This window comes from Aquarana catesbeiana, linkage group LG02 (assembly GCF_042186555.1).
Source record: "Aquarana catesbeiana isolate 2022-GZ linkage group LG02, ASM4218655v1, whole genome shotgun sequence".
Classification (NCBI taxonomy): domain Eukaryota; kingdom Metazoa; phylum Chordata; class Amphibia; order Anura; family Ranidae; genus Aquarana; species Aquarana catesbeiana.
In genome coordinates, this window is record NC_133325.1 from 269,766,368 (window position 1) to 270,279,428 (window position 513,061).

Below are 513,061 nucleotides of genomic sequence, written 5' to 3' on the forward strand. Positions count from 1 at the left end.
GGCGTTATCAAGGCAGAAGGGAGGGGCCTGTGCCTTGTACTGTACTTCAAGATAAGAAATTTACAGGTAAGTCAAATTCCTTTAATCTTAATCATACAGTACAGGACACAGAACATTTACTCATAGACTATGCAATATTCAAGCAACGAAGGGCCTGGTATGGATTGGGGGGGACCCCACACTTTTTTTTCTGCATATTTTATTGGCGACAATATTTTGTTTACATTTAGCTGCAGTTCGCATTGCATGACTCCAGATCAACTTTCTTTGCAAACATTCTGCAAGTCTGCTGCTGTTCTGGTTCAGTAATGTTGTGCAAAAGTAATCCCACCACTGTGGCTGAATTTTCATGCTGTAGAGTTGCAGAGCTCTTGTACACTTACAGCTGCAACTTTGCTCTTACTAGAGACTTGCCACGCAAATTTGCTTCAAATTGGAAAAGTGTCAACTAGAACTTGTGCTTCAAGTTCTCTGAGAGTGTACAAATTGCCAGTGAAAATGTGCAGCAAGTTACCAGACTTCAGCACTTCCACAAATTTATGGCAAGTTATCCTTGCTATCTGGGAACAGAGTAGGAGCCTTGCTTTCTGTGGGAAAGCAGTAATATCCTTTTTCGAAGAAGCCAGACACACCCTGTACAGAGCAATAAGCTCTGGAGTCTTTGGAGTGGAGCATGAAACTGTTGATTGTAGAGCTACAGTTCTGACTTAATAAGGTGCACAAGGGATCATTGCTTCCCTACAGAAAGGAAGGGCCCACTCTACATCTGCTGGCAGGGGACAAGCTTTTCTACTCAAGTCTGTGGGGAGTAGAAACTATGTAAGACGTTGAACATATTTAATTTGTATGCACAACAAGCAATAATGTATTTATCTGATTTAAGAGTCCAGTTGGGATTTTAATCACTTTGCCAATTGCTCTTTGAAGTGGTAAAATTAAATCTGAATTTGGTCTGAAAGGGGGTAAATCCTTTCTCTGTGCCCTTCCTATTTAGAAGCCTTTTCAATAGGTGATTAATTTGGAAACTCTTTAAACCCTTTGCCTTCTAGAAAGAAGCATCCTCATAGAACATGTTTTACAGAGTAGATGGTACACTTCCCAAACAATGCATTGGGTACCGTTTGTTATCTGACCTCCATCAGGGGTACAACTTATTCCCTGATTTCATAAATCAGTTGCACTTTTCAGAGTAAAGAGTGTTGTTGTTTCCATGCTAAGATCTTAGCTGCAGAGGCATTTGCATGTCAATACACTGGGAGCTACATGAAGGTCTGTATATAGGGTCATGTAGTTTCAAGATCTGCTGAAGTAGGCAGATGTTACATATACCCAAAAACACCACTGGACTCAGTGTATGCAATCAATTCTGCTCCTGCACAGTTGCTCAGCATATGGAACTGTGGAGAGATTAGATTTGTAGGTCCAGAAAGCTGGTACCAATCTCCCTTGGTCTTTATTTGACACGTTCTTTTTGTGATGGGGAAATTAAAGCAGAAGTCTGGGATTTAAAAAAAAAAAAAAAAAAATCCCTTATTAGTACACCCCCCACACAAAACAGTTATTACATTTGTTAAATTTCTTATCATTTAAGAGCGATGGCTAATTTAATATTCAGGAAGTCAGCCCTGTGATTCAAAAAATGCAGCCTGTATTCTGGCAAGGAGGTGGTGGTAGAACAGGGATTGCATCATATCCTCTTCTCTCTAACTGTTTTCAGCCTACATTTCCCATGAATCCTTGGGATTAGAGTGAATGTGGGAGGGTACACTAGGCTTGTACATGTAAACTCGCCCACATCAACACAAATCACACCCTTCATTCTGCAGCCAGCAAGCCATCCTACTCGGTAACACACGGTATGATAGGTTACAGCCTTATAAATACAAACCAGTGCAACGTACCAGGGACCACCAGTGCCAAACGTCAGGCCACCATGTCAGCAGGGACCACCAGTGTAGAGTCGGGATTATCATCAGAAATTACTTGTATGACACAGAGGGAATCTCTGGCTGTGTCAGGTATTGTGTTTGTGTGTATATATATATATATATATATATATAAATACTGATCGCCTGCATGTATTATGATTGATAGCGCACTGTTCCTATATTGACGGGAGATCAGCGATCGGTGTTCTCATATACAATACCTGACACAGTGGGAGATCCCCGCTGTGTCATACAAGTCATTTCTGATAATATCCCCTGCTCTGCACAGAGATAACAGGCGGGTGGGCGGTGCAGTGGGGACAGAGTGGAGGTGGAGTGGTGGATTGCTAGCAGGAGCATAGGAGGACACCTCCTCCATGGGCGGCACAGACCAGAGCTGTGAGAACCCCTCCGCCTACTACATGTCTGCTTTCTCCCTGCTCGCTTTCAGAGGACTACAACTGGGCATGTAAGACCACTGGCTGAGGTTACGGGAGGACTAGCAGTCAGCGGTCTTACAAGCAGAAGTCACCAGTCAATAACGTTTTCACAGCAAGTTCAACAGCCTATTGCAGAGGAACTACTGAGCTCAGAAGAACATGGGTGACATACTTGATGAAGGTAGGAGATCAGCAACACTGACATGAGAAAAAATTTGCCCGGAGTTCTGCTTTAAGAAATGGGACAGGATGGGGGCTCACCAATATCTTTAAATGGAAACAGAAAACCAATTTGGCATACCATTGATTGTTTCACATCTCTAAGGCTTTATGTACACTACAGCTCCTAAACTTGAGTTGAGGAGCTTTTGGCGTTTTTTTTTGCTCCATAAAAGCCTGCGTGTCCATGTACACAAAGGCTTTCAGCAGAGTTTAGGAGCTGTTGCAGTTAGAGGAGGTTTAACCTCCCTCTGCTGAACGCGGAAGTATCGTGTTTAGGAAGAAAAAGCTTTGACCGCTGGTAGTGGTAAACCGCAAAACAAGGCAAAACCGCTGATCGATTTTTCCTCGCTTTGCGGTTTCCCGCAGCACATTACGGTCAAGTGTGCATGAAGCCTAAGATATAAAGTGGTACTTTGAGTTACTTCATATCATAGATCTAACCACCGCAAGCAGTCAAGAGCCCCTGGTGAGGAGGGTGCATTATGAAGTAATTTGAATAAACCCTAAAATGTTATTTAGATTTATAAATAAGCAATCTGTTCATATAATCTATGATGCATTAATTTGTATGTAAGGTCTCTCGTGCTGGAGAATTTTTGTATTGTTCAATGCATTGCTCTGTCCAATTGTACCTCCTTTTTGCTATTTATGAATGAATCCAAGTTGCTGCCGTTTATTTTGCGGTTTGAATTTGGTGCACACACAGAAGCTCCTTCGCTACCTAAAGGGAATCTTAATTTGTGCCTCTGCCATGCCTCTGTGGAGTTCCTTTTAAAGGCCTTGTTCATACAACAGTGCAGGCTGAAGTGCGGGATCACACACACATATATATATATATATATATATATATATATATATATATATATATATATATTTTTATATGATCTGGTGCACAGCTGCTGCCCTGTAGCTGTAAAACTGCTATAGGGTGGACAGCAAGTGGTTAAACAAAACTTCTAGCAGGCTTCAGCAGTACCTGAAGCTTGGTAAAAGCCTGCTAGCAGCTTAATCAAAGTGACAGTCAGTACTTCAATTAAGATCTGTGTTTAACAGCCCCAGACTCTAATGGAAGAGTCATTTAAAGGCTGTAAACAAAACTTCTTAAAGCGTGCTATAAAAGCTTTGCTGCACACAGTGTTCTTACACAAGCAGAAGCCCATGTAAACCAGGCCTGAAAGACAATAGGACTAACCCAGATAAGCCTGTTCTCATTTTAACTCTCTTATAGAGATATAGATATATATCTATATACACACATACACATTAGGGGTCGACCGATATAATTTTTTCATTGCAGATACGATACCGATACCTGTATCGCCCCCACCGAAAATTGGTCGATCCCTAATATACACATACACTGAATATACCAATCCAAAACGGCTATACAGGCACTCACAGGTACTGTAAATCAAAACAACAGTGATAGTTTTTGCCAACATGTCTATAAAGCTCAGTCCATTCTCAAGACACTACAACATGAAAGTGAACAGACTAATAAACCCAAAGTCCCACCCAATAACAAAAAGGATAAAAGGACACATACAGGGTAGAGGTCAAGGAAAGATCACAAAACGGAACAAATCACAATAGTCCATCAAAAAAGCTAAAAATCCATCCTAGCCTAAATAAGGCTGTATGGAAATGGCACCTGCATACAAAAACAGCCAAATCAGAAAATGTGGGAACAAAGCATATTATAAGCACTCACAAGATGGCCGCCGTTGCACCAGGCAGAAATGGAACACCCATAAATGTGGGTAAACAAGCAATGTGCTAGGACAACAAAGCAACAAATGAAAAATTACAAAACAGTCACACAAAAAACACTACGCAAGGCGTAACACCCCAGGTGTCAAAGGTGTACAGGTGTAACAGTGTGAATAACAACCTACACAGGACAAGGAAAGAGGTCCTTTAGAAAACACCAACAGTACACAATGACAGGAATACACACAGATAAGTAATGTAAGACAAGAAACCTGAGGACTCAGTTATATGAATAGTTTCAGAGGAGAAATGGTGGTGAACACGGAAACTACCACCACTGGAAAAAGAACATGCCATCCCTAACACAGGGAGCGGAAAAACCAGTAAAGCTTCCAATAAAGAAAAAGGGTCTGGACCCCCAGAACACCACACAGAAGAATCAATCACATATAGCACATACTGTAAATGGCAAAATATGACAAAACATAGCAATTAGCACATATAGGTCACTAAGGAGATCAGGGTCAGAACGCACAAGTATAAAGAGAGCCATCAACTAGATACCCATCCAGTCAGGGAGCATATATACCACTAACTGTTCTGCCCATCATTTCTCTATGAAACCGGGTACCAAAGACACCTTGGGTTTCTTCTGTCTGGTTGTGGAGAACTGTTACGTACGCGCATATCTGTGTGTGTTACTATCTTTGTGCACAGTCAGTGTTATCTGTGGATCCATTGTCTTTGTCCTGTGTAGGGTGCTATTCATGTGCAACGGTGGCCATCTTGTGAGTGCTTATAATATGCTTTGTTTCCACCTTTTCTGCGTTGACCTTTTTTATTTATGCAGGAGCCATTTCCGTATAGATTTATTTTGGCTTTTTACTCTTACACTGTGTGCTGTCATCACAAGAGGGTAGTGTTGTTGGGACTTTGGGTTTATATGGCCTATTTACTTCCAAATTGCAGTATCTTGAGAAAGATGGACTAAACATCACTGAAACATAGTCAAAAACACTGTTTTGATTTAGGGCTGCTGCAAGATCTGTGAATTCCTCTTTACTTCAGAGTGCAGTGGCTACACTTGGGACTACAATACTGCATGTACAGTGGGTATAGAAAAGAATCACATTTTGTTGATTTGCAGCCTGAAATGAAGAGAGGCAGTTTTTGTTTTATCCAGCTGTATTTACTCAGTGCCACTTATAACATCCATGTAAAAGATAACACCAACACGTCAGGAAAAAAAAAAAAAGCCAAAAACAGAATCACCCTTTTGTGTCAGTATTTTGTTGAACCATTTTTTTGCTTTAATTACAGCCTTTAGGCTGATTTCACACAGGCTTTCCGATCAGCTCCGTCTGTCAGTTTTTTAGGAGGACCTGATCGGACCCTCCAGTCTCTTCTATGGAGCGGTGGATGTCAGCAGACACATGGTGGCCCTATTTCCCCCCCCATCCACCTGGCAGATCAGATAGCATTTGATGGAAATGGATAGGCAGTCCAATTGCCCCATAGAGGTGAGCGGGTTTGTGTCCGTGTCCTCTCTGCCCAGCGGAGCAGACATGGACCCGTCATCTGCCTGATTAGCGGGGATCAGCGGAGCGCCCATGTGAAAGGAGCCTTAGTCTGTTGGGATAGGTCTCTACTAACTTTACACATCTAGACTTTGCAACATTTGCCCACTGTTCTTTGCAGAACTGCTCAAGTTCAGTTAAATTTGATAGTGACCGTTTGTGGACTGCAGTCTTCAAGTGATTCTACAGATTTTCAATGGGGTTTAAGTCTGGGCTCTGACTAAGCCATGCAAGGACATTCACCTTTTTCTCCTTCAACCACTGTGTGGTCATTTTTGCTGTGTGCTTTGGGTCATTGTCATGTTGAAAGGTAAACATTCTTCCCACTGACAACTTTCTGTAAGAGGGCAGCAAGCTTTCCTCAAGAATTTGATGGTATTTTGCCCCATCCATTTTTCCTTCTATCCTGACAAGTGCTCCAGTCACTACTGCAGAGAAACACCTCCATAAGGGAATATTACCACCTCCATGCTTTACTGTAGGAATGGTGTTATTTGGACGGCAAGCTATTGGATTTCCACCAGACATATCATTTGGTGTTGAGGCCAAATAAGTAAATTTTAGTCTCATCTGACCATAACTCCTTTTTCCATGTGGACTCAGGATCTTCAAGGTGCATTTTGGCAAAGTTCAGTGGTGACCGTATGTGTACTTTCTTTAGGAGTGGCTTTTTTTCTTGCAACCCTCCCATACAAGCCACCTTTGTGGATAATTTTTGATATTCTTGTCACATGCACACACTGACCATTCTTTGACATAAATTCCTGCAACTGCTTCAGAATTGCTGTAGGCCTCTTGGTAACTTCTCTGACCAATTTCCTCCTGGCTCTTTCATCCAGTTTGGAGCGACGTCCTGATCCGGGTTGGATCTGAGTTGTACCAAATACCTTCCACTTCTTAACAAACTTTGTTGTGCAGCTAAGCATTGATAAAGCCTTTGACATTTTTTTTTTTGTATCCATCTCCTGACTTGTGCCTGTCCACAACTTTATCCCAGAGATCTTTTGACAGTGCCCTGCCACGCATAGTTGATTGTTTGCTTCACTTGCACTACCAGGGACAGAAATGCTCCAGGAAAGATCTTTTCATGCTGAGCTAGTCAAAATAACCACAGCTGATAACAGTTGAAAGTCAAGGTGATTAGCTGATTGAGTTTCAATTTTAGGAGGGCGGTAATCCTTTTTCCAACTCTGCTTTTGAGTTTTTTTTTCTGACATGTTGGTGTTATATCTTTCACTTTAATGTTATAAGTTGCACACAAGAAATGTGTGTAAATACAGGTGGGTAAAACAAAAACTCTGTCTTGTCTTCATTTCAGCCTGCAAAGCAACAAATGTGATTTTAAAGGGGGTCATGCTTTACTATACCCATTTTATATATAGTGGTAATAAGGGGGTAGTGGCTGCGCTGTAATAGGGGGGAAGGGGGAGGAGTGGGGATCGACAGGGGGGTAGGACTATGCTAAAAAATAATAAAAGTCATGTGACCGTGGTGAAATAAGGTAAACTCAACTATGGGTGTATAATCAAATACAATTAAAATATAAAAGTATAAGCACAAACACAATATCTGTATATATATAAATAAAATAAATATATATATACCAGCAAAAATCATATGCAAGGATAGGTGAATCTACTAGGAAAAAGGCATAAATCAAAAGTCTATCGTGATAACATAAGAAATACCTCCAATAACATTACTAGAACCTTGTCTGTAGCACAAATATAAAATGATCAACAAATAAATCCACACATGAAATAATAAATAATGTGAATACAAAGTGAAAAAAGGTGTCCATAAACAGTAGTCCCAGTGATTGGTGTTGGTGTCCCGCAACACCAATCACTGGGACTACTGTTTATGGACACCTTTTTTCACTTTGTATTCACATTATTTATTATTTCATGTGTGGATTTATTTGTTGATCATTTTATATTTGTGCTACAGACAAGGTTCTAGTAATGTTATTGGAGGTATTTCTTATGTTATCACGATAGACTTTTGATTTATGCCTTTTTCCTAGTAGATTCACCTATCCTTGCATATGATTTTTGCTGGTATATATATATTTATTTTATTTATATATATACAGATATTGTGTTTGTGCTTATACTTTTATATTTTAATTGTATTTGATTATACACCCATAGTTGAGTTTACCTTATTTCACCACGGTCACATGACTTTTATTATTTTTTAGCATAGTCCTACCCCCCTGTCGATCCCCACTCCTCCCCCTTCCCCCCTATTACAGCGCAGCCACTACCCCCTTATTACCAATATTTTTTTGATCTGTTCTGGAGCAGTTTATTGTGTGTTGCAGCAGTACTCCCTTAGTATAGGATTCCTCTGACAGCGCAGGAGTCTTCTACATAGCCATTTTATATATAGACTCCAAAGTTTCTTGCTTACGACACAAATCTCATTATCAGTGCATGCATTTAGACTGCATAAGTCTTTTGAGCCTCCTGGCTCAGGAAAAAAAAAAAAAAAAAAAAAAAAAGGGCATTGCTGTTTGTTGCTGACCCATATTCACAGCCAAAAGCACCTACAATAGGCATCTGAGCATCAGAATGGGACCACGGAACAATGGAAGAAGGTGGCCTGGACTCAATGACATTTCCTTTCAGATCCTGTAGATGGCAGGGTGCGTGTGCCATGCTTACCTGGGGAAGAGATGGCACCAGGGTGCAGTATGGGAAGAAGGCAAGCCAGTGGAAGCAGTGCAATACCTGCCATTCATGGGGATGTTACTATGACACATACCACCTACCTAAACATTGTTGGTGACAAAGTACACCTCCTCATGGAAATGGTATTCTCTGATGGCAGTGGCCTCTTTCAGCAGGATAATGCGCCCTGGCACACTGCAAAAAGGGTTCAGAAATGGTTTGAGGAACACGAGTTTGAGGTGTTGAGTTGGCCTCCAAATTCTCCAGATCTCAATCCATCAAGCATCTTACAGGACTAGAGGATCTGCTACCGACTGTATAGTGCTAGATACCACACTATGCCTTCAGAGACCTAGTGGCATTCATGCCACAATGGGTTAGGGCGGTTTTGGCAGCATAAGGGGAACCTACTTAATATTAGGTGGGTAATCATATTGTTATGGGTGCTTTTGATGTGTGTGTATATTTTTTTTTCTGCAACATATTTGATCGGGCAAACATTAAATCTTAATTTAAACCGATAAAGGTAAAATAATTGAAAAAACACAAAATTGACATGGTGCCTAGTCAAAGCCCTGATTTGAATCCCATTGCAATGCTGTGTTGGGATTGGAAATGGGCAGTTCATGTAAGAAAACCAACAGACATCTTACAACTGAAGGAATTTTTAAAGGTGGAGTGGTCAAAAATGTTACAGAGTCAATAACAGAGGCTGTCTAGTAGTTCTAAAAAATGTGCACACAAGGTTATTTTTGTCAAAGAGTACTGACTTTTTCCATAGCACATCATTACATTCATTGATAATTTCATTGACTAAATGGTTAAAAATGCACATTGTATTAGTGTTTTATTGAAGTATATCTGTAGGCATTGTCTGAATAAAGATAAATCATTTGCCCATTCAACTATTTTGAAAAAGTCAACATTTTATATGGGTTGTACTTTTTTTTAGCGTTAAACTGACCTGATTTCCCCATCCATACATTCAACGTGTATGCAGGAATGCTCCCAATTATGTCATTGAATTCTGACAGCAGGACTCCCCCGCCATCAGAATACACTGTTCAGCGCTACAGCCAAATGGCTGCAAGGGTTGCTTGAATGGAAATTTTCCAGCAGGGCCATTCATGAGAAGTCAATCAATAGATTGACTCATTAACAGGAGCGGCCATGGAGGGATAAAACTTGGTCCAGAGCCTGCTGAACTGGCCGAATATTGATCCATGTATGGCCAGGTTTGGAACTCCGCATTACAAATGTGCCTTGACATGGCAGGGTGGCATTAGATGTATTATAAAACCTATGCAACTGAAACCTCTGTTTTCAACCCAAATGTTAGAACAGTTTAATTTGGTCTTTTTGCACATGATACAGCAATCTTGATGAAAGCAAAATAAAACAGGGAAATTAGCAGTTTCCTTTAATACATATGTAATACACAATGTTAATTACAGCAGGACTGTGTTTCCAGTTAAATAAAATTAAAAACTTTGTATTCACCCCTCCCCAAATATAAAATTACTAAATTATTATTTTGAAAGAACAATATGATCAAAGCTTTAAATAACACCACCATTTACCACAGTATTCATAACCACCATTACATTACATACATGACCTTTGCTTTGGCAAAAAGAAAAGTTTTCTTTTGAACAGTGTATAAACCTAACATAGCAAAGACTGTATACATCTTTGTATTGCACTCGTTTATGTACAAGAATAAACTGTAAAGACAAAAATATAGCAGGTAAAATGAATAAGCACATTTGTCACAATAAAAGTTTTCAGCAATGAACATTAAAAAAATGCATAGAAATGTAACACGTTTATGTACAGAAAAAAAACAATGTGTGTCAATTAACAATATATACATTCTCAATACTCAGTAACATATTTCAGGACGGACTAGTAAAAGCAGTGTGAATGTGTGATGAGGTGAAATATTAAGGTTTTTCGTGTATATTTTGTATCAGTTAAATTTGGAAGATCACAGACAATCCATAATACAAACAAGGAAATACAATCCTTAGCAAGCATTCAGTGTTCCTAAGCTAAATTTCATGTACATATGAACCTTATTTCCAGTTGAGCATTAAAATAAAATTAAGATCTTCTGTATTTAAAACACAAACAGCAGAGGAATGGGGAAAAAAACTAGTTAACTGACTGAAGACTAAATGTGCTTGGATTTAAAACTTATATGTAAACTTTAGTGTCATGTTTTATAGAATATACTATACATTCTTTGATATCTGCTCCTTTAAGACCTGCTGTGCTATTCCTTGTGACTGCCCTAAAGTAGGGTTCTAGCCAGCATAAAAATATTTATTACATTACTTTTAGACTCTTCCCCTTTCGTAATTTTTAAAAAAAAGCAGGTATTGCCAAATGTAACACACAAACACACGTGGCTTTATGGCTCCTGCAATAACAAAGCCATATTTCAACAACCATATAAATTAGCTAAACATCTGTAATAGTAGTAGTGGTCATCCATTTATAGTAGACCATGGGCTCTGCAAAGCATCCTGAGATAGCCATATGTGAGGCATCGGTGTGAAATGAACAAGGACAATCATGCAATGGAGGAGGAATTGGTCATTCCATGGACTGTTGTGCTTGTTGGAGTTCCACTTATGGCATTGAAGATGTGAAGTGAGTTCTGCATAACACTGATCTTCTCTTCTCCACACCAAATCTTCAGGACACAAACAGAAGAAAGAAAAGGAATCAAAACTTTGGTCAAATTAGTTCCAAGTGAGTGCAATGAAGGGGGGGGGGCAATGAAAAAAAAAAAACCCAATCAACCACATTTTTCTTCCTGGACTTTCACACAGTTTCTTGAAATGGAAAATTAATCAAAGTCAAGCCACAGTTTTAAATCTATATACTGCTCCCCTAACCCATTGAATGTATTTATTAGCACAGTAAGCACTGAAGGTTTGGTCTATTTTTGGTGGTTACAGCGACTGTGCTAAGCATTTCATAAAAATGCAATAAGCCCAAAGCCATAAACCAACTCCTGCATTAAAAACCATCTTAAGCAAACAGACCAGCAAACATGCATAGATCAAAACAAAACAAACTTCATTACCATCCCATCTGCTCATGTGTGCACAAGGAAAGAAAGAGAGAAACATCCAGTTATGGTTACTCTGACACAACATCCTATTCTGTATCACAGGAAATGACCTAGGAGACACAAGGTCCTCCGATACACAAACAGTTGTATAGATCAGTGTTTCTCAACTCCAGTCCTCAAGGCGCCCCAACAGGTCACGTTTTCAGGACTTCCCTCACATGAAATGGCTGTGGTAATTACTAAGGCAGTGAAACTGATCAAATCACCTGTGCAAAACAATGGAAAGCCTGAAAACATGACCTGTTGGGGCGCCTTGAGGACTGGAGTTTAGAAACACTGGTATAGATGTTAAAGGATAAACACAAACCCCCTATATTCCAATGTAGAATATATATATGACAGAGGGTTTCCTTCCAGAATCTGATGGTTTATTGGCCCTGGTATGTACAAGTTTGGTAGGGAGATTTTTAGTGCCAACAAGCACAGAGCTGACTGACATGTAAGATCTGTGAAGCTCATTGTTTACACGACCGGGTTGAAATACGCGAATTAAACTGCTATTCATGTATATAAAGCAGGAAGGTAAAACAAAAAGCTTTAATAAAATGGTACTAAATCCATAAGCAAACTTTTTTTGTATATTGCAGTTTACCAATTCTTCGTTGTGATGACTGAATTGGTTTTCTTATTTTTAGGCTTTCTTTATTTTCACCTGGTGATTCAGCCAGTTAGTCTGTTTTTCAACAGAACAAACTCTCCAGCAAATGTAGCAGTTAGCCCCATATGCTCCTTCATCAAGAGTGGGGGCACTCTAATATAGGAGGTATGTTTCTGGCCAGATCACCAGGTGTAAACAAAACCAAAAAGAAAATGAATGCAGCCACCAGATCTAATGGTTGCTAAGCTATAATATTTTACATTTTTGGTTTTTTGTTTAATACAGCTTTAAAGAACAGTTACTAAACATCATCTGAACTGCCCCACAGCAACCAGTAAGACTTAAATTCCAATCCCTTAACAGTTTTCAGTGCAGGGTTTAAAAAAAGGATGGCACTGTGAGACTTAAAATGGAACTAAACCCTTCTATCCTTTATAGCCAATGAAGCTGCCATCTTAGCTGGTTTCATCTGCAGTTGCCATGGTGCTGCACATCGGATTAGTTATGATATCAGCCATTTGGTGGCTTGACAAATTGGTTGAGAGCACAAGCAACTGTGAATGTTATTATTCACAGAATGTCTTGAACTGTTTTGGGAAACAAGTAAATTGATGGGGTTACTTCCGCTTTAAGACATAATCTTATTAAAAGAGTTAGTTGACTAAGGACTGCTTTGCATATTAATCAGCACATCAGAGCTGTTTTTTAGTCCACAGTGATGCTATTTAAAGTTGAACTCCGGGTAGGTATAAAAGTCACAAATTGATGCAACTCTTCTTTCACCAATATATTATTAAAGGCATTTTTGCAAAGTGTAAACCCCTGAAGTACTTCGCATTAGCTTCTTGCAATCCACTTAGCAGCAGAGCTCAGGATGGAAGAGAAAGAAATAGCACAAGCAGCCAGTCAGTTGTGCTGTAGTGCTCAAAGAAAATGTTGATAGAAGGAAGGAGCAGAGATACAAGCTCATCAGTCTGTGCCTTCTCCCTTCACTACACAGCCACAGGCTAAGAGAGGGACAAGACCTGTGGGCAAAACTTAGCAGCAGTAAAATATCACGTCTGTGCTGTGTGGAAGAGCTGTGTAAACCTTAGGACTAAATGAACAAATACAATCATTTGGCAAGTTAACTACTTAAAGACTGCCCACCGCATATATACTGTGGCAGGGCGGCTCTATTGTGCAAAATGACATACCTGTACATCATTTCATGCAATAGATACTGTGGGAGTGCACGCTGATTGGCCCAGAGGGGGGGCCAATCAGCGGGTTCGGCGGAAGCGATGTCCAGCGGCCACCCGCGATCGCTCCCCAGAGAGATAGAAACAAGGCAGAGCGCTGTTCTGTCAGAGATGAACACAGTGATCTTGTGTTCCTGCTAAACAGGAACACAGATCACTGTGTTTATCTACTGAGTTCATCCCCCACAGTTAGAAAGCATCCAGTCTAGGGACACACTTAACCCTTTGATTGCCCGTGGTGTTAACCCCTTCTCTGCCACTGTCATTAGTACAGCAACAGTGCATATTTTTAGCACCGATTTTGGTAGTAATGTCATGGTTCCCGCAAAAGTGTTAGGTGTCCTATCTGTCTGCCGCAATCCTGCTAAAAATTGCTAAACGCCATCATTACTAGTAAAAAAAAAAAAAAAAAAAAAAAAAAAAAAAAAAAAAAATGCCATAAATCTATCCCCTAGTTTGTAGCACAAAAAAGAAAAACCGCAGGGGTGATCAAATACCACCAAAAGAAAGCTCTATTTGTGGGAAAGAATTACATAAATTTTATTTGGGTACAGCGTTGCATTACCGCTCAGTTGTTAAAGTAGCGCAGTGCCGTATGGCAAAAAATGGCCTGTCATTAAGGGGGTAAATCCTTCCGAGGCTGAATCTGTGAATCCAGACGTTTGCCTGGATTTCAAGTTTAACTTTCATTTTTCAGGTTTATTTATTTATGATTATTTGTTGTGGATACAGTAGAAAAAAGCCTAATATAGTCTTATAAGTGTATCTAAACGTAGAACGGTTGGTGCTGGCCTAGATACTTCTCTATGGTTGACTTGCTAGACCATAAACTGAAGCCGACTGGTTACTGTTGGGTTATGAGACAATTCCTAATAAGGATCTTTCGATAAATGAGAATGGTTTAAAACATGTGACTACTTTGCATAACATAATATCCGCACTTACTCCTCACACAGAATATTCCAGGTGCTTCACTACATACCTGCTCATGCATGATTTCAGACAGCTCTTTCACCATTTCTCTGTAATTAGCTTTCATCTCTTCTTGATATTCAAACTGGTTCTCCTTTATGAGCCTTTCATTTACACACAAGGCCTGGCCGCATGCCTCAACAAATTGCCTAAATTGATTAAAAGGTCATTACAATTATGCCAAAACAAGTGAGATGTGAATATCTCTGCTGGAGAAAGCACACTATTATCGCACCTAATAATGTAAATCAACAACCCAAAACAGTAAATTCAAGTGCTTTGTGGTGAATTGGTATCTAGGTAACCTTTCCCATAAATTATGTTAAATTCCTTGTAAATGTGCGTTTGAGATTTTGCATAGCTTACAAATGATCAACCACTTGCCGACCAGCCGCCGTTATACTGCCGTAGCTGTATGTCGGTTTCTGTAATAGATACAGTGGGCAATGCACGTGATGGGCAGCCGTGATGTTCGCCAGCCACCCGCGATTGCTCCACAGAGCCAGAACAGGGATCTGTCAATGTAAACAAACAGATCCCCGTTCTGACAGGGGAGTAGAGCGTGATCGTCTGTTCCTAGTGATCAGGAACAGCGATCTCTCTCTCCTCCTCCTGTCAGTACACTCCCCCCCACAGTTAGAAACAACTCCCAGGGAACTCATTAAACCCCTTGATCACCACTAGTGTTAACCCCTTCCCTGCCAGTGACATTTATACAGCACTGATCGCTGTATAAATGTCACTGGTCTCAAAAAAGTGTCCGATCCCTGCCATTACTAGTAAAAAAAATAAATACATAAAAATGCCATAAATCTAGCCCCTATTTTGTAGACTCTAACTTTTGCTCAAACAAATCAATATACGCTTATTGTGATTTTTTTTTTACCGAAAATATGTAGAAGAATACATATTGGCCTAAACTGAAGAAGAAATTTGTTATTTTATATTTTTTTTATAATTTTATAATATTTATTCTAGCAAAAGTAAAAAATATAGCTTTTTCTCAAAATTGGCATTTTTTTTGTTTATAGTGCAAAAAATAAAAACCGCAGGAGGTGATCAAATACCACCAAATTTTGTTTGGGTGCAAGGTCGCATGACTGCGCAATTGTCAGTTAAAGTGACGCAGTGCTGTATCACAAAAAATGTCCTGGTTATTAGGGGGTAAATCCTTCCGATCATTCAGTGGTTAAACACACACTGACATTTAACTTCACTACAAAAGATGTGCACTAAGCAAAATACATATGTCAGATAAAAACAGGTTAAACATCTGTAAGCACCATTCAACATTACCTGAACACCTCTTTTAGTTGCTTTATTTTGTTGTCTGCATATCTTTTAGTGTTGGTATCATCCAAGAAGGCTCTTGCATATGCTAAAGGTCCAGCATTTACCTGGAAAGAAAAAGCCACACCATTAAAAATCATTAACATATTCAAATATACAACAGTATAGAGTTTAACAAACATCTTAATTTTTGATATAATTGAAGCGATTTAGAATTTTATGCCATCCAATACGAGTGTTGGTATTTAAAGCGTTAGTTCATCTTTTCAAACAAGCTGAAACAGTGAACACACACCCTACACCCTCCCCCGGTTCGCACTGTGGGTGATGCGTTGTCAGTGCACACACAGCCAGTTTAGCACTGGTGATGACCAATCAGTATGCTCTGAACCGTCCTGGAAGCCCTGAAGAATGAATATGGAGAAGAGTGGGGATTTTAAATCCCAGGACTGCTGCACTGGATGCATGGGCACTGACAGCACATTACATATGGAAGGTAAGTACAGCAGGGACGATGTAATGAATTTCAGGATAATTGTAAAATTTTTGTGCATCTGTATAACTGGGGCAAAACATTAGACTTTAAAAAGTGACCTACAAAAAAGGCTGTAATTGTGAACCTCTCTGAAAATGCTAGCTTTCAGTTGGGCAGCTAACGTTTTCAAAATAAAGTTGTCCTACATATTTATCTCAACATAAGTGCAGGGGACTAAGAAAAAGGATTCTATTAATTTTGTAATGCACTACAGAATTTTTGGGAACTATACGAATAGATAAAACGATCTGATGGACAGCTCAAGTAGTCAGATAAAATAAAGCCTGTTAAAGTGACCAATGTATGACTGCAGACAAAGGGCAAAATTACAACTGTGGCCAAAGCATGACTGCAGGATTCTTGGGCATCATGACTTTTTTTTTTTTTAAATCAGATTTTTTTTTTTTTATTTATAAAGCATAGGAAGAGAAAAAACTCTTCCTTAAAACACAAACAAAAACATACATCAAATTACATTGCCAAGGACATATTATTATCTAAATGTACAACCAATAGGATTGCTTCTTCTGCATTGTTATGGTATATGTGAGCTTACAATCAATTTAAGAAGACAAATCTCTACATGTCCATACCAGTTTCTGCTATTTTGTGTATTTTCTACGTTTAGTAAGTGTGTCCTTTTAGTGCTTTGTAGCTCTACCCCGCTCACGGCCCTTGAAAGAACAATCGGTCGGTGCAGAGGTACCCCTCCCCCCTAAACAGTGGGGGGGGGGGTTTCCAGTGTTCTCTCTTTAACTAATATATAAGTAAACCATATAACTCATCACTGCAGAGTAAGACAACTTCTCATCAAGAATATTATGTCAGATTGATCCACATTCTGAGTCTCTATGTCACCATATCACCCTTTACCCACCTAGTGTAGATAGCCTCCTTCCTCAGATAAGGGGAGTAGGCGTCTATGTCTGGCCACCAAGTATTTTATTTTGGACCAGTTGGAAGGGGGCTAAACCAGGTACCTCCAACCATGGATCCCATATACGTTCAAACTTTGCTGGGCTGCCTCTGTGCTGGTATGTCAACTTTTCCCTCAATAAAGTGTCATTTATGGTATTAACCCATTCTGCGTGTATTGGTGGTGACATTTTTTAGCTATAAGTTTTCTGGCAATAAACAATATTCTGGTAATGGCTATGTAAGTGTGCGGTGTATATAGTTCCTCGTCTAACCATCCCAACAGACACAGCTTGGGGTCAACCACAAATGTAAGATTCCATATTTTATTTATAGAGCTGATTATTTCAGACCAGAACCTTTGCACTGGTCTGGGCACTTCCAGAGCATGTGTACAAGAGTACCATTATCTATCTTGCAACGACGGCAAAAAGGGTCATCTCTTCTGTCCCATTTATGTAATTTATATGGGGTACGGTAAGTTCGGTGTATAATGAATAATTGTGTAAGTTTTTGGGAGGAGGAAAGAGACACCTTGGGTACATTCTCCATTATAGCAGACCATTCCTCGTCTGTGATGTGGCCTATATCTTCCCCCCAGCTTGTCCTGCATTTTAATGACATAGTCTTGGATACCTGCATTATTAGGGATTCATATATAGATGATATCTGTCCTTTCCTAGACATTGAAGTCACTAGTTGTGTGAGCACCGTGGGTCTAGTTAATTCCCATTTGGACAGTGTAGCTTGTGCTGAGATGGCATGCCTAAGTTGTAAATATTGAAAAAACACAACATTTGGTATGCCATATTCTTCCCTTAGGGATTGAAAGTCCCGTAGAAGTCCGCCCTGGTATAGCTGCTGGATATACACCACCCCGCTCCTAGACCACGCAGAGAAGCACTTTAATAAACACAGTTCGGGAAAGTTGCTATTGTTCCATATACGAGACCATTCAGAGTACCCTTCATTGTGAAAGTGTTGCTTGGCCTTGTTCCATATTTTATCTATAAGCACCATAGTTCGGTATTCAGGTATTTTGCGGAACTCTCCCGCTTCCAAGCACTCCACAAGGCCCCCACTCGAGAGTATAGTGCGTATGATATTGCTCGTAGGGTCAGATGACTCGGAGCTCTGCCATCCCGTTAGGTGCTGTAATTGGGCCGCTATGAAGTAATAGTATGGGTTCGGGACTGCCAGCCCGCCCGCCCGAGTCCTTTGCCTCCTGTAATGTTTCCAATTTAATACGCGGCACCTGTTTCCTTCAGATCAAGGAGCGAAATATGGTGTTACATTTTTTGAAAATGTGGATAGGAATCCAGATAGGGGCGTTGTGGAGCGCATACAAAAGTTGTGGACCCCAGACCATTTTTATCAAATTACATGGGCCTACTACCGAGAGGGGAAGTTTAATCCAACTAGCTGCTTTTTCCTGGAATTTTTTAATCAGAGGATTTATATCAAGTTTAACATATAGTTCTAGGTTGGGATGGATAACTATGCCTAAATATCAGAAAGTATCTACCACCCTGATCTGGTCTGCTGCTGAAGGAAGAGGCGATACAAGGGGATCTAGTGGTAACAGTGTGGATTTGTCCCAGTTTATCTTGAACCCCGAATAGGATCCAAATTTACAGATTAACTCCATGAGATTTGTTAAAGAGGCAGACGTGTCGCCCAAAAAGATGAGCGCTTAGTCAGCATACAAGGCTATTATATCTTCCAAATTTTTCCTTTTAAAACCGCATATAGCCGGGTTCCCTCTGATAGCAGCAGCCAGAGGCTCTATGGCCAGAGCAAAGAGCAACAGGGATAGTGGGCAGCCCTGTCTTGTTCCCCTGTGTAGGTCAAAGAAGGGAGATAGCGTATTGTTAATTCTAATGCAAGCTTTCGGTGCCCTGTACAGTAGTTTAATCCAGGAAATAAATGTCTCCCCTAAATTGAATTTCTCTAGCACCCTGGGCATCATGACATTTTTATGGGTGCAGTGTTTATTATTTTAAGTTCAACAACACAAGAAGATCTAAAAGAAAGCCAAGCTAATATATTCATCCAGGGATAAAGCTTAAATAAAATGTAATAATAAACTATCACAGGAAAACTTACCTGTACACTGACACTGCCTTGCAGTTTTAATTGTAATTTGATCATATCCACTTCTGAAGAAGAGCAAAGCTGACGAAGCTCCGCTACTTTTTTACTCATTTCATCAATTGCTACTTCTATGGGGTTCAGGTCAGTGTGGTGCTGATACATGACAGGAATCCGCTTTTTCACATAAGGGAAACTGTGTAAAGCTGTAAGAGAGAAAGTCATTTTGTGTTAAAGGGGACCTTTGAAGAAAGCTACATGAGAACGGTCACTGTTGAATTGTTTGGGGCCATCTTCCTGATTTAAGCATTACTAATTTGTAAGTCACAAACTAGGGCAAGTATGTAATTAGTGAAGTTTTAATAGTCTACATATTACCTTAAATACACGTTCAAGGCACACACTAAGTATATATTATAAGATATTGTACATGGTTCTTATTTATCGCCCTGATGAAGGGGACTCTGCAGTTGTCCGGAAACACATTTGCTTTGCACCACATACTGTTCTACAAACAATATCATCCATAATCAAAATTGACCTGCCTTGCCTTTTGTCCTTAAAGTGGTTGTAAACCCTCACATACCACTTTTTACTACAGTAAGTCTATAATAAGGCTTACCTGTAGCTACCCCGGATAGCTCCTAAACCTGCACGGTTTAGGAGATATCCCCTCCCTGTATCAGCATGTGCCGCCATCGGCTCATGCGCACTGAAACAATGGCACAGCCCGCCGATGCCAGGAAGTAACTCCAGGAACGATGTAGCTGGCCGGAGCTTTGTACGAGGACCGCTGCGAGGGCTTAGATCTAAGGTAAGTATCTCATAATGAGCTAGTATGCTATGCATACTATCTCATAATGAGCTAGTATGCTATGCATACTAGCTCATTATGCCTTTGTCTTGCGGGGTTTTTTTTTACGTTTTGTTTTTTATTTGTGGGTTTACAACCACTTTAACCATTTGACCATTACTTCATGATGCAACAGTACCCAAGTTAACGTTAGCTTTTTTTTGCCACATAGACCTTCCTTTTGGTGGTATTTAATAACTACTGAGATTTTTTTGTTATACAAAAGGAAAACAAATTTTCTATTATTTTGTTAGAAATCATACCAAATAAAAATGCCAGGACAGAACAAAACCCCCAAAATTAACTCTTTTTGGAAAACAGACACTCCAAGGTGATCTGATTTTCTGCCACAATGTTTTGGAATTGAAAACAAGCTGGTATTGAGATTAAAAGATGGAGCTTGTTACGGTGCACTAGATACGTTAAATGTACAGGTCATACACAGAGCAGCACTGATCAGTGGTATTCTGATGGCCCAGAAGTCTCCTCGCCATCAGAATACAAAGGCTAAGGAGGGAGGATGCCTCCTTTTGTTTTTTTGTTCAACCCGCTGGTTTAACGAAAAAAGAGAAGAGAAAAAAAATTGTCTATGGGCTTCCTTAGGGCCTCAAAGAGATCTTAGACAGGCAGAAGCTATAGGCTGTTCCTCCATTTTTACGTTGGCAATCATCAGATCAATAAGAGTCTGTAGTTCTTTAGGGATATCATCATCCAGCAACGATTTCTGAGATTCTTTAACAGTTAGAGCCTCTGCAGCAGATGGCTCAGAGGCCCCTAATGCTACAAGCAGTTCAGATAATGATTCTGCAGGGGAAGTCATGGGTAACACTTATGGCCTCTGCAGCCAAATCAGCCATCAGAATTGCAATTTGGCCAATGAAATCTCGCATGACGGCTGTGAAATCCTCACAGGTTAAAACGGAGGAGCAGGCTGTACCAGCAAAACTAAAGAAGCTCACGAGGAATGTAACTCAAGCAGGGGACAGATTTCCTGGCTGTTAATGAAGGGCCTGCAGTAAACCCTGGATTGTAAACCAGAGGCAAACAGCAGGACCACTCCCTGTTTGTTTGCGAACCAACATGTTGCACAGCAGCAAGGAGGGACATGTTAGCTCAGAAGACAAGGTAAATCCTTTGGTACTCATGAAGCAGGAGAGGCTCAAATGGCTGGCGGCGATGAGGTACCTGTAGTCGGCAGCAAGGATCAACTGAGATGAAACGGTATCTCTTGCACCAGAGACTGTTCCACAGATCTGGACCTGAAAAGCACTCTGTCACTAGCTAACACAGTTCACAAAGGAAAGCACTATAATGCAGATCCTAAGATGCCCTAAGGTCACATTTAAAGTGGGTGTAAACCCAATGTCATCCTTTCTAAACTACTGCCATAGGGGTTATCTATAAGGATATACATGCCTCCTGCATGTATCTTTACCTGTCAAATGTCTCCCCTCTCTCTGTTATTAGACTCGAAAAACTGTGGGTCTGTTGTCTGGAGCTCGGTGGGTGGAGTCGTGATGTCAGTAGACTCCCCGCCCACCTCTACACTCCCCTTGTCAATATGCATTTTCTCCTGTGTATTTCTTACACTGAACTTCTGCTATGATCTCTAACATCCAGTGAAAAGACAGGAAAATAACCACATGACTTCAGCATGCCAAATCATACTGAGGTGTGGAACAGCCAATCCTTGCAGAGCTGCTGAAGAAAGGAGTGGGGGTGGGAATTAAAAAATAATGTGTCCGGGGGCGTGGCTTGGATGGCTTCCGGAGCGGACGTGTCTCCTTAGAGCTCCTGACCAGATCCGCCTGCAAACAGCTAAAAGCAGCTAAAAAGCACCGATAACATGGGCAAACCTCGAAAGGCTAAAGACCCAGAACCCAAGGGACATGCCACAAGATCTTCCTCGGCTCCCCCACCTCTCATAACGGAGTACTTTGGCCCCGGCGCCGACTCCACCATCATACGCAGCGGCCCTCTCCTCCTCTCCTCAGCGGCTCTCCCCGGGAAAGCGAACGGACAGGTATGCCTCTGAAGGGGATTTGTTACCTGATCGCCCGCCGCTCCCACCTATTAATACCCAGGCCGGCCCTATGCTATTCAACGCAGGAGACATACTAGGCAGCCTGTCTCAGCCGTTTCCTCCCTGCCTAATAGGGCCTGCATCGTCACCGAGTGCAGGCCAAGCCTCTCCTCTGTGGGAATAATCAGCCCAGGAATGGGACCCATGTTCCCTGCCACAAAGATCCCAGGCTACAAGGGACAAGTTATCATCCTTATCCCTGCAGCACAAGGAGTCTAACCAAGCGGCAAGGCCTTCCTCACCGCAGCGACCTGAAGAGCTGCAGGGGGCTTATTCACATGTAGCTCATGTAGCACAAGTACATGCCAGTGATCCGGCAAGGCAGTCTAATTCCAAGACCCCTCCACATGCATTACAGAGGGGACTTCCCCCACCGGGCACTTCCTCCATCGCCATGAGGGATCCACATGCCCACATCATAATGGACCCTGAACCTGAAGCATGTACTTCATGGAGAGATTATGTCCGTTGCATGCCCACAAAACAGGACTTTCTTATGCTCATCCAATTGGTACGTGACACATGTAGATCTGAAATTAACATGCTACGCACTGATCTACATCATCTGTCTGCTAAGGTCCATTCTATAGAAGAAGCAGCATATGATACAAGGATGGAAGTCTCCCACATACATGATCGATTGTCCACGCAAGCTTCGGCCCTTAGAGAGTTTCAACGCCATCTCGAGGACCTTGACAATAGAGGCAGACGTAACAATATTAGAGTCCGGGGCCTCCCAGAAGCGACCCAGGATGAGGACTTACAAGTCACACTGCAAGCTATTTTCAACAACGTTTTGGGTCGCCCGGAAAACCAAAGAGTTAAGCTGGACAGAGCCCATCGCGCTCTTCGACCCCGAGGGCCAGGCCCAAGACCAAGAGATGTAATCTGCAGGGTTCATAACTACGCTCTGAAGGAAGACATAATGAGAAAAGCCCGCAACATGCGCACCATCGATTTTGATGGTGCCCCTATACAGCTGTACCCGGACTTGTCCTGGATCACCCTTCAGCAAAGGCGCTCCCTACAGCCACTCCTTACAACACTGAAAGAACATGACTTCCGATACCATTGGGGTTTCCCCTTTAGCCTCACAGCAAAGAAAGATGGGAGATTCACCACACTGCGATACACGGAGGACCTCCACTCATTCTGCAAGGACTTAGACATTCCGGTTCCCCCCACACCAGGGTGGGACCCCTTACCCACTCCACCACCTCGCCCAGAGCCTTGGGTTCAGGTGAACGGGAGAAAGCGACAGAGGCCGCATTCCAACAGCCCCTCGGCAAACACCCACCAGAGATGACTTTTTGCTGTCTGAGAGGCTCCAGATCAGGATAAGACACTAGCAGAGAAGTCACGAATATTGCTTATTATGCTGAGAACTCAGGAAATAATCTGTTTTTCTTGTTCCCATTATAGAGGGTTAGATCATAATTTTCAAATTTTTCATTTCCACTAGGTGGGAATACGGGTTAAAGGTTTAGCAATTATACAACTTTAAGGTACAATATTAATGTTGATATACTACGGTTACATTTTAACTCTCAAACTATCAATGGGGTTCTCCTCTCCATTATTCCCCCTCCCCTTCTATCCCGCCATCCTTGTCCTACCCATTCCCCCACCACCCCATACTTACCATTCCTCACCCTCCCCTATCCCTCCCTGTCCTCCCATCCTATACCCCACTAGAGTGTACTAACATATGTACCTAACGGCCCTCGCCCTTCCCGGGTTCCTAAAGGGCTATTGGGAAGGGTCGTTGGATCTCTACCTTGCAGTACCCCCTATATTAATTTGGTCGGTCCATCACTGAGTATAAACAGCAATAGCTGAACTTATCTGTTGCCTTGGTCTAGACCACATGGTTATCTGGTTAATAGCTGTTAAATGAAAGTTCTTCCTTATTTTGCTGCTTCACCATGGTGTGCTGCATAATTATTTAACTGCAGGCGGATCTGGGAGGGGATAGCGGCCGGTCTGGAATCCTCCCTATCCTCCCCCGGGAGACCTTCGAATGGCTTCCCCTATAACCCTTGTGGAGAGTAGTGTTTTCATTCCCCACGTGGGGGGGCCCTCCGAGGGTTTCCAACCCACCACTCGGTTTGAGTGGGTTAAACTTGATTTGGTTACTACTTGATTTTGTACTAATCTGTTTTTTTTGTCGTCCACTACTTCTTCTATCCTCTCGCTCCTGGCTTCTCTCCTCTCTCTTTCCCCCTAATCTGCCGTATTGTGGGTGCCCCCCGCCTCTGGAGCCCAGGTCTAGCCCGTAGGAGCATGTTCTTGGTTGGGTATGTACCTTATTTGAAAGTTCAGTCGATTATCATCCTCTGCATCCAAGTGTGTTCCATTCATCTTGGTAAGCTAACGCTCCTTATATTTTTATCACCCAATGATTGACATATTATCAATAAATGTGAAAGGTCTTAATTCCAACACCAAACGAAGCTGAGCCCTAAGGGAATTTAAAAGATCTAAAGCTGACATCATTCTCACTCAGGAAACGCACCTCACTAAGACCGATAATATGGCATTTGCCACTAAGTACTACTCCCAGATATATCTAGCTTCTAATCCTCGTAAACGAGCAGCAGTGGCTATTCTGTTCAAAAAAAGACTCCCCTTTCAAGTTACAATCACTAATTTCGGATCCCCTAGGACATTATATCATCCTGAGAGGCATGTGGAAGGATGCTAACCTTACACTCTGTAATATATATGCCCCTAACACTAATCAAACTTCCTTTTTATCTAAAGTGTATAAACGATTATTTGCATCTCCCCACCAGTACCTGGTCATTGGCGGAGATTTTAACCTGACATTCTCCTCCTGCCTAGATAGACACTCTCTCGGGCAGAGTCAGGCTCCTAAAGCCCTTGAGAGAAGGTCCTCTCTCTTCCGCCAACTGACCAGGAAATACGCCCTGTTTGACTGTTGGAGAACTGCAAACCCTTCAGCTAAACAATTCACTTTTTACTCCCACCCGCATAAGTCCCACTCGTGCATAGACTATTTTTTTGTGAATGCTCCAACCCTGAGAGCACACGAGAGCTCAGATATTCAGGCTATCTCATGGTCGGACCATGCCCCAATTACCCTGTCCCTGGCACTGTCCCCAGGAACCCTTCGTACATGTCATTGGCGTTTGAATGATTTTCTGCTTAAGCATGACCCCTCCAGAGCGGACCTGGAAAAAACAATGAAACTATATTTTGCAGAAAACAGCTCACCAGAGGTTTCCATTGCTACTCTCTGGGAGGGTCATAAAGCTGTCCTCAGAGGCCAATGTATCTCGCTATCCACGGCATTCAAGAGGAAAGCTAATACGGCTCGCGTAGCCCTATTGGCTAAGCTCAAACAATTGGAAGCACGGTTACTCTCCTCTCCGTCCTTAAAAACTCTTAGAGAGATTGTACAGGTATGGGCCGGTCTCAGCGATATAGACGTAGGTAAAATTGAGAAGGCGCTAATACGACTACGGCAAACCTACTATGACAAGGCAAACAAACCGCATACACTACTAGCCAGACAATTACGGGATAAAATCGCGACTGCCTCTATTGCCTCTTAACGATGGAAGGGGCACTCCCCAAACTCATCCCACTAAGATCGCTCAGATCTTTCATGACTATTATTCGACCTTGTATAATAATCCGGATGTTCCACACAACCCCCCCCCACAAGACCTCTCCCAAAGAATTCATTCCTATCTAGAGGAATGTGACACACCGAGACTCACCCCCTCCGCCTTGACCACCCTAAACTCCCCCATTACAGAGGAGGAGATCATGGATACAATTAAATCGCTTCCAAACAATAAAGCCCCAGGCCCTGATGGGCTTCCATATCAGTACTACAAAACTTTCCTACCGCACCTACTCCCCTATATGACAACATTGTTTAATTCATTTTTGTCTGAGACACCTATACCACGAGATATGCAAAATTCCTACCTTACGCTGATTCCCAAGCCTGGCAAAGACCATAGCTTACCTTCAAATTATAGACCTATTGCGCTACTTAACGCTGATCTTAACATTTTTACGAAACTACTAGCTAACAGATTAAACAATTTTATGCCATCACTGATCCATAAAGACCAGGTAGGCTTTATACCCATGAGGCAAGCAGGGGACAATACCCGTAAGGTTATTGACTTAGTAGAGGTAGCAAACAGGACTAAAGTAGAGGCACTCCTGCTCAGTCTTGATGCAGAAAAAGCTTTTGATAGGCTAAGTTGGCCTTTCCTGTTTGCGACCCTACGGCGAGCCGGAATCACGGGCCCCTTTTTGCGAGCCATCCATCACCTATACTCATCCCCATCAGCCATGGTGCGCACCCAGTACGCAACTTCTAATACCTTTTCGATCTCAAACAGAACGCGACAGGGATGCCTGCTCTCACCGCTCCTCTACGCCCTTTGCATAGAACCTTTGGCAGCCCACATTAGGGAAAACTTAAATATACATGGTATCCCAGTCCGAACCAGAGACTTTAAGATCTCCCTATATGCCGATGACGTTCTCCTTACACTCACGCAACCTCACATCTCCTTGCCGAATCTACATGTAGAACTGGATAGATACAGCGCCCTATCGGGATATAAGATAAACAACTCTAAAACAGAGGCCCTCCCTATCAATATACCTCCTCAAACACAAGTGGCCCTTTCGCAAGTATTTAATTACTCGTGGAAAACTTCCTCCTTAAAATACCTTGGAGTCCATCTCACTACTACATATGATTCCCTATATAAAGCTAACTTTCCCCACATATATACCACTATTAGAGCCTCATTGACTAAATGGAAACCCCTAAATTGTCCCTTTTTGGGCGACTAGCTACCCTTAAAATGATGATTCTACCCCAACTCCTATACTTATTTGAGACGCTTCCGATACCTATACCAGCCACACACCTAAAGAGACTGCAGGGCGACCTGATTAATTTTTTCTGGAACTACAAGAGACACCGGATTGCTAAATCGGTTCTCTATGCTCCCCGCAATCAGGGAGGCCTAGCGTTTCCTAACATAGCCAAATATTACTGGGCAGCTCAACTACGCCCTATAGCCTCTTGGTGCACCCAGCACGCCTTCAACCGCTGGACGCAAATCGAAAAGCTATGGTTAGCCCCTGTACATCCGAATTCACTGTTGTGGAGTTCTGATGTAACTTCCGAAAACTTGCAGTTACTGGGGCCAATGTCCCTCCTACGTCAGCTATGGAGGCGTGCAAGATCGATATACCCACTTACCACCTCTTCATCACCGGTCACGTCCTTCTTATTTACCACCAACATCCCGGACAGTCTAACCTCTCAAATGTCCCATTTCTGGATGAAAAAGAACCTATTCCGCTATGGCCAATTGATAGACCCCAGAACCCGCATTTTAAGGTCATTTCAAGATCTGCAAAGAGAATTTGATATCCCCAAACAGGCCTTCTTTAGCTACTTACAAATACGACATTATGCACAATCCTTAGTCCCTGACCTTCATTTCTCCCCGCTAACCGAGTTCGAAAAGTTGTGTTTAGAGAGCTCATCCCCTAAAGGCATGATCTCACAAACCTACCAGCTCCTAACGCATGATTTCTCACCAGAAGGTCCCCAGCATGTATACATGGGCAAGTGGGAGCGAGCTCTGGGTGTGGATCTACCTCTCCACATATGGCAGCTTATCTGGTCCCAAGCCACTAAAAGCTCTATGTGTACGCTATATAAAGAGAACCAGTACAAGATTTTGTTCCATTGGTATCAGACCCCTGACTTGCTCCACTCCATGTATCCACTGTCTGACTCTTGCTGCTGGCGGTGCCATAGGGACAAGGGGACGCTATACCATATTTATTGGACATGCCCTCTGATTGTGCCGTATTGGGAAATGGTTCACTCCCTCCTGGGGGCCATCCTTGGTGCGGAGGTGCCCTTCGATCTGAAGGTTTTTGTGCTGGGTCTCCCACCAATCTCCCTCCCTAAAAGATCCAAGAAACTTCTATCACATATACTAACTGCCGCACGCTGTTTGGTGGCATTGAAATGGAAACAGAGGGAACCACCTTCGGTGTCGGAACTGCACTCCAGGATCAGGGAGGTCAGGAGGATGGAGTACCTCACGGCCTCCTTAACTGACAATCTTGAGAAACATAGTCAAGTATGGGAACTATGGGTCCTTTTTGAAAATCCCATAACCTAAACCGTCACAAGACGGTCTCGGGAGGGTTGGTATTTGCCTCTGGTGGAGGGGACCGGGCTCCTGGGGCGGGGCGTGATTTCGGTGCCTTCATTCTTCTTCTTCCCTACCCAATTCTACTCACCCTATCCTGGACTATCTGCTAACCCCCCTTCTTCTCAATTCCTCTCTATATTTCCTAATCTTATATTTTCTCCTATCAACCTCCCTTTTTTTTTTTTTTGTTACGTTGTACAAGGTATACAACCAGTGGTATTAAACTAACGTATGTCCACCTAGTATAACTATTTCTTATTTTTCACACATTCAGGCAGACATGTACAGAGACACTAGCTTCATGTTATGATGGTTATTAGAGCTGGGCTCTTTTCTGGAAATAATTACTGCACTTTATTATGTATCACCTTGTACTTCAACCTACTATTTGTATTCATTTATGGAAAATTTAATAAAAATTGTCAATTTTTCAAAAAAAAAAAAAATAATGTGTCTTAGGCTAGTGCACGAGATATGTAATCGCCTGTCACTCACAGCAAGGGGGAGGATTTGACAAAGTTTTTCTCAGTTTGTCAAGATTTATCTCACTGAACAATAAAAGAGGAATGCTTAGAGATGGATTAACTCTTTGTGGCAAGACTGGGCTCAAATGATAGGAAATCTTATACTCTACAGTATGATATAAAAAAAAAAAATTTGGGTTTACATCAACTTTAAGGCAGGTCCTGCAATTGGCAAGACCAGCATGGTCAGGGTACAGCCTCCAAAACTACTGCTGAGAAAGCACCAATGTGGATAACTGTATAGACATCACCTCAATCCACATGTAGATAAGTCTTGATTGGAAAAAAAAGGGCAAGTAAAAAACAGGTAAACTTTTGCCAGTAGAGAAAAGGCATCCATTCTCATAAGACATGCTGGTAGTGAGATGTTTTTTTTTTTTTTTTTGCCAATGTCCAAATTCTCTTGTAGGTAGTAGTATAATCCAATTGTTTCTGAATCCTGTGTTTACCCATGAACAAGATAGAAATACATTTTTTATATATGGCTAGCATACGTACAATAAATCTAATATTAGCTTCCAGTAATTGCATGTGCAGAAGCACTTACACTGGGAAAGGGCAGAGTCAGCACTCTGTGCCTATCAGGCTTTACTATCCGTGAGCATGACTGCAAGAGAGGAAAGAACAAATGGGCCTATTACTGTGCTGCAACAAGGTAGGTATAAGTTCTTAACCACGTGTTAATGCTCACATGCAGCTGCTACTTGTCTTGTCTAGCTCACAAAACTGCACAGAACTAAAAATGCTCTGGCAGGTAAGATAGTTAACAAATATGCATTGCATCTGTGTATTTGGCTGTTTGCCTGGAGTTCAACGTCAAACATATGCCTTCATGAATTTAAGTCACAAGCTTGATTATGCACTCCACCAGTAGTACATGGTTGTGTATACAAAAAGGAGAGTAAAAACTTTATTTTATTCCAACTAAATTGCATGTTTGATTCTGCATCTGTTACCGACAGCAAGAATCAGCCAAGTGGCTTGGGTGTTTTAGACTTAAGCTGGCCATACACCTATAGATTATCTGCAGATTTTCTATGGTTAGATGGAAAAAGTGCAACAGATTTCTCCATGTTCGCTAAACTGTGTGGATGGAGGAATCTCCCACTTTTTCCATCTAACCATAGAAAATCTGCAGATAATCTATAGGTGTATGGCCAGCTTTAGAGGTTGTCCCCTGAAAGAAGATTCACACATGCCCAGGAAGGCAATGTCTAAAAGAATAAAGCTACTGTTTTTAATCCTAAATGGCACCTCTACACATCTTGCTAACACAAGTGTGTTCATGCACGTCAGAACGCATGATACAGCAGAAATGCGTACGCGCTTGGATGCACCCTGTAGTCTTACCAGAGCCTTCAACTAGCAGACATACATGGACTTTACTAAAGAATTGAAGCTGAATACCAGATAACACTTTACAGCAAAAAGTTTTTTCTCTTTGGGATAAAGGTTTTATAGAAACAAATACAAGCTGGCCACTGTAAGCACCCCTGTCAGTGCTAAATGGTTTATCTCAACCCTTTAACTGCCTCTTTGTCTGGACAGCTTGGTCCATTAAAGCAAGTTGAAAAATAACAGACTTACTCTATGGATCGCCAGTTGAAAATTAAGGGAAAAAAGCCTAAAATAGGAAACCTTGTTTTTAGATGTAAAATTGCTCTAATGTGTGAAAAACGTTCTCATATCTGCAGTGCATCCGGAAAGTATTCACAGCGCTTCATGTTTTCCACATTTTATGTTACAGCCTTATATCAAAATGGATTAAATTCCTTATTTTCCTCAAAATTCTACAAATACCCCATAATGACAACATGAAAGAAGTTTGAAATCTTTGCAAATTTATTAAAAATAAACGAAAAAAAAATCACATGTACATAAGTATTCACAGCCTTTGCCATGACACTCAAACTTGAGCTCAGGTGCATCTTGTTTCCACTGATCATCCTTGAGATGTTTCTACAACTTGATTGGATTCCACCTGTGGTAAATTCAGTTGATTGGACATGATTTGGAAAGGCACACACCTGTCTATATATGTCCCACAGTTAACAGTGCATGTCAGAGCAAACCAAGCCATGAAGTTCAAGGAATTGTCTGTAGACCTCTGAGACAGGATTGTATCAATGCACAGATCTGGGGAAGCCCACAGAAACATTTCTGCAGCACTGAAGGTCTCAATGAGCACAGTGGCCTCCATTATCTGTAAATGGAAGAAGTTTGGAACCACCAGGACCATTCCTAGAGTGGGCCGCCCGGCCAAACTGAGCGATCAGGGGAGAAGGGCTTTAGTCAGGGAAGTGACCAAAAACCCGATGGTCACTCTTGGCAGAGCTCCAGCTTTTTCCTGTGGAGAGAGGAGAACCTTCCAGAAGAACAACCATCTCTGAACCTCTCAGGCCTGTATGCCACTCCTCAGTAAAAGGCACATGACAGCCTGCCTGGAATTTGCCAGAAGGCATCTGAAAGACTCTCAGACCATCCATGAGAAACAAAATTCTCTGGTCCGATGAAACAAAGATTGCATTCTTTGGCGTGAATGGCGAGCATTATGTCTGGGAGAAAATCAGGCACTGCTCATCACCTAGCCAATACCATCCCTACAGTGAAGCATGGTGGTGGCAGCATCATGCTGCGGGTATGTTTTTCAGCGTCAGGAACTGGGAGACTAGTCAGGATTGAGGGAAGGATGAATGCAGCAATTTACAGAGATAACCTTGATGAAAACCTGCTCCAGAGCACTCTGGACCTCAGACTGGGGTGAAGGTTCTTCTTCCAACAGAAGGACCCTAAGCACACAGCCAACAAAGGAGTTGCTACTGGACAACTCCGTGAATGTCCTTGGCCCAGCCAGAGCCCAGACTTGAACCTGATTGAACATCTCTGGAGAGTTCTGAAAATGGCTAGGCATCGATGCTCCCCATCCAAACTGAAAGATTGAGAGGTCCTGCAAAGAAGAATGGTAGAAACTGCCCAAAAATAGGTGTGTTTTTTATAAATTTGCAAAGATTTCAAACTTATTTCATGTCGTCATTCATTTTGAAGAAAATAACAAATTGAATCCATTTTAGAATAAGGCTGTAACATAAAATGTGGAAAAAGTGAAGCGCGGTGAATACTTTCCAGATGCACTGTATACACTTTCTTATGATGTTTTTAAGAGAAACAGTATAGTCCAATTTCTGTGATTTTGATTCACTAGCTATACATAGAATAATGTATGCTTACCAGTGAGTATAGTTCGGCGTTTACACTGCTCTTCCACTCCACCCTGCCTTTTTCCAGAAAGGGTAAATGGCAACTCAAACACAAAGCGGCGAATATTGTGACTTTTTTCAAACTCTGTTTTTCTTTCCTGCAGTTCCTTGTCTTCAAAGTAAGGCGTAACATGCGTGACTTGGATGTAGGCATATTTGGAGTCCAAGTCTTTCGGGTTTACCTTTATAAACAGAAGCAAACAAGAGGGCAATGGGAAAAATTTAAAAGCAAATAAACTGCGCTAATGCACATTAATAATAATAATAATAAAATGCACATTAATAATAATAATAAAAAAAGCTATCCATCACTCACCACAGATATTTATAAAAAAATCTTATAGTACAGCTCCTATAAGTGCAGCAGTGTGAAATCTATATAACCAATCACTATAAGTAATATATCCAAATATAAACAAAATGTGTTTCAAGTTGCAATTTCAGAACAGCTGTCAACAAATACAGATATTTGCATAAATCAAATACCATTCATGTATAACACTATACCTTAAAGTGCAGAAATAATTTTTAGTGTTTTATATAATTGCACAATTCAATATCAAAATCGCAACACTTCCAACAACAATCTCCATCATAAAGTGTGAAAAACTAAGTTTTTCACACTTTATGATGGAGATTGTTGTTTAAATAAGATTTATATATTGAATTGCAATTATATACACAATAAAAAAAAAAAAAAATATTTCTGCACTTTAAGGAATAGCGCTATACATGTTTGGTATATGATAATGGGAAAAATACTTAGCCAGTTTTTGTGAAAGGTACCACAATTTTTTCAAAACAATGTAAAATCATCCACTGCACGCAAGACATCAGCATTGTTTGGGACTGCTCATGTTTTTAACCACTTGAGCTGCGGAAGGTTTTACCCCTCTCATGACCAGGCCATTTTTGCCATTTAGCACTGTGCTACTTTAACTGGTAATTGCGCAGTCATGCAATGCTGTACTCAAATAAAATGTATATCATTTTCTTTCACATAAACAGAGCTTTCTTTTTGTTGTATGTGAACATTTTGAAAAAAAAACCCAATATTTTTTTACTGCTATAAAAAAATATCTAATGAAAAAAAAAAAAATCAAATTTCTTCATACATTTAAGCCAAAATGTATTCTGCTACAAGTCTTGGTAAAAAAAAAAAATCCCAATAAGTGTATATTGATTGGTTTGTGTGAAAGTTATAGCAACTACAAGCTATGGTATATATGCTGGAGTTTTTATTTATTTTGCTTACACTAGTAATGGCGGTGATCAGTGCCTTATAGTGGAGCTGTGATAGTGCAACGAGCAATCTAACATTAACTGACACTGGGTGGGAACTGACTGCCATCACCAGTGACACTAACACAGTGATCAGTGATAATACTATGCACTGTCCCTATACTAATGACACTGGCTGGGAAGGGGTTAACATCCCAGGGTTTGCTGCTTTTTACTAAAAATCTTTGTTCCTTCTCCCTGCTTTGTGTGTTCGTGCCGTGAACCTGGGAGCAGGGTATGTGCCACCTGTCCGTAGTACAATGCGGGTGGATGGACCTGAAATGGTTAAGCTACTCATACAGCCTTTCAGCTTGATAAAAGCACCAGGCTATAAAGTGTTGCTGTGACTGCCTCTCTTCACGGATGCCCATTTGCATCTAATTACAGTGCTGCTTCTTCTTTTGCATAAGGCTGATCAGTAAAAAACCGCAAGGAGGAAAACCCACGTCTCCATTATTGCCCAGAAGGCCCTCTAGCAACAGGGGATTTTCAGTACAGTAAAACCTTGGATTGAGAGTAACTTGGCTTGTGAGCTTTTGCAAAACAAGCAACATTTTTAAATAAATTTTAACTTGATATACAAGCGATGTCTTGATATACAAGTAACGTCATGTCACAACTGAGTATAAAAGAGAAGAGAGGCACCGCTAAGTGTAGCAATATGGTTACATTTAATGAAGGTAAAACATTTAGCAACTCACGTGGTTGATGATTAAAACAGGTACATCGAAGTATGCAGTCATCTAAATCTGTCCACATAGACCATCCTCCGCACCGCCATCGACGTCGTCCCTTCCACACTGTGCTCCACAACCGCTTCAAGCCTCGCTTTCAGATCGCTCTACTGCAGGGTAGTCTTCCCGGTCATGATTGCAGACTGACAGCGGAGAGAGCCATCTGGTCTATGTGGACAGCTTTACCCCGGATGCCTGCATACTTAGATGTGCCTCTTTTAACCACTTCAGCCCCGGAAGAATTTACCCCCTTCCTGACCAGTGCGTTTTTGAGATTCGGCACTGCGTCGCTTTAACTTAACATTGCGCAGACGTGTGACGTGGCTCCCAAACAAAATTGACGTCCTTTTTTTCCCACAAATAGAGCTTTCTTTTGGTGGTATTTGAGCACCTCTGCGGTTTTTATTTTTTGCGCTATAAACAAAAAAATAGTGACAATTTTGAAAAAAAAACGCATTATTTTTAACTTTTTGCTATAATAAATATCCCCAAAAAACATTTTAAAAAACTTTTTTCCCTCAGTTTAGGCCTATACGTATTCTTCTACATATTTTTGGTTAAAAAAAAAATCGCAATAAGCAATTATTGATTGGTTTTTGCAAAAGTTATAGCGTCTACAAAATAGGGGATAGTTTTATGGCATTTTTATTGATAATTTTTTTTTCACTATAACGGCGGCGATCATCGATTTTTATCGTGACTGCGACATTATGGCAAACACATCGGACATTTTTGGGACCATTGTCATTTATACAGCAATCAGTGCTATACAAATGCACTGATTCCTGTGTAAATGACACTGGCAGTGAAGGGGTTAACCATTAGGGGGCAGTGTAAGGGTTAAGTATGTCCTGAGGAGTGCTTCTAACTGTGGGGGGGGGGGGCATGGCTACGTGTGACACGTCACTGATCTCTGCTCCCGATCACAGGAAGCAGAGATCAGTGACACTTGTCACTAGGCAGAACGGGGAGATGCTTGTTTACATCAGCATCTCCTCGTTCTTCCTCTCTGTGAGGCGATCGCGGGTATCCCGCATCGACAGAGTGGCCGGCGCGCGCAATGGCACAGCGGCAAATTTAAAGGGACGTACTGGTACGCCCATTTGCCCAGCCATGCCATTCCGCCGACGTACGTTGGCGTGCGCCGGTCGGGAACCAGTTAATCATCAACCATGTGAGTTGCTAAATGTTGCACTTCCTTAATTAAATGTAACCATATTGCTACACTTAGCGGCGCCTCTCTTTTTTATACTCTGTAGCTCTTGCTGGATTTTGCTTCTAATCCCCTTGTGGAGGCTGACATTTTTGGGTGGATATTTTATGGTTACACGACCAATCACATTGCTATAATCTTTTTATATGGACTATAAACTGAAGGACTTATGAATAAATGGTTGTGGAACAAATCATTTGAGTTTGCATTATCTCTTATGGGGAAATTCGCTTTGATATACAAGTGCTTTGGATTACAAGCATGTTTCTGGAATGAATTACTGTATTTATTGGCGTATAACACTCACTTTTTCACCATGAAAATCGGGTGCAAATAGCATGTGCGTGTTATACGCCAATACTTCAATTTTAGCTGCCTCGGAGGGGACAGGGAGGGGGGCGGGACAAGCGCCATCAGATTACATACAGTGAGAATTTCCTGTTTACTTGGCGGCCTCTGTAATAGGAAGCCCCCTCTCCTGGGCCACCATTGCTGCAGATGGGCATCGATCAGGCTGCAGTGATGGCAATGGTAAGACTGCTGCATTGATGGCAATGGTGATGCTGCTGCATTGAAGGCAATCGTGAGGCTGCTATATTGATGGCAATGGTGAAGTTGCTGCATTGATGGCAATGGCGAGGCTGCTGCATTGATGTGGACTGATGAGGCTGCATTGATGGCACTTGTGAGGCTGCAGATGGGCATTGATCAGGCTGCATTGATGGCAATGGTGAGGCTGCAGATGGGCACTGACCCAAAGTTCATTATTTAAAATTAAACTTTTTTTCCTGAAACTTCCTTCTTAAAATGAATGTGCGTGTTATAGGCCTGTGCGTGTTATACGCCGATAAATACGGTATGCTCGCAAGCCAAGGTTTTACTGTATTAGTAATACTCTAGTGAGGATTTATAAAACTTCTTATTCAGCTGCACAATGACAGTAGAGTCAGTGGTCATACCTTTCCAGAATCCTGCATCATTTTCACATTTTCAGCACCAAATTTGTCTGAGTACAGCTTGAGAAGGCGTTGGGAGATCTCAGACAGTGGAGTCAGCTTGGGCTCCTTGTAAATATATTCCTTCCCATCCTCTTCTTCAAAGAAACCCTGCAAAACTTATCTTGATTAGATTTTGTTCTGCTACCAATGGGAGAAAACAAGGATGACAAAACTGTAAACTCTTTGCACACAATGAAAAACATGTCACGTGATCGTTCACATGACAACTGAGAATTAAAAAAAATAAAATAAATAAAGAAAAAATGAACAACTTGTCACTGATAAAAAGATGTAACATGGTATGATATAGTTATTGGTCAGTGACAGTGATACTGTAGTTAATCCCATGCATCAATATTTTTCTTGTATATAATATAAGATAATAATTTGTTGGCCTTCAATTTTCTGAGGTCCTCGTTTGAGCAGGTCATATTGGCAGAGCAGGCCTTACACCTTGCTGTTTGTGTATAACCTCTACCAGTTCCAGAATCAATTTTCTGTTATAATTATACTTACTTATGAGGGTTAGATTTCTTCTTTTTTTTTTGGCCAAAATTGTATTTGCCATACTTCAATAGCACACATCTACATAAATGCCCTCATTTCCTTACAAATAGATTTTCATTCAGCTGAACTAAATGAATATTCTCAAAGAAGGATATTTTTCTGCTATCTTTTTACTTTCTTATTAAAGTCAGCCATTGATCTAATGGATGGACCTTACTGTAAAAAAATATACAAATGCCAAACATTGTACATGCAAATTTCTAATGCAATGATGTTGCTTTAATTTTTATATAAATTTAAAAAGGGCAGTTAGAAACTGGTGGAAAGGATTAACTAAATGCAAAAATAGTGGATTTTTTTTTCTTTAAGTGAAATGGAGAATAATGAACACAAGAGAATGCCACAAAGAAAATTTAAATTAAGAACAGAATTCACATCAAGCCAAACCCTTTAAAGATACTGTAACTGTAGTGCCTTATGAGTAAGCCACGCTACAGGAATTACCTCCACATCTGTTTCACTGTCTGTAAACTGGTATTGCTATAAAATGCATAAGAGAGAGGCGTAAGCAGTATAAAACAACAGTCATATTGCTTTTCGTGGAAGAACTGCACAAGGTCTCTTGAAAACAGCATCCGAATGAGAAGCTTCCATAAACTTTAAGCAGTGTGTGCAGTCTAAAGAATGGCTGTGGTGCTAAGGGTTCCACATAATACAAATGGCACACCAAATTACAGCCATTCAAATTTGCAATTCATGCATTACACACAGAGAAAATGTGCAGATGGAAAGACTTTACTAGTCAGGTGAGAAGTGAAAAGGAATCAACCTGTTTGTGCATGGTATGCAAAATGCTGCAAACATTATAACAGCAAAGCACACAAAAGCATGAAAGAGATCAAATGTAAACGTCTCCACCAAATCCGACAAGACTTACCGCTGCCTTAAGTTAGTAGAGGAAAGAGAGGAGAAACGCAAATGGTCAAAACACTTCACTAAGGAATATTTAGAAATAAGCTTTCCATGCCTGACAGAAATGTGATCTATAATCCAATGATGAACTAGACTTTTCCTTTCGCCATAGTGGTGTGAAACATAATCCGATCACGATGATTGCTGGGGCTTCATTTAGCACAGAAGCAGCATCCTATGCCCAGTACACATGATCAGAATATTGTACAAAAAACACCGCTTTCTAAGCAATCTATCATAATCTGATTGTTAGTAGCTTTTGTCTGAAATTATCCAAAAGGGACAAACACGTTTTTTGGACGATACCAGATCGTACGATTTTTGTTTAATCAGTGCAGTTTTTGCCCAAAAATACAATACAAATACATTACATAATTTCGGAATTTTTTTTCTGTCGATCGAGAATTTTCGTACTTTAGTAACCTATTAATTTTCGATATGGAGACTAGCATGCATTAAAAAAAAAAAAAAAACAGACGATCATTCATCCTATTATCTCATTGTGTTTACTATAAACAAACAGAAAAGGGCGCATCAATAGTGCAATAATAAATAGATATTTATCGTGTGTTATTGGTATTATATGATTTAATTTATTGTATATGCACTGTTGCACCTTAATATATGATTGAGTCCACACGATAAATACCTATTTATTATTGCACTATTGATGCGCCCTTTTCTGTTTGTTTATTGTTTATTAGTAATTCACTAATTTTAGGAGCAGCATCAGTCTGTAAGAGTAAGATCATCTGGCGCCGTGCCCTTATTTTTCACTTCATTGTGTGTAGTAGGCTTAAGACACAGTTGGCATTTTAAAAGTCGATCTTTACTAAAAATATGTTAAAACAGGGCAAACGACAATGAGGCATTCAAGATGACCAAAAGCTCTTAAACGGCACAGGAGTGATGTGAAAAAAGTTCTCTGCAATCACTAAACATAAATGAGTAGAATTTAATAAAACTGGAGCAGACAGAATCTGAAGCAGCTGTGCACAGTAACCAATCAGCTTGTTCAGTTAACCTTTGAAAATAAAATATAGAATCTGATTGGTTGCCATGAGCATCTGCTCAAGATTCTGGCTGCTCTAGTCTTTGTAAATTGCCCGCAAGGTCTTCTGCTTAATAAAACCCATGCTTTTAGTAAAGATAGATATTGAGAAAACATTTCATCGGCAGTGGGGGACATTTCTGACCTCTTGTGAAAATTTGAACTTCTTAGCGGTTATACTGACCCATTGACTACAATACTTTCTGCGTCACTAAACTAGAACAAGTATACAGTTTAGAAAAGATGTATGCAGAGGAGCAAGATGTCAATTTCTAAAATATCTGCTTGGGTTAACGACTCAACGTTTTGAAATAATAAAAGGCTCGGCATTAAAGCCAGGTAGCTTGCATTTTTTGATTAGGAGGTAAGCAGAAGTAACCCTACAAGTTTCCTACATATCGTCTGCTACAGGGTTCCAAAGCTTAGTCCAAATGATATGACCTGGCCTGGCTTGGCCAAAAGCAGTACTGAAGGCCTGAACAGCTGCTATATGCAGATATGTGAAAGTCTTCACTCCTTAAGAAACATAACTTAATTTATCCAACTTGTATGGAACTCACATTTTTAATAGCACCAGCAATAATAACTTGGGGAGCAACCAGAGCACAGTTATACTTTATGAATATAAATCATCATGGATGTTAGAATCATAAATTAGATAAAGGTGGTGGATAATCCTTACTTGTCCAAAGAAGGCCACTCTAAAATAGGTCCCCAGAAGTCTCTTGCCTGTATGCATCACCTCTGTAACCTTGCTGTAAGCCCGGTGCAGAGTGTCATATAAATGAGCGAGTCTCTGTTCAAAATAATAAAAAAAAATTAGACTGTAGGATAAGCAATCTGATCGGAAAGCAAGAATGGTTAAGCCTGATCAAACATTTGCCTATATTTTTTTGTCAGCGTTAAATAATCTGCAGTGTGTTTTCTACAACACAAAGCATAACAATGGTCACCAAATAAAATTCCAAATATAATATAATTAGATATCAAGCAAAACATATCAGCATGAGGTCCCACAGAAATGTGGGTTGACTTCCGAAGTTGACTTCTGAAGCAGCTGTGTCAACCCATAAGCTAAATGGTTGATTAAATTTTGCCTTTAAAGTATAACTAAAAGGAAAATATTTTTTTTTCGTTTTGGGTAGAGTAGAGAGGGATTAGTACCCCTGTCATTTTGCATTGCTGTCTGTGCCCCTATTTGTCCTGTTTCCCATTATCATTGAAAGTGAAAGTAAAGAAATTCCCAAATTTTGAGTTGTCCCCAAAAACATAATAATAATTTATTTTTATCAGACAAGAGTTACTTGGAACATCAAACATATTCATTTATCAACTTTTAGTGTCATTTTTTTCCCCTCTTGCTCTCTAAAAGAGCCAGAAGAAGTTTTTTTAGAAAACAGAAGATAGATAAGTATTAGGTTATAACATCACTTTAGTTGAAGTACAAAATTTCCGAAGGATTGACGAGAGATTGTAGCGCACAGGAAGTAATCCCACAAATTCTCTTTGTAGAGAAATCATGAGTCTAAATAAGTCCCTGTCGCCTTATCTGTGTCCAGACAATGCAGACTTGGGACTGATTGTACAGTGGAAATCAGAGATCAGGAGTTCGCTTATTGCTCACGGCCCAAGATCCTAAGGTAATTTACAGCTGTTCTGGGATCAGTGTATCCAGGTAAGTAATATGACCCAGATGTAGTGAACAGTGAGGGAGGGGTTCACATTTAAAGCACTATTAAACCCAAAAATGTAATATATTGCAACTTATCAATCAGATGTGGTGGCTGCAATAGTTTTCTTCTCTTAGGCTTTCCCCTGGTAATCTGACCAGTAACACTCCTACTATATTAGAGGGCCCCCACTCTGGATGAATGAGCACAGGGGGCACATTTGGACAGTAGCATTGTCAGTTTAGGGGGAGGGAAGTGGTAGATGTAAAAGCAGATTTAAAGACACTAACAAATGGAAGCTGAACTCCAGCTAAAACTTTAAATCTATGCAAACACATACTAATGATCCAACCACAATGCTACCTTGAAACATTGAATGGACCAAGAATAGAACTTTTAGCCAAAATTACAAATGTAAATTCGTATACATATAATGGGATACTTTAATGAAAACCTATCAAGCTTTCAGAGTATAATGGTCACCACACACGTTACAATCTGGCCATACTGTACAATCAACTTTATACATATATGTGATGGATCAGAACACAATAGTCTAAGTTGGTGAAGTAAAATTAGAAAAATATATATACATAAAACTATTTTTCAGAAATAAAAAACTGATAATTGGCACGTGCGTATGTATTCACCCCCTTTGTTATGAAGCCCATAAAAAGCTCTGGTACAACCAATTACCTTCAGAAGTCACATAATTAGTGAAATGATGTCCTCCTGTGTGAAATGTAAATGTCACATGATCTGTCATTACATATACACACCGTTTTGAAAGGTCTAGGAAGCTGCAACACCTAAACAAGAGGCACCACTAACCAAACACTGCCATGAAGACCAAGGAACTCTCCAAACAAGTAAGGGACAATGTTGTTGAGAAGTACAAGTCAGGGTTAGGTTATAAAAAAAATATCCAAATCTGATGATCCCTAGAAGCACCATCAAATCTATCATAACCAAATGGAAAGAACATGGCACAACAGCAAACCTGCCAAGAGACGGCCGCACACCAAAGCTCACAGACTGGGCAAGGAGGGCATTAATCAGAGATTCAGCACAGAGACCTAAGGTAACCCTGGAGGAGCTGCAGAGTTCCACAGCAGAGACTGGAGTATCTGTACATAGGACGACAATAAGCTGTACGCTCCATAGAGTTGGGCTTTATGGCAGAGTGGCTAGAAGAAAGCCATTACTTTCAGCAAAAAACGACACATTTCGAGTTTGCGAAAAGGCACGTGGGAGACTCACAAAATGTCTAGAAGAAGGTGCTCTGGTCTGATGAGACTAAAATTTAACTTTTTGGTCATCAAAGAAAACGCTATGTCTGGCGCAAACCCAACACATCACATCACCCAAAGAACACTATCCCCACAGTGAAACGTGGTGGCAGCATTATGCTGTGGGGATGTTTTTCAGCAGTCGGAACTGGGAAACTGGTCGGAGTTGAGGGAAAGATGGATGGTGCTAAATACAGGGATAGTCTTAAGCAAAACCTGTACCACTCTGTATGTGATTTGAGGCTAGGACAGAGATTCACGTTCCAGCAGGACAATGACCCCAAACATACTGCTAAAGCAACACTTGAGTGGTTTAAGGGGAAACATGTAAATGTGTTGAAAAGCCCAGACCTCAATCCAATAGAAAATCTGTGGTCAGACTTAAAGATTGCTGTTCACAAGCACAAACCATCCAACTTGAAGGAGCTGGAGCAGTTTTGCAAGGAGGAATGGGTAAAAATCTGAGTGTTAAGATGTGGCAAGCTCATAGAGACGTATCCAAAGCGACTTGGAGCTGTGATAGCCCCAAAAGGTGGCTCTACAAAGTATTGACTTTAGGGGGGGTGAATAGTTATGCACATTGACTTTTTATGTTATTTTGTCCTATTTGTTGTTTGCTTCACAATAAAAAAAAAAAAAAATCTTCAAATTCGTGGGCATGTTCTGTAAATTAAATGATGCAAATCCTCAAATAATCCATGTTAATTCAAGGTTGTAAGGTAACAAAACTTGAAAAATGCCAAGGGGGGTGAATACTTTTGCAAGGCACTGTGTGCATATATATATATATATATATATATATATATATATATATATATATATATATATATATATATATACACATACACACTTAAAGATATTTGTATTCATTTTCATATAAAGCAACATACAAAAGAAAGACTTTGGTTATTCACGGTAGTGCATAAACACGTAATACACTTGAACATTCAACAAACAGATATCAATTTACACGTCTCATGTGATTATTAAGCGTAGGTTATAAGAAACGACCAACATACAATTTACCAGTGTGAAAAGGCAACCTCATATATAAACAACCACATTAATAAGAGAAATAGGTCAATATGAAATCACATTTAAGAGAATCCTTACATGGCTTTAATAACAGGATAATCAAAGCTTCCCGCATAGTGTGGGGGGGGGGGGGGACGAGGGGGGAGAATTCCAATGTCCAGGGCCTTGTTAAAAGGTATGTAAAAGAAATGGGCATATTAGGTGCTGAAACTGGGTATACCATTCAGCCGGGAATCCGTCTATGCCCAGTGTCTTATGTGCTGGTAGTTGTGAAATGGCCACTGCAATTTCTTCAACAGAGAGAGGTTCCTCCAATTCTTCACATCCCACAGCCGACAGGGAGGGAAGAGATATCTGAGCTAGGCAATCAGTAAGTTGGGAGTCCGTGTAGTCCACTCTGGAGGAGTGTCACTAATCTGGCCCTAAGTAGTCAGGATGCGTGGAATAGAGCTAGGGGAGTGTTCAGGCCTAGTCAAGTAAGCTAAGAGGCGCCCAGCCTTACAATGCTCAAATGATTTTTGGGTAATATGCAGCATTCGTTTTTGTGTAAGGTCTAATAAATGGAGTTCATATTCCCTGCGACACTGTAGCGAAGTATCCAGTGTATCAGGACTAGGATTAATGGCATAGGCAGATTCCACCGCTAACATAACTGTCTCTAACTCCTCAGTTCTTTGTTGAGTGTTTTTACGTAAAATACCAGTAATGGACATAAATTCTGTTAGTGGGTCGGCTGTGCCCACGTTTATGTTCCAATAATCAACAATACCCTTCCTGCATTCCTCTTGTACCAGTTCATCCCCTAGCCAATGGGAATTCAAGCGCCACACAGTTGGGCCCGAACCTGGGAGAAGGAGGAGATCTACAGACAGGGGGGCGTGTTCTGATACACCCCTAGGTAAGTATGACACAGCAAAGACAACTGGGAGGATGTCCTGCGTAACAAACGCCAGATCTATTAGAGACATGATGTGAAAAGAATCCGAATGGCAGGAATATTGGCACACATCCGGATGTTTCCAACAACATGTCTCAGTGAGCCCGTAGACCTGAGCCCAGTCATTAAAGGATGTAAATGATCTACCACCACCCCCCAAGCGGTCCATGGTTGGGTTCAGTATGGCGTTAAAGTCACCCACATAAAGCAGGAGGCCTGGATAAAAGCATGAGTGACAATTTGGTTAGCACATCTGCAAAGGAAGGGATATAAACATTCACCAAGGTGAGCATTACAGAGGCAATTTGTATTATAAGCACAATAAACCTTCCATCAGGATCTAATTTGATTTGTAAGATCCCTGAAGGGTGAGAGATTTGGCCAGCAAAATAGAGACCCCCCTAGAGTAATTTGTATGAGTAGCATGATAAGACTGCGCAAACCATGGCCGCTTAACGGCCCTCAACTTTGAACCAGTGAGATGCATTTCTTGGAGGCAGATATATAATGGGGGCTGTATTTTTTCAAAACCAAGAACACCAGGGACCGCTTCTGGGGCGAATCCAACCCTCTAGTATTCCATGAAATTAACTTTAACGGTCATGCCATAGCAAGTCAAGCAGTACATAACTAGCAGTTTAGGAACAAATAACAAAGGGAACATGGTAGGTCATGCCACCCAACACACACAAGAGCATAGACATATGAGATCAAGTGTAAGGCAAAATACCAGTCAAAGGAAGCACACACATATACATGAAAAACCAAAGTGTAAAAAAAGGTCAGCGGTAATAAAAAAAAAAAAGTCCATGAGAAACCCTAATCCACCCTCCCCGCTCTACCATCCCAAACAAAGCGAGCCTTGGATCCCTAAACTAAAAAACAACCCCACTCAAATGTGGTTAGACTATGCCACCAACTGGTATGGTGGTGGTGTGGAATCCAGCTTGGCTCTCAAAAAACAAAAAAAAAAATTACAGTAAAGGGTCCAGTAACAGGATAAGGGTCTGTTGCAAGTATGAGGATATGAAAAGTCCCCCAGGCCTTCTACAGGTCAGTAGGCACAATTAGGATTATGAAAAAATCCATTTCGGAGAAGGCCGAGTACAGTAGGATAGAATTCCTGTAGACTGCAGAGGAAAAGGCAGAAATCATCCATCCAGAGTGACTTAGGCAGCATAGGAAGGGATCGTAAGCAAAAAACATGGTGCCCATTTGCCTACGTAAAGGCACAGTGAGGTAACAGAAGGGGGTTCCAAGGTGAACCAACAGCAATCATTCACCTCCTCGCCTGGGCAGAACTCCACAACGATTGTTTAGCCACACCATGGCTTCTTTAGGGTTGGTGTAGAAGTGGGCTTTGCCATCATGGATAACACACAGCTTAGCAGGGAACAGCATAGCCTATGGTAGGCCTTCAGTACGCAGTCGGGCATTCTTAGCCGGAAAGGAGATGCGCTGGCGGTCAGCCGAGAAGTCAGGATAGACTGAAATGGTATTGCCATTATATTTAAGAGGCCCCTTCTTCCTTGCAAAGCGTAGAATGGCAACTTTATCTTGGAAGTTAAGGATCCGCGTGGGGGGGCTCCTGCAGGAGGGAGACGTGGCGGGGTACGGTGTGCACGTTCAATAACATAGGAGAAAGAACGTGCATCTGTACCAAAAATGCCCCGTGGTTTCTAAAACGCCGCCCAGGCGTTTTAGAAACCACACGAAAGGGAGATTATTCCTGCGCGAGCGGTTCCCCATGTCATCAAGGTTGGCGTGGACAGATGCCATTTCACTTGAATTATCTCGCACAGTGGCAGACAATTGGTGCACAACATCTTCCAATAAAGGTATTCAATAAACGTATTCACTTTTTAGTGGCCCTGATTCTATCACGCAGATTATGGACATATTGTTTCAACAGTGAAAAATACATGCGGATATATGCCGAGTAGAGAGAGAGGCTTTGCAATCCTGTATGGCCAGCATAATATTAGCCAGAGTAGGCTCGTCAGGGGGAGAATCTGTGGCCTGGTAGCCTGCACCCTCCTGGGGCAGCAGGGAGCCTGGCTGAGTGGCAAATAGAGCAGGGATTGAGTCACTCACCAAACCAGCAGAGTCTCTGAGGGAGGAGGAGGATGGCTGCAGTGTGCCAGATGGCCCTGCCTGTGTCGCAGTGCCATCTTGCCACTTGAAATGAACGAGTTGCTTTGCTGCGGATTGCGGGGCGGGTAGCCCATATTTTACCATGGAAGCCAGCCTGAGACGTGCCCACAGCCGCTGGGAAGGTAATGACGCTGTACTGGAGAAGATAAGACCCAGGATCACTGCAGGATTGTATGTGAGAGCCGCAGCGGTATTTCCATGTGGCCGCTCGCTCTGCATCAAGCCACGCCCCCATTAACTTTATATTTACCAATTGTACATAATATGAGGATCTACCTAATTTATCCAATCAAACTGTATCCAATCAGGCAGGCCCTTGTACTACATAGTTGTTTGTAGATCTTAGGATTTGTATGGATACCAAAAAAGAGATTGCACAATCACATTAATCACATTGTATAGTGTATGGTGACCCTAAGGCTCACATATCAGGCAGATTCAAGGATGCGTGCAAACCATCTTTTATTATTCTTTTTAATATTTAGCAATTTGTGGAACTGATTGCGATCATCAGAAATGGTTTTATATTAGTACAGCTGCATCTGATACCTTCTGATATGAAAAGGGCCAAGCACATCCAGCAGCATTTATAAGACAACATGGCAAGTGTGCCGGTGGACTAAAACTCAACATTAGATCGAGACAATTAAAGAAGCTTTTCTTTTTAAGCAAAACATATTAAAAATGAAGAAAAATGAAAAGTGATAAGCATTTTCTGGGCTTTAGAGCTAGTGGGGGTGGGGTTTGTATAGGTTACTTTAACAGAAAACCTTTTTAATAACTCATACATAGATTCTTACAATTTCAAGTACAATGTACTTTCTTCTAAACTGATATCCAACTAAGCTGTGTCGGTCAACATAGCTTAGTTCAAAGTGAAAACACCTGTAATGTGTTTGTCAGCATAAGTTTAGTACATGGGCCAAATCTGGGCGGCACAGTGGTGTAGTGGATAGCACTTTCACCTAGCAGTAATAAGGGTTGCTGGTTCGAATCCCAACCACTACACTACCTGGCTCCAGTTTGCATGTTCTCCCTGTGCTGCGTGGGTTTCCTCCGGGTACTCCAAAGACATTTTGGTAGGTTAATTGGATCCTGCCTAAATTGTCCCTAGTATGTATGAATGTGAGTTAGGGACCTTAGAGTGTAAGCTCCTTGAGGGTAGGGACTGATGTGAATGTACAATGTATATGTAATGCGCTGCGTAAATTGACGGCGCTATATAAGTACCTGAAATAAATAAATAAATCTTAGAAAATCTCTTCTGAACAACAAATTAAATTGAATCTATTTTTTAGTTAAGGAAACAAACAACGCAAGCTTTTAAAGTGGACCTGAACTCAAAGGGTGAAGATTGTCAATGTTATGGGGAACATCTGGAAATGTTAATTGTACCCTTAAAAATGTACCTCAGGAGATATTGAATGAGATTTGGTGATATCTGCTGGGTGTTGCTTAAGATTTTCCATGCTGAAGGCTCTGAAATAAGGAAGAAAAACCCTGCCTCCAAGATAACTTCTTCTGCACAGCGTATGACAAGGCATGATATGTCAGTAAAAGGGAAATATTGGCTGCACGGAAAACTCAAGCAATATTGGTGACTAGCCGAAGATTTTATTAAAATATCTGCTTACATAGAGGTCACTTCCGGTCCGTAGCGGGGATCGCAAACACACTGTTTGTATTGCTGTTTCAACGCTACCTCTATGTAAGCAGATATTTTAATAAAATCTTCGGCTTTAAACGATATCACCCTATTGGAGTATCCTCCTTTCTCATTACCCCCCATATGTGGAGTCCATTCACCGGAAAAGAACGCCATCTCCCCAAAGACGCACCAGAACGACTACACCGTTGGGATTGGAACCAGCACAGTCCTTAATGGATACATAAAGGCATTATTTTAATGTCAGTAAGGTGAGAGTTCTGGGAGCCCCTAGTGGGTATCCAACACCACGAAAGTCACGAGATCTACTATCAACGCACTTTACACTTTTGATGTATCACTGTATATCTTATCCACTTGATTGATTTGCATTACAGTCACGGTTTTTCACTTAATGGACTATTTGACTTATTTATGATTTAACACTTTATGCTCATTCATTTGAATATTTATTATTTATTGTAGTTTGCGCAAAATCACAGGCACAATTATTGATTGTGGTATTTTTAGATTTCAGTTAGTGAGTGGTGTTCACTTTTTTGATTTTGCAGCATTTCACACAAATATTCACTTTAGTAGCGCAGAAGTTCATCTTAGGATATTTTTACGATTTCCCTATCATGTTACTGTACAACTAAGAATTACCTCTACTAACCATAAATTAATTTAGGATTTTTTTTAATCAAATGACAGTGACTCAAGTTAGTTGTAAACATCCATGGCATTGCTGAACATAGCAGTTTTCATATCACCTGTATTATCAGGGAGCTACTCCAATTCTAATGTAATGGCCAGAAAGAATACAATGCCTGGTCTCTCATTACAAGTTTAGTGCATGAAAACAAATTAAACTAATTCAACCACAGTAAGGGGAATTCAATGATGATTTCCAAGCGGAGTGAAGTATTGTAAAAAAGATTAGGAAAGCTGATAAATGAATGTGAATATACAAACTTCATTAAACATACCTCAAAATCCCTACGCTTTTCATAAATGGGAATGATGAGTTTATAGATGTCTGCAATTAGCTCATAACGCTCAGCTTTCCAAAGGCCGTCTGCACACTGTTCCAGAAGCTCCATCAGCACATCCTAAACACAAATTAGAACATCATGCATCAGTAACAGATAGTTGTACAAAATCACAACAGCACCTCATATAAACAAACATTCTGTCAATTCAGTCTGTTACTTACAGAAGCAATACATCAACCAGCTCTAAAACGTTTATGAATACTGAAGGCTGTTTGTCATTGTTGGATGTTAAGCTGATACCAACTTAAAGTCACTGTAGCTTGGGAAGTTGTAACAAGGTTAGAAAAAGCTAAATTTAGTTCTCGATTGGTACAACTCCAATTCCCAAAAAGTTGGGATGCTGTGTAAAATCCACATAAAAAAAAAAAAATGCGAGGATTTGCAAATCTCATAAACCAATATTTTATTCACAATAGAAAATAGAATACATATCAAAATGTTTAAACTGAGAAAATGTACCATTTAAAAAAAAAAAAGAATTACATTTTTAAATTAACGGCAGCAACATATATCAAAAAAGTTGTGACAGGGCAACAAGCTGGCAAAGTAAGTGGTACTAACAAGGAAGAGCTGGAAGAATATTTTGCAACAGATCAATAACATGACTGGGAATAAGAAGAGCATTTTAGAGAGTTAGTGTCTCAGAAATAAAGATGGGAAGAGATTCACCAATCTGTTAAACAATTTCAGAATAATATTCCTCAATGTAAAAATGCAAACTCTTCATCATCTACAGTACATGTTATCATTAAAATATTTAGAGAATCTGAAGAAATCTCTGTGCGCAATGACAAGGCAGAAACACAATATTAGATGCCAGTGATCTTTGGGCCCTCAGACAGCAGGGCATTAAAAACAGACAGGATTCTGTGATGGACTGCATGGGCTCAGGAATACTTCCAAAAATCCCTGTCTCTGAACACAGTTTGCAGTGCCATCCAAACAAGCAAGTTAAAGCTCTATCATACAAAGATGAAGCCATATCTGAACATGATCCAGAAACGCCACCATCTTCTGGGCCAAAGCTCATTTAAAATGGTCTGTTGCAAAGTGGAAAACTGTACTGTGGTCAGACTAATTTAAATTTGACATTCTTTATGGCAAAAAGGGTGCCATGTCCTCTAAACCAAAGAGGAGAGGGACCTTCCAGCTTGTTATACACACTCTCTGATGGTATGGGGTGCATTAGTGTGTATGGAATGGGCAGCTTGCCCATCTGGAAAGGCACCATTAATGCTGAAAGATATATCCAAAGTTTTAGAGTCTTTTTCAGGGAAGGCCTTGCATATTTAAGCAGGACAATGCTAAACCACATACTACATCTATAATAACAGTCTTAAATGGTCTGCCTGCAGTCCAGACCTTTCACCTTTCAAAATATTTGGCACATCTTGAAATTAAAAATACAACAAAGATGACCCAAGACTGTTGAGCTGTTAGAATCCTATATTAGGCAGGAATGGGATAACATTCCTCTCCCAAAACTCCAACTGGTCTAAGTTCCAAGAGGTTTACAGAATGTTAAAAGAAGAGGGGATGCTACAACGTGGTAAAAACATGTCTCTATTCCAGCTCTTTCGAGCCATGTTGCTGCCATCAATTTCAAAATTACCTTAATATTTTTCTTAAAATTGTATATTTTTTCAGTTTAAACTTTTGATATGTTTTATATTTTTTTATTGCAAATAAAATATGGGTTTGTGAGATTTGCAAATCATTGCATTGTTTTTATGTAGATTTTACACAGCCTCCCAACTTTTATGGAATGAAGGTTGTAAAAATAGTCTATTGTTAAAAGACATGTTGACAAGAATCATGTCCCAAATATGAATTACCAGTATATATGTACTGTGGAACGTATATGCATTAGGACCCTCTCTCGAACTGTAGATTGATTTTTTTTTTCTTTACACAATGATTTTACATACATTGGGAAGGGCTGCAAAATCAGACTTTGCTATACTTCCTAACGATATTGGATTGAATCCAATGTTTTCATTTATCAGTGAATTTGTCATGATTCTTTAATGCCAGCACTTACCAGTGAAAGACTTAATTGCACTATGACATATGAAATCTGTTAAAGATTGACTACTTAATGCGTCCGATTAAAGGTTATGTGCAAACCATGCAAAAACTATTAAGATACTGATAAAATACCCACATTGTGCAAGATTTAATCACTAGGAAGCGGATTTAAAAAAAAACAAATAAAAAAAAAAAAATGTTCCTTTGGAAAGAATGAAGAATCAGAATCATGCGTTTTAAAAATACCTTCTTGCAAAATGTGTCAGTGTGAGTCAGTAATATAAAATTTACAAAATGGTCAAAGAAAATCTTGCTATTATAGGAACTACAGAGTCTCCACATTCGGAAGCCATGTTTTTAAAAGGTCAGTTACAACTCATGCCAAGATAGTATTACTAAACACAAACTTATTTTTTAGGAGTAAATAGTTACAGAAAAGATTTTCTCAAATATTTGACATCACAAATGTGCGACAAACTATGTGTATAACAAAAGTTGGCTGAAAATCTTATGGTTTTACATGGAAGTCATCCAACAATACCTCATTAAAATGAACATCCTGCATCCCAACATCTTCCATCATGGATGCCTCTTCATCAATATTTGGAGTGATCACTCTGAAGGTTGAGCACCCCTGCCTAAACATTCCTGCGATATCACAACATAAAAAAGCAAAACGCATCAATGGGTTTGAAATATTGACATGATTAATAAAATACCGTGCACCTATTTTATCAATCCATTAAATATATTTAATTACAAATATCATTTAGTAAAGCACTTTTTAGGTAAATTCTTGTTGTGCAATTTATTTTTAATAATTTGAAGCCAAAAATATATTCATGCTTAAATCTTGCCTGTTTCTAGGGGCTAAACACAGGAAAGAATCCAAACTAGTCAATTTCTTAAAAGGCAAAAATTCTGCTGACCAGCCAAATCCCCTGCCATCTAGATGTATAGAAACAAAGCCACAGCATATCCACACACACCCAAGTAAATGGTTTGATAACTATCAATTTAGTAGACACAATATTTTTATTTTTTTATTTATTTAAAGTAGAACTATAGGCAAAACTTTTTATTTTTTAATTCTGGATAGAATAGGGAAGTTTTATAACCCCTGTAAGGTTTATTTTTGCCATCTTTGTCCTACTGGTGAGATTTACCTTCATTTCCTGTCCCATAGCCAAAACAAGAAGTGAGAAAATCCCCGAAAATTAAGCAAATTTCTTGGGGACCCCCAGGTCACCAGAACTAGTGCCCCACAGAAAGCTTTCCCCTCTGTTACTTTTCTGGGGACAACCCAAAAATTGGGATTTCTCTTTTACTTTTAATGATAATGGTAAACAGGACAAATAGAGAGGGTGAATCTCCCTAGTGGGGACACAGAGAGCAATAAAAACTGATGAAGTGTAATTCCTCTCCACTCCATCTAAAAAAAAAAAAAAGGTTTTGTCTTTAGTTATACCTTAAATCCACAAGGCAGCCACAACATAATGCCATGAAATGAGACAGCAAATAGACAATAAGCAACAAATTACAACATATCAGATGCAGTCAGGGCTAGAACAAAAGGACAAAATGGACAATCGGATAATCATTTGAAGGATTTTCTATGCTAAGAAAGGAAAGACCAAAACATTCCCTATTTGCTATACCTGCACCATTTAAGTTGTCAAAGATAGGTGGAAAAAATTAACACCATATAAATTCTTGATTATTTTCAATGTAGTTTAAAGGGATGAAAATATAATGATGAAAAAAAAATCACAAGATAATTATATATGATAGGAACAAATCAGTAAAGAGAGAAGGTGCGTTGAAAATGAGAGTGGAGAGAGTAGGATTGAACTAAGACAACAGAGGAGAAGAAATAAATATGGGGACTGGGAAATAAACTAGGGGGGGGGGGGGGGGATAGCTCAGTGGACTACTGTGCCACCCCACACAATGAGGGGGGATGGGTGATAAACCCCTGGACCAAAAAACGGACGTTTTATTTACAATGTTAGAGGACACCAACTGTGGGTGGAATTGTGCTGGAAGCACCAGTCAGAAAGGCTACAGTGTATTCAGTACAGAACTTAACTGGGTCCAGTGAAAGCATGTTTGCTTAGCTGATACTAACTTAAAGGATTATTTCACCTTACGTAACATGTTGGCACCCATATTCAGAGTGTAACATGTAACGTGTTACGAACAAACAGGCCCTCGCCCCCCCCCCCCAAAATCCCCTGTCGTGGCAGCTAGTGGGGGATCTTTTCCGCCCAGCCACATCACTCACTCAGAGTCCACTGTGAATGGAAAACTACAAGGCCCCCAGATCTCACCCCCCCATGTGAATTAGATCCTCCCATTCACCAAAAAGTGTCAAAAAGAAACAAAAATAGGTTTTTGACAATTCCTTTATTAAACAAAAGAAAAAAAAAAAAAAAAACTATGTTCCCCAACGTAGATCCATTGCCAATCATGACGCCCATCGCCGGACCCGAAAAAAAAAAAAAAAAAAAAAGGAAAAGCTCTGTCCGCGATGAAGGCTACCGCTGTCTGCCTGCTTCGCCATGTGACCTGGTGGCACCGCCCCTTGGGAAGTCACTGACTCAACATGCGCACAAGATGACGTTGCCAGGTGGCACCACCTTTTACCTATTTAAGAACTGTCACATGGCCAAGCTGGCTGATGGCAGTAACCTTTGTCGCGGGCAGAGCTTTTTGTTCCTGGGCTCGGTGGATTTACGTTGGGGGACATTGTTTTTTTATTTTTAATGAAGGAATTGTCAAAAATGGTGTTTGTTTTTATTTTTGACACTTTTTTGGGTGAATGAGTAGGGGTACAATGTACTCCATATTTATTGACATGGGGGGGACAATGGGGCGGAATCTGGGGGCCCCCCTTGTTAAAGAGAGCTTCCAGATTCCAATAAGCTCCCTGCCCGCAGACCCCCACAACCACCGCCTAGGGTTGTGGGGGAGAGGCCCTTGTCATCATCAACATGGGGGCAATGTGTTTGGGGGTGGCAGCCTGCATGCTTGGATAAGGGTCAGGTATGTATTTTGATGGGTTACCCCACGTCATTTTTTAAAATCCATACCAGACCAAAAGGGCCTGGTGTCACGCTGTTTTTGGATGGAATTTATGTTAAAAACTGACTCGATGTGCGATTCAGTGCAGTGCTCAAAAACGCACAGGACTCTAAATTCACACTTCCGCTGCACCGGACATATGTGAACAGGCTCCATAGAAAGCCGGTTTAACCATTTCAGCTCCGGAAGGTTTACCCCCTTTATGACCAGGCCATTTTTTGTGATACGGCACTGTTACTTTAACTGAAAATTGCATGGTTGTGCGACGCTGAACCTAAATAAAATTGATTAATTTTTTCCCCACGAATGGAGCTCTCCTTTGGTTTTGTGCTATAAACATAAAAAAATATTTTTTTTTACTTTCTGCTATAAAACACACCTAATAAAAAAAAAATGTAAAAAAATTGAATTTCTTCATCAATTTAGTCTAATATGTATTCTGCTAAACAAAATCCCAATAAGCGTATATTGATTGGTTTGCGCAAAAGTTATAGAGTCTATAAACTATGCTAGTTTGTAGACGTCCCCCCCCCCTTTTTTTGGTATATATGTGTGTATATATATATATATATATATATATATATATATGTGTGTGTATATATATATATATGTGTGTATATATATATGTGTGTATATATATATATATATATATATATATATATATATATATATATATATATATATATATATATATATATATATATATTTTTTTTTTTTAATTTCAGTTAATGCACCTTTTAGTGCTTCCCTTGTTCGCCGTGGGGGGATTACCTGTTCAGGGTGCCTCAAACTGTGCTGTCTGGTACCCCTTTTTTGGGTTCCCACTGGTAAGCCATGCCTGATTACAACACTCCAAAATTATCTGACTACCTGTATTTATGCAAACTGTATTTTTTTAATTTTTTTGTTTTTCCATTACTTGTGATTATATAACTATAAGATTGTATTTCTCTATAGATGTTTATGGTCAACTCCTTCTGAAGAAGTGACCCCTGTCGCGAAACATGTAGAGGATCATGTTTGGACTCACATCTTTTCTCCCCATACACTTGTGGGGTTTATCTGCTTTTTGTTTGTATCACTTGTAACATTATGCAATAGCTATTTTATATATTGTATCCAACGTCCTTTATGTTTTTCCTTTTTCAATAAATTAATAGTTTTATATTTACTCTGTCTAAATCCCTGGGTACCGAGATAGTTCACAACAATCTTTGTTGTCGTGGGGCAATTTTTGCAGTAGCCCAACACACCCATTTTTCATTATTGGGAAGCAATGGTTTCCAGAGTTGAATCAAAAAAATGGTTCTCTTCTCCAGCAAATTGAGCCCTCTTGTATTAAGGGAAATTACTTTGAAAGTAGAAATAAAAGAGGAGGGCTGTGCCACAGGAGCGCTATTCTTTAAGGGTCATGTGCGTCTGTCCTTTTCTAGTAAGAACAGAAAAAAAGGAAAGGAGAATTGGGAGAAGGACTAGGAGGTAAGGTCAGAGTGAGGAAAAAAAAAAGAGGGATGCTGGTGGACAAGGGGAAAACCAAAAAATAAAGTTGGGGAGAGGTGAACAGAAAAGGGGAAAGGATCTGGTGAGGAGTAAGAGCTTAATAGATTAATTACAAAGAGAATAGTTATAAATCAAAGTAAAGTAATGGGAGGAGAACCCATGTGCAAGGGAAAACCCCTAATATGGGACAGCCAAATAAGAAGACAAGGGCATGCTTTCCAAGGTATGGATGCTAAACTCCCTGTACATGGTCTAGGGGTCACTGACTCACTGTAGTGGTGTCATGGGCGAGGCAGATGACTGGATGGTAAAAGCATTTGGTACAGCCAATCGCACCTCCACCCATGGCACTGAAATAATGATTTAGAACTAAGCTACCTTTTAGGATAGGATCACAATATTTTCAAACTGAGTGTGTAATCAAAACCTGAATAAGTACACCACATAGGGATGCTATTTGCCCCATCACACAACACTACTCCATGCTTAAGTACACTGTATTAAATTGGCAGCTAGGGGGGCAATGGACTGCTAGAACATGCTAATGGATAACCCACCCTATCAGGTTAGTACCCATCCTATGGCCCTAGATATGTGAAAAACAGTGTTTTACACAGTTATATTGTTAGGTTGAAAATGGACACAATTCCATCTAGTTCAGCCAACAGAAAAAAATAAATAGAAAACAATATACACAATCATATATCTACAGCTTATTTATAGGAAGGCAAAAAAAAACCCCAACAAAGTTTGATCCAATTTGCTCTAGTGGTTGGGAAATTTTTTTTGTTGGTCCCCAAGTTCACTATGTGGACCACGTATGTATTTATACATGATCATACCCCCCCCCCCCCCTTTTATGTTCTCTTCTCAAGGGAGGAAATCAGTTCAGCTAATGCAGCTTTGTGGAATTAAAAAGTATACAATAGCCAAAGTAGTCTAGTAGGCAGCAAGACCAATGAAGCTTCTCCCCACCTAGATTAAACTATTCCCATATAGACCCCGGAAGAGAACTAAATTTACAATAGCAGTGTTTCAACCATCACAGCCACAACAAGACCCCAAGGGCAATTACAAAAGATCAGGGTGATGAACGGATACCGATAGTGGAACAAGGGGGAAGGGAGGGTCCATGAGGACAAAAACCTCCGCAACTGCCTCCCTCCACTGTACCCCGACTCAATATCATAGTATTTTTAAACTTGCATATAAAGGGAAAACGTTCTGGTACAGAATGAGTGTGAGAATGAGTGTGTAGTCTTCTGTAAATTATAATAGTTTCCTTTATTGTTGTTATTCACTTGAAAAAAAAAGTTTAGAAAGCTTATGTAAATCCTCAAAGTAATAAACGCATTATGATATGACTTGACAGCACCTGTTATCTATATATGCTCACCTTTCCTTGTGAGGTATTCTGCTACCAGAGCGGCCACGTGTACATAGCACATTGCTGCCTACACAGAAAACACAAGATACTCTGATTACATATAGCACACAGTTCATGTGAAAGTGTTTGTTATAAATAAATCTTAGATTAGAGTCCAAATGTGATTAACCACTTAAGGACTGAGCCTCTTTCTGAGATCTTTTGTTTACAAGTTTTTTTTTTTCTAGAAAATTACTTTTTGTCACACCGTATTTTCGCAGCGGTCTTACAAGCGTACTTTTTTTTTTTAATCCAATTTTTTTTTATATCGTGAAAGTTAATGTTATGCCGAGTAAATTGATACCCAACATGTCACGCTTCAAAATTTCGTCCGCTCGTGGAATGGTGACAAACTTTTACCATTAAAAATCTCCATAGGCGGAGTTTCAAAAATTCTACAGGTTGCAAACCTGTAAACATCCCTTGCCATAAAAAAAAAAAAAAAAAAAAAAAAAAAGCATGACAGGACCTCTTAAATAGGAGATTTGGGGTCAAAAAGACCTCAGATCTCATATTTACACTAAAATGCAATAAAAAAAAAAAAAAATCTGTCATTTGAAAAAACAAACAACAACAAAAAACAAAACAAAACGGCCCTTTAAGAGCTATGGGCAGAAGTGACCTTTTGATGTTGCTTCCGCCCTGTAATGGTATGGAGACGGGTGGGGGCCATCTTCCCCCTCACTCGTCTCCATACCCATAAAAGACAAGGTTCCGCTTGCCTCCGCTGCTACCGACGGCTTCGGTAAGCGTCGGAGGGCACCGGAGAGTGGCGGGAGGGGGGAAGCCCCCTCTCCCGCCGCTGCTAAAAGTGATCTTGCGGTGAATGCGCCGCATAGACCACTATTATCGGAAACTGGATCGCCCGCCGAAGAGGAGGATACCAGGGTTATGGCAGCTGGCTGCTGCCATAACAAAGGTATCCCTCTTCAAAGTTAAGACTTGTATCAGCGGGCGGCGGTCCGGAAGTGGTTAAAGCTTCTGTAAGGGGTTGGTTCACACCACAAAATAAATCTTTTACAATTACAAAACTGCAGAAAAGCTTGCTCACATCAACTAATCAGATTTTATCTATGTAGAAAAAAGTCCCAGTGCTGGAAAAAACTCACCCCTTTCTTTTATCTGGCAAAAAAAAATAAGAACCCCAAGTGCTTTCAAAACACTGAAAATATATATACCAGAGATAAATTATCTACATTATACCTCTGCGATCCAATAATACACAAACAAAATCTACATAGATTAATCATAAGAATAAGGCCTCATGCACACAGGGGGTTACAAATATGAGCTGCAAAGCCACTACCAACGCCAGGAAAAAGCGGCTGTAAAAACGTGCTTTTAGTAGCTTTTTGCATTTTTTGCATTGGCGTTAATGCACGTTTAGCCACATAAGCTTTTAGCAGCGTTTCTCTGCCTCTATTTAAAATCAATGGTTACCTATGAGAGCTGTCTTAACTGATCCAACTTTCAGCCTATTGGTTTGAATGTAAGTCACATCATCATGAGCCAACTTGTGCTCTGAGGATCTTGGAGGGGAACCCCAGTGCTCCCCTCCCCCCGGACCACACCAGGCCACACGCCCTCAACATAGGGTGAGTGGGACAAGGACCTCTTCCCGGCAACCCTGGATAGTGGTGGGGGTCTGCAGGCAGGGGGCATATCAGAATCTGGAGGCCCCCTAACCCCAGCCCCCCCCCCCCCTTTCCTGACCTGTCGGGCTGCATGCTCAGAGAAGGGTCTGGTATGGATTTTGGTGGGGACCCTTACAATGTTTTTTTTTTTTTTTTTCATTTTGACGTTGGGTTCCCCTTCAAAATCCTCAGAGCACAAGTCGCACCACAAGTAAGATCATCCGACTTTGATGCGACTTCCATTCAAATCAATGGGCTGAAAGTCGGATCAGTTGGCTCTCATAGGGAACCAGTGATTTTGAGATGTCAAAAAAAAAGAATGCTTCACGCGGCTTAACGCTGTATCCAGCGTTAAGCCGCGTTTAGCAGCGTCAGACAATTTTACAGCTGTAACGCTGGTCTTCAGAACGGGTTTTGTTTTCAGCTTGAAAACGCCTATGCCACCTACAGCTCCTAAGAGCCTGTGTGTGCATGAGGCCATAGACTAACATTGAGAGGCTTTTACCACCTCAATACAGGGCACTTTCACCCTTTTCCTGCCCAGGCATTTTTTAGCTTTCAGCGATGTACGGTCATGCAACACTGTACCCAAATTAATTTTTTTAGGTTTTTCTTCACACAAATAGAGCTTTCTTTTGGTGGTATTTAATCACTGCTGGGATTTTTATTTTTTACAAAAAAAAAGAAAAGAAAAAAAGACTGAAAATTTTGAAAAAAAAAAGTTTTTATTTTCTGTCAGTAAATTTTGTAAATAAGTAATTTTTCTCCATCACTGATGAGGAGGCACTAATATGTCACACTGGTGGGCACGATAGGTGGCACTGGTGGCCACTGATAGGCAGCACTGACTGGCATCACTTATGGGCACTGATTGGTGACACTGATGGGGCTTTCCTGTAATCAGGGCACTGATGATCAGTGCCCTGATTACCTGCCCAGGTCTCCTCTGCGAGGAGATGCTGCTGATTGGCACTCCTCACCAATCACACTGCCGAGGAGTGGCAATCAGCCTGTCAGTGTGAGGCAAAGAGAGCCGATTCACAGCACCTCCATAACTACATGTGGCCGGGTATGATTGGACACAGCCGATCACATGGTTAAAGAGCCACGGCTCTTTACAGAGATCGGGGTCGCGCTGTGTCCTCTAGCAACACAGCGCTGTCACGATTGCCGCGGGCGCGCGGCCGTTCTGGGGTGCCGTCATAGGACATCCCCCCAGAACGAGAGCCGCACCATCCCTCTGTTATTTGACGGTGAGTGAGCGGCAAGCGGTTAAGTTGAAAAAAATAAAACGTCTGACACTGGTAAAAGCAGCTGTAAAAAACGCCCTGTGTGCATGAGGCCTTACAGTGACTATAGTGCAATACTTCCAATCATGAAAAAAAAATGTGACTGCAATAATACATTTTTTTTTTTTTCAGAAGTGAAAACTTTGTTGAAAAGTAAAAGTTCCAGAGCAGTTACTCCGTATTACAAAGTTTGTGATGAAAAGGTATAACGCTCACCAGGCAATGAGAAACTATAGGCATATTCATATTCACCAAGAGTTATAGCTATATCATATAAATGCAAGGTTTAATACATAGTTAAATCCTAGAGCATTGAATTATACATGACCAGTACTGTCACCGCAATCATTCTATCTAGATCATTCAATCTACTGGACACAGACCTTGGTGATCAAGCCTTGGTGCCCAAAGTTTAGGACATTATCTATGCCGATAAACATAATGCTCCTTTGTGAGCATGTCCCCCATACTACGTATCCACTCTGCAACTGTGGGGGGGTCGGTTAGATTTCCAGCAATGTAGAAAAAGTTTGTGGGCTTGAACGAATGCTCTAGAAATAGCTTTTTTTAATGGACCCTGCACTGGGGTGTCTAGGATACCTAATAGACATTGTTTTGGATCTACTGGGATACTAGAATAAAACACCTTGTTTAAAAAGGTGTCTACCACCCCTGCCCAGTAATAATGTAGTTTGGGGCAATGCAAGAGTAAGTGCATTAGATCCTCATGAAATCTGCGGCATCTGCCACACAGCGGGTCATCACCCCTATTTTAAATAGTCTGGAAGGAGTATAGTGGGACCGTAAAATATAATTGAGAAAGTCATGTAACAAAAGGAAACATTGGTGGACGGCCTGCAGGGCCACTTCCCAGTGGTCATCTTCGAAGGGACCTACATCCTTTTCACAATATTTTACTGCAGAAGGATAATCTTTGAAACAAACTACCAAGAGCGTGCGTAGCAACAGGATATAAAACCTTTAGAAATGTTGGACCAGTCGCATGCTGAGCCCTGGGCCTATACCACATGCCGAAGCTGTAGTTCTAGAAAATACATATGTTGTGAGAGAGAGAATTTTGAGCATAGTTCTGGGAAGCAGAGGGGTGAACCTCCAGTACAAACATGGTGCAGGTGTGCGATTCCACAGGTTATACATTTAGTGCCATAATGCAGTTTGGCTAATTCTGGGTATGCGTTATTGTGCCATATGAGACTGTGAGAGGTGACGCCCGACACCTGTTGTAGATGCTAAGCTTTATTCCATGTCTTTTGTAAAAGTAAGTATGTTGGAAAAAGCTTATTAGAGAAGCTAAACAGGGACTCCAACCCTGAGGAAATGTCCTGGCCTTTCCTGAATTATAGTAAAATTCTAGTTGTGGAATCAAATTTTGATGCGCCACAGGTTTTGGGCAGACCTCTAGTCACATGTTGTAGCCGAGCAGCTAAGTAGTACAACCAGGGATTAAGTAAAGCCATCTCTAGATCATCCTTAGGGCATTGCAGTTGCTATAACCTAAGTCTGGGAGGTCGTGTATGCCACAATAAGGTTTAGGAAATGTAATTGACAATACAGAAAATCTTTAGAGGTGTTACCGGTGTGTTATATAGAAAATATAAGAGTTGGGGCATAACTTAAATTTGTTTTACTTATAAGAGACAACCAAAGTTTGTTCCAAATCTTAATTTTGCTCTGGAAGCAGGCGAGAAGGGGAGTTATGCTTAAGTAGCAGAAGTCAGTGAGAGACTGAGTACTTTGGATTCCTACATATTTAAAGGTGCTTGTAAGAGGAATGGGAGAAGATTGGGCCACTGGCTGCCTTGAGTCATCTAACAACATTAGGACTGATTTGGATCAGTTCATAATCAGTTTTAGCAGTTAGAGCAGTTTGCCATTTGAAAGTGTGCTTAACCCAGCACAAAAAAATCATAATTTAGCTGGATAGGGCACAATTTACCTGCAGGTGTTGCAGGCGGTTTTTAACTTCTGTAAACTTTGCTTGTTTATACTGTACTTCTGAGGAGAAATCAGGGTTAAAAGCATGCTTGGCTACATTATATTGTATATTAGTTCATTCACGGGCAAGGTGTAGGACAAGCTCTCGATCTTTTAAGTTAAGGCATTACCAGGATAATGCTGGACGAGTGCCCTGGAGGTAAAGGGCGAGTTGGTGTTCTGTGTGCCTTTTGAGAGAATAATGGTGTAAAATCATCTTTACCAAAAAGCTCTAAAAGTCAGGTTTTCTTTAAACTCAGTAGGAATTCCGCCTTCTACTTTCTCAAGCATACCAACAATTTAGACAATTTTTACGCCTGAGCCGGTTTTCAACATCATCAGCTTCGACGCCGATGGCTGTGGCTAGCTGAGTAGTGGAATGAGACTCTCTGATGACAGGAGGCAGATAGCCTTCAATGTCACAAATGCAGTCCTCAGCAGCAGTAGTGCGTTCCCCGATTTTTTTTTAATACCTTGCCTCAGCAGGGAGACCTCCTCTTTCAGTCCCCCAAATCTATCTTTAAGAGCCCTTTCACACTGGGGCATCGGCGGTAAAGCGCGGCTATTTTTAGCGGCGCTTTACCGTAATTTTAGCTGCGCTTTTCAGCCACTAGCGGGGCGCTTCAATGGGTAGGGGCGCTTTAAGAGCGGTGTATACACCAGTCTCCGCTCCAATTCATCCCAAAGGTGTTCCATGGGGTTGAGGTCAGGACTCTGTGAAGGCCAGTCAAGTTCCTCCACCCTAAACTTGCTCTTGCATGTCTTTATGGACCTTGCTTTGTGCACTGGTGCGCAGTCATGTTGGAACAGGAAGGGGCCATCCCCAAACTGTTCCCACAAAGTTGGGAGCAAGAAATTGTCCAAAATGTCTTGGTATGCTGACATTCTAAGAGTTCTCTTCACTTGGACTAAGGGGCCAAGTCTAACCCCTGAAAAACAACCCCAGACCATAATCCCCCCCCCCCCCACCAAATGATTTGGACCAGTGCACAAAGAAAGGTCCAAAAAAGACATAAATGGGCAAGTTTGGGGTGGTCTACACAGAGTCCTTACCTCAACCCGATAGAATACCTTTGGGATGAATTAGAGTGGAGACTGCGAACCAGGCCTTCTCGCCCACATCAGTGCCTGGTCTCACTAATACACTTCTGGAAGAATGGTCAAACATTCCCATAGACACCTAAACCTTGTGGACAGCCTTCCCAGAAGAGTCGATGTGGCTGTAAAGGGTGGGCCAACACAATATTGAACCCTATGGACTAAGACTGGGATGCCATTAAAGTTCATGTGTGTGCAAAGGCAGGCGCCCCGATACTTTTGGTAATATAGTGTAAATTGTTTGACTTTCATGCTGCAATTGCACACATCTTCGAAGATTAAGGGCTCATTCACACCATATGTGCATAAAAACTGATGGAAAAAACACGCAGATTTGACTTCCATAGTTGTGTTCAAATCATGTGCAGAGACGTGCGTATTGATTACGTACATTTCTGCAAGGACACAAAGAAAAGAATGTTTTTTTACGTGTCCTGTAAACGCTATCACGTGCACAGAGATATGTAACAAATTCTCCGCAAGAGCACAAAAAAGAACTGTTCTCGATGTGCCCTGTTAACACCACAATGTTGATATTGCATCAGTTTTCCCCCCCGCGTAACTGCATACATGTGGTAGATTCCTGTGCAAAAATCTGCACATAATACCAGTGTTGTGGTGTGAACAGGGCACAAAGAGAACAATTGTTTTCTTTGTGCCCTTGCAGAAACAGGTGCATACAAACTCATGTCTCTGCACAAGGTGTGTACGAAGCCTTTGTATTAAAATTACAAAATATCTATTTCTTTTGATCAGGAACATATAAGATATTTCAAATTAACATATTTGCTTTTTGCAGCCATCAGAGGAAGCTGTATACAAAAAATGGAGCTCAATGAAGTCTCATTGGCAATTCAACATACACATTTTTGTGCTTTGAGGTGCATGTTATGCAGACCATTCATTTCAAATGCATCTCACATAAGTGCTGCTCAATTGTTCAAAAGGGCACTGCAAAGCGCAGACATATGCATTTGCACGTTGTAGTGCACTGCAATGCACTGCATGTGTGTGTTGTGGTGCAATTAATAAGGAATGGCAATGCACATATATAATACCATGAGTTATTGTAAAACAATATATAAGGTGTGTTGTGCTGTGAACAAGCACTAAGGAAAATACACACAAGAAAAAAAAAAAAAAAAAAAGATTTAGAATTAGTTGTCTGTTAGGCAAGTACACACAAAATTATACTATACTTTAAAGTGGAAGTCCAGTCAAAGATGACAATTTTTCTATTAATTATATGTAAAATGTCTTTATCTTTGACATTATTCATTTTCTGTATAGCTGATTGTCTGGCTTTGCTTAGACTTTCTAAGCTTGGCAATCAGCTTCTTCCTGTTCTTCAGGGACAACCTTACTTCCTTATTTCTGAATTCTGCATGGGGGCCCCTCACTTCCTGAAAACGTTGTCCTTCTCTCCTACACAGGCATGCCTACTGTTCATTCTAACCATCCCTGTCTTGCCCAGCCCCACCCCCATCCTTCTTATCCTTTTTAGACAGACATGCCTAGACCTGCCCAGCCCCGCCCCCATCCCTCCTTCTCAGAACTCCTCCTGTCTGCATAGCCTTGTTTTGGATAGCAGTTTCTCCTGAGAAAGGGGGGAGGGAACGCTTTGGAAGTCTGTTTTGTTTATTAGAAACTGTAAGATAGATTACAATGCAACATGCTGCAAATTTTCTACAGTGTACAACCACGTGGTTGTTTTTGCAAGGCACTGTGATGGGCACTGTGTACGGTGTGGCACATGCCCAGATGAGGGAGCTACATGTGGGTAATGAGTTTAAGGCTCCTTTTCCACTAGTGCGACTTGTCATGCAAATTTGGACACAAAGTCACATGACAAGTCACAACCCATTGGTTTCAAAGACAAACGTTCCCATCTTTGCGCTTTTGAAAATCAGCAACTTTGAAAAGGTGCCTGCACTACTTTGATGCAACTTTTAATGCGACTTTGAGCCAGCGTGTAAAGTTGGCTCAAAGTTGCACTCAAAGTCACACTCTAAATCGCACAGCTTTGGAGTCGCACTAATGGAAACTTAACCTAAGCCTAGAGTGCAACTTTGGAGTGACCTTTGATGCAACTTTGGTCCAGAGAGTGTAAAGTTGGATCAAAGCTGCACTCTGCATATCACGCAGATATACTGTAGCAGGGCAGCTCTCCTGAACAAACTGACGTATCTGTAAAATCAGGATAGCGAGTGCCGTGGGAGCATGCCCGCGGGTCCCATGGACTTAATGTCCACTGGCGGCCCATGAATGCAGCAAGGAAAGACGGAATGGGGAACTGCCTGTGTAAACAAGGCATTTCCCTGTTTTGCCTAGTGACATGACAGGGATCTACTGCTCCCAGTGATCGAGAACAGTGATCTCTGTCATGTTTCAGTAAGCCCACTGATCAGTGCATTTTTATAGCACTGATGTAATAATGTCACTGTATAAATAATAAAATCAATATACGCCTATTGTGATTTTTTTTTTACCAAAAATATGTAGAAGAATATATATCGGCCTAAACTGATGAATAAATTCGTTCTTTTATATATTTTTTGGATATGTATTATAGCAGAAAGCAAAAAAAAATTTTTTTTCAAAATTTTCGGTCTTTTTTTGTTTATAGCGCATAAAATATAACCCACAGAGGTGATCAAATACCACCAAAAGAAAGCTCTATTTGTGCGAAAAAAAGGACGTCAATTTTGTTTGGGTACAGCGTCGCATGACCTCGCAATTGTCAGCTAAAGCGACGCAGTGCTGTATCGCAAAAAGTGCTTTGGTCATTAAGGGGGCAAATCCTTCCGGGGCTGAAGTGGTTAAAAAATTGCTTTTACAAACAAATCCAGTTTACAATATTAACTTAAAGCGGAATTCCGCCTAATTTTTTTTTTTTAAATGTCCCTTGGCTCTCGGGTAGAGGCACCGCCATCTTCGGTAAGGGAATCAGGAAGTGAAGCCTTGTGGCTTCACAGCCTGGTTCCATACTGTGCATGTGCGAGTTGCGCTGCGCATCCTCACTGGTTCCCGCTGTATTCTGGGACCTGTGTGTCTCCCAAAAGACAGCGGGGGGGGGGGGTTGGGGGACGACGAAGGAGGGGCCGGACATGGAGTAGATCGCCGCGGAGCCTGCGGTGATCTATGCCCAGAAGTGGAAGCAAATAACTGTATTATACAGGTCTATGCTCCCCCCTCCCCCCTGAAAGGTGCCAAATGTGACACCGGAGGAGGGGAGGAATCAGAAAAGCGGAAGTTCCATTTTTGGGTGGAATGCCGCTTTAAAGAGAGCACTTTAACAGAAAGTACAAAACCCCCCCTGCCCCCCTCCTCTCCTCTGTCATACTGAACCCCCGAAGTGGTGCATTGCACTTTCCACTAGTCATGTTGATCTGAACGTAAATCTTCTCCCTGATGATGAGATATTGTAATTTGACACTGAATAGTATAATTATTTTTAGCCAATTTATGTTGACTGGTTCCGGCAATGAAGAACGGATATATAACAGCACTGTTGATTTACTCCTTTATGTCAAACCAATGTAGCATTTCCATGTGTAATGTTTTACTACTTCAATAAACTTTTCTTCTAAAAAAAAAAAAATACTCAAAAAGGTGGAGTTTTGGAGGTCACATGTTTCCTGTGACAGTGGAACTCTAGCTGCAGAGATTTACAAAAAGTTTTAGTAAAAAAAAAAAAAAAAATAAGTGGAGTGGAGGCCACATGCTTCCAGTCATCAGTGGAGCTCCACTCTGCAGCCAGACCCCCTTGCACCCACTGGCTGATTTTAGTCTCAGAAGGAAGTAGAATTGAAGTCATGTGACGGCACTGGATGCAAAATAAAAGGTAGAAAAACTGGGATTTTTTTCATTTTGAGACATAAGGCTGAATTTAGCGCACATTAATGATTGCAGGGGAGAATTTAAGTGTTAGGGTGGACTTCCACTTTAAGGTAAACATATTATCTTAATTGTACCTCTGATAAATCCCCATGTTTGACATGAATCCTGGCCATGCTGTCTAACCAGGTTTTCCTGAGCTCAGGTGTGCTGGCATATGACTTAGCCAGGCTATATTGAAGGTCTACCAGCATTTCTGGATCATTCTCATGCTCCTTCATCTGTGCTGTGGCCATTAGTACAGTGCGGATTCTTTTCGTAAGATCTTTTACATCAGAAGGGAAAGTTGTATGCTGTAGAACAAAAAAATAAAAGAAAAAACACAATCAGCTTCACTTGACAGGTTTTATTTTTCTTCTTTGGTAACATGCAGTAATTTAGTGGGTAAATCATGTAAAACTGATATAACCATTATAAAATGTTATTAAAGTGAATTACTGGCATATTTTCAAAATTCGATCTGAAGGCACAGACCAGTACAAGGTGGAGTACAAATGGCTGCTATAGGTTATTGCACTTAAAACAAAGCACCTTAAAAAGGAACCAATCATGGGAAAAAGTTGTAGGCTGCCAGTAAACGCTCCTACTAAGAATGCTAGTTTACTGGCTGTTATGTGGATAGTCATGCTTCAGCGATTTTTTCATGCTTGTTCTGAATCTGCGACTCTGTGACTACTTAGCGGTACTAAAAGTGGTGGAAAAGGCTAAAGTTTTTTCACCTTCATATATAACAGAATCAGTGCAGTGCAACAATGATCCTCCTTGTGCACAGTGCTTGATATCAAACCAGAGCATGATAAGGGTGAATGTAGCCCATCCACTACAGATAGTCCTAGCCGCTCAATTCAAAGATTTGACCTGAACAGATCACATAGCATGTATCCCACACCATGGGGCATCGACATCCAGCGCTCAAGCAACGATGTATAAAATGATACCGCCACCGGGTCGGTATGTAAACATAAGAAAGAGATCTAATGCTCTCCGATTGATACATTTATTTCAGCAAAAAAAGTATAAAAATCCACTGACAAACATAGCCTTTCAAACCAAGTGCAGGCGTGATGGCAAGGGTATTGTTTCAAAACAAGGAGATGGCCGCGGGTGACGACATACGTAACTCCATCCCCCCATACGCGTTACATCCTATGGGCGGGACTATCTCAGCAGGTTCAGAGTAACGGAGACAACCTGCTCTGTTATATAGTGAATGCCATAGCAATCTGATGCCAATTAAACCAATCTCCCTGGACGCAGCCGCACAATGTATCCTGCCCAACATATAGGCTGTAAGAGAACCAATACAACTGTAACATAAAATGCTACAAACAAATGATTTAAAATTAAAAAAGGATTTAATCCATTATGTTCAACCACGGCCATCACCTTGGTTTGAAACAATACCATTGCCATCACGCCTGCACTTGGTTTGAAGTGATATATTTATTAGTGGATTGTTAGACTTTTTTTTGCTGAAATAAAGGTCTCAATCGGAGAGCATTAGATCTCTTTCTTAGGTTCACATACCGGAAGGTGTGCTACTTGTAAGAGTTCTAGAACCAATATTAAGAAACGTAAAGAGTTCACTTCATCAGTTACACACAAACAATATCAAATTAGGGCTCTCATCACCTATGCTACAGTAGGTGTCGTTTACATGTTGGAATGTGAGTTTGGTCTACAGTACATTAGAAGAACAAGTAGGGCATTACACGCAAGAGTATGTGAACACATCAATAATATTAAAAACAAGCTTAAAACACACAGCGTATCCAGGCATTTTAGAATGTGTCATCATCACAAACCTCAATGGTTTGAAATTTTGTGGAATAGAAAAAGTCTCCAAACATTGGAGAGGTGGTATTTTCCTTCGCCAGTTGAGTCGCAGAGAGTCATTCTGGATATATGAAACTAAGGTTATGTCTCCTGCAGGCTTGAAAGTGGATGTGGATCTTAATTGTTTTATTTCAGATAGATAGCTGTTTTTTTATTATTTTTATTCAATTTTTATTACATGTTAATATGTGTGATTATTATGTTAAATATGTTAAGGGGATGGCTGTGGTGTGACGTTATTGTTTTATATTTTAATTATTGATTCCCAAGTTTGTCTTGATTGGGGGAGTGCCCCTTTAATGGAGAACGGGGGTTATTATATATCATGGTAAGTGGGATTTGTATGTCCCCAATGTATATATAATTTTAGCTCACTGTCAAGTTGAACATAATAGATTGAATCCTTTTAAAATTTTAAATCATTTGTTCGTAACATTTCAGGTTACGATTGTATTGGTTCTCTTACAGCCTATATACTACTATATAACGGAGTGGGTTGTCTACGTTACTCTTAACCTGCTGAGGAAGTCCCGCCCATAGGACGTAACGCCTATGGGGGGAGGAGTTACATATGACGCCACCCACGGCCATCTCCTTGGTTTGAAACAATACCCTTGCCATCATGCCTGCACTTGGTTTTAAGTGCTATATTTGTAAGTGGATTTGTATACTTTTTTTGCTGAAATAAATGCATCAATCGGAGAGTATTAGATCTCTTTCCTATGTTTACATACCGACCCGGTGGCGGGATCGTTTTATACATCATTGCTTGAGCGCTGGATGTCAATGCCCCATGGTGTGGGATACATGCTATGTGACCTGTTCAGGTTGAATCTGTGAGGTGAGCGGCTAGGACTATCTGTGGTGGACGGGCTGCACTCACACTCATCGTAGTCTGGTTTGATATCAAGCACTGTGCACAAGGAGGAGGATCATCTCTCATTTTGGGACTGTGTTTGAATCATTATTTATTGTTGCGCTGCACTGATTCTGTTATATATTCTTCTCGAGGCTTGTTTGGATTATCCTTATAGTGTTCCGCTAGCAATTTTCATATTTGTTACCATATTTAATCTGCGCTGAATATTTGTCATCATTTTACCTTCATACACAAAATGCAAACCTTCTCAGTGCAACAACCCCCTTCAGGATTCACAAACATTAATTAAAAAAACTATGTATATTACAGTTATTTCACAAGAAATTGATAATCTGTTATATTTTCTTATAAATCTTTATGCAGAATTTATGATTTCTTGGCCATTTTTCAGAGAATATGAATAACACAAAAACTTTTCTTTCACTCTTGGTTAGTGTTTGGCTGAAGCCATTTATTATCAATCGAGTGTGTTTACTCTTTTTAAATCATAATCATAACAGAAACTACCCAAAATGACCCTGATCAAAAGTTTACATACCCTGGTGATTTTTGCCTGATAACATGCACACAAGATGACACAAAGGGGTTTGAATGGCTATTAAAAGGTAACCATCAACACCTGTGATCTGTCTGCTTGTAATTAGTGTGTGTGTGTATAAAAGGTCAGTGAGTTTCTGGACTCCTGACAGACCCTTGCATCTTTCATCCAGTGCCACACTGACGATTCTGAGTCATGGGGAAAGCAAAAGAATCGTCAAAGGATCTGCGGGAAAAGGTAGATGAACTGTATAAAACAGGAAAAGGATATAAAAAAATATCCAAGGAATTGAGAATGCCAATCAGCAGTGTTCAAACTCTAATCAAGAAGTGGAAATTAAACCACGGTCAGGTAGACCAACTAAACTGTCAGCCACAACTGCCAGGAAAATTGTTCGGGATGCAAACACAAACCCACAAAAAACTTCAGGTGAAATACAGGACTTTCTGAAAACTTGGGGTGTGGCTTTTTCAAGATGCACAATATGGAGGCACGTGAAGAAAGATGGGCTGCATGGTCGAGTCGCCAGAAGAAAGCCATTACTACGCAAATGCCACAAAGTATCCAGCTTACAATACGCCAAACAGCACAGAGACAAGCCTCAAACCTTCTGGCACATAGTCATTTGGAGTGAGGTCAAAATTGAGCTTTTTGTCCACAACCATAAACACTAAATTTGGAGGGGAGTCAACAAGGCCTATGATGAAAGGTACACCATTCCTACTGTAAAACACAGAGGTGGATCGCTGATGTTTTGGGGATGTGTGAGCTACAAAAGGCACAGGAAATTTAGTCAAAATTGATGGCAACATGAATGCTGTATGTTATCAAAAAATACTGGAGGAACATTTGCATTCATCAGCCAGGAATCAGTGCAAGGGACGTACTTGGACATTCCAACATGACAATGATCCAAATCACAAGGCCAAGTCAACCTGTCGTTGGCTACAGCAGAATAAACTGAAGGTTCTGGAGTGGCCATCTCAGTCTGCTGACCTCAATACCATTAAGCCACTCTGGGGAGATCTCAAACATACAGTTCATGCAAGACAGCCCAAGAATTTACAGGAACTGGAGGCTTATTGCCAAGAGGAATGGACAGCTTTACCATCTAAGAAGATAAAGAGCCTCATCCACAAATACCACAAAAGACTTCAAGCTGTCATTGATGTTAAAGGGGGCAATACACAGTATTAAGAACTGTGACATGTACACTTTTGATCAGGGTCATTTGGGTAGTTTCTGTTGCGATTATGATTAAAAGAGTAAACACAGTTGATTGATAATAAATGGCTTCAGCCAAACACTAACCATGAGTGAAAGAAAAGTAGAAAAGTTTTTGTTTTATCATTCATATTCCCTGAAAAACGGCCAAGAAATCATAAATTCTGCCAGGGTATGTAAACTTATGAGCACAACTGTGTATAATATATTTTATGTATTACTGCGCAAAAGTTTTAGGCACGTGTGAAGAGAAGTTGTAAAGTAAGAATGTTCATTTTAAAAAGTATATATTTTAATTGCACACAGTTTTTGAAGGAACTCATCTTGGATAACTAACCACAAATATTCTGTGGATGTAGGCTGCCTCAAATCCTCGTCTCTCTTCATGTAATTCCAGACAGATCTGATGATGTAGAAATCAGGGCTCTATGGGGGCCAAAACATCACTTCCAGGACTCCTTGTTCTTCTTTACATTGAAGATAGATCTTAAAGATATCGGTGGTATGTTTGTAGTCATTGTCCTGCTGCAGAATAAATTTGGGGCCAATCACACGCTTTCACTGATGTAATGAGATAATGGATAAGTGTCTGCCTGTATTTCTCAGCATTGAGGACACCATTGAGTGGGCAGCTTTATGGACCGTTCACGCAGTGGTCAGCTAAGGAAACTTAATGCAGCAGATGAAAGACACATCATGTTTACTTCCCTTCGACATTGGAAGATATTCCCAGTCCTATCAGCACAGAATTGGCAGAAACCAGTGGGACCCAGGTATACCCATATACTGTCCGCAAGTAGTCTTCATGGAAGAATTCTCGCCAAAAAGCCATACCTTACCTAAAAAATTGGGCAAGTGACTCAACTATGCATGAAAACATAGGAACTGTGGGGATAACAAAATGGCACCAGGTGCTCTGGACTGCTAGAGCAGTACAATAATCAGTGTCGGCAGGCAATAGTGAAGTGTAATGGAGGTTACTTGCAAGTTCGGGGCTGCATTTCTGCAAATAGAGTTGGTCAGAATCAATGGTGTCTGAGAAATACAGGCAGATACTTATCCATCATGTCATACCATCTGGGAGATGTGCGATTGGCCCCAAATGTATTCTGCAGCAGGACAATGACCCCAAACATACAGCCAATGTCATTAGGAACTATTTTCAGCATAAGGAAGAACAAGGAGTCCTGGAAGCGATGGTTTGGCCCCCACATAGCCCTGATCTCAACATCATTGAGTGTGTCAGGGATTACATGAAGAGATAGAAGGATTTGAGGCAGCCTACATCCACAGAATATCTGTGGTTAGTTCTCCAAGATGTTTGGAACCATCTACCTGCCGAGTTCCTTCAAAAACAGTGTGCAAGTTTACCTAGAATAATTGATGCTGTTTTGGGAAAGCAAAGGGTGGTCACACCAAATATTGATTTGACTTGGATTTCTCTTCTGTTCTTTAACACACCCGTCTAAAACACATACACACATATACAGGACTGATACGCCATAAGTTTATGACCACTGACAGATTAAGTGAATAAGATCAATTATCTCATTATAGTGGCATCTGAAAGTCAGTGGATATTAGGCAGCAAGTAAACATGTTGTCCCTGAAGGTGATGGGTTGAAAGCAGAAAGGATTGGCATCTCAGTTTGTTGTGTATGGAGCTGCGTAGCCACAGATTGGTCAGGGTGGCTTATTGGTGTATATAATATACAGGGGTAGGCAACGTTACAGAGGTGGAGATCTACCTGAACATGGGAGACGTCAAAGATCACTGGACAGTGCAGCCTCCTCACACTCGATTTAAAACTCTTATTGCTGTACTACAGTGTCCCAATTGCGTGCATTGCACTGCAATCATGGGTTTAAATTGGGTGGTGAGGAGGCAACATACGTTCTTTTTAGAGGAGCAGTAGTGCCTGCTGCACTTGTGAATGAGCCTTTAGTTGCATTTGGCAGCGGTACTCTTAGGGCTCGTTTATACAGTACCTAAAGTTGGGGGATGGTAAAACCCTGCAGATGAGTAATGGTTTTACCACCCCTGATCCCTACCTCCTTCAGATGCTGAGGAAGCAGCCAAAAGGTATACACAATGCTGCATGGAGTTAAACCGGGTGGTGAAAAAGCAACACAACACTGCTAGCTCTAACTTCTTGTTTGCTGTACTGCACAATGTTGCAGGGCACTTGCAGAGTGGCCTCATTCACTTGAATGGGTTATGCTTGGCAGGTGCTACACCCACCAAACATGACAAGGTGATAAAAGCATGTCTTAACTATGGGGTTTTACCACCCCCCCAAACTGCAAATGTAAATTAATCCTTTCTGTTCTGAGCCCCCAATAAGGCAGCTTTCACATTGATATACTGCAGTGTACCTGCACCACGGGTGCAGCACAGTGCATCTGCAACTTTCTTTGGTTAGCTGCCATAGACTTCCATTTTATCCTGCACTTTCTGAAAACACACCAAACCTCCTGTTTTTAGGAGTTTTGGTGCGCTTTCAGAAAGTGCACCTAACCCGCAGAATATAATAGAAGTCTATGGCTAAGCAAAGCAAACCCGCTGAAAAGCTGCAGGTATACTGCACTGCACCCATGGTTTGGGTAAACTGCAGCGCATCAGTGTGAAAGCAATCTTATACTATTATGTCCAGTGTATTGCTTCACACTGACCTGCTGATCTCTCCTGCTGCTGATTCCACTCTGGAGATCGCTAGCCAGGATAAGAGGTGGAGTGCAGTTGGTATCACTTCCACATAGGACAGGAGCCAGCACTACAGAGGAGGCATCTGCTTATGTGGCTCTTGCTCCCTACTACAGCTCCAACGTTACAAGTAGTCCCTCTGCGATGCACTCTGTTTGATGCTCTGGAATAGTGGGTCAGCAGCAAGCCCAGATTGCGACATACCAGTCACCTGTCCCATAATATAGTATACACCGATCAGCCATAACTTTATATAACCACCACCTAATATTGAGTAATTCCACCTTTTTCCACCAAAACATTCTGCGAGAAGAGTTAAACAAAACAAATTGTGTTGTCTGAATAGCACTATTTACTGGGAAATTACCTTTATATGATATACACTTTGCATTTTTGTCAGCATATTAGAAAATACCAACCTTTATGAGCCGGTCACTGTTTGCACAGTTGTTGATGATGGACAGAGACTGCTGGAATCTTGTGCCTCCAATTCCAACCACATCTGCTATAAGCTGGCTTACTGATATGATCACCTAGAAGATATGGTCCATAGAGAGCTGAAATGTATTATTATTATTATACAGTATTTATATAGCGCCAACAGTTTACGCAGCGCTTTACAACATTAGGGAGGACAGTACAAGTACAATACAATTCAATACAGGAAGAATCAGAGGGCCCTGCTCGTTAGAGCTTACAATCTTTATAACAAAACACACATCTACTACAAACCTGAAAGTTCCTTGTTTGGCACACACCTTCCTGCACAGCTCCCTGGGTTTGCCCAACCACAGAGGCAGAATACCCTATTCCATTAGATCCCCGCTGGGAAAGGTTTGAAATTGAAATATTAAAGCAACTGCACTATCACATGGGGAGAGTCCAGAGTATGCAAATAGAAACTCGTAGCTTACCAAATGTGGCTTTTGCTGCTCCTGGCAGCTGACTGGAGCAGCAGTAGAGTGAAGGAAAGTGAGTATTTGTTGCTGGAAAGGGGGAATTAAAGTGACTCCGTTACTACCTTTGTGGGCCAAGCACAGGATCACTATGGAAGTACACTTATTTTACAAGGGCATTATAGTATTTTATAACTTGGTTTACCAACTGGGACAGATTTTTACTTCTGTCTTAATTAGACCAACATTCTACTACTGAAAGATGACACTCATGAACCTTAAAGTGTTACTAAATCCAAGATCCTGCATTCACTAGATCTGGTCCCCCAGAGTACATGGAAATGAATTTATTTTAGTAAATATAAACTGCTAAATACCCTTTCTTATCAGCAATATATAGCAGTCTTATGACTTTTACCAGTGTCTGTTAAAGTCTTTTCTGACTGTCCTAAGAGGCTGCATGACCCCTGACCGTGTGTCTGGACAGTGCCGATTGGCCCTGCGCTGATAACATGAACCCTCCCGGAAAAAAAAACTAGCAATAAACACCAAACTGAGCATGTGCAGAGTGCCACCAAGGCTCTGTACTATTAGCAGATAGATTGGGGACAGTAAAAGAATGGGAGGATCAGAGAAGACAGGATAAAACAGCCCTTTTACACAATGTGCAGGATTAACCCCTTAGGTTTCAAACAGTACAACAAGCATGCTTTACTGCAGATGGCCAGTGCAGCCCAATGGGAAGTACATTTAGAAGAGCTAACAAAAGTCCTGGATGACTTAACTCCACTGTAAAAATGCATATAAAAGCAAAGAAGGCCAAAAAATAAAAGGCTGAGGGGTCATCATCAGCATTCAAACTTGCAACAAGAAATGTAAGGGTGCAATCAACGGTGGCTAAGGAAAAGGAAAAGGAAGTCAGAACATATTGGCCCAATAAAGGATGATGAAGGAAATCTGGTTACAAAAGATGGAGAGATGGCGAAGGTTCTGAATTTATTCTTCTACTCAGTCCTCACAAGGGAAACAGGGGATTCCGTAACCAAGCCTGCAATGTTTATCTTCAGAACACATCACAGGAAGCACCCTCATGGCTAACAGGGGATAAAACTAGAAGTAGATTTGAAAAACTTAACATTAATAAGTCACCGGGACCAGATGGCTTTCACACAAGGGTCCTTAAGGAACTCAGTCACGTGAGCCAGACCATTGTTACAAATTTTTATGGAAAGTTTGACTGGAATAGTACCAGCTGATTGGAGAAAAGCTAATGTAGCACCAATATTTAAAAAAGGGCCAAGATAGATCCATGGGAACTACAGGCCAGTTAGCCTATCATCATAGGTTTGTAAGTTCTTGGAGGGGATGTTAAGGGACTATATACACACAAGATTTTAGTAATAAAAACCATATTAGCAGTAATCAACATGGATTCATGAAGAATCGTTCTTGCCAGATCAATCTATTAACCTTCTATGAGGAGGTGAGCTGCCATCTAGATAAAGGAAGGCCTATAGATGTGGTGTATCTGGATTTTGCAAAGGCATTCGATACAATTCCCCATAGACGGTTAATGCACAAATTAAGGTCTGTCGGCATCGACCAAAGGGTGAGTACATGGACTGAAAACTGGCTACAGAGGCGAGTCCAGAGGGTGGTGATAAATGGGAAGTACTCAGAATGGTCTGGTGTATAAAGTGGGGTCCCCCAGGGTTCTGTCCTGGGACCAATCCTATTTAATTTATTAGTAAATGATCTGGAGGATGGGATAAACAGCTCAATCTCAGTATTTGCGGATGATACTAAGCTAAGCAGGGCAATAACTTCTACGCAGGATGTAGAAACCTTGCAAGAAGATCTAAACAAATGAATGGGGTGGGCAACTACATGGCAAATGAGGTTTAATGGTGAAAATTTTAAAATAATGCATTTGGGTGCCAAAAATATGAATGCAATTTACTCGCTAAGGGGTGAACCTCTGGGGGAATCTAGTATGGAAAAGGACCTGGGGGTCCTAGTAGATGACAGGCTCAGCAATTACATGCAATGCAAGGCTGCTGCAAACAAGGTCAACAGAATATTGGCATGAATTAAAAAGGGGATTAACTCCAGAGATAAAATGATAATTCTCCCACTCTACAAGACTCTGGTCCGGCCGCACCTAGAGTATTCCGTCCAGTTCTGGGCACCAGTCCTCAGGAGGGATGTACTGGAACTGCAGAGAGTCCAGAGAAGGGCAACAAAGCTAATAAAAGGATTGGAGGATCTCAGCTATGGGGAAAGACTGCAAGCATTGAACTTATTCTCTCTGGAGAAGAGACACTTCAGAGGGGATATGATGTCAATGTACAAATACCGTACTGGTGACCCCACAATAGGGAGAAAACTTTTCCACGCAAGGAAATTTACTAAAATTAGAAGAGAAGCAGTTTAAGCTTAAACTGCGTAGAGGATTCTTTACTGTAAGAGCGGTAAGGATGCGGAATTCTCTTCCACAAACAGTGGTTTCAGCGGGGAGCATCGATAATTAAAAAAACTATTAGATGGGCACCTTAAACGACCAAAACATATAGGGGTATACAATGTACTATTAACATAAAATCACACACACACACAGGTTGGACTTGATGGACTTGTGTCTTTTTTCAACCTCACCAACTATGTAACAGATACAGACTGATTTTACTGTTGTGAGTTTAGCCATACATTAAGCTGCCCTCACCCTATTTAAGCAGCAGTGTGAGCATCCTACAATCATCAGGATGCTAGAGAGAAGGCCCCATACACACCATTAGATTTTCTGAAGATTTTTGTCTTCAGATTTACCAAAACCATGTAGTGCAAGGGCCTGCCTGACTGCATACAAATTGAAACTCTTAAGGTTTGACCTCATATTATATGGTTTTGGTAAATCTGAAGACAAAAATATGCCGAAAATCTAATAGTGTGTATGGGGTCTAAGAACTGCCCTATTTGATAGATACTGAAGGCCCACTACATAGGTTCTTCAAGAGAAATTAGGACTAGAAGGATTACCTTTACATTTTATAAAGACAGCAATTTCTGCCTCACAAACTAATATATCAGCAAACCAGAAGACACTACCACTTGTTTTTCTTGCTGACATGAAACAAGTAAGCAGATTCAGAGTTGACTTCATTGCCTGCATGTCTGTTCTGATACAATGACCCAAGAAGCAACCTGAAGATAACATTTCCAAAGCATATTCTTGAATACTACCGTAGTAAGCATATTTTCTTCTAAACAGGCTCCTGGAATTCCACACAACCTCCCATAAATTGTTATGTTACCTATTTCGATCCTAGCTCCATCTGCCTCACGGAGTCATGGAAAGACAGGCAGGCCCCAGCCTAATTACCTGTAAATGTGTTCTGACAAATGACTTCTTTCCAGTGTAGTCAAAGTTATTCCTCATTAAGAAGTAGAGCAGCTGAGAGGAGTCTGTCCGGATGGAGCTGAGCTTGGAATTACAACACTTGAGGATTTCATAACACAAGGCAGCGCACATATCTGCTCTTCCTTCATAAAATGTTGATGGAAACTAATAGGCAAAGCAGATAAAGAATAGTGTTAATTGGTATCTTCTGACAATTTACCCATCTAGCCACTATATGTTTCCAAAATCTTTTGTGGGTTAGATTGATAACACTTATAGCCAACTTTCAAGCACAGATTACTTCATGTAGACAAGGTAATAAAAGCTTCTTATTGATGCAAGAATATTTACACTAGGTTTTTCTTTTTTTTTTTACAATTAAATAATTAAAGCAGAAACAGAGTGCTCTGGGTGTTGCAATGAATGGTCTTTATTAGGACATATTATCAAGGCAAATCATCCAGAGGAACACCGGGTAACACCAGAAGGTGCTGGAGCATTCTCACAAGGTTGTCAGCAGTAGGGGAGGAAGCAAACAGAGAAGGAAGGTAAAGACGAAGGTAAAGCTGGTGCAGAAGGGGTACTGAAACTACATTCTTGGTGATTAAGTACCTCCACTACTCTGACATGTTTCAGGTCTTGCCCCTTCCTCAGAGTTTCTAAGAAGGGGCATGGCCCTGAAACATGTCAGTGTACTGGAGGTACTTATTACCAAGGATACAATTTAGGCCCTCCTTATGCACCAGCTTGGGATGTTTTTGTATATTCTTTCCTATTGATTCTGCCATTAGCCACCTCTGAAAATCCATCCTGGCTTACTTCCTACTCTACTACCGACAACCTAGTAAGAGTGCTGCTTTACCTGCTTATGCGACCTTGCGTTTCTCTGATTCTATCTACACTATGTATTGTCATGTGTTTCCTGGTTTAATTTTTTTCTATGTACAAGTACATATGGGCCTTTGGATACACACAAAGCTTCCAACGATAATCAGAGCTGCATTGTACCAGCAAAGTATGGCACATTTTAAGATTTCATATATTCATGATAAACTGACCAATGCATGCTGGTTAGTGGTGTGTTTACTAGTGTAGAACATCTAACAATGGCGTGCTGAGCAGGGCAGTAATTTGGAGTTGCTTATATTACACTTATAAATCATAAGTGCAATACATACACAATTCTTTCATGGGTCAACTGTTTGCAGTGTTATATAAAACCAAAAGATTACCAATGCAAAAGGATTGCACAATTCAAACAAGAATACTAGAATATGGCTGACTGGATGCTAACCTTATAAATTAAAGATCTTAAAGCGGTGAAGACATTTTTTAACGTGGTCTCCGACTGGTTCTTCTGAAGAAAGCAGAGATACACATCAAAGACTTTCTTCATTAAGGGGTTATGCCCATGATCTGCAAATAGTTGGTTCTGGTGAAAACAAAAAAAAAAAAAAAAAAAAGAAAATACATTTTTCTAAGTTTCATAGCAATTTAGTTTAATTATCACAATAATACATGTTAGAGCTGCATGATTCTGGCCAAAATGAGAATCACAATTTTTTTGCTTAGAATAAAGATCACGATTCTTTCACGATTGTGACGTAATATCTTTCAAAATTGGGCTAATTTTACGGTTTACTTTTTTAAAAAATTCATTAAAGTGTATTTTTTTCCCCAAAAAATGCATTTGAAAGACCACTAAGCAAATACAGTGTGACAAAGTATTGCAACAACCATTTTATTCTCTAGGCTCTCTGCTAAAAAAATATATATATGTTTGGGGGTTCTAAGTAATTTTCTAGCAAAAAATAATGATTTTAACATGAAACCAACAAGTGTCAGAAAAAGGTTTAGTCTAAGTGGTTAAAGTTCCCTCATTTACAGACCGAAGTTCATTTCTTTGATCTAAAGAACAAAACATTACAATGTTTATAGTTAGCTCAGGGCTGAGAAATGTTGTGATACTTGGCAGACTGCCTGTTTTTTTAGAAATCAGGAAAATGCTTTGTTAAGAATCGAGATTGCAATTTTTTTCCCTCTCACGATTTTAACGCTTAATTGTGCAGCTCTAATACATGTGCTAACATGAATGTTTAAAAACAGCTCAAAAAGAACTGTTAAAAAAGGAACACAAACCTTAAACGCCATGGTAAACAGGGACAATGTGTCCAGGATAGTAAGGCATACTTCAGTAGCTATGTTGGCTTCAAGTAATGACTGGTGTAGAATGTCGGCATCTGAGTGACCATAACCTACAGAAATGAAGAAGCAGTTATTAAAATTATGAAGAGCAAATTAAAAAAAAAAAAAAAAAAAACAGCACATCTTCCAAAATATCAACAACAGTGCAGATGTTTTCTAGGTTATATTTTTGTGGAATGCACTTGCAAAAAAAAAAAAATGTTAGGTTTAAAAATTTGAAGAGTACATTCAAATCACTACCATAGATAGGAAACGAAAGCGTAGCTGGTCAAGAAAAGTGATTTTTTTGTCTGCTACATCAAGATGTAAATAGATGACAAACTCAAATTTACACATCAAGTGAAACAAACGTGCAGTTACTTATGCTTCCTACATTTACGTTTGAAAACCATCTGGAAGAGATTGTGCCAAAATATCAAGATAAAGAAAGGAATGAATTTCTCATACAGTGAAACAAATAAGATAGCCATCTGCTCACAGTTAAAAAGTATGCTTCTAATGTGAATCCCATAAAGCCATACTAAGTGCACAAATGAGGCCTTATCTTACGAGGAAAAAAATATATACTGTAGGTGAAAATACAAAAACGTACTTAAAGCTTTCCCAATTAAATTACTCTGTTACTAAAACCCATCAGCTTTTTATGCTTCAGATTAAAAAAAAAATAAATGTGTGGAGATTTTCCCCTGAAATTCAATAGCAGTGCAATAATATAAAAAGTAGGGTATTTCAGTGTCTGTGATAGGTCATCATAGCAGTATCATTGCTGGATGCCTTATTGCTTGCTTATAGTTTTGCGGGTATTTTAACTGGTAATTTGTATGTGATTTTACCTAAAATTTGAGTTTATTTGAAGTGTTTTCTCCCCTGGTTGTGATCTGTTGGTAGATGGCATCTTGGAAAATTAATTTGCTACATAGTACATTCAGACCATCTTATAATAGAGAGGTGGCACTCTGCATCAGAGTGACACAGGTCTATTGAATGGAGGACAGCACAAGCCTGAATGTTATTGCAACTGGTTTGAGCTTTACCCTGCTCCTCTTTGTAACCGTTTGACATTCTTTTTCCTAAAAGGGGTTTTCCTTTTGTTTAGTAATGCTCTCCATTCACAGATATGCATTCACATACAGTGCTTTGAAAAAGTAATCACACCCCTTGAACATTTCCACATTTCGTCATGTTACAACCAAAAACCTAAAAGTATTTTATTAGGATTTCATGTGATAGACCAACACAACGTGGCACATAATAGTGAAGTGGAAGAAAAATGATTTTCAAAATATTTTACAAATAAAAGATCTGAAAAGTGTGGCATGCATTTGTATTCAGTCCCCGAGTCAATACTTTGAAGAACCACCTTTTGCTTCAATTACAGATGAAAGTCTTTTTGGGTAGGTCTACCAGCTTTGCACATCTAGAGAATAACGTTTACCCATTCTTCTTTTCAAATTAGCTCAAGCTCTGTCAGATTGGATGGAGAGCGTCCGTGAACAGCAATTTTCAAGTCTTATCACAGATTCTCAATTGGATTTAGGTCTGGACTTTAACTGGGCCATTATAACACATTGATATGCATTCATCTAAACCAGGGGTCTCAAACTGGCGGCCCTCCAGCTGCTGCAAAACTACAAGTCCCATCATGCCTCTGCCTGTGGGAGTCATGCTTGTAACTGTCAGCCTTGCAATGCCTCATGGGAATTGTAGTTTCGCAACAGCTGGAGGGCCGCCAGTTTGAGACCCCTGATCTAAACCATTCCATTGTAGCTCTGGCTGTTTGTGTCCTGCTGAAAGGTGAACCTCCGCCCCAGTCTCAAGTCATTTGTAGACTCGAACAGGCTTTCTTCTAGGATTGCCCTGTATTTGGCTCTATCCATCTTCCCATCAACTCTGACAATCTTCCCTGTCTCTGCTGAAGAAAAGCATCCCCAAAACATGCTGCCACCACCATGTTTCACGGTGGGGATGGTGTGTTCCGCCACACATAGCGCTTTGCTTTTAGGCCAAAAAGATCAATTTTGGTCTCATCTGACCGGAGCACCTTCTTCCACACATTTGCTGTGTTGTCCACATGGCTTCTCACAAACGGGACTTCTTATGGCTTTCTTTCAACAATGGCTTTCTTCTTGCCACTCTTTCATAAAGCCCAGATTTGTAGAGTGCACGATTATAAGTTGTCCTGTAGACAGATTCTCCTACCTGAGCTGTGGATCCCTACAGCTCCTCCAGAGTTACCATGGGCCTCTTGGCTGCTTCTCTGATTAATGCTCTCCTTGCTCCGCCCATCAGGGGGATGGCCATGTCTTGGTAGGTTTTCAGTTGTGCCATACTCTTTCCATTTTCGGATGATGGATTGAACAGTGCTCTATGAGATGTTCAAAGCTTGGGGTACTATTTTATAATCTAACCCTGCTTTAAACTTCTCCACAACTTTATCCCTGACCTTTCTGGTGTGTTCCTTGGCCTTCATGATGCTGTTTACTCACTAAGGTTCTCTAACAAACCTCTAAGGGCTTCACAGAACAGCTGTATGTATGCAAAGATTAAATTACACACAGGTGGACTCTTTACTAAATAGGTGACTTCTGAAGGGAATCGGTTCCACTAGATTTTAGTTAGGTGTATCAGAGTAAAGGGGGTTGAATACAAATTCACGCTACACTTTTCAGATATTTGTAAAAAAAAAAAAAAAATGAACACATTTATCATTTTCCTTCCACTTCACAATTATGTGCCACTTTGTGTTGGACTATCACAGCCGTCACTAAACGAAGGCCCGCGCAGATGCTCCTGCCCAGGCCGCCAGTGTCATTGGTTTGCTGGGACCACGGGTTTTCCAGCAACCAGTGACATAGCGTGTTTGCGCCCCACCTCCTGCTCCTGAACGCGGCTCTCACTCCCAGCTGGGCATGACGTCACGTGCCCCCCTACTGCCCTTGGCTCCCGGCTCTCACTTGCGAGGTATATCTCACAGATTCTGCCCCCCTGCAGCTCGCTGAATGTGCTGACTTCTGCCCTAAAGGTGCACACTGATGGGTATTCTTTTGTAAGGTGTACGCTGATGGGCACGTTTTGTTGTGCTCATCAGAGTGCCCCTTAACATAAAATGTGCTCATCAGCGTGCCCCTTATTTTATGTTAAGGTTCACCCTGATGGGCACATTTTATGTTAAAGGTGCATTCTGATGGGCACATTTTATTCAAGCCAATGTGCGCATATTAGGTTAAGGGGGCACTCTCAATGTTGCACTGTAATGGTGACACCTGATGTAAAGGGGCACTGATTGGGACACCTGATGTAAGATGGCACTGATGAGGACACCTGATTAAAGTGGCACTCTGATGGGGACACCTGACGTAAAGTGGGACTGTGATGGGGACACCTGATGTAAGGGGGAACAATGAAGGGAATACCTGATATAAGGGCATACTCTGGTGGTGGCAACTGATTTATGGGGGTAGTCTGATGGGGGCACCCAATGTAATGAATTACGCTCTTAGGGGCACCTGATGTAAGGGGGAACACAATTGGGGACATTTACATTTACAGAGTATTACCAGCGTGTGTGGGGGAAACAGTAAGAAAAGCACCAGAATGCGCCTTGCGCCACAAAAGGAGAGACGACGTGTACAATCTTTCATGGCACAGACTTCGGAACTCGGTCGGAAAAATTTAGTTACTGGACCGCTTTGAATTTAAATTCACTACCCCTGGTCTATCACATAAAATCCCCATAAAATACATTTACACTTTTGGTTCTAACATGACAAAATGTGGAAAATTTCAAGGGGTGTGAATACTTTTTCAAGGCACTGTATGGCTTTTGGACTTTTGAAATACTTTTTAATGCACAAGCCGAGATTCAACACTGGAAACAAGTGTGCAGTTTTGAACAGCTATCTGTTTCTGAATCTGGATTTTCTCTCAATTTTTCCCTGGAATTTTTCCCCCAAATGCGCAGATTTGTTTACTGACGCAGTACTTATACTTGGAACGTTTGATAAAGGGCAATATATTTGTACAACTGTCAAAGCCAATATATTTGACTTATTAAAAATCTCTCTCTATTAACAACTGTTCTTAACACCCTCACTACACTTAAATCATTTAAGGCTGTCTTAATTCCCAGAGCAATTTTACCACTTGCATTAAATTCATGACAACATATGCAAGCCGGAAATGCCTCCTTTATTTTAGTATCTTTCTTTTCAGTAGACTAGATTTATATCCCTACTTTTTTATCTCTGCATTTTGGGATGAGGCATAGGATTCCAGTACATGACTTACAGATTGTCTTTTTTCATTAATATTCTCCATTTAACTGGTAGAAGATACTTGCAACCAGTCCCCTCTCTAGTCCATCAGCTAGTCTTCAAGCAAAGTCAGGGCCTTGCAGCATGGCTGACTATCAGGGACAGGCATGGGATGATTTTGTGACCAATTTCCAAAATGAGTATGGCCAAAAAGAGTCTTTGTTCTTTGGCCTAACCAAATGGCTGGAGAAGAAATCACTTGTGTATTGGCACAAAAAAAAACAAAAAAAACTGAGGAATTCATCAAAGGGGACCTTAATCCTCAGGGACTTTGTATACAGATTTTTACTTTGTTTGAAAATATATACCCAGCATTTAAAACTGTTTGGGATAATAAACTCAAACTGTGCGCTAATAAGATGATGAGTCTTGTAATACAGGAATATCAGAAGCATTTAATCAAGATTAATAAAAATATAGATCAATTATACTTACAAATAACGCCACTAAAATATCATTTGTCCTTCTTGGAACTAAATGAAAAACTGAAGGCCCATGTTGAGGCCTTCAATAAAAATTTGTTTTCCTTTTTGGAAAGAATTGTTTTAAGAGAAAGGCAGGCTTTTCAAGAGGGAAGAGCTTACAAGTGGCAACAGAGATCCAATGGAAGAGGGGCCCAATGGGGATCCAAACAGTCATCGGTACAATCAGATATATCGGACATCTTGTCTGTCTCTTCTAATCCGTCTCACTTCCCTTGCAAACAATCTAGACGTACTAGACGACCCAAGAGACGTCGGTACGGCAAGAATCCTTTGAAGAATGTCCCAACTAGCCAATCGTCTGAGCACATCATGGGCACTCCTCTGGGTAATTCTGAAGGAAGGCCACCTTTAGTACGAGATGATCCGCCAAGCCTGCACTCTGTGGTTCCCACAGGTGCTGGGCTCGGAGTCTCGTCTTTTTTTCCCCACACCCAAAATTCCAAACATATTTTTTTCCAAAAAAAACAGGGAAATTCCCCAGCGGCAACAGTTCCAATACTAACATAGATGTGGACTATTAGTCTCCACCACAACTTAATGTAGTCAATTTATCATCTCACCCCCTTACATTGGATGAAACTAATGTTCTATCGAAGGGTCTTACCTTTTGCTTTGACCAGAAGTTAGACAAATTTTAGGTCATCAAATATTTGCATCTCTATACACGCAAGCTTCTGCTTAGAAGCATGTATGATAAAAATAAATCCGGGCCTGAGGTATGACATACTGCTAGTGAGCGACAAGCTTTAGCTAATTTACTAGCTCTATTGGAAGATAGTGATCTAACAGATTTGATCAATACCACCAAAGAAAAAGTCCAACATATACCCAGCCTCTAGTTTCAACCATGGTATTGCTACCTTTCTAAAATTAACTTGTCAAGAAATTAGAGTTTTAGAAATTTCGTCTAAATACTCTAATAACCTCACTATGAGCAAAAATGTGGCCTAAAAGCTTTGTCCAGTAATCATAAAATAACTATAAAACCTTACGACAAAGGAAGAAACATTGTACTTATGGACAATGAGAGATAAACTAATGTGTACTAAAATTTTGAGCAATGCCAATTGGTATCGTTCAATAAAGGCAGCGACCATTGACACTTTCAACAAGGAATTTTTATTTGCTTGTTGGCAGTGCATATTATAACCATATCATCTCAAAACAGTTATGGAATTTTGTTAGAACTACTTTTTCCAAAACAGCGACCTTTTACTCTCTCCCTAAAATCCACAAGAATGACAGGGATTCATTGGCGCCATTACCAAAAATCTGTCCAGAGTTGTGGACGAATATCTGAGACCCTTTGTTACCGCTCTACCCTCTCATGTTCGTGACACCATTCATCTCCTGCAAATGGAGGGCACACATGTGTCTGGGGACTCTATACTGGTACCATACATGTGGAAGCCTTGTATAGTTCTATACCACACATGTGTCTTCTCCCCCTAAAGGCATTGATGCTACAGATTTGACACTTTTTGCAGGGATAGAAACCCTTTAGATCACCAAAGAAGGAGGGTCTTACTGGTGGGTCTGGAACATTAGGTGCTATGAAGTGCCTAAGGTTTGAGGCACCCCTAAAAAGCACACAAAGTTTTTCTGCCAATAGCGGCTCCAGGATCCTGTCGTTCTTAATGACAGGCCAGTGTCTTTTTATTATGCGTTTTATGGCCCAATGCTGGCTAGAGTAGGTGGTTAAAACCGCTAAACCAAAATCCTCCCTTTCTATCCCTGCAAAAAGTGTCAAATCTGTAGCATCAATGCCTTTAGGGGGAGAAGATTAACCGAATTCACATCTACAGGAACAGGTACTACATATCCAATTAAATCTTTTATTACCTGTACTACAAAGTGCGTAGTGTACCTTTTAAGATGCCCTTGCGGGTTGGAATATGTGGGACGCACTACTAGAAAGTTACAGGTGAGGCTTGGGGAGCATGTTGCCAACATCCGAAGGGGTTTTGATAAACATAATGTCTCAAAACACTATGACCTTAAACATAAAAGGGATCCCACTGGTACCACGTTTTTTGCCCTCGAAAAATACATACCACACTGGCGAGGCAGTAACGGTAAACGTAGTATATCTAGAAGTGAGACCAACTGGATATACAAATTGGGCTGTCATGTTCCTATGGGTCTGAATGTGGAGTGGGACATCAACTGTTTTATTAATAATAGTTGATGGTTTTTGACTCCGCCTTTTTGGTGTCCCCTCCACATTCTTTGGCTAACAAAACTTCTCGTTTTGAATTTCTTTATACAGAGTATGATCCCAATTTTTACTATTTGGATCATTAGTTTTTTCAATCACCCGTTTAATTGAAATAAGTCTTGTCTAAGGGCGATCACTTTATATTTAGAAGATTTTTCCATTCTGCTATAATGTCATAATTTCTAGCAAATTATTTTGTATTATATATATATTCTTGTTTTGTTATATTACTTGAATTTTTAATTTTTTGGAGAGGAATTTTTCCCTCTCCCCTTTTTTATTAGAGGATTGTGTAATTAGAAATGTTTTTTATCTTGAAGGGTGATGCGAATCGTCCTTCAGCCATTTTTTATATATTTCTTTATCTCATTAGGTTTAAAATACTGAATTTAACTTATTCCTGAAGCAATATCCTAGTTGTCCACAAGATGGCACTGGGTAAAGTTTATGCTAAAGAGCATTCAAATGAGCAACAATACCTTTGTTGATGCTTCAGCTGTTTTAAAACTCCGGTAATTATGTGACTAATGGCTGAACCCCTTCGCTTCGCCGCTCGGGTACTTAAAGCGCATGCGCGGACGTGTAGGCGTGCCCCTGATGATGTAATTTCTGACTAAACAGCCGTAGGGTAGACACGCACGCACGGACTGCGCATGCGCGAACTTTCGTTTTCACCGGAGCTGATTTTAAACACTCTTTGCAAGGATTTTTGTGTATTGAATGCCTGCATGGCAATTTTAATAAAGGAACCTTAAACTCTACTACACTATCGGAGCATTTCTTTTTCCTTTTTTGGATATCAAACATCGCTGGGAATGGCTCTCCTCCATGGATGACAATCTGAGATTATCCACCTAGCACTTTCGAACAGGACCCATCCACAGAAGGGATAACATCTAAAGTGGAGGTCGTTTCATGCCTTTCTTTAAGGGCTGTCTGGTAAGCCTTTAATCTCTCTGTGGTGACGGGTTTAACAGCGGTGGAAGTCATATATCCAATAGCGATTTTCCCACATGTCTCTATGGACACTATATAAATGAACAAGCACGTCTTATTTATACTTCAGCTTTCACTATATTGGGAACACCCACGGACAATATTTAAGTGAATTATTGTGCACAGTTTTTTATTTTGCTTTTTTCATTTGTATTTATTTCCATTTTTAGTGTTTATTTGCACCTAGCACAGTATTCTTTTCAATGTTTATTTATATCCAACGCTGCTCTTCTTGTATACGCCAACCTGTACCTGGGGGCATGGGAGTGGACTATTTGGGGATAAGGGCTTCTCTATGTACCTGTGCCACATTCTTATGTGGCGCAGGTACATGGATAACGTATTCATCCTTTGAGACAGTCCAGCGGACTTACTTGATGAATGTTTAGCGACCTTGAACCATAACAAGTTTAATCTTAAATTTATTAAGACATCAAGTAGTTCTAGGATTACAATTCTAGACATTGAAATTTACAAAAATTCTGTTATCCTGCAAGCGTTACCGTAAATCTACTGCGGGTACAAATTCTTAGTAAATAATGGCACCTGCTAACCTTAGATCCCAGTATAGGTCCCTATGTCCCAGCATCTCCCCTAGTTACAGACAAGCTACATCTATGGGAGATATTTTGATCTAAAGCAAATTTAGAGGTCACACACGGGGTGACCCATGCAAACTTTTTGGCACTTTTCCATGTGGTTCCAGTGCATACTGTCGTTATATGGACACATGCAAGATTATACAATTACCCAATGGTTGGAGATTCAATCCCAAACATTTTGCAAACTGCCAAACAATGGGAGTGGTATATCTCTTGCAATGTGGTTGCGGCTGTTACTACATAGGTAAAACGATTCAAAAGCTATAGCAAAGAATTTACCGCCACATCATGGCTATGTAGACCAGCAACCCCAATTTACCACTGGGGAGACATGCACAGGTCCACAGTGGCCTTTTTCCCCAAAGTATCTGTTTTAGTGTTGTGTACTGTCTAGTACATTCGAATCCACGGGGAGGAGATTTTAACAAGCTCCTCCTAACAACGGGAGCTACGATGGGTATCCAATTTAAATGCCATCTTGCCACCGGGTTTGAATGAAGCCTTTAACTTCAAATCTTTTTTTATATGGCTTCTCATCCAGTGGTTTTGAGAGACTCGTGTGATTTACAATGCTCTCTGTGTATTTTGTTGAATATTTTGTTACATATCTAACCCACCATGTGGCTATTCTTTAGCTTTAGCCTATGATATACAGGTCCACGTTGGGGCCCCCCTGCCCTTTTGGCTCTTTTTCCCCTTTCTCCTGCCCCGCTAACTGCTGATATTTTTATATATTTTCAGTTAGATCCTGTCCTCCATTTTGATGCATTTTTCAAACTGGCAGCCCTCCAGCTGTTGCGAAACTACAAGTCCCATCATGCCTCTGCCTGTGGGAGTCATGCTTGTAACGGTCAGCCTTAACTTCAGCTGTTTCGCAACAGCTGGAGGGCTGCCAGTTTGAGACCCATGATTTAATGTATGTGCACTAATTGCTGCTTTCTCTCCATTTCAGGCATCCCCTCATCTTTGTCATTATTAAATGTATTACAATCATGATTGCCGCATCTGCAGGTTCTCCCCGGCACGCATAGGCCCCTTGGTGCATTTGCATCCTGGGGCATACTTTGGGCTTGTCCCACTGCAGGTGCTCGGATCTGCGTTCCGCCTGTTCAGGGAACGCGCAGTATGGGTTCTCTTTCCATCTTACCAGGACATATTGCCCACTTTAGCGTGTCAGTGACCTCGCGACATCCGATGTCATCACACCGTAGGTGCGAGGTGACACAGAATACCGTTTGTGTCAGGGGATCATCTGGTTGATGTTTTTCCTATGCACATTTTGAGCACAGGTGCTGAAATGACTTACCCCTTGATGGGGCCTCCAGTCATCTGGTGTCCACTCACTGTAGGCATTGGATGTTATTCACGCCATTGGGTGTGTACCTCCAGTGCCTTGCTCCCATATAAAGTGTATTTTAAAACACAGGCTGCACATTCTGGGATAGCACAGCATCATGGAATGAAGAGAGAAGCTCTGCTTTTGCTTTACAAGATTTATCCACTTACACTTTCACTCCTCCTTGTTTAATACCTGTATGATTTTCTGCTCATTTGTTTCATGTGTGTTTTTACTTGGCATGATGCATTTATTTGAATCTCACCTTACCTCTGAAACTTTGGCAGTTCATGCACTACATTTTATACATTCATTTTGCTGTTGCACTGCTCATCTGTGCCTCCCATGCCATCTATACATCTCTTATGAAGTTTATTTTCATTTTGTGCCTGTGCAATGCGACATTTTTTGTGTATATATAGTTTTGTACTCAATAAAATTGTTATATATATATATTTTACTCTGTATCTGGTATTTTTCCTTGCCCACAAAATCCCTAGGGCACCCCCTTTTTTCTCTCTCTCTCTGCATTTTGGGATGAGGCATAGGATTCCAGTACATGACTTACAGATGGTCTTTTTTCATGAATATTCTAAATTTTGCTATTCAGCACTGCGCTACTTTAACTGGCAATTGCACAGTCACGCAGCACTGTAAGCAAATTAAATTTATGTCATTTTTTCACAGAAATTGAGCTTTCTTTTGGTATAATTTGATCAACAATGGGCTTTTTTGGAAAAGAAAAAAAAAAAAAAAAAAAAAAAAAAAAAAAAAAAAAGTTTTTCTACTTTCTATTATAAAATGTATTCTGCTACATGTCTTTGGTAAAAACCAAACTGTGTTTTTGGGGACACTACTATTGTGGACACTATTATTATACAGGATTTATCTAGTGTCAACAGTTGCGCATTGCTTTACAGCGTATAGTTATGATCGTGACCAAGATACTGATCCATACAGACTCTACTTGTAATGGAGGTGATCAGCAAGTTCTAGTGTGACTAATAGTGTGGCGAGCAATCTAGCGCTAACTGACAATGGCTGGGAGGGACACTAGTGTCGCTAGTGACACTAATACAGTGATAATACTGTACACTAACACTGTACTAATGGCACTGGCTGGGTGACAGGAGTGATCAAGAGGGAAATCAAGGGCTTAACTGTGTGCCTAACCTGCTGCACAGGTCAGCAGGGGGTGTGCGCCCCTAAATCAGAAAGTACACCGCGGTGCCTGGGGCCGGCACCCAACAGCAATAAATGTGCTGCAGCAAGAGTTTAATGATTGCATACACAGAACTTCCCAAAATGGTTTCTTCCCCAAGTGACCTTATAGGATTTACAGTCAGATCCATAAATATTGGGACATCGACACAATTCTAATCTTTTTGTCTGTATACACCACCACAATGGATTTGAAATGAAACTAACAAGATGTGCTTTAACTGCAGACTTTCAGCTTTAATTTGAGGGTATTTACATCCAAATCAGGTGAACGGTGTAGGAATTACAACAGTTTGTATATGTGCCTCCCACTTTTTAAGGGACCAAAAGTAATGGGACAATTGGCTGCTCAGCTGTTCCATGGCCAGGTGTGTGTTATTGCCTCATTATCCTATTTAGAAGGAGCAGATTTCCAGAGTTCATTTCAAGTGTGTCATTTGCATTTGGAATCTGTTGCTGTCAACTCTCAATATGAGATCCAAAGAGCTGTCACTATCAGTGAAGCAAGCCATCATTAGGCTGAAAAAACAAAACAAACCCATCAGAGAGATAGCAAAAACATTAGGTGTGGCCAAATCAACTGTTTGGAACATCCTTAAAAAGAAAGAACGCACCGGTGAGCTCAGCAACACCAAAAGACCCGGAGGACCACGGAATACAACTGTGGTGGATGACCGAAGAATTCTTTCCCTGGTGAAGAAAACACCCTTCACAACAGTTGGCCAGATCAAGAACACTCTCCAGGAGGTAGGTGTATTTGTGTCAAAGTCAACAGGCAAGAGAAGACTTCACCAGAGGGAATACAGAGGGTTCACCACAAGATGTAAACCATTGGTGAGCCTCAAAAACAGGAAGGCCAGATTAGAGTTTGCCAAACAACATCTAAAAAAGCCTTCACAGTTCTGTAACAACATCCTATGGACAGATGAGACCAAGATCAACTTGTACCAGAGTGATGGGAAGAGAAGAGTATGGAGAAGGAAAGGAACTGCTCATGATCCAAAGCATACCACCTCATCAGTGAAGCATGGTGGTGGTAGTGTCATGGCGTGGGCATGTATGGCTGCCAATGGAACTGGTTCTCTTGTATTTATTGATGATGTGACTGCTGACAAAAGCAGCAGGATGAATTCTGAAGTGTTTCGGGCAATATTATCTGCTCATATTCAGCAAAATGCTTCAGAACTCACTGGACAGCGCTTCACAGTGCAGATGGACAATGACCCGAAGCATACTGCGAAAGCAACCAATGAGTTTTTTAAGGGAAAGAAGTGGAATGTTATGCAATGGCCAAGTCAATCACCTGACCTGAATCTGAGCATGCATTTCACTTGCTGAAGAAAAAACTGAAGGGAAAATGCCCCAAGAACAAGCAGGAAATGAAGACAATTGCAGTAGAGGCCCGGTAGAGCATCACCAGGGATTAAACCCAGCGTTTGGTGATGTCTATGCATTCCAGACTTCAGGCTGTAATTGACTGCAAAGGATTTGCAACCAAGTATTAAAAAGTGAAAGTTTGATGGATGATTGTTAATCTGTCCCATTACTTTTGGTCCCTTAAAAAGTGGGAGGCACATATACAAACTGTTGTAATTCCTACACCGTTCACCTGATTTGGATGTAAATACCCTCAAATTAAAGCTGAAAGTCTGCAGTTAAAGTACATCATTTCATTTCAAATCCTATGGACCTGACTGTATGCATACTTTCCTGTAACGAAGCATATGATTTTTTTCATTCTACCCTAATGTGCTAAAATGTTATATGTTCAGATCATAGGCATAAGTTATTATATCACATAGTACTAAACAAGCTTTACCTGTGAACTGTCCCTTTTAGTTTTTACATTTGATAATAACTGCAATTGACCAACGAGACCTAGTTTGGTGTGCTATTCTGAATGAGATGCACAAATGTGTTTATCAAAAATGTTTTATTAACCCTATTTCATACCGTCACAAACAGTAAAGCCTATCAACTATACTTCTTAAATGAACACAGTATAAAAATAATATAATGTACACAAAGGGGGGATTATTGTCAGAGACAAATTTTATTGCAACTGGCTGTTGCCCATAGCAAACAACCAGCTTTGACTTTTATTTTTTTTCAAACCACTTGGAAAACTAAACTAAAATGTAAAAGTTAATTGACTGCACTCCAATTGAGACAAAGTTTGTCTCAGACACTTCAAAACACACACCAAACCGGTGGGTCAGCGTCAAAATCTGACAAGTAGATTAATTGTTTAAGATGATCCCAAAAGTAACCTTACAGAAGCTAAATGGCAAGTCATTTTCTCCCACAATACTGAAATATAAATACTAGCGCAATATAGGTTTTTAAAGTGCTAAAAATGAGAAACTGCAGCAGTACATCACTATTAGTTCATTTTCTTTTTTTTTCATTTTTTGAGCCTGGTGAATTCACTCTGATCATCCCTAAGATCATTCATTTAGAGAGTTGTCCGAGAAGTACCAAGCTTATCGCATCTATACTAGATCACTATATAACAGTGTGCCTGACCCACAGACTGCAAAGCTGAGGGTCCATTATTTTTGGTGAGTGGAGTCACAAGAGGGGAGTGTGGCACACAACACCTGCAAAATATTTGGAGCACTTTATTCATTTGGAGCACCCAGCACATTGCAAGAGACTGTGTTTTTTCTTCAATTATGGATTTCATCATTTCATTATCACAAGTGTATGTATGTATATATATATTTATATTTATTCATTTTCTCCCACAACCCTCTACCCAAAATGAATGGTGTTAGTGTTAGACGGAATATTTTTTTCAAAACAACATATAATAAGGTTTGCACACAATATTTGAAAAAAAAGGTTGTCAGGAAAAGTAGTTTAGTCAGGCAGGTATACAATATATTAATATCTTGATTAGAGGTCGACCGATATGGGTTTTTCTCTGGCCGATGCCCATATTTAGAAATCTCGGTGGCCGATGGCCGATATGTGATGCCGATTTTTTTGGGCCGATATATTAGACCGATTTTTTTTTTCCTTCATCTCATCAAATTTAACAGTTAGACCCCTTTCACACTGGGGCGTTTTTCAGGCGCTTTTGGGCTAAAAATAGCGCCTGTAAAGTGCCTGTAAAACGGCTCCCCTGCAGTCTCAGTGTGAAAGGAGTACTTTCACACTGAGGCGATGCGCTGGCAGGATGTTAAAAAAAGTCCTGCAAGCAGCATCTTTGGAGCGGTGTATACCACCACTCCTGCCCATTGAAATGAATGCGCACCGCTGCAAAGCGCCTGCAAAGCGTTTCAGCAGCGGCGCTTCAGGGGCGCATTTAACACCTTCCTCGGCTGCTAGCTGGGTTATAAGCTCCCCGCTAGCAGCCGAATAGCGCCGCTAAAATGACGGTAAAGCGCCGCTAAAACTAGCAGCGTTTTACCGTCAACGCATGCCCGCTGCAGTGTGAAAGCAACCTAAAGTGATACAGAAAATTTTTTACATTTAAACATTTATTAAACAAACCTCCAATCAGTTCACAAAATATATTAAAAAAAACTATATCTTAAAAATAAATACACAAAAACAGGTAATCAAAACTTTTGGACAAAAAAAATGGGCTAACTTTACTGCTTAGTTTTTTTTTAAAATTTATTAGTGTATTTTTTTAAAAAAAATTGGGTTTGAAAGACCGCTGCGCAAATACCGTGTGACATAAAATATTGCAACAACCGCTATTTTATTCCCTAGGGTCTCTGCTAAAAAAAAAATATATAATGTTTGGGGGTTCTAAGTGATTTTCTAGCAGAAAATACAGGATTTTTACTTGTAAGCAACAAATGTCAGAAAAGATTTAGTCTTTAAATGGTTAAACTGAGAACTTCTACACACAGAGTTCAGCTTATTCAGAAGTGTAAACATTGTATCAATTCAGGTTCTTTTTATCAGATTTGGCAGGCTGCCCAGAGAGGGGAGAGAAGTGCTTCACAGAAGATTACAGGCAACTTGTATTGACTTCAGAAGTCATTTGCAAGTCGCGCTGAGTTATATCGGCCTTTTTTATCAGCACAATCGGCCGATGCCGATTAAGAAAAAAACACCAAATATCGGCCGATATATCGGTCGACCTCTAATCTTGATTAGAGTGGAACCTCCGATTGTGGGTAACGCGGTTAACAAGCGTTTCGCAATATGAGCACTGTATTTTTGAAAATCGTAACTCGGTTTGCGAGTGTTGTCTTGTAAAATGAGCACGATTCAGGCCAAAGCGGTGTGCAGTAGCGCTTTTGGCCGGAGGTGGCGGGGCACCGTAGCCGAGCCGAGCGTCGCTGATCGCAGCTGATTGGAAATGCACGGAAAGGCCCGAGGACAGCACGGCTGACCTTGGCAAATCTTGGGTAGGAAGTCTTTTCGAGGTTTGCCCGAGGTCAGCCGAAGCGCCCTTCGGGCCTTTTCGACCATTTCCGAGGCTCTCCGGCGCCCTCCGCCTCAGGCCGCATGCGGTATTGCATCCCATTGAAGTCAATGCGGAACAAATTATTTTAGTTTCCATTGACTTCAATGGGAAAACCCGCTTTGCTATGTGAGTAGTTTGGATTACGAGCATACTCCTGGAACAGATTATGCTCGTAATCCAAGGTTCCACTGTACTGCTTTTGAGCCAGCAGGTGGAGCATTTTAAAGGTTCTTAGTTTTGCTTTTTTGATGAAAGTAGCCTATGATTTACGATGCAATGACTCATCCAACATCTAAAATTTCAATGGGAAAAATTGTGCCTCAAAACAAGCAGAACAGCTATAATGTCTTTTTACAAATCCCATGCTGCTTTAAAAATTGCTTGCCAAAAACGAATTGTTTAGAAAACAAATATTGCACACACACACACACACACTGTATCTCACAAAAGTGTACACCCCTCACATTTTTGTAAATATTTTATTCTATCTTTTCATGTGACAACACTGAAGAAATGACACTTTGCTACAATGAAAAGTAGTGAGTGTACAGCTTGTATAACAGTGTAAATTTGCTGATAATAAAGTGATTTCGCGCTTCAAATCTATCACATCAAAGTATAATTATAAATACCATATATAAGTAAAAAGTGTTCTACAAGTGTAAATCCAGTGCAACATAATATACAGTGCTCAATATTAATGTAAATGAGTGATCATCAAAAGTGCTGAAGTAGTACATCAATATATCAAAAAATCAAAAGTTTATTTTGTGCTTCTTCCACTGGGACCATATAATGGAGGAGGGAGGTAATAATGATGTTTTTAAATTGTAGTGATCCGGTGAAACCGGGCTCTCTGGACTCTCACCTTAGATAGGATAAATATGGGCATCAAAACAGGTTCTTTATTAGATGTAGTGTGGTGCCATTCAGGTGGGACTTCTCTGGTGGTGTAGCGGTTCTCCTGATGTAAAGCACCTATCAGATATGGGAAAGAAGGGGGTTGCCCACCTGGGCTCCACCAGTCCGGTGGAATAAACAGGGAAGGGAGAGAGAGAGGCCTCCAATGGTGTAGTATGTTAAATAAAATTGCTATTTATTAAAAGTATAGGTGGTCTCTTACATTGCAAATGATTAAAAACAGCATAAGGATAAAAACAAGCTGAGGAGCGGCGTCTGAGGCGTCTCCTTACTGACTTCCGGTTTCGTCTGCTCTCGGCCACGACTTCAAATGGCACCACACTACATCTAATAAAGAACCTGTTTTGATGCCCATATTTATCCTATCTAAGGTGAGAGTCCAGAGAGCCCGGTTTCACCGGATCACTACAATTTAAAAACATCATTATTACCTCCCTCCTCCATTATATGGTCCCAGTGGAAGAAGCACAATATAAACTTTTGATTTTTTGATATATTGATGCACATCAGCACTTTTGATGATAACTCATTTACATTAATATTGAGCACTGTATATTATGTTGCACTGAATTTACACTTGTAGAACACTTTTTACTTATATATGGTATTTATAATTATACTTTGATGTGATAGATTTGAAGCGCGAAATCACTTTATTATCATCATTTTGCTGAGTGTAAGTGAACACTTTCGATTTTGCTGCAGTCCGTAGAGACATCATCACTATTTACACACATTTATTATTTTTTCATCATCCGTTAGTCACGTTGATATTGATTTAGTCCGTTTACTCAACTTAGCGCGAGGGACTACACCAGTGTAAATTTGCTGTCCCCTCAAAATAACTCAACACACAGCCACTAATGTCTAAACCGCTGGCAACAAAAGTGAGTACACCCCTAAGTGAAAATGTACAAATTGGGCCCAAAGTGTCAATATTTTGTGTGGCCACCATTATTTTCCAGCACTGCCTTAACCATCTCGGGCATGGAGTTCACCAGAGCTTCATAGGTTTCCACTGAAGTCCTCTTTCACTCCTCCATGACGACATCACAAAGCTGGTGGATGTTAGAGACCTTGCGCTCCTTCACCTTCCGCTTGAGGATGCCCCACAGACGCTCAATAGGGTTTAGATCTGGAGACATGGTCAGTCCACCATCTTTACCCTCAGCTTCTATAGCAAGGTAGTGGTTGTCTTAGAGGTGTGTCTGGGATTGTTATGTTGGAATAATGCCCTGCGGTCCAGTCTCCGAAGGGAGGGGATCATGCTCTGCTTCAGTATGTCACAGTACATGTTGGCATTCATGGTTCCCTCAATGGTTCCTTCAATGAACTGTAGCTCCTTAGCGCTGGCAGCACTCATGCAGCCCCAGACCATGACACTCCAACCACCATGCTTGACTGTGGGCTAGACACACTTGTCTTTGTACTCACCTGGTTGTCGCCACATACGCTTGACACCATCTGAACCAAATAAGTTCATCTTGGTCTCATCAGGCCACAGGACATTGTTCCACTAATCCATGTCCTTAGTTTGCTTATCTTCAGTAAACTTTGTGCAAGCTTTCTTGTGCATCATCTTTAGAAGAGGACTCCTTTTGGGACGACAGCCATGCAGACCAATTTGATTCAGTGTGCAGCGTATGGTCTGAGCACTGACAGGCTGACCCCCCACCACTTCAACCTCTGCAGCAATGCTGGCAGCGCTCATACGTCTATTTCCCAAAGACAACCTCTAGATATGATGCTAAGCATGTGCACTCAACGTCTTTGGTCGACCAAGGTGAGGCCTGTTCTGAGTAGAACCTGTCCTGTTAAACCGCTGTATGGTCTTGGCCACCTTGCTGCAGCTCAGTTTCAGTGTCTTGGTAATATTCTTATAGCCTAGGCCATCTTTATGTAGAGCAACAATTCATTTTTTAACATCCTCAGAGAGTTCTTTGGCATGAGCTCCCATGTTGAACTTCCCATGACCAGTATGAGAGAGTGAGAGTGATAACACCAAAATTTACCACACCTGCTCCCCAGTCACATGACACCGGAGAGGGAAAATGGCTAATTGGGCCCAATTTGGACATTTTTACTTAGGGGTGTACTCACTTTTGTTGATCGCGGTTTAGACATTAATGGCTTTGTGTTGAGTTATTTTGAGGGACAGCAAATTTACACTGTTATACAAGCTGTACACTCACTACTTTACATTGTAGCAAAGGGTCATTTCTTTAGTGTTGTTACATGAAAAGCTATAATAAAGTATTTACAAAAATGTGAGGGGTGTACTCACTTTTGTATATATATATACACACAATAAACAAATTGACTATCAAACAGTTTTAAAGATGTACACACTTAATAAGCATCCAAAATAAACCATTATAAATTATAATAGTTTTTCTTTATTACAAAAAATATATACTTGGTTTTTTAAAAAAAAGAGAAGTATGGGATTTTTTTGTTTTGTTTTCTTATTAAAATCATACTTTTCATAGGTGGATGCAGCATCAGTCCAATGCTGCATCTGTCCCCCACCGGCTCGAAGACTGAGAACTGAGTGATCAAACACTGCCATTCGATCCGTTCTCAGAGCTCCGTGAGCAGAGAGCTGGTGACTGTCAGTCACCGCTGTCCGCTCTGCCCCCCTCACACTGAATGAAGCACTGGGCTGTGGAGGGGATGGGAGTGGCTGGCTCAGGCTCTCAGCGGCTTGCTGAGAGGTTGAGCCAGGTGCTAGCCCAGGGTTGTGGGCCAATCCTGACCATATTCTTTCCCAAACCTGGACCGGCTCTGTGAAGTCAGCCCGCTGTCTGTAGAAAACAGGTCACAGGAGTGGAGAACGAACTGCACTCTTGTGATCCACAGAAGTACAGCCACATGAGCTTTGCCTGCACTCCTTTAATGTCAACTCTTCTCAAAACGGATATTTCATTTATATGTAGACGTGTTTTAACAGTAACCAATTTTTTATACATCTTGGAGGCTTCTGTCGCAAGATTGCCCAAAATTATCACGTGTTCTGCCTTTTACACAAAAGTACATCAAGATATGTTATTTTTAACAATGCGATTTACCCCAATCATTTATTTTGTACTGTAAAGGAGCGATTAGGGTAGCAAGACAAAAGAATTAAATTTTTGTAATGACTACAGCAATTGAACAGAAACAGAACTTCTGGTGGGGATAAATAAACACTGAAAACCCCCAAGAGATAAAGAACTTCAGGGAAAAAAGTAAATACTTAAAAAAAAAAATGAAGCCATTGCACCCATGCAAAACAAATATAAATGTAAGGTCAAGTTGTTCTTTAAAATCCTGCAAACTTTGCTTGCATAAAAATAGAAGGTCAGATGACCATTATCTTAAAATATGTTCTTGTGTTCAAATTATGATTTCAGTTTAAATTTTTGAAACATATAGGACAGGAATATGCAATTAGCGGACCTCCAGCTGTTGCAGAACTACAAATCCCATGAGGCATAGCAAGACTCTGACAGCCACAAGCATGACATCACAAAAAATAGATGACGGAATCATTACTGTGAAATATTGCAAGCATAATGAAAAGATGTACAAAGAAAGTATGTACTTTCAAAATGACCCGTGTGTGAACACTGTGCCATATAAAAGTTGTTAAACTGTAACTTTGCTTTGTACTTGTATTACTTCAACTTTGGTTTTGATGAGTAAGGTTTAATAAGGATGCAAAATATACAACTAAGCGGCTATTGTAAGACTAATCATTTACTTTATAATTAGTGAATACACAGAAAAGCGTCACACACGTCATACTATGCTTTTGATTTAAATTTATTGCTTCAATGTACTGGTTAAGAGCTGTATAGTCTAGGCTCTGCAATTCCACAGTCTGATGTGGACATTCCTTCAGCACATACTAATATTTAGAAATGTGTTAATTTGGATGCAATGCAAAAAAGCAATTACAGAACTGTTTAAAATCATACATCTACTTTTAATGTTGGTTCATACTGGTTTTGAGATCTTTAAAAAAAAAAATATTGATGGTTATTTTTAAAGCTGAACTCCAGACAAACAGCTAAATGCATAGATCAAGAACCTATAGGAGAGCTGTTTTGCATGCCAAAAGTTTTTTATTTTTGTCCATATCTGAGATTTACACAGGCCTGTCATACAGCACAGCCAGGTGACACAAATCTTGCTATTTAGGTTTGCTATAGTTCAAGAATATAGTGGTGGCATTTGAGGTACGTACAGTCAGTGGTGTGTTTAGGTTTTCTGCTGCCCTAGGCCTGACTAAACGTTTGCAACCCCCAATTTAAATATGATCCACCTCTTCCTCTCAAGGCCCCACCCCTTGCTGTTTAAGACCCGCCCTGAAATTTTCAAGTGGGGACACTAGTTCTGAGGGCCTGGGGGAGCAATGGATTCCCTTAATTTGCATAGAATTATTCTCACTTCCTGTTTGGCTATGGGGCAGGAAGTGAAGGGAAATCTCTGCAATGGGACAGGGATGGTAAAAAATAAACCAACTGAAGCTATAATCCTCCCTTACCCTTTTCAAAATGAAAGGACTAAGAAGATATAACCATGCCAATGGTGCAGTAGAAAACATATAGCACAGTGAGGAAGGTTTGTGGTCCAGGAAGATAGGACAGTCAAAATTAGAAGTGGCGTCTCCCCCACAGTTGCGGAATGCCGGCCACTCGCATACAGGAAGCAGTGCGGCCACTTTATGGGGGCGCTATACTTATTTGCCTTTCAGCCCAGTCCATCCCATAAGACTGGCGCTACACTATCAGTGCAAGCAGGCTGGGACTCTTTCTGTGCTGCCCCCCTGCAAAGTGCTGCCCTAGGCCTGGGCCTTGTCGGCCTAGGCCAGGATACAGCGTTGCGAAGGGTGCTTGCAATTAAAAAAAAAAAAAAAAAGACATTAAATGGTAAGTTCACCTTTTTAAGAAAAATCAAAAGTTGACCAACTCAAAATATTCTGAACCCCGCCCATTACAGACCCTGCTCTACATAGCGGCTGTGATGCCCCTGGTGTAGCAGAATGTAATACACAATCCCAGCGTGAGTATCCATAATTCTTGCAATGGCAAGTGCTCATTGGTCTGTGCAGCCACGTGACTGTGCTAACCAGTAAGAAGTGCATTTGAGGCGGCTTCTTCTGGAAAGGCAGCCCAGAAGAAAAAAGGCTTCTCGTTAGTCAACATGGTCATATCCACCAATGATGCCTTGCCATTGTGATCATTATTGATGGATACTAACTCTGGGGCTGTTTGTATTGCAGTATATATGTTGTATTGACAGCTACACCAGCAGCAGGGGTGGCCAGGATGTTTGAAGGTAGTTCACCTTTTTATTCCTTGTAAAAAGTGAACCTACCATTAAAGGATTTATTAATGAAGACTTATCTACATTACTTTGTGTCATTTATATCTGCTTGGAGTTAAAAATTAGGAGTGTGCCTTTGCTGTGGGGTACAATGAGACAGGCTTACAGCGATGTGTTTTGTCACGTCAGGTGAAGGGGGGTATAATAAATGGTTGTTGTGTCTTACAGGTACATGACCCTAAAAATATGAAAGACAAAACCTACACTTAGTTTGTTGCAGACCACTGTAGAACAAAATGTGTTGAATATAATTGATTAAACTTAACGGTAATCCCAACCTGTAGAAAGGAATTACTGCATACCTACATAGCAAAAGTCTCATGGTAAGAGTTAAATAAAAAATTGTAAGTTATTGTATAATCCTATATGGAAAGCTCAAATTATCCCTGATGCCTAGAAAACACAGGTGTCTGATATAGTCATTTGAAAATACATCATGAGCTTTGAGCACCTTGCAAAAGCCATGCTACATGCTGAGAAATGATTTGATTCAATGCCAGATGTGGTATAGCACTCATAATGTACTACCGTAGTTACAAGTACATTGCCCCATGCACAATAATATATAATGAGAAACTGTATGTTAACATACTCCATTGTAGTATTGCTAGAAGTAACATGGTGACAAATTAACAGTATGCTGAACATTTCTCAGCTAGGGACTACAATTTGCTCTAACTTTCTCAAAAACAGTATTTACAAATCAGTCACTACTAACAGAAATAAGGAAAGTCCTTTTCTGCCAACTTATTTTTATTAGAGTCCAAAAATAGGAACACCAAGGCAACTATCATTTTCAAAATGAGAAACCAGAAATGACAACCCCATTGTTTCTCCCAGTATAGGTTTCCATTAACCACTTCAGCCCCGGAAGATTTTACCCCCTTCCTGACCAGAGCACTTTTACAATTTGGCACTGTGGGACTTTAACAATTGCGCGGTCGTGCGACGCTGTACCCGAACAAAATTTGTGTCCTTTTTTTTCCCCCACAAGTAGAGCGTCCTTTTGGTGGTATTTGATCACCTCTGCAGTTTATTTTTTGCGCTATAAACAAAAAAAGGCTGACAATGTTGAGAAAAAAACAAAACAAAAACAAAAAAAAAAAAAAAAAAAACTTTTTTTTTTTTTAACTTTCTGCTATAATAAATATCCCCCCCAAAAATAAATAAAATGTCTTCCTCAGTTTAGGCTGATCTGTATTCTTCTACATATTTTTGGTAAAAAAAAAAAATTAACCAATAAGTGTATATTGATTGGTTTGCGCAAAAGTTATAGCGTCTACAAAATAGGGGATAGATATAAGGCTTTTTTTTTATTATTATTATTATTTTATTAGTAATGGCAGTGATCTGTGATTTTTATCGGGACTGCGACATAGCAGCGGACAGATCGGACACTTGACACTATTTTGGGACCATTGACATTTATACAGCGATCAGAGCTAAAAATAGCCACTGATTACTGTATAAATGTCACTGGCAGGGAAAGGGTTAAACACTAGGGGGCGATCAAGGGGTTAAGTGTGTTCCCTCAGCGTGTTCTAACTGTATGGGGATGGGCAACCACTGACATAACAGATCAATGTTCCCGATGACAGGGAACAGAAGATCTCTGTCATGTTACTAGGTAGAACGGGGAAATGCCTTGTTTACATAGGCAGTTCCCCGTTCTGCCTCTTCTCACCGTGATCGCGGGCCGCCAGTGGACAGAATCCACGGGACCCTCAGGCACACTCCCACGTCGCCATCCTGCTTTTGCGGACTGACGTACAGGTATATCAGTTTGCGCAGGAGTGCCATTCTGCCGACGTACATCGGCGTGAGCCGGTCGGCAAGCGGTTAAAGTACACGGATCTGTAGAGATTTGTGTAGAACATGCAATGATGCCCTGGCAATATCCAATAAGCTACGAACAAACTGCTGCAGCACATTTCTAAATGTTTGGCAATGTATAGATATTGAAGGGTGGAATGAACAGGCAGTGGAGAAAAGTATGTAGGACAGTGTTATTTTACAGCATGGACATGAGTGCTAGGTGTGCAAGGTCAACCTTCTGCAAAAACTTCACTTATGATTTAAGCAATATTAGGCAACAGCCATTACAATCAGCTTTTGATCATTTTTTTTTTGGATCAGCATAGTCTAAAACAGGCATCCCAACTGATCACTATTGAAACTCTCCAAACCCACAAATAATAAAAAGAGATGCCAAAGGAGAACTGCCGTTGTGTTCTCAATTATGCTTATACAGACAGCAAAGCAATCTGAATTGCCTTCAAAAGGGAATGTAATTCTTTTTTTTTAATACATATGTTTAAAGCAGCCATGTTTTTCTTCTTACAATACAAGTCAGCTGACACACTATAAACATTGCTCTCCCTCTACAAAATTTGCCAATAATAAAACACACTATACTTAATTTAGAACAGAACAACCACAGATAACTGACAGCAATAAAATACAATAAAATGCACTCAATTATAATATAATTGCTATGGAATACTTCACTATAGATCAGTTAATTGCTTGGTTACCAGCAAAGAATGTGTTTAAATTGGTTACCAATTTACATGCCCATTCCACGCAATTTAATACTACATAAAGTGTTAGCCTTTTTTTCTGTAAGCACCATATGTGTATGTAGGTATGATTTTTTACCTACAGTATATACTGCTGATGCCCTTTTGCTACTTTTATTAATACTCAGTAAAAGTCAATTCACAAAGATTTCAAGTTAGGCTAGCTAAAATACGAATTTTGCACTTACCGTAAAAATGAAGCACACAGGAATATGGTAATTTTTTTGACATTTGGGTTATTTTGCCACCTTCAGAAAGTTTAGACACTGGCAACCAAAAAACGCAAAGCCAGCCCCTGTATAATTCAACCTCTGATGTCATGCCTCACTTTTTTAGTATAGTACATAAGGCCAACACCACAGAGGGGCAGGAACTAAATCTCAATGGATTTCAAGAAAAGGATTTCAAAGTAACAATCTTATTTGATTTATTGTTCACTGAGGGTAACAGGAATAAATTACATTCAAAGCCATTTATAATGTCCAAAAGCAGTCCAAATGATGGGTGGGCAATAGTCAATGAGAGATCCCAGAGACATGGAAATCATACTATAAAGAGTATTTAAAGGGGTGAAAGCCTGAATGAAGGCTAGGTGGAACAGGGCCTATAAAATAAGGATAACGTCCATGACATCAAAGGGACAACTTACTGCTCCAGATCAGGAGAGGTAATTGCCCGTAAGGAGGGACTGCTAGCCGAAGGATGACGGGCCTCAAAAAGTAATGTGGAGGACAACTAATCATTCGCCAGAAAGAAGAAACAGCTATAACAACAAACCATCTGAACAGGAGAGAACTAGGATCAACAGCTAAGGTGGATCACAACAATGAATGTCTATAAGGGTAAAGGCTTAAATTGGAACTATAGGATTTTTTTTTTTTTTAATTTAAGTTGGCTAGCATTAAGAGGGATTAGAACACTTGTCAGTTTTTGTTTATATCTGTGCCCCCCTCTCTATTTGTCCTGTTAACATTGAAAGTGAAAGTTAAAAGAAAACCCCAAATTATGGGTTGACACCAGAACATTAACAGAAGGGAAGTCTTCCAATGGGGACTATTTCTGGTGACATCCCAGGATTCCCTTACTTTAAAAGGGATTTTCTCTTACTTCCAGCAGTTTTGGTTATGGGACAGGGCGAGAAATCTCCCCTAAAAGACACAGATGGCAAAAAAAAAACACAAAAAACAAACTGACAGGGGTTATAAACCTCCCTTACTCTATCCACCCAAAAAAGTTTTACCTTTAGTTACACTTTAAGCTTAGAATACCTAAACCCTGACTTCAGCAATTGAAGGGAAAAAAAAAACAAAAAAAAAACAAGCAGACGACCAATGGCTGGAGGGGACTAAATAACCGCAGGTAGGCATTGGAATGAGACCAGAGATGAGTTGATCCCAGAAGCACTTGAAAAGTGGAAGCAACAGCAGAAAGTTGCTTACATTAGGCTGTGCAACGTACATGCATACAAAATGTCACCTAGTGGAGGACATCTGCACTCAGTTACTCAGCCTTAACCTTTACCAGTGTAAAATGGCTGTGGCAGGAATTTTTAAAATGACGGCCAATGGTAACAACTCTGAGGTATCTTCCAGTGCTCAAGTCTGGCTGGCCAAGCTCAATAGGAGTCGACAGAGACTGGGTCAGAGCAAAGGCTGTGGCAAGGCTTTGGACCTGGAGAACACTTTCAGGTTAAAATAACTAACATAAAAAGTGTATATAAAAAAGTTTTGTGCAGTATTGCACATTCATTTACTTCCCCCCTCTTCTTGAAGTCCTTTTCAGAGCTGTAGGCGTTGGCCCCTCTTTGGGTGCCTAATATGGCAAGTTGGGTGTTAAAAAAAGTATCGTTTTTATTTCTTTAACCACTTGCCGACCGCCTCCTGTATACGTCAGCAGAATGGCATGACTGCGCAAAGTAACGTACCAGTACGTTACTTTGAATTTTCCGCCGCGAGCTCCGTGAGTTGGGCCGCGGGTCCCGTGGACTTGATCGCCGCGGGGATACCCGCGATCACCTCATGGAGAGGACGAATGGGGAGATGCTGATGTAAACAGCATCTCCCCGTTCTGCCTAGTGACAGGGTCACTGATCTCTGCTCCCTGTCATCGGGAGCAGAGATCAGTGACGTGTCACACATAGCCCATCCCCCCTACAGTTAGAACACATCCTTAGTACTGACTTAACCCCTCCCCGCACCCTAGTGGTTAACCCCTTCACTGCAGGGGTCATTTACACAAGAATCAGTGCATTTTTATAGCACTGATTGCTGTATAAATGACAATGGTCCCAAAAATGTGTCAAAAATGTCCATTGCTTTGAAAGCAATTGGTAAGGATATGACGAACTGAATAGCTTATGTGTAAAGACTTGCTCCAGCAGAATAACCCAAGGCGGAAATATAACCCAAATGTCTAGGAATTTACTATACTTCTGTGTTCTTCAATGGACGATAAAGAAATATTGTATTTTTTATGCAAATAAAAAAGTGACAGAATAAATGCAACAGTGCCGCACTGCTGTTTATAAAAAGCATAAAAAGTTTGCATTCATGGTGACCCGACTTTAGCATGCAGGAAACAATAATGATGACCTAATATGCATTTTATGTATATGTTGTAATTACAAAAAAGAAGAAATTTAGACAAAAATGGTAGAATCTGTATCCATAAATAAACTACATAATAAACCACTTTCATACAAGAAAAGTTGTCCCATAGCAAAAAGATTACAATTTGCATTTCTTTAAGGCTGGTTAGAAAAAAGAAAAGGAAAAAAAAAAAAAAAAAAAAAAACAAGAAGAATGCTCAGATGGTTGCTATAAGAAAAAAATCCACACTTTTTGTGTTCTTTAAAATAAGTCCTTTTGTGCTGGTACATGAGAGTGCTAAAACTCAAACTACAGACATTTGTCTGTCATAAAGCAAATATGTATATATACAGAAAAACAAAGCTGCGCTTGGGGTTATGTAGAACAGTCAGTAAATCCAAGGAAAGAAGCAAAGCAAAAAAAAATTGGCTAAATGTAATGCATATTTCTAGGCCAGTGTCAACCTGATTGAATCTTACCATTGTCTACAGCTATTCCAAGTACACTTGATATCTTTCTCACACTGAAAACACAGAAAAAGTCAATTCATTATTGAATGCTTTTTCATACACACACAGTGAACTGTGGAGATAGAGAGTATACTCTTTCCTAGAAACAGGTAAACTTCCACGTATATACCAAAAAGATCATGTGTACGCTCATAAACTGTCAAGTTTGTGCGGTCACCACTCCAGAGGATTACCGCAGAAGCTGGCCTGGAACTGGCCAGGCAGATACATAAAATATGCTCCTCAGAAGAATTAGACATTTGAGATCCTATCTGCTGTATATTTGCAGTGGATTAAAAAAACCTTAGGCCAATTGAGAGAGAATGTAGAGAGCAGCTGATCTCCATGTAAACTGCTGTGGCTGCACAAATGCTGACAGCATCCATGAGTGGCACACATTATCATCTGGTATTTAGCAGCACCAATCCAGAAAAGGAAAAACATGATTTTAAATCCAGACTAAACACTCTTCTGTGTCCCCAGTGTTGTGAAGAGTGGCTGTGGTACCTGTCAGTGCTGAGGTGGTACAGGAAGAGGCAGCTGACTGCACAGAACTTACTGTGGTTAAAAGTGAGAGAATTATCCAGGCTGCTGAGCTGCTGCAATCTGGCATGCATCATCCCTGTTCTGTTACGGGAAACAGGTAATGTCTGAGACTTTCGGTCATGAACTATGGGTCCCAACCCCTCCTGGTTCCTGTAAGATGGGTGGAAATGGGACAGAGGCACCAGTTAGATGTGTCCCCACTGCAGAGATGTGGGGGCAGTTAGTAAAGCAGAGAAAGCATAAACACATCATCTAATACAAAACTGGGTCTTTAACCACAGCACAAAATGTCATAGAATCTGTAAAAGCAACATGCTACAAAAACGCATTGAAAGGCAATGACTGGGCTAATGTCTACTATCAGAAAAACACAATTTTAAATTCATCTAAGACACTATAACTAAGAAAGTTTTACATAACTACATGTAGTATGCAGATGGGGAAATGTGTCGTTTTTGATGTAGTCAGATATGTAGTTGGAGCAGGAGGATTAATAAGCAATGCCATACACAAAAAAACATGCAATAGAGGAAAGGCATCAAGGCAACTTTACAATCTTACCCAGGCAGGAAGGGAGAAGAGCCATACACTTTGTTATACTTGCCAGCAATTAAGTGAGGGAAAACAGAAAGAGTGAGCCGTGTTAGCAATTGGTTTAGGCTGGCTTCCTAAAGTGTACCACCACCAGAGCTGAAGAGTGAGGACCAGTGCAGGACACACATACACACATTTGTGAACCCCATTATGTATGTTATCATGTGAGGTAACCTGAACATGCATCCATCACCACTTAACATGCTTATAGTCTAGAACAGTAACATATTATACTGAAGTAACTTTGGCTTGTCAGAGTACACAGTAGACTGGTATTAACATCATGCCCTTATGTGTAGATGAAAATTATAGATACTGACTACTGTAGGGTGGTTGACTGTGGACATCTAATCTTCTACAATATATTTTACTTTATAAATGTGAGAAGATGAGAAGTACAATAATTACATTTGTTAACTTTTTTAAAGACCAGAATTAATTCCTGAATGACAAAATCCATGACTTGCTGAGGTAAAGACCTGCATTAACTCAAGATGTCATGTATCTACAAAATATCAAATTTTCAGGTCTGGCTCGAGGCAGATGAGAGCCATTAAAAAAGTGAATAATTCAGGACATGTATTAAATCTTCCTGCACTGTCAGATACTCCTGTGAGACGGCTGAATCCCACACTAGCAAGCCGATGGTACTTGAACTAATGTAGGTCTGTACACCCAGAGGATGTGGTCTAGGTCAGTAGGTACTTCAACAAGTTAGCAAAACACAACAAAATGGCTGCAACTTGTGTGTTTGGAGAGAAAGTACATGTAATTAGTACTAATCTATATAAACAATTGCTATTTGGAAGGACAAATAGTACAAGTAAATTAACCTTTAGCTCTGTTATACAGATTCCTTTCTGCTGCCCCAAGCATTTGCTGGACCATAAATTGTGTAATGTTCATAGCATGTTATCCTGGAAATAGCAGTATAGATAATATTATGGTAAAGAGTATAATCTTTTATAGCACTAATCCATAAACAATCAATATCTGAGGAGGCAAGCAGATTCCAGAGTTACTTAGATTTTTTTGTTTTTTTATCTTTAAAAAAATATCAGTGCCTCTGTTGTGTAATTATTTGCCATGATTATATAGATGAAGACAGCTATCGCTGCTACACATAATTACTTTATTCTGTGATTGTAAAGCTATAATTTAATAAATCCACACCCTACAGCTATTTAGTGTATGCAATTTATTAAGTGTGCTCATTCGGGCAGAGAATAATAGCAGTATACAATTATATCATGTAAAGAACATGGGCCATCATTGTATATGTGACAAATAATACTACACAAAATCAAATTATAGTCAGGCTGGCAAAAAAAATATCAATTTTATACACCTAATACCACGACTATATGAATCGGGAGACATAATCTGTCCCACTCTAGCTCTGGATGAACAATCAGTTTTCTATCAAATTTGGTAATGCCAAGCAGAGCAAGGCAACAGGTTCACTTATATGTGGGTCTACATTCACTTTTCCTACACAGTACCACCAGTAGTGAAAAGAATCACAAGATGCTTCCAGATATAGGGAGCAGACTAGCAATTCCTCTTTCTAGTGCTAGGCAATTGGCTGCTTAGGCACCCAGTACTGTCACATGAAAGTGGGAAGGATAACTTATAACATATACAGGGCTTCCTTATGCTTCCAGTGACAGAAAAAAAAAAATTAAGGTGTTTATGTAAGCTAGTGAGGGCAGCAATTAAGTGAACCTGTTGATTTGCCCTGCATGAGGAAAGTACATATCCATTTAGCTTAGTACCAGAGATTATCTACATTGAATTAAATGTAAATGGATTTGCTTGACATAAAACAAGCAAAGAATGCCAATAATTATGTTAATTCAAACTTAAAATGTACTCCTGTTTTGAAATATCAGAAACTCGGCTTAAAGTCATACTATACCTGGCAATGTATCGCTTGCCCATATACTGGAACTGATGCAGACACACTCTAAAAGTAGAGAGAGAGGGGTGAAAAAATATTCATGGAAACAATAAGAAAATTGATCAATAAAGCTTAACGGTCAAATATTATTGGTTTATGGTAGACAGTTCTAAAGCGGAATTCCACCCAAAAGTGGAACTTCTGCTCATCTGATTCCTCTCCCCTCCGGTGCCACAATTGGCACCTTTCAGGGGGGTGCAGATACCTGTATTAGGTATCAGCACCCACTTCCGGGAATAGACTCACGCGGGAGTCACACCCCCTCCCGCACCGCCGTCTCCTAGGAAACACACAGGTCCCAGGAGATAGCAGGGACCACTTAGGACGCGCAGCGCGACTCGCGCAATAGGGAACCGGGAAGTGAAGTCGCAACGCTTCACTGCCTTATTCCCTCACCGAGAATGGCGGTGGCAGCAGCCGAGAGCCGAGCTATCGCTCGGCTTTGGCTGCCGACATCGCTGGACTCCTGGACAGGTAAGTGTCCGTTTATTAAAAGTCAGCAGCTGCAGTATTTGTAGCTGCTGGCTTTTATTATTATTTTTTTTTAGGTGGACTCCCTCTTTAACACATTATGTAACAATATGGATGTTATATAATACATTAATCCCTAAACACAAAATTATTATTGACCTCTTGCTGTGTTTAGGATATAATGTGTAAATAAATAAAAAATTATACAAAAGTACTTACTCTGAGATTATGAAAAAATCCATCAGTTCGGATGTTGTGGCTTTGTTCCAATAGGTAAACAATGCATCTGATAGGTAAGATGGTTGAATTAGCAAGTCATACTTTACATATAGTTAAAAAAGTAAACTTGGGTACATCAGGTATATATATAAAAAAAAAAAAAAAAAAAAAAAGAGAGACAGTACATTTAAAAAAGTGCCAAAAGTAATTTATAAAGTATTGAGCTATTAATATTCCCCCCGCCCATGCCCCTCTCCATGACTTTTCCATCCAAATCAACAATGCAACCATCAGTTCCTCCCCTCATGCCAGGGTACTAAGTGTAATCCTAGGCTCTGACTTGTCATTTCAGCCTCAAGTCCAATCGTTGTAAAAAGTTTGTAGAATTCACCTCCATAACATCTCTAAAATTCGCCCCTTTTTAACAAATTAAACCACCAAGCTCCTCATTCACTCCCTTGTTATCTCTCGCCTTGACTATTGCAACTCCCTTCTCATTGGCTCGCCTCTCCATAGGCTATCCCCTCTTCAGTCTATCATGAATGCTGCTGTCAGACTTATCCACCTTACCAATCGCTCAGTGTCTGACAACCCTCTCCTCCAATCCCTACACTGGCTCCCAATCACCCAGCGAATTAAATTCAAAATACTAACCACAACATACAAAGCCATTCACAACTCTGCCCCGAGCTGCATCACCAATCTTGTCCCCAAATATCACCCAAACCGTCCTCTCCGCTCTTCTCAAGACCTTCTACTCTCAAAGCTCTCTCGTCTCCTCCTCCGATGCTCATGTCCAGGATTTCTCCAGAGACTATCCCATCTTCTGGAACTCGCTACCTCAAACTGTCCGGCTATCCCCTACTCTTGCTACCTTCAGGCGATCCCTGAAAACTCATCTCTTCAGGGAAGCCTATCACATCTCCAACTAATCTTACCACTTCCATCAGCTTCAGCGTGAGGAGAGAAAAAAAAAAAAAACAAACAATTACCGATCTTCTGTTTACAGCATGTGATCAGCTGCCATTGGCTGACAGCTGATCACATGGTAAGGGGCCGGGATCTGTGATCACCCGAGTCTCATTGACTCGGTGATCACAGAGCATGCCCTGCAGGGGGCACGCTAAGGGGAGGACGTCTATTGATGTACTCCTGGCAAAGTAGATCCGCGCTGTAGCCGTCATTCGGTTATAGCACGGATCCGAAGGAGTTAATGTGTTTCCCGTCAAAACTGTCTGCACTAGGTATATGTAAAAAAACAAACAAAAATGCATTCATTTATGTCCACTGAACGATTTATCAGTCATTACATAGTTACATAGTAGGGGAGGTTGAAAAAAGACATCAAGTCCAACCTGTGTGATTATATGTCAGTATTACATTGTATATCCCTGTATGTTGCGGTCGTTCAGGTGCTGATCTAATAGTTGTTTGAAACTATCGATGCTCCCCACTGAGACCACCACCTGTGGAAGGGACTTCCACATCCTTGCCTCTCTTACAGTAAAGAATTCTCTATGTAGTTTAAGCTTAAACCTCTCTTCTTCTAATTTTAATGAGTCGCCACGTGTCTTGTTAAACTCCCTTCCGCGAAAAAATAGGATTTTTTAAAACAGCTTACCTGTAAAATCCTTTTCTTTCGAAGGACATCACGGGACACAGAGCCACAGTAATTACTGATGGGTTATATAGGTATCACTGGTGATTGGACACTGGCACACCCTATCAGGAAGTTCAACCCCCTATATAATCCCTCCCCCTTGCAGGGATACCTCAGTTTTGTAGCCAAGCAATATAGTGTATTAGAAGAGGGGCGGGACCTCTGTGTCCCGTGATGTCCTTCGAAAGAAAAGGATTTTACAGGTAAGCTGTTTTAAAAAATCCTATTTTCTTTCTCGAACATCACGGGACACAGAGCCACAGTAATTACTGATGGAATGTCCCAGAGCAATGCTACCTGAGGGGGGGGAACCACGACCAAGTAGGGTGCAATCAGACCTGAGGACCCTGTACCGCTGCCTGCAGCACACTACGCCCAAAGGCGATATCCTCATGCCTTCTCACATCCACCTGATAGAATCTGGTGAATGTATGAACTGAAGACCAGGTTGCGGCCTTGCAGATTTGAGCCATAGAGGTCCGGTGATGCACTGCCCAAGAAGCACCAACAGCCCTTGTGGAATGTGCCCTGATCTGAAACGGAGGAATCTTCTGTTTCAAACCGTAAGCTTGAATGATCAATTGTCGAATCCATTTAGAAATGGTAGCTTTTGACGCTGCCTGTCCTCTATTGGGACCCTCTGGCAGCACAAACAAAACATCCGTCTTGCGGATCTGAGCAGTTGCCCCTAGATAGGCCTTAACTGCTCTTACTACATCCAACGAATGTAGAGATCTCTCTTCCGGAGAACAGGGATCTGGAAAAAAGGAAGGTAGAACAATGTCTTGGTTTAAATGAAAATCAGAAACCACCTTCGGTAAAAAACTAGGATGAGGGCGTAGTACCACTCTATCCTTGTGTATAATCAAATACGGCTCCTTACAGGAAAGAGCTGCTAATTCTGATACTCTTCTAGCAGAAGAGATGGCCACCAGAAAAATTAATTTCCTTGTCAACAAGACCAAAGGAATCTGACTTATTGGTTCAAAAGGCTGTTTCTGTAACACAGCCAGGACCAAATTCAAGTCCCAGGGGTTTAGGGGCGCTTTAACCGGAGGATTAAGACGCATCACCCCCTGCATAAAGTTTCGGACCAAAGAATGCGAAGCAAGTGGCCGCTGAAATAATACTGATAAAGCAGAGACCTGGCCCTTGATGGTACTCAAGGCCAGCTTCATCTCTAATCCCATCTGTAGAAAATCAAGGATTCTACCTATGACATATTTCCTGGGATGCCAACCTCTGGATTCACACCAGGTTATATAAGCCTTCCAGACTCTATGATAAATCATCCTGGAAGCTGGCTTCCTTGCATTAATCAAGGTAGATATGACAGGACCTGAGAGCCCACGACTCTTCAGAACGTGGGTCTCAATAGCCAAACCGTCAAATTTAGTGTTTGTAAGGCAGGATGGAACACTGGACCTTGAGATAACAGGTCTGGGCGTACCGGTAGGGTCCACGGGGAACCTACAGTCATCCTTACTATTTCTGCATACCAAGTCCTTCTGGGCCAAGCGGGGGCCACCAGAAGTACCGACTTCCTTTCCTGCCTGATCCTGCGAAGGAGTCGTGGCAGTAGCAGAATAGGCGGGAATGCGTAAATCAGTGAGAACCGATGCCACGGAATCACCAACGCATCCGTCCCGCATGCAAGAGGATCTTTTGTCCTTGTCACAAATCTGTCTATCTTTTTGTTGAATCGGGATGCAAAGAGATCTACATCTGGAACCCCCCATCTTTGGCATATGGGCCAAAAGACGTCGGGATGCAGAGACCATTCCCCTGGAAGTAACTGCTGGCGACTTAGATAGTCCGCCTGCCAATTCTCTATTCCCGGGATGAAAACTGCCGATATGCATGGCACATGCATCTCTGCCCAGACTAAGATCTGGTTCACCTCTTTTTGAGCAGCTCGGCTCCGGGTGCCTCCCTGATTGACATAAGCCACTGCTGAGGCATTGTCGGACTGGATCCTGACCGGACAACCCTGTAGCCTGATAGTCCAGGCCTTTAGAGCTAGATGTATCGCCCGGATCTCCAGAATGTTGATGGGTAAGGTCCTCTCTGTCTTGGACCATACCCCCTTGGACCGCAGCCTGTTCCAGAACTGCTCCCCAACCTGACAGACTGGCATCTGTTGTTACCACCGTCCAGGTAACCGGTAGAAAGGATTTCCCCTTCTGCAGGTTTTCAGGTATGAGCCACCAATTGAGGCTCTGACGCACCGCATGCGACAGGTGCATCGGAAAGTCTAATGCCTGAACCTTCTTGTTCCAGGTCGACAGAATACTGTGTTGCAGCATTCTTGAGTGAAACTGAGCATAGGGAACTGCTTCGAATGAAGACACCATCTTCCCTAGTAGCCTCATACAAAGGCGGACTGAGGGACCCTTCTTGGTCCTTACTGTCAGAATCAGCTCTCTCAAAGCAGTGATCTTTGCCTGGGGTAGAAATATTTTCTCCTGGCTTGTATCTATAATCAGACCTAAATACTCCAGTCTTCTTACTGGTTTTAGGAAAGACTTTTCTAAGTTGAGGATCCAACCCAGGTGTTCTAGATACCTGACCGTGGTCCTCAAGTTTCCATTCAAAGAAGCTACCGACCGGTCTATCAAGAGCAGGTCGTCTAGGTATGCTATGACAGCTATACCCTGAGCCCTTAATCTGGCCAGAGGAGGAGCCAAGATCTTTGTGAACACTCGAGGTGCAGTGGCTATCCCGAAAGGCAGAGCCACAAACTGGAAATGGCGCCCTCCTACCTCGAAGCGCAGAAACTTCTGATGAGCAGGAAAAATGGGCACATGCAGATATGCATCTCTGATGTCTATTGATGCCAGAAATTCTCCTCCCTGCAGGGTGGGAACTACTGTTCGAATTGATTCCATGCGGAAGGATTGAATCCTTAGGAATCGGTTCAGATCCCTTAAGTCCAGAATGGGCCTGACATCCCCATTTGGCTTTTGGACCGTAAAAAGGTTGGAATAGAAGCCCAATCCCTGGTCCTTTGCGGGAACTATCATAATGACCTCCTGCGACAAAAGTCGCTCTAACGCTAGAAGGAGCGACTGCTTCTTCTCTGGGTCTCTGGGAACATTTGATCTGAGGAACCGAGGAGAGGGGAATTCCTGAAACTCCAGCTTGTACCCTAAGGTTATCGTGGAGATTACCCATCTGTCCTGGAAGTCCTCCTGCCAGAGCTCCGAGAACTGTCGCAGTCTTCCCCCCACTCGAGTGAGCGGGGGCGCCCCCTCATGCAGAGGTCTTAGTGTTTTGCCTAGTAGGCTTCTTTCCCCAGGACTTCTTTTGTCCCTGGGGTTGACTCTTGTCTCTGGACCCCGATGGAGGCAGCCGTCGAGACTGCCTGGAGGCTGAAGCCCCCGGCGCTGGGGAAAGAGTCCGTTTGAAAGAGGGACGCTTACTCTTCTTCTTGACAGGTAAGAGAGTGCTTTTCCCACAAGAGATTCTCTTGATATAGTTATCCAAGTCCTCTCCAAACAACCTTGCACCACGAAATGGAAACCCAGCCAGTAGCTTCTTACATGGTGCTTCGGCTGACCAATTTTTCAACCATAGGATTCTACGTATATGCACCAACCCCAGTGAAAGACGGGAGGTTTGCACGATAGAATCTCTAATGGCGTCAACCACAAAGCATAAGGCCGCTGGAAGGTTAGCAAACCCCTGGGCCTGCTGTTCAGGTAATACTTTGATGACCTGCTTAACATGGTCTCTTAAGTATTGACAGACTCCAATCGCTGCTACTGCAGGTTGGGCCACTGATCCTGCTAAGGAGAAAACATCCTTCAATAGGGATTCCATCCTTTTATCTACAGGATCCCTGAGCATCTGAGCATTGTCTACAGGACAAGTCAGGCTATTATTTATGGAGGAAATGGCGGCATCAATAGCCGGTATTCCCCACATTTTAAGAAACTTTTCTTCCATCGGATAAAGTGTTGAAAACTTTCTCGGCGGAAAAAAACGTTTGTCTGGGTGATCCCACTCAGAATAAATGAGTTTTTCAAGTAAAGTATGAACAGGAAAAGCATGTGCTGCTTGGAAAGGTTTCAGTGACCCCAAAGCAGAAGAGGATTCTTTAGCAGTTTCAGGTATGGGCAACTTAAATATGGAGCGGACCAATCCAGTAAGGATCTGCACTAAGACTTTCTCCTCTTGGGAAGTCGCAGAGGGTCCCTCTCCACCTGATTCCTCCGAAGAGGAATCATCCGTCCCATCCTGAACCTCTGAAAGGGATTCATCTCCTTTATCCCAGAGCTCCTCTGTCTGAGGGTCTTGGGGAACAGAGGAAAGCCTAGTGCGTTTTCTTCCACTGAGTGAAGACGTAATCACGGTCTTAATCTTTCCTCTAGACCATTAATGGTTGAGGAAAAAAACCTCTTGTGTAATATATACAGGGGCTGAAGTGCCAGAAGCAGGTGTAGCCCCTGACCCCGATGGCTCTCCCTGGCTAGTCGTCCCTGGCCCATCTTTAGGGGGGGAGGATGCTGCCGACAGGGGGCCCTCAGAACCTGAACGAGATCCCCTAGTGTCTCTGGTTCCTGGGGTGCTTGAAGCTCTTCTACCCATAGTGCAAAGCAACAAGGTGTGAGGTATACAAATGAACACTGCCCGCTGAGCGATGTAGTCTGGCTAAAAGCCTTGCTACCCAATGCTCAGTCTGGTGTTACTTCAGTAATTGCTGCCTAGGAGAATGCCTGTGTCCCACCTTACATGCGACCGTCAGCTCTGTGTCTCTCAGAAGGCTGAGTGCACCTGTACAGAGTGCCTTTAATAGCCTGCAGCTGGCCTGAGTGGGAGTCTAAGCACCTGTGCTGACGTCCCGCCCCCTCCTCTACCGCCCCCCCCTCCTCGAGTTTTGAAAAAAATGAGCGCTTCCCGCGCTGCCGACTCTCCTGTCATGCTTCTGGAGAAAGGCTGGGGCTGGGGATGGGGGGGGGGGGAGGGAGAGAGGCTGGTAACAAGATCTGCCTGAGCGGCTATCTTCAGTGATGGTGGCCATTAGGCCGCAGAGCCCGGGTGGTATAACCACTTTCTAGACCCCTGTGGCCCCTCTCTAGCCTGGGGGGGAACATTCAAACATGAGAAATCCCCCTTTCCATCTTACCTGTTTGCAGCCTGCTTGAGACGCTGGGACATAATCAGCGATGAAAACACCTGAGACAAACAGTCAGCATGTGCAGGTTTGTGCTCTTGGCAGCCCCCGGTGGTCACAATAGGCATAGCATGCATTTACCTTAAAGGAGAAAAGCCACTAGAACTCAAAAATTCTGTGGAATCTCCTCTTACCTTATCCAGCCGCAGGGTGCTGTTTACAGAGACCCAATCTTCCTCTCACGGTGGGCTCCGTTTGAAAAAAACGTCAGAGACTGGGGCCCCCTACGAATAGGGGGATCCAACAGTTCTGGGACCGTAAAGCACCTCGCCAGAAATTAGGAAGTTTAAAGCCATTTTCTGATCTGCGGGGTCCAGCTCTCTAAAAAGAGAAGCATTACGGGTAAAACCTCGTTTCTTTGGACACCCCGGGTACCATTCAATTCGGCCATGAAAAGACACTTTGAATGGATCCGGTTCGCCTGGCTTGCCCCAGTATAGGATCTTAGGATATTCCCTTTGGAGCTCAGCACAGGACATCTTTACACGTCCATCACCTAAGACACTGGCGTAAAAACTGAGGTATCCCTGCAAGGGGGAGGGATTATATAGGGGGTTGAACTTCCTGATAGGGTGTGCCAGTGTCCAATCACCAGTGATACCTATATAACCCATCAGTAATTACTGTGGCTCTGTGTCCCGTGATGTTCGAGAAAGAAAGTTTTATCCCTATTGTGGGGTTACCAGTATGGTATTTATAAATTGAAATCATATCCCCTCTCAAGCATCTCTTCTTCTCGAGAGAAAAGGTTCAGTGCTTTCAATCTTTCCTCATAACCAATATCCTTCAGACCCTTTATTAGCTTAGTTGCCCATCTTTGTACTCGCTCCATTTCTAGAACATCCTTCCTGAGGACTGGTGCCCAGAACTGGACAGCATACTCCAGGTGCGGCCGGACCAGAGTTTTGTAGAGCGGGAGAATTATCGTTTTATCGCTGGCGGTGATCCCCTTTTTAATGCATGGCAATATTCTGTTTGCTTTAATAGCCACAGCTTGGCATTGCATGTCACTGCTGAGCCTATCATCTACTTACATTACATTCATATTTTTGCCAAATGCATTATTTTACATATTTTCTACATTAAACCTCATTTGCCATGTAGTTGCCCACCCCATTCATTTGTTCAGATCTTTTTGCAAGGTTTCCACATCCTGCGGAGAAGTTATTGCCCTGCTTAGCTTAGTATCGTCCACAGATACAGAGATTGAACTATACCCCATCCGCCAGGTCGTTTATGAACAAAATAAATAGGATTGGTCCCCGCACAGAACCCTGGGGGACCCCACTACCCACCTCTGACCATTCCGAGTACTCCACATTTATCGCCACTCTCCCTTGTAGCCAATTTTCAATCCATGTGCTCACACTATGGTCCATGCCAACGGACATTATTTTGTACAGTAAACGTTTATGGGAACTGTGTCAAATGCTTTTGCAAAATCCAGATACAACACGTCTACAGGCCTTCCTTTCTCTAGATGGAAACTCACCTCCTCATAGAAGTTTAATAGATTGGTTTGGCAAGAACGATTCTTCATGAATCCATGCTGATTACTGCTAATGATAACGTTCTTATTACTAAAATCTTATATATAGTCCCTTATCATTCCCTCCAAGAGCTTGCATACTATTGATGTTAGGCCAACAGGTCTGTAATTCCCAGGCATGCATTTTGGGCCCTTTTTAAATATCGGTGCTACATTGGCTTTTCTCCAATCACCTGGTACCATTCCAGTCAGTAGACTGTCAGTAAAAATTAGGAACAATGGTCTGGCAATTACTTGACTGAGTTCCCAAAGTACCCTCGGATGCAAGCCATCTGGTCCCGGTGATTTATTAATGTTAACTTTCCCAAGTCTAATTTCAATTCTGTCCTCTGTTAACCATGGAGGCGCTTCCTGTGATGTGTCATAAGGATAAACACTGCAGTTTTGGTTACGGAAGCCCCCCCCCGATTTCCTCATGAAGACTGAGGAGAAGAATAAATTCAATACCTTCACCATCTCCCCATCCATTGTAACCAGATGTATTCCCTCATTCTTTATGGGGGCAATATGGTCTTTCCTCCTTTTTTACTGTTTACATACTCAATTTCTTGGAATTTTTTTTGCTCTCCTCCGCTATGTGTCTTTTGTCCATCTTAGCCGCCCTAATTGCATGATGCCCCTATCGTTTGCAATCACGGCCGAATGTTCGTTTTTCGAAAATGGGTTCGGCTGATTTTTCGGATAGCGTATGGCCAGCATAAGAGAGTAATTTTAAGTAGTACTATCACCATATTGCAGGCCTACCACTGCAGACCACACAGAAACGTACTTAAACACATTTTAAGGAAGGAGCTGTAAACTGCAGCCTCGTTTCCCAGAAAAGTACAATGGAGAGCAGACGGCAATATCTATAATCCATTATAAATGAGCTCCTGTCATCTAATGTCTATGTCTAACCTTCTAAACGATAAGCAATAAATACTGCAGACTGTCATCATTTTGCAATGCTATTAAAAATGTAAAGACAAAAAACTTTTTTTCTTTTTTATTTGTGCTGTCTGTGTCACTGCTGGTGAGTTTCATTGTCACGATTGGTTGTGGTGACCATTGTCTCGATTACAGAAATTGATGGGAATGCCACATTTTTCGGTTGTCATAAAACAGGTTAGGGGAAATCTTTCAATGGGTAAAACTGTTCTAGTGACAAGAGGAAATATTCCCTTGCTTTAACATTAAGTTTCTAGTGAAAGGTACTGAATGTAAAAAAAATTCTGGTCTTCATAGGATTCCTCACCTTAGCCCCAGGGGGAGATCAACATCCCTGTCCTCCCTTGGACACAGGTTGGGCGTCACCATTGGGCTGCATTGTAAGTTTTAGACCTTTTTTTGAGAGATGGTTCTCAGTTTAAAGGGTATCCTATATTTATAGATATTTTATTGATTTAATTTCAGAGCATTATACCCCTGATGATTGACGTGACCCATGAAACGTGCGTGGAGTATACATCGAACTGATGCCCAGACAAGTTTGGCTCACTAAGAGCAATTGCTTAAGTTTATTCAATTATTATCAATGGATGAGCATTTTATAAAATTGTACTGCTAAATCATGTTGCATTCTATTTTGTATAATAACTGTATATTCATACAAGTGAACTGTTATTTACAGTATATTGTGTCCTTTACTAAAGATTGACCCTTTTTACCTGCACAGAGTGTTTAATCGCTAGCCGACGAGCTGCCGCAGTTATACTGCAGCAGGTTAGCACGGCTGTGCAAATAGCCGTAGCTATACGTCGCTCCTTTAAAGCGGAGTTCCACACAAAAATGGAACTTCCGCTTTTCGGAACCCTCCCCCCCTCCGGTGTCACATTTGGCACCTTTCAGGGGGGAGGGGGGTGCAGATACCTGTCTAAGACAGGTATTTGCACCCACTTCCGGCATAGACTCCCATGGGAGTCTATGCCTCTTCCCGTCCCCACCGCGCTGTCTGCTGGGAACACACAGCTCCCAGGATTGAGCAGGGACCACTTGGGACGCGCAGCGCGACTTGCGCATGTGCAGTAGGGAACCGGGAAGTGAAGCCGCAACGCTTCACTTCCTGATTCCCTCACCTAGGATGGCGGCGGCAGCTGCCGAGAACCGAGCGGGTTCTCGGCGTCCCCTGCCGACATCGCTGGACCCTGGGACAGGTAAGTGGCCATGTATTAAAAGTCAGCAGCTGCAGTATTTGTAGCTGCTGGCTTTTAATATTTTTTTTTTTTTTTGGCGGTGTGGGTGAACCCCCGCTTTAAGACGTCATAGCAGGCATGCATGCCCGCTGCATGTCCCCGAAGCAGATGCGCGTGCCCGGTGGGTGCAATGTCCGCCCACCGGGCACGCGCGACCGCCGCATGTCCGCCATAACATCGCAGTCCTGATAAAAAAAAATAAAAATCGCAAATCGCCACCATTACTAGCAAAAAAAAATAAATAAAAATGATAAAGCTATCCTTTATTTTGTAGACGCTATAACTTTTGTGCAAACCAATCAATATACGCTTATTGCGATTTTTTTTTACCAAAAATAAGTAGAAAAATTTATATCAGCCTAAACTGTTGAAGAAATTTGTTTTTTTGGTGGGGATATTTATTATAGCAAAAAGTACAAAATATTGTGATTTTTTTTTCAAAAGTGTTGCTTTTTTTTTTGTTTATAGCGCAAAAAATAAAAACCGCAGAGGTGATCAAATACCACCAAAAGAAAGCTCTATTTGTGAGGGAAAAAGGACATAAATTTTGTTTGGGTATAGCGTCGCACGTCCGCGCAATTGTCAGTTAAAACAACACAGTGCCGTATTGTAAAAATTGGCCTGGTCAGGAAGGGGGCAAATCCTTCCAGGGCTGAAGTGGTTAAACAGCTATGAAGAGAGTGAGGTAAGCCTGTGTAGAATAAATGGAAAGCTGTTTTTTTTTTTCTCAAACTAAGTACATTAATGCTATATTGGTACATAGGGGAGCTGGCATTTAGAAAAAAAAAAAAGTGAACTTGGCCTTTAAGGAAAATTTCCTCAATGGACCACAGACCATGTAAATCTGACTGAGGGTTTTACCATTCCATTTATTCCATAAGAACCTAATAAAGGTTTGGCTTTACATACACTTCAATGAAACACTACCCCATTTCAGAATGCCAAGCTCAGTGCACAAGAACCTCAAGAGAAGCTCTATAAAGGATGCTAGAGAATATGTTAGCTATTTAAATAAGCTTAATGCAGTATTAGATCCAAAACTAAAAATATAATATATTGCAGCTTACCAGTCAGATGTAGTGGCTGCATTCCTTTTGTAATTTTATGCTTTATTCCACCTGGTGATCTGGCCAGTAACACACCTCCTGTAATAAAATGCCCCCACTCTGGATGAATGAGCACAGGGGGTACCTTTTGACTGCAGTATTGTCAGTCTTTGGGGAGGGAAGTGCTAGCTGTACTAGCAGATTTGGATACACTAAAAAAATTAAGCCAAACTCCAGCTCACACTGCAGTTACAGTAAATTTGTTATCCTTTTGGGATAAAGGTTTTACATAAATAAAAGCTGATCATCGTAAACATCACTGTCAGTGGTAAATAGTTTGTCTCAACTCTCCAATTGCTACATCTGCAAGAGAGGGTGTTCTGTTAAAAAACAGACTCACTGGCTGGATAATCAGGTGAAAATAAAAGAAAGAAATTCTAAAAAAAAAACAACAACCAATACAGCTATCACATCTAAGAATTGGTAAGCTGCAATATAACAACTGTTTGCTTTTGGGTTTAATACTGCTTTAATGGCAAAAAAATAATTTCAGCAACGCTAGTTATATTTTTTATATCATTTATTCACATAGTGGAAGAGGATATATATTGGTACTTACCATCTGACATGCTTTTTAGAATATGTAGGAAGCACAAGAGCAAACTCTTAATTTCAGCTTGTTCTAGTTTATCACAGCGCACTAACTGGTTTCCCATAGAGCCACCATGCTGGTTCTAGAATTACAAAAAAATAAAAACAAAATCAAACTTACAAACATTTTACCAGCATTTATGGGAATAAAAAAAATGTACACAAGAGGGCAGCACTGCAAACAGATACACAAAGGAGACCTTAAGCTCATTTAACCCCTTCCCGCCGACCGAACGCATATATGCGTCCTCGGCTTTCCGGGGTTATACCGGGATGATGCCCGCAGCTGCAGGCATCATCCCGGTACCGTTGTTTTCAGCGGGCGATCGGCTACCCGAATATAACAACCGATGCGGCTAAAAGCCGCTCGGTTGTTATACCGGAGGAGCGGGAGGGGACATCCCCCCCCTCCCGCCGCCTCCCGCCGCTGTTACCGGGCCTCCCGTGCGATCGGGAGGCCCGGTGTCCGGTCCGCTGCCTTCGGCGGCTGGGGGCGGACTGGAACGAAGCTGCGAGCGGCTTCGTTCCAGCCTTCTTCTTGTAAATGCGGAAGCGACGTCATGACGTCACTTCCCGTTTACTCGGCTGCCAATGGCGCCGAATTTAAAAAAGTACACAGTATTCAGAATCGCCGTTTTCGGCGATCTGAATACTTTGAAGTGTAAAGGAGGGATGGGGGGTCTTTTAGACCCCCCATCCCTCCATAAAGAGTACCTGTCACCACATATTACTGTCACAAGGGATGTTTACATTGCTTGTGACAGCAATAAAAGTAAAAAAAAAAAAAAAAAAATTTAAACACAATTTATAAAGTACAAAAATAAATAAATTAAATAAAAAAAAAAAAAAAAAATTTTTTTAAAGTGCCCCTGTCCCCGCGAGCTCGCGCAGCGAAGAAAACGCATACGGAAGTCGCGCCCGCATATGTAAACGGTGTTCAAACCACACATGTGAGGTATCGCCGCGATCGTCAGAGCGAGAGCAATAATTCTAGCCCTAGACCTCCTCTGTAGCTCAAACCTGGTAACCGTAAAATTTTTTTAAAGCGTCGCCTATGGAAATTCAAAGGTACCGTAGTTCGTCGCCATTCCACGAGTGCGTGCAATTATAAAGGGTGACATGTTTGGTATCTATTTACTCGGCGTAACATCATCTTTCACATTATACAAAAAAATTGGGGTAACTTTACTGTTTGGATTTTTTAAAATTCATGAAAGTGTCACTTTTCCAAAAATTTGCGTTTAAAACACCGCTGCACAAATACCGTGTGATAAAAAATATTGCAACAATCGTCATTTTATTCTCTAGATTCTTTGCTAAAAAAATATATATAATGTTTGGGGGTTCTAAGTAATTTTCTAGCAAAAAATATGGATTTTAACTTGTAAACACCAAATTTCAAAAATAGGCTTAGTCATGAAAGGGTTAAGATCCATAAAGCTATGTATAGGAAAATTCAGTTGCAAGCTTTGAAAAGGAAAAGCACAAATCCCTCGGGTGGGCAAACTTCCACTTTTAAGGAGACAATGCATTAGTTTCTACTAAAAAAAAAAATGTAAATTTTCTTTCTTTAGGCGCACTGGCTACCTAGCTCCTGAGATGGAATCAACTTACCTGCACTTAAAAGCAAAATTTGAACATGAGCATAAAACTATTATCCACAAAATCTACCCTATATGTCTAGTACAAGTTACGCAGTGAAAGATCATTTCGTAGTAGCATATGACCATATAATTAAAAAGCCTTAAAACCTCTAATATTGCTCTAAGGCTAAGCAATTGTTCTAAACAGAATAGTTTAGTGAAGCACTGCACACACCACAAACCAAGATCAGTCACCCAATGAACTATTTAAGCATCAGATAGCACCTTACTATGGCTCAACTAGAAACCATTTTTATTTATAAACAGGTCACATCTGATGCAAATTACTGGGAAACCTCTAAAGCGACATCAAAAACAAATATTTCATTTTTGAGGTAATGACAGATGGCTTCTTCGGCTTCTAGATTATGCACCATCTAGGTTACAAATTGATTTTAGATGTACTAAAATCTATGTTGTACGATGTCCTGCCTGACTAGACAAAAATTAAATGGATTGTTTAGGTATGCCCTCACATTACACAGTTTAGGGTAATCTAGAGGATAGTGATCTACAGAGATTTTATAATAAAACTAATGTAGTTGACCAGTTCTGGGAATCCAAAATCATCATTCCCGCACCAGAGTTTGTGGCGCTGCCCACCAGTAGCAGCCAATCTAGCAGTATCTCATTCATAATTCTGGATTCTGCACTGATCACTCATTAGGAAAATGCGATCCCCTACTTGGCTTCATAATGGTCAGCATTATGGAGACAGCTGGTGACTCCTGTGTGAGGGGCTCCATTTTGAAGTCCATAAGAGACAGAAAAAAAAAATCATGGTTGATTCATCAGCTTCCCTCAAAAACTGAAAAATAAGTTTTAGCTGGACTTGACCTTTAACACACAGCATAACCCAATACTGTTCAAGTGACAGAGAAAGAAATAATACTTCTTGTATTTGGGTAGAAACATGCACAAAGCTCTCTGACAGCACAGGCACTGTCAGCACAGAGAAATCCACAGTAAAACGGTTTCTCTTAGCGGCCTGTGTGCAGTCCTCTTGCTCTCCATTACAGCGCACAAAGACATGTGCAGAGTGCCTCCGGATGAGCCTGTCCTTCTGCACAATGAAGGCATGTAAAAAGGTTGAGATGGAAATGTTACAAAACCTGTGATAATGTAAAGCGCAGATTTACATTAAGTATAATGCATTACACACACTCTGAACATTTCAGGTAGACACCATCAGTCCCTGGAAACGGCACACTCCATATGATTGCCCAAAGATTGCCACCATCCATTCACATGGATAAATGGATGGTGGCAATCTTTGAACAATCATATCTATACCATCAATTAGATATTGTGTACGTTTTTCAGAGTATATAGCCACCACTCTAATCGACATAAGGGTGCAGGATGTTACTATGTTTTAGTACAAACTGATTTTAATTTATGTTATCTGTGGTTTAATAAAAATTGTGCAATTTTATGATAACTTGGGTGTGGTGCCTAAAGTCCATGGTCTGCGATCCAATTACTTTTTTTTTTTTTTTTTTTTTAATTTAAAAATATAGATTCCGACAGAAAAAGCTTCCAATAAGGCACTTCTTGCTCTCAATGCTTCAAAAGCATTTGATAGCATGGAATGGGAATTTAACTGGGTAGTTCTTGATAAGTTCAGTTTCGGTAAGATCTATTGTTGCTGGATCCGTTTGCTGTGTATGCTAGACCCTTAGTTTCTGTTCAAGCAAATGGCCGCCTTTATCCTACTTTTTCTTTACAGCGAGGGACTAGACAGTGTGTCGTCCTGTCCCTGCTACTGTTTATGGTAGCCGCTGACCCATTGGCATGTCTACTGTGATAGGCTATTGAGGTGGTTGGGTTCCATAAAGGACAGGAGAAGGAGAAGCTCACTCTTGATGCAGATGATATGCTAGTCTTACTGTTCTATACACAATCCTCTCTCCAAAAGGCTATGTCCTTTACTACTGAATTTGGTAACTTTTCTGGCCTGAAAATTAATTGGGATAAATCTACTCTTCTTCCCTTAGATCCCCTGCTTTCCCATATTAACCACTTGCTTTTTTTGCGTTTATTTGCGCTTCTAAGCATAGAGAGCTTTGAGTAACATCATAAATGTATGAAAGGCTGTGAAAGTGTCCTCCTTATTTTGTATGTTGTACTGATCTTTGGCCTACCAATTGTTTCTGTATAGTGCTAGATACCCTATGTATTGGTACTGAAGAAATGTATGACTGTTAAAGTACATTGTGATTTGTTTTCTTTTCTTTTTTTTGTAAAATTTCAAAACTGACTAAAAAGCCTGGTGCCCACAGTAAGAATGCCGGTGCTGCAGAGAGGAGGGTGAGACAAGCAAGGCTTCGTACTCCCGCATTGCTGGACCGTGCGACAGGTCCGTGCCTGACTTTTAGCTGCTGACTTTTTTTAGGCGGAACTTCGCTTTAAATGGATTTCAACTTCTCCTCCCACAATAGCAGAATGGCTACAGGAACTGAATAGGTGTATCATATATGAAAATAAATTATATTTCTTACGCAATGGCGTGGTTAAATTTGACCGCATATGGAAATGCTGGTTAGCCAGTACATATTTTTAGATACTCTGTAATTTGCATGAGTCATCTGTATTTTGTGTCTAAAGTTTATATACAGTGCATCTGGAAAGTATTCACAGCGCTTCACTTTTTCCACATTTTGTTATGTTACAGCCTTATTCCAAAATGGATTAAATTCATTATTTTCCTCAAAATTCTACAAACAATACTCCATAATAACAATGTGAAAGAAGTTGGCTTGATATCTTTGCAAAATTTATAAAAGAAAAAAAGAAAAGGAAAAAATTACATGTACGTAAGTATTCACAGACATTATTTTGAAAGGTATTCTCCTGTCTATCTAAAGGTCCCACAGTGCATGTCAGAGCACAAGCCAAGCCATGAAGTCCAAGGAATTGTCTGTAGACCCCCGAGACAGGATTGTATTAAGGCACAGATCTGGGGAAGGGTACAGAAAAATGTCTGCATTGAAGGTCCCAATCAGCACAGTGACCTCCATCATCCGTTAATGGAAGAAGTTTGGAACCACCAGGACTCTTCCTAGAGTGGGCCACACGGCCAAATTGAGCTATTGGGGGTGAAGGGCCTTAGACAGGGAGGTGACCAAGAACCCAATGGTCACTCTGACAGAGCTCCAGCATATCTCTGTGGAGAGAGGATAACCATCCAGCAGAACAACCATCTCTGCAGCACTTCACCAATGAGGCCTGTATGGTGGAGTGGCCAAATGGAAGCTACCACTCAGTAAAAAGTACATGACAGCCTGCCTGGAGTTTGCTAAAAGGCACCTGAAGGACTCTAACAAAATTCTATGGTCTGATGAAACAAAGATTGAATGCTTTGGCCTGACTGGCAAGTGTCATGTCTGGAGAAAAACAGGCACCGCTCATCACCTGGCCAATACCATCCCTACAGTGAAACATGGTGGTGGCATCATCATGCTGCTGGGATGTTTTTCAGCGACAGGTATTGGATGACTAGTCAGGATCGAGGGAAAGATGAATGCAGCAATGTACAGAAACATCCTTGATGAAAACCTGCTCCAGAGCGCTCTGGACCTCAGACTGGGGCGAAGGTTCATCTTCCAACAGGAGAACGACCCTAAGCACACAGCCAAGACAACAAAGGAGTGGCAATGGGACAACTCTGTGAACGTCCTTGAGTGGCCCTGCCAGAGCCAAGACTTGAACCTGATTGAACATCTCCGGAGAGATCTAAAAAATGGCTGTTCGCCGACGCTCCCCATCCAACCTGATGGAGCTTGAGAGGTCCTGCAAAGAAGAATGGGAGAAACTGCCCAAAAATAGGTGTGCCAGACTTGTAGCATCATATTCAAAAAGACTTGAGGCTGTAATTGGTGCCAAAGGTGCTTCAACAAAGTATTGAAGAAAGGCTGGGAATACTTATGTACATGTGATTTTTAAATTTTTTTAAAATTTTTAATAAATGTGCAAAGATTTCAAACAAACTTCCTTAACATTGTCATTATGGGGTATTGTTTGTCGAATTTTGAGGAAAATAATGAATTTAATCAATTTTGGAAAAAGGCTGTAAAATAACAAAATGTGGAAAAAAACTGAAGCAATGTGAATACTTTCTAGATGCACTGTTTATTACAATCGCTTGGGTTGGGTTGCCGCTGTATTGGTAATTATAAATTTTTTTTTTCTCTTGTACCTGGGTTGGTTGCACTAAAGCGGTTATAGATTACATTTGGGGGTTCTTCCTTTTTTTTCTTTTCTGGTTTAGTGTGCATGTTATGTTATGTTTATATGCATACGAAAAATTACATAACATGTTTCTTGAAGAAATAAAATCGGGTTAAAAAAAGTTATTACTTCAGTTTGCTGTGCTTAATACACATAAGAATGTGAGGACAAGTGAGGTAGTCATATAAACATTATAGAAATGTTGCCAACAATCCTACAGAGGTAATTAAGAATAAAAAAGATAGAATGAAAAGTAAGAGAGATGAAAAGAGAATACTAACAAGAGTGATTCCTATTATACAGACATGAGTATAGTTACTAGTGACAAAAATAGACTGTTCGATATCGCCAGAAAGCAACACTCAATATTAAAGATATACCTTATCTAAAGAACTGCTCTTGTCACTATTCCTTTCTGGAAGACTGTTCCCTGAATCGGTACTGATGAGAGACCCTCGGGAGTCTGCATTCCTCACGCTGTTTATGTTAGGCGTAGATGAGGTATGCGGGGAAGCTGCAGAAGACAATTAAACTGACTTACACATTGTCAACTCTGGCATATTCAACAGGACACAAATTAAAACAGGCGTAATTAAGAGTGGCTGTTTATTTCTCAACTGGTCCTGCAGGACATTTTACAGGTAATCAATAAGAAAAGACAAAACAGCTGTGGAAGGAAAGCAGTATTTCATGTCTTAATGATGCAGTAAGCAAGCCATTATTCATCAGCACACACATGCCCCACGGCAGTTTTTTTATTTTAATGCATTCTATACTTTAAGATAAAAAACCTTTTGTGTGTGGCAGCACCCCCCTAATTACTTACCTGAGGCCCCTCTCTCTCCAACAATGTCCACGAGCGTAAAGCCATCCAGGACACTCCTCCTGATTGGCTGAGACACAGCAGCGGTGCCACTGGCTCCCGCGACTGCCAAAGTCAGTCAGCCAATCAGGGAAGAGAGGAGGCAGGGCCGGGCGGGGCTCCGTGTCTGGATGGATACACGGAGCTCTGACTCGGCTCGGGTGCCGCCATAGAAACCTGCTGGCTGTGGGTCACTCGATAGGAGGGGGGGCCCAGGAGCAGCAAAGAGGGACCCGAGAAGAGGAGGATCCGGGCTGCTCTGTGCAAAAACAACTGCACAGTGGAGGCAAGCATACCATGTTTTTTTAAATAACATAGAGAGACTTTACAACTACTTTAAAACTCACATATATCACAGTAACTTGAAAAACAGGAAAGCTGTCCAAGTACAGTGTAGATGTTTTTATTATGAAAACTGGACAGGATGGCCAGGTCATGCACAGCATTATAAAAGTGTATGTCAGTTCAGTCAGAAGAAACATAGGCTACATTGCCATCATCTTACATCAAAAATGTAACAACATGCATAATGATTCTTTGGTAAAATCACTACAAGTTATAACAGCCTGATGCACTGGGGAAGCTTCAGGGGTCGCAATGTCATATTTACCAGCAGCTCCCATTTTTCAAAGACACAGAGAGTGAAGGTACCAATCATTCACCGTGTTCATTCATAACTAAAGCATAATAAACTGAGTTTACTATGCATCTGTTTATGAATGGACAGGAAGGTTGTGCAGAGCTCTTCCTGTTCATTCATTCAGTGCAGTTGAGGCTGCAGAAAGGAACTGAGGAATGTGATTCCTTAGTACCTTTCTCAGTCTCAAAAGACTGACATTAGAGGTCTTTAGACCTCCCATATTTCACCAAAGCCCCACCCCAAAAAAAAAATCACTGTGGGGAAACAAATGTAAAAAATAAAAATAAGGGCTCATTCACATGGGTTCTCTGGGCCACACAATGAGAGTGAGCATTTTTTTGCGGCTGGAGCTGCCGGTTAATCCATAGGGACACAGCAACTGTATGAACACAGCCGCATGTCCTAAATTGACAGGTGTGGGTGAGTGGTCCCAAATGCATGTTGTCTGTGTTTGGGGCCTACACGTGCATCCACACGCCTGTCAAATTAGGACCTGCGGCTGTGTTTGTACAGTTGCTGCATTCCCATATTCTAACACAGGTTTGCCTGCACACAGCTCCAGCCACATAAAAAACAAATCTGGTTCACACTGTACAGGCCACATCATCCATGTGAATGAGCCCCAAGACCTCATACACACACGCAGCTTTAATTTATTAATTACCTCAATGCAGTTTTAGCTTTTATATTTAGCAGGAAGTTTTAAGTTATGTTGTATTTGTATCTGCTAATGATTTCACCGTAAATAAAGATCTGAAATAACTCTTTAGTCACTTACGAGTATCTTGGCATGCAGTGAAAGTATCTTGCGCGTGGTAGAAGCGGCATTGGGGCCCACAAGCTTCAAGCTATGCCTTTTACCTGATGTATAAGTGGATTTTTGGATACCCATTGCCTATAAACTGTCCTAGCAAACACAGGTCATTGGAGACTACCAACCATTACTGATTTCTACGTGGAGGCTTCCATCAACAACTTCACTACCCAATCGCAAAGTAATTTGTATGCTTGTTAGAGAACATTTTGTATTTTGATTTAAAATGAAGAAACGATAGGTGATGAACCATTTCATAAAAGTAACATAAATCCAACAACATGCATTTTTCAATAATGCACTCTGAGGTCTGGGAATTGACTGCTAACTGGAAATTAGTAATGCAACTGACCTGATCCAAGCAGCCATACTTTTTAAGGAACTGTCACATGACTTCTAACAATGCTCTGACCACGTAAAACATGTGATCTCAAAAGCTTCCAGATTCATATTACCCAAAATCAAGTAGCACTATTAAATGTTCACAAAGCACACAACTCACCTGTGCCAGAAATAACGCCAAAGAGATCTTTATGAAGACTGTTATCCAAGGTATTGCCTGGCTTCTGAGGAGTCACCAGTGGATTTCCAGCAGCTACATTAACTAGGTCATCTTTTGCATTCTTGAAGCAGTAAAAGAAACAGTTCTTTAGAGATTGTTAAGAAAATGGCTGTAGAATGAAGTGACTTGCTTAAAGTGATATTGGATATAATATGGTTTTAAACAAATATATCAGACCACACTTTAACACTCACGCTATGAATTGCAGAGAATGGTGATGTGTCCTTCACATTAACCCGCTGGACATTTTCAATCAAGAGCCCAAACAAAGGAAAATATAGTGTAGCTATCCTCGCTTGTTGACTCTAGAATAACAGTAAGCAACATAAAACCACATACAACATACTTACAATGGTATAACAAAGTGGAATACATTGATATTTGAATCAGAATAAGATTTTTAAGGAGGTTTTGACCTTAGATGGTGTCCAATACATGTGCAGCAGCAATTTTAGCAGTGGGCCAGAAGTGGAAGCTGTACTATCTGGCCGGACTAAATTTTCACTTTTAAAACAGATATGACAGCTGCATACCACTATGAAGTTCAGAAAGTGGTAGTAAAGGCGAATACTAACTATTCCTAAAAATATTCCCTCCCCTTCCTCCTACCTATCCTGCAAAAAAAAAAAGAAAATGATCTGTGTACTTATCCATTTTTAATTAATTGCGGTCACATGATTCAGCAGCTCTGGCTCCCTGTGTAAGAAGCCACCTGACAACAGATGTGAATTCCTAGAGCGTCGGGTGTCACCCAAAGACTGCCATAGCCCAGTTGTTGTCGACATTCCCTCTTCTTCCCTGCACCAACCGCTCACTGACACATGGGAGTCAGCGCTGCAGGATCATGTGACCGGCCCGTGCGGATTAAAAATAGGTAAGTACACAGAGCTTATGCAGGGTATGCAGGCTAGGTAGGAGGAAGCTTGACTAAAGGAAGGGATTTCCTCGCTCTCTCAAAATTTTTCTTGACAGGTCTAATCATCCCATCAATGCTTAAAGTGGAATGTTAGTCAGTAAATTAAGTCCTGATAGATCCCTTTGTAAAAAATAAGTGCCTATACTGTTTAAAATCCAATAATACACTGTCTCACCCTGCTCTGCATATGCCTAGTTGCTCTCTATTTTTAGGCATTGATAAGTTTGTAGAGGCCGATCTTCTGACAGCCTTAAAGCGGTCAGCAGTCAGTTATAACACAGCAAATGTGTCAGTTACAGTAGCAATCCCGGCATTCCAGGAATGTGACTGTTTTCTGAAACTGTTGAAGCGTATGTTAACCCAAAAAGTTTTTTCAAAAAAGGATCTGCTCCTTTAAAGCATGTTATATGACACAGTGCTTGTGCTGTGTCATTTGGACCCCTGTAACACCTGAAATACCTGGCTGAACCCAGCAATCGCAAACTCTTGGATCAGGCCCGCTCACAATTAGAACTTTGTCTCACTGAGGGGGCTGAACGCATTTTGCCCTGGTCCCGCCAGAAGTGGCATACTAAAGCAAACAAACTGAACCGAATGTTAGCCAACAGGCTTCGTAAATTTAATCCCATCACCTTGCGCATGCGACATATTGTACTCACGGGTAACCTGATGCGTGTATTGGAGGAGTTTTGTTACCGTCTCGCCAAGCTATACTCGGCCCTGGATCAGCTGGATGGCCAGGGCACCGACAGTTTCCTAGGATGCCCCTCACTCCCAGTACTGACCGAAGTTCACGTGAGTCTTATGGACCAGGACATTCAAGTTTCGGAAGTCCTCCAAGGTATTAAATTCCTAAAAGGTGGGTAAACGACCTGGGCCGGATGGCTATATGGCACTTTAGTACAGAAAATTGGCAGATGTGATAGCTCCACACATGACAGCTATGTATAACTCTGTCAACCGTTTGCCAACCGGCTCACGCCGATATACGTCGGCAGAAGGACACGTACAGGCAGATTAACGTACTTGTATGTTGCCCTTTAAGAAGCGGTTTGGGGGCGCGCACGCCGCGGCCTCCATGAGTGTGATCGTGGGTCCGTGGGGATACCCGCGATTGTCTCACGGAGAGGAAGAACGGGGAAATGCTGATGTAAACAAGCTTTTCCCCATTCTGTCTAGTGACAGGACACTGATCACAGCTCTCTGTAATTGGGAGCGGTGATCAGTGTCGTGTCACATATAGCCCCTCCCCCCCACAGTTAGAATCACTCCCTAGGACACACATGACCCCTACACAGCGCCACCTAGTGGTTAACCCCTTCACTGCCAGTCACATTTACACAGTAATCAATGCATTTTTAATCGCACTGATAGCTGCATAAATATGAATGGTCCCAAAATAGCGCCAAAAGTGTCTGATCTGTCCACCATAATGTCGCAGTCACAATAAAAATCGCTGATCGCCACCATTACTAGTAAAAATAAAAAAAAAATTATAAAAATGCCATAAAACTATTTTGTAGATGCTATAACGTATATATGAGTGAAAAAAACTGTTTTTTATATATATTTTTTGGGGATATTTATTATAGCAAAAAATAATGCATTTTTTTCAAAATTGTCGCTATTTTTTTTGTTTATAGTGCAAAAAATAAAAACTGCAGGAGTGATCAAATACCACCAAAAGAAAGCTCTATTTGTGGGGAAAAAAAGGACGTATATACCCTTCTTTGCAACCTGTTCCATGCTAACCTTAAAAAGGGACCCCCTATGAAGCCCTTCTAGGCAAACCAATCGTTGAATTGCTATGCCCGGAACGGCAACTAGCCCACCATCCTTTTACTGCAACCAAATTGACTATTGCGAGGGCATGGAAAACTCCCATACTCAGTTTTGAGGCAGTCAAAAACTGTCTGAATGAGGTCATGGTTAACTAGAAGTTGATGGCTGTCCTCTCAGACACACATGATAAATTTCTCAGAGTTTGGCAACCATGGATTACATACTCTCAAAGCCTTCCAGGTTTGATAGCGCGTTACTCTCGATGTAAGGCTACCCTGGCGCACACCCCATGGACTCTTTTCCCTTTTCTCTTCCTTCCTTTTTTTCTTTCTTCTATCTTATTTCTGTTCTCTTCTCCTCTTTCAACTTTCCACCCTTTCTCTCTATGTTGCTTATAATTCTTTTGACCACTACGTATTATGCACTCATTCCACAGGTTTAGCAGGACACCAGGCACTACCCTGGTTGGAATGGTTATACTTATACTTCAAATACTATGCTTACTATAGTGCCTTATTTAGTTCAACTTTATTAAATAGCATCCACCTCAATAAGGAGATTTTTTGATCACAAACTTTCATCTGGAAACGTCAAGTGTGTTACGAGGACATTGCAAACATCCTATGACCTCTAGAACACCTTGGAAAGCTATTTCTTGACTTCCATTTATCTGGCTCAATGGACCTTCGTGTTCGAATCCTGCACAATTTCACTGCTCCTGTCTTCTTTATATTGTTATAGGTTTTTGGTTTTGCTTCGGTATGTCTACCATATACTGTAACCATCTTACTGTAAACCTGAAATGTTGGTTTGCATGCTAATAAACTCTTGTAAAAGAAATACCTGTCTGATCCTGCCAGTTTCTCCCCTCCCCTTTGTAAACTGACCACAGTGTATCATGGCTGCTGAGCCTTGACACCGTGGTTAGTTTACATGCCTCCCTCATCCGCAGCCCTGCTGTCTCTCCCCTCTGATTGTGTCCTCCTCCCCCCTGCTCTTGTGTCCTGTGTCAGGGAATGCCCCCACCCAGCTGCTGCTGTAATAACATGTCTTTTATTATATAATCTGCTCTGTCTTCTAAGGATTTGCCTCCGTGTGTGTGTGTTGTATATATTAAAAAAAAAAAAGCTGTATATACCTTATTTGTGAGCGCTGATCAGTGATTACATGATGCGCCACATCTCTCCGGCTCTCTCCTCCCCTCCAGAAAGACGTCAGCGGAGGAATCTTGGCCCCTCCCGCTGCATCTGTCAGACGGGGAGAGGAGAGATGTGGCGTGTCACGTGACCGCTGATTAGCGCTCACATATAAGGTACATTACAGCTTTTTTTTTTTTTATACAACACACACACAGGGGAACATATCCTTAGAAGACAGAGCAGATTATATAAAGACATGTGGGTTAACAAACCCTTTAAAATCGATGGGTTTAGTTCTGCTTTATGATTTACTGCTGGGGCTCTGGGCTTCAGCAAAATGGCAGCATCCAGAAAGAAGAACCAGCAACAATACTGGAGGCAATTTACAGCACACACTAAATTTGGTAGCATAATTATTAATGTGGAATGTATGTTACTTCGTAAAGAACATTTTTTTTTTTTATCAAGTTGTTATTGGTAAAGTTCCGCTTTAAGCAACAAGTACTGGATGGATGTAAGAAAATTCCAGAGCTGCCTTTACATCAGACTATTTTTAATTTCTTGTTAAGATATCAGGAGGGAATGCTTCAAGATCCTTGAACTTATTAAAATTCTGCAGTCTAGAAAAGGGCTTACTAAGCCATCTGCCTATTGTAAATGCTGGACAGAATTACCACATCAGTTTACACTGCAGTGGAAATCCGATCCTACATTTCATCTACTGCGATCATAATTATTTAGGCCAAACTGAAATACAGTAGACACATTTCGAGAAAATGAGAATGCACAAACCACAAGATGTGCATTTACTCTTAAGTCATGAAACGTGCAGTCTATACTACGCACATACCAATAAACACTTTATAAGTAAACTAAACAGATTTGTATTGTTAAATGTCAGTACAGTGTATGTGATGGAATTACAGCAGGTTAAATCAAGATGATACATGCTTAATTTGTAATGAAATGTTTAGCAAACATGACTTACCCTGGAAGAATATCGGTCATCAAATGAATGCTTGATCATCAAGCTCTTTAATACACTAATGGCAATCTGCCTAATTTCTCTGAATTCCAGCAGTGCATTCCCCACTTCTCTGAGAAGTAGGCCCACTAGAAAATGGTTCTTGCAGAATTCATCTGTCAAAGTGAAGTCAAGGTGAAGGTCTGCAGGAGTAATTGGAGTAATTAAGGGTAAATAAAAGATGCAGAACAATTAGTTGAAAACAATACAAGTGTTCCAGTTAGGAGTATTAGTGAATTAGTCTGACATAATTTCAAACTTCTGGGAAACAGTTCAAAGTCAAACCATTCACACAATAAAATTATGACTTCTATGGCCCAAGTGCAAACATATAAGAAACTGTCGTTATTTATAACTGTCAATTGATTTGACAGGTTTAGTTCCAATACTTTTAGGTAAGCACAGCCAATACTGATAAGAAATAAAAATGCAACAGTAACACTGCATGCCCTGCACATACCTATAGGATTTTCTAATGACTCCAGTGATGGTGAAAGAAATGCTAATTGATGAAAGAAAGTGAACAAATGAAAAACCAGGTAACCGAGATAAAAGTTTTCACTGGTGGCATCTTTATGGATTTTGCTACTTAAATCTATACCACAGATCAAACAATACATAATGCCAGATGAATGCTACCACACATTGATGGGATACAGTGTAAGTAGAATCTTTTGTAGTGTTTTACATCTACAGTATCTCACAAAAGTGCGTACACCCCTCACATTTTTGTAAATGTTTTATTATAACTTTTCAAGTGACAACACTAAAGAAATGACACTTTGCTACAATGTAAAGTAGTGAGCTTGTATAACAGTGTAAATTTGCTGTCCCCTCAAAATAACTTAACACACAGCCAATAATGTATAAACCACTTGCAAAATACAAGCGAGTACACCCCTAAGTGAAAACGTCTAATTTGGGCCCCAAAGTGACAATATTTTGTGTTGCCACCATAATGTTCCAGCACTGCCTTAACCCTCTTGGGCATGCAGTTCACCAGAGCTTCACAGGTTGCCACTGGAGTCCTCTTCCACTCCTCCATGATGAGATCATGGAGCTGGTGAATGTTCGAGACCTTGCGCTACTCCGTTTGAGGATGCCCCACAGATGCTCAATAGGGTTTAGGTCTGGAGACAGGCTTGGCCAGTCCATCACCTTTACCCTCAGCTTCTTTAGCAAGGCAGCGTTTATCTTGGAAGTGTGTTCGGGGACGTTATGTTGCAATACTGCCCTGCGGCCCTGTCTCCAAAGGGAGGGGATCATGCTCTGCTTCAGTATGTCACAGTACATGTTGGCAACTATGGTTCCCTCAATGAACTGTAGCTCCCCAGTGCTGGGAGCACTCATGCAGCCCCAGACCATGACACTCCCACCACCATGCTTGACTGTAGGCAAGACACACTTGTCTTTGTACTCCTCACCTGGTTGCCACCACACACACTTGAAACCATCTGAACCAAATAAGTTTATCTTGGTCTCATCAGACCATAGGAATGGTTCCAGTAACCCATGTCCTTAGTCTGCTCGTTTTCAGCAAACTGTTTGTGGGCTTTCTTGTGCATCATCTTTAGAAGAGGCTTCCTTCTAGGACGACAGCCATGCAGACCAATTTAATGCAGTGTGGAATGCATGTGGTCTGCGCACTGACAGGCTGACCCCCCACCCCTTCAACGTCTGCAGCAACGCTGGCAGCACTCATATGTCTATTTCTCAAAGACAACCTCTGTATATGATGCTGAGCATGTTCACTCAACTCCTTTGGTTGACCATGGCGAGGCCTGTTCGGAGTGGAACCTGTCCTGTTAAACCGCTGTATGGTCTTGGCCACCGTGCTGCAGCTCAGTTACAGGGTGTAGTCAATCTTCTTACAGCCTAGGCCATCTTTATGTAGAGCAATAATTCTTTTTTTCAGATCCTCAGAGAGTACTTTGCCATGAGGTGCTATGTTGAACTTCCATTGACCAGTATGAGAGTGCGAGTGATGACACAAAATTTAACACACCTGCTTCCCCATTCACACCTGAGACCTTGTAGCACTAACGGGTCACATGACACCGGAAAGGGAAAATGGCTAATTAGGCCCCCCTTTCACTTAGGGGTGTACTCACTTTTGTTGTCAGAGGTTTAGACATTAATGGCTGTGTGTTAAGTTATTTTTGAGGGGACAGCAAATTTACACTGTTATACAAGATGTACACTCACTACTTTACATTGCAGCAAAGTGTTTGTCACATGAAAAGATATAATAAAATATTTACAAAAATGTGAGGGGTGTATGTACTCAGTTTTGGGAGATACTGTAATTTCCAGAACCCATGGTCAACCGGGTGTTTCCACAGCTTTGAAGTATATGTGAACATTTACCCTGTAAAACAACCCAATTTGTTTAAATACAAATAAAAGGCAACGCACGTTTGTGTGTATATAAAAAAAACAATAAAAGCCTTTTTTTCTTTTTTTTATGTGAACACATAATCTTTGTTTTCAACTGCATAAGGAGCCTAGAGAGCTAGGGTGGAGAAACAGAAGTTCACTGATTTTCCCAATGAATGGCTGTGCAAGGGGGGTTTATGGGCACAAGTTTTGGCCATTGCAGGACAGGCAGGCTGCTCTCCCAGCAAAGCCAGAAAACTGAACATGCTGGGAAGGATGTGCTTCTAGGCTTTGCGTGGTCAGTTGAAATAGGAAAGCAGAGGTACTGACAGGATAACCAGGTATTTCACACAAAGGAAGAAATACAAAGTGAATAGGATACTTTTCAAACACATGTACATGGTACAACAGCCACATATCAGGAATATGTAACAGAAAACTATTGTTGAAGCTGCACAACGTACTTCATTAAAGAGGTTGATAATTTAAAAAAAATACAGGTTGCAGTTTTAATCATTTATAGTGCCAGTGTTTCTAGGATTCAGCATAAGGAATAATTAACAGAAAGCTTGGTTTAAGAAGATATGCTTGAACATATTTCCCTAAAAACACACATTGCTACAACCCATGTGGCTTCAAGCCGTAACCAAGCCTTGTGAGTGATGTTAATTATTAGTTTTAAAAAACTGCATTACTTGCATCTAAACTAACTAAATCGCATAACTCAAATGAATTCCTTAGGGAAAACACTTAGTGTTTATAACTTATGAGTCACCATCTTTCTAACAATTAGAACCATAAGGCAGGCCATACATTATGTAATTTTCTTTCTGTCAATGAAACACTGACTGTGTTGATGGGGCAATCCTTCTTGTAGTGCTACTGTGTTTTGCCGTTGGAGAGCACAGAGAGCCTTCCCCACCAGCAGAGTACATTTACAATAACTGCTGGCAGATATAGCCACTTTTAGTGATTGGAAAAAAAAAAAAACAAACAGACTGGTTGTAATAAAGTCAAATTATTGGATCAACTTCAGTATAACCAGCCTACCCATAGACTGATCGGTTCCATTTGAACAAGCTGAATTTCAATCTGTCTACGGCTGGCTTAAGAAAAAAAGAACTCTGTTGCATATCGTTCTCCTTAGAATGCCACAGCTTAGATCTAAATAAAGTAGGTAAGGGTTAGAACCCATGTCAGGTTTTTATTGCCCCCTCTGGAGAGATACACCTTCTCTTTTTTTATTAGTGCAATTGTAAATGGAACAAACTGTAAGAGAAAATATAAAATTTTGAGATGCCAACAGAGCAGATGGGAAATCTTGCAACTGAGAAACTTGTGGTGAAAACTGTCCGAGATAGCATTTCTCTCACTTTGGAGATATTTGCTTTCAATCTCAGTAGTGTCTTTAGGACAGAAGGAAAGGGAAATGTTCCCAATGGGGCACAGATGGCAAAAAATCAACTGACATGTGTTAAACCTACTATGCTAAAAACAGTTTGGGCTTTAAATAAACTTTACAACCTTGTTTCTTTAATCCACGATGTAATAATCAACATTACCTTGATATCTTTGGACCCTGCCTTTTCCAAACGGCATCGGCAAATTTAAGGGAATGTAGTGCTCGTGGTTACAGACAACTCTCAAAAACTCAAACTTGTATTCAAACAGTGTCTGAAAATAAACAGCAGCAGTTGGTAATTGTTATTTAAAAAGCACTTTTTAAGGCTCGGCTCACATGAGTGCGACTCCAAAGTCGTGCAATATCGAGTGCGACTTTCAGGCGACTTTACACTATGCGGACTCAAGTTGCAAGAAAGGTTAATCAATATAGTGCAGGAACCTTTTTTAAGTTGCATAGATTGGAATGGGTGTCATTGAAATCAATGGGCTTTGACTTGTCATGCAACGTTGTGTGTCCAAATTCGCATGACAAGTCACACTAGTGTGAACAGAGCCGAATACTGAAAAATGTAGTGGTTTAGGATGAAAGTAAACTCATCTCACCTTTGGATCTCCAGGTGCAAAGAAGCTCATGTAATTATTAATCTGTTTAAACACAAAACCCCTGTCCATGAAAGTGAAGCATCGCTGCAAAACATATGAAAGAGCAAGGTTTATAAAAGAAGACAACACTGAAAACAAAAGATAACATTTTAAATGGCTGACTTTAGCTGAGCATACAGCTACAAACATGAACAAAACAGGGAAAATAGAGTACAACTAAAGGAAAATGTGGAGATAAGAAATTCCCTTCTCAATACAGCTATGGTATACAGTCAATAATAAGGTTATGCTCTTTACAAAAATCATATTTAAGTATGTAAATAATAAATATAATTGTTTGAAAACTTAAGGTTATTTTTAGTTCAGAAGCGGTTTACTTTCTGACTTAGTTTCTCTGACTGTAAGACTGTATGGAAATGTACATAGCTGTGAGAAATGGGGGCTGGAGTCACTCAATTCAGTTGTTTGTGTAATATGAATCTTAACTAATTTAGCTGTGAAAAACGTCTTTTTCTTCAAAAAATCAAGATTAGCTTGGTAAACACCATTAAAGGCCTACAATATATCATAATATTTCATATTTACCCTACCAAACAAATTAGAAAATGTTGTTAGTCCTAAGCATAGAAAAATAAATTAAAAAAAATAAACACAAATACTATACATCCCCCACGTCTAACAATTTATAAACTTTTCAAGATTTTTCTTTTCCTGATTTGTTTACTTTGATGAAGAATGCAAGGCTCTGGTTTGCATTCCTAGAGGCCTCTGGATTGTCCTTGTATTTCTGTGTGATGTGTGGCATAAGCATATTAACCAAGGTTTCCACCGTATGATGAAAAGAGGCTGGGAATCTTTGGTTCCGTAGTAACTAGATAAAAAATGAAAAAAAGAAGAGTGAATTACCATGCAAGATCAGAAAAAAAAACAGTTACACGTTTATACAATACTTAAAGTTGACAGAAAATACATTCAATAACTGTCCTCCTGAGAGACTTGATTGGATACTGCTGTGCCACAAACCGTTTTACCTGCAGACAATGTCATATATGTGGTTCTATATTACAACTATTAAAGGAGCGCAAGCAATTCTAATGCCGCGTACACACGGTCGGACTTTTCGTCTACAAAAGTCCAACGGACGCTGACGGACTAAAGCTGGCTGGTAATCCGATCGTGTGTGGGCTTCTCCGGACTTTCAACTGACTTTTTTAGCCTCAAATCCGACGGACTTTAGATTTGAAACATGCTTCAAATCTTTACGTCGTAAGTACGACGGACCCCGAAATCCGCTCGTCTGTGTGCTAGTCCGACGGACAAAAACCCACGCTAGGGCAGCTATTGGCTACTGGCTATGAACTTCCTTATTTTAGTCCGGTGTACGTCATCACGTACGAATCCGTCGGACTTTTGTGTGGTCGTGTGTAGGCAAGTCCGTTCATAAGAAAGTCTGCCGCAAGTCCGCCGAAGGTATGTCGGAAGTATGTCGGACAGGCTGTCGGACTTTTGTAGACGAAAAGTCCGACCGTGTGTACGCGGCATAACTCTTTGGCAGGCAGTGGTCCTATATTATAACTATTAAAGGAGCGCAAGCAATTCTAACTCTTTGGCAGGTAGTGCATCTGAAAATGTCAGTGCATGATACACAGAGCTAATTTTATTTCTGTTAAAGAAAAGTTAGTTCGCCTTCTCACCGTAAACCCTTCCCCACGTTCCCGATGCTAACTGTACTTATCTTCATGGGTGATGACCTGCGAGTGCCCACACAGTCGGTCTAGCGGTTCAGGGATTTAAAATCCCTGCTCTTTTCCCTTCTCTTTCTGCAACATTTTCGAGACTATTTAGAGGGATGCTCCATGCTGGAATTGACCAATCAGAATTACTGTGATCCATCCCAGAAGTGCTGCAGAAAGAAGAGGGAGAACAGCGGGGATTTTGGCTGTGTGGGCACTGACAACTAATCAATCACAGAGGTCAAGTACAGTGAGACATATGGGGGGGGGGGGGGCAGGTGAAGAGGGTGTACGGTGTCAGTTTACCTTTTCATTTTTTCTGAAAAATAGGATAAGGATAAGGATAAGTGTAATGAAAAAATCCTATTTTCTTTTTCATACATCAAGAGACACAAAGTCAGGCTAATATTCATTATCTACTGGGACATCCAAGAGCAATAGCCTTGAGGGGAGGGAAACACCTGGTCAAACAATAGCCATCAGAACTTACACGGCAGCCCGCAGTACACTGCGGCCGAAAGCCGAATCCTCCGCTGCTCAAACATCCACTTGATAAAATTTTGTGAACGTATGCACTGAAGACCAGGTAGCAGCCTTACAAATCTGAGCCCCAGATACCTGATGGCAAAAAGCCCAGGAGGTTCCTACACCCTTGGAAGAATGAGCGCTCACCCTAAAGGGAGGAGCTTTAAGTTTCAGACCGTAGGCCTGAATGACCAATTGACAGACCAAATTGGCCATGGAAGCTGCCTGCCCTTTTTTTGGGTCCTTTTGGTAAAACAAAAAAGGAGTCTGATCTTCGGATCTCCGCAGATCTAGACAAATAAACCTTGACGGCCCGGACAACGTCCAAAGAATGCAGTCGCCTCTCTTCTGCCGAACGAGGCTGAGAGAAAAAAGAAGGCAAAATAATTTCCTGATTTAAACGAAAGGCCGACACCACTTTTGACAAAAAGGATGGAACAGGTCGTAACACAAATCTGTCGTGGTGAAGGATCAAGTATGGTTCCCTGCACGAAAGGGCCGTCAACTCCGACACCCTTCTAGCCGAGGCGATGGCCATTAGGAAGGCAAGCTTGCATGACAGCAAGTCTAACGGAATTTCCTTGATAGGTTCTGTATCACAGACAACGCCAAGTTCAAGTTCCAAGGACACATAGGTGACCTAATGGGGGGAAGCAAGCGAGTTAACCCCTGCATAAAGGTTTGGATCAGTGAATGGGAGGCTAAAGGCATTTGGAAGAATACTGATAGGGCTGAAACTTGACCTCTGATTGTACTCAAAGCTCATCTGATTTCCACAGCTGACTGTAGAAAAGAAAGAATTCTCCCAATCACGTATTTCTGAGGATGCCATTTTCTGGCTTCACACCAAGCAATATAAGTCTTCCAGACCTTATGATAAATTTTCCTAGTGACAGCTTTTCTAGCATTCACTAGGGTAGACACTACTGATCCTGAGATGCCACGGTCCTTTAACACCCTGGCTTCAATAGCCATGTCGTCAAATTTAGAAACTGTAAATTGGGGTGGAATATAGGACCTTGAGACAGTAGATTGGGGCGATGTGGAAGAGTAAATGGCCCGTCAATTGTCAGTCTCACAATCTCTGGGAACCAGGGCCTTCTGGGCCAGGCTGGTGCCACCAGAATGACTGGAACCCCCACTTTCCGAATCCTGTGCAACAAATGTGGAAGGAGAGGGATCGGAGGGAAAGCATAAACCAGGGAGTACTGTCTCCATGGAACTATCAGAGCATCTGCTCCGATTGCCAGAGGATCCCTTGTTCGGGACACAAATTGCTGTAACTTGTTGTTGAACCTGGATGCCTATAGGTTGACCTCTGGCCATCCCCAACACTGGCAAATTTCCTGGAACAACCTTGGGTGTAGGGACCATTCCCATGGGCAGATCTGCTGGCGGCTGAGATAATTTGCCTTCCAATTCTCTACTCCCGGGATATGGACTGCCGATATAAATCTGCATATGTCCCTCTGCCCAGGCTAGTATGTGGTTCACCTCCTTTAGAGCTGAATGACTCCTGGTACTGCCTTGGTGGTTTATATAGGCCACTGCAGTGGCATTGTCGGACTGAACCCTGATAGGGCAGTCCTGAAGCTCCACTGTCCAGGACCGTAGGGGCCAGATGTACTGCCCGTAATTCCAGGACGTTGATGGGCAGAATCTGTTCTGTCCCTGACCTTTTCCCCCGAGCTGTGAGCCCTTCTAGGGTCATTTGCCAGCCTGAGAGATTGGCATCTGCAGTCAGTACTCTCCAAGTTACCGGGAGAAAGGATTTTCCCTTTGGCAGGTGCTGATCCTGCAACCACCAGTTTAGGCTTAAGCATGCCCGAGAGGATAAGCAAATTGGATAATCCAGGGCTTTTCCTCTTCTGATCCAGGCCAACAAGGTGTCTTGTTGTAAAGGCCTGGAATGGAACTAGGCATAGGGCACTGCCTCGAAGGAGGATACCATCCTCCCTAGACGACTCATACAGAGCCAAATGGAGTGTTGTCTGGTGCACCTTATCTGATGCACCTCAACCTTCAGGGCACAGATACTTACAGTTGGCAAGAATATTCTTGCTTGAACCGTATCTAGGATCAGACCTAAATACTTTAGACTTTGAGCTGGTTTCAAGGCTGACTTTTCAGTATTTATGATCCAGCCCAAGTTTTTCAAATACTGCACTGTGCATATTACGCTCTGTTCTAGAGCCTGTAATGAATGATCTCTGAGGAGGTTGTCCAGATACCCGAGCACCAGTATCCTTTGGGCCCTTAAAAGACCCAGTACTGGTGCTAGGACCTTTGTGAACACCCAAGGAGCTGTAGCCAGCCGAAAAGGTAGAGCCACAAACTGAAAATGACGTTCCTCTACTGCAAAACGTAGGAACCTCTGATGAGGCTGAAAGATAGGTATGTGTAAATACGCGTCTTTTATATCGATGGAGGCTAGAAAGTCTCACCTCTGAAGTGAAGCTACTACTGAGCGGACAGACTCCATCCAAAAGGACTATCAGTAGATACTTGTTCAGGGATCTAAGGTCCAAAATGGGCCTTGTGTCCCTGTTTGGTTTCTGAACCATAAACAGGTTTGAGTAAAACCCTGTGCCCCTTTTGGATACCGGAACATCTACAATCACTCCTTGATACACTAGATGACATAGTGCCTGAAGCAATACATTTCCTTTGGGAGGATCAGATGGAATGCTGGATCCTAAAAACCTCTGAGGGGGGGATCCCCCACAACTCTAGCTTGTAACCAGGAGATATAATTGAGGTGAATCAAACGACCTGAATTATTGTTCTCCAAATGTCTGCAAAATGAACCAGCCTTCCCCCCATTCTGGCGGCGGAAACGCCTTGACACTGAGACATTTGAGGAAGCAGTCCCTGAGGTTTTAAACGAGGGACGTCTGGTGCTTTTCTTCACAGGAAGTAGAGAACTCTTCCCTCCGGAGATCTTTTGGATATATATGTCCAAATGATCGCCAAATGAACGTTCCCCATGAAAAGGGAAACCTGCCAATAACGTTTTACAAGGAAGCTCGGCTTACCAGTTTTTAGGCCACAAGAGTCTCCGCATATGTACAGACGAGAGAGCCAAACGAGAAACCTGCTGTATTGAATCCTTTAAGGCGTCAATAGCAAAAACACAGCGCTCGAGAAATATCTGTCTTACTTTCAGGCAGATCATCCTCCTGGTTAGGCCTATCAGGCCGTTTGACCCGATCCTTTATGGACTGGCAGATACCAATTGCTGCAACAGCTGGCTGAATAGCTGAACTGGCCAAAGAAAAGGAAGCCCTTAATAATGACTCCAATTTCATGTCAACAGAGTCTTTCAAACTCTGTGCGTTATCTACCGGACAAGTTAAGTTCTTGTTTAAGGAAGAGACTGCTGCATCTGCTGTTGGCATGTTCCATTTTTTAATCAACTTTTCATCCATGGGATATAAAAGGGAAAACCTCTTGGGAGGAACAAAAATCCTGTCAGGATGTTGCCAATCAGCATACACCACCTGTTCCAACAAGGGAGGGAAAGCCTGTGCGGCCTGAAGAGGCCTCAGGCATCCCAAAGAGGACCAGCGGGGCTCAGTCACCTCTGCAAGAGGCAACTTAAAAGGCAGAACGAACCTCTGCGACTGAGAGGCAGGCATCAACTGGATATCTTCTTGTCCAGATTGTTCAGAAGCGGACTCATCTGCCGGGCCCTCCACAGAGTCCTGAGCTTTAAGCTCTTCCCCATCCTAAACCCATTCCTGCTCCAGACTAGGAGGCTCCAGGGAAGGGGATCTGTCACGCTTAATGCTTCCTCTGCGGGATGGAGGCAATCATGCCAGCAATCCTGTGCTCTAACCCGAGGACAGTTCATCATTAGTGATAAAGGGTGAAGCAGCAGCATTGACTCTAAGCACAAAACCAGATAGGCGCAGCGGCTCAAATTGCCCGGAAGCCTCTGGTCTTTCAGGGGATACAACACTAGGGATACGACTAGGTTCATCAGGAACTACTGACGACATCGATGTGCCCTTCCCTGTAGTGTTAGTCCCGCTCCTCTTTTTTGAAGACATTTACTAGCCACAAAAAGAGTACTTGGGTGTAGTATTAAAACACCTCAGAAGTGGGACCCTTTAATAGGGCTCCCAAGCCACTATGTAACAATCCTGCTTAGCTTGCCAAGCAACACTTGGTGACTCACATGACCCAGTAAGGAAAGAATGAACCACTGCAAGTGTCTGTTCAGAGCCTGCTTGGTGTCCCACAGCTGCCTGGAAGCACCACATACTTGGCTGATACAGCTTAAATAAGCTGGGTGTGCACCGGAACGTTCTGTGCGTGCGCACGCATGTGTGTTGTCCCGGTGAACGGGCGTGGCTGTATTCGCATATGACGCAAATCCTCGTTCACCCAGATAAAGGCAACTGCGCATGTGTGGCGAAGCTGCGTGCGCCATGGCCGCCAAACAAACAACTGCTAAGTCCAGCGGCGCTCTTGCGCCCTGGTGAACCAAGGCGAAATGGTGCACCGCCGTGCGCCATCATACACGTAAGAAACAGCCAGACACAAGCAAAAAAGGTATGCTTTACATACACCCACAGCTAGCCCAAAACTCTCCCATATGGTCACCGCACACAGGCTCTAGCTAGCTTGACTGATTGTTACAATCATTGGGACACCCCACAATAATAAGTAAAAGGGGTTCACTTACCCGTTCAGATGCAGGGCAGCTTAGAAACTAAGAGCCCAAACTTCACCCATCACGGCGGGTTCCTTTCCCTTCAAGGACTGGGTACCCTTTTCATGTTTAGGGTTTACTCCCTTGGACCTGTACAGCACCCTGCAGAAATACCTTAGCGCTGTGGTATCCAGGATTCAACTTTACAGGGGCCAGCGCCGGAGGCCGCATTACAGGCAAAACCTCACAGGATCTCGAGTCTTCTTCGCGAGGCTCGGGAACCATTTATCTAAGCATATAAGCCTGTGTCAAATGGATCTGATCGGTCAATCCCTAGATTCATTTAAGAACCGTTTGTGGGACTAGAGACCTGGAGCTCAGAGAGCTCAAACAAAGCGTGCCATCCACCTTGCAGACACTAGTAAAAAACTGAAGTGCTTCCTGTATGGGAGGGGTTATATAGAGGATCACTTCCTGTCTGAAGACCTTTGGTCTACCAGTGTCCATTCACCTGGTGATGGATTATAACCCAGTAGGTAATGAATATTAGCCTGACTCTGTGTCCCATGGTGTATGAAAAAAAAAAGAAGAATTTACACTTTAAATACTTTTCTAGCTGTCTTCAGCTTTGCTGCGACAGCCTACATTTATTTTGGGGCTTTGATTCTGTGGTAGTTTTTGGACAGATCATGTCATGGTGTAATATACAAATGAGAATTGAAATTTTTTTATTTTTTTTAATTCAGTGCAACTAATGCTATATTACAGGAAATGTACAAAGTAAGATAAATATCAGTGCTTACTGAATAAAGCCATGCTATTAACTTTTGCTATAACTACAAAATAGAAAATTAATCCCATACTAACAATCAAAATAAACCATTGCTGTGGAATTACAATTTGCTACAAATAAAGCATGACAAAACTACTGGCACTAAACTTTTTCCTACTTCACTTTAACACTTTAACAAAAATGACATTTGCGTTAGGAAAATCTTCCAGGCTATTTGAAGCAGACAACCGGATAACATTCATTTATGGAAACAGAAATTTGCAGGGTAGTATTTTGTGGCAAATCAAACCTTGTAATTTTCATCTTAATTGTGGCATTGTAGGTTTTATATAAGCTTACCACCCAGACCCCAAAGGAACACACTTGTGCTTAACCTGCCCTCTCAGATTTCAGAATATAGAAAAACATATTGTAACTGTAGAATTAGCTGAATTACTTATTTAACCACTTAACAACCGGCCCATAGCTGAATGACGGCTACAGGGCAGTTCGATAACTCTGGGAGGGCGTACTATGACGTCCTCCCAGAATCGTGCGCACGCGGGAGCATCTGGACCCGGTGCATCACGGGTCACGGTAAATAGCCGCCAGCAGCGGCCGTCTACAACGTTATCACTCCATCAAATGACGGAGCGATCACATGTAAACAAACCGCCATGATATCCGGTTCCTCTCTCCCCTCTCTGTACAGTGTGAGCGGAGAGGGGAGAGATTGGATGCAGCAGTGCTGTGGGCTGGATGTGTAGTGCTCACAGAGCTGCTCTGTTACAACTGCAGCACTCATCCCAGCCATCCCTCTATTACTCAGCCACCAATACTAATACATCCATGCTCAGCCATCAACACTCATCCATCTCTCCATCCACACTCATCCATCAATACTCATCCATTCCTCCATCCATACTCAGCCATCCATACTCAGCCATCCTCATCCATCCCTCTGTCATACTTATCCACCCATCCATGCTCAGCTATCCATACTCAGCAATACTCATCCATCCATGCTCAGCCATCTCATCCACCCTCAGCCAAACTCGGCGATACTCAGCCGTACTCAGCCTCTGTATGTGGCCAGGCTGTGGAAAAGTCTCACACATGTCTCAGGAGGAGTAGGAGAATCTATTTCGGGGTGTCATTTTTGTACATGCTATGTGTCAGAAATATTGCATGAATGGACAACTTTGTGTTTAAAAAAAAAAGCGTTTTCATTTTCTTTCCACATTTTCCAAAAATTTGCAGAAAAAAATGACATGATCAAAAGACTCATTATGCCTCATAGATTATACGTTTGGGGTGTTTTCTTTCCAAAATGGGATCATTTTTGGGGTGTTTCCGTTGTCCTGTTGCTCCAAGGCCTTCAAAAGTGTAAGAGGTAATCAGGAAATTAGATGTGCAATTTATGCTCCAGAATGCCTCAAGGTGCTTCCTGCATGTTGGGCCTCTGTATGTGGCCATGCTGTGTAAAATTGTCAAACATGTGGTATCGCCATACATAGGAGTAATAGCAGAATGTGTTTTGGGGTGTAATTTGTGGTATGCATATGCTGTGTGTGAGAAATAACCTGATATGACAATTTTGTGAAAAAAAAAAAGAAAGAAAATCTTGATTTTGCAAAGAATTGTAGGAAAAAAAATGACAACTTAAAAAACTCACCATGCCCTCTTACTAAATACCATAGAATGTCTACTTTTCAAAAAGGGGTCATTTGGGGGGTATTTGTACTTTCCTGGCATGTTAGGGTCTCAAGAAATAAGATAGGCGGTCAGTAATTCAGGTGTGATAAATTTTCAGAGATTGGCACCATAGCTTGTGGACTCTATAACTTTCACAAAGACCAATATATATACACCGATTTGGGTTATTTTTACCAAAGATATGTAGCAGTATAAATTTTGGCCAACATTTATGAAGAAAAATTACTAATTTGCAAAATTTTATAACAGATACGAAGAAAACCGCATTTTTTTTTTTTTTACAGAATTTTCAGTCTTTTTTCTTTTATAGTGCAAAAAATAAGAAACCCAGAGGTGATTAAATACCACCAAAAGAAGGCTCTATTTGTGGGAAAAAAAAGGACAAAAATTTCATATGGGTACAGTGTTGCATGACTGAGTAATTATCATTCAAAATGTGAGAGCACCGAAAGCTGAAAATTGGTCTGGTTAGGAAGGGGGTTTAAGTGCCCAGTGGTCAAGTGGTTACAGCGCCACCTGAATATGTCAGTCTAAAAAGCCACAATTATTTGTCCACATCTATTGAAAAAATACATAAGTTTATAGTACTAAAGTCTAAACTTTTTAACCTTCATTTATTTTCTGTATGAAAAAAAAAATCCTGACTACCTGTCTTATTCCCCCCATTCCTAACACTTGCCTGTCTTCATGCCAGCTCCTTAGGTTCCAGCATCTCTCCCCTCACTTCCTGGTTTCCCAGGAGCAACTGAGGGCAGTGGAGACATTGTCTCCTGCTGCTGTTAGTCAAATTCCTGTAGGGAGTGGTGGCATGGCTTTCTGGTGCTGTGTGTGTGTCCATAGAAAACTCAGTTTAGAACCTGACAGGAGCATGCATGAATGAGTGCCTTAGCACTTGGCTTGCTGCATGAGGCACCCAAAGCAGTGACAAGCCAACAGCGCTGTCTGGGACTGCTAGAAGAGGACAAAAGCAGTGTTTCTGTGCAATATTGTGACTTTAACTTTATATTACCAATCCTCCTCTCTTGAAATATAATTCTTCCGTTGTGCACTTGAATGTAATATGAATCTATTTACCTAGTAAATGGTTGTTCAGATTGAAAACTAGGCACCCAGGTAAATACACAGCTGAAATGCATATTTGATAACTGTTCTTGTCAAAGGTTTTGTAATCATGTGCAGTTTTTGATCCATGCATCCTTGCCAGACAGCACGATCAGATCCTCTGCCTGAGACTGGTCAAGAATAGTGGTTAAAAACAAATCCCCAAGCTAGTGCTTTTTTTAAAAGTAAACATGCATGTGCACTGCAGTAAAGTCTGACCAATTCCTTAAAGTGGTTCTAAACCCCAGTCTTGGAATTTGAGCTAAGCACATATCTGTAGTGTTTACTTGTCTCTCTCCAAAGTGCTGTTCCTCTTATCAGCATGAGTCACTTCTGAGTTTTCCCGACACATGATATAAAATTGTGTCGGGGACGGAGTTTGTCTATTCAAAATACAGCTCTGCATGTTCCTTTGTTCCTCTGCCTCTGTGGAGGGGGAAAATGGGAGGGGGAAGGGGGAGGGGTGTCCTTTTCCTCCAATCAGCTCTCACACTCAGAGCTGTAACTGCAGTTTTCTACTTCCTTCTCTATACTATTCACAGATGCATATAGATTGTATCACTTTGGAGGGTTGTAGAGAAGAGAAGACTGCAGTTAAAAAAGTAAAACCTATGTAGGAGGATTTGCTACATCTATGTGTATCACCTGAGGCTATTCACTTCACTGGGTATATGTAAGGGTTTAGAACCACTTTAAGCTGGCCAGATTGATCAAAATTCAGCCAGTTTAGCAGGGTCTGGCTGAATTTCAATCCATCTATGGCCATTCCCGTTCAAGAGGAGACAATCTAATGATCTATCTTGATTGTGTGTGTGCGGGGGGACGACACGTTTGTTATTTTGATCAGCCAGCTAGCTGATCAATAAAAAAACAACCTATCTACAGCCAACTTTACTCTGCTCTATCTGGTCTCCCTAGGGCTTCTATACAGGCATTTGTAGGATGCTAATAGAAACGTTCAGGTACGTCCCCCAGCTGCATTCAAAGATCAATGAACATTGTTTTACTGAGGACACAATGGCATAACCGAATACATAGGTGTTAGATATAAAAACAAAAAGATAATACATACTTTTATTTTTGTATTCTCAACAAGGTGTTGGGCCATAGATTTTATTAGGACTTCAAAGAAAAACCATGAGTACTATGAATAAAATAACAGTGAGTTAGTGCATGCATACATAAACCATAGGAATAAAGTCAAAATAGCTACAAGAATCCTGATATAAAATGACAATCCAATAAAGATACCAGTTAAATACACATTTGCATATATTCAGGAGCTTTCTTTGTACCTTGAGGAGCTTGTTACAGGTTAGAAAGTCAGCAGAAGGCTTGAGGATCATTGTCATGGATTTGGCCAGCTCTTCATGCGCAGTCTTGTATTCCGATGTAATATATGGCTCTGCCTTGTAAACATACTATGAAAACAGGGATGAAAACTATTAGAAAAAGACTACGCACTAAACAACATTTATAAAACAACAGTACCAATATTTTAGGCAATACTGTTGTGTACTTGTTTAAGTTGAGTCGCCTAAAAGAATTCATTGAACACATTGGGAATGACAAATGCGGCATTCATGGGCATTGCCAAGAAGAGATAATGTAAGAGAATAGGACATATCCAACTATCTGGCATCAGTCTCCTTTCCACTGATAACTAGCATACATTATCTGGCTTAGGAGGTATAAAAATATGCAGATGTGTGTAAAAGATACTGCAACAAGTATTTAAATCATAAGCTCAAACTTGAAATGCTGCTATTCTCCATCTGGAATTTGCACAACAATTAAATTGACCTGAAAATATATATAATGTACTACCATTTGGGGAAAAAAGGGGGTTAAGAAAAGTTAGAAACAAACCACGAAGGATAACATACCTTTACATATGACCTCAAGTAGCTCTCCAGTCCTTCTTCATGGCACTGAGAAACCACATGGATAATGACTCTGAAACAGCATGCATTAAATGATTAAATTATTTCTATCATATGTTGATTCTTGCCAAGTTACTGATTTGGACAATGGTGTATGTGCATTCATATAAATAACGTGCTAATCTGATGATAATCAGACTATGTTAAAAAGCCTTTATACAAGCATTGCAATAATATGTCAATTGCCAGTGGACAACTGTTTGATAAATACACAGTATAATGAACTTGCACTTAATAAATGCAACTAATTTTAAAAAGGTGAAAATGTGTATAGCCAGTGATGTTAGAACTTAAATCTTGCTTGTTTTAGGTCAGAGAAGCCATTCAGTTAAATCCACAGACAAAAAAAAAAAACAAAAACAGACCTAGCAACTGTTATAGTGACATTCCTTTAAAAAATGCTACCTTGAATATTTGGGTTTTTGAAACTCTGTATAGATTGTTTCAGCCTAAAATACAGTAGATATCACCTTTGTTAGTCTAGGTCAGTGATGGCGAACCTTGGCACCCCAGATGTTTTAGAACTACATTTCCCATGATGCTCAGCTATACTGCAGAGTGCATGAGCATCATGGGAAATGTAGTTCCAAAACATCTGGGGTGCCAAGGTTCGCCATCACTGGTCTAGGTTCACACTTAAATCAGATGAGGCTCACAGCAGGTGTCCAATGCGTCCCTGTTCTCTGTTTCAGGGACGAATCAGGCCCAAATGTTTACCTGAAGTCGGACCTTAAACAGATCCCTGTGTAATCTGCCCTGCAGCCGCCACAAAGATGTGTGAACCAGCTCCATAGAGAGCCGGGCACACTCTCCTGTCTTGTGATTTGGATGCGGAGAAATCCACATCCAATTCACACTAGTGTGAACCCAGCCTTAAAATGAGCAGTAAACAAATGCAAGTGCTAATCAAATTATCAATCCCTATCTATTCTGGGAATCTGATGTCTGATATAAAGCACTTTTATACAGCTTGGAAGTTCAAGACTAAGCCAAACATTCATAATTACCTAACAATCAGATGATATAAATGATACCTGCATACATGTCTGCCCTCATTCTGTAATAAGCACACGGATCACCATTCAAATGAATGGCATCTGCAGACTGACAAAGTAGCACCCAGTTATAGAGCAGAGCTGATCTAATACTAAATTAGTAGGTATTACCGTGTCACGTTGACAGCCACTTCCTCCTGAGTAGCTCTTGTAAGCACTCTAAACATTTGGTTAAGGATAGTAGGTAGAAAGGCAATCATGACATGTCCTTCCATTGCATGGAGACTCTGAAAGGAAACAGTGTGATATTTCAAAATGTATATGTGAAACTAAAAGAATATAAAGAAGGTAGCCGCGCTTAGGACAAATAGAAAATAAGGTAAAGATTAAAAAAAGGATGGAATATTAAAGGAATTAAAGGTAGCTGCCTCCCCTACTAGGGCTGCCCTAAGAAGAGCTCTAGACAGTACCAAAAAGAAAAAGAAAATGGGGGTGTGTGGTGCTTACCCATACACTACAAGAAAAAGGGGCTAAATTAAGGGTGTGCTAGGGACTAGCCCTACATATACATTAACCAACAGCCTGATATCCTGTTCCAGTATCTATTGTGCAGAACAGAAGTAGTATGAAAGTGATAAACACCAGAGCTAGAAGGTCATGTGAAAGGTAAGAATGAAAAAACGTTATATTATTTGATCCTAAATTGCAAAACCACAAGGTCTAAAAGTGCATGTGCTATGTGCATCCAAATACGTAAATAAGAATTATAGTATCACAAGGGTACCATTACAAATATATATTGCACAAACGTCACCAGAAAAAATATGCACAAGACCTGATGTTTCAACACTATAAAAAAGGAAAGTGCATATAATGTGTTGTTGCACATAAATTATAAATAAGTGTCCACAAGTGTTGCATCCAAAAAATATAAAGAAATATAAAGAATATAAAGAACAAAACCCAAATTAGGATTAAAAAATAAAATAAAAATACAAATAGTTGATTAGTGTCCAGAACTCAAAACACCCTGTATACACGGTTATATAAGTGAATGTAGTTAAAAAACAGTCCACATATAGTTACTGATCAGGTAGTATGGTAGAGATAGCAGAAATCATAAGTGACTTAAGTGCTTGCAGGGATATCCAGGTGACTTAAGTGCTCCCCCTCAAGGGTCCCCAACGCTGCTTTTTGTATATATATTTTTTATATGCTTGACTTTTTTTAATAAACGGATGAAATACCACTTTTACTACACTATGGGAGCCTACTTTTATCTTCCATGAGGTACACAACACTGGTTACGTCCAAGGTACCAGGAATCAAAGGAATACGGCTGGGTTCTACAGTGTATATACCTTGGTGGATTGGCACTTTAGAATACAACAGTCATTACGCATTACCCCTGCAGGGGTGATGGGATGCTGTGAGTGGGGACCCTTGAGGGGGAGCACTTAAATCACCTGGATATCCCTGCAAGCACTTAAGTCACTTATGATGATTTCTGCCATCTCTACCACACTATCTGATCAATAACTACCTAATCAATAACTATATGTGGACTGTTTTTTTATCTACATTCACTTATATAACCGTGTATACATGGTGTTTGGTGTTCTGGACACTAATTAACTATTTGTATTTTTATTTTATTTTTTAATTCTAATTTGGGTTTTGTTCTTTATATTTTTTGGATGCAACACTTGTGGACACTTATTTATAATTTATGTGCAACAACACATTATATGCACTTTCCTTTTTTATAGTGTTAAAACATCAGGTCTTGTGCATATTTTTTCTGGTGACATTTATGCAATATATGCACTTAGCAATATATATTTGTAATGGTACCCTTGTGATACTATAATTCTTATCCACGTATTTGGATGCACATAGCACATGCACTTTTAGGGTAGACCTTGTGGTTTTGCAATTTAGGATCAAATAATATAAAATTTTTTCATTCTTACCTTTCACGTGACCTTCTAGCTCTGGTGTTTATCACTTTCATACTACTTCTGTTCTGCACAATAGATACTGGTACAGGATATCAGGCTGTTAGTTAATGTATATGTAGGGCTAGTCCCTAGCACACCCTTAATTTAGCCCCTTTTTCTTGTAATGTATGGGTAAGCGCCACACACCCCCATTTTCGTTTTATTTTTGGTATATGTGAAACTGTTGAATAAAATGATGTTTTAAAATGAAAATACTTGCTAGCATGGTACAGCAATCCTAATTATATTTTTCAGAAAAGAACAATGCAATGATATTCCCATAAACCAACAGTTTTCTATTATATCCATAACCCCCTGGAGAGTTAAATTGTCTTGTGATGGGAAATCAGAAATTCTATGGTTTTCACCAGTGAAGGAATTAAAGTGATTGTAAAATGTATTTGTTTCCCAATTCTAACATGCCATACCTAACATTGCTCCCATAGCAAGTCGCTATCCTGTGGATCCAGTTTTTTACCCTAATGCATAGAATGCATTAACATAATAAAAAAAATAAATAAATAAATAAATAAAATCTTTATACCTTTACAACCACGTTAAAGTGGTTGTAAAGGCAGAAGGTTTTTTTTTTATCTTAATGCATTCTCTGCATTAGGGTAAAAAACCTACAAATTAGGGCTGCAACAATACCACTTTAAGACCGAGTACAAGTACCAATACTTTTTTCAAGTACTTGCCGATACCGATACTTTTTTTAATGTCATGTGACAGTGGCACTAATATGCAGCACTGATGGGCACTGATAGGTGGCACTGATGAACCGTGGACTGTGTCAGTTTTTTATAAATTTATTTTTTACAATTCTATTTTTTACCATTATTTTGTATTATTTTTATAATTTTACGTTTAAATATTTATTTATTGCAATGTTTACTTTTTTTTTTTTTTTAAATCAACCCTGTGGGGGGGCTTTGGTGAGATGTCAGGGGTCTAAACAGACCCCTGACATCTACCCTTTAAGACAAGGAAAGGGACTGAGGACAGAGATTCCCCAGTCCCTTTCTCAGCAGCCTCAGCTGCACTAGAGATGAATGGACAGGAGACAGAAGCTCCACTCCATTCATAAACTGAAGCATCGTAAACGATGCTTTACGATGCTCAGTTATGAATTGACAGAGTCAGTGACTCTGTCCATTAAGAAAAGGAAGTAGCCGGTAAATGACATTTAAAGGCTCCTTCCTCTGCTCTCCACTCTGACAGATCTGGGACGAGGGGGCAGAGGGGCACAGAGGGGGACCAGAGGAGGACATGGGAGGAGAGCGTAGAGGGGGACACGGGGGAAGCGGAGGAGCAAAGGGAGGAGCGCACGGAGGAGGACACAGAGAACACAGAGGAGGACATGAAGGGGGACCGGAGGAAGATACAGCAGGGGACAGTCAGGGACGATCAGTGGGGAGGCGAAAGCCGCAGGGGGGTGTAGGGAGGGGGGAGAAGCGGTTGTCAGATGCTTTATTGAAAGCCACACAGGGAGATCGGTGTAACTCCCCCCCACCGCCGCACCGATCGTCCAGGTATCTGATCAAGCATCGGAGCATTTGCACGAGAAAGAGGAAGTGGTGCAAATGCTGAGTATCGGTGCAACCCTAGTACAAATACAATATGCATGTGTTTTTTTTTTTTTTTTTTTAATGTACATATTTTTGTATTGAGGTATGTGTATTCTTACGTGAATCTTAGTGTGCTTTGATTATATTTTCCAGATCTGCGTAAGTAAACTATGACTTTGTGCAGGGGCTTTGTGTTATCAAGACGAGTCACTGCTGCTCTCTGCAGGTTGACTGGTTTGGTATCAGACATCCTTAGGGGTAGTTGGTAGGCCTGCTGGGTCGTCCCCCCCCCCCACAGGTATGCCCTCTATAAAGGCTATGTACAGCACAGTGAGGATGTCACTGCAACTTTCTCAAGGGAACAACTGGTTTCGTATAGGCATTTGGTGCACAGACTACTTATGTATTCTGTGGCTATTGAGGAACGTATTTAAAAGTATTTGTGCATGGAGTTCAGCTTTACATACAAGCTGCCAGACATACAAATAAGAATACAAAATGTCAAGCGTACAAAATGTCAACAGTAATTACATGAATGTCTCCACAAGTGTGAGACACCCTACTGTCTTCCATGCTGTGCAGGCAAATGCACTCACAACCCGACAAAGCTGTAAGGTCACCGTTTGTCTTTTTGATTAAAAGTTAATTGTGTTCATATAGCATCAGCATTTTTAACCAAGTTTAGGCTGTTTTTGCATGATGTATACAGATTGCAGAGGGGCTCTGCTAAAAATATGTTAATTACTGTAGCACTGCACATGCACTGCTGGTGATGGGGAAATTGCATATTACATATTTCCTTATTAATAATGTGGCTCACTAATAAATTCTAAGCCATCAAAACTTGCTCAAGGAGCCATATAAAGAAATATGTATGGCTTTACCTTAATTGATTTAAGCCTTGAGGAATGCAGGATGACCAGCCAACTATCCCCTTTAAAAGGTGATATCACAGTTCAAACAATTTTGTCATTTACTCACATACTAGCCTGTAGCCTGCATCTACCACAGCCAAAACTGGAATAAGCTAGTCTCGCATCAGAGCTGCCATGAGGCATGTGTCTGAACCTGGTCGGCCATGGCTCGTAAAAGCGGGCGGGGACTACAGCATCTTTAGGTAAGTATTCTTGTTATAGTTTCTTTATCCGTATGTCATTACATTTAATAAATGTTATACTTCTATGGATTTGTGTGATCCCTCTTTGCACATATCAAATAAAACCCCAAAAATGTAAACTATCACGTGACCGTGATAAAACAGTTGGTAATACACAAAATACATATAAGCATCCCCCATTGTTAAGATGCAGCTAGCGAGAGTCTGAATATATTAAAAGCTTGCATAGCAGCTACGGTGTGTTGTATAGTATATGAAAGAACAGCTGGCGTTTTTCCCTCTGTTCTCTACATTTACTATAGAAGTCAGTCTAGCTGCTTCTAAATGTCAATCCTAAGCTGACTCAATGTTATGCCACAAACGTTAAAGTAGGGCTACACTCAACTTCACTACATGACCTGCCAATCTGCTTTCTCTGCATTTCCTTGAAGGTCCCCATGCAAAATTTAACTGGATAAAAAGAAAACAAAAAAACACACAAACACCTTATATTGTTGCACACACTCTTCAGATTTCACAAAATCTGTGAATGTGAAATCTGAATGTGCTTATGTAGATATAATGATATCAATGTAAATATACAGGAACTCCTGAATTATATGTACCAATAAATACCTTCAAATATTTCACAAGTTCACTTCCTAAGGCCTGTGCTCCAGATTCGTTTTTCTGGCAATACTGGAAGAAGTTGTGCAAATGTTGATCCTAAAATGAAGCAAATAGCTGGATGGTCACCATATGAAATAGAGAAGAAACTCAGTTTTTCCTTTTATACATCAATACAATTACCTTATTTGTGTACATATCTAGGAAATGCTCAGCATTTGCTGACCTAAATTTATGGATTTTTGCAGTTTACAAGAGGGGGGTGGGGGTATAGCTACCCTCAATGAAAATCAGGTTGACTGGCTGTGGCCCAGTAGCTGGAATGGTCCATGACCATAACCCAGAGCAAACGGGCAGATCAACAAAGTTAGAGAAAAGTCAAAAGGCCTTATGTGCAAAAGTCTTTTGAGTGATATATACTGTTAAGAGCAAGAAGTTTAACATAACAGCCAGGTACCTTGCATTTTTAAAATGAGAGGTCAGCAATGACAGTCTCCATGTCTCCTTATGACAGGTTTAATTTGACCAAATTATACTGTAATTTCATCATAATAAAAAATTAAAACCTGAAACCACCTCCTATGGTAAATGGTTACTATTATTCAGGATGTGCTCTCCATGTACCAACTGACATACATAAGCAGGGAATGCCCTGCTAAGCTTGTAAAAATCAGATTTGCCTGGATTATAAGACACAGAATACATCTCCTGAAAATACTATTGTGACAGGCATGCTGAGGACTTTGCTTACTGGTTGATCATCTATGCCTATCTATACTGTATATAAGATGTGGTGCTGGTTATGAATGATATTACTTTCATAAACTTTCCATAAAGTTTGACTGTTATTAAAAAAATCTCATTTAGGAATTGTTATATACCTATAATTCATAAGTTGCTTAGAGAAGCTTGTGGGTTTTAAAAACACAAACATACATATTCATCTCCATGCTGCAGCATTGGCCTAATGCTGCAGCCACCCCCGCTGGCTATAAGCCCAAAAACTGAGAATCACATAACCGCTGATTTGTTCAGTTCTCAGTGAGCTCTGAGCTGTAAACTTACTGGTGTGCCGGGCTGGGGTGGGGGCAGGCGCACCTGGGTTCGGCTATAGTTCGAACGCTGAGATTAGGCAGCTGGATGGATCCTGACAATATGGTTGGGATCCTTCCAGAGCTTGGATCAGCTCTGTGATGTCAGCTGACAGCAGTCTTTAGCTCACCATTAGTTGGCTCTGGGATAGCAAAAATAAGTTCAATCCTGTGACCCAGAAGAGCAGTATGGAAAACAAAAAAAGCTTTGGTCAAGCTTCTCTTATAAGACCGTAGTAGTTTTAAGTTTACACAGCAACTCAACTCTCAATAAAAGTGCTCTTCCTTAACCCTGACTAAAGTCTATACTTCCTGATGCCCAACTTGCAGTCCTTTGATCCTAGCAGTCCATATTGGGAGTGGGAGCATTGACTTGTAAAGGCAAACTAACAGTAATCTCTCAGTTTCTCACCATCTTTTATAGCATGCTTCAAAGTTTCCAATCAATCTTGTAGTATTTCCATGGTCTCTGATCATTATTTCTTCTAGTATGTCTGCAGCCTCTGACAGTCCTCTCTAGCAGTACATATATTGGACATCATGCGGTGCCCCCTGCTTGGGGATATCAATTGAGGCCCCCTACACCCTCTTAATTTGGCAATCACTGGTCTTCATATACATGATGCTACTCTTGCCATCTCCTCCATTGTCCAATGATTGCAACTGACTTTCAGCAGAATAGTATAAAACATAAATAGGATATGCAAAGGAACCCTAACAGATGCTTCAAAAGGCAACCTGTAACAACTCTTGGCATATCATTACCTGCTTCATTTTTATCTGAACCTGTTACGTTGAACTTTTCAGGGAACAGGCACAATATAGAAAAGACAACTTCTAAATATATAACCAGGAATAAGGGCTTTACTGTTTCGTGAATAAATTCATACTGGAATGTGCAAAAAGTAATGATGTGAAAACACTACCTGTGCATAAACAGTGGACACCAGATGAGTAGTGATTTTCAGCAATGGCTTTCCTCCATCCACCCATTTAATTTCTGGACCGGAATGCTATTTAAAAGCCAAACAGAAAAAAGAAAGATATATTTTGCTCAATTACTGAATAGACATGTACAATTTGTTTTGCGCTTTTGAACATTACAGTCACCAAAAAGAATGTGCACTGCTGAGTGACACAAACTAAACAAGACGTGACAGTTGTACGGATGATAGAAAATGTAATAGACATGTCTGCAATGAGTATGAGTGCTTAGGCTTTATCACTAACCCCCCTCAATCATTACCTATTCCATCTATGAAATATAAGAAAGTAACATAAATGTGTAGACCTTTTATACCTTGCCTATTCCAAATTCCTGATAGCCCAAATAACCTGTGGGAAGGTTGGCAGACACTGGAATGTTTTGCTCGTTGGTGACCACTCGACCATCTTTTAGCAAAGGCAGCCAGGCATATCCAACTGTGTACAAAAACAAACATGTTAAACATACCGCACTTGGAAATACCATTCTCACAGTATCAACAGAAATGTTACTATATGCAACTTTACTTTTAATGCAGTACAGTACTGTTTAACAGTGTATGAAGGAATGCTTAAGTAAAACATAAAAGGGGGATATTATATTAGCACGTGATTATTATTATTATACAGGATTTATATAGCGCCGACAGTTTACGCAGCACTTTACAACATTAGGGCAGACAATACAAGTACAATACAATTCAATACAAGAGGAATCAGAGGGCCCTGCTCGTTAGAGCTTACAATCTAGGAATATTTATATATTCTAACAGCTCGTGCCTCTAAGAAAAAGAACCTCTGATTCAGTAAAATATTGTTATCTAGACCAAGAACTATTTCTGTCACTTCTGGTCCCTGCACACTGGCCCTCTGAGACGTGGCCTATATTCTGTGCTGCAAGACAGCTCAGCCAGTGCATAGACGGTATAACTTCAGTTTTAAAATGCAGAACCATTACATAAAATTTTTATAGCGGAGGTTGGAAATGTTATATTGTGAGGTTATGTCTAAATGAATGCCTTTATTTTAATTAAATTATGTCTAATACTCCAACCCTGAATTTCTACAACCATTAACCGCACTAACTTTCATGAAATGGAACAGACTGGAGAATACTTGGATAGTTCAAACCTTAGAAGAAGGTAAACTTCCACGATTACTTGAAATGGGGCCTGAACATAAAAATAAATGGATACAGCATTATCAATTAAAAACATGCATCAAATTTCTGACAGCAGTCCGTGATTGATAGACCATTAACCAAGTTTGAACAACTGTTAATAGAGGAACGAAGACCGACCCATAAGCTATCCATAGTCTATAAACTTCTACTTCCCTCTGGACCCCTTAATGAACTAGGAAGTATAAGAAAATGGGAAAATGAATTAGAGAGTCTGATCCCATTAATAGAATGGGACAAGGCATTTCTATTAATACATAAACAATCGGTAGCAGTTAGATCGTAACTATAAAATCATGATGAGGTGGTACTAGAGTTCAGTGGATCTAAATAAAATAAAGATAATACAGAGAATTGTTGGAGATGTCTTAGGGATAGAGGAACAATGACACATATCTGGTATGAATGCTATATGTTGAAGGACCTGGTGTAAAATATTTGAAATATATCAATTGGTGTCTGGAATTGAGATGCAACCAAGTGTTAAGGTCGCAATACCAGGGCCACTGAAATCTATAAAGACGGTTATTCTTCACCATATGATAATTGCAGCCAGGACAATATTAGCACGAAAATGGAAAAAAACAAAAAGTCCTACAATAGTGGAATGGATATGTGAAATGAACGAAACACAACATATGGAGGAACAGATAAGGACAGAAGGGACTGAAAAGAATCAAAAGTCCAAAATGTGGCATCAATGGGATAAGTTTCGGTTCTCGATACAAATTCTGCAATATCTATGAAAGGGAACAGAACACTGCATGGTGATGCGAGAAACCTTTTTTTTTTTTTTTTTAGGTATGCGTATATGTATAGATTGTATGTTTGTAAATGGGTGGAAAAGTAGTTAATAATTAATGGTAGGTATGAATGTTGGATGGACAATGTATTGAAATAGATGTTAGATGGATTAGTATAGAATTGGATGTTAGACATTATTACGGAATACCGATATCCTATGGTGAGGATGCAATATAATATAAGGTTCACTTTTGTGATGAGAATAATTTATATGTATTTGTATAGCTGTTTTTAAAATTAATAAAAGAAGGATTGAAACAAATTATGTCTAATACACTCTATGTAAGCACAAACCTTGGCTTTCAATAACATCTTTCTTCTTTGTGCCTCCCTTGCTAGAAGTGTCACAGCTGACATGGTAGAATGTGAACAGCAAATGGTGTTTTTCATGAAGTTGTGTGGGCAGCTCTATTTTAATCTGCAGAAAGATAAAAAAAAAAACAAAAAAAAAAAAAAAACACTTTTCTGCTTAAAGCAAGCCAGGTTAAATAAAGAGAACTTTTTATAAACGTGACAAAACAACACCTCTCTTTATAGTCCTAAGCCTTCAAGAGAAAAGGTACAATTATCATATATCTGTCTTTCACAGAGAACCTACAAGAGCAATTACAACATGGTATAAACTTAAACATTGTTATTCCTGCGCAGCATTAGTATCATAACTCATAGGATTCTAGGAAAATGTGGAAGTATGAGCCCATTCACAAAACCCTTCCATTACAAACACCATTACTTTATTAGTAGTAAATCAGTTTCTCTATGTAGTCAAGCAATCAAGACAACTGTGAAAAAAAAAAAAAAAAAAAAATCATATTACTTGAGCTGGTCATAAACTAAGCCCTGGTTCACACTGATGCGATGTGGGAAACGCACAAGTTTCGCTGCGTTTCCCCGCATCACACCGCATAGCAATTGCACGGCGTCCATGCGATCTCCTGTGGGTGTCAATGTTAGATTACAGACACTCCAAAAGAGATCACAAAATGCAGTGCGATTGCCAGAATTGCATGGGTGTGGAAAAAAAAAGAAGAAAAAAAAATGGGTCCTGCATTATTTTGCTGTGGATGTGATATGAGCCATACAAAATGTATGGCTCAAATTGCACTGCACAAAAATTGCATGTGATGCACAGGAATGCTGTGCGAATCACATGTGGTGTCTGAAACACACACAGTGGGAAACCCAGGCTGATTGAAACTGTGCCGGTCCAACGGGCACCAGCTGAATTTTGATCGGCGGGTGGCCTTCACCACTTGACAAAAGTAAATTATTTAAATAGTTTTCTGTTGAAGCCCAGGTTCACACTGAGCTGAAGGAATGAAGCCATGCGAGTTCAGCTGAACTCGCATGATTTTACTCCCGTATGTCAGTCCCGATTTCGGACGCAATTTCATAGACATCTGTGCAGGTTTCTGCACAGATGTCAATGTAAATCGCAAAAAGTAGTACAGAAACTACTTTCTGAAATCGGTGCAGCACCGCAGATGCGGCATCGCACCGATTAGGATGGTGCCACTGACGGCAATTGCCGCCGATTTGACATGTCAAATCACATGTCAAAATGCTCCAGCGTGAACGAGGGCGAAGGGATGTTGGAAACTTGTTTGATGATCAGCAGCTGCAGCTACTGATTATTGTATTCTGATCACTGCTGCTGTCAGAATACAATGTCCTGGTGGGGGGGAGGGGGATTCCTCCATCTACCGTGTTTGTGTGGATCTGTTTTCTTTTTCCGTTCAGAAACAAATTAATTATGTATGGCCAAACCTTAGTCTGACAATACTCAAAAGTTCAATGTCCATAATGAATAACCAATCCAATCTTAAAGGTTAGCTCCACTTTCGTGGGGAAAAAATAAAAAAATATTATTATTATTAATATAACGTATACAGTTACTACAAAAGTCATATTATAATCAAATGTTATTAAAAATTGCTAGGGATGCACAGATGCCAGTTTTTTAGGACCGAGTCAAAGTACCATTACTTTCTCTCAAGTACTCGCCAATACCAACTACCGATACCTATTATGTGGTAGCTGCATTATTTTTCTTTTCTTAGGCTTTTTTTTCCCCCTCGGTTTTCACCTGGTGATCAGGCCAGTAACACCCCTCCCCTGTATTAGAGTGCCTCCACTCTGGATGAAGGAGCACAGAGGCACCTTTGGATAGTAGCATTGTTAATCTGGGGGAGGGCAGTGTTAGACCTACTAGCAGATTTAAATACATTAACAAACTGAGGCCAATCTCAACAAACACCTTATAAGCAGTTAAACAAAGTTGTAATTACTCTTGGGATAAAGATTTTACATAAATAAAAAGCTGATCGTTGTAAGCACCCTTGTCATTAAATGGTTTGCCTCATCCCTGTAAACACAGGTTGTTCTTTTGAAAAAAAAAGAATTACTGGTCCAATTACCAGGTAAGAATAAAGGAAAGAAAGCCAAAAAAAGAAAATGCAGACACCACATCGAAGAATTGGTAAGGTGCAATATATTAAATGTTTGCTTTTGTGTTTATTACCGCTTTAAGTTATAATACAGAGCATGACTTTATATTAGGCTGATTCCTTATCTAATCCAATAAATGCATTAGGCATCTAGTGTCTAAGGTAATCTAAACCTGTAATGTCAAATTTAAATGGTGTCTTCATCCAGCATGCCAAGCACAGTATAAAATAACCTACCTCATCATAGAACTCAGGATTCTGCTGATGGTGTAAAACACAGGCCAATGCATTTTTCACAAACACAGGACAACCAGGCCTGCTATATATACACTGTGAAAGGGGAGGGGGAGAGTATTTAGGCATGTAATTGATAAACAAAATTCTAATTTACTTTACTATGTTTTTCAATGATGTGTTTTCTTCCCTCATTTTTAAAGTGGTTTTAAAAAGGCATGATTTTTTTTTCTTACCATAATGCATCAAACTTCGATGATTAACTTCCTCCCCCCACCCCCGTTAATACTTACCTGAGCCCAATCTCGATCCAGTGTTGTGATCAAGAGCAGCAGTGTTGGTCTCTCTCTGGCTCAGACGGCAGCAAGGGGGTGGGGGCCGAGATGCGCTATGTGGGTCAATGGACACACACAGCCTGGCTCAGGAACAAGCCCACACATCTGCCTCCATCACAAGCACTTTACAGTGGGGACAGATATAAAAGATGAGGTACAGACAGCGCCAGCGGGGGACCCCAGAAAAGGAGGTTCGGGGCCACTCTGTGCAATGCCATTGAACAGAGCAGCTAAGTATACCATATTTATTATTTTATCAAAGACAAAATATAGCTTTACAATCACTTTAAAGCCAACAAATGTTACGTATAAATGTAAGAATGCATTTAAAAAAAAATCATTTTAACTTAATATATATGTATTGAACTACTAAAGCTGTATGTTTCTGCAGAACACTGGACAGACAGATTGCTGCTTTCACACAGAGAGTAGCAGTCTCACACTCTCACTGTACATTGTTTCAGTTAGCAACACCCCTCATAAGAGTAATTTATTGGAGTATTGTGCAGGGAGAGTGTCAGGCTGCTTGAGACCCAGAATGCTGTGCTCTGTGTAAGAGCAGCTGCCCAGCTCACAGTGTAATGCCAACATAGGAAGCTTTTCAAAAGACCATTAATAAAAAATAGTATTGAAAAAAGATATAACATATGCTTTACTAGTTATAAAGTCTGGCTGCATAACAGGAAAAATAACCCAAGGGTTCAATTGGGCTTTAACGTAAAATAGCTATTTTTTTAGCCCTATTATTGTTGAGCCAGGTTAAGCAGAGGTAAGACTCAATTGGGACCATTATTAATCACTTACAAAATAATTAAATGCATTTTTAAAAGCAACTAGAGTTAAGTACCTGAATGTGACTTGTTATTAGCCTCTCTAATCCCTGTAAAACAGTACTGAGAAATCTAGAAGCAGTATTTGATGCCAGTTTACTGTCTGCACATGTACTGACACCTAGCATGCTTATAGTGGGAGAGAGCAAAGGGATGAGCCCTTCAGAATGTCTATCTCCATCGTTTTTAATGAGCGTTTCAGAACTGGATAAAGAAAAATGCAAACACTTTGGCAACGGTTATTGTAGATGTTTCCCTGGAGTTCAGCTTTAAGAACGCTTGCTTCTTTTTTTAAATACTGCAATTGTAATTTAATACTGTAAAAAATTATCATCACAATGTACTAATTAAAGGATTATACCAAACATTTTAACCCGGCCTTACAACTGTAGAATTTAGTTGAAATAAAAATTAATTTTCAGAATGTTTGTTCGATTAAGACTCAAAAGAAGCGTTTTGACACTTGATGAGCAAAACAATTGAAGGACAAGGATGGAAACATTTTTCCGAATCTAATGGAAATAAATGACTAATTGTTGAATTCACTCACAGCTGAGAAAAATTGTAACTAGTCTTATGAGCATGCACTTGCCGTATCTGGAATAAAACATTTGTAAAAAAAGTGAGACACTAACATGGTATTCAAACAAAGAGTCATTCAAAATTAGGCTAGTCCATGAAAGGAACTTTGAAAGGCAATTTTTATACTTTCTTCTCCAAACGAAATTCTACATGTGCAAGACCGGCTTCAGTGGAATTGTGAAGGCATTTGGGTGTATAGCAGCAGGTGTTAGGCTCCGCACTCCCCCTTATTACTCCGTTGCTGCCATCTTCTCCAGACCTTCTTTTGGTTCTGCAGCCTCCTGTCTTTAGCCAGTCTTGTCCATTGGTCAGCTCCATGCATTGCACTTTACAATAGTACCTGGCTCCAATTAATGTTTAAATTTACAGCTTTTCTTGGATAAACTTTATTTTTTTGATGGATTATTATTTTATAAAGAAACTGTCAGGAAATATGGCCATAACTGTAGAATCTGGGAGACTGCTGCACAAGGTGGCTGTACTTTAGAACTGCAGACATTTTTCCCCTTGGCAGACTACAAATTAAAGCATTGTGAAGAAAATTACTAAGAAATCTCACTGCACTGGATTCAATTTTTTAAATTTTTTAATGGAAGTTTACCAAAAGTGGCTAAACCAAGAAAGCCGAACATTAGTACGCAAACAGGTTTGATTACGTGATATTACTTATCTTCTGATTTGCATAATAAACAAATTTAACATTAAGCATAACGCAAAAAAGAAATTAAAACACACCATTAATGGCTGTGCATCTTCATCATCTGAATCTCTGAATTCAATTGATATGGCTATGTTTCTGGCCTAAAAAAAAAAAGAAGCATGCACAGAAATGTATTTATGAAGCAACAGCAGCATCAAGTGATTTTCGATACAAGATGACATAACGCGGGTAAATTGATACTAAAAAGCCTTAAAATGTTCAAATTAACTAAAATTTTACATTTGCGTAAAGTGGGAAGAAGCTCCCATGCATGATTTTTACCTCTAAGTAAGCCTATAATAAGGCTTACCCATAGGTAATGTAAATATCTCCTAAACGTGCACCTTTTATAGAGATATTTACTTTAGATGCAGCCGGTGACATCACCAGCACATGCGCTCTGAAGGAACGCCATGCCTGTGCCATTCTTTCAGAGTCCGTAAACACGTGAGCGGGAGTGACGTCATTGCAGCTCTGGCCACTCACACAGCCGAAATCCGCGAACCTGGAGGGAAGACAGGGTGAAGATGGAAACACCTTCAACGGTGACAGAGGGCTTCATTCGAAGGCAAGTTTCACATAATGTGCTAGTATGCAATGCATACTAGCACATTATGATACTGCCCTGCAGGTTTAAAAAAAAAAAATTAGCGGTTTACTACCCCTTTAACATGTGAACAGATTACCAAGTGTGAGCTTTGTGGAGAAACAAGCAAAGTAGTAGTAACCATTGCTTAGAGTAGGCAGATTTGCTATGCATTTCTAAGCTAGTGTACAAAGAATAAATCCAAGCAAATTATCAAAATGACAATTGTATGGGAGGCAGCCCTTCTTGAATTAACAGAAGACAATAAAAGGCTTAAATTCTAATGGAAAACTGCTAGTCCATAATACAAATATAATCCAAATAAAACCGTGGCTTACAACAACTCATATGAGAGGAAAATGTTGTCCATAAGGGGAAGAAAGCAGAAGAACCCACAGAAAAACACTTATATCCAAGACTACCCATGACAAAAAGGCAATGCCTGGTGTGATGAATTCTAGTTAACTGCACAACTACAGTAGCAGACCAAGAAGGTGACATAACCCAACTGGGATGAATTCAATAGCAGCATCCATAGAAGGGGGCATCCATCAATTCAAACTTAAGGCGCTGCACAATACCCAACTATGGATTTAATACTTGGTCAGTGCCATAAACAACAGCCACATGCACGTATAAGGAAAGAAGAGCTTCTAAAAACAAGATATACACAAATAAACCCTGCATAATGAGCAGTACCTCTTCAGAGAAATGGAATATATGTCTATATGAGGAATCCAGCTATAGTCTCATTTAAGACTGTGGGTATGTGGAAAATTCATTTTCATCTAAGAGAAAATAAAAAAAGCAAATACAACCAGTAATTTGAAAATCTAACAGGATTTCCCTTACCTTTGCAAAGGCCTTCTGGCCATCATATTTCAAGTGCTTTGGGTAAACATAGAGGTGGTTGTTGTAGATGGTGAACGGTTGTGTGTGCTTGGGAATGCAAGGAACAAACTCTTCTACTTCAAATGTCACAGTATCTGCACTGCTCTCAAATTGCTTCATAGGAATGTAAGAGGAATTCACATAATCTGCAGAAATAACAAATAAATATTATACCATATGGATTTCACTAATACAGTTATTTTTTTCTTAACACAGTGCACCTACTTGGAAAATCAGGAGACACATTGTCAATGTGAATGTCTAAATTTCCTAAAATAACTGGAAGCTTGGCCATCTTTTCAGGCCTGAAAAAAAGAAACAGAATGTTGTGTTACATAATAGCAAAATTTCATGGAGACATTCTCACAGGGAACACACTGGCAGAGAAAAGTAAAAAACATGCAGACACTCAAAACATATGATGACACTATATTCTTAAGGCCCAACCTAAAGGTAGAGCTAGTGAGGCTTGGTACGGCTTTCGTAACTGTTCATTGTTTTCTTGCATTTGATGGTACTTTCAGGCAAACATCAAATGCTGATTTCAATTTTCCTCAATAGTACAGAGTGGATGACTTTTCTGAGACTGCATTTGACCTACTTTGCGCATTACATTTCTCAGGTACAGAAGGTCCTTTTGAGATGAATTTCCATTAAGGCCTCATGCACACTGGGCGTTAAAATAACGCTATAAAAACGCCAATAGCTTTGCAGTGAGTTTTTCAACATTTTTGCAATAGCGTTTTTTAGCACGTTTTTTTTTTTTTTAATATATACAATTTTTTCAATGGATCAAAAATGTAAAAAACGCTGGTGAGAGGCATTTTTGAGCGTTTATCAGCGTTTTTTGATGTTAGAGCCTTTTAACAGCTGAAAACAGCTGAAAAATTCCTCTCAGAACACACTAGTTTTGTTTGTTTTTTTAAAGCCAAAAACCGCCCCAGCCAAAAACTGCTGATAACAGCCTATGTGTGCATGGACACATAGGATAACATAGAGGGGAGTTTATTGACTGTAGTAAAAAACGTCTGAAGCCAAAAACAGCTGCTGTAAAAATGTTCAGTGTGCATGTATCCAAGCTTTATGGTTGGTATCTTTAGGGACTTGTGAAGACAAACTTTAGAATGCAAACACAGGGTGCTTTTGCCATCCATTTGAAATGCTTCTGAGATCATTCAGAATTTATTTCAGATACATTTTGACCTGCATTTGACCTTCCTTTGCAGGCTCATAGACTTGTAAGGGAAGAGAAGCATTTCTAAAGTGAACACAAGCTCTTCCACACTGACCCTTAAAGTGGTTCTTCACCCTAAAAACTAAAAAATTAAAGCAGCTACAAATACTGTAGCTGCTGACTTTTATTAAAAAGACACTTACCTGTCCAAGGATCCAGCACCATTCTCACCCAAGCCAGTTCTTCACTGGTCTTTGGGTCCCCTGCACTGGCAAGTTAACTGTGAGCAGCTTGCTGTGACTCCATGAACCCCTAAAGCCTTCTGGATCTGCCGCAGTGATCTGACTGAAAGCGGGAGCAGGTAACTGTCAAAACCTGTGGCCCCCCCACTTCACCTCCCTAACCTTTTGGGTGAAGTTCTGCTTTCAGCTGGCCAAACACATATAGATTTATTTTTGTTCAGCCTGCAAAATAACAGAACAGCGGCTAAATCTAAATGGATGCAACCACAGTTCCGCCGAAAATTTTCCACCCGGCTTCTTTAATTTTTGAATTAAAGGATGTCAGGCAGGAAGGTGATGATATGACCACCCACTAACTGAATTTTGGTTCCCCAAGTACTGGCCAAAATTCGCACAGTGTATGGCCAGCGTTAGATGGTCTAAGCCAAATGAAAACCTTCATTCCAGGTCTGTCACTCAAAGTACTTAAAAAAAAAAAAAAAAAAAAAAAAGAAGTGTGTCAACAAGGCAGCCAAAAAACAGAATGAAAAAGTCAGCTATTGTAGCCTCCATATTATCACTAAGGCCCCTTTTACACAGGGCAGATGCGCTCAGTGGAGCCGCCAGCTCAGCAGGAGATTGGTCCATTGATCTCCACTGAGCCGGTGGATGACAGGTCAGTCTCTGCTCATTGAGCAGGGAGGGACCCGTCAGAGCACCGCTGATTTCTATGGGAAGATCGGACAAAAACTGACAGTCTGTCCGTTTTCATTAGATCTCATCCAATCTGACAGAAGGGTGGCTGAACGTATCGCCATACGTCTGTTTTTAGTGGATCGGATGGGGGCCTAAAACAACACACACATAGATATATATCTATCTATCTGATCGATGGCACAACTATAAGCCCATCCCCATATGCCAAGGTTCTAGGTGTAGTCCTGGACTCTCCTTTAAGCGCACGTCCAAATCACTGTCCAAATCTTGCCGCCTCAACCTCTGCAACATATCCAAAATACGCCCCTTTCTAACCAATGACACAACAAAGCTCTTAATTCACTCACTGGTCGTCTCTCACCTCGACTACTGCAACTCCCTTCTCATTGGTTTACCTCTACATAGTCTATCACCTCTTCAATCCATCATGAATGCTGCTGCCAGACTCATCCACCTTACCAATCGCTGTGTCTGCTACCCCCCTCTGTCAATCCCTCCACTGGCTTCCGGTCGGCCAAAGAATTAAATTCAAAATACTAACAACTACGTACAAAGCCATCCACAATTTAGCCCCCAACTACATCACTAGCCTAGTCTCTAAAGACCAACCTACTCGTTCTCTTCCTTCCTCTCAAGACCTTCTGCTCTCTAGCTCCCTCATCACCTCCTCCCATGCTCGCCTCCAGGACTTTTCCAAAAGCCTCTCCAATCCTATGGAATGTCTTTCCCCAATTTGTCCGCTTATCTCCTACTCCATTAGCTTTTAAACGATCCCTGAAAACCCTTCTCTTCAGAGAAGCTTACCCTATCCACACCTAACAACTGTTTTTTAGTTTTCTCCATCATCTCACCCCCCACAGTTATTACCTTTTGTTTCCACTTGACCCTTCCTTCTAGAATGTAAGCTCTAACGAGCAGGGCCCGCTGATTCCGCCAGTATTGATTTGTATTGTAAGTGTACGGTCTGCCCTCATGTTGTAAAGCGCTTCGTAAACTGTTAGCGCTATATAAATCCTGTTTAATAATAATATACACGTACACACACACACACACTATCTATAGATATATACACACACTGTATAATATATATACAGTGGGGACGGAAAGTATTCAGACCTCCCTTAAACTTTTCACTCTGTTATTTTGCAGCCATTTGCTAAAATCATTTCAAGTGGAGGGCCACCCTGGAAAAAAAAATTCCACCAAAAATCCTAACAAAAAAAAAAACATTTGGAAAAAAAAAAAATGTTATACTTATCTAAACCCTTGTTGCTAAGCAGTCTTCCTAATCTGCCTCTTCCTATTCCGTGGCGTGTTTTGCTCCTTGGTGAGCGGCCCCGTTGTCTTCTGGGAACTGTGTGTGTTCCCAGAACACGGGGCTGTTCACAGATCGCTCGCGCGTGCGCAGTAGGAAACTGGCAGTGAAGCCGCAAGGCTCCACTGCCTGTTTCCCTTACCTAGGATGGCGGTGCCGGGACCCGAGAGCCGAGGGACGGGTCGGCCTCGGGAGGCCGACATCGCGGGCACCCAGAACAGGTAAGTCTACTTATTTAAAGTCAGCAGCTACAGTGTTTGTAGCTGCTGACTTTAAATTTTTTTTGTAGCTGGTCGGAATCCCGCATTAAGTTCATTTTTTTCCTCATTAATGTACACACAGCACCCCATATTGACAGAAAAACACAGAATTGTTGACATTTTTGCAGATTTATTAAAAAGAAAAACTGAAATATCACATGGTCCTAAGTATTCAGACCCTTTGCTATGACACTCATATATTTAACTCAGGTGCTGTCCATTTCTTCTGATCATCCTTGAGATGGTTCTACACCTTCATTTGAGTCCAGCTGTGTTTGATTATACTGATTGGACTTGATTAGGAAAGCCACACACCTGTCTATATAAGACCTTACAGCTCACAGTGCATGTCAGAGCAAATGAGAATCATGAGGTCAAAGTACCTGCCTGAAGAGCTCAGAGACAGAATTGTGGCAAGGCACAGATCTGGCCAAGATTACAAAAAAATTTTCTGCTGCACTTAAGGTTCCTAAGAGCACAGTGGCCTCCAAAATCCTTAAATAGAAGACGTTTGGGATGACCAGAACCCTTTCTAGAGCTGGCCGTCCAGCCAAACTGAGCTATCGAGGGAGAAGAGCCTTGGTGAGAGAGGTAAAGAAGAACCCAAAGATCACTGTGGCTGAGCTCCAGAGATGCAGTCAGGAGATGGGAGAAAGTTGTAGAAAGTCAACCATCACTGCAGCCCTCCACCAGTCGGGGCTTTATGGCAGAGTGGCCCGACGGAAGCCTCTCCTCAGTGCAAGACACATAAAAGCCTGCATGGAGTTTGCTAAAAAAACACCCAAAGGACTCTAAGATGGTGAGAAATAAGATTCTCTGGACTGATGAGACCAAGATGGAACTTTTTGGCCTTAATTCTAAGCGGTATGTGTGGAGAAAAACAGGCACTGCTCATCACCTGTCCAATACAGTCCCAACAGTGAAGCATGGTGGTGGCAGCATCATGCTGTGGGGGTGTTTTTCAGCTGCAGGGACAGGACGACTAGTTGCAATCAAGGGAAAGATAAATGCAGCCAAGTACAGGTATATCCTGGACGAAAACCTTCTCCAGAGTGCTCAGGACCTTAGACTGGGCCGAAGGTTTACCTTCTAACAAAACAATGACCCTAAGCACACAGCTAAAATAATGAAGGAGTGGCTTCACAACAACTCCGTGGCTGTTCTTGAATGGCCCAGCCAGAGCCCTGACTTAAACCCAATTGAGCATCTCTGGAGAGACCTAAAAATGGCTGTCCACCAACGTTTACCATCCAACCTATCAGAACTGGAGAGGATCTGCAAGGAGGAATGGCAGAGGATCCCCAAAAAAAAGGTGTGAAAAACTTGTTGCATCTTTCCCAAAAAGACTCATGGCTGTATTAGATCAAAAGGGTGCTTCTACTAAATACTGAGCAAAGGGTCTGAATACTTAGGACCATGTGATATTTCAGTTTTTCTTTTTTAATAAATCTGCAAAAATGTCAACAAGCCTGTGTTTTTCTGTCAATATGGGGTGCTGTGTGTACATTAATGAGGAAGAAAAATGATTTTAGCAAATGGCTGCAATATAACAAAGAGTGAAAAATTTAAGGGGGTCTGAATACTTTCCATCCCCACTGTATATGTGTGTATATATATATATGTGTATATATATATATATATGTATATATATATATATATATATATATATATATATATATATATATATACACACATATATATATATATATATATATATATATATATATATATATATATATATATATATATATATATATATATATATATATATATATATATATATAAAAAAATAAAGGTCAGCATACTCACTTTCTAAAGTCAACAAGCAATTTCAACATATCTTCATTTGACAGTTTGTTACTATCCTGCCGGAAAATAGCAGAAAATCTTGCAGTCTTGTCCAGTGTTCCTGAACTATCTTTGAACAATGGTCTGCAAAAAAAACAAAAAAAAAACATATTTTAACATTTCAGTTTTCAAAAAGAATCAAATGGTTTCCCTTATATTCTAGATCGAAAACTAACATATGTGAACCTAACAACACTGTTCACTTCATTCCATTACACTATTACAAGCAAGCCTCATCGTTAGATATTATATATATATATATATATATATATATATATATATATATATATATATAGATATATCTAGATAGATAGAGATTATATATATATATATATATGATAGATAGATAGAAATATATCTCTCTTTCTCTCTCTCTCGCTCTATATATATATATATATATATATATAGATCTATATATAGAGATATATATCTCTCTATCTATGATATATACACACGATTATAAGGAAACATGGTTTAGCAAAAAAAAAAAAAAAAAAAAAAAAAAAAAAAAAGCTTAATGCTGGCCTATTCTGAAAGGCTAGGTTTCGGCATTAACGAACATTGCTGAAGTAGTGTATTTCTGTCTCCTGCACATTTCAATTAGGCAATGCAGTCAATGTGATGAGCATTTAGGAATATGGGGGGGAAGGAAGAGTCAAGCTCTGACCACCCCAGACATGTTTGAGCTTTGCCTGTCAGACCAGCCCAGAATTCAGGTGGACTGAAATCTACAAAATGTACGTAGACTTCTAGGTGTCTGCTCCTTATATCTTGTCAGCAGATTTTTGTTTAAAGGGGCAAAGCCCCTTTAAACACAATGGAGATGTGATGATGCACACTACTTAAACTGGCTGAACATAACATATTCATTTCACCACCATCACCCAGCTTGACAACGTTGATTTTAAAATCGAGGGAGGAAAGTGAGAAATTGTGCGCCCAACAATGACTGCATCTAATTGGATGCAGTCACTGTTCAGGTATTCAGACAGCCCATGGATGCTGCAGATGGCTGAATACAATAGCCGGCATTGTAAATTTCTCTATCCACACGGTTTAGCTTGGATGGATGAATCAACTAATTCCTCTCATTCAGCTCGCAGGGCTGGAAAAGTAAAATCTAAACAGGTTTGGCTAGCCTTACCTTGCTGCCCAGCCAAATGGCATCCTGTACTGTCCAAGTCTGCTGCATGCTTGTTTGGCATTCTTTAAAACCTTCTGAGCCACCTGAGAAAAGAACAAAGGAGCACAAAAACTGAAAAAAGAAAATCTGAAGAGAGGAACCGATGGTGGTCAAGCAGCTTGACCTTCTAGAGAAATACTGCCTGCTGAGATGAAATAACACCGTTCCCTGGGAACCAAGTGTTATTGAATTTAAAGAAGAGAAGACGCTGCAAAAACTGACTTAATACTGTAAGGAAAACGTGGCAAAACTAACCACAGATGATATGGAGGCTGAAATGGCAAGGTTGTAGAATACAGAAGCCAAGCCCTAATGAAACGGGGTTTGGCAGACAAATAAAATATACTCCCTGTGAACAGAGCATTTAATAATTACATAACTGCGGTTTCAAAAGAGTGAAGATTAACCATGGTGCATATGCATTCGGAGCATGTTTTGAGGCACACACACCTCTTCCTCAGCGCGAGTGAATTTTTTTTTTTTTTTTTTTTTTTTTTTAACTTTAAGGCCACTTTCACACAGGTGCTTTACAGGCGCTAAAGCGCTAAAAATAGTGCCTGTAAAGTGCCTCTCCGCTCACTCCAGTGTGAAAGCCTGAGGGCTTTTACACTGGCTTTCCAGGGTGACACTTTACTACAATTAAAAGTAGTGAGTGTACAGCTTGTATAACAGTGTAAATTTGCTGTCCCCTCAAAATAACATAACACAACACACAGCCATTAATGTCTAAACCGCTGGCAACAAAAGTGAGTACACCCCTGAGTAAAAATGTCCAAATTGGGCCCAAATTTAATACACTGAGACCTTGTAACACTAACGTGTCACATGACATCGGGGAGGGAAAATGGCTACTTGGGCCCAATTTGGACATTTTCACTTAGAGGTGTACTCACTTTTGTTGCCAGTGGTTTAGACATTAATGGCTGGCTGTGTGTTGAGTTATTTTGAGGGGACAGCAAATTTACACTGTTATACAAGATATATATATATATATATATATATATATATATATATATATATATATGTATGTTAAACTACTTGTGAGTTGCTCCCCCGGTGGTGTGCACTGTATTTTCTGTATTTGCCGATATATATATTTTTTCAACAATATTATTAATACTGTAAAAACTATGCAATATATAAACAAATCACTAGCGACAGTTAGACCCCTTTCACACTGAGGCAGTTTTCAGTTTAACCCCTGCTAGCGGCTGAATAAATGGTTAAAAGTGCATGCAAAGCACGGCTGCCGAGGTACTTTACAGGCACTGCCCATTAATTTCAGTGGGCAGGGGCGCTTTAGGAGTGGTGTATACACCGCTCCTAAAGCGCCCAAAAGATGCTGCTTGCAGGACTTTTTTTAAAAAAAGCAGCATCTTTGGGGCGGTTTGGGAGCGCTGTATACAGCTCTCAAAATGCCCCTGCCCTTTGCAATGTATTGGCAGCGCTTCCAAAGCGCCTGAAAAGCGCTTCTGAAGCTCCACAACACAGGTGTTTTTAACCCCTTCTTTGGCCGCTAGCGGGGGTTAAAAAAGTCCTACTAGCGGACAAAAAGCGCAGCTAAAACGTGCAGTGCTTTACCGCTAACGCTCGGGCAGCCCCAGTGTGAATGGGGTCTTATAGAAAATATACCAACTCTGCCACTTCTTTGCACAGTGAATAAGCTTTCTTGCTGTAATTTCAAGGAATGACTTTCGATTTTTGACAGGTTGACTGAATCAGATGACAATATGGCTGTCTATGGAGTACTTGGCACATACCATCAGATGACATTCATTAGATGGAGAAAGTATTTCATATTGACTTTAAAAATTGGGGTCAAAGTGACAACTTCCTCAGCTTTTCCTTGGGATCTAAAAGTTTGAAATGAAAATAGGTACTTTCTCATTTCCCAGCTCCAACAATCCCTGATCGATAGTTTAGCCCAGTTTAGGGGTTTTATGGCATTTTAATCATGATCATGTGCACTACACAAACTTTTCCTAGAGACCAATTGAAGGTGGTTAGAAATAAACCATTAGTAGTGGACACACTACGGGCATTATAATATGTAAAGATACAGCAGAGCTTTTCTTATAAATTCTTAATCACTATAAATAAATAATCAACAAAACATGTAGAGAAAAATAGACAGACTGGTTTCACTAAGTAGAATTTGTAGACAGACTGGTTTCACTAAGCAGAATTTGTCCTTCAAGCAGTATCCTTGGAGAGAAAAAAAAAAGCTGCAGTCTAATTCGAAGCATATAGAAATAACATCCTTGCACAGACAGATTACTTAAATTTGAGAAGAATTAAGTTGTTAAAGATTAGTTAGGCATTAGGAGACACCAGTGACCAGTGTCAAATTTTTCAAACAGTCCATCGGCTCATGTAAACGCAGATTTGCAATAAAGCTTAAAAGTACCACAGCTCATAATCAAAAAAAATCTATGCAAAGCTAAAAACCAAAAAACAAAACAAGTATTTTGACCCTAGTCAAATATGCATTTCTACAAAATTTCTTAAAGAATATCTTTTTATGCCGTCAAAATGGTTCCCAAAGTATTAATGGCCACCTATACCTTGTTTACCACCACTGCGCCTCGGAGTCTACACACAATAAATAATATTAATATTGTGTAATATGTGTTAGTACAAGTAAGTAAGCTATAGCTGCCACTTTAAATAAAATATAAGTGTATAATGTTTTCTTCTATAACGTGTCAACCAGTGTTAAACCACACGCTGAATAAAACCGTGGCGCTCAAGTCACACAATGTGCTATACTTTTACCGTGTCTAATTAAGTACCAGATAAAGTATATACAATATACCTATTTATAAATACACAGTGAACTGTATATATACACATATATCTTCATATATGTATAAAGTGAACACCAAGTGAAAATCATGTGACAAGTTGTAAAGTGCAAATTCTCGTTCAGAAATTAATAAAATAAAAATAAAATAAAAATAACAGTACATCAAATTATATTGGTGATAAAGTCCATCAAAAACAGTGATATGTCTTCCTTCCAACTTCCACCACACCCGGTGTTTGAGTGGACCCACTCCCGATGAAAAACTCACTCACCAACTCCAATTGCCCACACTTGCGTGTAAGGCTTTAGTGCAGTGGTTCTCAACTCCAGTCCTCAGGACCCACCAACAGGCCAGATTTTAAGTATTACCTTGGGGAGATGCAGACTAGAATACTGCAATCACTGAGCAGCAAATGATATCACCTGTGATGTATTTTAGTTATCTTGCAAACCTGGCCTGTTAGTGGGTCCTGATGACCGGAGTTGAGAACCACTGCTTTAGTGCTTAAAGCGTTTGTAAAGGTGTTTTTTTTTTTTTTTTTAAAATAACAAACATGTTATACTTACCTTCACTGTGCAGCTCGTTCTGCACAGAGTGGCCCCGAACCTGGTCTTCTGGGGTCCCTCGGCGGCTGTTTCAGCTCCTCCCCGCAAGCATTCACCACCTTAATGCGAGCTCCCTCGCACGGTGGTGAGTGCTTGCGGGCGCGCTCCCGTGATACAGCCGGCGGCTATAGCCGCTCGCTGTATCACTCGGCCCCGCCCCCCGGCGCGCCGCGTCATCGGATGTGATTGACAGCAGCGCGAGCCAATGGCTGCGCTGCTTTCAATCCATCCACTGCAGCCAATCAGCGGCCAGGGTGAGCGGAGGAACAGATGTCGGGAACGCGAAGCTGACTTTCGAGGCGTCAGGTAAGTAAAACGGGGGGGCTGGGGGTGGCGGTTCTGTCAGAAGTTTTTTCACCTTAATGCATAGAATGCATTAAGGTGAAAAAATTTTTACCTTTACAACCCCTTTAATAATCTCCAACAGAAAGGATTAAGGTGATGAACCAGCCTTCCAAATGTATATATACACACAATCCGTTCCACATGTGAAATAAAAGAAAAGCTCCAATAGTGTAATTCGTACAACCAGTTTATTGAATAGCACACAAGCCAAATCTTCAAAAGTTAAACTCACACTTTTTAAATCAAAAAACGCAATGCGAAATTCCACAGCAACCTGTGTTCAACTGCACAGCACAGCACAGCACAGCACTACAACTTGTAAACACTCTCTAGGGGTTGCGGTCACGGCGGACCCGAGGTATGCAGGCGTCTGCTCGCCTATCTCACCCACTCCTGGATCGCCCCCCCCGCTCGATCTGGTCCCCTCTCCTGATAGGCTCAAACCGCGACGTTCGTATCACTCCGCGTCACTCGTTCCTGGTGTTCACCGTCACTCGGTCACTCATGGGATAGGCCGCTCGGGTTGTCAATCGTCTCTTATATACCCTCCTCTCAGTTAGAATGGAGATCGCTCACCGCGCATGCGCAAAGTACGTACGTCGCGCCTGCGCATTCCTCGTGTCCCCGTGAGCGCAATACACCCCTATTACAAGGATTCATTACGTATTAGACACACTAAATACAATATAAGACTTTTCCTCCTCAAACTAGATGTAGCCTCATGTATTTTATATACTGCGACTATCCAGCACCTCATAACAGCGTCATTCATTATTCGTTCCGCTTATATTCTCTGAACCCTGAATGCTATAGCCTTTCAACTTCTTACTCTAAGAGTATTTATTCACCATGATTAAAAATTAATAATCACAAAATTAATAATAATCATAAACATTAAAAATGTTATAACGAATTAATATATCTATCAAAGTTTAATATATTAAAATCAGTTTAAAAATATCCATAAAAAAGAGAGAAATATTAATTGATGAATGGTTAGACTGTAACACCCTATTTAACTAAATTAAAAACAGATAAATTAAAATTTGTTCCATATACCCATGATTGACAATCTATATGTCCAAAACCAATCCTATTTAAGCCTGGACACATGTACATGTTTCACCCAGCCCCCCGTTATAAGTCCTGGGTTATATAGTCGACTACGGTTAAACTTGAGCAACCACTGGTAGGTGCCAACCGTAATGTTATCACCATATACCCCTCTATTTGGAGCTAAAGTTTACATATCTATAATGGTTATAATTTCTCACCACTTTATCCCACCTACTATATATTCAAATGGGGCAAAGCGCTGAAATACAACTAAAAGCACTCCATGGGGATAAAACTCTACTTCTATATGATGCCCAAATCATCCCAAGTGGAGTCCATGGTGCCCCCTCATAAAGTGACAATGCTTTACTAAAAACTTCTACACTCTCCTCTGCATGGCAAGAGCTATACCATATCATCTATCAGGTGGGTGTCCCAAGGCGTACATCTCTACCCTTAGTAATCACTCATCAAATTAAAAATCATTGATAAAACAATTCAAGTCTAATTCAATATTAAGCCCCCTAGGGGTCAAACTTTTAAAAAGAAAAATCCATTCCGTTTCCCTCCTTGACAGATCTCTAATCCTATTGGATCCTCTCCAAGATGAATGCACCACATCAATGCCACAAAATTGCAGCAAAGATGGATGATCTTGTTGATGTTTCTCCTTGAAATGCAATGATACACTATGGTATTTGTAACCATTTTTTATATTGGCCAGATGCTCACTGATGCGAACCTTTAGTTGTCTCTTGGTTCTACCTTTGGCTTGTGTGCTATTCAATAAACTGGTTGTACGAATTACACTATTGGAGCTTTTCTTTTATTTCACATGTGGAATGGATTGTGTGTGTATATACATTTGGAAGGCTGGTTCATCACCTTAATCCTTTCTGTTGGAGATTATTAAGCACAAAAGCCTTACACGCAAGTGTGGGCAATTGGAGTTGGTGAGTGAGTTTTTCATCGGGAGTGGGTCCACTCAAACACCGGGTGTGGTGGAAGTTGGAAGGAAGACATATCACTGTTTTTGATGGACTTTATCACCAATATAATTTGATGTACTGTTATTTTTATTTTATTTTTATTTTTATTTTATTAATTTCTGAATGAGAATTTGCACTTTACAACTTGTCACATGATTTTCACTTGGTGTTCACTTTATACATATATGAAGATATATGTGTATATATACAGTTCACTGTGTATTTATAAATAGGTATATTGTATATACTTTATCTGGTACTTAATTAGACACGGTAAAAGAATATCTTTTTATGTACTTAAAAAAAAACACTAAAAATAACCAGTGGACATTCTACTTTCCATATAATGGGAGAGCAGCTAGCTTGCAGCACCTAAAAACCTCTTGTACTTTGAGACCATCATGAAGCTTGACAGAAAAATTTACACAAAACAAAATATTAAAGGAAAAACCTCAGGACAGAAATTTGTACCCTTCTCAAACTTTTCCTATACATCAGTGATGGTGATTAGATAATAACCCATTAGCAGAAGACACTACATGCACCCTGCGCTTTGACATGCGGTGCCTTCCTGTGTGCTGCAGTAAAATGGTAAATGTCTGAATTTTACCACAGCTCTCCACACCTTTGCAGTGCTTTGCAGTGTAACCAGTGCACAAAGAAAACAATTGTTTTCTAAGCCCGCTAGTGGTAACAACACAGACAGGTAACACATAAGGCCTATGCAAACATCTCCACATGGGTCCTGGCATAGACACAGCATACACCTTATCAAGTAATTTCAAACAGACTCTACACATCAATTTAAAATTGTTTATATGAATGCTTTATCTTTCAGGGTTAAGGAGTGTGCCACGTACAGAGCGCAGGGCTCAGGAGTGACAGTAGTAAGCAGGGAGAACAGGGTGAGTGCTGGAGAAGGTGAAAATCTGTGTCACCACGTTCACCAAGCCCTGCTTTTTATCAATCCTTAAAGTATTACTAAACCCACAACAGTAAAATCAGTCTGTATATACAGTAAAGCATGCTTGTTATATTCACTGTGGAATTTAAGGGTTTAACCCTTCGCATTGTGTAAAAAGGCTGCTTGATCCTGGCTTTTTTGATCCTCCTCACCTTTCAATGTCCCCTGATGATTTTCTGATAACACAGAGCCTATGGAGTCAGGCTAAACATGCTCAGTTTGGTGTGTATTGCTAGAGAGGTTTGTTTCCTTTGGAGGGTGCATTTGATCAGCACAGGGCCAATCAGCACTGTCCATAAAGAGGGTCAGGGTCTTGCAGTCCAATAGGACAGTCAGTTAACTCCTCCTACAAGCTTTAACTAGTGCTTGCCTGGACACTCATAGAAGTTACAAGACTGTTCTAACTGCTAATGAGAAAAGGTATTTACCAATTTATATTTACTAAAATAATTTCCATGTTCTGTGTACTGTGGGAGACCAGATATAGTGAATGTAGGGTCCTGGGTTTAGTAACACTTTAAACAACTGACAGTTAAGAATCTACAATTACCCGAGTGACTCACAAAACAAATTTACCATCTCTATGGGGCAAATACACAATAGGATTTTTATTACAGTTTACCTGTAAAATCCTTTTCTTGGAGTACATCATGAGACACAGAGCCTTACGTAATTACTTAATGGGTTATGGGCCACCTTCAGGTGACGGACACTGGCACACCCTAAACAGGAAGTTGCCTCCCCATATAACCCCTCCTCCTAGCAGGAGTAACTCAGTTTTTGTAGCAAAGCAATATACGTATACCCCAGAAAAAGAGGGGCGGGACCTCTGTGTCCCATGATGTACTCCAAGAAAAGGATTTTAAAGGTAAGCTGTAATAAAAATCCTATTTTCTTTATCGTACATCATGGGACACAGAGCCTTAAGTAATTACTTAATGGGACGTCCCATAACAATGCTACTTGAGGGGAGGCAGACACAACCCGCTGGGTACCCCCAGACTTGAGGGCTTATACTGTTGCCTGCAGCACACTGCGCCCGAAGGTGATATCTTCATACCTCCTTACATCCACCTGATAAAATTTTGTGAATGTATGCACTCAAGACCAAGTTACGGCCTTAAAGATCTGAGCCATGGAGGCCTGGTGACGCACTGCCCAAGGAGCACTAACCGCCCTGGTAGAGTGCGCCTTAACTTGAAAAGGGGGAATCTTACCCCTTAAATTATAAGTTTGAATTATAACTTGCCGAATCCACTTAGCGACAGTGGATTTCCACGCTGCCTGTCCTTTCTTAGGACCCTCTGGCAGAATAAATAAGACATCAGTCTTACGAATCTGAGCAGTTGTCTTTAAATAGATTTTCACTGCTCTCTTCACATCAAGACAATGTAGTAACTTCTCTTTCCTGGAACATGGTTTTGGAAAAAACGATGGCAGGACAATATCTTGGTTCAGGTGAAAACCTGAAACCACTTTTGGTAAAAAGTCTGGACGAGGGCGTAACACCACTCTGTCCTCATGCATATTCAAATATGGCACTTTACATGTAAGAGCAGCCAATTCCAAAACCCTCCTTGCTGAGGATATAGCAACCAAGAACACCAACTTCCTCGTCAGAAGGACTAAGGGAATATGCTGTATCGGTTCAAATGGCTGTTTTTGTAACACTGACAAAACTAAGTTCAAGTCCCAAGGGCTCAAAGGTGATTTAACTGGCGGATTAATCCGCATCACCCCTTGCATAAAACCCCGGACTAAAGAATGCACAGCAAGCGGTCAATGAAATAAGATCGATAAGGCTGAGACTTGGCCCTTAATAGTACTCAAGGACAACTTCATCTGCATGCCTAATTGTAGAAAGGCAAGAATTCTGCCTATAATATATATCTCCGAGGGTGCCAACCCTTGGATTCACACCAGGAAACATTAGCCCTCCAGACTCTATAATATATAGCTTTGGAAGCTGGCTTCCTTGCATTGAAGTAGAGATAACTGACCCGGAAAGCCCATGTTTCTTCAGAATGTGGGTTTCAATAGCCAGGGCGTTAAATCTAGCGTTTGTAAGTAGGATGGAATATTGGCCCCTGTGAGAGCAGGTCTGGCCTTAGTGGAAGGGATCATGGATCCTCCACTGCCATCTTTATAATTCCTGCACACCATGACCTTCTGGGCCATGCTAGTGCTACCAGAATTACCAGCTTTCATTCCAGCTTGATCATGCAAAGCAGTCGCGGTGGCAACTGAATAGGGGGGAATGCATAGATCAGCGAGAACTGATCCCACGGGGTCACCAATGCACCTGCCAATTCTCTACTCCCGGAATGAAGACTGCTGATAGGCACGGAACATTCCTTTTTGCCCACGTTAGAATATGGTTCACCTCTTTCTGCGCTGAGAGACTCTTGGTGCATCCTTGGTGATTGATATAGGTCACTGCTGTGGCATTGTCGGATTGGATCCTGACAGGACAATCCCTAACCTGGAAGTCCAAGCCTTCAGAGCCAGATGCACTGCCCAAATCTCTAGGATGTTGATGGGCAAGGCTCTTTCGGTTTTTGACTACTGTCCCTGGACAGTCATCTTCTCTAGTACTGCTCCCCAGCCTGAAAAGGCTGGTATCTGTCGTTACTACTTTCCAGATAACTGGTCTGAAGGATTTTCCTTTCAGCAGATTCTGGGTTAGTAACCAACTGAGGCTTTGGGACACCCTTGGGGACAGCCGCATTGGCAAGTCCAAAGCTTGGATCGTTTTATTCCAAGCAGACAGGATACTGTTTTGCAACAGTCTCGAAAGGAACTGGGCATAGGGGACTGCTTCGAATGAAGCCACCATCTTTCCTAACAACCTCATGCAAAGGCGAATTGAGGGATTTGCTTTCGACCTGACCATCCGCACCAGCTCTTGTATGGAGTTGATTTTTGCCTGAGGAAAGAACACCTTTTTCTGGGCTGTATCTACGATCAGACCCAAATACTCTAGCTTATTTAGCGGTATTAAGGAAGACTTCTCTAGGTTGAGAATCCAACCCAGATTTTTCAGGTAATTGGTTGTAATGCGTACACTTTGCTCCAAACGAGCCATCGATTGGTCTATTAGCAATAGATCGTCTAGGTACGCAAAGACTGTTATGCCCTGTGCCCTTAACCTAGAGGTGGGGCCAGCACTTTTGTGAACGCTCGGGGTGCTGTAGCTGGCCCGAAGGGCAAGGCTACAAACTGAAATTATGCTGTTCTACTTCGAACCGCAAAGACCTTTGGTGAGTGGAAAATGTAGGGACATGCAGATATGCATCCCTGATGTCGATAGACGCCAGAAGTTCTCCTCCTTGTAGGATAGAAACCACTGACCTGATCGACTCCATTGAAAGGAGCAGATCTTCACGAACTGATTTTGATTCTTTAGATCTAGAATGGTCTGTTGAATAAAACCCCAAAGTTTGCTCTTCTGTGCATGTACAGGAAACGCCTGAAAAGGCTGTGAAGGTTTTAAGGAACCTAAAGAAGAAACAGATCAGCTGACTCTGCTAGTGGTAGCTTGAAAGAGGCACTAAGCATCTCTGTAAGAGATTGTACCAGCAGTCTCTCAGATTTGCGAGGCTGAAAAAGGATCATCTACCATTGTTTCCTCCGCAGAGGAGTAATCGGTATACCTTTCTTCCTGATCACCTAAGGGTAACCCCTCACCCTCAATCCACTGTTCCCTTGATAAGGGGTCTAAGGTGCGGAAGGGAGATCCAACATGCTTCCTATCCTTTAGGATGGCGGATGCAATTAAAGTCGGTAATTCTCCTTCTAGGCCCTGTAGGGCGGAGGAAAACGTATTTTCAGTCATGTATAGAGGGGCTGAATTTTCTGTGCCTGGGCCTGACCCTGAGGCTTTCCTCTAAAGTCTGACAGTGGAAGCCATCACCACTGCCTAGAGGCGGATGCCCCTGGCGCAGAGGAAGGAGTCCGTTTAAATGAAGGACGTTTATACTTTCTTTTGGACAAAAGAGTACCTTTCCCACTAGAAATCATTTGGATGTGTTTGACCAAATCCTCCTCAAATAGTCGATCCCCATGAAAAGGGAAGCTAGTCATAAGCCTTTTTCAAGGTGCTTCGGCTGACCAAAAAAAACTTTTTTTTTTTTTTAACCACAGGGTCCTACACATGTGTACCAGCACAAGTGCAAGGCGGGACGCCTGGTGAATAGAGTCTTTCATGGCATCTATGACAAAACATAGCGCCCTTGGTAGTTCGGCCAAACCGTGGGCCTGTGTGCAGGGACCTCTTTAAAGGGCCTGTCTAAACTGGTCCCTTAGGGACTGACAGATGCCTATTGCTGCAACAGCAGGCTGAGTAACCACACCTGCCAAGGAAAAAGAGGATTTTAACAGGAATACCAACTTTTTATCTGTTGGATCTTCAAGCATTTGTGCATTGTCTACTGGACAAGTTAAACTTTTGTTCACACTGGAAATCGCAGCATCAACTGCTGGTATTTTCCATAATTTGGTGAATTTCTCCTCCATGGGATAGAGAACTGAGAATCTCTATGGAGGGACAAAATGCTTATCCGGGTGATCCCATTCAGCATAAATAAGCTTTTCTAGTAATGCAAGGACCGGAAATGCATTATGACTGGAGTTCCCAGCGCCTGGGGGGGGGGAATTTTTGGTACCTTTGTGGTAACTCTGGAAGCCATAGTGCTAAGCACAAAAGCAGAGGCACTGTACTACTGTACTACTACTTGCTGAGCAATAGTCTAGCAAAACAATTTCACCATAAAGATCAGCTTGATTCTGAGTAACAATGTATTTCTTGTACTGAAAATGCCTGTATACATCCCTTATGTGCCCCAGCGCTCCTGTGTCCTGTGTGACAGACTTCTTTTCTTCAGTTGCTCTTAAGAGATTTTCTGACAAGGAGACCGTCTGTTTTATAACTCACTGCACGGGCGGCACGGCATTCGGGTCTGCAATGCAGACCCAATGAAGAGGAGGGTCTGTGATCGCTGCTGGCGCTTCACAATCTCTATGCTTTCTATATGCAAGCGATCTTTGTAATATACAGGCTGGGGCGCAACAAGGCTTATTAAAACGGCAGTCTGACAACAAAATGTGGGTCTTTAAAGTAATATCCATAGGAAGCCGCCACTGAGGTGGTGGGTGTTTTCTCAGCAGTTTGAGACAATTAGTGTTTTACACAGGAGCCATTATAGATAACAATCTGCTGTACCCCCAGCCCCTTAGTTCCCCCAGGTGGGAGAGGCACACCTCTGTTCAATTAAGAACCCCCTCCTGCTGCTGGGACACACACATGCTGTTTAAAGCTGGACACAGAGCTGCTGAGATTTTAAGGCATTACAATGTTTTTCATATGGAGGAAAAAGGCATAGGTGTACTTTTTACAGTTCCTAAGCTTTTTCCCTTACCTTTTCCTCACTGCAGGATACTGCTGAAAACAGACAGATCCAAACTTCACCCATCACGGTGGGCAGCGTTAGTAAACCTTCAAAGACCGGGTCCCTTAATAGGGGTTCCACTCCTTTGGACCTGTATAGCACCCTTCAGGAGCAACTTTACGTAATGTAGCATGACTAAAAAGAGTTCTGGTTCCTGGGGTCCAGCCCTCAAGAGAGCCTTACAGGCAAAACCTTGTTCTTCTATGCGAGGCCCGGGTACCATCCTTAGGCCTCAGTGGCTTGGATGGATCCGGTGAGTGGAGGTTATTTAAATCCAGCATGGATCCCTCCTGGAGCTCCTCCGAGCACATCTTCACTCGTGGCCAACACCTTATGCCGCGTACACACGAGCGGACTTTAAGGCAGACTTTGCCCGGCGGACGGGATTTCGTCGGACAATTCAATCGTGTGTGGGCTCCAGAGGACTTTGTTTTCTCAAAAGTTGGGCGGACTTAGATTTGAAACATGTTTCAAATCTATCCGACGGACTGGAGTGCGGTCGAAAAGTCCGCTCGTCTGTATGCTAGTTCGACGGACAAAAAGCCACGCTAGGGCAGCTACTGACTACTGGCTATGAACTTCCTTATTTTAGTCCGGTCGTACGTCATCACGTACGAATTCGACAGACTTTGGTTGATTGTGTGTAGGCAAGTCCGTTCATTCAGAAAGTCAGTCGTAAAGTCCGTCGAAAAGTCAGCCGGGCAAAGTCTGCCATAAAGTCCGCTTGTGTGTACGTGGCATTAGACACTGGCAAAAAAACTGAGTTACTCCTGGTAGGAGGAGGGGTTATATAGGGAGGCAACTTCCTGTTTAGGGTGTACCAATGTCCATCACCTGAAGGTGGCCCATAACCCATTACTTAAGGCTCTGTGTCCCATGATGTACGATAAAGAAATAAGTTTTAATTGCGTACGGTATGTAAATAAAAGTATTTTTTTCAGTCTACTGCATATCAGCCTATAAATTTATTGGTAGAATTAACCAATGGTAACTATACACTGTTCTAGAATGCCAAAGCTTTTATCCACTAGGCATATGTTAAAAAACATTTTAATATGCAAGCAATTACCTTTGCAGAATCCGAGCTCTTCATGTAGGGCTCAGCACAATGTGCAATGCTCCCTTGGAGAACCTTTTCTATTCTGGCCACTAGGAAGATGTCAGGGTGAGGACATGTGACAGAAAAAATTCCCTAAAAAACAAACAATTCTACATATTATGAACAGTATTCCATCTTCATTAACCAACCTTAGTATCACACCAACATAAAGTTATACCGTATCTCACAAGAGTACACCCCTCACATTTTTGTAAATATTTTATTATACCTTTTCATGTGACAACACTGAAGAAATGACACTTTGCTACAATGTAAAGTAGTGAGTGTACAGCTTGTATAACAGTGTAAATTTACTGTCCCCTCAAAATAACGCAATACACAGCCATTAATGTCTAAACCGCTGGCAACAAAAGCGAGTACACCCCTAAGTGAAAATGTCCAAATTGGGCCCCAATTAGCGATTTTCCCTGGTGTCATGTGACTAATTAGTGTTACAAGGTCTCAGGTGTGAATGGGGAGCAAGTGTGTTAAATTTGGTGTCATCGCTCTCACTCTCTCATACTGGTGACTGGAAGTTCCTCATGGCACCTCATGGCAAAGAACTCTCTGAGGATCTGTAAAAAAGAATTGCTGCTCTACATAGAGATGGCCTAGGCTATAAGAAGATTGCCAAGACCCTGAAACTGAGCTGCAGCACAGTGGCCAAGACCATAAAGCGGTTTAACAGGACAGGTTCTTCTCAGAACAGGCCTCGCCATGGTCGACCAAAGACGTTGAGTGCACATGCTCATCGTCATATCCAGAGGTTGTCTTTGGGAAATAGATGTATGAGTGCTGCCAGCATTGCTGCAGAGGTTGAAGGGGTGGGGGGTCAGCCAGTCAGTGCTCAGACCATACGCTGCACACTGCGTCAAATTGGCCTGCATGCCTGTCATCCCAGAAGGAAGCTTATGCTAAGGATGATGCACAAGAAAGCCAGCAAACAGTTTGCTGAAGACAAGCAGACTAAGGACATGGATTATAAAGGAAAAGAGAGCTCTCTTTACCTTTACTGATTTATGTGTGTATCCCACAGTAGAGCTGCAGCTTTATTCAAGTTGTTTTTAATATTTATGTGTTAGCGCAGAAATTTTTTGTTTTTTTTAAGGACATGGATTACTGGAACTATGGCCTGTGGTCTGATGAGACCAAGATAAACTTATTTGGTTCAGATGGTGTCAAGCGTGTGTGGCGGCAACCAGGTGAGGAGTACAAAGACAAGTGCGTCTTGCCTACAGTCAAGCATGGTGGTGGGAGTGTCATGGTCTGGGGCTGCACAAGTGCTGTCGGCACTGGGGAGCTACAGTTCATTGAGGGAACCATGAATGCAAACACATACGGTCACATACTGAAGCAGAGCATGATCGCCTCCCTTCGGAAGACTGGGCAGCAGGGCAGTATTCCAACATGATAACAACCCCAAACACACCTCCAAGATGACCACTGCCTTGCTAAAGATGATGAGGGTAAAAGGTAATGGACTGACCAAGCATGTCTCCAGACCTAAACCCTATTGAGCATCTGTGGGGAATCCTCAAATGCAAGGTGGAGGAGCGCAAGGTCTCCAACATCCACCAGCTCCATGATGTCGTCATGGAGGAGTGGAAAAGGACCCCAGTGGCACCCTGTGAAGCTCTGGTGAACTCCATGTCCAAGAGGGTTAAAGGCAGTGCTGGAAAAAATGGTGGCCACACAAAATAGACACTTTGGGCTCAATTTGGACATTTTCACTTAGGGGTGTACTCACTTTTGTTGCCAGCGGTTTAGACATTAATGGCTGTGTATTGCTTTATTTTGAGGAGACAGTAAATTTACAAAGTTAACCCTTTCATGTCTAAGCCTATTTCTGACATTTTTTGCTTACAAGTTAAAATCAGTATTTTTTGCTAGAAAATAACCTAGAACCCCCAAACATTTTATATATATATATATATATATATATATATATATATATATATATATATAGATAGATAGATAGATAGATAGATAGATAGATAGATAGATAGATAGATAGATAGATAGATAGATAGATCTCTATCTATCTATATAGATATATTTTTTTTAGCAGAGACCCTAGAGAATAACATGGTGATCGTTGCAATATTTTATACCACACGATATTTGCGCAGCGGTCTTTCAAATGCATTTTGACAATTTCCTGAATTAAAAAAAAACTAAACAGTAAAGTTAGCCCAATTTTTTTAGTATAATGTGGAAGATAATGTTATGCCAAGTAAATAGATACCCAACATGTCATGCTTTGAAATTGCGCACACTCGTGGAATGGAGACAAAATTACGGTACCTAAAAATCCCCATGGGCGACGGTTTAAAAATTTTTTACAGTTACCAGGTTAGAGGAGGTTACCGAGGAGGTCTTTTGCTAGAATTATTGCTCTCACTCTGATGATCGCTGCGATACCTCACGTGTGATTTGAACACCGTTTACATCTACGGGCGTGACTTTCGTATGCGTTTTCTTTGTTGCGTGTGGACGGGGCGCTTTAAAATTACTTTACTTACTTTATTTTCTTTTTTTTTTTTTTTTTTTTTTTACATTTTCCTTTTAAAAAAAGAAAAAAAAAATCTGATTACTTTTACTAATGTCACAAGGAATGTAAACATCCCTTGTGACAATAATAGGTGGTGACAGGTACTCTTTATGGAGGGATCGGGGGTCTAAAAGACCCCAAATCTCTCCTTTGCACTTAAAAGTATTCAGATCGACAAAATTGGTGATTCTGAATACTATCATTTTTTTAAAATCAGCGCCATTGGCACTTAAGTAAACCGGAAGTGACGTTGCTTCCGGGAATTTTACATCAGAGACCCGATTAGAGCCGAATCCGGCCTTGTTCGTGTCTCAGCCTAGCCGGCGGTGGCTTGGGTCTCCAGGAGGGATGGGAGGCCTGGGAAGAGCGGCAGATGGTGGCGATAGTGGGGACGTCCTGTCACACTCCTTTAGGATAACATCTGAGCGGCCTTTAGCTGCATCGGTTGTTATCACTAAACAACCAACTGCCCGCTCTAAAAAAAAGGTACCAGGGCGATGCCTACACCCCAGGGAAATGGTTGACTTTTTCAACACACTTGAACAAGCAAACACATTTTTATTTAAATGGTGCATACAGATAAGGTGATACACTTAAATAAGAACAAAATACAGACGTGCTGTTACTGATTAAAATTTTCGTGTTCGATTAATCGATTTTTTTAAATCGATTAATCGACTAACTTCGATTAATAACGCACATACAGATCCAACTACTTTTAGCCAATTTAGCACCGTTGTTATGGCAACGACCGAAGCCGGACATAGCAGGGCATGGCTAGGACATCACATGTCAAACTCAGCCTCACCTTGCCCATAATCTTAGCCTTACTGTGCCCATAATCGCAGCCTCACCGTGCCCATAATCACAGCCTTACTGTGCCCATAATGTAGTCTTACCGTGCCCGTAATCGCAACCTCACCTTGCCCATAATCGCAGCCTCACAGTAGTCAGTGCCTGTATTATACAGTCTGCGGGCATCTCCCGCTGTGTGTCTCGGAGCTGAGTGTGAAAACTTTGGCCGAGCTGTGAGAAAAGTCCCGCCCTCCTACAGAACACTGCGTCTATCACACAAGCTGATCTGGGAGGAGGGCGGGACTTTTCTCACAGCGCGGCCAAAGTTTTCACACTCGAAGACACACAGCGGGAGATGCCCGCAGACTGTGTATGACATATAGTGGAGGAGGAGGAGGGAGCGGAGCGCTGCAGCCACAGCTTGGCCCAAAGCGGCCCCAGGGCAGGCAGCCTACCGATCAAAAAAATTTTTGATCGATAAAAAAAATGAACGATTAATCGAGGAATTAATCTTTAATTTCCACAGCCCTAAAATAAAAAATGTATTTATTAAACAAAAATGTTATAGATGTAATGGTGTACTGTGTAAAAGGGCAAGTGCACATGGCATTTGGCATACCGGCCCACCAGTCTCTGACACTGAATTTGTAACCACTTCTCCAAGCAAAATTCCTTCAGTTGCAAGATGTTTGTGGGTTTCAGGTGTGTTGCTAGGTGGGAAAAAGACCAGGGGCTTCAGTCCGAAGGTAAATTTGAATAAACCCCGCCCATTTTAAAGTAAGTCAAGCCCGTCAGTGCCCATCAGCGCAGCCTCGCCAGTGCATGGGGAGAGGAGAGCATCCGGTTTACAAAGAGTGGGGATCTCCTGCTTACCCGGCGGGGCCTCAGTGTCACACTAAGTCCCGCCTGCTGGACCGGCATCTATGATGTCACACGTCCCGGCATTGGATCAGTGTGATGTCCATTATAGGAGCCGGGCACTTCGTATGACCCTGCGGCTGCGCCAGGTAAGCAGAAGATCCCTGCTCTGTGTAATCTGGCGGCGCTCACCCCCCCTTCAGAAAAAGCTTGTGCACCCGCCCAGGATTGGCTCTGCAAAGTGGTCCCAGGGCTATCCTGGTAGGCCAGTCTGGCCTTGCATAGCCCCGAGTTCCCTGCCAACCCCAGGCTTTGGGACTCAGGGCTAATAATTGTCAACAACTAGTACGAGACCCAGGCTTTTTAGGGGCCCACTCGGGGCTGTAGCCCGAGTCAGCCCACCTTCCGACGCCACTGTTGGGTTTCCTTATATGAACTGCCCTTTTCCAATTCCCCCTACAAAATTTCAGTGGACATACACCAAATTCAAGCAATTTGACCTAGGCACATAGTGTTTGTTAGTAGTGTCCCATGTCTTTCTGCTGCTCCGTTCCTCTTATCAGCATAACTTCTAAGACATATTACGACACAGGAGATAAACACAGCCCAAAATTAGTGTCGGGGTGGGTGCTATAAATAGATTAGCAGAGAGCATGTCGTGCAACAGCACAGTTCTGCACATTCTTGCTGTGCCACTGTGTGGGGGGGGGGGGGGGGGGGGGAGTTGTGCCTTTCCTCCAATCAGCTGTCACACAGTGTATGTCAAGAATTCACTCCTACTGCCGAATGAGGAAGTAAAAATTTTAACACGATGTTGGAATTCTACAGAATATATCAAGCTGAAGACAGCAGATATACATGTAAAACTTATGTAGGGAGATTGGTTTCATCCCTATGTATCATCTGAGGCTGTTCACTTCACTGGGTATAGGAGAGGGTTTACATCCACTTTAAGACATGTCTATGACTAGGGCAGTCCATAGCCCTCTATTCTTTCATTTTGAACCACTCTTTCATGGATTTGCTAGCGTACTTAGAGTCCTTATCACAATGAAAGGCTCAACTGCAACTATAATTTATATGATGCATAACATTTGATTGACTTGATGACTATGAGCTGCCCAGGCCGCAAATCAGCCCAAACAATAACTTTAAAAACACCATACTTCATTGTTATGTTCTTCTCATGAAATAATGCATATTGGTTTGCAGTAAACATGTCTGTTACCAAACAACTATCTTTGATTGATCAATCTTTAGTACATTGTTTAAGAAGGCATGGTCTTTGCCCATATGTACAATGGCAACCTATACTCTTGCTCCAACATTCTTGTTTACACAGAAAATGTTTTTTTGTATTAACATACCCCTTATGCAAGTTGAATTGATGCAATCTTTTACAGATGAATTTTGAAAACAAATGTTTGCAAGAACCCGTTAACATCCCATGATGACATTTTAGGATTCTTTTAGACCACTTTGAGCATCAAACTATCAGGTCCTGGGATAGATTTGCTGGCCTGGCCAGTCCCAGACAAATTAGAATTTGTTTAACTATCTACGCCACTTGTAGATTACTTTCATTATGAAATAATCCTAGTGAAATGATTAATTTCAAATAGTTTGTCATCTTTTTTAAATCCATAGACATTCACAACTATCTTTCTGAGAGCTTTATTGATCTTGGAATGACGATACCACACATGTCAATAGCGAAGAGAGCACCAGACCCTAGATATATGAGGTTTAAATGAAGCAAGTTATTATTTATACTCCCCTAAGAAGTTTCTAATCATTGACACTAGGGTTGCACAGATACCGATATCTGTGCCAATATGGAGCATTTGCACGGGTACTTGTACAAATGCTCCGATACCTAAAACCAATACCTTTTGGTGCAATATGAGCCCATAGAAAATGAATAGGCTTAAATTGTACTCCAAAATATTACATGCGATTTGAACAGGAATGCAGTGCGATTCCTGTCTAAATTGCATGTGGTTTCCCCCACCGTTCCTGTGTGAGCCCAGGCTCATCATAGTGAATTCAGCCTGTGTTCACAAAGGTGCAGTGTAGGAAACCACATGCGATTCGGACAGGAATCACACCACATTCCTGTTCAGACTGCATGCGATTCTTTGCTGTGTGGCTCAAATCACACTGCAAAGGTATCGATATGGGCGATTACTTGACCAAACGTATCGGTACTCGTACTCGCTGGTAAAAAAAAGAAAAAAAAATGGTATCGGTGCAACCCTAATTGACGCCTAATGTAAAATAAAAGATTATTATTTAATGGAGCTGAAGTGGTATCAAATGTAGACGTGCAAATAATTTTTTTCAGTAAAAAAAAAAAAAATCCAAATTTTGAAGAAATTTATAGTCAACTTTATGTGTCATTTGCTCTGTATCCCCTTTATCAAAATGCACCAACTAAATCAAGATCTAAAGTTATATGCTGAAAAAGACAAACAATTGCCATGAGGTACACTTTTTCACATCACTGTATTTTCATGTTCAAAATAATGGCACTACCCTTCCATTTAAATAGTTTAGTTGTGCAAAAGTGTAAGATACGCATGTAACCACAGTAAACGATCAAATGTGTGAATGTGCGAAGAACAAAAAAAATGATTGTATTCTTTTTTACCCTAAGCACATTTTTAGAAAAATGCTTGATGCTTGTGTTTTGGAAAACTATTCTAAAAGAAAAAGGAGATACAAAAAGGAAAGATCTTTTAACAGTTGTGATTTAAATAGCCTTTTATGTGCGTACTTTATGAATGTCTTGAAAATATATTCAGAATTACCACTTTAAATTGTCAAAAACAGCACACTGTCAGCTGAAGATAGATCTGTTAACCTACCTGGTCTACCTCAGTACAATTTGTCTATCAAGCACTTTAAAGAGCAATAAGTGTTGATAAAGTATGCTCAGCACAGGGCTTAAGATTATTCAATTATTTAAGCACTTCCTCTGCTGTATTCCCTTGCATGTTACAAATACATTTCCAGTTTGAATTATTTAGAAACACTTTTTAGGGAAATTATAGTGAGCACTTTAAAAACAACTCAGCAGAACACTTAGTTATACCTGTTTGGGATACTGCAGCATTGATTCCTGTACACATCCTGCAATCCTGCGCCCAAAATCTCCTCCACCATTTAAAATCTGTTGAGGAGATGGAATCATTTGCCTCACAGAGGAATGGTTCAAATCCACGTGAAAGTCAGCGGACATCTTCTTGTTGGCTTTAATATCAAACAGGGATAGCGTGACAAAAAATGGTTCAACCTGGACATGAAAAAAAGCACACACACAGGAGTCATTACATTGGAAGTTCATACATGGGTTTTAATCAAATGAGTGTTTAACAGAACGTATGGTCTAACCTAAGGGTCTATTGATAGTTGAGTCATTCCCCGGGTCTCCAAAGGGACTACAAAGATGGATGCACGTACACTGCAGAGCATATTAAGTGCCTAAAAAACATACCTTATTTTCAGCTCTCAAAAACACAAACTTGGGGCCCACACCTGTCCAATGCAGTGCGTTTTAGTAACATGTCTGTCACAACACATACATTGCATCCAGGAAGTATTCACTGCACTTCACTTTTTCCACATTTTGTTAAGTTAGTCTTATTTCAAAATGTATTGAATTGAATATTTTGCTCAAAAGTCTACAAACAATACCTCATAACGACAACGTTATTTTTAATAAATTTGCAAAGATTTCAAACTAAAAATATCACACGTACATGCCATAAGTATTCACAGCCCTTGCTTAATACTTTGTTGAAGCACCTTTGGCACCAATTACAGCCCAGAGTCTTTTTGAGTATGATGCTACAAGCTTGGCACACCTAGTTTTGGGCAGTTTCTCCCATTCTTCTTTGCAGGACCTATCAAACTCCATCAGGTTGGATGGGGATTGTCCATGCACAGCCATTTTCAGATCTCTCCAGAGAGGTTTAATTGGGTTCAAGTCTAGGTCTAAGGTCTAGAGCGTTATGGAGCAGGTCTTCATTAAGCACGTCTCTGTACATTGCTGCATTCATTGATCGTGACTAGTTTTCCGTCAATCCCGACTAGTCTCCCAGTTCTTGCGCTGAAAAACATCCCCACAACATGATGCTGCCACAACCATGCTTTACTGTAGAGATGGTATTGGCCAGGTGATGAGCGGTGCCTGGTTTCCTCCAGACATGACACTTGCCATTCAGGCCAAAGAGTTCATTCTTTGTTTCATCAGACCATAGAATTTTGTTTATCATGGTATGAGAGTCCTTCATGTGCCTTCTTTCACGTTGTCTTTATTGGGTTTTGTTTGTAGAACTTTGAGGAAAATAATGAATATAATCCATTTTGGAATAAGGCTGTAACCATGATAAAATGTGGAAAAAGTGGAAAGTGCTGTGAATACTTTCCAGATGCACTGTAAATTAGTGGTGCCCCTTATTTTCAAAGGCACTACTAAGCACAGAGGTAATGTATTCGTACACCTTAAAACCCTTAAGTCACTAGCATATGTTGTGGTGTGTTGCATCAGAAAAAATGCTGCTTGCCGATTTTTTGTGTTTTGTTTTGTTTACAGTCAATTCAAATGAATTGACTGTCCTTCTACAACCTGTGTTTATTAATGCAATGCACCAGAACATGAAGTTCTGAAAAGGGAGCTTATGTATAATTGTTAAATTGTAGGCATTGTTTAAACAAATGCCTGCGATTGGAAGATTTGTATAAAGCATCATTGAAATGGTCATTTTGGGGGTTGAATTAACATTTGCCTTTTGCTTTACATGACTGTTTAGTTCTGTATTCTGTAAAATATTTGCCTGCCCTAGAAAATGAAATTCTCCTTCACATACAGTATCTCACAAAAGTGAGTACACGCCTCACATTGTTGTAAATATTTTATTATATCTTGTCATGTGACAAAACTGAAGAAATTACACTTTGCTGCAATGTAAAGTAGTGAGTGTACAGCTTGTATAACAGTGTAAATTTGCTGTCCCCTCAAAATAACAACACACAGTCATTAATGTCTAAACCGCTGGCAACAAAAGTGAGTACACCCCTAAGTGAAAATGTCCAAATTGGCCCAAATTAGCCATTTTCCCTCCCCGTTGTCATGTGGCTCATTAGTGTTACAAGGTCTCAGATGTGAATGGGGAGCAGGTGTGTTAAATTTGGTGTCGTCGCTCTCACTCTCCCATACTAGTCACTGGAAGTTCAACATGGCACCTCATAGCAAAGAACTCAGAGGATCTAAAAAAAAAAAGAATTGTTGCTCTACATAAAGATGGCATAGGCCAGTGATGGTGAACCTTGGCACCACAGATGTTTTAAAACTACATTTCCCATGATGCTCAGCTACACTGCAGAGTGCATGTGTATCATGGGAAATATAGTTCCAAAACATCTGGGGTGCCAAGGTTCGCCATCACTGGCCTAGGCTATAAGAAGATTGCCAACACCCTGAAACGGAGCTGCAGCACGTTGTCCAAGACCATACAGCGGTTTAACAGGACAGGTTCCACACAGAACAGGCCTCAACATTGTCGACCAAAGAAGTTGAATGCACGTGCTCAGCATTATATCCAGAGGTTCTCTTTGGGAAATAGACGTATGAGTGCTGCCAGCGTTGCTGCAGAGGTTTAAGGGATGGGGGGGGGGGTCAGCCTGTCAGTGCTCAGACCATACGCCGCACACTGCATCAAATTGGTTTGCATGGCTGTCGTCCCAGAAGGAAGCCTCTTCTAAAGATGATGCACAAGAAAGCCTGCAGTTTGCTGAAGACAAGCAGAATAAGGACATGGATTACTGGAACCATGTCCTGCGGTCTGATGAGACCAAGATAAACTTATTTGGTTCAGATTGTGTCAAGCGTGTGTGGCGGCAACCAGGTGAGGAGTACAAAGACAAGTGTGTCTTGCCTACAGCCAAGCATGGTGGTGGGAGTGTCATGGTCTGGGGCTGCATTAAGGGCTGCCAGCACTGGGGGAACCATGAAGGCCAACATGTACTGCGACATACTGAAGCATCCCCTCCTTTCAGAGACTGGGCCGCAGGGCAGTATTCCAACATGATAATGACCCCAAACACACCTCCAAGGCGACCACTGCCTTGCTAAAGAAGCTGAGGGTAAAGGTGATGGACTGGCCAAGCATGTCTTTAGACCTAAAGCCAATTGAACATCTGTGGGACATCCTCAAATAGAAGGTGGAGGAGCACAAGGTCTCCAACATTCACCAGCTCCGTGATGTCGTCATGGAGGAGTGGAAGAGGACTCCAGTGGCAACCTATGAACTCCATGCCCAAGAGGGTTAAGGCAGTGCTGGAAAATAATGGTGGCCACACAAAATATTGACACACTGAGCCCAATATTGCCAGAGGTTTAGACATTAATGGCTGTGTGTTGAGTTATTTTGGGGGGGGGACAGTAAATTTACATTGTTATACAAGTGTACTCTCACTACTTTACGCTGTAGCAAAGTGTAATTTCTTCAGTTTTGTCACCTGAAAAGATATAATAAAATATTTACAAAAATGTGAGGGGTGTGCTCACTTTTGTGAGATCCCGTATGCATGAAAGAACAAGATTAGTATAAAATCCTAAGTCAACTGGTTGCATCCCCCTAATCAACTTTAAAGCGGAGCGCCACCCAAAAGGGAAAGCTCCTCTTGTCCGCCTCCTCCCTCCTCCACTGCCACATTTGGCACCTTTTGGGGGGAGGGGGTACCTGGATTTGACAGGTACCCACTCCCACTTCAGGCTCAGTTCCCCGAGGCAAGTCAGAAGTTAGGCTACCCCTCCATTCCCCACAGCCGGCCCACTCACAAAGCGCAGCACGCTTTGCACATGCGCAGTAGGAAACCGGCTGTGAAGCCGCAAGGCTTTACTGCCGGTTGACCTTAGTCAAGATGGCAGCGCCAGCACCTGATAGTCGATTGAAAAATCAGCTCGGGTGAGGACACTGCTGGCTTCCTTGACAGGCAAGGGCCCTAATATTAAAAGTTAGCAGCTACAGTATTTATTTGCTGACTTGATTTTTTTGGGGGGGGGGGGGGGGGGGGGACAGGAGCACCTCTAAGTTTTTCTACTGATCTAATACACGCAACAGTTTACACTTTCACACATGCTGTCTGATTAGGTCTGCCTGTCCATTTTTCAGGTGGACCTGATCGGACACTCCATTCACCTCTATGGAGCGATGGGTGTCAGCTGTGACATGTCCGCTGACATCTTTTGCTATCCGATCCGGTCCTCCAAATCCAGAGGGACGAAGACCCTATTTTCCATCAGTCTGGCGGATTGGATGTAATCGGATGAAAATGGACATGTGGATCCGTTTTCATCCAATCTCCCCATAGAGGAGAGCGGGGCTCTGACAGGTCCATCTCAGCACAGTGAGCGGAGACGGACCCGTCAATCCGCCTGCTCAGTGGGCATCAGTGGCTCGATCCCCACTGAGCAAGCAGCGTCCGTCAAAACAGACGCGCCCTGTATGAAAGGGGCCTTAGGGAGGCTTCTACTTGCTATAAATTTGGCAAAAAGTCAACCAAATAATTCCTTGCAGCCTGGTTTGGAGTAAAGAACTGTTATAACAGGGACTATACAATGCAATTGAATGACTTATACTGTAGTTGTCAATTATAGTGAAGGTAAGGCTCGATTCACACAGGGGCAACACGACTTCAGCGCGACTTTGCATGGCGACTTCAACGCGGCTTTAGCAAATTACAACGCGACTTCAAGTCGCCTCCAGGACAGGCGACTTCGGCTGTGGCCAATCACAGGACAATCAGCTCTCTGGGAGGGAGGGGTTTGCCTGGGCAAACGAAATTTTTTGCCTGCAAAGTCGCTTGACTTTAGAGAGAGATCCGACTTGGAGGCGACTTCCATTGATTTCTATGGTACAGGTCGCCTACCAAGTCGGATCCAAGTAGTACAGGGAGTACGCTCTGAAGTCGGAGCGACTTCAGTAGTGTCCATTAAGACGCTCCCATTCACTGTCATGTGAATCTCTTTCTGGGGCGACTTGGGGCGACTTGAGGGGCGACAAGTCGGATCCCAAGTCGTCCCAGTGTGAACCGAGCCTAACAACACAGAAAAGCTCCTAAAGACTACCGCCTAAATTAAAACAAAGAGAGCGATAAGAAATGGACTATGGTGTTTACAGGCTCTCATTACCAAATTGGTCATTAAATGAGGAGCCACACCTAATCAATATTTTAAGCATTCTTAACTATAGTACTCTGAAAAAAGGTCTAAACACAAAACTCCAACTCAATAACAGTTTTAATTTGCATAAGCAAGGAACACAAAAATATAAACAAAAATCCTGTACTGTACAATACAATGATGTACATTGCCCAAAAAAGTTAAGAGCTAGTTGCAAGTCAGAGCGGTCGTTAAACAGGTAAGTTGTTTAAGGAGGAGAGTCTGAATAGTTCAGGAGAGTATCTGGCTAAATACCAGCAGCACTGCCAGTTGCAGTTATATATAGAAATATTGTTTTTACACTGGATTTCCTTGATGCTTACATTTGTAGTAGGTCCCTCTTCATTTTCAGCCACACAGCTTTGAAGATTAAAAGATAAATCATTACATTTCACCAGTATCCTTTTCCCAAACTTCTCTTCAAAGGGCTTTACCTCTGGTTCAATTCCAGAGAAGTCAAGCTTCTGCAAGGACAAAGATGGGTTTGTTAAACTCAAAATTATAAAGCAATTAAATCCATGTGCTGGATAATTTTTCTTATGACTAATTTAGGGCAGCAAATGCTCATAAAATAGTGGCAGGCTGCTCTGGCAGAGACTATCCATGTCACAAAACGTGCTACTTATTGGGCACTTTCAATGATGGGTTAGCTCATTAAACAATGATCTTACTTAAAATAAAGAACAAGTTCACCTTTTGTAACATGCTACACCCATATTTAGGGCGTAATGTGTAAAATTTTACTGCTCTGGCGCCCGCACCCAACCAATCTCCCCCCCCTTTGACAGCGAGTGGGGATCTTCTCCCCACCGCTCACTGTCACAATTAAATAAGACAAAGATGCGGCCGTGTGGGGCTCCGCCTATCTGGCCGTATCATTCAGAGTATTCTGTAAATAAGAAAACTACAAAAGCCAACAGCCTTTACGGCTGTCGGCTTGCAGTTTTCAATGAGCTACCAGTGTGCTGTTGAGCGCTCTAGGTAGTTCATTCAGTCTTCCTGGCAGTGCGTAACTGACAGTTTACACTGAGTGTCTGCAGGAGCCCTGCACGGCACCTGCAGGGCCGCAGTAAAAATAACAAATGCACATTTTTTACCTGCAAAAAGATGTGCATTTATTATTATTATTATTTTTTTTTTTTTTACAAAAGGTGACCTTATTCTGAGCCCAGTGAGGTGAAAAGATTATGCAACCAAAAAAAACTTACAATATATATGCATGCAGCTAGTTTTTACCTGTGTGTCTGAATCCAAAGCAAAAAGCTTGACTCTGCTTTCATTTTTCAATTTGGCTTCTGCTTCTCTTGTACTCTAGAAAAATAAATATAGAAAACAAGTTGTTTGATATATATTTTTTTTTTTAAGGGTATAACTATACACACACACACAGATCAGCCATACCATTATGATCCTTGACCCATAAAGTATAACATTGCTTATCTGGTTACATGGCATCTAAAAGGTGGGATCTATTAGGCACCAAATGAACCCTGAATTTGATCTGTTGAAATCAGAAAAAAATGGGCAAGCGTAAGCATTTAAGCAACTTTTACAAGGGCCAAATTGTAATAGCCAGAAGACTGGGACAGAGCAACTCCAGAACTGCCGTTTCTGTGGCATGTTTCCAGTCTGCAGTGGTCAGGACCTACTAAAATGCTCCAAAAATCGGTGGCAGGGTCATGGTCAGGTGTAGTTAGTGTCTGCGTAAACTCCTTCAAATGATTGTGTTCAGCTGTTTTCACTGAAAGATGATTTGTATAAGTACAGAACATAGCCTTTGGGCATTCCCCGGCTCTGAAGGCTATTGTTAATGTTACTGCACGCAATGCCATTGTATACTGTTTGGCTTCCAAACTTGTTGAAACAATTTCAATAAAGGTCCTTCCAGCAGCGAGCCCTGACATCAACCCTATTAAAAACCTTTGCAATAAATTGGAATGCAGACAGTGAACCACGTTTTCTCGCCTAACAACCACTTAACCTGACAAATTCTCTTTCTGGATGAGTAAAAACAAATTTCTGACAAATTGCAGACAACTGACGGGCAATACCGTGTTAATGCCCATGGTTTTGGAATGGCATGCCCAACAAGCACATATACTGCGATGGTGAGGTGTTCCAAACTTTTAACCATATAGTGTATCTACATGACTATTTCCAATAATGAAAGACATTGGTTGGAATAGGTAAGTACACAGAGAGTGAGTTTGCAGCTCATCAAATAACCCTAAAAATAACCATCATAATAATGCAAAAAAATGAACAATATACAGAAATGGAGGCACACAGCTTTAGGAAATTATGCTTTGTTTTCCATCTCACTAACAGATAAAAATCATATACTGTATATTACTTACACATAAACTCTGGCATACAGGATTATGTCACAAAATAAATAACCATTAAGAGCAGCAGGGGGCAATTTATTTGTAATTGAAACATTTTTTTAAACAATATACAGCTACTTTCCACCTGCTATTCATTAGGCTTTCCAGCAACATTTGCCAAACCATAATTGATTAGATTTTATTAGTGTTCAGAAGTTCATAGCACACTGTTTTATAATTTGTACAATTAAAATACAACTGTGCCACAGTGAAGATGTTAGCCTAACTCCAGATGTTTAAGTACAATCCAAACCAAAGATGATGACGACAGCACAGAAGATTGAGAGCCAGCATAACCACACTGGGAATTTGTGAACCCTTGAACTGAATAGCTGGTGAGGAAGTGGTAGAGAAGCATGTGTCAGCTGAAGTGCTAAGAAAACAGCAAAACCTACTGTACAATTCACAATAAACACACACAAAGGATGACCAACTGCCAGAAGTTTGCTTAGTTACATCACCATAGGATAATCTTTACCCTGCACACATATTTTTTAACCCATTATACAGTTTTAGAAGAGAACAAATGCAGCATAGACAAATGGACTCCAAAACGTGGCTATGTATAAAAATAATCGTACAAAATTTGATTACAATGACAAGAAATTAATTAGATAGGTAAATGGATTAAAAACATATGAGTGGCTAACACAGGTACGTTCAACACAGTGATGGTAATGTGAACACAACGTTGATATTAGGTACAGATCAACAGACATCCAATCCTCTTCAAGGATGCTCCTGTTTAAAGGCTAAAGTGATCTTTGTTCACCTTTTTTTTTTTTTTTTTTCTAAACTCCAAAATTCTGCAGGTGGTGGATGCACACAGACGGGCCCCCTTGCATGAGGGTTCAGCTACCAGAGACTGATTGATGGTCTGCTTTTCCATACAATATCTCCCATTTATATCCTTAAAGCAAGCCTATAAGCTGTAAACAGCTCTTGCTGGATATGCTTTATTGTTGAACTCACGACCTTTTTACATCCTAAGTCTAAGTGGGCTTCAGCCGCTTGAAAATAGTCCATTTTAACCAATCTTAGGGTCCAGCCTTTTTACACATCGCTTATTCACTGGAAAATGGATTATTGATTTTAAAAAAAGGAAGATTGTGTCACAACGGTGGCCAATCATTTACCTGCTCCAATGCTCGCCCAGTGATATTTGCTGGATTGTCGCCATGTTGGCCCTGGGTTAGGCTCAGCCTGACTCTGGGTATTGTACTCCCTCTATCCCTCTCCTGAAGAAGTGGTTACACCGCAAAACATGCCAAGATAACATAGTTATTCACTCTGGAACTAGCTTCCCAGGCAAAAGTGGGCCCAATTTTTGGAAGTATAGCAACCGTCAAGAGGGATATCTCTGTATAGTTGGAATGTTAATGTTATTCCTGTATTGTGTAATTTAATATCTGAGGAAAAAACTTTTTTGTATATAATAAAATTTGTGCCTTTAAGAAACATCTTGTGTATGTCCTGTGACGTTACTGTGAAAATCCTACTGCCCCAACTTCCTTCCATTTTTTTCTGACAATATTTGGGACGTGGGTACCTGTAGATCAATATAGTCTTTACTGAGCAAAGACTTTAGCCATAATTATGAAAAGCAAAACGAGGATGCACAGGTGCTTCCTAATGAGACATTTAATCACAAGCAGTTAAGCATAAATAGCAAAAGGAGGTTTGGTTACTACATACCCGCAGCAGATGGGCGAATGCCGACAGGACACTCGAGGTGACTGGTAGCACAGAATAGCTTGTGGATTGTATATGAGGTGATAGATTAAAAAAATAAAATCAGTGGAGAGAAGGCGGACCTACCAGTGGCGAACCGCCAATGATTGGAATCCACCAACTTTTTTTTTTTTTTTTTTCCATGCTACCACCTCCTATATAAATCACCAGCTATTCTCTGCTACCAGTCACTTTGCTTGTCTCAATAGTCACCTCGAGTGTACTGTCGGCATTCGGCCACCTGCTGCAGGTATGTAATAACCAACCCTCCTTTTGCCATTTATGCTTGGCAGCTTGCGATTAATTTTTTCACCAGTAGTTTTGCAGTTTTTTCATTCTGCTTTTTCTTGGTTATAGTAACACATTTAGAACTGATACCCACATGCTGCAATGCATACCTGCCACTAACACCTTCAACTTTTGTCAGTTGGCATTCCTATTACTCCAGCTTCTTTCCACACTCAATCCTGCCATTTTAAATAAGTTTTGTCAAATATGACTATATGGACAGACATGCAGCTCTATATAAATATCTTATTATATATTTTTAGCTTATATATAGTGGTGGTATTCTAGACTGGCTGTTTACAGCCTCTGGTGGCCCCAGCAGCCTCCTTGTCTGGCCGGTTGGGCCTTTCTCGCCCCTTACGGTCTCACTAGGAATCACCTGTGCATCCTCGCTTTGCTTTTAATTGCGGCTTAAGTACATATTCCTATCCAATGCAGTTCAGTTAGTGGTTTTGTTAAAATTTCAACACATGTATGTGTGTGTGTGTATATATATATATATATATATATATATATATATATATATATATATATATATATATATATATATATATATATATATATATATATATATATATATATCTATCTTGTTGTTTTCACATCATAGAACACCCTTGAGATTAAACAGGAGCATCCCTGAAGAAGAGCATACAATTGGGTGTCTCTGTTAATCTGCACCTAATATCAAGGTTATGTTCACATTACCATCACTGTGTTGAACTTACCTGTATCAGCCGCTCATATTTTTTTAATCCATTTATCTATCTAATAAAGTTCTTGCCATTAGAATAACATTTTGTATGTTGTTTTTCATGCATATCCACGTTTTGGAGTCCATTTGTCTGTGCTGCCAACAATAGTTCCTTATTTTCCTTTTTTGAGAGTATTGGGATGAAAGTACTCCCACCACGGTTCCTATTCTTGATTTTAGTTTTAGGTACATTTAGGCATCATATCTGGTTCCTCTTTCAATACTCTATTACACAATTCCATTGGCTCCCGCTGCTGTCAATCACAGCCAGTGAGGGAGCAGGAGGTGGGGGTCGGGCTGAGTTCTGTGTCTCAGAACAAAAAAAAAACATGGAGAAACGTAATCAGTTTAAGTGACAATACTCTTTAAAACCGACCCGTCACATTAACAGATGTAAGAAAATTAAACATTTTCTATGATTTACGAAACGCTGCTTTGTTTAGAAAAACCTATGCCCTTTAACCTCTTCCCGGCAAGCAAACACATATATGGGTCTCACTAAAGCGGGTCATTTTCCATGGGGCCACAAATGTGCATATGTGTGTTTATGCTGGGAGCGCACTGCACAGCCGACTCCAGGCACAGAGACCAGCTGTCACCAACAGCTCCAGGGCCCCATACAAACAATCGGGAGCCAGGAATTCCAGTTTCCGATCACATGATCATTGTGTAGTGCTCCTGCCCCTGTGTTTTTTTCCCATCCTCTGGAATGGAGAAAAAGATACATTGTATCTTTCTGTCTTTGCTAGAAAAAAAAATTGCAAACCAAAAAAGTTGTGTAAAAAAAATAAAAAATAAAAGTTAAAATAGTTATATCAGGGGTTTGATCTAGGCCAGGCTTAAGGTCAAAGTTCAGAGTCCATGTGCTTGAGGCAGGATTAAAAAAACTTTAACTTAGTACCAGTGTCAGTTAAAGTGATTGTAAACGATCACCTTGTAAAACAAGCCATTCAGATTAAAATAGAAATGAAATGCAAAACATTTTTGTCTAGAGATTAAAAAAAAAAATGAATACCTTTTCCCCCTTATTTGTAAGTGATCATATTTCTTCTGTTCTCAGCTGCATAAGAGCTGTGGGGAAGAGAAACAGCAGCACACTTAGCTTCCCAGTGAATGACTGAGCTTCCCAGTGAATGACTGTGCAATGGGGCGTGTCAGGACAAGTCTGATCATTGGAGGAAAGCACACAGTTCACAACATAGCTAGAGAACTGACCACGTTGTGATCTCATGCTTAGTGTGGTCAGTTTTTAATGGGACAGCAAAGGGACTGGCAGGAACACCAGGGATTTCACAAAGGAAGCAATACAAAGAGCCCATACACTTTACCCTAATTGCCTCCACTATATATTCAAGCTGCTCTCCTCCAGGGAGCAAAAAGGCCAGTAGAAGGAGCTGTGAGCCCCGAGCGCGTAGCCTGTACTATCCCTGTATCATCCCCAACACCAGCCTGGACATTTGCCATGCATTAGTGACGTCATCTCCGCTTCTGCGCTCCAGAGTGGTCAGCGTGGAGCTTTCCATGCACTGGATGCAGCGGTTCAGCCTGTTTACAGACTCCACACCCAGACGCCTGAGGGAATTAAATCCGAGCCGGAAACAAGATAACAGCACATCCCAGGACGCTTTCCATCTCAAAGAAACACCTCTACCCTGCGAACCAGTAAGTGTAATTGTTACACTAACTTTCATTTTTGCATAAACAAGCTACCACAGTTGGCGCCTCCACACCCCTTCTTTTTTCAACATTGATTATCAACAGAGGTAATGGACACCCTCTGAGGATAGCTGCCTCCTCATTCTAGAATTTGCCTGCCCTATGTTAATGTGCTATTAATTCTACCATTGTACTATTTACCTTAGACATCACATGCTGCGGAGCGCCGGAGACCCCCCCTTTTTGTTTCTCTGCTGAATACAAAGAGAACAGGATACTTTCTTATACTAGTACATGGTACAGTAGGAACATATCAGGAATATGAAGTGTTGGGGTAAAAATGCTTTCATGTCAGTGTGTTTTAGGGTAAAAAAAAACCAAAAAAACAATACAGGCAAGGCAGTCCCCGGGTTACAAACAAGATAGGGGCTGTAGGATTGTTTTTAAGTTGAATCTGTTTGTAAGTCGGAACAGGTACATTTTTTAAGTGTAGCTCCAGCCAAAAAATCTATCTTTTAGGCTTTTTGGATAGCATAGGGAAGGGTCATCACCCCTGTAACATTTGTTTTGCTGTCTGTGCCCCTGTTCAGAAGATTTCACCTCACTTTCTGTCCCAATGACAATTGGATTTTGAAAATTGTGGGTTATTAGGGAAACAAGGATTGGTGATAAAGCATCAGTGGAGACATCTTTTCCCCATATTAACTCTTACAGGAGAGAATTTCCCTTCCTAGGGGTAGATTTCCTCTCACTTCCTGTTGTCCAACTCCGTTTGTAAGTAGGAGTCGTTTGTAAGTCGGATGTTTGTAAGTAGGGGACCGCCTGTATGTGACTTTTATTTCTGGGCCCTACTGCGGGTACAAACAACATACACATACATTTGGTATCCCAGCAATTGTCCGGAAGAGAATAATTTGTTTTGGGGTGGTCTTAGGTGGTAGGTCATGGTATTGGCAAGAATTCTACAGCTAAATTATTTTCAAAAATCTTTAAGCAAAGGAAAAGCCCAGATTCAGGAGATTTCCATTACTATTTACCACCAAAAAAAAAAAAAAAAAGTGCGTTATAATTCACCTGGATATATTAAGAAATAGCTTGACACAGTATGTGTAGTTTTACTAACACATGCCAAAGCTGCAAACTGTTAAGACATAAAGATTTATTTAACCCTTCGTCATGAGATCATATAAATCCCTGATCAACCTCCTAGCAAATGTAATAATTCCCATAGCCCTATATATGATGATGACTGTACATTTTTTAAACTAATCAATACTTTTAGCGAATATCACTTTTGTAAGAGTTTCACATTTTTACTGCTCTAATAACGTTTTATTTAAAGGCTTACATCAGGATTAAACATGTTGACAAGATACATCATGTCTGGTAATTAGCAGTGATATACATAACTCAAATTAAACTAGTTCATACGTGAACTGGTATCACATTAGAATACTAGAACTGTAAGTTGCCTATTTTACATCTCTTGGAAAGAATATTCCATCGTTAACTTATAACTTTCTGGAGTTCACCAGAATTTGTGTGAAACTGTGGCGAATGCCTCAGTAAAATCCAGATGCCCTCTGTCTAAATTCCTACTAACTTTCTCAAGGTATGCCAACAGGTTGGTCTTACAAGAATTTACTTTCATAAATCTATGCTAGTTTTTACTTATAACAACATTATCACAAATTTTTGAATTTAGTCCCTCGCCAGCCTCTCACATATTTTCATGGCTAAAAAACTGAACGACTGGCAAAAAAAGCCCATACTTTAGTCCAGCCATTTACTAATTTTACAATGCAGTATTTTAAATGTTACCTGTAAAATTACTTTAAGACTTCATGTTGCATGGTTAGGAGCATTCTTGTTAAACGCTGTACTTTCCATTGGAATGCATGCAGTTCTGTTCAAATGAATAATGCTGTTTGAATTGTGTTTCAAATAAACCTCATTTGCACGAAAACATCCATTGACATGATCCCCTAATCCAGGGGTAGGCGACCTCAGCCCTCCAGCTGTGGTGAAACTACAAGTCCCATGATACATTGCAAGACCCTAACAATTACAGGCATGACTCCTAGATTCAGAGACATGATGGGATTTGTAGTTTCACCACAGCTGGAGTGCAGAGGTTGCCCCCCCCCCCCACCTAATCTGTCCTCATAACTTCTCAATCACCATGCCTAGAAAACATCTGGCTGGGTGTAAAATGTCAGCACACCGAGCCAGGTTGTTTTTACACTGCATTACACTGCATTTCTTTATGAATGTTTGAAGTAGTGAGGGGCTGGGGAAGGGAGGTTGATCTGCTCTTAGATTTCTTTTGTTTGGTTTGATAAGTGCAAAAAATACCACTTAAATTTTGCCAAAAATCTTTTGAGTTGATAGATTCTCTGACTCTGCATAATGAGAGTTATGTAGATGACGAGGGTGGAGGGAGATGAGGAGAGATCTGGGTTCTTTGAAATGAGTCAGATATGAAGAAGGATAGGCTGACAGCACAAGCTTTGGAATTCACAGCCAAAATACACTGTGTTGTCAGGTCAATAAGAAAAGTAAAAGCACACTACATTTCCGGCACACCAAGAGTTTTTATAGTACTTGCAGCATGTTTAAATGAGATAAAACATAGGGGAATGGAGCATGCATTGCAGCAATGTACTTTTTTTTTTAATGACATATGCTTTAAACAGTATATTGAGAATTTTATTGGTCACGACTTTTCATCCAAGTTCAAAGTACATTTTCTGTTTTTCTTTGAGCCACAATATTTCTGCCTCTGCTCTGCTGTTTCATGTAAACCACTATGGTGGCTTTGTTTGGGTCCATCACTCTGAGCTCAAAGACATTGATCTGGAGATGATCTTCCAAGCTTACACTGAAAAACTGTGGAAGACTCCTCTCCAGCCCAATGGGTTCCCATTCATTGTGAGAATCTTGAAGACCACTGGGAGGAAAGATTTCCCTGTTTGAAGCGCTGGACCGTTTATGCACCAGGCCAAGTAATGGACTTGTTATGCACCAGGTTTAGAGAGTCAGGCAAAAGATGGTTCAGAGACTGAACCTGCCTTTCCCACGCTGCCAGAACGTTGAACTGCAACAATCTAGAATGATATTGGGCATATGGGGACTGCCTCAAAGGAGGGCACCATCAGGGCAAAGACCCTCATTTCTGGAGATTTAGGATCCCCTTGAACATATGCAAAGGATGATGGCTGACTGTTCTTGGAGAAAAAGGTTGTCCAGATATCCCATAATAGTAATGCCCCGTAAGAGCAAGAACAAGGGCTACCACCTTGGTGAAGACCCGAGGTGCAGTGGACAGGTTAAAAGGGAAGGGCCACAAACTGGTAATGTTGTACATCCACAGCAAAGTGCAGGTAGCACTGAAGCACTGGGAAGATGGGAATGTGTAAGCACACATCCAAGATGACCAGAAAAGCCGTTCCCATATCCCCTGGGTGGAGGGAAGCAATGAGTGACCAGGCAAAAATTTATGCAGAACTTCTGAGCCCCAAAAAATCTGTTGAGTCAGTATTCAGATTCAGTATGAGGACAGTCTCTTTTTTCGCTTTTTGGACAGTGAACAAGTTGTAATAAAAAAAAAAAAAAAAACTGAAATCTCTCTTTCTGGCACACAAAGTATGACCCTTTGGGAGAAAAGCTGCCCCAGAGGTCCACAGGGGAAATGCTGCAGATACCCCTTGCTTTGTTAGTCAAACATGAACAGGCAGGATCCTCCAGGGCAGCCCCATTTGTGCCTATGATCTGCTATGGTATAGGTGTGGGAACTCCAAGGGGTCTTCACATTACACTGTAGGGCAGAAGGGGGTACCACCTGTGATTCTAACTGAAGGCAGGTGTATGTGGTAAAGAGGGCAAAAGAAGCCGAGACTTTATTTGTCATACCTGGAGCTCTGCTGACAAACCCTTAAGGGGCTGGAGAATCGCCTTGGGCTCATTTAAAGGGCAAGAGCCCTAATCCCTGCAGCCATCTTCAAGTGCATGGCACTCCCCAGGCAGATAAGATAGGGTGTCGGGGACAAGCCCCATTCAGTCTTTGCACACAGGGGTCTTCAACATGGCCGGACCTAGGGGGTGCTGGGGGGGGACTTCAGTTCCGCCACCCCTTAGGCAACCCGTAGATTTTGTCCATCAGAAGAAGCTGTCTTCCACAGCTCCTGCATCTCTCAAGGCTGAGTGCCTGTGACAGTCTCACAGGGCCCAGCCAGCACACCCCCCCCCCTTTCCCTGCGCGGGCAGGGGAGGAGAGAGGGATGATGTGCTCCTGGTCCCTCTCTCTCCTAGTGCCTGCCCTGCCCAAACTCTAATCCCCGGGCCAGTGCTGTGCCTAAGAAGATGTGTCGGCAGGAAATTTTAAGCACTGTAGCCGGAGACTACATGGTGGCTGCAAGATTGATTCCTCTGCCTGAATCACAAGACCAAACTGAGGTGAGTGAGCTGAGCTTTGCACTGAACTCTTTCCAACTCCCTCCCTTCCTCTCTCTGTTCATGTGCAGTTAACTAAGGGACAACTTTAGTACTGGTGGGAAATGAGCGACAATCTGCTAGTTTGAGTAACTGATGGGGTTTTTACTCACAAGTTTGTGATTCTTCCATTTTAACCCCTTCCTGTACAGCCCTAGCATTCCTTTAGGGGTTTGTTTACATGTGCTTGGGTCTGTGAAGAGCGACCTGCATTCGGATCGCTTTTCAGAAAGCATTTGGCAAGCAGCGAGGAGGTGATGTATCACCTTCTTACCACCTGCTTTAATCCCTAGAACCCCACACTAGTGCACAGCAACCATGTGCATTGCACGCAGTTGTGGTGTGCTTCCAGATCAGACTCATTCACTTGAATGGGACACAGTAAGCAGACACTGTGCTTGCAGAAAGCAACTGAGGCTATAATTCCTGCCACAGTTAACAAAATATCACAGTGGCAGCATGTGTACCCCCCCCCCCCCCCCCCCCCCCCGCTCTGTGTTGCAAACCATTTGTAAAAAGAAAGGCACTTTTCTCTTGTCAATAAGACAGGTAAGTCAGCAGGGCAGGTCCAGGTGTGCACCTGTGCAGTGACATCAATGGCGCTTATCAGGCATGGCCTACATTCACATGCCCCACTGCACCAATTTGGGTTGAGCCTTGCAATTCACCAATTTTTTGCAGTTGAAGTTTTTCTGCAACTGTGCATGTAAGGGGGAGGGGGGGGGGCTCTGGATATAAGGGGGGACTCTGACATATGGGGAGAATTCCAGGGGCTTTGAGGTAAGGAAGGACTCTGATATAAACATGGCGCTCATCCAGACTGTTGCATTGAGATATGCTTTGTTTATTGCTTACTCTGAATCCCTGTACATCATGCATAGATATACACAGACCTGACCAAGGTGTTCATTGTCTCAACTGTTGCTGAAGTTTTTGTTTAAAGTAAGCTCAGGCCACACATTGGTCTTTTTTTCTTTTTTGTTCAACCAGCAGGTTGAACAAAAAATTACTCAATTCCCACAGCCACACATTTGACACTGCCCTGCAAACCAACTGTAATCTGCCCTGACATTTTTTGCTGCACTCCCACATCAGACCGGCTAGATCCAACACTGGTCTTAACTGACTAGATTCTACAAGATGAATGAACCTTGGTCCTGTACCTATAAAGCACCCTGCGGCTATCGCAGCACATTGCACCACATGGTATTCATTAAACACAGAATCAAGTGCCCAAATGGTGACATTATAGACCGGCCCTCTATCTGCTTCCTGAGTGTTACACCACCCCCCTTCTCCAGCAAAGTGAGGTAGCAGCCAATTAAGTATCTGCAAACAGGAGCCCCAATAACTCTGCAGCAACGTAGAATCTTGACAGAGGAAACTTGTCTTGATAAAGAGTGAAAAAATGTTGCTTCTCTTGGATTAGAGATGCCAGTTCTCTGAAGAAAACTAACAAAGGGAAACATTTTGGGAGTTGGAGGTTTTCTTATGGGTAGCCCTTACAGCTTTGCTTGCCAGTGCTCAATTTTTTCTGAAGGTGGCAGGATGGCCCATTGGTTCCAGAATACTTCATCCTGTGTCTTGTAACGTATGATTAAGAAATACTAGTATCTTGGCCATGTCTAGTTTTGTTACCTTCTGAATCACTGGCCCAGAACAATTGTGCAACAAGCAAAGTCAGAACTCCTTCTATATACTTGTTCCATGTTTGTGAGTGAGAAAACACTAAACCAATGGGTTAAAATGAAAGCCAGGCAACTAGCAATGAAATGTTCCATGTTCTGAGTACAGGTGTCCTTTTAGGACTTCACTGACAACAAATAATAAAAAGGTGATCATGGGGCGTGGCCGACCGGAGCTGTAGATGGACGCTTGATACCTCAGCTCGTCTCACAGGGGAGATAATCCAGCTACTCAGGCCGCACAACGAAGCTCATCCAGAGCCATCCTAGCCTCCCACACACCGGAGACCATGGCCAGCACATCTCGGAAGAGAAACCCGGAATATAAGCCAAAGAAACTTACTGAATTCTCATACAAGCCGGCGGAGCAGGTTAGTGATTCCCAAGATGGCGCCGGCCAGGCCGCGCCGCGGGACACATACACGGATCTGCAGGACGAATTCCTGGCAGATCCAGTCACACCAGACCCCCCAGCCTTACCCCCTCACCCCCCGGAGGGAGACAACCTCCTGAATAGCCCTGCTAAGGCTAAAATGAGGATCGATGCGCCGCCGCAGCGGCCGCCCACCCCACAAATTGAGGCCCAGGCCTTCAACTCCCTTCTCAGCAATCAGGCCCTGCATTCATCCATGGCAGCCTTCCCCACCTCAGGGCAGCCTGTTATGGACACCACGTTAAAGGACATGCTCCTATCACTGCAGACCTCCCTTATGACAGATCTCTCCTCACTTTTTGCAAAAATCTCCTCAGAAATACACATAATGGATGACAGAGTGACATGCATTGAAAATGATATGAGTGACTGCACTACCAAAGTGAATGAGGTCATGGATGTATGTGCTGACATGAGAGAGGAACAGACATGGATCCGCGCCAAGCTGGCCGATTTAGAGGACAGATCTCGCAGGAACAATATCAAACTGCGCGGAGTCCCTGAATCCATATTGCCTGCAGACCTACCACGCTATGCGAAAGAAATGATGCATGTCATAGTCCCAGAAGCATCCCCCAGGGACATAATCATTGACAGAATTCATAGAATAGCCAAGCCATCCCACCTAGCTGCCTCCATCCCCAGAGATGTCTTGATGAGGGTCCACTTCTTCCACGTCAAAGAGAAGCTCCTGCTGGGGGTCAAAAACAAATCCCCACTACCTGCTCCGTACACGGGAATCCAATTTTTCCCGGACCTATCTAAATATACTCTTCAACAAAGAAGAAACCTGAACCCGATCACCAAAGGGCTTCAGAACCACAAAATACCATACAAATGGCGTTATCCAGCAACTATCCTAGTCACTAGAAACGGGCAATCCCACGCCATACATGACCTCCACAAAGGCCTGCACCTCCTGCATAACTGGGGAATCATTCTGGAACCCCCCAAGGACCCACCAACGCGCAACGGCACATCCCAGGCCCGCAGTCGCATGGATCACCACCCCAGCTGAGGTGGCTCTACACCTAAAACCGCAATAGGCCTAATTACGACACCGCACATCCCCTGGAGTTAGACGAATTGTTCCACTGATTGCTCAACTCCTCTTGACAATAACTGTTTATACCCCCATTTAGAGGTTGAAGCGGTGTGAAACACCTCCTCTACATCTCCCTGTTTATTTTCTTTTGCAAAGTTACCTTCTCAGCGGTTTGCTCATTGGCACTGTATCGCCAACTGTGGTTAACATTTTGCTCTATTTGCAGCTTTAACACCATCCCTCTTCTGGCACCAGAGACCGAACACCACCCACCTACTGCTACCGCCACCAAGATCCTCTGGCAAGTAAACCAGGTCATCTAACTGTAAGTGACTTCCCACACCAACCTAACTACATCTCCTAACACCATGCCACTAAAGGTATTATCACTTAATGCTAAAGGCTTGAACCATCCAGCCAAACGCCACTCTCTTTGGAAATCTGCCAACGCTCTACAGAGCGACATCTTGTGCATCCAGGAGACACATCTGATAAAATCGGACTCTCCATTATGTGTCAACCGTCAGTTTCCTCACATCTTCCATGCCTGCCACTCCACCAAATCCAAGGGCGTCATGATAGCCATAAAAGACACAGTGGACTTCCAACTATCCAAAATACTAATTGACCCCGACGGTCGCTACTTAATTCTAGTATGCTCCATCAACAAAATTTCATATACCCTTTCCAACATTTATGCACCGAACTCCCATCAAAAGAAATTCCTTCACAAGGTCCTACGCCTAACCAATCAAATAAAAGAAGGTCACCTGATCATATGTGGGGATTTCAACATTGCCCCTGATGTCATCATGGACACTACGTCTCCGGCGAAGAGACGTCCATCGCCACTGAAAAATCTCTTGTCCTCACAGGAACTCTTTGATGTATGGCGCTGCCATCACGGCTCGGAAAAGAACTACACCTTCTTCTCCCACGTACATAATTCGTATTCACGAATTGATTTATTTGTCACTGATAAATGGCTTCTCCAGAAAATATGTAAATCTGAAATCCACGCCGCAACATGGTCAGACCACGCCCCAATATCAATTACTATCTCAGACTCCACTCCACAACGCAACACATTCTTGTGGCGTGCAAATAATTTCATACTACAAAATGAAAAATACACCACAGAAATATCCAATCTTCTCACTGAATTTTTTTCTATAAACAAAGGCACAGTGTCTGACCATGGTGTGGTGTGGAATGCCCATAAGGCATATATTAGAGGTATGTTGATTAAAATGAGCTCCCTTCACAAAAAAAAGAGGACGCAGCGTTTAGATGAACTAACATCCCAAATCACTTCCCTAGAACAACAACATAAAGCCAACCCCCAACCCCCACAAACCATCCAATTATTGAATCTACGGCAAGAACTGAAAACCTTGCTCCTCCACTCCTTCGAGTACCTCCAACGTAAATTAAAGGCCACCTCCTACGCCACCTCCAACAAGGCAGGTAAAACGCTAGCACTGAAACTCAGAGGCAGAAGACTCAAATCTAAAATATCTCAGATCATCCACCCCCACACGAACATCCCCCTGACCAATCCTCAGGACATAGCTAACGCTTTTAGCGACTACTATAGTGACCTTTACAACTTAAAACGCGACGCTAGCACGCCGCAACCAACACCAGCCGAGATCAATCATTTTCTCCAATCTATTCAATTACCCACCCTAACAGGCACCCAACTAGACAACCTAAATAGACCCTTTTCTGAACAGGAAATTCAGACATCAATTGATTCCCTACCTAATGGGAAAGCCCCAGGTCCGGACGGCCTAACAGCCGAATACTACAAACAATATGCCCCACAGATAGTCCCACATATTACTGAGCTATTTAACAACGCTGCCTCCTCTTCCAATATGCCGAATGATTTCCTGAATGCACTGATTGTTACGATTCCCAAACCAGGGAAAGACCCAGACTCCCCCAAAAACTTTAGACCAATATCCCTTCTCAACCTTGACCTGAAAATCTACGCTAAGACAATCGCCACACGCCTTTTAGATATCATACCCACCCTCATACATAGGGACCAGACAGGATTCACCAAAGGAAGGCAGGCACCAGATGCAACCAGAAGAATGATCAACTTGATACACCACGCAGAATCCACCGGAACGCCTTCTCTGCTCCTCTCCTTGGATGCAGAGAAGGCGTTCGACAGGGTTCACTGGAACTACTTAGAACTGGTCCTTCAGAAATTTGGCTTCAGAGACCACATCCTTAGAGCTATATTAGCTATGTATACAACCCCCTCGGCCCAAGTATTCACAGAAGGTATGCTCTCGAAACCATTCCCAATCACAAATGGAACACGCCAAGGTTGCCCCCTGTCCCCACTCATCTTCAACTTATTGATGGAACCTCTAGCACAACATATAAGATCCAACACTACTATATCCGGGATACAAACTGGCCCCGTCACCCACAAAATCAGTCTCTTTGCAGACGACGTGATCTTAATACTCACTAATCCCACAACCTCCCTGGCAGAAGTACAAACCACATTAAATTGGTTCAGTAGAGTATCGTACTATAAATTAAACACATCCAAATCTTCCATCCTTGACATCAATCTAGATGCCACCACTAAGAATCTACTTCAGGCACAATACTCCTTCACATGGGCAGACAAGGAAATCACATACCTGGGAATCCAACTCCCGAAAACGACAAGGAATTTATACTCAGCTAACTTCCTCCCACTCCTTCACAAAATCAAAACTGACTCACAACAAATCACGAAACACGAGCTCTCATGGTCGGGGAGGCTAGCAGCCTTTAAGATGACATGCCTACCTCAAATACTGTACTACTTCCGAACACTACCAATCCCAATTCCTGTCTCGTTCTTCAAATCTCTCCAAGCAATTTTCTCCAAGTTTCTCTGGAGCGGGAAAAAACCCAGATGTGCACACGCCAAATTAATTAAACACAGATTGGCGGGGGGCACAGGATCCATAGATTTTAGGGACTACTACCTTGCGGCCATACTCGCACAACTTCCAGAGTGGTTCCAACCCACTACTCAATCCCTATGGGCCCAGATGGAAAATCTCTCACTGACACGCCCAAACTTAAAAAACTGGATAATGAGCATCCCTTTGGGCTCTTATATCTCACCCTCTATCTCCCCGACCATGAAGGCCTCAGTCTATGCTTGGGGGAAAATGCTCGCCCTCTCAGAATGCACCCCCCCCAACACTCACCTCCACATACCCTTGGAGTCACTACACTATCTGTCACCTGATCTCAAACTCACCAAATGGTCCAACAATGGAATACACTCAATACACCTCCTTTTTCAAGGATCTCAAATTAAACCCTTTTCCCAACTACAAAAAGAATACGATCTGCCTGATGGAGAAAGATTTACATTCCTTCGTATACACCACTGCCTAAGTAAACTTCCTCACCCCCTTTACAATATACCTCAAAAAACCTGGCACTTCCTTACAAACCCCAATCCAAAGCCCAAAGGTATATCATACTTCTACACCCTGCTTCAAGGGAAAAGATCCTTTAATAAGTTGGTCCCCCATTGTCAATGGGAAAAAGATCTTAACATTACCTTCTCTGACGCGCAATGGCAACTAGCTCTCAAGTCCACCTACTTAGCAACCCAATGCTCATCACTTTGGGAACTCACTCAAAAAATCTCGCTTCGCTGGTACCTAACCCCAGTAAAGTTAGCTGCCTTCCACTCCCACAATCCCGCGACATGCTGGAGATGCAAAACATCTAGAGGGGACATGTTCCATATTTTTTGGGCATGCCCTCTCATCAGAAAATTCTGGTTAGATACGTTTGAATTGATAGCCAACATCACAAAATGTCATATCTCACCCTCACCGGAACTGGCGCTCCTGAATTTAACCATAGGTGACATACCTGGACCTCTCAGACACACAATAACCCATATTCTCTTAGCTTCCAGACTCAATATAACAAGGAATTGGAAGTCCGACATACCCCCAAACATAAAACAAACCATTGATCTGGTTTCACTCCACTTTAGCTATGAAATGACGGTGGCCATCAGTAATGGTCGCGCCACACAAGCCAGTAAACAATGGTCGCCCTGGACTAACTGGACCAATGCTGCACTCAAGGCCCAAATTCCCTAACTCAACCCTAGACCTTCTTGACCGAGCAACATGGTTGCCATGTCTTACCCGCGCGACATTAATCTCGAATCCTACAGAAACTCAGCACATCACCACAATTGAAACTACCTGCGCTTCACAAAGTTCAAGTGGGGCCACTCTCCCTTTGCAGCGCAAAGAGATCCCAATAGGGGTGCTGCGGGGGGGGAAGGGACCCCAATTGCAAAACACAACAACCATAGTTCAGTGAAGTGCTATACCTATGTATATTTGAACGCGCTCTAGCCGGTGACGAGCCGCTGAATATTACGTATAATCTGTTTGAATATTCTTTGTTTTTATTTCAAGTTATACTCTACGTCGTTGCACGACGTACAATCTCTCAATTGTACTCTGTATTTTCCTGCAAAAAAACAATAAAATAATTTGAAAGAAAAAAGGTGATCATATCATCACACCAAGCCACAGATAAATGACATCTGTTGTTCGCGTGGCTTTAGTCTCGGTTTCTCAGTATTATCTAAGATGAAGTCACTGGAAGCAGTCTCTGCATTTAAAAGGTCTGGCACAGCTTCTAAGCTTCTCGTCACTGAAAAGCTTATCTAGAAAATTCATGCATTCTACATTTTTCATGTTAACAGAACACATATACCATCCTTTAGAGCCCAATAAATAACATTTACTTAAAAACAGTCATGCCATATAAGACAGAACAGAGAATTGTGAATGGACACATGCCTTTGTACGCATCTAAACGCAGCATTATAGAAATCAATGAGCCCATACACACAGTTGTGTGTGTGCCTAGATATTATATATATATATATATATATATATATATATATATATATAAAATATCTATGTATGTGTGTATATAGGATAGATAGATAGATAGATAGATAGATAGATAGATAGATAGATAGATAGATAGATAGATAGATAGATAGATAGATAGATAGATGCTGCATAAACTGTCAGGACTTTAAAAAAAAAAAACAAACAAAAAAAAAAAAACCTGTATAACGATATGAAAATGCGCACAAAAAAGTAGGATATAGCTGCAGATTTTATGTGCCTATATCTGCCGATTTTACTCATGTACGTACATAAACTTAAGTACTTGAGGTCAGGGGCGTATCATGAAATCAGTGAGCCATGTGCAAGATCAAAAGTGGGCCCTAGACTTGGGGGGTAAAAAAAATGCAGTGCGCATAGCACACCGCGGTGAAAAGTGGGTGTGGTTTAAATTGTGCTAAATATTGGGCATGGCTTAAAGTGGATGTGGTCAGAGATCACTTACATAGTGCAGAATGTGGTAATGTTAGGCTACTTTCACACTGGGGTGTTGGGGGCGTCGCCGATATTTTTAGCGGTGCTTTACCGTCGTTTTTGCTGAGGTTTTCAGCCGCTAGCAGAGCGCTTTTAACCCCCCACTAGCGGGTAAAAAAGGGTTAAAACCGCCCGCAACGCGCCGCTACATTAGTGCTTTGCCGGCGATACTGCCCATTAATTTCAATGGGCAGGGGCGCTTTAGGAGCGGTGTATACACCGCTCCTACAGCACTGCAAAGATGCGACTTGCAGGACTTTTTTTGGCGTCCTGCTCCAGTGTGAAAGCACTGGGGCTTTCACACTGGAGTGAGAGGAGAGGCTCTTTACAGACACTATGCAGGGACCATTTTTAGTGCTATAGAGCCTGTAAAGCGCCTCGGTGTGAAAGCAGCCTTAAACTGGGGAATGTACAGCGTGAAGTGTCCAGCGGTGGGGAGTATGTGCAGAAGGGGGTGTGGAGTGTATGGTGGTGGGTATTATGTGTCGGAGAGGAGTATGGAGTGTTTCAGCAATGAATAGTATGTGCAGGAGAGGAGTGCAGAGTTTATGGGGCAGTGGGTAGTATGTGCAGAAGAGGAGTATGGAGTGTATGGCAGCAGGTAGTATGTGCAGGAGAGGAGTGCGTAGTGTATGGCGGTGGGTAGTATGTGCAGGTGAGGAGTGCGAAGTGTACAGCGGTGGGTAGTATGTGCAGGATCATAAGTAGGGCAGTGAACGGTTTCATTTTTTTTTTTTTTTTTACAATTTTATTTGTTTGAATTTAATTTATTATTTTTTTTCATTTTTTCAAAATGCTTTTTGTGGGCCAGTGGATGGTATCAGTAGGGCAGTGGACGGTGTCAGCAGAGCAATGAACAGTGCTAGAATTGTTTTATTTTTATTATTTTGTTATTTTTTACAACATTATTTTATTCATAATTTAAAAAAATAAATAAAATTGAATTGATTTTTATTTTACAATGCTTTGGGGGGGAGGGGTGGACAGCTGGACGGTGTAGGGCAGTGGATGGTGTCAGTAGTTTTTTCTTTTTATTTTATTTTCTATTATGGTCTCCTCTTCCTTTCTCTGTTGGGGTCCCCCAAGGTTCTGTTCTTGGACCTCTCCAATTTTCAATCTACACCTCCTCCCTGGGTCAGCTGATAGCCTCCCATGGCTTCCAATACCACCTCTACGCTGATGACACCCAAATCTATTTCTCTACCCCCAAGCCCACTCCCCCGTCTCCTCACATATCACTAATTTACTAACAGACATATCAGTCTGGATGTCACATCACTTCCTCAAACTCAATCTATCCAAAACCGAACTTATAATTCTTCCTCCCCCATTTGCCCCCTCCCCTGATCTCTCCATCAAAATTGATGGCACAACTATAAGCCCATCCCCACATGCCAAGGTTCTAGGTGTAGTCCTGGGCTCTCCTTTAAGCCCATGTCCAAATCGCTGTCCAAATCTTGCCGCCTCAACCTCTGCAACATATCCAAAATACTCCCCTTTCTAACCAATGACACAAAAAAGCTCTTAATTCACTCCCTGGTCATCTCTCGCCTCGACTACTGCAACTCCCTTCTGATTGGCTTACCTCTACATAGTCTATTACCTCTTCAATCCACCATGAATGCTGCTGCCAGACTCATACACCTTACCAATCACTATGTGTCTGCTACCCCTCTCTGCCAATCCCTCCACTGACTTAAGCTCCCCCAACAAATTAAATTCAAAATACTAACCACTACTTACAAAGCCATCCACAATTTAGCCCCCGGCTACATCACTAGCCTAGTCTCTAAATATCAACCTACTTGTTCTCTTCATTCCTCTCAAGACCTCCTGCTCTCTAGCTCCCTTGTCACCTCGACTTTTCCAGAGCCTCTCCAATCCTAAGAATGCCTTACCCCAATCTGTCCAATTATCTCCTACTCTATTAGCTTTTAGATGATCCCTGAAAACCCTTCCTCTTCAGAGAAGCCTACCCTACCCACACCTAACTATTTTCATTTTCTCCATCAGCTCATCCCCTACAGTTATTACCTTTTGTTCCACTTGACCCTCCCTTCTAGACTGTAAGCTCTAACGAGCAGGGCCCTCTGATCCCTCTGTATTGATCTGTATTGTAAGTGTACTGTCTGCCCACATGTTGTAAAGAGCTGCGCAAACTGTTGGCGCTATATAAATCCTGTATAATCGTAATAAATCTATTTTTTTTAGAGCAGTGAATGGTTTCAGTAGTTTTTTTTTTTAATTTATTCATTTTACAAATTAATTTTTTTTTTTTTTTTTTTTTACATTATTTAATTTTTTTTTCACAATGCTTATTGGAAAGGAGGGGGTTGGGGTGTGGACAGTGTCGGCAGGGCAGTGGATGGTGTCAGTAGTTATTTATTTTTTCACATTGGTTTTTAATATTCTTATTTCTTGCAATTCTTTTTTTAATCTTTTAATCAGCCCCGTTGGGGGGCTTTGGTGAGTTATCAGGGGGTCTAAACAGATCCCTGACATCTGCCCTTTGAATGAACAGGAGACCGAAGCTCCTGTTCATTCATAAACTGAAACTTCGTAAACACAGTTACTGATGCTTCCTTTATGAATGGACAGAGAGTCAGTGATCACTGACACTGTTCACTCAGAAAAGCAACAGGGTGGTAAATTACATGTTTATCTGCCCCTTCCTCCGCTCTCCATCCTGACAGTTTGCTGCGGGGGAAGAGGGGGGGGTCGGAGAAGGACGCAGGGGGACAGTTGGGACAATCGGTGCGGGCAGTTACAGGCACGGATCTCCCTATATACCTTTCAATTAAGCAGCTGACAGCTGCAGCAATGAGAGTATGAAGTGAAGAGGAGGAGCTTCTCCTTCTATCCCTCCCACGTCTGTCAGCTGCTTAATTGAAAGGTATACAGGGAGATCGGTGCCTGTAAATGCCCACAACGATCGTCCCAACTGTCAGCCAGGGACGGCTCATCCATAGGTGCAGGGTGGGTCAGAGCACAGTTCAAAACTCACATTATAACATACTTTGCGACTACATTTTAAATGGTTAAAGCACTTGTTTACACTGAATACGGCTTTGAAATTATGCGATTTCATCTGAATTTGCACAATTTCAAAGCCGCATTTCAGTCCGACTTTGGGGCAACTTCAAAGACATCCGTGTGGCTTTATGCACAGATGTCTACTGAAGTCACCCCCGAAATCACCAAAAGTAGTGCAGGAACTAATTTTGAAAATTGGTGCAGCGGCACAAAGTCAGCGTCGCACCGATTAGGACAGTGCCATTTCCGGCAATAAGCTGCGTTTTGACCTGTCAAATCGCGCCAATGTAAACGGGGGCAAAAGCGAATAGACATACTGGGAATAATCACTAGGAAAATAACATCCTGGAAACAGGACTACATAACTACATGAAACATTACTGCCTAGCAGTAAAAAGGGTCACCGTTTTGAATCCCAACCACGACACTACCTGCCTGGAGTTTGCATGTTCTCCCTGTGCCTGCGTGGGTTTCCTCCGGGTACTCCGGTTTCCTCCCACACTCAAAAGACATGCTGATAGGTTAATTGGCTTCTGTCCAAAATTGGCCTTGGTATATGGGTATGAGTTGAGGACCTTGGATTGCGGGCTCCTTGAGGGTAGGGAACGGTGTGAGTGTGTGATGTATGTGTGGAGCTCTGTAAATTGACAGCGCTATATGGGTACCTTAAATAAATAATAATAGATCAGCATCTTAATGAAGACACAATGTATAGGGATAGGGACAATTGTAGACACGCACCCACACTCACATAGGTTGAACTGGATAGACTAGTGTCTTTATTCAACCTTACCAACTACGGTATGTAACTATGACTAGTTGATTAGGTAAGATTTGCCTTCTTTATACACCTGTCACCAATTCTCATGACTTAGCTGCGGTATAAAAAGCTATTGCATAATCTGCTCACAACATTGGAAGAGGAATAACTGCCTAGCAGTTTAGATGGCCTTTGACACAATTACATGGAACATTTTCAGAACGTTTTTCACTTTCATTAAACTATGTGGACAGAAGATTAGCCACATCTATCTCTGCTGAAGCAAATGAGATTGGAAACAATTACCTCAGAAACTGGTCTCCTTCCTGAACAGAAAACATCTACTAACAAACACAATTTCCCCTAGGCTCTGACTAGAAAATCCATGACCTACTTATCCTTTTCCTGCCAAAACACAACATCCTCACCAGAATATTATGTACCATTATGGAAATAAAAAATTATACTAGGAAATTGTATCTGATTGAATGACTGGTTTAATAAGGAATGCATGGGCATTTTCTATACATTTTTTAAGCATTTATGAAAGTAGGGACAAAATATATTAGGAATGTGTTTCTTTTCTAGGTACTGTATACATGAAATATTGCATATGAATAGCATAGTCTAGCCAGCAGAAGGTGGTGCTTTAGGATCCATTCTACTCATGTTCCTCTATCACCCTTATCACCTGTTAAAAGCCTGTTTACAGAGCTCAATAACGCATGCTTAATTTTCCATCTAAGGTTTCAATCTTGCGAAGCAAGTCTCAGATTAAAAATGTAAATATTGCAAATTTAAAAGACATTACTCAAACCCATGATATCATATCTTTTAATGTTCACCAGAGGACTTGTTTTACAAAAACACAGCTGTAGTGTAGTCTACAGCAATAGATCCTTGCTTAGAATGATTGCTTATGGCTATTAACAAATGAGTTGATTGAGGAAAGGAGCAATTACTAAAACAAGACAACCCAAAATTAATCAGGGTCTGGTGTCTGCTAACGAAAATGGTGGCAAGCAAAGTTAGGGTGCAAAGCAATACACACAAGTGAAAATAAATGGAAATTCAAATCACTAAAATCTCATGTAACCTTTAACATAAGGTAATTTCAGAATAATTTTCAGCGTTTTTAAAACCTGCATTCTTCATTAAAATCATAAATGATGATCATTCTACAAAGGTCCATGATCAGGCACTTTCTGGTATAGTGTGACAGTGCTCTGTCCCGGTGTCCTAATTGTTGTCCAGCTCTGTATCCCTGTCTTGCAAGCACCCAATGGAGAGTACAAATAACTTTATTGAAGCAGTACAGTTACCCGGTTAGCCTTTACACCTGGTAGAAGTATGCAACCACCATAGCAGCAGGGACTTTTTAAATGTATTCAGCAGCCAATGGACTTTCAGGTTTGATGAGAGTGTCCGATCACTTCCGTCAAAGGTACTGTAAGCACCCTCAGGGGTCTAATATACCCCCCCCCCCCCCCCGTTAAATATATATTTTTATTTAAAAGCACTAACATTTTTTTAAAGCACTCCACACCCCCTTGTTACCAAAAAATATGAACTATATTGTACTTGCGTGCAATAAAACTAACCTTAGTGTTTTTTTTTATTTTATCTTATTTTGATAGCATGTGTGCTGATACCAGGTGGCATAAAGATCTGTAACTGCCACCATTTTATTCTCCAGGGTCTTTTCTTACATAAACATGTATATGTTTGGGTGGGTTTAACTTCTCTTCAGGCCTAAAATGTACATTTTCTTTTCTCACTATGCTCTTATATGTGTATACATATATATTAAAATAAACCGGTGATATTTTCACAATTCAAGATATAATTGCTATGTATACCCATTTGGGACTATATTAGGATATACATAATCTACAGATCTTACCAATGCAATACATACTGTTCTTGAGTTATCAGCACAAGTCCTATCATTAGAGGTTAGGCAGACTGTTCTCCAAGCACAGCCAGAAAACTGACCATGTTGGGAGAAATGTGCTTCTATGCCTAGAGTGATCAGTTTGAAACAGTTAAGTAGGGGGACTGACAGGAACACCAGGTATTTCACACAAAGGAAACAATACAATGAGAAAAGGATACTTTTTTAAAGGCCAAGTTCACTTTTCGGGCAGAATTTCACTTTTCGTAATAATTACAATCCTTTCGTAATATAATTTCTGGCCCAGCAATCCCAATGTTCTCATCTCTCACTTACTTCATCCACAGAAGGTTTGAAATTTCATGTTTGTCGGAGTTGTAAAAAAACACTTTCTTGCATCACTTCCTCCCACCATTCACTGTGTTGTTGTTGCAACACAGAAAATGGTGTGATAGGGCATTTATTTCCAGCCTGGACCACACCTCCCTCATTACTATACTACCACCTCTTGTTTTATTTCTACAAACTTTCCTACATCTTCATTTAAGTTAAGGTAACCAGACACATTACAATCTGATTGTACAAGCTCCCTTAGATCTCCCATCAGCTATGTAGTGCAGGGGCCTGCCTGATTTGATACAAATAACAGATTGTTTAGGTGGGTCCTCTTTCTCCATAGTTCTGGTAAAGCTGTGAGAGTCACTCAGGTGTCAGGCCCCGTTCTTATAGAGGGAACGAAAGTTCCCACAGATGTTTTTTACTGTGCTTTTTGGTGCATTTGCAATGGTGTTTCTGAAACACGTGACAAAGCTCGTATTTTCTGTGCAGTTTTCCATCGGTTCTGGGTTCTGGAATATGTGACAAAGCTCGTATTTTCTGTGCAGTTTTCCATGGGTTTGGAAACGAGCGGATGTAAATGGAGCCCCATTGTTCTTGTGTAAATACACCAATTTCACTTTCAGGCCCCATTCACAGCTAGCGTACTGTGAGCACATTTTTTGGCTTCTTTTTCCTGTGACATGCGTAGGGAAGCTCGTTGATTTCAATGGGCTGGCCTACACGTGGCAAAGTAGCTTATGGGACATTTTGGTGTGTTGTGGGTTGTACATTTTTTTATTGTGCGTTTTGCTGCATTTGTCGCTCTTTTTTCCAATCTCTGTACAGTTTCCTTTAGATATACCAAAGCTATATAAATAGGAGGAGACACCATTTATCCAAACACTCTGTAAGCAATGAGGCAGGCCCTTGTACTACATAGTTGATAGTAGATCTAAAGGAGATTGTACAATCAGACTTTCAATACTACAGCTCTATCCACATAGGTGGTTATCTGATCAATCAGATCCTGCACACTCTGCCGAATGAACAATCTATGGCTGTGTATTTAGTAAGAATGGTAGTCAGTGATTGCATTGGAAAATGTGCACCTGAGGAGGTGGGTGGTAGTGGTCTGCTGGATGGGGGAAGGCAGATATAGGGTGTGTACTAATGAGGTCAGCTGGTAAACTCCTTCCTATGATAGGTCAGCCTGCGTCACACCAGGTACGATTTAAAGCGGTGCGATTTAAAGCCCGACTTCAACCACGATTTAATACTTTTTCAGCACTTCTTCAGCACTACTTTTGTGAGATTTTTAACAATTTGATACGACTTCAGCATTACTTGTGAGAGCTGCTGTCCATGTCCCAGGGAGGAACAGTGACTGTATGAACAAAAAAGTTTAAATGACAAAGGGTAAATATTTATAATATTTATAATATAGTTTATGGCAGTGAAATTGTGCTTAAGTCCTGAAAAAGTAATACATGAACTACTTCTCAAATCGTGCTACTTGAAATCGTATCTATTAAGACACTGTCATAGAAACACATTAGATGCTACTTCTGGTAAGATTTGTAAAAATCACACGTTGTACCTGAAGTCGTACCGGTGTGACCAAGGGCTCAAGGTCTGTCCAGGATGTAACGGAGGAGTTTTTTATACAGCCAGATGGACACTGAGGTAAGGAGTGTGTAAGATAAAACGAAAGCTTATTCATGCATGCAAAAGTAGTACATTAATGGTATATTGGTACATAGGGGGGCCTGAAATTTAGACAAAAAAAAAAAGGGTGAACTTAGCCTTTAACACAAGTGCATTGTACAACAGACACATTGGGAATATGAAATGTTGGGGTAACAGATGTCTACTTTAAAGAAACTATGATTTGAGTCATTGCAAAAGGAAAAAAGAAAAAAAAATAGTTGCATGCACTGCGCAAATCACTTGTGCTATATAAATTGTGTATCATTTTTTTTTTTTTTTCCAGTTTGTGATGGTCTAGCCCTTGCAATTATATTTTTATAAAAAAAGCAAGGTAAGAAATTAATTTCATCCTCAACTGTTAGTGTAGGCATACTGTTTTAGGTGAGCACAGCAACAATGTAGATTAGTATGAAGGCTTCATAAGAAATTTATGTTAGAACATAACTTGCTGCATGACTGCTTACTCATTAAATTAAGGGGGGAAAACAAATATCATGCAAAGACAGAAATCAGGATGCTTGATGGAATAGTGGATGATAGAACCAAGGACACAAATGGCAGAAGGGAAGAGGAATAGACCATGGCAAATCAGACAATGGACCAGCAACAAGGATAGGAAGCCAGGAGTGTAATATGGTTAGATTGACTGAAATCTTTCAATAAATGTTTCACCCTTAAAGAGGTTGTAAAGGCAGAAGGTTTATTTTTTTATCTTAATGCATTCTAGGCATTAAAATAAAAACCTTCTGTGGGCAGCAGCTCCCCTAAGCCCCTCTAATACTTACCTGAGCCCCATCTAGAGCCAGTGAATTTGCAGGAGTGTCTCAAGTACCTGGGACTCCCCCTCCCCAATGGCTGAGACAGCAGTACAGTGCCATTGGCTCCGGCTGCTGTCAAAGTCAGTCAGCCAATAAGGAGAGAAAGGGGGTGGGGCAGGGCTGCAGCTGTGTCTGAATAGACACATGGAGCTCAGGGGCCCCCATAGCAAGCTGCTTGCTGTGGGGGCACTCAAGAGTGAGGGGCCAGGAGCACAGAAGAGTGACCAGAGAAGAGGAAGATCTGGGCTGCTTTGTGCAAAACCACTGCACAGAGCAGGTAACATTTTTTTTTTTTTTTTTAGTAAAAAATAATAAACAACACAAGACTTTAGTATCACTTTAAAGCTAGTTGTAAATCTTGGGACAACCTCTAAAGCACTACAAGACCTGATATTCATCTCATATTTTAGTCCCCAATCCCTTCCTGTTGCACTTAGGAATATGCAGGGTGGATAAAAATTAATGATAAAAAAAAAAATGTTTTATTTAAATTGATTTTAATTTTTATCAAATATATTTTAATAAAATCCTTTTGGAGTAAAAATATATCTAAAGATAGTTTTCTATTTAAGATACATTAATAATTTTGTTTATTCAGCATGAAATGGAGCTTAATTATGTAGCATAAGGCTGTATATTCTGCAATATTTACATTTCTGGTAAACTCATTCAATGAATCCAAGCTCTGCAAGTTCAGATAACATGCACTGCATTGATGCATTCACACAGTTTCACAGTAACCATAAGATAAAAACAAAGTTCAGGAATATTCCTTTATCCCATTGTTTTTCAAATCTATGTACACTACAAACTGTATGAATAAATTGGTTTTGATATCGCTGTTTTACTAACCTGACAGCTTATTCTAAAAAGGAAACCTTCATTTTGTTTGTAAACATTAAAGATTCTAACTACCAGCAAGAATAAGTCCTTACATTTAAAGAGCACCTGTCATTTCAGAGCCATCATGGCAGCACCTTTTAGCGGGCATCCACTCACCTGCTACCACCACGTCCCTCACCTTGTTGTGTCACTGCCGAATCACCAGCCGTCCCATTAAAGTGAATGGGACTGTCAGTGAGTCAACAGGTCAGAGGAGGAGCCACTGCGGGACAGAGATGACAGTTGCTCTTTAAAAATGCTGATTTCAATCAAGCCTTTTTACTAGTGATTTAAATTGTGATTTAAATTGACTTTATTTAAAGCAAATCTACCCTGGGAATATGTAACAGGAATGCAGGACATGCATAACCAAATTATTTTAAAATATTTACAGAAGAAATGTTGAGCGATGACACAGCTTTGCACTAAAAATCCTAGCTGAAGCTCTTTTTAAGAATGATGTAGAGCTAAGCTCAAATTAGAGAAATGGAGTTAAATCTTATAAAACTGTGACGTATCCTAAACAGACTGTTTTTTCTAATTTCACTCTTCCATAATTTATCTGGTCTATGGGTAACATACACAAAACACAGATAATAAAAGAAAAAAACTTACTTTCTCTGGAAGGTAACTGTCAATACTGGATGTGGAATTGTCAAATTTGTTCTGTTCATCATCTAAAAGTGAAAAAAAAAAAAAAACAAAGTGATTTACTGTGAACAAGACTCAATTTGAAATTCAATACTAACACAATTACAGGCATAAACCTTTTTAACCAATTCACATCTGCAAAGTTATAATACATATATGATCAGATCAGTTTCCAGATTTTGGATGTATGATGGTTTTCCGCACATGAAAAGTGGTACAGAGTAGCACATAGTGTAAAACTATATAAAAACTTAACAAAAAGTATTAAAATGCACTTGTATATCTGAACATCTCACATGTAAAATGCACCCAAAAACTTGCATGCAGTAGCAAGCGATCTTTTCTGGCACCCACAGCCTTTGCTGGAGATTAAATGCATTTGCCTAATATATACTATGATTATTACACAATATTTTAGCACAAGGCACACTGCATAAACAATTGTGTGTAATGTATTTTATTTATGTAATAGAGATTTAAAAAAAACAAAACAAAACAAAGAAAAACTATTGTATATTCATTGTGACTAGTACTGCACTTATATTTGTTCTTTTAGGAGTTATTTGTGATGTTGGTTGCTTTAAGGTTTATTGGTGTTTAGAGGTGTAGAGGAGAGGTAGTGATGTCAAGATCTCAAACTCATCCAATTAGATTGAATTGTATTAACTAAAAAAAAAATTCTGGCATTTTGATAGTGCCAAGAGCAAGTGATTTTTTTTTTAAACTTAAAGTGGATGTAAACCCGATTCATGAAATTTGAGCTGGGAACAAATCTGCAGTGTTTTGTTATCTCTCTTCAAAGCATTATGTCCCGTAGCTGTCTCCTGCTCTGTTCTGCTATCAGCCTGATAACTCCTGACAAGTTCTCCATCACATATGATAAAAGCAGCCTGAGTTTTGTGTTGGGGAGGATGTTATAAATAGATTAGCAGAGCCCATGAACTATTCCAGGATCAGCTCTGAAAGTCTCTACCTTTGAGGAGAGGGGGTGTGTACCTTTCCTCCAATTAGCTGTCTTGGCTGTATGCCCAGACTTCACTGCAGTGTTGAACAGTAACAGAAAATCTCCTAACACAATCTGAAATTTCTAAACAGTATATAAAGCTGAAGACAGCAGATATACATGTAAAACTTATATAGGGAGATTTGTTTCATCCCTGTGTATCATCTGAAGCCATTTACTTCACTGGGTAGATGTGAGGGTTTACAACCACTTTAAAAATAACAAACATGTTATACTTTCCTGCTCTGTGCAGTGGTTTTGCACAGAGCAGCCCAGATCCTTCTCTTCTCGGGTCCCCCACCGACTCTCCTGGCCTCTCCCTCCTGCCGAGTGCCCCCCACAACAAGCAGCTTGCTATGGGGGGCACCCGAGCCGAGCTGCTGATCTGTGTGTGCATTCAGGCAGGGAGCTGCGGTTTGGCCCTGCCTCTCTCTCCTGATTGGCTCACTGACATTGATTGACAGCAGTGGAAGCCAGTGGCGCTCTGCTGCTGTCTCAGCCAATGAGGAGGAAGAGTACCAGCAGCCAAGACTTTCTTGCAACATCACTGGTTCGAGATGGAGCTCAGGTAAGTATTAGGGGGGCTGCTGCACACAGGTTTTTTATTTATCTCAATGCATAGAAAGCATTAAGATAAAAAAAACCTTCTGAGTTCAGAACCACATTAAAGTAAACCAGTCTCAAACATTGGCAATTTAAACTAAGCATATGATCAAAAAAGCATGCATAAGCAGAGGTTACCTTCAGTTCACAACTGATCAAGAACACTATCAGTAGATCCAGCTATATATAAGCAGTTGAAGTTATGTGCAAACTTTTCTTGTACAAATCTTCTTAGCCTTGACCTCTCTAACCTCACCATAGCTCCAGTAATGTGATGGACAGCTTAGTTTTAGGGATACTAAAGGTACACCAAGCTTGACAGGGTTTTGGGGTTTGACTGTCTAAATCTCTGGATCTGCTGATAATGTGTGTGTATTTTTTTTTTTTTTCCTCCTTTTCTCTGCATTAAGCTTTCTGTAAGTGAGAAACACCAAGAGCCTCAAGTGCTTGCGATAGTAAATTAATACAGTTTTTTATTTATTCCTGAACTGAAATCCAGGACAAAACACCACTGTACCAATGTATTTGAATACATTGACAAAACTCACGTATTTAACTAAAAAATAAAGTAGATACACTTCAGACAAACCTGACGGATGTCTATGTATAGATTAACAAAAAACTCAATAAAACAAACCAATTAACTGTAATTGATCTTCTGAGTTTATTGTCACAGATCAAAGGTAAAGGGGAGACAACATGTTTTCTAATGATATCAGACCTTCATGGGACTCTCCATTTCTCTTTTCTTGCATGGCGGCTTCAAAGTTTAACTGCAGGATTTTGTTAAGCGTGTTGATCCAGTCCTCCATTTCAGCATCGCTGTCTGCAGCAAGAAGATAACTGCTCTTGTCTTGCATCTTCAGCTCAAAGGCAAGGCGCCTTACTTTATTGTTCTAAAAAGCAGATAAACAGTTGAAATAAATCGCTGAGCATTTTAAATGTGCAGAAGTTACATTATGAACATTTATAAAGCTCTGGTGGGGAAAAAATATATATTCAAAAAATAACGGTGAAGATCTAGGCCAAGATCATAAGGAAGAGGTATTCCTTTCTGCAATCACTACTCCAAATAATAATTGTGTGTAACAGAAATGATGACATACTGTATAAGGATCAGTTCACCAAGTTATAATGGCTGTGCTATTTGATGTAACAATCCTAATTTTCAGGCATCTGATTGTCCTCTTCGATCTCATTGCTAAAAATGTTTTCTATGGCAATTATTATTCATATCAATCTAGTCAAAAAATCAAAGTTTATACAAAGCCAAGATCATTTCAGGCAGAGCTGGTTAAGGCCCATGTGAACTTTATTTCTTTTCCTGTCTGCCAAATTTGAGAAATTTCTTGACTCTCCAAAGTGAGGTCAAGCCACTGATCAGATTTTTTAAAGCAGCTTAAAACACAGCAGTTTAACTAAAACAGTAAGACGATACTACAAGAACTCTGCTGCATTCCAGAAAGATTCTAAACAAACCAACACTTAAAGGGGTTGTAAACCATTGTGTTTTTTCCACCCTAATGCATCCTATGCATTAAGGTGAAAAAACACCTGGCAGTGACTGGCCCCCCAGCCCCCCGGTTTAACTTACCTGAGCCCTGGAACTTCCCCCCCGGCGGGGACACGCTGTCCCTCTGCCTGGGGTTCTCGGCTTTTGATTGAATAGATTGTCTCCCGCTGCCGTCAATCAAATCCAATGATGCGTGCGCCGGGGCGGGGCCGAGTCATACATTCGGCAGCTATGGACACTGAATGATGGACTCGGGAGCACCCCCGCAAGGTAAGCCCCCAGGAGAGCTCTTCTCCTAGAAGGTTATCAGAGCCACGAGAGCTGTCGAGGGACCCCAAAAGACGGTGTTCGGGGCCACTCTGTGCAAAACGAGCTGCACAGTGAGGGTCAGTTCACACTGAGGCAGCACGACTTACAGCGCAACTGCCTCAGGCGACCCAGGACACGACTCAGTGGCGACTTGCAAAACGACTTCTGTATAGAAGTCAATGCAAGTCGCCCTCAAAGTCATACAGGAACCTTTTTCTAAGTCGGAGCGACGCGATTAGAATGGTTCCACTGCACAGAACGGGACGCTACTTGTCAGGCAACTAGGTCACCTGACAAGTCGTCCCAGTGTGAACCAAGGCTTAAGGTAAGTATGACATGTTTGTTTTGTTTTTTTTTTTAAATAATCAAAGCTTTCCAATTACTTTAAACCCTTCGCTTCACTCTCATCCTCACTGAATGCACTTGCTCCTCAAACTACACACAGAACCAGGCCCCAATTGTTACAACCTTGGCAAACTGACGACACCAGAAATCGAGACATAGCCGTACTCTTGAATAACTGTGCCATTAAACTAAATCCCTGCAGGACTTCACCCTATACAAATCTGCCTTCCTATAATACAGTTCCTGCCTCCATGCTGCCAAACAAACCTACTTTCTGACTCCTATTAATACCTTATCATCCAGTCCTCATCGGCTGTTCTCTTCCTTGTCCCCCACCGCCCCACTAAACGCACTCACTACCCAAGAGATTGCTAATCACTTCAAAAGCCAGATTGCTGCAATTTGTAAGAACATCTCCACTATACAGATATCTTTCCCACTTCACATACCCTGTCTAACAGCACATTCATTACGTTCCTCTTTTGACTGGGCTACTACTGAAGAGGTTACCAAACTTTTCTCAGATGCCCAACCTAACCAATTGTCCCCTTGAACCTGCTCCCTTGAAACAATTATGGTCACCCTTTTATTCTATCCTATGCACTCACATCTTCAATTTCTCCCTCTCTATTAGCACCTTTCCCTCCCCTCTAAAACATGCACAGATCACTCTCATACTTAAAAAGCCCTCATTGGACCCCACCAACCTGAACAATTTAAGATCTATCTCCTTGCTCTCATTCACCTCAAAATTTTTAGAACACTTACTCTACAACCGTCTGAGCTCCTACCTTATCGAAAACAACCTTCTTGACCACTTTATTAGTCCAGCTTTTGCTCACAGCACTCCACAGAAACTGCTCTACTAAAACTCACTAACGATTTACTAACTACTAAAACCAATGGCGGCTACTCCATACTCTTACTATCAAACCTTTCTGCGACCACCGGCTCCTCCTCAGTACTCCCATGGCCTTCAAGATTCTGCTTGTTCCTGGTTCTTCTATTACAGTGCTCCGTGTTACCTATAGCTGTTTCCTCTCCACTTTCTCCTTTCTGTAGGGGTTCCCCAATGCTCTGTTCTTGGACCTCTTCTCTAGCTATACCTCCTCTCATGGTCCCTTAATAACCTCCCACAGCTTTCAATACCATTTCTACACAGATGACACCCAAACCTATTGATCTATACTTCTCACCTCACAGGCTTGTAATATTCCTCCCTGACGTCTCCATAAAGATTAATAATTTAAACTATTAGTCCCTCCCCTCACCCCAGGTTACTAAGTGCAATCCTAGACTCTGACACGTCCTTTCGTCTCCCATCACTGTCTAAAGCATGTATACTTCATCTCTAAAACTTCTCTAAAATGTGCCCCCTTTTGACTAATGAAACCACATCTCTCGCCTTGACTATTGGAACTCCCTTCTCATAGGCATATCTCTACATAGGCTATCCTCTCTTCTGTCTATCATGAATGCTGCTGCCAAACTCATCTACCTAAGACCACTTTCACACTGAGGCGCTTGAAAACTGCCAATAAAATGCTGGGCTTTTCAAGTGCTTTTGAGGTGTTAGCTGTGCACTTTTTTTTTGAAGGTCACGTGACTCAAAAGAATAATTTTAGAGGCTCTTTTGAAGCGGTTTTCATGTGCTTTTGAGGAGCTTCCCATTCATTTCAATGGAGAGGGGCATTTTTGAGGTGCTTTTTTTAGCGCTCCCAACATGCTCCAAAGATGCTACTTGTTTTTTCACCAGCGCACCGCCCCAGTGTGAAAGCATTCATTGATTTTAATGGAAATTGGTTTTTGTGAGCTTTTTCAGTTGCTTTTTGAAGGGCAAAAGTGCCTCAGTGTGAAAGGGTCTTACCACTCAGTGTCTGCCACCCCTCCCTGCCATTCACTCTACTGGCTTCCGATTGCCCAATGAATTAAATTCAAAAATTAACAAGTAACATACAAAGCCATTCACAACTCTGCCCTGAGCTACAATACCAATCTTGTCTCCAAAAAAACACCCAAGCCATCCTTTCGGCTCTTCCTACTCTCTTCCTGCTCTCTAGCTTCCTTTTCTCCTAATCCCATGCTCATTTCCAGCACTACTCCACAGCCTCTCCCATCCTCTGGAACTCTACCTTGATTTGTCTATCTCCTACTCCTGCCACCTTTAGGCAATCCCTGAAAACTCATCTCTTCAGGGAAGCCTATCCCACCTACAAAAATGGAACTTTTAACTCGTCCATCTGTTCATCCCCACAGGCATTACCTTTTTTATCACTTGCCTCACCCTATTAGATTGGAAGCTCCTAAGACCCTCTTGTATTTACTGTATTGTAACTGTACACTCTCCCTTTATACTGTAAGGCGCTATGCAAACTGTTGGTGCTATATAAATCCTGTATAATAATAGTGGTTTATAGTTCACAGTGTGCGTGTATGTTTGATGAAGAAAGATTTAGGTTAAAGGGCACTGAAGATAAAGCAAGATCTTTTTAACTTTAAATATATTTGCTTTTACTTGTTTCTTCCCTTGAATGTATAAAGCACTTTATTGGGAGCATTGATTATTTGAGACTTTACACACGAGGATACTGCTTGATATGCTTTCTATAATTTTCATTCTTTTTGTAGAAACTGACACAGGATAAACACTTGTTGATCTTTGCAGGACTGCACGAGTTGATTTTACTGCAGCACTTATTTAAATTTCAGTTATAAAAAATTGTTGACTCAGAGTTAGGAGGGGTATACTTTTGTGTGAGCAGCTTTCTTAATTAACATTACTCCAATAAGTGGAGAAGTTATACTATTATCTTTACTACAAAAGGTTTGGAAGGTCTGTAAGATTTTCCTTCACCTCGTGCTCTGTGACAAACATTTTGGATTTCCGATCACTTTTTTTTTTACAAGAGAAAATGGTCACCAAGACCAAACAGGAAGAATGTACCTAGCATGGAGATAGACAGCAAAGGGAACCTGACAGAGGTCATAATATTGCATATTCTATGCAAAACCAAAGAAAATGTTCTGGCTTTACATACACTTTAACATGAATTGGTGCAAGTCTGTACAGCTCTCTTGCATAGTTATAAAAATGTATACTTCTCCATATTCTAGAACAAAACGGTCTATATGATTTAATGATCATATAATTAATGTTTCCCCCTGCAGACTCTAATGTTAGAACCAATGCATTTATTTAAAAAAAAACTGTGGTAAACATTTAATGTGGTGCATGTAAAAACGCTACACATTTTCATGTGAGTAAACCTTTTAGTATTCTGTACAGGTTTGAAAAGGCTTGGATTTTAGAAACCACTTAACAGCACTATGTGGGCACTTATCAGCTCTTTACTCCCACACAGGCAGCTATGCACAATCTTAACCAATAGCAAATAATAGTTTAATCTGGGAGTGTAGTGCAAGGTATATTTTGATAGTTCTTTTTTTTATATATACAGCAAGAAACAAAGTTAAGAAAAACAGAAAACTCTTCATGCACTGAACACTATGTCATGGAAATACAACACTCCCAGTCCCAAGAGAATTGTTTTCTTTCTCCAATACTAAAATGGATGCCAGACTCATAACAGCAGTACTGGAACTATCAGCACCTTCCTCCACCTCAGTTCATTTCTCAACCATACAATCATCTCTTCAAATGTATCCTTTGTTTAAATCGTTGCACAAAAAAAATATCTGCAACTGTGCAGGAATTAAAGTGGAAATTTACCTAAATAAAAAAATTGCAAACAGGCAGGACATTTAATGCGGAACAGACATGCTATGCCTCCTTTGCATTAAAGTTACTTACCTGCCTGTCTGCACTGTACACTGAGCAGGGGAAATCATCACACTGAGCACGAGCGCTCAGTGTAATAATTATAGCAACGCTGAAATGAATGAACTACCGCACATAAGAGAAAGTAGTGTCATCTTGGCCTGGCTAAAGGAAACAGCCGACAATTAATAACCGAAAGCCACCTGGCTGAAGATGTCCGGGGGCTCTGAGTGATCACTGCACTGGAGAACAGGTGAGTATAGTTCTGCTTTAAAGTGGTTCCAAAAGGCTTTTTACCTTAAAAGAGAAGTATGGGTTTTGTTTTTTTCCCCCAATCATACTTACCTAGTTGGATGTAGCATCAATCTCAATGCTGCATCTGTCCTCTGGCGCCTCTGCACTGAGAACCGAGCAATCGAACATGGCTGATCGCTTGGTTCTGACAGCTCCCCGAGCAGAGAGCTGCTGACGGTTAGTCACAGCTCTCTGCTCTGCTCCTCCTCGCTCACTAGAGCGCTGGGCTGTGGAGGGGGCGGGGCACCGGCTCAGGCTGAGCTGTGTGTCGGTCCAGGCACCTGCCAGATCCCGAATTCCATTGTTGTGATGTCGCGGTACCTGGACTGACTTCTGTGACGCAAGAGAGGTCACAGGTCACAGGAGTGCAAAACTAACTGCACTCCTGTGATCTATAGGAGAAGTATAGCCAAACGAGCTTTGGCTATACTTCTCCTTTAAAAACAGCAAGTAGCAATTGGATCATAGGAAAAAGGCTGCTCCACCCCTAATAAACTATTGGAAAGATATCTCCCATGGGTTTTTGTTGCAGCAATAGAAATCACACAATTTCAGTTGTATATATAAAAATAGAAAATCTTTATTAAACAGCGGGTTAAAAATTAGCTGGTCTAAACAATTCACGTCCTAATCATGAGGACATTCCTACTCAGCACATGTGAAGCAGGGATCCATAAAATTGAATCAAATTGCATATCCACCAAACTAACGCGTTTCAACTTATGCAAGGTCTTCATTGGGGTTAAAGAAGTGGAAGCAATCCTACATACATCGAAAAAACAAGAAAAAGTGCACAGTGAAATTTATATTACCTTTACAGAGTTATGCATGATTTTGTGGTTTTATACCACATTCATAAAGAATATATTACACTTACAAGGATATGGACGTGACCGGTGTCCAGACCAACAGGAAATGGCTTTATATAGCTTCCCTTCTTTTGTCTGATTACAGGGCTTTTCTGGAGGGTGTTTCCTTCTTGTTGCTGTAGTATTATTATTCAGCTTATACTTTGTGTGGTGTCACTTTTCAAACAGGTATGTTTCTTTCATATGTAAAAAAAGAGTGCAGTGCTAAAAAATATAAAAGTGCATTAGTGCAAATACAAACAAATATCATAAATGTAATGTTTGTTTGTATTCGCACAAATGCACTTTTATTTTTAGAAAACGGAAATGCCCCCTAAGATGGGATTTTAACGGCAACAACACTACCAAGGTTATATAAAAAACAACGTTTACTAAAGCATGTAAAACATTATCAATCACACATGTGATGATCTATAAAAACAGAGCATGAGCAAAAAATTCATTGCAAACGTACAAATAAGCATATAGTAAATATAGTGTTACTCTCCAGTATCTGAGAAAAATCTTTGGTATCCAGCGCTGCACTCTTTTTACATATATTATCTGTGCCTGGTGTCTGGGTTATAGTGCACAGCTGCTTATTACATTTTAGTTCCTAGCGCAGATATACCCTTTACATGTTTCTTTCATGTACTGCCATGTCTAAACACATACTTAATTGGAAGGTTGTTCTTAAACATATACAATGTTACATTAACCCTGATCTCTAGAACCATTAGATATTTTATATATAAATCTCTATAAACATATTTCTAAACATGTCATTGATTAGTGATGGAGTGTCCCTACGCTTTGAATTAATTTAATGAATGCAAGCAAGCTGTCTTTGTTGCCCCTTGTAGGTGACCACTGATCCTCAGTAGGGCTTGCAGCCTGTTTCGGGCCGGGACCCGTACGATCTGCACCACTGATCCATTTTCTGTTGGTCTGGACACTTGGTCACATCCATATCCTTGCAAGTGTAATATATTCTTTATGAATGTGGTATGAAACAGCAAAATCCTGCATAACTCTGTAAAGTTAATATAAAATTTCACAGTGCACTTTTTCTTGATTTTTTTTTTATGTATGTAGGATTGCTTCCACTTCTTTATCCACCGATTAAGACTTTGCATAAGTTGAAACGCGTTGGATTGATTTTGTGACTATGCAATTTATTTCAATTTTATGTATCCCTGCTTCACATGTGTAGGAATGTCCTCAAGATTAGGATGTGAATTGTCTAGACCAGCTAATTTTTAACCTGCTGTTTAATAAAGATTTTCTATTTTTATATATACACAACTGAAATTGTGCGATTTCCCTTGCTGAAACAAAGGCCCATGGGAGATATCTTTCAAATAAATACTTCTCCTTTAATGCATTACCTGCAGGTTAAAAAAAAAAAAAAAACAACACACACCTTTCACTATTTGTTCCCTCCAACCCACTCCTAAATACTGACTTGCGAGTCCTGTGATGATCCAGTGCTGAGCCTGTCTGCAGCAGTACTGATTCTCTGCCTCCCCTTTCTCACAGGCTCAGAGACAATCAAAAGCTGTGAGGAGAGAGCAGGGGGCCGCACCATGCTGTTTGGGCCGCACCATGCTGTTTGTATCTTTAGACACACATAGCCCTGCTCGGAAGCGAGCCCACAGGTGCACCACCATAGGAAAAGGCTTCCAATGAGGGCACAAACAGAAAAGGAGGAGCCAATACCACCGGCAGGGGACCCCAGAAGGGTATGATTCAGGGCCACCCCATGCAATACCATTGCACAGAGAAGACGAGTATAACAGGTTTGTCATAAAAAATAAATAATAATAAAATAAAGTGGCTTTACAACCACTTTAAGGAAGGCTGGAATTCCGCTTTAGAATGTCAAAATTTACAGAGCAGTTGTACACCAATCTCAGCTGGAAAGTCAAAGATTTCCTACTATGTTCCAAAGGTGTAACCAAAGTTCCTAAAGAGTAGCAAACTATAAAGTATATAGTGCAAAAAGGGATTGGGAAATGTATTACCTGTACAACACCCATGCAGGAATCAAGGAATATTGACCCCTTAGGTTCTTTGGAAATTTTTTCATCTTTGTAGAAGTTTAGGTTGTATGAGCCATCACCAAGTTGAATGAGGTGGAAAAATCTTCTTTTGAAAGACTACAAAAAAAAAAAAAAGCACAGTGATCAAATAAATGTGCATTTTTAGAGATTTGGGGCCTGGCACATCAACAGTATGCAATAATAACTAGCTATACATTATACGTTTAGAAACATACAGAATTGGCACTTATGTCACTGAACCAAACTTTTCACTATGAGAAGCAATGAATCACTTCTTGTGAGATGTGCAGCTGAAGACACTCACACGACATTATAATGCTCTGCAGCATTCTGTTTGTCTAGGTCAGGGGTCTCTAAATTTTCCAACCAAGGGGCTAGTTTACTGTCCTTCAGACTTCAGAGGGGCCAAAATGTGACCAGTTGAAGTAGAAAATGCCCCATCATTGGTTTTAGTGGGAGGAATAATGTCTCAATGATGTCAGGAATAGTGCCCCATCATTGGTATCAGTAACATGAATAGTTCCCCATCATTAGTGTCAGTGAGAGGAACAGTGCCTAATCATTGGTATTCGTGGAAAGAATAGTGCCCCAACATTGGTGTTAGCTGGGCCGCAAAGATAACCTAGACCACTGGTCTAGGTTATCTGTTTAAAGCGGGATTCCGGCCGGCTAAATTTTTTTTTAAAGTGAGCCGCTACAAACACTGTAGCTGCTGACTTTAAATAAGTAGACTTACCTGTCCTGGGTGCACGCGATGTCGGCCGCCCGAGGCCGACCCATCCCTCAGCTCTCGGGTCCCGGCACCGCTATCCTAAGGTAAACAGGCAGCGGAGCCTTGCGGCTTCACTGCCAGTTTCCTACTGCATACGCGCGAGCAGCGCAGTGCTCTGTGAATAGACCCGTGGTTTTCTGGAAACACACACAGTTCCCAGAAGGAACTGAGGAGCATTACACGCCGTGGAATAGGAAGAGGCAGATTAGGAAGACTGCCTAGCAACAAGGGTTTCAGGTGAGTACATTTTTTTTTGGTGCATTTTTTTTTTTTTTTTTTGGGTGGCCCTCCACTTTAAATATAACATTTTAGCTTTCAGATAAGTGAGCCTGAGCTGGACTAAAAAGGTTAATAATGGTTGGCACTCTACAGTACCTTCAAGCATCCGGTAAGACCTGTTCACACATACAGCAATGACCTGCGTTTTATCGCACTGGAAGAACGCAGATCACTCCGTGACACATAGAAAACTACTGTTTTCAGTGTGCCCTGTTCACATCACAATGCTGGTGTCATAGGATGTGCAGTGCGTTGTGTAAAAATGCTGAATTTTACTGCAATGCAAGTAAACTTAAACACAATTCAAGCCTATTGAGGGGGAAAATGCTGTTTATTTTGTTCCATACAAGAACTCACATACCTCCCAACTTTTTGAGATGGGAACGAGGGACCTCTATTAGCAAAAGTATTTAGGCATAGGACACACACCCTGCCACACCCCCTTAAAGGAGAATTATAAAAAAAAAATGGGTTAGTTTTTACCACCACTATTCCTTTATATTGGCTTTAGAAATTTAGAAATGCCGCAATTTAGAAACGGGAAACACTTTTTGAAAGGTAAAAAGTGCATTTTATATACAACTATACACATCAGACCAAAATGAGGGACAAATGAGCAGGAAAGAGGGACATTGTTCCAAATCAGGGACAGTTGGGACCTATGAACTCATATGGCAGCAATCTTTGAGATGAAGTAGAGTGTGTGCTGTGGAAAGCTGGTTAATGAGGTCTCATTGGCAGGGTGTAAAGAAATAGAGGAGTTTGTAAAGCCGCCTACACACGAGCGGAAAGTCTGACAGAAAAAGTCAGACAGAAGCTTTTCATCGTCTATTCCGATCGTGTGTAGGCCTCATCGGAATTTTTTGTTCTAAAATTCTGAAGGACCTAGAAATAGAACATGTTCTAAATATTTCCCACGGAACCAGTTCATAGCTCGTCTATATGCTGCTCCGACAGACCAAAAACGACGCTTGCATTGAAGCAAGTACGAGACGGAAGCTATTGGCTACTGGCTATTGAACTTGCTTTTTCTAATCCCGTCGTACGTGCTGTACGTCACCGCGTTCTGGACGGTCGGACTTTGGTTTGAACGGGTGTAGGCAAGATCGCTTGAATGGAATTCCGTCAGAGAAACCTTCAGGGTTTATTCCGACGGCAAAACCAGTCGTGTGTATGTGGCATAAGCCATGTGCTGGCTGCAACACTAGACAATCCTGTGTGCAAATGTCTCTCCAAACCCAAAAATGTTCATCTGTCTCTCTCACTTCTCCTCTCAACACACACACATGGAAAAAGGATGTGAGGTCAGCAAAAATAACATTCTTAGCAATTTAATGCGCAAAAAATGTGTTAAAATGTACAACCACACGCAAAAAAAATCCACATCATTAGAAGGCAATGCACATCCATTTTTTAAGCATTTTTATGAATTGTAATGCACGTTTGTTTGTTAATTGCCCATTAGGCTACAAGCTTCATTTGCAGCACCATGAAATCAGTGATCTCCTAATTAAATGAAAGTCACCAAGAGGTAAAGGTCCCTTTCACACGTGCGGACCACGTTTGTTTCATCAGTTGAGTCACATTTTTTCAAAGAGGAAATGGATGAAGGTTACATCACTTTTTCATCTGTTTTTACATCAGTTTTTGTACATCACCAGCTAAAGTCCTTAACTACGGTACTTGAGTCTCGGAGCCATTTTTTCAACATTTTTTCATGCAAAAAAAACAAACATTTTGTCCATTTACATCCATTTTACAAAACTAAAATAGGGCTTTCATTCATTAAAAAAAAAATTGATGTTGACAGATGTGGAACTCCTGGTTCCGGGTCACTTGAACGCTGTGATAGCCTCAGATTGGCTATCACATTGATCAGTCACTGTGAAGCCCGCCCCTGTGCTTCTCTGCGAAAAGAGAGGAAAGATACATTGTTTCTCTCTCTCTCTCTGTGCAAGGCGAGAGATGCAAACAACTGTGTGTAAAAAAAAAAAAAAGAAAGAAAAAAAAATACCTAGATCAAGGTTTGATCTAAGTCAGTGCCAAGGTTAGTGTTTGGGTCAAGTAAGGGTCAAGGTTGTTCTTCAGTGGTAGGTTATGGTAGTAACAAGAAATATACAGCTAAATTTAAAGTGGATGTAAACCCGATTCATGAAATTTGAGCTGGGCATATCTATCTGTAGTGTTTTCTTATCTCTCTTTAAAGCATTGTGTCTTGTATCTCTATCCTGCTCAGTTCCTCTGTTATCAGCCATCAACTTTTGACAAGCTCTCGGAGACCCTAGATAGAAGTGTGTGTGCTGAGGAGGTTGCTATAAATAGATTAGCAGGCTGCTAAAAGATACACAGACAACCTCTGTATGTGTGGGGAGGGGGGTGTGCCTTTCCTCAAATCAGCTGTCTCACAGTCCAGCAATAATCCCCTCCTAGAGGGGAATGAGGAAGTGAAAATTCTAACAGAACGTGCACTTTCTAAACAGTATATAAATGTGAAAACAGCATATATACATGTATAGGGAGATTTGTTTCATCTCTGTTTATCATCTGAGGCTGTTCACTTCACTTGGTATATGTGAGGGTTTATATCCACTTAAAAATTTTTTTTTTACTATTTTGGGAAAAAAAAAAAAAAAAAAAAAATCAGGAGATATCCATAATCAAATACCTCCAAATGAAAGCCTAATTTGATCACAAAAAAAACAAGGTATAATCCACCTGGATGCGCAAAGTGGTTGTGACGATATGTACAGTTTTAGCAACACGTCAACGTTGGAAAATTGTGCTTAGGCATTAAAGTATTACTAAACCCAGGACCCTGCATTCACTATATCTGGTCTCCCACAGTACACAACATGGAAATGCAATTATTTTAGTAACTATAAACTGCCAAATACCTTTTCTCATCAGCAGTATATAGCAGTCTTGTGATGTCTGGTTAAAGCTTCTAGGAGGGAGTTTTCATTCTCCTCTGATTGTCCTATGAGGCAGCAGGACTCCTGACCCTCTATATGGACAGTGCCGATTGGCCCTGTGCTGATCACATGCACCCTCCCAAGAAAAATAAAAAAACTGAGCATGTGCAGAGTGCCCCCAAGGCTCTACTATCAGCAGATGAATTGGGAACTGTGTATGAAGGGGAGGATAAGAGAAGACAGGACCAAACAGCCTTTACACACAATGTGGAGAATTAACCCATTAGGTTCCACAGAGAGTATAAGCATGCTTTACGGCATATACAGATTTTAATGTTGTGGGTTTAGTCACACTTTAACATTTGTTTTACCCTTAGACACGAAGGGGTTAAGATTGAGTTCCATGTTCCTGCTCCCTATACCCTAGGACCCTATACATAGGGCTTCAATTTCTCCCCAAGTAGAGATTACGCCCTCCTGACACTAACCCTACTTCTTATCATTCAGCAGTCAATTGTCACAGCCTCAGTAAGTAGCAGAGGCTCTTGTATTTGACAGCTGAAGGGCAGGAGGAGAGGCTTAGCACCAAGAGGGGGTGGTGTTCATTCTAAACTTGCAGAAAAGACTTGGACCTGTATACAACCAAATCTGTTACTATTTGCAGAAGACAAGAGTAGGGTCTATAAAGAGTTTCCTTCATAGATCAAGTCTCTACAATGTATGGAAAGAACAATGCTCTACACAAAGCAATGGATGATAAACATTGTAGCCACTTATTATCTGCATAGACTGAAAGACATATTGTATTACATTGTATTATTGTATTTACAATAACATTCAAATGATTAAAGTTTACTGGAGTGTGATACTTACCCTCATGGTGACGCTTATTGCACTGTTCATGTTTCCCTTGTACAGCCAGCCATGTTTAGTGATTCCCCCTTTCTGTGACCCGAGGGATGCCGCATCCTGCATACAAAACATTCATTTTGAGCTGAAATGTCTTTGTATAATTCACAATGTTTATTGTACTATGGTTTTTAGTAGAACACATCACAACATTATGCAAATTACAAGAGTCAACAAGAGAACAGTTGTAAAGCGCTGAGCAAACTGTTGGCGCTATATAAATCCTTTATAATAATAATTATAGTCAGAACTGCTGCGAATGCAAATAATTTGAATACGCTGCAAGACCAATTAAGTCAAGCTTCTGTAAATGCAAGCATCTATTTTAAACCAAGTCAAGCTGGTTATTGCAATAGTATGTATTCTTGCCTTGTGCATGACACATTCATTTTTAATGACCCATCTTACAGGAAGCAATAATGCTATTGCGGTCAATCCCATAAAGGTCACCGATATGTTTCACTTGTAAACCTGACACGTATTGTGCACAAAGAATTGGATCCCTAAAACCCAACAGCCTATTTACTATCCAGCAAAATATGAAAACAGACTTTAAAAGGGGAACTCCACTTTTGTGGGGGAAAAAGAAAATGCAAATAAAAAAATAACATAACATACAATTGTGACAAGTCATGTTGTAATTGAATGTGGTTAAAAATTATCTTTAACCTACATTGCTGTAATTTTCTGTAAAATGCAATGCAATATGTTTACCTGGGAGGTGTTCTGTACCCTTATGGTGTACAAAACACTCCCAGAAATGTCATTCCCTGCTTGTGTGATTGGCTGATTAAGATACAAATCAGATTTTGAGCATCCCCTGCAACCAAAAAGTAATTTTTGGTGAGACGCTCCCAAAGGAAAATAACATCTAAAAAGGGAAGCAGACCTTGCCACTTTCCTTATTAAAACCCTGTGTATGCAGCAGCTGATATTAAACCACTCTCATACAGATTCACTAAGAACATGCACACAGACAGTGGTTTCTTCAAAAAAAATAAAATAAACAAAAGGTAGGAACCGGCAACAAAGTTAGTATCCCTACAATGTGCATAGATCACCCAGAGGGGAAAGTTTTTTTCTCAAAAAAAGGCGGAGGTACTTTTAAGTAAGAGTAGGATCACCTGTACAGAAGAAAGATTGTAGCTCAAAAGCTCCAGACCTGTTGAAGGCACCCGCCCTATACGATCTTGCAGGTGTTGGCTCTGCTCAAATTAGGAAGGGAGGAAAAATCCTGGATGGCCGCACACCGCTGAAGGCATCTTTATTGAAAGATTAAAATCTTATGCATAGAAAACAGGGGAGAACAGCTAATGTGTTTCACATCACACCAGATGCTTAGTCATATGAATAAGCATCTGGTGTGATGTGAAGCGCGTTAGCTGTTCTCCTCTGTTTTCTATGCTTCAGATATGACTGTTTTTTAATTTTAATCTTTCAATAAAGATGCCTTCAGCGGTGTGCGGCCATTCAGGATTTTTCCTTCCTTCCTAGGATCACATATAGGACTATTCAAGTGAAGCCACATGAAAGAGATATTGCTGTATCCCTGTTCTCCCTGCGCTGCTCTGCTTTGTCATTTTTAAAACTCTACTTGGTTGTTTATTCCTGGCTTGTGCAGACATGCTACAGAGGTCTATGTTAGGTCTATGGGACCTGCAGAGCTTTTCAGCATATCTATATATGCATGGAAAGTGGTTTCCATGCTTGCATAGACATGTCACAAAGCTCTGCCAGATCCTAAAGACCTAACAGAGACTTGTAACATGTCTGTGCATGTGTCTTTGGAACCTGGCAGAAACCTGCAGTGTGTCTGCGCATGCACAGAATGGAAAAACTGCCTTCCGGGATGTACAATGTGCGCGATCCATGTCCTTATCGTATAGGTGAGGAATAAGTGATTTTCTACACAAAGAATAAAAAAGGTATTTACCATAAAAAAAAAAAAAAAAAAAACTGCAAATGGGTAGAGGAAGGAGGAAGGAAGCAGAGGAGAGAAAGTTTACTCCATTGGAGAAAATCTGCTTGAAGGCTCAGTTCGCAGAACTAAAAACACCAAACTCAGGTTCCTTATTTTCAAAAACAAAAAGCCATTTTTGTGACCATCCAGAAGCGTATACCCAAGCGTAATAAAAAAAATCCATTTTTTTTTTCCATCTCGCACCCTCAATGCTGGTCTGTTAAGGAATTAAATATTTACATCAACTTTATGTGGGACTTTTATGCTGTTCGGAAAACAGTTTGGCTCTCTGACAAATCCCACTTCTGTATCTTCTTTAGAGAAGCTCCTTCACTCCTCTCGTCTCAATAAACAGATTCCCGACTACTTACTAGAGCTGTGTGTGAAAGACCATCCTAGATACAGTCAATCTCAACTGAAGTGGACTTTGCCAGATTTGTCTCTTAAAGGTGTGAATTTGAACAATATTATAATAAAACAGTTCTAGCCTCCAAAAGATTGTTATTCAGGTAAAACGGTTTTACCATAGTTGTTTCACTCCGGTTAGATTGCATAGACTGGACCTACGTTCCTCGCCAGACTATTTTTGAGGCTGTGGAGCAACTGCTGACTTACTCCATTATATGTGGAACTGTCCCTTTGTCTCTGCTTTCTGGACGGGGGTGAACAGTTTCCTTTCCACTGCTCTGGGTTTGCCCAACATTCTACATCCTAAGAACTGCTTTTTGAACATCTTTGGAGATTTGCCTGTCTTCAAGTATAATAAAACAACTACTGCGTATACTCTATTTTTATGTGAAGAAGATTATCCTTCTGTTTTGGAAAGTTGCCCCCTCTTTTGTCACTAGAAACATGGACAACTATAGTTAATAATAATCTTCTACTGTATGGACTAACATTCGAACTAAGAAAATGACCTTGACTAATGTGTGGGGTCGCTGAAATCCAGATCTGCTGGATAATTTGTTTATTGTATCTTTAAAAGAGTTGTAAAGGTAATTTTTTTTTTTTTTTTTAAATAACAAACATGTTATACTTACCTCCACTGTGCAGCTCGTTTGCACAGAGTGACCCCGAACCTGGTCTTCTGGGGTCCCTCGGCGGCTGTCTCAGCTCCTCCCTGCAAGAACTAAACACGTTCATGCAAACTCTCTCGCATGGTGTTTAGTTCTTTCGGGCGCGCTCTCATGATACAGCTGGCGCTGACTGTATCACTCGGCCCCACCTCCCGGCACTCCGTGTCATTGGATGTGATTGACAGCAGCGCGAGCCAATGGCTGCGCTGCTTTCAATATTTCCACTCTAGCCAATCAACGGCCAGGCTGAGCGGCGAAGAGGAAATCGGAGACAAGCGCAGCAGGTGAACGGGCTCAGGTAAGTAAAATGGCGGGGCTGGGAGGGCCAGTATTGTCAGATGTTTTTTCACCTTAATGCAGGTGAAAAAAACGTGAACCTTTACAACCCCTTTAATAGTATGTGGGCTATGTTGGTCTGTGTTAATGTTCTATTGAGGGTTTTCTTTTTCTCCCCCCCTTGTTTACCCCTTCTGGGGGGGGGGGGGCTTTTGGTGTTCTTTCTTGTACCTAATTTTTTTTGTTTTAATAAAAAAGTGAGACAAACTGACAGTTGAGAAATGTAGAGTTTACAGAAAGCACATGGTTGCAATAATTTCCTTAAAATGATGTGCTGCAAAATACAAGGTTAGGGGGTACCGATAACTATGTAAATAGCAAAGCTTTCGGAATAAGGCTCAGTTAACACTGCTGCGACAGGGGATCCGACTTGTGAGACCCCAAGTCGCATGAGATGTCAAATTCAATGTTTTCCACATAAGAGCCATCTTAACTCAGTCACTCAGACTTTAGAAAAGGTTTCTGCACTACAGTACTTTGGTCTGACTTGGGTGCAAGTTCAGCTATTGTACAGGCTTCTAAATAGTATCCAAGTCAGATAAAGTTGGAATGAAGTCGCAGGGCAAAGTTGTACAACTTTGCCATCGCAGCAGTGTGAACCGAGCCTAAAGAAAAGTGGATGCCATTTGTTTGTGTCAGTCTGTACTTATTTCATAGCAAATTGAGATTTTTGTGGAAAACCATAACTAATATTTTTGGCTGCAACTGTCATCTGTATTAGGCTCCATGCACGCTAACATTTTTTTTAAGCTAAAAAAAAACGCTGCAAAAATAATTGGATGAAAAACGCTGGTAATATCTTTTTGTAGTAGTGTTTTAAGAGCATTAGCATTTTAGCAATAAAAGGGAAAAAAAAAAATCTCCAAAAGCGCCATTGGTAGTGTTTCTGCTTGAAAAATGCTCCAGGAAACCACAAATTTTTTATTTTTTTTTCTGCTCCTAGATGCTGAAGCTCAAAAAACGCCAATAGCCTAAAGTGTGCATGGACACATAGGATAACACTATTTAGCTTCTAGGTGCAGAAAAAAAAAGGAAATATCTAACAGCTTCCAGGAGCTTAAAAATCCACTAGTTGTGCATGGAGCCTAAATTAAACATACCTGTTTGATAAACAGGCATTTGAACTAAATAAACAAATTGCAGGGCATGCCAAATCATTGACATTAAGATTTAAAGGCATAAATTACCCAAGCAGCATTCTATCCAATTATTTTCCATGTTTTCTAAAAGTACCTTTAAGAATAAAATGAATTAATGCATAGGTTGTGGTAATGTATGCTCAAGAAAACAAACTTAAAACAATAGGAAAAGAGCAAAAGCCATGCAAAAAGCCATGTTCAATATTGTTTTCGAAAAATTAATGAAAATCAAAAATGTAGGAGAGGCATATGACCCAAGAGGTGAAAATATCCATATGCAGAAAAACGTTGGACATCGGTCAATGGGAAATTGTAACTATGGTAAGCCTGACCCAAAACTAGTGCAAATTTTTTAATGTAGGGGTGGCAAAGTATCTAACCTTCAGGACAAGGTAGAATATTTGATTGACAGTAAATGTTTACTGGAATTCCACAGAAGTTGAATTAGCATAAGGGCACATAGAACTCCAAAAATTGCCTGAAGGAAATAGTTGATGCTAATTATGGAATCTCCTGGTTACACCACACAAGGCATGTACATTTGGGGGCTAGTAAAACCACTAAATCAGCAAGTAGAGTTAAGGTCAGCAGCAAATTCACATCCTATGAATGTGTAGAATTAAATCAGTCAGCACAGAAAAAAACAAAATACCTGGCTAAATCATAATCATATTTTAAATAGTTAAAAAATACATTACATGTAGCGGAAAATAAAATGGAAAAAAGTATTACATCAGGGCAAGCAACAAAGTAAAAACAAGACATTAAGGCAAGCACTGACAGGTCCTCAACCCCTTTGCCGACTACTGTAGATTGCAACTAAGTAGTACAGTCTATTCTGTGATTATCCCAGCCTATGAATACACAATAAGGTAGCAGCAGCACATTAACGAGCTTACCCTACTGGTCTCCCCAGATCCAAACCTGCTATAGGCTAACAGCATTGGGCTGAGCTAGTAAGGCCCCACAGAGAGCAGTGCTCATTTGCGCTCTGGACCTTAATTCAGGTCTGAAATACAGTAGAGCGCACATACAGACCCAGCACAGTTTTCAAATGGCGCCATTTAGTGCTGGATTGCTGGCTGTCAGTGAGTGCTGTGGTTTAGCACCAAGAGCAGGAGCTGAATCGATCAACTCCAGGGCTTGTTATCCTACTACAGGAGAACTCTAGGAGAATGCTCTGTAGCAGAGCAATGTAACACAATGCTCATTATTGCATTTAAAGATAAAGTAGGGAAATGACTGCCAATTTGTGTGTCTTCAGCAGCCATGTTTAGAAAGGGTAGAGCTGGAAATCTAGTGAGCAGATCACTACTTAAAAGGAGAAGTCCAGCCAAAGCTCATTTGGCTGGGCATCTCCTATGGGTCACAGGAGTGCAATTCGTTTTGCACTCCAGTGACCCATTTTCAGCAGAGAGCGGGCTGAAGCCCGCTCTTTGCTGACGTCACCAAGATCAGTCCAGGCACCGCGTCATCCCGACTCTGGAAGTCTGGATCCAACAGGTGCCTGGACTAATAGGCATCTCAGTGAGCCGCTGAGATGGCAGCTCCCCATCCCTCCACAGCTCAGTGCTCCAGTGAGCGTGGAGGAGCAGAGCAGGAGAGCCGCTGATTGACAGGCAGCAGCTCTCCACTTGGGGAGCCAATAAAACCGAGCCATTGGTGGTGTTTGGTGGCTCAGTGCTCAGTGAAGAGGTGGCAGGGGACAGATGCAGCATTGGACCGATGCTGCATCCACCTAAGTAAGTATGATTATGGGATAAAAAAAAAAAATCCCTTACTTCTCTTTTAAAGTGACTTGTTGCTAGAGAGGAGCATGATGGCATGCATTAAGACTTCCATGACATGATTTAGCCCCCACAAAGAAAAAAAGGGCAAAAAAATCAAATAATAAAATAGATGATTTATTGATTGTATGAATAAAAAAACCCTACCCATTAATACCTATGGTGATTTGCATTTGCATTCATTGCTTAAAGTCTATGTTTAGCGAAAAATAAAAAACAGAAAAATCAGCTGATTCTTCTCCTTTCAGTAGAAATCTTCTCCTGTCCTATGAAAAAAGGTGAAAGAGCCAAATATCTCCTTGAGAAAATAACCTGTGTCGTTATGTTATTATTTTATACGAATAACCGACTCAACATAGCTGTAGTTCCCAAACTGGTATTGTTTTAGTGCTGCTTTATGTCAATTTTTTCAGCTGAACAGCAATAAAAAAAAAAAAAAAAAAAAAACAACCACACAGCCCCTTTTACATTAAAAACAGTAATTGCATGTAATTTCCAGGAAAAAAACACACACACACAAACACAAAACTCATACTACAAAGGAAGACATCTGACAAGAAACATAAAAGGTGGACTGTTACTCTAATCAGAAAGCTCTGCACTTCAAGCTTGTGAGGGTGGGGAAAAAAATATTAAATTGTCAAATTTAAATCCCTCTTAAAGAATAAATAAATAAAAACCCAGTAAAGTGCAAATAAACAGAATGTTTTTATCATGTAGAATTATTATTCAGCCTGCAAAAGATACAACCCTGACTACACTTTAAATGTTTTTCCAAGTAAGACCTACTGAATTGTCTTCATCTACCTTGCATAGCTTATCATGCTGATTTTTTTTTTCTTAGCAACCCAAAATGCATCTTCAATGCTAGCAGCCTAAAGTTGGCCATACAGGAATCAAGATCTGATCTGATTCAGAATTGTGTGTCCACTGTGTGGACTGCTTGACTTCAAAGAAGTTAACTGTTCAATCAATTTCTGTCAAAAGGACATGTTGAACAGCTTTCCATTGATCAGTGGCTGCAGCCAATTGGTGCAGCTGCTGATCGGAGTATTCTGAGAGTGGTTGGTGCCACTGTCATATACAATGTCCTGTCAACCACCTGGTTTGTGTGGAGGGAGGAATTTGCTAGCTGAATGAAAACAAAGAACTAACCCTCTAAAGCCAACTTAAATTGTTTACATTACTTGAAGTAGATCTGTGTTTGTGGAATGTTTTTTTAAGCTGTAACTATAAGCAGCACTTATAATTGTAGAGCACTGTGCAAACTGTTGGCACTACAGTGGAGCAAAAAAGTATTTAGTCAGCCACCAATTGTGCAAGTTCTCCCACTTAAAAAGTTGAGCGACGCCTGTAATTGTCATCATAGGTATACCTCAACTATGAGAGACAAAATGTGGAAACAAATCCAGACAATCGCATTGTCTGATTTGGAAATAATTTATTTGCAAATTATGGTGGAAAATAAGCATTTTGTCAATATCAAAAGTTCATCCCAATACTTTGTTATATATCCTTAGTTGGCAATAACAGAGGTCAAATGTTTTCTGTAAGTCTTCACACACTGTTGCTGGTATGTTGGCCCATTCCTCCATGCAGATCTCCTCTAGAGCAGTGATGTTTTGGGGCTGTCGTTGGGCAACACGGACCTTCAACTCGTTCCAAAGGTTTTCTATGGGTTGACATCTGGAGACTGGCTAGGCCACTCCAGGACCTTGAAATGCTTCTTACAAAGCCACCCCTTAGTTGCCCGGGCAGTGTGTTTGGGATCATTGTCGTGCTGAAAAACCCAGCCATGTTTCATCTTCAATGCCCTTGCTGATGGGAGGAGTTTTGCACTCAAAATCTCACGATACATGGCCCCATTCAGTCTTTCATGTACATGGATCAGTCGTACTGTTCCCTTTGCAGAGAAACAGCTCCAAAGCATGATGTTGCCACCCCCATGCTTCACAGTAGGTATGGTGTTCTTTGGTTGCAACTCAGCATTCTCTCTCCTCCAAACACAACGTGTTTCTACCAAACAGTTCTACTTTGGTTTCATCTGACCATATAACATTCTCCCAATCCTCCTCTGGATCATCCAAATGCTCTCTAGCAAACCTCAGACGGGCCCGGACATGTACTGCCTTAAGCAACGGGACACGTCTGGCACTGCAGGATCCGAGTCCATGGCGGTGTAGTGTGTTACTGATGGCAGCCTTTGTTATGTTGGTCCCAGCTCTCTGCATTCTCTGTCATTCACTAGGTCCCCCCGTGTGGTTCTGGGATTTTGGCTCACTGTTCTTGTGATCATTTTGACCCCACGGGGTTAGATCTTGCGTGGAGCCCCAGATAGCACATTTGACTTCCCATAGTTGATTTCTTCACACCAAGCTGCTTTCCTATTGCAGATTCAGTCTTCCCAGCCTGGTGCAGGTCTACAATTTTGTTTCTGGTGTCCTTCGACAGCTCTTTAGTCTTCACCATAATGGAGTTTGAAGTGTGACTCTTTGAGGTTGTGGACAGGTGTCTTATACTGATAACAAGTTCAAACAGATGCCATTAATACAGGTAATGAGTGGAGGAAAGAGGAGCCTCTTAACCACTTCAGCACCGGCCTATTGTCAAATGACGTCCACAGGTGGTATCTTCAATCCTGGGTGGACGTCATATGACGGCCTCGGGTTCCCGGCCGCCTAGGAGGCACGGGCCCGCCGCGTTGCTCGGGACCCGGTGTGTGTGCCTGGCGGCCGCGATGTCTGCTGGGCACCCGCGATTGCCCGTTAACAAGGCCGGACTGTGGATCTGTGTGTGTAAACACACAGATCCACCTCCTGTCAGCTCAGAGGAGACCGATCTGTGTTCCCAGAACGGAGGAACACTGATCGGTCTCCTCCCCTTGTGCGTCCCCTCCCCCTACAGTTAGAAGCATTCCCTAGGAAACACATTTAACCCCTCCCCGCCCCCTAGTGGTTAACCCCTTCACTGCCTGTCACATTTACACAGTAATCAATGCAATTTTATAGCATTGATCGCTGTATAAATGTGAATGGTCCCAAAAATGTGTCAAAAGTGTCCGATGTGTCCGCCATGTCGCAGTCACGAAAAAAAAAATCGCGATCGCCGCTATTACTAGTAAAAAAAAAATAATAATTTTTTTTAAAAATGCCATAAATCTATCCCGTATTTTATAGACGCTATAACTTTTGCACAAACCAATCAATATACGCTTATTGCGATTTTTTTTACCAAAAATATGTAGAAGAATACGTATCGGCCGAAACTGAGGAAAAAATTTGTTTGTTTTTTTTAAAAATTGGGATATTTATTATAGCAAAAAGTAAAAAATATTGTGTTTTTTTCAAAATTGTCGCTCTTCTTTTGTTTATAGCGCAAAAAATAAAAACCGCAGAAGTGATCAAATACCACCAAAAGAAAGCTCTATTTGTGGGGAAAAAAGGACGTCAATTTTGTTTGGGTACAACGTCGCACGACCGCGCAATTGTCGTTTAAAGTGCGACAGTGCTGAAAACTAAAAATTGGTCTGGGAAGGAAGGGGGTGAAAATGCCCGGTATTGAACCGGTTAAAGAAGAAGATACAGGTCTGTGAGAGCCAGAAATCTTGCTTGTTTATAGGTGACCAAATACTTATTTTTCACCATAATTTGCAAATAAATTCTTTCAAGAATCAGACAATGTGATTGTCTGGATTTGTTTCCACATTTTGTCTCTCATAGTTGAGGTATACCTATGATGACAATTACAGGCCTCTCTCATCTTTTTAAGTGGGAGAACTTGCACAATTGGTGGCTGACTAAATACTTTTTTGCTCCACTGTATGTAATTCCTGTATAATAATACTAAATGGAAACATCTAATTTCTTCACAATGCAACCAAGAGTCTGGAAATAGTTGGCTAAGAACACATTCATGATTACATAAAGAACAGTATAATATATCAAATATAGTCCCATCCACAAAATTGCTAATATCAAGGTAGGTTTCAGAAAGATACATGTATTTGTCTTTCAATTGCATTATACAGAATGGACCTACCTCATCTTTGTCTGCTTCTTCATCTACTTCATACACATGCACTGGGAGCTTTTCTGGCTTGGTTCCTTTGCTGTAGGTAGGAATTTGAATGAATATGTTATAGAACTATCATAAATTATAAAAAGGGTACATAAAAAGTACATGGTCAAAGGAAAAAAAACACAAAACTATTTCAAGTCAATATAATCACGAATGATAGTAGAAAACAAAATACAGATCCAAGAACAAGTCTGATTTTATTTTTTTCAAGACTCTTCAACCATTCCTTTTTATTTTTACAAATTTTTCTGTGTGAAACAGATTTCCCAGGTAGGAAAATGAACTTAAAAGTGGAACTACACTGTATGTGAGCACCAAAAACGCTATTAAATTCATTTTTAATATTCAAAGCAAACTCCCCCATCCATCCAGGTGTCCATGCTTTATTTTCCTGAGAAATCACTTTGAAAAACACCGCCAAGAATTTCTGGGCAGTAAGGGCAGATGATTCATGTAGCATTTACTTCCTGAATCCACCTGAAGACTCCACCTGAAGACTCCTGGGATGTATGGAATCATTTGTCTAGGCATGGAAACCAGGAAGTAACAAGAAAAAAAAAAAACATTTAAATATGATATATTTTCCTGTCTATTTACTAATGCTAGCGGCATAAGGAATAAAATGTTTATTGAGAGAGTGAAGTTTGACTTTAAAGCAAAATTGGCTTATGGATGAATACACGCTGAACAGACAACTGCCAGAGACATAAACCGTAGCACTTTACCATACAGCTGCTGTCCATTCTGACTCAGACCCCTTTCACACTGCCAGCGTTTTTCAGGCGCTACATCGCTAAAAATAGCGCCTGTATAGAGAATGAAAAAAGCGTCTCCTTTCACTCCAGTGTGAAAGCCCGAGGGCTTTCACAATGGAGCAGTGCGCTGGCAGGGCTTCACAAAAGTCCTGCCAGCAGCTTCTTTGGAGCGGTGAACTCACTGCTCCTCCACCGCTGCTCCCCATTGAAATCAATGGGGCAGCGCTGCGATTCTGCTGACAAAGCGCCGCTCCAGCTGCGTTTTTGCGGGCGGATTTAACCCCTTTTCGCTAGCATAGCGAGGCTAAAGCTACGGTAAAGCGGCGCTATTTTTAGCACCGCTTTACCGCCGACTCCACCCGTGGCTCGGTGTGAAAGGACTCTTAGGTAAGGGGTGCTGTGGTGCGCAAATCAGCACATCACACAGCTTCCTTCTGTTTTTGTTTTAAACGTTATTTAAAGTCCACAAAAGTTACTTAATTCATGTCGCTGTACAGCAGCATGATGTGCTACGTTGAACCTAAAGCACACCTGTCTCTTCGAAAGCACTGTAAGGTAGAAAAGTCACTTAAGCACCATCCTAAGCACCCCAATCCACAAACATAATTATGTATTTATTATTTTAAATACAACTGCTACTGCAACTCTCTGTTGGCCATTTAGGATTGTGGTCAGTCTGTGTCCTTTCATTTTTGCAGACATAAATGGATGTACATGGATGCCATCCCTTTATTTCCAGTCTGTATATTGAAGTACGCTGAACTTATGACAAATGTATAAACAGATTAAAAAAAAAGTTTTTTTTTTTAGCAGTTATCATGATGGAACCAAGGATGCTTGTTTGAAATCTGTTTAATCTTAACCTATTAGAATTCAACCAAATATTACTATTTTATTACATGTGAAACAATATTGGTTCAGAATGCAAAAAAGGGCTTGTGTGTCTGACACCAACTGAAACCAAAATGCTGGTTCTAAAATCAATTGTTCTATGCCAATTAAAAGTAGATTTAAAAAACAAAAAAAACAAAATAATAGCTATATGCACTGTTGACACCGCCTTACCTCTAAGCTCAGCCTCTATAATGCAATTGTAGCCTAATTTATATAGGACATTAATAGCGGTTGTGTATTGTTTTTATATATCGTATCTTAACTTCAGTCAGCTCTGCACATACAGTATTTGGGATCTCTACATTGTTAGATGTTTTGATGTAGATCGGTAGAGAACATTTTGGGTCTGGAAAAAAAAAAAAAACATATTCCAAGCAGTTGACCCACCAGTCTTGGACTAGGATTGGGACAGGGCAGTGTTGGAAAATTAGTGGATGCTTTACTTACATGATCAATGTGAATTATGACATGACTTGTGCTGGCTTGGTAAAATACCAAAAAAACACAACTAACAGCTGTAAGAAAATTGCATCTTATATATTCCTTAATTAAATGTGACTGCATCACACATTCTGCTGTGACTTTTTCACATTACACTTTTAGAAAGTGTCTGCTTATGACAAGTGTTGAACGAGAATGAAGCAAATATATTCTATACTACAATAACAGTGATAACCTCACGCTGTTTCCTCCACCTTCTTCGGTGAAGATGAGAATGAGTCACACTGAGTCTCCCCCAGTTTCAGGCGGTGATATGTAAGGGGAGGTCGGCCACTGCATACACATACGCTCATACAGTGAGCACATCATTTCTATTGCAACTTTGCTCAACGACTTTATCTGTTTTTCACACAATCCTTTTGCTCTCTGGTCTCCACAGCATATTAAACCACATCCATCTTACAAAAGGACTTAAAAAAAGTAATACTTTAATCATTAACATTGAGGAAGTTAACATCTGTAAAACATTAAAAAGAAGTGCCTATACTGTTTAAAATCCAGTAATACATCTCATCCTGCTCTGCACATGCTCTGTTGCTCTCTATTTTTAGGCACTGTGCCAAATTTGTAGAGTCCGATGTGCTGACAACCTAAAGATTTTCTAACAATTTTAGTATCTTATTATTAAAGACGTACTGCTATTCATGGGATCTGGTCTTCAGCAAAATGTCAGCCTCCGGTAAGAACCACCAGGAGCAATGCTGGAGGCAATTTATAGGACACACTAATTTTGGCAGCATTATTATTACTGTGGAATGTATGGTTTTTGTTTTATCAAGTAGTTAAGGTTAAAGTTCCACTTTAAATTTCTCCCCTGCATGATTGTTCCGCATCAGTAAGTCGGACTCTTTTTAAAGCTAGAGAAAGTCCTGTAACATATTCAGCAGACGACCTGCAAAGACACAGCCCATATTATGCTCATGACCGGTTTTAGTTAAAAGTATGGGAATTGGGCTTTTTTTTTTCAGAATCATACTTACCTATCTGGATGCAGCATCGATCCGATGCTGCATCTGTCCCAAGCCGACTCCAACACTGAGCACCAAGCGATCAAAAATCGATGATCACTCGGTTCTTAGAGCTGAATGGTGTAGATATGTAGCGCTAAAACATCTTGAAATATTAATAAAACCATGCCCCTGTAGAAGTCCCGTTGGACGGAACGCGGCCAAGCTTACCATTCCCCACACTTTGTTTTTATCCTTTGTGATCACATTTTATACTTGCATATTGGTTTTGTCCCAATAAATCTACCATTTTGATACGCACAATTGGAGCACTCCATTGTTTTCTTTCCACACCTTTATGTGATGTGAGACTTGGACCTTCCTGCCGAATGTGGGACTCCTTTCGAATAGTGGACACCGTTGTAGCTGTTCCGGACAAGGGGAGATGTGGTTTGAGATCCGGCACCCCCATTCCATCCCAGGACAGCCACCCATCTGGATCTCTAAGCTAGTTTGATTCGGTGCTACTGGCATCCGAATCCACCAGTTCCGGTAAGAGTATTCTCTCTCTCTACACTTCAAGATTCCCATGTAAATGAATCACACACCAGTATCACATATCAGATTATTTCTTCACATATATTGGATTTCACTATAATGTGGGACTGTTATTAATGACTTTACACATACCCACACCACAGTGGGGAGTCACTTTCCATTTTTCACATTTTGGTTTTATTAATATTTCAAGATGTTTTAGCGCTACATATCTACACCATTTTACTTTTGAATATTTGTCATATTTTGATGTAGCAGCTTTATTTCCTTTTACTGGGTTAGCGCATTATTATATTTTTTTTCCCGGTTCTTAGAGCTCCCTGGTGACTGTCAGTCAGCAGCTCTCTGCTCTGCACACCCCCCATGCTCACTGGAGTGTTGGTCTGTGGAGGGGGTGGGAGCAGCCGGCTCAGGATCTGAGCAGCTTGCTGGGAGGCTGAGCCGGGTACCAGTTCAGGCATGTGGGTGGATCCTGACTATATGGTTGCGAGCTTTCCTAAGCCTGGACCTGCTCTGTTACAGCTTTAGGCCTGTTGTCGGCTGAAAACGGGTCACAGGAGTGCAGAATGAACTGCACTTCTGTGATCCACAGGAAAAATACAGTCAAATGAGGTTTGGCTGTACTTTTTCTTTAAAACAGACCTGTAGTGCACTGAACATGAACCTGTCATCCAGTTCAAACTCTCAAAAATAAAAGTTCTTTTTAAAGCAGATTTTGTAAGGAATCTAAAATCTGTACAAGCCAGAAAACAAGCCAGAACCGATGATCACTCGGTTCTTAGAGCTGAGTGATCATCGGTCCCTACTCTTCGCCTCCTTCTCTGATTAAAGCATACCTCTACCCCCAAAATGTTAAAACAAATTTGCAGGCAGCACTGCATGCTCAGCAGGAAACACATTCCATTTGCACTCCTACTTGCCATAATTTCTTCAAACATAGGATTTTAATTTATTTTTACTTCTACCACTCCAGAGATACTGGTGACCTATCCAGTGCCTCCTAAGTGATAGTCAGCCTTGGGTATACACAATGAACCTTATAGGATGGTAACACCTTCCTGGCATTTATGAGGGAGTTCCACTGCCTAATCTGCTGGTTTAGGCTCAATCTATACAAAAAGGGATATTCAGATTTTGGTATGCGATGAACCTGATATGACTATGCACCTGTCAAGAAATTATAAGGCAGTCTCCCTCTTTGTTGGAGTTATTTATTTATTTTTGGGGGGGGGGGCACAGGTTCAAGCAGCAAAAAGTTAGGAATCATGGTGAAAAACCTTACCCACTGGAGTTATCAAAAGCATGAGAAGTCATTAGGATAACTGGCCATCAAACTATCAGTAATAAATATCACTTTTCAGTGGCCTGACCCTCTAAATCTGCATTCAAAGACAGTAAAAGGTAATAGCTACTGGTAGAATTCAGTTATAAACGCTCACACATTCTCTGAGTAAACCAAAGAAGAACTAGAATTTTCTTAATTCTGGTCAGTTCTGTACATCAATACTGGAAAAAAGTCAATATCCACAGAGGGAAGATTACTGATTTGTCTGGTTCCACAGATCTAATGTGGCCTTGGAAAGCAACATTCCTGCAATATAATTTATGCCAAAGCACTCCAACACATGGCAGGAAACATTAGTTGTTGGAGGGGCTATTGTTACTGCAACAAAAATGCAGGAAATTGTTACTGGAATACAACAATTTGGACCTACAACTTGCCCATAAAGTGAAATCATTCATCAGCATACAAAAGAAAAAAGTAAGTATTCAAGCACAGCACAAGAAGCTATGACAAAAAACTCACTTGATATAACTAAGCACCGGTTATGCAAACAGCATTACAGCTACACGGTTCTGTCTTTATCCTACTTTCTGTACGTTTTTAAAAGTTGCCTCTAGCCATACAGAGTAGTGTGCATAGTTTAGGGTTTAGTGGCGGAGAATATGCTCACTGTGCCACCAATAACTGCATCTTTTATAACGGAGACTGTGTAACCAGACAAAACAATTAAGCTTTCACATGGGTTATGGAATTTGCATCTTTATCCCATGGCACTGCATTGCTAATCTGATTCAATGCATATAAAACTGATGGATAATCTAAATCAGGGGGTAGGCAACCTTTTGAGCACAGTGTGCCAAAAAATGCTTTCAAAGAAATCGAGCGTGCCGATTTTATAACAAAAAAACTTCACACTCAATCACGAAAATTATTTTTTATAAAGTAAATGCTGTAAACTACTTTAGTAGTGAGAAATTAGCATCCTGCACTCTCACGCCTCAGATCAGGCCCAATTCCTGCAACTCCACACCTCAGATCACTGTAGCACTGTGCACATCTGCCCCACCACTGTACACCCCCCCTGCTCATCTGCCCCACCACTGTACACCCCCCCTGCTCATCTGCCCCACCACTGTACACCCCCCCTGCTCATCTGCCCCACCACTGTACACCCCCCCTGCTCATCTGCCCCACCACTGTACACCCCCCCTGCTCATCTGCCCCACCACTGTACACCCCCCCTGCTCATCTGCCCCACCACTGTACCCACCTCTGCTCATCTGCCCCACCACTGTACCCACCTCTGCTCATCTGCCCCACCACTGTACCCACCCCTGCTCATCTGCCCCACCACTGTACACCCCCCCTGCTCATCTGCCCCACCACTGTACACCCCCCCTGCTCATCTGCCCCACCACTGTACACCCCCCCTGCTCATCTGCCCCACCACTGTACACCCCCAATGCTCATCTGCCCCACCACTGTACACCCCCCCTGCTCATCTGCCCCACCACTGTACACCCCCCCTGCTCATCTGCCCCACCACTGTACCCACCTCTGCTCATCTGCCCCACCACTGTACCCACCTCTGCTCATCTGCCCCACCACTGTACCCACCCCTGCTCATCTGCCCCACCACTGTACACCCCCCCCTGCTCATCTGCCCCACCACTGTACCCACCCCTGCTCATCTGCCCCACCACTGTACCCACCCCTGCTCATCTGCCCCACCACTGTACCCACCCCTGCTCATCTGCCCCACCACTGTACCCACCCCTGCTCATCTTCCCCACCACTGTACCCACCCCTGCTCATCTGCCCCACCACTGTACCCACCCCTGCTCATCTGCCCCACCACTGTACCCCCCTGCTCATCTGTCCCACCACTGTACCCCCCTGCTCATCTGTCCCACCACTGTACCCCCCTGCTCATCTGCCCCACCACTGTACCCCCCTGCTCATCTGCCCCACCACTGTACCCCCCTGCTCATCTGCCCCACCACTGTAGCACCCTGCACATCTGCCCCACCACTGTACCCCCCTGCTCATCTGGCCCACCACTGTACCCCTCTGCTCATCTGCCCCACCACTGTAGCACCCTGCACATCTGCCCCACCAATGTACCCCTTTCTCATCTGCCCCACCAATGTACCCCCTTTCTCATCTGCCCCACCACTGTAACCCAATGTACACCTGCCCCACCACTGTAACCCAATTTACACCTGCCCCACCACTGTAACCCAATGTACATCTGTCCCACCACTGTAACCCAATGTACATCTGCCCCACCACTGTAACCCAATGTACATCTGCCCCACCACTGTAACCCAATTTCTCATCTGCCCCACCCCTGTACTTCCTGCACATCTGCCCCACCACTGTAACCCCCTGCTCTTCTCCTCACCCTCAGTACAGGTGCGGCGTGAGGAATTCTGAAATTGGAATGCATTAGTGTCTCACTGACACTTCCTTGCACTGCTCTGCCGATGGGGAGGGAGTCGAGTGGCGGCAAAAGAGGCTTAGTGTGCCGGGAGTTGCCTACCCCTGATCTAGATCATTTCAAAAAATTTTAAGACCACACTAATGTTTTTTCGGAGGGTTTTAATAAAAAGTGTTCTAAAATTAGCAGAATATAAAAATATCATGAACAAACCTGTCTTTATAATTATTTATAGCTACACAAAAATAATTTCAAGGACAAAGCAGGATTAAAGCCTGGAGGAATCCCATGGGACATCGAGTTGTATTGTGGAGGCCTGCCATTGATTAGCGTTTAATTGCATATTTCTAGGTTTTGCAAGAGCACACTGTAAAATGGAAACGGTCTCCATAACTAGAATCAGGTCAAATCATTTCCCTGCTGAAGTTCTATGACACCATGCAACTGTCGGAGATAATAACTGAAAGATTTTAAAGACCCATTGCTTACATTTAATTAAAAAGGGACTAAAGGAAAATAAGCACAAGAAAACCATGACATACATCCAGAAGAAAAACACTTCTAAGTTAATACTTAGGACTCATACACGCTGCTCACGTTTGGGCATTTATTTTTTCTGCCCTTAAACTCCGCTAATCTTATCCTATGTGTCCATGCACACATGGACGTTTTTAGCAGTTTATTAGCAGAGGGGTTTATAGGCTGTTTTCTGAACGCCCTAAAATCGCGTTCAAGAGAGGAAATTCTAACCACAAAAAAATGCTGAACGCTGTTAAACACACAAACTCTAGGCACAGTTAGCACTTCAGCCTTTATTTCAATAGCCAGAATAAATAAAAATTTTGGCCAATTAAATAAACGCCCAAACTCTTAACTCTGCTAAACTCAACTAAACTTTTTTGAAAAAATGCAGCTTGGTGAGTTTAAAAAAAAAAAAAAAAAAAAAAAAAAAAAAACACAGATTTTCTCCTGTCAGGATAAACAGCGTTTATAAGAAACCAGTGTGCATGAGGCCTAAAAAAAAAAAAAAAAAACGCTTCTAACCTCAAATTTTCAGAACGGATGCTAAACTTGCATAAACTCAGTATGTAAAAGCTGTAAAACTGACTTTTTTTACTGTCGGATTCCAGCTGTCAAGTATCCAGCGTTCAGAAAAGGTTTTCAACTGCCCTGTGTACATGAGCCCTTACACTTTATGCAATTAGTGGCACATAGCTACGTACAGTAGCCTTCACCCATTCATGTCTATATATGACTGCACTCAGCACCTGGGCACCAAAAATATGCCACGTTTATGCTGCACAAGTGAGTAGGCCCATGTGCATGAAGCCTAATAGAGTTGAGAACTGAAACCTCAGTAGAAAATACTTTTAACACGTTCTGACCAGTGGAAGTGTTAAGGCTCATGTACACAGACTTTTACATGAGTTTAGAAGCTGCTGTGCTTAGCGGAGGTTCAACCCCCCTCAACCTCCTTCTCCTGAATCGTGTTCAGGATAGGAAAAGTTTGACCGCAGGCCGCAAAATGCAGCAAACTCACAGCGTGATTTTGCCACGTTTTGCGTTTTCCCGCGGCCAGCAGTCAACCTAATCTGTGTGTACATAAAGCCTTAGGATGGAATGATTCTCTATACTGGGAAGTGTAAATATTTAGGAGAGACATCACTAGCAGGCAATAGCTTTTATACCATTTTGCAAAAGGGAGAAAATGGTTACAGCAAATTTTTAAACAATATTCCTTTAACCACTTAGCGCAAATCGCCATCATTGAACGTCGGTACTTTGAAGCTAAATACCGTTGTTATGGCTGCAGCTAGCTGCCATAACCCCGGTATTTTCAACAATGGCGAGCGGCTGGCTTTCAGATAAGAGTGGTCTCTGCAGCTGATTTGCCGCAAAATCACTTTATCGGGGGCGGGAGAGGGGCCGCGTTCCGGATCCGTCGGTAGTGGCGGAGACGATCGCATCCTTGCCCCCAACAGGCCTAGAGCCGAGTGAGGGAATGATGGCCCCCGTTCGGCTTCATAACATTGAATTGGGAAAAAAAAAAATTTTAGATACATTTTTATTTTAGTTTTTTTTTTGTTTTGTTTTTTTCTTATTTATATATCTAATAACCATACCTGTGCATAAGTGAGACGTGAAGATAAAATTTATATGCATGTTAGAATAGATAAACTAAAAAAAAAAAAAAAGTGAATTTAAGACCTTATATATATATATCTGCTGAAGACAGAATCAATCGTGTCAAGATATATTCTGTGATACGCATGCAACTGAATTGTGTTTATCTATATGTATAAAAAAATTGTTGAAAAATAAAATACAGAACTTTGAATTGCGGAAGTGACATCAAACGTCACTTCCGCCCAATGGTCTTAAAAGAGGAAATTTTTTTTACACACATATACACACACACATACATACATACACACATTTAATTTTTTTTTTCTTTTTTATTGCATTTTAGTGTAAATGTTAGATCTGAGGTCTTTTTGACCAGAGATCTCATATTTAAGAGGTCCAAAATAATAATAATTATCATCAATTTCAATAGTTTGCTACCATCCACTTTTCCATTACACCATTAAATAGTGATTCACCATCAGTGATTGATAAATTACATGCCATACACTAGAAATCCTTTTGGACATAAGCAGTGGAGCCACAAAGCAGCACAGGAAAATAAACCTTTGTTGCACAATGTGCTCAAGCAGATCACACCTATACTCCACAGCACCACAACATACTCACAGCTTTAACAGGCAAAAGCTGTCATAGGGTAGTACTTACTTTGGAAGTTGCCGGAAATCTCCTGAATACTCCTCGTACTTGTATGTGACAACATGCCAGTCAGAGTTGTATGTTTTGATGCACTAAGGTATTAAAAAAAAGGAAAATCTGCTATTACCAATGACCGGCAACATGCATGACATAAATAATATATAAACAATGCTATCAACACTCAACCCTTCTCTGCTTTTCGATGGTGACTTAATACTAATTATCTTGTTACGCAGGTCTTTTGACAGTTCCTTTGTGCTCCCCATGGCTCAGTATCTAGCCTGCATCCAAGTGAGAGCTAACAAACTCATTGACTTATACACAAACACTAATTGCAATTTAAAAAGCCACAGATGTGGGAAATTAAAGTGATTGTGAAGTCTTGTTTTTTGTCTATTAAAACAACAAACATGTTATACTTACCTGCTTTGTGCAGTGGTTTTGCACAGGGCAGCCCGGATCCTCCTCTTCTTGGTTCCCTGGCTGGAACTCCTGGCCCCTCCCTCCTGTTGAGTGCCCCACAGCAAGCAGCTTGCTATGGGGGCACCCGAGCCTAACTGCAGCTCCATGTATCCATTCAGGCATGGCGCAGCGGTTCGGGCCCACCTCTCTCTCTCCAGATTGGCACTAATGCCAATCAGGAAGGAGAGTGCCAGATGCTGAGGAACTTGTGGACATTGCTGAATAGAGAGGGGGCTCAGGTAACGACTGTGGGGGCTGAGGCAAGCTGCTGCACACAGAAGGCTTTTTATCCCAATGCATAGAATGCATTAAGATTAAAACAAAAAAAAAAAAACTTCCTTTACAACCACTAACCTTTAATTGCCATTTTAACATGTGTCTCTCACCTTGTGTGTCTGCACCAAGGCCAAACATTCCAGGGTATGTACACTTTTGATCAGGGCCATTTGGATGGTTAATGTTATTATGATTTAAAAAGTAGCCAAAACAACTATTTGATCATAAATGGTTTCATATAATCTTTAAATAAAAGTCATATTTTCAACATCAACACCAAAATGTCACCATTTAGGCTAGGGTATGCTAACTTTTGACCACAACTGTATGTACATACACATACATACCTGTACACGCACATTTGCAATAGGCTGCGCACACCTATGGTACGTTGTCTCATTCTAAGGCTCATGCACACTGGACATTTTGCAAACTCTCCTAGAAGCTTTTCCTCCTGGCAGCAGCATTTTGGCAGAAAAAAAAAGCCTGACACTAAAAGTGTGTAACATGTTTAAGGCAGGTTTATAGGCATCAAGTGCTTTGGCGTTAATTCATTGGACAGAATAATAATTTTAACGCTAAAGTGCTAAACATACCTAGCGTTAACAAGTGTTTAGTAGCGCCAAGCGTTTTTTGGGTTTTTTTGCCAAAACTCTGTTGCTGGATGCACAGGCGGTGGGTTTTATTTCCAGCCACTAAACTCCTCTAAAAGCCTATGTGAGCATAGACACCTAGGCTAACATACAGGGATGTTTAGAGACAGAAAAAAAAAAAAAGAAAAAAAAAGATACCCTAAACGAACCTAGGAGCAGCTGAAAAAATGTCCAGCATGCATGAGGCCTAAAAAAGATAAAAAGGAAACAAGGAGGTGTGATGTCAATTTTTGGATTTAGAAAACAACTGGCACAACACCAGGAGAAGAAGGCTTTCTGCTTTAGTGCGAGCTCTATTTTCATCCTAGACAGTATCCTTTTATGTTCTGCACACGGATACATAATATTTTATCATACAAAGTTTTCTGGAATTGGCAAATGTTTGTGAAGGGGATTTTAGCAACTTATTATGGTTAAACGTGTGTACAGTGCTAGGTGTGTACTGAAATAATCCATTCCAAGGCAAAACAAAACAAAAGTGGCGCCGCAGTTCTTGAACCGGATGTGTGAAATGATAACTTTCCAATTCTGCACACAAGTGGACAGAAAAAAGTTGCCTGTCACATGTGCCTGCTAAGACAAAATACTTTATGAGCAGCACTGAGAATTTTATCTTCAAAGCTGAACTTTAATACTATTAAAATTTAGACATAAAACCTGTTATCTTCACACACCTTATTTTAGACCCAGCAACATCATCACTGGGTCTCTATGTTTCTCTATGCAATGCAATGAGATGAGATTATAGCTGGTGGGAGGAGTGAGCTGGGTGCTATATATAGCTTCCTAAACATAAAAAGAACAAAAACAAACAAAGCACTATTGTTCAGTACTCCTTTCAAAAGCCAGTCCTGAAGCAAGCAGTGGGTGGGCTTTTTGGAGAAGTCACGCAAATATCCAAATTCACTGTTGGGCAATTAGGAGTCCGGAGGCCTGAGCATTCCTCCAACAGGCTTCGCTAGGTAATGCTCACATGTAATGCTGAGCTTTCAAGAGTGAAAGAAATGAAATTATTGAATGGAAGTAGTGGGCCAGGGACAGTAAGGATGGGGAGGAATCTGAATGATGCTGGATGTCATCAAGCCAGGAATTAAGGAGAGGAGCCTGTACAACAAGACTGAAGGTAAGGCTGCAGTTCAGTTCCGAGGAAGACTTCAATCAGCCATAACAATATGCCTACTAAAAGGTAAAGTGAAAAACATTGATTATTTCATTATAATAGCATCTGAAAGTGGATGGGCTATATAAAGGTAGCATGTGAACATGTTGTCCCTGAAGCCAATGTGTTGAAAGCAGAAGAAAAATAGGATTTTTATAACAGCTTACCTGTAAAATTCTTTTCTTTGAAGTACATAACTGGACACAGAGCCATAGTAGTTACTATGTGGGTTATAGGCCACCCTCAGGTGATGGACACTGGCACGCCTTAAGACAAAAAGTGCACTCCCTATATAAACCCTCCCACTACTGGGGGTACTTCAGTTTTGTAGCAATACACGTGTATACCAAGCAGGGAGGGAACTCTGTGTCCCATGATGTCCTTAAAAAAATGGATTTTACCATTAAGCCGTTACAAAAAATCCTATTTTCTTATCAACATCACGGGACACAGAGCCATAGTAGTTACTATGTGGGATGTCCCATAGCAATGCCAACTGAAGGGAGGGAGACATAACAAAAGTAGGGCACCAAGAGACTAGAGGACTTATACTGCAGCCTGCAGTACACTGCGCCCAAAGGCGATATCCTCAAGACCTTTTACATCTACTTAAAGCGGGGTTCTACCCAAATTTTGAACATTAGCTCTATGCATTCTCTTCCTTGCCTAGATGCTGACATGCTGTGTAAAAAAATTTAAATCGCCGTAATTACCTTTTTTTTTCTAATCTTCTTAGCACTTCCTGGTTTTCCTCCCATGGGAGTAGGCGTGTTTCTAGCCTCTCCCAGACCTCCCACAGTCCCCTGGGAGCTAGTCACAGGCTTCCCAGCATGCATTGTGCAATAGCGTCATCACAACATCTCGGTGAATGCTGGGAGCACAGCATTCACCGCATCCAGGAAATACATGCTTGTGGGCTTCAAATGCCCACAATGAAGATGGAAACCGCCTTCAGTGAATTTTAGAAGTTATTCTTTACAACGAAATCGGACACAGGCGGACTTATTACACAGAACATGTGAGTAGATAATCATGAGAAGAAAAGTTTGTGAATGAACTCCAAAAAAAAAAAAAAAAACGATAGGTGGACCCCCGCTTTAATAGAATCTGGTAAATGTATGGACTGAAGACCAAGTTGTGGCCTTGCAGATCTGAGACATGGAGGCTTGGTGATGCACTGCCCAAGAAGCACTAACAGCCCTGGTGGAGTGCGCTTTAATATGAAAAGGAGGAATTTTCCTCTAAACCATAAGCTTGAAAAATCACTTGACGAATCCATTTAGAAATAGTAGATTTCGACGCTGCCTGTCCTCCTTTAAGACCGTTTGGCAACACAAACAAAACATCTGTTTTACGAATCTCAGCGGTCACTTTCAAATAGCCCTTGACCGCTCTCACCACATCAAGAGGATGTAGTGACCTTTCTTCCACAGAACGAGGTTCTGGAAAAAATGAAGGCAGAACAATATCCTGGCTTAAATGAAAACCTGAAAACTACCTTCGGTAGGAATTAGGGATGAAGCCGCAATACAATCTTACAATATATACAAAATAATTCTGCGCTGCCAGAGAAGAGACAAGCAGCTGACACAACCAACAAGATATTACCAGTAGAAAAACACAATAAGTGTAGCGCTATAAAATTATGAAAGCATCCAATATAAAAAGCATTAGACCAGCAGTTCCAAATATACTTGATAAAGAAGAGTCATCCTTATGAATGAAATGAGAAATCTTCAGGAACTAGACACTTCAAGCAAATATGTAAACCATCTGGAATGGAGACATGCACAACACCACCCAAAAATGAAGAGGCTTACCAGAATGGATGGACCCAACGGGGCGTACGCCGAGTAGGGTCAGATAGGCTTAGGTGGCGAGTGGCTGCAGGTGGCCCGGAAGGGCGATGATAATGGAGTAGTTCACACGTTGCTGTGTCCCTCAAAACGATGCCAGAACCGAGGGATATGGAACAAACGACACGTTGATTGTATCCCTCAGAGCGGTGTTAAAAACCTTTCCTTCTCTGAAGAACCTTCAAGGTGAAGACAGAAGGAAAGGTTTTTAACACCGCTCTGAGGGATACAATCAACGTGTTGTTTGTTCCATATCCCTCGGTTCTGGCATCGTTATGAGGGACACAACAACGTGTGAACTACTCCATTATCATCGCCCTTCCGGGCCACCTGCAGCCACTCACCACCTAAGCCTATCTGACCCTACTCGGCGTACGCCCCGTTGGGTCCATCCATTCTGGTAAGCCTCTTCATTTTTGGGTGGTGTTGTGCATGTCTCCATTCCAGATGGTTTACATATTTGCTTGAAGTGTCTAGTTCCTGAAGATTTCTCATTTCATTCATAAGGATGACTCTTCTTTATCAAGTATATTTGGAACTGCTGGTCTAATGCTTTTTATATTGGACGCTTTCATAATTTTATAGCGCTACACTTATTGTGTTTTTCTACGCAATACAATCTTATCCTTATGAATAATCAAATATGGCTTTTTACAAGAAAGAGCAGCCAACTCTGATACTCTTCTTGCAGAAGATATGGCAAACAAGAAAATTATTTTCCTCATCAAGAGGACCAAGGGAATATCTCCTATTGGCTCAAAAGGCTGTTTTTGTGATGCAGACAGGACTAACTTTAAGTTCCAAGGATTCAGTGGTGACCTAACTGGAGGATTAATCCGCGTTACCCCCTGAATAAAGTTACAAACCAGAGAATGTGAAGAAAGTGGTCGTTGAAAAAAAAAAAACAAAACACTGATAAGGCCGACACCTGGCCTTTGATAGTATTCAAGACCAGCTTCATTTCTAATCACATCTGTAGGAATTCAAGGATCCTACCTATGACAGATTTCCTGGGGTGCCAACCCCTGGATTCACACCAGGAGACATATGCCTTCCAGACTCTATAGGATATGACTCTGGAGGCCGGCTTCCTAGCATTAACCAAAGTAGAAACTACTGAAGCTGACAGCCCACGGTCCTTTAAAATGTGGGTCTAAATAGCCAAACCGTTAAATTTAGCATTTGTAAGGTAGGATGATCTTGGCAAACCAAGATCTCCTGGGCCACAAGAATCACCTCCTTCCCTTCTTGCTTGGTCCTGCGAAGGCGGCACGGAAGCAGCAGAAGAGGAGGGAATGCATAGATCAGTAAAAACTGACCCCATGGAAAAACCAAGGCATCTGTTCCGTATGCCATTGGATCCCCTTGTCCTTGACACAAAGTTGTCGATCTTGTTGAACCTGGACGCAAACAGATCCACGTCCGGAATTCCCCATCATCTTTGGCATATTGACAGAAAGATGTCCGCCTGCCAATTCTCTATCCCTGGAATGAAAATTGCTGATAGGCAAGGAATGTTGTTTTCTGCCCAAGATAGAACATGATTCACCTCTCTCTGGGCCGCACGACTTCTCGTGCCCCCTTGGTGATTGATATAGGCCACAGCTGTGGCATTGTCAGATTGAATCCTGACCGGGCAATTCCGTAGTCTGAGCGTCCAGGCATACTGCCCGAATCTCTAGAATATGGATGGACAAGATTATCTCTGATTTGGACCATTTCCTTTGGACAGACGTTTCTTCCAGGACTGCTTCCCAGCCTGGAAGGCTGGCATCTGTTGTTACCACCTTCCAGGTAACTGGTAGAAATGATTATTCTTTTTGAAGATTCTTGGATATGAACCACCAATTGAGGCTCTGATGCACTTTGGGGGATAATCATATTGGGAAGTCCAGAGCTTGGACCTTCTTGTTCCAAGTTGACGGGATACTGTTTTGCAGGAGTTTTAAATGAAACTGCGCATAAGGAACGGCCTCGAAAGAAGCCACCATCTTTCCCAATAACTTCATGCAAAGTCAAATAGAAGGATTCTTCTTTGTTCTGACCAACTGAATCAGTTCCTTTATGGAACCGATTCTTTCCTCGGGCAAAAATACCTTCTTCTGAACTTTATCTATGATCAGCCCCAAGTACTGCAAGCTCCCTGATGGTTTTAAGGAAGGTTTTTATAGGTTGAGAATCCAACCTAGGTATTCCAAGTAGCTGACTGCGGTGACCAAACTTTGGTTTAAGCGGGCTACCGATTGATCTATCAAGAGTGGATTATCTAAGCAGGCTAGTATAGTTATACCTTGAGCCCTTAACCTGGCTAAAGGAGGAGCCAGGACCTTTGTAAACACTTGAGGTGCAGTAGCTAAACCGAAAGGCAGAGCTACAAACTGGAAATGAAGATTTCCTACCTCGAAGCGTAGAAATTTCTGGTGAGAGGGGAAAATCGGCCCATGGAGATAACCATCCTTGATGTCCATTGACACCAGAAGTTCTCCCCCTTGTAGGATGGAGATTACTGATCGGATTGACTCCATGTGAAAAGAACGGATATTCAAAAACCGGTTTAGGTCTTTGAGATCTAAGATGGATCTGACATCCCCGTTTGAATAAAACCCTAAACCTTGCTCTTCCAAGGGGAGCACCTATATCACTCTTTGAGACAAGAGATGATCCAAAGCTAGAAAGAGACTTCTTTTTCACTGGATCTCTGGGAACGTTTGATCTGAGAAAACAAGGAGACGGGAACTCTCTGAACTCTAGTTTGTAACCTAGAGAAATTGAGGAATCCACCCATCTGTCTTGATATTGTTCCTGCCAGACCCTTGAAAACTGTAGAAGCCTTCCCCCCAACTCGAGCAAGCAGGGGCGCCCCTTCATTAAGAGGCTTTAGCATTATGTTTTTGTGGGTTTCCTCCCCGAGGTCCTCTTATGACCCTGGGACTGACCCTGAGGTTTACCTCTTGAACCTGGATGGTGGAGGCCGTCATGACTGCCTGGAGGCTGATGCCCATGGTACTGGAGAAGAAGCACGTTTAAAAGAAAAATGCTTAAACTTCTTCTTAACCGGTAAAAGGGAACTTTTCCCATTAGAAATTCTTTGGATATACTTATCCAGATTGTCTCCAAATAACCGTTCACCATGAAATGGGAAACTGGCCAAGAGCTTTTTGCATGGCGCTTCGGCTGACCAATTTTTCAACCATAGGATTCTAAACACATGTACCAGCCTAGCATAAGCCGTGAGGCCTGGAGAATAGAATCTTTCATAGCATCTACTGTAAAACACAACACTTCTGATATGCTGGCCAAATCCTGGGCCTGTTGATCAGGTATAACTTTGAGTATCTCTATAAACTGGTCCTTTAAGGACTGAGATACTCCGATCGCTACCAACGCAGGTTGAACGACTGAACCTGCGAGCGAAATATAGTTCTTAAAAAGGAATTCCAACTTCTTATATGTTGGATCCTTTAGAATATGAGCATTGTCTACTGGACAAGTCAGGTTTGTTTACAGAGGATATAGCAGCATCAATTGCTGGAATTCCCCATTTGTTATAAAACTCTTCCTCCATAGGATAAAGTATTGAAAACTTTTTCGGAGGAAAAAACTGTTTATCTGGGTGCTCCCACTCAGAATACATAAGCTTTCTTAGCCATGAATGCATAGGAAAAGCATGAATAGATTGGGGAGGCTTTAGAGAACCCAAACCAGAAGTGGGCTCATGGTCGGACTGTGTTACTGGCAGTAAAAATGTGGAGCGGACCAATTCAGTGAGAGACTGTATCAACAGCCTTTCCTGCGAGCCCGATACTTCTGTATCAGGTTCCTCGGAAGAGGAGACATCAGTCTCTTCCTGGTCCTTTGAGAGAAATTCGTCATCTCTCGCTCCTTGTTCCTCAGCAAGAGGGTTCTGAGCAATGGACGGGGACCTGCTACGCTTAGTCCCTCTCTGGGATGCGATTGAAGCATCAATTTTTTGCCCCAAGCTTAAAATGGTTGAAGAAAAAACCTCCTTAGTAATATACACAGGGGCTGCAGTGTTAAGAGCAGATGCAACACTTGCCCCTCCTGATGGCTCACTCTGACCAGCCATATTATTCTCAGGGGAGGATGCCATCTTTACTGGGATGGTTCTAGGCTTCCGTGTGACTGTAGAAGTCTTTCTAGAGCCCTTTTTTGAGGTGTTTTTCACCCCCCTTCCGACCATAGCCCGATGCACAAAGCAGAGGTACTACCAGAAGGAATGCATCCATTGCTTGAGCAATAGTCCAGCTCTGCTGCTGCTATCAATGCCCAGCCTGATGCAGTAGTAAATGTGTCAAAAGGAATGCCTGTGTCACTAAACCTCTTACATGCCACCTTTGCTCTTATGTCCCTCCACAGCTTGCACCAGCACAAAATGTGCCTTTTAAAAACACACCTTCCCACGCTGGATGTTGGAGGACGCCAAGCTAAGCCTCCCCCCCCCCCCGGTCACCTACGGCCCTTCCCCTCTTTTTTTTTTTTAAAAAAGAGCTTTTTCCCGCACGAGCTCCGATCCTATGGGATCAAGCAGAGGGAGAGGAAGGTGTGCCGTTCGGGCCTTTTTTTTTTTTCCCCCCCGAGATCATTGAGGAAACCCACAATCCTGGACCTGTAATAGCACCACCGCCAGTAAAACTTTATGGCCTTACTACCAAGAAGTACTGGATCCCGGGGTCCAGCCCTCTAAAAGATTAGCATTTACAGGCGAGACCTCGTTTCTTCGGATACGAGACCCGGGTACCATTCAATTCGACCCTAAAAGACACCCTGAATGGATCCAATCTGCACGGCTAGCCCCAACAAGGATTGCTCCAGTGGAGCTCAGCATAGCACATCTTTACTCGTGACCAACACCTTAGACACTGGCGAAAAAACTGAGGTACTTCCCAGCAGTGGGAGGGGTTATATAGGGAGTGCACTTTTTGTCTTAGGGTGTGCCAATGTCCATCACCTGAAGGTGGCCTATAACCCACATAGTAACTACTATGGCTCTGTGTCCCGTGATGTACGATAAGAAAATGGGCAAGTGTAAGGATTTGAGTGACTTTGACATGGACCAAACTGTAATGGCTGGACGACTGGGTCAGAGCAACTCCATAACTGCAGCTCTTGTGGCATGCTCCCGATCTGCAGTGGTCAGGACCTACCAAAAGTGGTCCAAGGAAGGAAAACTGGCAAACCAGCAACAGGATCATGGGTGGCCAAGGCTCACTGATGCATGTGATGAGCGAAGGTCGGCCTATGTAGTCTGATCCATTAGAAGATCTACAATGAACACAAGAGCATATGCACTGGATCCTAGAGCAACGGAAGGTGGTCGCCTGGTCTGATTAAGTCAAGAGGGGTTTGAGGAACACAATGAGTTTAAAGTGTTACTAAACCCACAACCGTAAAATCAGTCTGTATTTGCAGCATAGCAGGCTTGTTCTACTCACTGTGGCACTTAAGGGGTTAATCCTCTGCATTGTGTAAAAAGGCTGTTTTATTCTGTATGCACAAATCCACCCCCACCTGCACTGTCTATCTGGGGAAGGACAGCCAACACAGGCAGGGTAGCCGACCTGCGCATGCTCAGTTGTGTCTTATGCTGGAGAGAATAATTACTTGTTCTCAGAGCTAGCCAGGTCACATGATATTGGCATCACACATGTGGGCATGTATACAGGCTGAAGTGGAAATCTACCTGAACTCTCAGCACTGGAGAAACTGTGCAGTTTATCACTGACCGTGGTATACAGATCAGCCAAAAAGGTATATAGTGGCAGTATTTTAATGAAAAAAGAAGATTTATAAACTGTGGGGGATGAACGATTTTCATATTACTGGGTTCAGTAACACTTTAACCACTTCCTGCCTGGCATATAGCAAAATACCGGCTGGGCGGTGGTTCCCTTATCCTGACGACATATGACGTCTGTCAGGATAACAAGCTGGCGCGCACCAGTGGGGGCAGGCATCGTGGCAATCGATAGTGCGGTGTGTCAGTCTGACAGACCGCAACACTGATCTCGTTAAGGAGCCTCTGACAGAGGCTCTTTACCACATGAGAAGCTGTGTCCAATCACAGCTGATCACGGTGTTAACAGGAAGAGCCGTGTATCGGCTTTAACTCTATAGCATCTGACAGACGCGACTAGAGGAGAGCCGATCGGCTGCTCTCCTGACAGGGGGGTCTGCGCTGATTATCACCCACCGGAGGATGCCCACATAGGACCACCAGGGATGCCAATCTGTGCCCACGAGTAAGGCCCGCCAGTGCCTCCTCAGTGATGCCCATCAGTAAGGCCCGCCAGTGCCTCCTCATCAGTAAGGCCCGCCAGTGCCTCCTCATCAGTAAGGCCCGCCAGTGCCTCCTCATCAGTAAGGCCCGCCAGTGCCTCCTCATCAGTAAGGCCCGCCAGTGCCTCCTCATCAGTAAGGCCCGCCAGTGCCTCCTCATCAGTAAGGCCCGCCAGTGCCTCCTCATCAGTAAGGCCCGCCAGTGCCTCCTCATCAGTAAGGCCCGCCAGTGCCTCCTCATCAGTAAGGCCCGCCAGTGCCTCCTCATCAGTAAGGCCCGCCAGTGCCTCCTCATCAGTAAGGCCCGCCAGTGCCTCCTCATCAGTAAGGCCCGCCAGTGCCTCCTCATCAGTAAGGCCCGCCAGTGCCTCCTCATCAGTAAGGCCCGCCAGTGCCTCCTCATCAGTAAGGCCCGCCAGTGCCTCCTCATCAGTAAGGCCCGCCAGTGCCTCCTCATCAGTAAGGCCCGCCAGTGCCTCCTCATCAGTAAGGCCCGCCAGTGCCTCCTCATCAGTAAGGCCCGCCAGTGCCTCCTCATCAGTAAGGCCCGCCAGTGCCTCCTCATCAGTAAGGCCCGCCAGTGCCTCCTCATCAGTAAGGCCCGCCAGTGCCTCCTCATCAGTAAGGCCCGCCAGTGCCTCCTCATCAGTAAGGCCCGCCAGTGCCTCCTCATCAGTAAGGCCCGCCAGTGCCTCCTCATCAGTAAGGCCCGCCAGTGCCTCCTCATCAGTAAGGCCCGCCAGTGCCTCCTCATCAGTAAGGCCCGCCAGTGCCTCCTCATCAGTAAGGCCCGCCAGTGCCTCCTCATCAGTAAGGCCCGCCAGTGCCTCCTCATCAGTAAGGCCCGCCAGTGCCTCCTCATCAGTAAGGCCCGGCAGTGCCTCCTCATCAGTAAGGCCCGCCAGTGCCTCCTTATCAGTAAGGCCCGCCAGTGCCTCCTTATCAGTAAGGCCCGCCAGTGCCTCCTTATCAGTAAGGCCCGCCAGTGCCTCCTTATCAGTAAGGCCCGCCAGTGCCTCCTTATCAGTAAGGCCGCCAGTGCCTCCTTATCAGTAAGGCCCGCCAGTGCCTCCTTATCAGTAAGGCCCGCCAGTGCCTCCTTATCAGTAAGGCCCGCCAGTGCCTCCTTATCAGTAAGGCCCGCCAGTGCCTTCTTATCAATAAGGCCCGCCAGTGCCTCCTTATCAATAAGGCCCGCCAGTGCCTCCTTATCAATAAGGCCCACCAGTGCCTCCTTATCAGTAAGGCCCGCCAGTGCCTCCTTATCAGTGACCATCAGTGCCAACCCAGTGACCATCAGTGCCAACCCAGTGCCGCCTCTCAGTGCCCATCAGTGTCGCCTCTCAGTGCCCATCAGTGTCGCCTCTCAGTGCCCATCAGTGTCGCCTCTCAGTGCCCATCAGTGTCGCCTCTCAGTGCCCATCAGTGTCGCCTCTCAGTGCCACCTATCAATTCCCAGTGCCACATATTGGTGCTCATCAGTGCCACTTCATTGGTGCCACCTCACCAAGGCCGCCTTATCAGTGCCCGTCAGTGCAGCCTCATCAGTAAACAAAGAAAAACTTTTTTTTCCAAAATTTTCAGTCTTTTTTTTATTTGTTTAGCAAAAAATAAAAACTCCAGGAGGTGATCAAATACCACAAAAAGAAAGCTCTATTGGGGGGAACAAAATGATAAAAAATTTTGTTTGGGTACGGTGTAGCATGACCGAAAAATTATTTAAAAAGCGACAGCACTGAAAGCTGAAAATTGGCTTGGGCAGGAAGGGGGGTTGCCCTGTATTGAAGTGGTTAAGATGTTGACTTGGCCTTCAAATTCTCCAGATCTCAATCCAATCTGTAGGATGTGCTGAAAAAACAAGTCTGACCCATGGAGGCTCCACCTTGCAACTTACAGGACTTAAAGAATCTGCTACTGACAGATACCAACATCAAAACTTCAGAGGTCTAGGGGAGTCCAGGCCTTGATGGGTTATGATGTTATGGCTGGGAATAAATAAAATTATATATATATTTTCACCCTTTGGGCCCCCATTGGACCACTGTTCTGTCTATCATAGGAGAGTCTCACTGTATGTAATCTGTCGGCGCTCGTCCCGCCCCCTCCATGTCCCCTCTACGCTGCAGATGGGCATCGATCAGGCTGCATTGAGTGCAACGATGAGGCTGCCGCATTGAGTGCAACGGTGAGGCTGCCGCATTGAGTGCAACGGTGAGGCTGCCGCATTGAGTGCAACGGTGAGGCTGCCGCATTGAGTGCAACGGGGAGGCTGCCGCATTGAGTGCAACGGGGAGGCTGCCGCATTGAGTGCAACGGGGAGGCTGCCGCATTGAGTGCAACGGGGAGGCTGCCGCATTGAGTGCAACGGGGAGGCTGCCGCATTGAGTGCAACGGGGAGGCTGCCGCATTGAGTGCAACGGGGAGGCTGCCGCATTGAGTGCAACGGGGAGGCTGCCGCATTGAGTGCAACGGTGAGGCTGCCGCATTGAAGGCAACGGTGAGGCTGCCGCATTGAAGGCAACGGTGAGGCTGCCGCATTGAAGGAGAAAAAAGTTGACTCGCGCTTAAAACAAAAAAAGGGGGCTAACGTGTATAAGGTTAAAAAATCCCAGCCTGTTTGTGATGTTCTAAACATTCAAAATGTGTCAAAAATATGTGTATCAGGTTGGGAGATGAGTCCCACCTCCCCTTAAAAAATGTGTGTAACCAATAGCAACTCAAATTGGTACATGAACCAAAGCAAAAACACTTAAAAATTGCAAAATAAGTAGGCTGATTTAAGGAAAAATATAAAAAATATATAAAAAAGAAAGAATAAAGAAAAAAAGAAAACTGCGCTTGGAAAAAAGAAAAAAAAAAAAAAAAAAAAAAAAAAAAAGGAAACAAGCTGCGGTTATAAGTGTGGCCCACCAAAATAAATAAAAAAAAACAAAAACCGCGCTATAAAGTGATTTAAACAATAGTCCACTTGTGAAGTCTCATACAAAGATAACTAGTCCCAGTTAAAGTCCAAAAAAGGAAATAAGTATGTGACATAAACTTCATCCAAAGGAAACAGTGATGGCGGATACAGTTTGCGGAACACACCAATATATATTGCGCTTACCAGAAGTAAGCCATAAAAGGGCGAGTGGCTTTAACCCAGCCTGGGCCTTTAGATGAGCAATCCAGATGAAGCAGGAAGGGCGCCCCCGTCCCGTGGATCCACAGAATATGGTCCGAAAACAGATATAGATGGACAGTCAGCATGTGTTAATCACCCCAAAGGTATGTGAAAGGAACTCCCACCAGGTGCTGAGAAAGCTAATAGTGCGAGCTGCTTACCAGAAGACAGACCCTTATATGCAGATTCATTGAGACCAGGAACCAAACACCAAAGGAGCAGATATTGATAACGAACCTTAGGGAATGTCCCCTCACCAGATATGCAAAACAAAGAGGGCAGATGTATTGCGGTCCCCACCAGACTCCAGACCGGAACGGTGTTAACACATCTTGACCACTCAACCCGGACTCAGCAGTACATCTCATTCACCTTCCTGTGATAGGGTGACAATACTGCTGCACTGCTCCTGAATTCAGAGCAGTGTCTCTTCTCTCTTCTCTTGTAGGCTTGCACTACTGAAAAGATTGTTGCAAGGACATACGCATCAGGAGGAGTCCCGTAGTCCCTGCCAGCGCCGTGACGTCACTCACGGGCGGAGGCGAGGGAGGACGCAGAGGAGCGCAGGGAGCTGTGTCAGAGTCGGCGCGCTGTTACCTCGAGGAGCCGAGGAGCTGCTGCCTGCCTGGCTGGCTGGCTGTCTCTACTAGTGTAGCTGCCGCTGGATTCTGGAGACTGGAAGGAAGCTAAGGTAGAATTTAGATTGCAGTGTGTGCCAGTGTTCTGACTGAACTTGTGCCGCATTGAAGGCAACGGTGAGGCTGCCGCATTGAAGGCAACGGTGAGCCTGCCGCCTTGAAGGCAACGGTGAGCCTGCCGCCTTGAAGGCAACGGTGAGCCTGCCGCCTTGAAGGCAACGGTGAGCCTGCCGCCTTGAAGGCAACGGTGAGCCTGCCGCCTTGAAGGCAACGGTGAGCCTGCCGCCTTGAAGGCAACGGTGAGCCTGCCGCCTTGAAGGCAACGGTGAGCCTGCCGCCTTGAAGGCAACGGTGAGCCTGCCGCCTTGAAGGCAACGGTGAGCCTGCCGCCTTGAAGGCAACGGTGAGCCTGCCGCATTGAAGGCAACGGTGAGCCTGCCGCATTGAAGGCAACGGTGAGCCTGCCGCATTGAAGGCAACGGTGAGCCTGCCGCATTGAAGGCAACGGTGAGCCTGCCCCATTGAAGGCAACGGTGAGCCTGCCCCATTGAAGGCAACGGTGAGCCTGCCCCATTGAAGGCAACGGTGAGCCTGCCGCATTGAAGGCAACGGTGAGCCTGCCGCATTGAAGGCAACGGTGAGCCTGCCGCATTAAAGGCAACGGGTGAGGCTGCCGCATTGAAGGCAACGGTGAGGCTGCCGCATTGAAGGCAACGGTGAGGCTGCCGCATTGAAGGCAACGGTGAGGCTGCCGCATTGAAGGCAACGGTGAGGCTGCCGCATTGAAGGCAACGGTGAGGCTGCCGCATTGAAGGCAACGGTGAGGCTGCCGCATTGAAGGCAACGGTGAGGCTGCCGCATTGAAGGCAACGGTGAGGCTGCCGCATTGAAGGAAACGGTGAGGCTGCCGCATTGAAGGAAACGGTGAGGCTGCCGCATTGAAGGCAAAGGTGAGGCTGCCGCATTGAAGGCAACGGCGAGGCTGCCGCATTGAAGGAAATGGCGAGGCTGCTGCACTGATATTGACTGATGAGACTGCATTGATGGCAATGGTGAGGCTGCAGATGGGCACTGACCCTTCTTTTGCTTAAAACTTCCTTATTTAAAATAAAAATTGTTTTCCTGAAACTTCCCTCTTAAAATTAATGTGCGTATAATACGCCTGTGCGTGTTATATGCAGATAAATACGATATATCTATATAGATAGGGATATATAGATAGAGATATATCTTTTTTTTCTTAATACACACACACACATACATACAGTTGTGCTTATAAGTTTACATACTGTGGCAGAATTATTATTTCTTTCACTCATGGTTAGTGTTTGGCTGAAGCCATTTATTATCAATCAACTGTGTTTACTCTTTAAATCATAACAAACTACCCAAATGAACTTGATCAAAAGTTTACATACCCTGGTGATTTTGGCTTGATAACATGCACACAAGTTGACACAAAGGGATTTGAATGGCTATTAAAAGGTAACCATCCCCACCTGTGATTTGTTTGCTTCTAATTAGTGTGTGTGTGTGTGTGTGTGTGTGTGTGTGTGTGTGTGTGTGTGTGTGTATGTGTGTGTGTATAAAAGGTCAATGAGATTCTGGACTCCTGACAGACCCTTGCATCTTTCATCCAGTGCTGCACTGACGTTTCTGGATTCTGAGTCATGGGGAAAGCAAAAGAATTTCAAAGGATCTGCGGGAAAAGGTAGTTGAACTGTATAAAACAGGAAAGGGATATAAAAAGATATCCAAGAAATTGAGAATGCCAATCAGCAGTGTTCAAACTCTAATCAAGAAGTGGAAAATGAGGCGTTCTGTTGAAACCAAACTTCAAAATGTGCATTTCATGCAAGACAGCCCAAGAATTTACAGGAACTGGGGGCTTTTTGCCAAGAGGAATGGGCAGCGTTACCATCTGAGAAGATAACGAGCCTCATCCACAAAAGATTTCAAGCTGTCATTGATGTTAAAGGGGGCAATAAACAGTATTAAAACTTTTGATCAGGGTCACACACACACATACATATATATATATGTGTACATATATATATATATATATATATATATATATATATATATACACATACATATACATACACACACACACAATACACACACACACACTAGAGGCTTTCAAAAAGTTTCTGCACTTTTATATATAGAACTTTGGGTTAAAAAAAAAAAAGAATAAGTGCAGAAACTTTAAGAACTCTTGTGTATGTATATATTTATTTTATACATACACATATGCATTCTAACTGAAAAAAAATCAAAACTGGGATGGTACTTCTAATGAATGAAAAAGTGTTCCTTGCGCTGGTGGCTGCTATATTCAAATAAATCTTTAGTCATCTGCCCCCGGTGCTTCTGGTGCTATAGTGGTTAATAGGAGCATCTGGTCCTGTCACAGGCATTCATTAAAGTTGACAAATACGCCAGCTCTTTCCGCTGCCCTTCTCCAGTCATAGAATCTGTATGTCACAGTCTCTGCCCCCTCTTCTTTACCTGCCCCTCGTCCCCAGCATGGGATCCCCCACCGGCCACTCACCCCATTGCCTTCTCCAGCACCCACACATAGTCCTCAGTGCTGGGCACCAGTGAGCTGCCCCCTGCTGTGTCAGCATACTCTTCTTCCCGGTTAAGCGCCAGGAAGTCTGCCCCCCACTACGTCTGCATGTGGATTTGCCACCACATGCAGGCTACCTGCCTGTCACCGCGTGCAAACCCCCACCTCCTGTCCCCGCAGGCACAGCGCAGTCCCGCTCTTCCCACGCTCGCTTCGTGCCCGCTGGGGGACAAAGGCCGTGCTCCCTGTGCGGGCCTGCAGGGGGCGGGGCTTGTTGCCGGGGCAACCAGACGCCAGGCCAGGGGTTTCCTAGATACCAGCACGCGCCCCAGCTCCAGGGATAAATACCGAAGCAGGGCCCCGGAGAAGAGATCCCTCCTGGCTCCTGTTCTCTCTCCTCACTGCCAGTCTGTGCGGTCCTAGGCTATGGCCAGAGACCCCAAACCATCCCCCTTGTTCTCCCTGTCCAAAATACCAAGCCTACCAGCCCTGTATACTCAATCCTGCCAGGATTAATGCTCCTGTGAGCGGATTAACCCTGTTCCTGTCAGCCCTGTGTGTGCCATTCTGCGGGTGGAATAACCCCTTTGCCTGCCAGTCCTGTGAGAAGAGTGGCTTTTTGCCTATGAGAATTCTGCCATCCCCATTGTGTGCCCATATCTGTGCACGAATTACCCCCCTACCGACCAGAAATCTGCTATCCCTACCGCAAGTCCGACCTGTTGCAGATTACCCTTTAACCAGCCTGAACTCTGCTATCCCCGCCCCTGCATTACTGACTTTTGCCCTTTTCAGGTTGACAATTCCCAATTCAGGGACCACCAGTGCCACTGGTCAATCCCACCAGAGCCGCTGGTCAGTCACCGCTGTGTCATACAAGCGATTTCTGATAATAATCCCCACTCTGCATGGAAATAGCAGGCAGGGGGGGGCAGTGCGGCGGGGGGCGCGGATTGCTGGCAGGGAGGAGAGGAGAGAGAAGGACGACACCTCCTCTATGGGCAGCACAGACCGGGGGGGCTGTGAGATGCCCTCCACCCACTACAGGAAATAGAACTCCCTGCTCGCTTTCACTTTCAGAGGACTACAACTGGGCGTATCAGACCGCTGGCTGAGCTTATGGGAGGGATAGCAGCCAGCTGTCTTACAAACAGGAATTCACCAGGCAATAATCACCAGGACGACACCTCCTCTATGGGCAGCACAGACCGGGGGGCTGTGAGACACCCTCCACCCACTACAGGAAATAGAACTCCCTGCTCGCTTTCACTTTCAGAGGACTACAACTGGGCGTATCAGACCGCTGGCTGAGCTTATGGGAGGGAGATCAGCCAGCTGTCTTACAAACAGGAATTCACCAGGCAATAACGTTTTTTCTGCAAGTTCAGCAGCCTATTACAGAGGAACTACAGAACTCAGAAGAACATGAATGGCAAAGTTGGTCAAGGAAGGAGATCAGCTACAAGCAAATGGAAAAAAGTTCACCTTTAAATTTCCCTTATTTACAGACTGAAGTTCATCCCTTTGATCCAAAAGAACTAAATGTTACAATGTTTCTCTTTATCTCCGCCTAAGCAATGTTTTTTTGACAGCTGTCAGCCGTGAGCAGAGAATATCACTGCACTGAATCATGTGGGGGTTGAATCATGATTTTGATTCTTTAAAGATCGTGCAGTTCTAATACGCTCTGATTGCTCATCATCAAAACCATACACAACAGACCTGTGTTGTAGATATCGCAAGCATTCCAGCCCAAAGAAAGCCTCATTCAAAGCACAAATGTACATACAATTAAGTATCACAAAGTTTGGCTATTGATTTCATACATGAGAAGGAACGTGTAGCTACATGTTTACATTAAACCTCCATAATAAAATTGATGTTGAACACGCACAAGGCCACCGTGAAATCAACAGGATAATCATATAATACACAGATGAAAGATTTACCTCTGTAACAAAAAGACTCTGCGCTTCCTTCTCTGCATTGTCTGGAACAGTTGAACATGTATATCGACCCTGACGCTTTAAGGTTGATATCTACAAAATGAAAAATGGAATTAAATCCTGTTAAAAAGAATAAATGTCAATGCAGGTATAGGAGAATGTATTATTTGTAAATTTAGCATCAACTTATCATAAACTCGATAACTGTTTGATTTACAATATATGAAAGCAATCCTGATAATGATGCACACAGGTGTCACATAGCACCAAGATGGACTGCCAGGATTACAGTATGTTATAGATCTATGCAGTTTAGGCATAACCTTCCAGTAATCACAATCTATGTAAGGGCATTAGATAACATGCTTGCTATTTTGGGAAAAAGCTTCTATTGCCCTTGACTTGCAATCACAACTAGATCACCATGTTCAGTGTGACAGTACATAGCTCCACATTTACACATGATGTGGCTGGTTTGAACATCACTTGCCACATTGTAGTCATGTAGTAGCTGGCATCTGGGTCAGGCAGAAAAACCACAGAGGAGGTTCAGTAGTGTAATGACTGCAACAAGGACAAAGACCTCTAGTTTTCATTGCAGAAAGCCCTATCCAAATATGACCATCTTTATTACAGAAAATAACCTTAAAGCCCAACTCCAGGCAGATAATGCTGTCCCGACACTGCAAGGGTTAATTGCTTATTTTGGTCCAGGACAGCTGTCTCCAAACTGCAGCCCGGGGTCCAGATGTGGCCCTTTGCGTGCCTTTATCCGGCCCTTGGGGCACTATTCCATCCACTGGCACCAACAATGGGGCACTCTTCTTCCCACTGACACCAATGATGGGGCACCATTTCTCCCACGCACACCAATGATGGGGCAGAACTCTTTCTATTGACACTACGATGGGGCACTATTCCTACCTACATACATGATAATCAATGAAGGGGCACTATTCCTCATACTAACACCAGGGAAAGGGCACTATTCTTCCAATTAACCATAACAATGGGGCACTTTTCCTCCCATTGACATCAAAGATAGGACTTTATTCCCACTGGACACTAAAACATTTTCAACTCCACTGGCCCTAGTCCAGCCCCCCTAAAGTCTGAAGGATAGTAAACTGTTGCATTGTTTAGAAAGTTTGGAGACCCTTGGTCTAAGGGGAAAAATAAAAGATGATATACTTACCCAATCCTCTGCTCCTCCCCACAGCTAAGCTGGCGTGCTCTAGATGTCCTGACATAGTCATCGCCCACCGCTGGATGAAGGTGAGAGCCATCTCCCGGGGAGTGGAGGACCAGGTATGTATACCCGTTTCTCCTCTCCCCTAGACAAAACATGCTATTACCTCTTGCAGAGTTGGCACGGCCCCACTGCAAAGGATACTTTTTTTTTTTAGCTGCCTGAAGCTTGGGTTTAGGCATTAGTATTTGTAGAGAGGGTTTGTATGGGTCTATTCCAGCAATGAGGAAAAGTATGCTTGTGATTTAACTAAATAAACCCATCAAAAGTTTAAATACTCAATCTACAATATGAGCTAGGTTACGGTGGATTAAAGCCCAACTGTGGACAAACAAATGTTCCATGGGGCTGTGCCTTCATGCAAGGATTATTTTGTTTATGCCTAGGGGAAATATAAAAAAAAAAAAAAAAAAAAAAAAAGATTTACTTGATTCTCCACTCCTCTCTGCATTGTCTGCACATGCTCCACTGGTCTAGGGTCCTGACATCATCAAGACCAGAGCAGGGTCTGCAGACCCGCACTGAACGCGAGGACACAGTGGATTAGGCAAGTAAAACGGTTTCTCCTCTTCCCTAGACAAAACAAGTTATTAATCCTTAGCAATGTTACCCAGAGTTGGGCTTTAGGATTTTTTTTTTAAATCTTATACTGTATTTATTTTGTAGAGGTACTTATATAGCACCATCAATTCACACAGCGCTTTGCATATACAGTATATTGTACATTCACATCAGTCCCTGCCCTCAAGGAGCTTACAATCTAACTCATAAGCAGTAGTAGATGTGTATACACAGACATTTGATGTTTGATTCAAGCCAATAGCCAATGGTGATGCCCTAAAAATGCATGCCCCACTGCTTCCTAGTTGACATGTGTGCTTCTTTACATGTACTATTTTCAAGAAGAGACGGATGCAGAGGCTTCCAGTACCTTTGTACTCACAAGGGTCTGGCTTCCTGCTTCTAGGACCAGAGATTGTTATCTCTATAATGTTAAACAAATACTTGGGGTAAAAATAAATAGCAGGAAGCCTTCACTGAGGAAATGGATTGAACAGAACAGAAAAAGTTACGGGGCAAAATAAAGCTAGGATTTAGAACAGTATTGAAACCCAATTCAACAATCATGATCATGGTAAAATATGGATTATGGTTTGTGTGAATTAAATTTCAAAAAGTGTAGAAGAGTGTTTCATTAATGGCAGTAATAAAACGAAAAAAATCTTCAGAATCATTTTGCATAAACGAAATGATCTGTGCGCTGTGATGGCCGGCCAGGCATAAGCCGCATGGGTTTCATTTAAGTATCTGCGTGCCGTCAACGCCCAACCATCTGGGATGAATTTAGATTTGCTTTCTAACATTTACTTATGTTGTACACAGGACTAAAATGCAAATGTTGAGGCTGCATTCACACCTGAGCGTTTTCAGCTCATAAAACACCAGAGAAAACGCCTGAAAAACGCTCAACAATCCCATTCATTTCAAAGGCACCCGTTTACATCTGAGCGTTTTGTCACCTGAAGCAAAACGCCTGAAAAACGCCCTAAGCTCAAAAAAAGAACATGAGCTTCTTTGGGGCAGATTACAGGCATTTTTCTGCCCTTTACATTGGTGACCTGAACAAAATTGCGACAAAAACGCAGTAAAAAAACGCGGTAAAAACGTGCGACTTTGAAATGCTCAGGTGTGAATGCAGCCTGAAAGGTACGAATAGTCCTACTATGGTAGGTGAGCATCAAACACAGTACAAGATCCTGATCTGTCAATGAACCCAGAGGTGAACACATATGCCAATTCTGTGGACACAAAATGGCTTACTTAAGGTGGAACTGTACCCAAAAAGGGGACGTTCTTGCTTGTTCGGGGGGGGGGGGTCAGCAGCTACAGTATTTATTTTATTTTATTTTTTTTTTTGGGGGGGGGGGGGGAGAATCTGGAGCTCCTCTTTAAAGGTATATGTAAACTCTCATCTTGTACATAATTTTTTTTTTTTTAAAAACACGCATACACACTATAAACGCCTTTTTTCCCCTTTTATATAAGTGATCACATACCCTCTGCTCTCAGCTGCATAAGGATCTTTGAGAGCTGGGGAAGGAGAAGCAGAAGCACACTGGTCCTCCCAGGGAATTGCTGTGCAAGGGGAGAAGGGGACGTATCAGCACAAGTCTGATCATTAGAGGAGAGCAGGCTCTCTCTAGCACCGGGAGAGCTGGCCACCGTGTGCTCTCATGCTTAGTGTAGTCAGTTTTTAAAAAGGAAACCAGAGGGACTGGCAGAAACACCAGAGATTTCACACTTAGGAAGCAATACAAAGAAAAGTATACTTTTTCAAACAAGTACATGGTACAGCAGGCACATATCAGGAATATGAAGTGCTGGGTTTGCATATCGTTTAATGTAGCAGTGCAAATAGCAATGATTACAAGAAAAATGCAGTACCCTAAACAATCTAAACCTTATGAAATCAGAAGAGTTAAGGACATCAGTAAAGACCGCTCTAATGTCCCGTACAAACAATGCAAAAATCGGACAAAAAATACAGGAGGAGAGAATAGCAACAACGGCTGCAGAGCCTGGGCAAGGACGTCACCCACAGACCTACTATTGGGCATCCATTGTCAACTGTCCCTCCTCTACAGTAAGACCCCTTTCACACCGAGGGCGTTTTGCAGGCACTATAGCGTTAAAACTTTCACACTGGAGCGGTGCGCTGGCAGGGCACCTGAAAAAGACCTGCCAGCAGCTTCTTTGGAGCGGTGAACTCACCGCTCCTCCACCGCTGCTCCCTATTGATGTCAATGGGGCAGTGCTGCGATACCACCGGCAAAAAGCCACTCCGGCGGCGTTTTGCGGGCAGATTTAACCCCTTTTTGGCCGCTAGCGGGGGATTAAAACCGCCCCGCTAGTGGCCGAATTGTGTCGCTAAAATGACAGTAAAGCGGTGCTAAAAATAGCGCCGCTTTACCATTGACGCCTGGGGCGGCTCGGTGTGAAAGGGGTCTAAAGGTGGTGCATGGACAAGATCATGTGAGAGCCATGGTGCCCTTAGATTAGGGAAGGATACACATTCTTCCTTTACAGAGTAGTTAGCATAGGAAAGGGGTGGGAGTAGGTTTATGTTTAGGTTTTGACCGGACTTCTACTTTAAATATGCTCAAGTGTAGCAGCACATTAAAGTTTATTTATATGCTTTTTCTTATTTTGGAAAGAATAGTTTAAAACCAACTCAGGATTTTATTTATTTTTTGTCATGTTAGGGAGAATTCCCTGTCCAGGAGACACAACAGGAAGTAAGAAATCTCTCCAAAGTAAAGGAAATGTCTTAGGACATGTTCACTCGCCTCCTGTTCTTGTGGCAAAAATATCATTTTCAATTTCCAATCACCTTCTGTCTCACAGACAAATGTAACATTGACAATTAAACCAATCAGGAACATAGTCAGAAAAAAGACCTGACATGGGTTCTAAGCTTTCACCACTTTATCCAGAACTGAAAGAAAAACAGAGAACCTCAGTTCTTTAATTACCTTGAATAAAAGGTGAGCCTGTTGTAGGTCCAAACATACTATTCAAGTTATGGGAGGGCAGATATATAGCCCTTATAGCAGACTGGGGAAATATCGAGTAAAACACACTTTAATATAAAGCCAGAGCTGACATTGTAATGTTTATTATACATTGAAAACTATATTAATCTAAAAAGACAATTTACTTAATAAAATCTATGTTTGTACTGACTGATATTATGCCAAAAGCACCTTGCTGTGAAAAACAATGCACTATCATTTGTTAGGGGGTTTTAGGTCAAGTTCATTTTCAGGGTTAGACTGTCTGGAAAGGTTTCAGAGATGAAATGACTGTGTGACAACACTTCCCTATTATCACTAACAAACAGCGGAAATGCAGTTCCTATCTCTGACATTATATCCATAAGCTAAACAAATCTAGTCAGAGAGACCAAGCTTTGACTATATAGAGAACAAAAGTAAATTTGGTCCACTGCTATATATTGCATATTTACAGCACTGAAAAACACTAGGAAAGGCCTTCACATAAAAAATACCTAGATTTGGGGTTAGTGTCCCCCAAACTTTGGTTACGAAAATAAATAACCCTTTGCAGGGATTTGTATTCTATAAAATAAAAAATGTCACCCAATCCATTATTTAGCTCATATGTGCTACATGCCAGTTAGTTTTCTCATACTGCAAGACACGGTGGAAACATAACAAGTAATGGTAAATGAAGGTTCCTTTAACCAGTTTCAGCAAAGCAGTAGAAAAAAAACACACAAGGAAACAAGACCATTAGTCCATAAGGATCTAACACTGCATTTAAAAATACTGGACCTTATAAAAGCTTGCCTGTGTTCAGGTTTACTGCATAATGCTAGAGGGGCCAAGGCTTCCTTATTGCTATTTAGTAGAACCGACTCGTGTAAACATTTGATTTCTATTTTCCCAAAAGACTGGCCACAAGCTAGAAAATATTAAAGCCTGAGTTTAGCTAAAACTAAAAACAGAAGAATCAGCAAAAGGGACATAGCTTACAGTTAGTATGAAGTGTTCCTTGTCCCCGATTCTTCTGCTCTGAGTAGAAATCTTGCTTTGTCCTACTCCCCCCCCCCCCCCCCCCCCCACCATCTCTGAATGGGGGATGGGTGGATGGTGATAGCTCTGCCCCCTCCATTTAGAGTTCCTGTGTCATTCATAGGAGCCAAGAAAAGGTGGGCATAGTCTCTCGAGAGATTATGACAGCCCACTAGTTGTATTAAACCCATCGCCCCAGAAGATTAATGAGGCGGGGGCATCGACTGAGTACACTGAAACCAAAGCTGTAGGTTATTATTGCAGGCACCAATGCGGGGAGTTATTTTATATACTGGCACCAATATTGGGGCGCTCTCTGCACTCCTGCGCCTGCCACTAAAAGAAGCCGTACTGATGTCAGGCAGAGTGGTCTGCACCCAACAGGTGAAGATTAGTCCCGGCTTGCTCCTCTGACTTTATTCTCAAGCCAGGAAGAGAGAGCAGGATGGATGTAAAGCAGGCAATTAAAACACAGAAGGGTTTATTTACGAAAGACAAATCCACTTTGCACTACAAGTGTACTTGGAAGAGCAGTTGCTGTAGATCTGAGGGGGACATGCAAGGAAAATAAACATTTTTCCTTGTACATGACTGGATGATAGAAATCAGCAGAGCTTCCCCTCATTTCAGATGTTCCCCTCAGATCTACTGCCACTGCACTTCCAAGTGCATTAGCAGCGCACTTGTAGTGCAAAGTGGATTTGCCTTTAGTAAATCAACCCCAAAGTACTTAATAGCAAAATGTGGAGAATAGTAGCCCCTTCATGCTGCATTCTGAAGAGATTAATTAGTACTATTACTGACCACCAATGGGAAGGGATGTTTTAAACAGCACTAATGCTGAATACGTGCTGGGAAATCTTTTGTTTGTGAAATTCTCTAGGTTATTATTTATGTGTAAACTGGCATCAAAGCTTGAGGTGATTATGTAAACTGGCTCCAATGCCAGGGGTTATTACTGTGTATGCTGCCACCAATGCTGGGGGTGGTTATGGTGTATACTGGCACCAAAGCATGGGGGTTATTATTGTGTATACTGGCACCAATGCATGGGGGTTATTATTGTGTATACTGGCACCAATGCATGGGGGTTATTATTGTGTATACTGGCACCAATGCATGGGGGTTATTATTGTGTATACTGGCACAAATGTATGGGGGTTATTATTGTGTATACTGGCACCAATGCATGGGGGTTATTATTGTGTATACTGGCACCAATGCATGGGGGTTATTATTGTGTATACTGGCACCAATGCATGGGGGTTATTATTGTGTAAACTGGCACTAATGCAAGGGATTTTTTCTGCTACTAACACCAGTGCAGGGGATTATTACTGTACCTACTGACATTGATGCTGGGAGTTACTATTACTGCAACAAAGATGCTTATTTCTACTTTCTCTTCAGTATACCTTGCAGTAAAAAAAATACAGCAGGATCGACATTTTACAGTGCATTGCACACCCACACAAGTAGAACAGGCTTAAAAGAAAACTGCGATCTACTGAAACTACTAAAATTAAATACTGTGAAAACGTGTGGGTGAATTCTTTTTTTGAAATAATTAAACATACTGTAATTTAAAATATTTTCTGTTGCAATAATTTTTATTATTTTGCATAATACCAGGTTTACAAACATTTGATCAGTAATTATTTAAAAAACGTGTTGAACAATGGATCATCGAACATAAACAGCAATTTGCGTAATATACTAAAAAATTCAACAGATCACAGTTGCAAAGCATTTGGTAGGGCTCCAGATCCATGTGGCACTACAGGCACTAGACAGGCATCCAGGGTAGGGTGATGACAGAACTTACCATCTCAGCCTTCTAGAGCCTAATCCTAACACAGAGGATGTGTTTTCCAAAGTCCACTAAGTATCAGTTTTGGGGGGAGTTTGGCATTTTTAACCTGGGCCGTAGATGACCTTGTCCTGGCACTGTGCATCACATGTGAATATGTTAAAGCAAAAATGTTTTTTTCATAGATTTAATGTTGCATTCCTACCCTTCTAGAATATGTAGTCCATCTTCTGATTGCCTCTGTAGTTTTTGAGAACCAGCTTGTGTATTTTTTAAATAATGGGGTTGATTGCCTGTTTCGAAGACCACAAGGCTGCTATACTTTGCATTCCACTGGTCTTGTCACATCCTTTCTGTAGTTTAGATCAACCAGCACTTCCTGCTTGCTGCAGTGGGTGGACCAGCGTGTCTGAGATACCTGGTCTGAACCTCTCACAGGGACAGTGCTCCCCTTCTCCCATCACAAGTCCAGTTGGAGCTGACAAGTTCCCTTAAACTATTTAACCCAATACATGCCGGGCAATCACACAGGCAGGGGGTACAGATCTCCAGATCTCACTAGGAACATTGAAGCACTGTGACAGTCCAGACTTCAGTGCTATTCACTTGGCATGAGCTTCACATTCAGCATGTACAGGCCTAGTGGTGTATCCTCTCACATTCACTGCAATTACCAAAACATGATGGGAAGTGTAGTTTCATTATAGTGTGTAGAGAGAGGAGAGGATATGAAGCAATCCCTGGTGTAACACCACCTCCTTGGCAGAACAGATGCTGGCATTTTTTGAATTACAGAGATGACTTTCTGAAAATTCAAATTGACTTTTCTCTTCAGTGGTAAGGAATACCACAAATGTATTTACGGTTTAGTGTTTTGGAATTTTGTGTGTTGGGGGGGGGGGGGTACTAATGGGGGATTTTGTTTTCAATCCCAGAGTTCTGCTTTAACTATAATATGACAACTTAGCTGACTGGAGACCACTGCTGTAGATGTTGCCAGCAGAATACCCATTTATTTTAAAGCTAATGAGAACACAAAAAAAATCATCTTTGTTACCTGAAAATCATCATATGGAAATAGGAGCATCTCCCGTAGTACATCATTCAGTATTTGTGTTTTCTTCTGGACAATAACATTCTCATAGTCAATGGGTTCAATGAGCTTTGGCTTTGCCTGGAAAGTAAGAAAAAAATACTTTGTTATACACCTGACAGCCAAATCCCACATTCTCCAGTCTGAAGGCCATATGGATATACCTTACACCCTGGTTTGATAGCCGTACCCTCCCTTCCCCCTCAGCTAGCTAGGCATATCCTGCCTTCCTTCACGTCTGAATCTTTATTTTTATTTATTTCAGGTACTTATATAGCGCCGTCAATTTACGCAGCGCTTTACATATACATTATATATTCACATCAGTCCCTACACCCTCAAGGAGCTTACAATCTAAGGTCCCTAACTCACATTCATACATACTAGGGCCAATTTAGACAGGATCCAATCAACCTACCAGCATGTCTTTGGAGTGTGGGAGGAAACCGGAGTACCCGGAGGAAACCCACGCAGACACAGGGAGAACATGCAAACTCCAGGCAGGTAGTGTCGTGGGTGGAATTCGAACCAGCGACCCTTCTTACTGCTAGGCGAGAGTGCTACCCACTACACCACTGTGCCGCCTTATCTATATCCATCCACATGCACAAACACTCTTCCAACTTCAGGAATCATCTCAACATTCAAAAGCTAATAATTTCCATTACACCACACAGGCACGGATATAAAAAAAAAAAATCTAAACATTTTTACACTTTAATGTTGCTCATCTTGCCACTGGTATGTTTCTGCTGGTAATTTTTGTAGGGTTCTTAATCATTACATAGAGATCATTTCTGGAATATATGGTCTGCACAAGTCCATATACAGTTGAAATATTTTGTATATAGTTAATGCCATCATGATATAAAATCAATGTTTATCTGTTTAGATTCATCACGATCCCATTCGTATCTTTTAAGATTAACCTAACTATATTTTTTAAGCTGGGTACACACGGTCCGAATATCAGGCAGTGCAGCTGGAATAGGACATTTGGACCATGTGTACAGCTGTCCTTCCGACAGAAGCAGGTCTAAGGAAGAGACATGCTAGAAAAGCAGCATCCGATCAGATTGGCCATTGGCTGAGATCACCGATTAGTGTGTTCTGGCGGTGGGGGAGGGGTCTCCCTGTCAGAACACAAAGAAAGGTAAGGTACAGCAGAGGAGATTACTACACTATCGTACAGCGATCTCTCGTTTTTTTTCTGTTCAGCCTCCTAGGTTGACAGAAAAGAGCTGAGTGTGTATACTAAGCATAATTCCGCACAGAAAATCCTAAACTGATGGAAAAGTTCTTTCTACAAAAACATTTTCATAATTTAAGAGACCACTACAGGTCAGTGGTTTAATCACATTACTTCCATGTATTTGTGCTACAACTCCTTTGATCTCTACAAAATAATTCTGCAGCACATGAAAGAACAAACTCGTGATACTCTGTAGCTTTACCTTCATAAACCCTACATAAACATTCCATGTCTTTTCATTTCCAACATCCACTCCCAGTGCTTACTCCAGCATGTCACACAATTGCAGGAGAGATAGACATCATGAAACAATAAATGTGCATATTGGCTTTTTGGTATTTCATTCCAAAGTAAAGATTTATTGAGACAAAATCAACAAAACTTTCAAACCTACAGCAACGTCTTCCCTCGATATACTAATAAATCATTTCCATTTTACTCCATCAGAGAGAAATGTAGCAGCGACAGTAAAGCAGATCAGATCTTTTGTAGAAATGGAAAGACAGTGCTCTGACACAAGAATAACTTGGAAGACAGATCGTTTCTGGGTCAAGAAGGACTAGTGTTTATCTACTGAGGCTGCAAGTAGCCATGTGAAGTCTATGACCCAACACTGTGCTATCTGAGATTTTATGTCACATATTAGAACAGTTCTTCCACTAATAGTAGACACTGGCTGAAAAGATATGTAGAGAAACTCCCTTTCTCAGCTTTTAGAACAGCAGCTGTACAATGTAATTGGGAGGAAAGCAATTTATTGCCAAGACTGCTCTGAGTCTTCAGCGTAGTCTTATCTTAATAATGAAATACCTCTACTTCCGCATCTCATGGGAAGACTTCTAAAAACCTTTCCTTAATTGCATACTTTAACCTCAACTAATCACACTAGCGTGTGGGCTCAGTCACAATGCTTTGCTAGGAGACTTCAAGCAAAAAGAAGCTGGATCACATAGACATAGAAAGTCAGATTTACTTCCAGCGCCATATTTTTGTGGCTCCCTTTTATGTCAGTAGCTCTTACATGTGTGCATGATAGCAGAAATCTTACATTCCACTATTATCTCCAATCAATCCTTCAGCTGTCAGCAAAATGCACTAATCCATCGCAGAGAGTCAAGGCTCTCATAACTACGTCCGATAAAGGTTGTCAACGCTTAAAAATAAACACAGGCAAAAAGACGTGGTGAATTCACAAGATGTAAACACAAATTAATTGCTAAGCCTGTACTGTGAACTGATGACTTGTTTCTCTTGGCCAGCATTGTTAAAGTACAACAAAATGAGCTGTACCAGAACAAGAGAGTGGAGCCAGTGAAATGCGTCACATGTTTTTGGTTTAAAGTATTCCGATCTTTAGAGAGGTAAAGACATCCAAGGTAATTTGCAGCATGACGTGAATATAGAAAGGCATGATAAAAACTGGTCAGTAGAAAGGTTGATGGGGGAAATTTCAAATAGTTTGGACAAAACTACCCATGCTTTTTTTTAAAAAGCAGAGGCAATGGGGTTGATTTAATAAAAATGGAGTGCGCAAAATCTGGTTCATCTCTGCAAAGAAACCAGTCCGCTTCCAGGGTTTTTTTCTTTTGTCAAAGCTTAAAATGGCTGTACACCCTCACATATACCCAGTGAAGCCAATAGCCTCAGATGATACACAGAGATTAAACCAATCTCCCTACATACGTTTTACATTAATTTATCTGCTGTCTTTCCCTTTCTACACTCTTTGGAAAGTGCAGATTGCATTAGAAATCTCATTTCCTCATTCAGCAGTGGGTGTGGAGTCTGGGCATATGCTGTGTGAGAGCTGATTGGAGGAAAGGCACCCCCCCCTCTATATAAGCAGAGGAATGAAGGAACATGCAGAGCTGTACTCTGAATAGACACGCTCTCTGCTTATCTACCTCTAAGCTCCCTCCCCTACACAATTGTTTAGCTGCTGTTATCTCATGTGTTAGAGAGCATGTCAGAAGTGACTCTGCTGGAGCAGCAAAAAGGCACGGAACTTTACCGCTGTTTAAGTGGAACTTTTCAGCCCCAAACCGCCCCAAAGATGCTGCTTGCAGGACTTTTTCCAACGTCCCACAAGCGCACCGCCCAAATGTGAAAGCACCCATAGCAGTCAATAGGAGGCAGTTTTCAGGTGCTATTTCTAGCGCTAAAACGCCTGAAAACTGCCTCAGTGTGAAAGGGGTCTTAGTTTGAAGTGCTTCAGAGATTATTCCTAATTGACAGGTACATTTGAGCTGCAGATGATTTTCTACCTGAGGCGTGGGTTTACAATCCCATAGGCTTGGATGAGAACACAAAACGCGCTTGAATTGAACAAAAGCCCGCTGTCACAGGCACCAAGATTGGAATGGGGTATAAAAAATATGGATTGTTGTGTAGGCCATTTATTCCCAGTACATCAAGTTTCTATTTTCTAATCAAATTTAGATCTATTCACATATGTAAGCAATCGCAAACCTGATATCACTTATAGACCTGTGATAGACCTGTTTTATATTTGTGGTTTGTACTGGGTTTCTTACTTTTTATGCATTTATTAAACCGATTTTCTTCTGCACAATGCAGCATGCTCTGGCTTTTGTCTTTCTGTTCATTTATTCAAAAGATACCAAGTTATGCAGACAAAATAAAGAGCTTAAAGAGATTCTGTACTCTGGAATCTGTATGTGAAAAAGGCAAGCAGAAGTAAAATGATTAGTCCAAACTATTGCCTGTAGGCACCCTTTCCACTGATCTTTTCACCATTACCAACATAATATGCTTTGTTCTGCATTGTGCAGCTATCCTGGCAGAGGTTTATGCTTCCTTTGTCCGATCTGCCCCTCTGATTGGTGATCTAATGACTGGTGGGGGAGCATTCAGGAAGCAGCAGGAAAGGGGCAGGAAGCACGCATCCACATAAGAAAATATAGTAGTAGCAAGATAGAGAGGACTGCAGTGCAAAGATCTATTAAGAACAACAGTCCTAACAGTGCTGTCAGTAGCCCATCAAAATCTGAAATTTGTCTATTCAGTAACAACAGTAACATCAAAATGTTTGACAATGATTTTCGTACAAGCGAAATCCTACAGGTGTATGGCCAGCTTAAAAAAATATGTTAACCCAACATTTCATATTCCTAATATGTACCTGCTGTACCATATAAGTGTATGAAAAAGTATCCTGTTCTCGTGCTTCCTGTGTGTGAAATCTCTGGTATTCCTGCCAGTCCCTCCGATTTCATATTTAAAAACTGTTCACACTAGGCATGAAAGCACAGCATGGTCAGTTCTCTAGCTGTGCTGAGAACTCAGCCTGCTCTCCTCCAGTGATCAGACTTGTGTTGATACAACTCCCTGCACAGCCATTCACTGGGAAGACAAGAGTGCTACTGTTTCTCCTCCACTATGTGCTCCTTATGCAGCTGAGAACAGAGGATATGTGATCCAGTCACTGTACATATTCCCTACCCAAACTGTCTTGGGGGAGTTTCAGTCGGCCAGGTTGGTTGGTCTGTGAATATTATCAATATCTTCTTGAGAATAAACAAATATGCATATTCATATGACGCAAATGTGAATTTTTGTGGAAGTATCATAATACCTTTTTATAGGCATTGCTCTAATAGTAAATGCTTACAAACAACTAAAGTTGAAGTACTGTGAACTAACATTTAGACCCCTTTCACACTGCACTGCTCGGCCATTAGCGCTTTTTGACCGCTAGCAGGGCGGTTTTTGCCTTAAAAACAAGGTAGAAAAGGTCATATTTTGTGGCGCTTTCAAAGCTATTGCAATGGGCAGGGTGCTTTGGGAGACCTATTTACAGCGCTCCCAAACCACCCCAAAGATGCTGCTTGCAGGACTTTTCTAAACGTCCCACAAGCGCACCGCTCCAGTGTGAAAAGACACACTGCAATGAATGGAAGGCGGCTTTCAGGTGCTTTTCAGAGGCTATTTCTAGTGCTAAAGCGCCTGAAAACTGCCTCAGTGTGAAAGGGGTCATAGGCCTCATAGGCCTCATGTACACTACAGCTGTTAAACTGAAGTTTAGGAGCAGATGGGCATTTATTATGTGTACATGTACACTGAGTCGTTTATAGTAGTTTAGAGGCAGTTGAGGTTATAGGCATTTTTTTTGAAAGCAGAAAAATCGCATTCAGGACTGTAGTTGACCAGCATTTCAAACGCCAAATGCTTGCAACCTTGTGTACCCACCGTAAACTGTGTTTATGCGTGTTCATGTTTATAAGTGTTTTTAAAGGGGAAAAATTATAATTTTTGAACATATATAAAAGATGAAAAAAAAAAAAACCTCACAAATTTCACCACATGCTGTTGCCTCAATGGATTAGTCCAGTAGCGACGAATTTTGGTCCTCTCACAAAATATTATACGTCTTCAGAGCCTCAGCAACATCAGGAGCATTTCCTCATACATGCTCATGATGGGATCCATAGTGTAAAACACAAAAATAAGACAGTTATCTACAAGCACAATGCTCTCTCTGATGCTGCTGTCTCTCCTCTCACAGAATGGCTGAAATAGTTAATAATTTACTTGGTTTTCAAGCATGGTGGGCATTTGGGAGGGTCTCATGAGGTTATCTTCTAACCTCAAACGCTCATAAGTGCTGCTAAACTCACATAAACATGGTATGTAAAAGCTGTAAGCATTGCTGGCCCCCGGAGCCGATGAGAGTGCCCGGCGGTCGCGATCACCACCAGGCTCCCGCGATCGCTGCCAACACACCGACAACCGGGATCTGTGTGTGTAAACACAGTTTCCGGTTCTCTGAGGGGAGAAGAGACTGATTGTCTGTTCATACAAAGTATGAACAGCGATCTGTAATTTCCCCTAGACAGTCCCCTCCCCCCTTCAGTTAGAACACAGAGAGAGAACACAATTAACCCCTTGACCGCCCCCTAGTGGTTAACCCCTTCCCTGCCAGTGACATGTTTACAGTAGTCAGTGCATTTTGAGAGCCCTTGCACACTGGGGCGGCGTCGGCGGTAAAACGCCGCTATTATTAGCGGCGTTTTACTGTCGGTATGCGGCCGCTAGCGGGGCGGTTTTTACCCCCCGCTAGCGGCCGAGAAAGGGTTAAATACCACCGCAAAGCGCCTCTGCAGAGGCGCTTTGCTGGCGGTATAGCCGCGCCGTCCCATTGATTTCAATGGGCAGGAGCGGTAAAGGAGCGGTATACACACCACTCCTTCACCGCTCTGAAGATGCTGCTAGCAGGACTTTTTTTACCGTCCTGCCAGCGCATAGCTCCAGTGTGCAAGCCCTCGGGGCTTGCACACTGGAATGAAAGCAGCGGCACTTTCGGGGCGGTTTGCAGGCGCTATTATTAGCGCAATAGCGCCTGCAAACCGCCCCAGTGTGCAAGGGCTCTTATAGCACTGATTTGCTGTCTAAATGCCAATGGTCCCAAAAATGTGTCAAGTGTCCGATGTGTCCACAATGTCGCAGTCCCGATAAAAATCGCAGATGGCCGCCATTACTAGTAAAAAAAAAAATAGGAATAATAAAAATGTAATAAAACTATCCCCTATTTTGTAGACGCTATAACTTTTGAGCAAACCAATCAATATATGCTTATTTGATTTTTTTTTTTTAACCTCCCTGGCGGTATGATTATTTCAGATTTTAGGTGCTGAAAGCGGTACAATTATTTTGCAAGGAAATTTGGCGTTTTATATTGTAGACCTGAAATTCTTAACAATAACACACTTAAATCTGTCCAAACAAGAGTCTAGTAGACATCCTGGATATGATGAAGTTTGAAATACAAAAACATAAATTATAATATAATAAATAAATAATTAAAAAAATAATAATATAACAATAATAAAATAAATTTCCCCACGATTCACTATCGCTCAATTCTGCAAGTGTTCTAATTTACGATCGCTGTTTTCAAGATGGTCTAAAGCCACTTTTGACATAAAGGGACACTTTTTGGTTGCTATGGACAATCTCCAGTTTCCAGGCAGAAAGAACAGTATATATAACATAAAACTGCATGCAGGGCATTGGACAAAGCACTGGGGACAAAAGGGATGTGAAATAATTTCATACAGTACTGTAATCTGTAAGATTACAGTACTGTATATGTTATGGTTTGTACATTTTCTTGAATTTGCCGACAGGCTCCGCCCCTGTGCGTCACGATGCTCACAGGGAATGGAGCCTGGCACAGAGAGACTTCGGAGGAGACAGAGCCTGCAGACACAGAGGGGGACATTGCAGGATCCTGGGGACAAGGTAAGTAACCTGCACCAGGATCCTGCAATGTAATCCCGAGTGCGGCTCGGGGTTACCGCTAATGGGACTGAAATTTAACCCCGAGCCACACTCGGGAATACCGTCAGGGAGGTTAACCAAAAATATGTAGAAGAATACATATTGGCCTAAACTGGGGAAAATATATATTTTTTTTTTTTGGGGGGGGGGGGATATTATAGCAAAAAGTTTAAAAAAATTGCGTTTTTTCCAAAATTGTCGCTCTTTTTTTTTTGTTTATAGCGCAAAAAGTAAAAAAAAAAAATCGCAGAGGTGATCAAATACAACCAAAAGAAAGCTCTATTTGTGGGAAAAAAAAGGATGTCAATTTTGTTTGGCTGCAACATCGCACGACCGCGCATATAGCAGTTAAAGCGACGCAGTGCCGAATCGCAAAAAGTGCTCTGGTCAGGAAGGGGGTAAAATCTTCCGGGGCTGAATAAGAATGGAATGTGTGTAAGCAAAAGAGACTTTTGGGGGCTTCTAAGGTTAAATGATATTTTAATTTTTTTATATCATGCCAGGTTCACTTGAAACATTATGGTTTGGATCACGCCATAAAACGGAATATGTGAACAAAATTAGAAACAAACTTCCGTTTGAATTCTTTTATCCATTCTTGTCTTTACATAAGGGACTTCACAAATAGGGAGCAGATGTTGATGGGAAATACCACCCATATCCACATTTATAAAAGCAATAGCCTTTAAAAAATGAAAAAAAAAAAGGAAATGCTAGTTCGGACAAAATTTTTTTGATCAATAAAGTAAAAAGCTCATTGCAGAAAATCACTAACATGCAATAACAGCAGGCACTGTAAAAATATAAGTTAAATCAATGAAAAGTGGAAAGGGATGGTTTCTTTATCGCCAATAGGCAAAAACCACAGAAATACTCTACAAAAAAGAAACCCAAGCTATGATTCCAAGAAGAGCAACACATTATAATAATTAAGCTGTGGTTTTCATATCCTGCTGTGCACTATAGATCAACTTTGAGAAGTGTGTGCAAACTAACAGGGTCATGACACTTGCAAGGTTAGCAAGCTTCCAGAAAAAGTGTAATGTAGGCTAAAAACAGCACCATATTCAGAGATTAGTAATATGCCAATCTGACTCTCAGAATGACTGCCCATGGTGACTCCCTGAAGGATCTGTGAACAAGTGTCAATAAGAGGACTCTGATGGACATTTTTTCCATGCTAACCCTTTGACATCTGTAAAGCAACGGGTACCCACTGGTGTCATGGTCTCTTACCAAACCTTGTAATAGACTATCTGACTGTGCCAGGGATTTATAATTGGTCTACTTATGGTGTATGGTAAAACTGTTAGCCTACTAACAATGCAGATCTTATGCTGGTTAATAACTGGCAATTTTGGAAGTTTTCAAGTAGATTTTACATTTAAAAAAATGGTCAAATCTAACAAAGTTCCACAGTGAACTGGCACGGTCTTCTGGGTTTAAACAAAAACTAAATGAAAGAAATTTGATGGAAGTATCACAATGCCAGTTGAAAAGCATCTTTTTTTTTTTTTTACAAATAATTTTTATTGAGATTTTAAGACAAACTACAAACAACACTATAACACAACACTATAACACATGGCTGCTACAGTACATCAGAGCAATGTCAGAATAAGTAAAACATTTGGTATGACATATGATAGCGTGAGTTGCCAGGTTAATTAATAGTAGTCAGGGTATGTATAAGTTTCTCTTCAGAGGGAATTGATTTAGTTAGGTATCATAACAAATTACGCCTAAGATTTCACACATCGAGGCCTAAAGACCTAGTATTTAATCAGTTTGTTAACCTAAGGGCTATTGTGAATCTGTGTTCAGTGTGAGATATTCAGAATCTCCATCCATTTGCACCAGATCCTGTCGAACTTCAAAGGGCAACCTCTGTTAGCATATGTGTCTTTGTATAGCGGGAGGTTCTCATTGACCAAACGTTTCCACTGTGTGATTGATGGGGGGTTAGGTTTTTTCCACTGTATTGCGATGCACTTCCTGGCATAGAAAAGTAATAAACTGGTCAACGTGCGTTTGGCTATGGTTGGAACAATATTTTCAAGCAAACCTAGTATACAAATCTCCATCAGCGGTGGTAAGTTTGTTGAGGCCACCTTGTTAGTCAAGTCGAGAACCTCTCCCCAGTATTGCTGTATTTTTGGGCAGCGCCAGAAGATGTGTGCGAAGTCTCCTGGGGATAGACCACATCTCCAGCATTCCGGAGAATGCTGAGGGTTCATCAAATGTAGTCTATGTGGGGTAAAGTAAGCCCTATGGACAATTTTAAATTGTACTACTCTGTCTCTCATGGAAACAAGTGACCCGAAGGGGAAGTCCCAGACGTCGTCCCAGTCATCATTATCCAACGCAGGAATGTCGCGTTGCCAACGAGACCATAGCCCATCCAGAGGTGGCAGGGACACAAAGGTCAGGTGCGCGTACAGAGAAGACGTAGGCCTCTCAGCACAGCCGGATCTGAGCGTCTTCTCCAGCTCGGATTGAGTCAGGATGCAAGATGCGTGAGGGAATTGAGCCGCAAATGCGTGTGCTAATTGAAAATAACGGAACTGGTAGTGTTTTGGGAGATTGTACCTTGAAGATAACTGGGCGAAAGAAAGCAGTGAAGTCTGTGACACCACTTGAGAAATTAATTTGATACCATATTTAGTCCATGCCTGGGGGTCTGTGAGCTTAAGGATATGTGGTAAATTGGGGTTTGACCATAGCGGGGCGTTGGGAGAAAGTTCTGAGCGGTTGTATTTACCAATACTAAGACCTATTCGCCATGCTCGCAGAGTAGTGTGCATGGAGGGGGTAAGTGGATGCAGGGCGCGTGGGCCACTGTGAATTAAAAGTTGAAGAGTCTCCCAGGAACCCACCACCGTGGCCTCCAGGGCTGAGGCCACGTTAGTTTTGTCCGGGAACTTGAAAAGCATCTTTAATTGACATGTACTCAAGGTTTGATTGGCACCAAGTTGGAAAATGATTAAAACTGTGAATAGTTACCACCCTATGGTACATTTGGATTCACTTCTCAACTTCTGAGAAACTAAGGAATAAACTTAAACGATAAGCACTGGTCATTTTGTGATATTAAACAGGTAGATTCGTATCCGCTATATACTAATCTCTCCCTCCTCGGCCTCTCTTTTCTTTTCCTCTTCTGTTTTTCCCCCTCTCTTGTTATTTTTAATAATTATTATTTATTGTTTATCCTGAATCACTTGTCGTTGCATTGATTATACACACAACTACCCTGATGGTATAGACATTGCCCACACCTTTGATCCTAGATCTGGGCGGTTAATAGAAGACATCGCTATTCCCATATCAGTAATTGACATTGCTTAATGTGCCCTTATGTGGAAGTTGTCTGACAACTGTTCTTGTGTGATAAATGTCAAGTTTTATTCACAATTTTCATGTGAATTTGATTTTTTTTTCCTCTTTCAATAATAATTTTTGTGATTTCCGAAAACTTGTTAATAAAAAATATATTCAACCTAAAACCGTGGATGGTTTCACAAACATGACTGTTTAATTCCAATGAAAAGCTCAGAAAAAGCTTCCACAAAAATAAACTTACCATGTATATGGCCAGTTTAATGCCTAGTACACACGATCAGAAAACTGAATGAAAAATAACACTTTCAAAGTGATCATATGACAATCTAAATGTTAGTACACAGCTTTCGAGAGCCAATCATGACAGTTCATCCGAAACTATCTGAAGGGACAAACACGAAAAATCTTCTCGTATGATACAAGAACGTACAATTTTCGTATAATCTGTACAGTATACGTTCAAAAAAATTGGAAGAGCAAGACCACTCATGCTTGGAAATAAAAGAATACATCACAATACATCACTTCTGAAGTTGTATTCTGTAGTGCAAGAATTTTACTAAGTTTAGCAACGTCTTAATTTTCAATATGAAACTAGCAAGCAAAAAAACCCCCCAAAAAACGGACAATCATTTGTTCGATATTCTCCTTGTGTGTACAAGGCTTTAGATAGAATTATACTTACCTTACCCCTATCATCCGCATCGCTAGATGTGATGTCACTGTTCTTCTGGGAAGATTCCAGGGAAATGCAGAGCAGATAAAATCTCAAGAAAAGATACTCCAGTCCATTGCAAGATTTCAGCTGTTACGTATTCCCCAGGATCTAGCTGTGATGTGACATCATCTTAACCTAGGCACCGCTGGGGAAGACAGGAGTGGGGTAAGTTTAAAAACCAATTTCTTTTCTTTACAGGTACATTTTACACCCACTAAGAGGTCATTTGTGAAGGGAGAAGAGGCCTGGACAGTGCAAGCAGACCTTGCATTTTACTGTAAGTCGAGGAGAGCACTAGTAAGAGAGTCTTAAAGGAGTTATAAAAGCAGAAGGTTTTTTATCTTAATGCATTCTATGTATTAAGATAAAAAAAAACCTGTGTGTGGCAGCCACCCCAGCAACCCCCTATTCACTTACCTGAGCCCCTGCTCTCTATAGCGATGTCCACGAGTGTCTTTAGCTGTCCCATACACTACTCCTGATTGGCTGAGACACAGCAGCAGCACTAATGGCTCCTGTGGCTGTCAATCAAAATCAGTCAGCCAATCAGGGGAGAGAGGGGTGGGGCCGGGTTGGGGCTCAGTGTCTGAATGGATAAACAGAGCTCTGACTCAGCCTGGGTGACCCTGTAGCAAGCTGCTGACTGATGGGGCAGGAGAGCAGAAGAGGGACCCAAGAAGCGGAGGATCTGGGCTGCTTTGTGCAAAACCAACTGCACAGAGAAGGTAAGTTTAATGTGTTAAAGAAAAAAAAATACATGAGACTTTACATTCACTTTATAGGATAACATGATGGGGAGTTTATTGACTGTAGAAAAAAAAACATCTGACGCCAAAAACAGCTGCTGTAAAAACGTCCAAAAACATCCGGTATGCACGAGGCCTAAAGAGACTGTCACAGATTTAAAAAAAAAAAAAAAAAACACTCTTTATGCTAACTAGAACCACCACCTGATTCTCAAAACTTCACTTTCTTGCAGAGCAAAGCTGCTGACAGAACCTTTATCCAAGACATTTCCATGTTTAGTGATTTTATATCTATACACAAATGTTTAATTGTAAACGATCACCTTGTAAAACAGTCCGTTTCAATTCAAAGTGTCAATAAGTCTACTAGATTTGTTTTCTGCAAAAAAACTGGTTGATCCTGCTGCTCCATCTCCTTCTGTCCATGTCCTCAATTCAGTTAGGGATTTTGCAGCTTTGGTTGCTACTCTGCACATGCTCAGTTTCCAGTGAGTTCCTATGCTGAGCATTTCCTCCCCATCACCTCTGAGCAGCCCATGTGACTATAGAGTCACACATGTGGCTGTATACATAGTGGTAAATGACAGCCCACTCCCTCCCTCCTCCTCCTCCTCTTCCTCTTCCTCCATGGCCACTAACCAGCTAAACACAATGGGGTGGGATAGTACATGTAGATTAAGCCTGTGACTGGAAGAAATCTGCCCACACCATGTTCTTGCCAAAAAATAAAGAATTTCAAATATATATTTGTATGCCAATTTAAAACAGTTTTTGATATTTATTTTTACTCTGTATTCCAAAGGCAGCTTAAAAAAAAATGTTGAACATGTGACCAACATCAGAGGACTAGAAGCTCCTCCTGCTTATGTTTCCCTGCAGAAAGGGTGGGAAAGAGCTGGGTCATGTGACAGCTGTATATTGATTAGGAAAAGGTACTTAGATTTTTATTTTATTAAAATAATTACAGTACCATTATCCACATACAGAAATAGAAGAAACGAAAATTAAACAGTGTGTTTAGTATCACTTTAAGGCAACATTTCAGTGCATGCAAATTGTTAGACCTCTTTCACACTGAGGCGTTTTTCAGGCACTTTTGGGCTAAAAATAGCGCCTGTAAAGTGCCTAAAAAGCGTCTCCTTTGCAGTCTCAGTGTGAAAGCCCGAGTGCTTTCACACTAAGGCGATGTGCTGGCAGGACGTTAAAAAAACTCCTGCAAGCAGCATCTTTGGAGCGGTGAGGGAGTGGCGTATACACTGCTCCTGCCCATTGAAATGAGGGCCGAACCGCTGGCAAAGCGCTGCTGCAGCGGCGCTTTGCGGGTAGTTTGAACCCTTTTCGGCCGCAAACCTCCGCAAAAATGACGGTAAAGCACCACTAAGAAGAGCAGCGCTTTACTGCCGATGCCCCAGTGTGAAAGCAGCCTTACCCTAGGATAGAAGTGTTGCTGGATGGATCATCAGGTCAAAATAAAGAAAAAAAAAAAAAAAACTAAATGCCACCACATCCAAGGACTGGTAGGATGTACTATATTACATTTTTGTTCTTGGCTTTAGATGAAGATTAAAGAGTTACTAAACCCAGGACCCTGCATTCACTATATTTGGTGCCCGACAGTACATGGAAATGCAATTATTTAATAAACTGCTAAAGACCTTTTCTCATCAGCAGTATACGCAAGTCTTGTGAATTCTATCACTGTCTGGCCAAGTACTGGTTAAAGCTTGTAGGAGGAGTTTTCATTCTCCTCTGGACTGTCCTATGAGGCTGCAGGATCCCTGACCCTCTGTCTGCACAATGCTGATCACATCCTTCCAAAAAAAACAAAACAAAAAAAAACACACCTCTAGAAATACACACCAAACTGAGCATATGCAGAGTGCCCCCAAGGCTCTGTACTATCAACAGATGGATTGGGGACTGTGGAAAGTGGGGGAGGATCAGAGAAGACAGGATCAAACAGCCTTTTTACACAATGCACGGGATTAACCCCTTAGGTTCCACAGTGAGTATAACAAGCATGCTTAACTGCACATACTGAATGATTTTACTGTTGTGTTTTTAGTAACACTTTAAGATACAAGGCTATGAATGAATGAACATACACAGAGAAAACTCTCTACTCACTACTTCAGAATTAGCATCTTATATTTGAACAATATCACTTCTGCAGACAGCAATAGGCTGACAGCTCAGAGATATGTTTGTCACAGGAGATTGTATCACTGTGCCTGAAGGAAAATTGGCACTGACAACATCAAGAGGCTGCGGAAAATCTGCAGTAGGTGGGTGTATCCAAATAGCATTTACAAGGAAAAAAAATGTGCACTTCACAAAGGGAAAAAAATAAAAAGTAAAATAAAAACTAGCCCTAATCCACACAGCACATGAATATTTTAAACAAGCTGAAATAGAATTAATAAGTAAAATATGTTATGGGACCAAGGATTACAATACTAGTGCATGATAACGTTAGTGGAAAAATCAGGAGGTATTATCTGACATTTTGCAAAATGTTTTCACAATGCTCCAGTTAAAAGGTTTAAAATGTACATTCTAATATATGTATATATATATATATATATATATATATATATATATATATATATATATATATATATATATATATATATATATACATACATACACACACATATATTCATATACTTACATACATATGTTGTGAAAAGACAAAGCAAAGTCACAGTGTCTAAATAGTTTGAGGTCTCTCCGGGTTCTCGTAATGCAGGTTTAGGGGAGCTAGGATGTTTGTTTTTTTAAGTAGAGAAAGCTGGCTTTGGTGCTTTCCCTGGGATTATTAAAATTCAGGTATGATTTCTGGAGCCCAGGGGCTTTGAAGAGCATTCAGCATGATGAAGCCTCCAGCCCTGGGTCCACTGTTCCAAGCCACAGACCATTTAGTAAGGAAACTGACTATAGCTTAATGCTCCACCCTCCCAAGGAGCCTGTTCTGCTGCATGGACACACTAGAGTGTGTGTATGCCTGCACTGACTAGGCCAAAACCGTGATATACAGCTGTTGACCCCCATGACAGCAGGTGGGGGGTTCCTCTTCCCCCCCAAAGCCGATGTTACATTTTAAAAACAGTAAGGCTATGTGAATGAATAAACTACAAGTCCCATCTGCCACCCATCAACAGACTGCAAGCATGCTCATCAGTGCACTCCTAGTCCATTTACATTTCCCACAGCTTTGAAATAGACAGCCTGAACAGAGGTACAGGAAGAGAGCTGAAGGAAGAGAGCTGAAGGAAGAGAGCTGAAGGAAGAGAGCTGAAGGAAGAGAGCTGAAGGAAGAGAGCTGAAGGAAGAGAGCTGAAGGAAGAGAGCTGAAGGAAGAGAGCTGAAGGAAGAGAGCTGAAGGAAGAGAGCTGAAGGACTTGTCTGAATGAGCCTGACATTGTACCCACAGTTCACTGAACACTGATGCAATACTCTGCAGACTCCTGTGAAAAAAAAAACATTAAAATAAATGCACATTTTATCACTGCAAAAACAAGTGCATTTATTTTAATTTGTTTTTTTTTTTACAAAAGCGAACTTAGGGCTCCAAATCCGTTCCGGATGCATTTCTGCATGTGCGTTTTTCATGCGCTTCTGGATGCATTACAGATGCTTTTTTCCTTGTACTGAGGTCCAGTGCGTCTTTGATGCATTCCAGTGCACTCTGGTGTGTTTTATCACGTTCCAGTACGGTCCAGTGCAGGAAAAATGCAGCACGTTTCACTTTTTTTTTCTGGAACTGATTGCACTGGTGTGAACTATTCCACTTGAAACCATATAACCTACTTTCCATACGTTTTTGATGCAGACAAAAATCGCACTGGACTGCATGTGGTGTGAACTGGCCCTAAGAGAAGGCTGTAATGGGAATATACAAAAAGGCCTTTTCAGAGAACAAGTAATGGGTTTAGGCTAGGCTGGGCATCTACATCTACTGGTAACACACATGCTTTGATGCATGTGCAAGTGTGATGCGTGAGGGCTGCCTAATGCACAGAAACAGCAACCTGCATGCAGGGTGGATTTGATTTAAGAGCCCTTTCACACCGGGCCGCCCATAGCATCGGCGGTAAAACGCCGCTATTTTTAGCGGCGTTTTACCGTTGGATTAGCGGCGCATTTCGGCCGCTAGCGGGGCGCTTTTACCCCCTGCTAGCAGCCGGGAAAGGGTTAAAACCACCCACAATGCGCCGCAATAGCTGCGTTTTGCCGGCGGTATCCCAGCGCTGCCCCATTAATTTCAATGGGGAGCAGCGGTGGAGGAGCGGTAAACACACCGCTCCTTCACCGCTCGGGAAAAAAAGTCCTGCCAGCGCAGCGCTCCGGTGTGAAAGCCCTTGACAATGCTGCAGCTGTTTGAGGGCGGATTGCAGATGCTATTTTTAACGCTATAGCGCCTGCAAAATGCCCTCGGTGTGAAAGGGGTCTAAATCATAGTTTTTAAAGAGCAACTGTCATATCTGTCATATCTATCCTGCAGCAGCTCCTCCTCTGACCTGCTGTTGACTCACCAACAGTCCCATTCACTTTAATGGGACGGCTGGTGCTGCGGCAGTGACACAACAAGGTGAGGGACGTGGTGGTAGCAGGTGAGTGGATGCCCCGCTAACAGGTGCTGCCATGATGGATCTGAAATGACAGGTGCTCTTTAAATGTAAGGACTTATTCTTACTGGTTAAAATCTTTAATCTCTGAAAAAAAATGAAGGTTTCCCATTTAGGATAATAAGCTGTCAGGTTAGTAAAACAACAATATCTGAACCGATTCGGTCAGTTTGTAGTGTACATAGATTTTCAAAACAATGGGATAAATGAATATTCCTGAACTTTGTTTTATCTCATGGTTACTGTAAAATTGTGTGAATGCATCAATGCAGTGCATGTTATCTCAGCTTGCAGAACTTGGATTCATTGAATGAGTTTACAAAAAATGTAAAGATTGCAGAATATACAGCCCCATGCTACATAACTAAGCTCCATTTCATGCTGAATAAACTAAATTATTAATGTATCTTAAATTAAAAAAAAAAAAAACTATCTTTAAAAAGATTATTACTCCAAAAGCATTTTTTTAAACAAACTTGATAAAAATAAAAAAAACAAAAAAAAATCCCATTTAAATAATAAAAAAAGATATATATACAGTATGTATGTGTATATATATATATTTTTTTTTTTTTTTTTAAATATTATTTATATCCACCCTGCCTGTATGTACATATGCACTGGGGCGCCATTTAGAATGGGTGGCAATGCAGCACCCCTGCAAGAAAAACTAATGATTCTGTATGCTGTAGGAAAACACAATCATGCACATATTTAAGATTTATCTATGCACAATTTATAACACTAGCAAGACCAAGAAAAGTTTGTGTATACTGTGAATAAAAACTTTTTTAAATATAAATATTGAAGTGCATTCATACTCTTAAGCAAATAGATAAAAATGTTTGTAAAATTTGTACTAAGGCTGCATTCAGGTCTGTTCATTGCACTTAAAAACGCACAGTACTACTTACTTTAAAAATGCTGCATGTTCATGAAAACTCACTTTGTGGTGCCTTGGCAGCCCAATCAAAATGAACGAACTGCCTTACTGTGTTTAAGAATACACATCAACTTGCAAGCGGTAACACATAGCAAATGTGCTTAAAGTAGTTTTAAAGGGCGAAGGCTTTTTTATCTTAATGCATTCTATGCATCAAGATAAAAAACTGTGTGTAGCAGCCTCCCCAGCACCCCCCCCAATTGCCTACCAGACCTCTCTCCACCAATGTCCACGATCCCCTCAGCCATCCAGTACACTCTTCCTGATTGGCTGAGACAGAGCAGTGGCGCTATTGGCTCCCGCGACTATCAATCAGGGGAGAGAGGGAGTGGGGGCCAGGTCGGGCTTAGTGTCTGAATGGATACACAAAGCTCGGCTTGGGTGACAACCTGTAACAATCTGCTGGCTGAGGGGCACTCAAAGGAGGGAGGGGCTAGGAGCAGCAAAGAGAGACTTGAGAAGAGGAGGATCTGGGCTGATCTGTGCAAAACCAACTGCACAGAGGAGGCAAGTATAACATGTTTGCTATTTAAAAAAAAAAAAAAAAAAGCGAGCTTTTACAATCACTTTAAACTTGGTCTTTTCTTTTGAATAACAACTAATCATCATTGTCTAGGTATTTCCTTTAGCTTTCACATGGAAAGCCAGCCAAGAAATGTGAGTACAAAGTAATATCTGAGTCACTATTCACAGCAGACAGTGTAGCACCATCGCTCATGGCAGTGTGAAATAAAGGAGTGATATCACCCTGCAGCATATTTACAGTGCAGAAAACTAATGCTGGATTCTAGTATACCTAAATAGAACAAGAATATTGATAAAATATGAAGAATGACAACAAAAAAGGCAATGGATTAAGAAATAGATGTGTGGAATGAAGAAACCCAGAAAAATGGGTTTTCAGGATGGAAATATGGAAATATGAAAAAAAGTGTATTACCCTGCCTAGGCACCCATGTGAAAAAAACCCTTTATACTGCCTTAGAACAGACTTTATCAACCTTTTCAACATGTAGGAACCCTTGAAATAACCTTTCGGTCTCAGGGAACCCCTGTTAAAAATGGCTATATCTACAACTCACGATACATTGGTGTGATGGTCAGTGGAAGAGTGCTCCTTACATCTGTGGTCTTGGGGAAGGATCCCCCCCCCCCCCTACAGATAGCTAAAAAGATCACTGATGTCAGTGGGAACTTATCTTAGAGGCAAAAATTGGTCATTGCTCAAGGAACACCTAGCAATCATTGGAGGAACCCTAGGGTTCCACTGAACCCTGGTTGAGAAACCCTGCCTTAGAAGATGACCATTATTTTTTTTTTTACCTTTGACTATTCTAAAAATAGTAGTATGGCTCCTGAACAGTATACAATTCAGACCGCTTCTAGGGGACAAATCACATCTTCCAACCACAATTTGCAAGGTTGCACTCTGGCCCACCTACTCTAGGGTGACCAGATGTCCCGGAGCCTGTCTGTCCCCAGTTTTGTCCCCTGATTCAGGGCGCCAGTTTTGGAGTGCATGAAGTGGTCCATGCTGGTTGAGAGAGTTTCTGCCACAGTTCTGCCTCCACGGTCCATCTCCGGCTCAGGAGACTCTAGCTCGTCCCCCTGCCCTGCAGCTTTTTCTTGGGGATTATTCCTTCCTCTCCCGCAGTGGCTCCTAAGTGTTGTGGCAGAGATGGCTCCTCCTCCACTTGGCTAAATCCCCTGGACCCCGACAGCAGGGTGCAACCAGCCTGAATGAGTAGGCACTGAAAACCGTCAGGATCAAGAGTGAGTTTGGTCACTGAGTGACTGCTTCTCCTCAGAATTTATTATCTACACTCACCCTCCAGATCACGGGCCAGGTGAGATAATAGGAGAAGGTCTCCTGGTCAGCAATTGGTATATACTCTGATAGGAGTACTGTCCACTGATCAATAATTGTGAATGTATTGTGTTTAGTGGAGGTGGGTAGCTGTGACTATGAAATAGTTTACTGCAGCGATTTATGAGTTTTACGTTAAGCTGCTTCCATACTGCAGAGCTTCTAAAAGACAATGCATTTTAAATGCATTGCAGTGAAAATTGGTGAACAGCTGGTTAAAGACAACAACCAGAAAGGGGGGGGGGGGGGGGGCAGAGAGACAGCAGGCAGGACAGTAGGAAACATTAGCTCCCAGAATGAGAGGAGGTGGCTGGACCGATTGAAGCACTGAAGGGTAATGGTGACCACCATGAAGGGAAGGGAGAGGGCGGGCACTGTTTACATATTCACTGGTTAAGGACGCCAGCGGGTGCCTGCTCCTCAACAACCAGCATATTTGTGACACATGGCCCCCCAAAAAAATCACCTTAAAATGAACCCTGGGTGTTTTTGGTGCATTTCCTATTGATTTCGATGGAAGGGGCATCTTTAGTGCACTTTTCAAAAACACACCAAAAAGGCAGCAGCAGGACTTTTCAAACTGCAGCACAAATGCAATGCAGCAATGTGAAAAGTCACATAAGATTTAAAAGGGAAATACTTTGGATATGCCTTTGTCCTGCAGAAAAGGTTTATTCAATGCTGGGCCTCTCTGTGGACACATAGGCTAGGTTCACATTGTGCATTTGCACATTTTTTTTTTAATGATTTTGATCAGTTCCCATTGAAATCTATAGGACCAGATATGCACCAAAAAATCATCTGGACTTTTTTCAAGTTGCATAGAAAAGAATCATACCCTATATACACAAACAGTAATCCTGTTGATGTGTATCAGCCAACAATTGTAAAATCACACAGGTTTACTTAATAGATCGCTTTTGCGCTGACATAGATGTGGCCAGCTTCCTAGTCCTCGCCTTGACATTTTGATAAATTTTAGTGGATACAGGGCTGGTGTCAGTATAAGAATGCTTAGGCAGCCACAGTAGGATTGGGGGGGGCAGTAAAATGCACCTTCGCCTATGTAGACAAAAATGCTTGCACTGGCTCTGGCTGGATTAACATTGACAGGGCATCCCATGCTGGCTGAGAAATAATCTGCGAGAGAAGGGTGCAGAGGTGAGCTATGGATGTGGGGGCAGAAGTGTCCTCTGTGCACAGCAAACCTGAACCTGTGTATTATGCAGTCCTGTGCAACTTGCCAAGAAAAGAAAACAAAAAATATTATATTATACATATACACACATACATATATACACACACACGTCCCTGGATTTCTTTTTAAAAAAAATCTGGTCACTTTAATCTACTCCCTCCTGCCTTCTAATTGGCCAGTGAGACCACCCATCACAATTGGGGTCCTAAATTTAGGCGAGAGAAGTAGCCATAGCTCTCGTAAATATAGACCCCCTAGTTCTGCAAATCAATTTTTAAAATGCAGTTATACTTTGTGTAAACAATGTATAACTGAAGTGCAGTTGAGCCCGAAGGCCTGAAGCCATTAGGCTCCATGCAAAGTAGCTTAAAGCGATATTAATTCCCAGTTTAAAAAAAAAAAAAAAGAAAAAACAACTTGTTATACGTACCTGCTCTGTGTAGTGGTTTTGCACAGAGCCTCCTCTTCTCGGGTCCAACGCCAGCTGTCCTCCCTCCTGCGGGGTGCAGGCACCCAAGCAGGCGCCCTCCTGAGCCGTGGCTGTGTCCAATCACACACACAGCCACGGCTCGGCCCCACCCCTCCATCTCCTGATTGGCTCACTGTCTGATTGACAGCAGCAGGAGCCAATGGCTCCCGCTGCTGCCAAAAGCCAATCAGAAGTGTGAGTCCCCAGAGAGGCAAGGCTCTCGTGGACATCGCTGGATGTGGGGATCTTCACAAAGTAAGTTTACAAAACTTCAGGATCATTCAGATTAATAGTAATAGACTAGAAATAATTGAAATACAATGTAGAAATGAATATATGATTTTATATTTTTACCCCAAGAGAGAGGTTTTTGGATCAGTTTTTAAAAAAGTGCTGCAAAATGGCAGAATGTATACTAACATTGGCAAGTGATTCCATTAAGTGACGTTGGTTCTAAACTGGCAGAAAGAGTAACAAAAAAAATCCATGGAAAAAGATGGCTCTTGCCATCACAAACACTTAACTGACAGAACAATAAAAAGGAAACATACAGATCCTGTTTTCACCATGAGCCCAATACCTCTCACAAATTTCCATGTGTTATTAACTACAGTGATTTTTGGGAAAGAAAGACGGAAGAGGTTTTTTTTCTAAGCAGGTGATAAAGTTAAAGAGTCAGAAAAACTGGGAATAGGAAATTTGATTTTCCGACTTGCCAAATGTAATCCTGTAACTAAAAAGTGTCCACGTTTGATATGGAAAGCATCTACTACGGAGTATCAGAATGGTAATGATCACTAAGGCTCTGTTTCCACTACTGCGACTTGTTTTGCGACTTGACACATGTCAAGTCGCATGACAAGTCAAAACCCATGTATTTCAATGGTCCCCGTTCTAATTAGTGCGACTCAAGTCGCAGCGTCTCCAAAAAAGGTTCTTGCACTACTTTGTTCCGTCTTCGATGTGACTTGTTCTCCATAGAAAGGTATTAAGTCGCAATGCAGTCGCATGTACATGTCTGACACCGCGACTTTGTTGCGACTTCCACGGAAGTCTACGGAAGCACATGATCTCTGCTCCTCCCAAATACATCACTTCCTATATTGATGTACGTGAGTGTGGAAGACAGGGAGGGGAAGTAACTAAGCAGGATAAGGAATTACATCACTCTGGCTAAATCGCAGAACATCAAAGTTGTTTTTAAAGTCGCATCAAATCGCAACATAAATCGCATTGTAAAGTTGCAGTGTAAATCGCGCAACTTTGGGGACGCACTAGTGGAAACATAGCCTAATGGTTCTATGATGGAAGAAGTAAAACTGCCATGTCATTTTTATGCCCAATGTCTCCTGGATATTGTATCCAACATGACAAAAGTGTCTATGTTCATTATACACCATTTATCAGAACAGGAAAAAAAGTACAAATTTAAATTTTTCATTAAAGGAGAAGTACAGCCAAAGTTCGTTTGGCTGTACCTTCGCCTGTGGATCACAGGAGTGCAGTTCATTCTGCACTTCTGTGACCCATTTTCAGCTAGGGCAATAGAGCAACTAGAGTAAGAGCAAAAGCACTACCGCACCAGTGCGTTAATGTCAGAGCTGGGCTCCTGCCATTTACAAGCAGCTCTTTTCTTTCAGTGCACAGAGGCTGCTCAGCTGTCGGTTAATTACCAGCCACTTGTTTCCACAGTGACTCACCTGATTACCATTACCTGTCTCATTAGTCTAGCCCACAGCCAGCCCCTTTTACTATTTAATCAGCTTTGCTCATTCCCTCCGTGCCCTTGTGTGGACATCATCTCCAGTGTTCTTGTGTATGACTTGGATTGGCTGACTTCTCTTCTGATTCCTGCTCCTGACTCATCTGGTTACCCTCTCCGGCTTCCAAACCCTGGCTTCTGTTTTTTACTATGTTTCTGAACCGTGGTATTTTTGCTATTACATAAAAAGGTGTGATTTCAACTGCATTTTCTGTCTCTGCCTCGCTTATGGTTCCTGACAGTTAAAAACCATATGAGGTTTGCCGATCTCTGTCCACATCAATGTCTATATCGCCTAAGTTCATATTAGTGCAATGCTGCGTTTGCATTCATTTGAACGGGCTGCTGTGCACGAGGAATCCCATGGTTCCAAACTGCCATGCCGTTTTTTTTTGTGAGGCCATGTTTTAAAAAAGTGCAGGAAGCATTTTCACTGTGTTTTTCAGTGTGAGGGGGTGCCATTAACAGGTAATGGCACCCCTGTGTGTGTGTTCTTCTGAGCTATATTCGCATCAGTGTGAATGGTAGCTGCAGGAATCAGAGATCCCTTCTGCAGCTCTCAGTGGCTAGTTGCAACCGCTGGCCACGTTCACTATAATGATAGGTCACAGGGGGTCACATAGCTATTTATGGCTCTCTGCAAAGCCAGCGATTATCTGCAGGGATCGCAGCTTGACACTCTGTAGCATATAGCATTGCATTTTGTGTGCGGATGCAGTTTACACACATTTGCATACCCGCACTAAAGAGAACCTAGCCTAAGGCTGGGTATGCGCTCTTTTTTCATTCAACCCAGTGGGCTTTTGCTACGCTTTTCCAGACCAACAAAAGCGCATGTAAACTATTCCCCATCAATTCCTATGTAGCTGTACACACTGCAGGTATACTGCACTTTGAAAAGTCCTGCATGCTGCATCTTTCGTGAAGTTTTTTAAAAGAGCAACAAAAAAGGCACCTTCCATTGTAAGTCAATGGGAGTGCATGAAAAGCGCATCAGTGTGAAAGGGCCTTTATACATATTTTCTTTGCTCAAGTCATGCAGAAAATGAAAAATTACACCAATGAATGTCCCTGACAGTACAGTTAAGAAAGTGATCAGGAGCATATGGTTATGAATACAACTTTCATATAAGCCTAATGGTAAAGAACTCCACAACAAAAAGAAACCGGTTTCTCATCTACACACTGCAAAGCAAACCTTTCAAATGGATTGAGTGATCTGGGGAATGCATGGCTAAAAGCAACCTCTAGCATTTCATATCCAAACCACCATATTATGTACTGTAATTTTCCTTTTCAGAACGAAAAACAATACATATACCCAAATAAAGTGGTGCTTCTAGGTTTAAATGCTGCTAGCAGGCCAAGCAGTCAAATAATAATGCATTACTGTCTATGACAGTTTTATTGTGTATTGGCTGACTGGACAGTGTTAGTGAGTAGAATTTACCAGCCACAAAAAAGTTAGACATTCAGTAAAATTTGGCATTTTATCCTCCAACCTCCCCCTTGGTACTTAAAGCCCTGGTTCACATTAGTGTGATTTGACATGTCAAATCGGCGGCAATTGCACCATCATAAACGGTGCGACACAACGATTTCAAAAAGTAGTTTCTGTACTACTGCGATTTTGGGGTGCGATTTCCATTGAAATCTGTGCAGAAACCCACACAGATGTCTAAAATTGCAGCTGAAATCGGGACAGACATGCGGGAGTGAAATTGTGCAAGTTCACTTGAACTCACACTGCTTCCTTTCCGCATCTCTGTGTGAACCTGGGCACAAAATACATTTTTCCTGGAGTGACATCCCCCAGAGTCCAATAGGCCAAAAAGTCTCCCTGCAAATGGGTCTCAACCCATCACTGCATCTCTATAGCAGAGTGGAAGACTAAACTAGGACAATGCTTAAGCCCTGGTTCACACTGCTGCAATCTCAGAGATCGTATGTGATTCGGACCCGAACTGCAGGTGCCGATCACATGAGATCTCTGAGCAATGCGAGTTCAGCCATAAGGCTGCTTTCACACTGATGCGTTTTTCCCATGCTAAAGCCTCAATCTCTTTAAATCCTATGGTATTTATCACACCACTGCGCTGCATTTTGACAAGTCCTGGATGCTGCATCTTTGGTGTGGTTTTCAAAACCACAACAAAAGCCTAGGTCTCCACTGAAATGAAAAGAAAATGCGGCAAAAAAGTTTCACAGGCGCATAATAGGCACCCAGAAAAAACTGTACAATCAGAAAATAAAAAGGGTCCACGTACATGGCCTGTAATATTTACAAAATTTGCATATGCTAAAACCAGGCATTTGTCTACTTCTGAAAACAATTATGTTCTAGCTATTAGCCATCAGGTGAATCTCTGACTCCTCTTGTACTTGAAAATAATTGTTAAAGCAAGACCCCCACCCTCTCCCCCCTTCTGTTATTGAACTACACAAAGCATAAAAATCATATCAGTCCAAGTAATAAACTTACATACCCCATTGCCTCCTTTAACATGTGTTCTTCCCAACTCCTCCCTTCCATCATCCTCATGCTTCCCGCACCAACACAGCTATTTTAAAAATCTACATCTCCGGGTTCTACAGGTAGCTAAACATTTTGTACCTTAATGCAGGGAACGTGTTAAGGTAAAAAAAAAATTCAGAACCACTTTAGGTTAGGTCACACTGTTGCAAGTGCAGGACAGCGAGTAAGTCACACCTAGTTCCGCACCTCCCCACAGCCAACATTTCTTCTTAATGGCACCCCCACACATCTGAAACCTCAGCATGTTTTCGGTTGCTGGAAATCGCATGGTGCAAAAGTACCATTTGATTTAACCTTCTGTCCTGGGGAGAACCTTTCTACAAGACAGGAACCCTAATATGGCAATACAACCTGACAGGAGTTTTCATCCTTCCCCAAATCTATCCTAAAAGTATTGGCTACAGACACACCAACTCAACGTATACTCTCACTTATGGGCTGACTAACGCTGGTCATTCACTATATGAAAAAACGGCCGAAATTTGGTAATTTAGACAGTTTGTTCATTTTTGTGCCAACATGCCAGCTTCAGCCAGAAGGCGTGAGGTGCGCAGGGCCATCACAGTCAATTATCTATTTTTTTATGTAGAGCGTACACAGCTAGATTTGTAAAAAGATTTGTCAAGTGTAAAGCTGGCCACAAAATAGATTGTAATTTCAGAAGGTTCAGCAGGTACCAGCTGAATTTAGATCCATGTGTGTCCATGCCTGTTTGACAGAAGTCAACTGTTAGATCGGCTTTTGCCAAATGGGCTTGTTGGAAAATTGTCCTTAATCAGCCAGCTGCAGCCAATCAGCTGCCACGGTCAGTGTATTCGGACAACAGAGTCGCGCTGTCACAACATAATGTCCCAGTGGTGGGGATTCCTCCATCCACCGTGCTTGGAGATATTCACTGTATATATGCCCGTGCAGTTTCTTCAGAAGCCTGTGCTGTGACCAGTGGCTCCAGCGCGCATGTGCGGGAGTGACGTTACGCAGCTCTGGCTAGTCACACAGCAAGGGTCCGTGGCCCCGGAAGGAAGACAGGTGAAGATGGATGCAGCCTCAAGCGGGGACGAAGCAGGCTTCAATTGCAGGGGACATAATGTGCTAGTATGCTAGCATCCACACATTCCACATGAATGAGGGAATTCTTCCCACTGTGACATTATATTCCGACACCAGGGAGACTTCCCCGTCAGAATTCATTGATAATAGCACTGATTCAGCTGGAAAATCTGACAGTGTGGTTCTACAGTAGTCGAACGGAAGAACCTCATTGCCCCATGCATAGATCGAAATCTGGCCGGTCCCTCCTGAACCAGCCAAATTTTGATCCATGTATGGCCGGCTTATTAACGTTAGACAGCAAAGTAGTAGAAAAGGACATAGCACACCCTTATCTTTTCAAGGTCATGTCTTTTGAACATAAAAAGGCCCCTCCATAAAAAATTTAAGCAAGCCAATTAGAATCTACATTTATATACTAAAGATTGAGCTGCACCATACTGATGAAGTCACTCAGGAAAAGAAAACTATTTCCAGTCTTACAAGGACATGCACTCTCCCAACCCCATTCTAAGGGGAAACTGGAACAGTGACATAAAACTATTTTCACACAGATGTGAAAGAGATTTGCACAATGCTTCAGTGCACAAAAGGTGAAATAAAGGGCGTGGGGATGCATCCATCGTAAATATCAAACCTTTCCATATGGTCCCGACTAAAAGGAACATGATGACCTCTGAAAGCAAGATTGCCTTTTCTAAAATGTATATCAGTAGTTATAATGTACGCTGTATCCAAATAATGTGATGCCTAAAGTCGGAATTTTCCCGGACACTTGTTATTGGAAAGGTTATGAATGAGTGTGAAAAAAATAGTACTATCATAGACTGTAGCAAACAAAAACATAGAAGATATAATCAATTAAAAGCAAAATATTGCTATAAAACTATCACTTTAACAAGGGACTATTTTTGAGCTCCCAAAAATGGCAACAATAATAGTACAAAGTAGGAATGCACCGATACCATTTTTTTTTTTTTTTTTAAAGTACCGGTACTCACCGATACCCATCACCTAGAAAGAATAGGTATGTGGATGGTTTGGGAGGGGGGGGGGGGGGGGGGGTAGAGGGGTAAGTCAGGACAGGCTGGGGAGTAGAGGGATAAGCGAGGATGAAGAAGCACAGGGGGTGATGAGGATGCAGCAGAGGACTTCTCTTTCCTGTCTATGTAATCTGTCCCCCCAGGTTTAACCCTTACAGTCCTGGCCCAGCAACTCACCATACACCATAGCCCCTCCATTCTCATGCAGAAGACTGAAGAGCCAGATGGCAAGGATGAGCAGAAAAGTTGAAGATCAGCAGCTCCAGCACTAATTGATGCTGGAGGGGCTCCAGTTTGGGAAGATATTGCTGTCCTGTCCCATCTCTGCCAGCGCTGCCCACACTCCAGGCTCACTTTCATAGCTTCGCTACAGCAGTCATAGCCAGCAATGACAGTGCTCCAAGGAGGGGCTGCCATTGTTGGCTATGACTGCTGTAGCGAGGCTATGAAAGTGAGCCTGGAGTGTGGTCTGGAGTGAGGGCAGCGCTGGCAGAGACAGCGCTCCAAGGAGGGACCCATTTGCTCAATAACTAGGGAGCTCGCTCACAGCACAGCACATGGTGGGAGCTGTAGTTGTCTGCTGCCCGTTAGTGTACAGCCAATCGATTATCGGCATGGTTGCCCCCCTTCAAACCTACCACAGTGCTACCTAATGGTGCCACCCTTGTGGCGGGTGGCTGAAATGTCATCGGTTGTTAAGGACGTGGCAGCTCTGCTCCTTAAAGTGGAGTTCCACCCAAAAATGGAACTTACACTTTTTGGATTCCTACCCCCTCCGGTGTCACATTTGGCACCTTTCAGGGGGGAGGAGGGAGCAGATACCTAATACAGGTATTTGCTCCCACTTCCTGGCATAGATCACCGCGGTGATTGCGGTGACCTACGTCACTTCCGCCGCCTACCCCAATGTATTCTGTAAGACACAGAATACAGCAGGGACCTATGAGGATGCGCAGCGCGGCTCACGCATGCACAGTAGAGAACCAGGAAGTGAAGCCGCACAGCTTCACTTCCTTATTCCCTTAACGAGGATAGCGGCGGCAGCAGCCGAGAGCCGAAGGACAGATCGGCTTCAGCTGCTGACACCGCGGGCTCCCTGGACAGGTAAGTGTCCATATATTAAAAGTCAGCAGCTGCAGTATTTGTAGCTGCTGGCTTTTAATATTTTTTTTCCAGCAATTTTCAGGAAATCCCACTGACAGCTGAAAAAAAAAAGAAGCCAGAAGGTATCGGTTTTCGGGTATCAGTACATTTGAACAAGTACCGATACCCGTGCAAATGCCTAGTATCGGCGCAGATACTGGTATCGGTGCAATCATAGCACAAAGATTCAAATGGCCAAGTCTGCTCAAAACTGATATTTGGAAGCATAGTCAAAACAGTTTTTGCTATTGGTTTTTCCTTAAGAATTTGGTAAGTTCGGAGAAAGGTATCTACATCACAAAAACAAAAATTTGTGGGCCTCCACACCCTTGTAATGGCATAATCCAGCTGTCTTCAAAGCTTATATGGGCAAGTCTTATACCATATCCAGCTGCAATATTTTACATTTTTGTTGTTGGGTCAGTATATTTTTTGCTTTATCTGTCCAGTTGAGGAACTTGCCCTTCACTTTCTGTCCTGGAGACGCAACAAGAAGGGATAGGGAATCTATGCAAAAGGAGAGGAATTCCTCTTTTTAGAGAGTTGTCACTTAGGCCTCATACATAACGTATGCTACTGACGCTTCTTTCTCCTACAGCTGTTTAGCAGCAGCAAAAACGCAGTAAAAAGACATATTTTTCATGCGCATTCCCACATTTGACATTAATACGTTCTATTGGCCAGGATCTTGGCCATTAGAATGCTTTAACGCAGGAAAGCGCCACTCATTAATGAGTAATAATCCACAATAATGAGCTTTTGAGCATTTTTATGCTCAAAAGCTCTCCTGAACGCACAAGTGATGGGTTTTTGTTTTCTACCTCTAAACTTGTGTGAAGTGGAAGGAAAACTATAAATGGCTTTCCAAAATTTTTACAACTAAATATCTTTAAAGTGTGGCGTGCATTTGTATTCAGCCCCCCTTTACTCTGATACCCATAAATAAAATCTAGTGGAATCAAATGCCTTCAGAAGTCACTTAATTACTAAACAAAGTCCATCTGTGTGTAAGTTAATCGCAGTATAAATACAGCTGTTCTGTGAAGCCCTCAGGTTTGTTAGAGAACCTTAGTGAACAAACAGCATCACGAAGGCCAAGGAACACACCAAACAGGTCAGGGATAAAGTTGTGAAGAAGCTAAAAGCAGGGTTAGGTTATAAAAAAAATCCCAAGCTTTAAACATCTCACGGAGCACTGTTCTTTCCATTTTCGGGCGATGGATTGAGTATGGCACAGGCCGGGCAAGGAAAGCATTAATCAGAGAATCAGCCAAGAGGCCCATGGTAAATCTGGAGGAGCTGCAGAGATCCACAGCTCAGGTGGGAGAATCTGTCCACAGGACATCTATTAGTGCACTCCACAAATCTGGTTTTTATGGAAGAGTGGCAAGAAGGCCATATGAAGTCGCGTTTGCAGTTTGTGATTAGCCATGTGGGGGGGACAGCAAACATGTGGAAGAAGGTGCTCTGCCTGTCAGACCAAGATTGAACTTTTTGGCCAAAAAGCAAAACCCTATGTGTGGCAGAAAACTAACACTGCACATCACCCTGAACACATCATCCCCACTGTGAAACATGGTGGTGGCAGCATCATGTTGTGGGGATGCTTTTCTTCAGCAGGGACAGGGAATCTGGTCAGAGTTGATGGGAAGATGGATGGAGCCAAATACAGGGCAAACTTAGAGGAAAACCGGTTAGAGTCTCCAAAAGACTTGAGCGGAGGTTCACCTTCCAGCAGGACAACGACCCTAAACATACAGCCAGAGCTACAATGGAATGGTTTAGATCAAAGCATGTTCATGTGTTAGAATGGCCCAGTCAAAGGCCAGACCTAAATCCAATTGAAAAGCTCTCCATCCAATCTGATAGAGCTTTACATTACAAATTAGAATGGGCAAAAATATCACTCTCTAGACATCCCCAAAAAGACCTCCAGCTGTAATTGCAGCGAAAGCTGGTTCTACAAAGTATTGAGTCAGGGGGCTAAATAGAACTGCATGCCACACTTTTCAGATATTTGTAAAAAAAAAATAAAAACCATTTATCATTTTCCTTCCACTTCACAATTATGCGCCACTTTGTGTTGGTCTATCACATAAAATCCCAATAAAATACATTTATGTTTTTGGTTGTTACATGACAAAATATGAAAAATTTCAAGAGGTATAAATACTTTTTCAAGGCACTGTATAGGGTTTATATAGTAAGAGAACTGGACACAGATGAGGAGCTCCTGAATGTTGTGCTGTGGCTCCCATTAGTGGGAATGATATAGACAAGCAGAGTGCTTGTGTGATGCCAGCCAATAACATATAATACGTTTACGTTTGATGTATATTTACAGTAGAACAATAATGTTAGTGTTCACAAAGTTAACCATATATATTCCACCGCCACCAAAGAAAGGAAATGTGCAAAAACAACCTTTGCCTTTGTACAAACATTTAATGGCAGCCTGACTCGGATGTGTGCTCCAGGCGTATTTTAATTGCCCCAAAATCTCTGCTCGTCCTTACCGACATTTTTATAGTTAGGGTATTTTCTCTAATATATATTTTTCATTTCAGCAGTGCTATTGTAAAGTGACAAAAAGTGCTGCTGGACTGTGAAAACTAGTTAGTCACATGCTTTGTGAGACATCAGAGTTCCATGGGTGGTCACTGCTGACTTTTGCTGAAAATGCTTCATAGTCATCCTGATCCAACTGATTCACAGGACCAGAACAAGTTTCTAGGTTTTGGAGTCAACACTTAAAATAGTATGAATTAGTAGGCTACCATTGAGGCCCCTGAAAACACTAGTTACCTGCTTATCTAGGACTTCAACATTTTCTGAGTCACCTGCCCAATATAAGTAGAGATAGGACCAGGAATCACAGTTGGCCCAATATATTGAAGATACAATGGGAGAGGTTACTGTAGTAATGGCAGCCTCACTATTTCTCCATGCAAAGGTTTCTACAATGCTGTTCATGTCATCCTTAGTGCAATGTCCTGGTCATCAGTCATTCTTTAATGGGAAACATTATTCACCTTTCAAATATTTCCAAGTGTGTTTACGTGAAAAATTCCATACTTGCCTTTCCAGCATGTATTGCTAGTGAAGAGAGTGACTGCACAAATCATAATTATGACAGGATAAGAGTGGAAAACAAAGACATTATACCATAGTATTAAGAGAAAAATGTAATGATCAACATACAGTAAATACAATAATTATCCAAACTAAGCTTTAGGAGTCTTCATTAAGGGTTTCACCTATTTTATATCCTTATCCTTCTGCATTCCTACTTCAGCTGACCACTCATTCCATCCCCCAATTCCCAGAAAGAGCTGTCATTTCACAGCTTGCCAAATGTTATGGAAAACTGCTCACGAACTGATGTGAACATCACACCACTAAAAGTAACCATCAGTGCTATATAACATACCTGTAGGGCAAAGTATAGACAATCCTCAGTAACAAGCTATTTAAATAATGCTTTGTAAAACTGATTCAATAAAGAATTCCACCTTTCAGTGTTCTAGACCAGGGGTCTCCAAACCTAGCAAACAAAGGGCCAGTTTACTGTAATTAAGAATTTAGGGGGGCCAGCCAGTAGGAATAGAAACTGCCCCGTTGTAGGTGTCAGTGGAAGGAATAGTGCCCCATTGTAGGTGTCAGTGGAAGAAATAGTGCCCCGTTGTAGGTGTCAGTGGAAGAAATAGTGCCCCGTTGTAGGTGTCAGTGGAAGGAATAGTGCCCGTTGTAGGTGTCAGTGGAAGAAATAGTGCCCCGTTGTAGGCGTCAGTGGAAGAAATAGTGCCCCGTTGTAGGCGTCAGTGGAAGGAATAGTGCCCCGTTGTAGGTGTCAGTGGAAGAAATAGTGCCCCGTTGTAGGTGTCAGTGGAAGGAATAGTGCCCCGTTGTAGGTGTCAGTGGAAGAAATAGTGCCCCGTTGTAGGTGTCAGTGGAAGAAATAGTGCCCCGTTGTAGGTGTCAGTGGAAGAAATAGTGCCCCGTTGTAGGTGTCAGTGAAAGGAATAGTGCCCCGTTGTAGGTGTCAGTGGAAGAGATAGTGCCCCGTTGTAGGTGTCAGTGGAAGAGATAGTGCCCCGTTGTAGGTGTCAGTGGAAGAAATAGTGCCCCGTCGTAGGTGTCAGTGAAAAGAATAGTGCCCCATTGTAGGTGTCAGTGAAAGGAATAGTGCCCCGTCATAGGTGTCAGTGAAAGGAATAGTGCCCCGTCATAGGTGTCAGTGAAAGGAATAGTGCCCCATTGTAGGTGTCAGTGAAAGGAATAGTGCCCCGTCATAGGTGTCAGTGAAAGGAATAGTGCCCCATTGTAGGTGTCAGTGAAAGGAATAGTGCCCCGTCATAGGTGTCAGTGAAAGGAATAGTGCCCCGTCATAGGTGTCAGTGAAAGGAATAGTGCCCCGTCGTAGGTGTCAGTGAAAGAAATAGTGCCCCATTGTAGGTGTCAGTGAAAGGAATAGTGCCCCATTGTAGGTGTCAGTGAAAGGAATAGTGCCCCATTGCAGGTGTCAGTGAAAGGAATAGTGCCCCATTGTAGGTGTCAGTGAAAGGAATAGTGTCCCATTGTAGGTGTCAGTGAAAAGAATAGTGCACCGTTTTAGGTGTCAGTGAAAGGAAGAATGCCCCATCGTAGGTGTCAGTGAAAGGAATAGTGCACCATCGTAGGTGTCAGTGAAAGGAATAGTGCACCATTGTAGGTGTCAGTGGAAGGAAAAAAGTGTCCCGTCGTAGGTGTCAGTGGAAGAAATAATACCCTCATTGGTGTTTTGAAAAAAACTAGAAAAGTTTCTTTAAAAAAAATAACATTATATTACATGTACTAAAATTCAGAGAATGTAATAGACAGGCAAAGACTCCATAAATGACCATGGGTAAATGTTTACAGCGATTGTACATTCTGCTAAGTAGTCATTAGTGAGCCTTGCACAAGTAGACTTTCCCATTAGATGAGTGGTGGTCATTAGGCAGAACACACTTCAATAATGTACATTATCCTTTTCTTACATTCTTCAGAAAAACTCTGCATCTAGTAAAAATCACACATCACAAAAGGTATCCCCCTCTAAAAGTAGAAGACATGAGACAGAAATTAGAGAGATACCCTAAGCTTAACGCCCCATGAATATTGCACGCCCACTGGACGAATACAATATACATGAAAGCTCCCAGAACAAACTAATCTGCCTGAAGCTGTTATCACCACATCAAAGGCACTGTAGGCATAACTCCACTCATTTTTGAGTTAACTCACATTAATAAACTTTTTTTTCTAAAGATATCAGGGAAAACATTTACTGTTTTTGGTCTTCTAAACATTTCAACACCTAAAGGCTGTCATACACAGGTCAATGACATCTGATTCCTGCTGAACTGGCTGACACTTAAGCCATGGATGTCCCTGTCAGCACCACCCGGAGTGACAAAAATGATTGTTCAATCGACTTGTTAAAGGACGCAGGTGGAAAATTTGTGGACAGTGCTGCATCTAAATCAGATGCAGTCACTGTTTGGGAATAATGACAGCCGTAGCTATGGGCTGTCAGAATGCAGTAGTCGGCATGGAGTTTCTTTCACCCCGCTGTTTAGCATTGATAGAGGAATGTACGAAAGAAATCTGTGTGTGTATGGCTAGCTTTACAGCCAGAACAGTTACTGACATTACAAATCTATAACAGGTTAGCAAGTTCAGATGAGGCTCTTAACTGACAAGCCACAACACAAGTGGGCTAGTTTTGTAAGACAAACAAGAACCCCCCCCCAGTCCTTACCGGCTCAGGTGCTGGACTCTCTGCCTCCAACTCTGCGTCAGCAGCAGCATCCTTATACTGCTGAGGAGACTCAATGACAAGCTCCTTCTTCACACTTTTACCAGTGTTTGTCCTACTCTGCATTTTGCCTTGTGCTCACCACCTTGGTAACAGGTCCCAAAAACTCTTCAATCTCTTCCAGTATTCACTAGCATGTCAGAAAGCAGAGGGAGTGGGAAGTGCCTCTCCCATTCTCAAAGCAGAAAAAAAAAAAAAAAAAAAAAAGAGGAAAATTCAACAGTTGAAGTCTTTTCTAGGGAGAAATGCAGGAAGGTTGTGAGCCGGCCTCTGAAGGGGGCTGGAATACTGTCCAGGCTGGAAAAGGAGGATCTGTTTTCATGACACAAGGAAAACAAGCCACAAGTGCTGTGCTGTGCATGGTGCAATGTGGCTCAGGCTGGAAGGAGCAGATGTTCTCTTAACAGCAGCCGGCTTAGTTACTTACTTAGCTGGACGCACGCTTTTGTTTTATGAGATAAATAGGAGTGTTCAGACAATCTACAATGAGCACTGTCTCTTTTGTTCTTTAAAGGTTCTTAGAGGACTAAAACCTACTTTAAAAAGAAACAAGGTATATTAGCTTCCATTGTTATCCCAGGCAGGCAGCACAGACTGTATATCAGAGCAGCAGAAGTCTGTTCTGTGGGAAAGTGCACACCCTAGTAATCTGGTACTAATCAGAAGGGAGGGAACACCGACATGCCAAGACTAACTTATACAATTAAACTGCTTTACCGCACAGCTAGCTCAGCTGTTAAAGATACAGAGCACCTGTGCAAAGAGCAATAGGTGTTTACCAGGGTGGATTTGATTTAAATCATTTTTAAAGAGCAACTGTCATCTCTGTCCCGCAGTGGCTCTTCCGCTGACCCGCTGTTGACTCACCAACAGTCTCATTCACTTTAATAGGACGGCTGGGGATGTGGCAGTGACACAACAAGGTGAGGGACGTGGCGCCAGCAGGTGAGTGGATGCCCGCTAACAGGCGCTGCCATGATGTATCTATAATGACAGGTGCTCTTTAAATGTAAGGACTTATTCTTGCTGGTAGTTAGAATCTTTAATATTTGCAAACAAGGTTTCCTATTTAGAGTAATAAGCTGTCAGGTTAGTAAAACGATATCAGAACCGATTCTGTCATACAGATTGTAGTGTACATAGATCTGAAAAACAGTGGGATAAAGGAATATTGCTGAACTATGTTTTATCTGTGAAATTGTGTGAATGCATCAATGCAGTACATATTATCTCAGCTAACAGAGCTTGGATTCATTGAATGACTTTACAAAAAAAGGTAAAGATTGCAGAATATACAGCCTCATGCTACATAACTAAGCTCCATTTCATGCTGAATAAACAAAATTATTAATGTATCTTAAGTACTTGCTGCCCAAGCTATAGCCAAAAGATGGCTACAGCGTGGGCCTTAATTGCCGGGAGGGCGTCCATGGACATCCTTCCAAGCATGAGCTGCCTGCGGGTCACACGCAGCGTGCTCTGTGATCACTGAGTCTATGAGACTCAGCTGATCACAGATCAGAGCCTGGCCCCTTACCACGTGATCAGCTGTCAGCCAAAGACAGCTGATCACGTGATGAATACAGAAGATCTATAATCAGTATTTTATTTCCCTTACACCATCAGCGTGAGGGGAAAAAAAAAATCACCGCCTTCTGTAAGAGGGACATCAGTCCCTCACACAGAGAGCCGCGGCTGCCTCATCCATGCCACCTGCCAGTGCCACCTATCAGCCACCAGTGCCACCTATTTTTGCCCACCAGTGCTGTCAATCAATGCCCATCAGTGCCGCCCATCAGTGCCACCTACCAGTGCCCCCCATCAGTGTAGCCCATCAATGAAGGAGAAATTTTTTATTTATTTTTTTTTTTTTAAATATCAGTCTTTTGTCTTTTTTTTTTTTTTGCTAAAAAAAAAGAAAAACAGCAGTGATTAAATACCACCAAAAGAAAGCTATTTGTGTGAAAAAAAATGATAAAAACTAAATTTGGGTACAATGTTCCATGACCGCGCAATTGTCATTCAAAGTGTGACAGCGCTGAAAGCTGAGAAATGGTCAGGGCAGTAAGGGGGTTTAAGTGCCCTGTAGGCAAGTGGTTAAATAGAAAACCATCTTTAGATTGATTTTTACTCCAAAAGCATTTTATTAAAATAAATTTGATAACCAAAAAAAAAATAAATTGATTTAAAGCTAAAAAAAAATCTATTTAAATAAAAAAACAAAAAAAAAAAACAAAAAAAATCATTGATTTATATCCACCCTGGTGTTAACACACCACCCTCACTATTATACCCTATAAGAAATAGAATGGAGAGAACTGCATGGATTGTTCTCGCACAGTGACCACAGGACAGTCAGGCCTTGTGACCATAATTTCTTTCCAATCACAGGTGCAGATTGTCTAACAAAATGACCAAATTTTCTGTCTGTAAAAGCATGTGTAAGGCTGGGTTCACACTGGTCCGACAAACGCTCCGACATTGGGAGCTCATGTCGCATGACGTGTGAAATTTAATGTTTCCCTATGGGAGCCGTCCTAACTGGTCCGACACAAGTCGTTCCGACTTTAGAAATGCTCCCTGTACTACTTTGGTCCGACTTTGATCCTACTTCAGCCTATTGACTATCATTGAAGTCGGATCAAAGTCGGATTGCCGTCTTGCATGATCCGACTTTGGCACGCGACTTGTGCTCAGATGTTCTTGAGGGGGAACTCCGCGCCAAATTTTAAATAAAAAACCGGCATGGGTTCCCCCTCCAAGAGCATACCAGGCCCTTGGGTCTGGTATGGATCTTGAGGGGAACCCCCTACGCCGATAAAGGCGGCGTGGGGGTCCCCCCCAATCCATACCAGACCCTTATCCGAGCAAGCAGCCCGGCCGGACAGGAATGGGGGTGGGGACGAGCGAGCGCCCCCCCCCCCCTCCTGAACCGTACCAGGCCGCATGCCCTCAACATGGGGGGTTGGTGCTTTGGGGGAGGGGGCGCGCTGCGGCCCCCCACCCCAAAGCACCTTGTCCCCATGTTGATGAGGACAAGGGCCTCTTCCCGACAACCCTGGCCGTTGGTTGTCGGGGTCTGCGGGCGGGGGCTTATCGGAATCCGGGAGCCCCCTTTAATAAGGGAGCCCCCAGATCCCGGCCCCCCACCCTATGTGAATGAGTATGGGGTACAGCGTACCCCTACCCATTCACCTAGGAAAAGTGTCAATTTAAAAAAAAACACTACACAGATTTTTAAAGCATTTTATTAGACAGCTCCGGGGGTCTTCTTCCGACTTCGGGGGTCTCTCCGGTTCTTCTCCACGCTCTCCGGATCTTCTGCCGGGCTCCTCCGCTCTCTTCTGCTCTTTTGCCGCTCTTTTGCTAAAGCGGAGGAGCCTGGTCTTCAATCTTCTGCCTTCTGCCTTCTGCCTTCTGCCCTCTTCTCCTGATGTTGACACGACGCTCTCCCCGGCTGGAATGCTCTCTGTGCGCTCTGCTCTGACTTATATAGGCGGTGACCCCGCCCCCTTATGCCGTCACAGTCCCTGGGCATGCTGGGACTGTGACGGCATAAGGGGGCGTGGTCATCGGGTGATGACCACGCCCCCTAAAAACGTCACAGTCCCAGCATGCCCAGGGACTGTGACGGCATAAGGGGGCGGGGTCACCGCCTATATAAGTCAGAGCAGAGCGCACAGAGAGCATTCCAGCCGGGGAGAGCGTCGTGTCAACATCAGGAGAAGAGGGCAGAAGGCAGAAGGCAGAAGGCAGAAGGCAGAAGATTGAAGACCAGGCTCCTCCGCTTTAGCAAAAGAGCGGCAAAAGAGCAGAAGAGAGCGGAGGAGCCCGGCAGAAGATCCGGAGAGCGTGGAGAAGAACCGGAGAGACCCCCGAAGTCGGAAGAAGACCCCCGGAGCTGTCTAATAAAATGCTTTAAAAATCTGTGTAGTGTTTTTTTTTAAATTGACACTTTTTTCCTAGGTGAATGGGTAGGGGTACGCTGTACCCCATACTCATTCACAAAGGGTGGGGGGCCGGGATCTGGGGGCTCCCTTATTAAAGGGGGCTCCCGGATTCCGATAAGCCCCCGCCCGCAGACCCCGACAACCAACGGCCAGGGTTGTCGGGAAGAGGCCCTTGTCCTCATCAACATGGGGACAAGGTGCTTTGGGGTGGGGGGGCCGCAGCGCGCCCCCCTCCCCCAAGGCACCACCCCCCATGTTGAGGGCATGCGGCCTGGTACGGTTCAGGAGGGGGGGGGGGCGCTCGCTCGTCCCCACCCCCATTCCTGTCCGGCCGGGCTGCGTGCTCGGATAAGGGTCTGGTATGGATTGGGGGCGACCCCCCACGCCGTTTTTTCGGCGTAGGGGGTTCCCCTCAAGGTCCATACCAGACCCAAGGGCCTGGTATGCCTCTGGAGGGGGAACCCATGCCGGTTTTTTATTTAAAATTTGGCGCGGAGTTCCCCCCCTAAAGATTCATACCAAACACAGTGCCGGCATTGGCGGGGATCCAAGTCGGATCCCCGTTCATTGAAAGTCGGACACATGCCGGCTTCATGTCGCAGGGCAAAGTCGGATCCAAAGTAGGACGGCTGTCGTGTCGCACCAGTGTGAACCCAGCCTCATAGCACCTACCGTCTAATCACTATTTTTGTATCCAATTTGATTACATTCAAAAGCACAGGTTAAAGCCCATCTCCAGGATTAAAACCCACCTTCTGATTGTTGGCATGAAAAAAAAAAAAAAAACACCCTTTTTAACCTACCTTAAAGTGGTTTTAAAGGCAGAATGTTTTTTATTAAGATAAAAAGCCTTCTGTGTGTAGCACTATCAAAGTCAGTTAGCCAATCAGGAGAGAAGGGGGAATGGATACACAGAGGTTCAGCTTGGCTCAGGGGCCCCCATAGCAAGCTGCTTGCTGTGGGGGCACTCAGCAGGATGGAGGGGCCAGGAGAAAAAGCCAAAGAAAAAACAGAGAAGAGGAGGATCGGGGCTGCTTTGTGCAAAACCATTTCACAGAGCAGGTAAGTATAACGGGTTTATTATTTTTAAAGAAAAAAAAATGACTTAAATATCACTTTAAGCCCCCAGTTACCAGACACTCCAGCATTAAAGTCTGGTACACACTATATTTTTTTTCCATTCAATCCACAGGTTGAACGAAAAAAAAACAAAAAACAACACGATCTACTCCAGGTCGGAGCACTGTAATTCTGAACTAACGTTATTACAGCAATCTCCCCTGCTGAGCTGCTGTGTTCTGACAGGGACACACACACACCCCGGCCCGCCAGAACACTCCGATCAGCAGCTGGTTTTCCAGCATGCTCGTCGGACAGAAGCCAAACGACCAGCTTCTGTTGGACCGACTGACACAGACACGGGCCAATGTCAGCCGGTTTTTATTGAAATGATTGTTACTGAGCACTCGGCCCGTGTGTATGGGGGTTAAAGTGATTGTAAAGGTTTGCGTTTTTTTTTTTTTAAATAACAAACATGTCAAACTTACCTCCACTGTGCAGTGCGTTTTGCACAGTGTGGCCCCCGAACAACGACTTCTGGGGTCTGGGGTCCAGCGGCTCTCGCGGCTGGCTCCTCTCATCAGATAACCCCCTAGGAGAAGCGCTCTCCCCAGGATGGGGGGGGGGGGTGTTACCTTCCGGACGCTCTCCCGAGTCCAGCATTTGCATCTATAGACACGATTCCGGGCCTGCCCCCTGGCACCCGCGTCATTGGCTGCCCTGCTGTCAATCTATCCAATCAAGAGCCGAGAACCCCGGGTAAAGGAAGAGCGTGTCTCCGCCAGGGGAAATTCCAGGGCTCAGGTAAGTAAAACGGGGGGTTGGGGGGGGGGCGGTGACTTCAAGGTGTTTTTTCACCTTAATGCATAGGGTACATTAAGGTGAAAAAACACAAGGGTTTACAGTCCCTTTAAGTCTTCTCTTCAGGTTAGTTCCTGTATAGAATCGCATTTCTGCCTGCATGTTGATAATGCCTATTGGCTGTCCAATGGCAGGGTCCTCTCAGGATCCGACGGGCCAAGGGGAGTGAAGGGGATTGGTGGACAGAAGTGCATCTAAGGTGCTGGCTTAGTGGGCCCTGCAGCCAGAAACTACAACTGCGAGGGACCTGGGTGGGCAGTGGGTCTTAAGCGAGTATAACTTATTTTTACAGGTAAAAAAAGAAAATACTTTACAGGATGGGATATTAGGGGGGGAGGGGAGACATAATTTTAGTCTTTAATTATTTTGAACATATCTAAATCAGTGTTAATAGTAAAAAAAAAAAATATTATATATTATATAATATATATATATATATATATATCTATAGATATATATATATATAGATCTATAGATCTATATATATATCTATAGATATATATATATATATATATATCACTGTACAAGCTCTGCTTTCCAGAACTTCCTATCTGGTAGAGTGGACTCTTACATCACAAAAGCAGGAGCAATTGCTCAGAAGTCAACCCCACGTGTCAGCACATAGGAGGTACCTCCAAGTTCCTGCACATTAGACGCATTTTAAAGTGGAACCTTACACGCAAGCTTAAAATGATTGTAAACACTCTCACATGCCCAGTGAAATGACTGGCCTCAGGTGATACACACAGATAAAACAAATCCTCCTACATAAGTTTTACTTGTTTACCTGCAGTCGTCTCTTCCCCATACCCCTTCAAAAAGGCATACAATCCTTCTCCATCTAGAGAGCTTCAGTTACACTGTGTGAGAGCTGATTGGAGGATAGACCCACACCCCCTCCATAAAGCAAACAGAAGCTAAGGAAGAATACAGAACTGTGTTCTGAATAGACAAGATGAGTGATGAGCTCTCCTCCCTGTCACAAATTTATCTCATGTGTGGGGAAAAAACTTTTCAGAAGTGGCTCAAGCTGGTAACAGAGGAAGGAAGAACCAGAGAGAAACCACACTTACAGCTTTGGAGAGAGAGAGAAGTAAACACTACGGATATATATGTATTTTGTTCAGAGTTCATGGCTCCACTTTAATACACTTTTTAAAAAAAAAGATTATTCCTAATCATCTATTCAAAACCTCTTGTATTTCAGTCATAAAACTGCAAATGAGTTAGGCTGGTCATAAATTATACAATTTTACTTTAGATTTACCAAAACCATATGAAGTCAAACCTAAACACTTTTAAAATGTATGCAATCAGGCAGGCACTACATAGTTGAAGGTAAAGCTAAAGGAAATTGAACAAGAAAATTGTATGTATGATCAAGCCCACCATTGGAATCCAGTGCTGTCTCCTGAACACGTGCACCAACTATCCTGTTGTCAACATTATGGACATGCCTGATCCTTCCCATAGCAGCTCATGTGATCTGTGCTCCTATCATGGGTACATGGCAATAAAAACAGAATATCACTTCAAAACAGAGAACACACATGCACAGGATTTCATTCTGATGGTAGAAGGTGAAAGCAAGCAGGCACATATTTAGTATATATGTTTGAGCTCCACTATGGTAGCCATATGCAGCATTAGCAGATCAATGACACATTTGAAAATGTGGATAACATTTCATAAATGTACTAAACACAAAGCAATACAAAAGCCCTACTCTTTCAATATAAAATGCCCTGCTGGGTATATAAAGAGATTCTGCCATGAGAATATACTTTACATGAGTAAGGGCCACCTCACTGTTTCATTCACATATGTGTGTCTGAGTGCATGAAAGCAGCACATCTGCTCTCCAGTGAGCTGCAATGCATGGTAATGCACTGCTATGCCAAAACAGTGTGTACCCAGTATTAGGCCTGGTTCACACAGGCTTCAGCTGGTATAAGAATAGTGTAAACAGCAAGCTGTGACAAAGCATTTCAAGAGCGTTCAGCAAGCTTTGCTGAAGCTATTAAAGAACCATTAAGCTTCAGTTTGAATGGTTATTAAATGCTGAACACAAACACAGGATCTAATGTTGAACATAGATTCTAACGGAGTGCTGATAGCCACATTAAACAAGCTGCTAGCAAGCTTCAGAATGTCTTGAAGCTTGATGAAAACCTGCTGAAGCCTGCTAGCAATTTGTTTAAGGTAACAAGCAACACTTCCATTAGGATCCATGTTCAACATTTACAAACTGGAGCTGAACGGTTCTTTAAAAGCTTCAACAAAGCTTTGCAAACGCTTTGTCAAAGCTTGCTGTTTACACTGCTCTTATACAAGCTGAAGCCCATGTGAAACAGGCCTTTGTGTAAGAATATGCACTGTCATTAAAGATCTATAGAACTGTATACTTAAAGTAAATGTAAATTACAGAATGAGAAGGGTCACGTTTTTATTGTCATTTGTGTTCCCGGAGGTAAGATTCAAACTGCTATTTGTGACCATTGTCACCTTGACAGAACAGGATAGGAAGTCCCAACATTTGGAGTGGTTACCAGAGAAAGAAGTAAGGAGAAAACTTTCAGCTGGGACACCTGTTCTTAGGTCAAGGCTCAAAATGGGAATTCTGTTCACTTGAGAGGGATTTCCTAGCATTTCTAAGACAGGCAAAGTGGTAAGGTCTCATGTACACTGCAGCTGATAAACGGACGTTCAGAGGCAGTTGGCTGCTTTTTTCAGCTGTCCCTGAACTCATCCAATGTTATCTTATGTGTACATGTACACGGGGTCATTTAATGTCGTTTTTAGGCAGTTGCGTTTAGAGGCTTTTCTTTGAAGGCAAAAAAATTTGTTCAGATGCTGAAGTTTCCGACGTTTCAGACGCTAAATGCGGTACCGGCATTTAGCCGCGTTCTGTTTACAGGCGATTTTCATTTTTTGGTTGTAAAAACGTCCCGCGTACTTGAAGCCTAAGGTGTATCCAAAACCAAAACTTTATATATTGCAGCTTACTAACTCTTAGATGTGGTGGCTGCATTAGACCAAACTGTCCGCAGCAAGTGGCATTTAGAGGGTTGAGGCAAACCATTAAACACGGACAGGGATTGCTTACAATGGTCAGCTTATATTTAACCACTTGCCCTCCGGAAGGTTTACCCCCTTCATGACCTTGTCTATTAGGCTAGGTTCACACTGCTGCAAATTCAATTGCGAATTTGAGCTGTTGCGATCGCTCAAATTCGCAAGTCATTTAAATTACATAGATTAACATTAGTGCCGTTCACATCAATGCGTTGCGAATATAACCTGCGGGAAAAAAAAATGTCCTGTGTGAGTTTGATCCATGTGGAATGCGAATTCAGCTCCATAGACTGAAAAATTTGCAGTAGAATCACAAGAACACATATAGAATTCGCAATGCAAATTCGCAACGCAATAGGAACAAAATCACGCTAAATTCGCACTGCAGCAGTGTGAACCTAGCCTTAAACATTGCACTACTTTAAATGGTAATTGCACGGTCATGCAACACTGTACCCAAATGAAATTTAGATTTTTTTTTTTCATACAAATAGAGCTTGCGCTCAGTGGTATTGGATCACTGCTGGGTTATTTTTAACTATATAAATGAAAAAAAGATAGAAAATTTAGAGAGAAAAAAAAAACGTTTATTTTCTGCTAAAAAACATACAATTTACTTTTTTTTATTTAAATTTCTTGATGAGTTCAGGTCAAAATGTATTCTGCTACATGTCAATAAGTGTATATTTAGTTTGTGTGAAAGTTATAGTGTCTGTATGTATACTGGAATTTTTTTTTTCTTTTAGGCTGGGTTCACATGATTGCCGCCTGGGGCTCACAGCAGGGGTCCGGTGCGTCCCTGTTCACCATTTCAGGTCCGATTTTAGCCTTAATTTTTGGGCTAAATTCGGACTTGAAAAATGGACCAAAAGATGCACAGGACCCCTGTGCAAATTCACAGTGGAGATATGTGAACCGGCTCCATAGAGAGCCGGTCACAATCTCCTACCATGCGAATCGGATGCGAGGAAACCCACATTCAATTTGCATAGGTGTGAAGCCAGGCTAATACTAGTAATGGCGGTTATCAGCAAATTCTAGTGGGACTGCGATAGTATGGCAGGCTAGCTGACGCTGGCTAGGGGGGTTTACACTGGCTGACATTGACATCAATGGTGACACTAATACCGTGATTAGCGCTAATACTATACACTGCTGTTGTACTAATGACACTGGCTGGGAAGGGGTTAACATCTAGGGGCAATCAAGGGGTTAAATGCGTGCCTAACAAGGTTTACTATGTGTGTTATGTGCCGCTTTTACTAAGTGATCTTGCTGTTTTTTTCCCTGCTTTGCAGGGAATAAAGAAACAGCAAGATCGCCTATCAGTATTTGGAGTAAACAATGAGGGTCATTCACTAAGAAGGCGGCACTGCGCCAGTTCATACATTAATTGGTGCGCTGGAAAATTAATTAATCGAACGTACAAACCGGCGCCATTGAAGCGCAAATAGCGATAACAAATACCCGCATATGTAAACTGCAACTGGCGCTAAGGTAACTGCGGTTTTCTCATTAATAGTGCACGCCCAATACAATTGGTTAATTTAATCTCATTGGATGTGTCTTGTTAGGCAATTAGTAGGTGTTCTCAGTTAATTAACCTTTTTGATGCTAATCTCATTCCTATTACTTCTAATATATCTTTGAAATGTGTTTATTTTTTTACCCAAATCTTTCAATACATTATAGAGAACAGAGAAGTGTTTCTAAACCCAATACATTAATATTTTCAGATCTTTAAAAGGTGACTATACACTACAATCAGTTAGATCTTAAATAAATTAGAATTAGTGCAAGAGCATGTTTGATTTCCTAGAATTTGAATTAATTGTTCAAGTGAGTCTTCCTATTACCCATTTTGCCTAAATATTGAGTTGTACAGAGATTGGCCAATCAGATAGCATAGTGCATGACCATCTTAAGTGCCAAATTTGGAATGTAGATTTGTCATGACCCACTTGTATTTTCCAAACAATATTTCTTGGGCATTATACAAGGCACATGAGAAACCACCTTTTTTCAAGACATGCTAGAGTGATCAGGAATCTTCAAACTACGGCTCCCCAGCTGTTGTGGAACTACACATCCCATGAGGCATTGTAAAACTCTGACATTCACAGACATGACTAGGCATGATGGGAATTGTAGTTCCTTAACAACTGGAGGGTCGTAGTTTGAAGACCCCTGTGCTAGACCATTATTATGCCACCAGATTTGGGAGATTTCACAAGAACCTACATCTATAAATATATATCTATAAAAAAATAGATATCTATATATAGATAGATATATCTATATCTCATATGCATTAGAGGGGGAGGTTAAATGCCCTTTTAGAAGGAGCTAGAGGAGCGAGAGTCTTTTTACATAATTTTAACAAGGTGCATGTCACATGTTGGCAACGTAACATGCTAACATGACCTGTGTGCAAATCTCCTTAAAAAAAAAAAAAAAAAAACACATAAAAGGTGAACCAGCGTAAAAAAACAAAACAAAACACATTTGTCAAGATTAGAGGTGCGCCCGTTCAACCCATACAATTACATGTACGTTGCTTAACATTTACTAAGATTTTGGCCGCGCAGTTAACAAGCTCATGTGAACGAGCACAAGAGCTGCTTGCGCATGCACACTGCTTACATTGATCTCCACAGTTCTAAACGTACTTGCAGGCACAGCAGGCTCTCTGAAAAAGTTACTTTCTCATTCTATTTTGGGCATATTTGTTTCTTGGGCAGTTGTTACTAAACTTCCTCACATCACCCCATAATATTGGCACCTCCATCTTCTGTCAATATGGAATTGGAGATGCCGTGCGCCATGTCCATAGTGGCACACAGACTGCATTCTCCCGTGCGCCGAGGTGGCTATAGTAAATGGGGGATTCGAGCTCTGTTACTGGCGCACCGTGACATAAATATGGAAATGTGAGTTGTGCCTCGCGCCTCTACTGATGGCGCACGGCTTTAGTAAATCACGCCCAATGTGTTGTTTACAACAGAGAGCTCCCTTCCCTAAATTATGGAGCTGATCAGAGGGTGCCGGCAATAAATCATTTGCTGGAATCCACCAATCGACTTGTGCTTTAACTAATCACAGCGTGCCCCCTACCCGGAAGAGCTGGATCGCATATTAGATACGTAATCCAACGCAGAGAGGCTGCTTTGCCATACTTCTAAGGCCCCTTTCACACGAGGCAGTCTCCGTTTCCACGGAGCCTGCCTCGGTCCGTCGGCTCAGCAGGAGATCAGTCCGTTGATCTCCGCTGAGCCGGCGGATGACAGGTCCCTCTCTGCTCACTGAGCGGGGAGGGGCTCGTCAGGCGCCGCTGCTGCCTATGGAGGGATCGGATGAAAACGGACAGCATGTCCATTTTCGTCAGATACCTCCCGATCTGATAGCGATGGATCTGGACCTAGGGCCATCCGTCTGCTTTTAGCGGATCGGACGGGTCGGATATCAGCAGACATGTCTCCACTGACATCCGTCACTCCATAGGCTAACATGGAGCGCCCGTTCAGGTCCGCCGTCAAAACTGACAGGCGGACCTGAACGGTCCGATCGTGTGAAAGGGGCTTAAGGGAGGTATAAGCGAATATTACATTTTGTTTTTTGGGTTTAGATACACTTTAATTAAAATATCCTTAGAAGGACACAGTGCAAAGCATACCCTGATAGGGGTTTTAATCCCTCCCTATCCCCATCTTAAAAAATAAAATAAAAAAAGAAGATTCTGTTTACATACAATTTAATGAAAGACGTTATGAGTGTACTTGTCTAGGTAGACAGAAATGATTTCTTGATACACAGACACTATTGCCTGCTACAGCCTGATAAGGATCGTGTGAAGAATATTATCAGCTCTCATGAACTATGTGGTTTGTTTTGTCTCCTCCTCACAAGAACAACCAGAAAAACTCCACAGCTCACAGCAAAACAGATAAATGCTTGTCTGCTGCTTGAAATGAGAGAGATTTAATTCAGACACTGCAAGGCTTGTGACAAGTGCAGAAGATCAATCCCCGAACCCACTCTGTGGAAATTGTAAATCTAAGCATTTTCTCAGGAAGGTACAAATCATGTTCACCTTCCATGCTTAAGTGGGCAGAAATGAAATTATTTTTTAGTATTAGCCCACATGAGTGATGACACATTACAGAAAGATACCCATCACCAAACAAGAAGGCAAAACTTGTTTGTTACAGACAGCAACATTTTTCTGGTTTATGAATGCAAAACCCATAGCGGATCAGTAGTTTTTAGCCAGCGCTGACCATGGAGAACTTGGAGCTTTGTCCTTTTGTTCTAATGCCCCGTACACACGATCAGAAATTCCGCCAGCAAAAGTCGGATGTGAGCTTTTGGTCAGAAATTCCGACCGTGTGTATGCTCCATCGGACTTTTGCTGGCAGAATTCCAGCCAGCAAAAGATTGAGAGCAGGTTCTCTATTTTTCGGTTGGAAAAAGTTCCTATCCGAAAATGCGTTCGTCTGTATGCAATTCGGACGTGCAAAAAATCACGCATGCTTGGAAGCATTGAACTTCATTTTCTCGGCTCATCGTAGTGTTGTACGTCAGAGAATTTGTGTGTGACCATGTGTATGCAAGGCACGCTTAAGCGGAATTCCGTCAGAAAAACCATCCGAGTTGAGATGTGTACGCGGCAATAGAGTAAGTAGCTTGGTTTTGATTATAGCTTTGAGATAAAGCTCCATTCACACTTGGCGTTTCCGTAACACACAACAAAGAGCACAGAAAATGTACATTTTGCCACGTGCTTTGGAAATCAGGCTGCAAATGCAAGCTTTGCTTGTGGTACCATTAACAATTAATGGCAAAACGCACTACAAATGCGCCAAATAGCGCGGTGGAAAAATGTGTCATGCCTCAGGTTTTGGTGCTTCTTTGGGGCATTTGTCAAGCATAGAGTAGCCTATTCAAGTGAACAGGCTGCCCTATGTGTAACAGAAGGAACACTCCAAAAATATGCAAAAAAAAAAACGCTAGCAGGAACGCGAATTCCCACTACACACAGGTGTGAACCTAGGCTAAGGGTTATTGGTTAAGGTTATATTTATATTGGGGGTCCATGCACACTGGACTTGGGGTTTAGCATTTTTTTTATGCCAGAACTTCTCAAAAACGCAATCCAGAAGGGTTTTTCACGAGGGTCCTCGCACGGGCAGGCAGATAAACACTGACAAGAAGAGAAAATTAACTACCTAGAGCACTCAACATAGCCCTGGTAGTTCATTGAGAATTACAAGCCGAGGGGGCGTGACCGGAAGCCGCTCTGGATGCCAGCCTGATCCGTCTGCTCTCTTCAAGCCCGTGATTACACAGGGCAAAGGGGACATTAAGCCGCTTCCACATGGGCAGATCTCGGACCACCAGATCCACAGCAGCCAGGGAATCATCCTTACCCCCACCAGGAACCTCCACAGACCTCCGGTCCTTGTTCTCGCCGACGGACATGCCACAGACTGGAGCAGCCAAAATGGCGCCGGACACTCCCGTGGCCTACTCCCGGAGCTCCGCTCGGATCTCTCCTCCGCCCCATCCACCGCAGCGGAAGCCCGCGGATCTCGGACCGGCTCCGATGGACAGTAACACCAGATCCTCCACTCCAGGAGCGGTGAGTCCCCCCTCCAGATCCCCCTCTCATGAGGCAGCACCACAAAGCTCACAGGGCGCCATGATGGGCCCCCCTCCTCAGCAGTACACACAGTGCTCAGAAGCGTTCCCTCGCTTGCTGAGAACAGCATCGGATCCCTGCATGCATGGCACTGAGCCAGACTCCCCAACCTCATCAGTTTTCTCTATGGACTTTTCGGCCCTACCGGACCCCATGCACCCAGCTATCCAGACCCCACCAGAGCATGCAGTGAGACCAGCTCCCTTCAACCACGCAGGGCTTAATTCTCCACCGTCAAAGACTCAAAGATTAGCCTTCTCACAAGCACTTAGCCCATCCAAAGAACGGACAGCGCCAAAGGCCACTTACGCTCAAAAAGTGAGCCTACCTGACCCCCATACTCAGAGGAAGACCACAACAGGGGCTACCCCACTTGATCAGACCCTATCTTGGAGTGAACCCTGGGACTTTCCACAGGACACGGCGCATCAGACCCTAGGCCTCAATACCCCTGGCCCTCAGCCCCTACCTCCCCGCACACCTCCAGCACAATGGCCCACAGAGCCAGATTACCCTCAACCAGCACCTCCACAATGGCAAACATACTTACAGGCGATTCCCACTAAAGAGGACTTTAGACAACTGATAGAAGATGTAAAGTCCACGTGTCGCTCGGAAATACAAGTGCTCCAGTCAGGCCTTAAACACCTAGCCGATAGAGTGGAAATGGCTGAAGAGGAAATCCAAGAGACCAAGCTAGCAGTCCACAGAACACAACTGCAGGGAGCAGACCACCATACTATGTTAAGAGACATGCAACGGCACGTGGAAGATCTAGACAACAGAGGACGCAGAAACAACATACGAGTGAGAGGAATTCCAGAAGTCGAAGGCCCAGAAGACACACAACATACCTTACAGGATGTGTTCAACAACCTTTTGGGTGAGCCCGTCACTAAGTTCATAGAAATGGACAGAGCCCATCGAGCCTTGCGCCCCAAGAGTGCCACTTCACAACCGAGAGATATTATATGTAGGATTAACTCCTACCCCCTGAAAGAGGACATTATGCGGCAAGCCCGCCTAGCGCAAAATAACCTACAAAGACGTTCAGGTACAATTATATCCGGATCTCTCATGGATCACACTACAAAAACGTAGACTTCTTCAACCATTACTGCGCAGCCTACAAGAGGAAAATATCCCCTACCGCTGGGGGTTCCCCTTCAGCCTCACAGCTAAAAACCAGGGCAAATCTGCCATCCTACGATACCCGGAAGACCTGCAAGCCTTCTGCGACACAGTGGGAATATCCGTCCCCCGACTTCCAGAATGGGAGCTAGTCACCTCCCCGCCTACACCACCTGCAACCTGGCAGAAGGTGTCTTCATCCAACAGACCCCGAAACAAAGAGGCATCTCGCAAGAGTACCAAGCATAGAAATGGCTGACCTCGGCTGTACTGACAACGCACTCAAGACACTTGCGGAAGATCTATTCGATCACCAGACATCGCTGGTGACTCTGCCCTGGACATTATAGTATATTTAGTCCCCCCCTCCTTGCGCACCAGTTTTACATTTTAGTTTACTATATGGGCATGTCTCTGAGGAGACTAGAGAGAGTAAGAGTTATCACACCTATCCACCCCCTCCTGGTTGAATGATAGCAGTTATAGCCATTTTACAATTCATGTTCTATATAACCAAACTAGGGCTCCCCTGCATCCACCCGACCAGTCCTTCTGGACCCCTGTTGTGAGGATCCCGGGAATCCCGTACCGACCTAGGCCTTTTAGCCTCTCAAGGTCATGTGTTAACAGTTGTTCGACTTTATATATGTTTAATCTGTACTAACCAATGGTTTTTCTTTCCTTCTCTTCTCTCACTTCCCCTCCCACTTCTCTTCCCCCCCCCCCCCTGCCTATCCACCACCACGTAACCCACCGTGTAACCCGCGGAATCTGCCTGGCTCTCCTCTCGACGTATGCACACAGCTGCCTCACAACCTTCAGAAAATCCTCTCCACATCAGGTAAGGCGTCTTTCCCTCATAATTTGACACCATGGCTAAGATCCTATCTCTAAACGTTCACGGCCTAAACTCCAATAAAAAGAGACATCTGGCGCTAAGGGAGTTTAGACAATCTGGAGCAGACATTATTTTTGTCCAAGAAACACACTTTGACAAGGGGGGGTCATTTACATTCGCTTCTAAACACTTCCCCCAAATATACCACTCTTCAGGCCCACATAAACGAGCAGGTGTTGCCATCCTCATTAAAAATGGGTCTCCCTTTAAGTGCACGGCTCAATACAGCGATCCACACGGCCACTTTGTTATCCTTCAAGGACAATGGCAAAAACAGGCACTTACCCTCTGCACCCTCTATGCTCCCAACGTTAAACAATACAACTTCCTGTCTAAAGTATTTACTCGCCTCTTTAAATCTGAGCACGAGATCTTAGTGGTGGGAGGCGACTTTAATCTAACTCACTCAACAACTGTGGATCGTCAGGTGGTGAGCCCCAGGGCGATACCAGCTCGAGCCCTGCAGGACTCGAAGCTCTTTCGCAGGCTCTCCAGACGTTATGCTCTTTTCGATGCCTGGAGGGCTCTCCACCCAGGCGATTGGCAATACACATTTTATTCAGCTCCCCACCAAACACACTCGCGCATCGATTATTTCTTTGTAAATAACTCTACGCTTAGAATTACACGAGAGGCACGGATACTACCAATTTCATGGTCTGACCATGCACCTATTTTACTTAAGTTGGAACTAGGTTCCAACAACTGTAGACCCTACAACTGGAAATTAAACACGTTTCTCCTCCAACACCTCCCATCGACAACGGAATTAACAACTACTTTAAAATACTACTTTGCTGAAAATAATACCCCCGACGTGTCTCCCCCCACACTATGGGAAGCCCACAAGGCCGTAATCCGAGGCAGATGCATGGCACTATCTTCTGCCATGAAAAAGGATGTTCTGGCCACAAAACTTCAAACCGAAAAAGAGCTTAGAGCCTTAGAAAACCAACTGTAACGGTCCCCTACCCTAACCCTCCTTAAAAAAAAATCATACACTTGCGAACAACTCTGAGCGACCTAGCTATGGGGCGGGTAGAGAAAGCCATCCTTAGACTAAGACAAATGTACTATGACAAAGGCAATAAGGCACATTCCTTACTAGCGAAAAAACTACGAGATAACACTCACATGTCCACACCACACCAAATTAAGAGTAAACTAGGTTCCCTGTTAACTCACCCCAAAGACATTGCCAATACCTTTGCAGACTACTACCAGGACCTTTACTATAATCCTAATATTCCTAGTGACCCCACTCCCCCAGACCTTCTCCAGCGCATGCAACATTACCTTACACAGAGTGGAGTCCCACAGCTCCAAACCTCTGATCTGACAACCTTAAACATGCCGATCACCGAAGAGGAAATAGAAGAGACCATTAAGACCCTTCCGTCCCACAAAGCCCCAGGTCCGGACGGATTACCTTACGAGTATTATAAGGCCTTCCTTCCCATTCTCTTACCACATATGTGCAAACTTTTTAACGCCTTTTACCGAGACTCCCCCATCCCATCAGACATGCAACGATCATTTATCACTTTGATCCCCAAACCAGACAAAGACCCTACCCTATGTGCTAACTACAGACCCATCGCCCTACTCAACTCAGACCTTAAAATTTTTACTAAACTGTTATCAATCCGACTGAACATGATCCTCCCATCCCTTATACATAAAGACCAGGTGGGCTTTGTCCCCCTCAGACAGGCAGGGGATAATACCAGAAAAGTGATTGACCTGGTAGATGTGGCGAACAGGGAGAAATCGGCGTCTTTGCTACTTAGTCTAGATGCCGAAAAGGCCTTTGACCGACTTGGGTGGCCCTTCCTGTTCGCCACATTACAACATGCAGGGTTCCGGGGACCATTCCTAAGAGCCATTAAACACCTCTATTCCAATCCCTCCTCACAGGTGAGGACTCCTTTTGCCCTTTCCTCCACCTTCTCAATAACAAACGGCACCCGTCAGGGATGCCCATTGTCACCCCTACTATTCGCACTCTGTGTCGAACCCCTGGTGGCCTCTATTCGAGGCAACCAGGATATTCGAGGAATCTCAGTCAGGGGCCGGGAGTTTAAGATCTCACTATTCGCTGATGACGTGATTCTCACCCTAACCCAACCCCGAATCTCCCTTCCAAATCTACATGCAGAACTCGACAAATACGGAGCCCTATCGGGCTATAAAATTAATACTTCTAAGTCAGAGGCCCTTCCAATTAATATCTCGGAAACGGAAACAGCACATCTGAAGGCAAATTTCACCTACCACTGGAAAACCACATCATTGAAGTACTTAGGGGTACACATCACCACAAAATTCAATACTTTATACCAGGAAAACTTTCCTCCCCTTTTCCGTTCCATCAGAGCCCTGCTTACAACCTGGAAAAGACATCATATCTCCCTGTTAGGTCGGATCGCATCGATTAAGATGACAATCCTCCCGAAATTACTTTATCTCTTCCAAACATTACCCATCCCCGTCCCCCGTAATCATTTGAGTAAACTTCAATCTGACCTTTTTAAATTCACCTGGAATTATAAACGACATAGAATTCCCCAATCGGTAATGATGGCGGCGCGCTCAGATGGAGGCCTTGCCTTCCCCAACCTCATTAAATATTATCAAGCCACCCAACTACGAGCAATAACCTCATGGTTCACTCAAAAGTCCTATAATAGATGGACAGAAATTGAAAAAATATGGTTAGCCCCGACCCACCCAAATAGCTTACTATGGAACACGAGGGCAGAGGTCCCCCCTGAGCGCCTACTGTCCCAGCTTCGTCAATTATGGAACAAACTATCCCGCTTATATGAGTTGTCCTCAGAAAAATCAGTTCTAACGTCCTTTGTCTGCAACCCCAAAATTCCAGATAGTCTCACCCGCCAGATGTCTCATCCATGGTCGTCACGGAACCTTTTCCACTACGGACACCTAGTGGATCCTAGATCTCGCAGGCTATTGTCCTACTCTGATCTTCAGACTAAATATGACCTGCCACATCAAGCTTTCTACAGTTACCTGCAAATACGTCACTATGCCCTGTCCATATCGCCTGACCTACAATTCTCTCCTCCAACGTCTTTTGAAAACCTAATCCTGGGGGGCACGGCCCAGAAGGGCTTAATCTCTGATATGTACAAAATAATAAATGCCTACCCACTGGAAACTAAAGGTAAACATGCTTATATGATCAAATGGGAAAAAGCCCTCAATGAGGAATTCCCCATGGAGCTATGGCAGACGATATGGACCCAGGCGGCCAAAAGTTCCCTCTGTACCCTAATACAAGGAAAACACCTATAAAATCCTCCTCTACTGGTACATGACTCCAGATACCCTCCACGTCATATACCCTTCTAGCTCCGATCGCTGTTGGCGATGTCAAAAAGAAAAAGGGACCCTCCTCCACCTCTATTGGAGCTGTCCACTGATTACTCCTTTCTGGACTGCAGTTCAACAGTTGTTGGCAGGTCTTCTGGAGGTACAGATCCCCATGACCCCCAAGTCATTCCTCTTGGGAGTCCTACAACTAAAGATCCCCACACCATACAAAAAATTAATGCACCACATTCTTACAGCGGCACGATGTCTTATTGCCCTACACTGGAAAAAAACCCTCCCCCCCACTTCTGAAGCTTTATACGCCAGAATTAAAGATGTGGAGTTGATGGAGAAGATGACGGCCAGAATACAGGACAGGCTGGAAGCACATAATAAAGTATGGGAGCTGTGGCATCTTCGAGAGGATCCACCATGAATAAGTACATAAGTTTCTTCTATAACAACCCTCCCCCCCTCCTCCTCTTCTTTCATTTCCTTTTCTTTCTCTATACCTCGAGTAATCTATAGACTCACACAGTTTTGAGCAATATAACGGGGAAAAATGAAGGGATATGTCATATACATGCTCTTTATTATGTGTTCCTTCTTTTTCTTTTGTCATGTTCTACATATTATGTATGCTTGTAATACAAATATTGCAATAAAATGTTAATTGCAAAGAGAATTACAAGCCGACAACCACAAAGGCTGTCAAAAGTACGTGTAGTTTTCCCATTTGTCCACCTGCCCGCTTTTTTTTTTTTTTTTTTTTTAAACAGTGACAGCAAGTGGGGGAGAAAATCCCTCGCTTGCTGTCACTGGAGACAGTGGCCCGAATAGTGGGAACATGTTACATGTTCCACCCTAAAAATGTTCCAAAAGGTGAACTTAACCTTGAAAAGCCCAGTGTGCATGGACCCTAAGGGTTAGGGGTATAGGATCAGGTTTAAGGATTATGGGTTGGTTATATTTAGAAGTGAGATGAAGGGTTAAGTTCATGGTAAGAAGTTTAGGGGATAAATTCCATTTCACTGATGTAAAGATTTCCTTTTACGTTTGTGTGCGATAACCTCGATTTTCTCGAGGAGATCTGACTGGCACCAAAGGCTCACACCCAGGCAATATTGCCAGAAATGAGCACATAGCGAAGGGTGTCTTATTTTTATCATATCTTCATAATGCACACGGATGAATGTACAATATTTTCAAGGCAACCTGTTATTTTCAATGAACGGTTTTCTTCAGTAGCCAACTTCTTGTCTCTCTAGTCTGTGCCTTCTTATAATCTTCCAGCCTTCACTTTAGGGTCAGTTCATACAGGAAGGGACAGCTGCTGGAGCGTTTTACCTCTGCGTCAGCTGTCCATTCCTGGCTGTGGTAGGGGCAGTGTGGTGCATAATTCAGCGCATCACACACACACAGCTTTTTTTGTTTTTTGTACAAAAACTTTATTTTAACTGTACAAAAGTACACTTCATTCACAGTGCTGCACTGCTATACGGTGTCTTGTAATTCTACAGTGCGCTGCAATAAAATACAGAAGATCTGCATTTTATAATAGCTCAGGGCTGTGTTGCAGTGTGAATGTGACATTACAAGAAACAATTGTTTTCTGTGCGTCCTTGCGGTGACAGTCATTTTACAATGCAGTAAAACATCTGCCACCACACTACGTATGAATTCAGCCTCAAACCCCTTTATGCCTGGGGGATAATGAAATCTTGGTGAGGAGGCCAAGTGCTACAGTTTTGGCAAAGGTCAAAGAACTAATAACCAGTATTGCCTACAGCTAATCTTGAAATAAAAAAAATTGTCGTGCCTTGCCCTGCACTGTGTCTGTATGGAGGCAGCAATCTTGGTAGAGCGACCAGACTTTACTTGTGTCAGACATGATCCCCTAATGACTGGTGATTTGGTGAACTGATGACTCCAAAGAACAATCCAGAAGCAGCAGGATAAGTGAAAAAAAAAAAAAAAAAAAAAAAACAGACCTAAAAAAAGCACGAGGCAAAGGCAGGTGCTCCAGCTTCCTCACCAGCAACCTACCTACAGTGCACTTAGAAAGATACTACAAATCTGAGGAGAACAAGTCATCAGATGTGGGAGTGGGCAGGATAAGCTTTAAGGGGGGAAAAACTGCTGTTCAAAAATAATATATGTAATGGCAGTCTTTCATCTGATATCTGCCTAATGACTGAAAAGACTGACTGCAGTAATGGCTGGTAGACAGACTAAGAAATCAAGGCTGCTGCTTTTGCTTGGATCATGTGCCAATCCAGTATTTATGAGCCAAGCCTGACTGGCAATTTGCCCTTGTCCACATTGAAGCGATTTTACAGGTCAATATGCATGACAAGTCGCAGCCTATTGTCGGCAATGGCACCGTTCCAATCGGTGTGACGCACCGATTTGCAAAAGTAGTTCCTGCACTACTTTTGCCGATCTTGGGTGCGACTTTAATAGACATCTGTGCATGAAGCCTCACAGATGTCTTTCAAGCCTCACCTTTGAAATTGTGCTATTTCACATAAAGTTGCACGATTTCAAAGCCATGTTCAGTGTGAACAAGGACCTTAGAATGATAGGCTGGCACCAGGGATGTCTGCAGCCCAATTCCCCTGCCCTAAAACAGTGCAGACTACTACAGTGATTGTCAGCTTCCCAAACAGTCCCTTAGGTATGAGATATGCATGTTTACATTGATCCAAGCTGAATCATTGCTAGTATGCAATGAAGAGATGATCCATTGAGTTCAGCTTTAATGATTACACAGCTGCATTCATTTGTATCACTTATATATGCCACAGTTTAGCTAGTAAGAAACCACCATGGTTTTTAAATAATTGTATTAGTGTTAAAAGTTTACAAGATTATTAGGATTAAGCCAGCCATAGATTATGCAGTTTTCTTTCCGAAAGAAAATCGCTCAATTCCCCCATTAACACAGTCAGTGTCAATGAAGGAACCCCTCCCACAGAGCCACTGTGTTCTCCTGAATGGGGGGGGGGGCACGGGAAGCTATCCTTGCCAGGAGAACACAGTGATTATTAGTAGTGGCTGGAAAAATCCAGCATGCTGGTTGTACCCAAGTCAATCAATGGATTGACTTGGACTTGGCTACAATCAGCCTGCCCATACATGGTTCGAATCTATGAACCTTCTCTGGCTAGCTTTAGAATTTTGAATATATTATAATAGGAAACCCCTTCACTACCTGCATGCTTTTTGTTATCCTCTGCAAAATAAATTAAGACATTCCTTTTCCTGCTAGGAGAGGGGGAGTTTAATTTTCCTCCAATTGACTGTAAAACAGCTGTAACAAAGAGCATTTATAGAGCTCACCAATTACTGGCTACTAAAAGTAGAAATATATGTTATAGTAACTTTGTTTTAACAAAAAAATAAAATGCTCACTGGAAAAAAGGTGATGATGCTAACTTAGTGACCAATAAGATGGCTGGGGGCAATGAAGTGACAAAAGAATGATAATTGATCCAGGAAGCTTAAAGTGATTGTAAACAATCACCTTGCAAAACAACCCATTCAGTTTAAAATAGAAATGAAAATACTGTATTGAGGGGGGGAGGGGGAAGAGAGCCGTCTGACCCGAGGGGGGGAGAGAGCCGTCTGACCCGAGGGGGGGAGAGCGCCGTCTGTACCGAGGGGGGAAGAGAGCCGTCTGTACCGAGGGGGGAAGAGAGCCGTCTGTACCGAGGGGGGGGGCGAGTCTGTACCGAGGGGGGGGGGCGAGTCTGTACCGAGGGGGGGGGGGGGCGAGTCTGTACCGAGGGGGGGGGGCGAGTCTGTACCGAGGGGGGGGGGGGCGAGTCTGTACCGAGGGGGGGGCGAGTCTGTACCGAGGGGGGGGGGGGCGAGTCTGTACCGAGGGGGGGGGGCGAGTCTGTACCGAGGGGGGGGGGGCGCGAGTCTGTACCGAGGGGGAGGGGGCGCGAGTCTGTACCGAGGGGGAGGGGGCGCGAGTCTGTACCGAGGGGGAGGGGGCGCGAGTCTGTACCGAGGGGGAGGGGGCGCGAGTCTGTACCGAGGGGGGGTCTAAACTAATAGAGAGGGGTTTGTACTTAGTGGGATATCTGTACTTGGTGGGGGGTCTATACTTGGTGGAGGGAGGGGTCTATACTGAGGGGCAACTTTAGTTGGTGGGGAGGTGGCGCCATGTTTTACCACACTGGGTGACACCAACCCTAGTGACACCACTGCTGCCCATGGTGTGTTCTACTGCTTACTGTGGTCAGTTTTTAATAGGAAAGCAGAGGGACTAGCAAGAACACCAGGGATTTTACATAAAGCAATACTAAGAACAGGATACTTTCTAATACAAGTACATGGTACAGCAGGCATATATCAGGAATATAAAGTTTTGGAGTAACAAACGCATTAGTGGTAGTGGTTAGTTAGCGGTAGTGGTTGAAAAGGTTTTTTTTAACCTTCATGCATTCCTCCCCCATACTTACCTGAGCCTTATTCCGATCCAGTGATGTGCACGAGAGCAGCAGCTCTCCAAGGTCTCTGCCTCCTAACTGGCAGAGACAGCAGCAGGAGCCATTGGCTCCTGCTACTGTTAACCAACAGACAGTTAGCCATTAAAAGAGAGCAGGGCCGAGACCTGCTCCATGTCTAAATGGACAGAGCAGCAGCTTGGGTGCCACCATAGCAAGCTGCTTGCTGTGGGGGCACTCGGAAGGAGGGAGGGGCAAGGAGAAGCAGCAGGGGATCAGAGAAGGGGAGGATCAAGGCTGCCCGTACAAAGCCACTGCACAAATCAGGTAAGTATGACATGTTCACATACTTTAATATCACTTCAATTCTTAAAGCTAGATATAACTAACTACGAAAACACAACTGACACATTCCCCCATCCACAAGTGAGGTGGATAGAGTAATCCTACCCGCTGTGGAATTGTTTTCTGACAGCAGGCAAACGTCGGCTGTCAGAATACACCGTAGCACTGCAGATGGCTGATGAAATGAATGTCTGACAACAGGCAATGTACCAACTGACTTGTGACTGCTGAACCGGCCAAATTTTGATTCCTGTGCACCCACCTTTAAACAGCATCCTGTCTGACAGAACAATTTGGAAAACGTGTGCAAAATACAAGATTACCTGTGCAGAATAAGGTTAAAGGGTGAATATACTGTAAGTAACATGAGGTAATTTAATTAGCTACTTTCAATCCACCACGCCCTGAGAAAAAAAAAAAAAAAAAAAAGAAGTTTTATTTTTTTTATTCTGCAACTGGAACATACCACTGTGTCCATTTATTGATTGGATCTTCTAAACGCACATACTGGATTGTTTCTAAGGGCCCATGAAACATCAACGTGCTGCAATAATATAGTTTTATTAGAGCGCTGTGGTGCCATTGATTGTAAAAATTCATTGGAGTGCCATTCACAGTGAATGCACCCCAATGCACCTGCATTCCAGTGCGCAATGTGCACGTGACAAACCTGCAGCAGTGATTTTTTTATCCTTTGTGGTGCATTAGGCTGCCCATTTAAATAGTGTGCCTTAAACCAACACTTATTAACACACAACACAACGCACATATGTTTAACACACTGCAACAGACTGCCCTTGTGTGAATGGGCCCTAAGAGAACAAATTCTCAACAAATATAAACTTACAGGAGAGTATACTAAAAAGCAGCATAATTAGTTTTGTCTGAATTTATTTTAAAGAAACTAACCCAATCAATAACAGTTTTTCAAAGAAAGCTCAAGTTAGAAACCTTCAATAAAAGTTATTAAATCCTTAAACATACCAATGTTGTTTTCACTGACATCCTGCCTACGATGACATGTGCCGCGTATGCTAAACTCAAGTGTAATAACTGTTACAACTACCAGTGTGCTTTTATTCTCTCATCTGATCTTTCAAGCCCTCAAATGGCAGATGTCATGACTGATCACGTGGGCAGAACCGTGGGAACTGCAAATCTAAATAGAGGCGAAGGTGGCACTGTCCTTGGAACAGCCAGAAAAATAGTGTTTGAATATGTTACACACCTATTGTATCTGTATTTGTACAAGGAGCTATTTGACCCAGTCTTATTGAGATCAATTCTCTAGAAATGACTATTGAAGATAATTATGTCACCTTTTGTTAACCACCCTCCAATGTTCCTAAGGCTTACAAAAACAGTGAGTAAGAATTGTCTGACCTCCTGCTTTTGCTACTTCTTGCACACTGTCGGTACAGGATCTTGTCAGAATGAGATATTTGTCAGTGAGCTTGACCCGGCATGACCAGACATCTCAAAGCAGGTGGTGCTGAGGAACAGACCCTTCCAAAGGGATGACAGGTGTGAAGCTCTTCTTACAACTGCAGAACCAGCCACAATATAATGTCTGGAGACTGGAATCAAAGTGTTCAAGTATTGTTCACAACCAATTATGCGGTATACACACGGTCGGAATTTCCGTCAAAAAAAGTGTGATGGGAGCTTTTGGTCGGATATTCCGACCGTGTGTATGCTCCATCCAACTTTTTCTTTCTGAATTTCAGCCAACAAAAGATTGAGAGCTGGTTCTCCATTTTTCCGACGGAAAAAGTTCTTGACGGAAATTCCGTTCGTCTGTATGCAATTCCGATGCGCAAAAAACCATGCATGCTCAGAAACAATTCGACGCATGCTCGGAAGCATTGAACTTCATTTTCTTGGCTCGTCGTAGTGTTGTACGTCACCGTGTTCTTGATGGTCAAAAGTTGAGAACTTTTGTGTGACCATGTGTATGCAAGGCATGCTTGAGCGGAATTCCGTCGGAAAAACCATCCAAGATTTTTCCAATGGAAATCCCACTCGTGTGTATGGGGCATAACAATTACCACTGGAAATAGGTTGTTATTTTATATGATATGCTGCAGAGATGTATTGCATGTAGGAGACTACCGTAGACATTCCAGTCTCAGAATAAAGCCAGCCATAGACTGTTTGAATCTCCGCCGGTTCAGCAGGGACTGGCTGAGATTTAAACCATGTATGGACAGGCTGAATGTACCCAAGACAATCCATCGATCAACCTGGGTACAACCAGCATGTCAGATTTTTAGGATGCCATTACTGCCAGCAGCTAAAGCAGCTAGCAATAATTACTTTGTTCTCCCTGCCAGGAAGGCTTCACTGCTGGGAGAACACAATAGATTCCCCCATCAACAATGTTGGCTAGCCTGAAGAAAATCATGGGATATCATACATTTACCTCACTTCCTGCATTAAGTTATACAAGAAAGCCATACGGGAATGTTAACTACTATACTGCAAAGCTCATGCAGTGGATTCAATGCTTTCGGAAAAAAAAAAAATGCTACCGAGATGAGAAATTTTGACTTTAATTTGACCATATGGCTGCATACTTGTTGCAAGTCTGTTACATATAAGTATTGAACCAAGACACAGCTAAGAGGCAGGTCTCCAAACTCACTTTGTCAGTGCTCTCTCACTCTCCGTTGCAGCTAGTAATACACACAATGCTTCCAAGAACAGAAAACATGCAGATCTTGTAGTAAATTCCTTGGCGCAAGCACTGTCATGTGACCAAGGGAATAAGGGCAGTCTTGCGTTAAGTGTCTGACACCATTGTACAACATAGGCATTTTAGCGCCAGCTGTGATGGGGGCAGGACCAGCGAGGAAGCACTGGCAAGGTCCATATCAGGGGTTTGGGGGGGACACAATCACTCCACTCTCAATGGACAAGGGATAAGCACTTGTAATGCAGTGCCTCCAGGAGCAGCAGTGTTCTCTCCCACAGCAGGAGAATAAATTAATGAGAGAGAGAGAAAAAGAGGACTGTGCATGCGCGGGTAGGGAATAAAGCCAAGTTTCTGAGGCCGTGCATCCAACACTTAGCCTACATCTGCAAGAGAGGGAAGGGCAATGGAATGAGCAGCTGAAAAAGTTAACTTTGTTTTCATGCAGTGCTCATTTTCGTACTGAGGACACTAATGCACAGGGATGTTTTCAGCAAAAGACAGTTAAGATGAAATAACCCAAAGATATTTACCCTTACAAGACAAAGACAGAGGGGAACTCTCCAACAGAAATAAAAATAATAAAAACAACACTTTCTTTGGTATAGTAGAGGAAGATTAGAACTAGAGGTCGACCGATATATCGGCCGATATTTGGCTTTTTTTACTTAATCGGCATCGGCCGATTGTGCTGATAAAAAAAGCCGATTATAACTTCAGCGGGACTTGCAAATGACTTCTGTAATAGAAGTCAATTGCAAGCTGTTTGAAGTTTGTTTTCTCTCCTCCTCTGGGCAGCCTGCCAAGTCTGATAAGAAGATACATTTGTATCTCTTCGGGTTCTTTTTATCAATAGACTGAACTCCGTGGAGAATTTCTCAGTTTAACCATTTAAAGACTAAATCTTTTCTGACACTTGTTGCTTACAAGTAAAAATCCTGTATTTTCTGCTAGAAAATCACTTAGAACCCCCAAACATTATATATATTTTTTTTAGCAGAGACCCTAGGGAATAAAATAGCGGTTGTTGCAATATTTTATGTCACACGGTATTTGCGCAGCGGTCTTTCAAACGCAATTTTTTTTAAAAAATACACTAATTAAAAAAAATAAAAAATAAACAGTAAAGTTAGCCCATTTTTTTTTTCGTCCAAAAGTTTTGATTACTTGTTTTTGTGTATTTAATATTTAAGATAGAGTTATTTTTTTTTAATCTAAATTCTACATACAAGTGAACTGATTGGAGGTTTGTTTTGTTTAATAAATGTTTAAATGTAAAAAAATTTTCTGTATCACTTATTACTTAAGGCTACTTTCACACTGGAGCGGGCATGCGTTGACGGTAAAACGCTGTTAGTTTTAGCAGGGCTTTACCGTCATTTTAGCGGCGCTATTCGGCTGCTAGCGGGGCGCTTATAACCCAGCTAGCGGCCGAGGAAGGGGTTAAATGCGCCCATGAAGCGCTGCTGCCAAAACGTTATGCAGGTGCTTCGGCAGCGGTGCGCATTCATTTTAATGGGCAGGAGTGGTGGAGCAGCAGTATACACCGCTCCAAAGATGCCGCTTGCAGGACTTTTTTTTTTTACATCCTGCCAGCGCATCGCCTCAGTGTGAAAGCACTCGGGATATCACACTGAGACTGCAGGGGAGCCGTTTTACTGGCACTTTACAGGCGCTATTTTTATCCCTAAAAAAATGCCCCAGTGTGAAAGGGGTCTAACTGTTAGATTTTATGAGATGAAGGGGGAAAAAAAAAGAAAAAAAAAAAAAAAAATCGGCCTAATATATCGGCCCAAAAAAATCGGCATCATATATCGGCCATCGGCCACCGCAATTTCTAAATATCGGCATCGGCATCGGCCAGAGAAAAACCCATATCGGTCGACCTCTAATTAGAACCCCTGTCATGAGAAATTTATTTTATTTCTGCATTCTGATACAGGTTTTCTTGTGGGACTACTGTCTGCAATACAGGAAATTGAGGTAAAATTCTCTAATAGAACTATGGATTGACGCAAACACCCCATTCAATTCAAAACTAGAAACATTTTTGGCTTGCCATACAGTTAAAATAAAGGTGTAGATGGCCCTTATGATGCTGTTAACGGAGGTAAGGTCAAAAGAGATTGAAGAATCACATTGTTCAGCAAATATTTCAGTAAGACTTCGGTTTACCGTGATTCATGATGAGTATGAAATAAGGAGGATGTTTGTATTAAGTATATTATTTACAGTCAGTTTCTCAGCTGCTTTTTTTTTTCCTTCTTAAGAAGAAAATTAGTGGTCATATGTTATGAGCCACTCAAAGAAAATATTTGATCAGCTGTTTTCTTCACTCCTCAAAAGGTTTCATATACAAATAGCTACACTTGTGCTTTTTAAGTGGCTCTGTCTTCTAAAAGGGAATTTTTATGTGTCAATGTCGTAAACAATTGGCTTTAAAGAATGCCAGTAAGGCTTCATGTACACTGCTGCTGGTAAAACGGACATTCAGGAGCCGTTGGGTATTTTTTCTAGGCCGTTGAGTTTAAAAGCATATTTTGGAAAGCAAAAAAATGCGTTCAGGACGGATGTTCAGAGGCTTTCGAACACCTGTAACAGCTTGTAAACGCATGTAAACCCTGTACCTTGCGTTTAGCTGCATTTCATTTACAGGAGTTTTTAATTTTTGACGGGGGGGGAGCTTCTAAAACGCAAACACGGCAAAACAGAAGTTTTAAAACGTTGGGTAACATCTGTCATGTTAAAGTCGCTCAGGAGAGACTGTAAAACGTCTCGTGTACATTAAGCCCAAGCGGACGTATCCCAAAGGTGGTTAATTTCTCTGGTTTGGCTTTAAGTTTTATTTGTAATATGCTGCCAGTTCTGTTTCAAGAAAATATGTATATGTTCAAAAGTAACATTTTTCTATAGTAAGCATGTTTTGGTTAGAATGTATTCTACTAAAACCTTCTAGGGGTTTGAGGTCTAAACGAGGATGCAATGATGTGACACAGCCTAAAAAAAAAAAATCCTTGTTTTAAAAAAAAATAAACTAACAAAAAGAAAAACTGCTTTCCTCCAACTTGTGTTTTTTTCTGCACATCCTTAAAAAAAAAAAAAAAAAAAGACTTTGTAGCAAATTTGCAGTAAGAATAGCAATTCTTCATTTGTAAGCGTCATGCACACAGGACATTTAGCCGACTCTCCGAGAAGCTTTTCGTCCTGACAACATTTCAGCACAAAAAAACTACTGACGCTTGGAAAAGTGTTCAACGCATTGAGAAGCGTTTACAGGCATCAAACGCTTGAGTAAAAATTAATTTAATTGGCCAGAATAATCATTTGTTCTGGCTATTGAAATTAATTATTGCTCAAGTGCTAAATGTGCCTAACATTAAAGGCCATTAACATGCATTTTGAAGAATCCAGTGTCTTTTTCACCAAAACTCTGCAGTTCCTGCAGGCACTGGCAGTGGGTTTTCCTACCTCTAAACTCCTCTAAAAGCCTATTAGTGTGTGGACACATAACACAGTGGTTCCCACCTTCCCTGGCACCAGGGACCGGCTGTGCCGAAGAGAGACCCACCACAAACTCCACTGTGGATGAGCTTTAACAGTCAGGAGACAATAGTGATATCCAAAACAAAACATACTTTTTCCTCCACCAAGCGTCTCTTCCTCTGATCTCTCTGTCAAAATCAAATGGCACAACTATCAGCCCATCCCCGCATGCCAAGGTCCTAGGTGTAGTTCTGGACTCTGAACTCTCCTTTAGGCCCCATGTCCAATCACTGTCCAAATCTTGCCACCGCAACATCTCCAAAATACGCCCCTTTCTAACCAATGACACAACAAAGCTCTTAATTCCCTCGCTGGTCATCTCTCGGCTCCAATCCTGCAACTCCCTTCTCATTGGCTTACCTCTACATAGTCTATCCCCCCCTTCAATCCATCATGAATGCTGCTGCCAGACTCCTCCACCTTACCAACCGCTCTGTGTCTGCTACCCCTCTCTGCCAATCCCTCCACTGGCTTCCACTCACCCAAAAATTAAATTCAATATACTAACAACAACTTACAACACCACCCACAATTTAGCCCCCAGCTACATCACTAGCCTAGTCTCAAAATACCAACCTAATTGTTCACTTCGTTCCTCCCAAGACGTCCTGCTCTCTAGCTCCCTCGTCACCTCCTCCCATGCTCACCTCCAGGACTTTTCCAAAGCCTCTCCAATCCTATGGAACTCCTTACCACAATCTGATTATCTCCTACTCTATTAGCTTTTAGACGATCCCTAAAAACCCTCCTATTCAGAGAAGCCTATCCAACCCACACGTACGACCCCTTTCACACTGAGGCATTGTTCAGGCGATAAAGGGCCTAAAAATAGCGCCAGAAAAATGCCTCCCCTGCCACCCCAATGTGAAAGCCCGAGTACTTTCACACTGGAGCGCTGCGCTGTCAGGATGTTTAAAAAAAAAAAAAAAAAAAAGTCCTGCAAGCAGCATCTTTGGGGCGGTGGAGGAGTGGTGTATACACCGCTCAACTGATCTCTCCCCCCAAGCACATCGTTAAATTTTAACTGAAACGTAAGTTGAGGGTGGAGGGAGCCTTTAAAATAGGCAGGATCAACAATACTTTACTAGTTTTGATCATTGATAAGGATAAGAATAAAACTTGCATCACAGCACAGAGGAATGGTTACAATGCATTTGTTCTGCACTAAAATGCTGTAACACAATCCATAAATCAGTGTTTATGAGGAAACTAAATCCCAACAATGGGACTATTGTACAGGCACATCCCATAGGGATATGAACTACAAGAGGCAGCTGTGTAAATCTCCCAAAGAAAATATTCTTCCCATTGTTAACAGCCTGTGGGCTAGAGCTGGTCTCAAAGCAGATGAAAACTCCCCAAATGTGAGAAACGTCAGCTTTATATGCATAATGCGAGCAAGCAAAAAGTCCAAACATTGTGTGATCTCTTTAACCTCACATATGCAGAAATGTTACTGTGCCTTAATAACAGAATGTGCAACTAAAGATTCCCCTATTCAAATCAATTAGAATTTTAGAATAACACCTTGTAAAATGAAGCAGAGAGGGGGCATTCAAAAAGGCAGATTGCAGCAATGGAGCAAAGAAAGGTAGCATCTAACCCTGCACATTGTGGCAGTGGAGCCATAGAGAGCATTCAACCCAGGAGATGACAGAAACTGAACAAACTAGGGGGCCTTCAAGCTGGTAGATTGAAGCAATAGAGCACAGGTGGGCGGCATTCAACCCAGCAGATCGCAGCAATGGAGGAAGGAGTCATTGAATCCGGCAGATTGCAAAAATGAAGCAAAAGAGGGTGCTTTTAATCCAGGATTGCAGCAATGGAGCAAAAGAGGGGCTTTCCACCTAGAAGATTGCAGCAACAATATACAAGTATACAAGCCAGCAGATTGCAACAGTGGAGCAAAGGAAGGGGCAGATTTCTGATTGTGGGCAAGTACCATTTCCAGGATTGTCAGTCGTTTATCCTCTTGCATAAAACAAAATCATGGGTGGTTCTGCTTTAGAGAAAGATCCAATAAAAAGATCACTTAAGGAGGGTGTGACAGAATGACACATAACAGAGCAAGTCACACATGAACACTGCGTGAACGAGCAATGCAATCTGATACATACAATGTCTAGAAAAGATTGTTCAGACGACTGAGCAGCTGAAAGCTTTAGCTTTCAGTATACGCACACTATGTGAAAATACACAATTTCCTCATACAAAACAGATAGACCCAAGCTTTTAGAACTGCAGCATTACCCAATAAACCTAAACAACTGCTCGACAAAGCATATGCACATTCCAAGGACTGCAGATGTGCATCTTACAAAAGATGTGACACACATGTAAAATCATTAAAGTAAAAAGGATAATATAGTTCAATTCATTGGATCATTGCCAAAGTTTCTCAGTGTGCCTGTTTAAATTATTTACATGGCTATATAAAATAATCTAAAACAGAGGCAAACGTATCTTCTGTGCTACTGTGTTGAGTGTTTTAGGTTACCAGTCATGAACCTTTCCCTTAACTTTGCTGAATCCCAGCACAGAGGTTCATTACAAAGGTAGGTATTGTTTTCAGATTATCATTGGTGTCTTAACATTAGAGCTTTTGGACACCACCCAATTTCTCAGTACAAATAGCTCTGTAACTTGTCAGAATTTCCTTTCCCTCCTGTGGCCAGAGAAATAAACGCTATCATAACAGAAACCAGCTTCTCTGCAAAACAACAGATTTAAAAAGACTGATACAGAGTGAAGAACATCACTCAAATAACTTTAAAGTGAACACATTTCAAGATTATGCACACCAAAGTAGTTGCACACTATGAACAAGCAGTAAAAGCAGTTTAAAACAAGCCTCCATTCACATCTGTAGCTATAAACATCATGGAGAGATTCATTTTCAAAACTTTACAACAGACACACAAACCTCACAGAATTAGATCTTGGAAGCCTTCCATCTTTCTAATGTGACCAACCAGCAGAATGCGAGAGGCTATGGTAGGCTTGTTTTAAAGTTCTTTTACTGCTGGTTATTAATATGTAAATTGTTTAGGTTGACTATATTTTTATTACCAAGTTTCAAGAAATACAAAAGATGAATGGAAAGAAATATGTAAATTGTTTAAGGTGCATAGTCTAAGCACAGGTCAACTTTAATGCCACAATATGTTTCAGTGGACGTTGGCTGCTGATTCAATCGCAGGCATTCAGCATATCTCTCCAGGCTCCAGCGGCAAGATCTACCTTCATTGCAGATACCTACCAGCACAAATGTTGATTTAGCTGCTGAAGTGCCATGTAAGCCAAAATGGTTAGATCAATAGCAATTCATTCTTAAACCTACTTCTTTCTGTGGCTGCATTGCAATACTGTGACTGGGCCCTAAAGCACACCAATTTACATGAAAGTATTACATTCTCATTGCTGTCTGTGCCCCCATTATCTTTGAAAGGGAAATTTAAAGAAAATGCCAAACATTTGGGTTGTCCCCAGAAAAGTAATAGAGGGGAAATCACCCGATGGGGACACTAGTTCTGGTGACCCCAAGGAATTCTATTATTTGCAGGGATTTCCTCTCACTTCCTGTTTGGCGATGGGACAGGAAGTGAAAGGAAATCTCTCCAATGGGACAGATGGCAAAATAAAATAAAAAATCTGACAGGGGTTATAATCCTCCATTGCTCTATTCAAAAAAAAAAAAAAAAAAAAAACCTCAAAAAAACCCAACTAAATTTGCCTATAGTTCTGCTTTAAGTGACCAGTTACACTTGTGTGTAATGGCAACATATCAGGTCTATGTGTGGTGCTTTGTAGCTCCATTCATTGTGAATGGAAGCCCAATACATTGCACAGCATGATACACCACACCACAATGTGCACTCTTTGCATTGTGGTGTAATGCAATGCTAAAAAAGTAAGGTGTTTTTTTTTATTAGTTGTGGTATATTGGCAGGCCATTCATAATAAATAGGCTGTCTTAATGCAACACGCATGCATCAATATACTACAAAAAAGTGTTTATACAGCCTTAAGTAAACCTTACAGGAACAAAAAAATACAAATAAAAAGTCTTTATAATCCATACTTCCCACTCCCTTGTAAAGTAAGTGATATACATTATCTGTGTTATGTTTAACTACAAAAAGGGTCTTCGTCAAAATGAAAATCATTACCTCTGTGTTCTCTCGGATTTTATGGAATGTGTCATTTTTATGTCTGGTTGGTACATAGACTTCCGCGTGCCTTAGGACACGTTTACCGAGATAAAAGAAAAAACAAAACACACCTTAGGGGAATGGAAGATATCCCCTGAATACAGCCTCAATAGAGAATGCAAAGACTGTACTGGCAACTCATTATTTTAACTTAAAACAGTTACAATGATGCAAGGTCCTATTTACAGTAAACCTTTGTACAACAAAAAAGTGGAAATAAAATCACATACATGGAAGTGTCGGTAAATACTGTAGAAACAACCATGAGGAGCAGCTCTTAAAGCCTACACAAACACAAGCAAAATATTTTGCAAGCGCCAATAGTCATAAAACCACCCCATGTGGCAATCCTAGAGTGGAGAACTTTGAGATTCAGAGTGGAAGGGTGCGTGTGCCATCACTACCAGGTGTCTGCATTTGGACAGCAAATGTTAAAAGGGACCAAGGTGTTCCTCAGAGATGTATTGAAGCACTTAAATTTGTAATGTGTCTTTATGGTGTCAGGATGTATGTGACACTTTGTGACTTTTACCTTAAGTACTAGCATGCCCTACCTATTTCTTCATCAGTTGTTCAGCAAGGTGAAGGAAAGCACAAGGAGGATAGACATGGGCGGTTATTTACTAAAGGCAAATCCACTTTGCACTACAAGTGCACTTGAAAGTGCAGTCGCTGTAGATCTGAGGGGGACACGCAAGGAAAATAAAAAACTGCATTTTTGATTGTACATGATTGGATGATAAAATCAGCAGAGCTTCCACATATTTCAGATCTTCCCCTCAGATTTACAGCAACTGCACTTCCAAGTGTACTTGTAGTGCAAAAGTGGATTTGCCTTTAGTAAATAAACCCCATGGAATAGAAGTCAATCTAATTTCTCATGTATACGATGTTGGCATATAAAGAAAAGCTGTTGTTTTAAATAAACAGCAGTCTACACTAGATATCCTCTCTAATAAGCTTGTGTGATTTACCAAATAAAGAAAAGCCTTTGCTTAATTACAGATTAAGAGCTAATATAGGAATAACAAAAGATAGGAGATGCAATTTAAAACCTGGCAATGGAAAAATGGATTATATTCTGGTTGTAAACGGCTACAGGATTTGGTGTACTCAGTCTGCTTGGAAAAGGAAAGTGTGAAGCACAAATTAGCCAACACCCATCATAGGCTGTAGTCAGCAGCTTCACTAACCCAAGCAGTACACCATCCTACGTGCTATGTATGTATGTATGTAGCTATACGCAGCATGGAGCTCTGTGATCATATCAGGATGAAATATCAGTTTACATTTTTTACTGGAGAGCACACAGGCAAACTGAATTTTCTCTACCTTCCAAAATAAACTCCAATCATTTTCATCAAGGATTAACTAAACACAAACCAATAAGCTATACATCAGGGAATCCCCTCCAGTTTTCGGGTTTAATTGCTTTTTCTGTTTTCCCCCTCATTACTGCTTTCCAACATCACACAGCTATGTACAATATTTAGCCCTGGGAATCAGTTCTGAATGGGGACACCCTACTAGACCTACTAAAAGCATCAAACATAACTAAATGATTCAGTAACCAAAAGACCCCCCAAGCAAAACAAAACGTGGCCTTCTTTCACAGCATAAATAATACAAATGTTAATTATCTGTTAATTAGTTCAGCTTATGTTATAATGTCCGATTAGGAGAAACATGGGCAAATAATGTGAAAATCTAGCAATGGAACGAAAACAGGCTAAAAAGCTGTGAAGAAAATGTCATAAAAGGAATCAATATAAATGCAATAGCAGAAATAATTTATTATGACTTTAAAGTTCAGTTAAGGTGACTGTCACTAAAATCAAAAAGGGTCCAAAAAGCTATCCCTGCAAAAGATGATAGAAAATACCTTCCTCTCCTGCTGTTTTCACCACTGAACTTCAGAGAAAGCTTCAGCCAAATATTGTACATTTCACTGCAGAAGAGCATTCTGTGGTGCGGGCAGCAGAAGTGAATCTACCATTAACTTTTGGAAGGTCAGCTTTTGGGGCTTTTTAGCTGAAGAGTCGCCATGTGGGTACAACCAACCTTGGGTACAATCAGCATGTCAGATTTTTGGAAGCAAATATAGCTGCTAGCAATAATCATGGTGTTCTGGCAGGGACAGCCCCCCCCCCCAACCCCTCTTCCCTGCTGGATCCGCGGAAGGGATCCTCCATCAACACTGACTGTGTTCATGGAAAAATGGGGTAGGGATGCACCGATATTGAGCATTTTCACGAGTGCTCATGAAAATGCTCCCAACACATTTGCGTCAAAACAAAATGAATGGGCACAAATTGAAACGAATTAAAAAAAAAAAAAAAAAATCACATGCAATTTGAACAGGCATGCGGTACAGTTCCTGTCCAAATCGCATACGATTTCCCCCACTGCTCCTGTGTGTGTATAAAAAGGGAAGTGCCATCTAGTGGGCAGTTTATTAAAAATGTTAGAACTCACACTAATACATATATGGACAAATGCAAAATCTGCATAGGTGTCCTGGTCCCGCTAATAATAGAAAATCACGGGTGCTGGAGGATATGTATAGGCACTCCACCCCCAAGCTGACATCACTTCCGTCCTATACCCACGGGGTCCCGGAACATCTCCCCCAGTAGCAGCGATTTTCTATCATCGGTGGAACAGGGACACCTATGCAGATTTTGCAATTAACCACATATGTATTAATGTGAGTTCTAACATTTTTAATAAACTGCCCACTAGATGCTCCTTTTCCCTTTCTATACACACACACACACACACACACACACAGGAGATGTGGGAGAAATCACATGCGATTCAGACAGGAATCATTCTTGTTTAAATTGCACGCGATTCTTAGTCCATTTTGTATTGACGCAAACTGCACCGCAAAGTATCGGTACTCGTATCGGCGAGTACTTGACCAAAAGTATCGGTACTCGCCCCTGTAAGAAAAACGATATCAGTGCAACCCTAGTATCAAGTGTTTTTCAGGGTTGCATAAAGGTTGATTTACTAAAACTGGAGAGTGAAAAATTTGGTGCAGCTTTCCATAAAATCCAATCAGCTTCCAGGTTTTTTGTCAAAGCTTAAAGCAGGGTTCCACCCAAATTTTGAACATTATCTCTATGCATTCTCTTCCTTGCCCAGATGCTGACATGCTGTGTAAAAAAATGTAAATCGCCGTAATTACCTTTTTTTTTCTAATCTTCTTAGCACTTCCTGGTTTTCCTCCCAAGGGAGTAGGCGTGTTTCTAGCCTCTCCCAGACCTCCCACAGTCCCCTGGGAGCTAGTCTCAGGCTTCCCAGCATGCATTGTTCAACAGCGTCATCACAACATCTCGGTGAATGCTGGGAGCACAGCATTCACCGCATCCAGGAAATACATGCTTGTGGGCTTCAAATGCCCACAATGAAGATGGAAACCGCCTTCAGTGAATTTTATAAGTTATTCTTTACAACGAAATCGGACACAGGCGGACTTATTACACAGAACATGTGAGTAGATAATCATGAGAAGAAAAGTTTGTGAATGAACTCCAAAAAAAAAAAAAAAAAAAACGATAGATAGGTGGACCCCAGCTTTAACTGAACAAGCTATTAGAAGCCGATTGGCTACCATGCACAGCTGCACCAGATTTTGCACCTTTCCCACAAACGTTCTGATTGGGTCCACCTGTCCGTTTTTCAAGCAGAACCAACTGGAACCTCCACTCTCCTCTATGGAGCGGCAGGTGTAAATGTACATGTGTTTGTTTACACCTACTTACATCCAATCTGCTTGAAAAACTGACCACATTAAGCAGAAGAACACACCATGGTCAGTTCTCTAGCTATGCTGGGAACTCGGCCTGCTCTCCTCCAATAATGAGACTTGTCCTGACACCCCCCCGCCACACAGCCTTTTACTGGCAAGATCAGTGCATGGCAGCTTCTCCTCCCCTAGCTCTTATGCATGCAGCTGAGAACAGAGGGAATGTGATTGCTTATAAAACAGGGGAAAAAGAAATGTATAATTTTTTTATTTATACATGTTTTGCCTTTTATTTCTGGGTTTTACAGGGTGATATGCAATTACTTTAACTGCATGATAAAAAGTCAGAAAGACTAAAACCAATCCGTCAGCTATGGGTGGATGCTGGTGGCTTGATTTTCCCATTGGCTTACCTTTCCTACAGAGCTCACCCTGCAAAACCTCTCCATGGGAACACCCGGTGTCTTCATTCTCACTGCTTTTACTCTAATGTAATATGTAGGAAAAAATTCCACATGGAGAGTGAGACATTTTCCTAATGGCTGCAGCATTTAGATAGCGGTACGCCTGGGGCAATTTTGCCTCTAGAGTCCTGGAGAGATCCAATAGTAGTTCAACCAGCTGACCAAACCCTGATCAATCAATTTTAGGTGAATGGACTCTTAGCATTCATCCTGTTAAGATTCACTTCCTTCCTTTTGGCTTACTGACATTCTGACACACCTAGCCATGCTCCCCATTTCTTCTCAGTGAACAGCAGAGCTCACCACCACCACAGCATTAATACAATCCTCATTCATATAAAATGTCCATGACAACAAAAATATAGTACAAGAGTACCACAGGACTCTAGTAGACATGTGACAGTTGGATCTAACACATATAGATCACCAACATTGCTAGACTGGCCCAAGTGAAATATGGTCATTTATAAATGCCAAGAGCTGAATACTGCTCACACAAGTTAGTTTACATAACATAATTTTTTTTTTTAAAAAAAGGAAATATGCAAAGATGTTGGCAGGACGTAACGGAGTCACAAATTTGTAACCACACAAATCATATAGCACAGTCTTTTCAATGCATATGTAAGTCTAAATGAGCTTATTCCACCATATGTGGTATTTCATCAATTGACGTGCAGAACACTACCATGCAGAGAAAAATGGGATTTAAAAAGAGAATAATGAATTATCAAATGTGATCATATGAAAAACTGATCTTAGCAAGGTAATGTGCACTATACTGCAATAAGGCACCAAACTTACCAATGATGAATGTGTGAAGCCAGAATCTTCTCTTGATAAGCTCTGTACGGTATACTCGATAGCATTATTTTCTCCTTGCTGTTTGCAGATATAAGCACAGTTCCTCTCTAGTACGGTGCAAATGCTTTTGAAAAGGATTACACTAGTAGTGCAACCCATTCCCAGCCTTTTCCAGTGTACATCTCTAGCATCCCTGGCCCCATTTGCAGCGTGCCTTCCCCTCACTTACTCTGACAGCCTTCATCTGCATCCCTTCTCACCAAATGCCTACTCTGCACACAGCGAGGATTTCTCACGCATTGACTAAGCACAGCACCAAGGAAGGATGGAGGAAGCAGAAAAAAAAAAAATCTCAGGCACCACAAAATTATAAAAATATTAGAATTAAAAGATTACAAAGCATCCAGATACATATGATCAATTCCCTCTGCTCTTCCTAAAACAGCCTTGAGCAATGCCCGAGATAAAAAGCAGAAAAAAAAAGGATGCAGTTTACTGCTGCTGCAAGGCACAGAGGATGGGGAAGCAGCTAACAGACATGCTTCTCTCCCAGAAAGCCTTGCGATCGAGCACACGCAAAGGCTTCTCCTGACCCAAATTTACCATTTGATGTTTAATACTTCATTATGGATTTTAAAAGGGGAGAGACAAACAGCTTTCTAGGGGAAGGGAAAAATGCAGTCATCACTGTCACTATGGCAACACAATATGCCTTAAAGGGTGACCATAGGAATGATGTGCCTGCTCTGGAAATGGTTTTCTGACAGCAAGTCACTTGGGAGCTTCAGACTGACAGAAGCAATCTTGCTTTAGTTCTGCTTCTTCCAACCCGTGAGAAGACAGGCCAGAACTTTCCATCTGCCCAAAAATCACTCCCGATTAAGTCAGTATTGTCATGCAAAGTGTAGTATGACTCAGTGACTGTGCAGTTCTGGTGAAAGCAAACTTACTCTGTATCAGGGCTACAGACAGTTGACTTTATTTCCATCAAATATGCAGTTATATAGAATATTGGATTGATGTAAGAAAAAAAAAAAAAAAGAAAATTACATGATGGTCTATTAATTTAAGGATCAGCTTCAGAGAGCTTGTAATGAGCCATATGTCAGAGTATGATTTGGGGCTTCTTGTCTTGTTCTGATCACATCTGGTCTTTCCATGCAGGGAATGTTCCCATGCCCCACCATCGCAACAGTTTTCCAGCCTCCTGGCTATTATGTTATACAACTGCCTGATTTCCTCACCAAGAAAAGAGCGGTTTCAATGCCAGAATATGCACAGGCACATTGGCCACCAGAAATTGGTGTTTAGAGGCATTGTTTTTTGTGCCCATGAGTGTGAGCCCTAAAAGATTCAGATATTTGTTGAGATAGACATACCTTATACCAGTGTTTGTCAGCCTTTTTTCAGTCAATGCACCCTTTACAATGATGTACATATTTATCTCGGCTGAAATCCCTTCTCTTCAGAGAAGCCTACCCTACCCACACCTAACAACAACTATTTTCATTTTCTCCATCAGCTCACCCCCCCCCCCCCCCCACAGCGATTACCTTTTGTTTCCACTTGACCCTCCCTTCTAGATTGTAAGCTCTAAGGAGCAGGGCCCTCTGATCCCTCCTGTATTGATTTGTATTTTAAGTGTACTGTCTGCCCTCATGTTGTAAAGTGCTGCACAAACTGTTGGCGCTATATAAATCCTGTATTATAATAATAATAATAATAATAATAATATCTCAATGCACCCCATTCTAAAGAGGTAAAACGACACCAATAGTTTTATGTAGCAGCAACATCCTTTCTTCTTCTTCCAAAGCACTTATATATTTGCACCATGGTACTGCGTGTTTCTCTTCTGCCTCAGTTTCTCTCCCTCACACAGCTAATGTGACCCCATTGCTGATGAAGAGGGACGGGGAAGGGGCAAACAAGGATGCTGTGCATGCCCCCGACATCCTCCTTATCAAGTATTGATGTCATTGGTTATTAGGATGCCAGCAGCAGGAAGATTGTAATGGTGCACAATGAAAACCTGTGGCTCTGTGTACCGTAACTAAAAGGCAGGCTTGATCTACCTGCTGGTATAACATTTTTTGGGCAATTTTTAGGCATTTCGCCAAGGCACTCCTGAAGAAACCAGAAAGCACCTTGATTGAAAAAGACTGCACTATACAATCTGATTGTAAACTCTACATACAATCTCCTTTACATTTACCAAAACTATATAATAGGAGGTCACGTCAATCTTTCCAATCAGGCAGGCCCTTGCACTACATAGATGGGAAATCTAAAAGGAGATTGTATAGTGTATGGTGAGCTTTACGCTACTATGGTGATAACTGTGACATACAAACTGTCTGCCAATGAATATAAACATGAATACACGTCACTGTGCTTGTACTTTAGGGTTAACACACCTAAACACTGTGGAAACAAAGGGTTAAACTCATGCGTTTCTGTGGTGTGCAGTAAAGCATCTTAGGTGCATTGCAGGTGCCAGTCATTTTTGAATCGCCACATTGCATCATGATGTGTGTTGTGGTACAATTCACTTAAACAAAATGCAATATAATCTTTCATGCACTGCATGCACTGGGGGGGGGGGGATGTAAAAAAAAAAAAATGTATATATTGCTCTTACAAGAGCTTGATGAGTGTTCTTCTGACTTTCAGGTGTCATTTTATCTATAAATAAAGGGATTGTGTATTTGGGAGGCCGTGGTTTGTAACACTATCTTACTTAAAGATGCTGCTGGTGAAGAAACACTGACAATCCAGAAGCAGCAGAAAAAGCGTTTCTGGAATGAAAACTATGGAGGGAAAAGCTACTCACACTTTAATTTTGGTCCTCATCATTTCATTCCACAAGTACTTTTAATGTCTTTAAACCTCTGGCATGCATGGTGTTTTGTCATCCTTGTAGCATTTGGAAAAGAATATCTGCAAAATGCAGCTTTGCTCTTAGCAGAAATTGCACTATGGAAAGGTTTCCGAACTATAGATGTTGGTCTCACTATTTTACTGAGAGGAGGAAAAGAAAAAACAATTTACTGACCAGACTATAGGAAAACATTATGCTGTAATGGTGGAGAACATTAATAGAAATCATTTAAAGGTTCAAAAACAAAAATTTACCCTTTTACCTGTCAATTAAAAGATGACAAAAACGATCATCTACTGTATTTCCAACAATCACCCAACTGTAGGAGGTACAAGATGGAGCCAACAGCAAACTCAACTAGAGCCATTCCCATGCAGTGCCCCCTAGTGGCAGAAATGCAGGTTTCTCGTTTGAGAATTGCATTGAGAAGTACAGTGTTAAACTGTACTTCCAGGATTTGCTGCGAGAACTTGCAATCATTTAAAGGACACATTTTCAGAGATCTTTCATTAAAAGTGATTGTAAAGTCTAGTTTTTTTTTTCTATAAAAAATAACAAAACATGTTCTACTTTCCTTCTCAGTGGATTTGCACAGAGCAGCCCAGATCCGCCTCTTCTCGGGTGCCTCTTGTGTGCTTCTGGCCCCTCCCTCCTGTTGATTGCCCCCACAGCAAGCAGCTTGCTATGGGGGCACCCGAACCGAGCTGCAGGTTCATGTGTCCGTTCAGACATGGAGCTGTGGTTCAGCCCCGCCCCTCTCTCTCCTCATTGGCTAACTGACTTTGACAGCAGCCAATGGCACTGCTGCTGTGTCTCAGACAATCAGGAGGGGGAATCCCAGACGGCAGACACACTCGTGGACGTCGTTGGACAGATGGGGTCCCGGTAAGTATTGTGGGTGCTGAGGGGGGGTGATGCACACAAAAGCCCCCCCCCCTGCAATTTTTCATATTCCATAACGATTGTTAGGGAAAAAATGGCCTGACTGACCTTACCCACTACAAGAGTGATCTGTGGCCAACAATGTATAGAGCTCTGTAAAGCACCACAATGCAGAGCCAGTGCCCGAAGGTCATATTCCAGGCTAGCCTTGCCATGTCCAAAGGCTTACTCACTGCCTACTCCTTCACAGACTGAGTCACACCAGAGCCTGTGCTATGGCTCTGGAACCTAATAATACGCTCTGGCTAACCAACACAGTAACAGAGGTCTGGAAAGCACCACAGTTGGTCACATTTGAGACTTGCCAAAGTTGTTGAAGATATACAGGTATATATCTCCAGTATATGGAGTATCTACACCAATTTTTAAAAATCTGTATATAATATAAACTACAATTAGAGGCACCATCTAGACCAGTGGTTCTCAACCTGGGGGTAGGGACCCCCTCAGGGGTCGAATGATGATTTGCCAGGGGTCAACAAATCCTGGGCTGTTCCTGAAGCCTGCACTGCTCTCCCAGCATTTTTTTCAGCCGCCCAAGAAGGCTGTTCCTGTAGCCCGCGGCCGCCCACTCGGCCTCTTCGCAGCCGCCCATTCAGTTCACGGCATGGCTGGGGGACAGAGACTATGGGTCAGCTGACTGGTGAGGTATGTGAAGTGGGAGGGGCCCCTATCTCCTGATCTCAGCATAGGTGTAATACGGTACGACTGGAAGGGACACAGGTAGCACTAAATGTCCGTGGATTAGGAGCACAAATTACTTGTCTTGTTGACAACCTATGCTACGAAAATAATTTTACTGTTCGGGGTCCCCACAACTTGGGAAATTTTATCAAGGGGTCAAGGCACTATAAGAACTACTGATCTAGACACTAAATAGAGCCTTTATCGCTAACAAAATTTTGTGTAAAACTCCTAAGCCCTACCAGGTAGACCCTACAGTAAAGAATGTGTACCACAAATTCAAAAGCACTTTTTTTTTGTCCTAAAACATTCTTAAGCTCTTGTAAGATTACATTACTGATCTTTGCTTATTTCTAACTCTCTAGGAATCGTCATCATTTGAATGATGAATTCCATACAGACCGTTTTGGTAGAAGAGCCATGTAGTGCAGATGTTTAGGTTCAGTTAATAAAAACAGAGTACAGGAGTATCACTCTGTGGCTGGCAATGCTGCACTTCAACAGTCCATGTTGCAATCTTAGCATAAAAGGTTCCCATAAAAGTCTTCCTCTAGTGTAAACATCACATTCACAGAACCAAAAAATTCCAAACGAATGTCTACCATTCATTTTTTTTCTATCCATTAAAGCCAGGAAAAATTACTCAAAATGTAATTTATTTTTTACCTGCCTTGTTTATTTTATAAACCCTTCCCAATCTAGCATTAAATAAACGGAATCCAGTTTTCAGGAATACAGTGAATGCTGAACAAAATACTTTGATTTTTATGTATGCATGTACAGCTCAGTCCATATATACGGTATTTGGACACAGGCATACCTCCCAACAGTGCCGGATTCTGTGAGACAGCCCGGGATTCTGAAGTATGTCCCACTCAGCTAAGCATTGTCCCGCATCCAGGGGTGGTGCCAGGTGAGTGCTTGGGTGTGCTAAAGCACCCACAAAGCACCCCCAAAATTTACACACTTGAATGTCCAATACATGTCACACAATTTTTTTAAAGAAAATTTTACCTGTGTGTTCTGTGTGACAAAAAAAGTCTGGGGACTCTTTCATATAGAGGAAGAATACTACAGCTCTGGCCGCATAAGCCGCTGCTCTTCAGTGAGTCCCGGCATCATTAGTGGCGTATTGATCTCAGTACTGCACAGAAGCGCTAGGTTTTGAAAGCATTGGGACATGTGGCGCCTCTGTACTTGCCAGCCGCACTAAAGAAAGGAAAGAGGAAGAAGCTCTCAGCCCAGCCGGGCCATGGAGGAAGGAATTTGTGTCTCTCTCGCTGTGGGCTGAGCCAGGCACAGCACAAGAGGGAAGTTTCCTATCCCAGCCCCGGAGGAAGAAGAATTTCTTCTGGAAATGTATGTAAACTGCACCCGCCCCCTCACCATCACATTATCACCTGCCTGGCCCTGATTCTTATTATGGAGCTGCTGCCTGCTGAGCATAAAGTCTGTCAGTAAGCTGTGCCCACCCCTCACCACAACAGGCAGTGCCTGTTCCAATTGGAGCCACTGAGCTGATACAAGGGGGGTCGGGGGCTCCTGTTCTCCTCTATGGTGGTAAAAGGCACTGATCTAGGGGTATGCCTGATCATCATAAGGGGAATCCCGCGATCCAATCACTGGGAAGGTGACTGGTCAATACAGCCATACATCTGGCTATCACCTCCCTGCATCCAACCAATCAGTCCACATACTGGCTCATAGCCATACAATGGGGACATCTGCCTCTGGACTTTGATGAGGCAACTGGATGCCTTATGGCAATAAGGGGGAATCAAAAGTAGGCATCACTATGCATTTCCACTCAGGCCTGACATGGATCCTTATCTAACCATGGACTGTTAACTATTTCTGCGAGTCCATTCACTCTACTCCCCGAGAGGAATAGTCCACGACTGCACAGAATTGGCCAACCGTGATTCAGGCAATCCATCCAGCTGTTACCCTATATTCAATTTGTCCACATGCAGTGCGGGTTACTTTCCATATGTATCGCTATGCCTAAGGACTGTCACAAAGGTCAGGTCTAGGATATCAAGGGGTGAATGACACAAACAACATACAAGCCCCGCAAGGGACAAATATTGCTTTGTGCCCGATTAATCCACACCTAGACCACGATACCTGGAAGTCTCCATACTTAGTTTGTGGCATGAATGGACATGTGAGCGACATCCTGTGTGTTTGTTGAAGTGACAACTTTGTCTCCTTACTTTTAACCAAATTTAATGGTGTTTAGAGGGGGTCACTCTCCTGCTCATTGTGCCCGTTTTAAATGATTCATTTTTGTATCAATAACGTTTACATGATCAAATCATATATACCATGGCCGGTCCTTCTTTAGTGCCGGTTCACACTGCAGCGTTGTCCGACATCAGATGTGATTCACACCGCACTGTAGTGCAAATCACATGCGATCTCTGTGCAATGCAATTTCAGTCATACAGATAGTATGGCTGAAATCGCATCGCATTCAGACCTAACTCGCACAGGACCCTTTTTTCGGTCCGTACCAGAATCAGATCGCATGTGTGTTCACACCCATGGCATCCGATTCCTGTCCAAATTTGCAGATCGCACTGCGATATGCAAACTGATTTGGGGTTGTCATTAACTTTTAACTGACACTCCCAGCAGTTCGCATAGGGCAGTGTGAACTGCCGCCAGAAAAACATCCGATGCGGGAACCCGCAGTGGATTTGCAGGGTTCCCACATCACAGCCATGTGAACCGGTTCTTACAACTTCTCTTGTCCCCTCTCCCCCTCCCATTTCACTGATCTAGGGGTATGCCTGATCTTGATAAGGGGAATCCTGTGATCTTGGCACACTCAGGGGGGGTCACTCTCCCGCTCTGGGCACACTCAGGGGGGGTCACTCTCCCGCTCTTGGCACACTCAGGGGGGGTCACTCTCCCGCTCTTGGCACACTCAGGGGGGGTCACTCTCCCGCTCTTGGCACACTCAGGGGGGGGTCACTCTCCCGCTCTTGGCACACTCAGGGGGGGGTCACTCTCCCGCTCTTGGCACACTCAGGGGGGGTCACTCTCCCGCTCTTGGCACACTCAGGGGGGGTCACTCTCCCGCTCTTGGCACACTCAGGGGGGGTCACTCTCCCGCTCTTGGCACACTCAGGGGGGGTCACTCTCCCGCTCTTGGCACACTCAGGGGGGGTCACTCTCCCGCTCTTGGCACACTCAGGGGGGTCACTCTCCCGCTCTTGGCACACTCAGGGGGGGTCACTCTCCCGCTCTTGGCACACTCAGGGGGGGTCACTCTCCCGCTCTTGGCACACTCAGGGGGGGTCACTCTCCCGCTCTTGGCACACTCAGGGGGGGTCACTCTCCCGCTCTTGGCACACTCAGGGGGGGTCACTCTCCCGCTCTTGGCACACTCAGGGGGGGTCACTCTCCCGCTCTTGGCACACTCAGGGGGGGTCACTCTCCCGCTCTTGGCACACTCAGGGGGGTCACTCTCCCGCTCTTGGCACACTCAGGGGGGGTCACTCTCCCGCTCTTGGCACACTCAGGGGGGGTCACTCTCCCGCTCTTGGCACACTCAGGGGGGGTCACTCTCCCGCTCTTGGCACACTCAGGGGGGGTCACTCTCCCGCTCTTGGCACACTCAGGGGGGGTCACTCTCCCGCTCTTGGCACACTCAGGGGGGGTCACTCTCCCGCTCTTGGCACACTCAGGGGGGGTCACTCTCCCGCTCTTGGCACACTCAGGGGGGGTCACTCTCCCGCTCTTGGCACACTCAGGGGGGGTCACTCTCCCGCTCTTGGCACACTCAGGGGGGGTCACTCTCCCGCTCTTGGCACACTCAGGGGGGTCACTCTCCCGCTCTTGGCACACTCAGGGGGGTCACTCTCCCGCTCTTGGCACACTCGGGGGGGGGTCACTCTCCCGCTCTTGGCACACTTAGGGGGGGTCACTCTCCCGCTCTTGGAACACTCAGGGGGTCACTCTCCTGCTCTTGGCACACTCAGGGGGTCACTCTCCTGCTCTTGGCACACTCAGGGGGTCACTCTCCTGCTCTTGGCATTCTAATGCGCAAACCTGATTTATATGGGCACTGTGATCCAAGGGGTCACTCCTGCTCTGGGCACTCTAATCTTGGCACTCTATGGGGGAAGCTCTAAAGGGGCATTCCGAATTGTGGCACTTTAAAACGGGGGAGCCTGGTCTAGGGGCACTGATCTAAGGGGTCACTCCTGCTCTGGGCACTTTAAGGGGGCATTCTGGTGTGAAAAGGGGGACTCATGATAAAAAGGGGGCTCCTAATTTGAAGGGGGGCACCTGATATTAGGGGTCTTCTAATGTGAAGAAAGGGACAAATGGTGTGAAAGAGGGACTCCGATATGTAAAGCGCTGCGTAAATTGACGGCACTATATAAGTACCTGAAATAAATAAATAAAATAAAATATAAAGGGTGACTAAGTATACCGCATCGCCTGACTGTAGCCGAGTATATACGTGGCAAAGCTTTTTTTTTTTTTTTTTTTTTTTTATTAAGTATAGAGTTATGTCAGAGCACCTCATAGCACAGTAACTAAGTACAAGCATTGCAGATTGTATACAGTATATACCATATGTAGGCTTAAAATCTATTTAAGTACGCTCCTTTAAGCCACCTCAGTATTCAGCGTGTTTTAGCCACGCCCATTATAGCCAAGGTGCGTAAACACATGCCTTCTCTATATCTAGGTGTCCCTCATTCTCAAGTTCCAAAGTTGGGAGTTATGCACAGGCACAATTTTCATACTCTTGTATTTGTATGCAACCAGAATAAAATTTAAGGAAACGATCCAAATGAATCTGAAGTGCAGACTTTCAGGTTTAATTCAAGGGGTTGAACATAATTAATCAAGTACAAAATTTTAGGAACTGCAACCATTTTTATATACAGTCCCCCATTTTCAGGGGCCCAAATGTAATTGGACAAATGAATATAATCATAAATAAAATGATGATTAATATTTTGTTGAGAATCCTTTACTGGCAATGACTGCCTGAAGTCTGGAACCCATGGACATTACCAAAGACTGGTTTTCCTCCTTTCTGATGCTTTGTCAGGCTCTAACTGCAGCTGTGCTCAGTTGTTCTTTGTTGGTGGGTCTTTCCGACATTAGTTTTGCCTTCAGCAAGTGAAAGGCATGCTCAATTGCGTTGAGATCAGGTGATAGACTCAGCCATTACAGAATATTCCATTTATTTTCCTTCAAAAGCTCCTGGGTTGCTTTTGCAGTGTGTTTTGGATCATTGTCCATCTGTACTGTGAAGCGCCGTCCAATCAACTTTGCTGCATTTGGCTGAATCTGGGCAGACCGTATATCTCTAAACACTGCAGAATTCATCCAGCTGCTTCTGTCTGTCATATCATAAATAAACACCAATGACCCAGTGCCACTGAAGGCCACGCATGCCCATGCCATCACACTGCCTCCACCAGGTTTTAAAGATGATGTTGTGTGCTCTGGATTATGAGCTGTTCCAATCCTTCACACTTTTTTTTCTTCCCGTCATTCTGGTACAGATTAATCAGATTAATCTTAGTTCCATCCATCCAAAGAATGCTTTTACAGAACTGTTTTTTGGCAAAGTCTAATCTGGCTTTTCTATTCTTCAGGCATATGAATGGTTTGCACCTTGTGGTGAACCCTCTGTATTTGGTGAAGTCTTCTCTTGATTGAAGACTTTGACAATGATACGCCTACCTCCTGGAGAGTGTCCTTCACTTGTCTGGATGTTGTGAATTCGTTTTTTTTAACAGAGTATCCTGCGATCATCCCCCACTGTTGTCTTCCATGGGCTTCCAGCCCTTTTTATGTTGCCAAGCTCACCAGTGCATTCTTTCCTCAGAATGTACCAAACTGTAGATTTTTTTTGTTTTTGAAGCCTTACGATGGCCCGTTTAACTTGCATGGACAGCTCCTTTGAACGCACAATGTGGGTTCACAGCAATAGACTCCAAATGCAAATACCACACTAAAGGCCTGTACACACAATAGGAAAATCAGATGGAAAAAAAAAAACTCGATTCACGATTCAAATTTTTTTTTTGATGGACACTGCGCCGGTCCTGAGGAGCTGCGGGCAGGAGATTTTAGGCGAGGCCGCGGCTTCGGCTTAGTCTGTGGCATCCAGCCTCGCGAACTAGGCCGAAGCCGCGGCCTCACCTAAAAACTCCTGCCCGCAGCTCCTCAGGACCGGTGCTGTGTCAGCTCTGGTCCTGGTGGAAAAAAAAAAATCGATTTGCTGAAAATTTGAATCGATTTGACCTCTCAACTCGATTCAAATCGATTCTTTTCCCAGCCCTATACAAAACTATTGAACACATCTCTAGCATATACCAATATACTTTTTGCATCCATACCTTCCAATTCAGGGAAAGCATACCAGGCTTGGGAAAAGGACTTAAACGTGGAGCTTTCCAATGAACACTGGGAACGCACCTTCACTATCACACATAAGGGGTCAAAAAACGTTACAATAAAAGAAAACTATTATAAGCTATTGACTCGATGGTACCAAATGCCAGTTTTACTGAATAAATTAACAATGAGACATTTGACTAATGTTGGAGCTGCTCCAAAGAACCGGGAACACTTCTACATATATGGTGGACCTGTCCTGTAAAACAAACATTCTGGAAGCAAGTTTACAAAATAACCACACAAGTTCTCCACCTCCTCTTTGGAGCATACACCAGCACAACACCTTTTCCATCACTCAACCACACCTGCACACGCATAGTGTAAATCCTTAGCTCTTCACATGATCAATGCTGCTAGACTTTGCATTCCAACACACTGGAGCTTGCCTCATACCCCGATCATACCTGAATGGCTTAAGCGCATATGCAAGATAGCAGAGATGGAGGAACTAATCTATATAGCACGATACCCCTACCAAATTCTCTCGCATATGGGCATGCTGGACCCATTTTCAAACCACAGACAGATACAAAAGTCCAATGGGTCTAGATCCCGCTAACCTTGTGAATTGAACACAGACCTAGAAACTTTACTCCCCAAACACACAAGACGTATGACTATAGATGCTGGGCCTCCCTCCCCTACCCAAGGGACGAGTCTGGGAGGACTTCATGTCAAGAATGAACAATGCCAATACTGACATTTACGCAAAAAATCTAGTTCATGAATCTCTAACATATCAGTAGGTTGCCACCTAATGCCTACAAGGTTTACATCACAGAGACCCTCCACCACCCTAACCGCCTTCCCCTTCTATTTCTCTTCTGTACCTTTCCCTCATACAATCTAGACAACCCTAAACCACTTCATGGCTTTTTCATATAACTATCTCAGATCAGCAGCCTGTACCAACAGAATCACTTAATCTATAACATAAGGGATACAGATACGCTTTCGATCCGACTTCTACTCAATAAGTTAATCAGTCAGTCTCCGTTATTATACCACCAAAATCGCCACCTTACAGAAATGAGATGCCAGCTACACATACAATACCCCGTACACTGAATATGATAACGGCTGATCTTTCTCCTAAAAATGTGCGTGATGATGGTTTCATTTAGCAGAACAGACCAATGATTGTTTAAGACGTTAATATATTGATAAATGTACACTTTGTATATGATTAACATGTACTTTACTTTATTGATTTTCAAAAAACATTGTAAAGTTAAAAAAAAAAAAAAAATGCACAAGTCTGATCACGGGGTGGGTGGGGGGGTTGTGGGAATACCAAGAAAATGTTTCCCCATGTTTACAGCAGACTGGCGACATCATCTCGGCTTGGATAAATCACTGGACTGGAGCTCAAGAACTGCATTGAATAATAAAATATACAGATTTTTTTTAAAACGAAACAGTTTTTACATAAACTGCTACATGCTAGGAATTAGGCCATTAGGGAATACAGCCTTGTGCCTGGGCTGTTGTCAGCCCCAGTGGCTAGCATTGGGGGGCGCACCACTGCTGGTATGTGTAGCATGTGTTTTCTGATGGTGGGGAGGGGCAGTGCTGTGAAGCAGAGTTAAAGGAGGAGAGGGGCGGGACTGAATGGCAGGTTAGGGCAGATGTGGGGCTGTATTGTAGTAGGAGAGATGGGGAAGAGCAGAGCTGACAGGGCCGGAGCAGAGCCCCTGGCAGGAAGTGTGCCCTGTGCGGCTCCCTCCTCCCTCCCGCTGGGTGCTGGTCTAGATTGAGCTGTCCGGGGAGACTCCCTGCAGCAGGAACTGAAAGCTCTGAACGGGGTCAGCAATGGCCCTGAGCCAGACACAACCTCGCAAGGATCCCCCGAGCGCTCTGGTCCCCCCCCCCCCCCCCAGGTGGGTTTTGACTGCAGCTTCGAGTCGGGTGTGGGCAGCACTAGAGCCTGCTAGCCACCCTGGACAGCTGGTGTGGCAACCTATTAGTGCCCATCAATGCTGCCTTATCAGTGCGCTAACAGGGGGGGGGGGGTTCAAAATTTTTGGTCTATTTTCGTGTATTTAGCAAAAAAAATACATAAAAAGCACAGTGGTGAATAAATACCACCAGAAGAAATTAAATTTGAGTACAGTGTTGCATGACCGCAAAATTGTCATTCAAAGTGCAACAGAGCTAAAAGGTGAAAATTGGCCAGGGCAGGAAGAGGATGAAAAAAATAAAAAAATTAAACTGGCACCTAACTTTAGCTGCCTCCTAGATTCAAAGCAAATTTGTGAAGCCCTGGAATAAACCATCCATTTTTGCTGCAATACCTTCAACGCCTCCTGCACACTGTTTTTGCTCTGCTCCTCTGAAGGCCTTTTCTCCTGGCAGGAGAAAAGCTGTGTAAATACATGGTAAAAGCAACATATTGCACATGTGTGGTAATGCATTCTATTGGCCAGAATATTCATTTATTCTGGCCTTTAGAATGCATTAAACCAATTAAACCAACCTAGCATTTAGGCCAATGTTAATTTTGGCAGCAAATTTCAATTTAGTTTTAGTCTTAAGCCTCGAACACACAGACGACTGTTGGCCAAACGAGCGTCTGATTTTTGTCAAAAGGGCGTGTGCCTGGATCCTGTCTTGCATACTAACGCTACACAATTCTCATGCCACAAACACAAATGTAGTGACGTACTACGAGGAATTTCAGCTCGAGCGCCACCCTTTGGACCCCTTCTTCTAATTTTGTGTTTGGTGAGCATTGATTCCGAGCATTCGTGTTTGTACTTTTAACTTTTGTGTGTCGGATTTGTGTACAACATTTGTTGGCCAAAAATTGGACAACAATTGTCAAAAGGAGCGTAATAACGGTAAGATTTTAGGACCACAGTCTGTTAACAGACAATCCCCTGCCAACAATCGAACTGTGTGTACGAGGCTTTAGTCTTAGGACTAAAATGGCATTTTAAATTTAGTCCTATTTTGGTCTTCTGCAATTGTTTTAGTTTAAGTCGTATTTAGTCGACTAAAATCTCCAGTACATTTTAGTCAACTAAAACTACAATTTACTTACACCCATTAAAATGAATGCATTAGTTAACATTTCTCTACAATTTCCAAACTCATTAGATAATGCTGGAGTGAAAAATCTAATATGTTATTATTTATGGCATTGAGGTATGAACTACAGACCAGTGCTAATTTTGAAGTCAAATTTCAATTTAGTTTTAGTCTTTTGACTAAAATGGCATTGTAGTTTTAGTCGTATTTTATTCAACTAAAATGTGTTAGTCGACAAAATTAACACTGGTTTAGGCACATTCTGTGTTTTGCTGCCCAAAGACGCCTTTCACACTGAGGCAGTTTTCAGGCATTTTAGCACTAGAAATAGCGCCTGTAAAGCGCCTGAAAACTGCCTCCAATCATTGCAATGGGTGCTTTCACATGCGGGCGGTGCGCTTGTGGGACATTACAAAAAGTCCTGCAAGCAGCATTTTTTGAGAGCGCTGTATACAGCGCTCCCAAAACGCCCTTGCCCATTGCAATGAATGGGCAGCCTTCCAAAGTGCCACAACATGGAGTTTTTAACCCCTTTTTTGCGGTTAAAAGCACCCCGCTAGCGGCAGTAAATCGTTGCTAAAACAGGCAGCGCTTTACCGCAAGCGCACGGGCGCCCCCAGTGTGTGAAGGGGCTCTAAAGCTCCTCTCCTAAAACACACTGGTGATGGGGGTGTGTTTTGCTTGCAAACACTCCTCTGCTAATAAGCATGTAAACACTTGTGTGTGCATTGACACACAGGCTAACAGAGGTGCATTTATAAGTAGAAAAAGGACAGGGAAAAAAAAAAAAAAAAACACACACACCAACAACCTGTAAAAACGCACGTAAGCCCAAATTCTAAATCGGGCCCTGTCCCCTGAAGTAATTTGTTCCACCAATAGATGGTACCAATCTTCCAGGAGAAATGACTGCCAGCTTCAATCAACTCACTTGAAATGAGCTCAGACTTGCATGGGCACACCCCCTAGAGGTGTATTATCCCACCTGGTGTGGACTCAGAAATACTTCTGCACTGAATAATGCTAATGTGTAGGACCATCGGTGGTGGAGAAGAGAAAGAAAGGGCCCGTGAGGTCACTAGACTAGCCAGAAAACTCTTAAGGAAAAAAAAGATGGAGGCGTTTTTTTTTTTTTTTTTTTTTTTTTGTTCTTTGTGTAAAGCTGAAGTTTTGATTGAAATACATACAGTATATTTGTAGTGAGATTTACAAACAGTAAGGGGGGTCTTGCTTTTACAATTTAATTCTCCATTTATTTTAATTTTGAATGCAGCAGAAGAAAGCTCTGTTTATCTTTAAGATAGCCAAGAAGAGCAGTGGGGGTTTGAGTTACAACTACAAGAAGGGCATTGAGCCCACTTGAGTCATATCTAAAAGTTCAATTTTAGTTTTAGCTAAGCTAAAAGTTCAATCCTTCCCTACCTCCCAGCAATCCTCCTCCTGGAGACCCCTACTCATCCCTCGTCCAAGCATATATTTTTTATTTTTACTTGCTTTTTGGATAGGACTTCAGGCTTGTTGTGTGATGCCCAGGGCCTCTTCTCTGGCGCTCAATGTTTCAGACAGCAACAATGTTTGCAATAACTGCCATCATTGTACGTGAGCACAAATTGTTGTGGTGATGCCGCCTCCAAGGGACAAGCTGGGCTACCCTGAACTTAAGGGTCTTGAATGGTGCAGAGAAAAGGACCAATGCTGAAACAAAGTGATAGTAAACCCACTTTTTCATCTTTTACCTACAGGTAAGCCAGTAATAAAGCTTACCTGTAGGTACTGTGAATATCTTCCAAACTTGCACTGTTTAGGAGATATTGCATGCAGCCAGGGACATCACAGACACGTGCACTCTAAAAAGTTCGGCATACTGTTCTGTAAATTGTGGCTCTCGCACGCATGCATGGTAATGACGTCATTGTGCCCCTGGCCACTCATGTAGCTGAAGGCTGTAAACCAGGAAGGAAGACCGGGTGAAGATGGAAGCCCTCTCAGTGGTGACAGCGCGATGCTGGAGGACTTCATTTTAAGGTAAGTCTCTCATAATGTGCTAGTATGTGATGCACAATAGCACATTATGACATTTCTTGCAGGGGATTTTTTTTCTTCTTTAACCGTGGTTTACTACTGATTTAAGTAGTGGGAGAAGGACTTTAAGACTCCATTCACACTTCTGCGACTACAGAGTTGCACGACTTCTAGTGCTACTTTGGAGAGCAACTTTGAATGCGGCTTTGATCCAAATTTACACTCAAAGTCACATCAAAAGTGGCATAAAAGTAGTGCAGGCACCTTTTCAAAGTCGCTGCGACTTGAAGTTGCACCAATTTGAACAGGTGCTATAGAAAAGAGTAGGCTGCGCTTTGTCATGCAACTTTGATGTCAAAGAGGAATGACAAGTGTGAATGGAGCTTAAAGCTGATCTCTGGGTAAAATCTAATTTTTTTATACATTTGCATTTTAAAAATAAATGACCCCTATTGCAGTCTGTCCGCTGCTTCGTTGTTTAAAACCTTTATTTTTATCCATCCCATACAGAGCTGTAAATGCCGACCATCCAGCACTGAAACTGACTGGAGTACTGAGATCCCTGTGGGTCGCTTGCTTAGTCATCCCTGCCATTACAGAGTTCAGCTTTAATTAATAAATTTTAAAGGAAACAGACCATTACCTTCACTCGAGAGAGCACAAAGAACTGGAAAAAAAAAATGTATTAAAAGAACCTAAACACACAGGCATTGTTTTGTCTTTGCTTGAAAATGCCTGTCAAACCAGCTTCAACAAGCACCAAAAAACAAAGCTTTTGACACGCATATAAAACAAAAACAAACCTTTTTACTGCTCTTTCACTTTAAGTGAAAAAATTGCACCGAGAGACTTTTATTCTCCCCATGCCTATTTCAGATCTCTAACTAGTAAAGGTCACACAATGTATGTGTGTTTGGGTCCTAAGTGATCTCAGCAGATTTTTAGGGAAAAAGCGCTAGGCAATCACTCATGCCAAACTACATGTATTAAATGATTTTACACAGAGATTGAGTATAAGAATCTTTATAAAAAAAAAATTATATTATATTATAATATATATATATATATATATATATATATATATATATATATATATATATATATATATATATATAGATATATATATATAGTTAAAAATGAAACATTCTAATTTGGTATGTTTGGCCTAAGATACAAGTTCTGTGTATGTGTTAAATGCAGAACTATCGCCATCTAGTGGAAAACTCAAAGAACTGGCACTGGACCACATTTGACGTACAGCTTATTATATAGTATCACATAATTGTATACATAACTGTACAAATTATAAACTATAAGTCAAAGTTAAATTAAAAAAAAAATTCACATCATAGCAAAGAAAGAACATGTTTAGACTACACATAACTGTGTCATTAAACAGTGGTAACTTTCTGGAAGATAATCATGAACAATAAAGCTGCAGTCACATCTGCACATTTCGGGAACGCACACAGAAACATGTTTCTGTGCATAACTGAAACACACAAAAACAGTGCCAATAATTAATGGCACCCCAAACACAGCCAAACGTGCAATTTTGTGCAGTGAAAAAAACGGCCAAGCTTTAGGTACAAAAAGGTGCAGGAGTTTCTTTGGAGCGTTTGTTGCAGAGGGCAGCTTATTAAAATAAAAAATAAATACACGATACCATTGCATAGAGCAGATTCTTTTAATAAAAAAAATACTGCTTTAAATTAAATCTATCAAAAGGGCAAATACACTGAAAGTCTGAGAGCCAACAAGCTCCTGCACATACCTCTAGCACAGGGGTCAAGAACCAAAAGGCACAGGTACCATGGTGGGCCCACAAAGCCATTTTAAATGGCACCAAGAAAATCAATAGTCAAGTGTTCACAAAGTGTTTTGAGGTTTCTCATTAAAAAGATAATTGTAGTAAAGTGTATCCAATATTATCTAGTCTGTAGTGCAGCGAGTTTACAAGACAAACTTTATGTGTGAAAATGGCAGTCATTTCATTCATCTCTGCCTTTAAATCCACATCTGTGAGTGAACAGGTTCCCCCCATCACAGAACAAACTTAACCTGGCCTGGCTGATAGAAATCCGACCAGTTCAGCAGGAACTGCAAGAATTTCAATCAATCCATCTATAGACAGGCTGACTGTACTGAAGTAGATTGATCTACTTCAGTACAACCGGCTTGTGTTTTTTTTTTTCTCAATGACCGCCAGAGGCTGTAGCTGCTGGAATTGATCACTTATGATGGCCGGGAAACCCTCCGCTGTCAGAATACAAAAGTGCAATGGGAGGGATTCAGCACTGAGGGGGGAATCAAATGATTTTCTTTGCTTCAGTGTGCGGTTGAAGGAAAGAAATTTGCATAAATGTATGGCCTGCTTTATAACAGATTATTTAGGCCCCATTCACACTAGCGCAATATCAGATGCGACTTCAGTCACACAGAATGGCATGACAATGGAAATCATATTGTTTTCTATAATGCCCATTCACATCAATGAGCAACGCTAGGAAATGCGACCTGGGGAGGGTGCCTGTGTAACTTTGGTGTAATGTAGTGCAATTTTGTGCCCCATAGATTTCAATGGAGTAGCACTATAAATGCATGGACATGCATTTTTGCCTGCTATTTATGTTGGTTGTTAGGAGCTGGCACACAGCAATGTTTTTACAACGAGGGTGGATAAAAATCATTGATTTTTTTTATTTTTAAACATATTGTAATAAAACGCTTTTGGAGTAAAAATCTAAAGATAGTTTTAGATACATCAATAATTTAATATAATTCAGCATGAAATTGAGCTTAGTTATGTAGCATGAGGCTGTATATTCTATAATATTTACATTATTGGTTAACTCATTCAATAAATCCAAGCTCTGCAAGCTGAGATAACATTGATGCATTCACACAATTTCACAGTAACCATGAGATAAAATAAAGTTCAGGAATATTCCTTTATCTCATTGTTTTGCAAATCTATATACACTACAAACTGTATGACTGAATCGGTTCTGATATCGCTGTTTTACTAACCTGACAGCTTATTACTCTAAATAGGAAACCTTAATTTTGTTTGCAAATATTAATGATTCTAACTACCAGCAAGAATAAGTCCTTACATTTAAAGAGCACATCATTTTACATCCATCATGGCAGCACCTGTTAGCGAGCATCCACATCCCTCACCTGCTGCTGCCATGCAACTCCCCTTGTGTCACTGCCGCATCACCAGCTGTCCCATTAAGGCCCATTTCACACTTGTGCGACTTGTCCTGCGACTTGGGACAGCAAAGTCACATGACAAGTCGTACCCCATGATTTAAATGAGTACCATTCATATCTGTGAGACTTTAAGTCACACCGACTTCAAAGTAGCCCCCGTACTACTTTGGTCCAACTTTGATGTGAGTTGAGGTCCATAGACCTCAAGTTTACACAGGTATTCCCTGAAATCGTGGCAAAATTGCAGCTGCAAAAAAAGTGTGAAAGGGGCCTTCAAATGAAAGGGACTGTCGGTGAGTCAACAGCAGGACAGATGACAGCTGCTCTTAAAAATGTCTGATTCAAATCGGGTTGATTAAAATCAAGCCTTTTTACTAGTGATTTAAATTGACTTGGTTTAAATCAAATCCACCCCTTACAACCAGTGACTCATCCCTGTTGCTGAGGGCATGTGGCCTGGTATGGTTCAGGAGGGGGGCAGCAGCTGAGATCTTCCAATGGGGCCACTAGTTTTGGTGACCCTAGCGTTATCCTGGAGATCCCTCACTTTGGAGGAATTTTCTCTCATTTCCTGTTTTTGCTATGGGAGAAAATGTGCCTTAAAAGTAGCGCATTGAATTACAGGTGCCTGAGCCCCTATATGGAAATGGCCACCATATACAACCACCATTGAAATACAAAAGATTTTGTTTGTTGAGAGCTTTGAGCTTCAAGCAGGCGTTAATGCGGCTCTAATGGAAAATGTAAAGATGTTTTGTTTGAACACTTCCTAATATTAAAATATTATTAGCAGTACAACTACGAATGCAAATTTAATGGTTAATGATTGTAAAACTGCATTATTAGCCGTTTTAACCATGCCAGGGCATGGTTCGCCCCTTGCTCTGCTGGCACTACCTGCCTGGAGTTTGCATGTTCTCCCTGTGTCTGCGTGGGTTTCCTTTGGGTACTCCGGTTTCCTCCCACACTTCAAAGACATGCTGTTAGGTTAATTGGCTCCTGTCTAAATTGGCCTTAGTATGTGTACTGTATGTATGAATGGGAGTTAGGAACCTTAGATTGTAAGCTCCTTGAGGGCAGGGACTGATGTGAATGTACACTACGTGTACAGCGCTGTAAACATTGACAAGTGCCTGTAATAACATTAATAATAATTTGTTTGTGCACTGTGAGTGCGCCACACCATGCTCGGGACCACTTGGAAGAGGCAGTACTGGGCACAGTTTACTTGTGGTCAGGTACAGCTCTCTTCAGTAGGAGTGCAAAAACTGACTAATCACAGGGCTGTCCCCATAGATGAATGAGCACAAAAGCGGGGATCACTGTGGTGTGGTTGGCAGAGGTGATGGTTTAGGTGTGCCCTGGGAAAACTTTAACTCCATGTGCGTGTACACCAGCAGGGGAGTGGGGGAAAGAAGACTATCCAACTCAGGCAAGGTTCAGTTCAACCATGTCAAGTGTGTGCACCCAAAATATGGGAAAAGGTTGCTGACCCCTGCTCTAGCATCTTGAAATACTATTGCTATGCACCTTACATACTTCAAACTATACAAAGAACGGCTTTCCAGAAAGTCAATAGATCCTCAGCATCTATTAGTGTGATGCAGGCACCAATGAGACATCCTCACTGCAGTATACAATACAGGCCCTGTATTCCTGAAAATCAGGAAGCTGAAGCCAGTTTGTCATTTTCCGCACATTTTCATTAAGGGGGGAAATGTGATAACTGGAATAGAAAGGTCATTTAAACAATACTTACAAAATGAGTCACAGTGGGTACTATAGCTGTAGGTAATATTAACACTTGCACAAAATACATTTATTCTGAAGTGTTATATGTATGGAGAGGTGTCAAGCTTTACCAACTGACTTCCTTCTAGGAAGAGACTATGTCTGAATTAACAAAAGCTTACACTCACAATGGGAATAACCAAACAGAGCTTGAGATTTCCTGTCTAATGTTTCCGCAGCAAAACGGACTTCTATAGAAAGACAGATCTGCTGCAGAAAAAAAAAGAAGATTTAGTTAATAGTAGAAAAGATGCAGCGTTCATGAGGATGAATTAGCACAATATTGTATCACAGATACTAATGTCACAGGGAAAGGGAGCTCTCCTATATTAATATATATATATATATATATATATATATATATATATATATATATATATATATAGGCAAACATACTAGCTCATTATGCCTTTGTCTTGCAGGGTTTTTTGAGTTTACAACCACTTTAATAGCTGGTGTCAATGCATTCTAGTGTTGAAGTAGATGTGAACCCTCTCCTATACCCAGTGAAGTGAACAGCCTCAGATGATACAAAGATCAGATATCTGCTGTCTTTCCCTTTCTACATTCTTTAGAAAGTGCACATCCTGTTGGAAATTTTGTTTCAGATTCAGCAGTGGGTGTGGAGTCTGGGCATAATACTGTGTAAGAGCTGATTGGAGGAAAGGCACATGTGTCCCTCTACATAGGCAGAGGAAGGAAGGGACATGCAGAGCTGTACTGTGAATAGAGAACTCTCTGTTTATCTCTAAGCATCCTCCCCAACACAAATTTCCAGCTGCTTTTATCTGATGCGTCAGAGAGCTTGTCAGAAGTTATCATGCCGATAACAGAAGAACAGAGCAGCAGGAAGGACACGGGACTCAGTGCTTTGGAGAGAGATACGTAAACACTACAGATGTGTTCCCTTAGACCTGCATATGATGTCAGAAAAAAAGGACTTTAAATCATTTTTATATTTAACCCCTATTAACCCTTAGTTAACGCAACGTTCAAAGTTTGTTCTAATGTGTTTTGTTCGTTCATTTTGTTTATTCAAGCATTGAAAAGTTGTGCATAATAAAACAAAGCCATTACTTATGGATGCCATGCTAATAGAAATGTAAATTTTACTGTTTTTTTATAAATGAGACAAATAAAAAGAAAAAAATATATATAATATATATATTTATTATACCATAATATATTATACACACACACACAGTATTTCACAAAAGTAAGCAAACCCCTCACATTTTTGTAAATATTTTATTATATCTTTTCATGTGACAATATTGAAGAAATAATACTTGGCTACAATGTAAAGTAGTGAGTGTACAGCTTGTATAACAGTGTAAATTTGCTGTCCTCTCAAAATAACTCAACACACAGCCATTAATGTCTAAACCGCTGGCAACAAAAGTGAGTACACCCCTAAGTGAAAATGACCAAATTGGGCCCAAAGTGTCAATATTTTGTGGCCACCATTATTTTCCAGCACTGTCTTAGGTGTCTGTTTATGAAGCAGTGAATAGCGGTGATCCCGAGGATCGCCACTGATCACAGTCCATAAACTGTTTATGAAACAGAGATAATCGGGGGAGAACAAAGTTTGAACATGTTCACCCGCCGATGATCTCCACACACTGAGAATCCTCATTGACTGACACAAAAACAGACAGTTTATGGAGCTGTGATCTCAGCACATCACTGGCGATCTGTGTCAGAATTCCCACTCCCCCCATTCACAAGCTCAGAGGTGGAGAATCGTGGAGTGAAGCAAGAATCCTGGGGGATCGGAGGAAGAAGATAATTAACTTTCTTATACTTTATTCAGACCCCCAAGACAGTAACCATGCCCCCGTTATATATATATTACATACATACATATACATAAATATGACAGGGGGGTATGGTTATATAAAATGTGTGTGTGTGTATATATATACCATATTTAACTGCATATAACACGCACCCTGATTTTAGGAGGGAAGTTTCAGGAAAAAAAGCTTTCCACAGCCCCGTGCACAGTACAAGGACACCTTTCACTATAAAGCCTCCTGGGACAGCGCTACCAGCATACCTTTAGGGGTTGAGAAGGTGTTGCTGACAGCCCTTTCTCATGCTCCGCTCCTCCTGTGTCACGCTCATTGTGGATGACAGCTTCTGTGTGCCTCAATTGATGCAGCCCTCTCGTGGACCCGGTCATGTGACTCTCCTCTGCTGTTTCATTGATGGTCACATGACCGCTCTCCTCCACCAATCAAAAGCTACAATCGAGGAGGAGGCGAAGCAGGAGGAGGAGAGTGACCAGAAAGAGCGGCGTTGCTTGAGGTACAGGCTCCTGCTTGCATTGGGGGTGACATGGGGGGGGCGGTGTGTGGGAGGAGGTAAAAAAAAAATATTTAAAAAGCGATCTACACAGCTTCATAAACTGGCGCACAGAGGAGAACAATCTCCTCAGAGTGCCGGAGAATGAAGCAGTGACATTTTTTCACTGCTTCATAAACGGACACCAAAACCCTCTTGGGCATGGAGTTCACCAGAGCTTCACAGGTTGCCACTGGAGTCCTCTTCTACCCCTCCATGACTACAACATGGAGCTGGTGGATGTTCACCTTGCGCTACTCTGCCTTCTGTTTGAGGATGCCCCACAGATGCTCAATAGGGTTTAGGTCTAGAGACATGCTTGACCAGTCCATCACCTTTACTCTCAGCTTCTTTAGCATGGCAGTGGTCATCTTGGAGGTATGTTTGGGGTTGTTATGTTGGAATACTGCCCTGCGGCCCAGTCTCCAAAGGGAGGGGATCATGCTCTGCTTCAGTAAGTCACAGTACATGTTGGCATTCATGGTTCCCTCAATGAACTGTAGCTCCCCAGTGGCGGCAGCACTCATGCAGCCCCAGACCATGACACTCCCACCACCATGCTTGACTGTAGGCAAGACACTCCTCACCTGGTTGCCGCCACACACGCTTGACACCATCTGAACCAAATAAGTTTATCTTGGTCTCATCAGACCACAGGACATGGTTCTTGTAATCCATGTCCTTAGTCTGCTTGTCTTCAGCAAACTGTTTGCGGGCTTTCTTATGCATCATCTTTAGGAGAGGTTTCTTTTTGGGATGACAGCCATGCAGACCAATTTGATGCAGTGTGCGGCGTATGGTCTGAGCACTGACAGGCTGACCCCTCCAAACTCTGCAGCAAAGCTGGCAGCACTCATACATCTATTTCCCAAAGACAACCTCTGGATATGACGCTGAGCACATGCACTCTACTTCTTTAGTCATACATGGCGAGGCCTGTTCTGAGTGGAACCTGTCCTGTTAAACCGCTGTATGGTCTTGGCCACTGTGCTGCAACTCAGTTTCAGGGCCTTGGCAATCTTCTTATAGCCTAGGCCATCTTTATGTAGAGCAACAATTCATTTTCTTTCAGATCCTCAGAGAGTTCTTTGCCATGCCATTGAACTTCCAGTGACCGGTATGCGAGAGCGATAACACCATATTTAACACACCTGCTCCCCATTCACACCTGAGACCTTGTAACACTAACAAGTCATATGACACTGGGGAAGGAAAATGGCTAATTGGGCCCAATTTGGACATTTTCACTTAGGGGTGTACTCACTTTTATTGACAGTGGTTTAGACATTAATGGCTGTGTGTTGGATTATATTGAGGGGACAGCAAATTTACACTGTTATACAAGCTGTACACTCACTACTTTACATTGTAGCAATGTGTCATTTCTACAGTGTTGTCACATGAGAAGATATTATAAAATATTTACAAAAATTTAAAGGGGTGTACTCACTTTTGTGAGGGAAAAAAAAAAAAAAAAAAAAAAGGATATATATATAGATATAAAAAAGAGGGGGCTGTGCTTGGGAATTTAGTCTTCTTGAAGTAGCCACATTTTCATGCTAAAGTTTTTTTTTTTTTTTTAACAAAAACAGTGGTGCTTTATTATTGTAATAGATAATCAGAGTTACAGAATACCATTCAACAGAGTAGTGTACACTACATACGTAGATTACATATTTGAGGATAGGGAAATTAATATGCAAAACCCGCATACAATGCATAAGATTAATAGTACCATTCTCAACAAGTACCGTCCACCCTCCACCCTCCAAAACCCTTCCCTATTGGGGCAAATAAATGTAGTGAACTGAATGTTTCTCTACGATGCCATCCACGGAGCCCAAACTTTTTCAAATTTCCACGGACAGCCACGGTTTATATATGTCATTTTGTACAGGGGGATTGCTGCCTCAATCTGTGCCTCCCAGGCTGAAAAGGATGGAGGGGAAGAATCTATCCATTTCATAAGTATTTCTTTTTTGGCATAGAAAAGAAGGAAGGAAATCAGTAATTTAAGATGATATGGCCTCTGCTCATCGTCATGTATCCCTAACAACGCCATGGCCGGCAAGAGCGGAATAGAGGTCTGCAATCTGGAGTTGATTTCACCTACAATCTTAGTCCAAAATAGTGCAACAACTGGGCACTCCCAGAACATATGTATAAATGTGCCTATATGGACTTTGCATTTAGGACACATGGGGTCTCTCTCAGGAAATATGCGATGGAGTCTCTGCGGGGTATAGTAGACCCTGTGTATAAATTTAACTTGAATCAGTTTGTCCTTGGATGCTATCACTAATTTCGGGCCATACTCTAGACCAGTGGTTCTCAACCTCTCTAGTGCCGTGACCCCTTGATAAAATTTCCCAAGTTGTGGAGACCCCCAACCAGGGCTTTTTTTCAGGGGGAACGCAGTCCCAGCACCTCCAACACTGAATGTATGTAATAGCATGGAGTGTGGGGTGTGCTGGAGGGTCTATTGATGTTGGCTGCTGGGGGATCTATTGTCACTGGTGGGGATCTGATTTGGTGTGAGGGTCTATTGTTGCTGATGGGGAATCTATTGTTGCTGGGGGGGTCTTATGTTGCTGGAAGGGATCTACTGTTGAGGGAGAGGTCAATTTTTACTGGCTGCTGGGAGATCTGTTGTTGCTGCTGGGGGGTCTAATGATACAAATGCTGCTTGGGTGGATATTTTGTTACTGGGTGTGATATTTTGTTGTGCGTAGTTCACTGTTGCTGCAGGGAATCTATTGTTGTTGGGGTGGAGTCCATTGTTGCTGGGGGAGTCTATTGTTGTGTGGGGATCTATTGCTGGGATTCTACTGTTGCTGACTGCAGGGGATCTATTTTTCTGCTTTTCTTTTTATCATCAACATGTTTCATACAAATGATTTAGCACCACAAAACAATACTTGGTTCTGTATTCTCTAAAAGGGGCAGTACTAGTAGGTGGATAGGGGGTGGGATCAAGGTCAGAGGTGGGTAGGGGGCAGAGACAAGGGGTGACTCAGGAGACTCAGGTGGTGGGAGTTCCTGCACCTATTCTCCGAGAAAAAAAGCCCTGCCCCCAACCATAAAATTATTTTCATAGCGTGGGTTGTCAGTACCCAAGGCAAGACAAGTAATTTATGCCCCTAACCCATGGACATTTAGCACTCCCTGAGTCCCCAACACTCGTACAATATTAAAACCCCTTATGGTACATTTTAGGATGTACCACTCTTTCTCTTTGTTTTCCTTTCTTTCCCTTTTATTTCCCACTATCCTAATTTCTTGTTTCCCCCATCCCTCTTTCTAGCCATCTTTCTTGTTCTTTCTCTTATTCTTTCTCTCCCTTTTTCTTTGTTCCTCCCCCTCTTTTCCTCTCCCTTACATTTATTCTCTATTTTTATTCCTTCTCTTACTCCTTGGTGGGGGGAATGGGATAAGTGGCAGTGTTGGCGGGGAGATCTGATCAGCCAACTTAGGTGCTCTTGATCTGCTGAGGTCATCTGCTGATCTGAGAACTGTAGTGGGGACCTTTAATGGCAACTATTATCCCAGGTAGTGTTACTCAATGTGTCTCCGACTTTGTGGTGTCTCGTAGCAGTGACACCTAGGCCAAAATCAGGAGATAGGATCCCCCCCCCCACTTCACATTCCTCACCAGTCAGCTGCCCTCTAGTCTCTGCCCCCCAGTCATGCCGTGAACTGAATGGGCGGCTGCGAAGAGACTGAGTGGGCAGCTGCGGGCTCCAGGGACAGCCCTGCTGGGCGGCCGCAAAAAGGCTGGGAGTGCAGTGCAGGCTTCAGGAACAGCCAAGGATTTGGTGACCCCTGGCAAATCATCATTTGACCCCCGAGGGGGTCCCGACCCCCAGGTTGAGAACCACTGCTCTAGACAGTCCTCCCATCCCTCCCTATCCTTCATGCTAAAGTTTAGAGGCACATTGCAAGTGAAATAAAAATAATTTATAGATAAGTAAAACCAGAATGTGTGTTTCCGCACGTCAATACTTTTCGTGAAACAGTAGTTCATTAGGTTGAACAGAGTTGCGGAAAAGGAGGGGTCGATCTACACAAAACTAGACAAGTTTACAGACTTTACCTTTATAAAAAATTGGGCATTTTGGTTTCATTTCAAATTGAAGCCCGATTATGCCCCTGATGGGGGTAGACTCTCTTATTATTACTGCTAACTTGATGTGATTGTAGCCGTATTAGTGCAACTGTTACAGAGAAAATTGAGTACTGTCCGTGATACTTTTTTTATTTGCACTTACATACAATTTTTCAGGACAAGCTTTCGGGGTATGTCCCCTTCTTCAAGGTCCAAGCAGCACTGATAAAAAAAAAAAAAAAAAAGACACACATCTGAGGGAAAGGAGAGAGAAAAAAAAAAAAAAAAGAAGAAGAGAAAAACAAACACATACAAATCAATGGTAATAAAGATAGCAGCAGAGTTAGTGAGATAAGACAGAGGGAGAGCTATAGAATGGAGGGGGGGGGGGGGGGGGGTGATAGTCACAGAGGGGGGGAGTCGTAAAACTTTAGTATAATGGGTAAGGAAACCAAAATCTAAATTCAGGCCATTATTTTTTGTGTCAAAAAGAATTATTCTTAGTTCAAACGTTTTCCTTTCCTGGAGAGTTCTGAAATTCCCTTTAAGAACTAAGGGCTCTTTCACACGGGGGATCCGTATGTCCGTTTTTCATCCTTCCGTTTTCGGATGAAAAACGGACATACATGTATCCCTATGGAGCGTCGGATGTCAGCGGTGACATGTCCGCTGACATCCGACGCCGCTCCGATCCGAAAAGTGTAACGGAGGAAAAACCTACTTTTCCATCCGTTTTCGGATCGGATCGGGTGACGACGGACACTACGGTCCGTCATCATCCGATCCCCCATAGGGGAGAGCAGCGCTCTGACAGGTCCGTAGCTGCACAGCGTGCAGCGATGGACCTGTCATCTTTCTGCTCAGCGGGGATCGGCGGAGCGATCCCCGCTGAGCCAGCGGGTGTTCACGGGGCGGATCATCACTGATCCGCCCCGTGTGAAAGAGCCCTAAAACATTGAGGTCTTCTATAGTGTGGTCGGATTGTGAGAAGTTATGTCCCACAGGTGTGCATAAACTGTCTTCTTTATGTTCCTTGATGGTATGTCTGTGCAAATTCATCCTCGCTTGCAACTTCTGTCCTGTTTCACCAACATAAGATCCTTTGCTGCACGTTTTACATTGGATGAGGTACACAACATTACTGGAGGTACAGTTGTAAGATCCCATGATACTGAAGGTCCCATTTGTGTGTGTGACACTTTTGGATAGGTTGATCTGGTTGCATAGTTTGCAGTGTTTTTTTATTGAAGGGTTTGCTTCCAGTATTTGTGACTTCATAATCAGAATGAAGTTTCCTGCTGATTAGTTTGTGTCTGAGGTTGGGTGGTTGTCTGAAAGCCAATAATGGGGGTTGTTGGAATATTCCTTTCAGAGTTTCATCCTCTGTTATAATGGGCTGTAAATCTTTGATTATCTTTTTGATCCCTTCAAGTGCTGGGTTGTATGTGGTGACTAGAAGTACTCGGTTATTTGTTTTTTTTCTCTATTGGAGGAGATTTTCTCTTCGGGTTTTCAAGGCTGTGTTTATGCTGTTGTTGATGGATTTGTCTTTGTAATCTTTCTTTTGGAAGGAGTCTGCCAGTGTTCTGAGATGTTTATCTCTGTCTTTTGGGTCTGAACAAATTTGGTGGTATCTGATGGCCTGGCTGTGTATGATGGCCCGTTTGGTGTGTTGGGGGTGAAAACTGCTAACTAATTTCTACCTCCACTGCTACCTACAGTGGAGCACAGGCTCTAACACAACTGGCAATAGGGGAGCATTGGTGAGTTGAAGGAGCTTTCTTTCCCCACTTGCACTTCTTTCCCCATTCCCACACCCCCTATACTTGCCTTTCTCCCCTCCCCACCAACCTTTTTTTTCCTCTCTTCTCTCCTACTTCCACTAATGCCACATTAGTATTTTGCAATTCTCTGTGTTATGCTGTATGTATGCCGGCCCATATATACAATTCGAATCTCGATTCAAACCATATATGGGCAGGCTGAATGTACCAAGTTGATCGATAAACTTGGGTACAAGCAGCCTGCTGTATTCTCTTGCGATTATCGCCATCGGCTGCTATAGCCGCTAGCGAAAATCACTGTCTTTTCACCGTGTGAACGGCTTCCCCCACCGGAAGCAGACAATTGCTCGGCAGGAGGGATTCCCCTGTCAGCACTGACTGTGTTGATGGGACAAGCGTGTGAATTTCTTTCCATAACCTGTATTGCAGCGTTCATCACTTGAAAGTATTCATAAAAACTATTATGGAAAAAAAAAAAAAAAAAACACATTTATGGATAGAAAAAAATGCTGCAAATAAATTACCTGTTTTTTTTCTGTGCTTATACCATCAACTTTCTTTTACATTAACAGGGTCTCTTTAAATTAGAGTACCAATACAATACCATTCTTTAGCAGCTGCCAGATCACGTTACTTTGTAACTACCTGCAAAAGCAGTAAAATACTTGCCCACTTGGAAATTCAAGAATTATTGTTTTAAACAATAACCCTAATGTCTGAGAGATAATGGGGGTATTTATAATATCTGTGAAGAGGAGGCTGCGTTGGCCAGAACAATCAGCTGTTCACTTTTCTCTCTAGTAGACATCAAATCGCTTGTGCTCTCAGCGTATATTATCTGGAGTGGTTATAATTCTGTTTTGCTGGGGAAAAAAAAACAGCTGCACACAGCATTTTCTAGTGTATGGTCATTAAAAATTAACTTCCCATTTCAATGTGGAATTACTTCAATTTTCTTAAACTAAAATCCAAAGTTTTTTCATTCCAATAGAGCAACCTGGAAACCTTCCATACATGCTGAACAACAGACTGCTCTCAGTTTCTTTTCTCAGAGGTCTGCACCAAGATACAAGTCAAATTTCAGGAATCCTTGCAACACCCTCTAAGGCCTGTCAATTTTCATGTAAGAGATTGGAGGTCCACCTTAAGGACAGAGGAAGAGGCCGGAGAGCAGCAAATAGCAGCGGATGACAGAGGCACATAAACTGACCACGGTGTCAGGTATACTGTGGTCAGTTTACAGGGGGGAGGGCGTAGCCACCCGGAGCAGCCAGGTATTTCAGGCGATACAAGGGGTCAAATTACACAGCACAAGCACTGTGCTGTATAACATGCTTTAAAAAAGGAACAGGATCCATTTTTTTAGGTTAACACTTTGAGAAAATTATGACTGCAAAAAAAGTATACTTGTGAGTACATAAATGTGGAGATGGTGACTGACAATTTGTCATGATTCTGGTATTACTACCTAGTGAGTTATAAACCTGAAAAAAATAGATCAGGATTTCACACTTTTCAGACTTCAATGGCTGCAGGTTTGTTCCAGGTGATTGATTTACTTTTTACAACAGACAAGCAACGATTGTTCCCTTATTTTTCCTTAACCACTTGAGGCCTGCCCACAATGCACTGTGGACGGGCAGTCTATGCACGCAAAACGGCGTACTGGCATGTTGCTGCTTGCTTCTGGGTTTAGGGCACGCACCCCCACCGACACCCACTGTTATTGTAAGAGTCTGTCATCAAGTTCCACCCAATGATTCATGACAATCAACACAGTTGATTGAATCAACGCAGCCAAAGGCCAATGGTCAGTGGATGCAGGGATTTCCAATTGAGAGGGATACACATCTTGGCAGCGTCAAGGAGGTGGCGAATAATGGATTTCCTGTAAACTTTTTCTGGGATATTGGAGGCATGGAGAAGAAAGAAGGCTGGGATTGGTCTTTCTGTGAACTCAGTATGGTGTGACAGACCGTTTTAGAGAAGTGCTCAAGTTTGGTGCATGACCAGAAAAAGTATAAGTTTTCCTCTTTTTCTCTGGCATCTGCAGCAGCGATCTGACGTCGAAGAGAGAACTTGTGCAATATTGATGGTGTACGGTACGAACAAAAGACTTAATTAGTCTTTTGCATTTTTGTGCATATGGAGGATTTGTGTGTGAACCGCAGAATATGGCGTCTCTGGTTAGGACTGAAAGTACAATTTAGGTCCTGCTCCCAGTTAGTTATACTGGGAAGCCGGAGGTATTCAGTGGGCGTAATCAGTATATTATAGGTGATCGAGAGGGTGTGTGGCAGAGTTCCAGTCTGTTCAATACTATGCAATACTCTTCAAAAATAGTGAGAGGTTGGTTAAAGTCCTCGGGAGGCAATGATTTTTAAATAAAATGACGGTGTTGAAAGGCTCTCCAAAAGTTTAGTCGGAAGGGGCTAGAGGGGTCTGCAAGGGTGGACAGCGACGGCCAGTTTCCTGCTGTGAGGAAATGGGCGGCTATTAAACGTCCTGACGTCAGATTTCGGAAAGTTACATCGTAGCATCCCGGTGAGAATAGCCGGTTTCCTAAAATAGGAAGTAACGGAGAGTTTGAAGAAGAGAGAGATGTGCGGAGGAAAAGACACCAACAGATATGTGTGGTGGGGCCAATAAGAGGATGGCGTTTTATATCTCTGGGTAATGATTGATAGCCCCAAGGTGCTCTCAGGAGAGGTATGTTACTTTGGGCCTGTTCTACCCGGGTCCAGAGCTTCGTGTCTTGGTGACGTCACCAAACAAGCCCACTCAGATGGGTTGCATGGTAGCATGTCTGGCACCGCCAGTCCCCCATGTAATTTAAGTAGTGACAGTAGTTTTCTGTGTAGATGCGGCCGTTTACGGGCCCAGATAAAAACAACAAACAAAACCCTTGTTTAAAATAACTAGTAGGGATGGAAATTTGTAGAGCCTGGAAAAAAAAAAAAAAAAAAAAGGAAGGTATAAAAATTTGGGGAGGATGCTCATTTTGATAATATTGCAGTGGCCAAACCATGAATGTAGTCCAGTCTGCCACGTATTCAGGAGAGCTCTGATAGTTTTCAAGAGTGGGGGAAAATTCAGATCAAAGAGTCGTGAAAGGTAGAAATGTGCCCAGATATTTTAACGCAGATTTTGTCCATTTTAGTTTAAAACTCGCTTGTAGATGAGATAAACGTTCCTGAGGTATGCCCACACCCATGGCATCGGTTTTGGCAAATTTTCAGGTTTGATAGCGTGCCGTAAATGTCAAATTCGTGTAAGAGATTGGGTAACGAAATGAGGGGATTCCTAAGGGAGAACAGCATGTCATCTGCGTAGGCAGTCACCTTGTGTTGAGAGTTGCCAATGGTCACACCAGTGATATCTGGATTCAGACGGATGTTGTATAAGAACGGTTCCAGGGACAGGGCAAAAAGGAGGGGCGACAGGGGACATCCCTGCCTCGTCCAGTTAGTAATCGTAAAGGGGTCAGATAAGACACCATTAGCCCTGACTCTAGCTGTGGGTCCAGAATAGATGGAAGAGATCCAGTTCATCACAGTGTGTCCAAAACCCACGTGTTTTAAGACCGAGGACATGATGGGCCAATGAACTCTGTCAAATGCTTTTTCAGCATCCGTTCCCAGGAAAACACATGGGGTGTTGGTAGTATTGGCTAGATTAATGACCTTGACCGTATTGTCTCTAGCTTCTCTGGAAGGTACAAAGCCAACTTGGTCTAGGTGAGCTAGCTGAGGTAGGTGTTGCTGTAATCCAGTCGCTATAATTTTGGTGAATTATTTGAGGTCAATATTTAGTAGGGATATCGGACAGTTGCTCCCACAGGAGGCAGGGTCTTTTAAGTTAGAGTAACCTTGTGACCAGTGGAAGAGGTGATATGTGGCATATAAGATGCTAGTTTCTGTGTACGCAAGGATTGGGCTAGTAATTTACCGCATTTATTTCCCAACTCATACGAGAATTTTCATCAAATTTGGATTTGAAGTGTAGTAAATCAGCAATTTCTTTACGTATAGAAAGGAGTTCCTTTACGGTTGGGATGGAGCGTGTTTGTGACAGCGTTCTACGGTTTGCAAGTCATGTAGGAGAGATGCAAGTTGTGTTGTACGTTGCTTTTTAAGCCGAGAGCTGTGTTTGATGACTACTCCACGGATGACCGCCTTTTGGGCCTCCCAAACAATTTTCGGAGCACAATCAGCGTTGACGTTAGTCTGGTAATAACAATTCAGTTCTTTGGTGATATCTGTCAGTACCTCTTGATCCTGAAAAAGTCTCTAGGTCCTACTCTTGGACATAAAGACATCCGTGAGGGCATAAGACAAGACCATCGGAGCATGATCCGACCAAGAAATAGAGCCTATTGACGGATCGCATGTAGATGAGGGTGGGGGATCAAAAAGTAGTCTATACAGGAGTATAGTTTGTGCTGTGGAGAGTAAAATGTGTAGTCTTACGCCGGAATGGAGGAGGCGCCAGATGTCTACTAATTGTGCTTTATGAAGGGATTTCGTAATATGTTTGTGGGAGCCAGGAGGGATCTTTAGAAGGTATTAAGGGAATATTAAAGTCCTCACCAAGAATCAGCTGGCCTTCGGGAAACTAGAGAAGCCGGGCAAGGGTCCGACAAATAAAAAGGTCCCGACGACTGTTGGGGGCATAGAGATTTGCCAATGTCACCTTGACGCGGACAATCTTCCTTTTTTAGGAACAGGTAACGACCTTCTGGGTCTGTAATGATGTCTAGGCTTGACCATAGCACTTTCCCTGAGACTAATAGAAACACCCAGTAACTTTTTCACCGGGTAAGTAAGTAGAGTGGTATGTCATAGGAAAGGACTTGTTCTTGAGGATAGGTAGTTTGTCATCCCTGAAGTGGGTTTCTTGGACGAAAGCGATATCTGCCTGTAATAGCTTTAATTTATTTTTATTATATTAAACATTAATTTTTTTGGATAGGTTTTACAGCAGAAAGTAAAAAAATAATATTGCTTTTGTTTTTTTGCAAAAAATGAAAAACTCAATGGTGATCATATGCCACCAAAAGAAAGCTCTATTTGTGTGAAAACAAATGATACATTTTGTTTGGGTATAGCATTAAACGACCGCACAATTACCAGTTAGTGTAGCGCAGTGCTAAATAGCACAAAATGGTCTGGTCACGAAGGGGGTAAAAGCTTCGGGAGCTGAAGTGGTTAAAAAGGTTTACTTTTATTTTTTTATAAAAATAAAATAATGCAAAATACAGCTATTCACCACCGCAACAATATCAATTACTTTACCAAATCATATAAAAAGCACTCCCAAGCTATAGAAACGCTCAATTGATAAATTTGAATTTACTGCATTTATTAAAAATAAATCAGCGCATGAATAGATTATTCCATAAATATCACTAAAGTCCACAGAAGCATCTGTCCATCAAAAGACTGGGTTAAATAAAGACTGCGTCAATAAGAATGGGTACTGTATACATAACAAGGTACTGTATCTTAACATCTGTCAGTTTTTTATAAGAAACAAGGCAAACCTAAGGCATTTGGTTTACAGATGGTAACATATTTGTAGCATAAACTGAGCTGCTCCGTTACATTTTCTCAAATCTAGAGGTTAGCATAATTGTTTAGCAGCAAGCTACTTTGGCTGTCGGATAGGCAACTCTGCCATTAGGAACAAAATTGCCAACGTCACATTAGCCAAGCTGCAGATGACCCTCTGGGATTGCGCTCTCTCTTGCTGAATATTTATCGTCATTTCACTGTCTCAGCTAGTGAGGGAGCAAACTCATAGGGAAAGACAGACAGGCAAGGTAGCCAGACCAATCGCCAGTGGCCCATCTGACATCAGCCTTGTATGCAGTATTCTTAGGCCTATCGCACACAGGGCTTTTGGTCAGCTCTCCAAAATGCTTTTGCTCCTGGCAGCAGCATTTTGGCAAAAAATAAATAAAAGAAAAAAAAATGCTTGAGGAATGTAAACACTTCTAGACGTGCAATCGCTTGACATGTGTAAACGCTTCTAGACCCATTTAGGTGCTTCAAGACAAGTGCTTGGGCATTAATTCATTTAATTGGCAAGATTATTTTTCTATTCTGGCCATTGAAATGAATGCTTAAACGCTACACACCTAGCATTAACACTCATTTTCACATGTTAAGTCACGTTTTGTCAAAACACTGGTGCTCCTGAACGAGATGGCAGTGGGGTTTTTCCCTGCCTCTAAATGCCCATGTGTGCATGGACACACAGGCTAACAGAGGGGCGTTTAGAAGCGGACAAAAAAAAAAAATAACAGATGCCCGTAAAGCCAGCATTTTTAACACACAGTGTGCTTGAGGCCTAATAGTCACTGGAGTTTTGTACACGCTCCAGAGTCACTGGCTAATGTATGCTGCTTTGTAGAATTATGGGGCATTAGGCTAAATTCTGCATCATAAATAACATCTTCATGCTGACAAATACTGACTGCAAGTGAATAGAGGAGTGAACACACCAGACCCTAGCAATAAGGGTTTCTACAAGCATGGTTGGCTAAAATTTACTTTTACCCTGTTACTGATGCCACGATAGGGAAAAGTCAATGCATAGCCTTGAAGACCTTGGTTCTCATGCCTATAAAATGAAAATGAAGCTTTACAGGTGACTGTGACAAGAGACTAGCGTTCCTTAAAAAGACACCCAGGTACAAGATCAGAAGACACAGTTAAAGTTCAGTGTGCTGATGTTTATACACCAAAGAACAGAGTATATGTGATCACTTGGAAAAAAAAATTAAAAAGGTATGTTTTTTTTATATGTATACACAAATGTTTTGCCTTTCATTTATATTTTAAACTGAATAAGTTGTGTTACAAGATGATCTTTTACAATCACTTTAAAAAAGGCCATCCCTGATCTCTCTAGCTGCATGTACTATGAAGATCACAACAAAGACTTTGCAGGTTTCAGTCAGTTTTCAACAGCTTAGTAACACCTTTTGTGCTTTTACATTTGAGAGTTGGCAGGTTAAAAAGGTTCTGTTTCCACAAAAAGTAAAGGAGAAAGCAGTTTTCAGTGTCTGTTGTGAACTTTAAGCCTAGACTCACACTAATGCGGGGCAGGAAACCCCACAATCTGTGCACAATTTCCTGCACCGTATTCAAATCGCACAGTCTTTGCAATCTGCAGCGGGTGTCAGTGCAATCTTAACGGCACTTTGTAAAATGTTGTCTGCGTGACTTCTACCAACCTGTGTACTGCCGTGTACAAAGAAGAAAAATGGGAGCAGCACTCTATGTTGCAGGTAAAGCCATTGATGGCAGCACCTCGCACGCTTATGGAAGTTCTAAGGTTTCAGTAAAATATTACACTACATCCATTTTTTTTACTTAATTGTTAACACCATTTGCTTTCCGATGGTTAATATATGTTTTTTTACCCAAGAGAGATTAGGAAGTCTTAATGAGATTTTCACAAGCCAATAAGCCTACACATGGCAGTATGAATGAATAATGAGACATAGAATGGCTGTGTGTTAGACTGTATACTGCGACGAACATTCTCTGCCTGTATCTGTTACTGTAACCTAGCAACTTTGGCAAGAAAGTGAAACCTATTGTCCTCCTTTAGCCTGGCTATTCCTATGCCAAGTTTTAGTAAACCATCCTCTTCTATTATTAAGAAGTTAGACTGACTGCATGACAACTGAAACAACTTTGTACTGCAACATTTCCAAAAGGGGAATGCATGGCTGGCTATAGTAGCTTTGTTTTCAGGGTAATTCCCACCTTGATGATTCAAATTAATCAGACAATGAAAAAATAACATAAGTATAGAAGCAGAATTTATCTTCAGCAAAAACTGCCATTAAAACCCAATAAATAAATCCAAAAGCCAATAGTAGATGTGATAATGAAATCTTGACTAATTATATATATATATATATATATATATATATATACATATATACATACATATATATATATATATATATATATATATATACACACACACACACACACACACACACACACACACACACATAATTTTTTTGCAGGTTAAAAAAAAAAAAGTGCATTTGCAGCCTAAGTGTAAAGCAGGGGTAGGCAACCTCGGTCTTCCAGCTGTTTTGAAACTACAAGTCCCATGATGAAACATTGCAAGACCTTGATGGGATTTGTAGTTTCACCACAGCTGGAGGGCTGAGGTTGTGTATGCCTGTTGTAAAGCATTGCACCCACGATCAGCAGATTGATCGAGGGTGCAATCTCAGGCTCCGGCAGACTGTCAGAATATCAGTCTACTCGTAACTTGTATCGGCAGGCATTTAGAAAATGACAGGAAGACTCAATGAACATCTAAAATGCTCACTAGTGCCTTGGTAGTTCATTGAGAACTACAAGCCATCAGCCACAAAGGATGTCAGTACTTGTAGTTTATTCATTCACAAATCTCCGTCAATGAATGACTTGGCGCTGTGGGTCAATTTGTGAGACCAGGTGCAGGCAGAAGATCCCCAGCCCAATATCAAAATGAGGGCAGGAATCGATGAGAAGTTGCAAGCGTGGGAACGCGTTACATGTTCTACCATAAAAACAAGAGGAACATATAACATGTTCCCAAAGGTGAACTTATCCTTCAAAGTAGAGTTCCGTCCAAACTCACTAGTCTTAAAAAAAAAAAAAAAAAACACCTCACTTCCCAACACATATTCTGACTAACCTATGTAACAAAGATCTGTATACTTGCCTGCTCCAGTCATGTGATCTCCCCTGTGTCAGCCAGCGCTGGCTGCAGGAGAATGGAGAGAATGCTCAACAATGGTTGGTAATGCCTGGGCGGTGATGTCATCCACCACCCATTCACCAAAAAAAGTGTAACAATTGAATAAAAATTCAACACAAATCCTCTATTTAAAAAATAAATGCCCCCCGTAGTAGATCCATCATGAATCACAATGCCTTCCTCCGCCATGTAAGGGTCTCATATGGATTTTGGGGGAAACCCCACACATTTTTTTTTTTTTATTTGGCGTAGTTCCCTTCAAAATCCATACTAGACCCTTTGGATCTGGTATGGATTTTGTTAATTAGGCATATAAAAGAATCCTCTAGCATTCACCTGTAGTTTTTAAAAAAATACATTACAGGGGGTCCCCGGGTTACAAACAAGATAGGGACTTTAGGTTTGTTCTTAAGTTGAATCTGTTTGTAAGTCGGAACAGGTAAATTTTTTAAGTGTAGCTCTAGCCAAAAAAATCAATTTTTAAGTTTTGTAGATAGCATAGGGAAGGGTTATCACCCCTGTAACATTTGTTTTGCTGTCTGTGCCCCTGTTCAGAAGATTTCACCTCACTTTCTGTCCCAATGACAATTGGATTTTGAAAATTTGGGGTTATTAGGGAAATAAGGATAGGTGATAAAGCATCAGTGGAGACACCTTTTTCCCATATTAACTCTTACAGGAGTGAATTTCCCTTCCTAGGGGTAGATTTCATCTCACTTCCTGTTGTCTCCCTCCGTTTGTAAGTAGGAGTCGTTTGTAAGTCGGATGTTTGTAAGTAGGGGACCCCCTGTACTTGTCCATCCTCTTGATTTACAGAGTATGTACAAACTGTAAAGCCAAAAGATCGATCTCAATATTTACATCTGTACTTTCAGCTTGCAAGCTGTCAGCTCTCCAGTATTCTTATGGTGGCCTTACTTAGTAGTATCAATGCATGGCTCTGAGCAGAGCATCAGGCCATGTGATTGGATGTTGCAGAGGGGACACTGATGTGGCTTTGAAGGGAGTGGAATTTATGAATGCATTATGGGGACTACATCGTAGTCACAAAAGGGAAGCATTATTTGGGGTGCACAGATGGAGCAAGACTGTAAAAAAGTATGGGTTTCTTTTATTTTGGCTAACCCTGCATGAATCTCATGATATTAAACCCATTAGAATACACCTTAATTCTACCTTGCTGGGAAAAAATTCAGGGGAGAGAATAATACTGTGGCACATGCCTGTCCCCCATTAGCTCTTTTCCCAATGTAAACTGCCTAAACACCTGATCCCTTCAGTTCCAGTACTCGAGAACACATTTAACTGATGCAAGAACACAAAGACTGATTCCAGGCATAGTTGGAATTTAAAATGCATTTTTAATACATATAAGATCAGATTCCAGGTGTTTATATATGCCTGAAGCTTCAATTTATTTCTATAAATGTATATACCCAACGCCATGATTATGCATATTAACAGTGAATGATATTTTAAACGTACACAACACTAGGCATCGCAGTTAGCACATATGACTCATCCATCACAGTTCAGTCTGGCGCTCCTTGTGCTCCAAGCTGTACTAAGCAACACATTTCAAAGCTGCTGGTTTAGCTCTGGTAGAGAAGAGCTTCAGTCTCCCCAGGATGTTGCTTTATTTTTTACAGTAGCACCAACAATTTACGCAGCGCCCTTGAGGAGCTTACAATCTAAGGTCTCTAACTTACATTCACACATACTAGAGCCAATATAGACAGGATCCAATTAGTCTACCAACATGTCTTTGGAGTGTGGGAGGAAACCCACGCAGGCACAGAGAGAACATGCAAACTCCATAAAATGTTGAATTCTAGTGTCAGCTTTTCCAATTTAAGACCCAGCAGACAAATGTAAAAGGAGTCAGAGAACATGAGTTTCAACCAACAAAGAAAACAGAACCTATTCCACTTCTGTATGTCCCACAGATTGATAGCAAGATTACTGAGAGTTAAACTTAGTCTTCGCAGTGCAGACTATTTTAGCAGTGACATGGTGAGAAAAGTGGGAACACACAAACATGTAAAATTCTTCATGTGTGTGCTGGTTATATGCCGCAAAGAAATATTGGATTATAACGTTTTCCATGGTTTGTTGGCAGGGGCGTATCTATCGTGAGGTAAACAAGGCATTTGCCTAAGGCTGCTTTCACACTGGGGCATTGGCGGTAAAGCATCGCTATTTTTAGCGGAGTTTTACTGCAGAGGTTTTTTTGCACAGGTTTTCGGCCACTAGCGGGGTGCTTTTAAGGGGTTAAAACGACCCGCAAAGTGCAACTGCAGAGGTGCTTTGCCGGCACTGTCCATTCATTTCAATGGGCAGGGGCGTTTTATTAGCGGTGTATACACCACTCCTTCACCGCTCCAAACATGGTGCTTGCAGGAGTTTTTTTAACATCCTTCCAGTGCATCGCCTCAGTGTGAAAGCACTCGGGCTTTCACACTGAGACTGCAGGGGAGCCGCTTTTCTGGCGCTTTACATGTGCTATTTTTAGCCCAAAAGCGACTGAAAAACGCCTCAGTGTGAAAGGGGTCTTAGGCAAGGCATTCTTCATGGGGCAACGCTATCCCCACACAGTAGCGGCTCTTTAACCACTTCCTATCCTTTCAGTGCTTGTACCAATGCAGCTGCAGGCATTACCCCGGTATTGTTTTTTTTTTTAGAGTCGGCGGTCAGCTCTTTTAATAGCATTTGGAACTGCTTACTAGCCTTTCTATTGCTATTACAAGCAGCGGGAGGGGGACTTCAACACGCATCTCCTCCCTCTGCAGCTCTCGGGCTCTACCGTCCCACCAGAAGACCCAATCGACCATCCAGCACATCTGCTGGCTGGCCGGACAGCCAAGCAAAGACAGGATCACTTTTGGTCGGCTGTTTGTAACAGTGACCTGCAAGAGATGACATCACATAACTTCAAGTTTATTTATAAACCATTGACATCAGTTTTTAAAAATCTAAAGCATTCAAAAACATTGATCTTGGTGTTCTGAATGCTGTTCACTGAAGCTTCCCCATCAAACCATAAAGACAAGAACGGTATACTTCAGCTGGAGTGGGACTAATTTATATACAGTATGTTAGCTGTTAAAGAAAAAACACACACAATGGTTGAGAATGCCCATACAGAAAAAGCATTGGCACTGAAAATGCCTGCTTACAGATTAGTGTGAACTCTATGATGGAGAACTGTCCCTCCCCATAGTTTACATGCAGAAAGTGAAGCCAAATATTTAGTCTACATTGCTAGGAGCTGATGACTATCTGTAGATGCACAAGAAAAAACATTGGAGTTTAAACAAACAGGAGCAATGTACATGAAAGGCTGCTACTGCATTCTTCCAACACTCCAGGAAACTCCTGCCACACTTTAGTGAACCTCATTTTCATCACCATCCGAAAACTTTCCATATAATGGTGGCAAGCAGGGACAGAAAGAGCCAGAAAAGGTAAAGAGGTCTCCAGGGTAACAAAAAATAAATAAAATGGTGATACCCTAATGCAGCACTGAAATAGGACAAATAGGATGAATCTCCTTAATGGGGGCACAGACAGCAACAAAAACTGACAGGTGTTCTAATCCCCCTTCACTCTATCCAAAACAAAAAACAAAAATAAAAAAAGGAGGATTGCCTTTAGTAACAATAACATTTAGGCTAAATGTACACGGGACGTTTTTACAATCTCTCCTGAACGATCTAACTTGACAGATAGTAACCCATGTTAAAATTGTCCGTTTTGCCCGCGTTTACATGCCGCATTTACATGCGTTTGAAAATTTGTTTTTTTTTTCAAAAATAACCAAAAACGAAAAACAGCTTTAAACGAAACACAAGTTGCCACGTTTAGTCGTATTTGGCACTTGAAATGCTTCTAAACTCAGCGTCTGAACTCATTTTTTGCTTTCCAAAAAAGGTTTCTAAATTCAGCTGCCTAAAAACAACATTCAACGAACCTGTGTACATGTACACATAAGATAACAACGGATGAGTTCAGGGGCAGCTGAAAAAGCATCCAACTGCCTCTGAACGTCCGTTTAAAAAAAAACTGTGATGTTTCTTATTTACAGCCAATAAGCAGGCTGAGGGAGTGACACTGAAGGTTCTAAAAAGTGGGTTGACCCTTTGCCCATATGCCAGAAGCTTTTGAATCACAGGAGTGACTGAACTGGATAAGAAATATTTTGTAATCTGAAGAAAGCTGTAGAAAATTAACGAGCCATTAGTGCATTATGGACCCCTTGTACACACAGACAATAGTGAATACTGCTACCAAACCCCACAGCATCTGACCATGCCAGCAGCTACTGATGACACCCTCTGCCAAGGTCTGTCTAGTACACAGTGTTCGACGACCACTGATGGTCACGAGAAAATGTCTTTCCCCAGGAATTCTGCTGCAAATCAACATTGTTGCGGATGTATACCGCCAAATGTTGTTTTGAGTGTTGTTCTCAATGCGCACTGACAGTCAATACGGGATTTAAAATTTTGAGTTTAGTTGCCCATGTGGTCCAAAAGGTTGGCCACCACTAGTATAGTATATACTGGGTGGGTACCGTTTTCATAACTCCACATGTTGATGGGGATGTTACACAGCTCAACTCAGTTAGAACCCTGTATTAAACTGTGGTGGTTTGCATTAATTTTCTTTTTTCGTGCATTATTCCCTCAGCTTTTCCCTGGTGATTTGGCCAGTTATACAAGAGAGCTTGTCTTTTAAAAACAGATTTACTGGCCAGATCACCAGATGAAAATATAAGAAAAAGGTAACTAATACGACCCTCACATCTAAGAGTTGGTAAGCTGCACATGGCTGGCGCTGCGCACTCAGAATCCATCTGGTCTGTACTGGCAGCACTACTGGATGGAGAACAGAAAAAGCAGCAGGTGGTTCAAATCCCTGTACTGCTTCATCGTCCTGACAGCTCAGGATCGGAGGAGGTAAGTACAGCAGGGAGAGGTCTAGTGTTAGGTCACCTTTACAGATTTTCTGTAAAGGTGAACACTTTTAGGCAGCCCATTCATTTGGAATGGCTGCCTAATGCACCAAAAAGATGAATATACTGTTTTTCACTACAACAAATGGCAGTGAGCAAGGTGCATTTGGGTGCCCTTCAGAATAAATGACACTGCATCACACAAACATGTGAACAGGGCCTAAGTGTAGCTCGACTTCTTCTGTTGAGAAACATAACAATCCCCCCGGGTAGTCTATGTATATTGCATGGATTTAAAATTTTGTAGGTCCATGTTTTTTGTTCTAAAGAAATGGCTGTTTGTTTCACCATGAGGTTCCAGACTGATTCCTGAATAGAGAGCCTGTGTTCATTATAACCATCTGAGCAGATCTCTGTGTTTAAATGAGAAAAGCTGTTTCATCTGCATCCCTTAAAGTGGTTGTAAACCCACTTAAAAAAAAAAACCCTAACACCTGCAAGACAAAGGCATAATGAGCTAGTATGTATTGCATACTAGCTCATTATGTGACACTCACCTGAGATCAAAGCCCTCGCTGTGGTGCCCGACATCACTCCTGAGGGTTACTTCCGGGTATCGCGGCTCCGGCGTTGTAATTGGCCGGAGCCACGATGACGTCACTCCCGTGCATGCGCACAGTAACAGCACACTCACTGAAGCAACAGCATGTACGTGCCATTGCTTCAGTTTGTGTCAGTGTGTATGTGCCGATGATGCCGGCCCATGCAAATACAGGGTATATCTCCTAAACCGTGCAGGTTTAGGAGATATCCTGGGTAGCTACAGGTAAGCCTTATTGCTTACCTGTAGCAAAGTGGTCTGTAAGGGTTTACAGCCACTTTAATTAGACAAGCCTCAGAATACATCTCACCAAAAACAAAACTCCCACTGCAGAGAATGCCTAAAATTTGAAAATCAGTGAGCCAATCCTCCCAGTTGCCATATTGCATTGAATTTTAAAACAGTTTTAGAAAATTGCAGAAGCTGCTGATTGACATAAAGTAATAACAATAAACAAATTGGCTTGTGTAACAATTTTGGGTACTTTTTTTTTTTTTCCATTTTTTTGGAAAGCTAAGCTATATAAAATACTAAGTAGTACAATGGATAAACTACACAAAATGTAGAAGACTGCAACAACACCCACAGTTTATTAAGCCTATGAAACAAAGTTTATTGCATCAGTCACACTGCAAACATGAGAAAAGGACATTTTCATTGGGTCACATTTTATGATGGCAGACATAACATTTATTTATAACTATAGCTGTAAAATCATCATCTGGATAATGTATATCCACAGACCTCTACTGTATATGTAGACTGTAATTATGAGTACAAATGATCACTCCTGGCATTCTACAGCATGTCACCACCTCCCTCTGCTTTACCCATGCATTACTGGCATAACATTCTGCAGCAAAGATTAAGTACAAATAAAACACCCACAAAAAAGGGGACTACTACTAAGGAACACTTACCATGAAAAAGCAACCTTTTATTTCTACATCGCCACACACATGATGAGCATACAGTTTTACTTCCCTTGCTTACATTAAAAAGACTTGAGTTGACGGAAGACTCGTTCATATGTATGGTTTTATAGTGTGAACAAGCCCTAAGTGCCGGTTCACACTGATGCGAGTTCATTCCGAATGTGATGCGTTAAAAACATTCTAAATTCGCATGTCATCCATAAAGTAATTGTTTTCAATGACCGTCGTTCACATACATGCGTTGCGATTCCCCTACGAATGCGATGCGATAAAAAAAAGGGTCTTGTGCGAGTTTACAGCGTTGCGTTGCGAATTTAGCCTCCATAGACATCAATGTAAATCGTTCTGGAATCGCATTGATGGTTCAGATATGTGCGAATTCCACCACACTACTCTCCACAAAAACCAGGAAATACACAGGAAGTTAACACCTTTTTTCTTTTTCCATTATGATTCCATTGGCTAGAACATCAATCGCAGCTATGACCAACTCCTGAAATTTGCGGTAAAATCGCGTTAAAATCGCTGTAAAATCGCACCTCACACAGGTCAAAAAAACGGAACAAATTCGCAGCATAGCAGTGTGAACCGGCACTTAAAGTACCATTCACCTCTGGTTTGGGAAGTTAAACACAGAAACTAATAGAAGAGCAATTTACTTTAATAGGCTGCTAACCAGCTTCAGCAATCCTTGGAGCTTATTGGAAGCCTGCTAGCAGCATGTTTGTATTTACAGTCAGCAATTCTATTAAGATATGGGTTTAAGATTTCCAAAAAGTGGCCTGAAGAGTGCTTTAAAGCCCAACTCCGGGAAACGTAAAAAAAAAATTGGCCCCTTGAGTAGGGCTGTGTCTGCACTGTAAAGCCGGCCATTGATGGAGTGATTTTCTATCCTTCCACCATGGGTTGCAAGAAAGATAATAACTTGAAACCCTCCCACCGAGCCATTGAGTTCTCCTCGTGGCGGGGGGGGTTGGGGAAGCTGTCCCTGCCACAAGAAATTATCGCATGTAAAATATGACAGGCTGGTTGTATCCAAGTTGATCAATGTATCAACTTGGGGACATTCTGTCTTCCCCTACATGATCCGAATCTCAGCCTTTATCTGCCGAACCGTCTGAGATTCAAACTGTCTATGGCAGGCTTAAAGTGGGAGTCCGTCGACCAATCTTTTTTTTTAGGTCATTGAGAATGCTCACAATACTCACAGTTTGGGTGTAATATTGGGTGTAATATTTTCGCCTCTGTCTGTTTTCGTACTGAAGAATAACTTTAAAAAAATGTGATGCTGGCTGTTTCCATCTTGCTTGTGGGCATGTGAAGCCCACAAGCATTGATTTCCTGGATGCGGTGAATGCTGTTCATTCACAGCTTGTTCACACGCATGATCATTGTTTCCGCACTGAATCTTGGGAAGCCTGACACTAAGCTCCCAGGAGACAGTGCGGTGCCGGGGAAAGGCAATAAACACGCCTACTCCCATGGGAGGAGAGACAGGAAGTGCCACAATAAAGTACAATAGAAAGGTAATTAAAGCGATAAAAAAAATTTTCGTGTGGCATTTGAACACTTATGCAATTAACTGAAGGGGGTAAGATTACGTTAAAAATTTGAGTGGAACCCCGCTTTAAGGGTTATTTGTTTGTTTAGTTCTAGGGGACACAAAAAGAAGATAATCCGCTTACCTGAATCTCTGGGCTGCTAGACCAATTTCCGAAGCATCTACTCTCCAGGGGAGGCCCATCCATTAAGGGTGCACGGGCACCACCCACCCTATCGATGCATCCAGGCCCCATGTATGACGCATTGGATTTCAATAGAGGGGGTGATTTTTTTGAAGCACGCGATTAGAGCCAAAGGCTCTAACAGTCTTCAAATAAGGGTGGGCTCGGGGCACAGAGCACTGCAAACCGAGTCCATCCAGTTGTGTGAAAATAGCAAATGAATATTTGTCATTTTTACACTAATTCTCCTCCCGGCCCAGGCGGATCTGTTTGCCGCACCCCCCCCCAAAAAAAACATGACCACCAGCCGCCACTGCTACTCTCCCATTCCCAGCATTCTAAGGTCCTCCACCATAAAGACCAATGTAGAGGCATGCCCTGCACTGAATATAACATCAAGACACAGTCCACTGCCATCTGCCAGGGGAGCAGAGGATCAGGTAAATTAAAGTGCTTTTACTCTCCCCTAGACTAAGATTAAACCTTGCAAAAGCAGCTAGACTGGGTTGTATACACACACGTCGAGATTTTTTTTATTCACAGCTAAAGCAAGAATTTTACCCAGTATAATCACCAAACACGCCCCCTGTCCAGTAAATGGGGGCATGCCACAACGGTTAATATATATATATATATATATATATATATATATATATATATATATGCAACATTTTACCAAGTACATACTAAGTTTACATCATGTATGCCGAGGTCAGAAACTGGTCGATCATGGCCATCTGATAGGTAGCTCATAAGCGCACTATGCCAGTCCCCGTGGCAGCTGAATTTAAAGTCTGAGTGAATGGAGCAGCAAAGATTTTGTGCTGTGGAACTCATTGCGTGAACTACAGATTGCACCTGTACTCTGTGTTGTTTACTTCTGATCTCTGCTCTATTCATTGCTTACGCCTGACGCTGCACTTTGCATTACATACTAATGACCTCTGAATTACCTACTCCTGATCCTTGTACTTTACATTACTTATGGGGGGGCACGGCCAAGCTTTGTGTGTCTACAGATGTAAATAACCTGGCTCGGGATCCAGCCCACAAAAGTGCCACCATAGCAAGCGGTTTGCTTTGGGGGCATTCAAAGAAGAGAAGGAGACAAGATCGCCAGAAGAGGGTGTTCAAGGCTACTCTGTGCAAAACCAACATGTTATGTTATTTTTGAGAACAAATAAAAAATAAAAAAAACGAAGCTTTGCGATCTTACTTGGAATCTACAGAAATGTTATTTAGGTATAGACAACACTTTGAAAAATAGATAGCAGTTCACTTCTTGGTATGCAAGGGTTCCTAGACACTCCTGTTTATTTCCTATGCACACCTCATTTTTACTATATATATTTGTCAGACAGTACAGATTAAATACAATCCCAGACAAGAGGGTTGGAGCCCTGGGTCACACTGCTGCGGGCTAGAAATCATGCGAGTTCAGCTGAACTGAACACGATTTCAAATCGGCAATGCAGTCCGAACTCGGGGGCGATTTGACAGACATCTGTCCGGATTCATACACAGATGTCTATTCAAATTGCCCCCGAAGTCGCCAAAAGTAGTACTACTTTTGGGAATCGGTGCGGCACTGTAAGGTTAGCTCCGCACCGATTCGGACGGTGCCATTACCCGCATTAGCCGCCGATTTGACATGTGATGTGATCTGACATGTCAAATCACATGCCAAATTGGCCCAATGTCAACGTGGGTGGAAGGACTTGGCTCATGAGAACTTACATTCTAAAAGTCTCATAGCTGTATATCTTTAGTATGAGATCTAAAGGCACTGCTGCCTCTGACTACTAGCCTCAGGGATTTGGAGTGATAATTAGTGAGGTATTCACCGTGCTGCTCAGTCCTCATTGCTGGTGAAGAAGCTCTATCTTAAGACCTGCAGTCAAGCATCTCCCTGCTTCTGCTTTAAAAATTCTGTGGATCTGTGCTTTCTGCCCATTGCATGCTGCTAAATAAATATTCCCTATTAGTTATCAATCAGATCATCAGCCAACTAGAGAATGCCATATACCGTATTTACCGGCGTATAACACGCACTTTTTTCCCCCTTAAAATCAGGGGAAAATCGTGGGTGCGTGTTATACGCCGATCCCCACTCTCCGTGTGCCAAAAAACAGCAAGTGACGCGAAAAAAAACGAGCGCCGCCGAAAAAGACCGAGCCGAGTGCTCGGCTCCACTCGCAGTCACGCCGCCCGCCTCCCTGCTGAGGATGAGAAGCGAGCGCTTCCAAAAAAGACCGAGCCGAGTATACTGTGTACTCGGCTCCGCTTGCAGTCCCGCCCAGCTCCTTTGATGGACATAACACTCCGACCAATGGCAGGACTGGGCGGGACTGCGAGCGGAGCCGAGCCGAGTACACAGTATACTCGGCTCGGTCTTTAGGAAGCGCTCGCTTCTCATCCTCAGCAGGGAGGCGGGGCAGCGTGACGAGCGGCAGATTTAAATGGCGCAAAAGGCACACGACATTGGGCAAGGCTGCACTGGGCAAGGCTGCATATGACTAAGGGCAAGGCTGAAAATGGCACTTAGCAAGGCTGCAAACGGCACAGGGCAAGCTGCAAATGGACACTGATCATTCTGCAATGACGGACAAGGCTACAGATGAACACTGATGAGGCTGCATTGATGGGCATTTAAATGTAAGTTTTTTTCCCTTAAACTTCACTCCTAAAAGTTTTTTTCCTTAAAATGCCCTCCTAAACTTGGGGTGCGTGTTATACGCCGATAAATACGGTATATTCGCACTGTGGGAGGCACTGCCCCAATCTCCCTCCCACGGGAACTAAGTCACTGGGATTTGGTGGTTTTCTTCTTAGGAGTGGAAAACAGGACACCTTTCTGCTTCCCCCTTACCCATTGTTTTAGAGGTTGACCCTTGTCTTTGGGGGCGAAAAAAACATTTCCCTGGGGCATATTTTTAATAGGAAAAGCCTTCTTATTGGCAGTACGGTCTAGAACTTTTTCTAGATCTTGTCCAAACAAGAGGTCTCCTTCAAATAGGATGCCTAACTTTTGAGGCCGGGTCCCCCAACCAGGATTTTAACCATAAAGCCCTGCAAGATGAATTTACTAGGGCAGCTGTCTTTGCCGATAGCTTGATCAACTCTGCAGACGTGTCTGCCATATAACCTGCTGCCTTGTGCAACATGGGTAAGGAATCTAGAATTTCCTTCCTGGAGGTCCCACTTTCCAAATGGCCTTGTAACTGGTCCAGCCAGAACTCCAAAATTACAAGCTACTATTGTTGTAGCCATTGCTGGTTTTAAATTTGTCATGGCTACTTCCCATGACCTTTTCAGCAGTACCTCCGCACTCTGCTTCATGGGTTTCCTAAGGACCTTATTGTCCTCAAAGGCGAGGTCCGTTATTTTGGCGCACTGGGAGAAAGCTGCATCCACTTTGGGCACTTTGTTCCATATACAGGTGGAATCCTCACTGAAGGGGAATCTCTTCTTCAGACTTTTAGGAAAAAAAAAAAAATTTTCTCCGGTTTTCGCAGAGTCGGCCAGTTCAGGGTCTGATACATCTGGTCATGTAGGGACAAGGAGGCCTGCTCTTTGATATCTAGAGTCTCGTAGATCACCCCCAATAAGACATAAACCTCCTCGAGCGAGAGAATGTATCTGGGTGAACTTGACCCTTGGATGATGCTGTCTCACTTAGCTCATCCAAAGGATCTGATTCCTCCCGCCCCCCCGATTCATCATCCTCCTCTGGGGCTGAAGCGGGGGGGGGGGGGGGGGGGGGGGGGGGGGGGGGGAGTGGGAACTACGGCTGGTTGTTTTCAAGGTTCGACAGCAATGACTTTATAGCCTTCATTTCTTTTCTAACGCCAGAAATCAATTCTTAGGACTTTTATTGCTTTCCCCCGCTATGTGTCTTTCGTGTTCTATCTTAGCTGCCCTAATTGCACACTTACATTTCTTGTTGCATTCCTTATAAAGCATGAATGTTGATAATGATCCCTAAACCTTGTATTTTTTACATTGTAGTTAAGACATCTAGGACTTTTGTTCGCTCTTTTAAATTTATTACCCAATGGGATACATTGGCTAATGCCCTTATTTAATATGCTCTTAGAGCAAACCCATCTCTCCACCCTGTTCATTGTTCCTAAGATTTTATCCCAGTTTATGCCTTCTAGCAAGGTTCGTAGTTTAGGGAAGTTGGCTCTTTTGAAATTCAGTGTCTTTGTATTCCCCTTATTTTTCCTATTTGTGCAATTTATACTGAAGCCAATTGACCTGTGATCGCCGTTTCTTAAATTGCCCTGTATTTCCACATCCGTGATCAGGTCTGTATTGTTGGTAATCAGCAGATCCAGTAACGCTTTATTTCTAGTTGGTGCGTCTACCATCTAAACCATGGAATTGTCCTGCAAGACATTTAGGAACTGGTGAGCCTAAGATGAATGAGTGGTTCCCTTCGCCCAGTCTATGTCTGGATAATTAAAATCCCCCATTATGATAACACTTCCCATCCTTGCTGCTAATCCAAATTGTGATAGGAGATCCCTCTCCCCCTCCTCCCTCAGGTTGGGGTCTATAGCATAATCCCAGTATTAATTTCCCCTTAGCTTCATCCCTTTGGAGCTTTACCCATAAGGATTCCACCTCCTCCCTAGATCCCATTTCTAGTCCAGTTGTCACAGGGGCAGGAATGTGAGGCGAAATCTCTCCCAAGGAGTCAATAAAGAACAGACACAAATACTTGCTCTTTCCAAGCATATACAAAATCTAAGAAGAAAAAAATGCAGGACAGGCATTTTTCACGCGCTTTTTTTTAGCCCAAAAGCACCTGAATAACACCACAGTTTGAAAGGAGTCTCTATCAAAGCAAACTAAAATTATACAGTGTCTTACAAAAGTATTCACCCCCTTGGCATTTTTCGTGTTTTGTTACCTCACAACCTGGAATTAACATGGATTGCTTGAGGATTTGCATCATTTCATTTACAGAACATGCCCACAACTTTAAAGATTTTTTTTTTATTGTGAAGCAAACAAATGGGACAAAATAACATAAAAGTCAACGTGCATAACTATTCACCACCCCCCAAAAGTCAATACTTTGTAGAGCCACCTTTTGCGGCTATCACAGCTCCAAGTCGCTTTGGTGTCAGGGTTGGGCTCAGCCCTTCCTTCTCAGAGCTGGCCGCTCAGCTGTCTGCTAATTGCCAGCTCTGTCCACAGTTACTCAGCTGTTGACGATACCCTGCTCGTCAGTCCTGCCTACTTAAGCCGTTCAGCCCAGTGGATCTCTGCCTTAGTCTTGGTCAACATCACAGAAACTATCTCCTGCGATCCTGTTCAAGACCTGCTTGCTGTTCCACTACATTGATATCGGACTTCTGGCTTGGCTGACTATCCGTTTTGGTTACTGAACTTTGGCTATGTGTTCACTACGTTTGTTCTTTTTACTTTCATTATTAAACAAGTATGATTTAACTGTACTTCTGTCTCGGCCTAATTTAATGGTTTCTGACACTTGGATAAGTCTCTATGAGCTTGCCACATCTTACCACTGGGATTTTTGCCCATTCCTCCTTGCAAAACTGCTCCAGCTCCTTTAACCACTTACCGACCGGCTCCTGTACATATACGTCGGCACTTTGAAGATGGATATCTCGGTAACGGCAGCAGCTGCTGCCACAACCGAGGTACCCATCTTTACAGGAGCCGGTTCTGTGTACGATAATGGTGGTCTCTGCGGCGGGTTCGCCGCAAGATCACCGTTATCGACGGCGGGAGAGGTGCCACCCCCCCTTCCACCGCTCTCCCGCGCCCTCCGCCGCTTACTGGAGCCGTCGGTAGCGGCGGAGGCGATCGGGACCTTTCAGTCCCTGGGTATGGAGACGAGTGAGGCTAAGATGGCCGCCACCCATCTCCATACCATTGGACGGCTGAAGCTTGTCATTACGTCAGCTCCGCCCACTTTTCTTAAAGGCTTTTTTTTATTTATTTTTTTTGCATCTTAGTCCAATATGAGATCTGAGGACTTTTTGACCCCAGATCTCATATTTAAGAGGACCCGGCATGCTTTTTTCTATTACAAGGGATGTTTACATTCCTTGTAATAGGAATAAAAGTGACACAATTTTTTTTCACCATTTTTTTTTAAAAAACAGTGTAAAAAGAAATAAAATATTGTAAAATAAATAATAAAAAAAAAAAAAAAAATTTTTAAACCCCCCCCCCGTCCCAACGAGCTCGCGCGCAGAAGCGAACGCATACGCGAGTAGCGCCCGCATATGAAAACGGTGGTCAAACCACACATGAGGTATCGCCGCGTCTGGTAGAGCGAGAGCAATAATTCTAGCCCTAGACCTCCTCTGTACCGCAAAACAGGCAACCTGTAGAATTTTTTAAACGTCGCCTATGGAGATTTTTAAGGGTAAAAGTTTGACGCAATTCCACGAGCGGGCGCAATTTTGAAGCGTGGCATGTTGGGTATGAATTTACTTGGCGTAACACATTTCACAATATAAAAAAAAAATTGGGCTAACGTTACTGTTGTCTTATTTTTTTCTTCAAAAAAGTGAATTTTTTCCAAAAAAAAGTGCGCTTATAAGACCGCTGCGCAAATACTGTGCAAAAAAAAGTATTTCAATGACCGCCATTTTATTCTCATGGGTGTTAGAAAAAAAACAATATATAATGTTTGGGGGTTCTAGGTAATTTTCTAGCAAAAAAACATGTAAACACCTAAAATCCAAAACGAGGCTAGTCCTTAAGTGGTTAAGTTGGATGGTTTGCGCTTGCGAACAGCAATCTTTAACCACAGATTTTCTATTGGATTGAGGTCTGGGCTTTGACTAGGCCATCCCAACACATATGTTTCGCCTTAAACCACTCAAGTGTTGCTTTAGCAGTGTGTTTGGGGTCATTGTCCTTCTGGAAGGTGAACCTCCATCCTAGCCTCAAATCACACACAGAGTGGTAGAGGTTTTGCTCAAGAATATCCCTGAATTTAGCACTATCCATCTTTCCCTCAACTCTGAAGTTTCCCAGTCCCGAGTGCTGAAAAACATCCCCACAGCATGATGCTGTCACCACCACGTTTCACTGTGGGGATGGTGTTCTTTGGGTGATGTGATGTGTTGGGTTTGCGCCAGACCTAGCATTTTCTTTGATGGCCAAAAAGTCATTAGACCAGAGCACCTTCCTCCATACGTTTTGGGAGTCTCCCACATGCCTTTTCGCAAACTCAAAATGTGCCATTTTGTTTTTTGCTGAAAGTAATGGCTTTCTTCTGGCCACTCTGCCATAAAGCCCAGCTCTATGGCGTGTACGGCTTATTGTTGTCCTATGTACAGATACCCCAGTCTCTGCAGCTCCTCCAGGGTTACCTTAGGTCTCTGTGCTGCCTCTCTGATTAATGCCCTCCTTGCCCGGTCCGTGAGTTTTGGTGTACGGCCGTCTCTTGGCAGGTTTGCTGTTGTGCCATGTTCTTTCCATTTGGTTATGATAGATTTAATGGTGCTCCTAGGGATCATCAAAAATTTGCATATTTTTTTTGTTATATAACCTAACCCTGAGTTTTTTTTTTCTGAAAAATAGTTATGTATATATTTTTCTAATTTTACATCACCAACTTAGACTTATTGTGTTCTGATCCATCACATATAATTCAGATTTAAAAAAAAAAAACATTGAACTAAAAGCTGTAATGTAGCAAAATAGGTAAAAAGACAAGGGGGTGAATACTTTTGCAAGGCACTGTATATAATCCATCAAGCAGAGAGCAATAAGGAAATACAAGATTCTTTGCATGTCTTAACCTACTCCCTTACGGGCGTTTGTACAGGAGTCATTTGGGGAGATTACACAAGAGTATGGATTAAATGGTCCCTAGCAACAAAAAAAGTGTTTAGTTTGTCAGGGAATGCCAGGCTGCAATAACTGGTATGTACTGTTTATTTTCCCCTGATCTGCGCTCTCTCAATCTGACAGATATCTTGAATTTGAAATACCTATATTATAGCATGTTAAAGTGGAACTAAACCGATCATTTTAACCATTTTACAAAACAGTTCCAATTTATTTTTTTGTGGCATGAGAAAACAGTTGACACTAAAGTGATTGTAATGTCTCATTTTTTTACCCTATAAAAATAACAAACTTATTATACTTACCTGCTCTGTTGCAGTGGATTTGCACAGAGCAGCCCAGATCCTCTTTTTCCCGGGTCCCTCTCCTGTACTCTCGGCCCCTCCCTCCTGTTGAGTGCCCCCACAGCAAACAGCTGCTATGGGGGCACCCGAGCCAAGTCACAGCTCCCTGTGTCCATTCAGACACGGAGCCCCAACCTGGCCCCACCCCCCTCTCCTGATTGGCTAGCTGACTTTGATTGATAGCATCAACAGCCAATGGCGCCACTGCTGTGTCTCGGTCAATCAGGAGGCAGAATCTCGGACGTCTGAAACACTCGTGGACATTGCTGGACCTCAGGTAAGTATTATGGGGGCTGCTGCACACAGAAGGCTTTTTATCTTATTGCATAGAATGCATTAAGATAATAAAAACCTTCTGACTTTACAATCCCTTTAATACTTCTATAAAAAAAAAAAAAAAAAAAAAAACTTCTGTCTTTACAGTATACAACAGGCAGCAACCCAGCAGAGCGGTGCATCCCCGGATTCTTTTGATACCTATCGTGGGAACTGCAGCTCATACAAGCTCTTCCCATACCTACAACTACCTGATGTGATATTTATCTGGGATGCTTTGGTCTCTGTCTGCTGCCAGTTTGATCTTTTTCAGAGACACCTTTACTTCTGATCGTTCTCGGCGATCCATTGACTAAGTCCACCTTTGTGAATATTTTTTCTTTTTTATATCCAATCGAACCTCTAGCTCCTGAAGAAGCGTTCTTTGTCAACATGAAACATGTAGAGCAATTGGAGAATACACCACTTTGGAATACCAGACCTGCAGTGCTCCCTCAATCCTAAACCCTTTAGGGGAAGTCTACCCTTTTCTTTTACCTGCAATCTGAATGTATTGTTAAGAGTATATAGAATTACATAGGAGACTGCAGGATAGGATCCTCAATGGTGTTATTACATGTGTTGTATGCCTATATCTGATGTGTTTTTTAAATGTCTATGTCCACTCCCTATGTTCTTTGTATGTTATTAATAAAATTCAACTTTTTTACATATCTTTTGTAGTCCATTATAGTTGTGCCTTAAAAGTCCAAATTCTTAGTCCCTTGGTGCTTCTAATACAACTTCTAAAAGCCTGTGTGTGCATGGACACATAGAAAAACATGGAGAGGCTTTTTTTGTTTTGTTTTTTTAAAGTTTAAAAATGCCTGACGTGCCTAAAAGAAGTGTGTATGAGGCCTAAAGGATAGGAGGGTTTAGTTCTGCTTTATTACTGCTTTTTAGCCAATTTTCACAATGAGCTGCGGAAACAAAGCCGTGCGAGTTCAGCTGAACTCCCGCACGTCAGTCCTGATTTCGGCCGCGATTTTAGAGACATCTGTGCAGGTTTCAATGTAAATCAAATAATGCAAGGATAGTAGCGCTAACAATGCGAGTATAAAGATGATAATGAATATATTAAAAAAACGTATTGTAAATACTGGGTGAATAAACATCAAAAAGTAAACAATCGTATGATAAACGTGCATAAGCACAATAAAAAATAAGTGAGAAAGTCCAAAAGTGTGAACTTCAAATTATGATGCAGAAAAAAGTCCACAAAAATTGAAGAGTGACTGAATAGAAATCCTTCCTGTTTGAAGTGACAAAGTGAAAGAAACAAGTTGCCTGTAGTCACTCTTAAGAGAATCTTCAGAGGTAAGTAGATGGATACTCTTACCAACTGAGATGGACACACGTGTCATACGACAGTGGGTCAGTAAGGCTTGGAATCCCAAAGGATCTGGAACCTATGCTGTATACAGGAGGTGATAAACAGGAAGGATTTCCATTCAGTCACTCTTCAATTTTTGTGGACTTTTTTCTGCATCATAATTTGAAGTTCACAATTTTGGACTTTCTCACTTATTATTTTTTATTGTGCTTATGCACATTGATCATACGATTGTTTACTTTTTGATGTTTATTCACCCAGTATTTACAATACGTTTTTTTAACATATTCGTTATCTTTATACTCACATTGTTAGCGGTACACTATCCTTGCATTATTTGTTTTGGACTTTGAGTGTTGGCGGATTTTATTTCTTACATTTCCTTTGAAGTATAGCGTAGTGTTTTCACCCCACATTTATCTATTATTTCAATGTAAATCGCAGCCCAAAATCGCAAAAAAGTAGTACAGAAACTACTTTTTGAAATCAGTGTGGTGCCGCAAATGCTGCGTCGCAACATACCAATGTGAACCAGGGCTTAGAGAATCTATGCATTACTTTTCTCCAAACAATACTAAAGCGGAATTAAACTCCACATTTAAAAAAAAAAAAAAAACAAACAAACAAACATGCCCCCAGAAGCTGTTAGTATGCAAAGCATAATGCAGGCGTGTCCAAAGTCCAGCCCGCGTTACGGTTTCAAACAGCCTCACTAGAGATAGAGCTATCTTTTGTGGCCCCCAACGAATCCCCAAGCGTCACGGGGGCCCCAAAAATATATATGCAGATTCCTGCTGTGCCCGAGTGGAAGGAGGGGGCAGGCGCCACCGGATTACACAGAGCGGCGATCTCCTGTGTACCCGGCAATCAGTCACACACGGTCCCACCTCCTGGCCCAGGACTGGACCACTGTTCCGTCTATCATCGGCAGGACTGTGACTGATCGTCGGGTACACAGGAGATTGCGGCGCTGTGTAATCCGGCACTGACAAGGCTACATTAATGGGCAGTGAGGAGGCTGCTGATGGGCACTGTGCAGGCTGCATTAATGGGCAATAGAGAGGTTGCTGATGGGCACTGATCAGGCTGCATTGATGGATTGTGACCTTTTTTTTGCTTCAAAGTTCTTCAAGTTTAAAGTTTAAAGTTTTTTCCTGAAACTTCCCTGTGCGTGTTACATGCCAATAAACATGGTATATCCAAATAACACGCCGGAGCTCATCAGTGAGAGGCGCTTGGGGATTCGTTGGAGATAGATACATATCTCTATCAAAATAACACGCCCAAGCTCATCTCTTCACCACACACAGCCACAGAGGCGAGAGAATTCTTGTTGGGCAATGTATTAGTGCTCGAAAGAACACACTTAGACCAAATTTTATTGGTTCAAAGAATGTCAGGCAAAATGGTCGGCCCTTGCGCATGTTCACAATTAAATCTGGCCCTCTTTGAAAAAGTTTGGACACCCCTGGCATAATGACTTGCCTGTCAAATAATCATGTCATTGTACTGACATTCAATGTGTTAGTATGGCTATCTGCAAGTTTTTTTTTTTCATTCAGCCTGCTGGGATGCATGAAAAAAAAAAAAAAAAAAAAAAAAAACTTTCTATGTGTACCAAGCCTTAAGCCTGGTACTCACCAATAGTTTTTTATTTATTCAACACCAAAAAAACTGACAGCTCCGGCCAGGTTAGTCCGGTACACCGCCCCCCACCCAGAACAACTCTGGAGCCAGTCAGCTGCTGATTTTCCAACATGCCAAAATGACCAGCTTCTGTTGGACCGGCTTAAATACACATTTCACATACTCATTTTTATTGAACTTGCTGATGTCTCCTGACATTCGGCTCATGTGTACTAGGCATTAGTGTGGATGGGAAAATTAACTGAAGAGCTAACTGAGAAAGGCTTATGCCCCGTACGCACGATCAGATTTTCCAACAAATGTTGGATGTGAGCTTGTTGGTGGAAAGTCCGACCGTGTGTATGCTCCATCCAACATTTGTTGTCGGACTTTCTGCCAAATGTTGACTAGCAGGTTCTCAAATTTTCCGCCAACAAATGTTTGTTGTTAGACTTCCCGATTGTGTGTACACAAGTCTGTCGGACAAAAGTCCACGCATGCTCAGAATCAAGTACAAGCCGGAGATATATCTAGCGTTCATAATGGAGATATCAGGTACGTCTTGTACGTCACTACGTTCGTAATTGTTGGCCAACATTTGTGTGACCGTGTGTATGCAAGACAAGTTGGAGCCAACATCCTTCGAACAAAAATACAAGATTTTGTTGTTGGAAAGTCTGATCGTGTGTACGGGGCATTAGACTTTACTTCTGTCCAGCTCAAACTTCTGTGTAAGGTGCCTTCTAAAGACAGACTGCAGATTCAAACATCATGAAAGAAATGAATGGAAAGAAATGGCAGACAAATCATTTACCTTATGCAGGTATTAAATAATACCTGGAAAGCTAGTTTAACACGTAATAGTTAAATCACCAGCATACTACGCAATACATAGCAGCGACAGGATATGAGGGATCATTCGACTCACCGTATGACAAACTCCCTAACAAAGTGCACAGCAACAAGTACATACACATCCCTCCTGCTGTAATTCAAGTGTGGCTCCTTTGTAGTCACAAAAATGAATAGTACGCTTCCAGTCAACCTAGTGATCTGATGTCCTAATAAAGTACAAGGTTACTAGTGAACAGTGAGCTATTTAGGAGTGCTAGTACTTCCTGGACAACAGTTGCCCATACACTCCGACTTATCTTCTACTGCCACAGGTTAGGTTAGCACTCTCATCATTATCTTAGGAAAGCTTTAGAATGTTTTTTTTAATGTGTATATTATATCCCCTCAAGGATACATCATGGAAAAAGAAACAATGTGTACTAGATGTTAATGTGTCATTTCTTTCATTCCCATCAAAATAGCAGAAGAAAAAAAAAGAACCAACAGAGCACATTACATGAAGTTTATAACTATGTAAATGCAAAAATTAGGAGCATGGCAACAAAAAGCAATACACAAATACAATTTAAACCTGTTAAAAAAATAAATGGAAAAAGTTGCCTGGTAACTTTCAGCAATGCTAATGCCTCTTATTATACATACATCACTGGCGTGGGCACATCAGATCACTTAGGTTTGTGATATTTAGGCCTCATGCAGACTGAACATTTTTCTGCTGCTCCTAGGGGCGTCTTTACAGAGATCGGGTCGTGCCGTGTCCTCGCAACACAGCGTGGCCGCATTTGCAAGTGATTAACCACTTCAGCCCCGGAAGGATTTACCCCCTTCCTGACCAGAGCACTTTTTACAATTTGGCACTGCGTCACTTTAACTGCTAATTGCGCGGTCATGCAATGCTGTACCCAAACGAAATTTGCGTCCTTTTCTTCCCACAAATAGAGCTTTCTTTTGATGGTATTTGATCACCTCTGTGATTTTTATTTTTTGCACTATAAATGGAAAAAGACCGAAATGTTTGAAAAAAAATGATATTTTCTACTTTTGGTTATAAAAAAAAATCCAATGAACTCAATTTTAGTCATACATTTAGGCCAAAATGTATTCAGCCACATGTCTTTGGTAAAAAAAAATGTCAATAAGCGTATATTTATTGGTTTGCGCAAAAGTTATAGCGCCTACAATCTAGGGTACATTTTCTGGAATTTACACAGCTTTTAGTTTATGACTGCCTATGTCATTTCTTGAGGTGCTAAAATGGCAGGGCAGTACAAACCCCCCCCAAATGACCCCATTTTGGAAAGTAGACACCCCAAGGAAATTGCTGAGAGGCATGTTGAGCCCATTGAATATTATTTTTTTTTTTTTGTCCCAAAAGATTGAATAATGACAAAAAAAAAAAAAAAATTACAAAAAGTTGTCACTAAATGATATATTGCTCACACAGGCCATGGGCCTATGTGGAATTGCACCCCAAAATACATTCAGCTGCTTCTCCCGAGTATGGGGACTTTTTGGGAGCCTAGCCGCGTACGGGGCCCCGAAAACCAATCCCCGCCTTCAGGATTTCTAAGGGCGTAAATTTTTTTATTGCACTCCTCACTACCTATCACAGTTTTGAAGGCCATAAAATGCCCAGATGGCACAAAACTCCCCCAAATGACCCCATTTCGGAAAGTAGACACCCCAAGCTATTTGCTGAGAGGCATGTTGAGTCCATGGAATATTTTATATTTTGACACAAGTTGTGGGAAAGTGCCAGTTTTTTTTTTTTTTTTTTTTCGCACAAAGTTGTCACTAAATGATATATTGCTCAAACATGCCATGGGAATATGTGAAATTACACCCCAAGCTATTTGCTGAGAGGCATGGTGAGTATTTTGCAGCTCTCATTTGTTTTTGAAAATGAAGAAAGACAAGAAAAAAAATTTTTTTTTTCTTTTTTCAATTTTCAAAAAACTTTGTGACAAAAAGTGAGGTCTGCAAAATACTCACTATACCTCTCAGCAAATAGCTTGGGGTGTCTACTTTCCAAAATAGGGTCATTTGGGGGGGTTTTGTGCCACCTGGGCATTCCATGGCCTCCGAAACTGTGATAGGCAGTGAAGAGTGAAATCAAAAATTTACGCCCTTAGAAAGCCTGAAGGCAGTGATTGGTTTTCGGGGTCCCGTAAGCGGGTAGGCTCCCAAAAAGTCCCACACATGTGGTATCCCCGTACTCAGGAGAAGCAGCAGAATGTATTTTGGGGTGTAATTTCACATATTCCCATGGCATGTTTGAGCAATATATCATTTAGTGACAACTGTGCAAAAAAAAAAACAAAAGTGTCTTTTTCCCGCAACTTGTGTCACAATATAAAATATTCCATGGACTCGACATGCCTCTCAGCAAATAGCTTGGGGTGTCTACTTTCCAAAATGGGGTCATTTGGGGGGGGATTTGAACTGTCCTGGCATTTTATGCACAACATTTAGAAGCTTATGTCACACATCACCCACTCTTCTAACCACTTGAAGACAAAGCCCTTTCTGACACTTTTTTGTTTACATGAAAAATTTTTTTTTTTTTTTGCAAGAAAATTACTTTGAACCCCCAAACATTATATATTTTTTTTAAAGCAAATGCCCTACATATTAAAAATGGTGGGCGTTTCATTTTTTTTTTTTTTTTCACACAGTATTTGCGCAGTGATTTTTCAAACGCATTTTTTTGGGAAAAAACACACTTTTTTAAATTTTAAACACACTATATTGCCCAAATGTTTGATGAAATAAAAAAGATGATCTTAGGCCGAGTACATGGATACCAAACATGACATGCTTTAAAATTGCGCACAAACGTGCAGTGGCGACAAACTAAATACATTTTTAAAAGCCTTTAAAAGTCTTTACAGGTTACCACTTTAGATTTACAGAGGAGGTCTACTGCTTAAATTACTGCCCTCGATCTGACCTTCGCAGTGATACCTCACATGCATGGTGCAATTGCGGTTTACATTTGACGCCAGACCGAAGCTTGCGTTTGCCTTTGTGCGAGAGCAGGGGGGGACAGGGGTGCTTTTTTTTTTTTTTTTCTTTATTATTTTTTTGCTTTTTTATTTTTAAACTGTTCCTTTCATTTTTTTTTTTAAATAATTTTTATTGTTATCTCAGGGAATGTAAATATCCCCTATGATAGCAATAGGTAGTGACAGGTACTCTTTTTTGAAAAAATTGGGGTCTATTAGACCCTAGATCTCTCCTCTGCTCTCAAAGCATCTGACCACACCAAGATCGGTGTGATAAAATGCCTTCCCAATAGCGCTGTTTACATCCGGCAAAATCTAAGTCATAAAATGCTCGTAGCTTCCGGTTTCTTAGGCCATAGAGAGGTTTGGAGCCACTCTGGTCAGCTCTATGGTCAGCTGGCTGAATCACCGGCTGCATCCTCAGGTTCCTGATGGGACAGGAGAGCCAGAGAAAAACATGGAAGATTGGGGGGGGGGGGCATTCCCTCCCACTGCTTGTAAAAGCAGTCCAGAGGCTAATTAGCCGCTAGGATTGCTTTTACATGAAAGCCGACAGCTGGCTGAAAAGAATGATACCAAGATGATACCTAAACCTGCAGGCATCATTCTGGTATAACCACTCAAAGTCCAGCAACATACCAGTACGTTGCTGGTCCCTGTTGGGCATATATTGTAATCTTTTTTTTTTTCAAGCAGCCTGTGGGCTGAACGAAAAAAAAGAGATTGATCGGTGGGTATGCCCACCATTAGAATACCTCCCTTCATCCACCCACTTCTAATGATAGGCATACATGCACCATTTATATATGCCGAAGCATGGGGGCATCCTCCCGCAAAAGGTAGGAGCTCCTCCGCCCCTGCTGCCCCCATGCTTCAGCATATATCACCTCCGCTGGAGTCACGGCTTTATATATCGTGGGAGCAAACGCTGTTGCTGTCAAGATAAATAAATCCGCGCTGCAGCTGAATGGCGTACCGGAAGACAAAAAAATGGTTAACAATAAAACACAGTAAACAGTAATGTATAAAAAATTGCATACCTGAAGAGCAAACATGATAAAACATAATGACAATAAAACATTGCAGAATAGAACACAGTAAAAAAGAGCAGAACAATAGAGAGAGAATAGAGAGAGAGAGAACAATAAAACGACAATTTTTTTGTGTTTTTTGTTTTTTTTTTTTTTTGTTTTTTTTTTACACTTTTTTTGTAACTGTAACCGGTTCCAGGTTCGGGTCTCTCAAATTACGATGCATCTTGAGAGACCCTGTGAAAGTGTGCCTAGTCTGTGCAATGCTGTACCCTACGCTAATACCCAACTAGTGTATGGTAGCGTTCAAAACATTCACCAATGCAAAGACCAGGATTGTCAGGACAGGAGGGACAATAATAGCGGGTGTCACGCCTATATCCGCACTTGCTGCAGACACAACATCTTTTTTGGGGGGGTTCGCTGGGTAGGGGTACTCGGGAGGACATAAAGAAAATGCCTCTCATGCAGTCGACTGCATTTGGTTGGGGGATGTGAATGGGGGAAGTACGGGCGCTGCAGAAGTGGTGGGTTCCCAATTAGGATTGGCAGCAGGAAGGGCATTATGGGCATGACGGGCCTGTGTTTGTCTTCTTCTTGGTGGCACCGGGACACTACTTGTGCTTGCCACCTCACCAGCTTGAACTGCACTTATGGGACTCGCCATGTCACCAAGTGTTACTGCAGTGCTGGTTTGACTACGACCGGGGTGTACTAGGCCACTGGTGCTTGCCAGTTCACCAAAACGCTACCAAAAAAACTGTTAGCGGTCGCAGGGATCAGGCCTGACTCTGCGAACGCTGCGGTTATGCGTTTAGTGTTTTCTAAGTGACAGTGATCGATCGATACTGCACTTGGGTGGGGTGGGCTGGGCTGGGCGAAGGGGCAAAACGCAGGTGCTAGCAGGTATCTGGGCTGATCCCGCTAACACTGCGTTTTTGGGAACCCTAAACTGCTGGGGACGCTAGTATAGATCTGATCGGATCAGATATTGATCCGTTCAGATACTATACCACTAAGGGAGGTGTACGGTGCGTGCGTGGGTGTTATCAGTACTGGCACTAACCTGACGCTGCCTGGGGGCGACGCAGACCCTATCTGACCCTAAAATCTAAGTTATATCACCGCCGGGCAATCAGGGGGCTAAACCTTTATTCGGTAATAAACGGCGGGTGCCCTGACACTATAAAAAATAAACGAACTAACCAGCGTCACCTTAACAGTTATACGGTGATCACTGGTGAAAGGGTTTAACTAGGGGGCAATCAAGGTGTTAAAACCTTTATTAAGTAGTATATAGGGGTCCCGGACGCTATAAAACGCTGACAGCGAACCTAATATTTACGTCCCTAACTAGCGTCACCAGTGACGCTAATGCAGCGATCAGAAAAACGATCGCTTAGTGACACTGGCGACAGGGGGGGGGTTAACGGAGTTAAAACTTTATTGGGGGGGTTAGGGGGGTACCCTAGACCTAAAGGGGGCTAACACTAACTGCCCTACCACACTAACTGTCACAAACTGACACCAATGCAGTAATCAGATAAAAAAAAAAAAAAAAACTGCTTGCTGTCACTGTGACGGGGGGGGGGGGGGGGGGGGGGGGGTGATAAGTATGCCTGGCATGTTCTACTGCGTGTGTATATATGTGTTGTGCACTCACCTCGATGTCTTCTCTCCTCGGCGCCGGAGCGGGAAAATCACTTCCTCTGCTGCTGTTTACTATACAGCAGCAGAGGAAGGATTTCACTGGCTGGGAGCGATCGCGGGGGGGGGGGGGGGGTTGGGGGGCGCCACGAATGGATGGCCTCCCCCTCACTTCTGATCACTCCCAGACAGAAGCTGACCACCACAGGCACCAGGGGGGGGTCCCGATAGGACCCCCTGCCCGCGGGTGGCAGATCACGTACAGGTATGTGATTTTGCCTGCCCGTGCCTTTCTGCCGCAGTATATCTGTGTGAGGGCGGTCGGCAAGTGGTTAAAGTGATGTAAATGATCACCTTTGTAAGCTATCGGGGAGTGATTATACTCAAGGGGTGCATGCGATTTCAGTAACACGTGTCAGTCCAGACTGCATTTTAAAAAAGGCATGGCAGCCCACTTTTATTAAAAGGAAACAAAATAAAAAAAAAAAATATAACAGCAATTTCCCTCACAGGGGGTTCCACCATTACTGTATTGTTCACTTATTCAGCCTCCTGGCTTACTCACCTTCAGCACCGCTGCTTCAGGCCTCACGCTTGGCCTTTGGGTTGCGCCTCAGGGAGTATGCTCATGCTGCCAGCTGCAACCTCTCTCTCCTAGGGAACACGGGTGTCCTCCTGACACTCACACATAGACGTCATGTCTGCAGGGCGGAGTCCTCCTGACTCCTCAGCCAGATTTCCTGTCTGCCTGGGTGGAGTTGTCTCCAAGTGGGAGCTCTGAGCTCTAAGGCCCCTTTCACACTGGGGCGTTGGCACCATTGGCGGTAAAGCACCGCTATGTGTAGCAGCGCTTTACCATCGTTTTTGCAGGGTTTTCCGCCGCTAGCGGGGTGCTTTTAACCCCTGCTAGCGGCTGAAAAAGGGTTAAAACGACCCGCAAAGCGCCGCTGCCCATTCATTTAAATTGGCAGGAGCAGTGCTCCTTCATCGCTCATAAGATGTTGCTTGCAAGAGATTTAACGTCTGCCAGCCCATCGCCTCAGTGTGAAAGCCCCCCCGTTTTCACACCGAGACTGCAGGGGAGCCATTTTTCAGGCGCTATTTATAGCCCAAAAGCACCTGAAAAACGCTTCAGTGTGAAAGGGGTCTAATCCTGGGAAGAATTTAAACCCAGCCCACAGGTGTGCAATCAGCATGCTGTCTTTGTAAAAACCAGGCTGACAATGCTAAGATTACAACAGTGACACCGGGTCATCTCTTCTGCACGCCTTGTAAAACAACACATTCAGTTTAAGGCTGGGTTCACACTGCTGCGGTGCAGGAACGCAGCGAATTTACTGCGGGTTCCCGCATCGCACCAACTCGCACAGCAGTTCACACTGCCATATGCGAACTGCTGGGGAGTGTCATACAATGTTAATGACACCCCCAGTTCAGCCCGCATATCGCACTGCGAACTGGACAATTCGGACATGTATCAGATCGCATAGGTGTGAACACCCATGCGATCCGATTCTGGTCCGAACAAAAAAAAGGGTCCCTGTGCGAGTTTGGACCCGAATGCGGTGCGATATCAGCCATACTATCTGTATGGCTGATATCGCACAGCACAGACATCGCATGTGATGTGAACAGCAGTGCGCTGCGAATCACATACGATGTCTGCCACCGCAGCAGTGTGAACCCAGCCTAAAACAGAAATGAAAAGGCAAAACATTTGTGTATAGATATAAAATTATAAAAGCCTTTCTCCCCCTTTTTTTTTTTTTTTTAAATAAGTGATCACATTCCCTCTGGTTCTCATCTGCATAAGAGCTAGGGGAGGAGAAACAGTAGCACAATAATCTTCCCACTGAAAAACTGTGCAGGGGGTGTGTGTTAGGACAAATCTGATCATTGGACAGCAGGCTGAGTTCGCAGCACAGCTAGAGAACTGACTAAGGTGCGTTCTCCTACTTAATGTGGTTAGCTTTTAATAGATAGGCAGAAGGGACTGACAGGGACATCAGGGATTTCACACAAAGGAAGCAATACAAAGAACAGAATATTTTTTCATACAAATACATGGTAAAGCAGGCACATAACAGGAATATAAAAGGTTGGGGTTACTTATTCTTTAATTGCCAGTTGATTTTAAAGGCCAGAATAAATTATTATTCTGGCCAATTAAATTAATTAACCCCCAAGCGCTTAATGCCCCCTATAGGTGTTACACACATTTACAAGTGTCAAGTTTTGTTTTGAACAGATCGTTGCTGCCAGAAAGAAAGGAGTGCAGAACAGTTGGCAAAACGTCCTGCAAGGCATGAGGCTTCAAAGTCACAACTTTACACTGATACAATTGTACCTGTAAATGTAAGTATTGATGTATACAGGCATATACCCACATACGGCCTATTCTCTCATACAGTCCTATGAACAAAATGACGCATCAGCTGGTGCCCCTAAGTACAGATTATTGAAGCCTATTTTTTTCTGTATATCCGTATTCCATGTGCACGAGCCCTAAAGCTTCACCTGTTTCACACTCTCAATCATAAAAAGCAGAGACAATCAACTTTGTAAATGATATGATGTTGAAGAGATCAACTGTGACCAATCAGACATGTTCTATGAACTTCATTACAATGTGTGACTGTCTTTAGAACATAACACCACACTGCCAGAAAACATTCCATGTATCCACAGAACCCCCATGGCAACAAGCAGCAAGCTCAAATACGTCCAGAGCCAACACACAGGTAAGGCCTCAGCCTGCCAATGACATCTACGTATACTGAGCATTCACCTCTGTTTAGATACATTCCAATCAGCTGCACTTAGAGAACAGAACTGTGTGTGCAGGAACATATACTCTGAACGGACAGGAGAAATTCATCTGGGAAACATAAAGCCCAACTCTGGGTACAAAAAAAACCTCTTGCAGTGGAGATCCCCACACTGTACTGGTAAATGCTTGTGAGGTCTAAAGGGTAGAATAAGAGGCTGTATTACTTACCTGGCTCCCTAACTCCAGTGCAGCTTTATTCATCGCAAAGCTTTACTCACAACACTAGAGGGAGTGAGGAATCCAGTATGTAGGTACACCTTCCTCATACAACCCTAGACATAACCAGCATCTAACCCTTGCTGTATGGGGGGGGGGAGGGGTCTTCTTTGTCCTAGAGTAGTACTTTAACTGACCACTGACATCACAAGGGAACAAGAAAAGCAAGTTTTACCTCCATGACCCTCTGATTCTGCAGGCTACTCTGTGCTGCAAGATCAGTCCCACAGCCTCTTCTCCCCTATGCTCTGGTGATTAGATGCCCCTGACACCATCAAGACCGATGCAGAGCCCATAGCCCTGCATTGGATTGTGAGGACTGAGAACAGTCCACCACTGGAACAAAGGGGAGCGTGGTCTGCCTGAGGATTGGGTAAAACTGCTTTTCCCACCCCCTAGACCTAAATGAGCATTTGAAGTAGAGCTAAAGCAAATAACATTTTTGAAAAAAAAGCTATTTTGGCTATACTTCTCCTATGGATCACATGTGTGCAATATGTCCTGCAGTCCTGTGATCTGTTTTCAGCTGACAGCGGGCTTTAGTCACTTAGCAGGTCCGGGCTTGAGAAAGATCCCGACTTTATAGTCAGGATTCACCCAGATCCCTGACTGGCAACTGGCTCAGCCTCTCAGCGATCTACTGAGAGCCTGAGCCAGCCCCTTCCACCTCCTCCACAGCCCAGTGTTCCAGTGAGCGCTGGTGACTGACAGTCCCTAATCTCTGCTCAGAGCGGAGGGGAGAACTAAGCAATCAGCAGTGTTTGATCACTCAGTTCTTGGGGTAGAGCCGGCAGGGGACAGATGCAGCTGGAATCGGTGCTGCAGCCATCTAGGTGAGAATGATTTTTTTCTGCTATCCCCATACTTCTCTTTTAGGTTTTGGATAGAATTGGGGGGGGGGGGGGGTTATAACACCTGTAAGGTTTTTACTACTGTCTGTGTCCCCATTATGGAGAGATTATCTCTCACTTCCTGTTTTGGCTATGGGGCAGGAAGGGAAGGGAAAATCTCCCCAATGGAGCACAAAAAAATGACAGGGGTTATCCAAAGTGAAAAATTTTGCTTTTGGTTCTACTTTAACCCTTGAAATACAGGGGATGGTTTTTACTTTTCCTAGAGTTGGGATTTAAAGGGGAGCTCCAGACTCCCCTCCAAAAAATTAAGTCAGCAGCTACAAATACTGTAGCTGCTGACTTTTAATATTAGGGCACTTACCTGTCCATGTATCCAGCAATGTCCTCACCCACCCATTCAATTGGCTATCAGGTTCTGGCACTGCCATCCTGAGTAAGGGAAACTGGCAGTGAAGCGGTGTGGTTTCACAGCTGGATTCCTACTGCGCATGTGCGAAGAACACAGTGCTCTGTGAATGGGCTGCAGTCTTCTGGGACCTGTGATGTGTCCCAGAAGGCTGCAAGGGAAAGAGGGGAGGGCGAACTTCCAAAACCAGGTACCCTCCCAAAAGGTGCCAAATATGGCAGCGGAGAGGGAGGAGGAGGCAGACAAGCAGAGCTTCCCCTTTTGGGGGGAGCTCTGCTTTAACAAGCATTTAACCCCTGCATTGGTGGGATGGCACTACAAGGGTTGTGCCCATTGTTGGGTGTTAATAAACCGGATAGGCCAGTGGGAATGTAGCCTAATGCTGGCCAATAAAGATGAGCTCAGGTGTGTTCACAAGTCCACATGCCCGCCAGGAAGCTGACACTCCGCAGCATTAATGGCAGGCAGTGAGACATTTCCTGATCCGCGGCTCCACAGATCGGGAAATGTCTCACTACCTGTGATTAGCGCTGCGGAGTGTCTGCTTCCTAGCAGGCGCGAGGTCTTGTGAACACACCCGAGCTATCCTTAGTGGCCATACAAGCCTTTATTATATTACTTGATCAATGTGTTGGAATTGGAAAATAATTAAAAAGCCATAACTTCCCTTCCTATGGATTTAGATCAGATCAGAGTAGAGTAGATAGGCCAAGAAGGAATACTACTGATTGTTGGCACAGAGACCCTTTGGTCATGAAGCCAACTCTATTTCAACCAATCGTGATTGCATGGTGAAAAAATGATGCCATTGATAATTTTTGATCAGATCTTTCAACGACCAATCAAAAATCTATGTGTGGCATATTGACTGAATGGGTGATCACTATGGATTACACCCTATCAGGAGATTGATGGGAAAATAAATGGCTCATTCATGGATGTGTACCACCATAAGGATGATGCCCGGGGGTCTACCCTGACAATGACCAGTGGTGGGATCACTATAGAAGGGGGTGTGTCTGTCCTTATGGAATCGCTCCTCTGACTGCCCCGACCAGCGACATCTGGCTGTGTCCGGTTACAGAGGGGGCGATTCTTTAGGGGTCCTGTCGCTGTCAGTCTATGTAGAAAGTTAGATGGAGGGAGACCCCAGACTTAGTGGGGTGTTGGTGTCAGTCAATGTCATCAGTGTCCCCCCAGTGACAGTGCAATGTAGCCAGCCATGTGGTCACCCCCACACACCACGTGACCCCCCCCCCTCTTACCAGGAGGACGGATCCCCGGACCACCTCAGACACGCTCTGCCGGAGTTCCGCCGCGGTGCCGGGCTTGCTGAGCGCCCGGGTGAACTTGCGAGTCTCCGGGTGGGCTGAGTGATGTGAAGACATATCGGCGGAACCACCATTGACCGGGGCCAGGAGTGTGCGTACAGGCGGGGAGGACTCCCTCCCTCCTTATCCGGACTGTTCATCCGCCGGCACCTGCCTCGCTCATGCCGGGAGCCCAGGGCTCTTCCCCTATTACACACAGCCAAGTGCGCGCCGCCGGCCCACACGGAATTCCCGGGGAACGTTCGGATGACGCTCGCTCCCGTTGGGCTTGCACCGCGCGGGGGCGCGCATTGCTCTGTGTCAAAATTTTCTTCCCAAGGGGCGTGGTTCGGGAGCGCGCGCCGCTGACAAGCGCACACTGGAGCACCTCGCTTGACGTCTCACTTGTTGTGATGACGTCGCTGGCCGCTGGGTGAAGCCCCGGTAGCCATGTTTGTTGAGGGTTGGGGCTGCAATGATACTGCGTAAAGTGTTGAGAACTAGTGAAGTGCAGCGTGGTGCTTATAAATGACGTGTATGGTCGTAGTTATCCCTGTTTCCTCACTAGGTGATTAGTTTGCTGTATGGGGAATGGACTGAGAGGGTTGAGGCCCGCCCCCAGCCAGCCCTGTGCTCTGCTGACACCATGACTGTGGAGGGAGGGCACCTCTGGGACTCCTCACTTCATACTATTGGAAGCCAAATACAAGGCAGCTCTGGAATGGAAGGATATCTACTGATATTGTGCCTACTGGGCACTTTTACCCTCTTCCTGCCCAGGCCAGCTCTCAGCGCTGTCACACTTTGAATGACAATTGTACAGTCATGCAACACTGTACACAGATCACATTTTTATCATTTTTTTCACACAAATAGAGCTTTCTTTTGGTGGTATTTATTCAACGCTGGGTCTTTTATTTTTTGCTAAATAAACAAAGACCGAAAATTTTGAAAAAAATAAAAAATGTCATAGTTTGTTAAAAAATTTTGCAAACAGCTAAATTTTCTCCTTCGCTGATGAGGAGGCACTGACTGGCAGCACTGGTGGGCACTGACTGGCAGCACTGGTGGGCACTGTTGGGACTGCACTGATAATCAGGACACTGGTAATTAGTGCCCTGATTATCATTGTGCATGTCCCTTTTACAGAAGCTGTTTATCGGTTCTCTTCTCCTCTCCTCTTGCTGTCAGCATGAGGAAAAAAGTGCTGATAACTGATTTCTGTTTACATCCGTGATCAGCTGTGATTGGATGCAGCTGATCACGTGGTAAAGAGCTGCTGATTGGCTCTTTACCTCAATATGTGATCACTGCAATCACAGAACGTGCCACACGGGGCCCTATTATGGCTTGCCCAAATATAACAGCATCCCAGAACTAGCTAGCTCCGCTATAGCTGTCATTCGTAAAGTGGTTAAAGAAGTTCTTTAATGATATGTGGGAATGTATAATCATTTTTATGCCCATTCTAAATGGCAATTTAAAATATATATATTTTAAAATACTTTCTTTGCTATTTGTCTCTGCGGCACTTCTGGTCTGGCAGCATAGACAATTTGATCACAAGGCGATTCCCTCAGACTCCTGGGATATCGGCATCATCCATCCCAGCAGTCCATGGGAATCGCCTAATACTGAAACAGCGCCACACGGTGGCATTTCTGCGCAGGCGTGAGATTGGGGGGGGGAGGTGCATGTTGAGTAGCCGCCTGCACAGAATCCCAGGAAATAAAGACAAGTGGGCTTCAGATGCCCACAACTGCAATGGACCCTGCCTGCTTCCGAGATCAAGTTAAATTTGTAGTATCGAAATATTAAAGTAGATGTGGTAGCAATGATGAGGGAGCAATTTGAAAAAAAATTGTATTTGGGGACTGGAACTCCGCTTTAGCCACTTGCCAACCAGCTGCCGACATTAAAATGCGTCAGGTTTCCGCGAATTGCCATAGCTGTACGCCGGCCCTTTAAACAGCTCTAGTAGGCACCCACCCGCTGCACGGCAGGGGACACGATGCGCGTAGCCAGCGGCCGCAATGTCTGCTAGTCAAGCGCGATCACGGGCACGAGAGCCAGAACGGGGATGTGTGTGTGTAAACACACACATTCCCATTCTGAGAGGAGAGACAGATCGTCTGTTCCTACTAAGTAGGAACAGACGATCTGACACCTCCTCTAGTAAGTCACATCCCCATACAGTTAGAAACACACATGAGGGAACAAATTTACCCCTTTGATTGCCCCCTAGTGTTAACCCCTTCCCTACCAGTGACATTTACACCGTAATCAGTGCATTTTTATACCACTGATCCCTGTATAAATATCAGTGGTCCCAAAAATGTGTCAAAAGTGTCCGATCTGTCCGCCGCAATGTCGCAGTCTCACTAAAAGTCGCAGATCGCCGCCATCACTAGTAAAAATAAATACAAAAATAAAAATGTCATAAATCTATCCCCTATTTTGTAGAAGCTATAACTTTTGCACAAACCAATCAATATACGCTTATTGTGATTTTTTTTTTACCAAAAATATGTAGAAGAATATATATCGGCCTAAACTGATGAAGAAATTTGTTTTTTTACACTTTGTTTGGGATATTTATTATAACAAATAATATAAAATATTGTTTTTTTTTCAAAATTGTTGATCTTTTTTTGTTTATAGCGCAAAAAATAAAAACCCCAGAGGTGATCTATTAACATCAAAAGAAAGCTCTATTTGTGGGAAAAAAGGACGTCAATTTTGTTTGGGTACAGTGTAGCACAACCACGCAATTGTCAGTTAAAGCGACGCAGTGCCGTATATAAAAAAAAATGGCCTGGTCATTAAGGGGGAAATTCTTTTCTTCCTTAAGTGGTAAAAGTCAGCAACTACAGTTTTTAATAAACTGACACTCGCTTGTCCAGGGATCCAGCGCTGTCCTCACCCGAGCCGGTTCTTTACCGGTCTTTGGTCACTTGCAGCTTCACAGCCGGATGCCCTCTGCACATGGTCAAGCCGCATTGCGCTGCTTTGTGAACGGTCCCACAGTTTTCTGCATCCTGTGACATGTCCTAGAAGATCAGGGAGGAGAACTTCCGCTCCGATTGCTGCAAGCAAAGTGGGTGTGGGTACCTGTCAAAACGAGGTACCTGTTCCCCGCCTCCCCAAACAAAAACAAAAAAAAAACAGATGTGGCAGAGGAGGAAGAAGAGCAGAACTTTCCCTTTTAGGTTAAAAAAAGAAAGAGGAAAAGGCTGGGACTTTGTGTGAGGCACACTGCTACATAACATAGTATGAACCAATCAGCGTCAACATTGTTTATTAATACAAAAGGCAAACAAGACATGGTAGCATAATAAAATGATTAAATTGCATAGTAAATAATGGGTAACATATAAACCTTATATTGCAATCAATATATAGTACACATTAAGCTTAAAATAAAACCTGATAGATCTAGGAATGTAAGCCATATGAGGGAGGTTTTGGCGCCATAATGCCAAGCGTCGGGTTGAGCTCAGACGATGGCGCCACCCTCCCTCCTCACGCGGCGTGTCGTTGGTGGTTGCCCTTAGTCTATTGGCCACTATTTCCATCACATGCACCGCGCCTTTACTCTTGGTACGTACACCTTTCCCTATTATTTAGTTTCTCATGTCTACCCTTTTATCACTGTTCCAGGTATCTCATACCCCTTCACACCATACCCTATCCACCAGGTGGTTTGTCACCTTATCACTTATTTCACTATTCCTGCTTCACTCTGTCACCTTTATACACCAATCCATTTGGTTGTATTATACCGTTCACTTTTTTCTTACATTCAGTTCTTTACTCCATGGGCCACTATGCTCAGTTATCACCAGCTCTATGGCAATTTGTTTTCACCTTTTTTGGTTTACCCACGGTACTCCTATTTTTTTCTTTTCATTCCACTCATTTTTATGCCCACTTGGGGGTGCTTTCTCTCTCCAGCACTTAGTTGCTATTACTAGCTCATTGTTCCAATACTTATCTTTACAGAGATTCTTCGGAACTAGCTACAGTATGACTACTATACATTACCACATATTACAGCTTAAGTACTGGAGAACCTTATCTACATATTTTTCTTCTGGCTGCTAGTGCCTACGCCATGCCTCAGGGCTATACTGTCTCAGTTTCCGGGGATAACATTATATCTAGCATTACTCCATTATGGTTACCATTTACAACTTTACCTCTATATACGACTAGGTAAGAGTGGTTGGGATCCTTGTTTGCTCCCCCTCTTTCCTTTTTATTCCCTATTTTGCACCAATCCATTGTTGTTTAGTTATATGCTACTACTACAATCTGGCTTACATTCCTAGATCTATCAAGTTTTATTTTAAGCTTAATGTGTACTATATATTGATTGCAATATAAGGTTTATATGTTACCCATTATTTACTATACAATTTTATCATTTTATTATGCTACCATGTCTTGTCTGCCTTTTGTATTAATAAACAATGTTTACACTGATTGGTTCATACTATGTTATGTAGCAGTGTGCCTCACACAAAGTCCCAACCTTTTCCTCTTTTTTTCCAAATAATCAGGGATGGAGGTAAATCGCAGTTATTGCCCCATATAAAGTCCCAACCCCAATTCCTTTTCAAGTTCCCTTTTAGGTTAAGTTCCACTTTAGGCTAGATTCACACATGTCTGGCTGCAGTCTGCAGCCCGGAGTCCGGTGAGGTTTTGTTCTACGGTTCAGGTGCAAATTTTTACTTAAATTCACACCCAAACAGGACCTGAAATCGCACAGGACCCTTTTAAAAAACGGACCGCTCCAATGAAAGCCAGTCCGGTTCACATGATAAAAACGCATCCTATTTGCATATATGTGACCCGAGCCGTAAAGTCATATCATATTAGCGCTGCCGTCACACTTGTGTAGCGCATGTACAGAACGCAAGTAACGCTTGCAGTGCCATTTATTGTTTTTTTTAAATCCAAACTTTTTTTATTGAGTTCAAAGAATATCTGAACATTACAAAGTATACAAATCAGTAATTTCCTATCAAATACCTTAATTTTCCTTTCCTGATAGACTCCATGGCAGCATACGTATGGGTTAACCCCACCTCCACTCCTCCCCTATAGGACCCCACTCCCATAATCTTTGCTCTGAGCCAGAGGCCGAGTTCCGTAACTAGCCTTCTCCGGACACTGGGTGGGGAACTCCTGCTGCCATTGAGTCTATCAGGAAAGGAAAATTATGGTAAGTATTTGATAGGAAATTTTCAGTTTTCCTGACAGACACCATGGCAGCATACATATGGGAACTAACTAGCCATACACCCAATGGGCGGGCAATGCTAACCCAAAGGCTTTAATTTGTACCATTAACAGACAGGACCTGCAAGTCAAAATAAACAGTGGATAAGGAAGCAGGCGCTACACAAAGGTATTGATTTAGGACCACAAGGCCGGCTTAGATTACGTTGGGAACCACATGCTGCCCCAGATGTAGACCTACTCCTGGTCGAGTGAGCAGTCCCTACCACCAAAGGAGCCAAGCCCTTGGCTCTTTGGGCCTGTTTGTTAGGTACCTGGTAGTTGAGCCCAACTGGTAGAAGAAGGCCTCTCTTACAGCGCTGGTTCAGGACCCACTGGAGTGGGAACAGTGGTCTCTTGAGCACAGTGGGTAGGAGTGCCTGGTGCAGGTTCTTGCACGGGGCCGGCACAGGAGCTGAGAAGAAGTCCCTCTGGGATGGCTGGGCTGCAGGTGCTGGCAGGCTGAAGCGGATCAGTAAGCAGACCGGTAGGTGGTATGGCAGCAGCAGAACCTGGAGCTGGATAAGGAGGCTGGGAAGCAGCGTCACAGGACACAGGCAAAAGAAGAGTCAGACAGTCCGTTTGGTAGGAGATCAGGCAGGTATTGGCATAAGGATAATCGCAGAGTAGTCAGGCAGGCAGGCAGGTGTTCGGCAACAGGTAACAAGAGTTAAAGCAGAGTCAGGCAAGCTGGGTCAGATTGGAGATAGCAGAATGGTCAAACGTAGCCAGGTCAATAACAGATACAACAACAGGCAGGATACAGGAACACAGGTGCAGAGCTGCAGACGAACAGCAACTCATGGGTGCAACTGACACTCTTTTAAAGAGCCCTTGGCGCCAAACAGCGCCGGCACCCCCCGGTGGAGAATTCAACTGTAACACCCTGGGCAAGCCCCGCGTGCGCACGCGCGCACGCATGTTCGCCCGACGGGCACCGGCACATCCCTGACATTGCCCCCTCCCAACGGGCAGCCTCCGGATGCCCAGGTAACTCTTTTTTTCAGGGTGAGCAGAAAAATAAGCATGAATCAAACGTTTAGCGTGAATATTGCTGTCAGGCTCCCATGAATTATTTTCTGGTCCATACCCCCTCCATTTTATCAAAAACTGTACTTGCCCCAGTCTTTTCCTGCAATCGAGGATGGCCTCCACCTCATACTCCTCATTTCTGTCCACCAAGACAGGTTCGGGGACCCTGGTACCCCTATCAGGAAAAGGATCAGGCGCGGCAGGCTTTAGCAGCGACACATGAAATACAGGGTGAATTTTAAGTGAATCAGGTAAACACAGTTCATAGGATACTTCATTAATCTTCCTTTTCACCGGGAAAGGCCCAATAAACTTAGGAGCAAACTTCTTGGAAGGACAAGTCAATTTAATATTATTGGTAGACAGCCATACCTTATCGCCCAGATGAAGGTTTAGGTCCCCTCTTCTCTTTTGATCGAAGCTCCTTTTACTGTCTGCTTGTGCCTTGGATATCGCTTCCTGTAGTATCTGGTTATTGTGGCTGAGAAACTGAAAAGTGTCCTGGACCGCTGGAACTGAGGATTCTGGAAGAAAATCAGGTAAAAAGGATAAGTGAAAACCATAATTGGCAAAGAAGGGAGACTGACCGGTGGCAGAGTGGCTGGCATTGTTATAAGCGAATTCCGCTAGGGGCAGCAGGGATACCCAATCATCTTGTACAAAAGATGTAAAACACCTAATGTACTGCTCCAAAGTCTGATTTGTCCTTTCCGTTTGCCCGTTAGTTTGGGGATGATATGCTGAGGACAGGGCTAGTTCAATCTTCAGGATCTCACACAGGGCCTTCCAGAAGCGTGAAGTGAACTGCACCCCCCTATCAGATACTATATTTGCAGGAACTCCGTGCAGCCTGACAATCTCCTTCTTGAACACACGGGCCGTCTCCACAGCAGAAGGTGTCCCCTTTAAGGGCACGAAATGGGCCATTTTAGACAGGCGGTCGATGACCACAAAGATCGCTGAACATCCCTCAGAGCATGGTAGTTCAACTATAAAGTCCATTGCTATCATCCTCCAGGGTCTATCTGGTACTGGCAAGGGCCTCAACAGCCCCCAGGCTCGGTTCCTTGAGGTTTTATTCTGGATACAAACAGGGCAAGAGCTGACATACTTCCTGCAAAACTCCTTCAGATTAGGCCACCAGAACGTGCGTTGCACGAGTTCAAGAGTTTTACGAACCCCAAAATGTCCTGCAAGTGGATGGTCCTGAAGTAGAGTCAGCACCTTGACTCGAACATTCTCTGGAACAAATATTTGACTTCCTCTCCACAACAATCCATCTCGGGGTGTTAAGGTGAATCCTTGAAGGTTCTGGGGATGCCTCCCTGATCAGAGACAGGAGATCCATCTGAAGAAGTAGGAAGTTGTTTGCAGGCAGAATGGTGTCAGGTACGGAAAGGTCTTTAGGGTTATCGAACATGCGCGATAGCGCGTCTGGTTTTATGTTCTTGGTTCCTGGCCGGTATGTGATGTGGAAACAGAAACGTGTAAAGAATAAGGCCCATCGAGCTTGTCGAGGTTTCAGTCGTTTGGCAGATCTTAAATACTTTAAGTTTTTGTGGTCGGTATATATTAGTACCGGATGGACTGCGCCCTCTAACAGATACCTCCACTCCTCCAATGCTGTCTTGATAGCAAGTAGTTCCCGATCACCCACATCGTAATTCCGCTCAGCTGGCGAGAGTTTTCGAGAAAAGAATCCCACGGGATGCATCAGGTCCTTGTTGCCCTGCCGTTGGGAGATGACTGCTCCCACGGCCACTTCGGAAGCATCAACCTCTAGGATAAATGGTAAAGATGGGTCAGGATGACTGAGCATCGGGGCAGAAGTGAAGCGCCTTTTTAACTTTTCAAAGGCCTCCTGAGCCTCCGTGCTCCAGTGAAAACGACAGTTCTGCTTGGTTAGTTGCGTGATAGGTGAGATGATGGCGGAAAACCCCTTAATGAATTTCCTGTAGAAATTTGCAAACCCGATGAAGCGCTGCATGCCTTTCTTGTCCAGGGGAACTGGCCAATCTAGTACGGCGGACACCTTCTGAGGGTCCATTTTGATGCCAGTTGGGGAGATCACTAACCCCAAAAACTGAATGTCCTTTTGTTCAAATTCGCACTTCTCCACTTTAGCGTACAGCCCGTGCAAACGAAGACGACACAAGACTCTGCGAACATTGACTAAGTGACCTGGAGAAAATCAAAATGTCATCCAGATAAATGATTACAAAGATGTCCAGGAAGCCTCTGAATACATCGTTGATCAGATGCTGGAATGTGGCAGGAGCATTACATAGGCCAAAGGGCATGACTAAATACTCATAGCGGCCGAAGCGGGTCCGGAAAACCGTCTTTCACTCATCCCCGGCCCGGATGTGGACCAGGTTGTAGGCTCCTCTTAAATCCAGCTTGGTGAAGATGGTGGCAGATCTCAACTTCTGAAACAGTTCAGGCATCAGAGGCAACGGGTAGCGGTTCTTAACCGTGACTTTGTTTAGCTCCCGATAGTCCACACATGGACAAAGGGTCTGATCCTTCTTGGAGACGAAAAATATTCCGGCACCAGCTAGAGAGGTAGAAGGTCGAATAAATCCTTTTTGGAAATTTTCGTTGATATACAGCTTAAGCGCTTCTTGCTCCTTTTCAGATAATGGGAAAATGCGCCTAAAAGGAATCTCGGCCCCAGGAAGCAGCTCAATCGGGCTATCATAGGGACGATGGGGTGGCAAGGAGTCTGCTCCCTTCTTACTGATCACATCCGCAAACTCCCGGTAGGCCTCCGGAATGGTTTTGAGAAGCTCCTGATCAATGTCCATGCAAAGTAAAGTGGCAGCAGATTTGGAGGGTTCAGGTAAGCAATGTCTTTGACAGTAGGGTGACAGAAACTTGACTTCACCGGTGGTCCAGTTAATGTGGGGGTTATGGGCCCGGAGCCAGGGCATGCCCAAAATGATCGGAAACAATGGAGAGGAGATAACGTCCAGGGTTAGGATTTCTTTATGCTGGGACAAACTGATGACAGGCAGAGGGAGGGTTTCTTGAGAGACTTGTCCAGATTTTATGTGGGACCCATCGGCCAGAAAAACTGAAAGCTTATGTGTCTTGTTTTTCAGGGGAAGATCTTGTTGAGTGGCAAAGGCAGAGTCAATAAAGCAGCTACATGCCCCGGAGTCAATGATGGCGTTGATTTGTATTGTCCTTCCCTGGAGCTGTAACGAGAGAGGGAGAGCAAGTTGAGTTGCATTGGTGATCAAAGCAGATAAACTGGCCGGGGTAGAAGAGAAATATTTACGGATCTTGGCCGGGCAGTTGTTCACGTAGTGGCCTGCTCCACCACAATAAGGGCAAAGGTTTAGCTGGCGTCGGCGTGCCCGTTCTTCTGGAGACAGAGTGGAACGCATTAGTCCTAGCTGCATTGGTTCAGGAGCATCAGGTATTGGGGTGGCCGGGTTTGAGCAGGCAGGAGGTAAGTATCGGGAAGCAGGAACCGGAACTTTTGCGGTCATCCACATGGGGCGTGTTTGCTGGGAGGAACGTTCAAACCGGCGTTCACGGAGGCGTCGGTCAATCTGGATCGTTAAGGCAATAAGCTCCTCAAGGGTATCAGGCATACCAACCCTAGCAAGTTTATCCTTCAGGCTCTCGGATAAACCCATGCGGAACTGATGGCGTAAAGCTGCATTGTTCCATTGAGTGTTCGCGCTCCAGCGTCGAAAGTCCGTGACATAGTCCTCGGCCGGTCTGCGGCCTTACTGGAGCGCGAACAGAGCTGACTCCGCTGTGGCAGTCCGCTGAGGATCCTCGTACAATTGGGCCATGGCTTCAAAGAAGGAAGGCAAGGACTGGATCTGTACAGAGTCAGCTTCAAGCAAGCGGTGGGCCCAAGTCTGAGGTTCTCCTTGTAGGAGGGATATAACAAATCCCACTTTAGTAGCCTCTAAAGAAAAAGTCCGTGGCTGGAGGGCAAAGTAAAGTTGACATGCACTGCGGAAGGCCCGGAACTTGGTTCGATCCCCAGAAAACCTTTCTGGGATGGGGACCCTTGGTTCAGGTGGAAGCATTACCACAGAGGGGGATGAAACAGTCTGTGTTGGGGCAGCCGCTGAAGCAGAAGCCACACCTCCAGGACCACTGAGGTTCAGGACTTGTCCCTCCAGTCTGGTATAGCTATCTTGTAAAGTCTTCACGGCTTGGGTGAGTGCCGCTAAGTGCGTACAGATCTCCTTAAGGGGAGAGGTCTCTCCGGCAGGCTCAGTCATGGCTGTTCGTACTGTTAGGTACCTGGTAGTTGAGCCCGACTGGTAGAAGAAGACCTCTCTTACAGCACTGGTTCAGGAGCCACTGGAGTGGGAACAGTGGTCTCTTGAGCACAGTGGGTAGGAGTGCCTGGTGCAGGTTCTTGCGGGGGCTGGCACAGGAGCTGAGAAGAAGTCCCTGAAGGGATGGCTGGGCTGCAGGTGCTGGCAGGCTGAAGCGGATCAGTAAGCAGACCGGTAGGTGGTATGGCAGCAGCAGAACCTGGAGCTGGATAAGCAGGCTGGGAAGCAGCGTCACAGGACACAGGCAAAAGCAGAGTCAGACAGTCCGTTCGGCAGGAGATCAGGCAGGTATTGGCAGAAGGATAATCGCAGAGTAGTCAGGCAGGCAGGCAGGTGTTCGGCAACAGGTAACAAGAGTTAAAGCAGAGTCAGGCAAGCCGGGTCAGATTGGAGATAGCAGAATGGTCAAACGTAGCTGGGTCAATAACAGATACAACAACAGGCAGGATACAGGAACACAGGTGCAGAGCTGCAGACGAACAGCACCTCATGGGTGCGACTGACACTCTTTTAAAGAGCCCTTGGCACCAAACAGCGCTAGCGTGCACGGGCGTGCGCGGACACGCGGGCACGCTTGGGAGCGCGCCGGCGCCCCCGGAGGAGAATTCAACTGTAACGCCCTGGACAAGCCCCGCGTGCGCACGTGCGCACACGCATGTTCACCTGACGGGCACCGGCACGTCCCTGACACTGTTGGATGGCCTACACAATCATCCTAGATGAGGCAGGTTTTCTCTGTCCTTTCTGGCAAAAAAATGAACAGGCGTTCTGAAGCCTTAAGGAAGCTGTAGCTTGTAGATATGATTCACAATATCTGAGGGATTCCTAAAACTGAAGGAAGGACCTGCTGGGAGTCAACTCAGGATTCCCTTTTAACTAGACATGCACTCTAACCAACTAAGCCACAGCGCGCCCTCTCCCACGTCTAAAGGACGCAAGTTAGAGCTCTAAAGGTTGGCAGAACAATTTCTTGGGTTCCAAGAAAGACTTATGAATCCTTGGGAATTGAGTCAAGCATAGGTAACAGTACCGCTCGACTGGAAAGAACATAAGGAAAGTTCTCCATGACCAGTGAATCAATCTCTGAGGCTTTTTATGCCAACGTGATAGCCAGGAAAAAGGCGACCTTGACAGAGAGGCCTTTAACAGAGACAGCCCTAGAACACTCCGCTCTAATTTCCAAGAGGGATTTAAGAACAAAAGGGAGACTCCATGTGGAAAACCTCCGCTTACTCTGAGGTCTGAGCCTAGCTGCTCCCTTGAAGAATTTTTAGACAGGAAAGGATGCCTAGACAATCAGAAAAACACACAAACTGCTACCATGGAATATGTAATATAAAAGTATACATCACCACACACGGCAAAAATACAGATCTGCAATTCAATCCTGCTTCCATGATCGAACCCTGCCAGGTAGGCTGATCACACCTTACTTGGGGCAGATAGGGCTAAAAGCAGGGCTATCTGGCCATTGCTTCCCTGCCAATGGCCAGGCTTTAGCTTTTCCAGCGCCTCTTCTGTTTGCCTACTCCATTCACTGATAATAGCCAAGGCTTATCTGAGTATCGCGACCTGTCTTCCCAGTGGTCGCCGTTGGCCGGTCTTGATCGCAGAGAGGTAAAAATTCAGGTAGTTGAATACCGAACTGGTCCTTAGAAGGAGGACAAAAAAGAAACCCGGCCTCTGGCTCAGAGCAAAGATTTATGGGAGTGGGTTCCTATAGGGAAGGAGTGGAGGCGGGGTTAACCCATACGTATGCTGCCATGGAGTCTGTCAGGAAATGTATAATTTATTAATAATAATAATAAGTGGTTCTAAGGCTTCATGTACACGGGACCTTTTTACAACCTCTCCTGAACAATTCAACTTGACAGATAGTAACCGACGTTTAAAACGTCCATTTTGCCACGTTTACATGCCGTGTTTAGCGGAGTTTTGCCACGTTTTTGTTTAGGAGCGTTTAGAATAAAAAAATGTTTTAATTAATTTTTTTAAATAGCCAAAAATGAAAAATGCCTGTAAACAAAATGTGGCTAAACGCGAGTTACCGCGTTTACACCCGTTTACAAGCTGTTACAGGCATTTGGCGTTTCAAATGCCTTTGAACATCCGTACTGAAAGCATTTTTTTGCGTTCCAAAAAATACTTCTAAACTCAATTCCCTAGAAACGACTATAAACGACCCTGTGTACATGTACTGATAAGATAACATAGAGTAGAGTTCAGGGGCAGATGAAAAAAACACCCAACTGTTCCTAAACATCCGTTTATCAGCACCAATGTACATGAGGCCTAAAGGCTCAATGTTTTTTACCTTTATGCATTCTATGCATGAAGGTAAAAACATTCTGTGTACAGCAGTGCCCCCTGCCCCCCTTATTCTTACTTGAGCCCCATTCAGCGATGTGCACGAGAGCCTTGGCTCTCTGGTGGCTCTCCCTCCTCATTGGCTGAGAGAGCAGCAGACACCATTGGCTCCTGCTACTGTCAATCACAACCAGTAAGCCAATGAGGAGAGAGGGGGCAGGGCTAAGCCATGACTGTGTATGAATGGACACACGAAGCTACGGCTCGGGAGCAAGCCTGCTTAGGTGCCCCCAGAGCAAGCTAATTGCTATGGGGCAGGAGGGAGGGGCCAGGAGCGCCGGCAGGGGCCCAAGAAAAGGGGGATCGAGGCTGCTCTGTGAAAAAACCACTGCACAGAGCAGGTGAGCATAACATGTTTGGTTTTAAAAAAAAATGAAAGTTCTGCCTTTAATATTGCTTAACCACTTGCCGCCCGCCATATAGCAGAATGACGGCGGCAAAGTAGTTGTGATATCCTGACCGGATGTCATATAACGTGCCCAGGATAACACAGCCGGCGAACATGGTATGAAGCCTCTGACAGAGGCTTCTTACCACGTGATCAGCTGTGACAAATCACAGCTGATCATCGCATGAACTAGGAAGTGCCGGTAAACGGCTTTCCTCGGTTCATTTTGACAGAGAGAGCCAATTGGCCTGTCAGAGGGGGGTCTGTGCTGATAATCAGTACATTGATTATCAGCACAGCCCCCATCAAAAGGTGCCCATCAGCTGCCAATCAGTGCTCAACACCTGCCAGTCTGTCCCCATATTAAATGCCTGTTAGTGCCCATAACAGTGCCAATCAGTGCCCAAAAAAGTGCCAATCAGTGCCCTATCAGTAATGCCTGTCAGTGCCTCATCAAAGTGCTAATCAGTGCCACTCAGTAATGCCTGTCAGTAGCTCCTCATCTGTGCTGCCTATCCAGTGCCACCTATCAGTGCCGCTAATCAGTGCCATCAGTGCCACCTATCAGTGCCCATCAGTTTTTTTTTCTAAATTGACGGTCATTTTTCCTTTATAGCGCAAAAATGTAAAACCACAGAGGTGATCGAATACCACCAAAAAAAAGCTCTATTTGTGGCAAGAAAATTATAAAAATTTAGTTTGGGTACAGTGTTACATGACCGCGCAATTGTCATTTAAAATGCGACAGCACTGAAAGCTAAAAATTGTCCTGGGCAGGAAGGGGGGAAAGTGCATGGTATGAAAGTGGTTAAATTCACCAAATGTTTTCATTTTTGCACACATGTAAAAATCTTAATTTTTGCCAAAAAAATTACTTAAATACCCAGAACATTATATATTTTCTGAAAGTAGAGGCCCTGTAGAATAAAAAGATGATAGTTGCAATTTATTTTATATCACATGATATTTGCACAGCTGTTTATTAACCACTTGCCGACCACCGCAGGCTGATGTTAATCGGCAGAAAGGCTCGGGTGCACAAATGGGCGTGCCCGTATGTCCCTCGCTCCCCCCCGTGCCTGTGGTGGTCGGATTTGTTACAGAACCGATTAGTCTTCAGGTCCAAGCTCAAAAACAAACAAATGAGAGCTGCAAAATACTCACCATGCCTCTTAGCAAATACCTTGTGGTGTTTACTTTCCAAAATGGGGTAATTTGGGGGAGTTTTGTGCTATGTGGACATTTCAGGGCCTCCGAAACTGTGATAGGTAGTGAGGAGTGAAATCACCATTTTACACCATTAGAAAGCCTGAAGGTGGTGATTGGTTTTCGGAGTCCTGTACACGGCTAGGCTCCCAAAAAGTCTCACACATGAGGTATCCCCATACTCAGGAGAAGCAGCGGAATGTATTTTGGGGTGCAATTCCACATATTCCCATGGCATGTTTGAGCAATATATCATTTATTGACAACTTTGTGAAAAATAAAAAATCGTTGTCATTTTCCCAAACTTGTGACAAAATATAAAATTTTCCATGGACTCAACATGCCTCTCAGCAAATAGCTTGGGGTGTCTACTTTCCAAAATGGGGTCATTTGGGGGTTTTTGTGCTATCTTGGCATTTTATGGCCTCCGAAACTGTGATAGGTTGCGAGGAGTGAAATAAAAAATGTACACCCTTAGAAAGCCTGAAGGCGGTGATTGGTTTTGGGGTCCTGTAGGCGGCTAGGCTCCCAAAAAGTCCCACATCCCCATACTCAGGAGAAGCAGCAGAATGTGTTTTGGGGTGTAATTCCACATATGCCCATGGCATGTTTGAGCAATATATCATTTAGTGACAACTTTGTGTAATTTTTTTTTTTTACATTATTCAATCACTTAAAAACAAAAAAATAAAATATTCAATGGGCTCAACATGCCTCTCAGCAAATTCCTTGGGGTGTCTACTTTCCAAAATGTGGAAAGTACTTTCCTAAAAGCTGCATAAATCCCAGAAAATATACCCTAGTTTGAACACGCCATAACTTTTGCGCAAACCAATAAATATACGCTTATTGACATTTTTTTTACCAAAGACATGTGGCTGAATGCTTTTTGGCCTAAATGTATGACTAAAATTGAGTTTACTGTATTTTTTTTATAGCAAAAAGTAGAAAATATAATTTTTTCTTCAAAATGTTCGGTCTTTTTTCGTTTATATCGCAAACAATAAAAATCACAGAGGTGAATAAATACCACCAAAAGAAAGCTCTATTTGTGGGGAAAAAGGACGCACATTTCGTTTGGGTAAAGCATTACACGACCGCGCAATTACCAGTTAAAGCAGCGCAGTGCCAAAGTGCTCAGGTCTGAAGTGATTGAACACAAATTTTCAAGAAAAAATATAATAAAATAAATTTTAGTGCAAACACACACAATATAATACCCATGTTTTTGGTAAAATCTAAAAGATGAGGTTGCGTCGAGTAACTAGATACCAAACATGTCACATCCTAAAATTGCATGCATCAGTAATATTACAAAAAACAACGTTGGCCAAAAATCACCATGGGTGATGCTTTAAAAGCTTTTACAGCTCATCAGTTTAGTGATAACTAGGAGCTCTTGTGCTAGAATTATTGTTCTCACTCTGATGTTCATGGCAATGTGTCGCACATGTGAAGCTACGATCGTAGTTTACATATGCGTCCGCACCCTGGGCTTGCTTTTGTGTTTGTGTGTATGTTGAACACACTGTAATTGTTCACTATTTTGTGTATGTACAACTTACACATTTTCAATAAAAATCACTTGGTTTGAAGAAAAAAAAAGTTTTGATGCATGAAAATTTTCCAAAGATGTAGAATATAAGGACTAATGCAGCCCCTAGCTACATCACCAACCTCATCTGCAGATATCGCCCAAGTCGTCCCCTCCGCTCCTCCCAGGACCTCCTGCTCTCTAGCTCCCTTGCTACCTCCTCTAATGCTCGTCTTCAGGACTTCTCCAGAGCCTCTCCCATCCTCTGGAATTCCCTGCCCCGGTATATCTGATCAGCCCCTAACCTGTCCATCTTTAGGAGATCCCTGAAAACTCACTTATTCAGGGAAGCCTATCCCAAACCCACCTAACAACCCCATCAAATCATTCCCCGCATCTATTACCTTTTGTACCCCCTCTCTTTAGAATGTAAGCTCTGCCTTTGAATTGTCACACTTTTTAAGGTCTATAGCAGATGTGGAATTATATGTAAGGCCACTGACACTCTTTGAGCGTTTATGTGCGGAGGGGGAACATGTACCACACAGTTTGTCACTTTTGTATAAACAGATTATTCAACCTCCAGAAGGCCAGATTCCTGCGTATATATAACGCTGGGAAGAGGACCTCCAGATCTTTTTTACAAGATCGCAAATTAACAGGATTATTCTATTGGCTCATAAAACCTCCATAGCAAGCCGCTTTCAAGAACAGGGTTATAAGCTATTGGTTAGGTGGTATAGGGTTCCTGCCTTAATGAACCAGAGGCATTGCTAGGGGGGTGCAGGGGGGCGGTCCTCACCCGGGTGACACCCACTAGAGGGGTGACACCCTCCCGAGGGCGAGGAAAGCCCTGGCTGACTTTGGAAGTCTTTTTTTTTTCAGCTGGAAACCCACCTTCAGCGCTGCAGGTGTTCCTCCTCCTCTCTGTCTCTCTGTCTCTCACTACGGCGCTGCTGCCTGAGCCTGTCACGATCCATTCTCCACCCGGGCGGCTGCACACTGTCCTCTCCTCTCCAGCTGCCGCCCGGGTGTTCCATGTACCTGAGCCACCCGAGCTGGTGCGGTAACGGCGGGGGAAGGGGTGTCGGCTTGCGATGATGGGGGGGGTGTCCTCCGCGGTGTTGCGACAGGTGGGGGGGCTGTACTGGTAAAGGGGGGTGGTTTGTCCTGGGGGGGCTGTACTAATAAAGGGGGGTAGTTTGTCCTAGGGGGCTGTACTGATAAAGGGGAGTAGCTTGTGCTGGGGGGCTCTACTGATGGAGGGGGGTGGTCTGTCCTGGGGGGCTGTACTGATGGAGGGGGGTGGGTGGTATGTCCTGGGGGGCTGTACTGATGGAGGGGGGTATCTTGTGCTGGGGGGGGCTCTACTGATGGAGGGGGGTGGTCTGTCCTGGGGGGGCTGTACTGATGGAGGGGGTGGTATGTCCTAGGGGGGGCTGTACTGATGGAGGGGGATGGTATGTCCTGGGGGGGCTATACTGATGGAGGGAGGTGGTATGTCCTGGGAGGGGCTATACTGATGGAGGGGGGTGCTTTTTCCTGGCGGGGGGATCTGTACTATTGGAGGGGGTGCTTTGACCTGGGGGGAGGGGTCTGTACTGATGGAGGGGGTTTATACTTAGTGGGGGGTCTATACTGAGGAAGGGGGGTCTGTAATAAGTGGGGGGGTCTATACTGAGGGTAGGACTATACTTTGTGGAGGGAGGGTCTGTACTGAGGGGGGGACTATACTTGGAAGGAGGTCGGTACTGAGGGAAGGGGGTCTGTACAGAGGGGCGATTATAGTTGGTGGAGGGGGGTGACACCATGTTTTACCGCACCGGGTGACACCAACCCTAGTGATGCCACTGGGGACTATACTTTGTGGAGGGAGGGTCTGTACTGAGTGGGGGATTGTACTTGGAAGGAGGTCGGTACAGAAGGAGGAGGGTCTGTACAGAGGGGCGACTATAGTTGGTGGAGGGGGGGTGACACCATGTTTTACCGCACCGGGTGACACCAACCCTAGTGACGCCACTGTAATGAACAAATTCTACCCGCAAATTTCTAAGTTATGCTGGCGATGTAATAAAAAGACTGGGACATTACTACACATTTTTTGGCAGTGCCCTTTAATTACAGCATTCTGGAAGGATGTGGGGGAGATGATTAAAAAATTGACATTTGTTGACCTTGGTTCGGACCCTTTGGGCTATCTCTTGCATCTAAATGAACAACCCCTTCACCGCTATGGAAAGACGTTGTTAACGCAAATGCTGAATGCTGCCCGGGCTTGTATGCCAGACATGTGGAAGTTCCCGACTAAACCTTCTCTGAAACACTGGTTTTCTAGGATAGACGGAATTAGGACAATGGAATTTTTGACAGTGTCTCTCTATGGTAGTGAGGAGGAGTGTAGGGATACCTGGCGGCCATGGACGACCTTTTCGGGCACCCCTCAATATGTTGCATTTCTGTATAGGTTGGGAGGGTGGATTCATAAGGATGAGCTGGGCCCTGATGGGGGAACTCTGGGAGGGGGGGTGGGGCAAGGGGGGAGGCAGCGAAGGTTCTGAGTTTGAGTTAGTTATATTTAATTCTTCTTTTTTTTCTTCCTCTTTTTAAATTTTTTTTTTCTCTCTCTTTTTCTCCGTTTTTTAGTAGATTTTGTCTCTGAACCCCCATTGATGGGGTCAGGAGAAAGGTTTCTCGTTTTAAAGTAGTTAAGTTAAGGTATAAGCATATAGGTTAACAATTGCAGTAATCAATGCATATCGACATATTTTGGAGGTTATTATTTGATTTGAAGTGAATTTGCATTAAGGTGGCATATTAATTTATATTCTGAATCAATCTCCTATCTCTAGTTTATATCTTTAGTTTATAAATTTAATAAGTGTCAATGTTGGCCTATTAGATGTATATGCTTAGCGAAGTTGGTTTTGTAATAGGTTTATTTCTTTGTTTGTATTCTTTTTCTACATGATTGTTTATATTTGGAAAAATATTTGAATAAAGAGTTATACGTAAAAAAAAAAAAAAAAAATTAGGGCTTACACATGTGGGTCTCAAGCAGTGAAGTGGCAGCTGGGGAGCGTGGATCATTGAGTAACACTTGCTGAGTGGGTGAGCTATCGGGAGACACTGTTATTTCACCCTAAATGGCCAAAATGACAGTACCTGTGTCCAGTTCTGGAGACTTCACTTAGGCTGCTTTCACATTGAGGCGCTTTACAGACCCTATAGCACTAAAAATAGTGCCTGCATGGCGTCTGTAGGGAGCCTCTCCTCTCACTCCAGTGTGAGAGTCCAAGTGCTTTCACACTAGCGCAGTGCGCTGGCAGGACGCCAAAAAGTCGCATCTTTGAAATCAATGGGCAGCACCGTTGAAGAGCAAGCAAAGCGCAGCTGCAGCGGCGATTTGTGGGCGCATTTAACTCTTTTTCGGCCGAAGCAATCATTATTTATTTCCTTTGCTGTGGACTTTCCTGTACCATCTACTTTCCACATACCCAATACTGAAGCAATCACTATTCATTTCCTTTGCTGTGGACTTTCCTGTGCCATCTACTGCTCTAAGACCAATGAATTAACATTTATTAAAGCAATGAACAAAACCTTATAGTGCAACTGGAACTCCCTCAGCTGTTTATGTAATTTGAGTATAAATACTATTTTGAACTTAAAAAAAAAAAAAGAATGTAAGCTCTACAAGCAGGGCCCTCCTGTCCCTTCTGTATTGTACTGTAATTGTGCTGTCCCCCCTCTACATTGTAAAGTGCTGCGTAAACTGTTGGCACTATATAAATCGTGAATAATAATAATAATAATAATAATATGAACCGATGCAATATTCTGTTGTTTTGTAATGACACAGCAAGTTCTGAGAACACAGATGAGTTATGCAAATGAACTCACTAACTAAAAATATATAGATAGGAGTGTGCACAGTTTCAGATTTATAATATACAATCTTTTGGGATTGCTAACCAAAGGAGTAAGCCTTAGCCTAGAGTGTCAGGTACAAATTCCTAGACTTTATGGTTATGAATCAACCTTCAATATCCTATTTAATCACACTGTATTCTTTACGTTATAAGTGACATCCTATGATTTATAGATACTGTAACGCTACTCAGTCAGTATGCTGAACTTCTGCAATCCTATTAAGGGCTGATTCACACCAGGAATCATACAGGAACATTCTTACATTCCTGTGCAATTTGACTGAAGTGCGTGTTTTTAGCCCATTCATTGGAATGGGCTGAAATCACACTGCACTGCACCAAAAGTAGTGCATGCACTACTTTAACCCTTTTGCTGCCAGGGCAGTTTTTTGCAATTTTTTTTTGTACACATGCCTAAAAATAATTTTAGGCCTGAAGATTACATAAACACCTCCAAACATTATATATTTTCTGAAAGCAGGGACTCTAGAGAAGGCATGTCCAAAGTCCAATCGTGGCTTGCGTTACGGTTTCGAACGGCCGCCTGGTAATTTGGACATCTATATCTTTTGTGGCCCCCAACGAATCTCTGAGGCCACAAAAGATATATATGCTGGCTGCCTTGGAGGGGACAGGGAGGGCGCGGAACGAGTGCCATACATACAAGAGTATTTCCTGTTTACGCGTCGGCCTCTGTAATAGGATGTCCCGTCTCCTGCGCTCTCATTGGACGAATGTTCTGTCCATCAAAGGAGGCGGGACTTTCTGTTAAAGAGGCAGCCGAGAAAACAGGAGTTTCTCCTGTGTGTAATCTGTTGGCACTCGTCCTGCCCGCTTCCCTGTCCCATCTGAAGCAGCCAGCATATATATCTTTTGTGGCCCCGGCCCTCGGAGATTTGTGCACTGATGGCAATGGTGGGTCTGCTGCATTCATGGCAATGGTGAGTCTGCATTCATGGCAATGGTGGGGCTACTGCATTCATGGCAATGGTGAGTCTGCATTCATGGCAATGTTGGGGCTGCTGCATTCATGGCAATGGGGGTCTGCTGCATTCATGGCAATGGTGAGTCTGCATTCATGGCAATGGTGGGGCTACTGCATTCATGGCAATGGTGAGTCTGCATTCATGGCAATGTTGGGGCTGCTGCATTCATGGCAATGGCGGGTCTGCTGCATTTATGGCAATGGCAGGTCTGCTGCATTCATGGCAATGGCAGGGCTGCTGCATTCATGGCAATGGCGGGGCTGCTGCATTCATGGCAATGGTGGGGCTGCTGCATTCATGGCAATGGCAGGGCTGCTGCATTCATGGCAACGGCGGGGCTGCTGCATTCATGGCAATAGTGATGCTGCTGCATTCATGGCAATGGTGGGTCTGCTGCATTCATGGCAATGGTAGTTCTGCTGCATTCATTGAAATGGTGGTGCTGCTGCATTCATGGAAATGGTGGGGCTGCAGATGGGCACTGACCCGTATTTTGCTTCATAGTTCTTTATTTAAAATGTAAGTTTTTTCCTGAAACTTCCCTCTTAAAGTGAAGGTGCGTGTTATACGCTGATAAATACAGTATATCCAAATAACATGCCCTAGCTTATCTGTTCACCACACACAGCCACAAAGGCAAGAGAATTCTTGTTGGGCAGTGTATTAGTGCTCCGACAAATACACTTATGCCCCGTACACACGATCGGACTTTCCGACGGAAATGTTGGATGTGAGCTTGTTGGCAGAAAGTCCGACCGTGTGTATGCTCCATCGGACAATTGTTGTCGGAATTTCCACCAACAAATGTTGGCTAGCATGTTCTCAAATTTTCCGCCAACAAATTGTGTGTTCACGAGTCTGTCGGACAAAAGTCCAAAGTACAAACATGCATGCTCGGAAACAGAAGCGGTCGGTCTTGTAAACTAGCGTTTGTAATGGAGAATTAACATTCGTGATGTGGCAAATTATGAAAATCTCAAAAAGCAGCGCACAATTCTCTTCTTCTTTAATAGGATAATAATGAAGCTGCTTTGCTGGTGATACTGATGGAGTTATTGCAAACAAATTTTCAAAGGCTTTTTTTTCTAGTGATATCAAGAATAATATTATTATGTTTTTTTTTTGTTTTTGTTTTTTGTGCAAGTTACCACAACACCATTATCTCTTAGTTTTTAAGAACAAAGATACAACTATGTTGGTGTCCTTGGCCAATTTTACATTGTATTTTTTTAAATGTAACTGCCTACTTTCAAACTGTCATTTGAAGTAAAACACATAGCCAAGTATTATTCTCCACGATCTCTTTATTGTGCATTAAAAAAAATTAGACATGCTATCTGCCAATAGAACTTAACCAAAAAGTGCATTCTATGCATCCAAAAATATAGAAAATATACCAAATCAAATGATTATTCAACCAAAAAAATAATGTCAAAGCAATAACTCCAAGGCCAATAATAAATAACACGTCATCTCCATCGATTCCGCAACATGTCTGGTTGACATATGGCCGTTTATAAACGAAGCAGAAGGAACCCAAAGGGTGGCGCTAAAGAGCTGAAAAACCACGTAGTACGTCTAGTACGACACTTCATAATTGTTGGCCAACATTTGTGTGACCGTCTGTATGCAAGACAAGTTCGAGCCAACACCCTTCGAACAAAATTCCACGGTTTTGTTGTCGCAAAGTCCGATCGTGTGTACGGGGCTTTAGACCGAATTTTAATGGTTCAAAGAATGTCAGGCAAAATGGTCGGCCCTGATGCATGTTCACTTCATCAAATCTGGCACACTTTAACCCCTTCCCGACCAGCCGCCGCAGTTGTACTGCGGCAGGTTGGCTCCCCTGGGCAAAACAACGTTATCTTACATCAGTTCGTCTTAGGACCACTAGGGGGCACGTGCGCGCCTCCGGAGTATGAACACCAATCTCTGTCTCCCCCTAGTCAGTCCCATCCCCCCCACAGTTAGAACACACACTAGGGAAAACAGGGAAAACTAGGGAAAACAGTTAACCCCTTGATCGCCCCCTATTGTAACCCCTTCCCTGCCAGTGACATTTATACAGTAATCAGTGCATTTTTCGTTCTATAATTGTCACTGGTCCCAAAAATGCGTCAAAAGTGTCCGATATATCCGCCGTAATATCCCAGTCCTGATAAAAATCACTGATCACCACCATTACTAGTAAAAAAAAAAAAATGCCATAAATCTATCCCCTATTTCATAGACGCTATAACTTTTGCGCAAACCAATCAATATACGCTTATTGTGATTTTTTTTACCAAAAATATGTAGAAGAAAACATATCGGCCTAAACTGAGGAAAACATTTTATTTTTTTTTATTTGGGATATTTATTATAGCAAAAAGTAAAAGATATTGTGTTTTTTTTGTTTTAATTGTCATTTTTCTTTTATTTATAGCGCAAAAAATAAAAACCGCAGAGGTTCAAATACCACCAAAAGAAAGCTCTATTTGTGGGAAAAAAAATTACGTCAATTTTGTTTGGGTACAACGTCGCACGACCTCGCAAATGTCAGTTAAAGTGACGCAGTGACGTATCGCAAATATGACCTGGTCATTGAGCAGCCAAATCTTTCAGGGCTGAAGTGGTTATAAAAAGTTTGGACACCCCTGCCCTAGAGAATAAAATAGTAGTAGTTCCAATTTTGTGTGTCACACAATAATAACGCAAAGGTCTAGGAAATGCAAAAATTCTGTAAAAAATACACTAAAGTTAATTTTAGGGTGCACAAATGCAATAAATTACCCATAAAAGATGAGGTCGCACTAAGTAATAAAATACACAGCATATCAAACATTAAAGTGATTTTAAAGTCTTGTTTTTTTGTTTTTGTTTGTTGAAAAATAACAAACATGTTATACTTACTTGCTCTGTGCAGTTGGTTTTGCAAAGAGCAGCTCAGATCTCGGGTCCCTCGCCGATGCTCCTGGCCCCTTCCTCCTGCTGAGTGCCCCTACAGCAAGCAGCTTGCTATGGGGGCACCCGAGCTGAGCCACTGCTCTGTGTATCCATTCAGACAAGGAGCCGTGGCTTGGCTCTGCCCCCTCTCTCTCTGCATTGGCTCACTAACCTTTACAGCAGCGGGATCCAATAACACCAACTACTGTCTCAGCCAAGGAGGAGGGAGAGTGCCGGACAGCCAAGTCTCTTGTGCAACATCGCTGGATCAAGATTGTAAGGTATTAGGGGTGCTGAGTGGGGGGTGGGGGGTTTTATCTTACTGCATTCTATGCCTTTAAAACCACTTTAAACTTGCATGTGCCCATGAAATGGTGGCAAATTTCAGTATCTTATATTTTCTATATGTGATGTGTAACGTGTATTGCAATCAGCGTTTTCATGCATAGATGCCCCAAACATATGAATTTACGTTTATACGTGGGGGTGAGGGCCTTAAACAAAAAAAACATTTTTTTTGGGGGGGGGGGGGGGGTATTATGTGCTTGGGTGTAAATTAAATTTCTTGCAATGTAAAAAACTTTTTATTTTACTTAAAGTGGTTGTATGCCCGCAAAAAAAAAAAAAGGCAAAGGCATAATGAGCTAGTGTGCACATTATATAATACTTAGAACGAAGCGCGTCCTGGTCACCGCTGAGGGAGCTGACATGTTCCCTCTGTATTTTTTCCGGGTTCGCGGCTCTGGTGCTGTGAGTGGCCAGAGCCGCACTAACCTCTTTACAGCAAGGAGCTCTGATTTTCCGGCAGCATTCCCCGGACCTTCAGAGCGCATGTGCCGCTGACATCAGCACCTGCATGCAAGGTGAGTATCTCCTAAACTGTACAGGTTTAGGAGATATTCATTTTACCTACAGGTAAGCCTTATTATAGGCTTACCTGTAGGTAAAAATGTAAAAGCAGGGTATACAACCGATTTAACTTTTTTTTTCATCACATAGGGGACAAAAAGACCTCTATAATGATTTTCTGGTGACAGGTTCTCTTTATTGAGACATCCAGGGTGTTAAACACCCTAGATGTCTTCACAGTGCTCCACTGAATTTCACGCAATGTGGATCGCATTAGATTACATTCTTTCCTAGGTATGCTGGCTGGGGACACTGCGAGGCAGACCTGGAAGTGACATAAAACACGTTGCTTTCCCAGTCAGCAACAGGGAGGGGAGGAGAGCAGGTGTGTCCCCTCTGCCCAGCAGCACTCGCTTTGTCGGTCCTAGGTTTGCAGGTGGGCAAGCAGAGCCTGGGATACATGATGGGGGGAGTGGGCACTGTTATAAGTGGGGGGGGGGGGGGGAAGCAATCGGGTGGAGCTGGCAACAAAAGGCTTAAAAAATGCACTGTAACTGTATTACATGGTACTTCTGTACCATGCAATACAGTAGGGGCAAACGCTCTGCGTTTGTGACCTGCATTTGGGGTGTCGTTAACATTGCATTGACACTAGGGTTGCCACCTCATCCCTTTAAACCTGAACACGTATGAATTACACAGGTTCTGAGGCTAATTAAATGCAGATAAGGCAACAAGTGTGTTTAATTACCACCTTAATCAGCCACATAACCTGTATAATTAATATGTGTTCGGGTTTAAAGGGATGAGGTGGCAACTCTAATTGACACCCACTGCAGATCACAAGTGTAGTGGGTTTTGAGCACAGTGTAGGAAACGCACACGGAAGGAAGGTTACCCAGAGTGCTCTGGTGTGAACAGGCCCTAAAGCCTTATAACCACTGGACTTAAACAGGGAAAGCTTTAAAATATATTTGAAATACGTTAACTGTTTTAAAAAGGCTAAAGATGAATAAAATTGTTACTGATATGCAAATGAGTCTAAAACTGATCATAGAAATCTCAAATGTCTTTTGAGCTGTATTGCCTTGAGAAGGAATACAGTGGAGTATTTTTATTTAGACAACAGGAAGAAGGGGGAGGCGTGCATTGGTTTCAGTCAGGGGAAACAATAGTGAGCAGGAAAGGTTTTCAATCCTGTCCATGTTAACCCAAAGAATGGTTGGGCTGTCCTGCAGACTAAAACGGGTGCACTCAGAATCTGGTGCAGCTGTGCACGCTTTGACAATAAAACCTGGAAGCTGATTGGTTTCTATGCAGAGCTGCACCCGATTTTGCACCCTCCAGTTTTAGTAAATAATAAGTAAATAATATGTGGTGTTCCCAATCTGGCTGAAGCTGGCCAAACACTGGTTTAAGTGAAACTTTAGTCAGAAAATGAAGTCCTTATAGATGACTTCAGGCTGGCTACTTTTGCAGGTATAGCTAGGTAAAACATTCAAAATAAGTGCCTATACTGTTTAAAATCCAGTAATACACTGTCTCACCAGGGGCGGCCTGTCCATTAAGGGCGCACGGGCGTCACCTTCCTTTCTATCGCCGCTGCCACCCCCTTTTCATGCGTCCGGCCCCTTTCAGGACGGCATGTGCATGAATTACAGTAGCGGGGGTGTTTTTTTTTAAGCACCTGATTAGAGCAAGAGGCTTTAATAGGCTTCAAACTAGGAAGGGCTTGTGACGCAGAAGAGCCCACCCAGGTGTGTTAGAAAAGCAAATGAATATTCGCTTTTCTCACACTGAACAGCCTCTCCTCCAATCAGGAAGGTCGGATACCCGTTTACTGATTGGCTGAAAGGACAGGCGATCCTATTGGACGCCTATGAGGAGGAGGGAGATGCAGGGCGGTTTGCCACCCCGTAAAAGAAAAAAACACCAGCCGCCACTGGGTCTCACTCTGCTCTGGACAGCTTAGGTTGTTCTCTATTCTCAGCAATGTGCAAAGAATCGGAACCACAAAAGGGGGCGATGTACTGACAGACTAAAGATTTACTGCTGCTCATGGGCTGTACTTCACCTTTAAGACACCATATATATTAGGAGATTATGTACCAGTCTAGTTAGTCTTCAGTTAGGCATACATGGCTAGATTTCTCTCATTCAGTTCGCAGACTGAACAAGAGAAATTCAACAGATTCCTCCACCCTCACAAAATAGCACGGAAGGAGGAATCTGTACTGCTGGCTATTGTATTATACTGTATGTAGGTGCTGTGGCTGTTTGAATACCTGAACCGGGACTATGTCTAATAAAATGTAGTCACTGTTTGGCTGGGAATTTTCTACCAACTACTTTGATTTTTTTTTTTTTTTTTTTAGTTTTATTGAGTCGGGTGGCTCCAGCAGGGACATCCACAGCTTAACTTTCTTATGGGAATGGGCCAAAATGAAATCGGAACTTTACCCATAACAACTGGATAAAAAGGGTAATGTTCTTTAGCAAGGAACATACATGCCACTTTAATAAATATGCTATCAAAATTAGTGTGTACTGTAAAATGTCTTCAGCATTGTTCCTGTTTCTTCATGCTGGAGGCTGCCATTTTGCTGAAACCCAGAGGAGCCAAAGCTTGTTTGGCTGTACTTCTCCTGTGGATCACAGGAGTGCAGTTCGTTCTGCACTCCTGTGACCCGTTTTCAGCAAACAGCGGGCTTCGGCTGACGTCACAGAGCCAGTCCGGCTCAGGCAAGATCGCCACCATATGGTTGGGATCCGCTCCCCCATGTTTGGACTCGCCTCTCAGCGAGCCGCTCTTTCCCCCTACACAGCACAGCACTCCAGTGGGTGAGGAGGACAGAGCAGAGAGCTGCGAGAACAGAACAATCGGCGGTGTTTGATCGCTCAGTTCTCAGTGCAGAGGCGCCGTGGCACAGATGAAGCATTGGACCGATGCTGTATCCACCTAGGTAAGTATGATTTTAAAAAAAATGTAATCCCATACTTCAAATTTAACATTGTTTCCTCTTCTGGTACAGCTTCTACCTCTATTTACAGCTGGATTTTAATGGGGGGGATTGAAAATGAAAAAAACAAAAAAATAATAGAATTTGACTATTTGCTGTGCTGTAACTTGAACTTAATGTTACTTTGTTTTCTCTCTAGATCGAATTTGTTTTGCTTACGGTAGCCTATTGTAATGAGTGGCCGAAAACATTCAAAGTGGATAAGGATAAGGTAGAGAGGGATTAAAACACCTGTTAGGGGTTATAACCCTCCCCAAGGCTCGATTCACATCTATGCATGTTGCTTTTGAGCGTTTCTGCAGTGCTTTTTGCTGTGTTTTCTACGTTTTTGTAACCCTGTTTTTACCACAATTTTACCGTGATTTTCATTTTGTGTGGTTTTTTTTTTTTTTTGTTTTTTTTTACATTCACTGTATACAGCTGGTTGCTAAGGAGTGGGGACATGTTGATGGGGACAAGGGCCTCTTCCCGACAACCCTGGCCGGTGGTTGTTGGGACCTGTGGGCGGGGGGCTTATCGGAATTTGGAAGCCCCCTTTACATAGCTCCCAACTGTCCCTGATTTCGAGGGACTGTCCCTGATTTGGAACAATATCCCTCTGTCCCTCTTTCCTTCTCATTTGTCCCTCATTTTCATCTGATCTATATAGTTGTATATAAAATGCACTTTTTATCTTTCAAAAAGTGTTTCTCAGTGCTAAGCCTTTCCTCCAATTTCTAAATTGCTGCATTTGTAAATTTTAAAAGTCAATATAAAGGAATAGTAGTGGTAAAAAAAAAGCCCTTGTGGATTTAATTAAACTTATTTTGGTTAATTCTCCTTTAAGGGTGTGTGACAGGGGGCGTGTCTTCTGCCTACATACGTCTGCTAGTAGGTGTCCCTCATTCTCATCTCAAAATGTTGGGAGGTATGCCTTTAACAAAGGGGCCCCCAGATCCCGGACCCCCTATGTAAATGGGTATTGGGTACATCATACCCCTACCCATTCACCCCAAAAAGCAGTAAAATGTAAAAAAAAAAAACTAAGCCGGTTTTTGACAAGTCCTTTATTAAAAAAATAGCTCAGAGCTGTCTTCTCCCTGAGCTGTCTTCTCCTGAAGCTGTCTTCTCCCGCGCCGCTGTCTTCTTCCTCGCCGACGATTAAAAAAAAAAAGGCCACTCTTGTCTTGAGATTGTCTTCCTCCATTGTGATGTCCCCCGCTGTCTGACATCTCTTATATAGCCATGGGGCGTGGCCATTCGATTACGTCACCCAGAGAGCCCAATCCTTAGCAACCAGCTATATACAGTGAATGTAAAAAAAGCCCCCACAAATCGCAAAATGTAAATCTCAGTAAAAACGCAGTACTTGAGTTTTGAAAGCGGGTCTATTGAAGTCTATTACATGCAAAATGCTGCATTTTGTAGGGAAAAAAAAAGGCCCCCGACCCTTTCCAAAAACGCAGAGGCACAAAAATGCATTGATGTGAACGTGTTCCATAGGAAGCCATGTTAAAAAATTAAATGCATTTCGCAAAATGCAAAAAGCATAAAAAACTTATTAGTATGAATCGAGCCTTATGCCCCGTACACACGGTCGGACATTGATCGGACATTCCGACAACAAAATCCATGGATTTTTTCCGACGGATGTAGACTCAAACTTGTCTTGCATACACACGGTCACACAAAGTTGTCGGAAAATCCGATCATTCTGAACGTGGTGACGTAAAACACGTACGTCGGGACTATAAACGGGGCAGTAGCCAATAGCTTTCGTCTTATAATTTTGTTCTGAGCATGCGTGGCACTTTGTGCGTCGGATTTGTGTACACAAGATCGGAATTTCCGACAACGGATTTTGTTGTCGGAAAATTTTATAGCAAGCTATCAAACTTTGTGTATCGGAAATTCCTATGGAAAATGTGTGATGGAGCCTACACACGGTCGGAATTTCCGACAAGGTCCTATCACACATTTTCCATCGGAAAATCCGACCGTGTGTACAGGGCATTACTGTATCCAAAATGAAAAAAGAAGTTTTGCATTTAGTTCTACTTTAATGTGTGCAACCATACATATACAGTATAGATGTGAATCTAGTCTGCATGTCTTTATAAATCTCTGGGTAACAGTCAAACAATACATTCAGGTATACTGTTAATGAACTTGCAGATTTACTATGATTTTAATTTTCAAAGGTTGATCTTCACACTGGTGCTGATACTCTACATGTGGCAATCATGGCCAGTAAACTATAAAACTATAATCCATGAAACTTTTCTGTTTTGTTGTACATATATTTCATAAAAGTGTTACTAAATCCACAACAGTAAAATCAGTCTGTATATGCAGTAAAGCATGCTTGATATAACTGTGGAACCTAAAGGGTTAATCCTCCACATTGTGTAAAAAGGCTGCTTGATCCTGTCTTCTCTGATCCTTCACAGAGCCTTGGGGGCACTCTGCACATGCTCAGTTTGGTGTGTATTGCTAGAGAGTGTTTTTTTGGGAGGGTGCATGTGATCAGCACAGGGCCCATCAACACTGTCCAGACAGAGGGTCAGGGGTCATGCAGCCTCATAAGACAGTCAAAGGAGAATGAAAACCCATCCTACAAGCTTAAAAACGATATTAAAGTCTCAATTTACATTTTTAAAAACAAAAAAAAACCAAACATGTGATACTTACCTGCTCTGTGAAATTATTTTGCACAGAGCAGCTCAGATCTTCCTCTTCTTGGGTCCCATGCCGCCACTCCTGGCTCCTCCCTCCTTCCAGGTGTCCCCACAGAAAGCAGCTTGCTCTGGGGGCACCCAACGCGGCACGCTCCAGACCTGCGGCTCTGTGTGTCCATTCACATGCGGAGCTGTGACTCGGGCCTGCCCCCTTCGTCTCCTGATTGGCTCACTGGCTGTGGTTGACAGCAGCGGGAGCCAAAGCGAATCAGGTGCTTGCCCAGAAGTCATAAGACAGCTGATGAGAAAAGGTATTTTGCATTTTATTTTTACTAAAATAATTGCATTTCCATGTTCTGTATACTGTGGGAGACCAGGTATAGTGACTGCAGGGTCCAGGGTTTAGTAACACTTTAAGGTTTAGTGTTCCGAAACAAAGAACCTTACCCGGATATGTCAGGAAGATATGTTTTCTTAAATGAACCAGGAACTGTCCTCTGATGAACATAAGATTCTAATCTCAGTATTCAGATTCTAGCATAATCTTTGTACTTCTTGCATCCAAAGTAAACAAAAAAGACAAATAACTTAATAACATTTTGTTCATTTGTATTTGCATGATTGCTTTCATTGTTACACCCTTAAAGATAAATGAACGGAATGCATGTAAGCCTGTAACAGAGCACTAGTATATTTTCCACTAAATATGTATTTTTTAAACACATCCAGAGCTTACAGAGAATCTGTCACTTAGTTAATTCTTGACAGGTTCTCTTGACATGTCACCCATCCACCACCCACTGATACCTTAGTGGCACTTCCAGGTATATGAGAATGAGATTTTCTCCCCCCAGGCTACCCATACACAGCTAGATTACCCTTGTACCAGGGACGTGCAGTCAGGGGAGGTAGGTGAGGCAGAGCTTCAAGAGTCGTAGCTCGGTGTCGTAGCTCAGCGACCTGAGGTGTGTAGGGGGTATGTAGCCTAAGTCGTACTCCACCACTGGTAAAAATGGGGCTCCTACGACCTATGGTTCCGGAGATATGGGGCTCCTTGTGCAGCCTGTCAGAAGCTGCATACAGAGCGGCCAGTTTAAATACAAGCTGGCACATCTGTTTTTGCAGCAGACTGAGAGGATGATCTCACAGTGCCTCTCCTCACTTCTTGTCAGAGGCACTGAGCTCAATGGACAGCTTGGGTTCTTGGACCAATGGTAAAGCACCATTAGCCCCAGCTGTCCAATAAAAATGCTGCAGTGGAGGCACGCCTCTTACTGCAGTGTCATAGAAGAGATAAATGCTACCTTCCAGCTCAGCCCTCTTATCTACAAGGAAATACACGGGTATAAGATTTACCCACAATCCCATGTTTTTCTCACACAGTTAAGAGGGAGAATGAGAATCTGCTGCTGTTGAAAAGGTACTGTTATAATCAAGTTAAATCACATATTATTATGCTATATTTTTAAAGATAATTATTTATTTATCTATTTACTTTGAAAATACAGGTTTGAAGTTATAACTTAAAACTTCAGTAATTTGTCCATTAAGCCACCTGCTTGAGTAAAGTTTTTGAAAATATGGTAAATTACCTTACAAACAATATATAATAATTATTTGTATATTACTTATGGTAATTAACCCCTTGCCACCCAGGCCAATTCTGACACTTCTCTCCTACATGTAAAAATCATCATTTTTTTGCTAGAAAATTACTCAGAACCCCCAAACATTATATATATTGTTTTAGCAGACACCCTATGGAATAAAATGGTGGTCGTTTATGTTACACAGTATATGCGCAGCAATTTTTCATGAATATAAAAAAAACCCACTAAAGATGACCTGATTTTTTTGTATAATGTGAAAGATGATGTTATGCCAAGTTAATAGATACATAACATGTCACGCTTTAAAATTGTGCACACTTGTGGAATGGCGCCAAACTTCAGTACTTAAAAATCTCCATGGGTGATGTTTTAAAATTTCTTTTACATATTACATGTTTAGAGTTAAAGAGAAGGTATAGTGCTAGAATGATTGCTCTGGCTATAACGATTACGGCGTATGTAACCTGTGTGTATCTGGCTCTGATATTAGCCAGTGCCTACCCAAACACTGACCTCACCGCACGTCCCTGCTTTGTACAGCCCATGAGTGGAACAACAGGAAATCAGTAGGTTTCTTCATCCATGCTAATCAGTTTGGATAGGGGAATTTGCACTGCTGGTTACCCACAGCTCCTTGAATACCCAAAACAAGGACTGCATTTGGGAGGCTGCAGTCACTGATTGGCCAACAATTTTCCACCCGGCTCCTTGAATTTTCCAGCTTGAATTTCAGACACTTCAGCAGGTATTGGAGAGCAGGGGAGGAGAGACGAGCAATTTGGTAAGGGAAGGCAGTGAAGGTTGGAGGTAGGAAGGGGGATGTTGACTTGTCAAGGGAACCTATCAGTTTTCCCATTAAATGTAATTACTGTCCCTTGAGCTGTTTTTTTTTTTTTTTAACCTAAACTTAGGCTTTAAAGTTGTTCTAAAAGCATAAAATGCATGAAAGTAAAAAACCTCTGTGCAGCATCCCCCCCAGCCCCCCTATTACTTACCTGAGCCCCATCTCGATCCAGTGATGTGCATGAGTGCCCTGGCTCTCCGGGGACTCTGCCTCCTCATTGGCTGCCACTGCTGTCAATCACAGCCACTGAGCCAATCAGGAGAGAGAGGGGGCAGGGCCAAACTGCGGCTCTGTGTGTGAATGGACACGCAGAGCCGCAGCCTTGGAGCAAGCTGCTTGCTCTGGGGGCCCTCGGCTGAAGGGAGGGGCCAGGAGTGCCGGCGAGGGACTCAAAAAGAGGAGGATTGGGGATGCTCTGTGCAAAACCACTGCACAGAGCAAGTGAGTATAATGTTTTTTTTTAAAAGAGACTTTAATACCACTTTAAAATACATAATGTAAAAAACATACATATCTTATATTGCTGATTGTCTTGGCATGCTGACCCTCCTGTCATGTTCCCTTCAAACAGGCTAGAATTGTTACAGTCTGATAATAGAACCTATAGAGTTTAAATAGAAATATACATAGATCTAAATATTTGTGAGTTATGTAATATCCTGTATAATTGTATTAAGTATGTTGATTTCTTTTTGTAGATTGAAGCGGAACTTACCTGTATCTGAGCGCCACAAATCAAAACTGCTAATTCATTCATTTTTAATATTCAAAGCCAACTTACCCATCCATCCATGTCCCCATTTTTTTTTCTTTTTTTAATAACTTTGAAAAACACTAACTGAGAAAATCCCTCTTCCCCTCCTTCAGATGAGAGGAAAACTCCTGTGATGTATGACATCGTTTTTGAGGCAAATAAAAAACAAATGAAACAATAAAACAAATATCTTTTATAACTGTGTTTAATTGCATACATAAAATATATAAAAATCAACGAACAATCGAAAGACTTTAATATGGTGTTCAAACCTCTGGCCTATAGATGTCACTATTTACAATCGCTACATGTGTAATACTTTCTATACTCTGTAGAAGTTATTTCCAGCTCACACTCCTACTAGGATGTACTCAGAAGGCAGCACATGTTTTATAGATGCCTGAACTTGTTAACAAAGCACTTTATAAATACTCTATCACCCAGACTACAGGAAACAACATGCAGGGCAACGAGGATGTCTCCATGACAGCCTGCAACATTTCTTCCACACCCTTGTGAGCCTGCAACTGCTTGGATTCATATGTTTAAAGGGGTTGTAAACCCTTGTGTTTTCTTACCTTAATGCATCCTATGCGCTAAGGTGAAAAAACTTCCGACACTGACCGCCCCCCCAGCCCCCCTGTTTTACTCACCTGAGTCCCTTCCTTCTTTTGGTGGAGACGCGCTGTACCTCTCTGCCCGGGGTTCTCGGCTCTTGATTGGATAGATTGATAGCAGTGCAGCCATTGGCTCCCGCTGCTGTCAATCAAACATAATGACGCGGGCACCGGGGGGTGGGGCCGAGTCTGGCATTTTGTGTCTATGCACGCAAATGCTGGACTCAGGACCACGCCCGCAAGGTACACTCCAGGGAGAGCGCTTTTCCCAGGGGGTTTACCGATGTGAGGAGGAGCCGCAAGTGCCGGGACGGGGTTCGGGCCACACTGTGCAAAACAAACTGCACAGTGGAGGTAAGTATGATATGTTTGTTATTTAAAAAAAAAAAAGACAGGGTTTACAACCCCTTTAAGGATGACATTTTTGCTTCTTTGCAGGAGGCCTTACCTATAGCTGAAAAACATTCTTTACTTATTCACTGGCTGGAAGCTGAAGGACAGTGTATTCATACCTCCCAAATTTTTGAGATGGGAATGAGGGACACCTATCAGCAAAAGTATGCAGGCATAGGACACACCCCATGCCACGCCCCCTTAAAGGAGAATTGTACAAAAAAAACAAGATTGGTTAAACCGAGTGTTTTTTTACCACTACTATTCCTTTATATTGGCTTTTGGAATTTACAAATGCAGCAATTTAGAGATCAGATGAAAGGTTTAGTGCTGGAAAACACTTTTTGATAGATAAAAAGTGAATTTTATATACATCTATATAGATCAGACTCAAAATGAGGGACAAATGAGGAGGAATGAGGGACAGAGGGACATTGCTCCAAATCAGGGACAGTCCCTCGAAATCAGGGACTGTTGGGAGCTATGGACACTGTATTTTCTAAAGCAGATGACACTTATTATAAAACTCTCACTGCACTTCCTGTTCTCACTTTGTGCAGCTGACCTTCAGTTATTTTTTCAACTTTCCACCCTATAAATGTTCTGCCCTTGTTGTTTTAACTTTGGATAGTAAAACATTTTTTTTCTGCCAGTAAATACCTTATACAGCCCACTTCCTGTTTCTTGTCTGGTAAAAAGCCTAGGCTTATGACATCATGCACAGCGCTCTCTCTCACTCTGGTGAGAGTTTGCCAGGAAGGGAGGGGGAATGAGTCATAAGAGGGCCAATGAGGGCTGCAGAGCTGGAGGTGTGCCTCTGTGTGTCTGTGTAAATCCAGGAAGTGAACAGGCAGCAGCTTCAGCTGCTCATAGTTAAAATGGTTACAGCCAAACTTAGTGGAGGGAGATTTCTGCAGCATATTTGGCAAGTACAGAATCATAGTATATATAAAATAATATGCAAAGTGATTGGAGGGAAGCTTCAGAATGGCAAATATGATTTATTTACAAATTATGCAAGCAGACTGCATTTCCTCTTTAAGGCTGGATTCACACCTATGCATTTTCAGTGCTTTTTTCATTTTGCAGATTTGCACTACAGAACGTGTTCCATAGGAAACAATGTTGAATGGACTGTAGTGCAAATCTGCAAAATGCAAAAAGCACTAAAACTGCACACGTGTGAATCCAGCCTCAAAGAAGCATGCTATTGATAATATGTGTCCTTCACAGAGTCACCTATAGACTGTCAATTTGGATTACATTTGCATTATAACAGTAAATAACTATACATTGCATATGTCATAAATATAACATCTGCTGTTGTAATTGTTTTCTTCTCCACAGCTTTCAGCAGGTAAAGTAACCCAGATGAACTATTGTCTGACAAAGGACCACAATTTGTTTTATCTGAGTTTGAATCCTCCCTGAAAGAGAGAAATATTGTGCATAAGAAATCCTCAGCTTTTACCACCAGACAAATGAGGAGTTTGAAAGATTTAAAGGAAGCCTTACTTAACCACTTGTCAACTAGTGCCATTTGTAAACAGCAGCTGGTAGACAGGGATTTTAAACACGCAGCTGAAACTGTGTTTAAGTTTGTAGAGCAGGTAATGGGCTTTCGGCCTTCTGATTACTTCCACAGCCACTAAAGGTAACACCTGCCCCCACCATGTTTTCCAGGCCACCTGCAGACCCACCATGCCCAGCCATTACTGCTTGTATAACAGTAGAAAGCGCCTAAACCCCCAGCACTGAGCGCCTCTGAAACACCAGCACTGAGCTCAGAATTGAATAGAAAACTCACACCTGTGATGATGGGTGTGAGTTGTCACAGTTCTGAGTGTCTTAGCAACATCCTAGCAACAAGGCAGGAGAGGGACGCCATCTCTGGGAGTTATTCACCCATACCTCAGGAGGTGCGTAAATGGCCTATGCATAAGACAAGGGCATTATTCAACTTTATTAAAAGCTGCACAGTGCAAAGTTTGCTTTTATCTACATGTGCCTGCATAGGTAGTTTTTTTAAGGTCCCATGCACACACGCAGAAAAAGAGCTGCTATTAGATATGTCTGGCATTTTTTATGCCTCTGAAAGCAGCTGTAGTTATCTAAGGTGTATATGGACATTGTTTCATTTACAGGTCTGTTTTACAGCAGCGTTCAGGGGCATGAAAAAATGCCCCACACCTGCATTCAGAGAAGAGTTTTTCAGCGTAATTTAAGCCTGCATGCATGTAAATGCACCTAAATGCTGGCATATGAGCGTTTTTGCGCATTGAGATATTTATTTGTAATGGTCTCTCAATTTGCAAAAGAATTGTATGTGCTGTATGTTGCACAACATAGCATACCACAGCTCTGTTTTATGGAATGCGGACTATTTACATCTGTGTGCTGTAGTTTGTTTTAGTGTAGGTGCGTTCTTCCTTACTGTGTATGCATATCATAGGGAAATTTACAGTGAATAGCATTGTAAAGCACATAAATCCATGAATTAGTGTGCACCACAGTAAAAACGGAAAATTTATATCAAATACTTACCGTAATTTTCCTTTCCTGATAGGCTCCATCACAGCATATGTGTGGGTAGGCTCCGCCTCCATAACTACCCAATAGGACCCCCTCTCCCATAAATCTTTGCTCTAGGCTGCTATCCATGTTCCGTAACTAGCCTACTCCAGACATTTGGGAGGGACTCCTGCTGCCATGGAGCCAATTAGGAAAGGAAAATTACGGTAAGTATTTGATATAAATTTTCCGTTTTCCTGACAGGCTCCATGGCAGCATACGTGTGGGAAATAACTCGCCCAAAAATACACACGGGCGGGCAAAAATGTTTGAGCAAAGAAACCACATTTATTTTACATTGTCAACCGACAATACTAAACCAAAATTAATGGATGACAGAGCAGCAGGCTCAACACAGTAGTGAGAAACAAATGTGTTAATAGAAGACCAGGAAGCCGCTTTACAAATGATTTCAGGCGCGACATGCCGGGAAGCTGCCCACGAGGTCGAGATACTCCTGGTCGAAAGAGCTGTCACTGCCTCTGGAGGAGCCAAGCCCTTCGCTTTGTATGCCCTCTGAATGGTCTGCACAATCCAAGAAGAAATTGATCTGACCGAAGCTCGCATTCCCTTGTTTTTACCATGGAGAAGAACGAAAAGGAATTCCGTTTGTCTGAATGGAGCCGTGACCTCCAGATATTGCTTTAGAGTGTGGCCTACGTCAAGTGGATGAACATCCTGATCATCCGTTGTTCTGAAAGTAGGAAGTACAATCTCTTGATTTTCATGAAAGACTGAGGTCACTTTAGGGTTTGACCCAAGCATGGGAATCAACACCACCCTGTCTGGAAAGAAGGTTAGGAAAGGTTCTTCTGAACCTAGACTTCTAATCTCTGACACTCTTTTAGCCGATGTCACAGCTACTAAGAAGGTGGTCTTGAGCGTGAGATCTCTCCCGGAAAGAGGTTTGTCAGGATCTGATCCGAGATTGGAGAGAAAATCCAAGACAATAGGAAGGTCCCATTTGGGAAACCTAGGTCTTCTTTGAGGTTTAAGCCTGATAGCTCCTTTAAAGAATTGACGGACTAATGTGTGATTAGCCCAAGATACTCCTGTGAAGGCCGAGATGGCTGAAACTTGAACTCTTAGTGAGCTGACTGCTAAAGATAGGTCCAGTCCTGATTGGAGAAAACTTAGGATGTCCTGTACTGCTGGAGAATTACATGGATTTGACCGGGAAGACATATGATCAGAGAATTTAGACCATATCCGTTCGTATACTCTGTTCGTACTTCCCCTCCGGGCACTAAGAAGAGTTGGAATAGCTTCTTCCGGACAACCTAGAGATTCAAGCCTTTCCCTCTCAAGAACCACACCCTGAGGTGTAGGCAAGATGGGCATGGGTGTCGAGCCTTGCGACAGTAGATCCGGCCTGAGAGGAAGGGGAACTGAGTCTTGATAACTCAGGAGCGATAACAGAGGAAACCATGGCCTGTTGGGCCAGAAAGGAATCACTGCAATGATCTCCACCTTCTCTGTTCTGAGTCTCCGGAGGAATTGAAGAATCACCGGTACTGGAGGGAAGGCAAAAGCCTTCTGAAACTTCCATTGATCTGAGAGAGCATCTATCCCGTAAGCCTGAGGGTCTCCAAACCTCGAATAATATCTGGGCATTTTGTGATTGCATGGAGAAGCAAATAGATCGACCTCTGGAAGTACTCCCAGGGTCAGAAGCCACTCGAACACCTCTCTGTGGAGAGACCACTCGTTGTTGTCCATTTGCACTCGCGAGAGGAAGTCCGCCTGTACATTCTGAATCCCCAGAATGTAAACTGCCGAGATGTTGGACAAATACTTCTGAGCCCAGCTCATTATTGGCTCCACTTCCTGTAGCAGAGACCAGCTGCGAGTTCCACCTTGCTTCTTTATGTAAGCCACCGCGGTTGTATTGTCCAACCTTAGCATCACAGATGACCCTACTATTAGTTGGCGAAATGACAGGAGTGCCTGAAAGGCAGCCCTCAGCTCCAGAATGTTGGATACAATCCCTCGAGCAGGGAAAATCCATTGGCCTTGCGCCACTTCTGAAAGGCAGTGAGCGCCCCAACCTCGATTGCTGGCATCCGAAGTTAACGTGACCCATGAGATGGGCATGATTGAATGGTGATTGCGCAGATTCTTCCCTTGAAGCCACCACAGGAGAGACGTCCTCATGGATGACGTAAGGTGTATGCGCTGGACTTGGCTGGAAGAATCCCATTGTTGAAGGAACCCTTTTTGGAAGGGTCGTGTATGCCATTGGGCCCACTTCACCATAGGAATGGTAGCTATCATCGTGCCAATTACTCTCAGGCATTGGAGAGCAGAGAGGTGAGACGACGCAAGAGCTGCGTGTATTCTGTCTCGAATCACTCCAATCTTCTCCTCTGGAAGGGAGATGGTGCCTTCCAATGTGTTGAAGTGAGCCCCTAGAAACACCAGAGATTGTGTTGGCTCTAGATGGCTCTTCTCTAGATTCAGAAGCCACCCGAATTCCTGCAGTGTGGAGATGACTAAGCTCCTGTGCTCTAACAGTTGATCTTTGTTCTGAGCTAGGAGAAGTAGGTCGTCTAAATAGTGGTGGAGACGAACCCCCTTGATACGAAGTAGAGCCACAACAGACAACAGGACCTTTGAGAAGACTCGAGGTGACGTTGTTAGGCTGAAGGGTAGACATGTGAACTGCAGATGCTGATTGCCTACCGCAAAGCGGAGGAATTATTGGAACTCTGTTGCCACTGGCACGTGAAAGTATGCATCTTTCAGATCGATTGAAATCATCCAATCTCCCAGATGTATTGATTGTTGGATCGTAATTAAAGACTCCATTTTGAACTTTTCTTTTCGGATAAATTAATTGAGATGTGTTAAATCTATTACAGGCCTCCATGTACCGTTTTTCTTATGTATCATGAACAGAGGAGAATACATGCCTTTGCCTTGTTCGTTTTCTGGAACAGGGACGGCTGCGCCTTGATCCAATAAACAGCTCACGTAGGTTAATAGGACCTGCTTTTTCTCTTCTGAACCTGGAAAAGATGTGGGAACAAATCTGAGTCTTGGGGTATTGTTGAAGACCCACTTGTGACCGGAGGAGACCGTCTTGATGGTCCAGTAATCTCGGATTGAGGCCGCCCAGACATGCCCGAAGTGGCGAAGACGAGCCCCCACCTGGCATGCCTGAGCGGGCCCAATCTCAAAAGGACTTTGTGACGTCCTGGTTGCCAGAGGAACCCCCTTTTGCGGGTTTCTTGAAAGAAGACTGCCTGGATTTCCAGGATCTTGAGAACGCCCGACCAGGTCTGTAGCTGCGCGCATCCCTAGCGCGATCAGAGTATTGTCTTCTAGGAAAACTGCGTTTCTGATTTCGTAGGCGTCTGTCTTGATGGAGGAAACCAGACTTCCCACCTGTGGCCCGGGTTATGGCACTATCGAGCTTATTGCCGAACAATGAAGAACCTTCAAACGGAATTCGGCACCAAGCTTGCTTGGAAGCTGGATCCGCCAACCACGGACGGAGCCATAAGGCACGATGAGCTGAAACAGCTGCCAACATAACCCGGGATATCAGGCGGATGACATCAATAGATGCCTCCCCCAGAAAGGCTGATGCCAGCCTGATCTCTTGGATAGGAGAATCCTTAGCTGTTTCAGTAGAGATACCTCTTAAGAACTCATCCACATTATCAGACCAAGATTCCAAATTTTTTTAGACTGCAGCTATCGCAAGAACTGGCTTACATGCCATTCCTGACGTCAGGTAGATCCTCTTTAAATCCGAATCAATTCGCCTCTCCAAAGGATCTTTAAAAGATACAGTGTCTTCTAAGGGAAGCGTTACATATCTTGCTAGTCTCATTAAAGCTGCATCCACTAATGGAGCTGATTCAAGGTGCTTTACTTCCTCTTCCTTAAAAGGATATAGTTTCAAGACCTTTGACTGCATGGAACTTTTCTTGTCCATTTTGCGCCATTCCTCAGAAATGACATCGCCCAGCTCAGAGAGAAAAGGAAAATACTGTCGCTCCTTATTAAGCTGCTTGAAAAACTTCCTCGGTTTTGGGGGGGAAGTAACTGGATCTTCCCACTTCAAAGCCTCTTTTACTGCCTTCACCAAAGAAGGAACTAAAGCATACTCAAACCCCACGCCAGGATCTTCCAGATCCGATTCGCCATCTGAAACAGGAGCAGAAGGGTGACTTGGCTGGGAATATTCCCATGTCTCATGCACAGAACCTTCACCCACTGGAGGGCATAATGGGTCTGATGGGGAATCACGGGGCTGTTGGGCCTCTCTCTCCTGTAGAGATTCTTTCACAACCCGCCTCACCATAGATTCCAAACGCTGGTCTGCACCATCCCTCTCATCTGCAGCTTTAGAGAAGCAGTGATCACAGAGAGATTTGTCTGTTGGAACAGGCATCCTGCATCCCCAGCATGATTTTCCTGAACTCTCTCTAGAGTGAGATGAAGGGGGGTGAGAAGGATTTTTATTGCGCTGTTCAGATCTGGAAGGAGATCTATGATGGCTAGACCTGGAGGAAGATTGCCGGTGGTGTGATTTTTATGATCCACTTCCTTTATGGGAACTACGGTGTGGATCAGACCTAGAAGGGCTGTGAGGAAAGAAACACAGAGAAGACAGAGAAAGAAATCAGCTGGTGTCCTAAAATCCTACTCTCAATCCTTGTACAGGCAGAAAAGCAAAACTGCAAACATACCTGCTACAAGTGGGCTGGCCACTAGGGGGCAGTGAGGAGTCCATAGTGTCAATACAATAGGAAGCTGCAGAGACAGATTCACAGATTCAGCTGACTGACAACAGACCTCCACCCCCAGACAATAGAGATTGTCTTACCTTAAATCGCCAAGATAGTTGCCCCGGGAAGTCGCCGTATCCCCCACGATCATTCCCAGGGCTCTGAAAGCTTTCCACAGCTTTTAAAAGTGGCGTCCGTGACGTCATCACCGACGTCAGACGCGAGACGCTCGTGCGCATGCGCGAACCAAGCCTCGACTTCGTATTGGGTCCGCGCATGCGCAGAGCGCACGCCGGTACCCGGATGACAACGTACCTCATATGTGAGCCTGACGTGCAGAGGGAGACCTCTCGTACAGCCCTGGTTCCCAGATCACTGGAGTTGAGGACAGTGACCGTAGGAGCACAGTGGGGTATGAGTGCCTGATGGATTCTCTGGAACTGGAGATGATGTCCACTGGGAGACACTGGAACTGACTGGAATGCCGGGTGCAGGTAAGCTGGATACAAGTCAGCAGGTAAGCCGGATGCAGGTCAGCAGGATGCAGGTGAGCTGGATGCAGGTCAGCAGGCTGCAGGTAAGCTGGATGCAGGTCAGCAGGCTGCAGGTGAGCTGGATGCAGGTCAGCAGGATGCAGGTAAGCTGGATGCAGGTCAGCAGGGTGCACACAGCAGGCAGAAGCAAGGTCAGACAAGCCGGGTCATACACAGTGGATCAGTTCAACAGATTCGGCAGGCAAGGAATAGTCAAGTTCGGGCTGGTTTCTGGTAACAGGAGATCAGACAGGCAGGTAAACAGAATCAGAGTCAGGGAAAGCCAAGGTTCAGGATTGGAGACAGCAGCGTGGTCAGAGAGCCAGGTCAGGTGATCGGATGCTGATTACAGGAACAGGTCACAGGTGAAGCTGCAGATCAAACAGCAAGTGCTGAATTGTGGAAGCCCCTCTTAAAGGCCACTGGGCGCCAAAGCCAAATCACTGTGCGTGCGATCTCTGTGATCGGCACATGCGCATTGGCGCACGCCTGTTCGTTACTGGGAACCTGTTGGTGGGGATGCGCCTGAGCCCTGTTGCAGGTCTGGAAGTAGTATGTCCATGACATTGCCCCCCCCTTAAGGGCAACCTCCGGGTGCCCAAAAGAGCTCTTTTCTGAGGATGTCTGCGGAAGAAGGCCTGGATCAGTTCTTGGGCATGCACATTTTGCTTAGGTTCCCATGAGTTCTCCTCTGGTCCATAGCCCTTCCATTTGATTAAAAATTGAAGTTGGTTACCTCTTCTCCTGCAGTCTATGACAGCCTCCACCTCATACTCCTCGTCCTTATTAATAATAACGGGTCCGGGTGGCCCCGTTCCTCTGTCCGGGAAAGGGTCGGGTACTGTGGGTTTAAGCAGAGACACGTGAAACACCGGGTGCACTTTGAGCGACTCAGACAGTGTAAGTTCATAGGAGACCTCATTCAATTTCCTTTTAACTGGGAAAGGGCCAATGAATCTGGGTGCCAGCTTCTTTGAAGGGCAAGCCATCTTGAGGTTGGTGGTAGATAACCACACCTGATCACCTGGTTGGAGACGTAATTCACCTCTTCTCTTCCTGTCATAAAGCCTCTTGTTGGTTGCCTGCGCCTTGGCCATAGCTTCTTGCAACAACTTGTTGTTGCAATCCAGGAACTCGACAGTGCTTTGTACTGCTGGAACAGGAGATTCTGGAATAAAGTTAGGCAGGAAGACAGGATGGAACCCATAGTTCGCAAAGAACGGTGACTGACCTGTGGCTGAATATCTGGCATTGTTGAAAGCAAATTCCGCTAAAGGCAACAGTGCTACCCAATCATCTTGGACAAATGAGGTAAAGCAACGGATGTACTGTTCCAGGGTTTGGTTCGTCCTTTCAGTTTGTCCGTTAGTCTGTGGGTGGAAAGCAGATGACATGGAAAGTTCAATTTTCAGAATTTGGCATAGTGACCTCCAGAAGCGGGAGGTGAACTGGACTCCCCTGTCAGATACAATGTTGGTTGGTACCCCGTGCAGCCTTACGATCTCCCTGATGAACACCCGGGCAGTTTCCAAAGCAGATGGCGTACTCTTTAGGGGTATGAAGTGGGCCATCTTAGACAGACGGTCAACCACTACAAAGATAGCTGTATGTCCTTCAAAAGGGGGTAGTTCCACTACAAAGTCCATGGCAATCATGCTCTAGGGTCTGTCAGGAATTGGTAGTGGTCTGAGGAGGCCCCAGGACTTGGTCCTGGCAGACTTGCTTTGGGTACAGATGACACATGACTTAACATAGTCCTTGCAATCTTCCTCAAGCTTCGGCCACCAAAACATGCGCTGGATTAGTTCACGAGTCTTGTGAACCCCAAAATGTCCGGCCAGCGGGTGGTCGTGACACAGGCTCAACACTTCTGTCCGGCAACATTCTGGCACAAAAATTTTGCTGTCCTTCCAAAGCATCCCATCCCTGGGTATCAAGATTGATCCTGGAGGACCGGACACCCCCTCTGAGGCTTGTTTTAGACCGGACATCAGGTCTGTCTGGAAAAGCAGAAAGTTGCCCTCAGATAAGATGGTGTCCGGAACTGAAGTTTCTTTGGGGTCATCGTACATCCGAGAGAGAGCGTCAGGCTTGATGTTCTTTGATCCTGGCCGGTAGGTGATGTGAAATGAAAATCTGGAAAAGAATAACGCCCATCGTGCCTGACGCGGCTTCAAACGTTTGGCAGTTCGTAAATATTCCAGATTTTTATGATCCGTGTAGATAAGTATGGGATGTGCAGCTCCCTCTAGCAGGTATCGCCATTCTTCGAGTGCGGCTTTAATGGCCAAAAGTTCACGATCCCCCACATCGTAATTCTTCTCTGCAGGCGAAAGCTTCCGAGAGAAGAAAGCTATGGGGTGCATGAGATGCTTGAGTCCTTGGCGCTGAGAAATAACTGCCCCCACAGCTGTTTCTGAGGCATCAACCTCGAGTAGGTAAGGAAGAGAGGGATCCGGATGGCTCAAGATGGGGGCAGAGGTAAAGAGTCCCTTTAGGGTAGAGAAGGCAGCTTGAGCCTGGGGATTCCACTGGAATCGGACTTTTTGTCTTGTTAGCTGGGTGATCGCAGAGATAATTGCAGAAAACCCTTTGATGAACCTTCTGTAAAAATTGGCAAAGCCAACAAAACGTTGCACCCCCTTTTTATCTGAGGGTGCAGGCCAGTCCAGAACAGCTGTGACTTTTTGTGGGTCCATCTTGAACCCTTCTGTGGAAATTACCAGGCCCAGAAATTGGATACTCTGCCGCTCAAATTCGCATTTTTCTGGTTTGGCGTATAAGCCATGCTGACGGAGTCGGCAGAGTACCATCTTGACGTGTTTCCGGTGCTGATCCAAGGATGAGGAAAAGATCAGGATATCGTCTAAGTAGGCTATGACGAAAATGTCCAGATAATCTCTGAAGATATCATTTATCAGGTGCTGGAAGGTAGCAGGGGCATTACACAGGCCGAAGGGCATCACCAGATATTCATAATGGCCAAACCTGGTACGGAAGGCCGTTTTCCACTCGTCCCCTGCACGAATGCGAACCAAATTGTAGGCCCCACGAAGATCGAGTTTGGTGAACACAACAGTAGTTCTTAATCTTTGAAAAAGCTCAGGTACCAGGGGTAAGGGATACCGGTTCTTGACCGTGACCTTGTTCAGCTCCCGGTAGTCCACACAGGGACGCAATGAGTGGTCCTTCTTCTCCACAAAAAAGATCCCTGCCCCAGCTGGAGAGGTGGATGGCCGGATGAACCCCCTCTTAAGGTTTTCGTCAACATATTCCTTTAAAACCTCCAACTCCCGCTCAGACAGAGGGAAAATTCGCCCAAAGGGGATTTCAGCTCCGGGCAGTAACTCAATCGGGCAATCGTAGGAACGATGAGGAGGAAGTGTCTCTGCCCCTCGTTTACTAAAAACGTCTAAGAACTCGTGATACTGTTCAGGTACTGCTGAGCGTAATTCTGAGTCAGCTTCCAGCCACAGCAAAGGACCAGATATCTTGGAAGGTAAGGGCAGACAATGTTCTTGACAGTAGAGGGACTGAAACCTGATTTCTCCGGAGCCCCAGTCAATTTGTGGGTTGTGGGCCTGAAGCCACGGTAGACCCAAGATGATCGGGAACAGAGGGGAAGCAATAGCATCAAACTTAAGCAGTTCCTTGTGGTTCAAGACAGTAATTACAGGCAGTGGGGGAGTCTCTTGAGTCACCTGGCCAGATTTAATACGGGATCCATCTGCCAAGAAAACAGAAAGTCCTTGAGCCCTGTGCTGGAGTGGAATGCGTTGTTGGTTGGCAAAGTTCAAATCAATAAAACAACTGCATGCACCAGAGTCTATTATTGCAGTAACAGACACAGTCTTTCCAGAAAACTGAAGGGTGATGGGAATAGCCAGGTGAGTAGAGAGAGCTGGGTGACTGTGTGGTGGGATGGATGAAGATCTACGGTACTTGGCAGGACACGAATGTACATAATGGCCTGGTCCCCCGCAGTACAAGCACAGGTTGAGCTGTTGCCGACGTAGACGTTCCTCGGCAGACAATGCGGGTCTCATTAGTCCGACCTGCCCAGATTTCTGAAAGTCCGGTATTAGTTTGGTTGGTGCAGGATTAACTGGGACCGGTCTAAGGGGAACAGGACGAGAGGTCGTAGGCACTTGGGGTAACATCCAAGTTGGTTGAGTCTGCTGGGTCACCCTCTCCATCCTGCGTTCCCGAAGACGACGGTCTATCTGAATAGTTAGGGTCATCAAGGATTCCAGGGAATTTGGTACACTGACCCGAGCCAGTTCATCCTTTAGTCCTTCTGACAAGCCTAGGCGAAACTGGTGCCGTAAAGCTGCATGGTTCCACTGGGTATCCGCGCTCCAGCGTCTAAAGTCCATTATATAATCTTCGACCACTCTGCGGCCCTGCTGGAGCATGCTAAGAGCAGCTACGGCAGTGGAAGTTCGTTGGGGGTCATCATATAAGAGTGACATTGCGTCAAAGAAGGATGACAAAGAGTCCAGAGAAACATGGTGTTCTTCCAGCAGGTGATGAGCCCAGGCTTGTGGATCTCCCAGCAGAAGTGAGACAACAAACCCCACCTTGGTGTTTTCCCGCGAAAAGGTTAAGGGTAGTAAGGAAAAGTACAGCTCACATGCATTACAGAAAGTCCGAAACTTGCTTCGATCCCCAGAAAACTTCTCCGGAATTGGGACCCTGGGTTCTGGAGATAACATCATTACAGGGAGTGCGGGGGAAGCCTCTAATGACAACCCACTGGAAGAAGGGTTTGTAATACTCGTCCGGGACTGCACTTGTCTCACCAGGTGTTCATAGCTGTCCTGAAGCGATTTCACCTCTTGAGTGAGGACGGAGAGTAAATGGCAGATTTCATCAGTAGCAGAGGTCCCTCTTGCAGGCTCAGGCATGGCTGTTTGATACTGACACGTACCTCGTATGTGAGCCTGACGTGCAGAGGGAGACCTCTCGTACAGCCCTGGTTCCCAGATCACTGGAATTGAGGACAGTGACCGTAGGAGCACAGTGGGGTATGAGTGCCTGGTGGATTCTCTGGAACTGGAGATGATGTCCACTGGGAGACACTGGAACTGACTGGAGTGCCGGGTGCAGGTAAGCTGGATACAAGTCAGCAGGTAAGCCGGATGCAGGTCAGAAGGATGCAGGTGAGCTGGATGCAGGTCAGCAGGCTGCAGGTAAGCTGGATGCAGGTCAGCAGGCTGCAGGTGAGCTGGATGCAGGTCAGCAGGATGCAGGTAAGCTGGATGCAGGTCAGCAGGGTGCACACAACAGGCAGAAGCAAGGTCAGACAAGCCAGGTCATACACAGTGGATCAGTTCAACAGATTCGGCAGGCAAGGAATAGTCAAGTTCGGGCTGGTTTCTGGTAACAGGAGATCAGACAGGCAGGTAAACAGAATCAGAGTCAGGGAAAGCCAAGGTTCAGGATTGGAGACAGCAGCGTGGTCAGAGAGCCAGGTCAGGTGATCGGATGCTGATTACAGGAACAGGTCACAGGTGAAGCTGCAGATCAAACAGCAAGTGCTGAATTGTGGAAGCCCCTCTTAAAGGCCACTGGGCGCCAAAGCCGAATCACTGTGCGTGCGATCTCTGTGATCGGCACATGCGCATTGGCGCACGCCTGTTCGTTACTGGGAACCTGTTGGTGGGGATGCGCCTGAGCCCTGTTGCAGGTCTGGAAGTAGTATGTCCATGACACCGGAAGTCACAGAGAGAGCGGCTGCTGGAACGCAGAGAGCGTCAGCGCCGATCTAGGACACCAATGAAGCAGGAAAAAAACACACAGAGGTATGATAACACATAAACACTGCTGCCATATGTGAATGAATGTAAAAACTTACCCCTCCACCTACGATCACCTGGGCCGAGGAACGCCATCCATACACACACACACCGGACTTGGCAGCAGATAATGGTCGCCTGAAACATTAGGCAAACAGACCGTGTGCACATAGATGAACCGATCCAATCTTCGGCGCTACTCTGCTATACACTCCATACCCTGCTTAACAGTCAGGGCCTATCGGAGGAATCTTTGGCACTCGTCAGCATCGATCATAGGGAGGTTTATCTTCAGGTAGGAGAACCAACACCTGGTCCTACGGAGGAGGACAAAAAAGGAACATGGATAGCAGCCTAGAGCAAAGATTTATGGGAGAGGGGGTCCTATTGGGTAGTTATGGAGGCGGAGCCTACCCACACGTATGCTGCCATGGAGCCTGTCAGGAAAGGAATTTTACCAGATGTACGAGGGGTTTTCAAAAAGTTTCCACACTTTTTTTTATAATTAATAGAGTTAAAAAAAAGCGCAGACATATGTAAGGAAGTGTTCTTTTGTACACTGTCTGTGAGGTTGTTTACATTCATGCCTGGTAACTACCATAGAGTTCTTATTACAAACAGATTCTTCCTGTTAGGAGGTTGTTTCCTGTCCTTGCTTAAGGGTCAGGAAACCCCTCAAGGCTATATATATGGATGCCTTACAGGAAGTGAAGGGAGAGAGTGGCCAGCCACATGTTGAGCAAGCCAGAGGTGCTGCAGGCTGATTTTGTGCTGTATCCATCCAAGCTGAAAAGGGACAATAGGCAAGCGTTAGTGCACTGTGTAGCTCACTGTTTGTTATATTACTGTCACTCCTGTGTGAGCACTTCTGAGAGGGAATCAGAGATATCTGTTAGAGGCTTCTCTGATTCACTGAAACTTTCTATTTGCATACTGCAATATACTTGGGCTATTCTCAAGTGTATGAGAGCAAATCAAGTGAATGGTTTGTGTTGAAGTGTATATCTGCCATTTCATAATTTAAAGCAACAGTGTCCCTTTTTGGTCTGGGGGGTTCCTAGCTAGTACTAGGGAATGGCAAACAGCTGAGGGTAGCGACAGGATAGGATTCTGATGGCCAATTAGATAGGTAGAGGTCCCGTAGCATTGATAGCCTATAGTTAGGGACCAAGAGATAAGCTAGATTTGCATAGCAGGTGGCACATTCCAGACTTCTTTGCCATCGGGGTATTCATCTGTATGAGCGTTATGCCTTGTAAGTCAGCTCATCAGGGGCCCCTGCAACTGAACTGTGCCACAGTGCTTAATTGGAGGTTTTGATGTTAGAGGCCTTCAGTTATATATCCAAATATACAGTTAGGTCCATATATATTTGGACACAGGCACAATTTTTGAGTTTTTTCAGGTATTTACCAAACCATATTCAAGCTATAGTTATATAATGGATATGGGCTGAAAGTGCAGACTGGTGAGCTCAGCGACATAAAAAGGCCTGGACGTCTACGGAAGACAACAGTGTTGAATGATCGCAGGATCTTCTCTATGTTAAGAAAAACCCATTCACAACATCCAGACAAGTGAAGGACACTCTCCAGGAGGTGGGCGTATCATTGTCAAAGTCTACAATCAAGAGAAGACTTCACAAGAGCAAATACGGAGGGTTCACCACAAGGTGCAAACCATTCATAAGCCTGAAGAATAGAAAAGCCAGATTAGACTTTGCCAAAAAACATCTAAAAAAGCCAGACCAGACCACTTTGTGTTGGTCTATCACATAAAATCCCAATAAAATACATTTAGGCTTTTGGTTGTAACATGACAAAATGTGGAAAATTTCAAGGGGTATGAATAGTTTTTCAAGGCACTGTATATAGATACATACAGTATATACCAGTGGCTGCTGGTGCTCAAAATTTTTTTTTGGTGGGGGGGGGGGCGCAAACAAACTGAAAAATTCAGAAAAAAAACACATCAATTGTAGCCTCACTGTGCCCATCAAACGCAGCCACTGTGCCCATCAAATGTCGCCACTGTGCCCCTCAATTGCAGCCACTGTGTCCATCAAACGCTGCCACTGTGCAATCAAATGTTGCCACTGTGCCCATCAAATACTTCCACTCTGCCCTTCAAATGCTGCCACTGTGCCCTTCAAATGCTGCCACTGTGCCCATCAAATGCAGCCATTGTGCCCATCAATTGCAGCCACTGTGCCTATCAAACGCAGCCACTGTGCCCATCAAACGCAGCCACTGTGCCCATCAAACGCAGCCACTGTGCCATCAAACGCCGCCACTGTGCCATCAAATGCTGCCACTGTGACGTCTGCCTGGCACTTACCCTGTCTCGGTGGGGCAGCAGATGACGACGGCGAGCTGTGTCCTCCATGTGTCTCCTCCCGTCCTCTCCTCCTGATAGGCATCCAATCACAGCGCCTGTCGTTTCAGCCAATCAGGTGATGGGTAAAAGACCCGAGCACCTGATTGGCGGAGAGGCAGTTCAGTGTTAGGAAAGCGAATATTCATTTGCTTTTCTAACACACCTGGGTGGACTGCGAGTGCCAAGTATGGTGCTTGCAGGTCACCTTTTTTTGATGCCTATTAGAGCCTATGGCTCTAATCAGGTGCTTCAAAAACACCCCCCCCCCCGCTGTTAATCAGGCACCCAAAAAGGGGAGCCTGAATGGGTTGTGGCAGCTGCGGCCATGGATAGATTCATGCTATGCATGAGCATATCCATTGGTCATAGAGGGGGTGGCTGGAGAGAGGGGGAGGTGCCCGTGCACCCTTATGGACACACCACCACTTGTATGTACAATGTTCTTCTAAGACATGTACATTCTTCCTGTTATTGCCTTGGTTGTATGTAATGCAATCACTTTATCACATATAACGTTAGACTAATCACCTGCTGGTATGTCTGCATATCTTTACTCTTAAAGGGTTTAACCCATCTACACAAGTCTATGCCAGCCCCTCTATTAGAGGCTGGCATAGCACACTATGTCATTCGTTTTAAAAAACGAGCGCTGTAAATACCTAATACCAGCTGTCTGCAGGCTGGTCACATCACTCGCGGCCGCTTTCCAGCTACGATACATTGTTTCTGAGGGAGGGGGCCGTGATCTCCCTCTGACGTCAGCCGAGGAGATCACGTGGCTGCTCTGCTCCTCCGCAGAAGCAATGTATCATAGCTGTAAAGTGGTAAAGTGGCCGCAAGTCACATGACCGGCCTGAAGACAGCTGATATTAGGTATTTACAGCGCTCATTTTTTAAAACAAATGACACGGTGTGTTATGCCAGCCTCTAATATAGAGGCTGGCAGTGAAAATTTAGCAAATTTATTTTACAAGAATAGCAGCGGAGGGGGGGGGTTGCAGGCCAGAGACAGACACAGAGGGGAATGACAGGCAGGAAGGAGGGGGGAGAAAGGAGAGCAGAGCAGGCAGCCTATCACAGAGGGAGGCACTTTGATCAGGGTGGAGCTACCCTGGTTATTGTGGTCTGTTTAGAGAGGGCATACAGGAAGTGGTAGGTTTAGGGGTTTTTTTTTTTTACAGTTTAGAGGGGACAGATTACACGGTACAAGCGCTGTGCTGTGTAATCTGCTTTAAGGGACCAGAATCTACATATTTTTTTCTTCGTGTTAACAAACACTTTAAACAAATCTATGCTGGGTGTAGTAGTATTACTGCTGTCAGTTATTTTGGGTGAGTTACTAGTTATTGTCCTAGAACGGGGTCATCTCTACATACGCTGGAGCCCTGTTCTAGGTGGAGGCCTTGCCAATTATATATTCATAGTCCACTCTTCCTTTAGCGAAGGCTGTGGCTCATTTGGTTATCTGCAGGTTAGTGCCATAGCCTGTGTGGAGAGGGCAACTTCATATGACCCCCCTATAACAGGGCTACACACAGAACCCTCATACCTAACTGGTTCTCCTGTTCTTACTCACATACTGTATACTGTATCTAAAAAGATGAACACATACAAATATCTAACATTTCATGCAACACTGTATTCTGGCCTAGACCAACAAGGCCCAGGCCTAGGGCAGCACTTTGCAGGGGGGCAGCACGGAAAGACTCCCTGCCGGATTATGGGGCGGACTGGGCTGAGAGGCAAATTAGTCTAGCGCCCCCATAAAGCAGCCACACTGCTTCTGGTATGCGGGCGGCTGGCATTCCGCAAATGTGGGGGTGGGGGGGGGCACTTCTAATTTTGCCTGTCCTCGTAATCTGGACCTCAAACCTTCCTCACTGTGCTATATGTTTTCTGCTGCACCATTGGCATGGTTATCTTCTTAGTCCTCTCCATAAAATTATCAGAAATTTGTACTTAAAGTAGAACTATAGGCAACAATTTTTTTTTTTCATTTTGGATAGAGTAAGGGAGGCTTAAAACCCCTGTTAGTTTATCTTTTACCATCCCCTTCCCATTGCAGATATTTCCCTTCACTTCCTGCCCCATAGCCAAACAGGAAGTGAGAGAAAATCTATGCAAATTATCTATGAAAATCCATTGCCCCCCCCTGCCCTAAGAACTAGTGTCCCCACTCGAAAATTTCATGGCGAGTCTTAAACAGCAAGGGGTGTGGCCTTGACAGGAAGGGGTGGGTCATATTTAAATTAGGGGGTGCACAATTTTAGTCAGGTCTAGGGCAGCACAAAACCTAAATACACTACTGATTTTGTGGGGTTATCAACCACATGGTCAGCACTCTTATGCCCTGTACACACGGTCGGGCATTTCCGACGTCAAAATCCGTCTGACTTTTTCCGACGGATTTTGGGCCAAACTTGTCTTGCATACACACGGTCGCACAAAGTTGTCGGAAAATCCGATTGTTCTGAATGCGGTGACATAAAACACGTACGTCGGGACTATAAACGGGGCAGTAGCCAATAGCTTATCTCTTAATTTATTCTGAGCATGTGTGGCACTTTGTGCATTGGATTTGTGTACACACGATCGGAATTAAAAGGATCGGATTTTGTTGAAAATTTTATATCCTGCTCTCAAACTTTGTGTGTCGGAAATTCCGATGGAAAAATGTGCGATGGAGCCCACACACAATCGGAATTTCCGACAACACAATCCGATCGCACTTTTTCCTTCGGAAAATCCGACCGTGTGTACAGGGCATTAAAGTGTAAGTCATTTGTGCTAATTCTAACAGCTACAAGGAGCTATCACAAATTGTGCTAATGAGAACACAACAGCTATTAAAAATGACATTTACAACATACATGAAAACCTGTAACAGATCCTTTACTTTCCTCCTGCTTAAAATGAATGTGGTCTGGATATCTCTGCCTTTAAGAGCCAAGTTGCAGCAACATGGTAAAACACTTTCTCTACATCAGTTTTGTTTTCTTCTACCCACTAGCCAGTAGTAATCTCTCTAATATATTATACAGGGCAGGTTAAATTCCAACCTTCGTTTTGTGTTTGTAATAAAAATGGAATGCATTTTTATCTCTTCATTCTGCCCCTTGGCACTTGGAAAGCTTATGATTCAGTTTCACTATAAACAGGCTGACACAGTTAAATATCCAGTGTACAGTAGATATTATAGCTATATGCTCTCATATAGACTGATGATTTCCCCTGCCATAATTTCCATTGCAATTACATTTCAAATAATAATCCATTCACATATAGTGAATTAAAAGAGCGTAGTCATTTTCAGTTATTTATATGTTTTTTTATTTTTGGAATTGCAACCAAAAAGGGATGAGCCAGACATACCTGGGTTTGGTTTGTTGCAGATTTGCTGAACATTACTAAAGTTCTGGTGCTGAATCCAAACCATGTTGAAGCCAACGGCACTGCATTAGGGAACATGTACCAAAGCAAAAGAAATGTTAAAAAAAATATTTTTGGTGGGGAGCAGTGATTTAAATAATGCTTAAATGGCAAAATTAGAAATGAAAACATTTTTAAATAACATACCTGGAGGATGCCCTTAATTTGTGGTGCATCTGTACAACGTATACAGCCTACTACAGCAAAACTGACATTTACAAGAAAAAAAAAATTCTGTTTTTAAATCGCCAGTATATGACAGTTCCAAATATTTCTGTTGGAAAACAAAGCAGTTGGAGAATCCCTTCATCTATAACAGACCTGGCCATATTGGGTCAATGTCTTTGCACAAATATGGCCACAATGATGTCAGCAACTATCCTTGCCTCTTTGTTTACATGGCTGGCGAATGCCTGCCAACAAAAGAATAGGGATGGGTGACTTTACTGGTTGCTAAGGATGTGGCATGTGTCAGCACCTCACTGCTTCCTTTACAACCATTGGCAGCAGAGAAACAAAGCTGTCATCTATAGTAGCAGTAAAAAATAAATGCTCGAAGAAGCAAATCTCCTTCCATACCTGGTCTCAGACTGCCCAGGGAGCTCATCCCTAATGATCTAATGACCTATAAAGTGTATGTGTGTTGCTCAGACTCAGTAAGGAGGGGGGATGTAGACGGTGCATCTGCAGCTGCTGTTAGAATGCTGACAGGGGATGGAGCCCGCCCTGGCTCCTGCCAGAGTTCAAGGGAAAAAGAGGTTACCCCTGTAAGTCACACATCTAAGGTGTCCCAGAGAGGTGAATGGAGTGGCTACTTCAGGCTGGACTCCGATAAGGCCACGACCCCAAGCGCGTTTCACAGTGCCCACCGGAGATTGGTCATGGGGCTCCCCATGACTAAGCTCCGGGGGGGATGGGAACGGAGTGAAACGGGTTGGGAGCGTGGCCTGGTCGGAGTCCAGGCTGAGGTTGCCACTCCATTCACCTCTCTGGGACAGCTTAGATGTGTAACTTCCAAGGGCTGTAATGTATAACTTCCACTGGACACCAGTTTCAAAGGTTTTCTAAATGTCGACAAAATTATTACTTGAGCCCAACTGGCCTGTGTTCAGCAGCTCACTACAAAGATGGGGACCCCCCCCAAGGACAGGACATTCACCGGAATTGAGAAATTCAAGTATAATGGGTCAAAGAGAGTGCCAAATGAAAAATACCACAAAGTCCAAACTCTTTATTGTTCAACTGGTTACAACAAGCAGGGAAAGATTGCCCCTTCTGCTGTGAACATCAGCATTGACTGTTGTTTAACACATCATTTGTTTGCAGTTCAGTCTGCTTAGGAGTATTTAGGAGTCCATTTAAAATCCTGCCATTTCAACCACACAGGGCCGATCCTAGGGTCACCTGCGCCTGGGTGCAGAAATATTTCTGGCGCCCCCACATGGGCGTGGTCATCTTATCAACTCCTCCCCTTTACAAATGTTTCTATGGCAACGACTCAAACACAGAGATGCTCCCCTAAGAAGTCTTTGTTACCCTGGGATCCTACCATGATCTTTTAACAATAAAAAAAATACAGGAAGAGCGTACACTAATGAGACCTGGAGGGGGTCTCTCTGATGCACACAGAGCTGGCTTCTGTTAGAGAGTCTGTTAGAAAGAGCCCCCAGACCCCAGACATATTACAGGAGATGGTCAAAGACTGCAATCATGGTACAGGAGATAGTCAGAGACTGCAGACATGATACAAGAGATGATCAGAGACTGCAATCATGGTACAGGAGATGCTCAGAGATGGCAGATATAATACAGGAGATGGTCAGAGACTGCAGACATAGTACAGGAGATGGTCAGAGACTGCAGACATTCTACAGGAGACGGTCAGAGACTGCAGACATACTACGGGAGACGGTCAGAGACTGCAGACATACTACAGGAGATGGTCAGAGACTGCAGACATAGTACAGGAGATGGTCAGAGACTGCAGACATACTACAGGAGATGGTCAGAGACTGCAGACATACTACAGGAGATGGTCAGAGACTGCAGACATAGTACAGTAGATGGTCAGAGACTACAGACATAGTACAGGAGATGGTCAGAGACTGCAGACATAGTACAGGAGATGGTCAGAGACTGCAGTTCCTATGGACGTTAGTAGATAATGGCCGATAGTACAGGAGATCTCAGGGAATGTAAATATCCCCTATGATAGCAATAGGTAGTGACAGGTACTCTTTTTAAAAAAAAATTGGGGTCTATTAGACCCTAGATCTCTCCTCTGCCCTCAGAGCATCTGACCACACCAACATCGGTGTGATAAAATGCTTTGCCAATTTTCCAATGGCGCTGTTTTGATCCGGCAAAACCTAAGTCATGAAATGCTCGTAGCTTCCGGTTTCTTAGACCATAGAGATGATTGGAGCCATTCTGGTCTCTGATCAGCTCTATGGTTAGCTGGCGGAACCACTGGCTGCAGTCTCGGGTTCCCTGGTGGGACAAGAGAGCCGGAGAAAACCATGGAAGACCGTGTGGGGGGGGGGGGGGACGTTTTTTACCACTGCTTGTAAAAGCAGTCTAGAGGCTAATTAATCACTAGTATTGCTTTTACTTGAAAGCCGACCGCAGGCTGAAAAGAATGATACCAAGATGATACCTAAACCTGCAGGCATCATTCTGGTACAACCACTCAAAGTCCAGCAGCATACCAGTACGTTTCTGGTCCTTGTTGGGCATATATTGTAATGTTCTTTTTTTCATGCAGCCTGTGGGCTGCATGAAAAAAAGAGATTGATCGGTGGGTATGCCCACCATTAGAATACTGCCCCTCATCCAGCCACTTCTAATGATGGGCATACATGCACCAATTTTTTTTTCAACTGTGGTGGTGAAATCACCTCCTACAGTGCTGGAGTGGGAGATTTACGTATCGTGAGAGCAAAAGCTGTTGCTGTCAAGATAAATAAATCAGTGCTGCAGCTGAATGGTGTACCTGAAAAGCAAGCAATGGTAACAATAAAACACTAACTCAATAAAACAACTTTTCTTTTTATTGCAATCTGTGCCTAAAAAATATATGCCGAAGCATGGGGGCAATCCGCCCCTAATGTTAGGAGCAAATCGCCCCTCCACCCCTGCTCCCATGCTTCGGCATATATGCTCTTTTTTTTTTAACTGTGGTGGTGAAATCACCTACAGCGCTGGAGTCACGGCTTTACGTATCGTGGGAACAAACGCTGTTGCTGTCAGAATAAATAAACCCATGCTGCAGCTGAATGGTGTACCTGCTAAGCAAATAATGGTTAACAATAAAACAAAGTAACATTACAGTATAACTTAAATGCCCCGTACACACGGTCGGATTTTCCGATGGAAAATGTGTGATAGGACCATGTTGTCGGAAATTCCGACTGTGTGTAGGCTCCATCACACATTTTCCATCGGATTTTCCGACACACAAAGTTTGAGAGCAGGCTATAAAATTTTCCGACAACAAAATCCGTTGTCGGAATTTCCGATTGTGTGTACACAAATCCGACGCACAAAGTGCCACGCATGCTCAGAATAAATAAAGAGATGAAAGCTATTGGCTACTGCCCCGTTTAGGGTCAAGACATACGCTTTTACGTCACCGCGTTCAGAACGATCGGATTTTCCATTCAACTTTGTGTGACCATGTGTATGCAAGACAAGTTTGAGCCAACATCCGTCAGAAAAAATCCTAGGATTTTGTTGTCCGAATGTCCGATCAATGTCCGACCGTGTGTACAGGGCATTAGACATACCATACCTGCAAAGCAAATAGAGAACAATAGAGAGCGAAAAATAGAGCAGACAATAGAGAGCGAACATAATAGAGAGAACAATAGAGAGAGAAGAAAAATAAAACGACAACTCTTTTTGTCTTTTTTTTTTGTTTGCACTTTTATATAAACGGTCACTGTAAACATTCCAGATTAGAGTCTCTCAAAATGTGATGGCCATCTCATCTTTTGAGACCCTGTGTAAGTGTGCCCTAACACTGTGTAGTGCTGTACCCTACGCTAATACTCCACTAGTGTGTGGTAGAGTTTGAAACAGTCACCGACGCAGAGACCAGGTTGGTCAGGACAGGAGGGACAATAAAAGCGGGTGTCATGACTAAATCCACGTTTTCTGCAGATACGACATCTTCTTTGGGGTGTTCTTTGGGCAGGGGTACCAAGGAGGACATACGGAAAATGCCTCTTATGCACCCGGCTCACTGCATTTGTGTTGGGAAGTTGGGCCACAGCACCGTCTGGAAACAGAAGGGCTGTGATGATCTCTTCCTGGAATTTTAGGAAGGATCCAGTTCATCCTGAAGCTTTGTATAGCACATACGCTTTCAGCAGAGCGAATAAGAATAAATATACAGAGGCTTTTTTGTACCAGAGTCTGGCCTTATGGGCAATTATGTACGGTGTAAACAACTGGTCGTTGAGGTCTACCCCTCCCATGTTAAGGTTGTATTCGTGGACACAGAGGGGTCTCTCCACAACACCAGTCACCGTTGGAATTTGGACTGTCGTATCGGCGTGAAGGGAGGACAGAACGAAAACATTCCGATTATCCCTCCACTTCACTGTGAGCAAATTATTATATCTTAAGCAGGCTCTTTCCCCCCCGTCTAAGTCGGAACTCTACAAGCCATTGGGGAAGCCCCAGTGGTTAGATCGCATGGTGCCACATGCGCCAATTCCACAATCAAAAAGGTGACTAAAAAGTGGCACGCTTGTGTAATAATTGTCCACGTACAAGTGGTACCCCTTTCCGAATAAGGGTGACACCAAGTCCCACACAATCTTACCAGCCCTCCCTATGTAGTCTGGGCAGTTCTCCGGCTCCACATGACTATCTCTTACCTTGTAAACCATAAAACTATATGTATAGCCTGTTGCCCTGTAACAGAGCTTATACATCTTGACCCCATATCTGGCATGCTTGCTGGGAAGATACTGTTTGATAGACAAACGGCCAGAAAACTTAATCAGGGACTCATCAACACAGACAACTTGATCGGGAGTAAACAAGGCTGCAAACTGTTGGTTGAAGTGGTTTACGAGGGGCCGAATTTTGTAGAGCCGATCAAATCCAGGGTCACCCCGAGGATGACAGAGTTCATTGTCATTGAAATCCATGAACCGCAAGATCTGCTTGTATCATGTCCTGGTCATGCAAGCAGAGAACACGGGCATATGGTGAATTGAGTCAGTGGACCAATATGATCGCAACTCACTTTTTTTTAGTTATGACCATGAGGAGGGATAGGCCCAGGAAGGTCTTAATATCGGAAACCGTAATAGGTTTCCAATCTCTGACAAGGGCCAATTGGGGATTAGCAGCGATGAATTGACCAGCATACAAATTGCGTTGGTCCACAATAGATCTATAGAGATCTTCCGTGAAAAACTGAATAAAAATCTGCGCTGCAGAAGTAGTTAACTCCTAATTTGGATTGGCAAATGCAGCTGGAAGGGCACTATGGGCACGACGGGCCTATATTTGTCTTCTTGGTGGCAGTGGGACACTACTTGTGCTAGCCACCTCACCAGCTTGAACTGCACTTATGGTAGTTGCCATGTCACCAAGTGTTACTGCAGTGCTGGATGTATTACCAGGATGTACTAGGCTGCTGGTGCTTGCCAGTTCACCAAAAGGATGAGCGGCACTAGTACTGGCTCTCTGCTCCATACGAGAGCCCTGCGGTTCTTGCACCTCAACAACAGCAGAAGAACGGGGTCAGGTAAGCATGACCTTGGCAGGGACCGCTACTCCGTTGTCAGAGCTATCTGTCAGGGTGCTGCTGCTGTCTACCGGTTCGTATTCTGAGCCTGAATCTGACAGATGGGTGACTTCCTCTTCACTCTCATCTGTTATGCTCAGAAACGTGTAGGCCTCTTCACTACTGTACCTTCGATTGGACATTGTAGCCTCTAAATTTACTGGTACAACTAGTGAAACTCACAGGAAAAAAGAGCACCTGATTGTCAGCAACTGCTTCAAATGCTACCAAAAAACTGTTAGCGTTCACAGGGATCAGGCCTGACTCTGTGAACGCTGCAGTTATGTGTTTTCACCCAGCCCGGTGATCAGCGACTCCTGGGCTATCGATCAATACCCCCCTTTGCTGAATCCACTATGTCCAAATGGGGTAAAGACCTCCAGGCAGACCCAGACCATGCGGCCCAAGATGGTGTCCATTCGTCCCGGTCAGCAAAGAAAGCTGCCCAGAAGCTGGGGGGATGTGCACACTGCAGCGGTAGATGTTTAGCAGGCAAGAAGGCAATGTGCACACTGCATCAGGTGCACCGGCGGGCGGGTGAGTAGGCAGTGATGGTACACACTCGGAACTGAAGGTGCCCTGGTGAATTAAAAAATGGCTGGAAACCCTTGCGGTAGCTCCGCCTCAATTGGTCCATGATAGATTGCTCCAAATCTAGAGGTATGGACGGTAAAGATTTGAGCTGCAATTCTATTAAGGTTAATTGGAATGTAGAATGATGAGGAGGTAGGACAATGGAGTAGTATGGTCAGTGGTAACACACACCTGTACCACTTGTTTACAGGACGACATACACTCTGAAAGTTAGTTTAGTTTTATTTCTGTTCTTTATTTTGGTTTTGTTACTCAGAATATGCCAGTGTTGAACTCTGTAATGTTCATGGGAAGTGTATACATTACCGTGCTAAGTGGATATTGTCAGGGGTTCGATTGCTGAAATGTACAATTGCTCCTTTAACATTTGTTTCTTTCTTTCTCTTACCGTAAGTGCTACTTTGAGTATACTGCGGCTGTTTGTACTTTTTTGCATGTGTGTACAATAACATTTCTTTTTGATAAATGCGACAAAAAGAAACATGCAGAAAATGTAAAAAAAATTACATTGTGCTCCATTGAGGTGTAAGCGTAGCCTAATGCCGCGTACACATGAGCGGACTTTCCAGCATCAAAGGTCGGTCTTTCCGACGGACTTTCGATGGAGTTACGACGGACTTTCGACGGAGTTACGACGGACTTTCAAACGACCAGACTTGCCCACACACGAACGGACTAAAGTCTGTTGGTTTGCAAGTTATGACGTACGGAGGGACTAAAATAAGGAAGTTCATAGCCAGTAGCCAATAGCTGCCCTTCCGTCCTTTTTTGTCCGTCGGACTAGCATACAGACAAACTGATTTTTTGACCGGACTCGAGTCCATCGGAAAGATCTGAAACATGTTCCAAATCTAAAGTCCGTCTGATTTTCGACAGAAAAAGTCCCCTGAAGGTCCGATGAAGCCCACACACGGTCGGATTGTCTGACGGATTTGTTCCGTCGGACCAGTCCGGTCGAAAAGTCCTGTCGTGTGTACACGGCTTAAAAGTTAACATCAAAGGCATCCCTTGAACGTAACTGTTTTGGAAAACAGTTACATTGGTAGATTTAGTTCCGCTTTAATTATAAAGTATGCTTAACACAGGGACCATATGTGGTGTACTTTAACCACTTGCCGACCGCCGCACGACGATGTACGTCGGCAGAATGGTACAGGCAGGCAAAAGGACTTACAGGTACATCCTTGCCTTCCCGCGGGCGGACCCCCCCCCCCCGATGCCTGCGGCGGTCTGATTCAGGTCAGGGGCAATCAAAGGTGAGGGGGAGGCCACTCATTCGTGGCTCCCCCCTCGCGAGAAGACATCCAAGTAAGTTTGCACAACACTACACTTCCAGTAGAACATGCAGGCACACTTTTCACCCCCCCATCACCCCCCAGTCACCCCCTGATCACCCCCCTGTACCCCCTGTCACACTGACACCAAAAGCAGTTTTTTTTTTCCTGATTACTGCATTGGTGTCAGTTTGTGACAGTTATAAGTGGTAGGGCAGTTAGGGTTAGCCCCCTTTAGGTCTAGGGTACCCCCCTAACCCCCCCTAATAAAGTTTTAACCCCCTGTCACCCCCTGTCACCAGAGTCACTAAGCGATAGTTTTTCTCATCGCTGTATTAGTGACACAGGTGACGCTAGTTAGGGAGGTAAGTATATAGGTTCGCCGTCAGTGTTTTATAGTGACAGGGACCCCCATATACTACCTAGTAAAGGTTTTAACCCCTGATTTCCCCCTAGTTAACCCTTTCACCAGTGATCACCGTATAACTGTTACGGGTGACGCTGGTTAGTTAGTTTGTTTATTATAGTTTTAGGGCACCCGCCGTTTATTACCTTATATTACCTGATCGCCCGGCGGTGATATAAGTTGAGTTTTTAGGGTCAGATAAGGTCTGCGTTGCCCCAGGCAGCGTCAGGTTAGTTCCAGTACCGCTAACACCCACGCACGCACCATACACCTCCCTTAGTGCTATAGTATCTGAATGGATCAATATCTGATCTGATCAGATCTATACTAGCGTCCCCAGCAGTTTAGGGTCCCCAATAACGCAGTGTTAGCGGGATCAGCCCAGGTACCTGCTAGCACCTGCGTTTTGCCCCTCGGCCCAGCCCTGCCCAGCCCACCCAAGTGCAGTATCGATCGATCACTGACACTTACAAAACACTAAGCACACATAACTGCAGCGTTCGCAGAGTCAGGCCTGATCCCTGCGATCGCTAACATTTTTTTAGTAGCGTTTTGATACAGTCGCTGACAGTCAGGAGCTTTTTTGCCTGTGAGTCTCACTAGTGTACCCCTAAATTTAGAGCCCAAAATGGCAAATCGAAGGTACACTAGTGAAGAGGCCTACATGTTTCTGAGCATGACAGAGAGTGAAGAGGAAATCACTCATCTGTCAGATTCAGGCTCAGAATACGATCCTGTAGACGACAGCGGCTCCATGACAGATAGCTCTGACGACGGAGTTGTGGTCCCTGCCAAGGTCAGGCGTACCAGACCCCAATCTTCTTCTGTCCTTGAAGTGCAAGAACCGCAGGTCCCTCATATGGAGCAGAGCAGTACTAGCGCCGCTATTCCTTCTGGTGAACTGGCAAGCACCAGCGGCCTAGTACACCCTGGTCGTACATCCAGCACTGCAGTATCACGTGGTGACGTGGCGAGTCCCATAAGTGCAGTTCAAGCTGGTGAGGTGGCAAGCACTAGTAGTGTCCCGTTGCCACCAAGAAGACGAACACAGGCCCATCGTGCCCATAGTGCCCTTCCTGCTGCATTCGCCAATCCGAATTGGGAACCCACCACTTCTGCAGCACCAGTACTTCCCCCATTCACTGGCAAACCCGGAATTCAGGTGGAAACAGTTGATTTTATGCCACTTGATTTTTATTCACTGTTTTTCACCGAAGATCTCTATAGATCTATTGTGGACCAAAGCAATTTATACGCTGGTCAACACATCGCCACTATTCCCCAGTCCTCCCTTGCCAGAGATTGGAGACCAATTACGGTCTCCGAATTTAAGATCTTTCTGGGCCTTTCCCTCAACATGGGCATAACTAAAAAGAGTGAGTTGCGGTCATATTGGTCCACTGACCCAATTCACCATATGCCCTTGTTCTCTGCCTCCATGGCCAGGGCACGATACAAGCAGATTTTGCGGTTCATGCACTTCAATGACAATGAACTCTGTCGTCCTCGTGGAGACCCTGAATACGATCAGCTCTACAAAATTCGGCCCCTCGTAAACCACTTCAACCAACGTTTTGCAGACTTGTTTACTCCCCATCAAGTTGTCTGCGTTGATAAGTCCCTGATTACATTTTCTGGCTGCTTGTCATTCAAACAGTACCTTCCCAGCAAGCGTGCCAGATATGGGGTCACAGGCTATACATGTAGTTTTATGGTTTACGAGGGCAAAGATAGTCACGTAGAGCCAACAAACTGCCCTGACTACATAGGAAGCGCTGGCAAGATAGTGTGGGACTTGGAGTCACCCTTATTCAGAAAGGGGTACCATTTATATGTGGACAATTATTACACGGGAGTGCCACTTTTTAGTCACCTTTTTGATCATCAAATTGGAGTATGTGGCACCGTGCGATCTAATTGCCGGGGCTTTCCCCAGCTGCTTGTAGATTCCCGTCTTAGGCTGGGGGAGAGAGCCTGCTTGCGGTGTAATAATTTGCTTGCTATGAAGTGGAGGGACAATAAGAATGTTTTAGTTCTTACCTCCCTTCATGCAAGGACACGACGGTCCAAATTACTACGGCGACTGGTGTTGTGGAGAAAACCCTCTGTGTCCACGAATATAACCAAAATATGGGAGGGGTGGACCTCAACGACCAGTTGTTGGCACCGTACCTAGTTGCCCGTAAGGCCAGACGCTGGTACAAAAAAGTGTCTGTATACTTATTTCAATTGGCTTTGCTGAAGGCTCATGTGCTATACAGAGCTTCAGGACAGACTGGATCCTTCCTTAAATTCCAGGAAGAGATCATCAGAGCCCTTCTGTATCCAGACGATGCTCTACCTCACTTTCCCCAACCAAATGCAGTAAGCCTGCTGCATGGGAGGCATTTTCCTTATGTCCTCCCGAGTACCCCTACCCAACGAGCCCCCCAAAGAAAATGTTGTGTCTGCAGAAAGCGTGTATATAGGCGTGACACCCGCTATTATTGTCCCTCCTGTCCTGGCAATCCTGGTCTTTGCATTGGTGAATGTTTTGAGCACTACCATACACTAGTTGAGTTTTAGCGTAGGGTACAGCATTGCACAGATTAGGACACACTTTCACAGGGTCTCCCAAGATGCCATCGCATTTTGAGAGACCCAAACCTGGAACCGTGACAGTTATAAAAGTTACAGTTATAAAAAAAAATGTAAAAAAAAATACACAAAAAAATATAAAATAAAAAAACCAAAAATAGTTGTCGTTTTATTGTTCTCTCTCTCTCTATTCTCTCTCTATTGTTCTGCTCTTTTATGCTGTATTCTATTCTGCAATGTTTTATTGTTGTTATGTTTTATCATGTTTGCTTTTCAGGTATGTAATTTTTTTATAGTTTACTGTGTTTTAACCATTTTTTGTTTTCAGGTACGCCATTCAGCTGCAGCGCGGATTTATTTATCTTGACAGCAACAGCGTTTGCTCTCACGATACATAAAGCCATGACTCCAACGCTGTCGAAGGTGATTTCACCACCACAGTTACATATTTCAGCATATATGCCAAAGCGTGGGGGCAGCAGTGGGCGGAGGAGCGATTTGCTCCTACCTTTTGCGGGAGGATGCCCCCATGCTTCTGCATATATAAACGGTGCATATATGCCCATCATTAGAAGTGGGTGGATGAAGGGAGGTATTCTAATGGCGGGCATACCCACGATCAATCTCTTTTTTTAGTTCAGCCCACAGGCTGCATGAAAAAAAAGTTTACAATATATGCCCAACAAGGACCAGCAAGGTACTGGTATGTTGCTGGACTTTAAGTGGTTATACCAGAATGATGCCTGCAGGTTTAGGTATCATCTTGGTATCATTCTTTTCAGCCAGCGGTCGGCTTTCATGTAAAAGCAATCCTAGCAGCTAATTAGCCTCCAGACTGCTTTTACAAGCAGTAGGAGGGAATGCCCCCCCCCCACCGTCTTCCATGTTTTTCTCTGGCTCTCCTGTCCCAACAGGGAACCTGAGAATGCAGCCTTTGATTCGGGCCAGATGACCATAAAGCTTATCAGAGACCAGAATAGCTCCAATCAACTCTATGGCCTAAGAAACCTGAAGCTACAAGCATTTTATGACTTAGATTTTGCCGGATGTAAACAGCGCCATTGGGAAATTGGGAAAGCATTTTATCACACCGATCTGGTGTGGTCAGATGCTTTGAGAGCAGAGGAGAGATCTAGGGTTTTTTCAAAAAAGAGTACCTGTCACTACCTATTGCTACCATAGGGGATATTTACATTCCCTGAGATAACAATAAAAATGCTAAAAAAAAAAAAAATTAAAGGAATAGTTTAAAAATAAGATTTTTTTTACCAAGGATATGTGGCCGAATACATTTTGGCCTAAATGTATGACTAAAATTGAGTTTATTGGATTTTTTTTATAACAAAAAGTTGAAAATATCATTTTTCTCCAAATTTTCGGTATTTTTACGTTTATAGCGCAAAAAATAAAAACCACAGAGGTGATCAAATACCATCAAAAGAAAGCTCTATTTGTGGGAAGAAAAGGACGCAAATTTCGTTTGGGTACAGCATTCCATGACCGCGCAATTAGCAGTTAAAGCGACGCAGTGCCAAATTGTAAAAAGTGCTCTGGTCAGGAAGGGAGGTAATCCTTCCGGGGCTGAAGTGGTTAACCCTTCTCATGCTGGCTCAGGTGATTCATAGGCACACTGCGGTTCCTGCGAGTACTTAGCATTGGCTCCCGCCTAGTTTCCTGCATTTCCAGCTTGGACCAATGGAAGTATGCATATCCCAAACCTGTGGGACTACTGTAAAAGCAGCATCCCTGGCTACATGGCTGCCCTAGATCTGAAATACTTTTTTCTTCTGCCAACAGACTGAAGACTGCTTGTACTAGCCAACCTATTTATATAGCCCTCAGGAAAATCCCAGCCAGACAAGGCAAAGCTGCCAAGTATCCTAAGGTGGGGGTGCCATCTTAAAGTGATTGCAATGCCTCCTCTTCTGGAGTCCCCTCCCAGCGCTCCTGGCTCCTTCTCTTCTCTATGTGCCCTAGGGTTGCCACCTCATCCCTTTAAAACCAAACACATATTAATTACACAGGTTCTGTGGCTGATTAAGGTGGTAATTAAATTCACTTAGTGCCTTACCTGCATTAAATTAGCCCCAGAAACCATGTAATTAATTTGTGTTCGGTTTTAAGGGGATGAGGTGGCAACCCTAGGCTGTGTCCCCAAAGCAAGTTGCTTGCTATGGGGACACTCATGCAGACTTGATCCCGAGCTGGGATGTGTGCATCTATTGACACACACAGCGCACCTTAGCCCTACCCCCGTATCCTCCTCTCATTTTGACTGACAACAGCACGAACCAATGGCTCCCACTGCTCTCAGTCAAGCTTGTGAGAGAGGGTAGAGAGCTGCTATGGACAGGCACAGCACTGGATTGTGTGAAGACTCAGGTAAGTGTTAGGGAGGGAGGCTGGAGGCACTGCTATTGTAAGGTTTTTTTTATGTTAATGCAGATAATTCATAAAGGGAATAATAAAAAACCTTTAGCCTTTATTACAACTTACAGTAAAACCTTGGATTGCGAGTAATTTGGTCTGTGAGTGTATAACAAGACGAACAAAATGTTAAAATAAATTTTAACTTGATAAACGAGTGATGTCTTGCAATATGTGTAGCAACTGAGTAGAAGAGAGGTGCCTCTAAGTGTAGCAATATGGTTACATTTAATGAAGCTACAACATTTAGCAACTCACATGGTTGATGATTAAAACAGGCACATCTAAGTATGCAGGCATCTGAGGTAAAGCTATCCACATAGACCATCCTCCGTACCATCGGCTCTCACCGTTGTCAGTCTGCAATCATGACTGGGTAGACTACCCTGCAGTAGAGCGATCTGAAAGCGTGGCTTGAAGTGTTTGTGGAGCACATCCTGGAAGGGATGACGTAGATGGTGGTGGCGGTGCAGAGAACGATCTATGTGGGCAGCTTTACCCCGGATACCTGTATACTTAGATATAATTGTTTTAATCGTCAACCATGTGAGTTGCTAAATGTTGTACCATCATTAATTGTAACCATATTACTACACTTAGAAGCGCCTCTCTTCTATTTTATACTTTGTAACTCCTGCTGGATTTTGCTTTATGCATTCCCTATTGACACTTTTTTTTTTGTGGTTGTGGAATGAATCATCTGAGTTTCCATTATTTCTTATGGGGAAATTCACTTTGATATACAAGTGCTTTGGATTACAAGCATGTTTCTGGAACGAATTATGCTCGCAATCCAAGGTTTTACTGTATCTGAATTACTGCCCAAGCTACAAGCACTTTTAGTGGTGACATCTTGTGGTGACTCTGGGGAAGTACAACTGTATCTCTGCTTCACTCTTCTAAATGCCTAACAGGAGGGCGAGGGCGGGAATGGCTTTGTGCTAATAGACAGCTGTCACCTGTATCCTCAAGATTCAATTTATTATATATATTATATATTGATGAAATGGCTTTAATTCAGAAAGTGTTTTTAATAAGGCCTAAGACTCCATACACACTATTAGATTTTCTTCAGATTTTTTTCTTCAGATCTACCAAAACCACGCATACAAATTGAAACTCTTAAGGTTTGACCTTATATTATATGGTTTTGGTAAATCTGAAGACAAAAATCTGCATAAAATCTAATAGTGTGTATGAGGTCTAAGGCTTAAAGAAAAAAATACACAAGCCTAAGGTAATTGAATTCTGAAGATGTGTCAGGAAAGCCTTTAAAGAGTAGCCGCCGGAAGGGAGATTGATAATCAGGCTTTAGTATGTATCATACCTTATTGTAAAAATAAAGATAGCGTCACTAAGACATTTAAAAGATATTGGCCAGCGGTTTTGAAGGATCAGGATTGATGGAAATTTCTGTGTCACAGTGTCAGTATACTAAATTTGTGTTCCAGAGATCCCCTACATAGAGGGAGATGCCCGTGCAAAGTTATAATAAGGTGGAGAAACCAGTGACTAGCACCTCTCCGGATAAAGCAAAGTGCTTTAGATGCTGCAGGAGGTGGCATGTGGGAGCTCAGTGGATCGCAGGAAAATTGTCTCTAAGTTTCAATTGTCTGTGACTGGACAGGACATTGCTGTCAGCGAGTATTTAACATCTTCCTCGCTACATAATGCACATACAGTATGGGGCATCAGGAAATGTAGGCTTTAACATCAGCTGCACATATAACAATGTGTTCACTGCTCACTGACCAAGCTGTCTGTGGCTTTTCATCAGGAGCTAATGGGACAGGCTCTAGATCACGCTGTTAGAGCCATTTACAGTAGTCACACGATTGGGAAGCTGCCCTCCCCTTGGCCCCTTTTAAAGGGCCGCTGACAGTCATTGGGAAAATGACATTGAGGCTGGGTTCACACTGAAGCACGGAGCGGCTCACAGCAGGGGTCCGGTGCGTCCTTATTCACCGTTTCAGGTCCAATTTCCATCCGAATTTTTGGCTGAACTTGGACCTGAAAAGGACCAGAAGATGCACTGGACCCCTGTGCAATTTGTGCCGGAGTCGCTCCGGAGATGTGTGAGCCAGCTCCATTGAGAGCTGGTCACAGGCTCCTGACATGCAAATTGGATGGGGGGAAACCCCCATCCAATTCGCACTAATGTGAACCCAGCCTTAGGCACATTCAAACTTGAAAATGCAAAGTGTCCTCTGAATGGTGCTCGAGCAAGTGTAACTTAAAGTGACACCAAAGCACAACAGTAAAATCAGTCTGTTTATGCAGTAAAGCATGCTTGTTATACTCACTGTGAAACCTAAGGGGTTGATCCTCCGCATTTTATTAAAAGACTGTTTGATCCTGTCTTCTCTGATCCTCCCCTTCTTCACTGTATCCAATCCATCTCCTGATAAGACAGAGCCTTTGGAGGTACTCTGCAAATGTTCAGTTTGGTGTGTATTTCTAGGGTGTTTTTTTTTTCTTGGGAGGATGTATGTCAGAGGACGGCAACCCGTGGGCTGCACCCGGCGCGCCACCGCTAATTGTCCGGCCCGTCGGTGTCCATGATTAACTAACGGGCACCCTGCCCGCGGACGTGTTCGTCACTGTCCTCCTCATTGGACAGCAGCGAGCGGCTGGTATCACAGGGCTGGATGGGGGTGGGAACCACTGAGGTTAACTTTTTACATTAAACCACAGGTGATTGGTTGTTGGTGATCCTAGCAACCAATCACCAGCCTGTTGATGTAAAAAGTTAACTTCAGCAGTTCCCACCCCTATCCAGCCCTGAGATTCGCCGCTGTGCTCTACACCAGTGTAGTAAGGTAGAAGAGTTCTAGCTACACAGTGTGTGTTTTTGTGTCCATGGGGTGGGGTGCAGAGGACACTATGGGGGCAGAGGACAGAGCACACTATGGGGGCAGAGGACACTATGGGGGCAGGGGACAGAGGACACTATGGCGGCAGAGGACACTATGAGGGCAGAGGACAGAGGTTACTATGAGGACAGAGGACACTATGGGGA

General features: G+C 42.5%; 1 protein-coding gene across 14 annotated transcripts; it reads right to left on the reverse strand.

Moving 5' to 3' along the window:
* Positions 1-9,955: 9,955 nt before the first annotated feature.
* On the reverse strand, positions 9,956-443,162 carry DOCK9 (dedicator of cytokinesis 9). 14 transcript variants are annotated; one of them, XM_073614424.1, is made up of 54 exons: positions 442,767-443,162; positions 297,811-297,927; positions 289,103-289,192; positions 270,087-270,169; positions 259,875-259,944; positions 249,503-249,598; positions 244,628-244,762; positions 236,238-236,412; positions 233,875-233,936; positions 205,161-205,235; positions 204,248-204,388; positions 198,792-198,992; positions 191,464-191,586; positions 178,143-178,225; positions 176,960-177,082; positions 171,689-171,768; positions 171,425-171,609; positions 170,022-170,087; positions 167,543-167,635; positions 165,153-165,276; positions 163,191-163,312; positions 162,817-162,903; positions 160,809-160,898; positions 155,680-155,795; positions 154,457-154,526; positions 153,866-153,991; positions 153,643-153,714; positions 142,791-142,937; positions 142,067-142,150; positions 141,622-141,733; positions 137,648-137,826; positions 133,017-133,127; positions 132,763-132,883; positions 130,325-130,458; positions 124,040-124,154; positions 111,819-111,885; positions 111,087-111,134; positions 108,588-108,655; positions 80,396-80,511; positions 79,551-79,688; positions 78,239-78,421; positions 74,383-74,496; positions 66,859-67,074; positions 56,839-56,896; positions 51,400-51,506; positions 48,765-48,887; positions 39,728-39,841; positions 37,527-37,562; positions 36,477-36,623; positions 32,261-32,471; positions 19,352-19,542; positions 15,802-15,902; positions 14,516-14,654; positions 9,956-11,250 (listed from the first exon to the last, which is right to left on the reverse strand). In XM_073614424.1, the coding sequence occupies exons 1-54, from the start codon at positions 442,887-442,889 to the stop codon at positions 11,128-11,130; spliced, it is 6,231 nt and encodes a 2,076-aa protein (XP_073470525.1). In that variant the 5' UTR covers positions 442,890-443,162; the 3' UTR covers positions 9,956-11,127. The 14 variants fall into 14 exon arrangements, with proteins under 14 accessions (XP_073470525.1, XP_073470514.1, XP_073470517.1 ...); XM_073614413.1 differs by having other exon boundaries at positions 108,588-108,724; XM_073614416.1 differs by lacking the exons at positions 108,588-108,655; positions 442,767-443,162 and adding exons at positions 107,999-108,042; positions 372,961-373,588.
* Positions 443,163-513,061: the final 69,899 nt, after the last annotated feature.

Bases quoted from the DNA above. Each gene is read 5' to 3' on its own strand.
- DOCK9 (XM_073614411.1), bottom strand. From the start codon at position 373,119: ATGGGTTGCACTACTAGTGTAATCCTTTTCAAAAGCATTTGCACCGTA. The intron at 198,993-204,247 runs GTAAGCATCAAG...TTTCATGTCCAG, and splicing joins AAGAGGGACCTACTACAAAT to GTTGAACCATTTTTTGTCAC. The intron at 124,155-130,324 runs GTATATCTTTAA...TTGTAATTCTAG, and splicing joins AGAGCAGTTCTTTAGATAAG to AACCAGCATGGTGGCTCTAT.